This window comes from Vicugna pacos, chromosome 9 (assembly GCF_048564905.1).
Source record: "Vicugna pacos chromosome 9, VicPac4, whole genome shotgun sequence".
Lineage (NCBI taxonomy): Eukaryota > Metazoa > Chordata > Mammalia > Artiodactyla > Camelidae > Vicugna > Vicugna pacos.
Genome location: NC_132995.1, coordinates 3155547 through 3709975, shown reverse-complemented (window position 1 = coordinate 3709975; position 554429 = coordinate 3155547). Strand labels below are relative to the sequence as shown.

General features: G+C 50.2%; 30 protein-coding genes, 4 long non-coding RNA genes, 1 other non-coding gene and 1 pseudogene across 93 annotated transcripts in view; 20 read left to right on the top strand and 16 right to left on the bottom strand.

Moving 5' to 3' along the window:
- LOC102532034 (cationic amino acid transporter 3-like) overlaps nt 1–3003 on the top strand; it is a 4583-nt gene extending 1580 nt beyond the window's left edge. Inside the window, exons 3-11 of the mRNA XM_006208615.3 lie at nt 212–398; nt 593–705; nt 871–1093; nt 1280–1419; nt 1513–1615; nt 1806–2002; nt 2200–2366; nt 2637–2745; nt 2921–3003. Of these exons, the coding sequence (XP_006208677.2) occupies nt 212–398; nt 593–705; nt 871–1093; nt 1280–1419; nt 1513–1615; nt 1806–2002; nt 2200–2366; nt 2637–2745; nt 2921–3003 (1322 nt within the window). The remainder of the gene's footprint in view (nt 1–211; nt 399–592; nt 706–870; nt 1094–1279; nt 1420–1512; nt 1616–1805; nt 2003–2199; nt 2367–2636; nt 2746–2920) is intronic.
- Nucleotides 3004–8649: 5646 nt separating this feature from the next.
- On the top strand, nt 8650–17953 carry LOC102531794 (cationic amino acid transporter 3-like). The gene is made up of 11 exons (XM_006208614.2): nt 8650–9019; nt 9555–9713; nt 10494–10671; nt 10872–10984; nt 11155–11377; nt 11534–11673; nt 16164–16266; nt 16457–16623; nt 16820–16986; nt 17259–17367; nt 17539–17953. Exons 1-11 carry the CDS (start codon nt 8650–8652, stop codon nt 17658–17660), a joined length of 1851 nt encoding a protein of 616 aa, XP_006208676.2. The 3' UTR covers nt 17661–17953.
- Nucleotides 17954–54289: 36336 nt separating this feature from the next.
- On the top strand, nt 54290–60184 carry MYADM (myeloid associated differentiation marker). Its single transcript, XM_006208391.4, has 5 exons — nt 54290–54442; nt 55108–55273; nt 55610–55741; nt 57467–57532; nt 59076–60184. Exon 5 carries the CDS (start codon nt 59078–59080, stop codon nt 60044–60046), a length of 969 nt encoding a protein of 322 aa, XP_006208453.1. The 5' UTR covers nt 54290–54442; nt 55108–55273; nt 55610–55741; nt 57467–57532; nt 59076–59077; the 3' UTR covers nt 60047–60184.
- Nucleotides 60185–64255: 4071 nt separating this feature from the next.
- On the top strand, nt 64256–81440 carry PRKCG (protein kinase C gamma). 3 transcript variants are annotated; one of them, XM_072968465.1, is made up of 19 exons: nt 64288–64437; nt 64633–64740; nt 65120–65151; nt 66152–66234; nt 69878–69989; nt 70138–70269; nt 70821–70977; nt 71653–71787; nt 72064–72151; nt 72441–72470; nt 74433–74585; nt 74896–75084; nt 75945–76036; nt 76132–76194; nt 76326–76464; nt 77660–77740; nt 78831–78938; nt 80181–80321; nt 80543–81440. In XM_072968465.1, the coding sequence occupies exons 5-19, from the start codon at nt 69977–69979 to the stop codon at nt 80729–80731; spliced, it is 1710 nt and encodes a 569-aa protein (XP_072824566.1). In that variant the 5' UTR covers nt 64288–64437; nt 64633–64740; nt 65120–65151; nt 66152–66234; nt 69878–69976; the 3' UTR covers nt 80732–81440. The 3 variants fall into 3 exon arrangements, with proteins under 3 accessions (XP_006208451.1, XP_072824566.1, XP_072824567.1); XM_006208389.4 differs by having other exon boundaries at nt 64256–64740; XM_072968466.1 differs by lacking the exons at nt 64288–64437; nt 64633–64740; nt 65120–65151 and adding an exon at nt 65587–65630.
- A 1788-nt stretch (nt 81441–83228) lies between these two features.
- Nucleotides 83229–101048, top strand: CACNG7 (calcium voltage-gated channel auxiliary subunit gamma 7). The gene is made up of 6 exons (XM_006208387.4): nt 83229–83366; nt 86087–86311; nt 86972–87058; nt 87412–87552; nt 100111–100256; nt 100602–101048. Exons 2-6 carry the CDS (start codon nt 86116–86118, stop codon nt 100857–100859), a joined length of 828 nt encoding a protein of 275 aa, XP_006208449.1. The 5' UTR covers nt 83229–83366; nt 86087–86115; the 3' UTR covers nt 100860–101048.
- Nucleotides 101049–115526: 14478 nt separating this feature from the next.
- Nucleotides 115527–127976, top strand: CACNG8 (calcium voltage-gated channel auxiliary subunit gamma 8). Its single transcript, XM_072968742.1, has 4 exons — nt 115527–115819; nt 124127–124210; nt 125402–125542; nt 127186–127976. The coding sequence occupies exons 1-4, from the start codon at nt 115642–115644 to the stop codon at nt 127935–127937; spliced, it is 1155 nt and encodes a 384-aa protein (XP_072824843.1). The 5' UTR covers nt 115527–115641; the 3' UTR covers nt 127938–127976.
- On the bottom strand, nt 118569–119052 carry LOC140698415 (uncharacterized). The gene is made up of 2 exons (XR_012076200.1): nt 118942–119052; nt 118569–118776 (listed from the first exon to the last, which is right to left on the bottom strand). It is a non-coding gene; the product is annotated as an uncharacterized lncRNA (long non-coding RNA).
- Nucleotides 127977–134966: 6990 nt separating the features above from the next.
- CACNG6 (calcium voltage-gated channel auxiliary subunit gamma 6) lies at nt 134967–146399 on the top strand. Of its 3 annotated transcripts, XM_006219333.4 has the most exons (4): nt 134967–135416; nt 139037–139111; nt 140912–141049; nt 145958–146399. In XM_006219333.4, exons 1-4 carry the CDS (start codon nt 135083–135085, stop codon nt 146194–146196), a joined length of 786 nt encoding a protein of 261 aa, XP_006219395.1. In that variant the 5' UTR covers nt 134967–135082; the 3' UTR covers nt 146197–146399. The 3 variants fall into 3 exon arrangements, with proteins under 3 accessions (XP_006219395.1, XP_072824844.1, XP_072824846.1); XM_072968743.1 differs by lacking the exon at nt 140912–141049 and having other exon boundaries at nt 135086–135416; XM_072968745.1 differs by lacking the exons at nt 139037–139111; nt 140912–141049 and having other exon boundaries at nt 135086–135416.
- Nucleotides 146400–172930: 26531 nt separating this feature from the next.
- LOC102524668 (V-set and transmembrane domain-containing protein 1) lies at nt 172931–186405 on the bottom strand. The gene is made up of 8 exons (XM_015252145.3): nt 186268–186405; nt 184503–184538; nt 181181–181219; nt 175965–176057; nt 175839–175866; nt 175658–175695; nt 175539–175570; nt 172931–173392 (listed from the first exon to the last, which is right to left on the bottom strand). Exons 1-8 carry the CDS (start codon nt 186311–186313, stop codon nt 173273–173275), a joined length of 432 nt encoding a protein of 143 aa, XP_015107631.1. The 5' UTR covers nt 186314–186405; the 3' UTR covers nt 172931–173272.
- An 8105-nt stretch (nt 186406–194510) lies between these two features.
- LOC140685433 (uncharacterized) lies at nt 194511–210766 on the top strand. The gene is made up of 2 exons (XR_012076088.1): nt 194511–194925; nt 210243–210766. It is a non-coding gene; the product is annotated as an uncharacterized lncRNA (long non-coding RNA).
- On the bottom strand, nt 205274–214924 carry LOC107035095 (T-cell-interacting, activating receptor on myeloid cells protein 1-like). The gene is made up of 6 exons (XM_072968457.1): nt 214043–214924; nt 210230–210265; nt 209805–210095; nt 209184–209480; nt 207562–207697; nt 205274–206414 (listed from the first exon to the last, which is right to left on the bottom strand). The coding sequence occupies exons 1-6, from the start codon at nt 214077–214079 to the stop codon at nt 206396–206398; spliced, it is 816 nt and encodes a 271-aa protein (XP_072824558.1). The 5' UTR covers nt 214080–214924; the 3' UTR covers nt 205274–206395.
- A 2005-nt stretch (nt 214925–216929) lies between these two features.
- TRNAG-ACC (transfer RNA glycine (anticodon ACC)) lies at nt 216930–217009 on the top strand. Its single transcript has one exon. It is a non-coding gene; the product is annotated as a tRNA-Gly (tRNA).
- A 1678-nt stretch (nt 217010–218687) lies between these two features.
- On the bottom strand, nt 218688–244978 carry OSCAR (osteoclast associated Ig-like receptor). The gene is made up of 15 exons (XM_072968876.1): nt 244584–244978; nt 243968–244000; nt 241713–242075; nt 240578–240859; nt 239880–240010; nt 238214–238253; nt 231907–232044; nt 227522–227557; nt 227097–227387; nt 226478–226774; nt 221120–221164; nt 220637–220720; nt 220502–220529; nt 219992–220056; nt 218688–219581 (listed from the first exon to the last, which is right to left on the bottom strand). The coding sequence occupies exons 1-15, from the start codon at nt 244618–244620 to the stop codon at nt 218971–218973; spliced, it is 2481 nt and encodes an 826-aa protein (XP_072824977.1). The 5' UTR covers nt 244621–244978; the 3' UTR covers nt 218688–218970.
- A 399-nt stretch (nt 244979–245377) lies between these two features.
- NDUFA3 (NADH:ubiquinone oxidoreductase subunit A3) lies at nt 245378–248314 on the top strand. The gene is made up of 4 exons (XM_031681621.2): nt 245378–245522; nt 245746–245820; nt 247568–247645; nt 248159–248314. The coding sequence occupies exons 1-4, from the start codon at nt 245513–245515 to the stop codon at nt 248248–248250; spliced, it is 255 nt and encodes an 84-aa protein (XP_031537481.1). The 5' UTR covers nt 245378–245512; the 3' UTR covers nt 248251–248314.
- A 54-nt stretch (nt 248315–248368) lies between these two features.
- On the bottom strand, nt 248369–255226 carry TFPT (TCF3 fusion partner). Of its 6 annotated transcripts, none has more exons than XM_072968460.1 (7): nt 255111–255226; nt 254125–254387; nt 252638–252669; nt 251298–251368; nt 249203–249272; nt 248900–249118; nt 248369–248518 (listed from the first exon to the last, which is right to left on the bottom strand). In XM_072968460.1, the coding sequence occupies exons 2-7, from the start codon at nt 254381–254383 to the stop codon at nt 248399–248401; spliced, it is 771 nt and encodes a 256-aa protein (XP_072824561.1). In that variant the 5' UTR covers nt 254384–254387; nt 255111–255226; the 3' UTR covers nt 248369–248398. The 6 variants fall into 6 exon arrangements, with proteins under 6 accessions (XP_072824561.1, XP_072824559.1, XP_072824562.1 ...); XM_072968458.1 differs by having other exon boundaries at nt 254820–255224; XM_072968461.1 differs by lacking the exon at nt 255111–255226 and adding an exon at nt 254538–254787.
- On the top strand, nt 249280–249852 carry LOC140698344 (uncharacterized). Its single transcript, XR_012076089.1, has 2 exons — nt 249280–249565; nt 249691–249852. It is a non-coding gene; the product is annotated as an uncharacterized lncRNA (long non-coding RNA).
- Nucleotides 255227–255262: 36 nt separating the features above from the next.
- Nucleotides 255263–269632, top strand: PRPF31 (pre-mRNA processing factor 31). Of its 3 annotated transcripts, none has more exons than XM_006219337.4 (14): nt 255263–255400; nt 257646–257830; nt 257920–257980; nt 259834–259917; nt 260497–260594; nt 261186–261292; nt 262777–262946; nt 264143–264300; nt 265415–265504; nt 267086–267213; nt 267307–267379; nt 267977–268105; nt 268199–268297; nt 269367–269632. In XM_006219337.4, the coding sequence occupies exons 2-14, from the start codon at nt 257654–257656 to the stop codon at nt 269490–269492; spliced, it is 1500 nt and encodes a 499-aa protein (XP_006219399.1). In that variant the 5' UTR covers nt 255263–255400; nt 257646–257653; the 3' UTR covers nt 269493–269632. The 3 variants fall into 3 exon arrangements, with proteins under 3 accessions (XP_006219399.1, XP_072824557.1, XP_015107622.1); XM_072968456.1 differs by lacking the exon at nt 255263–255400 and adding an exon at nt 255458–255633; XM_015252136.3 differs by lacking the exon at nt 255263–255400 and adding an exon at nt 255799–255817.
- Nucleotides 269633–272890: 3258 nt separating this feature from the next.
- CNOT3 (CCR4-NOT transcription complex subunit 3) lies at nt 272891–289371 on the top strand. 8 transcript variants are annotated; one of them, XR_012075404.1, is made up of 18 exons: nt 272891–273145; nt 277823–277897; nt 278011–278078; nt 278349–278423; nt 278572–278661; nt 278861–278989; nt 279086–279181; nt 280249–280468; nt 280556–280689; nt 281156–281212; nt 282554–282941; nt 283024–283147; nt 284089–284287; nt 286077–286176; nt 286269–286467; nt 286694–286909; nt 287512–287637; nt 288997–289371. XR_012075404.1 is itself a non-coding variant. In XM_072966566.1 (18 exons), the coding sequence occupies exons 2-18, from the start codon at nt 277873–277875 to the stop codon at nt 289093–289095; spliced, it is 2262 nt and encodes a 753-aa protein (XP_072822667.1). In that variant the 5' UTR covers nt 272891–273145; nt 277823–277872; the 3' UTR covers nt 289096–289371. The 8 variants fall into 8 exon arrangements, 5 of the variants coding, with proteins under 5 accessions (XP_072822667.1, XP_072822664.1, XP_072822666.1 ...); XR_012075403.1 differs by having other exon boundaries at nt 277820–277897; XR_012075402.1 differs by having other exon boundaries at nt 277820–277897; nt 280246–280468.
- On the bottom strand, nt 288266–292798 carry LENG1 (leukocyte receptor cluster member 1). Its single transcript, XM_006219339.4, has 4 exons — nt 292401–292798; nt 291243–291422; nt 290326–290591; nt 288266–289626 (listed from the first exon to the last, which is right to left on the bottom strand). Exons 1-4 carry the CDS (start codon nt 292530–292532, stop codon nt 289410–289412), a joined length of 795 nt encoding a protein of 264 aa, XP_006219401.2. The 5' UTR covers nt 292533–292798; the 3' UTR covers nt 288266–289409.
- Nucleotides 292799–292937: 139 nt separating this feature from the next.
- On the bottom strand, nt 292938–303034 carry TMC4 (transmembrane channel like 4). Of its 9 annotated transcripts, none has more exons than XM_072966567.1 (15): nt 302861–303030; nt 302166–302409; nt 299797–299942; nt 299430–299662; nt 299172–299293; nt 296768–296915; nt 296071–296238; nt 295679–295842; nt 295291–295417; nt 294938–295035; nt 294409–294592; nt 293893–294023; nt 293629–293784; nt 293308–293386; nt 292938–293207 (listed from the first exon to the last, which is right to left on the bottom strand). In XM_072966567.1, exons 1-15 carry the CDS (start codon nt 302937–302939, stop codon nt 293139–293141), a joined length of 2148 nt encoding a protein of 715 aa, XP_072822668.1. In that variant the 5' UTR covers nt 302940–303030; the 3' UTR covers nt 292938–293138. The 9 variants fall into 9 exon arrangements, 8 of the variants coding, with proteins under 8 accessions (XP_072822668.1, XP_006219407.2, XP_072822670.1 ...); XM_006219345.4 differs by having other exon boundaries at nt 302166–302376; nt 302861–303029; XM_072966569.1 differs by lacking the exon at nt 293308–293386 and having other exon boundaries at nt 302861–303034.
- A 186-nt stretch (nt 303035–303220) lies between these two features.
- On the bottom strand, nt 303221–315166 carry MBOAT7 (membrane bound acylglycerophosphatidylinositol O-acyltransferase MBOAT7). 4 transcript variants are annotated; one of them, XM_072968395.1, is made up of 8 exons: nt 314831–315166; nt 314150–314228; nt 313908–314037; nt 313243–313369; nt 311019–311178; nt 309311–309671; nt 307388–307564; nt 303221–304261 (listed from the first exon to the last, which is right to left on the bottom strand). In XM_072968395.1, the coding sequence occupies exons 2-8, from the start codon at nt 314223–314225 to the stop codon at nt 303874–303876; spliced, it is 1419 nt and encodes a 472-aa protein (XP_072824496.1). In that variant the 5' UTR covers nt 314226–314228; nt 314831–315166; the 3' UTR covers nt 303221–303873. The 4 variants fall into 4 exon arrangements, with proteins under 4 accessions (XP_072824496.1, XP_072824495.1, XP_072824497.1 ...); XM_072968394.1 differs by having other exon boundaries at nt 314879–315164; XM_072968396.1 differs by lacking the exon at nt 314831–315166 and adding an exon at nt 314796–314814.
- Nucleotides 315167–315348: 182 nt separating this feature from the next.
- TSEN34 (tRNA splicing endonuclease subunit 34) lies at nt 315349–321753 on the top strand. 8 transcript variants are annotated; one of them, XM_072968414.1, is made up of 5 exons: nt 315349–315365; nt 316732–316978; nt 317216–317459; nt 317643–317900; nt 321280–321753. In XM_072968414.1, coding segments are annotated over exons 1-5 (939 nt in total). In that variant the 5' UTR covers nt 315349–315363; the 3' UTR covers nt 321468–321753. The 8 variants fall into 8 exon arrangements, with proteins under 8 accessions (XP_072824515.1, XP_072824514.1, XP_072824517.1 ...); XM_072968413.1 differs by lacking the exon at nt 315349–315365 and adding an exon at nt 315567–315630 and having other exon boundaries at nt 317216–317465; XM_072968416.1 differs by lacking the exon at nt 315349–315365 and adding an exon at nt 315594–315655.
- Nucleotides 321754–325033: 3280 nt separating this feature from the next.
- Nucleotides 325034–330711, top strand: RPS9 (ribosomal protein S9). 2 transcript variants are annotated; one of them, XM_006219341.4, is made up of 5 exons: nt 325034–325071; nt 325325–325446; nt 325667–325789; nt 329308–329494; nt 330473–330711. In XM_006219341.4, the coding sequence occupies exons 2-5, from the start codon at nt 325350–325352 to the stop codon at nt 330648–330650; spliced, it is 585 nt and encodes a 194-aa protein (XP_006219403.1). In that variant the 5' UTR covers nt 325034–325071; nt 325325–325349; the 3' UTR covers nt 330651–330711. The 2 variants fall into 2 exon arrangements, with proteins under 2 accessions (XP_006219403.1, XP_015107629.1); XM_015252143.3 differs by having other exon boundaries at nt 325053–325076.
- Nucleotides 330712–330719: 8 nt separating this feature from the next.
- Nucleotides 330720–337390, bottom strand: LOC107035093 (leukocyte immunoglobulin-like receptor subfamily B member 3). The gene is made up of 11 exons (XM_072968875.1): nt 336760–337390; nt 336507–336542; nt 335988–336336; nt 335230–335534; nt 334617–334916; nt 334166–334220; nt 333204–333400; nt 332787–332829; nt 332674–332711; nt 332397–332614; nt 330720–331702 (listed from the first exon to the last, which is right to left on the bottom strand). The coding sequence occupies exons 1-11, from the start codon at nt 336830–336832 to the stop codon at nt 331556–331558; spliced, it is 1761 nt and encodes a 586-aa protein (XP_072824976.1). The 5' UTR covers nt 336833–337390; the 3' UTR covers nt 330720–331555.
- A 13001-nt stretch (nt 337391–350391) lies between these two features.
- LOC102538583 (leukocyte immunoglobulin-like receptor subfamily B member 3) lies at nt 350392–424061 on the bottom strand. Of its 6 annotated transcripts, XM_072968364.1 has the most exons (13): nt 357113–357431; nt 356922–356957; nt 356446–356730; nt 355997–356299; nt 355488–355784; nt 354936–355238; nt 354248–354298; nt 353518–353631; nt 353125–353167; nt 353005–353042; nt 352728–352780; nt 351836–351919; nt 350392–351672 (listed from the first exon to the last, which is right to left on the bottom strand). In XM_072968364.1, exons 1-13 carry the CDS (start codon nt 357144–357146, stop codon nt 351526–351528), a joined length of 1788 nt encoding a protein of 595 aa, XP_072824465.1. In that variant the 5' UTR covers nt 357147–357431; the 3' UTR covers nt 350392–351525. The 6 variants fall into 6 exon arrangements, with proteins under 6 accessions (XP_072824465.1, XP_072824466.1, XP_072824471.1 ...); XM_072968365.1 differs by lacking the exon at nt 351836–351919; XM_072968370.1 differs by lacking the exons at nt 353005–353042; nt 353125–353167; nt 353518–353631; ... (5 more) ...; nt 356922–356957; nt 357113–357431 and adding exons at nt 418772–418897; nt 420573–420875; nt 421092–421376; ... (3 more) ...; nt 423523–423610; nt 423976–424061 and having other exon boundaries at nt 350406–351672.
- On the bottom strand, nt 379845–384111 carry LOC102545386 (leukocyte immunoglobulin-like receptor subfamily A member 6). The gene is made up of 7 exons (XM_072968397.1): nt 383998–384111; nt 383807–383842; nt 383335–383619; nt 382886–383188; nt 382377–382673; nt 381857–382159; nt 379845–379981 (listed from the first exon to the last, which is right to left on the bottom strand). Exons 1-7 carry the CDS (start codon nt 384029–384031, stop codon nt 379845–379847), a joined length of 1395 nt encoding a protein of 464 aa, XP_072824498.1. The 5' UTR covers nt 384032–384111.
- LILRA5 (leukocyte immunoglobulin like receptor A5) lies at nt 409486–411735 on the bottom strand. The gene is made up of 5 exons (XM_072968432.1): nt 411626–411735; nt 411435–411470; nt 410960–411244; nt 410511–410813; nt 409486–409609 (listed from the first exon to the last, which is right to left on the bottom strand). The coding sequence occupies exons 1-5, from the start codon at nt 411657–411659 to the stop codon at nt 409581–409583; spliced, it is 687 nt and encodes a 228-aa protein (XP_072824533.1). The 5' UTR covers nt 411660–411735; the 3' UTR covers nt 409486–409580.
- A 13998-nt stretch (nt 424062–438059) lies between the features above and the next one.
- LOC140698328 (leukocyte-associated immunoglobulin-like receptor 2) lies at nt 438060–444294 on the bottom strand. 3 transcript variants are annotated; one of them, XM_072968449.1, is made up of 5 exons: nt 444170–444294; nt 443695–443730; nt 441689–441985; nt 439492–439641; nt 438060–438627 (listed from the first exon to the last, which is right to left on the bottom strand). In XM_072968449.1, exons 1-4 carry the CDS (start codon nt 444201–444203, stop codon nt 439517–439519), a joined length of 492 nt encoding a protein of 163 aa, XP_072824550.1. In that variant the 5' UTR covers nt 444204–444294; the 3' UTR covers nt 438060–438627; nt 439492–439516. The 3 variants fall into 3 exon arrangements, with proteins under 3 accessions (XP_072824550.1, XP_072824552.1, XP_072824551.1); XM_072968451.1 differs by lacking the exons at nt 438060–438627; nt 439492–439641 and adding exons at nt 439989–440046; nt 440976–441079; XM_072968450.1 differs by lacking the exons at nt 438060–438627; nt 439492–439641 and adding an exon at nt 440913–441079.
- A 10050-nt stretch (nt 444295–454344) lies between these two features.
- CDC42EP5 (CDC42 effector protein 5) lies at nt 454345–458954 on the top strand. Of its 3 annotated transcripts, none has more exons than XM_072966561.1 (3): nt 454345–454565; nt 455060–455206; nt 458420–458954. In XM_072966561.1, exon 3 carries the CDS (start codon nt 458420–458422, stop codon nt 458879–458881), a length of 462 nt encoding a protein of 153 aa, XP_072822662.1. In that variant the 5' UTR covers nt 454345–454565; nt 455060–455206; the 3' UTR covers nt 458882–458954. The 3 variants fall into 3 exon arrangements, with proteins under 3 accessions (XP_072822662.1, XP_031537487.1, XP_031537489.1); XM_031681627.2 differs by having other exon boundaries at nt 454354–454715; XM_031681629.2 differs by lacking the exons at nt 454345–454565; nt 455060–455206 and adding an exon at nt 454809–455059.
- Nucleotides 458955–459837: 883 nt separating this feature from the next.
- Nucleotides 459838–462191, top strand: LENG9 (leukocyte receptor cluster member 9). The gene has a single exon (XM_072966560.1). The coding sequence runs from the start codon at nt 460001–460003 to the stop codon at nt 461792–461794; it is 1794 nt and encodes a 597-aa protein (XP_072822661.1). The 5' UTR covers nt 459838–460000; the 3' UTR covers nt 461795–462191.
- On the bottom strand, nt 461861–462861 carry LOC140698568 (uncharacterized; annotated as a pseudogene).
- Nucleotides 462862–462947: 86 nt separating this feature from the next.
- Nucleotides 462948–472976, bottom strand: LENG8 (leukocyte receptor cluster member 8). 3 transcript variants are annotated; one of them, XM_072966559.1, is made up of 16 exons: nt 472849–472976; nt 471084–471176; nt 470323–470497; nt 469858–469959; nt 469060–469170; nt 468019–468271; nt 467642–467783; nt 467306–467494; nt 466772–467050; nt 466549–466689; nt 466108–466393; nt 465461–465562; nt 465315–465383; nt 465098–465227; nt 464809–465016; nt 462948–463121 (listed from the first exon to the last, which is right to left on the bottom strand). In XM_072966559.1, exons 2-16 carry the CDS (start codon nt 471119–471121, stop codon nt 462959–462961), a joined length of 2388 nt encoding a protein of 795 aa, XP_072822660.1. In that variant the 5' UTR covers nt 471122–471176; nt 472849–472976; the 3' UTR covers nt 462948–462958. The 3 variants fall into 3 exon arrangements, 1 of the variants encoding a protein (XP_072822660.1); XR_012075400.1 differs by having other exon boundaries at nt 462988–463121; nt 463351–465016; XR_012075401.1 differs by lacking the exon at nt 472849–472976 and adding an exon at nt 472386–472725 and having other exon boundaries at nt 462988–463121; nt 463351–465016.
- A 3732-nt stretch (nt 472977–476708) lies between these two features.
- TTYH1 (tweety family member 1) lies at nt 476709–492832 on the bottom strand. Of its 6 annotated transcripts, none has more exons than XR_012075395.1 (14): nt 492617–492832; nt 489396–489574; nt 487368–487479; nt 486313–486533; nt 483417–483512; nt 482042–482114; nt 481631–481706; nt 481057–481080; nt 480792–480884; nt 480512–480604; nt 477558–477700; nt 477384–477429; nt 477184–477264; nt 476709–477063 (listed from the first exon to the last, which is right to left on the bottom strand). XR_012075395.1 is itself a non-coding variant. In XM_006219521.2 (14 exons), the coding sequence occupies exons 1-13, from the start codon at nt 492740–492742 to the stop codon at nt 477226–477228; spliced, it is 1353 nt and encodes a 450-aa protein (XP_006219583.2). In that variant the 5' UTR covers nt 492743–492832; the 3' UTR covers nt 476709–477063; nt 477184–477225. The 6 variants fall into 6 exon arrangements, 5 of the variants coding, with proteins under 5 accessions (XP_006219583.2, XP_072822656.1, XP_072822657.1 ...); XM_006219521.2 differs by having other exon boundaries at nt 481057–481112; XM_072966555.1 differs by lacking the exon at nt 477384–477429 and having other exon boundaries at nt 481057–481112.
- LOC140698031 (uncharacterized) lies at nt 487551–497448 on the top strand. 4 transcript variants are annotated; one of them, XR_012075399.1, is made up of 4 exons: nt 487551–487642; nt 494253–494325; nt 496855–496993; nt 497086–497448. It is a non-coding gene; the product is annotated as an uncharacterized lncRNA (long non-coding RNA). The 4 variants fall into 4 exon arrangements; XR_012075397.1 differs by having other exon boundaries at nt 494194–494325; XR_012075398.1 differs by lacking the exon at nt 487551–487642 and adding an exon at nt 488324–488403.
- A 29484-nt stretch (nt 497449–526932) lies between these two features.
- Nucleotides 526933–541475, top strand: LOC102527014 (leukocyte-associated immunoglobulin-like receptor 1). Of its 3 annotated transcripts, XM_072966552.1 has the most exons (11): nt 526933–527178; nt 532374–532515; nt 533545–533632; nt 534025–534060; nt 535763–536059; nt 539286–539324; nt 539619–539729; nt 539821–539863; nt 539945–539982; nt 540190–540242; nt 540787–541475. In XM_072966552.1, exons 3-11 carry the CDS (start codon nt 533599–533601, stop codon nt 540931–540933), a joined length of 798 nt encoding a protein of 265 aa, XP_072822653.1. In that variant the 5' UTR covers nt 526933–527178; nt 532374–532515; nt 533545–533598; the 3' UTR covers nt 540934–541475. The 3 variants fall into 3 exon arrangements, with proteins under 3 accessions (XP_072822653.1, XP_072822652.1, XP_072822655.1); XM_072966551.1 differs by lacking the exons at nt 526933–527178; nt 532374–532515 and having other exon boundaries at nt 533534–533632; XM_072966554.1 differs by lacking the exons at nt 526933–527178; nt 532374–532515; nt 533545–533632 and adding an exon at nt 533676–533794.
- Nucleotides 541476–551838: 10363 nt separating this feature from the next.
- Nucleotides 551839–554429, top strand: part of LOC102535327 (leukocyte immunoglobulin-like receptor subfamily A member 6) — a 7083-nt gene continuing 4492 nt past the window's right edge. Inside the window, exons 1-6 of the mRNA XM_072968361.1 lie at nt 551839–552161; nt 552318–552353; nt 552542–552826; nt 552973–553275; nt 553502–553798; nt 554018–554338. Of these exons, the coding sequence (XP_072824462.1) occupies nt 552083–552161; nt 552318–552353; nt 552542–552826; nt 552973–553275; nt 553502–553798; nt 554018–554338 (1321 nt within the window). The 5' untranslated portion in view covers nt 551839–552082. The remainder of the gene's footprint in view (nt 552162–552317; nt 552354–552541; nt 552827–552972; nt 553276–553501; nt 553799–554017; nt 554339–554429) is intronic.

The following is a 554429-nucleotide window of genomic DNA, read 5'->3' as shown; positions in this document are numbered from 1 at the left end:
ATTCAGTACATTCACAATGTTGTGTAACCATCACCTCCATCAAGTTCCAAATATTTTCATCACCCCAGAAGGAAACCCCGTTCCCCCTGAGCAGTCACTGTCCGTCTGCCACCTGACCCGGTCCCCTCACCCAGCCCCTGGGTACCACTGCTCTTCTTTCTGTCTCTAAGGAGGTTATTTTGAATGTTTTATATCCCATCTTTCCCCACAGGAGTACTGATTTTAGGAGCTCGTGTGACATCCCTCGTTGCCAAAGTGTCCATAGGTCTGAACCTTTTGGTTCTCAGCTTCATCCTCCTTTCTGGCTTCATTAAGGGAGACCTGCGCAACTGGCAGCTCATGGAACAGGACTATAACTTGGCAGCATCTGGACCTAACGGCACCTATAGCTCAGAAGGGTACTCTTGATCATAGTGTGCGTGGGGGGAGGTTGGGGCAGAGCTGGGAAAATGTTGGGAACTAAGGAGATCCGGGCTGGCGGATCCAGATGCTGCGGGTCCTGGAGCTCAGGACTCATGGTATCAACTGAGGAGTCCAGCAGAGATGGCTGAACACACCTCACCCACGTTCTTCCTCGTTTCTTCTCTCATAGGTTGGGCCCTCTGGGTTCTGGAGGGTTTGTGCCCTTCGGCTTTGATGGGATTCTCCGAGGAGCAGCTTTATGCTACTATTTGTTTTTTGGTTTTGCTGTCATTGTCAATAAAGGTAACATGCTGATTGTGTTTCCCAGCAGAGGTTTGGCCAGTTTGGGCTGCCCTTGGGCAAAGGGGTTGGTAGAAGACTATCCGGCTTTTGGAGGTTTAAGAGGGTAGGGGATTTTGTGCTTTCACCCCAGTGTGTTCTGATCCAGTGCTTCCACTCCTTCTGCAGGGAAGGGAGCCCGAAATCCTCAGCGCTCCATCCCCTTGAGCATGGCCATCTCCATCTTCATCTGCTTTTTGGTATATTCTGGCGTCTCAGCGTCACTCACCCTCATGGTGCCATACTACCAGACTGATCCTTACAACCCCTTGCCGCAGGCTCTTCTCCATGTTGGGTGGGCCCCTGCCAGCTATGTCATGGCTGTTGTCATCCTGTGTGCTCTTTTATACAGGTCTGTGTCAAGGCTTCCTCCCCATCTACCGTCAGATTCTCAGGTATCCTGTCCCTTGACACTGAGAGACACTTAGAGGGAAATACACCGTATGCCAAATAGATTCAGAGCAGTAGATTAAAGATCAGATGCTCCAATCTGTCCTGTATCTCCGTGTCCTCACACACATTTCCATTTTTTCCCCAGCCTCTTAGGTACCATGTTCTTCATGTCTCGCATGACCTATGCAATGGCAGATGACGGGCTCCTTTTCCAGGAACTTGCCAGCATCCGTGCCGGCACAGGCACTCCCATCATGGCCACCATGTCTTCTGGAAGTCTTGCAGGTGAGTAAATAAATCACTCTCCTTCTTTGATTAATTTCCTTGTTTTGGACTTTTCCAGTGGCTTCTCACTCCCTCCCCACACACTCATTCTAGGGCTCCTGGCGTTACTCTTCAAGTTCCATGACATCGTGGAACTGATATCTCTTGGGATCCTGCTTGCGTACACCATCATGCCTTTTTCTGTTCTTGTCCTCAGGTGAGACTCCATGACACCTCGGCTGGGGGTCTTGGGCTCATGGAGACTGATGGGGAGTTAATCCTCTTCTGCCCTCATGCTGCCTTCTAACTGTCCCGCCATGCTTGAGGCAGGACAGAGGTGGGATAAGCTGGCTGATGTTGGCTGAGTAGGGGCTGCTGTTAATATTTCCTTAATACTTCTAATTCAGGTACCAGCCAGATCTGAATTCAAGCAAGAATGAGAACACAAAGAACAAAAGTGAAATTTCTGAACGTGAACCAAGTTCTTCCAAACCTGAGCCTGAAGCAGGAACCTCAAACATTCTAAAGCTTCTGTGGAGCCATGTGAACACCAGCCCCTCTCCGAAATCCGGCCGGATTGTCTACGGATGTGCCTTACTGCTTGGTGAGCCGTGGGATGGCTCTTTGGAGGTGTTCAGAAATTGAGAGGATGGGGTGGGAGTGTGACCTTGGCAGGTGTTGAGAATTCTTGGAGATAATATGAGCTTCCTGATGTGGGCAGTCTGGGGAGGCGTGTGACCCAAGGACATGACACACTGGCTTCTGGACTTGACCCTGTTCTCCTCCAACTGGACCCTACAGTTCCCCTGCTGACGGCCCTGAGCCTGGTGCTGGCCCAGTGGCCCCGCCGTGTGTTCTCTGGAGACCCCGTCTGCACAACGGTGGCTGTGCTGCTGCTGGTGCTCATCACCGGGGTCACTGTCACCATCTGGAGGCAGCCCCGGGGCCCCACTCCTCTTCTCTTCAAGGTGGGTGACCTTATGTGCCCAAACTCCACCCTGAGTGAGTGATGTCTGCACACTGTGAGTCTGAACTATCTTGGCTGGACCAGGGAAGGAGAGGAGTTGCTATAACCAGTGGCCCTTCCCTGATCCATTCTCAGTGCTTTACACACCCAACCTCAGTAGGCACTGGATGCACAGTGTGACTAGGACTGGAGTCTCCCCACCCACGTGGGGGCGGGGCCTGCCTTTGCGAGGTCTGTGGCGTGTTCAGGGATTAACTGACGTTGCCCGCAGGTCCCTGCAATGCCTGTCCTCCCTCTTATGAGCATCTTTGTGAATGTTTACTGGATGATGCAGGTAACCCCTGAGACCTGGGCCCAGTTTGGCATCTGGAATGCCATTGGTAAGTGAGTTTCTGGGATAAAGAGACTTCTTGAGTGACTAAATCCAACCCTCTTCCTACTGCCCCTCCCCCAAACTGTGTCAGACTCCACAATAGGAGGCCTATTGGGCCTTTGTAAGTGGGAAGAGTGCCTACTTTTCCTTCTCATTGTCTCATTGTCTCATTGCCAGACTAGGATTCGCCATATACTTTGGATATGGGATCCGACACAGCTTGGCGGGGAACACTGATCCACAGCCTCCAGCCGCCGACTCCTAAACTCTTGACAAATCATCCCTGGTGATGAATCCTTTTAACCACAGGAGACGGATGCTGTGTGGAATCCCTCTAAACACGGAAGGTACCTGCTGGGTCATGGACACTTTGAGCCTCAATGGAGAGTGAAGGCAGCATGCATTTAGAGCCCTGTACTCATGGCAGAGGACAAAATGAAGTTAATGGTCACTAACTTTTCAGTAAACATTCAAAAGAATAATATACATATTTAAAAGGGCAGACTTCTTAAATATTCAGCAAGATGAATTTTCATAAAGAAAGTATAATAATGTAACCAGAAACCAGAGGAAGAAATAAAATATTAACCTGCACATAAGGAGTGTCTTTTTATACTTATTTCCAGCAAAAACATGGAGATTGCCACATGGGAAGCAAACACAAAAAACTATGTATCTGTCAAGAGTTGCACTTTAAATATTAGGACACAAAGAGGTTGGAAGTAAAAGGAACAGAACAGACCCCCCTCGTGAACAGTAACACGAGAAAGCTGGGGCAGCTATATTAATAACAGACAAAGCAGACTTTATGAAAAAGAGAATAATAACAGACAAAGTGGGTCATTTCACAATGATGTCGACTGAAATAAAGGCACAGCCTAAGAGCTGACAGTTACATTTTATTTGGTGGACATTTCTGAGGACTCGAGCCGGGATGACAGCCTCTCAGATCGCTCTGAGGAACTGCTCCATTGAAGCACGGTTTTCAGAACGGACTTCTACCTTATCTGAACAAACAACACACATCGCACCTGACAGGGTATTTTCCCTCAAGAGTTCAGGAGACATCCTGCGACACAGGGCGTGGCTGGAAAGGGGGCCACCCCCTCACCGTTCACATGCCACACGCTGGGGAGCCTGGTGCTACACCGTTTGTAGACCGCCTGCTTCTGAGTTGGGGTTTCGCAGATAGCAAAGCAGCTCCCTCACTGCGGTCTATTGAATGTCAATCCCTGACACAAGGGTTTGTGAAAGAAAAAGAAAAAAATAATTTAAAAAATGACAGAAGAAAGATTTCAAGACACAGACTTAGTACATAGACAGCAACACCACAGGACCTTGGTGTCTGGGAGGGGAACCTTATCTTCCAGGAAGGTTAAGGTGGACACTGTAAGAGGGGAGTTAGTCATTCTTGTCTTCAAAAAAAAAAAAAATCCTTTACCTTAATGGTTAAAGCAGACATGCTGTGAGTGTTTGACAGTTTGGGTTCATTTACACCAAGCTCAGGCTGAACCATATGTAAGCCAAAGTAACTTCCCCATGTTGCTGAAACTTGGCCTCCAAACCCTGCTTACCAAATTGAGACTCAGGGACAGAGTTTTAGATGAAGTAGAAAAGGCAGCTTTATTTCTTTCCCTGGCAAATGAGGTCACAGTGGGTTAATGCCTCTAAGACTGTGAGCCGGCTGGGGAGAGAAGGGAGGGGGTTTTATAGTAAAAGTTCAAGAGTTCAAGGAGTGGAGCTAATTTCCATGGAGATCTCACACAGGGTGACAAACTGTTGCAAACTTGTTCCTGTCTTTGCAGATGCAGCAGCCCCCTTCCCTCTGCCGGGTATGAAGTTCACCTCTGGCTTTGGGTCTTTTCTTTAATATTCTTGTACCTAGAACAAAAGATGCATAGGAAGAGGCTCTGTGAAAAAGAGCTCTAGAGAAAACTTGTGCAGTTTCAAGTCAGGTTGATAAATGCTTTTAGCCTTTCAAGTAGGCTGAGGCCTGGCACCTCCTCAAGCAACAGGATTTAAGGAAATCACAAGGGGCCAAAAACAACGGCAGACATGTGCAGTTGGGGCGATTTATGAACAAGATGCACAAAACATCCATCTGCTGTTTATGAGGTGTTGTGGTCAAGAGGAGGACACTGGACGTGACAGCTGTGCACTGAGCCTGACCCCTGCGCATAGCACCAAAAGGGGCTGGGCAGGTCACCCCAGTGTCCCTCCTCTCCAGCTTAGCCCTGCTCAGCAAGAGCATGAGAAAAACTTTATTTTAATTTATTTTTTGTTGTTGTTGGTTGGAGGTAATTAGTTTTACTTATTTGTTTATTTTTAGAAGAGGTACTGGGGATTGAACCTGGGACCTCATGCATGCAAAGCATATGCTCTACCGCTTGAGCTACACCCTCCCCTGAGAGAAACTCTGTCAACCATTACACACTTAAACAGTTTCAAACATCGTTACAAATATCAGATGGTCACCAATGGCAATGGGCCTGCTCAGCTACACCCAGTACCTCACTATGTGAAAATTTCTCCTTTACAAGCATACAAAAATCTTAGAGCCCTCGGATTTAGCAATTCTGCTTCTGAGGATACACCCAAAAGAATTGAAAGCACACTCTGGAAGAGATATTTTTACACTTATGTTCATAGCGGCATTATTCACAGTAACCAAAACATGAAAGCAACCCAAGTGCCCACTGACCAGTGAATAGATAAGCCAAACATGGTATGTACGAATAACAGAGTATTAGTCAGCATCAAAAAGGAAGGGAACACTTCTAGATGCTACAGAATGGAGAAATTTGGGGGACATTATAATAATTGAAATAAGCCTAAGTAAGTGATATATAGTTCCACTTAAATGAAGTATCTCAAATGGTCATATTAATTGAGACAGAGAGTAGCATGGTGATTGTCAGGAACTGTGGGGTAGAAAGACAGAATTATTGTTCACAGGATACAAAACTTTAGCTTTGCAAGATGAAAAAGTTCTGGGGTTTGCTTGCACAAAATGTGAACGTATTTAACATTACTTAAAAATGATAAAAGTGGCAAGTTTTATGTTATGTGTATTTTACCACAATACAAAAACATTCAGACCATTCTTGAGGGTAACCACACAAGTGTCGAGGGCTGATAGCACCACTACAGTGCTCCCCCCATCCCTATCCCAGCAACCTAGAGGATAAGTGTTGTCTTTTATGCTCCAGGACTCCCCGCTTGTATTTTTAGAGATGCGTCAGTCCCAGCCCTACATGGCTTAAACTCAGCATCACTGACTTGAATCCAGTGCTCCAGGATCTACTCCAAATATCCAGTAAGTCTTGGGTAACCCCTTTTCTGTAGGAGACTGGCCCTGGGTTCAGATACTCCTGGAAAGACCTCTGCAATCCGAGAGTGGGGTTGGGTCAGCCTACCTCCAGCCTGAGGGTGGAAAGACAATTATTCCCAGATGAAAGCAGGAGGAGCTGGGAGAGGTGCGAGTTTGTGTGAGAAGAGGTGGGTGCCTGGAGATTCTAAGACTTCTTTTTCTGACTGGGGATCAGGTGTGAATAATAGTAAAGATAACATTTATGCAAGGTTTGCGACATGTGGACCACTGATCCAGTCTCCTGTATTCTGCTGGCCCTTTGTATCTGTGGGTTTCCCCTCTGTGGATACCCAGGCAATCGTAAGGGACTTGAGCATCTGGGGATTTTAGTATCACCGGAGGAGGGCTGTATGGTGATTTATATTAAATCACCATTGGGTTTGCTAAGCCAGCAACTCTGAAGCTGGATCTATTATTTATTATTGACAGTAATTTTGAAATATGGTGGTAAGATACATATAGCATAAAATTGGCCATCTCAACCATTTTAAGTGTGCAATTAGTAATGTTACGTATATTTACCTTGCTGTGCAACCAATCTCCAAAACTCTTTTCATCTTGTAAATCTGAAACTCTGTCCCCATTTAACAATAACTCCCCATTTTCCCCTCACCCCAGCCCCTGGCAAACCCCTATTGTCCTTTGTGTCTCTGTGAATTTGACCACTCTCAGTTCCTCATACAACTGGAATCATACAGTATTTGTCTTTCTGTAACTGTCCTAGGTCACGTAGCATAATGTCCTCAAGCTCCTCCGTGTTGTGGCACGGGTCAGAATTTCCTGGCTTTTTAAGGCTGAATGATACTCCGCTGTGTGTATAGACCACATTGCCATTTATCCATTCATTTGTGGGCGGATATTTGGATTGCCTCCATCTTTCATTGTGAATAATCCTGCTATGAACATGGGTATGCAAATACCTCTTTGAGACCCTATTTTCAGTTCTTTTGGGTGTACACCCAGAGGTGAAATTGTGGATCATATGGGAATTCTATTTTTAACTTGTTGAGGAACCACCATACTTTATCCACGCAGCTGCACCATTTTACATTCCTGCTAACTGTGCACAAGGGTTCCTCAGCAGTGTTTGAAAAAGAAGAAAACAGAGGTCCAGAGAAATAAATGGCTTGTTCAAAGGCACAGGGGTGGTGGTGGAACCAAGATGCTCATCATAGTTTCCTGGCTCTTTGAATGCTTGCTCTTAATCAAAATGCAAAACTTGGACTTTGGAATATTATGGGTGGACACTCGTGATGGTAACTTGTGTTGCCTGGGTCCGCCTCGCCCAGCAGAGCCGTGCAGTGAGGAGACACTCCATGCCCCCAAAGGATAGGACGCAGAGTCCTGTCATTTCTGATTCAAGATGAAGGTTAGTCCTCCCTCCCTGCAGGCAACTGGGAGGCTGCTCTGGTTTGATGCTGTCACTGCACTGGGCTGGAGTCTGTCCCTCCCTACAAATTCCATCTCATTCTGCCCCAACTCAGAGTTCCTGTTCCATTTCGCACTGCAGGCAATGAAACAGGACACTGTCAGGTTTCAGGATCCTTGATGAGGAAATGTGTGGAGTCTGAGCTGTCTGAACATTCAGCCCTTTAAAGAGTCACTCCACACATATCAGGGAAGGGAGGAAATGATGGTAATTATTTCCCCTGTTTTAGAGTAAAAGAGGATAAAAAGTCCTATGTAGTTTTTGCAAAATCAAGCAAGCTAATACCTAGCAGGGCTGGATTTGAACCAGTAGACCTGGTTGATTACAATTCAAAGATCTGCTTTCTTACCTGCTTCACTCATACCAGTTAAGCTGCAACTGCGTGCCAGGATCTGTGTTGGAAGGTTTTGCTCTGCAGGGGCAGGAAAGTTTTCTTTCCAGTTTCTTTGGCTGGGTTAATAATTAAATTGATACAATTTAGATTAACAAATTTAATTTGCTCTGTACAGGAGCACCACAAAAACTCACAGGATCAAAGACAGTGAGGCAATTGAAGCTTATATGCTAACCTGAGCTAAGAAGAAGGGGGTAAGGGTCTGGGACTTCAAGGAGAGGAAGGCAGCCCACGGCAAGAGGGAATGAAGAAATGCTTGGTAAACAATGTTTGTCACTCCATGCAGACAAGTCTTTCTGAGATAGAAAGTTACCTCTGGTAACAGCTCTCCTCCTGGCATGGGCCCCCTAATCTAAATTATTTTGATCAGTTAAAGGAGACAAAAATGCATTTCCTGAGTTGGCTGGATCTTAATTGTCTTCCACTCAAAGCAATCCACACGCCAAAGGAGCACATTTTGGGGTCACCTATTCTGCTCCCCCTCACTTCTCTTCAAACAACCTTTCAAATAACTTTGAAACATATTAAATGTCTTCTTTATGTTCCAGGAAACTGAAGTTCAGAGATGGGGACTTGCCCGATGTGTCCTTCTACCACGTGCTCCCGTAACTCCGTTGTTCTGTGGAATCAGAATCCTAGGGCCAAGGGCAGGTGGACATTCTTGATGGTTTGTGTCTTGTTTTCTCAGCAGATCTGAGCCTCCTCAACTCCGTCAAGGATGCGGTGTCAAAATGTTCTCCAATTTTGTCAGAAGCTGGTCCGCAAGCAGCCACTAATGCCCAGGAAAGAGTATGGGATACCTAGAGGTCATCTGAACACCTCAAACCTGGTGGCCTTGGGTGTGGGCAACACCCTGGGGGCTGGCATCTACATCCTGGTTGGTGGAGTGGCCAAGCACATAGCTGGACCAGCAATTGTCGTCTGCTTCCTGGTGGCCGCCCTGTCTTCTGTGTTGTCTGGGCTCTGCTATGCGGAGTTTGGGGCCCGGGTACCACGTTCTGGGTCTGCGTACCTCTACAGCTATGTCACAGTGGGAGAACTGTGTGCCTACATCACTGGCTGGAACCTCATACTGTCCTTAGTCATTGGTGAGATGATGGGGTGAGGGAAGGTGTGGGGCTTAAGATCAGGAAGGTAGTAGTGGGAATTTGAGTCTTCACTCATTCATAAGAAATCTGTTATCCACTTTGTGGGAGAAGAAGGTAATAGTATCAAGAAAACGCCACAACTTTTTTCTACTCAGCTCTCTCCTGCTTTCCCTCAGTGGTGGGACCAAGAACAGAGAGGGAGTGGGAACTGTGGGAAGTGGGTGACAGGGAGACACGTCCCACAGCTCATCCCCTCACCGTTTTGAAGGCTTTGCTCAGCTGTTGCATTTGTGGAGTTTCCTTAACACTCGATTTAAATTTCAGCCCTCATCTCCTAGACTTCTTGCTCCCACTTTCTTATTTTCTTGCATAACATCGCTCTCCTAATATAGCTGACCTATTTCATGAATTATCTGAATCTACTCATGAAATGAATTAGGTATTTTGTATTTCCCATCTCAAAACACATCCCAAGGCCCATAGTAGGGGTTCAATTCATGTTTGCCACTGAATGTTCCTTCTTCTGCCACTGCAGCCGTAGCAAGTGTGGCCAGGGCCTGGAGCTACACCTTTGACAGCCTGATTGGGAACCACATCTCTCAGGGCCTGCAGGAAACGTTCTCTCCTCATATGCCCTCTTTCCTGGCCGCGTACCCAGACTTTGTGGTGCTGGGCCTGGTGCTGCTGATGACTGGTAAGGAGGGGTCAGAGGCGGGAAAGGAAGAGTGGGGTGCAGGGGGAAGCTGGAGTGGGAAAGGGCTTTGGTGGCAGAATGGCAGGGGGGATTCAAACTGGAAAGAAGGGTTGGCAGTTTTAACGCAGGAAGGCAAGACACAGACCACTGTTCCCCACTCTTGGCACTGTTGACCTTTTAGGCTGGACCATTCTCTGTTGTGGGGAGCTGTCCTGCACATTGTAGGGTTTTTTTATTTTAATCATTGTCCAACGTATAGCATCCTTGGATTTTATTCACTAGATACCATTGACCTCCAGCCCCCAAATTGTGACACAGTGTCTCCAGACATTGCCAAATGTCCCTTCGGGGACAAAATCACCCCCAGCTGAGGTTCATCTAGTTTGACCAACAACTGTCTTCCTCTGTACTGAGACCAAAGTTTTTTTAATTGAGAAGAAATCCACATAGCATAAAATTAACCATTTTGTTTCCCCCTAGCTTTATTGAGATATAATTGATTAATTATAATTATAATTGTATAAGTTTAAGATGTACAATATGACGATTTGACAGACAGATATATTGTCTATCAAATGATTGCCACAATAACAAATTAAACATCTTAAAGCGTGCAATTCAGTGGCATTTAGGACATTGACAATGTTGGGCAACCGGAACCTCATTTCCACTGAGAAGTCACTGCCCCCCCACCCCTGTCCCCCGTTCCCAGCCCCTGACCACCACTAGTCTCTATGCAGTTAGTTATTTTGGAAGTTTCATGTCCCATCTTTCCCACAGGAGCGCTGGTTCTGGGAGCTCGAGAGTCGGCCCTGGTTACCAAAGTGTTCACAGGCCTGAACCTTTTGGTTCTCGGCTTCATCATCCTCTCTGGCTTCATTAAGGGAGACCTGCACAACTGGCAGCTCATGGAGCAGGACTATAACTTGACAGCACCTGGACCCAGTGGCACCTACAGGTTAGGAGGGTGCTCCTGGCCTTGGTGATGTGTGTGTTGGGGCAGAGCTAGAAGTATGGTGGGGACTAAACCGATCTGGGCTGGTGGCTCCAGATGATGGGGCTCCTGGAGCTCAGGAGCCATGGTGTCAGCTGAGGAGTCCGGCAGAGATCACCAAACACACCTCACCCACGTTCTTCTCTTTCCTCCCCTGACCGCAGCTTGGGCCCTCTGGGTTCTGGAGGGTTTGTGCCTTTTGGCTTTGATGGGATTCTCCAAGGAGCAGCTACATGTTTCTACGCATTTGTTGGCTTTGAAGATATTGCCACTAAAGGTAACACAGTCGCTGTGTGTCCCATCAGAGGTTTGGGTACAATTTGGGCTGCTCTTGGGCATGGGTGTTGGTAGAAGGTTATTCTGTTTTTAGAGGTTCAAGAGGGAAGGGGATTTTGTGCTTTCACTCCGAGATATTTTCCTGACCTAATATTTCCACCCATCCTGCAGGGGAGGAAGCCCAGAATCCTCAGCGCTCCATCCCCTTGAGCATCATGATCTCTATCTTCATCTGCTTTTTGGCGTATTTTGGCGTCTCAGTGTCACTCACCCTCATGGTGCCGTACTACCAGATTGACCCCGAGAGCCCCTTGCCGCAGGCTCTTCTCCACGTTGGGTGGGCTCCTGCCGGCCATGTGGTGGCTGTCGGCACCCTCTGTGCACTTGCACGCAGGTCAGTGTCAGAGCTTTCCCCTTAGATTCTCAATTGTCCCTGCTCTTGGGATTTGGAGACAAGTAAAGACAACTTACCCCACGTAGACTAGGAAACAGAAGCCTCAGGCTGTCCTTCTGCTATAAATCCCCACACGTGCTTCCATTTTCTCTTTAGCCTCCTGGGTGTCATGTTTTTCATACCTCAGTTGATCTACACAATGGCAAAGGACGGGCTGCTTTTCCAAGGACTTGCCCAGACCCATGCTCACACACGCACGCCCATCGTGGCCACCTTGGTTTCTGGAAATCTTGCAGGTGAATAAACAGAACCCACTCTTTTTTTTTTTTTTTAGTTTTTAAGTTTTGAATTTTGAATTTTTGATTAAATTATAGTTGATTTACAATGTTGTGTTAATTTCTAGTATATAGCATAGTCATTCATTTGTACATATATATTCCTTTTCACGTTCTTTTTCATTACAGACTGTTACAAGGTATTGAATATAGTTCCCTGTGCTACACAGCAGGATCTTGTTGTTTATCTATTTTGTATACAGTAGTTAGCATCTATAAATCCTGAATTCCCAATTTATCCCTCCCCACCCCTTTTCCCCTCTTGGTAACCATAAATTTGTTTTCTATGTCTGTGAGTCTGTCTCTGTTTTGTAAATAGGTTCACTCGTGGGTTTTTTTTTTTTTTAGATTCCACGTATAAGTGATATCATATGGTATTTTTCTTTCTCTTTCTAGCTTACTTAAATTAGAATGACATTCTCCAGGTCCATCCATGTTGCTGCAAATGGTGTTACTTTATTCTTTTTATGGCTGAGTAGTATTCCTTTGTATAAATATACCACTTCTTCTTTATCCAGTCACCTGTTGATGGACATTTAGGCTGTTTCCATGTCTTGGCTATTGTAAACAGTGCTGCTATGAACATTGAGATGTAAGCATCTTTTTGAATTAGAGTTATCTCCCAGGAGTGGGATTGCTGGATCATATGGTAAGTCTATTTTTAGTCTTTTGAGGAATCTCCATAATGACTGCACCAAACCGCATTCCCACCAGCAGTGTAGGAGGGTTCCCTTTTTTCCACACCCTCTCCAGCATCTGTTGACCTTTTAATAATGGCCATTCTGACTGGTATGAGGGGGTATCTCACTGTAGTTTTGATTTGCATTTCTCTGATAATTAGCAATATTGAGCATTTTTTTCATGTGCTTATTGGCCATTTGTATGTCTTCTTTGGAGAACTGCTTGTTTAGGTCTTCTGCCCATTTTTGGACTGAGTTGTTTGTTTTTTATTATTAAGTTGTTTGAGCTGTTTGTTTATTCTGGAAATTAAGCCCTTGTCAATCACATCATTTGCAAATATTTTTTCCTATTCCATAGGTTGTGTTTTTGCTTTGCCTATGGTTTCCTTTGCTATGCAAAAGCTTATAAGTTTTAATTCAGCCCATTTGTTTATTTTTGCTTTTATTTCTATTGCCTGGGTAGACTGCCCTAATAGAATGTTGCTAAGATTTATATCAGAAAAATTTTGCCTGTTTTCTTCTAGGAGGTTACAGTGTCCTGTGTTATGTTTAAGCCTTTAGGCCATTTTTTCCCCTTTTTGAGTTTTATTATGTAGAATTATTGCAGTCTGATTGCACATGTACACTATATTGCATACAAGTACATATATACAATATACTGCACACTTTTTTAGTTTATGTATATATACTGATCATTGTTTCTAAGAACAGATTAGAGCTTTAGCTTTTTAAACTTAGATGGTTATCAAAGGAATAAACATATTCACAAAAGACATTGGCCTGTACTTTTCTGTTTTGGTATGGTCTTTGGCTTTGGTATGAGGGTAATGGTGCCTCATAGACTGCGTTCAGGAGTGTTCCCTTCTCATCAGTCTTTTGAAAGAGTTAGAGACGGATCGCTAAGAGCCCTTCTTTGTGAGTTTGGTAGAATCCGCCAGTGAAGCCATCCAGTCCTGGGCATTTGCTTGTAAGGGTGGGATTTATTACTGATTCTATTTTGCTTCTAGTGACCCATCTGTTCAAATGATCTATTCCTTCTTGATTCCGTTTTGGTGGACTGTATGTTTCTAGAAGCTTGTCCATTTCTTCTAGGTTGCCCAATTTGTTGCCATATAATTGTTCATAGTGTTCTCTTACTTTGTTTTTGTATTTCTGTGGTGTTGGTTGTAATTTCTCCCCTTTCATTTCTTATTTTGTTTATCTATGTCCTCCCTGTTTTCTTCTTGATGAGCTTGGCCAAAGTTCTGTTGATTTGTTTACTTTTTCAAAAACCAGCTCTTGGTTTGATTATTTCTATTGGTTTTTAAATCTCTATTTTATTTATTTCCTCTCTGATCTTGATTATTTCTTTCCTTCTGCTGACTTGAGGTTTTGTTTATTCTTCTCTTTCTAATTATTTTAAAGGGGTAAGTTAGGTTATTTCTTAGAGATTATTCTTTTTTTTTTTTTTTTTTTTTAGGAACTCTTGTATTGTTGTGAACTTCTCTCTTAGGACTGCTTTGCTACATCCCATAGATTTTGTGTGCTTGTGTTTTCATTGTCATTTGTCTCAAAATATTTTTTAATTTCCTTTTTGATTTCATTATTGACTTATTGGTTTTTTTAGTAGCATGTTGTTTAGTCTCCATGCAGTTGTGTTTTTTTCTGGTAGTTGATTTCTAGGTTCGTGTGTGCTTTATACTATCCTATAAGTCTCTCATATTGCTTTCACTTTTTCATGTCTTTTCCTGTCTGCTGTTTTGATTGGGCAATTTCCATTAGTCTACCTTCTAAATCAGTTATTTGTTCTTCTGCATTATTTAGTCTGCTATCGATTGCCTTTAGCTTGGCTTTTATCTCAGCAATTGAGTTTTCTAATCTTAGTTGGCTCCTCTTTGTAGTTCCTAATTCCTTTTTACACTATTCTGCATTTCTGTTGATAACCTCTGTTATTTCCTTCAGTCCTTTTTTTTATTTCCTTTTTGAATTCAGGTTCTGGTAGACTGTAGAGGCCTATTTGACTGTTGGTTCTTTCAGGGAACTTCCTTTGCTCTTTCCATTGGGAGCGGTTCCTCAGCTTCTTCGTCTTACATTTCTCGGACTCTATGAACGCAGGAGTGTCAGGCGTCTACTGTGGTCTTGAAGGGCTGTTTTTGTGTGGGAGAATTTCCGAGTAGACTGTGCACATCTAATATGTGTGTCACAAGGGCCATTTTTAGTGTGGATGGCTACCATGCCTTTCCTCCATGTGTGCTGGCTCTTACCTGCTTGTAGGTGGTGTGATTTTGGTGTTGTGGTGACCAGAGTCTGCAGTGGATGTTGAACAGAGCCTCCTCTTTGCTTGGCGACAATCACAGCACTGCCAGGGACTGAGTCTGCTTGCCTGTGGTGGGAATGGAAGCCCCAGATCCGTTTCTGAGCTGTGATGCGTGGAGGGCAGTGCTGGAGCCCTTCCGCTGCGAGAGGAGCAGCTGAGTATTCCTCTGCAGGGAACGTCCACCGGGAAGTGCCCTCTGGGTGTTGCCTTTCACTCATGCAGGTTTACAAAGAACACGTTTTTGATGCTGACCCTGTTGCCCCTAAGCTGCAGGAATGCCAGCAGCCCACCCTGGTGTCCCCCAGGCTCTGCAGCCACAAAGCCATCGGTGCATATTCACCATCAGGCACCAGGACTCACCATTGTGCATGTGCAGTCACACACCTGGATCCACCATGGGCCACAGGGTCAAGCCAGACTCCAGCCCCCCTCCGCATTCGTACGCCTGTTGTTAGCCCCAGGCCCACCCCTGCTGTGTCCCAGTATTGCACTTGGTTTTTCCAGAGGTCCCATCCACAAAGGCACCAATGAAGCAGATCCACCACAGCCACCAAGGGCTTGACTCAAATTCCAGTCCTGCCTGAGAAGTCTTGCAACCCCTTGGAATGAGTTCAGGCTTCAACCCTGCCAGTGCTTGGGAGCCACGCACCAGTGATTGTGCTCCTCCAGTGCAAGCTGAGAATACTGCTATGTCTGGATCCACCTCTCCCTCCATGACAGTGCATTAACACTGGTGCTGAGCAATGCCCACTGGGCCAGCAGAGAGGGCTGCTAGGGCCAGCTGTGTTGCACTCCTCTTCCTCTGTGTGTGCCAGCAGTGTAGATTTCTATGGTTGGCCCAGGCTCTTTTGCACACACTCCCAGACTCAGCCCACACCACACTCCAGCCACCTGAGGCTGCATCTGCACAGTCATCCCCAGTCCTCTTCCCAGGTCTGTCCTTTGAAGCCGGAGTTCCAGCACCAAGTCCCATCCTGCACCAGCTGGCTCATGTCTCAAGCTAGGGATTGCACAGACCCTCTGTGCCAGCCTCTGTCTGTTCTGTCTGCTGAAAGTGGCTCTGTGCTCTGCCCTGAGCCCCTGAGGCTCCCCTTCTGCCCCACCTAAGCTCCCCACTGGACACGGGGCTTCCCAGGGCGAGAGCACTTTTCCTCTTCTGCTGCTCCCTTCCTGAGGGACAGGTCCAGTCCCAATTTCCTTTTTCTTTTTTTTCCCCCTCCTATCTGGTTTTGTGATGATTTTCCTTGTAATTCCACTGGTACAAGATCTTACGCCTGAGTTCAGTAAGTATTCTGTGAGAATTGTTCCACATGTAGATGTATTTTTGATGTATTTGTGGGAGAGGGTGAGCTCCATGTCCTTCTGTTCCACCTTGAAGCCCTTCCACCCACTCTCTCTTTGACCAATTTCCTTAATTTGGGTATTTCCAGTGGTTTCTCACCACCCCCACCCACCTCATTTGTGCCTCCTTCTAGGGATCATGGCGTTACTCTTTGAGTTCAGTGATCTTGTGGTCCTCGTGTCAGTTGGGACCCTGCTGGCTTACTCCCTGTTAGCTCTTTCTGTTCTCGTTATCAGGTGAGCATCCACCACATCTTGACCGGGGGTCACGGACTTGTGGGGATGGATGGGGAGGTAATCCTCATCTGCCTTCTTGCTGCCTTCTAAATGTCTTACTGTGCTCACGTCAGAAAAGAGCTGGATTTCATTGTCTGATGTTGGGTGAGTAGGAGATGCTGTTAACATTACCTCAACACTTCTAATTCAGGTACCAGCCAGACCGGAATTTAAGCAAGAGTGAGAAAACAAGGGAGAACATTGGGATGAAGCATCAACGTGGAAACTCAAACATTCTAAAGACTCTGTGTGACCCTATGAATACCAGCCCCTCTCAGAAATCTGGCTGGATTGTCTACAGATGTGCCTTACTGCTTGGTGAGCAGTGGGATGGCTCTTTGGCGGTGTTCAGAAATTGAGAGGATGGGGTGGGAGTGTGACCTTGGTGGTTGCTAAGGCTTCTTGGAGATAATATGAGCTTCCTGATGAGGGCAGTTTGGGGAGGCGTGTGACCCAAGGCCTGACACACTGGCTTCTGGACTTGACCCTGTTCTCCTCCAACTGGACCCTGCAGTTCCCCTGCTGACGGCCCTGAGCCTGGTGCTGGCCCAGTGGCCCCGCCGTGTGTTCTCTGGAGACCCCGTCTGCACAACGGTGGCTGTGCTGCTGCTGGTGCTCATCGCCGGGGTCACTGTCACCATCTGGAGGCAGCCCCAGGGCCCCACTCCTCCTCCCTTCAAGGTGGGTGACCTTATGCACCCAAACTATCCACCTTCAGTGAAGGAAGTCTGCATGCTTTGCAATCTAGGGATTGCTGGACTAGGGAAAAGGGAGAGTTGCCATAACCAGTGGCCCTTCCCTGGTCCACTCTCAGCGCTTTACACACCCAATCTGGGGAGGCGCTGGCTGCACAGTGTGAACAGGCCTGGCGTCTCCCCCCGACCCCCGCTTGGGGGCGGGGCCTGCCTTCGCGAGGTCCGCGGTGCCCTCAGGGTAGCTGCCTTCGCCCGCAGGTGCCTGCTCTGCCTGTCCTCCCACTGCTGAGCATCTTCGTGAATGTCCACTTGATGATGCAGATGACCACTCGGACCTGGGCCCAGTTTGGTGTCTGGAATGCCATTGGTAAGTGAGTTCCTGGGAAAAATAAAAAGGTCTCCTGAGTGGCTGAACCCAACACACTTCCAACTACCTTTTCCCAAAAATGTGTAAGATGTCATAATAGGTGGCCTATTGGGCATCTGTAAGTGGGGAGGGTGCCTACTTTTCCTTCTCATCGTCTCATTGCCCGACTAGGTCTCGCCATATACTTTGGATATGGGATCCGACACAGCTCGGCGGGGACCACTGATCCACAGCCTCCAGCCTCCGACTCACAGACTCTTGACAATAACATCCCTGGTGATGAATCCTCTTAACCACAGGACACGGATGCTGTGTGGAATCCCTGCGTACACGGGAGGCACCTGCTGATTCATGGACACTTTGAGCCTCTGTGAATTGTGAGGATGGGGTGCGTTTAGAGCCCTGTAGTCACTGCCAACAGAGGAAATGATTTTAATGTTGTATAATTTTAAGTAAACCTTTAAAGGCATAATATACATACTTAAAAGTGCAGGCTTCATAAATGTCCAGCAAGATGAATTTTCAAAAAGAAAGTACAGCAATGTAACCAGCAACCAGAGGAAGAAATAAAATATGATGTGCAAAATAAGAAGTGCCTTATTGTGCCTCTTTCCAGCAAAAACACAGAGATTGCAAATGAGAAGGAAATGCAGGCGACTGTACATTATGTCAAGAGTTACACGTTCAATAGGAGGACACAAGTAGTTTGGAAGTAAAAGGAAAGGAACAGATACATTGTGTGGACAGCAACATGAGAAAGCTGGGGCGGCTCCATTAGTATCAGGCAAATTAGACCTTACGATAAAGAGACTAAAAACAGGTAAAGCGGGTCATTTCATAATGATAAAGGGAAACGATCCTTTTTATCTGTTCCCCCAGCTTTACTGAGATGTTGTGTAGCATTGTGTGAATGATGATTTCTGCTTACTTTTCTGACTCAGACTCTTAGAGTTTCACACTAGAGTTGGTGAGGAAAAGTTCTTAATTGAGAGGAAAACAAAAACAAAAACAAAAACCTCCTGCTTTGCTAGAGGAGACAGAAGGGAGCAGGAAGTAAGGGTTGGTTGATAAATGGTCACGGTTGGGTGGAACTAAAAGAAAGGAAGTTAAACTGGAAAGATGAGATGAAAGGTTGCTGCTGCAAATTGAGATTATGGACACTGAACTCATTGGTGATAATGAAGCAGAGGACTGTGTATGGGAATGAATAACTGAAGTAGAGAGAAGGAGGGGTGGGACTCAAGAAACTGAGCAGCAAATTTATTAGATGAATTTAAAAATAAATTGAGGAGTATTAACAGAATTAGGAAAATCACTATCTTGCAAGTTGGAATAAAACTGCAGACTTAGGATGCAATTGATGGCGATGGAAACTGTTAGGCGAAACTCTGATGGACGAGATTGACATCGCCTGATTTTCGCCTTTCCTTCCTGATGTGGGACCACCGTACAGCACGCAATCCCATGTGCTGTAACAGACAGCACAGTACACTGCCCGTAACACGGTCTTCATGAAAAGTTGAATCAGGATGTGATCAAACCTCTAGATCAACTACCAGCTCACAGCAGAGAGAAGGGAGAGATTCACATTTCAACTGAACATACAATCAACCAAAACAAGAACATGGGCAGTTCTCTAGGGAAGAAAAATGATACACTTTCTGTGACAATTAAATGATATCACTCAAACTGGGGAGTTAATACAGGCACATCCTGGAGAAATTGTTGGTTTGGTTCCAGGCGTCCGCAGTAAAGAGAATGTGGCAATAAAGAGATAACACAGATTTTTTTGGTTTCCGAGAGCATATCAAACTTTATGTTCACGCTTCAGTATAATCTATTCATTGTGCCATAGCATTCTGTCTCTAAAAAAAATGTACATACCTTAGTTTAAAAAAACTTCACTGCTAAAAAAATGCTAATCATCATGGAGAACCCAGGGTTGCTGCAAACCTTTGATTTGCAAAAAATGCAGTATCTGCAAAGCGCAATAAAATGACGCACCCCTGTACAGGTGTATGTATGTGTACGTGTTAAAATGTGTACATGTATAATTAATATGCACAAACCTGTACACGTATAAGATACATGTTTTAAAAAATATGTTTTCTGCTTCAACGTTTATCTGAAAACCTCTAGATCTAAGTGTCTTGGGTTTTTTGTTTGTTTGTTTGTTTCTTTTGCACAAGGGCTTGAATTTTATTCTTTCCCTGTTTCAGCTCCAGACAGGCAGATATACCGTTGGCTAAAAACAACAGAAATATATTCTCTCACCATCTGGAGGCCAGAAGTTCACAATAAGTTTCACTGGGCTGAAACCAAGGTGTCGGCAGGAACATTCTCCCTCTGAACATTCTAGAGGAAAATCTCTCCCCTCCCTTTTCCAGCTTCTGGTGGCTGTGGCCCGCGGCCCCGTCCCCCATCCTCAAGGCCAGCAGTGTAGAATCTTCCAATTTGTCTCTCTTCCACTTTCTTAGATGTCTCATATTTTTATTTGCTTAATCTTTCACCCTTTGGGCTCTGTGTGTGCCCTCTGCATTCTAACCTTTTTTTTATAAGGACCTATGTGTAGTGGGTTAGGGCTGCTATGAAAATCATGAAATGACGGAGGAGGAGGCCTCATGGAAAGTTGTGAAGGATTTTATGTAAATTCTTATCATTGGTTTGCATCGCTGAGGGGGATAAAACAGTTGTCATGAAGCAGGAGACAGAGCAAAGCATGAACATGTTATTTCACCAGAATTCGTATAAATGGTGGCTCCTGTAGGTAGCAGGGAGCCCGTGGATGTTTCTGAGCACGGAAACAACGTGAAGAAAGCGTTTTGGGAGATGACTGAGGTCCTGCTGTCTTTCCAGGGACAGTGGTGCAACGCGGACATCTGCCAGCCTTGACACATCCCTCTCCCCGCCCACCCCAGTGCCTCAGCACTTTGCTGGCTTGTGAGTCTAGAAGAGTCACCTAACCTTCCTTCTGAACCTCTAAGGGCTTGGCAAAGAAGCGAAGAAGCAGGACACAGCGTAAGTCCTTACACAATCTATGTAAACTGGGAATTTCAGAGATGAGGTGTTTGGCTCCGACCCTTAAATGTGACATACTTTATTCATTTTTAGTTAAAGTATATAGTCAGTTACAATGCGTCAGTTTCTGGTGAACAGCGTAACGTCCCAGTCATGCAGATACATACATATATTCATTTTCATAAATGTGATAAACTTTAATTTTCTTTTTAAAACTTTTTTAATTTTAAAAAAATTTTAATTTTTTAATTAATTTTAAATTAAAAAATTATTTAAAAAAATTTTAGCATACTTTTATTTTCTACTCTCACTTCCCTCTTTCCTCAGCCACCATCACCTTTGGAAATCCACCTGTTCATTTGCTATTGCTGCTGGAAGAAGGAGGGAAAGGGGAGGGATCTGTGAGGAGCAGAAATGTTTTCTGGACTCAGAATACAGCTGGATTCATATATAAAGAACCTAGCTGTAGAAGTTAAGGAGCCGGCGGGGAGGGTTTGGCTCAGTGGCAGAGCATGTGCTTAGCATGCACGAGGTCCTGAGTCCCACAAAAATAAAATTAAATAAAAGTAGTATCTGCTCTGCTTTTCCGTCCATGTTTCACGAGACCCAAACGAATCCATGAATATGAAATTAGTTTGTGATTTATAAGTTGCGATACAGACATGAGTGTTAGTAGCATAATCAAATTTCCTCAGTCTGTTGACGTGTTTCACTTCTGTGGTTCTATCCAGCTAGAGATTGACCATCTAAACATGAAGCTGGGGCTTTGATGTGCTCCTGTACCTGCAGGAAAGCAGGCTCCCCTCTCTCAGCTCTTCAGGGCAGGTGACTAAGGGAATCTCGTGGCCTCAAAATCATACATTAAGGAATCACTGTCTGTTCCCACCCTGTTCCATTCTAGTCCCATTAGAATCAGGGAGGTCTCTCCAAACTCAGTTCCTTCCTCTGCGTCTTCAGCAATTTCCTCCTGCTCCGTCTCCAGCCCCCTGGGGGATGGTGCGAAAGGAGTCCAGACAACAGGTAATGACAGTTTTACCTGGCATTCAGAGGCCTCTTTATCACAGCAGGTCCAAGTCCTGATTCTGGAATTTTTCAGAGAGGCATATGGCATGAGACCGAGACAAAGGGAGGAGGTAATCAGCAAAACCCACAAAAGCCACAGAGACGTGATGTAGATCAGAAATGGACACATTGTAATTGACTTTACTTCAATTAAAAAAAATCTCTTAAGTGACAGAGATAAAGAGAGGCACTAGGGAGAAAAGAGCCAGACACACCAAGATAGACAAATAGACAGAGAAACGCAGAGACAGCAAAGGTACAGACTAGGGAAGAGGCGGGTGAAGACAGACAGAGTAACAGTCAGAGAATTAGAGACAAAGGAAAGAAACAGATGGGGAGAGAAAGATAAATCAAGCGAGAAAAACAAAGTGAAGAGAGACACAAAGAAAGACTGAAATCGAGTAAGTTCGGAGTCAGAGAGAGAGACCATGGGCAAACAAGGAGAAAGAAAAAATTGAGTTCTTTGCTTTTTTTAATCACTAATTTTTTTTATTGAATTATAGTCAGTTTACAATGTTGTGTCAATTTCTAGCGTACAGCATAGTGCTTCAGTCATACATATACACACATATATTCCTTTCCATATTCTTTTTCATTATAAATTACTATGAGGTATTGAACAGAGTTCCCTGTGCTATCATGAAGAAACTTGTTGTTTATCTATTTTATATATAGTAGTTAGTGTCTGCAAATCCAAAACTTCTAATTTATCCCTCCCTCTTTGGTAACTATAAGTCTGTTTTCTGTGTCTGTGAGTCTGTTTCTGTTGTGTACATAAGTTCATTTGTGTCATTTTTTTTTTAGATTCCACGTATAAGTGATATCATATAATATTTAGCTTTCTCTGTGTGACTTACTTCACTTAGTATGATATTCTCTGAATCTATCCATGTTACTGCAAGTGGACATTCTCATTCTTTTTTAATGGCTGAGGAATAATTGTGTATATACCCCACATCTTCTCTATCCAGTCATCCGTCCATGGACACGTGGGTTGCTTCCATGTCTTTGGCCAATCCTTCTTGAACATCAGTAGTAATATGCCTTCAGTGACAAGTTGGATCTCAATTTGGGAAATCCTGAAGTATAAAAAATGCTGCATTTTAGAACAGTTGATGTTGGTCCTAAAAATGTTAACACATATAAAATTCCTGAAAGCGAATAGTCCATGCTGGAATCTGAATGCTTGTGTTCCCCCAAATCCTCCTGTTGAAAATCTAATCTCCAGCATGATGGTATGTGGGGGTGGAGCTTTGGGGAGGCGTTCAGGTCACGAGGGTGGAGCCTTCAGTAATGGAATTAGTGCCCTTTTAAAGAGAAACCAGAAAGCTGGGCTGCCGCAGCCACTGTGTGAGGACACGGGGAGAAGCCAGCAGTCTGCGGCGTGGAAGAGGGCCCTCGCCAGAACCTGACCTTGCTGGCACGGCGGCCTTGGACCTCCCAGCCTCCAAACTGTAAGAAATAAACCTCTGCTGTTTGCAAGCTCCCCGGTCTTTGGTATTACGTTATTGCAGCCCAAGCAGCCTCTTAATGCTGCTGTTACCATTTTTACACTCCTGGGATCCACACTTTGATTCCCTCCTTATGTGAATCAGAATTTTGTGCTCACAAAAGATAGAAACCCTAAGTCAAAGCGGCTTCACAGCAGAACAGTGAAGGCTCCTATCACTGGACTCCCCCCCAAATTTAGCTGATTCTATAAACATATATTCTAGAGCTTTTAAAAAGCAGCAAGTCGTCTTATCCAAGGTGGAATATGTCCTTGACTCAAGCTGCAAATAGAAAGTACCATTGTGTTATTGTCAAGCAGAGATACGATTTCTACAGAGTAAATCTCCCATCCAGGTAGTTTCAGGAAAAATACTACTGGTCAGAGTTAATATTTAAGGTTATTGTGGGGGAGCAGGGGTGCTCCTAGCCACTTCCAGTTTGGTGCTGCTCAACTGGAATACATTTTTGCTCAAATAAACTTAAAACTTTAAATTAAAAAAAAAAAAAAAGACTATCGGGACCAGTGGAAATTAGGTCCCTTCGGTCTCACATGTGAATGCACTCAAGAAAGTTAATGAACACACGCATCTAAGACTCAGCTTTTACATGTTAGTAAATTGAGCCTTAAGTTACATAGTTAACAGGACCTGAAAATCAGAGATAACGGTATCTTAAGATAATTGCCCAGCCGTCAATTAGGGCAAGAGACTGTTTTTGGTAAAACTTGGAGCTTCGATGGATGGCGGTAATCAAATTTTGAATTATTTTCCTAAGGGGCAAGGAAGAGAGCCCCGTCTTGAGTTTTACTGGGTGACCGCTGACCTGGGTCTCGGAGCCAAGCCTGGGCTGACCGTGACTGCAGAGCACTGGTAGGACCACCAGAGGGCGCTCCGACACCACAGGAGCAGGCAAAGCCAGGCCTGCAGCAGGAGGGAGTGAAACGCCATCAGTTTCATTTCATATTTTCTTCTGTGCCGAAGTATAGTTACAACATTTCGTTAATTTTGTGTGTACAAGAAAGTGACCCGTTATACATATATGTATATATCTGTATTCTTTTTTTAATTCCTTTCATTTATAGGTTATCACAAGACACTGAATATGGTTTTCAGTGCTATGCAGTATATCCTTGTGTTTATCTGTTTTATATATAGTAGTGTGTATCTGTTAATTTCATACTCCTTATTATCCCTCTTCCCACCATCCTCTTTATTTTTAAAAAATTTTTTTGGTGAGGGAGGTAATTAGGTTTATTTCTTTCTTTGTTTTTAGAGAAGGTACTGGGGATTGAACCTAGGATCTTATGCATGCTGAGCACGCAGCCTGCCACTTGAGCTACACCCTCCCGCCATCACCATCCTCTTTAATACCATGCATCCCTTTTCCATGTCTGTGAGTCTATTTCGGTTTTGTATATAGATTCATTTGTACTATTTTTTTACGTTCCAAGTATAAGTGATACTGCATTTGTCTTTTTCTGTCTGACTTACTTCACTTAGTGTGATACTCTCTAGGTCCATCCATGCTGCTGCAAATGGCAATAGTTTACTTTTATGGCTGAGTGATATTCCATTGTGTATATATATCACATCTGCTTTTTATTTTGTTTCATTTCATTTTTTTATTGAAGTATAGTTTGTTTACAATGTTGTATTAATTTCTGGTGTACAGCATAGTGATTCAGTTATACACATATACATATTCCTTTTCACATTATTTTCTGTTATAGGCTATTACAAGTTATTGAATATACTTCCATGTGCTGTACAGTAGGACCCTGTTGTTTATCTATTTAATGTGTAGTAGTTAGTTCCTGAATATCTTAGACTCCCAATTTATCCCTTTCCACTCCCTTTCCCCGCTGATAACCACAAGCTTGTTTTCTATGTCTGAGTCTGTTTCTGTTTAAAAAATAAGTTCGCATGTTTCATTTTTATTAGATTCTACATGTAAGTGATATCATGTGGTATTTTTCTTCCTCTGTCTGACTTACTTCACTTAGAATGACAATCTCCATGTCCATCCATGTTGTTGCAAGTGGCATTATTTTATTCTTCTTTATGGCTGAGGGGTATTCCATTGTTTATATATACACAACGTCTTTATCCGTTTTTCTGTTGATGGACATTTAGGCTGGTGCCATGTCCTGACTCATGTCAATAGTAAGGGTGCTCCTTTTTGAGTTTTCTAGGCTGACCAGTGACCTCTGTAAGGACTGACCCGTGGCTGCAGTGTATTGGTTGCGCCACCAGAGGGCGCTCCGACACCACAGGAGCAGATGAAGCCCGCCTTGCAAGCAGGAAGGAGTGAAATAATCAGTGTTGCCCTGTAATATCTTTTTAAAATTAAACTGTAGTGTATTACAATATTTTGCTAGTTTCAGGTATACAATAAAGTAATTCATTATACATATATCTATATGTCTGTATTCTTTTTTCCGATTTTTTTCGTTTACAGGTTATTACAAGACATTGAGTATAGTTTTCAGTGCTGTGCAGTATATCCTTGTGTTTATCTGTTTTATACATAGTAGTGTGTATCTATTAATTTCATGCTCCTTACGTATCCCTCTTCCTACCATCCTTTTTAATATCATGCAATCCTTGTCTATGTCTGTGAGTCTATTTGCTTCACATATAGATTTATTTGTACTATTTTTTAAGTTCTGTGTATAAGTGATATCATATAATATTTGTCTTTCTATGTCTGACTTACTTCACTTAGTATGATCATCTCTAGGCCCATCCACATTGCTGCATATGGAAATATTTCATCATTTTATGGCTGAGTAATATTCTATTGTGTATATATACCACATCTTCAATTTATTTTGTTATAATTATTGTTTTAATTGAAGTGTAGTCAGTTTACAATGTGTGTTTATTTCTGGGGGGCACTATACTGATTCAGTTATACATATATACATATTTCTTTTCACATTCTTTTTCATTATAGGTTATTACAAGGTGTTGATATAGTTCCCTGTGCTATACAGTAGGACCTTGTTGTTTATCTATTTTATATGTAGTAGTTAGTATCTGCAAATCCCAAACTCCCAATTTATCCCTCCCCACCTCTTTCGCTCTCACCTCTTCCCCCAGCCCTGATAACCACAAGCTTGTTTTCTATGTCTGTGAGTCTGTTTCTGTTTTGTAAATAAGTTCATTTGTCTCATTTTTTAGATTCCACATGTAAGTGATATCATATAGTGTTTTTCTTTCTCTGTCTGACTTACTTCACTTAGTGTGATAATCTCCAGGTCCATCCATGGTGCTGCAAATGGCATGATTTCATTTTTTCTTGTGGCTGGGAGGTATTCCATTGTATGTAAACCACATCTTTATCCATTCGTCTGTCGATGGACATTTAGGTTGCTTCCATGTCTTGGCTAATGTAAATAGTAAGGGTGACTTTTTTTGAGTTTTATTGGGTGACCAGTGACCTCTGTCTCAAAGCCAGACTGACCTGTGACTGCAGAGCATTTGTAAGACCGCCAGAGGGCGCTCTGACACCACGAGAGCGAACGAAGCCAGCCTTGCAGCAGGAGGGAGTGAAGCTAATCAGTGTAGCCCCATAATCTTTTTTTTTTTTAAATCAAAGAATAATTGATTTACAATATTGTTAGTTTCAGGGGTACAGCAAAGTGATTTGAATATACATATATATGTATTCTTTTAAAAATTCTTTTCCGTTATAGGTTATTACAAGATACTGAATATAGTTCCCTGTGTTTTACAGTAGAACCTCTGTCTCAGAGCCAAGCTAGGACTGGCCATGAGTGCAGAGGAGTCATACGATCACCAGAGGGCGCGCCAACACCACAGAAGCAAAGGAAGCCAGCCTTGCAGCAGGAGGGAGTGAAAGTCATCAGTATTGTCCCACAATTTTTTTTAATTGAAGTATAGTTGATTTACAATATTGTGTTAGTTTTAAGTGTACAGCAATGTGATTTTATTATACATGTATATGTATGTATATATCTGTATGATTTATTTTTAGACTCTTTCCATTATAGGTTATTACAAGATACTGAAAATAGTTCCCTGTGCTGTGCTGTAGGTCCTTGTTTATCTATTTTATATATAGTAGTGTGTATCTGCTAATCCCATACTCCTAATTTAGCCCCCCTCCCACCATCAGCTTTGGTAACCGTAAGTTTTGTGGCTCTGATTCTATTCTTTTTTTTTTTTACATTTTTTATTGATTCATAATCATTTTACAGTGTTGTGTCAAATTCCAGTGTTCAGCACAATTTTTCAGTCATTCATGGACATATACACACTCATTGTCACATTTTTTTCTCTGTGATTTATCATAACATTTTGTGTATATTTCCCTGTGCTATACAGTGTAATCTTGTTTATCTATTCTACAATTTTGAAATCCCAGTCTATCCCTTCCCACCCTCTACCCCCCCGATTCTATTCTTTTTATATGTAGATTCATTTGTACTTTTTTTAGATTCTACGTATAAGTGATATCATATGTTTCTTCCTCTGTCTGACTTACTCACTATGATCATCTCTAGGTCCATCCATGTTGCTACAAATGGCTATATTTCATCATTTTTATGGCTGAGTAATATTTCATTGTGTATATATGCCCCATTTCCTTTTAAAATTTTGTTTATCTTTTATCTTATTTTTTACTGGAGTATACTCAGTTTACAATGTTGTGTTAATTTCTGGTGTACAGGAACATGATCAGTTATATATATGTGTGTGTGTGTATATATATATTCCTTTTCATTATCTTTTTCATTATAGACTATTATAAGATACTGAATATAGTTTCCTGTGCTTTACAGTATGAAGTTGCTGTTTATCTATTTTAATATAGTTGTTAGTACCTGCAAATCCTGAACTCCCAGTTTATGCCTCCCATCCCCCCTTTCACTTGCTGGTAACCACAAGTTTGTTTTCTATGTCTGTGTGTCTGGTTCTGTTTTGCAAATAAGTTCTTTTATATCATTTTTTAAGATTCCACATATAAGTGATATCATATAGTATTTTTCTTTCTCTTTCTGGCTTACTTCACTTAGTATGATAATCTCCATGTCCATCCATGGTGCTGCAAATGGCATTGTTTTATTATTTTTTTTATGGCGGAATAGTATGGTGGAGATGTAGTGTGTTCTTGATTCGGTCTTCAAATACAAAGTACCATCTTTTTTTTTTTTTCTTTCAAGGGGAGATATGCTTTCTATAGAATAGCTCTCCCATCCAGCTAGGTTTAGGAACAATTCTGCCGTCACACTTAGTATTTAAGATTATTGGAACCAGTGACACCTGTCCTTCACGGACACACTGGGGGAATCTAGGAGTCAGCTTTTACATATTAACAACTTGAGCCTTAAGTTACATGTTAACAGTACTTAAAAATCATAAATCATTTTACCTTAATTGCCCAGCAGTCAATGAGGGCAGAGAAAATTTTTTTTAAATCTTGTAGTTTCCAAGAGTGGAGGTAATCAAGTTTTGAATAATTTTCCCAAGGGACAATCAAGCGTGCCCCTGTTTAAGTTTTCTAGGCTGATACCTGACCTCTGTCTCAGAGAGCAAGTCAGGACCGGCCCGTGGCTGCAGTGTATTCATCTCACCACCAGAGAGCGCTCCGACACCACAGGCGCAGACGAAGCCCGCCTTGCAGCAGGAGGGAGTGAAATAATCAGTGTTGCCCTGTAATTTTTTTTTCCTTAAACAAATATAGTTGACTTACAATATTTTGTTAGCTTCAGGTGTACAATAAAGTGATCTGTTATACATATATGTATATATCAGTGTTCTATTTAAAAAATCTCTTCCATTGTAGGTTATTACAAGATGTTGAATATAGTTCCCTGTGCTATGCAGTAAGTCCTTGTTTATCTATTTTATATACCCTAGTGTGTATCTGTTAGCCCTATACTCCTAATTTACCCCTCCTCCTACCATCCCCTTTAATAATCATACATTCCTTTTCAATGCCTGTAAGTCTATTTGTTTTGTATATAGATTCATTTGTACAATTTTTTTAGGTTCCATGTGTAAGTCATATCATATAATATTTGTCTTTCTCTACCTGACTTACTTCACTTACTATGACAATCTTTAGGTCCATCCATGTTGCTGCATAAGGGAATATTTCAACATTTTTATGGCTGAGTAATACTCCATTGTGTATATATACCACCATTTCTTTTTCCTTTATTTAATTTTATTTAATTTTATTTTTATTAAAGTATAGTAGGTTTACCGTGTTGTGTTAATTTCCTGTGTACAGCATAGTGACTCAGTTATACATATATACATATTCCTTTTCACATTGTTTTTCGTTACAGGTTACTACAAGTTCCCTGTGCTGTACAGTAGGACTTTGTTTATCTATTTTATATATAGTAGTTAGTATCTGCAAATCTCTAACACCCAATTTATCCCTCCCCACCTCTTTCCTCCCTGACAACCACAGGTTTGTTTTCTTTATCTGTGAGTCTGTTTCTGTTTTGTAAATACGTTCGTCTCATTTTTTTAGTTTCCACACATAAGTGTTATCACATGGAGTTTCTCTTTCTGACTTACACTTCACTTAGTGTGATAATCCCCAGGCCCATCCATTTTGTTGCAAATGGCATTATTTTATACTTCCTTGTGGCTGAGAGGTAGTCCATGGTTTTTATATACCACAATGTCTTTATCCACTTATATCTCAATGGACTTTTAGGTTGTTTCCATGTTCTGACTAACGTAAATAGTAAGGGTGCCTTTTGTTGAGTTTTATTGGGTGACCACTGACCCCTGTCTCAAAGAGCCAAGCCAGACTGGCCTGTGACTGCAGAGCATTGGTACGACCACCAGAGGGCGCGCCGACACCACAGAAGCGAACGAAGCCAGCCTTGTACCAGAAGGGAATGAAGTTCATCTGTGTTACCCCATAATCTTTTTTTTTTAATTGAAGGATAGTTGCTTTACAATATTGTTAGTTTTGAATGTACAGCAAAGTGACTTGATTATACATATATATGTATATATCTGTATTCTTTAAAAATATTTTTTTCCATGATAAGTTATTACAAGTTACTGAACATCGTTCCGTGTGTTTTACAGTAGAACCTCTGTCTCAAAGGGGGACTAGGAATGACCCGTGACTGCAGAGGATTCGTATGACCACCAGAGGGCGCGCCGACACCACAGGCGCAAAGGAAGCCAGCCTTGCAGCAGGAGGGAAACTCATCAGTGTTGCCCCGTAATTGTTTTTTGATTGAAGTATAATTGATTTACAATATTGTGTTAGTTTCAAGTGTATAGCAATGTGATTTTATTATACATGTATATGTATGTATATATCTGTATGCTTTAGTTTTAGACTCTGTCCATATGTTATTACAAGTTATTGAATATATTTCCATGTGCTATGCAGTATGTCTTTGTTGTTTATCTATTTAATATATAGTAGTTAGTTCCTGCAAATCTCAGACTCCCAATTTATCCCTTCCCACTCTCTTTCCCCCTGGTAACCACAAGCTTGTTTTCTATGTCTGAGTCTGTTTCTGTTTTATAAATAAGTTCACGTTTTTATTTTTATTAGATTCCACATGTAAGTGATATCATATGGTATTTTTCTTTCTCTGTCTGACTTACTTAATTTAGTATGATGATCTCCAAGTCCATTCATGTTGCTGCAAATGGCATTATTTCATTCTTTTTTATGGCTAAGTAGTATGGCTGATATGTAGTGTGTTCTTGATTCGGTCTTCAAATACAAAGTACTGTCTTTTTTTGTTTGTTTGTTTGTTTTCTCGAAGGGGAGTTAGGCTTCCTATAGAATCGCTCTCCCATCCAGCTAGGTTTAGGAACAATTCTGCCGTCACACTTAGTATTTAAGATTATTGGAACCAGTGACACCTGTCCTTCACGGACACACTGGGGGAATCTAGGAGTCAGCTTTTACATATTAACAACTTGAGCCTTAAGTTACATGTTAACAGTACCTGAAAATCATAAATCATTTTATCTTAATTGCCCAGCAGTCATTAGGGCAGAGAAATTTTTTTTTAATCTTGTAGTTTCCAAGGATGGTCGTAATCAAGTTGTGAATAATTTTCCCAGGGGACAATCAAGCGTGCCCCCTCTTTGAGTTTTCTAGGCTGATCCCTGACCTCTGCCTCAGAGAGCCAAGCCAGGACCGGCCCGTGGCTGCATTGTATTCATTTTACCACCAGAGGGCGCTCCGACACCGCAGGCGCAGACGAAGCCCGCCTTGCAGCCGGAGGGAGTGAAATAATCAGTGTTGCTGGTGATCTTTTAAATGACTCACCCCTGAGTAAAGTCGAGGACTTGAGTACAAATAGAAACAGTCTCAATGCACTATGGTATTAGTTACCAGTTAGCAAAGTAGTAACGTTTGCCAATCTTAGCCAAACAATAAGAAATGCAAGTTAAAGAATCCTTTTGTTTTCTTGGGTTGGGTGGGGGGCACACCCTCCTGATTGTGAAAACCCAGTGATTACCAGCAGAGGGTAAAGCCATTTCACAAGTTCAAGTGGCAGCTTTGGAAATTAAGGAAACAATCGCCCACTTGCTGAATAGGTGCTGAATCCTTGCTCAGGGTCTTAAAACGCGTGACTGCACGTTTGTGCAGGTGATTCTGGTAAATGATTCAAGTCTAACTACGGGAACAGATGTTTTCAATGTTACCGGATAAAATGTGTATTTAAAGACACAGCTAGCAATTAACTTCCTTAGTTTACAAGGAAGGAAGGGAGGGAGAGGAAGAAAACACCCCCTGAGAAAGTGTCCCCTCTTCTGTCTACTAGTTCGTGGCTGCATTGTGCCACCGGGAGTCTGACTACCCAGGAGTGAGTCAGGGGTGGAGAAAGGGCTAGGTTTACTGTCCCCGCATAGTTTTCCTCAGACAATCCCGTTTGGAGTCAGTTATAAAGAAAGTCGCAGCTGTCGATCATGGTGGAAGAACCCTTTAGGGAAACAACATGGACTGTCATTCTGACCGCAGGATCCTCTTCTAGTCCAGCTCACTGTAATACCATCATACCTAAGAGAGTGTCTGAGAACCGTAGACATGCAAAGGATGCTTGGCAAATAAACGTGCTGAGTCAGTTAAAGCAGAATTCCTTTCACCTGTCGGTGCTATGATCCTTGGAAACGATCTCATGAGAGGTGAGTTGGAGCTCAGTAGATTTTCTCAGACAGTGATTGTCGAATATAGACAGCCTCCCTCCATCACACAGTGGAAAACACGTTCTCCGTGCTAAGTAGCAGTGAAAACAGTGGGCATTCTTGTCCTTGACTTAAATTTAGATGCTGGTGTTATTTTTATTAGAGCCTCTACTGTTGAGAGATCCTGAATTTCAGGCTATCTATCAATATTTGAAAGAACTATCATTTCCTATTTAATTGTGTGTTAACATAGATACAAATCTTGTCATATCCCTTTAGTGTCTGGGGATGATCTGTGATGTTTTTTTCTTCTTCGCTCTGTTAAGATGATAAATTTCATTAATGATTTTCTAATTTATCCATTCTTGCATCCCTAGAGTAAACCCCACTTGGCCAATGTGTTTGTTTGTTTGTTTGTTTTTTAATGAGCTGCTGAGTGTTGTTCACTTGTTGAACCACCCTCTCCTGGAATGCAGTGCTGTGGGCAAATCATTTGATGCTAATCTGACTTTTTTTCCTTCTAAGCTAACTCGACTTATTGCTCAAATGTGTAAATAGTAATTTTCCTAGAATGTGTCTTACTGACAACTTCTCAGCTGATTTTCTAGACGTATGCTCGGCCCTTCCCTTTGAAGACCCAAACCTTTTCTTTCAGGAATGTGTATTAGATCACGATTTTTATTACTCATTTTATTCCATCGCTTTGGTTTTCCTCTTCAGCTGTTTCTGCTCCGGTATTTTGGATCTTTGTCTCTCCTTGATTTCTATCAGTTTCCCTTGAACAGTTTTTCTTTTAAATAGTTTTAATCCCCTCATTCAACTCCGATTTTTTCCTTCTTTCCATCATCAATATCACTTACAGTATTTTCTGTGGGTCTGTCTATTCCTTACAGCTTAGTAAATGTCTTGTAAATGATGTTTTGTAACTGTCTTTTTTTTTTTTAAGTTTCTAGTCCTTTTCTGACCCTTGTCAGTGCCTTTTGACGCCATCTTTCCCCCCACCCATCTCTTTTCTGAGGTCCCCTAATTTTTGCACAGTTGCTCTTTCATAGCTGCCTTTGTTTCCTTATTGTGATGTAGAATAAGAAATACGTATTTCTCGGCTGAGCCCACGTGCTCATGCTCCAGAGTTCACTGAGTTTTACTGAGAATGTCGTCTGTAGGTAATTTTCTTTGCTGAGTTTGCTGTTCTTTGGGAGAGTTTTTTTATGAAGGAATTGGGGAGATTCAAACACAAGTCATTCCTACCTCTCCTAGATGCATCCATTATTCCTTGAAAACGTGTTTGTGATTTCCATTCACTCATTCAGTGATTTACGCACTGAGTACCTACCTGAGCACACATGGTTCGGCCGTGCAGGTGTGGGACGCTTGCGGGCCGAGGCAGCAGCCAGGTGCATACAGCAGGTGCTGGCTGCCCGTTGCAGAGCAAAACCACCACTCATGTTTTCTCATCAAATCAAAGGCTCAGGAAGAGGAATGTAAACAGTCGGCTTGCAGCACCCCCACCCCACTCCACCCTTTCTAGAGCTTTCTCCCTGTGCATTTCGAACATCCGGGTGTTGAGTCAGCCAGTCCTGTCAGGCCGTGGCTCTCTCCCAGTCCGTCCAACGTGTGTCGCCCCCGTGGCCCACTGCAAGTTCTGGATCACAGGAGGCGTGGAGAAAAGTCTACTGAATTAGGAGGCAATTTAATTCAGTGACTGTGGGAAAATAAGGCTTTGCCTTTTGCTTGGAACCAGGGTTTCTCAGTCTCGGGGCGCAGTTGACATTTGGGAGTGGCCCATTCTCGGTGGTGGAGCAGGGGAGGGGTGGGGGGAGCTGTTCTGGGCGTTGCCAGACCCCCGGGTCCACGCACAGACACCAGCAGCACCCCACCCCCGATGGCACCAACCACGAATGTCTCCAGACACTGAGACTCTCCTGGGCAGGAGGCTGTACTAACCCTCTCCTTTTATTCTGTGGACTTTTAAAAATGTTTTATTTTATTTATTTTGGGTTTTTTTGTTTGTTTGTTTGTTTTGGGAGGAGGTTATTAGGTTTATTTATTCACCTTTTAATAAATGGAGGTACTGGGCATTGAACCCAGGCCCTCATGCGTGCTAAGTACACAAGTACATGTCTACCCTGAGCTATGCCCTCCCTTCCCCTACAGCAAACAACTTGCTTTTGAGCGTGTCTTTTATTTGCAAACCATCTGATCCAGAGCCTGCACCCTCAACAGCCTCCCTCGTTGGGCTGTGACACGCTGAGCCGCGCTCTCTCTGCCCTGCTCACCCAGGGGCCGGGTACCAGACGCCCAGGAGCTGTCCCCATGCCCTAGAATCTGAAACTATTCAAAGTAAACAAGCCTAAATCTCCTTACACGGCCCCCACCTGTCCTTCTCCAGAAGGAAACCGCAGTACGGCTCTTGCCCTGGTCCCCCCCTCCCCACCTCCTGGCGCTGCCCCGTGGCCTGCTGTGCCCTCTCCTCCTGGGACCTGTGAATATAATTGTGCTGTTTTACCGCTGCCATTTCTGACACCAAGTGTGGGGTCTCCTCCTGCCCATGCTAACAACCAGTTCTCCAACTCTTCAGATCCCAAATGCGCGTTCAGTTCAGCTCTGACACTGTGCACCCACCCAGAGTCAGCGGCAGAGCCCATGGTCTCCGGGTTCAGCCCCACAGACCACTTCCACCTCAGATGCCAGTTGCAAGTCCCAGGTCGCCCCCTGGACTTCTGACCAGCTGGCTGTAAACAAGGGCTTCTGGCGACACTTCCTCAGGCTCAGCAGTTTGACAGAACGGCTCACAGAACTCAGGACAGGCCTTTACTGATTACTGGTTTATTATAAAGAGTACAATTCAGGTGCAGTCGCTATGGAGAGCAGTACAGAGGGTCCTTACAAAGCCAAAATTAGAATTACCCTATGATCCAGCAATCCCACTCCTGGGCATGTATCTGGAGAAAATTCTGATTTGAAAAGACACATGCACCCCAGTGTTCATAGCAGCACTGTTTACGATAGCCAAGACATGGAAACAGCCTAAATGTCAGTCAGCAGATGTATGGATAAAGAAGAGGTGGTGTATATACATATAAAATGGAACATTATGCAGCCATAAAAAGAATGAAATAATGCCATTTGCAGCAACATGGGTGGACCTAGAGATGATCATACTAAATAAAGTAAGTCAGACAGAGAAAGAAAAATATCATGTGATATCACTCATATGTGGAATCTAAAAAAAGTGATACAAAAGAACTTATTTACAAAACAGAAGTAGACTCACAGACATAGGAAACTAACTTAGAGGTCACCACAGCAGCAAAGGGGGTGCAGGGCTGAATTAGGAGTTTGGGATTAACAGATACACACTACCATATATAAAACAGAGGAACAACAAGGTCCTACCGTACAGCACAGGGAACTATATTCAATATCTTATAATAACCTATAATGGAAAAGAATTTGAAAAACACATGTATGTCACTATGCTGTACATCAGAAACTAACACAACATTATAAATCAACTATACTTCAATTTTTAAAAATCAATTACATCGTCAAGGTTATGTATCTCTGCCAGCCAGTGGTTCATTGTCACAAGTTTGTTTAGCAAACTCACCTTCGTTTCACAAACGTGCGTCACAGCTTTCAACCACCAGAATTTTTCTCAACAGACGTTCTAACGCAGCTGTGTGTTACTAACAGTTTCAAGTTTTCAAGCTTATAATCTTTGGGACTACTTTGAAAAAAATCTATAAATGTTGTAAAGTGTTTTATCGTTTACAATGGCCAGTTATGGAATAAATGTGTTTGGGGCACTAATCGAAATGCACTGGGTGTGTAATTATTTGCTAGCTTTTTTTCTTCTCTATCTACACAGAAATGAATGACTAACCCAGAGCTTATGTGTTAAAGATTGTCCAGTGGGGGAGGGTGTAGCTCAGTGGTAGAGCACATGCTTAGCATGCACAAGGTTCAGTCCCCAGTACCTCCTCCAAAAATACAGAGACCTGACTACTGCCCCCTTGCTGCCACAATAAAATAATTAAATAATACAATAATAAATTGAACATTAAAAAAAAAAAAGATTGCCTGAAGGTTTTTTCAGTAACTGCACGCTGAAACCTTCCACCTCTGCTTTCAGACCACTGATTTTGATCAAGGCTAGGGTTCCTTATCCTCCTTTCTTACTTCCGCAGAATGAATACGCCCGGAGGTGATGGCAGGAGACATGCATCTGATAGAGACCAGCCCTGTCCGGTGTGTTTCATATTCTTTGAGCTTGAATAACCACAGCAGGTCACATTACTGAGCAACTGATCATATGACCTAAGTCCTTTAGGTGCGTTAAGTCCTTCATTGTCAGTAGGTCTGTGAGTTCGTGGTATCCCCGAGAGCTGACATGATCGGCCCCAGGTTGCTCCCCGTCCCCTGTCGCTCTGTAACAGACGTCTCAGAATCTGAAAAGCTTAAAACAATAATGAATTCTTACGTCCTGCGGGCTAGCTGGGTGGCTTTCTGGCTCTGTGCCCTGGCACAGCACTATGTCCCAGTCATGCATGTATATATGTGTATTTGTTTTCATGTTCTTTTTCATTAAAGGTTACTACAAGATATTGAATATAGTTTCCTGTGCTGTACCGAAGAAATCTGCTTTTTAAATCTATTTTTATATATAGTGGTTAACATTTGCAAATCTCAATGTAAATCTTCTTAAAAGGCGAGGAAGTCAGTGTCACTTCCACCATATTCTATTGGCCCCAACAAGTCATTCAAGGGGAGGCAAGTAAACACTTTTTCTTTTTTTAATTGAAGTATAGTTGATATACAGTATTGTGTTTTGTTTTGTTTTGTTACAATATTGTGTTAGTTTCAGGTGTGCAGCAAAGTGATTCAGTTATATGTTTTTTAAGGTCATTTTCCATTATAGGTTATTACAAGAAAATATTGAATATAGTTCCCTGTACTACACAGTAAATCCTTATTGCTCTCCTATTTTGTGTATGGCACAAACTCCACTTCTTGTTGGAAGAAGCAGCAAGATGACAGATCTGGGAGGAACTGTCTGCAGCTGTCTTTGCAGAAAATATGCAACAGGCATTTCACCTTTAAATGGTGGAGACAGCGTTTGAACCGAGGCCGTCTCTGTAAGAGCCGTTGCTCCTAACCATGATACTGTTCAGCCTCTCCCTGAACACTTCCAAAGATAGGTCTCAAGGGGCGTCCAAGAGAAGAGGTCCCTCCTCTGAAGCTCAGATTCAAGGCTGAGTGTGATGGGTAATCCAATATGTCCACTTGGCTGGACCCCAAGGTGCCCAGACATTTGGTCAGACATTATTCTGGCTGCACCTGTGTGGGTGTTTCTGGAGGAGAGTAGTATTTGAATCTCTAGACTGAATAAAGCAAATTGCCCTCCATAGCAGGGGTGGGCCTCATCTAATCAGTTGATGGCCTGGCTAGAACAACACTGAATAAGAAAAAATTCCTTCTACCTGTCTGTTCTTGAGCTGGGACATTGGTTTTGTTTTTATTACCCACTGCCTTTGGACTCAGAGTAAAATATTGGCTCTTCCTAGGTCTTGTGCCTGCAGTACTTTGAACTAGAACAACACCATCTGCTCCCCTGGGCCTCCAGCTTAGAGAAGGCAGAACTTGGGGCTCATCAGTCTCCAAGTTGCACAAGCCAATTCCTTATAATAAAATCAAGCTCTCTCTCTAGATATAGATATAAACACATATAATCATGCTCACCATCATCCTGTTAGCTGTCTCCTGGGTGAGCAACTCTTCAAGTGTGGGAGGACAAGCTCCCAAATGCATTCATCTGCTTCCCAGAATACGTTAGCCCACGTCCCCTAGAAGTGTCCATTTGCCTCCCAGGATAACCCCAGATGAGCCCTTCATCCTTTCAAACTGTGTAGCTACATACCTCACATAACAGCAATGTAATAATTCTAAGAAGAACTGTGCCTTTCTGTTGACCTTTTTATCGTGTCCCAGGCATTCTTCCAAATCTTTCAGAGACCAGGCTCTGAACTCTGAATGGGAACCATGACGCTATAACTCCCAGTCTGGAATTTAGAGTGTCTGAGCCCACATCCCCTGCTGAACCTCTCAGCGATCTTCGACTGATGAGCAATTCATTTTCAAGGGCATATCAAGGGTACGCAGTGTAAAATCCTGGAACCCTTGAGACCCCCCATGCAGACACGGACTTTGTTTTCTTCATGGCTTTATCTGCAGTGCCTGTAACAGGGCGCGATGAACTCTATAAATATTTTCTGAAATCAAAACTACAGTGAGGTACCACCTCTCAAAGTCAGAATGGCTATCACTGAAAAGTCCACAAATGATAAATGCTGGAGAGGCTGTGGAGAAAAGGGAACCCTACACTGTTCCTACACTGTTGGTAGGAATGTAGTTTGTATGGAAAACAGTATGAAAGTTCCTTTAAAAACTGAAAATAGAGTTATCATATGATCCAGCGGTCCCACTCCAGGGCATGTATCAAAAGGAAACTCTAATTCAAAAAGATACATGCACCCCAGTGCTCACAGCAGCACTATTTACAATAGCCAAGACATGGAGGCAACCTCAATGTCCATCAACAGGTGACTGGGTAAAGAAGATGTGTATATATTCAATGGAATACTACTCAACAGTAAAAACAAATGAAATAATGCCATTTGCAGCAACATGGATGGACCTGGAGATCGTCATACTAAGTGAAGTAAGTCAGACTGAGAAAGGCAAATGCCATATGATATCATTTATATGTGGAATCTAAAATATGACACAAAGGAAGTTATTTTACAAAGCAGAAATAGACTCACAGACATAGAAAACAAACTTATGGTTATCAAAGGGGAAAGGGGATGGGGGGTCGGGACAAATTGAGAGTTTGGGATTAGCAGATAAAACCTACTATATATAAAGTAGGTAAACAACAAGGTCCTACTGTGTAGCACGGGGAACTATATTCCATATCCTATAATAAACCATAATGGAAGAGAATATGAAAAAGTATGCATATATGTATGTATGTATGTATGTACAACTGAATCACTTTGCTGTACACCAGAAACACAATATTGTAAATCAACTATACTTCAATTTAAGAAATAGATAAATAAATGTTTGCTGAGTGTAAGGCCCTCCCCAGTTACCTCTCTGTCCCCTGAAACTACCCGCCGACGACCACGGACCTCTTTCCCAAAGACCCCTGTCTGCTCTGCCCTCCTCGCCTGGCCTCCTCACCACTTTGCAGTCTTTTCTCCACCCAGCAAGACTCCTTGAAGCGCAGAAACCAAATGATATCATTTCCAGTTTGAAAAGCATCTCATTGCTTCCCTTCCTACTCTGAACAAAAGCCAGAGAATTTATCGTGTCCTTAAAACTCCTTCCGCGACCTGGCTCCGGCCAGCCGGGGCCGCATCAGTTCCTGCCTCCGGGCCATTGTCTCCCGCCGGTCCACTCCACCAGCCTTGGGGCTGCTTTCCATACACTTGTGTTGCATCCCCCTTACGTAGGGTCCTTTTGCTAATTCCTGCCTGTGTTTGGATGTCCAGACTCCCTTAGGATCTTTAGGGATTGCTCCTCCTCATCCTTCAGTTCTCAGCTCAGATTTACCATCTCTGACATGGCCAGTGCCTGCCAAGGTCAGTCTAAAGCGGGACCCCCCTTCCTCCCAGGACCCTCATGCATCCTGACTTTATTGCACTTTTCACATTTGATAGCCTTTTACTCTGTCTGTCTCGTTAGAATGTGGCCCTTGATGGATTATGTCTGTCTTTTTTTTTTTCCCCACTTTTTTGGGGGGAGGGGTATTTAAGTTTGTTTGTTTGTTTGTTTGTTTGTTTAAATGGAGGTCCTGGGGACTGAACCCAGGACCTCATGCCTGCTAAGCACATGATCTACCACTGAGCTATACCCTCCCTACTATGTCTGTCTTTAAAATTTCTTTTCTTCCATTTTTATTGAGATGTAATTGACACACAGCCATGTATAAGTTCAAGATGTGCAGTCTAATGATTTGATTTACATGCATTGTGAATTGATTATCACAATGAGTTTGGTAAACATCCATCATCTCCTACAGATACAAACTTAAGGAAGTAGAAAAAAATGTTTTCCTTGTGATGAGAACTCTTAGGATTTATTCTCTTCGCAACTTTCATGTGAATGGAGGCAGCGTTAATTGTATCTGTCGTGCTGACATGACATCCCTAGTGCTCACTTGTCTTATAATGGAAGTTTGTACCTTTCCACCACCTTCATCCAATTCCCGCTCCCCTCAGCTCCTGCCTCTGGAAACAACAAATCTGATCTCTTTTTCTATGAGTTTGTTTATTTGCTTGTTTGGGGTATATAACTGACCTATTATATGATGTTCATTCCTGTTACACCACATAGGGATTTGATATTTCTCTACATTTCAAACTGATCACCAGGATAGGGCTAGCTACTATATACGGCACCGTACAAAGATCTTACGTAGTTATTGACTATATTCCCCGAGCTGTACATTTCATACCTATGACTCATTTATTTTGCAACTGGAAATGTGCATCTCTTAATCTCTCCCATCCATTGCTTTCCTACCCTAGCCCCTCTCCTTGGGCAACCAACCACCTGTTGATTCTCTGTGTCTATAGCTCTGTTTCTGTTTTATGTTTGTTCATTTGGTTTTGGGTTTTTTTTTATTCCACATATAAGTGAAATCATACAGTATTTGTCTTTGTCTGACTTATTTCATTTAGCGTGAAACCTTCTAGGTCCATCCATGTTGTCACAAATGACAAGATTGCATTCTTTTTTATGGCTGAGTAGTATCCCATTGCATACAGGACCATGTCTGTGTTGTCCCCTGCCTTATCCTCTGTGGTTGTGACCATGATACACAGTTAACACATAACTACTGACGGAAAGAATTATTATCATCTTTATCCATGTCTGGGACAAATGCATTTTTCCATCACAGCCCTCTGGAGGGAGATCTGAGCATGCAAGAGAGAGCCCTTATGGGGCCCAGGTTTGCATATAAAAGTTTGCCTGGTTTCTTTCCTGACACAGCCTGCCCTAGACTCCTGCCCAGAAGTACACGGAGAGCTGTTGCAAAAAGGGTGGGGGCCCCCGGGCCAATCCCATCTCTCCCTCTCTAGACCTAAGTTCATCTGAGCAATGACACAGAGTTCTGGAAACCTAGGATCCTCATTCCAGAGAGGAACTGGGTGTGGTGCCAGCCCTGGAGCAGCTCCCAGTCTGCTGGGGTAGACACAGTCTGACTCACAGAAACCAAAGCCCAGGGATAGGTGCTGGGATGGAGCCCATGGCTGGAGATCAAATGTGGGTCCAAATTCTAGCCTTCCTGCCAGCTGCCTGTTTGGGGACATGTCGACCATCTCTCTTTGTGTATCGCTATCTCAGTCTTTGCCATGAGGATTGTTTTCTCCCCAGGGGCAAGTGCCTTTAAGTGTCCTTCTAGACTCTGGGTGATAGAGAAGCATCTTCCCTCGTCCAAGATCATAAGGCTACCTGCTGGCCAGATGAAATTATGTTGCCAGCTTCTGACTCAGTAATAATTTACATTATACATTACAAAGGACACAACGGTGGTCCTATAAGACAAAAGGTTACAAACTGGTACAAACTTGCAGTTATAAAATAAGTAAGTCCTAGGGGTATGAAACAGATGGTGATGGTGCTTAACAAGTCCACATCCTGTGTTTGAAAGTTGCTAAGAGAGTACATCTTAAAAGTTCTCATGGCAAGAAAGAAAAAAAGAAAATTGTAACCGTATGGGGGATGGATGGTAACTAGACTTATTGTAGTGATCATTTTGCAATATGAACAAATATTGAGTCATTACACTGTACACCTGAAACTAACATAATGCAATTGGTCAATTCTACTTCAGTTTTTTAAAAAGAAAAGAAAATGAAAAGGATTGTGACAAGGATAGGCCTTGGGGGCGTTATGCGAAGTGAGTGAAGTCAGAGAAAAAAATACTGTATGACATCACTCTTATGTGGAATCTTAGCACCGCCGAGTGGTGGTTACCAGGGCAGAGGGGTGGGGGGATTGGGGGAGATGGTGTTGAAGGGTACAAACTGGGAGCTAGTAGATAAGTAAGTCCTGGGGATCTAACGCACAGCATAGTGACGATAGCCAATACTATATTATAAACTTCAGAGTTGCTAAGAGACTGAGTCTTAATTGTTCCAACCGCAAAAAAGAAATGGCAATTATGTGATGTGATAGAGGTGCTCGCTAACACTGAGGTGCAATCGTTTTGTGATACAGAAATGTATCAAATCTATACTATACCCTATGGTAGCAATTATATTGCCATGTATCCACGTGTCAAATCAACACTGTTGTACACTTTAAACTTAAACAATGTTACACGTCAATTATATATAAAAAAATTCTTTTTTGGTCAAATAGGTCCCCCCCACATCCCAGTTTTCCAGTTTTCTCCCCATGTCCCTCTGTCTTTTTTCCAGAAATTCACTGCATATACAAGAAAGAATTTAGTGGTTAACAGGCAACAGGATGTCACAACTTTGAGGCACTGTTCTATTTATACATATAGATAAAGATAGATACAGATTCCTTTTCCTATTCTTTTTCATTCTAGGCTATTGCAAGATATTGAATATAGTTCCCTGTGCTGTACAGTAGAACCTTGTTGTTCATCTATTTTATATATAGTAGTTAGTATTTGCAAATCCTGAACTCCCAGTTTATCCCTTCCCACCACCCCACCCCACCCCCAGTAAACATAAGTTTGTTTTCTATGTCTGTGAGTCAGTCTCCATTTTATAAATAAGTTCATTTGTGTGTGTGTGTGTGTGTGTGTGTGTGTGTGTGTTTAGATTCCAGATATGAATGACATGGTATTTTTCTTTTCTCTTTCTGACTTACTTCATTTAGAATGACATTCTCCAGGTCCATCCATGTTGCTGCAAATGGCATTACTTTATTCTTTTTTATGGCTGAGTTATATTCTGTTGTATAAATATACCACAATTCTTTATCCAGTCATCTATCAATGGACATTTGGGTTGTTTCCATGTCTTGACTATTGTGAATAGTGCTGCTATGAACATTGGGGTGCATGTATATTTTCGAATTAGAGTTCCCTCCAGATATATGCCCAGGAGTGGGATTGCTGGATTGTATGGTAAGTCTATTTTCAGTCTTTTAAGGAATCCCCATACTGTTTTCCACAGTGGCTGCACCAAACTGCATTCCCACCAGCAGTGTAGGAGGGGTCACTTTTCTCCACAGCCTCTCCAGCATTTGTCATTTGTGGACTTTTGAATAACGGCCATTCTGACTGGTGTGAGGTGATACCTCATTGTAGTTTTGATTTGTGTTTCTCTGATCATTAGCAATAGTGAGCATTTTTTCATGTGTCTATAGGCCATGTGTATGTCTTCTTTGGAGAACTGCTTGTTTAGATCTTCTGCGCATTTTTTGACTGAGTTGTTTGTTTTTTGTTATTAAGTTGTATGAGCTGTTTGAATGTTCTGAAAATTAAGTCCTTGTCAGTCACATCATTTGCAAATATTTTCTCCCACTCTGTAGGTTGTTTTTTTGTTTTGCTTATGGTTTCCTTTGCTGTGCAAAAGCTTATAAGTTAAATTAGGTCCCATTTGTTTATTTTTGCTTTTATTTCTATTGCCTGGGTAGACTTGGGGTCTCTCTTATAAGAGTATTCATCTCATTCATGGGACTCCCACTTCATGAGCTAATCACCTCCAAAGGCCCAGACCCATATACCAGCACATTGGGGCTTAGGATTTCAACATATGAATTTAGGGGTGGGAGGGAAGACACAAACATTCAGTCTATAGCAACAGAAGTTCTCCATTTTAAGATTGCCCAGTTTATTGTGGAGTTTGTATTTTCCATACTCAAGGTGAGAATTTAGTTTTCAATAAACCTTTAATATTAAAAAATTGTCCAATTTACCACTTTTAATTTGGATGCGATGCTTCTGCATCCTGTTTAAGAAACCGATGCCAATCCCAACATCACAATGATGTCTTATTTTTGAATATGTATTGTTTTCTCTTTCACAGACCCAAGAACCATCTGGAAGTCTATTCGGGGATATGGTCTGGGGTAGGGGGTCACTGGGAAAGAGAGGAGGGGAGGGAGGGAGGGATGAAGGAAGGAAGGGTTCTTCCTTGCTCCACTGCAATGCTGTGCGTTTGTTCATAAACGAGTGGCTATCTGCTTGTGGATTCGTCTCTGAAATCTGTGTTTCGTTTCATCCATCTGTGCATCTGTCTTTGTGGCAATACTGCATTATCTGCCTCATTTCACACCGCAGTCTCTCTGTCACTCTGGATTCATCCGAATTGGCCTTTCCGCTCTTCCCTGGGCACACGGGAGGAGTCCCACTCCTTCAAGGCATGTGTCTGGAATGTTCTGCCTTCCTTGGACTCTGCATCCTTAAGCTCTCAGGCCAAATGTCATGCCTTCAAAAGTCCCTTCCACTCAGCCTAAAGCAGGCCCCCCCATCTCCTCCAAATCCTTTTAGTTCTTTAACCAGAGTGTAGGGCTAGTGTAGGTGGTTGCTTACTCACTGTCCCTCCTTGGATATGTGCTCGCAGAGCAGCGAGCGTCTTGGATTGTTCACTTGCCCTAAGACACTGCGTGGACCGGAAGACGATCTCCTGTTCCATTTCCAGGCTGAGTGTGCACTACCCGCACTGTCCGCTAGAGGGAGACATAACACGGACGCGACCCGACCCCGCAGAGCCAGCCAGCTCCGCTTTGAGTTGTTTTTGTGCGTTTTCGACTGGCTAACGCCTTTTAACTGCAGATTTACTTTTTTTTTTTAATACTTTTGGGGGGTGGGGGGTGCAGGGGAGGTAATTCGGTTTACTTGTTTATTTTCAATGGAGGTACTGGGGATTGAACCCAGGACCTCGTGCATGCTAAGCACACGCTCTTACCACTGAGCTATATCCTCCTCTCCCCGCGTCAACTGCGGATTTAGAAAGTGAGACCGCGGTGAGCGCCTAGGTTCGGGCCTGGCTGGCCTGAAACGAGGTGTTTGTATGGAAGCCTCCTGTGCTCCCGGCCTGACGCGAGGCCCCATAGGGCGTGCAGAGGTTACCTGGGCCGGATGGGCGACCCAGAGGGGACGCGCTCTCCTGGCCGCAGCCTGGCTCAGGAACTCTAACAGCAGGTACGCAAGACCTACCCTGGGCACACAGACGCTGGGTTAAATCAATCTGGGCCTTCATTTAAGGCGGGGGTGCGGGGCGTGGTGATAATTAGGTTTGTTTATTTCAGTGGAGGTCCTGGGAATTGAACCTAGGCCCTCGCGCGTGCTAAGCAGGCACTCTACCACTGAGCTACGCCCTGTCTCTGCACCCCCTGCGTGTCTGTGTATCTTTGACCCCCACCACACACACTCTTTTTATCTGTGACTGGGAGCCACCGCACTTGGGATGCCTGCCTCTGGTCTCCTAGAAGCTCAGCAGAGAAAGGCATCTGTATTCATTTGACATTATCAGGCTCCTTGCCTGGCAGATTATAAATAGCTGGTTAAAACACACTCGTCCTTATGTGGTTTGACTTGGCAATATACTTACCATGGTAGAGGATTCAGAAAATACACGAAAATGGGTGGATGGTGAAAGATAACTCTCTCACCCATACCAGGGTTCCAGCAGTCCAGTCCTCCTTTCCCTCCCGTCTGAACTAATTTCTTACATCTTTCTAGAATTTTCCATTGTATGTTTCATATAATATTGATATAGATTATATACTGTGTAATAATTAGCATGTCCTGACATGGAGCCATTGTTCTAAGGATTTTCCACGCCTTGAGTCACAGAAGCCCTACACAGTTACAATTTTAAATAAGTAATATGTTGATGTGTTTACAGCTTTAGATTTATACACATCCCTGAAGCAGTTTCCTTTCTACACTGTACCTTACATCTCTTTATTTTTGCCCTCCTTTAGAAGTCACCAGTTTTCTGAGTCTCTTGTGGGCCCTTCCAAGTGTTTAAGCAAACAAAGGAATACCTATTCTTATTTTTATGTTTCCTCACACAGAAGGTTAATTTCTCATACGTGTTTCTGCATCTTGTCTTTCTCATTTGACTATATCCTGGAAGATTTTCTAATTAGGTAGCTAGAGCTTCCAGATTCTATTTTTTTCATTTTTTGGGGGTAATTAGATTAATTAATTAATTTTTAATAGAGGTCCTGGGGATTGAACCCTGGACCTCATGCATGCTAGGCACGTGCTCTACTGCTAAGCTACACCATCCCCCTCCCCAATTCTATTTTTTCAGGCATGCAGAATGTTGCATTATCTGAAGGTACCGTAGTTTATTTATCCGGTGCCTTAAGACGGAGACTAATTTCCATCTGATAAGCACATTTCGCAGGGGAGTTTTCCAAATCAGATCGATTTCCTTCCTTCCTCATCACCACCCCTGCCATGCAGCCTACGTCTTCAGAACAGAAGACTTCAGTCTATTTTGCTTAAGCACGACTAAAGTCACCATCTGTTAATCCAATCTGCGTCCTGAGGAGAAGCAAAATCGTCTCAGGGGCGTGAAACCTCCTTCGGGCTGCCAGGATTGGGGGATTCCTGAGGGTCTGCTGCAGTGTGGAGGGGAAAGCCTCGACTTATGTGGGCCTGGTTTGCAAATGACAGGCATTGCTTCTCGGTCTAAGAAGCAGAGGAGGAATTTAACGGAAGGACCCTGCATTGAGTAACGCACAGAGTGCATGGGAAAGGCTGGAGAATAGGAATTTGGCAGGAAGCCAAGATTAGACAGCAGAGAGAATGTTCAGTCACATGCAGCCACCCCGGGCTGGGGAGAGGTACCGCCACCAGCTCCACCGGTCACTCCCTCTTCTCAACACTAAGCCAATGACATCTTGGCCCTTGCAGCTGTGCTTTTAATTTCCCTGTGTCCTTGCCTCTTTCCTGCCTCATTCAAAGTCCCAGGAGGAAGCATTCAATTGCCTGCTCCCCACTTTCTGGGATGGTGGAGTAGGAGGCAGGTCTAGCTCCCTTAGTCTTCCCAATAAATCAGACACCAGCTCCCACTAGTGTGTCTGCAATGAGGAGTTACCCACCCTCCCACCCCCCAAAAATAAGTTGAGGGTTTAAATGCTGGAAAGTCTCCCAAATACCAGACCTGCTCTGTAGTGTTAACGGTGACACCAAAGACCAGAGAAACCCGTTCACGGAGCGGGAACCCTGGAGAACCGCAGATGTCTGACAGCTTTAGGAACGGTAGCTTCCTATTTATTCAGTGTGGGTTTTTTAAAATTAAATTTTGTCAAATATTCTTTTAGCACATATGGGATGATCACACAATTTTTCTTCCTACTTGGCCCTGTTCATGTGATAAATCTCATTAATGGTTTCTGAATATTTAGCCATTCTTCCATTCCTAGAATAAACCCCACTTAGTGAGGAAGGGTAGAGCTCAGTGGTAGAGCGCGTGCTTCCATACACGAGGTCCTGGGTTCGGTCCCCAGTACCTCAGTTAAAATAAATAAATAAATAGGCCTAATTACCTACCCCTCCCCCCAAAAAAGTTAAAAAAAAGTCCTGGACTTGCATCACTGCTGTAACTTTCCTGCCTTTAAGAAAAATGTTACACTTTGTCACAAAGTATTATTTTTAAAAATACTGCTGGAATCTGTATGCTAGGGCAGGCTGGCACAGGCTAATAAACAGAGTGTTGCTGAACTCAGGTCCGGCTGCTCACTGCGCTCGAAAGCCAACGGTTGGAGAGGCAAGTGTCAGTAGAGAGGAAAGGTGCTTTGACCAGAATGCCCGCAGTCTGGGGAGATGGTGGACTCAGTGTCCAAGAAAACCAACTCAGAAGATTCTGCTCAGCCATGGAAGTTTTAAAGGGAAAAGTGAAAGTGATCTTAATCCTTGAGGCAGGGAGTCAGAGCCCTCGCCGTCCCTCCACTGGGTGCAGGCTTGTCCACTTCCGCTCTTTAGATGCTCTCTCGTCCACACAGCCTGTTCACGAGATGAGTGAAGGGGAAGCTGGGGAGAGAGCTGGTCATCTATTCATTACTTACTCTTCATTCTCATACTTTTGATCTATGGAGAAAACCAACTGGTGAGGCAAGGTACTGTGTGATCAGAAGATTTGAAAAGTGCTTGGGTGGGGGGCAATGAGTAGAGTGGGGAGGCGCCGGATTTAAAAGCGAGTTACAATGTAGCTCTGCTAAACTGACAAGGCAAGAGGAGTGTCAGCTGAAGGCAGTTTCCTGCGAAGAGCTGCTTATGAGTGGTCCTTTCCGAGCATAAGGCACTAACACACTTTAAGGCTGTGCTATCCCATGTGACGTCTCCGCTGAGTGCTTGAAATGTGCGTGGTGGGGCTGCAAAACGGAATTTTAAATTTTATTTATGCATAATTTAAATCTAAAGGTGGATACTTGGTTCAGCTAGCAGATATCTTTCAAGAATGTTTGGATAACTTGAGCGTGTGACTTTGCCTTTTCAACTGTCCATTTTATGAATTCTACCTGCAGGTGCCAAATTTCCCTTGAAACCTTAGCCTCCAAACTGAGATGGGCTCTAAGTGCAAATAGCCACTGGATTTTAAGGAGAATACAGGCCACCACCATCACCATGGCCAACAAGAAAGTCTTACTGAGTTTTTTTTTCCAGAAAAAAATATAAAACATATTGACCAATTAGGTTAATTATAATATACTACTAAAGTTCACTTCATCTGTTTCTCTTTTTGCTTTTTAAAAATGTGACTATTAGAATAAAAAAGAATAAAATAATGCCATTTGCAGCAACATGGATGGACCTGGAGATCATCATTCTAAGTGAAGTAAGACAGAAAGAGAAAGGAAAATGCCATATGATGTCACTTACATGTGGAATCTAAAAAAAAAGGACTCAAATGAACTTACCTACAAAACAGACAGATTCACAGACATAGAGAACAAACTTGTGTTTACCAGGGCTTAAGGGGGATGGGACGGGATAAACTGGGAATTTGAAAATTGCACCTCTTGGGGAGTGAGGGAAATGTTAGCACTCTTGATCGTGGTGGTGATTTCACGGGTGTAGACATCTATCAAAAACCATCAAATTGAAAATAGAAGAAAAAAATCTGGCTACTAGAAATGTTTAAACTACATTGGCAGCTCATGTTACATTTATATTGGACAGCGCTGCTCAAAGGGAGGCGGAAATGCATTTATCCGTGCGGTGCTGGGTGGTGTAAGAACCAGAGGAGCCCAGTCGGAGGGGGAGGGTTGCTGAGACACTGAAGATCCTAGGGGCGTGCTTCTGAGGGTGGGCTTGTGAGGCAAAGAGATCACAAGGAACTGAGCCACTCTGAGGGCTCCTCTAGTTCCACCAGCAAGCGTGGATCTGGCCAAAGTCCATGCCAGTGACACTTGGATAATTCCACTCTCCATACGCAAACATTCTTTAAAAAAAAAAAGAAAGAGGTTCAGGGTATCAACGAGCTTCCGTTTCCCTCTCCCTTTCCATTCTGAACTCTCCAGTACTTTCCAGTACTTTCCATGGTTCTAGTTGCTTGGTTTTGCACCAATACCACCTCACTCAGTTACTCGGTTTCCTAAATAAGTCTTGACACCTGGTGACATACATCCTTCAGCTTTGTTTTTCCTTTTCGAGACTGGCCAGGCTATTCTTTCTTTTTATTTTTTTTTTAACTACTGTAGTAAAATATATATAACCTAAAATGTACCCCTTTAGCCATGTCTGAGCGTACAATTTAGTGGGATTAAGTACATTCACATGGGTGTGCAATCGTCCCAACTACCCACCTCCAGAACTTTTTTTTTAACATTTTTTATTGATTTATAATCATTTTACAATGTTGTGTCAAATTCCAGTGTTCAGCACAATTTTTCAGTCATTCATGGACATATACACACTCATTGTCACATTTTTTTCTCTGTGATTTATCATAACATTTTGTGTATATTTCCCTGTGCTATACAGTGTAATCTTGTTTATCTATTCTACAATTTTGAAATCCCAGTCTGCCCCTTCCCACCCTCTACCCCCCTGGTAACCACAAGTCTGTATTCTCTGTCCATGAATCTTTAGATTCCACATATGAGCGATCTCATATGGTATTTTTCTTTCTCTTTCTGGCTTACTTCACTTAGAATGACATTCTCTAGGAGCATCCATGTTGCTGCAAATGGCGTTATGTTGTCGGTTTTTATGGCTGAGTAGTATTCCATTGTATAAATATACCACTTCTTCTTTATCCAGTCACCTGTTGATGGACATTTATGTTGTTTCCATGTTTTGGCTATTGTAAATAGTGCTGCTATGAACATTGGAGTGCAGGTGTCATCCTGAAGTAGATTTCCTTCTGGATACAAGCCCAGGAGTGGGATTCCTGGGTCATATGGTAAGTCTATTCCTAGTCTTTTGAGGAATCTCCACACTGTTTTCCATAGTGGCTGCACCAAACTGCACTCCCACCAGCAGTGTAGGAGGGTTCCCCTTTCTCCACAGCCTCTCCAGCATTTGTCATTTTTGGATTTTTGAATGACGGCCATTCTGACTGGTGTGAGGTGATACCTCATTGTAGTTTTAATTTTCATTTCTCTGATAATTAGTGATATTGAGCATTTTTTCATGTGCTTTTTGATCATTTGTATGTCTTCCTTGGAGAATTGCTTGTTTAGGTCTTCTGCCCATTTTTGGATTGGGTTGTTTATTTTTTTCTTATTGAGTCATATGAGCTGCTTATATATTTTGGAGATCAAGCCTTTGTTGGTTTCACTTGCAAAAATTTTCTCCCATTCCATAGGTTTTCTTCTTGTTTTATTTCTGGTTTCCTTTGCTCTGCAGAAGCTTGTAAGTTTCATTAGGTCCCATTTGTTTATTCTTGCTTTTATTTCTTCTAGGAGAAAATTTTTGAAATGTATGTCAGATAATGTTTTGCCTATGTTTTCCTCTAGGAGGTTTATTGTATCTTGTCTTATGTTTAAGTCTTTAATCCATTTTGAGTTGATTTTTGTATATGGTGTAAGGGTGTGTTCTAGCTTCATTGTTTTACATGCTGCTTTCCAGTTTTCCCAACCTCCAGAACTTTTTCATCATGGCAAACTAAAATTCTGGATCCCTTAAATACTGACTCCCACCACCACTGCCCCTAGACCTGGGTAAATGCTAGCCTACTTTCTGTCTCTATGAATTTGACTGCGCTAAGTAGCTCACGTAAGTGGAATCATACAGTATTTATCCTTTCGTGTCTGGATTATTTCAGAGCATCAAGTCTTCAAGGTTCCTCCATGCTGTAGCATGTGTCAGAATTTTATTCCTTTGGGGAAATGTACTACCCAGCGACATGGGACTAATACAGAGATGTATTTCTGTAAGCTGATGAATTTGAGACAGAGTATAGGAGGTGACAGGACTTGGTGTTTGATTGGATGTGGGAGGATATGGGAAATGAATATCAGTGACAAGTCTTAGGATTCTGGCTTGAGGGGGAGGGGAGAGCTCAGTGGTAGAGCGCATGCCTAGCTTGCATGAGGTCCTGGGTTCAATCCCCAGTACCTCCTTCAGAAAAATTAATTAAATGAGTAAATCTAATTATGCCCCCCCAAAAAACCCCGAACAAATAATAATAAAATAAAAAAGAATGCTAGCTTATGCAGCAAGGTGACAGGTTGTGACATTTATGATGATATGGTGATCTGTGCACTGGAGGGAAGCTCTGTTAATTTTGGTTGAATCTTTTTTTTTTTTTAATGGAGGTATTGAATCCAGACCTCATGCATGCTAAGTGTGCACTCTACCACTGAGTAGACCCACCCCCTCGGCTGTTAATTTTGGATGCATTGAGTTTGGACCTTTGTGACACCCAGTGGAGGCTCAGTGAGCACCCACTACACGTGTCTGGAGCTCAGACGGTCTGGGCTGTGTATATTCCTGTGGGTCACAGCAGAGGTCACCAGTAGTTCCGCCCAGTTTCTTTCCTCTATAATAGAAGATTTATCTGGGTGTATGTTTGCCCAGCTGAAGACTGTCCTCTCCAGCCTTATACGTAGCCATGTAACTGTGTTCTGGGGTATCCCAGAATGAAGTGGGACGTCCAAGGACTGTGTGTAACTTGAGGATCACAGACTTAAAACGAAAGAAGCATGCTGCCCCTCCCCCTCTCCACTTCCTGCTGGCTGCAGCAACAACACCTGGTGTGATCTGGCTCACATGCGAGGTCCCAAATGGAAGCCCTTTGTTGAAGATGACAGCCCAACAAAGGAGAGTGACTCCTTGAGGCTGAAACAGGAAAATGGAGCACGAGGGGATGACCACGTCCCAGGTCTCAGCTGAGTCCCTGGGATGCGCCCCTCCAAATGAAGTTCCTTGGCTTCATGCAGGAAAGAATTCAAGAGCGAGCCATAGTTGAGTAAAAGTAGATTTATTCAGAGATGCACACTGCATAGACAGAGTGTAGGCTGTCTCAGAAGGCCAGAGAGGCCACGAGGCGTGGGGGATTGTTTAGTTTAAAGTAAAAATAGATACACACTCCATAGACAGAGTGCAGGCTGTCTCCAAAGGCAAGAGAGAGCAAGAGGCCGCGGGGTGCAGGGTTGTTAGCTTTTATAGGCTCAGTAACTTCATATGCTAACAAGGAGGGAGTCATGGGAACCCCGATTAATACCTAAGTCGGTAGGAAATGTGGGAGGCCTGGGACGTGGGACTGGTGTTTGAAGTGAGGGTGGTCTTGTGGAATGAAGCCCTTAATCTGCAAGGCCTGAGGACAGGTCCAAGTGGTTAGTGTACCCTGATTCAGAACTGAAGTGAATCACTGGACATGCAGGTGGTGTCCGGAGTTATGGACTGGTTGTTAACAAGGAAGGAAGGAAGGAAGGAAAAGGAAAGGAAAGGAAGGGAGGGGAGGGAGGGAGAAAAAACCCCACACATTTGGTGTCAGAAGTGAAAAACGGTTCATAATCTGTACCCGGGTGAGCTCCCCGCAAAAAGCCTCCCTTACACTCTGGCGCTCAGTCAGCTTCTTTCCCCCGTCTCCCCAGCACAGGCTTAATGGGCTTATGAGCAAAGTGACCATGGCGGGCTATACATGGTCTTGCCTCATCAAAGCTTAGAGAGCTTTGTCACTGATGGGCTGATGGGGAGGCCACCTTACTGGGCAGCAGCAGGGCTGGGCCTTCAGTGTGGTATGGTTTCCTAGGGAGACCAGCCAGATACGTGGTCACCTGAGGACCACCTTGGACCCCTTCCATCGTGGATTGGGCAACGACTTTCCTGCCTGAAATAATCAACTCTGGGTTATATTTGTTTTCCTTGCCCTCCACATTCCTGCCAACGGCGGCATCTGCACACACGCTGAATGGCCCTATTCACCGTCGTGTTAACCCACACAGTATTGCTTCTGATCAAGGAACTCGGTTTGTTAGTAAGTCAGTGGGCGGGTCCACGTACCCCAATCACCCAGAGGCAGCTAGACTCACAGAAGACAGGCACGGCCTGTTTGAGACGGGATTTCAGTGCCGGGATGGAGACCGCATCTCTGGGGTCCACGTGCTGCTCCGCAGGCGGGGTAAACACTGCACGCAGCCAGATTACACAGACCCGGGAACCCTGCGGGTCACCTCTCGGGATCACACCTGATGACTCAGTCTGTAAATGTTTGTTTCCTGTTCCTGCCACCCTAAACTCTGCTGTTTTGAGGGTTTTAGTGCCTGGAGGGGAAGCGCTTCCACCAGCGAGCACAACTGTAGTCAACTGCGTGCGTAGAGACGGCCTCTGAACGACCTGGGGTATCTCAGGAGCTGGGCAGGCAGTAAGAGCGGCTTCGACGCTGGAGGCCGCGGAGGGGCGTGAGTAGAATCCGGGGTCGTCTCTGGAGAACCTCCGGCGAAGACCAGTCCTGACTCCTTGTACGTCCTGACGCGGGGCTCGTGGAGACCCCTTCTCCTGGGCAGGGCACAGGATGACAGGCGGTCTGCGTCTACCGCCTTTGCGGGGTGCAAAAGTGGGCACGCAGGCTGCACACCCTTCTCCCCCGCCCCCCGCTTCTGCCGCGCACACAGCGTCCAGGTGCCCCCCGGCCCCTCCCACTCCGTAGGGCACGCAGCCGGGCACACAGCTCCCGCGTCCCTTCCTACCCCTCCCTCCGCGCCGCGCCGGCCTCCACCCAGGGGCTCGGCCTCAAAGCCTCCTCAGTAGGCGGCCTGGAAGGCACCCAGCAGCAGCCTCGCGGACAGCGCCCCGTTAGCTCAGCGTCGCCCAGCATCCGCCGCCGCCACCAGGCCCCGCCCAGCGACAGCCGCGAGCGAGGCCGTGCCTAGGAAGACTGCGGATCGTGGTGAGTGAGCCCGGCCAGCAGGGAGGGACCCGGGCGCCCCGGTCCCCTCCCGCCCCAGCCCCGGGCCATGCATCGCGCGACCTTCAGCTCCCGCTGTCTTCTTGGCTCTGTCAATCCGTTTCAGGGCCCCGGAGTCGCCCCTTAGAAAAGACCCCGGGGCCCCCCTCCTGCACTGGGGCCTTCCCTCTTGCAGGAACCAGGAATCTGGAGCCCTCAGCACCCCCAGCCTCGTCCTCGTTAAGCTTCTGAGCCCCTCCCTCTTTGTAGGAGCCAAGAATGCAGGCCAAAAATATCTCTCCCTTCCAGACCCAAGAGGCTCGGCTTACAACCACATCTGGGCCCGCAGCCTTGGCGTCATGTGGAACCTGGGAGTCCATGCCCCCAACTCATATCTCCCCGATTCCAGAAATTTTGCTACCAATAAACCCCCTCCCCTGCCCTTACCGACAGTCACATAGGGGACCCAGGGGTGGGGCCCATAAGTCCCTCACACCGCGAATCCCAGTGTAAATGAGGATTAGAGGACCCAGTTTATTCCTCCCTCAAGATCCTTAAACACAGAAATCCAGCCACAGTTCTTTTGGGGACCCAGGAGACGGGACCTCAGCCCAGAAACCCCCTAAAAGCCTAGGGATCAGCACACCCCTCACTCTTTCCTACTTCAGGGACCCAAGAGGCAGAAACCCTAGCCCATAGACCCCATTAAACTGAGAGACCCGGCCCTCCAACCCGCGGCCCCCCAGATGTCCAAGATTTCATCCATCCTGGACGAGCGGGGCTGGAGCAGACGAGGAAGGAGTGGGCAGAAAGGGAGAGGGAGAACTGAGTGAGGTGAGCCTGGGGTGGGGACCTGGGCTGGGGGCTTTGTCCTAAACAAAGTCTAAACAGAGGGGTTGCCATGGCAACGGCCTTCCAAGGCCTGCCCTGGAGACTTCTCTAGAGCTGTGTCGAGGAGGGCAGCCCCCTAGAGCCTCCACTCCGCCAGCTGTTGTGTCTTCCTGTTTTGTCACCACGGAAACAGTGACCTCAGCCCTCAACCCCCACCGCTGGCGGGGCGGAGGATCCGCCGTGTATTTATCCCTGGAGGGGTGTGGTCTTTGCCTTGGCCCCGCCCTCGGGGCGGGGCTGGGATAGCCCTGGCTGGGGGAGTCCCTTACTCGCCTACAGCCCGGATCTCTGGCCCTGCCTCCGGCCCCGCCCACGCACTCTGTCCTGCCAGCCAACCCCACCCAGCCCGCAGACCCTTCTGGTCCGCAGCTGTCGCCTCTGCTTCAGCCGCAGCCGCCACAGGCCTGTAAGGTGAGGCTGCGGGAATCCTTGAGGGTGGGAGCAGCGTCCAGGATTCTTGGGTGCAGAGGGATTCCAAATGTCTGAGTCCCTAGAAAGACGGGCTGGTTCACGACTCGGGTTCCTGGGAGAGCGCTGGAGACCTGAACTCACACAGGTCATGCATCTGAAAAAGGAGGAGGCCTGGAGCCTAGACTGTGGGGTCTGATGGAGGAGAGGCTAGGGGCCTGTACTCCTGGGTCTGATGGAGGAGGGCCTGGGGGCCTGGCTTGGGTCTGAGGGTACAGAAGGATGGGGACTTCTTGGTGCCCAGGTTGAAGGGGACTGGAATCGGTACAAGGAGGTCCTGGGGGGCTGGGGAGGAGCTTGGAGTTGGAAGTCCTGGATTTGAGAGAGTGGCTGACCTCCCCATCCAGGGGACCGAATCTGAACTTAAGACTAGAATGGCCAGTGGGAGGGGGCTGGGGGGCGTGCTGAGATTCAACACCCGTCTCCCATAGTGAGGACAGAGCTGGGCCCCGGGGTGTTGAAAGCAGAAGCTGGGGTTCAGGGCGCGATTATGAGTTAGTGGAGTGATGGGGTGTGGCGCTTGGCGTGGAGGTGGGGAGAGGACTGGGGCGTGGCCGTGAGAGGTCCTGAGCTACGTCGGGAAGCCGCAAGGGTGTTACTTCTCCCTCCTCCGGTCTCTGGCAGTGCATTCCTGAGCTCTGACCTCAAGCGGCGGCTGGGGGCGCTGAGAGTGGAGATGGACCCCTTCCGTCCGGGTGGTCCGTGCACTAACCAACTTTCCAGAGGACACTTACTGATTGTGACCTGCCCTCTTATCTCTGGGAGCGTCCCAACTTCCTCCTAACGGACCGGGTGGGGGCGGAGCAGGAGGCGGCGGGCTCCCGCTCAGCACCTCCCAGGTGGCCCGGGAGGCCCAGCTCTAGCCGAGAAACCTGCCTTCCGGAAGGTGGCGGGAGGTGTGGTTACTATCTAGGGACTGGATTCCAACACTGTGCAGTTTCCTGCCCCAAGGCGGGAGGGGTCCTCAAGGCGAACCCAGGGGTCCGGGTTCCCAACCGCTCCTCTCTTTGAGACCTTCTTGGGGGTCCAGGCTCCCAGCCCACCATATCAGGACCCGGTACTCACATTTTGAAGGACCTAGAAATTCGAACTTGCAGGATTCTCCTCCTGGAACCTGGAGTCGGGGCTTCCCGCCCCACTCCCCACCCCCCCGGAATCCACGAGCAGGGCGGGGGTCCCAGCACCGCCTCCGGGTCCCCGCCACATTCCGAATGGCTGGGCTGACTTGAAGCCCTTATAAGGCACGGAGACGCGGCGCCGGCTGGGCCGCCCGCCCCCGCAGCCACCGCCCAGGGCCCTCCCGCCGCCGGCCCCGCGGTTTTCCCGGCCGGAACAGGGTTAGGATGACACACGCCCACGCCGGCCCGCAGGACTTGCACTTTCTTCGGGCTCCCTGCTTTCCCGCCGGCGCAGTACGGGACGAGGGGAGGAAGGAAGGGGCGGGGCTTCCCTGGGGTCACCCACCCGGACCTCCTTGGGGATCGGGGCCAAGTCCCTGCCCTGGCCGGGAGGCGCGCCCAGGGTCTGCAGAGCCTCACCGCGTGTTCCGGGCGAACCCCGGGCGGGCGGCGGGCCAGCTGGTCGCCTGGGTCCCGGGAGGGCGGAGCCGGGTCCCAGCTGGAGGCTGACGTTCTCTTTCCCTCCTGTCCTCCGACTGGCCTTTTCCAGGTGTCTGACTTAGTCGGCCTCCAGAGCCGAATCTTCCTTTGGTGGGGTCCTCAGCGAAGGCCGCTGGTGAGTGCGCAGGGGTCTCTGGGGTCTGGACTCCTGGGTCTGAGGGAGGAGGGGCTGGGGGGTTGTATTCCTGGGTCTGAGGGAGGAGGACTTGGAGGCCTGGACTCACGTGCCAGAGGCAGGAGCCAGCTGAGCGTCCTGAATATTGGAGTCTGAGGCCAGAGTTTTGGGTGGTGGGTGCTGCTGGGTCTGAAGGAGGGGCTGGGGACATGGACTCCCAGATCCTGAGATCTTTGGGTTCCAAAGAGAGGGGCCCAGATGCCCGTGTATCTGAGGAAGCAGCATGTTTAGGGGCTGGCCTCTTGTGTCTTCAGGGAACTGTTGTGCAGGAGCCAGCTGGGACACTGCCCGACCCCAGAAGGAGGAAGGTTTATTTCCCTATGGCTGAGAGAGGTCTTCTGAGCTTTTTAGGGGTGGGAGCCGAGTGATTAGATATTTTAGGGCCTGAGGGAGGATCTGGACCCCTGGTCAGAAATTGAGGCTAGGCCTTTAGGACAAGGATGTTAAAACCATAGATTCTGAAGGGACAGAAGAAAGCTGATTTCCCAGAGTCTGGTGTGCTTGGTGCTGAGGGCCCAGAGCCTCAGGGTGGGAAGCTGTATTACTGAATGAGAGAGGCCTTGAGTTTTCAGTGGCACTGGACTGGCTGAGAATCTGGGTAGCTGCATTTTCCAGAAGTTGGGGAACTAGCTGGTTGGTTCCTGAGCGGGGCTGGACCCCATGGAGGTAGGCAGGGGGAAGCCCAGCTTCCTCTGCATAGAAGTACTCCAGACTATAGCAGACTCCTGAGATGGAACATTAGTTCCAAGAGGGAGGGAGAGCCCTTAGTCTTCTGGGAGCTGGGACCAGACGCCTGCTCACGGAGAGGCGACAGGCAGGGAGGTTGGGCCCTCTGATCAGACATGGGTTCTCTGAGAATGTTCCCACGTGGAGGCTGGACTCGTGACCATTTGGAGGCTGGAAATATTTAAGTCCGTTAGGTGAAAGAAGGAAGTTGGGCACAGGCGCTGGGGTGCAGAGCTCTGGGTCCCCCAAAGGGAGGAAGTGTGGAGATGGGGTTTTTAAGAGGTCACAGAAGGCAGGGCCTCTTCTTCTGACAGGGGTTATGAGAAGGGCAGGAGAGGAGTGTGCTTTAGAACAGACTCTTGGGTGGCTGGGTGGCTGAGTCCCTGGAAGAAGTAGGGCAGGTTTACGGGTCTGGAATGGGAAGGGAGACATGTGGTTTTACAGGAGGGGGCTTTTGGGGCAAGGAAAGGAGGATCTTGGGAAGAAGAGAGAGAGGGGCCTACGGTCCTGAGCTGACATGGGAGGCGGGAAACCTGAGTGCGGAGTGAAGAGGGGGCTAGCACCTGGGTGACACCTCATCCCAGTAGGCCTGGGACTAGCCTACTTTGAAAACTGGAAGGCCCGCATCCCGGGTACTCCGCCGCTGGAGACCAGATTACTCTGTCCACACTCCCCGCCCCACCAGGGAGGCAAGGGCTGGGAGCCTGGGTTCTCCAGTTTGCAACCTTCTTGGGACACTTTCTTTCCCCTCCCGCAGCCATGCCGGTGACAGTGACCCGCACCACCATCACGACCACCACATCGTCGTCCTCAGGCCTGAGCTACCCGACTATCGTGGGGTCCCCTCGGGCGCTGACCCAGCCCCTGGGCCTCCTCCGCCTGCTGCAGCTGCTCTCCACCTGTGTGGCCTTCTCTCTGGTGGCCAGTGTGGGTGCCTGGACGGGGGCCATGGGTAACTGGTCCATGTTCACCTGGTGCTTCTGCTTCGCCGTGACCCTCATCATCCTCATCGTCGAGTTAGGAGGGCTCCAGGCCCGCTTCCCCCTGTCCTGGCGCAACTTCCCCATCACCTACGCCTGCTATGCTGCCCTCTTCTGCCTCTCGGCTTCCATCATCTACCCCACCACCTACGTCCAGTTCATGTCTCACGGCCGCTCCCGGGACCACGCCATCGCCGCCACCACCTTCTCCTGCATCGCCTGTGTGGCTTACGCCACCGAAGTGGCCTGGACCCGGGCCCGGCCTGGTGAGATCACCGGCTACATGGCCACCGTGCCGGGCCTGCTCAAGGTGCTGGAGACCTTCGTGGCCTGTGTCATCTTCGCCTTCATCAGCAGCCCCTACCTGTACCAACACCAGCCGGCCCTGGAGTGGTGCGTGGCCGTCTATTCCATCTGCTTCATCCTGGCAGCCGTGGCCATCCTGCTGAACCTGGGTGACTGCACCAACATGCTGCCCTTCCCCTTCCCCAGCTTCCTCTCTGGGCTGGCCCTGCTCTCTGTCCTCCTCTACGCCACCGCTCTGGTCCTCTGGCCCCTCTACCAGTTCGACGAGAAGTATGGCGGCCAGCCCCGGCGGTACAGGGATGTGAGCTGCGGCAGTCAGCACACCTACTACGTGTGTTCCTGGGACCGCCGCCTGGCTGTGGCCATCTTGACAGCCATCAACCTGCTGGCTTACGTGGCCGATCTGGTGTACTCGGCCCGCTTGGTTTTTGTCAGGGTCTGAGGCTCTGCCCAGGGGCTCCTGACTCCCTCTTCTCACTGGAGGTTCTCTGCCAAGTTCTGACGTCCTCTGATGTCCTCTTCCTGGTCCCCTCTTTCCTAGGCTTCCCACATCCTTCCCAACTCATCCGGCTTTCTTTCCTCTTTCCTTCACTTCTCCTGCTCTTTTTCCCCTCCTATTTTGCTGGGTTGCCCAGGTCCTGTTTTGCCCCTTTCTCTTCCCTCTCTCTTCTCCATTTTCTCCTGTTTCTGGCTCTTTTCTGGTCATCCTGCCACTTTCTTCATCTTCCTATTTCCTGACCACCTCTTCCTTTTTCCCTTCTGATCCCTCGGGAGCCCTGAGATTTCTTCCTCCTCTGCCCCACCGCCCCCTCCCACCTCCAAAGGTGCTGAGCTCCACATCACACACCCCATTTGCAGCTGTTCATACCCTGGGCCTCCGGAGGGGCCTCATTGCCAAAGCATGCCTGCCCGCCCTGCTTGTGCCTTAGTCGGTGTGTGTGTGTATGTGTGTGTGTTTGGGGGTGCGGTGGGGTGGGTAACTAGGGATTGGGCCTCCTTTCTCCCAGCAGAGCGGGGTGTCCAGTGCATCTCCGCTTCAAGTTAAAAAACAAAACTCTAGAGGTCAATAATTTCCAATGGGCAGAAGCCTTAAAGCATAGACCCTGGGTCCCTAGGCCCCACCTGGTGCTCAGCCTCACCTGAGATTGGCTCCAGAATTTTTGCCAGGCTTACTAGAACCCCACTGCCTCGATGCCATCTTAAAGGAGGCGAGGGGTGGATACCTTCCATCCCAACTACTCTGGGGTATCAGAAAGGAGCCGGCAAAGAACTGCATGGTCTTGAAGAAAACAAGTATTTGTGAGGGGCAGCGATGTGGCCCTCCAGTCTCAGTGTTAAAAACAGCATCTCCATCCTCTGCAGGGAGGAAGGAATATGGCCACTGCCAGCCTTAAAGGTGATGCTAGCCTGGGTTTTTTCCTTTATTTTTTTCTGGTCACGAGGGCCAACAATTACTGGACGGCTCTGTTCTTAAAAGGGAAGTTTCTTTTCAAAAAAAACTTGGGGGGGGTGGGCTGGGGGGCTGGGAACTGCTACTGTGCCACAGTCAAAGGAACTGCATTGCCTGAGTGTGTGGTGCACACACACATGTCTTTCTGTGTGCTAGTTGCTTTCTGCTGCTGCTTCCTGCTTCTCTGGGACTCACATGCATAACATGATCTATATAAATGTATAAATATATATTTTATTTTTTTTTAATTCCTCGGAGCTTCTGGTTCCCATCAGCCCCCGCTGTCAATCATAGAGAGAAGCTTTGTCCCTTCTCCCACATCTGTAATGTTCGTTTTTTAAAAAACCTCAACATAAAGATAAAAGAAAGACTTGTGCTTGCTTTATTGTTATCCAGGAGAAAGGGCAGGGCCTCAATTCCTGGGTTTGGTAGGAGAAAGAGGCTGGGGTCAAGATGACATTGGCTTCGTAAGAAAAAAACTAGCTAAGTCTGGATCTTCCAAACTACTCCCTCACATCAGGAGAGTTAGAATAGAAATGAACAAGATTTCGCCCTCCTTGGAGTCCCACGAGCACATCAGAAATACAATGTCCCTTTCTGAGTGTGGCATCTTTCCTCCAAAATCAACTCTTCAGGTGTCCCACATCACGAACAGCCTCTCAGGGCTGAGAATGCAGGTACTTCTTACCATTCTCTCCTCTCAGTCAGTTGGTGGCTCATCAAACACTATTCTTCCTCCTAAATCCTGTTGATATCTGTCCCCTTGTCCCGGACCCAGCTCAGGTTTCAATTGGCTTCACCTGAGCTACTGTCCCAGCCTCATCCTTAAGCCTACCTGCAGCCTACCCTGGCCCCAGAGGGATGCTCTGCCTTCAACATCCAGATCTGATCCTGCCCTCCCCTGCTTAAATCCTTCTATCCCACTCAACATGGTCTATAGGTAATACCAAAGTCCCTCAGTCAAAGCCTTCAGGGTCTGACCCTGCCTATATTCCCACCCTCAGCTCCATTTTACTGTCAGTTCTAAGCTGCCTGACACACCTGGTCCATAGAACACCTTGCTGAAAATCAAATTAATTACTCCTGCAGTGACTCTCTGACCCACGGTCCGTTTCTCCAGCTTGAGGACGATCACAAATACATCAATATGTGAATCTGGAAAAAAACTCCAGGATCATGCAACCTATCTTCTTCATCTATACCCGCAAAAGCGATTGGGCAGAGATCCTGCAAGGGAGGGAAGGATCCCGCTGGAGGAGGGGGAGGGGCTAACTAGAACAGGCGTACGTCTTTTTGGTGAGGAAAAGGCTCCTTTTGATCTCTGCAGTGACCACCCCAGAATTCTGACTCACACCAGTCCCCACCTTCCCAAAGGGCGTCTTGCACCCCCCCCGCCCCCGCTTCCCCATCCCGTGCTTGAACCCTTTCTGGAAGGCACCAGGCACAACCGCTGAAGAACCTGGGGGTGAATGCTGGTAAGTAGAGAAAGAACCCAAGCAGAACTAGAATAGGGCGCGGTGGGATTCCTAGGTCAGTTTTAGGGATCACCCCGCCCCCTATTCTCTGTCCTGGGGCACGGCAGAGGCCTGGAGGTGCTGGAAAGTCAGTGGATCCTACGTTTGGGGGGCTAGGAGAAACCTCGGATACTCTTATCTCCCCTTGGGCTTCCGGGACCTGGACCTGGACTCCCAAAATTCCCAGAGAAGCTGTGATGGGCGTCCGGCGTACCCAGGCGCTGCCGCAGCGCCCCGCCCCGCTTCGCGAAGCATGCCGGAAGAGGAAGTTCTTGGCCGCGTTTGGGGAACGGCCAGTCCGCTGTCCTAGACTACAAGTCCCAGAATGCAAGGCACCCTGCAGCCCCGGGCGGGCCGTGGTTGCCCTTGGCAACAAAGCGGTTTTCCTCGGAGCCCGGACTAGGAAGCTCTCGGGAGCTGGGGGAGGGACGAAGCGCGACCAGAGAGGGAAGGGACGCTGGTGGAGGCACAGAGGGGGGAGACGGGAGGAGACCGACGGGGTCAACAATCAGACAGACCCTCCCAACCCCCTGACGGAGATGCAGAGTAGTACAGAGCCAGCAGGAGACTGGGACTGAATCACAGAGGGACGTGGAGGGAGGGAGAGGCCCCCAGAGATGAGAGAGATTCATAGAGCCAGGGAGACAAATAAAGTGGGTGAGAAAGGGACAAAGATAGAGTTGAGGCGGGGGAGGGGCTGGAGGAGAGGGAGAGAGACCCCCAGGGACAGAGAGAGAGAGACTGACAGAACCAGAGAGTGGGCTAGAGAGAGGGACAGGCACAGAGACATACCGAAGGAGGAAGAGGCAAGCACGAACAGAGATTCGTAGAGACAGAGACAAATGCATCTACAAAGACATGGACACGGAGGGAGAGGGATGGGGAGAGAGAAATAGAGGGAAATAGAAGAGGACAGACAGAGAAAGAGAGATTGACTCTCAAAGAGAAAGACATGGGGTGTTGGTGGCGGAGAGACAGATCCACAGAGCCAGAGAGACAGGGAGAGGAAGAGATTCAGGGGGACAGAAGTGCAAGAATTTATGGACAGGAAGAGACAGAGGGAGACTGATTCACAGTGAGACAGATACCAAGACCCAGAGAGGGTCACAGGATGAGTGACAGACATAAATGGAGACACACAGTGAAGAAAACAGAGAAATAAAAACAGAAATTCTCAGAGACAAGGAAAGGAACCCTGATCCACCCAGAGAAACAGGGAATGAATGCGCCAGGAATACAAGGAGAGGAACAGAGACCAAGGGAAAGAGACACTTCCGGAGGGAGGCATAGACGTACAAATTCACGGAAGTCCAGAGAGAGAAACTAAGACTCGGGTGGCATCAGAAAAAGTGAGACACCAGACCTCCCTGTTCACCACTGGATCTCAGCTCTAATACAAAGTTTGTGTAACGAAACACAGTGACAGACACAGAGCTCCGAGTGGAGCTGCAGTGGGCTAACAGACCCACCGAGGCACCCTAGTAAAGAGGAAGATGGGCCACGCGACAGATTGGGGAGGGGGCAGGGCACGGCTCAGAGGATGCCCCCTCCCTTCAGCCAGCCCCCAGAGTGGGTGTGCGCACGTGTGTGTGTTGGAGAGGGGAGGGCATTTGTCCCGAGTCTCAAGGAGGGGGGGACGCCTTTAAGCCGAAACCCCGCCCCTCGGTCGTCATAGCAACGCCTCCCCCCACCCGGGGCTCCAACATTTCAGCAGGTGCCTGAGCTGGAGCTCCCACCGCCGCCGCCGCCCGTGCCTCCGGCTCCTCCGCGCCCTTGCCCTCGGCTCCCAGCCTCACTCGCCCGCTCCCCCTGGCGGAGCCGGCGCGACCCGGGGTGCCGCTGCCTGCCCCGCGCGCTCCGCTCCTGGAGGTGCCTCGCCCCTCTCCTTGCCACCTCGGAATCTCCCGCTGGCTCTTTTGCTCTTCCAAGTCTCCGGCTCTTTGCCCTTCCACCTGTTTCCCCAGAAAGACAGGATCCTGGTCCCTGCTACGTTCCTGGGGCCATGGCAGGCCTGGGCCCCGGCGGAGGCGATTCAGAGGGGGGACCCCGGCCCCTGTTTTGCAGAAAGGGGGCTTTGAGGCAGAAGGTGGTCCACGAAGTCAAGAGTCACAAGTTCACCGCTCGCTTCTTCAAGCAGCCAACCTTCTGCAGCCACTGCACTGACTTCATATGGTGAGGGAAGGGGGCTGGGGACGAGGGGACTAGGGCTAAAGACCTCTGGCACCATATCCCTGAATGATGAGGAAAGAGGGGGCTTTGGCCCTAGGGTCAGAGGGGGCTGGGGGCCTGAACTCTTGGGTCAGAGGGAGGAGGGGCTGCTGTCCTGGACTTCTGGGTTTGAAAGAAGGGGCTGGGGGCCTGGAGTCCTGGGTCTGAGAGAGGAGGCTCTGGGAGCTAGAATTTCTGGGTTCTGTGAAAAAGAGGCACCTGGGGCTCAGACTCCTGGGTCTTGCAGGAGGAGGATGGGAGGATGCAGGCCTCCTATGATGGGCAAAGGTGAGGGGGCCAGGTACCCTTTTCTGCACTGACCTCAGATCCTTGACTCTTACAGGGGGATTGGAAAACAGGGCCTACAATGTCAAGGTAAGAGCTGGGGACCTGGACTCCTGGGACCCTCAGGAGGGTGGAGGCTGGGGCCGCACAGCCTAGGCTGCTGAACACACGTGTTCTCTGGTCCCCAGAGAGGCGCGGGGGAGCCCGGGGCGGGGGGTGTGGCAGAGACACAGCCCGCAGTGGGGAGGGAGCTCTGACGGCGGGGCCACAGCGGAGGTGGTGCTGGGGGCCCCTCCCTCGGCCAGCTCCAGGTGGGGACAGATATTTGGAGAATCTGTTACCATGGAAACAGGGAGATTTGGAAAAGGGGAGCTGAAGGGAGGGGGGCCGGAGATGCAAAGTCAGAGCCCCCCCCAGACTGCCGTTTCCATGACAACACCAATCGTCCTAGGCAGGGGCAGGGCGGGTGGGGTCACCAATGGGCGAGTGGGGACCGGGTGGGGCCGGCAGTTATGGGGGCCGGGAGAGGGGGACGAGTCCTAAAACACCAGCTGCTACTGCTGACAACAGTGAGTCAGGAAGCGGGGCGGGCTGACAGCAGCGCCCCCAGACTCACTTCTGCCCAAGTTGATGCTCTCTGTTCTGCCGAAGGACATCTCTCTCTGTTTTCTCTCTTCTAGTCTACCTGCCTATCTCCTTGCTTTCTTATCTCTGTCTGTGGGTCTGGGTCTGTCTCTGCCTGTCTCTGTCTCTCTCCCTGTCTCCCTTTGGCTGGGTGTATGCACTGGGCTCTCTATGCTCTGTTTCTGTGATTCTCTGCATCTCTTCTTCTTTCTTTGGGTCTACCTTTTGAATTTCTGTCTCCAGTGCCTCTGCCTCTGTCTCTTTCTCTGTCTGTCTCTCTCTCTTTCTGCATGTCCAGGTCTCTCCTTTGATTTTTCCCTGTATTGAACCCTCTCTGTCTATCAGGATTTCTCTCTCTCTCTCTCTGGTTTTCTTTCTGTTGGGGTTCTCTCCTTCTGTCTCTTTTTGATTTTCTGTCCATTGGATCCTCTCTCTGCCTCTGTGTCTCTATGACTCTCACCTTCAGTCTGCAGCTTTGTGGTTCATCGACGATGCCACGAATTTGTGACCTTCGAGTGTCCAGGCGCTGGGAAAGGCCCCCAGACAGACGTGAGTGCCCGGACACCTGGTTCTTCCTCCTCAGGCCGCGCCCCCGCCCTCACCCCCTCGGCGTCCGTCCCAATTTCTCCTGCTATTTTTAAGGCTGGGAGGGGAGGGGGGCTGGAGAGATATGGAGAGCTAGTCTGGCCCAGATTCCCTGCCCTTGGCCTGGAAAGGGGGAATGAGAGGGGACTGAGACAGGCTGGGGACCCAAGTAGGGGACCAAGGAGGCAGGGGTAAGGGGACTTTGGCACTGGAGGAAGTGGGCTCTGATCCAGAAGTCAAAAGATTTTAAAAAATAGAGCTGAGGGAGAGAGAGAGAAATTGATGCAGGTACCAAGATCCTGACAGAGAGAGAATCTCAGGGATGCAGAAAAAGATAGATGTCCAGACGGAGAGACTGAGGCAGAGTGACAGGAATGGAACAGAGACAGTGACACAGGAGAAAGGAAAAGAGGACCCAGAGAGACTGAGAGAGTCAGAGGTGCAGATACCTGGAAAGAGAAACTGGAATAGAAAATGGAAGATACGCAGAACTGCTTAGGACGTGCTGAGGCATTAGCGTGAGAGATCCTATAGTACGTATGCACACACATGTGCCTATACAGACCCCTCCTGTGCACACACACATATACGCATGTATGGACAACCCTGTGCACACACACACACACACATGATGTACAGATTCCCCTTGTGCACACACATGTGTATACACAATTCCCCCATGTGCATATGCATATGCAGACCACCCCGTGTGCACACACGTTCATGTGCAGATCACCTGCATGCACACATATATGTGCATATACAAATCCCCTATGTGCACACACGTGTGTACAGATTCCTGTGTGCACACACATGTGCATATACAATTCCATGTGCACACGCATATGTGCATGTACAGTTCCCCCATGTGCACACATACAGATACACACAACCTCTCTCTCCTTCCTCCCCCCACAACATCAGGGCCTACAAGAACTGTCAACTCTCCTTGCCCATTCCTGATCCCTCCTTCACTTTCTGTCTGGCCATGGGGCTCCTCTCCCTAAACTTCAGTTTCCCCGTCTATAAAATGGGGCTGACCATCTAGTGTTGACCAGTAGAACTTTCCACAATGATGGAAGCATTCTGTATCTTCACTGTCCAGCTACCAGCCTCCATAGCTAGCTGCTGAGGGATGGAAATCCAAATTCGATTTAATGTGAATTGATTTCAGTTTAAATTGCCACCTATGGTCAGGGCTACCGTATGGGGTGACATCACTCTAGATGCCCCCAGGCTTGTTTTGACAGTTCAGTGAAGTCAGGCAGGTTAAGAGTCTAGCCCAGGGTGTGACACAGGGTTGAAGATGGTTTTAATGATTAGCAGATGGAGAAGGAGGCAGAATGACAAAGAGGGAGGGAGGGAGATGGCCACAGAAGTCCATGGGGCCTTTTGCCAGCTTGTCAGATCAAGAAAACTGAAGTTTACATAGAGGATGTGACTTCAGAGAACGTATATTGAGCACCATTGTCTGCCAGCACCTGTATCTGTTATGACTGGCTCTCTTGCTGCCCGCCTCCAGCACCAGCACTACATCTGACTTTTCCAATGCTCCTTGCGTGCACTCATCAGGTATCTTGTATCCAGTATGGGACTGAGTCCGCGCAACAGCTTATAAGGTTAGGTTTCGTCGCCGTCTTCACCGGACAGAGGTCCTGAGCCAGGGCACCTGGGCTTGACTCCCACCTCCATCATGTGCGGGCTCTGTGACCTTTTGGAAGGTCATAGTTTACCTCTCCGCACCTCTGGAGTTCCTCATCTGTAAAATGACAATGATGGCCATCCCCTCACCTTTAGGGACTAAATGAGTCAAATACGTGGGACAGCACTCGGTACACAGCAAAAGACGAAAGATTGATGATTTCTATTGCAAAATTGTTCCTATTCCTGACGAGGAAACAGAGGGAAGTAGTGAGGATGAGGACTTTCCTGATACCACTCTGGGTTTCTCTTTCTTCGTGAAGCCTTGAGCTTTCCATCTTGTTGTGGGCAGCGCAGATGGAGGGCTGAAGAAGTGCTCGGGCCTGACGAGCATGACGTCGCTTAGTCTCCACCAGCGCCCTTTCCGGGAGGGCTCGGGCTCCGTTTAACAGGGAGGAAGCCTGAGCCTCTAAAGAGGATGGTGTGGGGGGGGGCGGGGCTAGCTCAGTGGTAGAGCGGGTGCCTAGCATGCACAAGTCCTGGGTTTAATCCCCAGTACCCTCATTAAAAAACAAATAAACCTAATTACCTCCCCCACCCCCCAAAAAACTTAATATAGAATGAAAATAAAAAGGGCAGTTTGGAGGGAGGCCACACAGCTAGGTAGTGAGCAGAGTCAAAATCTGGCCTCTGGTCTTTCCCAGTACCATGTCCTTTTTAGTAGCTCCTTTCACCTCCTATGTCAGGTGTCCTGCTCGGAATTTTCACCCACAGTATCTCATTTTGTGCGGTAGGAACCCTTTGGACTAGGGTGAGCTGAAGATCTTTAGAGATCCAGTGCATTAAAAGTGATCACGGCCACTGCCAGCACCCTCTTTCCACCAAGTAGAATCCAAAATATCATCCCCACTAAACCGTAAAATAAATGGAAGTCCCAGAATGCCCTGAGTTCCCACCCTAGGATAATTCTTGCAATGCATTCCTAGAAAAAGGCAAATATCAAATTATTTAACACTCCGACATTGCTGAGTGTGGAAGGAGGGATGTTTTACTGGTATCCTAAGTGCATGCTTAATTAGACTCGACATTTAGCATTGCTTCAAGATATAGATTGTTTACTTCCACCTGGCAGAGGAGGATGCTGGGGCTGAAAAGTGGGCATGTACTTGCCTGAAATCACACAGCTGGGAAATGGCCTGCCTCTTAGTTAAACCCAGGGCTACACGAGGACTGCAATAAAATCACTAATAATAACCAAGCAGTGGGAACAGCAGTAAGAGTAACAGTACCGAGCACATTTAACAGGCCAGGCCCTGCTAAGGGGTTGACACCTAATCTTTCATTTAGGATGCCTGAGTCCATAAAACTGAGAGGTCATAGTCTCCACTCCACAAGGGGCTCAGAGAAGGCAGATTATCAGGGGGCAGACATTGAGGGAGGCTGACAGTGAATAAACTGGGGTTCATGGCGGCCCACAAGTCCTCAAAGAACAGTTTGCGGAAGGCTGAGGTGGGCAGGGACTATGGGACGTTGGAAGCCTCCCCTTGCTTCAGGTTCATCCCAAGTGCCACCGTATTTTGAAACCTTCTCTGATCAGTCTGTTTCAAAATTCAGTTCCCCCCACCCCAGCAACCCACTTGCCTGCTCCATTTTTGTCCAGAGCACCTGTTAGCATCCATCGTACTGTATATTTTATTTATCACGTTCATTTTCTGTCTCCCAGCACTAGAAAGTAAACTCCACATAGACAGGAGTTTTTACTTGTTTCGTTTGGTTTTGTTTTGCTTTTTCATGGCTAGGTCCCAGCTCCAAGAACAGTAGGAGCTTAATAAATATTGTAGAGTGAGTGAGTGAGGTGAAGCAGCAGGAAGACTGGGAGAGCAAGGAGGAAGGAGGAAGGGTGTAAAGGGATGCTCTTTTAGGACACCCTCCCGACCCCTTCTGACCGACTCCTCCCTGCCCCCAGGATCCCCGGAACAAGCACAAGTTCCGTCTGCACAGCTACAGCAGCCCCACCTTCTGCGACCACTGCGGCTCCCTCCTTTACGGGCTGGTGCACCAGGGCATGAAATGCTCCTGTGAGTCTGCGCTTTCCGCGCCTGCCAGAACTTGGCGCTTCCCGGGCCCCTGCCAAAGGGCAGGGTCGGGGTTTCGGGGAATGCTGGGGAATGGAGTCTGGCGTTGGGGCTGGGGCCTGAAGTGCCCGTCCGGGTTTCGTCCCCACAGGCTGCGAGATGAACGTGCACCGGCGCTGTGTGCGCAGCGTCCCGTCTCTGTGCGGTGTGGATCACACCGAGCGCCGCGGGCGCCTGCAGCTGGAGATCCGGGCTCCGACCTCGGATGAGATTCACGTCACGGGTGAGCCCCGCCCCCTCGCCCGGCCCCGCCCCTTTAGCCAAGCGTGAGGGACCCATGGAATTCACCTGAGCGGCCTGCCTCCCAACCGGGGAAGCCCACTCCCCTCTCGCAGGTCGCGCCCACACTCCTGACCCCACCTGCAAAGGCTGAGCCCCACCCTGCCACGCCCCTTCTAGCTGGACACCAGGCCTCCAGCCTCGCCTCTGGCGACTTTCTGTCCCTGTTAATGACTAGGCACCCAGGTCCTCGAGAGGCAGGGATGAGAAAGGACCCAATTCAGAGGAGACTCAGGCTACTACTGGTGATACGGCCAGGGTCCTGGCTCCTGGGTCCTAGTGGAAAAGGGGCTTTGGGTCTGATCTCTGGGTCACTACCTGGGAAAGGGCTTCGTGCCCTGCCTCCCGAGTGCTGGAGAAGCAAGAGATCAAAGCCAGCTAGCCATGAGAAACGAGGCTGGAAGACCGGAATTCTTGATTGCTGACTAGGGGAGGGCTAGGGAGCCTCTTCCTCCATCTCTAAACCCGTCTACCCTCCTCCGCCTTCTCCCCCAGTTGGCGAGGCCCGTAACCTCATCCCAATGGACCCCAATGGTCTGTCTGATCCCTATGTGAAACTGAAGCTCATCCCAGACCCTCGGAATTTGACAAAACAAAAGACCCGGACGGTGAAAGCCACGCTAAACCCTGTGTGGAACGAGACCTTTGTCTTGTGAGCCTCGGGCGCAAGGGAGGCTGTGATGGCTGATCTGAGGGTCCTGGCGGCCTACAAGACCCCAGAGAACAGCTGGTGGGAGGTGTTTGGATAGAGGGAACCTCAAAAAGGGCAGAAAAAGATGGTGGGAGAAGAAAGTGGAGTGAATGAGGGAGAGGGATGGAGATAAAGAAGGTGAGAGACAGACAGACGTCTATGTGTTTAATCTCCATCAAATCCACTGCTTCGGAGTGACACAGATCAGAGAAAGACAGACAGACACAGACTCAGAAGAAGAGCGACAAACCCAAAGAGAATCACAGATGGAATGGGAGGGGGGAGTGATGTGTGGGTGGCAGGGGGAGAAAGAGAAGCCAACTGACAGAAAGACAGAAGGACAGATCTGGAGGGAGGAGAGGGGCCCTGAGCGTAGGAGAGATCTGGAGAGAGAGGCCAGGAGACAGGGATGGGGACAGGCCAGGGAGGGAGGGAGGGAGACTGAGAGCCAGCGGTCTAGGTTTACTTAGGGGCCAGGGAGGGAGAGAGACCCTCTTCCAGAGGACCAGGTGTAGGAAGACACTTTACGGAGCAGGAGAGGCCCCAGCTCACTGAGTTCGCCTCCTCCAGCACCAAGGATGGGGAGGTGGGGGAGCCAAGAGCTGGGCCCCTCACTGCACCCCTCCCTTCTCGCAGCAACCTGAAGCCGGGGGACGTGGAGCGCCGGCTCAGCGTGGAGGTGTGGGACTGGGACCGGACTTCGCGCAACGACTTTATGGGTGCCATGTCCTTTGGCGTCTCGGAGCTGCTCAAAGCGCCAGTGGACGGCTGGTGAGAGCCTGGGCGGAGCCTCCGCCCCCGCATCTCCGTCTGTTTGTGGTCTCTCCCCTTCTAGGCCACTATCTTTTCTCTACCTCTCTGCCCTTCTTTTTCCCCTTTTCCCCTGTCCCTCTCTCCTTATCTCACTCTTTCTCTCTCCATCTCTGTCTCTCTGTCTCTTTCCCCCCTTCTGATGTCTCTGCCTTTCCTGTGGATGCCCTCCCCCACCCCTCCCCAACCGCCTCCCCTGTTCCTCCTGCCCTGCTCTGGTCTCTGTCTGGATGTCAGGTACAAGTTACTGAACCAGGAGGAGGGCGAATATTACAATGTGCCGGTGGCTGATGCTGACAACTGCAGCCTCCTCCAGAAGTTTGAGGTACCCAGACCCTGGCTTCCCCACGGGAAGCCTAGCCCAGCCTCCCACGGTTCAATTGGCCTTTCCCAAACTACCTCTGTTTGCCCGCTGATCCTCGGCCTAAAACTCCCAGAAGAGCCCGGAGTTCCTTCTTCTGCTTTTCCAGGGGCCCCCTGCCCTAGGGTCTGATGAGAACTCAAACTCCTATCCATCCCCATGGCTTGGAGGTCTGGGGGCCCCCACCCCCTGCTCTAGGGCAATCTCCTACCTCTCTGGGGGCTCTGACTCGGGGCTCTTTCTTCTCCCCCAGGCCTGTAACTACCCCCTGGAACTGTATGAGGTGAGTAGAGCTGAGGCCTGGAGTGGAAACTGCTTAATTCCTGTGGTCTGGATCCCAGGCCCACCTCCCACCCCTCTGATGCCTGTCCTCATGTCCATGCACACGGGCGGGGCACATAGCTGGCAGCGGGTCTTGGCTTGCTGAGCAATCCTGGCTCTCCAGAGGTGAATCTGACCCTCAGGCAGCTCCCCAAGGTAGGGACACAGTGACAGATACTTAGATTCCAGGATGATGTGCTAAATTAGAGGTAGCCCAGGGAACTAAAGAAGCTAAATTAGAGGTAGCCCAGGGAACTGAAGAATCATAGAGGAGGCACTAACCCAGCCTGGGTTGGGGGTTGTGGGGGGAGGTGGTCAGGGAGGGCCTCCCTAAGGAGGTGACAGCTGAATTGTTCCTTGAGTTTTTCTGTTTACTTATCACTGTGGCTTCTCTCTCCTCCATTGGTTTTTTCACTTACTGAACACCTCTTTCCTGAGGTTTCACATAAACCATGCCCTATTCTGGGAGAAGAATCAGGCCATTCCCTGGGGAGTTCCTCTTTCAAAGCAGGAGAAAGCTACAGATAGAGAAGGAATGTATATGATAATGAAAATGGCCTTGGGCACTGGGGAGTCCTAAGAAGCACCTGGCAGGACCAGAGAGAGTCCCAGATAGCTTCCTAGAGAGGATGTGCTGGGTTCCCCAGGCAAAGAAGAGGGAGACCAGATTTTCAGGTCAAAGGAAGGATTGCTTTCTCCCTCATTTATTCTTTCAAAACACATTTTCTTGAGCACTCTGTGTCCAAGGAATGGTTTGAGTCACTGGGAACATAGCCGGAAACAAGAAGAGAGAGAGAAAATAAATGCCTGCCCTCATGGGGGTTTACACTCAGAGGAAGACATTAAACAAAATAAAGGAGCGAATGAGAATGTGTGAGAAGGTGATGAGTGATAAGGAGAAAAATAAACATTAAGGAGGCTAGGGAGTGCTGCTGGGGAAAGTTTCTGTAATTTTAATGGCAGTGAGCAGAGAAGGCTTCACTGAGACAGTGAATGTTGGGCAAACTGAGAGAGTGAGCTATGAGGACAGTGGAGAGCCTTCCAGGCAGAGGGAAGATCACGTGCAATGGCCCTGAGGTGGGAACAACGTCTTCACAGCAAGGAGGTGAGATGCTAGAGCCGAGGGAGGGGTGAGGGTGGGAAGAAGTAGGAGATGGAGTCAGAGAGGGAAGAGGTGGGGGACAGCTTGGTCATTTATTGGAAGGATTTGGGTTTTAAACCCAGTGAGATTGGAAGGGCATTGGAGGTGACCTGAGAGGATTTAAATTCGGACAAGATTTAAATTTGGACAGCCCCAGTGTAGAGAATAGGTGTAGAAAAGTGAAAGAAGACTATTGTGAAGGCCCAGAGGGGAGTTGCTGGTAGCTTGGCTCAGGAGGACAATGGTAGGAAAGGTGTTCAGATTCTGCGTATGCTCTGGAGGTTGAACAATAGGACATGCATCCAGTACCCATCTCCTGAGACCTTCATCCACTCAACACCTTCTTGCTAAAACCCCAGCCACATGCTGGGTGATGGTGAAGAAACAGAAAAGAGGGAGACAGGCTCTGGCTTTAATGGATTTTGATTTCTGGCTCTGCTCTTTACCTGCTGTGTGACTTTGGGCAAGTTACTTAATGTCTCTGTGCCAGTCTCCTCTTCTCTAAAATGGGGAGCAGTAGGGTGATAAGGATTTTCCAGAGGATTAATGGCATATAGTAAGCTATCTAAGTGCTACTTGAATAATAAATAAACCCTCCAGGCCATGGGAAATTAGAGAAAGTTCTTAAGTCAAGGAGGAGGGTGGAGACAACATTTTTTCTCCATCTTCCCATCTGTCCATTTCTCCCCATCCCTTTTGTCCTTGGATGCTGTCTCTCTTCGGGACACCTCCTTATCCCCTTCTGAGGTCTGACTACCTCCGGATCTCTCCCCTTTCTCACAGAGGGTGCGGATGGGTCCCTCTTCCTCTCCCATCCCCTCCCCATCCCCCAGCCCCACCGACTCCAAGCGCTGTTTCTTCGGGGCGAGCCCTGGACGTCTGCACATCTCCGACTTCAGCTTCCTCATGGTTCTGGGAAAAGGCAGCTTTGGGAAGGTTGGATTTCTGGGGCTCTGGGGGAAGGGGAGGATGTCTGAGGAGGGGTCAGGGTTCTGATTCTTAGAGATGAAGTGGTGGTGGAGGGACTGTAGGCTGTTGAGTCTCCAAAGAGGGTTTGATGGGGCCTCTTGTGTTGCTGGAGAGGAGATGTGTAAACATGTGGATACTTTTCCCTGAGAGAGTGGTTAGCAAAGTTGGGGCACCGGGTCTCCTGATTCCTTTGCATTGTGTCCCTGAAATGGAGGGGCAGAGACCTGCCTCATTGGGTTTCCAAAACTGACTGGGCCTTTCTGGCCTCTGTCCCTAGGTGATGCTGGCAGAGCGCAGGGGCTCTGATGAGCTCTATGCCATCAAGATCCTGAAGAAAGACGTGATTGTCCAGGATGATGACGTGGACTGCACCCTGGTGGAGAAACGCGTGCTGGCCCTGGGGGGCCGAGGCCCCGGAGGCCGGCCTCACTTTCTCACCCAGCTTCACTCCACCTTCCAGACCCCGGTAAGAAAGGAGAGGGGAGAGGCTGGCTCAGGACCACCCCGCACTGGATGGATCAGGCATTTGCTTTGAGATTCTGAGTTTATGGCAGGGCCAAAGACCTCTGTGAACTCTGATTGGGCGTGGCCGGCTCTTCAGTGGGTGTGGCCAGAATTCAGGTGCCCTGGAGGGGCGTGGCCAGGAGACTAGGATTCCCCAAGTGGGCGTGCCCTGACCCAGCTAAGTCCTGAGTGGGTGTTTTTTGAGTAACAGCTTCTGGAGTAAAGAAGTTCGTGGAGAACACCTTCCGAGTGAGCTTGCCTACAGCTGGGCTCTGGGTAATGAGGTTGTCACTCTTGGAGTCTGAGTTTAGGACTGATCAAACACAGTATTTCCCCAAGACTGTGTCATGGGACAAGAAGTCCAGAACCATCAGAGGTTTGAGAGGGTGTGACTCTACTTCCAAGAGCTCTGAAGGGATGAGCCAGCTTCCTGGATTTTTTTTAATTAATATTAATTGCAAGTGAGGCCTGAACAACTTTGATTCCTAACAGGTGGCCAGGATTGCATATGCATGTAGGTGAATACAGAAAAAGGTTTCAGTATCCCTGGGGTTTCAAGCGAATGGTGGGCCTCAGTCTTCAATTCTGAGAAGCAGGAACCAGAACGCCTGTTCGGGGTAACAGGGGACGGGGTGGGTGAAGATTCTGAGGTGGCCGGTTCAGAATCTTCGGGGCCACCAGGTAGGCATAGACAGTTGCTCTCTGGATATCTGACTGGGTGGATGCGGAGCCTTCCACGTTTGTCTTGAAGGGGCAGGAATGGATGTTTCCTAACCCTGGTGGGCGTGTCCTCGCCTCTGAGTCCCTTTCGCTCCTCCCCAGGACCGCCTGTATTTTGTGATGGAGTATGTCACCGGGGGTGACTTGATGTACCACATTCAGCAGTTGGGCAAGTTTAAGGAGCCCCATGCAGCGTAAGTCTTGGCCAACGCGGGGGGTAGGGGGTCGGGTAGATGGAAGGCAGTGGGGTCCAGCCTCTGACCTTCTGACTCCCCACCCCCTCCTCCAGGTTCTACGCAGCAGAAATCGCCATCGGCCTCTTCTTCCTTCACAATCAGGGCATCATCTACCGGTGAGCAGTCCCTGGCCTTTCAGTGGAGAGAATCCGATCCTTACAGGGGAAGGGAATTAAACTAAAGGTTCTAGCCTGTTGAACTCTGCCCTTCCTGCAATTCCTACCCACTCCACCCTACTCACCCCCAGGGATCTGAAACTGGACAACGTGATGCTGGATGCTGAAGGACACATCAAAATCACTGACTTTGGCATGTGTAAGGAGAACGTCTTCCCCGGGACCACAACTCGCACATTCTGTGGGACCCCAGACTACATAGCCCCTGAGGTAACCCTACCTCCCCTGCTCTTGGCTTTCTCCAAGTTCACTGAGTGGGTGTGGCAGGCTGTCTAGTGTTCATAACAGGGAGGCCTGACCCTGGGGTCTTTACAAGAGTCATGGGTGTTGCAACAGTGAGCAGCACAGAGGCTTACGCGTGGAGCATTGTAAGTGGGCGGAGCTGGGTCTCTAAATAGGCAAAGTGGGCGGGACCTGTGGGTGAATGTTCTAAAGAGCAGGACCAGCTCTTAAAGATTCTAAAAGAACAGGAAGACTCTCAGTTACTGGACTGTTCTAAGAGGGTGGAGATGATTTCCAGTGTACTCTGAGTGGGTGGGGCCCAGCCTCCACGAGCACTAGGCATGTGGAGGCTGTCTCCTGAATATTTCAAGTGGGCAGAGAATGCTCTGACTTTCGGGGGGGGGGGTGGTTAATGATCTGACTGTATATGAGTAGATTGAGCACATGTCCTGACTTTTCTCACTTGAAGGAGGAGGTGAGGTTGGTGGTGTGGTCCTTGATCCTTCTTGGCAATGTCTTCTTGACCTTTCTTCTATGCCAGTGCCCTAGTAATCAGTGCCAATGGTTTCAAACCATAGCTGATGATCAGAATCACCTGGGAAGATTTAGAGACACACACACATCTTCCTGTTTCTAACTCTGGTTTATTGTGGTTAAAATTCTGCCAGGTTGGGAACATCTATTTTAAAGAGCCCCCTAGATGAATCTGGTATGTATCCAGATTTAAGACACCCTGGTATCTGAAATTCTGCCCTAAGTATTGTATTCTGCCCTAAGTATTCTGCCCTGATATTATTAGGAGACAGTCCAGTTATCTAAACATCTAGATGGGTAGGACTTATGACTGGCCCTTAGGTAGCTGGTTTTTTGTTTGTTTGTTTTTTGGAGGTACTGGGGACTGAACCTAGGACCTCATGCATGCTAAGCACACACTCTACCACTGAGCTGTTACCTTCCCCCCAGATAGTCTTTATATTTTGGACCAAAGGAATGTCCTAAGTAGGTAGAGTTTGTTTCCCAAATTCTCCAAAGGATGGAGATCTGGCCAAAGTGTTCTGAGTGGGAAGGGTTTGTACTGAAAACACTTAAAGTGGGTAGGGTTCTCAGGTGGTGAAGCCAGAGGGACTTTATGTTTTTTTAAAGCACAAATCATAATTCCTTGCCTTCCTTGCTTCCCTGCCAGATCATTGCCTACCAGCCCTATGGGAAGTCTGTCGACTGGTGGTCCTTTGGGGTTCTGCTGTATGAGATGTTGGCAGGACAGGTAAAGGAAGCTGGGGAGAGGCTGGCTTGGCTAAAGGCAGCACAAAGTGGGTGCCACCTGTTACATGGCCACTATTTCAGGAAAAGCAGGTCAGGAAGAGATGTCTATAGGCTAACGTGGTGTGCTAAGCCGTGGGGAGGCCATGCCACATAGGAGAGCGCTCTCCATGGTCCTGAAGCATTATGTCCCACAGGCTAGGGGTTCTTCAACTTTTTATGTGCCACAGACCCCCAACCAAGAATAATGTTTTTAAATGCATGAAGTAAAACAATAGCATTATAAAGTAAGCCAATCATGTTGAAATCTGGTTATCAAGATGTTAAAAGTTTAATTGAGTCTCATTTAACCAACTAAGTAAATTTGACTTAAATGTGTGTGGTTGTCTAAATATATTAGAATATGGACACATACGTGGCTGCCTACTAATAAATTAAATGGTAATACTTCACAGAAATAAGAGATAAATAGGAAGGTCTACCAGTAAGTCTGAGTAGAGATGACTGATATTTTGAGATATCTGCAACTCTTGTATGATGAGAAAATACCTGATTTCCATTGGTGATGAGGTCACAACGACTACTGCTGTGGTTTGTTGCCTACATTCATACTTGAAGGGGCTGCTGAATTTCAGTTAGAGATTTCAAAAAATAAAGATGCATTTTTCTCCTGTCCAAGTTTACGAACCCCCTCATTTGTATAAACAGACTCCCTAGAACCCACATAACAAAGCCTCGCCTGGGCACTGCTTTTCCTAACCCCAGAAGACTGGAGGACACTCATCTAACTAGGAGATGGATTTTTACAGCTTTTTCTGCAGTTTTTCTCTCTTTTATTTAACTGACATATTGCCTAATTAGCACCCTGCTGATTTACATAGCAGATAAAGAGAGAGGGAGCAGCAAAGAGGTGCAGAGAGCTGAAGCATCTGAGATAGGAAATAACAGAGTCTGAGAGTGAGAGAGATACAATTTCGGTGGTTTGGTCAAATTTCCCCCTAGGAATTTAGCAGGGGTGGTCTGTGTTCATGGTGGGTGATGGCGGGAAGGTAGTTTGTCAAGTCTCTCACTCTTTGTCCTCTCTACTTCCTTAGCCCCCTTTTGATGGGGAGGACGAGGAGGAGTTGTTCCAGGCCATCATGGAACAAACTGTCACCTACCCCAAGTCGCTTTCCCGGGAAGCTGTGGCCATCTGCAAGGGGGTGAGAGCCCCCTGACTCCCAGATTCTCGGGACCCACAGCTTATACACCCCACTGCTGCCAACTGGGGCTGCCACACAGGGCCTCTATGCGCATTAGAAATCTCCCACTCCTCAAGTCCCTTTACTTCCATCTGCTGAAAAAGTTTATACAGAGATTTTGTTAGAACGATAGACAATGTCCTGCCCTGCTGCCACCTCCCATCCAAGGATGGCCTCTACCCCATCCTCCTCTGCTGTCCCCACTTCCCAGCTCACTCCAGAAAGTGCTAGATGGCCAGAGCCTTCCTCTCCAGCCCTGGGTGGGTCGGATGAACCTGACTTCTGCCATTTTTCTTCCTGCAAGCAAGTCAGCCAAACTCTGGGAGCCCCAGTCTCCTCCTCTGGGGTTGGGGAGTTAAGGGAGGAGGAAAAGGCTAGCCAATGGCAGCCTTTTGACAGGTGTCAGTTGGCACACTTCTGCTTCTAGCTCCTGTCTCCATGTCCCTCTGACTGTCTCTCTCTGGGTTTCTGTCCCATCCCTCTGCCTCCATCGGCACATGATGGGGCTTTCTGTGTGTCTATCTTTTCTGTGTCCTTTGGGATCTCTGTTCACCTTTTGCACCTTTGTCCTCCTCTCTCTGGGTCTCTCTCCTACCCTTTCTCTGAGTCCCTACCCTCAAATCGGGTCTTTATCCCTCTCCCTGGATATTTGTCTCCTGGGTCTCCGTCCCCCTCTCTTTCTCCCCCACCTCTGCCCCTGCGCCATCTCTACCTTCTCTGGGTCTCTGTCCTCCCCACTGAGTAACCCCTCTCTCTGGATCTCTATTCCCCATTTTCTCTGGGTCTTCAATCTCCCTCTCTCTCTCTCTCCCCTTCTCTCTCTCTTCCTCCCTCCCTCCCTTTCCTTCCCTCTTTCCCTCCATTCCCCAACCTTGGATTCTTCCACCCTTCTTTCCCCTCTTCTCTTTCTGGGTTTCTCTGCCCCACACACCCTCACACCTTGATTCTGCTTCTTTCTTTGTCTGTCCCTGGGTCTCCGGGTTTGGATTTCACCTACCCCATCTCATTCATTCCCCCTCCCTCTTTCTCCCTCTCTTCTTTCCCTTCCCTCCCCCTCCCTCCGTTCCCCTTCTGTTCTTTCTGGATCTCTGTGCTTGTGTCTCTCTGTTCCTCCTTCCTTGTCTTCCTCTCTCTCTGTCGGTCTCTGGGCCTCCCTGTCTGGGGCTCTGTCTGTCCGTCCGTCTCTTTCTGTGTTTCCCACAGTTCCTAACCAAGCACCCAGCAAAGCGCCTGGGCTCAGGGCCAGATGGAGAACCCACCATCCGAGCTCATGGCTTTTTCCGCTGGATCGACTGGGACCGGCTGGAACGACTGGAGATCGCGCCTCCGTTCAGACCCCGCCCGGTCAGTCACCTTCTGGGAACAAAACCTTGGCCCCTGGGGATGGGATACCCCTGAGCTCCAATACCTGTATGTGGAGATAGGGTGGGGTTCCCTGTGAGACACCCTAAAGAGAGATGCAGAGGCCATGAAGGATGTGCAGAGGAGACAGGAGATGGATATGGGGACATAGACACTCCAGGAGCAGGCAGAACTTCATGTTTCCCTCCCCTTGTTTCCCACAGTGTGGCCGCAGCGGCGAGAACTTCGACAAGTTCTTCACGCGAGCAGCGCCAGCGTTGACACCGCCAGACCGTCTAGTTCTGGCCAGCATCGACCAAGCCGATTTCCAAGGCTTCACCTATGTCAACCCAGATTTCGTGCACCCAGATGCCCGCAGCCCCATCAGCCCAGCGCCTGTGCCAGTCATGTAATCTCACCTGCTGCCACTAGGTGTCCCCATGGCTCCCTCTGCCACGCCTGCCTTACTTCCCCACCCCTTTCCAATTCTAGATCTTGTTCCCCAGCATTCTGGCCTCTGCCTCCTGGGTTCTAGATGCCCCTCCCCAGCGTTCCTGGCATTCTAAACTCCATACAGTCTCTAGAGCCGGACCGTGTTCTAGATTCTGCCGCGTTGAGCCCTAGATTCTGACCTGCCTCAGTGTTCTGGACTCCGCTCCATCAAGTTCCAGAACCACCAACACCATCCCAACTCTACGGAGTTCTAGACTCCATCTTGCTAGAATCTATGCCTCGCCTTTCTCCTCCTCCCCTGGGAAATAGTCTCATGTGGTGGAACTATTCCAGACTCTGATTCCAGAATAATCCCCTCCTCCAAGGCCCCGCCTACCTGCACTGCATTCTGGAGTAAGTGGGAGGCTGTGCCCCCATGCTCCAGCACCCCACTTCTATGCTCTGGAGACTCCTGGGATGTATGGAGGATTCTTTCCCCAACTGTTCCCAGTCAGCTTTTGTCCTAAACTCCCCCATTCTAAACCCATCACTGCATGGCACCAGTCTTGCTCGGAACCCTACCCTCACCCCAATGCCTGCCACTCCTGGGGACTCTCCCCCTCTCTTCTTCTCTGCCTCTCCCACCTGGCCACAGCTGCTGGAGAATAAATTTGGGATGCTGATGCTGAAGTGTTTGGATGTTTTCTTCTAAGCTTGGAGAATGAAGGGGGTGTGGAGGTGGGACAATGACTGTGTATAGAAATAAACAGAGAGAGAGAAAGAGACAGAGAGATAGAGACTGGGGAGGGGACAGCAGAGAGAGAGGGGGAAAGCAGAGACCCATAAAGTGAGAGAAAATACCCATGGCATAAGAACAAAGAACAGAGACTTGGAGAAAGCAGGGACTCAGAGAGAGAGAGAGAGAGGGAGAGAGAGAGCGTGCATCGCAGAAAGGACCAAAGTGGACGAGTGCAGAAAGAGGCAGAGATGAACACACAGACCACTGAACGTGTTAGGTAGAGACCCCGGGCACAGAGACACAAGCACGCACATACTCACCCAGAACAATACACAAGCACACACACACACAAACACACACACACACCCAGAGGCTGGGAGGTCCTGAAAGGGAGGATGAGAGACCCCGAGATTGATCAGAGGGAGCAGCTCCGCGACAAGAACCCAAAACAACCAGAACTTATGAGCCTAAGGGCCAGCAACCGAGGCACACGGCAGGCCAGCGCGCCCTCTGCGCCTCTTTCCCTTGACCCACTTGCCAGTGGGGGAGTGGCTAGGACAGCCCGAATAGACTACACTTTCCAGCAGACACCGCGGAGGACCCTTCCCCCAGGTGCAGCCTCCGCCGCCAGGGCTGATGGGAAGTGTAGTCCCTGGACCCGGACAGGCCAGAGGAATGGTGTGCCTCTGTCTGTGTGTTTGGAGGGGACTGAGCCCCAGAGCTTTGCAGGCTCCCTCGGGGAGCCGTTGCGTCTCTTTGCTCCTGCAGGCTCTTGGGTTTCTGGGACCCAGACCAGTTGGATGCTGGCGCTCCCCCTGTCTCCCGCAGCACCGCCACAGTAGCCCCCATCCGGTGCCCGCAGCCCCCAACCCGTACTCCGACCCTCGGCGGGCGGCCTGCCCCTTTAAGAGTGGCCCCGCTGACATCACGGCGGGGTGGGGGGTGGGGGGTGCTGGCCCGGCTCCCGGCTCCGCGGCGGCTGCAGGACCCGGCTCCGCTCTGCGCCCGCCTGCTGCTCAGGGGACCCCGGCCCGGGACGCCCCCTCCCGCCTCCTCCAGCCTCCTAGACCCCAGACTCCGCCCCCCTAAAAGCCCCAGTCTTTTTCAGGGGACCCCCAGGATTGCCCCTGCTGTCTCTCCTTCTCAGGGTCTCTCTCTCTCTTTCTCTTTCTCTCTCGCTCTCGTTCTCGCTCTCTCTCTACCTCAAGGTCTCTGGATCTCAGAGTCTCTTCGCCCAAGGCCTCTGACCGTCTACCTGTCTCTCTCTGTCTCTGTGACCTCGCCACTTCGAGGACCCCAGAGTCTCTGAGCCTGGGCGAAGAGAGGGGGTCTTAGATTCGATCTCTGCCTCTCTTTTTCTCTGTCTCTTTTAGGCCATCTCTGTATCTCCTCCAGTCTCCAGCCGTGCAAGTCTTAGAATTTCTCAGCCTCGAGGTCTCGGTGTGACTCGGGACTCTCGGCTGTCTCTCTGTCTCTCTGTCTGTCTGTGTTCCCCTGCCCATCTCGGGCTTTCTGCCTCCGTTTCTATTCTCTCTCGCTCCCTGCCTCCCCCATTCTCAAGACCCATCTCCCTCCCTCCCTGCATCCTTTTCCCCCCTCCTTCCCTGCCCCTCCCCTCCTCCGCAGTAGCCAATGAGCGGCCGCGGGTCCCAGCTCCCGGCGTCGTCCGCCGAGTGAGGCCGCGGGCGCGGGGGGTGGGGGGTGGGAGGCGGGAGGCCGGGAGGGGGCCGGGACGCCGGGCTCCGGGGCGGGGGCGGGGGGCGCGGGCACCAGCGACCCCGGCGGCGGCGGCGGCGGCGGCGGCCGGGGTAAGCCGCGGGGCCGGTCATGCGGCTGCGGAGCCCGCGGCCCGGAGCGTCCGCCCAGCCCTGAGCGAGGTGAGCGCGAGGGAAGGGTCCTGGAAGGAGGTAAGGGGGCTCCCCTTGAGGTGGCTGGGAGCCGGGGTTTGGGGCTGAAAGAGACCCGAGTGGCTCTGGAGGGGGTGGGATTCTGGCAATCGGATACCCGAGTACGAGAGGCAATGGAGGATGGAGGGATATTTGGGCCTAAGAAATCCTGGAGGACGAGGTCCGAGGGTCCTAGAGTGGGACAACTATACTCTCCGTGTCCGAGTCTTAGAGACCGTGGGTACGAGGGAGGGCGCAGGCCAGGTCCTCAAGGGAGGCGGTCCTGGATGAGGGGGTGGGCCTGAGCCTGGTAAAGGAGGATGTGAGTCTAAGAAAGGGTCCCCAGAAAGGGGGAGTACGTCTCCCGAGATTGAAGGGAGGTGGAGTTTGGACTTGGGGCTTACAGCATGGGACCCCGGGGGTCCAGAAGCCCATATCCAGGAGAGCCTGGGACAAAGAAGGATAAGGAGGCTCCGGGCTGGGGTGGGGGTGGGGGGGTCCCAAAGGAGGAAGGGCTGGAGGCTGGAGGGGAATGAGGAGATCTGGGCGGGCCATTTAGAGTGAGGAGGAATCGGAGCGAGGAAAGAGGGGAGTTCCAGGGGGAAAGTGAGAAGGTGACAGTGGGCAAGGTCCCAGCTGTGAGTCCACGCAGCCAATGAGGGGAGCTGAGGTCAGCTACCTGGGACTAAGGCCGTCAGGGTGACAGGGTTTTTGATGCTTGTTTCTGAGCTGAGCGGACTGGAAGAAGAGCAGGCAGCCGGCAGTGAAGCCCTGGAGCCATGGGGCGGGGGATGGGAGGAAAAGCCGGTCGGAGCCAGCCAGTCTCTGATCCCTGAATCCACCAGGAGGCTGGGGGCAGGGCGGGGTGAAGTGAGGGTACTGGATGCTGGGATGGAGTGCGGGGGGCATCAGAATGAAGACTGTCTTAAACTCCAGGGTTCTTATTGGGGTTGTGTCGAGTTTCAGGGCTACAAGAATTTCGGTTAAGGAGGGTGAGGTCTCAAGTCATGGCTGCATTGCTGGTGGGGAGGGCATTAGGGGTCTTAACAGTCATAGTTAAAAAGGTGATGGAGATGGTGGCATTCAGTATGTTGAAGGCTCTGGCTGAGATAGAACGGGGATCCCAAACTGAATCCCCCAAATCATGGGTTTAGGGAAAAGCTCTTGGTGAGGGGTGACTAAGTGGGTAAGAGATTAGGAGCTCTCTAGTTGGGATCTCCAGATTCCTGATTGGAATTTGGGAGTCCACAGCTATGAATTGGGGATCTCTTCTTTTGAGAGTCCAGTGTTATGGGGATCTGGGTGCCAGGTTGGATGTTGAAGAGGGTCTGTAATTGGAGGTCCTAGAATGAGAAGTTGGAGTCAAAAAATCTCTGCTAGGGAATTTGGGGATCTTGTCATGGGGATGGAGGGAATGGGGATCCTGGGCTTCTTGATTTGGGTTTTAGAGTTCAGAGGACTGATTCCTAGTCTGAAGAAGGGTCACTTGTTTGACTGGAATGCTCTGGTTAGGGTACTGAGTTGGGGGATTCCCAGATTATGGCTTTGACATCCTGGAATCTCTAGCCAAAATCCTGAATCTAGGTCTCTGGGCCCCCATATTCTGGGATCCAGTAGCCTGGGATGGAGTTCCAGCGTCCCAGGTTCAGGGGCCCACAGGGATTTGGGATGGGGGAGAATTAAGTTTCTGGAATCTTGGATCTGGGACATGGTCCATGATCTCAGCTTGGGATACCAAATTGAGGTCAAGGCACCAGATCAGAGTTAAAAGATCATGAGTCAAGGTCTTGGAGTTAGAATTGAATGTTAAAGATCAAGATAAGGGTCCAAGTGTTTAAACTTATATGGGAGGCCTGAGACCAAGGTATGGGTCCTTGGTTAGTGACCCACTTTGGGGATTTCTGGCTGCTATTCAGAGATAGAGTCCAAAGGAAAGAGGTCAGGGTGCTAGGTCTGGGCATGGAGTCAGGATTTGTGGCCTGGGTTAGGGTTTCTAGACAAGTTACAATGCTCAGCATCCAGTGTTCTAGGTCCAATATTCAGGGTCCAGAGACCTAGATCCTGGCTCAGAGTTGAGGTGATATGTTCTTGTTGGAGTCTGGTATTCAAGATCAGGGGCTTGAATCAGGGCACAGTCAGGACTAGGGGTGTGCACTGGTCCTAGTGTTCAAGTGCCTGATCAGTGTGATAGTTTCCAAGTCACGGGCCCAGGCTCAAGTTTAGGGGTTCTGATGGGGTCTGGTGTCTAGATTTAAGGTCTCAGATCAGGGTATGTAGTTAGGGTTGGAAGGACTGGTTCTGAGGTTAAGCTGAGAATCTGGAAATTAAGTTTCTAGTCAGAGTCATGATATTTGGGACCCAGGTCCAGACACATGGTTGGAATCAAGGGTCAGTCTCTGGATCTGGGGTGAAGGTTATGGTTGGAAATATTGTCCAGAGGTTGGGGGGGTCTAATACGACATCTCTGTTCAGGATCCGGAGCCAGAGCACGAGTATCCAGTTTGGGAAGGCCAGTCCTGGGGTTGAGGTTCAAGAGTTGGTATCACCGGTTCAAATCCAGGGATGGGGTCATGGTCAGGACCCAGAGGTCAGATCTGAGAGGTTTCAGTTTGGAGACTGGTGATCCTGGCCCGGGGCCAGTGTCCCGCATGGCTGCCTGGGGTCTGGGGACTCTAGTGGTCGCATCAGGGCTTCAGCTTCCTGTCCCTCAGGCCCCGCAGGGCGCCCCCCGCCGCTGAGGATGAGTCACTGCAGCAGCCGCGCCCTGACCCTGCTGAGCAGCGTGTTTGGCGCGTGTGGCCTGCTGCTCGTGGGCATCGCGGTCAGCACGGACTACTGGCTGTACATGGAGGAGGGAACGGTGCTGCCGCAAAACCAAACCACGGAGGTCAAGATGGCGCTGCATGCCGGCCTATGGCGAGTCTGCTTCTTCGCAGGTACAGACCTCACCTGCCCTCCGGTCAACTCTCCCTGCCTTGCTTGAGACCCGAGGCTCCTCATCTGTAGCCTCATCCCTTGGGTGCCAGAAAGCCCGAAATTGATCCAGTTTCTCTCCTGGGGAGTCAAATTTCTACCTGGAGATTCAATTTCTAGCCCTTTATTCCCTGGATCTAAGAGCCCCAGTGCTCGCACAATCTCCAGTTCCCTAATCCCCAGGAACCCCACCAGAGTCTCCTGACTCCTTAGAAGCAATAGTCTAGGTTTAGAACGTGTCTCCTGGACAGTTTCCGTGTAGAATGGGCAGGATTAAAAAAAAAAATCCATGCTCCTTCTAGGAATCCAGTTGCACCTCACCCGCTAGACCTTGTCCTCTTCAGCGATTCAGGAGTCCTGGCCCACATCTCCTTCTCACTTGGGACTCGGGCTTCCAGCCTTGTCCTATTCCATCCAAGGGTCTCTAGGGCACCTTGGAGAAGGAGCACCGAGATTCCTGCCGATCCCCTTCGGCGACCCCCTAAACGTAGTACAGACCATGAGCCTTAGATTGAGCCTCACATCTCCATCCCAGAGTCTGTGCTGTGCGTCCTGCTCCTGACTGCCTCTCCGGAACTTTAGGAGCCGCCCCTTCAGCCCTGCTTTCTTATCTTCCCCTCCAGGCAGGGAAAAGGGTCGCTGCGTGGCCTCAGAATATTTCCTTGAACCGGAGATCAACTTGGTGACGGAAAACACGGAGAATATTCTGAGTGAGGGGAAGCGAGGGTGGGCGGGGTTAAGCAACAAGGGGGCAGGGTCTCAGGGCGGGTCCTGGAAGAAAGGGCAGGACCAGGGAAGAGGTGGGTTGGAAGGGAAGGAGCGGAAGCTGGAAAGCAGACAAAGTGGTTGGGAAAGAAGGAGGGACCGGGCTGAAGGGGGCGGAGCCTGGGAAGTGGGTGGGGTCAATAGTAAAGGGGTGTGGTCTGGGTGCAGCGGTGGAGCAAGCAGGGAGGAGCCACGTAAAGAGGCAAAAGTAGTGGAAGCCAGGAAGATAGGAGGATGGGGAGGTGTCCCCTCGGAGAGTCCCCCCTCACCCTTGTCTCTCTCCTTATCCTTCCCCCAGAGACAGTGCGCACAGCCACCCCTTTCCCCATGGTCAGTCTCTTCCTCGTGTTCACCGCGTTCGTCATCAGCAATATCGGCCACATCCGCCCACAGAGGACCATTCTGGCCTTCGTTTCCGGAATCTTCTTCATCCTGTCGGGTAAGTCCAAGGAAATGATTTACAGGCTGGGAGAATATTTTGGGTTCCAGAAACCTGTGGTTCCTCTTCCAATGAGAAAGCCACTTCCTTGCTGTGTAATCCTGGAGGAGTTGCAGAACCTCTCTGAGCCCCACTTTCCCTCTCTGTGAAATGGAGAAAGCAGCTAAATCACAGCGAATGCTTTTTGGGTGCTAATTATGTGCCAAGCTCGGTTCTGATACTCACAACAACCCTGTGAGGTCAATGCTATTAATAGCCCCATTTTACAGATATGGAAATGAACACTCAGGGAGATGAAGTCATTTGCCTAGGGACATACAACCAGTAAGAGGCAGAGATGGGACACAAACGCAGGCATTTCGCCTCCAGAGACTGTATTTTTAACCACTCCTGATATTTTAGCAATTAGCAGATTACAAGGCTCTTTATGTTCTGTGCAACATTTTACTTGAAAATTTTTCAAGTTGGAAGAACCCTGTATCCACACCTTAGAGTCAACATTTACCACATTGCAAGATTTGCTTTATCCTGTATCTGTCCATCTGCCTATATTTCTACCCATACTTCAGTCTATCTTATTATCATTTTTAAATGCATTCAAAGTGATTGCAGGCATCAGTGCACTTCACCATTAATTCTTCACCATGCATGTCATTAGCTAGAGTTCAAGGTTTGTTTATAGTTCTTTTTCCTTTTGAGATACAAGGCTTTTTGCATGAGTGATCTCATAACTTTCTTTTAACATCTCTGTCTGGAAGTTATTATTAGCACTCGTAATAAAATGGGGATACCGAGGCCCAGAAATTGCTCAAGATACCAGGATAAGCTAGTGCCTGGGGACTTGAGTGTCCTGAGCTCCAGAGTACTTTCTGAAGTGTTATCCTCCTTCAGATTTCAGTTCAGTTCAGTCCAATTCGGTCCAATTTAGCTCAGGTCAGCTCAGACCGCTTCAGCTCTCACGTACTTAATTCTATCCATCTGGCCCGACCAGCCCCAATCTCTTCTGACTCAGTTCTTCAGTTCAGTTCGAATTAATTCAACGTAATTTAACTAAATTCCATTTAGGTCCTTTTAATTCAGTTGGTATTTTATGAGCAAACCCCACCGTAAGTCTCATTTCCATTCTGTCCCCTGGGGCCCGCACTAGGCAACCTCTTTGGAGTCTCTGCAAATAGTTGAAGGTGGATCTTCGAATGTCCCTTCCCCCCAGGCTCCTCCCCGCTCCCCACCCAACTTTCTCTAGGCTAAACCTCCCCCGGGACTCTAGCCTAACCTGATGAGACCTTTTCCCAGGGAAACCGGGGTGCAACCTCCATGCAGACTTGAATCACAGCCTGTGGAGCCAGACACTGAGCTAAAATAAGACAGGCACAATATCACCATTCCAGAGTGTCAGGGCAGAAAAACAGTGGCCTAGAGAGACAGGAAGTGGGGCAAAGGCAGGGAGCATGGGGGCTTTTATTCAACCCACCTGAAACATGAGAAGGAAAATCCCATTGCCCGTGAGTCACAGAAGTGGAAACAGAGGAGGCAGCATAGCTGGTACATGGATGAGCTGGGATTAGAATCAAGGTTACTCTCATCCCCAAAGCCATGCTCATACCAGTGCATCAGGGCCAGGCTTCCAAGGTCAAACTGAGGAACAATGGTGCCTTCAGGGCTGGGAGTCAGGCCTCTGATGTAATAGTAGAGTAATCTGGGGAAGATTGAACCCCGCTTTCAGAACTTAATTTCATAGACTATGACCTACAGACCCCACCCCAAGCTATCCAGCTGTGCGCTTTGAAGTTTGTAGGGTGTAGTGCCTGAAGGCACACATTGCTGTGAACCTATAAAGAACTGGGTTAAAATTCTACCAATTACTCTGTGTGAGCTTCAGCCTTCCTTTGCAGAGTTGTTGAGAGGACAAATCTTGATCAGGGGTCAGCAGACTTTATTTGCTTATGGCCAGAGAATAAATATTTCAGGCTTTGTGAGCCATGTGGGCTGGAGTGCCAAAGCAACCAGAGGTTAAACAGTAGCCCTTGCTGTGTTCCAATAATACTATTCATGGACCCTGAAGTTTGAATTCAATGTAATTTTTATGGGTCATGAACTATTATTATTTTGGTTTTATCCCCCCGTCATTAAAAAATGTAAAAACCTCACAAAGCTTGCAAACCATACAAAAACAGGCAATGGGACAAATAGTAGTTTTCTGACCTTTGGTTAGATCATGGATGCGAAAGGCCAGCCCAGGATATAAGTGCTCAACATGTGATGGTTTTAAATACACACACACACACAGATTTATAGTAGTAATAACTACAACAACCATAATAATGAACACTTTACTGAGTGTCATGGTTGGGGGAAGTTCTATGTACTTTATACAAATTAAGTTATTTCTTTTTCATCACCTCATAAGGCAGATACCATTATTATTCTTGCCATTTTCCAGTTGAGGAAATAGGTGTACTCAGAAGTTAAGTTGCTCCAAAGTGGAAGTAGGATTCCAACCCAGGCTTTCAGCCTGGCACTCTACTGTGCCACCACCATTAAAAATCATAAAACAAAGGAGACTTACAAGGGGAGGAAAGGAAATAGTACTAGTATCTTAGATATTGAAATGGAATGATCTCATCCAATCACCTCATGTTCTCAATGAAGAAATCAAGACTTGGTGGGGACAGTATAGCTCAGTGGTAGAGTACATGTTTCACATGCACGAGGTCCTGGGTTCAATCTCCAGTACCTCCATTAAAAAAAAAAAACTAATATTAAATAAGTAAATAGACCTAATGACTTCCTCTGCCCCCAAATAATAAATAAATACGTTTACAAAAAAAGACAGAGAGAGACAGGAGTTGCCTGAGGTCTGGTAAATTGTGGAGTTGCCATTCAGTTTTGAAGAATGTGGTGGCAGGGTTGGGGCAGAGGAGGGACAGGGCCACAGTTGGATATTTTACATCCCTCAGGGACCTGTGTTGGGGTGGACTCAAGGGAGAGATTGGAAATGGGGAAAGTAAGGAGGAGGCTTATGCAGTGGTCCAATCAACAGAGGATAAGGTTTGAGCTGGGGTGGGGGATGGGAGGATAAAGGTGACTGGATGGCTTTGAGAGAAAGGGATATTGACAGGAGAATCAATAGAACCAGATGACTGACTTTATTTGGTTGCTGAGAGAAGGGGGAGGAGGCTGGAGTGCCATTGATTTTCTTTTTCCAGGTCATAAGAGTCAGGCTTCCCATGCATGGCTCATATTAACCCCTGATTCTCAAACATGTTCGATGCATCTGCTCATTCATTCATTCACTCATCAGACATTTACAGAGACATCTTACATGCCCCACCCTGTGCTGGATGCTGAGGATGTGCTGAATCAAAAATGGCAGTCTACATGCAGTTAGCCACAGAACAGCTCCCAGCTACGTGTCTAGCAAAGGTTATCACACAGCACTTAAATCTTTTCAATGCTTCAGTGGATTTCCTTTGCACTTAGTATACATTCCAACTCCTCATGTTGGCTGACCAGGTCTTCCATGATTTGGTTACTGCTCAGATCTTTGACCTCATTTCCTGACTCACTAACACTCTCTCCATTGCTTATAACTTCAGATGCACTGACCTCAGTCTATTCCTTGAAAATGATCACCTCAGCCTCACTTTGATACTCATTAACTCTCCATGCTTAGAAGTCTCTTCCCCCTAATTCTCAAAGGGCTCCAAATTTCCCTCTTCAGTTTCTTCCTCTGACAGTGGTACCCAGTGTTGTTTTGCCCCCACTATACTATCCATCACATTCCCTATTTTATATTTGTTTCATAGCACTTATTGCTACTGTCATCTTGTTCATTTTCTGTCTCCTACCAGAATGTAAATTCCAAAAGGCAGGGACATGCTCTCGCTTGTATCTTCAGAATCTAGATGAATTGCTGATGCAAAGTACACGATGAAGTATTTGTAGAAGGGATACAAGTAAGAGTAAGAGCAGCTCAGGACATTCTGAGAAAAGGAAAGATGCATTCAGCGGACGCAGTGGAGTGGTGGAGAGGGTGGGAATGACCAGGATTCCAAAAGCAGGTGACATCTGAATTGATGATGCTGAAAAGGTGAGGGGGGAGTTTTCAAGTGAAAAAAGTAAGTGCCCTTGTACAGAGATGGAATTCACAGCATGTATTAAGACCCTAGAAAACGTCTAAGACGGAGGTGGACGCCTGTGTCGCTCTCCATGGTTCTGAAACCCATTGTTCTTAAGGCAGGTTTCTCCTATTCATTTTGGAATGTAGGTGATTCTTGCCTACTGTGCTCTAAGAATTCTGAAGCAGATGTAGTGGGAGGAGTGAGAGAGAGATAGAGTTGGATTACAGAGAAAGGAAGGGGGAAGGGAGAGAGAAAAAGAGGGAAGGGGGAAAAAAAAAGGAAAAGAAGGTTATTTTTAGAGAACCAGAGCCACTGTAAAATGAACAAGAAGGAGAAAGAATGTCAAAAATAACTTATCTTTTGACTTTTTTTTGAGACTTACTTTATTTTTATTTTTATCTTTTTAATAGAGTTATAGTTGATTTACAATGCTGTGTTAGTTTCTGGTATACAGCATAGTGATCCAGTTAAACATATATAAATATATTCTTTTTCATTACAGGTTATTACAAGCTATTGGATATAGTTCCCTGTGCTATACAGTGGGATCTTGTTGTTCATCTATTTTGTGTATAGTGGATTCTATCTGCTAATCCCAAACTCCTAATTTATCCCTCTCCACCTTCCCCTCTTGACATTGTTTTTAAATAACTCTCAGTTACAAAAAAAACAACAAAAAACTCCTTCTCTTTGGAAATATCTGTTTCCTTCTCATCAACCCTGCTTCTGCCTCTCTGTATGGAGAATATTTGTTATTTAGGACTACAATGTGAAATATGGGACTTGAGATGAGGAACAAGTGGTTAGCAGGAATCAGATCATCAAGAGCCTGAAATGTCAGGCTGAGGAGTGAAAACTTTCTCCTGTGGATACTAGGAAGCCAAGGAAAGATTTTGACAAGAGAAGGTTAGAGTCGCATGGAGAAAGGAGGGGAGGGTATAGCTCAGTGGTAGAGTGCATGCTTAGCATGAACAAGGTCCTAGGTTCAATCCCCAGAACCTCTGTTAAAAATAAATAAATAAAAATAAACAAATCTAATTATGTCTCCCCTTAAAATTTTTTTATTAAAAAAATTAATAAAACAGATACAGATTTGAAGGCAATGTTCCAGGCATAGAGAATGATCTTTAGCTGAGTCAGAGGGCTTGGGGATGCAAAAGAGAGTTTAGATTTATGAGCGATTCAGGAAGTAAAATGGACATCACCTGATAATAGACCATCTTTGTTGGGTAATAGAGAGAAAGCAGAATCAAGAGGACTTCCCTGCATTTGACTAGGGTACTCTAGTGAGCAAGGTTTCTGGGCTTCCTTGGGTAAACCTTTTCTATAAACCTGCTCATCTTTCAAGACTTCTCTCTGATGCCTTTCCACCATGTAACACTTTAGGGGCTTTCTCTTCTTGAATGTCAAAATTAGGGAATACTAGAAGTTGAAAGTGCTATGAAGTCCAGAGCTAGGAAAGGTTAATTCTTGAAGGAGCTGAAGGAATGGGGATTTATAGTGGATTCAAAAGGGAGAAGCAACTAATGAGCTGGTCTAGAAGTTCCATTTGCATGGCAAGTATATTTATCCATTCAACTAGCATTTATTGTCTGCTGAATCTTGTGCTGGACGCTAGGAATGGAACAAGGTAGACGAGTTTCAAGCATCATAGAGGAAGTGGAGGAGACTTGTGACTAAAAGTTTACAAATAGAAAATATAATGTTAGGTGGTGATAAGGGCTATGAAGATAAATAAAGCAGGTTAAGGGGAAGGAGAGTGATTGGGGTCATTATTTTATCTTACCTCAATCACTCCAAATTTTTAATGAAAACTTCGAAATCTATAGAATAGTACAATGAACACTGGAATACCTTCTTCCACCTAGATCCACATAGATATTTGCATTTTTGCTAATGTTTTTGCCATATTCTCTCTTTCTCTATTCACACACACAAATACAACACACTTTTTTGGCTTTACCATTTGGAAGTAAGTTTTGGGCATCATCATAGTTCACGTCTAAACATTTTAGAATGCATCTCTTAAGAGTAAGGACATTTTCTGCATAACTACAACCCCATTATCAAACCTAGAAATTTTACAGTGATTCCATAATACAATTCATTCCATTTTCAAATTGCTCCAGTTGTTTCAAGTATGCCTTTTATAGCTTTTCTCCCAGAACCAGGATTCAATCTAGGTTCATGCATAGCATTTAGTTAATGCCTCTTTTAGTCTAAACTAGTTCCTGCACAATTTTTTTTTCACAACACTGACTTTAAAAATATATTTCATTATAAAAATATAAAAAGGCTAGTATAATTTACCATGTACCCTTCACTCAGTTTCAACAATTATCAACATATGGTGACTCCTTTTTTAGTCTTACTGCTATATCTCCCTTCTGCACTTCACTACATGATTTTAAAGCCAGTCTCAAACATTAAATTGTTTTATCCACAAATATTTCAGTATATCTCTCAGAAATTAATACTTTGTTACTTAACATAGACACAGTGCTACTCTCATGCCCAAATCAATTAAGGATAACTGCTTAATATATATTAATATCTAGTCAGTGTTCACCTTCCCCACTTGTCTCATAAATGCCTTTTTTTTTTAACAATTAGTTTGTTGCAAATCAGGATCCAAATTCCACTTGTGCATTTAGTGGATAGATCTCTGAAGACTCTTTTACTCTGTAACAGTCCCCCTCCTTCTCTTTTCTCTTTGCCATTTATTTGTTGATAAAATCTAGTCATTTGTCTTATAGAATTCCCACACTCTGGATCTTTCCAATTGCGTTCCTGTGTTGTGCTTTAATATGTTCATCCATCATGTGTTTTCCTGTAAAACTGTAGATCAGATCCAGATTTGACTTTTTTTTTTTTTTTGGCAAAAATGCTGCATAGATAAGTGGTGCTGGTACACTCTACTGCATTACATCATGAGACATAATAATGTCTGGTTGTCTCTTTTTTGAGGTGTTAAGATTGATCACTTGTTCAAGTGTTACACCTTGGCCCATGTCTTAGTCCTTTTGAAAACTGCAGAATGGGGTGACTTGTAGAATACTCCACCTCCCGCATTTGTTTGCTTGTTTCCTCATTGCATTATTTGATCTGATCCTCTTTCTTTGTAGTTTCTGTGACCTGGAAGTTTATATCCAGGGTAGAGACTTGATTAGATTCTTGTTTAAATATGTTTGGCGAGATTTAGAGGTGGTGCCAAGTTCTTTATACTCCATTATGTCAGATAGCAAATAATGTCAAGTTGTCCCACCAGGAGTGGAACAAACCTCAAACCCTTGGTAAAGGGGTGGCATTAGAGTTCTCCATTGAAAAGGTATATTTTCTCTTTACAATGAATAAGTAATTTGCAGGGTAACACTTTGGCACCTTGCGGGGGGTGGAATTCTGTATGGGGATGCCTATTTCATTTAAAATTTGTTGTTTTGGAAAAATATTTAAACGTGCAGAAAAGTTGCAAAAATAGTACAGGGAACTCTCATATATTCTTCGCCTGGACTGATTTTTAACATTTTGCCACAGTTGTCTTTCTCTCCTTCTATCTTATGTATACACATCGATACATGTATGTACATATTATATTATATCACTTGAACATAAATTACAAACACTTCACCCCTAAACATTAGATATTCAGCAAATATCTCCTAAGAACAAGTGCATTTTCTTCCCTAACCACCATACAGTAATCAAATTCAGGATGTTTAACACTGATACAGTATTATAGTTAATACACAGCCCATGTTCAGACCTCACCAGTTGTCTTCAAACTGCCTTCTATAGTCAGTTTTTCTCCTGATCTGGGATCCAGGCTAGGATCCCACTGTATTTCTTTGCTGTGTCTCTTTCGTCTCCTGCCATCTTTTATTTAGTTTCTGTGCCTTTTTTTTTTTTTAATCTTTCATGTTGAAGTTGTTTGAAGAGTGTAGCTAGTGTTTTGTGGAACGCCCCGCGGTTTCTGCACTAGTGGAGTGGATCCAGGTTACGCTTTTCCAGCAGGGGCACCACGTAAGTGGAGAAGTGGCATGATCTCATTAGGAGGAGGTCAGGATGTCCGTCTGCGCAGTTATTGTGATGTTAGTTACCATCAATGTTTCAGACGGTATCTGTCATGTTCCCTTACGACAAAGGAAGGGTTTTTAAATCTCTTTGTAATTAATAGATGTTGCATGGGGAGATTCTGTCATCCAGTGATTTAGTGTCTGCTGATGATGCTTGCCTGAATCCTAATATCACTACAAGGGTTGCAGAATGGTGTCTTCTGACTCTGTTATTCTGTCTATATGGATGTCACTCTTTTCTTTTATTATTTATTTTTTTAAAGAATATGTCTGTATGGATTCATACTTTTAAAAAATTCAGTGTGTTACTTGCCACTAATTTTATTATTCATTTTGATGTTCAAATTGTCCCCAGTTGGACTGTCAGGAACCCCCTTCAAACAAATTCCTGTGTCCTTTTTTTTTTTTTTTAACGGTTTTTAAAAATTGAAGTATAGTCAGTTTATAATGTTGTATCAATTTCTGGTGTACAGCATACTGTTTTAGTCATACATATACGTACATATATTCCTTTTCGTATTTTTTCATTATAGGTTACAACGAGATATTGCATATAGTTCCCTGTGCTATACAGTAGAAAATTGTTTACCTATTTTATATATAGTAGTCAGTATCTGCAAATTTCGAATTCCCAATTTACCCTTTCCCACCCCCTTTCCCCCTTGGTAACCATACGCTTGTTTTCTATGTCTATGAGTCTGTTTCAGTTTTGTAAATAAGTTCATTTGTGTCTTTTTTTTTTTAATTCCACATATAAGTGATATCATATGGTATTTTTCTTTCTGTTTCCTTTTTTAACTTGTCTCCAACATTTTTTTCAGTACTTCCTTATTTTGTGGCATGAGTACACTTTTACTGTCCCTGCCTCAGGCTTCAAATGGGCTACTTCTTCCTTACTCCTGATTTAGGGGGAATGATATTAGACACCAAAATCTGGGTGTGAGGTCTGCTCATTGCTGCGAGGGTGTCACTGCTTCTAGGATATTTCAGTACACAATCTAGGAAATTATATATATATTTGTGAAGCAGGAGTTTACACTGATGCCCCAGGAGTTTTTCTTGAATCACCCCATTCTGATTTGTATCTTTCTTCTTTCAGGCTGAGACCTCTAGCTCCCCAAATTTGCACATTTGCTCAACCTCACTATGCACACAGAATACCTTAAGTACTGCTGTCCCTACAGTGCTCCCAACAAAAATCTACTAAATAAGGTTCAAGATTTCTTTGCAGGCCATTTTGTCTTCAAACTGAGATATATATTCAAAGTACTTTGTCCAAAAGTTACTGGGATTACTGCTTTTCCCCCATCCTTTGGTTGTGTTATTCATCTAATACAAAGTTAGCTTCGTTTATTTTTGTGTATATTCAATTTTAGTTTTCCCCTCATCCTTGTTGTTCTTATCTTTTGAATATATAAAATATTAGCATAGTTCCAAAGGTGAAAGTTATGCAAAAATGTATACTCAGAGGAGTGCCACTTCCTTCCCATCTCTTCCTTCCTGTCCTTCCCTACCTCCTTAGGTAATCAACTTCATGTTTGTCTTCCCTCCTATGTCTCTTTTTGCAAAAATAAGCAGATGCAAGTACTCCGCTGTGTGATGTTTTATAGTTTATTCCACTAATCCTCTGTGTAAGGACAGTTAGGTCATTTCCAATATTTTGCAATTATGAAAAATGCTGCAGTGACTTAACTTGTATGCGTGTGCTTCCATGTTGCTGGCTGGATACCTTCAGGGTAAATTCCTAGAAGTAGGATTGCTGGGTTAAAGGATAAATATATGTGTGGTTTTGTTACATAAGGCCAAATTCCTCTCCATAGGGGTTGGACTATTTCACGCCCCCGCCAGCTACATATAAGAGCTTCCTTTTACCCAGATTTTTTTTAACTTTTGACGATTTGATGGATGAGAAATGGTATCTCGTCATCTTTTTCACCTGCGTTTCTCTAAGTTTGAGTGAAAGAGAAATTTTTTAAAACAAGGAGATCATAGAAATCCTTTCTGAAGAGGTGACAAGGGAGGAGCAATCTAAATGAAGTGGCAGAGTGACCATGGAGAAATCTGGGGGAAAGAGCATTCCAGTTCGAGGGAACAGTGAGAGCAAAGACCCTGAGGTAGAAACGAACTTGACATGTTCAAGGAAGGGTGGGAAAAGTCATGTGATCAAAGTGGAAGGTGCAAGGAGAAAATGACTAGAGATGAGTTTAACAGGTACCAGACTATGTTGGCATTGCAGTTGAGGGGTCAGGAAAGGTTTCTGTAAAAGATCAGATAATAGATATTTTTAGCTTTCCTGGCCCCACAGCCTGTCACAACTACTCAACTTTGCCAGTGCAACCATAGGGTAAATGTAAATTAATGGGTGTGGCTGTGTTCCAACAAAATTTTGTTAATGGACCCTGAAATTGTAAGTTCATATACTCTTTGAATTGAGATACTATAATTCACATAACATAAAGTTCACATATTTAACAGTTTTAGTATATTCACAAGGTTGTGTAAGTAACTCCACTACCTAATTTTGCAACATTTTCATCGCCAGAAAGAAACCTCACTCCTTTTAACAGCCAGTCATAATCCCCTCCTCCACCTCACTCCCTGGCAGCCACAAATCTACTTTCTATCCCCAAGGATTTGCCTATTTTGGACATTTCGTATAAATGGAACCATACAGTGTGTGGTCTTTTCCATCTAGCTTCTTTTGCTTAGCATATTTTCTAGGTTCATCCATGTGGTAGTTTAAATCAGTACTTCATTCCTTTTTTTGGCTGAATAATATTCTTTTATATGGCTATACCACATTTTGTTTATCCATTCAGTTGATAGACATTTGGGTTGTTTCCACTTTCTGGCTATTATGAATAATGCTGCTGCAAACATTCATGCACAAGTTTTTGTGTGAGCATATGTTCCCTATTCTCTTGGGTAAATACCTAGGAGTGGAATTACTGGGTTACATGGTAATTCTATCTTTAAACACTTTGAGGAACTGCCAAATGAGATTCGTATACTTTTTACGTGCCACAAAATACTCTTCTTTTGATTTTTCTCAACCATTTAATTTTAGAAAAGCCATTCTTAGCTAGTAGACCATACAAACACAGGAGGTGGGCTGGATTTAGCCCTGGGGTCGTAGTTTGCTAACCCCTTTTGGAGGCAATGGAAGGAATTTAGATTTATTCTGGGTGTGACAGGCACACAGGTGTTTATTTGTAGGATTCTAGGGGAAGATGCTAATGAAGCTTACTTGGATTAATTTGGGGCAGGGGACTTTACAGCCTCCTTTAAGCCACCCTTGCATGGCTACTGTTTAAAAGAAAGTTCATCTCGAGGAAGTGATATTTGCTTCTTAAAAATTCTCAAACCAGACCTCTCCTTTCTACCTTCTCCATGAGACTCTATTTCCTCAACTGGAAGCGGGGATACAAAGGGTACCTACTTGAAAGTACCGTTGTGAAGTTTGAATAGGAGTTAATACATACATAACAATGAGAATGGTGCCTGGCACAGCAGACCTATATAAGCAGTTGCTATTGTTATTGCATTGTTATTATTACTGATGTTGTTGTTGTTGCTTATTATCTATACAGCCTCAGCTCAGCTTCATCCTCCTCCCCCTGGAATATCACAACTCCAGTTTCTCCCCTCCAACCTCTTCCCAGAACCAACCAGCCCCAAAGGATCTTCTAACACCCTAATCTGGCCCTGCCCTTCCTCTGCTCCAGACCTTCCATGGCTCCCTAGTGCCCTTGGCATCTATGCCAAGCTCTTCAGCCTGGCATTCAAGGCTCATCATGGCAATGTCCCAACTTTCTTTTCTGGCCTTATTTCTTGTGGCTCTGGCCCAGGTTTCAGCTACATAGATGGATCCGTTCAACGATCCCCCTCCAACCCTTTGCCCGCGCTGTTCCTTCTGCCCTGCCCAGTGTGGTATAATGGCATACCCTAATTCTTCCCTGAGCCTCATCCTTTAGGACTTGGACAAAGCTATGCCTCCAGGAATCTTTCCTTGACTCCCTCCACCCCTGCCCTAGGTGGGTTTGGTGCCTCTTCTGGACCCACAGAGCTCTGTCCTGCCACTACCCTTATAGCACCTACCACTGTGGATGTGACTGTTGATCAGTGTCCATATTTGCCTTCCCCAATGGCACTGTGAGCTCCTGGGCGGCAGATTTGGGGTCGGGGGAGGAGGAGGAGGTTGCTGATTTACCTCTGGGCTCCCTGCTCCCAGCCAAGCCCCCACTCACAAGGGGATTCCAAAGGTGGAAGTTAGTCTAGGATAGAGCAGGGAGGACAAGGGAGGGGATCTGGGGCTGGGGAAAGGGCCCACTGCTGACGGCCCAAGGGCGTCCCTCTGCCCCCAGGCCTCTCCTTGGTGGTGGGCCTGGTTCTTTACATTTCCAGCATCAACGACGAGGTCATGAACAGGCCCAGCAGCTCCGAACAGTATTTCCACTATCGCTACGGGTGGTCTTTTGCCTTCGCTGCTTCCTCCTTCCTACTCAAAGAGGTGCGGTCTGTGGGGCCCGGACTCTCCTTTTTAATGGGGATGGGGTCTGGGGTGGGCGGCATGATTCTGGGTCCAGGAGGAAAAGGAGGCTGGGGGTGTGGACTCTGAATTAAAAGAAGGGGGTGGCTGAGGTCCTAAACCCTGGTTCCTGGAGGAAGAAGGTCTGGAAGCCTGGGGTACTGGGGGAGGAGGCGGCTGGGACCCTAATTCCTGGGTTCTGGGAAAGGGGGAAGCTGGAGGCCTGGAATCTTGGGTCCCTGGACAGGAAGGGCTGGGGGTCTTGAGTCTTGAGGTCAGAGGGAGCCCGGGCCCAGCCTCGGGGACTCTGATCCTTCCTTGCCGCAGGGAGCTGGCGTGATGTCCGTGTACTTGTTCACCAAGCGCTACGCGGAGGAGGAGATGTACCGTCCGCATCCGGCCTTCTACCGCCCGCGTCTCAGCGACTGCTCCGACTACTCGGGCCAGTTTCTGCAGCCCGAGGCGTGGCGCCGCGGCCGCAGTCCCTCCGATATCTCTAGCGATGTGTCCATCCAGATGACGCAGAACTATCCTCCGGCCATCAAGTACCCCGACCACCTGCACATCTCCACCTCGCCGTGCTGAGGCCCCGCCCCTCGGAGAGTTCCTCTTCCTCCTCTTCCTCCTCCTTTTCTTCTCTTCCTCCCCCTCCTCTAGAGCCTCCCGGGAACGCGGCTCCAGTTAACCCCGGGACTCCTGGCTCCCACGGGGAGGATGCTGCGCACGCATCAGCCCCGCCCTCTTCCTGGCGGCCCCGCCTCTTCACCCTAATCCCGCCCTCTTTCCAATGGCTCCTCCCACTTTCTTGACCCCTCCACTTCATTGGTCCCTTCCACTTCCAGGTGACTCCCACCCCTAGATGGCCCGCCCCCGCCCCAGCCAATTTCCTCCTCCCAGGTTCCTCTGCTCCGCGCGGCGTCCACGAACCCTGGGCCCCCGGCCTCCCGCCTCGCCGCAGGGGCTCTGGGCTGGAGAGTGGGTTCCGGCGGCCGCCAGGAATGCCAGCCGGCCTCTTCTCCCTACTGCCCCAGCTTTTCTCTCTCCTGGCCCAGTCTCACCTCCGGACCTTCGGCGTCCTCAGGTGCCTGGAGGGAGGGCCCGCAGGTGCGGGGGTCTCCGCCTGCAGCTCCTGGGTTGGGCAGGGGGCTGGAGGCCATGGGTGTGGTTAACCTGGCCTCCTCCGCCACAGACACACACACACACACTGAGAGGCCCCATTCTTTCGCGCCTGCTGGACTCTTCTCCGCCTTATGACGGCTACCTGCCTTTTCAAGGGCGCTCTCTAACGGATCTTCTTGCTTTCTCAGCCGTCCGTGGCTTCTTTCCTCTTCTTTCTCTTCCTCTGTCTCCTTGCCTCCTCTCCGCCGCCCACTCAAGCCCCTAGGTGCGTCCAGCCCCACACACCACACGACAAAGATGGAGACCCTAGGGTGGAGGGATTCCTCCATGCCATTTCCACGCCTGTGCCCGCCTCTTCCCCCTCGAGGCCCCGTCGGGGGAGGGAGAGGCAGTAGCGGGGGCCGACACCCCCTAAACCTCGAAGTCTTCCATTTTCTGGCACTCCCCCTCATTGAAGTCCCCCTTCCCAGCTCAGACCCCCAACTCTGGCCTCTTTCAAGGGTCCGTCCGCCCCCTTGGACAGATTGGGGGGGGTCACAAGAAACTCACTCACCCCCCTTATTAGGGGAGGAGGGGCGAGGTAGCACAGTGTTGTACACGGAACCAGAAAGGCCCCCTGGGTGGGGGGAGGGGGGCAGGGGAGGGACGGGGGCTTTTAGTTTGCATCTTAGGGGGGAGGGGGGAGGGGGGAACCGCAGCAGTTAACCCGTCTTTACGCAGCGATTTTTAACGAGGCTGGGGGGAGGGGGGCTCGGGGTGGGGAAAGGGTTGGGTGGGGGGCCTGGCTCTGTTATTTACCGTGTATCATATGTAAATACCGACAGAAACTTCAATAAACTTTATTTCAAACACGTCTCCGCCTGACCAGGGGAGGGCACTGGGTACAGGTGTCGGGTCCAGGTCTCCAAGGCCTCTACCCCTAGGGTGGAGGTGGGGGATAGGGTGCCACAGAATAAGGTTAGACGGGTGTTTGTTAGATTGCTTAATCATCATAGTTCTTAACAGCAGCACTTTATAATTCAGTTCATGTAAAGCTTGTAGGACAGCAAATGACACAGGTCAGAATCAATAAAAATGAACTCTTGGTATCACTCTGACTACCAAGACTACTGTTACTATTACTCGCCTTCCTTCTATATTCGTTGTTTCATTAAATTTTCTCCCCAAGCCTGCACGTTGAGTTTATTAGGCTCCTTTCTCAGCTAGGTCCACACAGGTGAAATGACTCACCCGGGGTCACACAGGTAGAAATTGGCAGAGCCTTGAGTTGGAACTAGAGCCATCTGATTCCAAAACTTAAGCTTCCTTCGTTTTTGCACCAAGGAGCAGTGGCTCCTCCTAACGCTTGGTCACTCTGTTGAGAAATACCTGCTGCCATTTATTGCACCTACTATAAGCCACATGCTTTCCTCCCACCCATGATCTCAAGAGACATTCCCAGCAGCCCTGTTTGTAGAAATTATCACACACGCGCTTCCACACGTGCATGCATGCGTACAGGTTTTGCAGGTGAGGGATAGTGGCTTGAAGTGTGCTCTAAGATCTGTGATTTCCTGTACTACACTGAGGGATTGAAGACAGCCCAAATGTTTGATAAGCTTATTCTTGAAGTATACTGAAAAGCAAACAGTGCAGCCCTTCTGTTCTTCACCTCGTCTAGATTTAGTTTCTTGGGGGCAATCAGAACAACTTCTGCAATCACGACCACACCCCCAAATGACCACGAGCACAATTATCAAGCTGTCTTTAGATGTCAGACACTCTGCACCCTTCTCTTCTACTAATTAGTTCATTGGATTCTCCCAAACATCCTATGAACTAAGCATTCCAAAGAGCCCCATTTTGGAGGTGAGGAAACTGAGACTCTGGGAGGTAAGGTCACCCAGCTGGTAAGATGCAGAGGGGAATTCAGACCCAGTCCTGTCTAATCCCAGAGTCTACTCTCTCAGCTGCTGTATTTTACTTCTACGAATTTGATGCAAACTCATACTGTGACCTTGAGCAAGTCTTTTAATCTCTGGGGCTTCATTTTATTTTTCTGTTAAAAAAAAAAAAAAAAAGGAAGGGAATGGGCCAGAAGGACTCTAAATCCCTCTGGAACAGGGAGAGGGGTGGGGGTAGGTTAGCAGGAGAGAATTAAGAGTCAGCAGGATCAGACACCCTGAGGGAAATACTCTGAGTCATTTTCAATGATTTCAGGAATTTCTGGAGGTCATGCTTGAGAACTGGGAAGGCAAGTATATTTCAGCTCCTTTGTCAAGACTAATTGACTCCCAGTGGCTGCTTGAAGCACACTGTTGAGAAGGACTTGAACATCTGCTCAGTGGGAAAGGATGTCCCCATCGATTGATGCTGCCTGCCATCCTGATCATTTGGTGTTGTCTGTCTTGCCTGCAGGATGGGCGGTGGTGGTGCGAGTGCTGGGATATTTGCTGATGTTGGTCCAGAATTTAACAACCTAAAATCCTCAAGTTTATATTCTTTAAACAAAACAAACAAACAAACTAAGCTAGTGTTTTTGGTTGTTGTTTTGTGCTTTTTTACATTTTGAGGATAGAATGGGATTCCATAGTTAAAGGTTTGTTTGCCTTTTTTTTTTTAAGGAATGCTATGAAAAGTCAGCCCTACTTCTGACCTCCTGACATCCAGAAATATCCTCTGTGCAAAGATATTATCATCTTTTAAGGTATAATTTCAAGAATATTGTGTGCATACTTAAGCATATATGTGTGTGTTTAAATCCACACACAGGTTTGTCTGTAGCCTATGCATGTTCATTGGACACAACATTTATCATAGTTTGAACATAGTTCTTTCTGTACTTTCCAATTTCACATGGCAATGTATTATGGAGATAATTTAGTATCAGTTATATAACTACCTTATTGTTATTAAAGATGCTTAATAACAATAGTTTGCATAAATTAATTGCATAATTTATTGGTTTCTCTGTGCTGGCTATTTTGCATTCAAGTCCTCAGCATTTTGCTTTGAATAACCCAAGGAGGATGGTGCTTTTCTTATCATCCTCATTTTACAAATGAGATCCTGAGGTACAGAGAGGTTAATTAACTTTCTCTTGGTCACACAGCTAATAGGTGGTCAAGCTAAGATCTGAATCTTGGGAATCCTGAGACTACCCATGCTGAACCACTGAGCTGTATGCCTCCATGTATATTGAAACTACACAGTTGTCTATGGCCAGACCACCCTGAACGCACCCGATCTCCTCTGATCTCAGAAACTACACAGTCACATCTGCTTATCTATTATGATTTTTACACAGCATTTTGAACTTATTTCATTTACAGATCAGTACTATGCATCAGTGATTCTCAAAGTGTGGCCATCGTGAGGTCAAAGCCACTTTAATAAGAATACTAGGATGTTAATTGCCTTTTTCACTTAGTCTTTCATGAGAATATAGAGTCCAGAGTCTTTTGGAGGCTTCACCATGGGTGATAACACGATAGATTGAATGCAAAAGCAGATAGGAGAATCAAACTTTCTTCTAAGGCCAAACATTGAATAAGTTTTCAAAAATATAGAACAATACCACTATTTTGTTTAACTATAGTCATTTTGTACTGAAATAAGTTTGTTTATGCAGACTGCAATGAATTTATTATTTTATTTAAATGAATACATATCTTAAAATATTCTCAGTTTGAGTTTTATAATTTGTTAAATATTGATAAACACAACACAGGTAAACAAACGCTCCTTGGGGTCTGCTACAATTTTTAAGCATATCAAGGGGTCTTGAGGCCAAAAATCTTAAGCATTGCTGCTGTATGCCATTAAGGCAATAGATCAGATGCAGAGATATGCCTCATTTTTCAACAGCTGCGTACTGGTCCCATGAATGGAAGTAATATAACAACAAACTTGTTTTTATTATAAATGTAATACCTTGTCATGATTTTCACATTTAGACAGCAGAGAAGGGTAGAAAGGAAAAAATAACTTTCTTCTCCTCCCTTTTCCCAATCCCAGCTTTGTTTCCTGGAGAGGGAAGGGTTGTTGCCAGTTTCTTCTTCTAGACCAGTGATTCCCAGCTTAGGGTGATTCTGCCCCTAAGGGCCATTGGGCAATGTCTGGGAATATTTTTTGACATAATTTTTACCTTTATTTTTATTAATACAAATGAGATTTTGCTAAATCGAGTGACTTTTAGGGGATTAGGGATCCCTTTGAGAATCAGTTAAAAGCTATGAACCCCCAGAAAATGACACCCATATTCACAAAATTTTGAACGTAATATTAGGGGTTTCATTGGCACCAAAAGAGCCCTGTGAGAATTCCTTGGATGTATGTGATTTTGAAAAGCAGTCCCAGAGCATCCCACCCAGAGGGAGATTGCTAACTGCACCTTCAATCCCTTTTTTAGACAAGAAGTTGAAGGTGCAGAGAGAATAATGATTTGGTTCTGCGTCCTTTAGGGAGACAAGGAAAAGCAAAGATTGGAACTCAAGCCATCTGACTCCCCAGTGCTGGAATATTTCCACTTCACCCTGAATGAGGACATTTTAGAAACGCTGATCTTCTCTTCCTGATACAGCGGGAAAACACGCCACCACCACTCTGTTCCTCTTGAGGAAACACAAAGGCCCCAGCTGTTGTTGATGAAAAACACTCAAGCACCTGGGAAAAAGCACATTCAGGATGTGAGGCAGGGAGGGGGTTGGGCAGGGACTGCTGGAGGGTAGGGACCCTAGAATATGTAATCCACTACTCATTCCCTGAGTCATTCATTCATTCCTTCATCCATCCATTCATTCAGCACCTGTGGACTGAAACTTCCTGTTTACCAGGGCTGGTCTCTAGGGGACACCAAAGTGAACCAAACCTGTGCCTGTCCTGAGCAGCCCCTGCTCTGTTGGGGGAGACCAGCTGATGGACGGATCACAATGCAGGGTGACTGTGCTCTAGTAGGGGCACTGTATGGCATGATGGAAGCACAGCTACAACCCCCGATACACCAGGGAAGGCTTCCTGGAGGAAGGAGCATGTAAATTGCTCCTTCTATACCAGCCTCTTCAGAAGCTGGTAGAGGGTTTGTCTTATAGCTGAGAGATGGAAGGGGAGTCCAGGAAAGGGAGCCACACTCAGAAATCTCAAAAGCACAAAGGAGCTGGGCATAGTAGGGAAAACAACTCCAGCTGGCAGGAGGCACCCGTGGGTATGGCGTAAGATGACACTGGTGCCCCAGGCAGAAGGACATAGGTGAGGAGCTTAGATTTTTTTTCTGACGGCAACAGGGAACCATAGGAGAATTTTGAACAGAAGAATGACAAGGTCAATTCTGAAGGTTAGAAAGAGCCTTTAGGGACCAAGTGAAAATCGGACTAGAGGGAGATCAGTGGTGTAGGCTGGGCACAGTCCAGACAAGAGCAGGACACAGAGAAAAAAATGGCTATGAAAGGGATCCAGGAGGGACAGGGGTCTGCACACAGGGACTAACTGGTTGTCAGCAGAGACAGAGGGAGGAATTGAGGAGGCATTAATGTGACTACCTGAGTGGCCCCTGTACGAACTTCACAGCACAGTGCGATCTACAGGGTGTATTAGCCATCTACTGCTGCATAACAAATTACCACAAACACAGGGGCTTAAAACAACACATATTCATTATCCCACAGTTTACATTGATCAAAAGTCCAAAATAGTGCAAAGGGTCTTACAAAGCAAAACCAAGATGTTGTCTGGCTAGGTCTTCATCTGGAGGTTCAGTTAGGGAGAGATCCATTTCCCAGCTCCCTCAGGTTGAGCAGAATTCATTTCCTGTTGTTGTATGACTGAAGTCCCTGTGTTTTGCTAGCATTTCCCACCCTCAGGTCTTTGCCATGTGACTCTCTGTACAATGGGGCAGTTTGTTCCCTTAGGACAGCAGGAGACTCTCTTGCTTTGAATTTCTCTGGCTTCTTGTCTCTTATTTATTTTTTTATTGAAGTATAGTTGACTTACAATGTTGTGTTTATTTCTGGTGTACAGAAAAGTGATTCACTTATCTTTTTATGGCTGAGTAGTATTCCATTTTATATATGTACCACATCTTTATCCATTCATCTGTTGATGAAAATTTAGGTTGCTTCCACATCTTGGCTATTTATAGTACTGCTGTGAATATTGGGGTGCATGTACCTTTATTTTTTTGGCAGGGGGAGGTAATTAAGTTTACTTACTTATTTTTGGAGGAGATGCCAGGGATTGAACCCGGAACATCATGCGTGCTAAGCATGTTCTCTACCACTTGAGCTACACCCTCCCCCCACCCCATGTATGTACCTTTTTTAATTAGAGTTTTCTCTGGATATCTGCCCAGGAATGGGATTGGTGAGTCATATGGTAAGTCTATCCTTAGATTTTTAAGGAAACTCCATAGTGTTCTCCCTAGTGGCTGCACCAATTTACATTCCCACCAACAGTGTAGGAGGGTTCTCTTTTCTCCACACCCTCTCCAGCACTTATTATTTGTAGACTTTTGGATGATGGCCATTCTGACTGGTGTGATGTGATTCTTGACCCTTCAAAAAGAATCACCTGATTAGGTCAGGCCCACCCAGGATAATCTTCCTTTTGACTAAATTCAAGTCAACTGATCAGGAACATTACACATGCAAAATCACTTTATCTTGTATATAATGTAATCGTGGGAGTGACACTCCATCCTATTCACAAATTTTGCCTACATTTAAGGGGAGGGAGTTGTACAGGGTGTGTGCACCAGGGTGTGGTAATTTGGGGGGTCATTTTGGAGTTCTGCCTACTACATGGGGTCAAGGGAAGTGAGGGTGGATGACCTTCTCAAGGTGAGGGGCTTAGCAGACTTATCTCTGAGCCTATAGCCTCTTGGTCTCCAGGTTAATCTAATGGGTGACCTCAGCTAATGCAAGATGAGGTCATGAGCAAATTTAGGAATGAGATCTGAAAAGGCGCATAACCTGTATATTCTGTGGCACCCCTTCTGAAGAGTCCTTTCAAGAGTGGAAGGGTTTTTCAGTAGTTCTCTTATTTCTAACTTGCAGAATGAAGTCCAGAGATGCTAGCTCATTTCTCAAAAGGATAAACATATGACCCAGCAATTCTCTTCCAAAAGAGTGAAAACAGATGTAACCACAAAAAGGTGTATGCAAATGTTCATGGCAGCATTACTCATAATAAACAAAATGTGGGAAGTAACCCAAATATCCAATAGATAAGTAAAATGTGGTATATCCATACAATGGAATATTATTCTGCAATAAAAAGGAAATGAAGTAATAACACAGAAGTGGAAACACCATGCTAAGGGAAAGAAGCCTATCACAAAGGAACGTGTACGATTCCATTTATATGAATTGTCTAGAATCAGCAAATCTATACAGACAGAAAGTAGATTAGTGATTGCCTAGGGCTGGGTGGGGGTGTGTGGGGAGATTGAGGGTGATGCTTGGCTGAGGGGTGTATAATATCTCCTTGAGCTAATGAGAATGTTCTAAAATGGATCTAATGTTGATGCTTGCATGATTCTATGACTATAGTTAAAAGCCATTGAATTGTACACTTTAAGTGGGTGAATTTCTTGGTATGTGGATTCTGTCTCAAAACTCTGTTAAAAAAAAAAGAAAAGAAAAGAAGAGATATGCCCTCTAAAAGAAGGAAACATGATTTAAGTCTATTACTTAATATCACAAGATTAACCAGTAGAAGAACTAAATATACCTATATGGGGAAGAAGGCAGGGAAAATGAGATCTACATGAGTTAAATACTTATCAGAGAAAAAAATCTACAGTGTATAATGTTGACACATCTAGAAGATAATTATTATTTAGGGATGTAAAAACAAGTAAGAGGGGAAACAGCTGAAAATATTAAAAGACTTCCAATAAGGAACAGTATTTGAGGTGGAACAGATTGAATTATTTTTACTGCAATCCCTTGCTACTGGCATCTAGTGAGTAAAGTCCAGGGGTGTCACCGGACATCCTACAATGCACAGGACAGCCCTCCCACCACCAGAGACTTACACAGCCCAAATGCCAATAGTCCTGAGGTTTAGAAACCCTGGTTAATTTTGTCATCTTCATGTTGTTTTCACCCTTTGGAAGTATCTGTTTTTGTTATTATTTATTTATAGTTCCCCCATTTCGGATATAAACACTCCCTTCACCCCACCAAAGAACAGAGAAGCAGTGAAAATAGCACTGGTTCTGGAATTTCAAAGCTTTGACTCTAATTCCCACTGTTTTTACTTCCTACCTATGTGCTTACCTCTCTCAGCCTCAGTTTTCACATCTTTAAAATGGGGGCTGGTAAGACGGGAGGGTATAGCTCAAGTGGTAGAGTACATGCTTAGCACGCATGAGGGCTTGGGCTCAATCCCCAGTACTTCCTCTAAACATGAATAAATAAAGCTAATTACCTCCCCCCCCAAAAAAATAGGGGCTGATAATAACAGAACCCAGAAGACCTAGTCCATGTCTGCAAATCACTTACAGTCTCTAACATTCGGCACTCAGTTTACATCAATTAGCATTATTGTCCGCCGCTATATCCTTCTGCCCGGCAAAAGAACAGTGGCTCTCAAAAAATATGTTTCTTAAATGAATGAATTCTAGGCCCCTTCCCTTGAGGCTAGTGTTTCTTTGCTTCTAAATCAAAGGTGTCAGAATGCTTCTCTAAACTCCTTTCCCCCGTGGGGCATGGTGAGAATGAAGTCAACTGACCTAAGGAAATTCCAGTGGAAATCTGAGATGCTCCTCTGGGGGAGGTAATTGGATGTGTGGGGAACACAGGTCTTCTCTGTCTTCTGCCAGCCCCCAAGAGGGAGAGGCTGACACAGGATTGGTGTGTCGAGTGGCTTTGAAGTTCATCTATTGCTGATCATTCCTGGCAACTCCCCACAAAAGGTCTGTTTCATTGCCAATGCTGGAGACCATGTGCAAATCACTGTACATCTCCAAGCCTCAGTGTGTTCATCTATAATATGGGAACATCAATGTCCACATTGCAAGGATTCTGTAAAAACTGCACGAGAAAGTGAAAGCATGCAAAATCCCTACCCTAAGTCTGTGTTGATGGCTAGCTTTTTAGTTTTCTATAGCATTACCCTGAAGACAGTCTTGAAATAACTTTGTCGAGAGCAGTGTGCAAAGACCTTTCCTCAGCAATGTTCTCATTTAGTCAGAGACAGTTTTGTCCCCCTTGTAACTGAGTCCAGAAGAGAGAGAATGCTTTGGCCAGGGCCACACAGGGGCTTCAGGCATCTCTCAGGTCTGAACCCAAGACCAAACTTTCTCTCATCTCAGATTTTCCACCTCGAGTTTGCCCGTCTTTTACCCACTGGCTAGCTCTAAACCTCGCAAATCTATTTTTCTCTAACCCTCTAGATATAGTCCTCCGACCCAACCCCCAACAGACTTCTTTAAAACTTATTCCACTCAAGTTTTTCACATTCTACTATTCTCCTCACTCTCATCCCCGTCTTCTGGGAATCTAACTCTTTGAGCTAAGGGGTGGATAGAGGGTAAGAAGGAAAAAAAAATTACTCGTGAAATTCAAAAGGCTTGCTATCCTTCTAAGTTTAATGTAATATAATTTTATTTTCAGGGGATCTTTGTCCTTGCCACTTCAGTAGGGGTGAGGGGGATGGTGGGATGGCCCGGGGAGGTGGAGCTTCCCTTTGGATTTGGGGAAAGGGGAAAGCTCCTAGGGTCCTTTTAAAAAGGCCCTCCCCTCATTTCCGGCCGCTGTTGCCAGCCTTGGCTGGGCGCCTGGATCCTGTTGCTATGACGACAGGAAGAGGCGGTGGCGGCGGCAAGCGATGCTGTGGAGAGATGGAGGCTAGTGGGGGTGGGGGTGGTGGCTTTGAAATGGGGATGGGGGTAGGGATCAGGGGCTGGGGATGTGGGTCAGGGAGGAGGCAGGGGTATCCTTTATCTCTGACCTCCTTCATTCAGCTGAGCCTGGCCCCCCTCTTATTTTTCTCCAATTTCTTTTTAATGCCTCCTCGGTCTCTACCTCCGTCTCTCTTTCCCTGGGTCTCTCTCCCCTCCAGTCTCAGTCTCTCCCCATCTGTCTCTCTCTTTGGACCTCTCTCTTTCCTTTTGCACCTGCCTTTCTGTCTCCAGGAACCCAATGCCACTCAGACTCCTCTCCCCTAAATTTCTTTCATTCTCCCCCCTCTCTCTTTCTCTCTCTCTCGAATTCTTCTCTAAGACCTTTGCCCCATCCCCAATTTCTCTCCCCCTTTTATTTCTTTCCTTCTCTCCCCCATCCTCTCAGTCTCTGTCTGTCTCTCCCCATCTGTCTTTCCTCCCCCTCTCTGGATGACTCTCTGTCTCTTCTTTCCTTCTGTTACCCAGATCCCGATCCCCCCATCCTCTTCCTCGCCCCAATCTTTCCCCATCCCCCATCTCTCCCCCAGCCTCTGGGTTTCTGTCTCTGTCTCTGTCCCCTTTTCTCTCTGGATATTTCTCTCTGTGTGTGTCTCTCTCTCCAACTTCCTTCTGCTACCAGCCGCTGCCTCCCCCAAATTTCTCCCTCCCCCATTTCTGTTTCTCCGACTCTGGATCTCGGTCTTTCCGCCTCTCCTGGCTCTGTCTCTCTCCCTCCCTCTCTGGGTCTCTCTCTTTTTCCCCAGCTTCCTTCTGCCACCCAGACCCTTCCCCCCCATCACTACCCTTCCCCCCATCCATCTCCTCTCCGTGGCTCCCCCATTCTCAGCGGCTCCCCTCCCCCTCCCTCCCTCCTCCCTCCCTCTCTCGTCCTCCAGCTCCGCACTTTACCCAGCGACACGAGAACCAAATTGTCTCCTCACCTTTTTTTTTCCCCATCCCGACCCCCTCTACCTTGGGGCCCAAGCTCAGAGCTGCCCCTCAGCCTCCTCTCCCACCTCGACAGCCCCATTCCCCGTAAGCCTCCTCATCTCCACCCCCCAACCAGGTCGGACGCCTGGGTCCCTCGCTGCTGGGGGAGGGGGAGCAGTGAGAATTGGGAGCCACGAGGGTTCTTCTTGGGGGGTGCCGACAGGGGGCTCAGCGTCCCCTCCCCTGTGCATCGGAGAGTTGACCTATCGTTAAGAGGTGAGACAGATCTTTTTTATTAATCGGAGGTGGGTGGATGAGGAATGAAGGTTCCGTGACCCCCCTAATTCTAGAGGAAGGAGCTGGTCCCTTTCAGAGGGAGAAGGGATGGTGACCCCTCTCATATCCCTAAGCGTTAGGATTTGGGGTCCCCTGCTCCCTCCTTTTTTGCTGTCACTGACAGACGGACGGACTAAAGGAAGAATCCCTAAAACCAGGGTTGCCCCCAAACCGACAACGTGAAGAGATCTTCGAATCTTTATTTGATGGAGAATTTCCCTCATTTCCTTCTCTCCCCATCCCCTCCTTATCCCGGGTTGTAGGGGGCCCAGGAGGGGAAGGGGTACAGCCAGGGGTCACAGGATCACCCCGGGTGGAGGCAGAAATTTGCTAGAACAGTGGAGGCGGTGGTGCTGGTGGTGAGGGGGCACAGATGCGAGGAGGAGAGGCCGAGAGATGGAGGGGAGAGGAAACTCAGCATCTTTCTGGAGGGGAACGAGAGGAAGGGGTCAGAACTGAGGAGAGGGAGGCTGGGGATGTCAGGGTCCGGTGCACTGGTGAATGGGGCCGGGGCAGGGGCTGTGCGTGGGCAGGCGGGAGTGGAGGTGAGGAGGGAACACACGTGTAGGGCACTAGGCTCAGTTGCCATGGAGACACCCCCCTAGACAACCTTTCCAGCACCCCTCCTTGGACAGACCTAGTAGGGGCCAGCTGATGGGAGAGGAAGTGGCCAAGGTCACCCCGGTGCTGGGACCCAGTACTGTTTTTTCACCCCGACCTCTAAGGCTTCCAGGCTCTAAACTATAACAGGTTTGGGGAAGAAGTCTAGGAAAGAGTGAGTGGTGAAAGCGGGTAAGGGACACGTGCCTGGAAAGAGGGTTGGGGTAAGGTGGAGAAGTCAGAGCAGGGGGTGCGGTGGTGGGATGCTGTGGGAGAGGGAAACGAGTGGACACTTGGTGGGGTGCAGAATGGGCCATTATTCCTAGTTGAGAGTTGTAGTCTTGTGGATCAAGTTTTTCTAAGGGGCACTCTCTATAGAGGGGATTTTTTTTTTTTAATTTGGAAGGAAAATGAGTGTCCAGCGTATGTTCCAGCACAGGTGAAATAAAAGGGCAGTTCTGGGGGTGTTACCAAGAAGGGAAGTTTGGGGGAGCTATGAAGGGGGGTTCTTCTGAGCAGAGGAGTTGCTGGGAGCTAGAGCGGGTAGGGGGAGAGGGTGAGCATGCAGGGGACTCTTCATGACGCAAGAGAAGTCGGGGTGGGGGTAAGGGGAGGATCTTGTAAGTTGAAGAGAGAGTGGGAGGCCAAAGTGAGCTGGGGAGGTCTGGAATTGGGGGGCTCATCCCCATGACAAGGGCTACCATGAGGGGATTTGGAGGTAGTGGGAGGTGGTGGAAGGGCAGAGGGGTGGGGTGGGGGATCCTGGGCAGACTGGGAGGATTTCTTTGGACAGCAGTGGGTGTACAGGTCACAGCTTGGGAGACTTCTGAATGGAGAGAAACTTGGGGTCTGGAGGAAGGGATTCCTGTGAGTAGAAAATGCCGTGCAACTCACGGAGGGAATTTTTCTTAATGGAGGAGAAAGTGATGGCTATGATGAGTTTGTCTAAGTTGTAGAGATAGTAGGGGCCAGATTAGGAAGACTCCTAGAAGCAAACGAACCAGAGGGGCATTTTCCTTGAGTCAAAGACATAGTTGGGGGGGTGTCATCCAAGGAAGATAAGAGGGGCTGTTAGAGGAAGTGGGGGGGGTTCTTCTACACCAGGGGGTCCAACAGTGTTGGTCATTCATTAGAATCCCCCAGGGAGCTTTTAAAAACCTAAATGCTCAGGGCCAAAACTCAGACCAATGAAATCAGAATTTCTCGAGTATCAGTGTCTGTAAAGGTCCTCCGGTTGTTCCAAGGTGCCTTGGAGGTTGGGAACCTGGGTCTGGAGACACAGGGGTCTGAGTGGGGAAGAGGGTTCTCATGCAGAGGAGACTGGGGTGGGGTGGTTGTGGTGGTTACTGTGTGGATTTCTGTGCTGTGCAGTCAAGATTACTTTGGAAGATTTGGGAGAGTTTATTTGTTTGTTTTCTTCCTTCCTTTCTTCCTTCCTTCTTTCTTCCTTCCTTCTTTCTTCCTTTCTTCCTTCCTTTCTTTCTTTCTTTTCTTTCTTTCTTTCTTTCTTTCTTTCTTTCTTTCTTTCTTTCTTTCTTTCTTTCTTTCTTTCTTTCTTTCTTTTTTCCTTTCTTTCTTTCTTTCTTTCTTTCTTTCTTTCTTTCTTTCTTTCTTTCTTTCTTTCTTTCTTTCTTTCTTTTTTCCTTTCTTTCTTTCTTTCTTTCTTTCTTTCTTTCTTTCTTTCTTTCTTTCTTTCTTTCTTTCTTTCTTTCTTTCTTTCTTTCTTTCTTTCTTTCTTTCTTTCTTTCTTTCTCTTTCTTTTTTAGCTAAAGAGAGATTGAGAGATTTATTTTTCCCAAGTAGAGGACAAAACAGGTGAAGAGGTGAGACTTGCAGGGGAAGATAGGGAGTGTGAGAACTTTATGAGAGAAGGGTGATGGATGGGAGGGGGGTGTCTTGTAAGAGCTGAGGAACTGGACTGGGCTTTGTTGGGAAGGAAGCCCTGGGGGCTAGACTGAGGGATGGCTTTCCCTGTGGTGGGGGCGGGGGGGCGCTTGGAGGCGTGCCCTACCACTGTCAGGATTGGTGGGGCTATTTCTCAGAGTGGGGTTAGTGGGAAGACTTTCTTGGCACAAGATTTTTTCAGAGAAAAGGAGGCAGTGGGAACCGGAGTGGAAGGAGTCCCTTCGACCAAGGGAAAAGTGGGGGGTAGGGGGGCAGGGGGGCAGGGAAGGGGGTATCCAGGGAGGTAAGCCTGCTCATCTCATCCTTTATCTCGCTCCCTGCCCTCACCAGCTGGCGCCCATGGCCGCCCTCTGACCCCCTCCCCGGCCGCAGCCTCCTCCTCGCCGCCCCCTCCCCAGCCCCGGCCCCGGGCCCCCCACTTCTGCCTGCGCGGTGACCTCCCCAGCCGCCGGCACGGCCCCGCCGCCGCTGCCCCGGTGGTGGCCCACGGCCCCCCGGCTGCCCGTGGTCAAGCTGGAGTCGCTGAAGCGCTGGAACGAAGAGCGGGGCCTTTGGTGCGAGAAGGGGGTGCAGGTGCTGCTGACGACGGTGGGCGCCTTCGCCGCCTTCGGCCTCATGACCATCGCCATCAGCACCGACTACTGGCTCTACACGCGCGCCTTCATCTGCAACACCACCAACCTCACGGCGGGCGACGACGGGCCCCCCCACCGCGGGGGCAGCGGCCCCTCCGAGAAGAAGGACCCCGGCGGCCTCACCCACTCGGGCCTCTGGAGGATCTGCTGCCTGGAAGGTAGGGTGGGGCGGGCCCTGCCTCCCCCCCCCCCCCCGCGTCGGAGCGTCCCCCCCCCCCCCCCCCCCGAACCGCCCGGCTTCCCGGGGTCTCCACCCGGCGGCCTCCTTCTCCAGCTCCTTCCCGCTCCTGCCCACACCCCGCCACCCCCCTCTCGAACTTTCCACTCTTCTCTGCACCCCGGCCCTCTTCTGAACACCCCCCTCCCCTCGACGCTCCCTTCCAGTCTCTGCACACTCGCCGCGCCTCCTCCACGGGGAACCCCCTCATGTCCCTTCCCTTCGTCCGCGGGAAAGGCCCCTCTCCTCCCCTCCTCCACCCCTCCGGGTGCCTGGCCTCCCTACACGCGGGGCGCCCTCTACCCCTCCTCCCCTCTCCCCATTTATCTTGACACTGCTCATGCAGGCACATGGCGTCTTCTCTCCCCACATCCCACCTCGGGCCCCTGAGTGCCCCGACCTCAGATCTCATTTTTGGCTATTCCTACCCTAAAACGGCATGCCCCATCTGGCCATAACCCATGGCCCTCTCCTCTTTTCTCTTTGTGGCTTGTCATCCCGCAGATCTCCTTGTCTTGCTTGCCTCTACCCATCTGGCCCCCCGTCAGGATCTCTCCCAACCTCCCGTCCTGGTCCTTGTCCTCCTTCGTCCTTTAGATGGCTCTGTTTCTTCTTCCCTCCTCCCATGCCTGCCTTGGACGTCTTCCTTCTTCCACACCTCGTTCCCTGACACTGAGGCCACCTCCTCTTCTAATTTCCATCTTCGTTCTTTCCCTTGGTCCTGCTCTGCCTCTCGCTGCCTCCCTCCCAGCTAGCTCCCTCTGCCTCCCATCTCCCCCACTTCTCCCCACTCCAGCCCTCTTCCTCTCAGCAGCTCCTTGGTCCCACTCTCAGCTTTGCCATTTCTTGACGCATGTCATGGGGCTGTTGGGCTGGGAAGCAGGACACCTGGGTTCCAGTCCTCCTGTGCATCTCTCCCTCGTGTGACCTTCCTGAGCCTTACAGTCCCGGTCTGCAACATGAAGAAGGGGGACCAGCCAATCCCAAAGCTCCCCTTCCAGGGTCAATAAGATGGAAATCCCTTCACTTCTCTTTTTCAGACCTCTTTTTTCCCTATTTCCCCCAACCCCGCTCTGTTTTGCTGAGTGCTCTCAATGAGCAAAGAATGTTATTATCTCATTTAACCCTATGGGTGGGGTGCCACCCTCCGGTTGAGGTTCAAGAAACCGAGGCTCAGAGAGGTTAAGCCACTTGCCCAAGGTCGCCCAGCTGTGACTGGGGCAGGGACAAGAGAACTCAGGTCTGATGGAGGCGATTTGTGGATACGCTTTGTCTGGAGTGTGGAGTGTTTAAAACTGAAACCAAAATTGAATCAGATGCCAACATTTAAAAATAGAGAGATTGCACATTGAAAAATCTGATTTCCAGCTTCTTTTGAACTAATGGAAGATCTGACAACCTGGAACTTGTAGTCTGCTGTGGCCAGAATTGGCTGGATTCAAGCAGCAATTTTGTCTTCAGATGAGGCATGGGGGTCTCCACTTCCCCACAGTCACCTCTGGTCCCTATCGCCTCACCCCCATCCACTTTTCTCATTATGTTACTCTCTTCCTTCTGTGCCTGTTTGACTTCATCTTTATTCCCTGGTCTGACGGAGCACCAGGCACAGAGCCAAGTGTGAGGCCTTGTGCATCCTGGAGCCCCTAGGACAGTGCGCAGCACAGAGTGATCATTCCATTTGTTCATCCCTTCCTTCCACGACCACTAGTTATTGAATTTATGTCAGTGCCAGGCACGTTCTTGATTCTGGAGTTACAGTAATGGAATGAACAACTACAACAAAGATCCCAGTTTTTCTATGTCTATATTCTAGAAGGAGAGGCAGATAACAAGGGAGATAAGTAAATGGAATATTTAGGGTGTTAGAGCTGAGTGCTAAGGAGGAAAAAGAGCAAGGCTGGAGACGGGAAGTGTTAGGGGTGAGCATGTGAAACTGGAGGTAAAAGAGGTTGAGCAGGTGATACCCAAGGGGAGGTCTGAAGGAACGGAGAGGTGCAGCCGTGCGGCTTCTGGAGGGAAGAGCTTCAGGTCGCAGGAACATAGCCAAGGTCCAGCAGCAGGAATGCGCTCACGTGTCTGACCACCAGAGGAGGCCGGTGGGGAGGAACGTGGTGGGAGGCGGAGTCACAGCGATAACACATGCTTCCAGGTCTTGGGACGTCATTTGCTCTCCACGTCGGAGGAATGACAGGAACTGGCTTACACGTTAAGGGGCTCGCTCTTGCTGCTGTGTTGAGAGGAAGGCAAGCAGGAAAAGGGAAAACGGGAGGTGGCTTCTTTGTGGTGGGAGCAGTAGAGTCTGGGTTCGCATTCAGAATGTATCCTGCAGGTGCAGCAGGCAGGAACTGCCGATGGGGCGACTGTGAGATATGGGACATGAGAGCGAAAAGAATCAGGGTGTCTCAAAAGCAGGGTTTCCCAACTCCACGCTCTGGACATTGGGGGTTGGATAATTCTGTGTTGCGATGGGGGATGGCAGAGGGAGAGGGGTCCTGTGCACGGTAGGGTTTTTATCAGTATCCTTGGCCTCTAGGTGCCAGCAGCATCCACCAGTGTGACCACCCAAACTGCCAACTGTCTCTAGACCACGAGTAAAGTCGCCCCTCAGTGACAGTCACTGCTCTAAGGCTGCGCACTGAGCACTGGAGAATATGGGGGATGGGGTGGGGTCCGTCAGATGAAACAGCTGATATTTTCTTGTATTTCTTTTATTTTCTCTTATCTGATCTATTATGAGGAGGGCTAGCTAGCACCAGCTCAGTTTTGGACATGTTAGGTTTAAGGTGCCTGTTCGGGGTATCCTCTAGGACAAGGCTCAGTCCAGCGAAAGCCCTGCAAAGTGCTGCACAGGCAAGACTTTGGGCTTCGGGGGGTGTGTGGTCTATGTCACAGCTACTCCTGAAAACAACCAGAGACAATGCGTGAGTGGGTGAGCGTGGCTGGGTTCCAATTCAACTTCATTTCCAGGCACTGATACTTGAATTTTATGTCATTTTCACATACCACAAAATACTCTTCCCTGACAGTTTTTCAATCATTAAAAAAAAAAAAAAAGAAACTCACTCTTCACTGGATTTGGCAGGCTGGGTCTGGCCCGTGGGTCGTAGCTGGCTGACCCCTGAACTAGGATGTTAGCGACATGCTCTTGGAGGCCAGAGTTCTGGGGACAGTCTGGGCTGGAGATATAAATTGGGGGGATCATCACATGTGGATGGATGAGGTCAACTAGAGAATGGGCAGAGACAGAAGTAAACTGAAAAATTAGTTGAAAGGCTAAAGCCTGAGTTAGTCCAGTATTAAAAGACAGAGAGATGGGGCTGGGGTGGTTATAGTTCAGAGGTAGAGCGCATGCTCAGTATGCACGAGGTCCTGGGTTCAATCCCCAGTACCTCCATTTAAAAAAACAAAAAACAAAAGACAAAACAGAAAAACCAAAAAAGGGAGCTGGGAAATGAGTGACCACAGAGGTTTTGGGAAAATAATGAGGTAAGTGGGTGTTCTGGGGGTCAAAGGAAGTGTGCTAAGGAGGGGCCAGCTTTATTGTTACTGTAATTGTCATCCGTGTGTCACTGAATGCTCACAATATCCCTGTGCACTCTGTAGAATTATTACCCCCATCTCCTAACAGTGGAAGACAAGGCTCAGAGAAGTGAAGCGACTTTCCTAAGTTCACACAGCTAATGCGCAGTGGAGTCTGAATTTGAATCTGAGTCTATTTTGTTTCCTAGGAGTCAGAGCAACACATCCACCAGCCTCCATTCCATCAGGGATCCAGGAGGGTAGAAACTGGTCCCCCTGAGCCATTGTCTCCTGAAGGTGCTGTGTCCCCAGGACACATCCTTCCTCATGTCCCTCCAAGTGTCTCTGAGAGACACAGTAGAGAGCAGTGTTTGGGATACAGACTCTGAAATAAAACTGACTGGGTACCTCCCGTCTACTGTGCCTGGAAAGGTGACCTTGGGCCATACATTAAGCTTCCCTGCGCTTTGTTTCCATCATTGGTAAAATGGGGATTCTAACAGCCCATAACCCACAGGGTGACGGAGGCGGTCAATGAGTTCGTATGTTTAAAGCATTCAAAAGGCCAGCAGGCACCGAGACAGGGCGAGCTTGTGTCGTTTACGTTCTGTTGCTGTTCTTCTTTTTATTAGGAAGTCACGTGACCAAGCCCTGTGCCTCCCTTCCTTGATAGCCTAGAAGTCCCCGCACTGCCCAGGAGAAATATCACACAAGCTGCGTGTATGATTTATTTGGTTTTAAGTTTTTTTGGTGGGGGGAGGTTATTAGGTTCATTTATTTATTTAATGGAGGTACTGGAGATTGAATCCAGGACCTCGTGCATGCTAGGTGTGCGTTCTGTGACTCAGCTATACCTCCCCCCCTGCATATATGATTTAAATGTTTCTAGTAATGACATTAAAACAAGTAAAAAGGGAAAGGTTCAATGAATCTAATTCAATGAATATAAATTATACAGTATAATGCATTCCTATGAAGGCTAGTAATATAGTTTATTTAACTGAGCAGAGCCAAAATATTATCATTTTAATATGTTATCAGTATAACAACTATTCATGAAATATTACACATTTTCCTTCATACTGAGCTTGAAATCTGTGTGCATATTTTACGCCCGCACCTCATCTCAATTGCCGCATTTCAAGTACCTGAGACCCAGGGCTAGGGGCATCCGTTTGGGTCTAGCCCCATCCTCAGGAAGTCTGTTCTAGGCTTCTAGAACCTGGGCGCACGGCCTGTTGATTCCTGCCAACTATATAAACTCTCTGTGCACAGCACTTTGCATGTCTTATTATCTCATTGAATCCCTCCCATTGCTCCAGGGGAAGGTATTATTATCACTCGAGTCTGCCAGAGCAGGAAGTTAAGGGCCTGAAAGGGAAATGAGTCAGCCACATGGCCACCCATGTGCGGGGTACAGTCCGCACCCCTTCTCCCCCCCTGCCGGGTCTGGGCTAGGCAGGCCCTGGGGGAGACTCGGGGACACATCTCCGCCATCCCTGCCCAGAAAGAGATTGTGGCCGGACCCTGAACCAGTCAGAAAACACACAGAGGCGTGCCTCATAACCCCCACGTTTTCTTCACTTGATGCTGTGTTTCACAGAACTCTTATCAAACCATATAGGGTCATATCACCATCCTCATTTTCCAAATGAGGATGTCGAGGCTCAAGGGTGTTCAAGTTCCCAAAGCCACGCAGCTGGGAAGTGGCAGCCCTGCATGTGAGTCCAGACATGGGATTCCAGAGCTGGCACTCATGGCCACCATTGCCTTAAAATATGCTCAGCTGCCTAAAATATGCTCACCTCTGGAGCCGGCCGCACTTGAGTCTCCTCCCCATGCCTTCATCTATGTGGGACTGAGCAATTTCTCCAGCTGCATGCCTCAGTCTCCTCATCTGTAAAGTGGGGATATTGTTACTGCCTAGCACCCCTCGAGTTTGTCTTGCATACTGAGTGTGTTAGTATCTGTCAAGTGCCTGGTGTGTGGTTAGCCCTCAGTAAGTCCTAGTTAACATTACTGCTGTCACGTCTAGTCTGTTGAGTCTGCATGCTGTGTACTTTCTATGCTCAATCTCAGTGAATTATCATTGATGATTGGAGGGAAGCACTATGACCCCATTCAAGAAAGGAGAGAAACTGAACGTACCCTCCACACCATAATCGATGTGCTGATGGATAAGCATTGGCTCTCAAAAGTGTATCTTCATTCATTCATTCATTCAATTGCTCTTTTTTTGAAGTGTAGTAAAATGTATCATCTCGACCATTTTTAAGAGGACAGACAGTTCAGTAGTGTGAAATTTATTCATATACTGTCTAATCTCCAGAACTACTTTCATCTTGCAAAATTGAAACTCTGTACCCATTTTCCCCCTATCCTAGCCCCTGGAAACCATCATTCTACTTTCTGTCTCCACGAATTTGACTGCTCTAGATAGCTCACAAAAGTGGAAACATACAGCATTTGTATTTTGTGACTGATTTACTTCACTTTGCATAATGTCCTCAAGGTTCATCAAGGTTGTAGCATTGTGTCAGAATTTCCTTACTTTTAAAGGCAGAATAATATTCCATTGTATGTATGTACCACATTTCATTTATCCATTCATGCATTGATGGACCCTTGGGTTGCTTTTGGCTGTTGTGAATAATGCTGCTATGAAAATGGATGTAGAAATATTTCTTAGAGACCCTGCTTTCAATTCTTTTGAGTATTTAACAGAAGTGGGATAGCTGGATCATATAGTAATTCTGTTTTTAATTTTTTGAGGAACATCTGTACTATTTTCCATAGCATCCCACCACTTTACATTCTCACCAACAGTGCACTCAAGTTCCACTTTATCCATATTCTCATCAACACTTGTTATTTTCTGTTTTGTTTGATTGGTTTTTTATAGTAACCATCCTAATGGGATGGCATCTCATAGATGTGAGATGGTATTTCATTGTTGTTTTGATTTGCCTTTCCCTAGTGATTAGTGATATTGAGCATCTTTCCATGTGCTTGTTGACTATTCAATCTTTCTTTCATAAAAATATTTATTAAGCACTTACTACATGCTATGCATTGTTGTAGATGTTGGGAAGACAGTGGTGAACACCCGTAAGCTTACATCCCAGTGGGACAAACTGCTGTGTGTTTGAATCCTGTTTCCCCTACCCATCAGCTGTGAATTGATGAACTCTTTTTATGTCTCTCTTTCCTCATCTGGACAATGGGTATACGGAGTGGTATCAACTGAACACTTAATTGTGTTCCAGGCAAAGTGCTAGGTCTTTATGTCTGGATTCAATGCTCACAACAAACCCCATGAAGTAGGTCCTATTATCCTTTTGTTGTAGGAAAGGGGACTGAAGAAGATTGGCCCAAGTAAGGCCAATGAGGTCACAGAATAAGGACATGATAGATTCGGGCTCCATTATCAAGCAGTGTGACTCCAGTTCCCCACGTCTGACCACTACATGACACTAATAACATTATCCGTTTCATGGGGCTCCTGGGAAGCCCTTAACAAATGTTAGCTCTTAGTGGGATTATTCACTGCCTTTTATTCCTTCTTTCTAGTTCTTTCTTTACCCTCATTTCTTTCCCTGTCATCTTGTCTCACATCTTCCCTTCTGCTATCCTTATATTCATTTGTAACTTCATTCATTTAACACGCATTTCTTGAGGCCTCCTTGCTGCCAGGCAGTGCTAGGGGCACACAGGAGTCAGACCCTGTGCCTTTCCCCTGCAGGAACTCCCAGCTTGCAGAGGAAGAAGATCATAAATCAACCCGATGCATGCTAAAAAGGGGAAGGGGCAGCACAGGTCGCTGCTGCACCCCACGGAGGGAACTAACCCACCCTGGGCAGGAAGTGTGTGTGTTTGTGTTGGGGGTGGGCGTGGAAGCTTCTTCAAGCAGGGGCCTGTGAGCTGCCCGCTTGCAAGGGTAAGTTTTTCATCTGTGAAGAATGTGAGTGGAATGTTCCACAGCTGTTGGGTTGAGGCCTGGAGGTTGGAAGGAGCCTGGAGAAATGTATTTATATTTATACTTTTTATATATCCGTCTCCAGCTATGTAAGGATGAGGGTTCTGGGCGGGAGGGAGAGGGTGAGACTACAGGACTCCCCGAAGGCACACTGCACCCTCTCGCGTGTCTCTGCTTCCTCCCACCACTCCATCTCCTCCCGGAAGATTCCAGGTGCAGCGCACAGAGAGACGGGGAATCCCTCTCCACACACGCCGCACTGAAGAAACTACAACCCCAGTGATCCACTGGGGCTACTCTCTCCTCACAATTGGACTCAAGACGCCATAGCGCCTGATGGGAAATGTAGTCCTCGCCCCCCGTGGCCTCTTCGTTTTCCCACTCACTCAGACTCAACTGGTTTCGCGGTGAAGGGTGCCTTGGCATTGCCAAAACAAACGCTTGCTTTCTTATAGAGGGAGAAACAGGCCAGAGAGACTGTGTCCCAGCTCAGGTTACAGGGCAAAGGTCCTTGTGTCCTTTTAGTGAGTATTGGATGGTTTTCTTTCTTTCTTTTCCTTTTCTCTTTTTTAGGGAAACTGAGTCCAGGGAGGTTGAAAGTTTGCCCCAGCTGCCCAGTCTCAGGAGCCAGGACTTCCCGCCTCCCAGTCAGCCCAGCGAGAGAAGGGGTTGAGGAGGGGGAAGGGTCTTTTCTCGCCGGGGCTTCCCCCACTCTTAAGCGCCCTCCCCTACCATCACCCCATCCTCCTCCAGGGTTGAAAAGAGGCGTCTGCGTGAAGATCAACCATTTCCCGGAGGACACGGACTACGACCATGACAGCGCGGAGTATCTGCTCCGTACGTGGGGGTCCCGGACAGAGTGGGGGAGGACTGGCCAAGCGGGAGGGGGAGAGGGGGCTGTGTCTCAGCACTTGGATCGACACACAGAGATGAGCTTGGCAGCCAGTCCAAGCCCAGATACTGAGATCCTCTGTTCTCCGATTGGCTCAGTGGTCTCTCTCCCGCCCCCTCCTCTCACCTTGGGGCGGGCCAAGGGGGGATCCCGGGAGCTGATTGGCCACAGTGCTGGCCTGGGTACGCACGGCAACTCAGTGCGGTGATTGGTTGTCGCGCTCTGGGCTGGGATTGGCCACTGCGCCCGGGGCAGTGAGGCAATCTGCGGCGCGGACTGGCCACTCGCGGGAGCGGGCGGGGAAGCCTGTGTTACGATTGGTAGCTACCCCGAGAACGCGGCAAATCCCGAATTATGATTGGCTGCGGCCTCAGCCAGGCTCAGAAATCGCAAAATCTGGTTTCCTGGGGTTTGGGGTGGGGGCGGTAGGTGGAAAGGACTGCAGAGAGGGGGAGAAACAGGGAGAGAGAAAGCGAGAGCGAGAGAGAAGAGAGGGAGAAAGAAAAAGGAGAAACTCAGGGCTACAGATGAAGCCAGGCAGAAAAGGCGGGGGACAGAGAGGGAGAAGGGAGAGAGGAGGAAAGGACGAAGAGACGAAGGCAGAGAGCAGGGGCGGGGTGAAGAGCAGAGAATCTGGAGAGAAGGATGAAGCCTGGCAGGAAGAGGGGCAGCGGGGAGAGAGATGTTTAGAGTTGACAGAAAGAGGATCTGGAGAAAGGAAAGAAATGCGCAGAAGAGACGAAGGAAAAGAGCGTGAGAGAAGGAAAAAGAGAGAGGGGAGGAGGGTCCACAGAGAAATAGAAAAGTTCAGAGAAAAAGAAGAGAAGGAGAGTGACTAGAGAAATAAAAAGGAAGGCAAATATGCCAGGAGAGAGAAAAAATAAAGGAAGAAAGAAAAGGACAAAGAAAGAGAGAGGCAATCAGACCAAGAAATAGATTTTAAAGAAAAGAGAGAATGAAAAGAAAGGAAAGGACCAGAACATAGGCACAGGCAAAGAGGGAGAATTGGAGAACTAGCGAGAGAGAAGCGGAGACCAAGGCAGGCAGGAGGCGCCGGGCGCCGAGGTGCAGGCGGCCGCGTCTGACGCCCTGGATCCCACCCCTCTCTCTCTCCCCCTCCTCCTTTCTCCCCCTAGGGGTCGTCCGGGCCTCCAGCATCTTCCCCATCCTCAGCGCCATCCTGCTGCTGCTTGGGGGCGTGTGCGTGGCGGCCTCCCGGGTCTACAAGTCCAAGAGGAACATCATTCTGGGCGCAGGGATCCTGTTCGTGGCAGCAGGTGAGAGGCAGAGGGAGGGGGCGGCCCACCTGCGTGCGCACACGTGTGCGAGTGTGCGCGCGCGCGCGCCTGCAAAGCCACCCAGCCCGGGGCGCTCCCTGGGGCCTGAAGCCTTCCTAGGCTCTTCCCAAGCTCTGTTGCCACCCGCTGGGCGAGGTAGGTGTCGCCTTCGCGCGATCTTCTGGGGGAGTGAACCCAGCACAGACTGGCGTCTGGCGCGTAATCGGGGATGCCTGGAGTTAAGACTCCAAAGCCCGCGGTCCAGGAGACGGAAGGGGAGGAGCTTTGGACAGAGGGTGGGGCCTTGTGGCAGAATTGCGATCTTATAGATAGAGAGGCGGAGCCGGCACTGGAGGGAGAAAGTGATTTGGATGCAGATGGGGAGTGGTCTGCACTAGGGGGCGGGGCCTCGTGGACCAGGGTGTACGCGAGAAGGGGCTGGTTCTGCGAAACCACCCAGACCAACTCCAAGTGAGGCATGGCATTAAGGGGCAAGACCCCCTTTCTACTCGAAGTGAGTAGTACTGGGAAATTCCAGGGGTCAGAGCCTTTTTGAAGGGGTGGAATCCAGAGGAGAAGGAGGATTTAGCATAAAGAGCAGGGGATTCTTTGGAGGTGGATCAAGATCTGCAGGGGGTGGGGCTTGGAGAACTCCAAAGGAGGGACTAGCTACACCTGGGACAGGGGAGGAGCCTGGACTCGGCGCTCAGAGGGTGGGGTTTGGCAAACTGGAGAGGGGGCTTAGAGTAGAAAGGAGATCAGCATAGGGAAGGCCTAGAATAGACGATAATCATGAAAGAGCTCAGATCAAGAGTTAGGGCCTAGAGAGTCAGAGCAGGATTACCGCATTAACAGTTCAAAAGAGCAAAGGGCGAGCCCTAGGGGAAACCAAGATGTATAACCTTAAGAGTGGAGTTAGACCAATCAGGATAGGGCCTGGAAACCCTGATAAGATCATCTTATCAAGAGCAGAGTTTAGGCTAGCCAGGGCAGGGCCTGGACCATCTGGGGAGGAAATTAGACCATCCAGGGTGGGATCCAGACCATCTGGAACGTGGCCTAGGTTACCTGGGGGTGGAGCCTAGGTCATCTTGGGGCAGAATCTGGATCGTCTAGGGAGGAGTTTAGAACATCTAGGGCAGGGCTTTGGAGATCCTGGAGGGGTCTGGACCATTAAGGGAGAGCCTGAATCATCTGGGGTGGACCCCGGGCCAGCTGGGGCAGAGTTTAGACCAGTCAGGGTGGGCTTTAGACCAACAGAGTAGGACATGAATTAGCTTGGAGATGGGGCTTGGACCATCCAAAGCAAGCGCTGGTGCCCTTTGGGGAGGGGCCTGGGCCAGCTGGGGAGGAATTTAGACCATCTAGGGCGGGGCCTACCACCGGGTGGTGGAGCTTAGACCAATATGGGGCAGGGCCTAGGCTGGCCAGGTTGGGGTCTGGACCATCTGGGGCGGGGCCTAGACCTTAACGGGGAGAGCTTAGACCACCATGGAGCAGGGCCTGGGCCAGACGGGGCGGGTTATGGACCACCGAGAGGTGGTCCTTGGATTATCCGGGGTTGGGCCTAGCCCATCGGGCCGGCGGGGACAGGGACCGGGCCAGGGTGGCCTCGAGGCTCCCGTTTGACCGTCCCTGCCCAGGCCTGAGCAACATCATCGGCGTGATCGTGTACATCTCGGCCAACGCGGGCGAGCCGGGCCCGAAGCGGGACGAGGAGAAGAAGAACCACTACTCGTACGGCTGGTCCTTCTACTTTGGCGGGCTGTCGTTCATCCTGGCAGAGGTGATCGGCGTGCTGGCCGTCAACATCTACATCGAGCGCAGCCGCGAGGCGCACTGCCAGTCTCGCTCGGACCTGCTCAAGGCCGGCGGGGGCGCGGGCGGCAGTGGCGGGAGCGGCCCCTCGGCCATCCTCCGTCTGCCCAGTTACCGCTTCCGCTACCGCCGCCGCTCCCGCTCTAGCTCCCGCTCCAGCGAGCCGTCGCCGTCGCGGGACGCGTCTCCCGGCGGCGCCGGGGGCCCGGGCTTCGCCTCCACGGACATCTCCATGTACACGCTCAGCCGCGACCCGTCCAAGGGCAGCGTGGCCGCGGGGCTGGCGAGCGCCGGTGCCGGCGGCGGGGCGTACGGCGGCGCGGCGGGGGGCGCGGGGAGCGGCGGCGGCGGCGGGGCGGGCGCCGAGCGGGACCGCGGGGGGGCGTCCGGCTTCCTCACGCTGCACAACGCCTTCCCCAAGGAGGCGGGCGGCGGCGTCACGGTCACGGTCACCGGGCCGCCCGCCGCGCCCGCGCCCGCACCGCCCGCGCCCGCCGCGCCGGCCCCCGGGACCCTGGCCAAGGAGGCCGCGGCCTCCAACACCAACACGCTCAACAGGAAAACCACGCCCGTGTAGGGGCGCGACAGGGGGCGCCGAGGGGGGCGTGTCCGGGGCGCGTGCGCGGGCGCGCGTGCAACGAGGCTGCCAGGGGTCGGGGGCGCCCCCCTCCTTCCCCGTGAGCGCGCTGGAGACTGCTTGGCCTTCCCCCGCGCCCCCTCCCCGCCTCTCGGGCGTGGGGGAGCCCCCCCACCCTCCGAATCAGGGACCCCAAGGGAGGGGAAGGGAAGGGAAGGGAGGGGGCCGTTGGGAGGGAGCGTCGTGTTTTATTTTTTTGTGGGTTGGGGGAGGGGGGAGGGCTGTGGTGTTTTTTGCAGTTTGAGATGTTTTCTTTTTAATGTTTTGCTGTGTGCATGTGGGGGCGGGGCAGGAGGAAGGGACTCCCAGCCTAGCCCAACTCCTGGAGAGGGGCCCAGAACACATGAATATAGAGTTATACCTACAAACTATATATATGCTGTATATAAATAAGTAGAAAGGTAAAGAGATGGGATACAGAAAGGCAAAGTGACTACGGGTGGACGTGGGCGTTCATCACTTCTTCATTCATCATTCCACAAGGGTTTTATTAAGCACCTGCTATGTACCAGGATGGCACTAGGGAGGGAGCATAAAAAAGCACACAGAGGGACTCGTTCATTCACTACCAGCAATTTAATTGTGTACTTACGAACAATTTATTTGGGTACTTATGTGCAATTTGTTTGTGTGCTAGGCATTGTGGAGAATGCTGAGCCCACGGAAGGGAGGAAGACAAACAGGGTCCCCAAAGTCCTCAGAGAATTTACATCTTGTGCACAAGGCAGACGTTCATCAAAGAACTGTGTTCATAAACAAGTTACAGTTAAGACAAAAGAGGAATTAAAAAGGTTCCAAAATGCTCCATCAGGGAGGCTTCACCCAGTTTAAAAGGAAGGGATATTTTAGCTAACACTGAAAGGATGGCAGGAAGCCAGCCAAGTGAAGCTGGAGGCAAGGGTCTCAGCCAGAGAACAGGATATGCAAAGCCCTGGGGCAGGAAGAGTTTCCGGAGAAGACGCCTGTATGTTGTGTGAGCTAGGTTCAGATGGAAGATGAGGCTGGAGATGTAGACAGGGCCAGACTGCCCAGGGACTTGTAGGTCAGAACAAGAGTTTAGGTTTTATTCTGAGGGCCATGGGGAGCCATGGAATGGCTTTAAACAGGATCATAACATGAATGATATACAAAGGGAGGCAAGAACTCAGAGACAAAGGTGAGAGGCAGAGGTGCACTGAAATACAGCATCAAACACAAGTACTGGCCCTTAAAACTCACACTCTGTGAAGGGAAGCAGATAATTACACAAATACTGAAGTGTAGGCATGGTGTCTGGTGTGCAGGAGAAGCACTGGGAGTTTGAAATTCATGTTTCACTCATTCATTAATTCAGCCATTCACTCCTTGACATTTTTGAGCATCTCCTAACATGCCACGCAGTGTGTTAGAATCAGGATCCCCAGTGATGCTTCCAAGGAGGAGTCAAAAACTGAAATCAGGCAGAGCAATTGGTGCTGGGCACCCTGGACAGAGAACAAGAGAACAGAGTGACCCAATGCAGGACTGGGCAGTACTCAGGGAAACTCCTGGAGACCATCAGGGCCAGCCTAGGTTTCAAAAGAATGATTAGGATCCTACCAGGTAATGAAGGGGGTGAGGAAGGCTTTCGTAGCAAAAGAACAAGTTGGGGCCCCAGGTGGGGGTGAAAGAGCATGATGGATTGGGGACAGGATGCAGAAGGTCAGAGTTGGGATGGGAGGTAAGACCAGAGAAGCAGCTAGAAGCCAGAGTCTAAAGGTGCTGGGGTTTCAGCCTGAGGGGTTTGGACTTTGTTCTAAGGGTGGCAGGAGATACAGAGGAGTTTTCAGTAGATGAAGAGCAGGATCAGACGTGGGTGTTAGAGGGAGCCACCTGGGATGTGGGAAAGGGGTGGACGGGAGGCTAATGCTGTGGGATAGATGAGAGAGGATGGCAGTTGAGCTGGGAAGGGGCTGTTGGGGTAGATGGATGGCGGGGTGGATGTGAAGGTCACAGAAGGGACAGCGCTTAGTGGGTTTCCCTTCATTTGCTCAGCAAATATTTCCCAAGTTCCCTTGTGTACTAGGCCCTGTGCTCAGTGATGCTGGGGGTGCAGAGAGGGTTCAGAGCCTGTCGTGCCCTCCAGGGGCTCCCAGTCTGGTGCAAAGTCAGACATGGACACAAGACGGGGGACCGGAGGAGCAGTTAGCCATGATGCCCTTCTTCCAGGGGCTCCACCAGCCTCTACTTTGATAACATAGGGCAGCAGAAAGGGGTGGAAGAGAGGAGGGACATGGGCCCAGACCTGGGTATTGGGAACTTCCTGCTGGGGCCCCTGTGGGTGGACCTGAAGGCCTGGAGGGCAGGGGTCCAGGGAGGAATTCCACAGGGACAGTGTTGGAAAGAGATGCTGGGAAGTGTAGGGAGTGGAATATGACTAGTGGAACAGGGGAACTTTGTGCAGGAATGACAGATGGAGAGAAGAGGGACCGGGGAAGTGGAGTTAAAAGAGACAAATGGGGGGGGGTGCCTAACTGGTTCTAGAGAAGAAAGGCCAAACATAAAGCAAGAAAGAGGTGGAGGGTGAGCAGAAGGGAGAGAGTTGGGGAGGAGGGAATTTGGGGGAGGATGAGGGCAACAGAGACCAAAACGAGGTGAGTCACAGGGATATAGGAAAAAAGTCAAAGACACAGTAAGGTGATCCGGAGAGGGAGAAAAAAGGACATGAGAGATTGACCCAAAGATGCACAAACCAGAACAGAGAAGTCTTGGGAGATGCAAAAAAAAGGGAGAAAAAAAACACACAGATGTGGAGTGGTGGCACTGCAGAGGAAGATGTAGGGATATGCCAAGAAAGAAATATAGAGACTTAGAAGCAAGCACTGTGTATAGGAACGGTCCATTTCTTTTCTTTTGTTTCAATCTTTGAGAAATATTCATTGAGCACCAATCTGTTCCAGGCCAGTCTAGGTGCAAGGAATGGTGAACACATAGCTGAGGTCTTGCTCTCCTGGAACTCACAGGAGAGAAAAGCAATCAACAGTAAGAATTTCCGCTACGGAGAAGTGCTTTAAAAAGGGAGCAAGATGTGGTGACTGTAGATGAGGTGCCTCAGGAAGGACTCTGCAGAGGGAACAAGGGTTTTGAGAAGGGAAGGGCTTGACAAGCACTCTGGCCACCAGAGGCAACACGACAGCCCTGAGGAGCCATAGATTTTCCAGGGTGCCCCCTGGTGGGCAGATGAACAAGGATGAGGTCAGAAGCATGGGCTGGGGGCTAGTCGCGTAGGAACTTGTCACCCTGGGAAGAAATCTGAATTTTATTCTAGACTTGATGGGATGAGCAGAAGCATGACGTGCTTCTATTTTTATTTAAAAACAAAGTAACAGAATCACTCTGCTGTGTTGAGAACAGAATTAGGAATAAACCTGGAGGCAAGGAGTTAAGCAGCTGTCATCCTTGTCCAGTTGAGGCTGATAGTGGCCTGGACCAGTGTGAAATCGGTGAGGATGGAGAGAAATGGGAGAACAGGGCATGGGATTTTGGAGGGAGAGCTTATGGTGGTGGTGAACTGGATGTAGCAAAGGAGGGAAAGAAAAGCCACAGAGAAAGAGGAAATCTTTTAACTGGGCACGTGAAGCTATGTGGTGCTGCTGTGTGTGGCCTGGAAGGGGGTCACCAAGGGAAAGGATGAAGATTTTTGTAGGAGGAATCAAGCAAACTCCTTGGGACATGACAGGTTGGAGATGCCTGTGAGAAATCCAAGCTGGGGTATCAGGTAGCCAGCTGGATATCTGAGACCAGAGTTTGGGAGAGAGGTCATGATTGCGAATATAAATTTTGGAAGTGTCAGCATTTAGGAGATAGCATATTTAGAGCCTCAGGACTGGATGAGGTGATGTAGGAGGTAAGTGCAGAGAAGTGACTCTGGCCAGAACCTAGGGGGTGTCTGCATGGGGCAGAGGGAGAGGAGGATGTAGTTAAAAGAGCCAGGAGTGACCATGAAGGAGGCGGAGACCAGGAGGAAACGGCCAGCGGTGCTGATGAGGCTGAGAATCCGAGGGATCCATGGAGCAAAGTGGACGTCAGTTAGATAACATGACCCTGATAAGAGGTCACTGCCGTGCAGTGGTGGGGACTGGAGTCCTGCCTGAGTGACTGGAAGCAAGAGACTGTGGGAGGGGAAGGGAGGTCAGGCCATCCTTTGGTTATGAAAGTGACAAGAGCTTTCCCACCAAAGAAAGTTCATACCCTTTCTGTGAAAGGAGAGAAAAGAAGACAGGCAGACAGGGAAGACAGAGGAAAGAAACATACCCCTTGAAAGGAGAGAGCTGTTATAGCAGGCAAGGAGAAAGATGGGGGAGACCCCAGGGCCAGGAGGGGAAGATGGATTCAGGAGGCAGGGTAGGGAGCTGCAGGAAGGTGTCTGATTTCTCAGAATGAAGGTGCCCGTGGACCTCACCCAGCACTGCTCAGCCTACCTCCCGGCTCAGGTTGCTGTCAGCCCCAGGCACATTCTCGGATTCCCCTCTGGGTCCTGCCAAGGCCTGGGAAGACCCTGGGAGGTGAGGCAAAGAACAGGTTTCACTCATTCATTTAAGAAGCAGTCCCTGGGGCCTTCCAGGTGCCAGGCCCTGCAATCTCAGAGCTGGGAGCTCAGATCTGAGAGCTCAGATCTGAAGACAATCAGCCAATCAAAACATGAAGGGAGGTGTGGGGCCCTTGGGCACTGAGGAAATGCGGCAGACACCTTCCCTAGCTTGGGAGGGGATGTCTGTGCATCACCACCTCACTTCGTCCCTTCATCCATAAGCTCATTCATTCATTCATTCATTCAAATCAGGTACGCACATTTCCAAAGGCCTCCTGGGTATATGGAGTGTGGGCCGGGCGGTGCTGAGGACAATGAGATGAGTTTCTCTTGTACCTGGGCTCTGCCCCAGGCTGGGGAGAGAGCAGAACTCAGGGCAATGCGTGCTCCAGTGTAAGCATCACTGGGCCCTTGGGCGTCCAGAGCAGGTGGACAGAGAAGGCCAGGGTCCACCAGGTCTGGCTGGAGCAGCCAACCATGGGCCAAGGAGTTGATGAAAGGTGGGTCCTACTTGGGCCGTCGCAGAGGGGCTGAGGGAGGGGGTGAGGGGTGAAGATCAGGCCCTGCTGCCATTCCACACGGCTGTCCCCGTCCCTGCCCCTGGGGGAGCTGAAACTGCATGGAAGGTCCCCCAGGGGTGCCCCGTCTAATAAACTCGATAAAGAGGACTATGGCTCTGGTTCCCACACCCCGACACCAGCTTCTCTCTCCCTGAGGCCAGCCTGAATCTGCCCTTCCATCCTTCAAGATGCAAGGGATCTGGGCCCTAGTCTCCTTCCTCAGGCCTGGGGTTCTAAGCCCCAAGTCCTCCTTCCTCACGCCCATGGGTCCAGGCCCCCAGCCCTCTTCCCTCACACCCAGGGGTCCAGGCCCCCAGCCTCCTCCTCCCTCACACCCAGGGGTCCAGGCCCAACCCCCCCCCCTCCCTCAGACCCAGGGGTCCTGCATCTCTCCCCCTCTTCCCTCGGACCCCGCAGTTCAGGCGCCCAGCCCAGCCGGGCCTGCTCCGGACCAAAACTGATTTCCCTGCCCTGTCCCCTCTCCTGCCACCTAGGAGATAGGACCCTTGGCTCCCGCCTTTGCCCCTTAAGGAAGTAGAAGTCAGGACCCGGCCCCCAGCCCCTCCTCCCCGGGCAGCCTTCCTCCTCCCCCCCTCGTCCCCTTAAAATACCCGGGATCCCTATGGCGACAGGCGCCGGCGACAGGTGCGGGTGTTATTTAAGGGTCAAGCCCGAAATAGCCGGCGAGGGTGAAGGGGTGGGCGGATGGGGCCGAGGCGGGGCGCGGGCCGAGCGGCGGGCCGAGCGGGCGGCGGCGTGCAGACCCGACGGTCCGGAGGCATCGCGGAGCTGGGGTCGCCGCGGCGCCGAGGCAGGAGAGGGAGAGGGGCCCCGGCCCAGGAGGCGGGAGCGGGAGGCCTGAGGGAGGCGCCTGGCCTGGAGCTGAGCCTGGAGCCATCCCGGCCCAGCAGGCCCTGGGAGCCGGGGGGAGGGGAGCCGAGCGGTCCCAAAGGGACACAGAGTCCTTCCGGGTCCCACTTGTCCTTTGAACCGCGGGGGGACTCTGGCCCCATTTCCTGAGCCGCAGTCTGGACCGCAGCCCCTTCATCTGAGCCCCAGTGGGGACCCCAGGTCCCCCTCCTGAGCCCTGGGGGTGTCCCTCAGCCGCCTTCTCTGGACGCCACTGTGTCTCTCGGCCACTGGTCCCCTCTCTCAGCCGCAGGGCAGCGCTTCTCTGAGCTCTCCTCTTTGAATGGCTGGGGAGAAATCCCATCCCCTCTTCCTGAATTCCACAGGCCTCCAGCCCCCTTCTCTGAACCCCAGCTAGAGCTCTGCTGATCTCCCCCTGTGAGAGTTGGGGGGAGACCCACGGCCTCTCTGAGACCCAAAAGTAATTCTGATCTCCCCTTCAGAACCCCCACCCCAGTCTTTTGTCTTCTGAACCCCAGAGGGGACCCAGCTCCTCCTTCCCTAGACTCTGAGCCCAGAGAAGCCAGGAAACACCTTCTCTCAAGCACACAGAGACCTCAGATCCCTTCCCTGGTACCCCAAACTCTGAGCCCTAGAGGGGAGCCCAGATCCTTGCCCAGGAAACGGTTTCCCTCGGGTGATCCCTCCCAGTGGGCACCCCAGAGCAGCCCCCAGAGCTCCAGCTGACATTCAGTTCTCCTTCCTCTGGAGCTCTCGGGGACCCCTCCTGGGCACCCAGTTTCCTGCTCTGAGTCTGGGAGGACTTTGCTTTTTCTCTGGTTCCATCTTCTTTGCTGAGCTGCTGTGGGTACCCCCAGGCCCTCCTCTGACCCTCTGAGAGTTCCCAGCTTGAGGGTCTAGTTTTCCCTCTGCTGAGCCCTAGAGGTGACTTCCTCGTCCCCATCTGAGGTTCCAGAGAGGGCTCAGATCTTTCCTTTCACAAATCAGCGAAAACTGAGCCCCTCACACCCTTCAAGACCCCAGGCGCTTCCCTCTCCCTCCCCACCCCCGAGAGCCGGCCTCAGCTCTGCCTCCTTTGCACCTGAGCCCCGCTGCCGGAAACCAGGATGATGATGTGGTCCAACTTCTTCATGCAAGAGGAGGACCGGCGGCGGGCGGCGGCGGGCCGGCGGCGGGCTCGTGGCCTGCAGAAGTCCCAGATGACCCCGGAGCGCGAGGGGAAGATCAAGCTGGCGCTGCTGCTGACCTCCGTGGGCGCCACACTGGCCGTGCTGGCCGTGGGCACCGAGTTCTGGGTGGAGCTCAACACCTACAGGGACAACGGCAGCGCCGTCTGTGACGCCGCCCACCTGGGGCTGTGGAAGCTGTGCACCAAGCGACTGTGGCAGGCGGACGTGCCCGCGGGCAGAGACACCTGCGGCCCCGCGGGGCTGCCCGGAGGTGAGAGGCTGCACCCCCGCCCAGGGCTGGTACCCCACAGACAGCAGGGGGGCCCGTGTCTGGCAAAACCGTGCCCCAGAAACAGCCCGTGCCCCGGAGAGAGCCTGAACCCCAAGGACAGAGAGACTGCACCCTCAGAGTGAGCCATACCCGCATCACCCTGTGCTCCCGGGACGACCTTTGCCCCAGACACAAATGGGGCAGGGAGAGAGTCTGTACCCCCAGACTAGCCTGTGCCCCGAGACCAGGCTGCACCCTTAGACCAGCAGGTACCCCCAGACCATCCTATGACATCCAAAGCTCCTATACTTCCAGCACAGGCTGTGATCCCAGACACTTCTGTGTCCCCAGACCAGCCTGTGTGTCCCTGGAGAAACCTTGTGCCCAGAGACCCAGCCTGCGACATCAGACGCAGCTGGTGCCCTCAGACAGCCCGCACCCCCTGTGCCCTTAGAGGAAGAGTCTGGGTTCCTGGTGTCAGCTTGCTCCTCTCACACTGGAGACAGCCTGCACTTCCAGCCCGGGGGCCCTGGGGAGACAGCCCGCCTTGACCCCCACCCCAAAGTAGAATCTCTGTCACTTTCCTCCTCCTGATCCCACCAAGCTGAGCTCTCACCGAACACCTCCCAACATCCCCAGGCAGACCTTGTGCTTACAGGAAATGGCCATTTCCTATTCGCTTCACCTCAAATTCCCAGACTAGACATGCCAGCCCTTCTCATCTCATACAGACACCTCCACACCCCTCACTTCCCCACAGGGTGGCTCTCACCCCTACGCATGCCAGAGGGCTATCCCGTGTCTCTCGCTCTCCCTGGCAGGGCATGCCATGCCCCAGACTGACACCAGTGGGACATCCTATACCCCTTGGGAGTGGGCACAGGATCTCACTCCACCTCTACTGACCCAAGGAAACTCTGTAACACCCCCGCAGGGCTCGTTCAGGATGCCATGTGCTCAGACTCCCCTACAGCATCTCCAAACTTCACTCTCCAAGTGATGTCCTATAATCTCAGTACCCCTCAGGGAAGGTCTCTCATCCCTCTGGTGTCCAGATGGGATTTCCCGCCTCCTTCCCTTGTCCAGATGTGGTCCCAAAATAGGATGGTCTAAGCCCTCGATAGCAAGGTGGGGTGCCAGGCACTCTTGTTATCTGAGGCACCCACCCACTCAGTCTGCAGATGGGCTAGTTCACAAACCTCAGAGCCTCAAGCAGGAAGTTCCCGAAGTTTAGAGAAATGGGGTGCTCTGGTAATAAAAAATATTATATGCTTACATAGTGGCCGACTCTGTTCTAAGTACTTCACCTGCATCAACTCATCAATCCTCATAGCAACCCTGTGAGTAGTTACTATCATCCCCAAAATGAGGAGCAAGAAATGTTGAGTGGCTCAGTCTCTGCACCCCGGCTAGTCATACAGGATCTGAACCCTGGTCATCTCTCTTCTTAACAACTACATTATATTGCATCTCACTCCATAATATGTTCCAGAGGTCCTCACTGCACTGGAATGGCCCCACCCCTCCTAACTGCACAAGGTGGGGTCCCTCACATCCCTTGACGTCTCTCTATTGGTCAGAAAAAGATTCAATCTCCTTATAGGACCATCGCCATCATCCCACAATCCCGACCCTTCACAGGACATCTCACAAATTTCAGTATCTCAGAAATAACCCGCACATCCCACTGCACATCAAAAAACATCCCAAAGGACTACAAGAGGGGTGACCCATATCCTACTCTTTTCAACCTCTGGGATCAGAGACAAGGTGTCCTAAATCATTAGTAGCCAAAATGGGATGCCAGACACCCCCAACTCCCTCAGAAAGATGTACCACACCTTCTTACTCTCTCGATGGGACTTCCCATTTCCCTCGAGGATGAAGACCGTGTCTCCTTCAGCTGGCTGCTACAGAGAGCATCCTCACCCTTTGCTCTGCTGCATGAAGCATCCTTTACTTCTTGCTGCTGCAGGATCAGGACTCAGACTTCCCACTGCTCCTGCCTGGGCATCTCACCCCCTTCTCCTTCCCTCAGAGTACCAGGTGGAGTGTCCCACACCACCGCACCTGACTCGAGTTTATCTCTTGTCCCTCTGCGTCCCCTTTCAATTTGGAAAGTTCCTTTGCACTTCCCCAGACCACCTGACCTTTCTCCCATTTCTTTTACCCCTCTTAATCTCAACCTGTCTCCTCTCTTTTCATGCCTGTTTTCCCACCTGAAAAGTGAGAAAGTTGGACTAGATGAATTCTGTGGGAACTTCTGGCTTCAAAATGCAATTTAGAAAGTGCCTTTTTATTTTAGCTTAGAGTTTCTTGAGCCTCAAGTACACAAAGTTGGATGACTCATACTCTTCAGTTTGTGTCACAAAATCCTTACCAGCCTTTGCAAGATCCTTCTTGTGCTTTATTTTACAATCTTATTCTTTTTTTTCATTCCTCCCTAACTCATCTCTATAATGTGTTTGATATGCATCCATGGATATATTTTTTAACTTGGAAAATTTGTAGTGTTATTTTATATATATGTATTTTAATTTACATAAATGACATCATGCTATAGTTTTTTCCTGTTTTTTTTTTATTTTTAAATTTTTGCTCCACGCTGTATGCTTCTCAGCTTTCCCCATGCTTCTTTCCAGTATCCTAGTTTGTGACTGCTCTATGCTACAGAGACTTGCATGGGACGCGCCTAACTCATTCACTTGCCTGTTCCCAGAGAAACGGACACCCAGGTTGATTCCAACTCCTTGTTATTATAGTCAGTACTGCAATGAACAGGCACATATGTATGCCCGCATATGGATGGGGAGATGAATACCCAGAAGTGAAATGGTTGGGTTATCACCTGTATACATACTTCATTTCATTAAGCATGTCAGAGTGCTTTCCAAAAACACTAGTACCAGTTCACACTCCTAGCTGTTTCCTCTTATCCTTCCTATGTTTGGTCGTATCCTTTTAATATTTGCCAATCGAATTGCCTTAAAGTGGCATCTCCCTGCTGATTTAAGTTGCATTTCTGTGATCCCTGGTGAGACTGAGCATCTCTTCATGTTCTTGTGAGTAATCCAGGCTTCCTCTTCTATGAATTGACTATTCACATCCTTTGCCCATTTTTTTTCAATTGGGTTATCTCTCTTTTCTTGCTGATCTGCAGGAGATTTTTTGTGTATCCTAGACAGAAATCCTTTCTGAGATAAGTAAGACTCTCTTCTCAGTCTGCTAGCCTTCTGCTGCCTGGATCTTGGCATACTTTGGTGAAGAAACAGATTATCCATTTCTAACTCCACCTGACCCTCCATATACCCTTATGACAGAGCCAGAAACAAGACTATTATCTGATTTTATAGAGGAAGGATCAGAAGCTCAGAGAGGTCAGTAGCCCACTCAAGGCCACAGATCTGGACCTCCCAGCTCTGGACTGGAATCCCAGCTCCTGGACAGCTGTGTGATACAGGTGGTTTTACTTCTCTGAGCATCACTTCTCTTCTCTGTGTATCAGGGCTGCTAATGTTATATTTCTAGGTTATCGTGAGCTATGTTAGATGTCCAGCCCTGGGCTTACAGTAGGGACCCCCACGTCATTACCTCTCTTTTTCTCTCTCCTGCTCCTACAGAAGCAAACTGCACTTATTTTAAATTCTTCACCACGGGAGAGAATGCACACATCTTCCAGAGAACCACAAAGAAAGGTAAGAACTTTTCTCTCAGGGGAGGGGATATGCTGACTACACCAGAGAGGTTCTTTTTTCTTTCTTCCTTCCTTCCTTCCTTCTTTCCTTCCTTCCTTCCTTCCTTCCTTCCTTCCTTCCTTCCTTTCTTTCTTTTCTCTCTTTCTTTCTTTCTTTCTTTCCAATTGAAGTATAGTTGATTTACAATATTGTGTTACTTTTGGGTGTACAGCAAAGTTCTCCAGGTGTTTTTTCAGATTATTTCCATTATAGGTTATTATAAGTTACTGAATATAATTCCCTGTGCTGTACAGTAGGTCCTCGTTGCTTATCTGCTTTATGTACAGCAGTTTGCATCTGTTGGTCCCAGAGGAGTTCTTACTAGCCTTGTCTCCTTTCTCGCTTTGCCCCAAGCTGGGCTTGGCTCCTAAATCCTGAGGGATCTCATCTCTGGGGAGAGGTAGTTCTCCAGAGCCCTGAGTCCAACGTTCTTGCCTCAGCTGTGGCTTTGCCACGTGGTGTGTTAGTCTGGGCAAGTCACAGCCCTGCTCTGTGGAGAGTATGTTAACATCTCACAAATGTGCATGCCCATGAGCTGCGCACGGTGCTGGGTGTTTCGTTTATGAAAGCTCCAGTCCTTGCCATGACCCTGCAGGGCAGGGGCTTTACCTTAAGCTTTCAGTTGAAAAAACAGAAGTCCGTAAGTGGTTTAATTTATTTTCCCAGGAAGTGGCAGAGGCAGGGGCAGGATTCAAACCTGAATAATTCTGACTCTTAAAGAAGTGAAATCCTATAGAATCTTCCATAAAGGTGGAAATGTTCTATATCTGCACTGACCAGGATGGTAGCCATTGGCTGGATGTGGCAGTTTCTCACTGAGAACCTGAGTTTTTAATTTTGTGCAATTTGAGTCCATTTAAAATTAAAAGACCATCTGTGGCTAGTGGCTACCATACCAGGCAACGAAACTTTTAAGACTGCACACTTTCTACTCTAACCACAGTCTCACCATCACCCCAGTACCTCAGTGTCCCCACCAGTAAAGAAACGATGGTCAGTATGTCAGTATCCCCAGGAACTGTGGTCTTTGTAAGGATTTAATGAGATGATGCAGCTAAAGCATTTAATGAGATGTGGAGCCTGGCGCACAGCAGGTCCTCAATAAACAGTGGCTCCTTGCCCTCTCCACCCCCTTCATCTCTTGTCTTGGTGCCGAGTGAGCATGGGCAAGTCCCTGTGCTCCTCTGGGACAGTGAAGTAATCACAGGGCACACCTGTGGGGCAATTGCCTGTTGCCACGTGCCGTGCTGGGCACCTGACATGTGTGACTTCTAATCCTCACAATGGCCCAGTCAAATAGGGGTTTCTATCCTGACTTTCTAGAGGAAGAAACTGAGGCTCAGAGAGGTTCAGTGCCTTTACCAGAACATTTCAGTTAGGAAGTATCTGAGGAAAATTCCAACTTGCATCATTCCACTGTAACATATCACCTTCTTTGCTGTCTCCCCCACACCCACTGCCTCAGTTTCCTCACGTGTAAACAAGTGGTGACCAGATCATAAGTAACAACTGGTAGTTCCCATCTCTAAGTCTGCTTCTGTCCACTTGCCCTGTGACCTTAGGAAAATAACTGACCCTCTCTGAGTCTTAGTGTTTTTCCATCAGTTTAAGTAAAATATTGGGCTAGATGATCTTCCACTTGAAAATTCTTCTCCAGTCCTGAATCTTCCATCTTCCTGGCTCTGGGTCCCCGTACAGGAGTCCTCCCCACTCCCTACATCGTGTGCTCACTACTTCCTCTTCTGCCCCTCCTCTTCACAGAGGTGAACGTGGCAGCTGCGGTGATAGCAGTGCTAGGCCTGGCAGTCATGGCCCTGGGGTGCCTCTGTGTCATCATGGTGCTCAGCAAAGGTGCAGAGTTCCTGCTCCGGGTTGGAGCTGTCTGCTTTGGCCTCTCAGGTGAGGGCTGATATCCTGGAAACTGAGGGCAGTGCATGCTGGGAGGTCGGGGCTCCAAGCACTGTTGCATGCTGGGAGGCTGAGTCTCCAAGCACTGTTGGGTTCTGGGAACTGGAGGACATTCGAGGGTTATTGAAGTCTCAAAGATGAGAGTGTTCTAATTCATGCTGTTGACTGGGAATTGGGGGAGGGAAATCTCCAAACACTTTTTTAGATTTGAGCCTGAGATTCCCCAAGCACTGTTGCATGCTGGGAGGTTGGAGATCTCCAAATACCACTGCATGCCGGAAGGTCGGGGCTCCAAGCACTGTTGCATACTAGGAAGTTGAGGAAGATCTCCAAGCACTGTTGCGTGCTGGGAAGACAAGGACTATTGAAAGCGGAAATATGATACAGTTCCAAGCCCCGTTGTTGGCTGGGAATTAAAGAGTCTCCAAACACTCATTTAGATTTGGACCTGGGGTCTGCAAGAACTGTTGCATTTTTGGAGTTGAGGGTCGAAAAAAATTCTGCATCTTGTGACATGTAGCCCTCATTGGATCAAATGTTTTCTAAGATGGATAGAAAGGTCATTCTTTACATAATCCTCATTTATTTATTCTTTGTGTACCTACTGGGCACCTATTGTGTTCCAGACACTGAGCTAAGGATTGGAGATATAAGGTTAATAAGATAGACAATGTGTCTGCCTTCATAGAGCCTAGGTTCTAGCAGAGATAGACAGTAACCAACAATTATACATATAATAATTCAGCTATAATTGTGAGGAGAGTTACGATAAAGCATATAAAGGTGGTGGGCATGTTAGAGAAACTTCCTGAGAAAGTGGTATTTAAGCTGATAATTGAAGGAGGAACAGGAATTACCCAAATTATGATGTTAAGAGTAGCAGTGGCAATGTTTGTGACATTTGTTGTGGCAGCAGTGATGGGGGTGGTGATGGTGGTGGTTGTGATGGTGGTGGTGATGCTGGTGATATGGTAATAGTGGTGGTAGAATAAAGTGTATGAAGCCTATAAAAGACTTGGCAAGTTCAAGGAACAAAATGAAGATCAGAGCGTAAAGCAGGGCAAAGCTTGCACCAATGTACACAGTAGCCTTAATTAACAAATGAAGCAGAGGTTTGGTGCAAGATGAGGCCAGGGAGACATGATGAGTGTTTAAGAGCACACACGGCTAGATATCAGAAATAATCACCTTCTTATTATTGTTCTGTTGCCTTAGAGATGTCCCTAAATAAAAGGGGAAATGCAGTCATTCTTTTTCCTTTTCTTCATTTATTCATTAGTTCATTTAACTCATTGGTACACAGACACATTACACTATACATATGTGTGTGTATAATATTGTAAGCATGTACAAGACAGAAAGACTCCTGCCCTTAAGGAGACTATCAGCTAGTTAAGGACAAAGAAATGACACAAATCATCGCACAATTACAAACTGCAGCAAGTGCTGTGAAGGAAAAGTAGAGTTCTGCGGGAGTGCATAAAGAAGGCACTTGATTTCAAGCAGTTAAGAGGGCCTCTCTGTGGAGGTGACACTTAAAATGTCAAAGTATGGGCAACCAAACTAGAGTTTGGTGAATATGAGGTCCTGAAAGAAAGCGAGTGTGACTGGAGAATGGAGAGTGAGGAGGATAAACAGACCAGGACATCAACAGGAACCCAAGGATCTGGGGTGGAGTCCCAAATTCTCAAGTGATGTGTAATCTTGGGGAAATCATTTTCCATCTCTGAGCTTCAATCTCCTCATACCTATGAACTCACTCATCCAAGTATTTATCAAGTATCCATCCTGTCCATCCATCTATCTTTCCATTGATCTGTCAGTTCCCTCCCTCCCCACTGCCTTCTCTTCCTTCCTTCTGCTTCCGTTCTCCTCTTCCTCCCTTCCCCCCTCCACCCATCTATTTATCCATCTGCTCATCCATCCATTCATTCAACAAGTATTTGTTTAATACCTAGTACGTGCTGGATGCTGTGCTAGGTACCACTGAGGATAGAATGATGAGCGAGATTAAGATGGTCCCTGTTCTCATGGGATTTATAGCTTGATAGGAATTCGGTGCTGGTGTTATTATTGACCTCAGGCCTGCAATATTCCTGGGGGTGCCATGAAGGTGTGGCTATAAAAGTGTTTTACGAAAGTCTCAGGCACAACAGTGTTCCTCAAACTGTACCAATAAAGCGAAGGATAGATTTGATGCTGTAATTACTGTCCTAATTATTGGCTATCAGGGACTGGGACAGATTTGGTTTTTGATGTCTCCATGCATAAAGGGACGTGTTGAGGTTATATTGTTTCTCTCCATAAAATGTCTGTTTTTATCCATCTCTCCTTTTGAGATGGAGCCCCAGGAGGACATGGCCTTCATAAGTCTCATTTTTTGTGTATTACATATATATATTTATAATGAGAGCTCCATTAAGATCTAGTGAATGAATGAGATGATGCATGCATTAGCAATGGAATGAAGGGGGACTGGGTGATGCGTCTTCCTCATCCATTTTTTATTTATTAATTTTTGGGGGGGAGGGAGGTAATTAGGTTTATTTACTTATTTTTTTTAGTGGAGGTACTGGGGATTGAACCCAGGATGTTGTGCATGCTAAGCATGTTCTGTACCACTGACCTATACCCTCCCTCCTCCAAGCCTGTGATTTAAAATCATGGGGGTGTCTTTTGAATTAAGATTCCCCCTGGATAAAATAAAACAAAATAAAATAAAACCATGGGGGAACTGAGAGTGCAGGGAGGAAGTAAGGCCAGGGGTTGAGCCTGGGGCCAGGCCCCAGGGTCTGAGAGGGGAGGCAGGCAGGATCCACAACACCTGCGTGACCACCAGATTGTCCTACATGATCTGACCCCTGCGCTCTGCACTTTCCCTGCCCACTACTCTCCCCTCCCCCACCTTCTTTGCTGATCTCTTTCCCCTCAGACACACTGTCCTCCATCCTACCACAAAGCCTTCGCACCAGCTGTCCCTTCTGCCCGGAACAGCCCTTGCTGAGTTTTGTGCACAGCTGTCTTCTCATCCTTTGGGTCTCAGCTCAGATGGCTTTTTCTGATGACACATTGGAAGTCCCAGCTCTGCCCCTGGATGCCACACCCCTTCCCATCACCCTGTGTTTATCTCCTTCCTAGCACGCATCACAGTCCGAAGTTATCCTGTCTGCTCATGTGTTTACTTTGGAAGTTACACCCTGGCCACCCCCAGGCCCTAGATGACCTGTACATGTACTTGGTTTGGCAGACAGTGTGTAAAGACATGTCTGAGCCAACATTTACAGGCTGGGGCAAATTCCCATAAAAATCATCATCATTTTTAAACATTCTAGCTATTCTTGACGAATCAGAAGATCTGGTCAGTTGAGTTTCTGATGGGCTGTAGCTGGCTGAAGCTGGATTTGGGCAACTCTTTGGCACTGTCCCCACCACACCTGCTGCTCATTTTATTTGTACTTTCTCCTTGTCTCCTGGAAGCATTTGAGTTTTGCAAGCCTTGGTTTATTTGTTTACCATCTGTCTCCTCCAAGTAGGACATAGGCTCCAGGAGGTTAGGGTCTTGGTCTGTCTTGTTCCTTCCTTTTTTTTTTTTTTTCTCTTTAATCAAATTGCATTACAACTACTTGAGTGCTTTTCTATTTGTTGCGTGATCCACCATCTCTCTTTTCTTCTTTTCAACTCTATCAGGGCATGAATGACAAGTAGAAATTGTGTGTGTGTGTGTGTGTGTGTATGCACACACACACAATTTATATAAGGTTTACAACTTGATGCTTTGCTATACATCGTGAAATGATCACCACAATCAAAATTAGCACATTCATCACCTCACAGATTTATCTTTCTCTTTTGTAGTGAGAACATTTAAGATCTACTCTTTAAGCTAAAAAAAAAAAGCAAAAATATATATATTGTATACACACACACACACACACACAGTATTATTAACTATAGTCACCATGTTCTATGTTCTATCTCCAGAATTTATTATCTTATAACTGGAAGTTTGTGCCCTTTGACCAGTATCCCCCCGTTTTCCCCTCCCCTCAGTCCCTGGCAACCACCATTGTATTCTCTGTTTCTATGGTTTCAACTATTATAGATTCCATCATTGCTCTGTACAAAAGTCTTGATGGAGTCTTAATTTGACTTTGTGGTTCTTGATTCCTAGGTTTGCTTTTTTTCTGTTTTCTTTTCTTTTCTAAATTGAAGTACAGTCAGTTTGCAATATTATGTCAATTTCTGGTGTACAGCATCATGTTTCAGTCACACATGCACATGCATATGTTCCTTCTCATATACTTTTCCATTGTAGGTTACTGCAAGATGTTGAATAGAGTTGCCTGTACTATACAGTAGAAACTTGTTGTTTATCTATGTTATATATAGTCATTCGTAGCTACAAATCTCGAACTCCTGTTTTATCCCTTCCTGCCCGATTTTTCCTTTTTCAAAGCAGCAAAATACACATAACATGAAACTTACCATTTAAACCAGTCTAAAGTGTCCAATTCTGTGGCATTAAGGACATTCACACTTGTGCAGCCATCCCCACCATCTGTCTCCAGAACATCTGCATCTTCCCCAATTGAAATTCCATCCCCTTTAAACACCAATGCTCCCATTTCCCCTCCCCCTCCCCTACCCCCTCCCCCGGGTCCCCACCCTTCTACTTGCTGTCTCTGTGAATTTGTGTCTTGTTCCTTCTTTCTCCCCAGCTTCCAAAACTGTGCGTGTTCTATGGTAGGTGCTTGATAAGGAATCATTGAGAGGGTGCTGGGGCCATCCCAGGTTTCTTGTTTGAGTAAGCAGGTGATGGGGTCTATTAGGGGAGAGGCTTGGACCTAAGTGGGGGACCCCAGGGGCCTGAGTGCCACATCTGTCCTTCTCTTCCGACAGGTCTGCTGCTTCTGGTCAGCCTGGAGGTGTTTCGGCATTCCGTACAAGCCTTGTTGCAGAGAGTGAGCCCTGAGCCTCCCCCGGCCCCGGCCCTGAGCTATGAATACTCCTGGTCTCTGGGCTGTGGGGTGGGGGCCGGCCTGGTCCTGATCCTGGATGGTGTCTGCTTTCTCCTGCTCACTTTGCCTCCCTGGCCCTGGGGCTCCCTCTGTCCCAAGTCAGGACACAGGGCCACCTAGAGCCATGGTTGCACTTTCTCTAGACTCCTTCCAAACCCTTCTCCTTTCTCCATTGCACCCCTCGAAATCTTTTGCCCCACATCCTAGAGAAACTGTTCTCCTGGCTCTGGGACCCATGCTGTTTGCACACACCTGCCCCTAATGCCCGCATCTTTTCCCTTTGTAAATATGTTTTGCTTGGTGCCTGAATCTGGGTTGCTTGGGGGTGGGTTGGGGAGAGGACTTTTGCAAACGAGGGTCCCCAGGGAAGGCTGGCAGGGACCTGATCGGATAACTAGGGAGGGGGAGGGTGAAGTCAGGGGAGGGAGGGAGTTGGACCTATTCATTTCCCAGATTTGGATATATTCCCTTGTGGGAGAGACTTCTTCTGGGGAAATAGGGGAGGAGGGGGTTGGAGAATCTCTGAGTCTGACCTCGCTCTGGTCTGATTTGGGATTAAAGATCTGGAATTTAACAACTTTGACTTGGGGTCTGTTGTGATGTGATTTGTACATTCCGGGGTAGAGAAAAGTGACTCCTGGTGCTCTCCAGAAACCTGCTACATGCTGCTTGTCAGTCCCAGGGTCACATGTCCATGAACCAATAGAGAGTGATGAAAACTCAACAGTGGGGAGCACAAACACTGTTCTGGGTTGAATGGGGTCCCTCCTGAAAGTGTATGATGGAATCCTAACTCCCAGTTCCTCAGAATGTGACCTTGTTTGGAGATCAGGTCTTTGCAGAGCTAATCAAGTGAAAAGGAGGTCATTTCATTGCATTAGGGTGTGCCCTAATCCAAAATGACTGGTGTCCTTATAAGGAGAGATTAGGACGCTGACGTGGACAGAGGGAGACGAGGTGAAGAGACACAGGAAGAAGGCGACCATCTATGAGCCAAGGAGAGAGGCCTGGAGCAGACTCTTCCTCACAGCCCTCAAAAGGAACCAGCCCTGCAGACACCTCAATCTCAGACTTCCACCCTCCAGAGCCTTGAGACTGTCCATGGCCATTGCTTAAGCCTGGGGTCCACAGTACTTTGTTACGCAGCCCTAGCAGACTGATACACATGTCCATACCTGGAAGTGGGATGCTGCTGTGACAAACACCTAAAAATGTGGAGCGGCTTTGGATTTGGGGACTAGGAGGAGGCTGGAGGCGTTCTGAGGATGGTCTTGATGAGTCTGTTGGTAGAAATACAGGTGTGAAAGGAAATTCCGAGAAGAAAGGACTCCAGAAATAACAAACAGCATTGGAGAGAGAGCTTCCATCATCTTAGAAAATACATGTATCACTATGAACAGAAGCTGGTCAACAACAATTAACAGTTGACCAGGGCATGAAGTCCTGGTGTCAAGTGTTCAAGTCCTTTAGCCAAGGGTCCAGCCTCCTCTCTTATGAAGACCCAGGTACGTACTTCAAGTCCAAAATCACAACTCAAGTGAATTCTTCACTTACATAGGAATTGCTGAAGCTGTTGCCTTCCCTCTCAAAAAGCCAAAGTCTCTTATTAGGCAGTTAAAAGTATTTAAAATATGAAATGTGTACTGGCTTATGAATACAAATGTATTAATATTGTGAGCATGAGTCTCTTAAATGCTTCTATATTTAATTATGAATTATACATGTAATTATTTAGAATATTATATATAATGTAAAATATATAAACATGTTTTACATTATATATAATGTTTTAATATTGGTATAAATTTAAATGTATTATAGTATAAGTATAATATAAAATAATATATATTTAATATAAAAGAACATTATATTATAGAAATTCTAACATAATACATTATAATACAAAAATTCTATATAATATTCAATCAGTATTATATATAATATATGATTATATTATAAATGTTCTATATAATATATCAGCATTATCTATAATATATGATTATATTATATATTGTATGATTATATTAATAGATGATTATATTATAATATATTACATTATTATATGATTATATTATAGTATTATATAATATATTATTATATTATATTATATTAATATTGTGGATATTGCATTACAATATAGTTGCATAAATATTTCTACATTTAATTATAAATTATAAATACAACTATATGTAGTTATATGTATTCTAGTAACCTATATGTAAAAGATATTAATATTCTGTTATATAAATATTATAGCATTCATTGGATTACAAATATATAACATAATATATATACAGTATAACATTATGTAAATAGAATACTTATAGATGTAACATGATATTTATACAACATATTACGCTACCAATCAATCTTGTAACACTTGTAATTGTGACTGCCCCAGGGTTGGAAGCGGCTTCCTCGCGGAGGAGGTCATTTGTCATCTTGGAGGTGTGGGGTAACCCTTTCTGGAGCAGCTGAGGCCGCACGCGGTCTCAGATTCAGTGGGGCCCTCGGGCAGGATATTCTCTTTACTCCTTTAGACGCTGAACTCAGCATCGTGCTGAGGGTCGTACTGAGCAGAGATCCGGAGATGTGCATTCACTTCTTACTCAGGGCGCAGAGGACGAGTCGCACCGTGGTTGAGGGTGTGGGCTCTGGACCCGGACTGTCCAGTGTGAGACCCTGGCTCCCCTTCGCGTAGCTTGAACGCTCTGCCTACCCTCCCTCTGTGTCTGTTTTCCTCACGCTCATCAGTGCTTACCTCTGAGAGTCCGTGTGAGGAGCGAATGCCACAGTAATCCCTGCAAAGCCCGGGAAGACTGCCTGGCACACAGTCGTGATTCCATCAATCTTGCTGTTACTCTTATTCATGGAGTGGCTCTTTGGGCCCGGCATTCAGTGGAGAGTGAAAAGGGACCCCCGCTGATCCGACGCTCTGGTGATGGAAACAGATATTAATCACATAATCACACTAATGAATGTATAATTATAAACTGAGGTTAAGTGCTAGGAAGAAGGATCGTGAGCAATTTTTTTCCCTCCTTGACTTTGTGCCCAGCCGGCTCTAGGAAGCCCTGGAATTTGCCTTGGAGAAGCGTCTTCTGGTCTTGAGAAAATGACTCTTCGTCTGGTGGGGTCTTCATGCTGCACCCTCTTTCCTACCTGGGATTTTTGTGACCTTTTCAAAAGTGGGAGAAGGAAATAGAGACCCCTCTGATACAAAGCACTAGAATCATATTATACAATGAGGTAATTTTTCAAAGCATTAACTTGCATCTCATCATCTCATATATATATATTTTATTGAAGTACAGTCATTTACACTGTGTCAGTTTCTGGCGTACAGCACAATGTCCCAGTCGTGTGTATATATACATACATTCATTTTTGTATTCCTTTGCATTTAAAGGTTATTACGAGATATTGAATATAGTATCCTGGGACGTCACCTCATATTTTTTGAAGTGAAGGAAATTAGAAGCTTCTTGAAATCTACACCCTTTCTGGCCTTTTTGGTTTACATTTTAAACCTTTTTTTGAACATAATTTCAAACTTCCAGGGAAATTGCAAGGACCAAAATAGTGCAGAGAAGACCCACATACTCTTCATTCGGATTCCCCTACTGCTAATGTTTTACCCTACATCCCAGGCGTGTGTTTTCTTAGATTCAGCAAACATTTATTTTTAAATGTGAAGTGCACCGTATAGGTGCTGACCTAGGAATACAGATGTATGAATAGGCTGAGTTTGATTCTCTTAAAATGTAGACTCAACATCCGTGGAAAGAATTAAAATTAAGAACACTCCCTGATCTCAGAACTCAGCTAAGAAAAAAAATCTTGGAAGCGGCTGTCTCCTCAGGGATATCTCCACCTCAATGAGCAGCTCGTACAGATAAATAACTACAGCCTGAATTCTGAGTAAATCATTCTCTAGCTTTTCTTTATAGTTTTACAAACTACAATTCTATTCTTTTGGAAAAAAAGTGTTGTTTCATTTTGCTCATGTTTGAGCTTCATGTAAATGGTATCATATTGTATGTATTTTTCTGTGTAATTGTCTTTTTTCCCCCGAAGGCCGAAGAAGAGGATTCAAAGTCATGGCCAGAGGGCTGCATAAGACCCACCACACATTTTGTTTAGCCTTCAGAATGTTTACTAAGTTATTTATTTACAACCAACTGTGAATCAAAAATATTCAGGGGGGAAAAATCTCAGAAAGTTTCGAAAGCAAAACTTGAATTTGTCAAGGCAGGCAACTATTTACATAGCATTTACATTATATTAGGTATTATAAGTAATCTAGGTACTGCTTCGAGTATAGGAAAGGATGTGTGCAGGTTATGTGCAAATACTACGCCATTTAAATAAGGGACTTGTGCATCTGTGGATTTTGGTATCCGTGGTGGGTCCTGGAATCAATCTCCCTGAGATACTGACGGACAACTGTATTCAACTGAGGTAAAATTCACATAACGTAAAATTAACCACGAACCACTTTTAAGTGAACAATCCAGTGACATCTGGTACATTCCCAAATTTGTGCAACTATCACCTCTGTCTAGTTCCAAGATATTTTCATTACCCCCCAAAGAAATCCCACACCCATCCAACAGTTATGCCCCATTCCCCCCTCATTCTAGCCCCTGACAACCACTCATCTACCTTCTCTTCTTTTATTGGAGGTACTGGGGATTGAACCCAGGACCTTGTGCATGCTAAGCATGAGCTCTACCGCTGATCTATACCCTCCCCCCATCTGCTTTCTGTCTCTATGGATTTATCTATTCTGGATGTTTCATATAATTGAAAACGGGTGTTCAGACAAACACTTGTGTGTGAGTATTCCTAGCCGCTCCTATTCATAATTGCCCGAAGATGAACCAACCTTCATGTCCATCAACAGATGAACGGTAAACCAACTGTGTATGTCCCTACAATGGAATATTATTCGCCCATAGAAAGGAATGAGGTACATGCTACAATGTGGATGAACCTCAATAACAAATGTTTCAGTTTCCCATTTTCCACTTGAGCTATACCCTCCCCACAAGACTCTCGGTATGTCTTTGTGTACTTGTTTCTCTGTGTGTTTCTGTTTGTGTCTGTGCAATTGTGTTCACCGGTGCTTTGGTGTATCTCTGAGTATCTGCCTGTCTACAGGTTTGTGTCTAAATGATTTCTGTGATGTCTTTCTGCTTCTTTTCTTTATTGTCAATTTATGCATGGGTTTGTTTCTCCACAGAGGGGGGTTAGGAGAGAGGAGTTACCCTCTTTCTTACGGAGACTTGGTGAGGTTTGTGGTGAGGAAAGAAGAGGAACTGGTCCCAGCCTTATAAAGGAGTCCTGGCTGCTTCCACATGTTCCTGGGCAAGTTCCTTCGCCTCACGGTGCCTCAGTTTTCTCACCTGTGAAGTGGGTATAAATAATGATCTCTACCTTATCGGGTTGTTGGGAGGATTATAGAGTCAATCCACATAAAGTTTTTAGCATAAGACCTCTCCTATGGCAGTGTTCAAAAATGTTAACTATTGGGGAAGGCAATGCACAGGGCTATATATAAGAAGTGTTTGAGCAGTCGCTATTTTATTTTTATATTTTAAAAAATATTTTATTTATTTATTATTGTGTTACTTATTTTTTTAATTTTTGGGGGGGAGGTAACTAGGTTTATTGATTTTTAGAGGAGGTACTGGGGATTGAACCGAGGAACTCATGCACGCTAAGCACGCAAAGCACGCAGTCTACCTACCACTTGAGCTATACCCTCCCCCCGAGCAGTAACTATTTTAATGTTATAGCCTCTCATGTCATCTCTCTTTCCTCGCCTTGTCCTCTGAGGGTTCTGGCAGGCACCAAACGCTGACTTTAGCCACGATTGGACAGAGGCTCAATGCACCGTGAGCACTGAGAGCTGGAGATGTCATGGAAGGTTGCCTAGCAACAGAGGTGGTAGGGTGCCAGGACCAATATCCTGAGTGGTTCCCTAAGATGGGGAATGAAGGCAAGATTGAACCTATTTGAGGCAAAATAGGAGGAGATGGACAAGGGCCACCCTGAGACTCAGATTCTTAGAACTTTCTATCCTGCTCCCCAAAGCCTCTGGACGTAGCCCATCTTCCTCTTTTTTTTTTTAATGTTAAATTTTTTTTTCTATTTTGTGGGGGAGGTCATTAGGTTTATTTGCTTTTTTTCTTTTAATCGAGGCACTGGGGATTGAACTCAGGACCTCGTGCGTGCTAAGCATACGTTCTACCACTGAGCTATATCCTCTCCCCTAGTCCACCTTCCTCTTTCCTTTTCTGCATCTCATCTCCTCTTCCTTCTTCTCTTTGTACTCCTTTCCCTTCTCCTCCTTCCCTCTCCCTCCTCCTCCTCCCTCTTCTGCTACTACTACTACTGATAATAATAGCAGCTACCATTTGTTAAGTGCCTCACCTGTGCCAGGCACTGCCTGAGTGTCCTGCAGGAAGGCACACATTTAAGTCTCAAAACCCCAGGAGAGGCTCCTACTATTCCACTTAACAAATGAGGAAAACCGAGGTACAGAAAGTTCAAGTGAGTTGGTTGAGGCCATCCAGCTTAGAATGGCCAGAACTGATACAGGAGAATGAATGTGGGGCGAGAGGAGAGCCATGTCCCAGGTCTCGGTTGAGTCCCTGGGACGCGCCCTGCCAAGTGAGGGTCCTTGGCATTGCACAGGAAAGAATTCAAGAGTGAGCCGCAGTTGAGTGAAAGTAGATTTATTCAGAGAGATCATACTCCACAGACAGAGCGCAAGCTGTTACGGAAGGCAAGGGAAAGGCCACAAGGTGTGAGGTTGCTAGTTTCTGTGGGCTCAGTAACTTCATGTGCTAACAAGCCAGAGAATTATTCCAACTACTTTGGGGAAGGGGCGGGGAGTCCCAGGAATTGGGCCACCGCCCACCTTTTGACCTTTTAGGGCCAGCCTCTGAACTGTCATGGCGCCTGTGGGCGTGCCACTTACCATGCTGGTATTTTACAATGAATGTATAATGAAGTTCAAGGTCTACTGGAAGTCAGATCTCCTGCCATCTTGGACCTCAAGGCCTGTTGGGAGTTGAATTGTCCTCCACCTTGGTGTTAATTGCTGTGTAATTTCTTGAATGGTTGTGCCCTGCCCACTTCCTTCCTGTCTCAGGACCACACATCTGGCTTACCCAGAGCATCCAGAGTCATCTCAAGCATGCGCATTACTCTGTGCTCCTGGCAAGAATGCAAACCCCAGCTGGAGATCCTGAGCTTCTGAAACCTCCAGGCCTTCCTCCAGCACCGCACCCTGCCTTGCCAGCTGCTCTTGGTGTCACATGTCCCTGAGTTGCCACTACATCTGCACAATGTAATGCTTGGTCTCAGGGGGGAAGAGAACCTCAGGGGACCTTGTAAGAGTGAGGTTGTTCAAGAACCAGGTCAACACCCTGCTCCTGCAAACCAATGATTCTACACAATTATGAGAGCCAATACCCCCAACCCTTAGTATCCACTACACAGTAGACATTCTCTCTTCTTGCTGATAGGCCCTGATAGGTCCAGGCAGAAAAGAGTCCAGCCTCAGTGAATGAATGATTCATCTAGGCCAGTCTTAACAACTCCATTTCCCTTTCAAAGTCTAGGGGTGGTCCAAAAAACACATGTGCAGGCATCTTGATACCACCACTACTCACAAGAACCAAAAGGTGGAAGCAACCCAAACGCCCATCAGCTAATGAACAGATAAACAAAGTGTGGTGTATCCACACAAAGGAATTCTATTCAGCCATAAAGAAGAACGTATGCATACACGCTACAACATGATCTTCAAAAACATCATACTCGTTGACAGAAGCAGTGACAAAGGGAAAGATGGCTCTGTTTATATGAAATACCCAGAATAGGTAAATCCAGGGGCAAAAAGCAGAGGAGTGGTTACTGGAGGCCGGGGGAAGAGGGGCAGGGGGGAGTGGTTGCTTAGTGGGTGCGGGCTTTCCCTTTGGGGCGATGAAAAATGTCTGGGACTAGATGGTGGTGAAGGTTGCACAACATTCTGAATGTCCTTAGTGCCTCTTGGGGGTTTTTAAGTGGCTAAAATGGTGAGTTTTATGTTAGGAGTGTTTTATCACGACAAAAATAAAGTCTAGGGCCAGGCAAAGGACAGTACAGCCAGTATGAAATAAAAAGCAGTCAGCTGGGATTCTGGAGTGGCTATTGCTCCCTGAAAAGAAGATGGAAGGCAAGGAGGCATGCTCTCTTACATCTGGGGGTGTTTGTGCCAAGGCATGAAGCTCAGAGCTGCCCCAGCCACAAAGCAATCTGGAGGCAACAAGCCAAACATTGAAGATGCCAGGGCAGTAACATCGAAAGGGCCAGGTCTCTAACGGCATGCTCAAGCATTTGAACAAAGCCTTCCTGTCAGGCAAGAGGATTAAATATCTTTACTGTTTAAGCCAGCATGAGGTAATCATTTCCTTGCAACTGAGCTCATCATCTGAGCTGATAGAATTACCCTGCCACGGGAAGGAGCATGGTCAGGAGCCAAAGCCCACGGCTGCAGGTAAAGAGGAGACATCTGTGAATACTTCTTATTCTGCCACACTCACCTTTTTGTAGTTTAGAGAGTTATTAGAGGAGTAGAGAGAATCAGGGGAAAGAAAACAGTGTAAGCAATGTCTCATTTCAGCCAAGGGCACTGGAAAGGGCAGGAGGGGACGGGGACTGCGGTCTCCTCTGGGGTTCTGGAGCTGCAGACGTCCTGCAGCTCACTGATTATCTCTTGCAGGTGGAAGAAGGTAGGTACTTTGATATCCACTTTATCCCCCCAGGTGCCAAATCCCCTCCAGCATTCCTCACCAGACTCGCTTTATCTCCCTGGATGAGCCCCAAGACGGCCCAGAAGTGAAGGCGAGTATCCTCTCTATTTCCCGTTTGGCTGTATTTCTTCAAGGCGCCACTCCCTTAACTCAGCACCTACAGGAAAGAGAGGTGGTCCCAAGGATCCCTCCACCCCCCACTCACAACTCTTGTCTCCTTTCTGTTTCACCGTTAAAGAAGCCGGAAGATTAGGGAGATTGGAAGATGCAAGGTAAGAAAAGATACCAGGAAGGGAGGGTCAGAATTGCTGGAGGGTGTTGCAGATTTCAGTCAGATGGTGTCTGTTTCCTATTGCTGCTAACAAACAGCCACACACTCAGGGACTTAAAGCAGCACAGAATTACTGTCTTACAGTTCTGGAGGGCAGAGGTCCGAAGTGGGCCTCACTGGGCCACAGCCACAGTGTTGCAGGGCTGTGTTCCTTTCCAGAGGCTCTGAAGGGAAATCTATTCCTTGCCCTTTTCGGTTTTTCTAGAGGCTGCTGGCATTCCTTGGCTGGTGGCCACGTCACTCCAGTTTTGTTGTCACGTCTCCTTCTGTGACTCTGACACTCCTGCTTCTCCCTCGTAAGGACCCTTCTGATTGCTTTGGTCGCATCTGGATTGTCCGGGATCACAGTCTCATTGCAAGATTCTTAATCACACACTGCAAAGTCCCATTTACCGTGGTGACCTTATGTACTGTCAGGTTCGGGTGACTGGGACGGGGACACCTTTGAGGGACGATTCTTCTGCCTACCACGGGTAGGAAGAGTGAGTCTCCCTGAGAAGGAATATCTGAGCAAAGACTTTAAGGAAGTGAGAAAGTTAGTTATGCCTTTGTCTGGGGGCGGGCCATTTGAGAAAGAGGAAACAGCCAGTAAGTACGAAGGCTTAAGGCAGAAATGCATCTTGTGCGTTTGAGGAGAAACCTAGGCGGCCTGTTAATTTTGAATTTCACATAAACAATGAATAATAATAATAATAATAATAATAATTTAGTATAAGTATCTCCCTAAAACTGCAAGGGATATACTTATACTAAAATGTTGTTGTTGTTGCTGATCTGAAATTTAAATTTAACTGGGCCTGCTGTATGTTAATTTGCTAAATCTGGTCATCTTATTTGTAAAGGCTCCCTCTGCCTCCTGTGTTGAGACCACATGGCTGAGGTAGGAGCCCCTTAGGAGGCTGTTGTGATCGTCTGGGTGAGAAATGGTGGCTCAGGCCGAGGGATACCTGTGGAGGTGAGGACCCACCTGGTCCTCAGCCCTGTCCCTCCCTTTGCTTTGTCAACGTTGTGCAATCTTTGTGAAGGGGAGGAGAACACGGCCAAATCTGACATCTGCTGCCAAAAAAATGCTCACTTTTCACGTGCAGGGAAAACACTGAAGGGTGAGATGTGAAAACCCACAAGACCAGAAGGGCTCAGGAATCTGCCTGGCTCTTAGCAGTGTTACAAAAGTTGCTTTTCCACACTGCTCTCCTTTTCCCACTTAGATAAAAATTCAAATTTCTTCTCACGGCTTGCAAAGTTCTGCATGACTTAGCCTCTATTCTACTGCTGAGCTCTTTTTTTTTCCCATTATATTTTTTATTTTATTATAATTATTCATAACAGAATTTTATAAAATTTTACACATTTATCTAGCTTTTATTTATTTTTATTTGTTCAAAACAACTGTATTGTGACATAATTTTGGTACAACAAACTATACATATTTCAGATGTACAATTTGGTGAATTTTGATAGATGTATACACCCATGAAACCACCGCCACCACTATCAAGATACCCAACATTTCCCTCACTCCCCAGGAGGTGCAAATTTTGAACTCCCAATTTATCCCTTCCCACCCCCTTTACCCCTGGGAACCATAAGTTTGTTTTCCATGTCTGTGAGTCTGTTCATGTTTTGTAAATAAGTTCATTTGTGTCTTTTTTTAAAAAAAATTCCACATATAAGCAATATCATATGGTATTTTTTTTTTCTCTGACTTACTTCACTTAGAATGATGATCTTCAGGTTCATCCATGTTGCTGCAAATGGCATTACTTTATTCTTTTTTATGGCTGAGTAATATTCCATTGTAAACATATTTGTATACACCACATCTCCTTTATCCAGTCATCTGTTGATGGACATTTAGGTGTTTTTTTTTTAATTGAAGTATAGTCAATTTCCAATGGGTCAGTTTCTGCTGTACAGCACACTGTTTCAGTCATACATTTATATGCATATATTCCTTTTCATATTCTTTTTCATTATCAGTTACTACAAGATATTGAATACAATTGCCTGTGCTTACAGTAGAACCTTGTTGTTATCTATTTTATATTTAGTAGTATCTGTAGTGCTAAGTTATGATCAGCCTTGTTTTACTCTAGCCATGATGGCTTGATGTCAGTTTTTAGAATTAAAACGTGCAGAGCTCACTCCTGCCTTGAGGACGTTGCACTGGCTGTAACTTCTGCGTGAAATTGCGTTTCTCATGGCTCGATAGTTCACAGCCTTTAATTCTCAGTTTAAACGTATTCCCCCCAAAGCCCTCCTTGACTCCCTAAAGTAAAGACCTACCCTCCACACAATGATGTTACATTACACCACCCTGTTCATACCTAGCATAAGGGCTCATCACAATGTACAGGTATTTATTTACATGTTTTTGCCCATCTTTCCAAGTAGAATACAATCTCCACAAGGTAGGCGAGCTTGGCTACTTTTTTTTAAACAGTAGCCAGGCGTTGTTCCCCCCAAATGCCCGGCACACCATAGATACTCAATAAATGCGTTTGGATAAATGAAATAGTTCCAGAGATGGGCAGGACTTGCTCAAGGCACAGAGTCTGCACCTGGATTCCACCACCTGATTCCCAGACTGGGGTCTAATCCCTACAGATTGAATTCTCATAAAGTGCGAGAAAAGCTCCAAAGCTGAGGGTCACCCCAGGACGGTCATTCAAGTTGCCTTGACTGGCCATCTCACTTGGTTCAAAGTTTTGCTCTCCTGCAGATTCGCTTTGCAATTTTCAATATTCATATCACCGGGGTACCCATAGCATCTCCATCTCATTCTGTCCGGTGCATTGCCTCAGAGCTTTCTGGTTAATCCATGAGTTAGAAAGGTTTTTTTTAACCATTTAAATCATTTCAGGGTATATTTTCAGCACCTTCAAGTCCATTCACATTGTTTGTCCATCTCCAGAAGTTTTTCACCTTCCCAAACAGAAACTCTTGGAGGGGGAGGGCATAGCTCAGTGGTGGAGCGTATGCCTAGCATGCACGAGTGCCCCAGGACCCCTGTTAAATAAACAGATAAGAAAATAATCCTTATTACCCCCTTTGTTTAAAAAAATAATAATAAATTAAAAAAAATAGGAAACCAAACAGAAACTCTGTGTCTACTAAATAATAACCTCGCATTCCTCTCTCCCTCCAGCCCCTGGCAACTATTTTCTGTGTAAATTTGACAGCTCTAGCTACCTCATTCACATAAGCAGAATCATACTGTACTTGTCTTTCTGTGACTGGCTTCTCTCACTGAGCATAATGTCCTCAAGGCTCACCCATGCTGTAGCCTGTGTCAGGATTTCCTTCCGTTTTAAGGCTGAATAATACAGCTCATTGTATGGTGTTGTGAACTGAACGGTGTCTCCCTAAAATTCATATGTTGAAGCCAAAACTTACAATAGGTAGAGACTTTAAGGGGATAATTAAGATTTAAAAAAAAAAAACAAACCTCTTTTTGGGGGGAGAGAATGGGTTTTTATTTATTTATTTTTAATGGAGGCACTGGGGATTGAACCCAGGGCCTTGTGCATGCTAGGCGTGCTCTCTGCCACTGAGCCATACCCTCTCCCCCTTAGAAGGTAATAAGGACAGACCCTAATCCTATAGGACTGGTGTCCTTATAAGAAAATTAATCAGATCTCTCTTTCTCTTTCTCTCTCTCTCTCTCTCCCCCTCCCTCCTCACACAGAGAAAAAGCCACGTGGGGGGCACAGTGAGAAAGCAGTTGTCTGCAAGCCTGGAAGAGAGCTCTCACCAAAAATCAACCCTAATAGCACCTTGATCTTGAGTTTTTAGCCTCCAGAACTATGAGAAAATAAGATTCTGTTCTTTAAGCCACCCAGTCCACGATATTCTGTGATGGCAGTCTCAGCTAACACATGTGTATGCACCACATTTTGTTTATCCGCTTATCTGTTGATGGAGACTTGGGTTGCCTCTGCCTTTTGGTTATTGTGGATAATGGTGTTACCAACACAGGGAGACAGATACCGGATGCAAATATACACATCTGAGTCCCTGATTCCAATTCCTTTGGGTATATACCCAGCAGTGGAGTTGCTGAATCATATGGTGATTCTATTTTGTGAGTTAGAACTTGATGATCTGAATTTTTGTTGTGTCAGTGGAGGACTCATAGCCAGAGAAGCTCAGTAGGGGACAGCTTTCAAGAGTATGATGTGGAAATAAAGGACACCTCATTCTCTGTAGGGTCGGTGAAAGACAAACAGTGGGGCAGCAGAAGACAAGCAGGGGAGAGGGTGTGACCTCCCCAGTTCTGCTCCCTTTTTTAACTGCCACAGTGTGCGGTGGGGGTTCAGCTGAAGCTTTTTAATCCTCACCTGTTCTCAGTTAGAGGCAGGCCCTCCGGCATTTCCTCGTGGTGGGGAGGAAATAGTTATGCAGCATGCTAACAGCTCCCTCCCAAATTCCACAGCCCTAACCTCCAACTTTCTATCCCCTTTCCAAAAAGAACCTTTTCTAACTGGTTCCGGCAATAAAATTGATACAGAAAAGACTCAGCTGTTTCTGTGCCTTGCCCCAAGGCAATGAATCAACCGCCACAAAAGAACCAAAATAAAGTGACCTTTTGTGGAATGAATAGTATGCAGGCCATTTACCCACATCACCTATCAGCTCAGACTGCCGCGTGTTTGATAATATGGTTCCTATTTTCATATAAGAGACATAGCACATCCAGATGATTCAAAGAAATCACCCACGTTTCTGACCCTTGTTGACGTTTTGTTGAATGTCATTTTACATTTTTACGTACATCTTTTCATGAACCCTTGTTGGGGTTTCTTGTGTTTGTGTTTGTTTTTTGGTGAAAACGCACTCCTAGCAACCATTTGTCTTCAAACCTGGCTCTTGTGCGTCATTTGCAAGGTGTTTGCACACATAAACAACAGAACATTCAGGTAGAATCATTGCAGTCTCAGTTTCTGCTCAGACCCAAGGGCTGTAGGTGCCAATGGGGCAAGAACCCAAAGTGGGACCCGCCATGCATGACTTAAAGAAACCAGAAATCCAGTTTCCCCACCCCTGGGCCTTTGTTGTAGACCTGTGGTTAAAATTAGAAGAGTTGTTTTGCTTTCATGAGTTTGTTTACAAGAGATCTGGGCGTGCTTGGGTCCCACCCTCTCTCATCGACATAGGACTGTGGTGAAAATGATGGTGTCTTACTTCAAGGGGGGGACACTTCAACTGGACCACTCAGAGCAGTTAACATGTGGAGAGGAGATCTCGCTCCTGTTTGAAATAGCTCAAGGGCTAAATATTGTGCGAACAGGTTTGAGGATGTTCTGGGACAGGCTGGACAAGAGGGAGAGGGGAAGGAGGAGAGAGAGAAAATATGAATCAAGTGTTTTATATTCTCTCCACGAGCGCCACCTGGAGGTGGGAGGTGAGCCCTGCGGAGAGAAGCTGGAAATGGAACGATGCTCACTACCCTCCACCCGCCCCATAAAGACTGAGGGTTTCCTTACACGACCTCCTGGAGGAGATGCATTTACAGACATCAGAGGGGAAAACCGCATCCCTGGGAGAGAAGGGTAGGAGGAGCAGAAGCTCCCGCAGGGACATCAATAAAAAGCTGGCCATTCCCACAGCAGCCATGGGCAACTTGCCAAAAGCATTGCAATTACTGAACTACTTTTTTCCTTGCATGTGACTTAAAAAAAAAATTGGGACGTGAAGCCTTTGTTCTCTAAGATAACTATAAAAGTCATGAGATTTGCCTTAGATGTCCCTCAAGGATACAGGGCAAAAAATTAGACGCATGAGGTGGGTATGACTGGGGACTGAGGGAAGAGAAGAACGTTTGTTCTACGAATCAATGTAATTATCACACCTACATCTTTACAATACGTATGCTTACCACGCGGGTGACCAGCTCGTGCTGATTCGCCCGGGGCTTTCTCAGTTTTAGCCCTGAAATGTTCGTGTCCTGAGAAACCCCCATTCCAGGATAACTGGAATAGTTGGTCACGCTGCTTACAGCAGCCCTGCTAGATATCTCTCTATGACGAGGACACGGAGCCCTGGATTTTTCTTTTTTAGTTCTTAGCTTTTTTTTTTAATTGAAGTATAATTGATTTACAATATGGTGTTAGTTTCAGGTGTACGGCAAAGTGATTCAGTTTTTTTCAGATTATATTCCATTATAGTTTATTATAAGATATTGAATATAATTCCTTGGGCTGTACAGTAAATCCCTGTTGCTTTTCTATTTTATGTACAGTAGTTTGTACTTATTAATCCCATATTCCCAATTTTTCCCTTCCTCCCTCCCTCTCCCCTTTGGAAACCATAAGTTTGTTTTCTATGTCTGTGAGTTTGTTTCTGTTTTATACAGAGATTCATTTGTATTATTTTTTATTTTTTCAACACTAAAATTTAAGGACCTTTAATCAAAAGCAATATTTAAATTATCACCAGAGTTCCCATTAATCGGGATCATAACTTTGTTTTTAAATTCTATACTTAATAAAAACATTGTTTAATCAAGCATTCAACCCCGTCCCTCCTTCCCTGCCCTAATAACCTTACCTTGTACTTTTAATTGAAATATAGTTGATTTACAATATTGTGTTAGTTTTAGGTGTACAGCAAAGTGATTCAGTTACATACACATATAAAATCATATATAATTTTTCAGATTATTTTCCATTATAGGTTATAATAAGATATTGAATATGGTTTCCTGTGCTACACAGAAGGAACTTGTTTATTTTATATATGGTAATGTGTATCTGCTAATCCCAAATTCCTAGTTTATCCCTCCCCTCCTCCACTTTGATAACCGTAAGTTTGTTTTCTATGTCGGTGAGTCTGTTTCTGTTTTGTAAATAGGTTCATTTGTATCACTTTTTTTAGTTTCCATATATAAATGATACCATATGATATTTGTCTTTCTCTGTCTGATCTACTTTACTTTGTATGATAATCTCTAGGTCCATCCATGTTGCTGCAAAGGGCATTAATTTTATTCTTTTTTATGGCTGAGTGATATTCCGTGTGTATATATATCACATCTTCATTATCCAGTCACCTGTTGATGGGCACTTGGGTTGTTTCCATGTCTTGGCTACTGTAAACAGTGCCAGTATGAACACTTGAGTGCATGTATCTTTTCAAATTAGAGTTTTGATCTTTTCTGGATATATGCCCAGGAATGGGATTGCTGGATCATTTGGTAGCTCTATTTTTAGTTTACGAAACCGCCATACCGTTTGCCATAGTAGCTGCACCAATTTACATTCCCACCAGCAGCGTAAGAGGGTTCTCTTTTCTGCACACCATCTCCAGCTTTGATTATCTGTAGAATTTTAAAAAATTGAAATATAGTTGACTTAGAATATTGTATGTTTCTGGTGTACAGCAAAGTGATTCAGTTGTACATATATATATATACGCACATATTCTTTTTCATATTGTTTTCCATTATGGTATATTACAGGATATTGAGTATAGTTCTCTGTGCTGTATGGTAGAAACTTGTTTTTTATCTATTTTATATATTGTAATTTATATCTGCTAATCCCGAACTCCTAATTTATCTTTCCCCCATCCCCTTTCCCCTTTGGTAACCATAAGTTTGTTTTTTACGCTGTGAGTTTGTTTCTGTTTTGAATTACCACTTTTTTGAATTCAAGGTCTAGTAGACTGATGAGCTCTGTTTCATTATTTGTTCTTTCAGGAGATTTCTCTTGTTCTTTTCACTGGCAGTGATTCCTCTGACTTTTCATCTTACTTAACTTCCTTTTTCTCTGGGTTTAGGAGAAACCGTTATCTTCTGTGGTCTTGAAAGGATGTTTCTATGTGGGAGTGTCCCTGTGTAGACGGCATATCCAGTGTTTGTTGCGGGGGGCCACTCATGACCTGAGGACTGCCGAGCACAGAGGTTGGGCCTAAACTCCCACAGTGCAGGGCGTCAGGCTCTGAGGTTGATCTCTCAAGGACAATCTCTGTCCCGCCACCCCTTTGAGGAATGTGCCAGATGCATTAAGGCCTGAAGGAACATCCTGAGTTGCCCCGTAACATTGTTTCGGGGCCTGGGGCTGGCCCCTCACCCAGTTTCCCTGGTTCAGAAGTTGTCCATTTATATCAGTTTTAGATCGACAGTCCTTAGCCCAATGTTTTCCTTTTTTACATTTGGGCATAAACCTGGACCCATAATTAATGTATTTTGGCCTGTTGGTTGTTGTCCTCGTTTAGGACATTGATTTGCTCGGTGTCCCAACTGTCCACAGGCATAGCAACTGCCAGGAGGTCCAGCAACTCTAGAAGTTCCCTGAAAATTTCATTTAGGACGGTTTTGTTGATATAAAACCTCTTTTACTGTTTTTCCTTGTAAAGCAGCGGCTAAAGCTACTCCTTGAACATAGGAGGGTCCTATGTCAGCACAAATTCGTATAAAATCAGCCAAATTACTCTTTTTTCTATAAGGTCTAAGAGCTGCCTGGCAAGCAGAATTAGCATTTTCATAGGCCAATTGTTTAGCTAAAACCAATCCTGCTTGCTCGTCCCCTATAACCTTACCAATGGTCTCCATAAGGCGAGCAACAAAATCTTGGTATGGCTCGTCGGGACCTTGTCGGATCTTAGACAGATCCTCAGTTTTATTTTCAGAATTTGGCAGTTTTCTCCATGCTCTCAACGCTGCTGCATTTATTTGAGGATAAGCACCAGGCAAATATCCTAATTGTGAATAGGTATCCTGGTATTGTCCCTCTCCGGTCAGTTGTTCTAAGGTAACCTGAATACCTTGTCTTTGATTAATACTTGCTGTTGCTGCACAATTTTCATAAAATTCTGATTTCCAAAGCAAGTAATTTCCGCCAGATAAACAGGCGCGTGCTACTTGCTTCCAATCATTTGGAGGCAAATATTGATTTCCTAAACTTTCAACAATGGCCTGTGTAAAAGGTGCAGTGGGTCCATATTGAGCACAAGCCATTTTTAATTCTTTCAGTTGCTTAAAAGGAATGGTTTCATAATATCTTTGTTGTTGGGCATCCTCAAGGACTGGATAAACCAAGGAAAAACCAGGAATATGTTCTCCTTCTTTGCAAGCTTGTTGTAACGCCTTTTGTAAAGGACTTAAAACAACAAATTTTGATGTCCTCTCTTCTCGAGATGTGTAACTAGGAGGAGGAGAGGAAGTCATAGGTGGGTTTTTTTGATCTTTTTTAGGAATGTTTTGTTGAACACATTCCGTAACAATATCTCTAAATTTAGACATGTCAAAGGTTTTATTTTCTTCAAAAAAGACGCCCCAAGGGTCTTCATCCTTATGATAGCGAGCAGCTTGCTCCTCTAATTCCTCCTGATCGGGGCTGGATCTAATTCTGAATCAAAAGGATTGTCACTTGCATTTACTGCAGGAGGAGCAGAGGGCGCTTCTTTCAATTCTGGATTAGTAGGAGTGGAAGGCTCAATATTTTCTATCTTGACTGTATCTAATTTCTCTCCCTCAGTAGCTGGATCGAGGCAATCTCGAATTAACTGCCATAAGGGCAAAACAGTGGCCGGTAATTTATTTGGGCCATTAGTTGTATAATAATCTCTCAAGCGGACTCCAACAACCTTCCAAGTTTCTAAATTAACAGTACCTTGTTCTGGAAACCAAGGACAAATTTCTTCTACAAAAACAAGAAATTGTTCTAAACGTTGCTTTGTAACCTGAATTCCTCTTTCTTTTAACATAACTCTAAGCATCTGTACAAATAAGCCTCTACTATTATTTTGCCCCATACTCTCAGATACACTCCCCGCGGAAACTTACTTTCACCTTAAAATCGAGCGCTCCCTGTTTTTCTCCGCGGCGGTCACTGCAGCAAACTCCTCCAGATTTCAGGTCCCTGTTCAGGCGCCACTTGTCGGAGCCTGCCGACAATCGATCAGGTCCAGAAAACCTGTGCTGCAGGACTGAGAAAGAAAGACAAGACTAAAAGGTGGGGTTGAGAGGGTCTCACTCTAGCCCGCAAGACGCTAGGTCAAGAGTGGACCACGAGTTTATTTCTTGCAGTTAATTTATATGATTTTAACCCATTAGCTCATACATTCCTGCACGCAGGCAAAGGTATTGTTTTAAGGCACATTAACAACGTGTACTAAAATCATTAACTTGTATATTGTTACAGACATCATTATTGTTTACAGTTTTCGTAAAACTAAGATTTAGAGTTCCTGGAACCAAGATGATAAACTAAGGCATTGTTCCTCTAAGCTAACATCGTGACTCGTGTACTATTATCTCAGGTGATTGTTCTTCAGGCTAAGATCACTAACTTGCATGCCGATTGTATCTCTCCTTCCAAAGGTCCTTAGTGACTTGATAGCTCAGGATGTTCCTTCAGGCCTTAATGCATCTGGCACATTCCTCAAAGGGGTGGCGGGACAGAGATTGTCCTTGAGAGATCAACCTCAGAGCCTGACTCCCTGCACTGTGGGAGTTTAGGCCCAACCTCTGTGCTCGGCAGTCCTCAGGTCATGAGTGGCCCCCCGCAGTTTGTGGTACAAGCGCTGGTTTTGGTTTGGACGCCAGCCACATCTCTCCCTGGGGTGTGCTGGCCGTTATCCCTTTGACAGAGTGTGTGGTTGGTGTGGTGTCTGGATCCTGTGCTGGGTGCGAGGCGGGGCTTCCTCTGCTCCACGGCTGTCAAGGTCCTGTCAGGGGCCGTGAGGGTTGGTCTCAGTCAGGCTCTTTGAGTATGTGCCCTGACCCAAAGGGGGTGATTGCTGAGGCATGTGGGGCCTGTGTGGACTCAGAGGACTATGTGTAGACGGCCAGGGCTCAGCCCAAGGTCACAACCCCTTCTCTGTTGTGCTCATCCCAGATCGGGTGCAAGGCTGCCGTGTAGACTAGGCTGGGGCGTTGGGAATTGAGGTGGCTGCTGTTGCCTGGGATCTGGGCGGCCTCTGTGGCAGACTTCTCCCGGGACCTGTGTGCCCCGGGTCCAGCGCTAAGCTGTGGTGTGGGGCGGGTGAGGTCGGATCACTCCTGCTGGCAGGCAAACTGCTGAGCACTCCTGAGCGCACTGACAACGGCTGCTTGCGACCCCACCCGGATCACATCATAGGCCCTCTGGGCTCTCTGTGGAGCTAGATGCGTCCTCTCCCAGGGCTGTTCTGCACAAGATTCAGGGCTTAGCTGCTGGGCCCTCCTGTGGTACCACCTGCCCCCCGACACACACACATGCAACGTCTGCCCCGCTACACCCACTGCCCTATGCATGCGCCGGCAGTGGCCTCCAAGGCTCTGTCCAGCTCGCACCCCAGGCGCCCCGGCCTGTCTGCACAGTTAGGCCAAGTCTCTGCCCAGATCCCTTGGAGTGAGCAGGGCTGGAATGTGGGCACCTTAGGACCGGGAGGCTCAGCGAGGCAGCGGCCACCAGTGCAAGGCTCTCTCCGCCTGGACTGCCTACAAGCCAGGACGTGCACACTCCTCGTAAGCAGAGTCTAGCTTTCTCCAGCCCCTCTATCTGTGTCTGCGGATCTCCCAGTAGGCAGATGGGCTTGTCTCCTCCACACAGGGCCTCAGGACTGGACTGCCCAGGCTGTGGCTCCACCTGCCCACTCCCCAGGGTGAAGGCCCACCCACGCAGACCTTCTCTCCTCACAGACCACTCCCAGCCTCACAGGTCCCGACCCGACGCCTTTTTTCCCATCCTACCCCCATCTTTCTTGCAGTGTTGGTTGTCAGTTTCCAGTTGGTTTTCCATGAGAATTGTTCCACACACAGATGTGTTTTTGATACGTTTGTTGGGGGTGGGGGTGAGCGCCACATCCTCCTACTCTTTGTCCCGCTCCCGAGACCTGGAGATTTTGAAGAAATCTTCCCAAGTTCACATAACCCCAAACTTGTATCCAACCCTGTCTGAAAACAAAGGACTATTCTCTTCCCACCGTCCTTGGCCTCTTACCCACCCAGTCCCACGTGGAAGGCACAAGTTAAGAAAACAAAACTGCATTACACTTGCTACCGACCGCACTTGTGATTTCAGAAAATAAAAGGATCACTCCATTAAAATTAAAGACTTACTGCAGTAACTTAAGGAGGATAAATGCCGGAGTGGATGCCCATAAAAGATACCTAGGAGGGTCATTGATCTTAATAATACTTGTCAAGATTCTTTGATCAAAATAAAGATCCCTTCTCAGACTAGCTTAGGTACACAAAGGACTTTTTCTGGGTTTGGTGTTTTTGCTTTTTTTTTTCTTTTTGACTCAGAAGTTTTCCAGAATGATTGAATAAGAAAGCCGCAAGGAGGGAAGGGAGGCTGAGTTTTGGAAGCAACTAGCAAGCCAAAAACAAAAGCTGGTGGTACAATCACTCCGTCTCCTTTTCCTCATGCTCTCTGAGTCATCTTTGTGTTTCTTGTTAAAGATGGGTTTCCTCCACATGGTGAGACAGATGGTCCCCAAGAGCACCCAGGCTTTAAAGAGAGTGACTTCTGTGGCAAGAGAAACAGACAGGCTGTGCCCCCTCGCCATCTTGCTGCTCCCTGCTGTGACCTCAGCATCTTGTCCCCCAGGAGCTGGGCGGCACAGGGAGGGGACAGACTGAGCTCTCCTTCAGAGGCACCACCCCTGGGGGCTTCCGGTTGAAGCTGGGGTGCAAGCAGGGTGTGCAACCAGGGCACAGGGGGCCTCACATCACAAGGGGGCCTGTGACCACATCTTGAAGTTCTTAGTCCTGTGTCTTCGTGTTCCGTTGGTAGATTCCAGTGGGGCCATGGACACAGGCCAAGAGCTTGGAGGCGAGGCTCATGCGTCTCCTGGGTTCCTCCTGCCTCCCTCCTTCCCTGTGTTCATCTGTTCGGGCTGCTTGAGCGAAACACCACAGACGGGGTGGCTGAAACAACAGAAATCTGTTCTCTCACAGTTCTGGAGGACAGAAGTCCGAAGTCGAGGTGTGGGCGGGGTTCTCTGTGTTCCACCCTCTCTGGCTGCTGCTGGTTCACTGGAAAGCTTTGGAGGTCCTTGGCTCGTGCACACATCGCCCCGACCTCTGCCTCCATCTTCACAGGGTGCTCTCCCCGTGTGAGTGTGTCTGTGTCCAAATGTGCCCCGTCTACAAGGATGTGGTCACAATGGATGCAGGCTTACCCTATTCCAGGATGAGCTCACCCTCTTAGTTAACCTGCAGGGACCCCCTTCTGCACATGAGGTTACTTTCTGAGGTACTAGGGCTTTAGGACTTGAAGACATGAACTGGGGGGGGAGGGGTGGACAAAATTCAACCCATAATAGTGTGTGCTGGTGTGGGACTGTGTATGTATAGAGGCTCTGGATGTCTGTATGGAACATTGTGAGTGTGTGTCTTATGGACCAAGTGTTTATGTCCCCTCCAAATTCGTTACGTTGGAGCTCCAAACTCCAGTATGGTTGTATTTGGAGACGGAGCCTCTGAGGAAATAACTAAGGTTAAATGAGGTCATAAGGGTGGGGCCTTGATCAATAGGATTAGTGTCATGTGGAGGAAAGGTTACTGGAGGACACAGGGAGAAGGTGACCATCCACAGCCAGGAGGAGAGATCTCACCGGAAACTGAATTGGCCAACACCTTGATCTTGGAATTTCAGCCTCCAGAACCGAGGAAACAAATGTCTCTTGTTTAAATAGCCCAATTAGGGTATTTTATTGTGGCAGCTGGAGGAGGCCAGTACAGTCTTGGGTGTGCATGAGTGTGTGTGTGTGAGAGAGAGAATGAGAGAGAGAGACTGCATGGCAGAGGCTCCACCCCATATTTATTACGTTTGCCTTCCATGTAAAGTATCTTCTTTCCCTTTCTTCAAGCATCCTGACCACTTACTCTCCTCTATTTTCTGTCTTCTCCTGCAGTAGCCACTGAATACACACATGCATGCACACACAAACACACATACATATATGCACACATAAATACACACAGAGCAGAGAGACAGACACACTGGAGGGAGAAACAAAGGCAGTGAGAGAGTCAGGGACAGGCCAGGGTCCCAAGAGTCAGGAGGCTTCTCTGCTCTTGGCCCCGTGACCCCCCTGCTCAGTCTACTTTCATTCTCTCTATTTTACAACGATCTGCAAATCTGCAAAAGCAAAACCACAAGCTGCAAAGCTTCCTAGGAAACAGGCCCCATGCAGGTTGCAGAACCTGCTGGGACTCTTTCCAAAGAGATGCTGGTTGGGCCCCCTTCCTTGGGCAAAACCAACCCCCCCCCCCAGAGGATGGATGGCCCTGGGTCTTAGCACATCAAAGATGGAAAGGGCCCCAGAAACTATCCTATCCTGCCGGTTTCTCACGTTTATAGATCTGAAAACTGACAAAGGAGTTAAAAAAAAAAAAAGAAGTCTTTCCTTGCATCCTAGAACGTATTTCCTGGCTTAATTCAACTCTTATGCTGGTGGTTCATTCAGATCTCAAAAAAGCTTTGGTCTAGGACAGGGGCTGGCAAACTATGGCCCACGACTTGCATTTGTAAATAAAGCTTTATTGGAACACAGTTGCCCCTGTTCATTCGAGTATCAGCAATGGCTGACTTACTGATTCAAGAGCAGAGACACATCATCTCAACAGAGATCCTCCGATCCTCAGAGGCTGAAAGTAATTGTCCTCTGGTCGTTTTCAGAAAAAGTTTGCTGACCTCTGGTCTAGGATTTTGGATCCAATCTGCCTCTGTCATCAGCACAACTTTCAAAAATATACATCCCTTTGATTTGATCATTTGATGTCCCCTCTGCTGTGTCTCTGAATGTCCCTTTTATCAGGTAGGTACAGTTTCTGGATAGAAAGACACTTATACCACATGCTCTTTTATTACTCCTGAAGACGTGGGCGTGCATTAGCCACAGCTAAGACTTAGAGATTTTCTTCTTTATGTATGCGTTGTAGCATTTGCATGAGTAGAAATTTTACTTCTTCAACTGTTTGGTTGTCCTGAGGTACAGGCTATGAAATGAAAGGCAGGAGAAATGCTTGATTTCTTTCCTCTGTGCTTCACAGTTTTGCGAGTTGTGTTTCTAGCATCTTCCAAAGATAGCCAATAATATCTTTTTTAAATTGATCCAGTAAGTAGAAACCGCCCCCTTCACCTCTTTGGCTGAAAGTCTGCGAGGCTGTGAGCCCAGACTTGTTGCGATCAGCCCCAGACCCACAGGGACAGCTGGTCTGAATGATGATGATAACGCAGAAATAGAAATAGAGACGAGAGACATAAAGTGAAAGAAGGTGGCACTGAGTGTGTGGATGTAGTTGTCTGAAGGTTTCTCTAACGTCTTTTCCTTAGTTTGGTTACATGATGCAATTTCTTCCTCCCTTCCTCCTTCCCTCCCTCCTCCCTTCTTTCTTTGCTGTTAAGACTTTTCACATTAGGTTTTCCCTTTTGTCATTCCCATGCACATGTCTGAACCACGCTAGCAGGGGAAGCTGGTGTAGAAATGAAGTAGAAATGATCATATGTCATCAAATGTCACAACTTGAAAAGAAAAAAAGAACAAGCCTTTCAATTAAGGGTACTGGGACGATGGGCTATCCAAGTGGGAAACTTCGGTCTTTACCTCACACCTTAGACAAAACTTAATTTCAGATAGCATTAAATATGAAAAACAAAATTTAAATTTTTTTAATTTAGAAGAACATATGGGAGAGTGTATTCCTCACATAAAGCCTCAGGACACAAGTCTCTCAAAATATCAATAAAAAAGATGAATTAGAGTAGCTAATATTAAAAGATACAAAAAAGAACGAAAGTATGTCACCTACGTACAGAAAACATTTGTAATGTATAGCTTACAGAGGAAAGGTGTGGCTACCAGATAATTATGCCCTTTCAATCAGTAAGAATACCAGCAATTCAACAGGAAAGTGACCGATCAATGGCTAGAAGCCATCAGTCCACAGGAAAGAAATCCCAAATGGTGAACAGTCTTCACTAACAATCAAGAAAATGCAGATTAAAGCAACAATGAGATATTTCCATACAGGCAGCTTAGAATGGGTTATGAGTTCGACTATTTTAATCAGCCAAAATGACAAAGTTTAATACATTTGTGAATTGGCAAGGATGCAGGGAATAGGAAACTTATGCGTCCCTGGTGGAAGTATAAACAGGTAAAACCACCTTAGTTACCAGTTTGCTTCTCCTAGTGGGATTAAAGTTGCAGACATCACAGGAGACAGATTCTACTTCTAAATATAAACCCTAGCGAGATCACGCATGTAAGCCAGAAGGCAGGTCCAAGGATGTTTATCGCAGCATTTTGCTGACAGAGCAGCACTGGAAACAACCCAGACATCCAGCAGTCCAGGAAAGGATGAAGAGAAACCGTGTGCACAGAACCAAGTTCTTTTCCAAGATTCGTTTTATCGAGACATAACTCACATACCATAAAATCTACACCTCTAAAGTGTACAGTTCATGGTCTTCAGTCTGTTCACAAGGCTGCACCACCACCGCCACTATGTAATCCCAGCACAACATTGTCATCACCCCAAAAAGATGCCTCAGACCCACTTGCAGTCACCCCCATCCCTCCCCTCCCCCAGCCCCCGGCAATCACTACCTGCTTTCTGTCTCTAAGGACTGTCCATTCTGGATATGTCACATAAATGGAACTCTACAACAGGTGGTCTTTTCTCTCTGGCTTCTTTCACTGAGTGTAACGTTTCCAAGGTACATCCAAGTTGTGACATGTAACAGTGCTTCATTCCTTTTGGGGGGCTGAATAATATTCCATGGTAGGGTTAACAACTGAACTCTACACAGTAAACAAGGAGCTAGACTCACAAAATTCACCTGGATGAATTTCAAAAGCCTGATGTTGAGGGCAATAAAATGACAGAATTGTAATCTAGAATATGACTCCATATATATGTAATAACACATAAAATATTACCATACATTGACTATTGACAGATGCCTGTGGAGGAAAAGCATGAATAATACGCAGCACTTTGGGTAACGTTGACCTCTTAGGAAGAGAAGAAGGAAAATAGAAGTGATAGATAGGAGTGATAGAAGTAAAAACAGAGGGGGAAGTTCTAGCTCAGTGGTAGAGTGTGTGCTTAGCATGCATGAGGTCCTGGGTTCAATCCCCAGTACCTCCGTTAAAAAAAAATTAACAGATAAACCTAATTACCTCCTCTCATCAAAAAAAAAGTTAAAAACAGAGCAAAATGTTGTTTTGAAAAAGTGTGCCTATTTCCACTTATATTATTTGGTGTTTTTCTTTATGACCACATTATTTCACAATTTAAAACTTAGAAAGAGAAAAGCTATCCAGCATATACTTCTGAGTTAAGAATATTTACATATACATTGCAAATCTTTACACACTCATTCACTCAATCAAATATTTTAAAATGACTTTCAAACCTGATTGCGTGACATAACTTTGGAAGAAAAGCTCACATATGTGTGTTTATACATAAATGATCATTCGTTCTGTCACACACACACAAAAGTCCCCACTCAGAAAAATCTTTGCAGTGCTGTATTAACAGGTATTAAGTTATGGGCACCAAGTGACAAAAATCCACAGAGATTCTGTGAGTCTAACTTCATTGCATCCTCAGAGTCTAATAAGAAGAAAGAATATAAACAGAAGCATGACGGCAGTAAGAAAACTCATTCACGTCAGAGAGGAAAGTGCTCTTGACTTGAGACCAGGAGGCTGCCCAGCACGGCTTGAAAGGATCGTGAAGCACATGCATGTAGCCGCTTACCCCGGTGCATGCTACTTAGGGGTGCTTTTCGTTAGTTCACAACTGAGTTGTCCTGAACTCCCTGAGTGAGTATTTCGAGTACCGCCAGCCCATATATACAGTATGTATTCTTAGCCTATGATTAAGTCAAACCACTCTAAAGTCACACTCCAAATTTGGGGGAGCATCCCCCCAAGTAATTTTTGAGAGGAGGGGAAGCAAAAAGAGAAGACCTTAATTTTATTATTTTGAATTATGACCCCAGGACACAGAGTCACCTAGATTTCCATGTGTCCAGTCACCTCAGCCATCTTAATCCATAATCTCCTTCGCGGGGAAGCAGCCCTTCCTTCAGTTCCTGATGTCCTTCTACTCCTTCAGTGTTGCATAGTCGCAAGATTCTGGGGACGTCTCGGCAGGGCTGGACGCTGTCTCAGACAGCGCGTTGGTGTTCAGCTGGGCATAGGTCACCTCTGGGCGGTCTCCAGCCTTTGGGGAAAAGAGATAGACATGTAGACCTGAGCTGCCCAATATGGCAGCCGTGGGCCACATATATGGCTAGTTAACTTCAAAGGAAATTAAATTAAAAGTTGAGGTCCTCAGAGTCTCGGCAGAGGTGCAGCAGCCACACGTGGCTGGTGGCTGCTGCACTGGCAGCGCCGCCGCAGAACATTTCCCTCACTGCAGGGAGCCCTGCTGGACAGCGCCCTTCCAGACCGGCTGCGCCTCAGGGCAAGCTCACAGCAGTGGCGGGGTGCCATCTGTCAGCGATAACTGGTGCTTAGACAAATCGGGGCAAACACATGGCTTTGAGAATATGAATACCTTCTGGTTATATAATACTATATATATTGTTTCATTTTATTAATTTGTTTTCCGTTAAAACTAGTAGTCACATATCATTCATTTTTATTTAAAAAATTTTAATCTTTATTGTGGTATGAGTCCTATGCAGTAAACTACACATATTTTAGATGTGCAATTTGATGAATTTTGATGGATGTCTCTACCCCTGAAACCACCACCACAATCAAGATAGCTAACACTTCCATCACCCCCCCAAGAGGTGCAAATTTTGAACGCCTGATTTATCCCTTCCCACTCTCAATACTGTATTATTTTTAAATAATTTTATCGAGATATAACCTGTAGACCATAAAATTCCCCTGAATATAAAGTGTACACTTCTATGACTTCTAGTGAATTTGCGGGATGATGCAACCATCACCACAGTATAGTTCTTGAACACCTGTCACCCCCACCAAAGTTGCCTGGGGCTTGTCTGAAGTTAAGTCTTTTAACTTAACTGCCCCACCCACCTCCCACCCCCCACCCCAACTCCAGCCACAGGCAACTACTAATTCACCTCTTTTGGAGATTTTTATATAAATATGTAAATGGAACCATACTATATACGGTCTTTTGTATCTGACTTTTTTCATTTAGCAAACTGTTTTCGAAGTGCGTTCATTGATCGCATGTATCAGTAGCTTCTTCCTTCTTGTTGCTGAATAGTACTCCATTGCATGGAGGTACTGCATCATAATATCACATTATTATAACATTACTATTGTCAACAGCTTGCTCATCAAGGCCACTATTCCAACATTTAAAATAGACCAGGTTTGTTCATTGGTGCTTAAGTTGTGAACGACGCTCTTCCATAACTTAAATATGCACATACATCTAAATGAACATAATGTGCATAAAATTTTTTAAACACAGTCGTGAACTACTTAAATCTTTTGCTAATGCTTCTATTTACTTGGTGTAAAGAATGCGTCCTCTGGGAAAATGTACGAGTCTTACCTGATACTGCTCTCAGATGTAGTGCTCATTCATGTTACATCACAAACAGGCAGTATTTTAAACAGAAAAAAAACCTGATGGATGTAAACTGATTAACGTTTGTTAATTGATGCTTTTATGCCATCCGTCTGACATCCACATTTCGCTGGAAACTGAAATAAATTCTCTATGTTTATGACATCGCTGGACTCGCCCAAGCCTTTTAAATGAAGATTTCAATTCCCATTAGATATAGGAGGAAAGAAAGTGTCCCAATCATGGGGGTTTCATGATTTATCTCAGACCACACTGGTGACAAACTCAAGACATTGGGAGCTGGAATCCAGCTACTCTGGAATTTAAAGCACATTGGTTTTGTTTGTTTGAGATATAATCGACATATAACATTGTACAAGTTTAAGGTATACACCTGATTTGATACATTGATATATTGCAATACGGGTACCACCTGGCTAACACCTCCATCCTATCACCTAATTATCATTTTTGTGTGTGTGGTGAGAACAATTATCATCTGGTCTCCTAGCAACTTTGAATGTCTGATAAAGTATTGCTGACTATAATCTCCACACTGTGCATTAGATCTCCAGGATTTATTCATCTACAAGTTGCAAGTTTGTTCCTTCCATATTCCCCAATTCCCCCAACCCCCAGACCCTGGTAACCACCATTCTACTGTCTGTTTTCACAAAATCTGTCAAAGCATGTTTTTAAATGTGATGTTATTTGGCTTCATTCACATAACCAGCTGGGCTAAGCCAGGAGGCAGACAGACCAGCCCGCAGGGTAAGTGAGCTCTGGGGGAATTCCAAAGGGGAGAACTCACCGATTCAGATATTCTTTCTAGGTTGAATAAATCTGCATGTGAGTGAAACAAACAAAAAATCAGTTCTCAGATTGCAAAAGTCAGAGAGTCTTTCTCTCCCCAAATTCCTTATCACTTACCTGTTTTCTCCTGCTTGGGAAATTCGGAATGGCTGGTTCTGAGGGAGAGAAACATAATGAAGTCTAGGGTCTGAAGATTTGAGGCGAGAGTAGGGCTGGGCATAGCAGTCACTGATGTGCCCAAGGGCGGAAGAATGGAGCAGGAGTTAAGCAGGGCAAGGAATTGGCCAAGTATATCTACCTCTTGGTGGATTCTCCATGTGATGAACCTATTAAGAAAATACAGGGAGGAATTTGTCTACTGTGATAATCCTTCACTTTACTCCCCCATTTTTGGAGTTTTAAACCCATGCTTCTCTGAACTCACTGTGCTGACTGCATCTGTAGATGAAGAAGACAGCAAGGAAGAGGAGTAAGAGGGAGAGGCAGCTGAAGGTGGCGACGAAGATGACTGTGGTGTCTGGTGGGAGAGGAACAGGGCAGAGAGTCACTTTGGCTGCTGAAACACACTGGTAGTGGAGTTTAGAACAGTGCCAAGGAGCTTCAACTGGCTTCGAGGCGTGGAGCTGCCGCTTCAGAGCTGGAACGTCCAGTGGCTTAATTAATCTGCCTCATCTCCCGGAGCTTTTGTTTTCCCATTGGAAGTGAGGCTGGCATTAGTAGCTGCCTGACCAGCTGGCGGGAAGCATGACTGGGTCAGTCCACACAGAGAGGGCTAGCACATTGCCTCACAGACGGGAAACTCCCAGTAAATGTCTCCTCCCCAGCAGTCAAACTGGTCACTCAGTGTGAGCCACTCTGTGCTCACATGGGTTCTCCCCCATCTTGACAATAAATATACAAGATACGTTCACTGTACCATTTCATTCATACGTAAACCAAGCCCCAGGAAGTAAATTGAGTTCCCCAGAGTCACACAGACAGGATAGGCTTCAGACCCCGGTATGTCTAGCCTGTTAAACTAGTCTACCACACTAGTTTGTAGCTCTGTGCTGACCACTGGGTGTGGACATTCAAGAGAAGTGATATTCTGAACCTGTTCTTGAAAACTCATCATCTGTTGAGATACACATTTACCCAACTAATTGTGATGCTACAGAGGTGATGGCAAGTCCAACAATAGATGAATCAAAATCCAAGAATCGTTTTCTCAAGGTATGGAATTTAAGTGTCCATCAACAGATGAATGGATAAAGAAGGTGCAGTGAATATATGCGAGGGAATACAACTCAGCCATAAAAAAGAATGAAATAATGGCATTTGCAACAATGTGGATGGACCCAGAGGGTATTAAACTTAGTGAGATGAGTCAGATAGAGAAAGACAAATACAGTGTGATTTCACTTATATGTGGAATCTGAAAAAAAAAAAGACGAACAAACAAAACAAAACGAAGACACACTCATAGATACAGAGAGCAAACTGGTGGTTACCAGAGATGCAGGATTGGGAGAACGGATGAAGTAGTTAAAGGGATTAAGAGATACAAACTTCCAGTCTTAAAACAGGTTAAGTCATGGGGGAAGGGAAGGGCAGAGCTCAAGTGGTGGAGCACATGCTTGGCATGCGCAGTCTTGGGTTCAATCTCCAGTATTTCCATTAAAAAATTTTTTTAATTAAAAATAAATAAATAAGTCATGGGGGATGTAATTTCTGCATAGGGAATAAAATCAACAATATTGTGGTAAATATGTATGATGACAGGTGCCACCAGGCTTATGGTGGTGATCGTTTTGTAATGTATCCGGATACTGAATCACTATGTTGTATACCTGAAGCTAGTGTAATACTGTGTGTCAATTATACTTCAATTAAAAAATGAAAAAAAATGATGACTAAATCTTAGGGCATTCTAGACAAAGAAAAAGAAGAATTTTTCCATGTGTGTATATATCTACAATGGAATGTTATTCAGCCGAGACAAAGAAGGATAAGATACTGAATGTAGTTCCCTGTGCTATACATTAGGACCTTGTTTATTTTATATATTAAAAATTCTATTTTATTATATTGTATATAAATATCAAACTGAATCATATATATGTATATTATATATACAAATAATACATATTTCATTTTATATATATATAAAACCGAATCACTGTGCTATATACCAGAAACCAGCACATTATAAATCAATTATACTTAAATTAAAAAATTTTTTTTAAATTGTTTACAGAAAGAAGGACATCCTGCCATTTACAACAGCTTGGATGAAGCTTGAGGGCATTATGCTAAGTGAGATAAGCCAGACAGAGAAAGACAGTTACTGCATGGGATCACTTCCGTGTGGAATCTAAAAAGTAAAATAAACTTGCAGGAACAGAGAGTAGAATGGTGGTTGCTAAGGGCTGGGGGGTGAGGGACATGGGGAGAGGCTGGTCGGAGTACAGACTTCCAGTTCCAGATGGCCTGAGGACCTAGCACACAGTGTGGGCTGTAGTTGGTGACACTACTGTGTAACTGAAATTTGCAAAGAGAGTAGATCTTAAGCATTCTCACCAAAAAGTTTTAGAAAGATAAATAAGTGAGATGGGGTGACAGACATGCTAATTAACTCCGTGGGGAGAATCGTTTACAATGGATACGTGTATCGCATCGTCATGTGGCACACTTTAAACATTTTACCACTTTGTCAATCATACCTCCATGAGGCTGAGGGGGATAAAGAGGAGGTGGGGGGAAGGGAGGTAAGAATACTTAACTTCAAGAGAGGGGTGACGATGAGAGCTACCAGCTCTAAAGCACTCTGTCTACAAGCTGACTCACCGTGCGGGATGAGGTTGCGGTGACAGTGATTGTTTTCTCACCCAGTATTCCACCCACACCCATCTCCCTCTGTAACAGATGCTGTCAACATTCCTCCACCCATGTTCCCATTTTTATGCCATTTTTATGCGCGCTAGATCATGGTTTCCTCCCTCTCCAACGTGAGCACTTGGATGTCTTTGTGGGATGCGCTGCACCCCATGGACATGTGAAAACAGGGCAGGAAGAGCTTTTCCTGGATAGGATCAGAGGAACATCAGCCTTACCTCCCGTCTTCAGTCCTCACCTGGGCTACCCTACGGTTTCCCTCACAGAGCAACTCGCTAGAAATGAGAAGTAAATTATTGCAAAACTGTCCACCACCCACTGAAGTTGGTTGGCCCTGAGATGTCCACATATCTTGGTCAAATTTCACATCACTGTTTACAAACTGCCAAAATAAATTTACCAAAGGTCTATGATATTGGTCTAAAGGTCTGACTGAGCAGGGCATAAATGAAGCTACAGGCACCAGAAAGAAAGCCTGTCCTTGTAGAAAAGTTCGGTGATAAAATTAATTCATCATCGACCTGTGCACAGAACTGAGGCAGACGGTCCCTTCCTAGTAGCTTGGAGGCATCAGTATACAGGCGGGGGGGGGGGGGGGACAGCGTATCTGTGTGCTTAGAGATATTTTATTCCCGTTTAGAATTGTGGTGGTGTAGGGTGGTGGGTATAGCTCAGTGGCAGAGTGTGTGCTTAGCATGCACAAGGTCCTGGGTTCAATCCCCAGCACCTCTGCCAAAAAATAAAAATAAATGATAAATAAACAAAAATCTAATTACCTGCCCCCCAAACCAAAATAAAACAACGAAGAATTGTGGTGTAAATGGGAACTTGGAAAGTACATTTTAAGAAATTATATTACAAAACAAACAGACTCATAGACAGAGAGAAAAATTTAGGGGGGGAAATGGGGTGGAAAGGGATACATTGGGAGTTCAAGATTTGCAGATACTAACTATTATATGTAAAACAGGTAAACAAGTTTCTACTGTATAGCACAGGGAACTGTATTCAAGATCTTGTAGTAACCTATAATGAAAAAGAATATGAAAATGAATATATGTGTGTATATATATGACTAAAACATTATGCTGTGTGCCAGAAATTGACACACTACTGTAAGCTGACTATATGTCAATAAAAGAGAATGCCAAAAAAAAAAAAAAGAGAAATTATACATACACCCACTAGTTTGGCTATTCAGAAAACAAAAAGGCGAATAACAAATTTTGGCAAGGATGTGGAGCTATTGGACCCCACATAAATGACTAGTGGGCATGTAAAATGATACAGTCACACTGGAAAGCAATGTGGCAGTTACTCAAAAAGGTAGACATAGAGTTACCATGTGTCCCAGCCGTTCTCCTCCTAGGTAGATACCTGTCTGAAAGCTGGGACTCAGATACCTGTACACTCACATTCACAGCAGCATCAAGTAAGTAAGTACAATAGCCGAGAGGTACCAGCAACCCAGTGTCCATCCTCTGATGGGTGGCTCAACAAAATGTGGTTTATCCAGGCAATGGAATATTACTCTGCTGTGAAAAGAAATGAAGTACTGATACACACTAAAACATAGATGAACTTTGAAAGCCTCATGCTAAATGAGAGAAGCCAGCCTTAAAAGACCACATATTATGTGAATCTATTTATATGAATTGTCCAGAACAGGCAAAAGCATGGAGCCAGAAAGCAGATAAATGATTGATAGAGCCCGTCGGGAGAGAGGGGAATGGAAAATGACTGCTTAACAGCTATGGGGCTTCATTTGGAGAATTATATAGTGGTGATAACTGTTCAACCTTGTGAATAGACTAAATGCCACTATCTTGGACACTTTATGGAATGTAAATTATACATCAATAAAAAAAAAGAAATTATACCAGAGCTAAAAATACAAAAGCTTCTCTTCCCTCTCTCCCATCATGAGACTTCCCACCTCATTTCTGATACTTTCAAGCTCCTTGACTCTGTCAGATTTCAGATCTCTCCAAGAGAACGTTCCTGATGTGAACTGTGTTCATAGAGCTGGAGGAGCAGTCATTTTCCCAAGCCTGCTAATGCTGAATAAAAACATTTTCCAACAGTCAGACGTATTTTGCAAGGAGAGGATAGGGGATATCCTTTTTCTTTTTGCAAGTTCAATTATATTGGCAATAGACCCTCATGACAACCTTGAACAATTTTGGCTCTTTGGAGTGGATTACAGAGAGGTTATGAGTTGCTGAAAGGAAAAAATATTGAAGCAACAAGATGCCAATTTACATTGTACATTTATCCATTAAATCCTGAATGAGCCCCTGTTTCAGCCTAAATTTGCCAAAGCCCTAATTTTTTTTTTTTTACAAGAATCTCTGAGGGCAGAATCTTGGTCAATTCTTCACGGAAAAGCAACACCAGAGAAAAATAATTTAGTATTTATCTATTTTCGGGAACTGAAAAGTTTTAGCAAGTCCTTGATTGTACGTATTCCCAAAGTCCCTGGGCTCCACCAGTCCAGGTCCCATTCCCCAAACCAGTCACACAAACTCACCCCCGTTCTTCACAAAACTCCACCATAGGTTTTCATTGTGTAAAACAGCAAATGATGAACCTTGTGCTGTTTTATTCACTGACGTTTTCAGAACCCGGGAGCGCCTTGGAGGCCATGTCCCCAAATAAAGCCATCATTCCCTCAATAACCGGAGGAGAAAGTGGGCATTAAAAGTCTCCTTGTGCCTCACGAGGTAGATGTAACTGGGGAAAAGATGTCCTCTCTGATTATATTACCTGTTTTTACTGGGGGAGGTCCACTTGCATCAGGGTTTTCTAGAAAACAGGAAGCAAAAAAAGGAATCACCATGTTTATATGGAACCCTGGGGACATAAACGCTCATGTTCTGCTTAGGGAATGCCTTGTATGCCATCTTTGGAAAGCAGAGGAGAGGATGTCTTTTCCATTCTCCAGGTGCTCAGTGGATCCCCAGACCCTGCAGCACTAGACTACTCTTCTTAATACCGCTGGAGTTTGATATTGTGTTAAAAACAAAAATATTTATGAAGGATATCACTAGTCCCCTCCACCTCCTGCTTCCAACCCTGATTTTTGGCAATCTTTCCTACCCCAGGAAAGAGCACTACCATTTTGCAAACATTTTCTCCCACATAGGTTGCCTTTTCATTTTGTTGATTGACTTCTTTTCCTGTGCAGAAGCTTTATAGCTTGATGTAGTCCTGGTTGTTTCTTTTTGCTTTGGTTTCTTGTACTTTTTGTGCCATATCCAAAAAAAATTGTTGCCAAGACCAATGTCAAGGAGATTTTTCCCTGTGTTTTCTTCTAGGAGTTTTATTGTTTTGAGTTCTTATGTTTCAGTCTTTTATCCATTTCAAGTTAAATTTTTGTAAGAGTTTCAGGATAGGGGTCCCATTTCATTCTTCTGCATGTGGTTACCTAGTTTCACTGCAGAGACTATCCTTTCCCTGCTGAGTATTCTTGGCTTCCCTGTCAAATGTAGTTGATTGTATATGCAAGGATTTATTTCTGGGCTCCCATTTCTGTTCCATTGGTCTGTATGTCTAGTTTTATGCTGATGTCATACTGTTTTGATTACTATAGCTTTGTAGTATGGTTTGAAATCAAGAAGTGTGCTGCCTTTAGCTTTGTTTTTGGCTATTTGGGTTCTTTTGTGGTTCCACATAAATTTTAGGATGGTTTGTTATATTTCTGTGAAAAATGCCATTGGGATTTTGATAGAGATTACATGAAATCTGTGGAAGTCTTTGGGTAATATGGGCATTTTAACAATATTAATTCTTCTGATCCATGAACATGAGGTAGCTTTCCATTTTCATTGTCTTCTTCACTTTCTTTTATCAGAATCCTGTAGTTTTCAGCATATAAATCTTTCACCTCCTTGATTAAATATGTTCCTAACTATTTTATTGTTTTTTTGTTATTGTGAATAAGATTGTTTCCTTTCATTCTTTTTCAGGTATTTTGTTGTTAGTATATAGAAACAGAACTAACTCATGTGTGTTGATTTTATATCTTGCCACTTTATGGAATTTTTTGACTAGGCCTAATGGATTTAGGGTTGAGTCTTAAGGATTTTCTGTATATTTGATCACATCATTTGCAAACGAAGACAATTTTCCTCTTTTTTTTTTCCAATTTGGATGCCTTTTACTTATTTATCTTTTGTCTTGCCTGATTGCTCTAGCTAGGACTTCCAATATTATGTTGAATTGAAGTAGTGAGAGTGGGCATCCTTGTATTGTTCCTGATATGAGAGGAAAAGCTTTCAATTTTTCACCGTTGAGTATGACCTTAGCTGTAGGCTTGTTGTGTTGACCTTTATTGTGTTGACGTGTGTTCCTTCTACACCCAATTTATTGAGAGTTTTTATCTAGAAAGAATGTTGTATTTTGTCAAATGTTTTCCTGCATCTGTTGAGAAGATCATATGAGATTATACTAATGTGGGTATCACATTTATTGATTTGTATATGTTGAGCCATCCTTGCATCTGAGGGATAAATCCCACTTGATCCTGGCATATGATCCTTTTAATGTACTGTTAAAATTGGTTTGCTAACTTTTTGTTGAGAATTTTTGCATCTATATTCATCAGGGATACTGGTCTGCAGCTTTCTTTTCTTTTAGTGTCCTTACCTGGTTTTGAGTTCAGGGTAGTGCTAGCCTTGTAAAATGACTGTGGGAATGTTCATTCCTCTTCAAATTTTTGGAAGAGTTTAAGAAAAATTGGTGTTATTTTTTCTCTAAATATTTGGCAGAATTCACCAGTGAAACCATCTAGTCCTGGGCTTTTCTTTGTTGGGAGTTTTTGATTACCAATTCAATCTATTATTTCATTATTGATCTGTTCCAGTTTTCTATTGGAAAGAAAACTACAGGCCCTAAATGGAATCATTTATGCTAGTCCATGCTGGGGCTTAATATCCAATCTAACTGAAGCTTCAACCCCTCCCAGAAATGTTCATGTCATTTTTTCAATTTGGGGGGAGTAATTAGGCTTATTTACTTATTTATTTATTTATTTATAATGGAGGTACTGGGGATTGAACCCAGGACCTCATCCACGCTAAGCACATGCTCTACCACTGAGATATACCCTCCCTGCCTCCCAGAAATGTTGTCTTAAGTGGTCTATCAGGAATTTTCTCATTGGCACCAATGAGGTCATCTGTCACAGAGGCCTCCTCCATCCCCCAAAGGACCACAAGGTCATCTGCCACATAGACTCCTTCTGTCTGCCATAGGTAGGTGACCTAAGACTGAAATGATCTTTTTTGTTTTTGACTTCCTTATCTTGCCTGTAAAGAGCTCTCCCCTTCTACGGCCTTTTGGGCTCCCCTCTACTTGCTAGAAGGGATGCTTCCTGATTCATGAATCAGTTGATAAAGCCAATTAGATCTTTTAAATTTACTTGGTTGAATTTTGTTTTTAACAACCTCTATTCTAAAACACTCACCCACATCCACATCTTTGAGACCCAACTCAGAATCTCGGATAAGAGCCTTGTTCCCACACTCAGTTCCTATTTCTCTAGTTCCCCATACTTGAGGTATCACACCTATCTTATCATTTCTTGGAGTTCTGCTTCTCCAGCTGGGTATCGTCATAGGAAAAAGAATATGTGCATCAAAGAGCAAGCCTGAGGCTGCCCTTCTTACCTATGACCATCAGGTGCAGGTGATCACTCCTTTCTGACCACTCGTGGGAAGCCCTTGTCTCATAGGTAAAAAGTACTGTCCAGCATCCTTAGGCTTAAGGTCAACAAGGAGGTCAACAACATCCTGTCCTTCTGAACTCTTCTCTTGCTTGCACCCAGAGTCCTACAACCTCCCCAGCATGAATGTCACATCTTGGATGTCAGAGTGGCACTTGAGGGTTATGTTGCTGCTGCGTTCAACCTCCAAGGTGGGCAAGGTGTGGAGCTGGGGTTTGGGAAGTTTCTCTGGAAAGAATTCAAAGTTACTTTGACCCTTCATCTTGATAACCACCAAAACCCTCCTAGAATTCACAGGATTTCAGGAAAAAAGATCATGAAACTTGGGACGCTGGAACAGAGTCCACATAGGAGACAACTCACCGTCCTTTTCCTCATCTTCATAGCCCAGACAAAGCCCTGGAAGAGAAACCCTTGTGAGAGATGAATTATATGCCTGTCTTTTGGTAAAAATCAGGCAGAGAACATGCGACTCATTTGTTAAAGACCTGTCCTATTCCTTGCAAGTACTTCCCCGGGCTTATTTTTTTATCTTTTACTTTCATCCCATTTTTTGTCATTTGGAAGTTATGTTTACGGAGGTGGTCATTTTGTAATGCATAAAAATATCGAGTCACTATGTTGTACATGTGAAACTAATGTAACATTGTAAGTCAGTTATGGTGATAGAACACATGGAAGGAAGACAGTGTGAGGGACTGGAGTCATGCAACTAAAAGCCAAGGGATGCTGGGAATTGCCTGTCATCTCCCAGCTAGAATCGAGGCGCGGAACAGCCTCTCCCTCAGAGCCTTCAGAAGGAACCAACCCTACCCATACCTTGGTTTCAGACTTCTGGCCTCCAGAACACATTGAGAGAATAGATCTGTTTTTTTAAGCCCCCTAGTTTGCAGTAGTTTGTGGGGAGGATGAGGTCAGTCTCCTGACTGCACAGTTTGTTCTGCCCTGCTGCTGGAGGTTTGCAGTATGGTGACAGGCAGCTGCCTCTAAAGCACAAATGTGTGGGTGGGATGAGCATGACCCCAAAGGGAAGGGCTGCACCCAGGAGAAGGAGGAAGGAACTGGGGCAGATAAGGTGGCCTGATGTCCTCCTGCCCATCCACCCCCCTGTCCCAGCAGCCCACCCACAAAGGAGGAACTGGGTGCTCAGTTGGTGGAAGTTGCTCTTTCAAAATCTGGAGGTCCCAGGAGACCAAGCCAAGATTATAATCCAGGCTGAGGTCTGTCGGATTACCTGATGTTCAAGTTGAGGGTGGTTAACATCTGTTTCTTTTACTTTAACCTTTGTGTTCTATTGCTTTTGCTACAAGCTAATCACTAAAGGGATGTTGCCTATAAGCTTTAAGTATACACAGTGGCCCATCTCCGAAAGCCCTGCCACCCATGCCTGAGCATTAAGCTAAAATGCCATTGTTTAGTTCACAGGAAACATCCTGACCAGGCCCACCTATGCATGGCTGCAGGAAAGAAGAAATTAACACATCCCCTCTGGAGTCTGGCCAGAACCACGAAATATTTGCAACAATTTATCACCTTTTTTACTTTACCTCCTCATCTCCCCCACTTCGTTCCATAAAAGAAACTAGCATCCAAACCTGGGCAAGATGGTTCTTTGGGACACTAGTCCACCATCTTCTCTGTCTGCTGGCTTTGTGAATAAAGTCATTATTCCTTGCTCCAACAGCTCATCTCTTCATTTATTGGCCTGCCATGCATCGAGCAGTACAAGCAAGCTTGGACTTGGTAAGAATAGGTCTTTCTTGTATTCCTTATTTGTAACCAGAATCACAGTTTTTCATACCCTGTAGACCCCACCCTTCTATATGCCAATGGAACATTCATGGTAAGACTTGGAGGTCCCACCCAAGCTGTGCGTTTCTCAGCCGAGTAAACCCAGGGTATTACCACATGTTTCTGCACCTCTGCTTCTCCATCCCTTCTGTGCAAGCACCAGAAACAAGGCACATGGGTAGCACAGTCCACTGTGCAGAACTCTGACAGTTAGCACGTACCCAATACACGGGAACCATCATTTCTGTGCTTGCCACATTTCCCATGTGAACCTCCACTCCACCATAAATTTTCTCACCGATCCAAACCCATAGATGTCCCAGTCCTGGAGACTCACCAAGGCAAAGCAGGAACAGGAACTCTGTGATCATGGCGTCCCTCATGCCCACTTGTCCTCAGGGTGTGTGGAGGGAGGTTTTGCCCCGACACTTTGCTTCTCCAGCACCTGGTGTGCAGTTTCCTCCTCACGACAGACTCAGGAAACCAGAAGCCGTCAATGATGACATCTTCCTCACAAATATGGTGTGTGTGGCTCTGCCCACCCTGAGATCTCTCCTGTCTCATCTGAAGTCCTGCCCAAGACATTTTCTTTTTTTTTTTAACACCTTTATTGTGGTATGGCTCCTGTACAGTAAACTACACATATTTCAGATGTACAAGTTGATGAATTTTGATAGATGTCTACACCCATGAAACCACCACCACAATCAAGATAGCTAACATTTCCATCACTCCCCAAGAGGTGTAATTTTTGAATTCCCAATTTATCTCTTCCCACCCCCTTTACCCGCTGGTAACCATAAGTTTGTTTTCTACATCTGTGTGTCTGTTTCTATTTTGTAAATAAGTTTATTTATGTCCTTTTTTCTTAGATTCCACATATAAGCAATACCATATGGCATTTTTCTTTCTCTTTCTCTGCCCAAGACATTTTCTTCAAAAATAGTTTGTCTTTTACATAGTTTTATTTTTATTTTTCAATTGAAGTATAGTTGATTTATAATATTAGTTTCAGGTGTACAGCATAGTGATTCAGTATTCTTATGGATTATACTCCTTTAAAAGTTATTATAAGATAATGGCTATGATCTCTTGTGCTGTACAAAAGAACCTTGTTGCTTATCTATTTTACACATAGTAGTTTGTACCTCTTAATCTCACACCCCTACCTTGCCCCTCCTTCCTTCCCTCTCCCCACTGGTAACCATTAGTTTGTTTTCTGAATCTGGGAGTCTGTTTTGCAATATACATTCGTTTGTATTATTTTTAAGATTCCACATATAAGTGACATTATACAGTATGTGTCTCTATCTGTCTTTGTTTTACAGTCACAAAAAATGGTACTGAGTTCCCAGTATTCCGTCAGCCAGCTTCCCTGATGGTAATATAACTTCAGAACATTGTCAAAACCAGAAAATGGCATCGGCACAATACACTGTCTGGGCAAGTACATGCTGATACCTAAATTGCAGGGATTTTTGGTAAAAGCTGGATACTCACTGCCTCTGAGAGCAGGTAGGTCAACAGGAAAACAGAAATGGATGCTTCTGCCAGAGTAAGTTTGTCCCCTAGTAAACCTTGACAAATGGATCACACCGCAGCCAGGTCTTCAACGTGCTTTTTTTTACAGAAGAGAAGGGAAATCGGAAAGCTTTCCTTCCCAGCCCTTCATTGCTTCTGTTGGATGAAATAAAATGCACAACCTAAAAACTGAATTATGTTTTATTCGGCGGGAGGACTCAGCCCGGGATGACAGCCTCTCAGATCGCTCTGAGGGACTGCTCCAAAGAGACTGGGGTGGAGCCAGGACACATAGGAGTTTTACGACAAAGACCAGATAGTCAGAACACTAAAAGATTACTGTTAACGAGAGAAAACCAGATATCTCCAGTTAAAGACCTCAGCACTTTTCTGGGTATGGGAAGGAGCAAATGTCTGGGCTCAATGGAGCCATTCCTTTGATGTGCACCTAGCTGTCTAGAGCCAGTGTCCTGTGCTTCCATGTCCCTAGGGGGCACCACAGGGGGTGGCTGCAGAGGCCCTGCTCCCTGCTTTTCTTCATCCTGAGTTGGCTGAAGACTCGATGGCCACAGCATTCTTTGTTTACTGAAATGGGTTGCAGTATTTTTCATTCACAATACAAATCACTTAAAGGCACAGAAACTCACACAGTCTGTTATCAAAAGTAGCATTCTAAGAGACTTTGTTCTCTTAACACAGAGAATCAAAACCTAGTCTTGTACCAGCTTACGTTTAATGACAAAATCCATTTACTCATTTAAATCAGTTTTAAGTTTAGTGAATCCTGATCATACACAAAACTTTTTTTTTCAGGATTTCTTCTTCACAAACCTCTATCACTTTTTGCATCTGTATTATTTTATGCCTTAATTCTCCCATTTAGAAATAATCAACTCTAGGTAGCAGAATTCAGTTTCTTTTTTTATGCCTTAAAAAAAATACACTCTATTTTCCTACTGTATACCAAAATGCTTCCTTCACATTTGTAGTAGCTTTAGCTACGTATTTAAATTAGAACCCTTAACTCTTTTGGAGGAGTACGTAATTAGGTTTATTCATTTATTTTTAGAGGAGGTACTGGGGATTGAACCCAGGACCTTGTGCATGCTAAGCATGTGTTCTACCACTTGCGATATACCCTCCCCACCTGGGATGCTTAACTCTTAAAACCCTTAATTTCCAGTGAAAATTAAGAAATAAGCAATTATGAGCTATCTTCTCCATTAATGTTCTGTAGATTGACAAACATAAATACCAATAATAATTTCTAAAAGCATGTGTTCTTTTATAGAAAAATCTCTTAGGGCAGCACCAAACATACTTATCAATAGTCCCAAATACATTTAGCTTTTCTGCAAAAGAAGCCAACGCTTAGTATTTAATGTTTTAATATTGTCACCAAAAAATTGGCCTCTGCACCCCAAAAAGCAAATTCAAGTTCAGAGGGAGAGACCTGGGAGCAAAGAAAAGAGCTGCTTTGTTGCTTTGCACGACAGAGGGGGTCACAGCAGGCTAGTGCCTTACAGACTGTGAGCCTATCTTGAGGCTGGGGTCCAGGGGGTTTATAGAAAAACTGGATCGAGCAGAAGAGTAGTAACAACCAGGACACTTTTCAGGCTGCTCCATTCCTCTTCATGTCAGTGAATCTTTAAGAGGAGCTCCAGAGAGTCTGTCCTTCTGAGATGACAGCCTGTTCTCTCCCTCCTGGAGTTTAGCCTCTGGGTTAAAGTTTTTCTCAGTAAAGAATGAATCAGCAAGCAGTTTCACATCAGGGAAGTCAGGTTTTTAGTTTGCTTTATGCTTCTTCCCTCTCTCTCCCCCTCTGGTGTGTGTGTGTGTGTGTGTGTGTGTGTGTGTGTGTGTGTGTGTGTGTGTGTGTGTGTGTATATATCCCTGTACTGTTGTCTTATTTTGTCACAAACCTATAAACTTTAAAGAGTGTTTCATGCCAATGAGTACTTTCCCACACCATAGTTATAAATTGCTTCTGTGACATAATTTATTTTTTATTTTGGCTCTTTTATTAGCTTATACATTATCATATCTTCTTGGAACACTGGAATTTTATTTTTATGTCCCACACCATGATTTAAATTGCTGCACAGCCCTGCGCTCTATGGAAGTAAGGACTTGTTAACTAGCCAGCCTCCTACTCATACATTTGTATCACGTCCAACTCCTTTGCTACTATCAACATAATTGCAACGAAGAACTTGTAAATCTTTTGGACAGCCTTAATTATTCCTTAGGGTAAACTACTGGGACTAAAATTCTCAAGTGGAAGGCTATAAATTTTGAGGGAGGGGAGTGAACTTCATAACCCAGTTGCCATTAGCAACTAGTATTGACTTATTCTGAAAACTGACGATGCATGTGTCAGTTTGCCAATTTCTATCCAACATCAGATTTTATGTATTTGTTTATTTGTTTGTTTATTATTGAGGTACCATCAGTTACAATGTGTCAATTTCTGGTGTACAGTGCAATGTCCCAGTCATGCATATACGTACATACATTTGTTTTCATATTTTTTTCATTAAAGGTAATTACAAGATATTGAACATAGTTCCCTGTGCTATACAGCAGAAACATTTTTTAAAATCTATTTTTATATATAGTGGCTAACATTTGTAAATCTCTAATCTCCCAAATTTATCCCTTCCCACCCCCTTTCCCCAGTTACCATAAGATTATTTACTACAAGATCTGATTTTAGCATTAAAAACTTGTTGTCAGATTGATAGTGTAAAATGACATGTTATTTACTTTTTCTGGGTTTGGTTTCTTGGAATAGTAAAATATCCTTCTCTCTCTCTGTTTTTTGTTTGTTTGTTTGTTTTTGGACTTATTTTTTCATGTGGAATGTAGTTACTGAGAGAGGCATGTTAAAATACAAAATATGATTAGAGGTTCAGCTCCTTAAATATTGTCAATGATTATTTTCTAAGTTTTGTATCTATATTATTGGATTCTGTATTATTAGGCATCTACAAAGTCAGGGTTATTATATATTTCTCTTGAACTGACTATTCTGTCATTAGGAAATAGTCTTCCTCATATCTAATAATAGTTCTTGCTTTAAAAACCTACTTTATGTGATGTTAATAAAACCACACCACCTTTCTTTTGCTGGTGTTTGCATGGTATATCTTTTTGTATTTTTTTGCTTTCAATTCATTTGTGCATATACTTAAAGAATTCCTCTTGGGGGAAAAACAGCATTTATTTAGGTCTTTTTAAAACAGTCATTAAAATATAAAATTAAATTTAAAGTTAAATAAATAAATAAAAATAAAACATCCATTAGATCTTTTAAGTGAATTTTGGGTCCCATTGGCATTCCATGTAATTCCTTCTATATCAGATGTAAGTTTCTCATCTTGCTAAACTTTCTATTTGCCCATTTATTCTACGTGTCCTCATTTCCAATTTCTTTGTTTTAAAAATATTATTTTTAATATGCCATTTAAATGCCTCAATTTTCTTTACATCTACATTACTTTCTGTACATTTTTTTTGGAGAAGGGAGGTAATTATTTGATGGAGGTACTGGGGATTGAACCCAGGACATTGTGCATACTAAACGCACGCTCTACCACTAAGCTATAAACTCCCCCCTCTTTTTGTACAATTCTTTTGGAGATTATTAATAAAAATCACTTATGTTTGCCTTACTAATGGCTATGTCATATTTTCCCACCTAAAACAAAAACTTGACCCAAGTGGAGTGCCAGACTGAATTTGTTTTTTAAATGTTTTTTAGATGCCATGGTTTTGCTCCTTCTCTGCACATGGACCTTAGAGAAGCACACCTCACATCACAGTCATTCAAAAGTGTTTACTAACTTCACTCAGTTCTAAGGTCCAGCATCTTTCCCATAGGCCAGGATATTCTCAGTTCTGTATCAATTTTGTCCATCTCCCCAGCAGAATCCTTCAGACCCGGGCTCTTGGCATTTCTGGCTCATCTACCTGTGTTAGAATTCAAAGCCTGGATTTGCCTGTGCTCAGATAAAGATGTTGCATGAATAATGAAATGCTCACACACATTGAGCTCGCCTCCCTCCTGTGGTTGAAAATTGCAAAAAGATGATCCCTGAATTCCTTTCCCTCCATGGTTTGGGTAAGTTTGTTGGGTCTGCATATTGGGATGAGAGACGAACGTGGGTTGAGAGGGCTGTGACTTATATAATTGGAAAGAGAAAATAATAATATTGGCTTGTATTTCTTGTTTCATGCGTTTTGGGGACTTTGAGGGGAGCTTTAGGTCATCTTACCAATCAAGTATTTTTCAGCATGCAGATATTTACATTCCACTTCCATGATCTGTCCTACACACCTAGACCCTCTTTATCTATTTACATTTTTATTCTCTCAATATCTCTGTTTGAAATGAGTATATTCATTCGAAGATGGAAACTTGACATCAATAGCTTAAATTTAAAAATGAATTTTAAAAGAAAACCCAGTGTTACCAAAAATAGAAAGTTAATGTAAATATATATGCAATGAAAAGGGTGGAAACATTAGGATAGTCTCATCATGTGCTGTTGCTGGTCAAGTTCCTGAGCCCAAGGCCAGCTACTTTTTTTTTTTTTTAATAACAATTCTCTTTTGTAACTTTATGTATTTATTTATTTATTGAAGGATAGTTGATTCAATGTTGTGGTAGTTTCAGGTGTACAGCAAAGTGATTCAGTTTTACATATATATTTTTCCAGATTCTTTTCCATCATAGGTTATTACAACATATTAAATATAGTTCCTTGTGCTATCCAGTAGGACCTTACTGTTTATTTTATATATAGCAGTGTGTATCTGCTAATCCCAAACTCCTAATTTATCCCTCCCACCTGACTTATCCCCTTTGGTAATAGTAACTTTTGTTTTCCATGTCTTTGGGTCTGTTTCTTTTTGTAAATAAGTTCACTTGTATCTTTTTTTAGATTCCACATATAAGTGATATCATATGATATTTGTCATTCTCTCTCTGACTTACTTCACTTAGTATGATAATCTCTAGATCCATCCATCTTGCTGCAAATGGCATTATTTCATTCCTTCTTATGGCTGAGTAGCATTCCATACACCACAGCTGCTTTATCTGGTCATCTGTCCATGGACATTTAGGTTGCTTCTATGTCTTGGCTGTTGCATATGGTGCTGCTATGAACATGGGGGTGCATGTATCTTTTCCAATTAGAGTTTTATCATCCATTTGCCAAGGAGTGGGATTGCTGGATCACATGGTAACTCTATTTTTAGTTTTTTGAAGAAACCTCCCTCCTGTTTTCCACAGTGGCTGTACCAAATGACACTCCCACCAAAAGGGTAGGAGTTCCTTTACAAAGAAGTAAGCCGGAGACACATGTGTACTAAGGATGATCTCTAGCTTGACCAAGTCTCCTTGTTGTGATCAAAGGGATTAAAGTGATTTGAAAGAGTAATAAATTTCTGAAGCCGAGATCAGTGCTGTAGAATACAGTGTCATCACATCACCTAAAATCAGCCCATATAGAACACTGGTTCATATTTCACCCTGTGGGAAATACTACTAGCCTCATTTTCCCCGCTTCCTTCTTTAAACGGGCTTCCTGAGAGCAGGTGAGTCGGCCACATCCAGTCCTGAGACCTGCTTCCTTCCAGAGTCACCTCCCAAGCCCTCCCTGAGCGCCTGGCCCAGCTCGGTGGCACCTGCCCGCAGTAATGTGACCCTGCGATGCTCGACTCCTACCAAGGATGTAAACTTTGCTCTCAGAAAGGGAGGAAAGGTCTTGGAGCTCTTGCAATCACCTGATTCCACAGAGGGCCAGGCGAAATTTCACCTGACGGATCTAAAAAGCACTAATGCTGGAGAGTACACCTGTGAATACTACAGAAAAGGCCATCCCCACATAAGTTCACAGCCCAGTGATGTCCTGCAACTACTGGTGACAGGTGAGGAGGGGGTGCCTCAGAATGACGTGTGATCTCCCTAGGGACAGGGACGAGGGAGGAGCCAGAGGAAGTGGGGCGGGGAGTCCCCATCTCCAGCGTAGTTGCGGAGGGGGAGACGGAGAAAGTCAGGCAGAGAACTGTTGCCTTGGTTTTACGCAGGGCTTGTAGGAGGGAGCAGCTCCTTCCTGGGGTCAGAGTAGAAAGAGGCTGAGCTCAGGTACCTGTCATTCCCACACTCCCCGAGAACCTCCTTCCAGGAGAACAGGGGAGTGGGGGACCCAAGGCTTCTCCCCGTGATCTCAGGGCCCTCCTTCTCTTATGGGAGATTTACCTAAATATGAGCCAAGAGGTCCAGAAACTAGACACGAGTAAGTCCTGCAATGCTGCCACTTGTTCACATCTGAAGATGAATCTCCATGCTGTACATCTAAGTCTCCACTGGAAAGAAATTCAAAACGGAGGCCCTTTCTGAAAGTGAGGCCAGAACACCCAGTGTCCACTTCCCCACCTAATAGCTGCTCACCACTCTCCCTCATAAACCTCCGAGATAGCCAGCCCAGACTCCTGTTTCTCTCTCTGACACCTCCATCCTTTGATTTTTGCAGTTTCCGTCTAATCTAGATCATTGCACGTTTCAAAGCCTGTGTGAAACCCCACATCTTCCAGAAAGTTCTTTCTGACTCTAGCCCGTCTGTGATCCACCCCCCCACTCCCCACCCCCCAATAGCAGGGTAATTCGTAATTTTTGTTCATTACATTCTAACTCGCAAATTCATCTTTCTGCTTAACCTGAAGTGAGGATGAGGGCTGCGGCAGGAACTTACCTAGCCTCCACCAATCCCAACAAGGTGTTCAGCACACAGTAGGCCCTCAATAAATAATACGGATCTGTATTTGATGCAAATCAAGCACTGCTCTAGAACGCTGTAAACTGGAGCGGGTCGCAAGCCTATTAATTCCCAAAGGGGATGCGTAACAGGTCGGCCGGGCCCTGGGGACTACAAGTCCCAGCGGCCCGTGCGGGCCTGGGCCCGGTTACCGGGCGTCGTGGGGGCGGGACGGAGCCGCGTTTTCTCCCATCTGACAAAATAAGTACTGGAGGATTTGACACAGGGTCGGGGGTCTTTAACAGGCAGTAAGACGTTCATCTGGACGGACAGTGCGCTTTTGCTACGTCTGGACAGCGAAGGCAGGACGCACCCTCCACCACCGACTGGGAAATGCCCCCGCGGCGTCCCCGACGCGCGCCCCAGGACCTCAGCCTCGCGCTCGCCCCCCGGGACCCGCGGGCGGAGGGCCCAGGCGCGTGCGCAGTGCGTCCCCGCGCCGCCGGCCGCGCGTGCGCAGTGCGTCCCCGCGCCGCCGGCGTGCGCCTCGGGAACCGTGCGCGCCGCCGGCTCGCCTGCCACCGGGCTGGGCGCGCCGGGGTCCGCGGCCGGTTGGCGGTTTGTGCTAGGAGAGGCCTGGGAGTGATTCCTGGGTGGTAGGAGCCCCACACCCGTCGCGTCACGATGAGGAGGAACAGTGTCCCCAACGGGTGAGTATCAGCGCGAGCGCCCTGGCGACCACCGGAGTCGCCAGAGGAGTGGCGTCCCGGGGAAGGATGCTCCCGAGCCCCGCGGTGGGAGGCGGCCGCCTGCGCCGCCGAGGGGCCCCGGCCGGCCCCGGCGGGCCTGGGCGCGGAGGGGTGCGCGGCCGGGGGAGGGAGGGAGGGAGGGCGCCCCCCGGGCCGGCTGCGCGGGTCCGGGCGCTGGGGGTGGGGACCCGGCAGGCCGGGCCGCCCGGCTCAGCTCCTTCGCTGCCCCTGCCTTGCTGGGAGGAAGGGGTTCTTTGATTTCAGGTGCTGTGGGTGTGGCATCTCAAAGAGCGCCCTAAACGGGCGTAAGGTTCTTTTTCTCTCCAGAGCTTGCTGTTCGTGTAACCAATTTAATACTTCTAAAAGTCTTAAAATAGGACATGCTAGGCATGCTCACTCTGTGATGTCATTTTTTAATTGAGTAAATTTGATGTATAACCTTGTGTAAATTCAAGGTGTACAGCTGTTGCTTTGACACGTTTCTGTGCTGTAGTATGCGGTTGCAGCGGTGTTTAGCACAGGACATAACTAGACTGCGGTGTTAACTACGTTCAGTATACTTTGCGTTAGCTCTCTGTGGCATATTAATTGTACTCCTTACAGATGTGTACCCTTGAGCACCATCAGTCTTCCCCCCCGCCTCCCGGCCCCTGTTAACCACGCTCTTACTCTGTTTTCTGCAGGTTTGACCTTTTAAGTTATATCGTGGAGTCCTTGCTTTCTCTGTCTGATTTGTCTCACTTAGCATAATGCGCTGAGTCCAAACACGTCGCAAATGGCAGAATGTCCTTTTCATGGCTGAATAGTATTTCACTGTGTACGTATAGGACGTCTTATTATCCATTCATCTGTTGTTGATCAATTTGAGTAGTTTCCATATCTCGGCTTTCGTGAATAATGCTGTGAGGAACATGGGCATGCAGGTATCTCCTCGAAATCCTGACTTTGGGTGTATACCCAGGGGTGGAATTGCTGTATTAAATGATAGACCTATTTTTAATTTGCGGGGAAACCTCCGTGTTGTTTTGCATAGTGGTTGGACCAATTTAGATTCCCATCAGCCGTGTATAGGGTTTCCTTTCCACCACATCCGTGCCAGCACCTGTGGTCTCTTGTGTTCTTGATGATAGTTCTTCTAACAAGTGTGAGGTGGTAGCTCATTGTGGTTTGAGCTTGCATTTCCCTCATAGTGATGCTGAGCATCTTTTCATGTGCCATTGGCCATTTGGAAGTCCTCTTTGGAAAAATGTCTACTTAGCTCTGCCTGTTTTGTGTGTGTGTGTGTTGCGGGGAGGAGGTAATTAGGTTTATTTGTTTATGTTTAATGGAGGTACTGGGGATTGAACCCAGGACCTTGTGCATGAGAGGCATGCACTCTGCTACTTGAGCTATACCCTCCCCCTAGTTCTGCCCGTTTTTTAATCACAGTGTTTACTTGTCATTAAGTTGTTGACAAAATATGTCTATGGATATTAACCCCTTATCCAATGATATATGGTTTTCAAAAATGTTCTCCCATTCTGTAGGCTGTCTTTTCATTTTGTTAATTGTTTCTTTAGCTGTGCAGCTTTTTAGTTTGATGTGGTCCCATTTGTTGATTTTCATTTTTGTTGTTTATACTATTGGTGTCATGTCCAAAACAATCATCACCAAACCCAATATCGATGACTTCTTCCCTATCTTTAATCTTCTAGGAGTTTTATGGTATCAGGTCTTACATTTAAGTCTTTGATTCATTTCCCATTAATTTTTGAGTGGCGTGACTTGGGGTCCAATTTCATTGTTCTGTGTGTGCTTCTCCAGTTTTCCCAGCACCATTTCTTGAAGACATTTTCCTTTCCTCCCGGAGTGTTCTCGGCTCCCTGTTGTTTATAGTTGACCATAACATGCTGGAATTTAATTCTAGGCTCTCTATGCTGTTCCGTTGGTCTATGTCTATTTTTGTGTCAGAACTGTACTGTTTTTATTACTGTGGCTTTGTAGTACAGTGTGAAATAAGGAAGTGTGGTAGCTCTGGCTTTGTTCTGTTTTCTCAGGATTGCTTTGGCTATTTGGATTCTTTCACGGTTTCACACAAGTTTTAGGATTGTTTCTTCTATTTCTGTGATGAACGCCTTCGGTAGTTTTATGGGGATTGCGTTGAGTCTGTAGATGGCTTTCGGTAGTTTGGCCATTTTAACAATATTAATTCTTGGAATGTCATCTGCTTTCCCTTACTTTGAGCCTGTGTTTGACTTTAGAAACCCAGAGATGAGTCTTCTGGAGACAGCACATCATTGGGTCTTGTATTTTAACCCATCCAGCCCCTCTGTCTTTTGATTGGTGAATTCGGTTCATCTACATGGAGGGTAGTTACTGACAGATGAGGACTTGCCCCTGTCATTGTGTCTTTAGTCTTCTGGTTGCTGTGTATCTCCACTGTTTCCTTGTGTGTGTTTCTGTCTGCCATTTTAGTTTGGTGCTTTTCTATGAAATTTTTCTTAGTTTCCTCTTTTATTATGGTTCATGTCTCTGCTCTAGGTTTATGTGTTGTGGTGACTGTGAGGTTTATATAAAACATCTCATAGATGAAATAGTCCTTTTTCTGCTAACAGCCTCTTACTTATTTGCCTGTATTGGTCCCATCTTCTTCCTCCTCCCTATGTTTTTGTTGTCCGATTATCCCTTTTTACGTTGTGAGCTTGTGGCCAAATTGAAGTCGCTGTGGGTATCTTTACTGCTGCTTCCTTTTTAACCTCTACGCTGTGATTAAGTGTTTAACAACCTACTGTGACACAGAGGTTGCAGTTTCCTGATGTGTCTGTTTAACAGCTTACTCGGGGCTTTGTGTGCTTCTGCCTTTTTGTTTCAGGTACAAGAGGTCTTCCCAGCACTTCTTGTCAGGCAGGTGGGGTGCTAGACTCTGTCAGCTTTTGCCCGCCTGAGAAAGCCTTCATTTCCGATGCAGATCTGAAAGGTGGCTCTGCTGGATGGAGTGTTCTCAGGTGAAAGCTGCTACCTTTCAGTGTGTGGTTCTCCTCCACCCTGGCCTGTCGTCTCCCCTGAAGAATCTGCTGACAGCCTAGTCTCTTTGTGGGTTACCGTCCTTTATTCCCCGGCTGTCTTTAAAATTCATTCTTTGTCTTTGACTTTTGATAGTTTTAATATAATGTGTCTTGGAGAAAGTCTTTTTGCCTCGAGATAATGAAGTGCGGTCTTAGCTTCATGGACTTATATATGCAGTTCCTTCCCCAGACCTAGAAAGTTCTCAGCTATTTTTTTAAATAAAATTCTCAGCTATTATTTCTTTAAATAATTCTACCCCTTTTCCTGGGATACCCATTACCCTAATGTTGCCCTTCACAGTGGAGCCAGGTAGCTCTTACAGGATTTCCTCTTTTTTTTTTTAAGGCCTTAGTTCTTTCTCCTCTTCTACCTTAATCATTTTTTAATTTCTATCTTCAGACTCATTAATTCTCTCTTCCGTATGGTCTGCTCCATTTCCAGTGCTTTCTAATGCATTCCGCATCTCATTTGTTGAGTTTTTCAGCTCCAGAATGTCTGCTGCTTTTTTTGAGTTTCAGTCTCTTTGATCGAGTGTTCTTTCTGTTCATTAGTTGTATTCCCTGAGCTCACTGAACTGCGTTTCTGAGTTTTGTTTTTGAATTTAATTTAATTTTTTGTGGAGGGCGGGGTAATTAGGTTATTTGTGTATTTATATATTTTAATGGAGGTACTGGGCATTGAACCCAGGACCTCATGCATGTTAAGCATGCACTCTGCCACTGAGCTACAGCCCCCACACGCTGAGTTTTCTTGTAGCTTGTTGAGTTTCTTCATGACCGCTATTTTAAATTCCCTAGCAGTTAGACCACAACATTCTGTAACTTTTAAGTTTCTGGACATCTGTCATTTTACTTTTGTGATACAGTGTTACTGTGGTTTTTTCGCGGTGGGTGATGAGTTGGTCCTCTGCTGGTACGTTTGAAGTAGTGAACACCTTTCTTCTTTAGGTAAAGGTTTTTTGTTTTTTTTTAAACTTGATTCTAACAGTTCAGCAGATTAGTAAGCAGAGGCCTTTTTTGTTTTTCGGTAGGTGGCGCTATAGCACCGGTTTTTGGTTCATCTTCCCTGAGCTGTCTCTTCCCACCCCCACCCCCCACAGCCTCTGCCAGAGGTGTCACCCAGTGCCCTTGTAGTCACTGCTTGTGCCTGTGGGGTCTGTGGTGTCTTGCTGCTGCTAATGCTGCTGAAGACGTGGCACCTGTGCCATTGGGCTGGCAGGTGCCTCCACTGCGTCCAGGGTCACCTGGATCTTGGGTACCTCCTCCACTGTTCGGGTTTTACCTCCTCTACGTGATTCAGCCCACCCACCTCTAGATGTACAGACGTGCAGAACTCTTGCTGAGTTATGGATCTTTTACTGATGTAGATTGAAGGGGACAGACGGGAGCATCTCACCTTCCACGATGCTGACATCACTTCCAAGGATTTGTTTACTTTGATTCTGACAGGTCGAGAGATGTGTGTTTGGGAGCCTTCTTTTTGTTTTGTGGAAGGTGGTGCTGTAGCACAAGTTTTGAGTTTCTCTTAGCTGAGCTGACTTGCTGCTAAGGTTGGGAGCAGGTGCATTTAAACAGTTGGCAGAGGAAAAAAAGGGATGGCGGCAGAGTCCCAGGAGTCGGGGAGGTGTGTGCTTCGCTGGAGCTTTGGGTGTGCCCACAGCCCAGGAAGGGGAGATCCTCCCCTTGGGGGCTGCCGGAGGTCCGTGGGCAGATCTCTTGCCAGGTGCTGGGACAGACAGCATGAAATGCTTTCCTTCGGTTTTTCATGTCTGCCTTCGTCCCTTTTTGTTCCCTCGCCCCAGTCACAGAGAGCTCTTCTCAGAAATCCGGGTGTGTCTGAAGAGCCGTGGGACTCTCCAGCTGCAGCCACGTGGCAGGAGGACTTCCACTTTCCACCCCCTCGACTAGAGAGGACACCGGTGCCACCCCTGCTCCCACAACTCCCTTGGCTGCATAGCCTCCTCCACGGTCCTGTCCACCCACCTTCAGACACACAGACGGACGGGTCCATCTAGGACCATATGTAGGTCGCGTGCTGTGTGGAGGTGCTCTCCATCAGTTATGGACGTCCAGGTAGTTGTGAACCAAAGGGGAGAAAAAAGAGAATGACTTCACACCACTGTGATACTGACGTCGCTCTGATTGTAAAAATCTTAAGAGAGTTTGCAGAAGTGTGTGTACGTCCAACCTGTTGAATTTACATGTGTGGAGTTGCCTGTAGGATTCCCTCGTTATCCATTGAATGGCTGCAGGATCTGCAGTGATATCCTCTGTTTTATGACAGATATTGGTGATTCGTGTCTTCTCTGTGTTTACCTTTGTCTTTTCAGAGATTCAGGTTTTGGGGGGGTTGTTTTGTTTTAAGTCTTGAATCAACTTTAATCAGATATAAATTATGTATAACAAAGTACCCATTTTAGGAATATGACTCAGGGAGTTTTGACAGATGTGTACAACCAGGTAAAAACTCAGAGAATCATGTTCTGTTTTGTTGATTTCCTCTGTCATTTTTTTTGCTCCAGGTTTATTGATTTATTCTCTTCTGTTTATTATTTTCATCCTTCTGTTTATTTTTATTTTAGCTTTTTTTCTTAAGGTATGGGCTTAGAATTTCCCTCCTTTCCATGGTAAACCATAAACATTCAGCACTGACTTATCTGTATCCTACAAATTTTTATGCTGTATTTTCAATTTCACTCTCCTCAGTGCATTTTAAAGATTTTTAATGAGACTTCCTCTTTTGACCCCTGGATTATATAGATGTATATTGTTTAATTTGCAAGGGTTTGGCCATTTCATCCTTTTATCTTTCTGTTACTGAGTTCTAGTTTGATTCTGTTATGGTCAGGGAACATACTCAGTGTTGGTCCAGTTCTTTTAAATTTGTTGAGATTTGCTTTCTGACTTAGGATGTGGTCTACCTTGAAGATTTCATGGACACTTGAGAAGAATGTGCGTTCTACTGTTGTTGACTGAAGTGTTTGGCAAATGTCAGTTAGAGCCTGTTGGTTGACAGTGTTGTTCAGTTCTTTTACATATTTGCTGATTGTCTGCCGAGTAGTTTTAGCAGTTACTGAGAGAAGCGTGTTGAAGTTCCCAAATACAATTGTGAATTTGTCTTTTTCACCCTTTCAGTTCCTTTTTTTCCTTCATATATTTTGAAACTTTGTTGTTTGGTATGTTTACATCAAGGAGTGCTATGCCTTCTTAGTGAATTGACCTTTTTATTCTTATATAATGTCCCTGATTATTTTATTTTATTTTATTTTGTTCTGAAATCTACTTTGCATGTTACCAGTATAGATAACTCCTACTTTTTCTATTAATGTTATTGTGATATACCTTTCAAAAATGAAGGCAAAAATTTTTTTCCAGAAAAAAAAAAAAGCTGAGAATTTGTTGGTAGAAAACCTGCACTAGAAGAACTGTTAAAGGAGATTCTGCAGCTGGAAAGAGTACAGTACTATGTGAAAACATGGATTGTGGAGGAATGAGGAGTGACTTCTAAAGTTGAAATACTAACAGTGTATTGTGGAGTGTGTGACATATGCAGAAGTATAGTGCTTGACCACAATGCCACAAAATGCAGGAGGGGGAAGTGAAAATACACTGTTGTAAGTTTCTTCCACTATTCCTGAGGGGACATTATGCTCTAGAAAGTAGACTGTGGTAAGTTAAACACATACATCGTCAGCTCAGAGGAATCACTAAGGTTGCAACAAAGATGTGTAGCTACTAAGCCAATGGTAGAAATAAGGTAGAATAAAAATATGAATGTAATCCAACAAAGGAGAGAGAAAGGAATAAAAGGAACAGATAGGACCAAAAAAAATTTCAGGACAGTAGATGTAAACAAACCATATCAATAGTTAAACTGTAAATAGTTAATTAAATGAATGATTAAATGTAAATGGTCTAAACATCCCAATGAAAAGGCAGAGATTGAGATACTGGATAGCAAAGCAAGTCCTAACGATGCGGCTCTCTACGAGAAATCCACTTTTTTTTTTTTTTGCGTTCCTTTCCTCTCCTCCCCCGTAGTGATAACATTCCCCCCCACAGTAGTCTTCCCAACACCTGAATTACTACGATGAAGAGAGTAGCACTGATCTAGGAAGTGATGCTCGGTAGTCATAACGATGACAATAATAATAACTCACATTTATTGGCCGCTTACAATATGCCCAGCGTTTTAATAAGCACTTTAACATGGGCTCTCAGAAACTCACTTTAGATACACATAGAAAGCTAGTTTAAAAGGTAAAGGCTGAACTATTTACAGTAACCAACACATAGAAGCAACCTAAATGTCCATCGACAGATGATTGGATAAAGAATTTGTGGTACATTTATATGATGGAATACTACTCAGCCATAAAAAGAGAAAAATATGTGACAATGAGTGTGTATATGTCCATGTATGACTGAAAAATTGTACTGAACACTGGAATTTGACACAACACTGTAAAATGATTATGAATCAATAAAAATGTAAAATAAAATAAAATAAAATAAAATAAAAAAAAAAAAAGAGAAAAATAATGTCATTTGCAGCAACATGGATGGACCTGGAGATTGTCGTACTAAGTGAAGTAAGTCAATGACAAATATCGTATGATATCACTTATATGTAGAATCTGAAAAAGATACAAGTGAACTTATTTACAAAACAAATTTTTTAAAGAACAAAGCTGATAAAACAGCACCTTCAGTTTTCAAAACATTTAAAAACTATAGTAATCAAGACAGTGTACTGTAGACAAAAAGATCAGTGAACAGCACAGAGTCTAGAAATTAATCCATTGATCTGTGGTAAACTGATCAATTTTTAAGAAAAATTCTAAGGTATTTTGATAGGAGAAACAATAATATTTTCAAGATATGGTACTGGAACAGTTGGATATCTGTATATTTTATTTTAAATGAACCTCGACCTTAATTAACTTGAAATAGAGTACGGATATAAACGTAAGAGCTAAAACTATGAAAATCATAAAAGAAAACATAGGAAAATAATCTTTGTGACCTTAAGTTGGACAAAGATTTCTTAGATGGGGCACAAAAGCTCAAACCATAAAATTAAAAAAATTCATAATTATCTTAATCAAAATTTAAAATTTTTCCTCCTTAAAATAAATGTTTTTAATTAAAATACAAATCTGAGACTGGGAGAAAATATTTGTAAAACATATGTTTCTTATTAGACTTGTGTCAGAATATGTACATTCTTACAACTCAATACCATCAATATTGCTACTATGAACATTGGGATGCACTTATCTGTTCAACATAGTGTTTTCATATTTTCCAGATATACACCCAGGAATGGAATTGCTGGATCATATGGTAGTTCTGTTTTTATTTTTTGAAGAACCTCCATGCTGTTCTCCATAGTGGCTGCACCAATTTGTCTTCCCACCGACAGTGCACAAGGGTTCCCATTTCTCCACATCCTTGCCAGCCTCTGTTATTTGCGGACTTTTTGATGCTAGCCTTTCTGACAAGTGTGAGGTGACATCTCACTGTCGTTCTGATTTGATTTCTCTAATGATTGTTGATATTGAGCGTCTTTTCATGTGCCTGTTGGCCATCTGTTTGTCTTCTATGGAAAAATGTCTATTCAGGTCTTCTGCCCGTTTTTCAATCGGGTTGTTTCTTTTTTTTTATGTTGAGTTGTATGAGCTGTTTATATATTTTGGACATTAACCCCTTGTCAGCCTCATCTTTTGCAAATATTTTCTCCAATTCTGTAGGTTGTGTTTTTATGTGGTCAGTGGTTTCCTTTGCTGTGCAAAAGCTTTTCACTTTAATTCAGTCCATTTGTTTATATTTGCCTTCATTTCTTCTGTCTTAGGAGACAGATCCAAAGCCATGTTGCTGCAATGTAAGTCCAGGAATGTTCTCCCTACCTTCTCTTCTAGGAGTTCTGTGGTTTCAGGTCTTACATTTAGGTTTTTAATCCATTTTGAGTTTATTTCTGTATTTAGTGTGAGGAAATGTTCTAATCTCATTATTTTTCATGTAGATGTCCAGTTTTCCCAGCACCACTTATAGAAGTGGCTGTCTTTTCTCCGCTGTGTATTCTTGCCTCCTTTGTCATACATTAATTGACCATAGATTAAATGCGTGGATTTATTTCTGGGCCCTCTATTCTGTTCCATTGATCTGTGTCTGTTTTTTGTGCAAGTACCATGCTGTTTTGATTGCTATAGCTTCGTGGTATATACAGTCTGAAGTCTGGGAGGGTGATACCTCTAGCTTTGTTCTTTTTTCTCAAGATTGCTTTTCAAATTCGGGGTCTTTTGTGGTTCCACATGAACTTTAGGATTATTTGTTCTAGATCTTGAGACGTCATGCATGGGTATTTTCACAGAGATTGCGTGAGATCTGTAGACTGCGTTGGGTAGTGTGGCCATGTTAACAATGTTAGTACTTCTAATCCAAGAGCATGTGGCATCTTTCCGTTCCTTTAAATCATCCTCAGGTTTCCTCATCGGTGCTCCATAGTTTTCAGAGTGTAGGGTTTCACCTCTTTGGCGAAGTTTTTTCCTAGGTATTTTATTCTTTTTGATGTGATTTTAAATGGGATTTTTTTTTACTTTATTTTTCTGATATTTTATCATTAATGTATAGAAAAACAGTAGATTTCTGCATATTAGTCTTATATCTTGCAAGTTTGGTGAATTCATTTATTAGTTCTAACAGTTTTTGTGTGGTGTTTTTAGGTTTTCTGTATAGAGTATCATGTCACCTGCCTAACGTCATCAGCTTCTTGGATTTGACATTGTTATGGATGAATAATGGACCACTGGGGAGAAACCAGGTGAAGGGCTGTACTGTACTATTGTTGCAGTCTCCTGTGAATCTATAATGATTTCAAATAAATGTTAAAGTGAGGATGTGATTGAAGAGTGAAAACATAGTCTAAAATACACATGAGCAGGGAGGGTGTAGCTCAGTGGTAGAGTGTGTGCTTGGCATGCACAAGGTGCTGGGTTCAGTCCCCTGTACCTCCATTAAAATAAATAAATAAACCTGATTACTTCTTCCTCTCCCCTAAAAAACTAAAAACAATTTAAAATAAATTTTAAAAAATAATTAAAAATGAAGTGTACAATTATATATGTTCTGAAATGTGTGTACTCCATGAAGATGATGAATATAGTGTCAACAGAAGAATTAATCAATGGTCAATCTAAGAAAGAAATGGAAATATTAAAAATAGAATGAAATAGACGTGGACAGTCATGCATTAGAGAGTGGGAGCATGGCCCAAAGCTGTTTCATGTGGAAAATGCAACAGGAAGGCTGTGGGGTGAGCAACTGCTGTCTATTTGACACACAGCCATACTGACTATAAACCCAGTGTCCTGTCCATTTTGACTGCGTTTGACCAGGCAGCGGCCAGAGGGGTCCATTCTCGGGAGGGTCCATAGCTTTTCCTAATTGGACGGAAAGAAAGAAAAATTCTCCTGATCCTGAGGCTACTAGAAGCCTTCACACTGAGCAAGCACTAGCCGCGTGAGGTACAGCCCAGGAAAACCCACAGTTCCCCCACCACCACTGGCGCACTGAAGGATGTGGTGGACAAAACCAGGCTCTTTAACCTCATCGGACACACAGCGACATCAGCCGTGAAAGGAGGACCTCAGCGGTAATGATGAGAGGAGCAAGACTCGCCCGGGACCTGATGAGAGCCAGCAGAACAGAAGCGAGCAGACGAAATGAGGAGTGAAGCCCAGAGGATTGTTTCCCCTACAATCGGAACTCAGTTTTCCTACCAGAATCTGCAGAGTCCTAAGAGAGGCGATGAAAGTTCTGAAATACGAGTGCGTTATGAAAAAGAACCAGATTATTTAGCAGGAAGCAACAACAGATCTTGAGAACAAAATATAATGGATCACATTTTACACCTGCACCAGAAATATTGGGCACAACTCAAGAGCAAAGTGATGCTGTTTAAAAGAGTGCGATGCTCTCAAAATTAGGTCAAGCATCGGGAATGTGTGGAATAACATTTAAACGATGTGTGTGATAAGCACAGAAATTTTAATATTTGACAAGTGCTGGCCCAGAAATACAAAATACAGGCGGGAAACAATAATGTATATTATCCCAGAAGCATGGTTTCCCCACTTGTCAGTGGAAGAGCAGTTTCCTGCTGGTGGAAACCCGCATGCTACCTAGTGTGACGCCGACGTTTTAAGCAATTTTTAGTCATTCTGAGTTTATCAGGTGAGTGTTTATGCTCATTCCTGTCCTCTGCCCCGGGGAAGATTACAGAAAGAAGAAAGCCATCATCTTGTCCTTCAAGAGCTCTCAATAGAGCTGAGAAAGCTGGTTCCCCAGAGCAGTCAAGATGCAGCAGGTCTAGCTTGATCAAGCACTCATTGTCCTTCTGGGGACCTGTGGACAAGAAAGAAAGAGGGAGGAAGAGAAAATGTTATTGTTCACAGATCTAAACAGAGGTTCTCAACCAGGAAAAACACCCCCATGTTCCCATTCTTAAAAGATACGATTTTTTTTTCCTTCCACAATGATTGAGGCTTCAACTGCCGTTTAACGGGAAAATAAAAGAGATATATTCTTACAATGAACAGAACAGTCACACATGCTGAGGAAATGTATCACCTAAAATGCCATTCATGCCCGTGTTGCAAAACATACATCTAGTAGTAGAGTTTGGTGTTTAAAGAACCCTGTATCAGTGGCCAGTAGGCACGTGAAAAGATGCTCAACATCGCTAATTATCGGAGAAATGCAAACTGAAACCAATGAAGTGTCACCTCACACCAGTCAGACTGGCCATCAGTAAACAGACTACGAGTAGTAAATGCTGGAGAGGCTGTGGAGAAAAGGGAACCCTCCTACACTGCTGGTGGGATGTAAATTAGTGCAGCCACTGTGGAAAATGGTATGGAGTTTCCTTAAAAAAACTGAAAATAGAGCTACTGTATGAGCCAGCAGTCCCACTTGGGGGCACACATCCAGAGAAAACTCTAATTTGGAAAGATGCACGCACCCCAGTGTTCATAGCAGCACTATTTGCAATAGCCAAGACATGGAAGCAACCTAAATGTCCACTGACAAATGAATAGGTCAAGAAGTTGTGGCGTATGTATGCAGTGGAATACCACTCAGCCGTAAAAAGAATAAAATAATGCCATTTGCAGCCATGTGGATGGACCTAGAGATTAGCACACTAAGTAAAGTAAGTCAGAGGACAGATACCATATGATATCACTTATATGTGGAATCTAAAAAAAAAATGACACAAGTGAACTTATTTACAGAACAGAAACAGAATCACAGGCATAGAAAACAGACTTGTGGTTACCAAAGCGGGGAGGGATAAATTAGGAGTTTGGGATTTGCAGATACTAATTATATATATAATAATTAAATAACAAGGACCTACTATATAGCACAGGGAGCTATATTCAATGTTTTGTAATAAACCATAAGGGAACATTTAAAAAAAAAGAAGGACGCTGTATCACTACACCAGCCCGTGAAAATGAGAAGTGCTCAGTTTGGGGTGTTTTTTTTTTACCTGACACCCCGTGGAGACTCCTGTCTACAGCAGGCTTCGAGCAGGAAGGCACCCGCAATGACCAGGGCTGCGGCAGCCAGGCCCAGTCGGATGAGGTTCCCCGTGGTGTAGTCCAAGGCTGTGGTACGTGGGGAACCTAGAAGCAAGATGAGCAGCATTGACCATGCAAGGGCCTCCCTGCTTCCCAAATGGATCTGCCAGGCGTGACTCCCAGATGCCTACTTGGTTTCCCGGCTAGTGGCCCCCTGTACCTACCTTAAGGCTCTAATCCCTGGGGGAAAAATATGGGATTTTATGGGAGTTGTAGTAATTCTCCCCGCATCCTCTGCCCTTCCTGTTCTCTCTGCCTTGTCCCTCGGATTTCATTTACTTGCTGTTTGTCTCATTTCCACCTTCCCACGTTTCCTTTTCCCCTTCTCCCTCCATATATGAGGAATTCATTGTAGGAGCAACACTAAAAATCAAAATTGCTCCACAGAGCGCTGAAATAATTCAGTAGCTTCATGTACATCACCCCCACCCCCAGCACAAAACTTTATGCAGGCAATGAGCTTGAGAAAAATTGAGTTTAGGGGGTGGGAAGGGATAAATTGGGAGTTCGCGATTGGGAAATACTAACTGCTATATATAATATAGATAAACAGCAAGGTTCTTCTCTGCAGCACAGGGAACTGTATTCAATACCTGGTAGTAACCTGTAATGAAAAGGAATTCAAAAAGGAATGTATATGTGCCTGAAACAGTACACTGTACACCAGAAATTGATACATTGTAAACTGACTATACTTCCATCTAAAAACTTAAAAATAAATAATTTTTTTAAAAGAAAGATTGAGTTTAGTGGCTAAGCATCTGGACCACGGTGGATCTCAGCTTCAGCCAAGAAGGGCTTAAGCTTGGCACTGGTCTTGGTCCTGAAACAGAAGCCTGCATTTGCATCTTCCTCCTGACACATGCCAGTTACAGTGACATTCATCTCTAAACCCATCGGCGACAATGTTCCCCGAAGACAAATCCACAAGGAGAAATTTGTAATGATGCTACCTTGCTCGGTAAGCCTGCTCTGCCTCTCAGCGCAGACCCCACCCAGACCCTAATTCCTCGTTACAAAACATTTACTGACTACCTGGGAAGACTCGAGAGCATTGAAGAGAATTTACAAAGCTGAGAAAAGGAGAGTCCAGCAAAATTCCGCCAGGAAACAGTGTCATCTCAGAAGCACCCTTACAGCAAGGTCCGTGAGACGGGAAAGGATGTCACAGCCACTTCCCCCCACGCGGAGACTGTGGGAACAGCACTCTGAGAGCAGCAACAAAAAATTATTGGGGATAAAATCACGATTGCCAGAATAAACCAAGCTTCAAGAGAGACAGAATTTCTGGTAGAAGGGATTCCGATAATGGTGGGCTGGATCATTTTGAAGAAAAGCATGAGAAATTGACCAAGAAAGCACAATAGGGGAAAAAAAAGGCAAAGGACTGGAAATAAGGAAAGGAAAGATGTTAAAAGGAAATGACAGAACAAGTGATGGAGAAATGTGAATCAGAGGATGATGGTCGAACACTCACTTACTTAAATTGAAAACAAACAAAAACTTCCTCAAACATCATGCAAAATCTTACCTGTGACCCGGATCGCAAGGTGATTACTGGGGTGGGAGGCCAAGAAAGGGGCCCTTGCCTGGTAGTACACACAGCTGTAGTTCCCTGTGTCACCGACCCTCACATTCTGAAGGGAGAAGTCTGTCTCCTTCCCTGCTGGACTCCGGCGCTGCACGGGCATTGGCATTCCTGCCTTCAGTAGGGCAAACATTACAGCCACAATTTCAGTGTCTGGCCTCTGGCACTGCAGGGTCACCTCTGCTCCTTCAGTCACAACACCCCTTTGGTGGGCTTGGAGGGAAGGTTTAGAAAAATACCCTGTAAGAGAAGGAGGGCTCTGAGATCACGGGGAGAAGCCTTGGGTCCCCCACTCACCCCTGTTCTCCTGGAAGGAGGCTCCCAGGGAGTGTGGGAATGACAGGTACCTGAGCTCAGCCTCTTTCTACTCTGACCCCAGGAAGGAGCTGCTCCCTCCTACAAGCCCTGCGTAAAACCAAGGCAACAGTTCTCTGCCTGACTTTCTCCGTCTCCCCCTCCCCAACTACGCTGGAGATGGGGACTCCCCGCCCCCCTTCCTCTGGCTCCTCCCTCGTCCCTGTCCCGAGGGAGATCACACGTCATTCTGAGGCACCCCCTCCTCACCTGTCACCAGTAGTTGCAGGACATCACTGCGCTGTGAACTTATGTGGGGACGGCCTTTTCTGTGGTATTCACAGGTGTACTCTCCAGCATTAGTGCTTTTTAGATCCGTCAGGTGAAATTCCGCCTGGCCCTCTGTGGAATCAGGTGATTGCAAGAGCTCCAAGACCTTTCCTCCCTTTCTGAGAGCAAAGTTTACATCCTTGGTAGGGGTCGAGCATCGCAGGGTCACGTTACTGCGGGCAGGTGCCACCGAGCTGGGCCAGGCGCTCAGGGAGGGCTTGGGAGGTGACTCTGGAAGGAAGCAGGTCTCAGGACTGGATGTGGTCGACTCACCTGGTCTCAGGAAGCCCGTTTAAAGAAGGAAGAAGGGAAAGTGGAGCCTCTGGGGTGGAGGATCAGGGAAGGTTCAAGGAAGAAACACTCACCATCTCTTCTTAGGTCTCCTTGGCCAACACACAGCCCTGCAAAGAATCGTCCGTGAGATGCCAGCACCTGCACGGAGCCCACGTCATCTCCCTCCTGGTCCCTGAGGGGCCGTCCCAGCGCTCATGAGTTTGGGAGTTCTCACTGTCCTTTCGCTGGACTCTGGTTTCTGCTCTCACCTCCTCCACCATTTCTTACAGAGTTTCTCCTGTGCTGCTGTCGCCTCCCAAGGCCCCAGGCCCTTTCTCGGTTCCAGACAGTCCCACAGACCCTCCCAGAGTCACCTTCCACCTGGACCGCTCTTAGTGTAGCGTTTCCATTGAAACCTGGGTCAGAGTCTCCAGACTCCTCCACCCCCTGCTTGGGGTTGGAGGCAGGAGCCGTGAGAGACTGGGGCAGGGTGGGATATGAGGGTGGCCCCAACCTACCTGTGATGTATCTCAGACCCTAAGTAGACCTGACTGTCTATGCACAGTCTCATATATGATCAGAAATCCACCATATAAAGGGTATTTGGTGCCTTGAGTGACAAAAATTAAGACAGAACCACTTGGTTGTAATTTCTTAAGAGCGTTCATAGAAGGTTACCTGTCTTACACCATGGGAGACACAAGGTATCACCACCTGTGAGCACCTGGGAGGTGGGGGCTCTGTGCTGCTGGCCCCAGCATCTTCCCTGTCTACACAGGTCTTGGCACGTAGTTGGACCTCATCAAGTGCACACTGACCGACTCACAGGCGCCCCAGCATGAGCACGACTCAGAGAGATCTGACAGGGATGAGAAAACGTGCAACCTTGCTGTAACCGCATCTTCCCCCCACCAGGTTAAGCCCACGTCCAAACCTCACCGTAAGTCACCAGCATCCATTTGGTCAGCACAGGTTGGCTCAAAGATGGAGCAGACCCCATCATTAGAAAGCACTAGTTAAGTCAGCCTCAGCCTTTCCTCTGAAAAGTTTCTGATCCAATCTTTGCCATGATCTCTTTTCATCGTTTAGTACTCCAAGCAGGACAGAGGGCACTGCCTGGTGCCCTGTAACAGGCCTCACAAAATCCAAGTGGATATTCCAGGGGAGAGAAAATGCAGAGTCCTCCCTGTCCCATGTGCAGCTGCAGCTACACAAGACCCCAGCTCAGCCACTCTTACCCGTGCCTACACGTCCCGCTGCCCTGGGGGCTGGGGAGAAGTCCAGTGCGTAGCCCAAACCACAAAAGCATTGATTCAGAATCTCCTGGACCAGGGCTCAGGCGCCAAGCTTTCAAAATCCCCCAGGTGATACAAGCATGCAGCCAGGGTGAAGAACCACTGCTTTCACTGAACCTGGAAAAGCAGTGCTCGGGACTGCAGCATAGACAATCGGAGGTGATTCATTTACCAAGACATGGAAGTAACCTGAATGTCCATCGACAGATGATTAGATTCAAAGTTGTGGTATATATACAACGGAATACTACTCAGCCATAAAAAAGAATTAAAAATGCCATGTGCAGCAACATGGTTAGACCTAGAGATTGTCATTCTAAGGGAAATAAGTCAGGCAGAGAAAGACAAATATTGCATGATATCACTTATATGTGGAATTAAAAAAATGATAGAAATGAACTTATTTACAAAACAGAAGCAGACTCATAGACATGGACAATAAATGTATGGTTACCAAAGGGGAAGAGGGGAGGGATAAATTAGGGGTGTAGGATTAGCACATACAAACTGTATATAAAACAGATAAACAACAAGGACCTACTATATAGCACAGGGAACTGTATTCAATACCTTGTAATAACCTGTAATGGAAAAGAATCTGAAACGTGTATATATATACACACACACACACACATACACATATATATGTATGTATACACACACACGTACATACATATATATATATTTATATACACACATATGTATAACTGATTCCCTTTGCTGTATGCCTGAAACTAACTTGACATTGTAAATTAACTGTAATTCAGTTTAAAAATCTCAGTTGTCTTAGAAGCCTCCAAGCGAGAGTGATTACACATATCTGGACCGTTCACGGCCATCCTGCCATTAATGCCTGAATGTAATAGGGACAGGTTTGCCTGAGTGCTGACATCTCTTTAAAATCAATACCAAGCATGTTTGCTAACATTTTTGTAAGGAAAAGATTGCTGTAACTCAACGGACGTTGGTTAGGCCTGTGTTTCTAAGAGATTTCCTCTTTTCCCCTGGTGTGGACTAAGTGGTTTTGTGTCTTAGTAATGAAAGAGAGAAGTTGCCAGGTCTTTGTTGAAATGGCATGGGCCGATCAAAAATATCACGTCCATCAAAAGCATAAATGGATGAACAAAATGTGGTGTACGCACGTAATGCAATACTATTCGGCCATTAAAAAGGGATGAAATTCTCACACATGCTACAACATGAAGACATTAGGCTAAGTGAAATTAGCCAGACACACACACACACACACACACACACACACACACACAAATATTGTAAGAGTCCACTTATATCAAGCACCTGGAAGAAATTCTTGAAGACAGAATAGAATAGAGGTCGCCGGGGGCTGGGGAGAAAGAGGAAACAGGCTATTGGGTAACAAGTACAGAGTTTCTGTGGGGGATGATGGAAACGGTTCAGGTGGTGGTTGCACAGTGTTGTGAATGCACCGCACACTGCTGAAATATATACTTACAAGTGGTTGAAAGAAGATGTTTTGAAAAGTTAAAAAGTTTAGGGTTCTTTGGAAGGAATTGTTAGTAGAGTCAGTGCCTAACCAAGTCAAAGGGGAATGAATGATAAAAGTAATAAGAGGAACAAGGGCGGGAGGGTAGACCTCAGTGGTAGAATGTGTGCTTAGCATGCACAAGGTCCTGGGTTCAGTCCCCACTACCTCCATCAATTAATTAATTAATTAGTTAGCAAAGCTAATTACCTCCCCACCAAAACAAAGCAAAATTGTAATGAATTAAAAAAATAAATAAATAAAAGTCAAAAAGTTTAAAGGATTCTTTAAAAAAAATTTTTTTTTGGATCTGAACTGTTCTGGACTGAATTTGGCTTCCCTGCATACCACCTCTGCAACGTGAGGCAAGCGACTTCATTTTGCAAAGTCAGATTCGATTCCTAACCTGTAAAATTGGACCTCGTCCTCCCTTGTAGCGTTGTTGGTTGGTTTGTTTCTGGAGGGATCAGAGTGGTATTTCCCCAATGTGGACTATATCGCACTGTTGCCTGTGATGATTTTAGGTGCAAGGAAGGGTGGTTAAAGCACAGAACGACAGCATGCAGTAAGCGCGCTCAGGGTGCTTTGATATATCAACAAGAAAGCCTGTTTGAAGCTAGCCTCTAGTGTATCTTGATCACAGCTAATTGCCTTTATAGCAAAGAAATAGTGGTTTTCAGGTTCAGAAGCTTGACCAGGAACAGTATCTAGTTAGAATCTCTTAACATTGTTTCCCTCTCGCTGCATTTCCTTTGCGGTTACCTTCTGTTTGACACTGGACTTTTATTTAGGGTATTGATGCAGAGCATCTGACCTAAATATTTTTATTTTGGCAAAAGAACTTTGAGTCAGTATTAAGAAAAACATGACGCCAAGAAAGTACAGGTGGTTCAGCAAAAGTCATGAAGCTGAAACAAGAGTAACTGAAATTTGTTGAGCGCTGGTTTAGAGGTAATGTGCACGTCGCACTCAGCAAGATTTCCGATACATAATATGCACTTAGTCGCCGAAGCTGATGTCATTATTTCTCTTTCCAATCCCAATCCAAACCCCTCACCAGTTATCTTATTTTTTACCATCTCAGTGTGCCGCCCTGGGAGACTTACTGAAGCAGAGGAGGGAAAGTAGTAGTTCAGGAATCATTGTGGCATGTCCGTCTGTCCAGGGATCCGTCTTCAGCTTTGCAGCCACAGAAGGGGGAACAGCTAGAACGGTCACAGCCTCACCCGTCGCCCCAGAGTGTGGGCAGTGACATTTTCCTCTGGCATTTCAGTTCCCTCTCCCCATAGTCATCTTCCGGAAACACGTTGATGCTGCTGATTGCAACGCATTTCTAGCACAGGACGAGCTCAGCTCACAGAAAATCCTCATCCTTCTCATTCAGATGTCAGGTGTCTAAGTCCGTAACCCCCCAGATGCCTAAGGCTTGAGCCTGAAGGGTTCCTGCTGAGGAGGTGAAGGCACTTCACTGTTGAGAATATTGGAAATAAATACCCAGTTTGCTAGACACTGCCCACAGGCTAAGAACTGAGGGCTGTGGCCAAGTAGCCCTTTTCCTCCCTGTGGCAGTGAGAGTGCAGGTGGTTAGGTAGACTCAGAGAACCCAAATGGCAATGCTGATGAGCCCACCGTGTGTAGCAGCTAGAAGATACAGTATAGCAGTGATGGAGTCCTCCCTTGGTATCCGAGGGGCAGTGGTCCCCTTGCTCAAAGACACGAAAGTCGGAGAGGCAGGTGCGGGTGTTGGAACCCAGATCTGTCTCAAAAGCCTGTTCCCCTTCCAGAAAATCATCTGAAGCCCCCCCATGTCACGCCATGTGAAGATGTCTCCTTGCTCAGGCACTCTGTGGAGGAGTGCTCAGAGGGGTCTGTGTGCCCCTTTTGCTGTGTAACAGTATCTCTTGCTGTGTAACAGTATTGCCCCAAACTTGATGGCTTGAGCAGCAGACATTTATTATCTCAGTTTCTTTGGGCCAGGAGTACAGGCACAACCCAGCAGGATTCTCTAGGGGCTGCACTCAGTCGGTCAGCAGAGCTGGGGTCTAATCTGAAAGCTCAACCAAGGAGGGATCCGGTTCTGAGCGGCAGTGTAACTCTGACCCCCAGGACCCAGGGTTAGCACAGTTTAAGGGCATAGTGCCCACAAGAGACCACCTTCGCTTTAGACACCAGCTGCAAGTTCAGGTGTTCCTGGGGCCATCTGCCCTTCTGACCAGCTGCCTGCAAACTTGGAGGTTCCCACTACCCTCCTCAGATTCAAGAATTTACTAGAACCACTCAAAGAACTCAAAAAAGCCCAATACTTAGGATTACCGTTTTATTATAAAGGATACAAATCAGGACCAACTAAATGAAGAGATGCCAAGGGGGAGGTCTGTTCTCAGACATCAGTGTGTATCGTCAACCAGGAAACTCCCCTGAGCTTTGGTATGCAGAGTGCTCACTGGGACTTCATCACATAGGCGTGATTGACTGAATCCATCTCCATCCCCCGTTTTCCCCAGAAGACTCACATCCTCTGGCTCAGAGCTCCAACCTTCCAATCACATGGTTGGTATTTCTGGACCCACCAGCCCCCTCCCCCATCCTGAGTCATCTTATTACCATAAACTCAGGAGTGGGCCAAGGGGCCCACTGGGAATAACAAAGGGACTCCTATTAGAAGAAACACCGAGCATTGACAGTTACCTCCCAGGTACCAGAGGCAGAGACTAGCCAGATTCCTTGTCATACAGCTCAAACTCACATGGTTGTTCACAGATTCTGCTGCCTCAGCCTGCTGGATCAAGGGCCTCTGTTCCTTGCTGACTGGAGATTACCTGCAGTTCCTTGCCATGTGGGCTTTCCTGGCGTGGCAGCCCATCATCAAAGTGCACAATCCAAGAAGGCAGTGTTACCAAACCAAACTTGGGTCTGCTTGCCTATCTTGCAGCAAAGCCAGTCTACGGACACCAGGTTGTGGTGAAGGGAAGTGCAGCATTTATTTGCAGGGCATTAAGCAAGGAGAATGGGCAGCTCATGCTCAAAAGACCTGAAGTCCCTGATGGCTTTCAGGGAAGGGTTTTAAAGGCAGCATTTGGGGTGAGGGTTGCAGGTGGCATGATCAGCTCATGGACTTTCTTCTGATTGGTTGGTGGTGAGGTAACAGGGAAGTGTTTGGGGAACCTTAATCATCAACCTTCTGGTTCCAGCCAGTCTGGGGTCTGTGTGCTTATGGTCAGTGTGTAGCTACCAGCCTCTACCTGGTGGGGGGGCAGGGTCTTAGTTTCTGCAGAACAACTCAAAGATATGGGTTAGATTGTTATGCACACCCCTTGAGGAGGAGCTCAGACTCTGCTTTATTGCTGAACTATTGTTTCTTGGCTGCTTTTCGTTTGCTTCTGCATTCCCTCTCTTTCCTAACTAGTAACTGCTTGAATTTGCTCTTTGGAACTCAGGGAATGCCTAGGAGACTAAAGCTTTTTTTTCCCTACAAACCAGAAACGGGGGACACGGAGCAGCTCTTGTACCCGGGAGGGCCCTGCAGGGTCCTGCTGGGTTTCAGTCTCCTGTTTTCTTTGATAATCCTCAGTCCTGAGGGGAAGGCGGGAGGGACAAGAAAGGGAATAAAGTTTTGGATAGAGCGGCTACTCTTAAACTCATCAGGGGAGCTCAGTTTCAGGGGGACACCATTTCTGTGGTCAAGAGTCTGCCATCCAGATAGAAGTTACAGCCTCAGATAATGTACCCGCCAAAGTGACAGCCCACCTTCTTCACCATATTGTAGGTTAGAAGCAAGTCACCAGTCCCCCTGGAGGGGACTACACAGGAGCGAAGAGGACTGGAGTTCATTTTAGAGTCTGACTGACACCATGAATGCTCACTCATTCAGGACCTCCCTCCCCCAGCCCACAAATTCATTTGAGGTCATGGGGCAGTTTTATGGTGGGAAGGGAGTGGGAGCAGGAGCTTGGCAGCCGAGAAAGGCACTGAGCACACAGCAAGAAGAAAGCAGGAGGTGGGATGGCATAGCTCAGTGGCAGAGCATGTGCTTACCATGCACGAGGTCCTGGGTTCAATCCCCAGAACCTCCATTAAATAAATAAATAAACAAACTTAATTGCTTCCACCACCCCCACCCCCCCTGCAAAGAAAGAAGCAGGAAATGACGCAGCCCTTTGGAAAACCCTTTGAAAGTCTCTGATAAAATTAAGCATATACCTGTCCTTTGACCCACCCCTTCCACCTCCAGGTGAAGGGCTGCATGTATGCCTATCCACACAAAGACATAGCTAAGCGTGTTCACGGAAATTTTACTTGTAAACGCCCCAAACCAGAAACAAACCCAGATGTCCATGAACAGGAGAATGGATAAACACACTGTGGTACAAACATACGATGGAGTAATATTCAGCAGAGAAAAAGGAAGAAGACACTAATACAGGTGACATCAAGCATAAATCTCAGAAATAGCACATTTAAGTGACAGAAGACAGACACGGAAGAGTACGAATGGCGTGATTGCATTTATATGAGTGCGTATGAAAGAACAAAGGCAAAACTCACCCAAGGTGACAGGTCAGAAGAAAGAATGATCTCAGGGGAAATGGCAGTCGACTGGGAAGCGTCACAAGGAAACCTTCTGGAAGGATGGATGTGGATGTTGGTTACACCAAGGGATGGATGGATGGAGATGGACAGATGTATAAATGGGTGGATGGGTGGATGGATGGAGTCACTGAGCTGTGCACTTAAGATTTGTGCATTTTACTCTGTGAATACCTCTCACTTTAAAAACTTCCTTAGAAGAAAGAAACACATCTTCATTGGAGATTTGAGGAATGGGACCCCCGCTTGCCTAGTCCTCTAAGGAGCCTCTGCCTCGTTGTCCATTCCCTTGTCGGAAGTTCTTTCCAGGCTCCAGGTCTTCTCCAGGCTGTTTCTTAACGGCCGAGTACACACAGGTTTCCAGAGGCTGCTTCATCTGGCTGGAGGGGCCCTGACTTAGGGCTCTGGTGTCCAGGTCAGCATAAGTTGTTCCATGGGGTTCTTCAGTGCTTGAGACCTGGGACCCTTCATCCTGGAGGTAAGCAAGGCAAAGCGGGTCATGTATTCCAGGAGGAGCAGCTGGCTAGGAGGAGGGAGCAGCCACAGTGACAGTGTGGAAGGCAGCTTTCCAAGAGCACCCCCAGGAGCCTTCTACCCCCAAGCCCTCGTGAGGCCCCCTCCCCTCCTGAGTGTTGGCTGGCCCCCGTGACTCTCGGCTCTTGAACAGGATATGGTGAGAAAGATGGAATGCCACGTCCACGACCAGGTTACAAAAGACAGCGAGCCCCTCTCTGTTTGCCTCCCTCTCGCTCACGCCAGTGAAGCCAGCTGCCATGTTATGAGTCACTGTGTGGCCGTGTGGCCATGATGGTCTCCGGCTAACAGCCTGCCGGGCACCAAATCCTACCAACAACCACCTGCGTGACTGTGGAAGCAAGTTCTCTCCTGTCAAGCCCTAATCAGCCCCTGGCCGACACCTCAACCACAGCGCTGTGGGATCCGAGTGAGAGGACCTGGCCACGCCGCACCCAGACTCCTGACCTGCGGACCCTGCGGGATGACAGTATTGCTTTAAGCCACTGTGCTTTGGAGATGGTTTGTTAGGTGGTGATAGTGAATTCCTACAAACAGAGGTGTTTCTGTGAAACGTCTGGAAGAGGCAAAGCCATCAGGTCAGAAGGCAGATTAGTAGTTTCCGGGGGCTGGGGGTGGGGAGGAGGACATGGGGAGAGACTGCTAAAAAGGTGTGGGATTGCCTTTGGGGTAATGAAAACATTCCTGGAACTAGATAATGGTGGTGATCGCACAACGTTGTGAATGCACCGGCAAGTTACCAAACTGTACGGGCTAAGATGGTGAGTTTTGGTGGGGGGGAGGGTATAGCTCAGTGGTAGAGTGCATGCTTAGCATACACGAGGTCCTCGGTTCAGTTCCCTGTAGCTCTGTTAAAATAAATAACTAAATAGGTAAATAGATAGATTCCTCCCCCCCAAAATGGTAAATTTTGTTATGTGCGTTTTGCCACAATAAAAAAAACATTGCGTTGTAAAGGGAAAAAACAAGGGTTGCTACTCATAACTGCAGGGTATACTATGCAAGGCACTGTGGTCCGCGCCTCCCAGAGGGATCTTGCCCGATTTCCATCATGGCACCCGAGGTGGGGTGTATTAGCCCCATTGTCCAGATGAAGAAACTGAGGCTCAGAGTGGGAAAGCCACTTGCCTGAGGTTACACAGATTGCTGTGAGAATCGGAGCTTCAAGGCACCGAATGCTTACACTGTGCCTGGAATCCGACTGATCGTTATGTGACTGTGAGCTCATGAAGCCCCCCCCCGTTAAGCCTGCCGAGAAGGTGGTGTTCATCCCAGTTGACAGACGGGGGAATGCCCTCAGAAAGAACAAGTTGTGGGACTCAGGTCCCATGGCCGGGGAAGACATAGAAGAGTTCAGACCAGGTTCTCCTGACATGGACGGGAAGGGCGGGAGCGGGTGAAAGCAGGGGCCCTGACGTTGACAGAACTGGGGAGGGTGGTGATGGAGAGCCTGGGGTGACAGGGAGTCACCAGCATGGAAACTCACCAAGGCGAGGGAACAACTCTTCACAGCTGCTGATGCACCTGGGAGCGAAAAGATTCTGCTGTTGCTTCGTCCCCAGGCTCCAGGGGTCAGATTTATGCACACACACACCCGCTCACATGCACATGTGTGCACACACACGCATGCACGCAACACAAGCACACATGCATATACATGCTCATGTGCATGAACACAAACATGCTGGCTACTTGTGTGTGCACACACAACACATACACGCCTAGCACACACACCCCTACACACATTTGTGCAGTGCTGCATGCATACTTCCACAGACGTGTTCACATACATACATATGTACCTGCACCCCTACACATGCAGACTCACATATGCACACTCAGACACGCATGCACAAAAATAGCACACACCACACACATGCATGCATGCATATACATACACACACAAATACTTGAACACACACACGTGTACCCACCACCACTTTCTTTCCCAGGCTGATTACTTGTCACCCTGTCTTCAGGAGCCTTAGAAGAGCAGGAGCTGAGAGAGAGAAACAGTGAAGTATTGGAGATAAAGGAAACTAGAGAGAGGAATCACCATCCTTTTGAGGAGGTTGAGGGTTTATGCAAAGCAGGGCCACAGCACGGTCTCTAAACCAAACGCCCTGCTGCCCCCCCCACTCCTGCACCCCACCTTAGGGTCTCCAAGCCATTTGGATGCTCAGGAAAGTCTTGTGAGGCGAAGGGGAGGAAAGGGTTGGGGGCAGTGTGGTCCATGAGGAAAGGAACCCAGGAAGGACATGGAGTGAGAAGTGGAGGATGTTTGCAAGAAGAGAGAAGGAGAAGAGAAACTTGGCATGGTCACTGGAGCTGGTCTGGGGCACATAAAAGGTTGAGATAAGAAAGAAAGAAGGTCTTAACTAGTCCGGGATGCATTACAGGAAGAGTTGAGTATTGGCTGGTGGGATTCTCTTGAGTAGCTCTACCTTTTGGTCCTCTTGTCAGGATGTACTCCTGGGATGAAAAGAGAGAGAGGAAGGGTTAATCCTGTGCTGTTAACGTCCTCGTCCCATTTCTTCCATTTCCCCCCAAATATGTAGCCCTTGTTTTCCTGAACTCACCACCCTGGGTGTATTTGTAAATGAGGAAGCAGGCGAGGAGGCAGAGGAAGATGAAGATGACGATGAGAATGATTCCAGTGGTCCCTGGTGGAAAGGGGGAGGTAAGTTGGTTTCCTGAGACATCTTCTGATGCCTAAGTATGTCTACCATTGATTGAGTTTCTCTCACGAGCTGGAGATCTCGCTTCATTTGTCTCCTACTTGCAAATATCCTGGGAGACAGAGAATGGTACCCATCTTACAGATGCGGCAGCTGAGGGTTGGAGAGTTGAAGTAGGATTTCCAGGCACCTCCTCAGTGATGAGTAGGCAGAGCTTCGACGCTAACCCGACTCACCTCGAAAGGCTTTCGCCTTGAACCACAATCTTCAGGCATCATTCAAATATAGACAGACATCCTCGAGAACTTTCCCAGCGGTGGACACCCCGGTGCCTCACAGGGAAGCCTCACCCCTTGACTGCATGACTCTGCCTCTTTCTCTTACCTAGCCTGCTCGCTGCTCTCTCGGAAGACTTTCCTTCGTCTTTACCTAGAAGACAGAATCCTTGAGTTTAAAAGAAGTGGACTTGCAGAACAATAATGACGATACTAGACCACTGATGGATCACTCTTGAAACAGTATCTTGTTTACCAAGGCATATCTACGTAGTAACGGTGTAAAAGCACGCACAGGAGCGATGACACCGACTTCAGGGCAGAAGTTTCTAGCGAAGAGAGCAAAATGATGGGAACTGCGTTGAGAGGAAAAGAAAGAAAACATATTGGATCAAGTATGGCTAGATGTGAACAGTTAAATTCTGGGTGGTGGGTGCATGACTGCCTCTCATTTCTGTTGAGTAGTGCTTTTCAAATTTCTCAAAAGAAAATTCTTATATATAGGGTATGGTCTTATATTTTGTGTGTGTGTGTATATACATATAGTAATATAGAGAGGATATAGATAAGATAGGTACACACATACGCTATAGCACGTATAGGTGTGTGTATACACTTAGACATAGGATAATATGTGTATCATGTATGTATTTGTCATATACAGTTGACCCTTGAATAACATGGGTTCTTTCAATAGTAAATAATACAGTACTACACAGTTCAAGTTGTGGATTAATCCGTGGTTGAATCCAGGGTTACAGAACCTTCGCTGTGGAGTAACCGTGGATACAGAGGGCCAGCTACCCCGTAACACCCTGCATTGTGCAAGGGTCCACTGTGTGTGTGTGTCCATATGTGTGTGTGTGTGTAATTGATTATGCTTCCCTAGGGAACCCTGGCCAGTGCAGCTGGACAGGCAGATTCTCTTACAGCAGATACAGCTGTGGTTCCCCTCTGTTTGGGAACCACAAACAGAACACCTTAGCCAGTTTCTGCAGTGCTTCTGGGGGCAAAATAGTAGTAACTGAAACTGACATGTGTTGAGTGCCTACTCACATATCTAACGTTTAACCTTTCCCAAAGCCCCCTGGCTGTTCTGTAATCCGCATTGCACAGAGAGGTCAGGATAGAGTGGGGGGTTTTTGTTTTGTTTTTTGGTCCTTTTTTTTTTTAAACCAGATAAGTAAACTAAAACTCAAAAGAAATGTCGCAGGGCCCCACAGCTGGTGAGCAGCAGGGCGGGGGCTGGGACCGCAGTCCGCTCTGCGGCTGTGGTACCCACCACACCTCTCTTCACTGGCTTTCCCATCCACGCTCGTTGGTCCGGCCTCGTGGCGTTGATGAAAAAGAAGGGTCCGACCCTTGAGCCTGTCTGAAGGCCCCCCTCTGAGCCCTGCACGTCAGGAAGGCAGCAGGCCCCAGGAGCTCACGGGTGACCCCTGAGCACTTACTTCCTCTGCTCCCAGGGTACCACCTTCAGCTCTTCACTCCTCTGTTCTACCCAACTTGGCTTTCAGCCCACAGCCGCCGTCAGGGAGTGGGAGGCTGTTTGTCACCACCGCCTCCTCTCAGCCCAGCCCTTCCCACCAGCTGCCTTCTGCTTTCTGCTCAGCCAGAGACCACATCAGTCTTGTTCAAAGTTCAGAAATGATGACTAAACGCCACGAGCCACTCGATTCCTAGGGCCTGGCTTGAAAGAAATTGGACTGGGAAATTGGACACAAATCGAACTTTGGAATAAAGGCAGGGGGACCCAGTGACCTTAAGGGAAGATGGATGATGCCAAGTTAGGCAGCCAGTTTTATTATTAAATATTTCTTGACTAGCTGCTGGTCTGGGACTTGTAATGTTAAGTAGTGAGAGGCACCAGGGATCGGAGGAGAGTGTGATCTCCACCTTTAAAATCCCCACCGAGAACTTTGGTGTCTCACTGGAAACTAGACAGTGGATCTGCCCCCAGGGTTTCTCCACTTTGGCGCTGTTGACATTTGGAGCTGGATGACGCTTTGTGGAAGGCGGAGTCCTGTGCATCGCAGTGTGCCTGGTCTCCAGTCCTACATGCCAGGAGCATCCTCCCCGCCCCCAGTTGTGACCACCAAAAATGTCTCCAGACATTGCCATGTGTCACCAAGTGTCAAAGAGCCGATGGTCTAAGAAAAATAAAGGGTGAGGCTGGGGTCAGTTACTTCTCCTTCCCTTTCGTCTGTCAGGATTACTGCCACCCACCTTGTCCCTGCCTCCTGCCTTGGCTGATCAGAGGACTCTCACATCTCCATGAGTGAAACCTGGGTGGGCAGCAACCAGATTCAGAGTTCTGGTCCTACAACTGCTGCGTAAAAGTAAGCGGTTTATAAAAGGCTCTGGCGAACCCCAAGGAGGGAACTCTTGGTCTCAATTTTCAATAATCTATCAGTGCAGGGGGAGGGTGTATATAACTCAGTGGTAGAGTGCGTGCTTAGCATGCATGAGGTCCTGGGTTCAATCCCCGGTACTGCCATTAAAGTAAATAAATAAATAAACCTGACTACCTACCCCCACCAAAAAAAACAAAAAACAAAAAACAGCCTAACTGTTTACAATAGCCAAGACATGGAAACAGCCTAAATGTCCATCAACAGATGACTAGATAAAGAAGTTGTGAGATATACAATATACAATGGAATACTACTCAGCCATAAAAAGAATAAAATAATGCCATTTGCAGCATCATGGATGGACCTGGAGATGATCATATTGAGTGAAGTCAGACAAAGACAAGTATCATACAATGTCACCTATATGTGGAAACGAAAATAAAAAATTTGATACAAATTCTATTTACAAACCAAAAACAGACTCACTGACATAGAAAACAAACTATGATTACCAAAGGGGAAAGGGCAGGGAGGGATAAACTAGGAGTTGGGGATTAACAAACACACATTATAAAATAGATAAATAAGGACCTACTGTATAGCACAGGGAATTATACTCAGTTTCTTGTAATAACCTATAATGGATAAGAATCTGAAAGAAAATATATATACATATGTATATGTGTAACAATCACTTTGCTGTACACTTGAAACTAACACTGTAAGTCAATTACACTTCAATAAAAATTTTAAAAAATTATCTATCAGTGCGCCTGCACCCAATCATCCACCCTCCGAAAGGCATCCTCTTCTCTTCCTCTACCTGTTGCCCTTGGCGACAGTTGCCAGGATTTGAGGAGCAGCTGAAGGAAGACAGGCAAGGTCTAGACTGGGTCTGAGGACAGTTTCTTGGTTCATTCCAGGTCAGCTGTTATGTCAGCATAGTCATGTCAGAGGCAGCGATACATGTAACCATCAAGCAAGAAACTCAGAAGGTTCCTCGTATGCCAAGAAACAGAGGAGCTTTTTAAAGTATTCACCAGTTGTTGAATAACCCACAATTTAATAGCTCCTTCTTCTGTGGAGAGCAAATCCAGCTTACCCATTTTGCTCTGTTTTATCAGCATTTTGAGACAGACAGATACACACCCTGTGGCCTTTTTAGAAGCTGGAAGACCTTAAGAGTTCATGTAATTTCCACCAATATTCATAAGTAATAATAAGGATAATATTTACTATTATTGTTAGAGGGATACACATGTTTTTAGTCTACTATTTCCTGGCATGTTCCATTAGGACTTTGGTGGGTTTTTTTTTTCCTGTCTGAAACTTTGCATTTATTCATCACATTAAAAACAATTTGTTGAAGCAGAGTTGATGTACAATGTTGTGCTAGCTTTAAATTTTTTCCCGTTACAGATTATTACAAGATACTGAATATAGTTCCCTGTGTTATACGGTAGGTCCTTGTTGTTTATCTATTTTATATGCAATAGTGTGTAAAAGAGACCCCAGAGAGCTCCCTTGTCCCCTTCCACCATGTGAAGACACAGGAGAAGTTTGTAACCCAGAAGAGGCCCTCACCCCACCACGCTGGCACCCTGAACACAGACGTCCAGCCTCCAGAGCAGTGAGAGAAAAAATTCTGTTTTTTATAAGCCACCAGCCTGTGGTATTTTGTTTTAATAGCCCAAATGATGATGTTTTTATTTTATTTGGCAGGAGGGGGTGGGTAATTAGATTGATTGATTTATTTTTAACGGGGCTGCTGGGCATTGAACCCAGGCCCTCGTGCCTGCTAAGCACACAGTCTCCCACTGAGCTGCACCCTCCCCTCCTGGGATGCATTTTTCTCTCCCCTCCCAAAGATAAAATTATCCAGCTCAAAAATGACAGTAGTGCCAGGTTAGGAACCTCCGAGTGATCCCTTTAACTCCATGGGCCAATATATATGTACATGTATTTCCCCTACTCTTTCTAGGCTGCTTGAATGAAGATTTTTGTCACTTGGACTCAAGTATTTTGAGTAATTCAAATACTGTTATCAGAACTGTGGGTTGTAATTGATTACTTCCGTTATCTTTAGTTCTCACAAAAGTTGTGTGGGTTAGGTGTGCACGCTGACCCCGCCCCCCGCCACAGCCCCGTTTCACAGATGCTCCCTGGGTGAGCCTTGAGGACGTGATCACAGTCACAGAAGGACAAATAAGCCACACAGAAGTGTGATTCCACTTCCGTAAAGTATCTGTGGTCAGAGTTCTAGAGACGGAAGACAGCATGGTGGTTGCCAGGGCTGGGGGAGGGCGAGGGCGATGTGTGGTTTAATGGAGTTTTGCAAGATGAAGAAGTCTCTGGAGTTGGAGGGTGACAATGATTGTACAACCATGTGAATGTACTTAACACTACTGAAACGTACACTTAAAATGGTTACGATGGTAGATTTTATATTATGTGTGGTTACTGCAGTTTTTAAAAATGACCTCTTTCAAAAATGAAGGAAAGGAGAGAGGGAGGGAGGAAGGAAGGGGAAAGCTTGACTGGGCCAAGCTGAAAGGCAGGAGTGGTAGAGCATGAATGAAAATGAAGCACAGAACTTCCTGCAAGTCTCTGAGTGCTGTAGGAAGGTATTCGCTTCCCGGGCCCTTTGATGGGACCCAGTTTTGATGACACGTCTCCCTCCTCCTTTGTCTTCTTACTGGACCCTCTTTCTGCATAACTTCCAGAGGTGTCGTTCACACTTCAGTCTAAACGAGTTGGTGCCCCACCCAGGACATGTGCAATGACTTTGTGGTTGTATCTTATTTTCCTAATGGGGGTCAGGTATTACAAGTGCACCCCACACACACCAAGCCTGGACCCCTCAGAGCGCATCCGATCATCCATGGTGGGAAGCCCCTGCCCAGCCTCCTTTTATGTGGTTCTCCACCACCTGCATTGGCTCTTGAAACAAGATCTGCTCCACTGTTCTGCAGGATCCTGGCCCTAAAGCCATCCTGCCCAAGTGATTTTTCCAAGCTCCAGAGTCTTGGAGGGACAGAACCTCCCTCCAGTCCACTCCCTCAGGCGGTAGGAAGATTATCCAGCCCTGGTTCTCCCGCTGGTAAAAATCTTACCTGTGACCCGGATCGCAAGGTGATTACTGGGGTGGGAGGCCAAGAAAGGGGCCCTTGCCTGGTAGTACACACAGCTGTAGTTCCCTGTGTCACCGACGCTCACATTCTGAAGGGAGAAGTCTGTCTCCTTCCCTGCTGGACTCCGGCGCTGCACGGGCATTGGCGTTCCTGCCTTCAGTAGGGCAAACATTACAGCCACAATTTCAGTGTCTGGCCTCTGGCACTGCAGGGTCACCTCTGCTCCTTCAGTCACAACACCCCTTTGGTGGGTTTGGAGGGAAGGTTTAGAAAAATACCCTGTAAGAGAAGGAGGGCTCTGAGATCACGGGGAGAAGCCTTGGGTCCCCCACTCCCCTGTTCTCCTGGAAGGAGGTTCTCGGGGAGTGTGGGAATGACAGGTACCTGAGCTCAGCCTCTTTCTACTCTGACCCCAGGAAGGAGCTGCTCCCTCCTACAAGCCCTGCGTAAAACCAAGGCAACAGTTCTCTGCCTGACTTTCTCCGTCTCCCCCTCCCCAACTACGCTGGAGATGGGGACTCCCCGCCCCCCTTCCTCTGGCTCCTCCCTCGTCCCTGTCCCGAGGGAGATCACACGTCATTCTGAGGCACCCCCTCCTCACCTGTCACCAGTAGTTGCAGGGCATCACTGGGCTGTGAACTTATGTGGGGACGGCCTTTTCTGTAGTATTCACAGGTGTACTCTCCAGCATTAGTGCTTTTTAGATCCGTCAGGTGAAATTCCGCCTGGCCCTCTGTGGAATCAGGTGATTGCAAGAGCTCCAAGACCTTTCCTCCCTTTCTGAGAGCAAAGTTTACATCCTTGGTAGGAGTCGAGCATCGCAGGGTCACGTTACTGCGGGCAGGTGCCACCGAGCTGGGCCAGGCGCTCAGGGAGGGCTTGGGAGGTGACTCTGGAAGGAAGCAGGTCTCAGGACTGGATGTGGCCGACTCACCTGGTCTCAGGAAGCCCGTTTAAAGAAGGAAGAAGGGAAAGTGGAGCCTCTGGGGTGGAGGATCAGGGAAGGTTCAAGGAAGAAACACTCACCATCTCTTCTTAGGTCTCCTTGGCCAACACACAGCCCTGCAAAGAATCATCCTTGAGACTCAAGCACCTGTGCGGAGCCCACGTCATCTCCCTCCTGGTCCCTGAGGGGCTGTCCCAGCGCTCACACTGAGCTCAGACCCCTCATCATCTTATTCGCCCACAGTCCCAGCCTCCTCCCCAAGAACACATGTGGCATCACCGTGTGTCTGCAGCGTGTGTCAGTTTGCTGTGGCTGCTGTGACAAATTACCACCAACTTAGTGGCGTCTAACATCACACGTTTATTATCTTGCAACGCCCCAGGTGAGAGAAACCCAACAGGACAGGTCTCACGGGCTAAAATCAAGGTGTCTGCAGGGCTGCGTTCCTCCTGGAAGCTCTAGCAGGAAGAATCAGATATCCTGGACTTTTCCAACTGCTAGAGGCTGCCCGCATTCCTTGGCTTGTGGCCTCTTCCTCCGTCTTCAGAACCAGCACTAGGTTGATCAAGTCTGACTTCCTCCTAACAACTTAGTTCTCCTTGGCTGTGGAAACGTAGCCAGAGCTTCTGGGAACGAGGCCGTGGAGATCTCCGGGGCCTACCCCAACAGATTCCCTGGCATTTCTCACACTGTCCCCCTTCACCATCCCGGGTTCGTCTCCCTGCAGAGAGCCCCCTGGGTGTTGCATGGTTCTGCCATTTTGCCCCAGAACCTACCCGTTTCTCCCCACCATTCATCCTTTATCCATTCGTCTATCCTGTGATGTCACCTCTAGATTTCATGGTGGAGGAGAAGACAAGAGACCACTAGACTTGACTGCTGGTCAGCTTTGTCACCCTGAGTGTGTCAGCATTGTAGAGGACATAGGACCCATCCCTTCCCCTGGTGCCATGGCTTCTAGAGACAGAGACACCAATGATGACAAAAACCATTTGGTTGGGGAAAAGAACACTTAGGTTTTAATGACACCTATTCTTTAAAAAAATTTTTTGTATTGAAAGTATAGTTGATTTACAATGTTGTGTTAGTCCCTGGTGTACAGGATAGTGATTCAGTTACACAGGTATACATTCTCTTTCATTATAGGCTATAACAAGATATTATAGTTCCCAGTACTATGCAGTAGGACCTTGTTGCTTATCTATTTTATATGTAGTAGTTATTCTTTTTTTAATACATTTTTTAATGGAGGTATTGGGGATTGAACCCAGGACCTCATGCATGCTGAGCACGCACTCTACCACTGAGCTACACCTTCCCCCGCCAAGTAGGTATTATTCTTGATGCTCTTGGGTTTCATCAGATATCTGGAGTCACTAGAATTTAAGCCTCTCAGGGCAGAGAATGCATCCTCAGTGCTTGTCTAGATTTTGGCAAATTTTCAGGAAACACGTGTGGACTGACTGAGCTTAAGCCTTAGATGAAGAGAGTCATTTGCAAAGATTATTGATACTTCAGAAATAACAGTGGCTTCCCAAACTCCCTGTCATGTGGCACCACCTCCTTCCAGCACAACCCCATAACCTACACGTCAGCTGCTGGAAACGTCCTCCACTCTCACACAGTGGTCTGAGTGCACCTCTGACATTGCACCTGGCCACGAGTCCTGTCCTCGGGGCCCCAGAGTAAATCTCAAAAGCCTAAAATTGATGTCACTCATATTCCCCATCTTCCTCTTATGGCTCTGGATCAAACTCCGAGAAACGTGTTCCTAAGGGAGAGGGTAGAGCTCAGTGATAAGAGTGTGTGCTTAGCGTGCACGAGGTCCTGGGTTCAATCCCCAGTACCTCTAAAAATTGATAAACCTAATGACCTCCCCACCAAATTAAAAAAAAAAAAAAAGAAATGTGTTCCTTGACACCAACAGAGGTATTCTAGTTCAGTTAGCTTGTAACAATGATTCTCTATTGGGGAAAACTTTGCCCCCTAGGGGACACCAGGCAATACTGGAAACTTTTCTTTTTTCAGCCCCCTTTCAAATACATAATCCTGTGTTGTTAGCTGTAGTCACCCTGCTGCACGTTAGATTCCCGAGAACTTACTCCACTTAGAAGCCTTTGACCCGCCTCTCAGCCCCTGTGACCACCATTCCACTCTGTTTCTATGAGTTCAACATTTTTAGGTTCCACATGTAAGTGATACAATTATCCCAAGTGTTAGTCCTTCTCAGATGTATTTCACTTCGCATAATGCCCTCAGGGTCCATCCACATTGTTGCAAGTGGCAGGACTTCCTTCTTTGTCGTGGCTGAGTAGTAGTCACACACACGCGCACACATACACGTGTCTTCTTGACCCACTCATTGATGGACACTTACAGTGTTTCCCTGTCTGGGCTACTTTGAATAACCCTGCAGTGAACATGGGAGTGCTGGCATCTCTTCAAAATGGTGACTTCATTTCCTTCAGATTCCTGCCTGGAAGTAGGGTTGTTGGATCCTAAGGTAGTTCTAGTTCTGATTTTTTGAGGAAACTTCATACTGTTTCTGATAATGAGTGCACCAGTATACATCCCGCCAGCAGTACGCCAGGCGTCCCTCCTCCCCACCTCCTCACCGACACTCGTTATCGCTTGTCTGTCTGGTGCCCCTCACTCTAACAGGCACTGAGAAGTTGCAGGAGACCGTGTGGCCCCCCGAGGCCCTCAACTCTCTGGCCCTTTACATACAACGATTGCCAACCACCTACTGAGATCATTGGATTCAGTGTTCACTTATCTTCTCCAGGTTCTCCAAACCACGACTCCCTTCATTCACACTCTACACATTTCCACCCCAGAGCTCCCCGAGACTGAGACCTTTTTCATTTCCTAGTATGGCTCAGTGGAAAGTGAGGGTCTTTGGAGCTGCGCAGGCCAGAGTTTGAACTCCACTTCTCCAGGTAGTTGTTGAGTGGCCCCAGCAGGTCACTTCAGCTGTCGACCTCAGGCTCCTCTCCTGCAAAGCGAGGGTGGAAACTGTTCTGCAGAATTTTTCTACGAGATGGAAGATGACTTTAGGTCGTACAGTGACATGAGATTCAATAACATTGATTCTGTGTGAGAAGGTCATTCTCTTCCTGTTTTTCTCTGTCTTAATCACGAAGAGGAAGAGCCCAGTTGGGTGCTCTGGCAGGCAGCAGCAGCTAATTCGAACTGAATGGAATTACTTTATTTCCCCTACTGACTGTGTGCTGATGGTTATCCTCTGTTTTTGATGAGAGATACCAATTTCTCAGTAACAGAAGTGTTTTACAGGTCTTCTTTTAAAATAGAGTTGTTTTTTTTTTAGAAAAGAAATATTTAATATTTAAAATAGAGTAGCAAAAGGAAAACAAATAACCCAATCAAAAAATGGGCAGAAGACCTAAATAGACAAATCTCCAAAGAAGACACACAGATGGCCAACAGGCACATGAAAACATGCTCAACACTGCTAATTATCAGAGAAATGCAAATCAAAACTACAATGAGGTATCACCTCACACCAGTCAGAACAGCCATCATTCAAAAATCCACAAACTACAAATGCTGGAGAGGCTGTGGAGAAAAGAGAACCCTCCTACACTGCTGGTGGGAATGCAGTTTGGTGCAGCTACTGTGGAAAACAGTGTGGAGATTCCTCAAAAAACCAAAAATAGACTTACCGTGTGATCCAGCAATCCCACTCCCAGGCATGTATCCGGGAAAGATGAAAACACTGATCAGAAGAGATACAAGCACCCCAGCATTCCCAGCAGCACCATATACAACAGCCAAGACGTGGAAGCAACCTGAGTGTCCACAGACAGATGACTGGGTAAAGAAGATGTGAGATATATACAATGGAATGCTACTCAGCCATAAAAAAAAAGAATGAAAAATGCCGTTTGCAGCAACATGGATGGACCTAGAGATGATCATACTAAGTCAAACAGAGAAAGACAAATAGTATGTGTTGTCACTTACATGTGGAATCTAAAAACTAGTACAAATGAACTTATTTACGAAACAAAGAGCCTCAGACATAGAAAACAATCTTACGGTTACCCAAGGAGAAGGCAGGTCGGGATCATTTTTATTTTAAGGAAATGTTTTAAAATAATAATACAATAAAATAGAGTTGTTTAAAAAACAATAATATAAAACCCCAAGGCAACTTGAAGAAGAATATCACGCAGGAAAGAAAACAGATGTCACATACAGAGGGCAGAATGTCCCTGGGGACTTCAGGAATGACTGGATTTTGGAAAACAGGCAGAGGAAAATGTGTGTGAAGTACCCAACATACTCCTCGTACATGACATGTATTCAGGAAATGGACGTTTCTATCCCTTGCTTATCCACCTGACCCTAATACCTAACCCGCAGGTCACACCAACTCCAGCTGCGCAACAGCCTGGCCCACCACCACCTGCAACACCTTGTCCTCCTGTCCCCCGAGACGCACCAACGCAGAGCAGGGTCAGGAGTCGGGAGATCATGCTGGTCCGTCTGCGCCTCTTCCAAGATCTTCCGCCAACGCTGCTGCTGGTGGTAAGCCCGAGTGTTCTCCGGACGCCCGTTGCTGTGCGGCAGGCAGACAGCCCTGATTTGGTAACAGAGTTGCTGTAACAGCCTTGCTCCAGCTTTTTAAACCTCTAGTGTCACATACCCACAGTTTCTATCACATAGTCACAATCAGGAAATGACAACTACTTATTGCAACAGGCTCTCAAGCCACCTCAGGGACCTCCGACAGCTCAGACCTCAGATCGTCCAATTCTAAGGCATATTCACAAATCAAAGCAAAGTGGTGAGAAACTGCTGGTTGGTTGTTTATTTTCTTGTAATGGAGGGACTGGGGATTGAACCAAGGCCCTCATGCATGTAAGCACACACTCTACCACTGAGCTGTTCGCCACGTCCTCTATAGCCCAGTGTTTGTAAAGTAGTATTCTGAGTAGTAGAATGGTCAGTCTTCTTTTCCCTCTTGTTTATATGAATTTTCTAAATTTGCTGAAATTGATGTTAGTTTTAAATGGTTTTTTGTTCCTTTTTTTATATTTATTGAGGTATAGTTGATTTACAATATTATATAAGTTTTAGGTGTACAATAGAGTGATTCACAATTTTTGAAGGTTATACTCCACTTGTAGTTACTACAAAATATGGGTTGTATTCCCTGTGCTGTACAATATATCCTAGTTGCTTATTTATTTTACACACAGCAGTTTGTACCTCCTAATCCCCCATCCCCATCTTGCCCCTCCCTCCTTCCTTCTCCCCACTGGTAACCACTAGCTTGTTCTCTTGTTATCTGTGAGTCTGTTTCTTTTCTGTTATATTCACTAGTTTTGTTTTTTTATATTTCACATTTAAGTGATGACATACGGGATTTGTCTTTCTGTGTCTGACTTATTTCACTTAGCGTAATACCCTCCAAGTCCATCCATGTTGTTGCAAATGGCAAAAATTAATTCTTTGTTATGGCCAAGTAATATTCCACTATATATATATATATATACACACACACACACACCATATATATATATTGTATATACACATACCATATATATACACCACATCTTCTTTATCTATCATCTGTTGATGGACACTTAGGTTGCTTCCATGTCTTGTCTACTGTAAATAGTGCTGCTCTGAACATTAGGAGTGCATGTATCTTTTTGAATTAATATTTTCATTTACTTCAGACATATACCCAGGAGTGGAATTGCTGGCTCCCACTTTAAATGTTTTTAAGTTTTAAGTGAGGTGCTTTGGGATGAGAAAAACTGAGTTTACAAAAAAGAGTGAATGCTTCTAGAGCTTAGAGTTTGGAGCCACTGAGTTTATGGACCGATACAAGGACTGTCACGTAAACATGCAGGTGGAACACACACATTTCTTCCTGAAACCTCATGAAAAGACATTAAGGAGATGTAAGAAAAGCACATAAACTTAGGAGGAAAAAGGCAATGAGAGAGGAAATAATATGACAATAAATGTCAACACAATTTTAATAAAATTAATAAAGGGAAACCTCAGTAAAATGGGAGAACAAAAATGGAGAAGGGGGAGCTGTCAGGTCCTGCTGCTAGAGTCAGTTGCATTCCCCACAGGAAGAAGGGTACCTGCACCCCCAGACAGAAGGCAAGACCGCTTTACTGTCCCAAAGGAAAAATTTTCTCCTTCCCTGGCAACAGCTCAGCCAGTGAGACACTGTCATAACTCAGCCGATGAAAAGCCACTGTACTCCACCCTCTCAGTTTCTCCAGTGGGCATTTTGTTTACAGCAGTCCCGTCCAACTTCCCCTTCTCTGTGAAAGAGTTTCCTCCCCTTTGCTTTACTCAACTGTCTACAGCACAGCGAACTGTATTCAGTGTCTCATAGTAACATACGATGACAAAGAATATGAAAAGGAATATATGTATGTATACATATGACTGAAACATGATGCTGTGCACCAGAAATTGACACATGGTAAACTGACTATACTTCAATTAAATAATAATAATAACACAGAATTCTCAGTCTTTTGTTAAAGTAAGAAACCCAGCAAGTCGTTGGTTTTTTGTGTTTTTTTTGACCCCTGGTTCCTTTGGAAGAAGACCAGAATACTCCTGAGGCTCTGTCGTCTTAGTAGGTCTTAGTCACCTTACCATTTCAGGAATCCAGAAAATCAGTTAGGCCACAAAGTATCAAGGAGGGAAACCAATTATAATCACAGATGTTTCTTGGAAAGTTATTTTCGAAAGACGTGACCATGATTTCCGTGACTTTTTTGAGGTTATTATAAGACCCTTTTGGTCAGATACCAGAACAGATGCATGTCCGTTCATTTCAACAGCACAATTTACTAAGAGTCGTGAAGATTCGTGTCCTTCTCCATGTTGCGCCAGAAAACAAGCTTGATATTCTCAGTAATGCTTTCAAACCAGCGCCTCATCTACCCAGCTTCCGTAAACCAGTTTTATGACTCAGAAAGTTCTTCCTCCTAGGGTTTTGTTTTTTTTTTTTAATGGCTTTTCCATTCCATAGACATGAATGGTTAAATTACTGGCTACTGATGATTAACTCAATCTCCAGCCCATCTCCCCTCTCTGGGGGTTGGTGGCAGGTTGAGGGGTGATGAAATTTCCATGCATCTAATCAAGTCTTGGTCTTTCTAATAACCAGCCCCCTAGACACCCACCAAGAGTGGCCTCATTAGAACAGATGACACGCCTGTCAACCCTCCTCAATCAGGAAATGCCAAAGGTTTTAGGAGCTCCGTGCCAGCAACCAGGGGCAAAAGCCAAATAAATACCTTTTTGCCTAGCCCAAGAGTTGCACCTGGACTACTGCTAAGCGTTTTTATATTCTGCAGCCCCCGTCTGAGGGACACAGAGCAAAAAGACTCACCCTTCATCAGAACCCAGGAAGCAGTGAGAAGCTTTCTCATGAAAGCCTCCCAGGGCAGAGAAGAAGGCGAGTGGGAGGTAGCAGTTCCTCACAAGCCTCTCATCTTCCCATGTTCCAGGAGGATCTTAAGGCTTCCTGCCAAGACTCAGATTAGCTGCAGCTCAAGCCTCTGACTGGTACGGGATGGGAGAGGTTTCCAGGACCCCACAGCAGGTCTGCCCCCTTACGGTGGCATGAGCTTTCCGGACTTCTTTAGAAATAAGCAATGGATACAAGGTCTCCCCAAGGATGCTGTTGTGATGCCTACGTGTCTCCCCAAAATTCTTACATTGAAGCCCTAACTCTCAACGTGCTGGTATTAGGAAGTGGGGCCCCTGGGAGGTAATTAGGCCTAGGTCATGAGGGCGGAGCCCCCGTGATGGGCTGAGTGCCCCTATGAAGAGGTGAGAGACATCCCTCTCTCCCTCTCTCTGTCTCCCTTTTCTGCTCGCTCTGAACCACATATGAAAGGTGCATGTTGATAAAAAGCAAAGCTATTGATAAACAGCCCTAAACTGTTCAACTATGTTCTGTTAAGTGAGAGAGAAATAAATTTATATATTTTTTTTCCTTGGGGAGGGGATCTGTTTCTCACAGCAGCTTTAATTGCTGCTCATCAAGACAGTGAGCAGCAGTTTGGTTAATGCTTTACTCCGTGAGCTTCAAGAGAGTAGAGTTCATGTCTGCTGTTACTCCCAAGATCACCCCCAGCACCTCACACAGTAGGTCACCCCTGGCAGCCCTTAAATATGTGTGCAGCAAGTGGATGGATGAGGACTTGGGGGAAGCAGGTGCATGGACAGAAGCGCACGTCCTAAGGGTGAAGACGCCTGGGGGTGTGGAATCCGAAAGAAGATGCCATTGAAGCTAATGGTAGTCATTTTTCTTGTTATAACTATTGCTGTTATAACAAACTGTCACAAACTAAATGGCTTTCAGTTCTGGAGGAGAGAAGTCCAAAATAGGTTGGCAGGCTGCATTCCTTCTAGAAGGCTCTAGGGGAGAATCCAATTCCCTTCCTTTTCCAGCTTCTAGAGGCACCTGCATCCCTTGGCTTGTGGCCTCGCATCTCACTGACCTCTGCCTCCATCTTTTAAAAAAATTGTAACACCTTTATTGTGGTATGGTTCCTGTACAGTAAACTACATGTATTTCAGATGTACAATTTGATGAATTTTAATAGATGTATACATACACCCATGTAACTACCACCACAATCAAGATAGCTAACATTTCCATCACTCCCCGAGAGGTGCAAATTTCAAATTCCCAACTTATCCCTTCTCACTCACTTTCCCCCTTGGTAACCATAAGTTTGTTCTTCATGTCTGTGAGTCTGTTTCTGTTTTATAGATAAGTTCATTTATGTCCTTTTTTTTTAAGATTCCACATATAAGAGATATCATATGGTATTTTTCTTTCTTTTTCTGTCTTATTTCACTTAGAATGACAATCTCCAGGTCCACCCATGTTGCTGCAAATGGCATGATTTTATTCTTTTTCATGGCTGAGTAGTATTCCATTGTGTGTGTCTATATACCACGTCTTCTTTCTCCAGTCATCTGTCAATGGACATTTGGGTTGTTTCCATGTCTTGTCTGTCTCCATCTTCACATTGCCTTCTATAACCCTGAGCCCTTTGCCTCCTTCATAAGTATTATATTGAACCCATCCAGACTATCCAGGATAATCTCCCCATAGCATGATTCCTCATTAAGTCACATCTGTGAAATCCCTTTTGCCACATATAATGTATTCACAGGTTCTGGGAATAGGGACACTACAGGTCTGGGGGACCAGGACTCTGTCCACCATAAACGGGTGAAAGGATGGAGCCTACTTTCAGAGGGAAGAGCTCATCCAGTAAGAATGTGTGTGTTTCCTAAAACCTCCTTTGTGCCAGGCCCTGGAGATGTGGAGATAAACCGACCTGGTCCCTCTTGGGAGGAGCTTGTGGTCTAGTCTGGGAGAGAGAGTTAATATATAGCAAATAGGGTGATGATAGGGCTCTATGCGAGCACAGATGGGTGCAGGCAAAAGTTTGCAGAGGAAGCAGCATCAAATCTGAGAGCTGAAAGATGAGTAGCATGAACCAGACAGGAGAGAACAGAGAGACTGGACCAGATGTATCACAGTCTCATTACAAACATCTTGGACACTCTGAGCTTTTACAGGTGACAAGTGAAAGGAACCACTGCCTCGAAAACCATACATTGCTTTGCAGTTATTTGATGTGATAACATTCCCCTTTCTCTTCCTCATTTGAAAGTGAAAGTGGGGGAGGAGACACACCAATGAAACCGAGAAGTCTTGACTCAACAGCCTGGAAGACATTGTTGTTGCTTCTAAGAGACAGCCACGGGGTGGGGGGCGGGACCCACAGTCTAACCACACAGACTCCCTGAAGTCCCAGGTGAGATATCTGTCTGTGTCTCAGAGGGCTGTTGGTGATATCTAGGGATAGCATATGTGGATCGCCTGGTAGAAAGAGGTGTTCAATGGTAGAAAGTGAAATCAGTGTTAGGACTACTGTTCACTCAATAAGCATGTATTGACCACCTGGTCTCTAGGAAGCCTTGTGCTAGTCACTGGGTGAACTGCTTTTGGATGTAGTGGATGGATAAATGCATGGGTAAACTGATGGATACTGAACAAGTAAATAGGTGAGCAGATGAATGAATTGATGGATTAATGAAGGCGGGAATGGGTGAACGGATGTAAGAATGAATGATAGACAAGGGCAAATGAAAGAATAGGTGGGGGGAGGGTATAGCTGAACTGGCAGAGTGCATGCTTAGCATACACAAGGTCCTGGGTTCAATCCCCCGTACCTCCTCTAAAAATAAATAAGTAAACCTAATTACTGCACCCCCAAAAAATTAAAATAAAAAGAAAGAATAGGGAGATGTGCAAATAAGGACATGTGAACAGGGGACAGACAGAAAATAGTAAGGATAAGAAGGAAGCAGTGGGTGGATGATGGAATGAATGCATGAGGAAGCTTCATATTGCCTCTAATTTCCCGTTTGTAAAGTGGGCAGATGGGATGTGATGACTTGGCAGCCCCAAGTCTGGTTCCCTCCTACAGACCTCCTCCCTCCATCTCCCGAATCCACACGTGCCAGGAGGATTGCTCTGGATGTGCGCTACCAGGGTCCCACGTTGGCACCAAGAACAAACCAGGAGAGTTCCAGCTCTTCAGCAAGTCAGTGCACGTGGGCAGCGGATTTGACTGCAAAATACAGTTCTGTTTCATCTCACAGGTGAGTTCCCTAATCGCACCCGCTCAGAGAATTGGGTGTTGAAATAACACGATTTTATGCTGTTTACTCACCTCTTAAATTTACCAATCTTGATACAGGATCTGGTTTAGGTCAGTTTCTGAAACAAAAATAACACATCAACAAATATGGCTCATCTTTCCTCAAATCATGCATGTGTGTGTGTGTGTGTGTGAGAGAGAGGTGTAGGGGTCTTTATGTCAATGAAGGGACTGGTAGCCAGCATTTTTAATAAAATAGAATATGTCAGTGCATCCATATAATAGAACTAAATATCATTTCACAGAACTTGAATTTTAGTTTATAGATACAACAGTGGTCAAGATGTAAACTTTGCTTCTTAATCTATGTCCTGTCCCCAAAGGAGGGGGTGAGGGAGTTAAAGCAGCTGATTAAGGTGGTTTTTTGGCGGGGGCGGTAATTAGGTTTATTTATTTATGTATTTAATGGCGGTACTGGGAATTGAACCCAGGACCTCGTGCGTGCAGCACGCGGTTTACCACCGCCCTATACCCTCCCCCACAATCTAACGTTTTGCGATCTTTCTCCATGTGTTGTGGACAAGTTAATTCTCTCTAGAGCCGAGGAGGTAGAAATTTTCAGTGTCTCCTTTCACAGATGAAAATTCAGAAGTCTCTGTAGGTTGTTAAAGTCTACCTACCTAGAGCGGTGGGGCTGGGGCTGTCTCCAGAAATGGAAGTCATTCTCTTACCCATAAAGTGTGAAGAGGGGAAGGGAAAGTTGGGAATTTTAATAAAACAGAAGAGGAAGTATGTTCCACCAAAATTAGGCATAAATTAAGAACACACGAGTGAGTGGTAAGGCTTGGAGACGGAAAATGTGAGTAAGAGGATGAGAAAGACATTAAGATGGGCCAGATTAAAATAGAAGTTAAGTGAATACATTCAGGAGAAACTGTGCAAGCAGCCCAGCCTTCTGGAAGGATGATTTTGAGTCCAGATCAAAACTCCACTGCGCACGCGCCACTTGCTGTTGCTTTAGCAACGGACGCCCACCTAGTGTCAGTGACGGTTCAAGGGAAACAGCTGGGCGCAAATCAAGCTGTAGTTAGAGACGAAATTCTACTTGGTCTGATGTTGGTCCACCTTTGGGAGGGTCTGAGGAGGAGTTTGGAAGAGGTTTGCCTGGGGCCAAGAGCGATGTGGGGAAGGGAGTGAGGGTGAGTTGCTTAAAAGGTGGGCTGGAGCATGCGCGATGGAAACAAAAACAACTGGCACTCATCAGGGTTCTGAGTTTGGTCGAAATCGCTGTTACATCGCAGGCAACGTTTATTGAGCATTTACTGTGAGTCAGTCACGGTTTTGAACGCTTCACGTTCATTGTCTACTTAAGCCTACAGCAACCCTTTGAGATGGGTGTTACCAGTGCTCCCATTTTGTAGACAGAGCAACCGAGGCTTGGGAAGGGTCCCTTTCCTGATATCCCACAGGGAGTGAGCAGAAGCACTGGGATTCGAACTCAGGTCTTCTGGCTAGGAAGCCTTAACCACGGATAGTGCCTTTCACTGACCTGGGAGGTCCTGGAGAAAGACCTGAAAGGAAGGTCGAGGGCGTGATGTTAAGGTTACTATTATTAGTCGGGAAGCTGGGCTCAGCGGAGAGGGCTGTGGGGCTCCTGGAAGGGCCGGTCCAACTCAAGAGGTCCCAGCTTCTTCTCCACCCTCTCTGGGAAGTGTTCTCTGTCCTCTGGGACTCAGGCCCAGACTCTACCAGGGGCGCGAATCTGGCTGCGCCAGTCATAAACGACCAGCGTGCCCAGCGCGATGAGGACCAGGCCGGCCAGCCCCAGGCGGACGAGGTTGCCCTGGGTGTAGTCCGAGGAGCCTGAGCCTGCGGGGCCAGCAAGGGGGAGAGGCGGTCAGCGTCCGAACCCGCAGTCTCGGCCCACCCTCTGGGTCTCTAGCCTCCAGGGTTGGGTTGAGAGGCAACACCCAACTCAAACTGGAGGGGTTCCACGGGAGCAGGGGTCTGGGACCCCTGGGTCTGAGGGAGGAGGACTTGGGGGCTGGACTCCTGGGTCTGAGGGAGGAGGGGGCTGGAAGGCTGGACCACTGGGTGTGAGGGAGGAGGAGGCTGGGGGCCTGGTCCCCTGGGTCTGAGGGAGGAGGGGCTGGGGGTCTTGACCCCTGGTCTGGGGGAGGAGAGGCTGGGGGCCTGAACCCCTGGGTCTGAGGGAGGAGGGGCTGCGGGCTGGACTCCTGGGTCTGAGGGAGGAGGGGCTGGGGCCAGGTCCCCTGGGTCTGACGGAGGAGGGGCTGCGGGCTGGACTCCTGGGTCTGAGGGAGGAGGGGATGGGGGCTGGAACCCTGGGTCTGGGGGCGGAGGGGCTGGAGGACTTCACCCCCGAGTCTAGGGGCGGAGAGCCTGGGCTGGGGCTCGGGCGGAGGGTGCCCTCACCGTCCCAGCTGATGACCAGCGGCTCGCTGCGCTGGGACAGCACGTAGGGGGCGGAGGGCGTGTGGTAGTAGCAGCTGTAGGTGCCCGGCGCGCGGGCGCCGAGCAGCGGGAAGTCGGCCCAGGGCTGCGCCGAGTCGCAGTACTGCAGCGGGGCCGCCACGCCCACGCGGTACAGCGCGAAGCTCATGCCCCGCACGCGGCCGGCGCAGCGCAGGCTCACGTTGGCCCAGGGCGCCACCACCGGCCCGGGCAGCGCCACCAGCGACGGGCGCGGCAGCTCGTCTGCGGGGGAAGAGGACGGGGACCCGGCGGCTGGGCGCTGCCCCGCGCCTCCCGGGCCTCCCCTTCACCTTCTCTCCCCCCTCTCTCCCTCCCCACTCTTTCCCCCTCCTCTTCTCTCCCTCCCACCTCACTCTTCCTTCCCGCATCTCTCTTCTCCCCTCCCTCTCCCCCCTCCTTTCTCTTTTCCTCTCTCCCTTCCAACCTCCCTCTCCCTGCCTCCCCAGTCTCTCAGCCTCCGTCAATTTCGACATTTCCGCCTCTGTCCTACTCTATGAGTCTCCCTCACCTTCTCTAAGTCCGTGTTCCTCTCTGTGCCCTTGTGCCTCTATGTCCCTGCCCCTCCCAGCGCCTGGGTACCCAAGCGTGCCTTTCTCTGCATCTCTGTCTCCGCCTCCTGTATGTCTGTATGTCGGTTTTCTCCACTGTTTACTGAACAGTGCCTGGCTAAAATGTTCTATTTTTAACCTTCCAGTCATGCGTGTTTCACTCCGCCTGGGTCTCGGAGGTTGTATCTCTCCCAGGGTTTCTTAACTGCAGCACTAGTGACATTTTGGATAAATCTGGATAATTTGGTGGCTGTGTGTGTGGGTGGGGGAGTGTACTGTCCTGTGCATTGTAAGGTGTCTTGTAGCCTCTCTGGCCTCTAACCATGGGATGTCAGGAGCACACTCTTCCCCAGTCGTGAAATGTCTCCAGACCTTGCCAAATGGGTGGGGGAGAAGGGTACAATTGCCCCTCGTTGAGAATCACCCCTGCTTCTCTGATGTTCCCTCTCTCTGTCTCTCCTCTCTCTATCTGTCCCTCCTCATCCCACCTGTGTCCCTTCTCATAGCCCCCTCCTCCAGGATCTCACCTGTCACCAGCAGTTCCAGGGCATCACTGGGGTGGGACCAGATACCTGGCCCCCAGCTTAACCTCCGGTAGCAGCAGCAGTAACTGCCTCCCTGGGCTGGTGTCACTTCCTCCAGGAAGAACTCCGCCAGCTCTGCAGATACATCCCGGTAAAGCACAGGAGCCATCTCTCCAGACTTGAAGAGTGCAAATCTCCAGGCGGGCTGGGGTGCCTGGCACCTCAAGGTGACATTGACTCCAGGGGTCACAATTGCAGCTGGCTGGGCCCCCAGCCACGGCTTGGGGTATGAGGCCGGGGGAACTGAAGAAATAGGACTGCCTGGGTCCTCAGGCTTCCAGGGAGCCCAAGGAGATGAGGGGGTAGCTAGGGTAGGAGAGGGATCACCTTGAGAATCAGCCTCAGTTCCCTGCTTGTAAAAGAGGGAGACACTAGACCCCAACCAAGACTTGCAAAACTAGCTGCAAATCAGAGGAGCAGGGCATCAACTCCTGACCTTTATAGTTTTTAAATATCATTTCAAGGGACTGGGTCCCAGAAACGTGCGATTTCAAATTGCCCTCCAGAATATTTGTAACATATTCAACATATTTCAATAGTTGCCAAAACTTGCTATCTACTTGGGGAAGGAAATTTGTTGGATCCCTACCTCACACCATTCCCCCAAACAAATTCCAGATTAAAGACCTACTTGTGTGTGTGTGTCTTTTTAACTATAAAAGTATTAGGAGAAAATATAGGAAAATATATTTGTCTTGGGGGTAGAGAAGGCTGTCTTAAAATATAAAATGAAAAACTCAGCAGGGACAAGGTTAAAACATATGACCATTTCAACATTTTAAAGCTGTGTATGAAAAAAGACATATAAGCGAAGCAAGAAGTGGCAGCATTGGTAGAAATGGCTAATCTGTAAATCACATAGATTAAGAGTGTAGAATGAAATCGTAGAGCCAGTCCAAATGAAAGCTGGGCAGAGCATATGAGTTCACAGAAGAGGAAATCCAATCGACCAAAACACACTTGGCATTTACTACGTGAAGGTTGCTCAACCTCAGTAATATTATTTTTAAAAATTAAAACAACAGTAAGACTTATTTTGCCTATCAGGTTGTCAAAAATTTAAATAACGGTTAATCCATTTGGGTGAGTATGTAGTGAAACAGGCACTGAGGTGCACTTAGTTGCATCGTTTGAGAAGGCAATTTGTTAGTTTCTTCTATTAAGATACACAAAGGGTAGGACCAGCCACCCAATAATTCCACCCTAGATGGACACAAAAACAGGAGCGCTCACTGCTGTATTGATTGTGAGGAGAAAAGTTGGAAACAACTTAAATATACGTAATGAGGGCTGGACAAACTAGAATCCAGCCATACAATGCAAATGCTAGACAGAAGTTTTAGAAAAGAGGGAAAAAGAACTAGCTATAATGACATGGAAAGGTCTCCAAGAGGGATTGTAAAGTGAAAAATGTAAGATGCAACACAGTGAGAGTCAGAAAATATAAATTTTGCTTTGAAAAAAAAAAACAAAGTACATAAATACATATATGTGTTTGGATGCATGGAAATGTTTTTGTAAGGATTCAGATTATTTAAGGAAGATGAGGAAAGGGAAGAGGAAGGTTGTTATATGCCCTTTAATAATTTTTCAAACTATCAATGTTACCTTTAGCATTTAAAAATAATAATTTAAAATAAATTGGTAGCTAAGGTTTTAATGGTTTTCTAGGTGATTCTTATTTGAAGTTGAAGTGTAGTGGGGGAAAATTGAGGGGAAGAAGAAGTCTCACCCATCAGAGAGCCTGGAAAGAAACCCAGAGCTATTTCAGGGTGAAGGACCCTACTTTCCAAATGGGGGAATCATTGGCATTGCCAGAGATCCTGTTTCTTGAGCCCTGCACTTTGCCGAGCTCTGAGCCAAGGGTTTTTCCATGTGATTTTATTAAATCCTCACAACAGCCCCATTTTGCAGAGAAGGAAACTAAGTCTTAGTGTGCAGTGGTTTGCTCAAAGTCACAAATGAATACTGTGGTGAAAGTGGGGTTCCAGTTTCGGTCTCTTTAACTCCAAAGTTCGTGGTCTTTGCTACTCATCTGTCCTGGTTACCAAAGTGAATGAGGATGGAAGGAAAGAAATCAAGGGGCGGGGAGGGAAGTTAAGGAAGTCTAGAGTGAGGATGGGCACCAGAATAAAACATGAGTAGTTGGAAATGGGATGTCAGCAACAAATAGAAGAATAGGTGGGGATATTACTCACCAGTTGGAGTGATGTCTGCGTAACACACAGGCCCTGTAGGAGGTTGAGGTGGGTTGGTCTGGTTAAAGCCTTTGGCTGCTCCCGAGAAGTTTGGACCCAAGCTCCTCTGGCCTCTACACTCAAGAGTTCAGACCCTTGGACTCCACCTTTTCCAGGAGACAGTAATCTGAGACCACAGTTTCTCCTCTCTGGAGCACAGGAGTCTGGGCCCCCAGTTTCCTCCTTTCCCAGGACCCAGCTGTTCTGGCTTCTCTCCCAGATCAAGATCTAGGACTCTATACTCCCTGTCCCCAGGAGCTCAGGTCCCAAGCCCTCTCCTGCTTCAAAATCTACAGAATCCTGCCCTCAACTTCCTCCTCTTCCAGGAACCCAGAAATTCAGGGTCCCTGTGTCCTCTTGCCTTAGGACCCAGGATTCTGAACCTCAGTCCTGTTATTCTGGCCTAGAATTCTGAATCCTCAGCTTGTGCTGCCCTGGTCACCCTGCACCTGCCCTCAGGAGGACCCGGTAGTCCTGTTCGTTGCCCCCTCCGCCCTCCACATCCAGGTCCCCAGCGCTTGTCTATCTGCACCCCAGCCCAGCCTGGGGCCCCAAGAGAAGAGGGTGGGGGTCTTACAGAGAGTCAGCAGCTGGAGAATCAGCACCAGGTCCATGGTAGGCACTTTTTGGCTGAAGTAGGAGCCAGGGTTCAGCCTGCACTCTCCCCTGCTGGGAAATGAGGCAACCACAGAAAGCCAGAGTCCTGTTTAGGGAAGGGAGGAGCGAAGTAGAGTGAGGAGGAGCCTCTGGGTGGCTGTGTCACAGCCCCATGGTGCTGTGGAAAAACTTGAGAGGGTGCAGTCATAACGGGTTGTGTTCATTAAACTTTACATATATGTAATATATTATATATAATATACGACATATAATATTTAATATATATATGTATGTATGTAGTACGTATTTTGTGCCAGGCCCTGTGTTGCACGATCGAGGGGCACAGAGTGGAGTCAGACTTCATTACCGCCCTCAGGCAGCTCCCACTCAAGTGGAAACACAGATCCCGATCAGGGCAGTTAAAACAGTTATGTGCACTATAATGGAAATCACAGAGGGCACTGTGAGAGTCCACAGAAGGCCTTAACTCCTCTGGAATGAGAACTTGCAGGAAGAACTGAGTTTTAGGTGCGACCTCAAGTGGTAGATCGATCACTCGTCCTTTCCCAGCCTCCGTTCCTCCACCTGTAAAATGGACTCTCATAAGTCAACTATAAAATAAGGACTGATGCATTCCGTCTTAGCTGGGCCGCCGCAAGAGGGTTGGAAGTTACTCTTCCGGAACGACTTTCTAGGCTGAGAGAAAAAAGAGCGGGACAGGTGTGTCAAGGCGGGTCTGCACTTAAATCTGCAGCACCGCCCCCTTTCCTGCAGCGGCTGCTGCGGAATGCTGTTCTGAGCCAGTGCGCACGCGCAGGCTCAGACCGAAGAGGCTCGCGTACAGGGACCACAACTCCCAGAGTGCTCCGCGCCCTCGCCGCCGCCGCCGCCGCCGCCGCCGAGACCAAGATGGCCGCTAGTAAGTACGGGCGTCTCTGGCACGCGGGGCTGATTCAGGGGACCCCCCCCCGGGTGGTGCCGAGGGTACGGCACGGCAGAGCCCCCGTGGAGGCCGTGGGGTCCGGGCCAGAGGGGGCGCAAAGGTCTCTAGAGGGCTCCTCCAGGGTAAGGGTTTCGCGAGAGGGGTAGAGGTCACCGGGGGCATCCCCTGCAGAGGTGACACTCCTCGCCCACCCTTCCAGGAATCGCCGCCTTCCTCAAGAGTACTTGGGCCAAGGAGCCGGTGCTGGTGGCATCCTTCACCATCGGGGCCCTCGGTGCGTGAGTGCCCCGGGCGGGAACGTGCGTCACCCCCGCGTCCTCCACGCTCTAGAGGTCCCATATTCCCCACCAGCGCCACATTGCCCGGCACCTGCGTTGCATCCTGTACCCCCAAGGCCCCATCGCCGCCTTCAGCGTTCCGTGTCCCCACCTGTGTGTCAGCCTCCCCATGACGTCCTCTTCCCTACCTCCATCCCTTCGCCATCCCGTCGCTCCCCACCCCATACACATATACACATCCACCCAAGAGGTCCATAATCCCTCCAAAAGAGAGGTTCTCAACTCTGGTTGTGCATTATAAACACCTGAGTGCTAAAAAGTAATAATAACAAATGAAAAGTGGGGGAGAAGAGTATAACTCAGTGGTAGAGTACGTGTCTAGCGTGCACGAGGTCCTGGGTTCAATCCCCAGTACCTCCGTTAAAAATAAATAATTTCTTGTAATGAGCCATAGTGGAAAAGAAACGGAAAAAATATACATATATATGTCTATGTATAAGTGAATCGCTTTGCTGTACACTTGAAACTAACACTGTAAATCGACTACACTTCAATAAAAAATAAGTTAAAAAATAGTTAAACAAACCTAATTACCTTCCCCGCACCCCCCAAAAAAAGTAAAAAATAAAAAAAAGTAATGTCCTTTTCTCTCACTGTCAGCACCCCCACCCCCACCCCAGATTTGAAATTGAACTGGGCCGGATGGAGGTGGGGCTAGGGAAGCTTATACCTTGTGGAAATCCCCCAGTGATTCTAAGGTGCCGCCCTTACAGAACCTCAGCTCTAGAGCAGGGCTACTCATACTTCAGTGGGATGCGGGAGGTGGGGGTCTTGTTAACTTAGATTTCACGAGACCTGATTCAGTAGGTCTGGGGCGGGGCCTGCTATGCGGAATTTCTAACAGGTTCCCAGGTCTTGTCCACACTGCTGGTTAGCTGGTCACTCACTGCGTGGGGTTCTAGAGCACAGCTGTCCCAGGCAGCCATGAGCCATACTGGCCACTGAGCACTTGGGATGGGCTAGTATGAGTGGAGATGGTGTTTGTTACCATGCTCGTGTAAAGTACACACCGGATTTCAAAGACTTAGTATAACAAAATGTATAAAATATTTTTTTCATGTTGATGACACATTGAAATGATAAATGATGTTTTGGATATACCAGGTTAAATATGTATTTTTGTTTTTATTTTTTTATTTAGGTTAAATACATTTTAAAAATTAATTTGTATGTTTTAATGTTAATGTGGCTGTTAGAAAATGTAAAATTACATATGGCTCTTAGATTTGTCAACAGCACTGACTTAGAACATTTCTTTATTCGCCTGCCCCACCCCCATAACTCCCAGCTCCCACCCTAGATGAACTGTAATTTCCCAGTGACTGTTCTTTTACAGTCCCCCCCCTCAGTTTGTAACAGTTCATGATTCCTCTGGAACGTTCCCAAGACACCCCCTCCCAATTTGCTCCATGACTCAAATGTACTCATTCCATGACTACCCTCTTCCCTCCTGTGCCCGCTAGATCCCGGGTATCTGTGAATGCTTGACTCCCACCCCCACTGAGAAAAAAAAGTGTTGTAAACCCTTCTGCTGATGTTTGGAGATCCCAGGGTGCCAAGGGGCCTCCTGGAGGTGCTGGACCTCCCTATTCCCCTCCCCCCATGCACTGGACCCCCATCTTGCTAAGGTTCAGCTTCTGTCCCCACCTCCTCCTCAGGCCTCACCCCTGTGTCTCTCCACAGCTATAATAGTGCCCACACTCAGTCCCTCCACCAAGTATGCCGTCATGATCAACCGGTCCACACCCTACAACTACCCAGGTGAGTGGGAGCCAGGGCACGGCGGCTGGGACCTCCCTGGGCAGTGGCGGGGAGTAAGGGGCAGGACTTTCCTCTGCAGGGACCCCAGACTCTGCAGAGGAGTCTGGGCTCTTCTTTTTTTTTTTTTTATTAGATGTAATTCATGTGCCATGAAACTCACTTCCTGTCTGTTTCTGCACTTTGAGTTTCTGTCATGGTTCCAATTTCTGCCCTTGTCTGGGTCCCATCTCTTGCTTTCTGGAGTGTTGTCTTCCTGGGTCTCCGCTTGTCCAGGCCTCTGTCCTGTTTCCTCATCTCTGTTGGCTCTTTCTCTGAGTCTCCCTTCTGTATCCATCTCTTATTTCCCCTATCTCTAGGTCCCTATCCCCTGCTTTCCTGCATCTCTGATACTCTGACCCTTACTCTCTCTCCTGGGGTCCCATTTCCCTCTCTGAATATAAGCTGACAGGCCAGTCCTTCTTTCTGGGCCCCAGTGATCTGCCAGTCTCAGTGGCCCACCCTCCTGTCCCACAGTGCCCGTCCGAGACGATGGGAACATGCCCGACGTGCCCAGCCATCCCCAGGACCCCCAAGGCCCAAGCTTGGACTGGCTGAAGAAACTGTGAGCACCTCCTTGGACAGGGAGAGGCCCCCTCCCTGGTGGCCCCCAATAAAAATGCAAAAACCAAACCCAGTCTGAGAGTGTGTGATGAGAGGTGGAGGCAGCAGACAGTAGCCAAGGCGGATGCGGGGGTCTGTTTATTGGGGGGAGGGTCAGTCAAAGGGGGGGCTGGCCAGAGTGGGGTAGGGCAGCAGTTTGTCTGGCCCCCGAGAAACCCAACTGGAGTCTAGGGCCTCATCTGCTTCGAAGCCAAAGTCTTCCTCCACCTTAATCTGGGGAGATAAAGGCAAGGCTGAGTGGCCTGGAATCTGGAGGAGGCCCCTGGCGTCACAGTTCTTGCTTTCCCAGGCCAGACACCTTCCTCTGTGCCCCTTGGGGAAAGTCCCAGGATCCGGATGCTTCTCCAGTGTCTCCTCCCCTCACCTGCCTTCTCTCCCTCCTCTGCTGCCAGCCCTCCCCGGTTCTCTTTTCTTCTCCCCGGAACCTCCTCCAGACCTTCCTTCTCCACGCACGCCCTTGCCTGCATCTTCCAACTCCTTCCCTGCCCAGCCCCCACCCTCTCCAACCCTTCCCGCGACACCTCCCTCCTCTGGCTCTTCCCAGCCCTGCAGGGCCCGCACCACCCCCGCAGAGCCCAGGTCCACCTCTCCCACCTGCACTGGGGCCAGTTCTGGGGTCAGCGCAGCTCCCACTCTGCGTCCATCCCGGGGCGCTCGCCGCCTCTTCCGCCCGCTGGGTCCCTCGCCGGGGGCCGGGCTGCTGGGTTCCGGGGGTGCAGGCGTCCTTCTAGGCGGGGACAGCCCCTCTTTCTCTGGAGGCTCGTTCTCAGCGTTGCCTGGGGTGGGGGCATCTGTGCCCTGGCTGCCCTCGTCCTGCAGTGGGGGTAGGTGGGCAGGTGAAGGCTATGTCCTGGGTCTGGGCTCTCCCAGCCCCCTGGCCCCCTTCCCCGAGCTCACCTCCAGCACAATGGTGAACTGGCTGGCGCGGTAGTCGTCCCCGTAGGAGTCCAGCACTCTCATCAGGAACCTGCGCCCAGAGAGAAGCCACCAGGCAGACAGCTTTGTCTTTTGGCAGCTGGGGAGAGGGGCCCAGCTCTGACTCTGAAGCCACGGCTCTCCTGGACCCGCAAGGTTCTGAGAGACCCGGGTGCCGAGCACACGAAGAGCCAGCAGGACTCTGGGCCAGACAGGGTGACCTGTGCCTCGTTCCTGCTCTGTAACTGGGAGGTGACAATGCAACGGGGCAGTCTGCTGAGAGCATCACTGCCACCTGAATGATCTAAGTGCTCGTGGGACGGCAGCTTTAGTAAACAGTCAAGCGTAAGTGATTATCACTCCTAACCCGAGGGCGGGGGCGGACAGCTCCCGCAGGTGGTGCTGCCTTCCCCTCCCCGTCCCTGTTTCTGAAAGCTCTTTGGTTTTTGTTTTGTTTTTGTTTTTTCCAGCTCCAGCTGAGTCGTGCCTGTGAGTGAGCCAGCGCCTGGGCAGAGCATTTCACAGGCACAAACTCTTTCATTCTTCAAGGGTGTACCCAGCACCTGCTCTGCCCCAGGCGGTGTCTGAGGAGCTTGGGGTGTATCAGAACAAAACAAAGATCCTTGTGCTTACTGAACTGAGTCTTGCAAGGGAGGCAGACAGTTAGCAAACGACAAATCACGACAGGTCAGAAAATAGGAAAGGGGATGGGTGATAGCAGGATGAGGGATTGGAACTTCAAAGGGATGGTGGGCGAGGCCTCTCTGGGGTGAGGGGGTGGCGGGAGAAACAGCAAGTGCAAAGGCCCTGAGGTGGGAGCGTGTCGGACATGTAGGCAGAGCGAGGAGGCAGGTGTGACAGGCCGGCAGGGTTGTGAGCAGAGAAATGACTTGGCCTGTCTTACATTTTATCTTTTTTTTCCTTTCACACTTTCAAAAAAATTCTTTTCAAAAGCTGTGGTAAGATATACATAACATAAAATTTACCAATGTACCCACTTTAAAACATGCAGTGCAATGGCATTAAGTACATTCACATTGTTATGCAACCACCACCAGGCAGGTCCAGAATCTTCATCTGGTCCTTGAGCACCTGGCAAGTGACTCAGATATTGAAATTTTAAGTTTTGTTTAATTTTAATTTAGATTAAAATTGGAACCAAGTGGCTACTGAGCACGTGAAATGAGGCTAGTGTGACTGAGAAAGTGAATTTCTAATGTCACTTCATTTTAGTTAATTTAATTGCTCGTGCCAATTAAGCACATCACAGAGGAACTGAATTTTCCATTTCATTTAATGAATTCAAATTCCCTTCAATGACTATTAAATTCCACTTTCAACGTAAAATAGTCGCCGCCTGCAGCTAGCGGACTGGGCAGTACAGGTCTAACCCAGGAGCCAAGCCACACATCCTGCAGGTTAAGGGTTTGGGGAAATGAGAGTGACCCAGCAAAGCAGCCAAGCAGTGGCCAGGAGGAGGGGGATCCCGGGTGGGTGAGTGACCTGGACGCCAAGAAAGTGCTTCAGAGAAAAGGGTGTCTCCGCTGGGTCAGGTGAGCAGAGGGGAGGACTGGCGCGGGGCGTGGGGCACAGCATCTTGGAGCCGTCACCTTCAGGCCCGTGCTCCACGCTTCCTGGAGGTGGGAACAGCAGGCCGTGGGCCGGCCCCAGAGCTCACACCTCTCCTGGTCGTGGTGGCCTGAGGCAGGAGGCTCTGAGCTGAGCTCACCCTGGGACCTCCCACATTGTCCTCAGCAGCCTCGTGATTTGGGGGTTACCCTTAGGTGACAGGGAACCGGGCTCAGAGAGGGAATGTGGCTGGCCCAAGTCACACAGCAAAATGGTGCTTGAAACTGACTCCAGGACCCCAAGTCTGGTCCCCTGCATTCTGCTATACTCCATTCAAAGGGAGCACACCCACTCCCCTCAAGCCCATGGCTCAGCTGTCTTCCAAGGCCCAGTTCCACTCCTGGACCCTGGTCGCCTCAGCCCGGAGCCCTCCTCTCCAGCCCCGCCTCCTCCTGGCCTGACAGGAAGGTGATGGAAACAGTGCCAGGGCCGGTGTGCAGTGGGTTACCTCCGCTCCTGTTGGAGTCTCCGGGTTATCCTCTGTACCTGGTGGAGCCTGTTCAGAACCCGCTCATTGACCTGCGGGGAAAGCACAGGTCGGCTGCACTCCAGGTATTCAGCACATGGTGAACAGAGCCCCCGGTGGGGACCAGGGAGACTAGCCAAGGACCATCCTGGGGCCTCTAGGGCCCGCTGCACCTGCCGCCTACCTCCTCACCACCTCTCTTGCTCCCCTCCCTCCCCTCCACTCCCACCGGCCTCCAAGCTCATGCTTGAGTCCCCTAACTCAACCCTCCTGTCCCAGGGGCTTTGCACATGCTCTGCCCCAGGTGCCTGCGTAACTCAACTTCTCCAAGTCTGAACTTAAAGGTCCGAGTCCACTCAGACCCTCCCTTTACACTGCAGCAGCCCCTCCCCACTTCCCATGCCAGAACCCCGCCCTCCCGCCACTCTTCTCAGCTCCACTTTTCCTTGCCTTGGTCACCATCGCCTTGTGTCCTGTCTCATTACTCAGTGTCCTCACTGGCTTCTCCCCGACCAGAATGGAAACTCCAAAGGCCTGGGTCTGTGCCCTGTGCCCAGGGCCTCGAGCAGAACCCGGCTCAATGGGTGCTTCTTAAATACTGCTACACCAGTGACCTCACAGGGATAAAGGGCTCGAAAGGCACCAAACAGGCAGATATGCCGGCGGCTGGGGCTGGAGCTGGCTACTTTAGTTAGGGCCGTTGGAGGTGTGTGGCTAAGACGTGAACAAGTGTGTTCTGTTCCTGGGTCAGAAAGACCTGGGTTCAAACCCCAGCCTGCCACTTATCAGCTGTGTGACCTTGGGGATGTTACTTAACTTCTCTGAGCCTTGGGTTTCTGCATTGGTGAAAGGAGAATAATAACAGAACCTATTCTTGGCCGGGGGTGGGCTAAGAGCAGGGGCTCAAACGCAGCTCCATTTGAGCAAATGGTTGAGTCTCTTTGGACCCCAGCATCCACCAGTTCAACAGGGCTCAGGATACCTGCTGCTTACAGGGCTAACAGAGTTCCCAGATGTCCTTGTGTGAAGCCCCCAGAGCAGGCCTGGCACAGAGTGGGAGCTCCCAGGTGACAGTGGTCACTCTGACAGCACTGCTCTTGCACCAAAAGACCCTGTGAACACCAAGCAGCAGGGATGAAATATTACTGCTAACCGTGGAAGGGAGGGGTTCACGTGCGGAGTCTTGGAAACACTGGGGGAGGAGAGGAGAGAGGAGTGGCCGTGGAGGGAAGATGAGAGGTTGGGGTGAGCGGAAGGATGGAGCAGAGGGAAAGCTACCTGGTAAAAGATAAAATGTGGTGTCTAGTTATCTGGTAACTCACCTGGTGCATGGGTGTGTCTGCTGGGTCCGTACCTACAAGGAGGGACCGGGGCTGCTGGCCACAGGCTGTGCACAGGCTCACCCTTCATGCAGCTTCACGGGAATATATTTTAACACCTGGAGCTGACCCTGCTCCAAGCACTTCCTCTGCTCGCACTGCCCACAGCCGGGCATTCAAGGCCGTTTCCCCTCCCCAGCATCCCCGTCAAACTGAACACCCCTCCAGTCCTGAGCAAGCCCTGTGCTACCCAGAGTCCTGAATGCACTTTTCCACCCAGTCCACCTGACACGCTCCACCTAGCCTAAGACTCGGCTCAAACCTCACCTTCCTATTAGTTCTCCTAGTCACTCCTGCCTCTGCATCCCCTTGACTCCCACCCCAGCTCCCACCTCCATCCTCCTCTCCTGCCTGGACCACTACACTGACTGCCCCCTTTCCAAAGCTCCCCGATATCATTGTTATGTGTTAGACGGTGTCCCCCTAAAAAGGGGTGTTGGAGTTCTGACCCCCAGGACCACAGAATGTGACCTTATTTGGACATAGGTCTTCATGGAGGTAATCAAGTTAAGTGAGGTGATTAGAGTGGGCTGTAATCCAGTATGACTGGTGGCATCCTTATTAAAAGGAATCGGGACACACACACACACACACACACACGAAGAATGCCACGTGAAGATGAAAGCAGAGATCTAACAAGCCAAAGAACACGAAAGATCTCCAGCAAACCACCAAAAGCTATGCAAGATGCCTAGCACAGATTCTCCCTCACAGCCCTCAGAATCGCCCAGCCCTGCTGACGCCTCAATCCCAGACTTCTGGTCTCCAGAACCTAAGACAGCCCATTCCTGTTACTGAGCCATCCAATTTGTGGTTCTTGGTTACAGCAGCTCCAGCAAACAAATAACAAAATTCAGACAGTCTTTCAAACATCCAGACCTGACCCTGTCTCTCCCCTTTGAGATCTTCCAATAGCTCCCAGTCACTCACAAACAAATAAATCAAACTTCTCTTCCTGGTGTTCATGGCCTTTCAGGATCTGGGCCCTGCCTACCGCTCCATCCTCATCCCCATTAAGGAGGCTAATGCAGTGATTCAGTCAAAAGAACTTGCATCTGGGCAGGGGCCATGGGGATGGAGGGGAGGAGAAGGATCTGAGAGATCTGAGAGAAGAAGGAACAGGGCATGAGGAGTAACTGATGTCAGGGGTATGAGATCTGAAGTGTGATCAGTGGGGAGCATGAGAGGCACCTGTGAAACATCGGTGAGCTGATCTGGGTTGTCAGATGAAGCTCCTAGAGAAGACATGTCTAAAGTGTCTTGCACAGTGCCTGGCAATTATTAAGTGCTAAATAAAAGAATAATGAATAAATAAATGAATGAAGATTCATTCAGCCAGGCAAGGTAGCCTGGGCATCTAGACAGGCAGAGACTGGGAGGGGTTGGCAATTTAGGCCAGGAGACCCCAAAACAGGGGAATCCACACTCACCTACCTGCTCGATCTCCCGGCAGCGCCGACCTAGCGCCTGGTACTTCCTGCGATTTAGTTCCCGCTGGCGCCGCCGCCGGCCCCGGGCTGCCTCTTCCTCTTCATCTCGCTCCCGGAGCCCCGAGCCACCCAGACCCCCGGACACAAACTCCACTTCTGTCTCAAGCTCGCTCTCCAGGATGTGACCACCGAACAGCGGAGGCAGCGCCAACTCGGAGCCTGGCGGGGCTGAGAACTCTTCAAAGCCGACGGCTGCCATGGTCCTGTAAGGTCAGGGGGCTCAGGGACCCTGAACCCCCAGCACCTAGTCCCTCCTCCCTCAGAACAGGAGCCAAGCCTCTAGCCCTCTCCTTCCTCGGACTCAGGAGCCCAGGGCCCTCAGCCCTCCCTTCCCAGGATCCTGGAGTTCAGACCTCCAGATTCTTCCTCCCGGAGTACCATGTCCCCAACTCCTCACTCAGACCCAGGAGTCCCGGCATCCCACCTCCCCGTCTCTCAGATCCAGGAGTCTGGACCAGTAGCCTTCTTCTGGACCAGGACGCCGGAATACGGACCCCAGTCCCTAAAAGAGTTCTAAGTCAAAGCAGTTGGAGCAACGGCAGTCCCCATCAGCCCGCAGGGTAAAAGCGCGGAAGGCTGACACCATGCAACCGCAGTGTCTCTTGGGATTCGTAGTTTTCCTCAAAGCCACTCACCCCTCTCTCTGCTCCAGTTCCATCTCTCTACCGCTCTGGGAGCCCCAGGCCTCAGAACTTCCAACCTCGGCCGCCTCTAGGTCAAGTCGTTTGCAAAACTACCTGTCCCATCAGGCTTCACGGTCACAGCATCCGGGACGCAGCCGCTACGCCTTCTGGGAGCTGTAGTTTCCTATTTCAGGCCTCGCTCACCAACCCTTCCACCTCCACCCCGACTCCTGGCTTAAAGGCCTTGCTTTCTCGTCGAACGCCTCCACCAGTTATCTCAGTTGCCCTCGCCTTTATTCTTGCCTTGACGCCCTGTCGTCAGACCACGGCGATTCTCCGCTTATCGGGCTCAGTCCACAGTAGGCGATAAGCCGGATAACCCTCCTCTCCTCTCTCCAGCTCACCCCTTCTCTGCCTAGCGGGAGGTACTAATAAAGTTGTTGTTCCAAACGCCACCGGGACAGACGCAGGACGGGGGCCAATCAGAGCGCAACATTGCCTCGACGACGGCGCGAGCGTGAGACGTCATCAGTGAGCGTCGACCGCTGTTGGGAAGCGAATTTCCTAGAAACGGTCGTTCGGAGAGAGAGGACGTGAGTGTGAGGGAGCCGAGGGGAGGGCGGGAGGCCGGATTCCTGGGTCTAGGGGAGGAAGTGTGTAAGGAGGACGGCGGGCCTTCATAGACCGACTCCTTGAAGGTCTCATATGCTCCTACAGTGTTACGGCTCTGGGCATATAGCAGGAGCGAAAAATTGTTCCCGGTCCTCTTAGCGGTTTGCTTGGTGCCTGGGGTGACAGGCTCAGTCAAGTAATTACTTAATCACAGGTGTGTGAAGCGCCTTAGGGTACTCACAGGGCGTGCGGGGTGTGTTTCACCAGGCAACCTGTCTAACCTGGAGTGGGGTGCGTGAGTCAGGGAGCTGGAATATAGGGTAAGAATTGAAGGAAGAGGAGGTGTTGAGACAATAAAAAGTGAGGGGAAGAAGACCTCAAGTGAGAGGAAGAAGTTGGTAGGCGAAAGAAATGTGAGAAGGACTTGTGGGCTTGGCTTGGGGTGGGGGCTGGAGAGGTTGGCTGGAAGCAAGCGATGTCGTATCTACTCCGCGCCAGGTGCTACGCCGGACGATGGGGGATAGTGCAGAGTGAACAAAGTGGACACGGTCCCTGTTCTAATAGAAATTTTAGCTTAATGGAGGAGATGGGCATACAACAAAATATTAGAAATTTATAGAATCTCTAGTGTTGAAATTAACTAACGGGGTCATAAGATGGGTACAGCGGGATAGGATCTAGTCTCAGGGTCAGAGAAGATTCATACCGCAAGAAATAACGTTTGTGTCCCTACTTCAGGGGTGAAAAAATAATATATTCAGAGATCTGGAGAAAGGAGACCATAATGTGATGGGTATAGGGATTAAATAAAATTGTTCATTCATTTGCTGATTATTTCTTGGATACCTTCTATGTGCTAGACATTCTGCTACAGCAGCTACAGCAGCAAACAAACAGATACAGTCCCTGCTTACAGTTTAGTGGGGAAACAGAAAAGAGAGAATAAGAAGAGATATTTGAGTCATCTATGGCAAGTGGGTTGTGTTCTATAAAGAAAGAGTTTCTGTTATTGAGAGAAAGTGAGAGGAGAGCTTTAGAGAAAGGTGTGTGTGAGATAATGTAGATGCATTTACAAGGAAAAACTGGGTCTTATAAAGAGAAGTGAGTATAACGGGGACAGTGCATCTTAGGGAGAAAGAAGAATATCAGAGGAGACTGACCTGAGACAATTGAGTATCAACTGGCAGCTCAAGGGCCAAATCTTCCCTGTAATCGTTTTGGTTTGGTAGTTCGTTTATTTTTATATAAATTATCCATTTAAACAATAAAAAAAAGAAACTTTTCAAGCTGGGAGGTTCCACGTAAAAATTCTGAATTCTTACTTTTTGAAAAAAACTAGAATACCTGGCAACATGGAGCCCATGCTCCCACCAGCAGGACGTGTCTGAAGCTTAGCATTGGCTGTGCTTTTACATCAGGTGTGATTCCCTAGTTCTCCAGGCTCCCCATCTCCCTGTTGCCCAGCCCCCAGCCCGACTCACTCCCTATGTCACCCACTTAGCCTCTGTGGATGTAGTTCGCAGCCTTGGTTTGTCTTACGGAAAGAGAAGGAAAAATAAAGGAAGAGGGAGAAGTTTTCTGATTAAAAAAAAAAAAAGCAGTGGTGGGGACACAATGGTGGGGATTGTGCCTTGCTGAGTAGTGCTTCCCAACCTTTTCCACTGCGTGGGCCTCACAGAAGGTACTGACATCCGTCCAGCACCTGGGGTAGGTGAGGAGGCTGCTCATGGCCAGAGGTGATTGGCTTGGCGGTTCTAGACATTTTAGGCCCCACTCGGTTTTCCTGAGATGAGTATTTTAGAATATCTGTCACCCATTTGAGGCCCAACAGTTAGTGGTGAGGGGCCTCTGCTATAGGGAGAAAAGGGACACTAGGAGAGGTTGGGTCTCATCAAGGAGAGGGTGCACTTGTAGGTCTCAGCGAAGTGGTGGTGTGAGGGGTGTGCTGTGTCTCCTCCAGTGGAGTGAGTGTGAGAAGGGTAGGTAGCCTTAATTATGATTGAACACCATCTGGTTCTGGGGGATTTGTTCATGGGTTAAGTCAGCGGGTATTTATTTAGCACCTGTTCTGTGCCAGGCAGATTAGGAACTGGAGAACGAAGCAAACGAATATCCCTGTTCTTGTGGAGCCTGCATGCTAGGGAGTTGATCAAGAAGGACCAGGGCCTTCTGGCAGGGGAGGCCCATCCCAGCAACGAGGGGGGACCCTGCTCTCCCTCCCCACAGGCCTCAGTATGTCTCTGGCTGACGAGCTCCTGGCTGACCTGGAGGAGGCAGCAGAAGAGGAGGAAGGAGGGAGCTATGGGGAGGAGGAGGAGGAGCCGGCGATCGAGGATGTGCAGGAGGAGACGCAGCTGGATCTTTCCGGGGACTCAGTCAAGAGCATCGCCAAGCTGTGGGACAGCAAGATGGTGAGAGGGGCTCCTGGGAAGGCGGCGCGGGCAGGAGCTCGTCTTCCTGGAGGGACCTGGGGTCTGACTCTCCTTTCCGCCCCGAACAGTTCGCGGAGATCATGATGAAGATTGAGGAGTATATCAGCAAGCAGGCCAGCGCCGCGGAAGGTACCCCGCCTGCCTGCCCCACCTCCTCCCGCTGGGCCCCTCTGCCTTTCGTCAGCTTGTGGCCTTGCGAATTGGCTCTTCCTCTCACCCTTTGCCAGAGCCCCCTTCTCTTCCAACCAACCCAGTTCTCTTCTATCCTGAGAATATCCTGCATTCCAGAGCAGACATGTCTAAAGTTCCTGCCCTGAATGCTTCATAATTATGCCAGGACCCATCTCAAGGCTTCCCAGATTTCATCGACTCACATGATCAGTTATAGAGTTCTGCCACATATGCAAAATGCTTCTCTTATTATTTACTTAGGGCTTTTAAGTCAAATGTACTTTTTCCTTAAATTTACCTAGGAAGGAAAATTACCGCTGCTGTGAGTGGAAAGGTGGTATCACTTGGTAAATGGGAAGTAACCACGAAAATACAAAAAAGCAGCCACAAAAATTAGGAAAGCATCAGCTGAAATCTCTTCTCACTTCCAGCTGTGAGGAAAGCTGAGTTCTCTCTTGAGAGTTCAGACAGCTCTGTAGAGGATGAACCTGTTGCCACCCCTTTTCCTGGTGAAGCTGGGGCTCCCAAATGGAATTCCTCTGCAGCAGGAAGCCAAGGAAAGTGTTTCGGCTGAGGAGTGGTATAGTCAGAGTGGGGTTTCAGGGAGACTCACTCTTTCCTTCCTTCCTTTATCATTTTCCTGAGACACCGTGGGGGCCAGGCCTCTGTGTGCCTCTGCTCTCACGTTGCTCAGGGTCTAGAGGAGCAGCAGACCAGGTTCCAGACAGCCATTGGTGGGCGGTGCTTGCTGGGGTGGAGGGGGCTGCAGGAGGGGCCGGCTGATCCCGCCTCGGGTCAGGGAAGAACTGATATCTGAAGTGGACCCTGAAGCATGAGTCCATGTGCTAGGCCGAGAACAGGGGCATGTGTGCCCAGGGACAGAGCTGCACAGGCATGGCCTTGGCATCCCTGGCCAGGGGGAGGCCAAAGGAGGCCCCAGGTCCCGCAGGGTTTCCAATGCTGGACCAGAGAGCTTCTCGATCCAGAGAGCCGTAGTGGGTCAGAGAAGTGACATTTCCTGGTGTGGGCCCGGCTCAAGGACCAGCACGCGCCCAGTGCCTGGTAGGGGAGGTGGACACAAAACATCTCAAAACTGAGTGGTGATCATTTCCGACGGATGTGGCGGGCGTGTGGTGGGAGCACAGGGAAGGCGCCTGACCCTCCTGGAAGGTGAGGGAGGCATTCTTAGGCGCCTTCTGAGCCTTAAGGATGTAGCGGCACTTGAGCACCACAGTTAAGAACACAGACTTGGGGTGGATTTCAGCTCTGTCATCTGCTGGCTCTGTGACATCAGGCCATGTCCTTCTGTTTCTTTGCAGCATTGGTCTGATTTAACACCAGCCTCCCTGGGTGGTTGTGGGTAAAATAAGTTAAAGTCTGAAGAGTTTTCTAGAAATAAATGTAAGGAAGGGAAGAGGGAACAACACAGGCAAAGGCCAGGAGTAGAGTGAAGCAGCCCCGAGTGTTCAGGGCATTGCACCGGGGCTGCAGCCATGGGAAACAGACACGGTTCTTGTCCTTATATGGCTTCTAGTCATGTAAGAGGCCTCAAGCATCACTCTGGGGTGCCTGGCTGTCAGCCTTGGGTGTGGGGAGCCCCAGGAGGGTTGAGTTTCCGGGCGAGGTCAAGTCTAGAATGGCCTGGAAAGGGAGATGGGGGGTCTGCAGACACGGAAACCTGTCCCCTCATCTCTTCAGCCCGCCCTCCTGCTCCCCTCCTGCCTCATCCCTCTTCTCTCTGAGCTGTGGGGTCTGGGAGTGGGTGGGTGCCTAGTCACACACCCACACCAGGCTGTTTCTCATCCTCACAGTGATGGGCCCCGTGGAGGCGGCCCCCGAGTACCGGGTCATCGTGGACGCTAACAACCTGACTGTGGAGATTGAGAACGAGCTGAGTGAGTGGCGGGAAGGGCAGGCAGAGACAGCCCTGCCTGATGTCCCTCCTCCGGAGGGCTGGGCAGGATCCCAGGCCACCCTCCCCGCTGGCCCTCACCCCAGGGTCTGCCCCCCATCCGCTGTATTGGCTCCAGCCCGGGTTCAGCTGCTGTAACAGTGTGATTAAGTGAGAAGGAGGTGTATTTTCTTCTGTGAAAGTCTGGATGAGGAGTCCAGGCTCTTTTTGTCTTGTTGATCTGCCAGCTGTTTCATGGCACAAGGTAACTGCCCACCTCCAGCCATCACCTGCACATCCCCATCAGAAAACAGTGGAGAGTAGAGGAGGGTATGTCTTTTTCCCTTAAGGAGTGATCTGGAAGTTGCACATATGACTTCAGCTCACATCTTGTGGAGCAGAACTAATTCCCGTGGCCCATCCAGCAGTAAGGGTGGCTGGGAAGTGCAGCCTCTGTGCTGGGTGTCCATGAGCCCAGCTACAATTAGGGGTTCCCCTACTGAAGGCAGAGGGGGAAGCATGCTGGGGGAGCCAGCAGAGTCGCCTGCCCCTCATTGGACTCCCACCCTCCCCAACCCCTCAGACATCATCCACAAGTTCATCCGTGACAAGTACTCAAAGCGGTTTCCTGAGCTGGAGTCGCTAGTCCCCAGCGCACTGGATTACATCCGCACTGTCAAGGTGAGCGAGGGACGGGGACTCCTCCGCCCCCCTGAGTATGAAGGGATGGAGGGCCTCTCTCTTGGACACCCCGCTCCCAGGTCTAAGGGAAAGGTAGCTGGCCTGGTGATCTCAGGGAACAAGAGAGGAAGTGAGGAGGTGAGGTGGAAGAGGTCAGATCACGTCTCACCTCTGAGGCTCTGGGTCTTAGGGGAATACCACCATGGGAGTGTTGGGCTCATGAAGGTGGGGACACCAGCAGAGGCTCCTGTGTGAGTCCAGGAGAAGACAAGGCAGTGGCAGGGGACATCCATGCAAGGAAGTGACGCGGTCAGGCCTGCACAAGGTCGATGTGGGCAGCAGACCTGTCGGGGCAGTAGGTCCTCCCTAGGTGGCTCGTCTGCTCGGGTCTGTTTCCAGAGCGGCCAACACTGACCTTGCTGCTTTGAGCAGTGAAGCTGTCGGAAGTGGTGGGAGGCAGGGGAGTGTCCTGTGTCCAGACCTCGCTTCCCCATTGTCCCTGGAAGAGACCCGAGTGGGTGTGGGAGCAGGAGAGGTTCCAAGGCTTCCTGAGGGTCCGTGCCTCCCCACTTCTTGCCTCCTCGCCCCCAGGAGCTGGGCAACAGCCTGGACAAGTGCAAGAATAACGAGAACCTGCAGCAGATCCTGACCAACGCCACCATCATGGTGGTGAGCGTCACCGCCTCCACCACCCAGGGGTGCGTACGCAGCGGGGAGAAGGCACTGGGCCCGCCTCAGCTCCACCTCAGCAGACGATGATCTTGGGGTCCCAGTGGCACAGGTGTCAGCCTGAGGAGGACAGTTCATTTCAGTTCCGTGCGTGTTTAATGAGCACCTCCTGTAAGTCAGGGGCTGTGCTGGGCTCAGGGGGTCCCCAGAGAGTGGGGACCCAGGCTTCCCCCCCCCAGAACCTGTAGTCTTGAGGGGTGAGGCAGAGGGCAGACCTGTAATTAGAAGTATGTTTCTGGTCTATTGTCCACGCACTAGAATAAAAGCCGGGTCTCCACCTGCCCCTCTGGCATCTGTGCAGTGTTTAGAAAAGGAAACATCTTTAACTCCATAGCAGAGCCCTGTGGGTGGAGACCCCCCCCCCCCCAGGCTGTCATCCTGTTGGTTGAGCAGATGCTGACAGAACACTGGGCACTGTTCTGAGGATGGAGTTCAGAGAACTTAGCAAAGCGGAGCTGCTGTCCAGGAGGAGGCAGGTGTGCACATAGGCCAGAGGCCAAACAGCAAGGGTCAGGGTACTGAGGCAGCACTGAGTAGGGACACCTACCCAGGCTGGATCAGGGTGGCTTCCTGGAGGAGGTGACGACCCAGCCTCAGGCAGGGACCAAGCTCTCCAGTGGGAGGGAGGACAAGCCGGCCTGTAACTTGCTGCTGCCAAGGGGTGACCTTGGGCGCGTCAGCCCTTCTGAGGCTCGGTTGCATAGAGACCGTGGGCTCCACGGTCTCTCCCCTGCACGCCCTGTAGTTTGGCTGGGGCAGCTGAGTGAGGAAGGGGCATGGCATGGCCCAGGAGTCCTGGGGGCTGGGTTCTGTCACTGCCCCTGCAGCCTCAGGCAGGTCCCCTTCTCCCTCGGGCCCTCTGTCCCTCTGTAAGACGGGGCAACAGCTGACCTTCTCTGTGCTTTCATTCAGCACACACCCGTCCAGCACCTTCTGTCTGCTGGGGACGTGCTGGGCCCGCCACCCGGACCAGTGTGAGCCCCACTCCAAGGGCTGGCCGTCTAGTGCAGGAAGCAGGCGGGAGGTGGAGAGGCTGGGAGTAGGTGTGGTTGATGGCAGCTGGTGATGGTGTTTGAGGGAGACAGCAGGGTGGGCCGGGTGGTCACAAGGCTGTGACCTGGAGGGTGTGTGGCAGCTCAGGGGAGAGCGTTTCAGGAGGAGGGAAACCTGCAAACATTCCAACTCAGGCATGGCCTTGGCAGGGCTGCCTTCCTCAGGCAGGGACTGGAATGGGCAGGACAAGAGCCCTCTGCCGCCAGGGTGGGTGAGGGTGGTTCTGACCAAGAACTGGCTCCCAGCAGCCCTTGTTTCCAAGCCTCGGGACCTACGGGACTTGTCATTGTCCTACATACAAGTGCACACACACAGCTGGGGGGAAGCAGGGCTCCCGCACCTGCCAGACAGGATACCCAGGAGGTGGGGGTCCGTCCCAGCCACACCCCCACCCCTGCAGGCAGCAGCTGTCGGAGGAGGAGCTGGAGCGGCTGGAGGAGGCCTGCGACATGGCACTGGAGCTGAACGCCTCCAAGCACCGCATCTACGAGTACGTGGAGTCGCGGATGTCCTTCATCGCGCCCAACCTGTCCATCATCATCGGGGCGTCCACGGCCGCCAAGATCATGGGTGAGGTCTGGGCTGGGGTGGGGCAGAGGGGCATCCCTGAGCAGTGGTGGTCCCAGGGGCCGTGTGACCTTGGGGAAGTCATGTCCCTTTTCTGTAAAACAGGGATTTGGCCCCAGGGCCCCAGCACCCTGTCCCCCCTCGCCCTCACCTACCCCCTCCTGGAGATCACAGGGGCCCATCAGCCTGATTTTCATACAGACCAAGAGAAAGGATGGCGGCCCTGGGCCTGGTCAGCCCCTGAGTCTCCGGCAGAGCCTGCAGAGGAAAGAGGAAATGTGGCCGGTGCAAAGGCCAGTGTGTCTGGGCAGCTCCTAGCTATCTGAGCCTCAGTGTTCACTGCTGGGGATGCTGGTCCTGGCAGTGTGCCAGGACTAGAAGTGGCCCCTTCCTCCTCAGCGGGCTCTCTGCAGCTTCATAGTGCCCCTCAGGCCCCTGGCCCCCTCAACCCAGAACACTTCTGGGAGCAGGGGAGCATGGTAAAGCAGTTATGTTAGTCAGCTCAGGCTGCCATAATGGGGTACCACAGACCGGGGGTCTTCAACAACCAAGATCTGGTCCCTCACTGCCCTGGGAGTCTGAGATCAGGGTGTCAGCAGGGCTGGTTCCTTATGCGAGCCTCTCTCCTTGGCTCACTGGGACAGCGGTCATTGCTTTTGGGCCCGTCCTATGACGTCATTTCACCTCGATCACCTCCTTAAATGCCCTGTCTCCAAATACAGTCACATTCTGAGGTGTGGGGAAGGGGCAGTGGTGGGGTTAGGACCTCAACCTGTGAGTTTGAGGGGACACAGTTCAGCCCATGACAGAGCTTTGGGGGCAGGTGTGTGCAGAGTTGCAGGGTGGAAAGGTGGTCTGCGGGCAGGTTAAACTTGGGTGTGGCTCCTGCTCCTCCCCCACTGACCTCACATATTTGGGCAGATAACGTCACGTGCCTCAGTTTCCCCAGTCGCACCCGGGGTGGGGGGTGTGCTAGTGTCCTCTTGCTGCCATAGCAAATGACAGCAAACCAAGAGGCCTGAGCCACGCAGCGTATCATCCGACAGTGCGGAGCTCAGAACCCACTGTGGGCCTCTCTGAGCTAAAACGAGGGTGTCGGCAGGGCTGCGTCCAACCAGAAATTCGTGTGACGGCACGTGGCAAGCCCCCAGGTAAACGCCCATGTTCCTTCTGAACTCTTTCCCTCCCTCCCTTGGCAGGGGTGGCGGGCGGCCTGACCAACCTCTCCAAGATGCCCGCCTGCAACATCATGCTGCTCGGGGCCCAGCGCAAGACGCTGTCAGGCTTCTCATCCACCTCGGTGCTGCCCCACACCGGCTACATCTACCACAGCGACATCGTGCAGTCCCTGCCCCCGGTGAGCCCTCCACAGAGCCTTCTGCAGGGCCCCGAAGGGCAGCCCCCTTGCTCCTCAGTGCCCGGTGGTCACTGCTGACCACAGTGGTCAGGACCCCGGAGGATGGGCCACACAGGGTGAGAGAACAAGGGCATGGAGCTGATGGGCCAGGTTGGGGTTCTGGCTGCACCTCTTATCAACCAGGCAAGAGGCCTGGGCTCTGTGCCTCAGTCTTCCCAACTAAATGGGGACACTGAACCAACTTCATGACAGGGACTCACTCATGCTCTGAGACCAGGCCTCCCACATAAAAAGCGGCAGAAGCATTAGCCTGCGAGTTCAGGGCTCCCATGACCACCGTCAGGTTCAGTGACCACTAGGGGACCCGCAGAGCTGATCCACCCCGGGTGGTGGTTTATCACAGTGAGGGGACCAGAGAGACTTCAGCCGAGGGCAGGCGCGAGAGGTCGGGGTCCGGTCACCCTCCCCCAGTGCCGTCTGAGACAGCACACGGAGTCGCTACCCAGGACGTCCAGCGGGGCCTCGGGGCTCAGCCTGTGCCGGGCTGGCTGACTCAAACACCGGCCCGTGTCACGGGGCTTCTCTCAGGCTCACCCAAGGCCAGCACAGGTCCCTGCCCGGGAGCCAGGGCCCAGGCTGGACCCCGCAGGGCAGAGTGAGGTCCTCCACTGCCCCAGCTGCTGCCGACTTCAGTATTTCATCTACTGCTGTCATCACTGAGACTGGTGGCTGTAGGTTCTACCTGTACCATCTTGCTGTCTCAAAACACTGGCCCCTACCTTTCCCAGCACATGGCAGGATTTTCGGTGACACACAGATGGGTATTTTAAATTTTATGCGTAACATACGTATTTTCTCAGTATTTGATGATCTTCCATCCATAGTAATACAGTTAAGTTGTCTGTGCAAACGGGAAAGTAGGTCAAAAAGAAGACACTGACAATGATCACTGGTTACAGTAACACGTTATTATAGTAAAGCGCAGCAGTGAGCGTGAAGCCAGGCGGAACTTGAGCTGGTGCTGGCTGGAGTTTTGGAAGTGCTCCCTGATCTGGTTGAATCCTCGCGCTGACTCTGCCTCGCTCTGACTCTGCCTCCCTTCCCACTGCTCCAGGACCTCCGGCGGAAAGCGGCCCGGCTGGTGGCTGCCAAGTGCACACTGGCCGCCCGCGTGGACAGCTTCCACGAGAGCACGGAGGGCAAGGTGAGGGGCAGGTGGCGTCTGTCCGGGCGACCGGTGGTCTGTCTGGGGGAGAGCCGTCCTCAGAGGACCCACCACGTGTAAGTGCTGTCCTAACAGGGTGGAGGCGGAGCATCTGTCATGTCCCCCGCCGTGTCCCCCAGCGAGGTCAGCTTCTCCCCTTCCTGCCGTGCAAGTTTCCTGTCGCTGCTGTAACAAATCACCGCAAGTTCAGTGGCCGAAGGCACTGTAGGCCAGAAGTCCATGGTGCGTTTTACTGGCTAGACTCAGTGTCAGCAGAGCTCATTTCTTCTGGAGGCTCGAGGGAAAGGCCTTTCCCCTGCTTGTCCCGGCTTCCAGAGGCCACCTGCATCCGGTGGCTTGTGGCCCCTTCCTCCATCTTCAGAGCCCCCGGGTAGCATCTTCCCATCCCTTTCTGACCCTGCTTCTGTCTTGACATCCCCTCTGACTCTCTGAAGGACCCCGTGATTGCACTGGGTCTACACTGATGATCGGAGGTATTCTCCCCCTTTCAAGATCCTTAACCTAACCTCACCTGCAGAGTCCTTCTGTCAGGACAGACTTGCAGGGACCAGAGAATCAGTTGTGGACACCTCTGGGGGTGGGGGAGGTATTTTTTTGTCAACTATACCAGGATCTGCTCCTCTCCTGCACTGTCATCAATTGGGTCATCATTCTATCAGCCTGTCTTCCTGGGCAGACTTGTTCTGTGAGAACAGGTCTGTTTTCTGTCTTGCGCGCTATTGCTTTCCAAGCACCCGGCCTGGCACAGTGTTCAGGGGTTCAGTCTCTCTCGCTGTCCCTGACCACTGGCCTGGGTGCTGGAGGGGGTGGCAGTGAGCCATACAGACAGAAGCCCTGCCTCTGGCACTTCTGCCCTCGCTGGGGGCGGGTGAGGAGACGGCAGCAGGTCACTCTGCAGTGTGTCCACAGTGCGGAGTGGAGTCGAGGGAGAGATGAAGCGGCTTCGGGTGGCAAGGGAGGTTAGACTGATTAACCAGGAAGTCGGCGGGGCCTGCTCTGAGGGGGTGGGGGTTGAACAAAGACCTGCATGCAGTCAGCAGGCGAGTCCCCAGGGCACTCTGGGGAAGGGTGTCCCACGCAGAGGGAATGATCAGTGCACGGGTCCTGAGGCTGGAGCAGTGAGCCCGGGAGAGGGGGCTGGTGGAGCCAGGCGGATTGTGTCAAGCCTCCTGCGCCCCTGGGAGAACCTGGTTTTAGCGGGGGTGCTGGAACGGGGCCAGTTTGAGGTCCTTCCTGAAGGAAGAGCCTGGAAGAGAGGCAGACCCACTCCAGGGCGTCCCCACATACTGACTTTTGGAGAGTTGGGGCAGGAGGCTGGGGAGAGGGCACAGGAGTTCTGCTCAGCTCCTCTGCTGTGTGGGAGGGCAGTTGCTTGTGGGGCGCAGTGTTCAGAGGAGAGGTCTGAGCCCAAGACACAGTCCGGGCACATCAGACGGTAGGTGGACCTTACACCTGCAGAGCCCTGAGGGACGAGGTCCCCTGGGGCTGTGGGGGGGGGGCAGCCCAGGACAGGGCAGGCCCCTGGGAGCAGCTGCAGGATCCCCGCCCCATCCTCCCCAGGTGGGCTATGAGCTGAAGGACGAGATCGAGCGCAAATTCGACAAGTGGCAGGAGCCACCACCCGTGAAGCAGGTGAAGCCACTGCCTGCGCCCCTTGATGGGCAGCGCAAGAAGCGAGGTGGCCGCAGGTGGGGCCCTGGGTGGGCGTGGCGGGGCGGTGCAGCGTGGTGCAGCCCGGGAAGAGGCCCGCACCCTCCCAGCTGACCCGTGCCCCTCCCCAGGTACCGCAAGATGAAGGAGCGGCTGGGGCTGACGGAGATCCGCAAGCAGGCCAACCGCATGAGCTTTGGGGAGGTCAGACCCCACCCTGCTGTGGTGCCTTGGGGTCCTCTTCCTCCCCCAGCCCTGACCCCCCCACCCCCACTGCATTCCTTCCTGTCTGTGGCTCTGGTCCCCCTACCTTCCCACAACGCACGCTCAGATCTGGGGCACCACCCCGGCCTCCTCCCGTCTCCTCCCCAGTCCTGCTGCCTCCAGGCTCTCCCCACCTCATCCACCCAGCTCCAGACAGTGCCGGCCCCGCTCTCCCTGAGGCTCCTTGTCCAGGCACCGGAGGCCAGTCAGGATTCGGCCCCTGCAGGCCTCCAGGCTCATCCCTGCCCTGCTGGACATGCCCCACCCCAGGCTTCACCCCTGCCAGGCCCTTGTCATCCGAGCATCACTGTACAGATACTGCAAGACAGACAGACAGACACTCTCTCCCTCTCTCCCTCTCTCTCCCCCAGCTTCTCTCAGCTGTCAACTCAGGGAGCAGTAACAGGACCTGGCTTCCTCGCCAGGGCCCTGTAGTCACCTGAATGGGTGCCCTGAGGACCGGCTGATGTGGTGAATGCCTGGGCTTCGAGCTGATTGAGGAGGTGGCTAACACCAGGATGCCTTCTTTCCCACCAGATCGAGGAGGACGCCTACCAGGAGGACTTGGGCTTCAGCCTCGGCCACCTCGGCAAGTCAGGCAGTGGGCGTGTGCGGCAGACACAGGTGAACGAGGCCACCAAAGCTAGGATCTCCAAGACACTGCAGGTACAGGCCGGGTCCCGTGGGGCCAGGGGTGAGGTGGACGCGGGTGCATGGGCCCAGGCCACAGCCCAGACCTCCCTCGCCCCGCCCCCACAGCGGACCCTGCAGAAGCAGAGCGTGGTGTACGGCGGGAAGTCCACCATCCGCGACCGCTCCTCAGGGACCGCCTCCAGCGTGGCCTTCACCCCGCTCCAGGTACCTGGGGAAAGTCCCTTCCCTTCCCTGAGGAGGGACACATGATCAGGCCCCTCTCAGGGCCGTCCTTGGGGGGGCACCAGTGAAGGCCCTGAAGGGTGAAGCTCGGTTCCCAGCACGTGGTGAGGTTAGCAGGGATGGGCCGGAAGCAGTCGTGGCTAAACACATGGGGCGGCTTTAGAATCAGGCTGGGACCAGTCAGTCTCTGTGACCTTGAGAAGGTGCAGCCCCTCCTTGAGGCTTTGGTCGAGACCCCACCCCAGCCACCAGTGCCCAGGAAGGAGCCGGGGCAGGTCACTCGCCTGTCTGAGCCTCGGTTTACTAACCCGCCAAAGAGGGCTCGTGCTTCCCGTGGGATCGTGAGGAGGAACAGCTCATTCACTCCGTCAGCAACATCTGCTGAGCACCTGCTACGTTCCCAGCATTGGTGCCGGCGCTGGGATAAAGCCACAGACGGGGCAGGAAATCTTGCCCTGGTGGAGCTTACAGGGGGAAGGAGACAGAGGAATAATAGCAAACATACATAGCATGTTGCAAGGTGGGAGGTGCTAGGGAGAAAAGCAGAAAGGGAGTTGGCGAGTCCCCAGGGAAGGCCTCAGCAAGAAGGTGAGAATCACTGTGTGAAACATTTAGAACAGTGCCTGCCACGTGTCGGGCCCCCAGAGCTGGTGGTCATGTCATCAGTAGGGTTAGTGGGATTCGTGCTGGGACTGCGGGCCAGCTCCTTACTTCTAGGACTCAATTTCCTGATTCAGGAACCGAGAAGGATCAGCTGCTCCCAAATGTTGGTGTTTTTAAAATCACCTGGGGATCTTGTTAAAAATTCAGATGCCCGGGTCCTCCCCTCTCCCTCCACCCTCTAGCCTACGGAGTCAGAATCCCACAAGGTGGGGAGATTTGGAGACCGGCAAACTGTTCTCATGTTCGCCCAGAGCCCAAGGGACCACTGAGAAGGGCTGTGGGGCTGTGACATTGCACGATTCTCTCACTGGGAGCTGGGAGGGTCGGGGGTTGTTGTTAGGGGCCGGGCTGTCTACCCACCTCATCCCCGTCTCCCTCACCTGTCCAGGGCCTGGAGATTGTGAACCCACAAGCAGCAGAGAAGAAGGTGGCTGAGGCCAACCAGAAGTATTTCTCCAGCATGGCCGAGTTCCTCAAGGTCAAGGGTGAGAAGAGTGGCATCATGTCCACCTGAGGGGCCACCGCTCAGGTTGGAGGGACACAGAGACCCCGCCTTTCTGAAGGGATCCAGGTCAGGATGTGGCTGGGAGAGCCGCCCCGCTGTCGCCGGTGCTGGGACTGTCCAGAGAGGCATGGGAGGAGGCCCGGCCCCTGGAGCCGAGATCGCCACCCACCTCGGGGGCAAAGCCAATCCTTGTCATGTGTCTTTTTTATTATAAATGGGAAATGAGACACCTTTGGAAAAAGTGCAATTAAAAGCACATTATCAGGACCTGTCCTTGGCGAGTGGTTGTTTGTCAAACACCAGGGCAACTAAAGAGTCAGCTATGGGTTTTGGGGGATGGAGCTTGGGCTCCTTGGAATCCTGGTCCAGCCTTGGGCCTGTCACTTCCTCGTGTGATCCCAGGAAGAGAAGAGCCCTCTCCATCTCCCGACCCCTCAGAGAGCCTCGGGTGCTTTGACACCCAGGTGGCATGGCTGCTGAAAGCCCCAGCTTCGTGGGGGGCATCGCAGGACAGTGGCCTCCCCCTTCCACCACTGGATGTAAAAGACGCCCAGGAGGCACTGTGACCATCAGGGCACCATTGTTACTTCTGTCCAGTGTTTGAGGACGCCCCCTCCCGCCCTGGTGTGCCACGCCCCGACTTGGGTAGAGCAGGCTGGCTCCCCACCCTGGCAGGGACTGTGTGCTATGAAAGTTCCTACCAGGTAAGGAGAGTGCCACCAGGGGCCCGTCTGTGCTGGGAGCCGGGCTTCACGGTGGCACAGAGGAGGAAGCCCTGGTCACTCACCTGCGAGGGCAGCACTTCTCTTAGTTACCCAGGAAGTGGTTGCACAGGCAAGACTCAGCCCTGTGGGGAGGTGATGCCTCTAGCTCCCGCTGTCCCCTGGGTCCTATCTGAGATCTCTCTCTGTTCCTCTCTCTAGGCTTCCCCCGACACCATATGGGGCTCTGTGTGTGTCTCGACCCCAGTCCCTCCCCCAGCCTGGGGCTCTGTCTCTGGACCTCAGTGGCCCTCTCTGAATCTCTCCCCTCCCTCACATGAAACAGCCTGCATGCCTGGGATATTCTTTTTAATGGTCAGGTTACCCCAGGTCACACAAGCGTTTCCTCCAAATTTATCCCAGAACTTTAGATCAGCCTTGCTTGAAAGTGATGACCTTTGTTGATCTCCGGCTGTGGGTATGTGAGTGAGGAGCCATCTGTCCACAACTCTTCAGAGTCCCCACCTCCCCTGGCCAGAGTGAGTAAAAAGGGGCAGGGGGCCAGGGCTGTGAACCTCAGGAAGGAATCTGAGTCACCTGGCCCTGCAGTCCTGCATTCTTTTAGAACAGTTTCTCAGTGTAAAGCACTTTCAGAATTGCCTGGGAGGACTGTTAAAGCAGGTTTCAGTTTCTGATTCAGTTGGTCTACGATGGGGCTCAAAACGTGACTCTAAGAGCTTCCCAGGTGATATTTATGCTGCTGATGCAGGGATCCCACTTTGAAAACCACTGGAAAGTTCTGTCCGATTACCTGGATGCTGGAGTCATCTCAGGAGTTTTAATTGCTGATATCTGGTGGCTCCCATCCCGAGAAAGTGTTTTAATTGGTTGAGGGCAAGGACTGGGTATCTGGAATTTTTTTTTTAACCCCCAGGTGATTCTCATGTGCAGCCAAGTTTGAGATCCACTGTTCTGGATACTTGCTACTAAGCGTTGGCTAGGAATCTGTTAGAAAAACAGAATCTAGGGCCTCCTAAGTTAGCATCTGCATTTAACAAACCCCTCAAATGATTCCTGAGAAATCTGAAAGGCTCTGCCCCATCCAAGGACCACACTTTAAATAGCAAGGCTCTGCATCAGTAACTCTTATTAAACTCTAATGATCATGCAGGAAGTTTGTAAAAATACAGATTCCCTAGGTCTTTGTGGGCCTAAGAACATTGCATTGTTGCAAGCAGTCTCCCCTGCCTTGCCCCGGGCGATTCTGGTGCAGTTCTCACTTGCATCTCCCTTAAAAGAGTTACCCTGCTTTTCTCTGCCTTGAGGGGGTGGGCAGATCTGATTTCCCTTCCTGTGTGCCTCGTGGTTCATGAAAGCACCAGCGCCTAGCAAGTTCTTAACCACAAATCATTCCTCACTTTCATCCATTTATTCATTCAACAAACGGTTACTGGGTGCTTTCTACTGTGTAGTGCTGGGGATGCAAAAATCTGGAGCGGGAGATTCAGATAATTACGAAAATGATGGTATACGTGCAAAAGCAAATCCGAATGAACAGGGCTAGCGTGAGCATTCAGCACGAGAGGTCAGGGAAGTTCCCCCACCCCTCCCCAAGGGTAGACCACTGAGCTGAGATCTGAAGGACCAGTAGACGTTAGGAGGCAACCGTGGGAGGGAGACGGGAAATCTCATCTGTACCTTCTGCGGCGTCCTCACAACACCGAGGAAACGGAGGGGCAGTGGAGAGTTACTGTCCCACAGTCACGTAACCACTCAGAGGCAGGACAAAAACTCCATGCCTCCATGGCGCTTTCCCAACCAATTCAGCTGTGCTTGGGGCACTGTCTCCTGCCTCCTTCCTTGCCTTCCTTCCTCTGAGTGTCAGAGATGTGCCAAACACAGGAACTTGGAGAAAGACCATGCAGCTGAGAGGCAGGGACCGGCCTGCCCTGCCAGGGCACAGAGGCGGAAGGATGCGCCCAGCTCCCAAGCCTGCCTGCTACGCTGCGTTTCACACGCTTCAAGAGCGGGCACCGCCCACTGGCCACAGTATTGGACACACTGGAGTGAATGATAACAGGACCAACGAAGGGGAAGGGGTGGACCCTCTAGCCTGGCTCCTCCCTCTCAGCTCAGGGACTGTCTCGATTGGCAGATAACTTCAGCTCGGCCCCCGCTTTGAAGGCACCTGTCTGTCTCCCATTAGGTACGCTGCCTTTAACGCCCACTCTCCATGCTTCCTCCGCTTTCCCCGCCCACTTCCTGGACCAGCCAATGGCTTCAGGGCAGAATATTCCCCCCACGACCAATTGAAAACGGCTCTAAACTTGACGGACGCCTTCCCGCCCCTGATCAGCCTAGCTCCTCCCCCCGACCAATTGGCTCGTGAGAGGGGGGCGGGTGTATCCAATCAGTACGACACAGGCCTCTGGATTGACGCACGAGTCCTCGCGCTGGCGTGTTGTGCCCGGAGGCGGGAGGAGGAGGAGGAGCGGGGTAGAAAACCTGAGCCAATCCTCGCAGCCTGCGCGGGAGGCCAATCGAATGCCGCGCCTTGGAGCGATTGCCCAATCGGCGAGAGGGGCCGGCCACATCCCTGCCAAGAACCAATAGGACGCACCCGAGGAGCAAGAGCGACGTGCGGCCGGAGCAATGATAGGCCTATATTCGGGGCTCGGAGGCGGGTCGGCGCCAGAGACGAGAAGAGCGAAGGGGAGGTCTCCTCCGCCGCCGCCATCTTGGACCGGGCCCGGTCAGCTTCCGCGGAGCCATCGGCAGACGCCGCGGCCTCCCTTGAGCCCCGACCCCGTCGTCAGAACAACCCCGGGCCCTCTTTCCCCCACCCCACTTCCGCTTCGCGCCGCTATCGCGATAGCGCCTGGGCCGCGAGAAAAAGGCGGCGGGCGCTCGCCTCCCCCGCCTGTCGCGATACGCTCCTCAGCGGCGGCGCCAGCTCCTGTGGTGAGAGCGTCAGGCTCGACTGGGCCAGACCCCTTCCCCTCCTCCCCCGGCGCCGTCGACCGCCTTCCCTGCCGCCTCCTGCCCCTGTGACCCCGCTGCCTGTCGCGACATGGCCGGCGCGGCGCCCCCGCCCCCGTGCGGCCCCGGCGCTCGCCGTCCGCCCGGCGGTGCGCGCCCCCTCCCCCGCGCCCTCCTCCACGCCCCTCGGCGGCGCCCGGGGGTCCTCCCGCAACCCCAGCCCCGCGCGGCGTCCGCGTCGGGCCCCGGGGGGTGTGAGGGTGTGCTTGGTGCCCGCCCCTCTCCGCGTCGGTATTGGCTCCTCGCTGCAAGGATGGAGGCGCCCCTGGCCGCAGGTGCCCGCCTTCTCGGGGCCCAGGTGCCTGCCCCCCTCGGCAACAGCCCCCTGTGCTGGGGGGCGGTCTCTGGGCGAGGCTGCCCCCTTCACGTGGGTGTGGGGCTGCGAGCCCCCCTGACGAGCACCCCGCTGTGGGGAAGCGGGTCACCCTTCCCGGGACCAGGGCTCCCCTCTCCGCTCCCTTCCCACCATGGGTGCCACTCTCCTCTGGAGATGGGGTGGGAGATAAACTCCCCTGGAGTGAAGGTGCCAGCTCCACGAGTTGAAGCCTCAGCCAAAGTTTCCACCTCTAGTGAAAAGTGCCCCCGGTTTAAGGCTCCCCATCGCACAGCCCAGGCCTTCCCCGCTGGGGAGTCTGGGCTGTCCTGAGAGAGACCGCTTCGGGCCTCAGCGGTTAACTGCCCGGGGCCGGGCGTCCTCCTCTGGCTTTGTGGATGTGCTCTCACCTGGATCCAGGCTCCCTACCCGCCTGAGCCTGCGCTTCCTCTTGATGTCACTCCCTCCTTTGGGTCTGTTTGGTGAGGCTTTTGAGCTCTGCTGGGTCTCCGGTACCTGGTCGTCTCTTGGTGGCACTTCCCAGGTTCCTGCTTTCTCCACGTCATTAGTGATCTCCCGGTGTGGGCACCACAAGCACTCTTTTTTTCTAAGTAGGGACAGCCTCTCAGCCCAGGGGCTGTCACCTCCCCCAAGATTTATGCTCCTGCCCTTTTGGTACTGGTTTGATGTTTTGATGCCCTCCACGACTGCCCTCACCACATAGGCTATCACTGCCCTCAGTCTGAGGCTTCTGTCTCCATTCACATCAGTCCCTCCGCTGGGGTGTAATCTTTCCAGGAGGCAAGGATCCCACCCCGTTGGTGGCAGCAGTTGTAGGAGCAAGGCTCGTACCTACCCATACCCACCCTGCTGATAACCCCCTGAGAGTAATTGGCTTCTTCCGTCTGAGCTTCCTTTATTGTGAGGTGTGTGCTGTGAGGGCTGGAGTTGTGCTTTTTTTTTTTTTTTCCCAGGATAAGGAAATTTTCTCAGTGTTGCCTTCTCCAGGGGTAAGGTTTCTGCCTTCCTTGGTATTGGTGACTCTTGGATTTGAGATATCCACACCCCTCTGTGTGCCCCCCACTGTGGGACCAAGGCCCCTCTCAGGTGTTAGTGCTCATGACTTACGCTTCGGCCCGCTGCTTGTGATGTCCCACAGTGTGGCACTGGGCTTCTGCCCTCTCCCCTAAGGCACAAGTTCCTTGCTGTGGAGGGTATAAGATGCTTGAGTTGAGGTGGAGACCCCACTGTTGTCACCTACCCCAGGACGAAAGATGCCTTTGTGTAACCTTTCGAAGTGGGATTCCCAATCCCCCGTTCTTGGTGCTGGGCCTCGCAGTGGGGAGATAACTCCCTCCACCCCAGGACCTGACACTTCCACCTCCTGGAGTCTCAGATCCTCCATGTGATGGCCTCAGCAGCCTCCCAGGTTAAGGATGGCTTTCCAGCATCACTTCCCAGCAGGCCAGAGCTCATCACCCCATGGTACTAGGCCTCTCTACGGGCACGTGACCACCCCCAGGATTAGGGACCGCTGGGTATTAGTACCCAGGACTAAGCCTTCTGCTCCTGCTGCCCTGCTGCTCCTCAGGCCTTTGTGTGGCAGTGTCATCTCCCCTGACGTGAGGTTTGGAGGGCTCTTCATTAGTTTTAGCCCCTCACTTTATGGTTGTTGGCTCCTGTGGATCTGGTACGCTGTTCACCCTACCCACCCCCTCGGCATAGGCTCCTTACTTGTGGGGATATGCCTTTCTCCTGGACGAAGTCTTTTGGTTCAATCTCCCTGACCAAGGTTCCCAGATTCCTTAGTGCTGTTTGAGAACAGCAGCTCCTCTCTTTCTAAGGTGCCTGCCTGTCTCGGAATGGGCCTGACATGATTACTTCCTCTGGAGCATCTCAGTGGGCCCCTCAGAGCAGGGGGCTACCAGCCCTTTAAGTCTGAGAGTCTCCTGTGAGGGTGTGAGGGCATCTCTACTTCAAGACTCAGGCTCCAGCTTCCTTTCTCCTTGGTCCTTTCCTGGGGATCTAAGGTATAGGCACCCTCTTGATATGAGAGTTTTCTTTGGCAGAGGGGACAGGGGTTGCCTCTGCGGCTAAGGCTCCTGCCCACTGTAGTAGCCAGCCCATCTAGGGGTGCGAACACCCAGGCCCTGGGAGCTGCCTGCCTGGGTCAGATGGTGTCTGCTTCCAGTCTCAGCTGTTGCTTACTTTGAGGTTCTGTCTGATACATCACCTCCCAGGCTAGGGCTCTTTTTCCCCTGGCACCTTGCTTCCAGCTCCTTCAGTACCTCCTGCTGCTGCAATCTGTTGTCCCCTCTGGGGCTGGGTGTCCCACCCACTTGGTGTGGGAACTTGAAGAAAGCATCCCTTCCCTAAGGTGTGCAGTACCTTGCCTCTGCCCCAGGAACCAGGCAGAGGCAGGGAGGACGAGCATTTGGGGAACATTCCTGCACTCACCCCACACCCCTGGGCAGTAAGAGGCTTTTCTGTGTTGGGACGTGGGAGCTAAGACTCATGCCTGCACACCTCAGTGTTGGGGTCCAAGCCCTCGTGTGAGCACATGGATCAGAGGCACTTGCCCCATCTCAGTTTGAGTCCCCTCTGTGTGATTGCCTCCTGGGTCCTTTTTTGGCTGCTTCTCCTTCCTGGAGCTGGAATTTTCCGTGTTGTGATTGGGCCCCACCTTGGCATGTCCACCAACCCTGAGCTAAGGGTACTGCTGTTCTTCTTGCTTGGCCCTTCATGAAAGAGAGTCACGTTCCCCCAAGTCAAAAGGTCTGCCCCCATGCAAAGCGGGTCCCTTAGAGGGGACTGGCCCCGTTACGTGGGCTTCTGGTTCTGGGGTGTGCTCACAGATACCCTGTCGACTGGTAGCTACGAGCTACGTGTGATTTAAATTTTAGCTAGTTAACATAAAAATTTTAAATTCCGTTCTTCGTTGCACTAGCCACGTTTTGAGCTTTTGAGCATTCAGTGGCGCAGATAGCCCAGGTGTAAAACAAGTTCTGTTGGACGGGATTGTTCTTGAGATGTTCCCTTCTTGGTGGGTGAGGGCCCCCTTGGTATGACTTCCCTCTGGATTAAAAGTCTTAGTCCTCCATGTATACAGGACTCTTTCTGCCTGGACATTGGGACTGCCCTGGGGCACCCTGCCCTAGGCCTGCAGAGTGGGTGCTCCCTGGACCTCAGTAGAGGCCCCCTCTCTGAGGGGGCGACCTCCTGCCGCGCAGGCACACGACCTTCCCTCTCCAAGGCTCCTGACTGCTCCTGGTGGTCTCGGTGTCGGGCCCCAAGGTGCAGCTTTGCCTGGGTGAAAGCTGCTGGTGACTCCCCTTTGACCTCAGTCTCCTCTGGGTTGCGTGCCACTTCCTTTAGGATGGAGACACCCATCTGTCTAAGTGTTGAGTGCTTGTCTGAGGGTTTGCGTTTCCCTGAGTCCGCGTCACCGGTGCATTTGATCTGTAATTCCTTGGTGTGCGCAGAGAGCTCCTTCACAGCTAAGTTCCCCTTTCACCCTCTCATCTTTGAAAGAGTTCTCGCTTCTCCTGGCCCCCTCTTGGGTGCTACCTTCTTCTCACAGATCTTTTTGGTATTGACCTCTGGGTTAGGAATATTATCTCCTTTGGTTTAAGGATCCTCCTCTAAAATAAACTTTTTAGAGGTCAGGGTACTTGGGATCCAGCCCTGCCTGTATGGGTGGGTTTAGCTCTTCACAGCTATAGGCATCTTTCGTCCCCCTCAGCCACTGTACTTCCCCTTTGTCCCTTACGGCTCATACCTGTGTACACAACATCAGGCCCTTCTCTGTGGGATGCAAATTCTGTTTGTTTCCTGACTTGTCTGAAGAATAACCTCTTCCCGGGTTAGGATTCTGGTCACCTGTGTGCTTGGCTCCTCTACAGGAAGTGTGGCCTCCAGGTCTAATGCCTTCCTCCCTGGCAGTCAGCTGTGTGCTGCATGACTTTCCCTGTTCTAGAAAATCCTTTTGGGTGTCATCTGGGGAGAAGGTACTCTAGGAATTTTCCACTTCCTGGGTCAGAGGCACACAAAATGTGTATCTCTTTGATTCTTTCAACAAACTTCCCGAGTCCTCTTGTGGGCCAGACCCTATGCTGGGCAGTCAAGGCAGCATAAGGAGAACTGGGCTAAGTCTCTGTCATCAGTTAGGAAATGCATCTTCCCCTTTACCATCCCACGCGCCCTGCTATTCCCGACCTCGTCCGAGTCTCTGGGTTCAGACCAGCCAGGGAATAAATGTGTGTCCCCCTTTCCGATCTCTCCAGCAGCATCCGTCTCCAAGAGAGTATGAAGAGAGCGCGTCCATAGGGCAGGGAAGATGGCGGACAAGCGCAAACTCCAAGGTACTAGGTTGACTGCCTGCTGCCCGTGGGGTCATGTGCTCGCTCTCTGGACCTCCTCCTCGGATACTGCTGCCTTCGCAGGGCTCTAACAGCCTTCCTTCCTCCCTGGCTAGGTGAGATTGATCGCTGCCTCAAGAAGGTGTCCGAGGGCGTGGAGCAATTTGAAGACATTTGGCAGAAGGTACAGGGGCCGGGGCCCTAAAAATCTGGGCGGGTCTCCAGGGAGGAGAGACTAGGACGAGGTTTGGGATCTCCTGAGTGTCAGCTGGGGAGAAGACCTGCATATCCAGTGCTGAGGCCCTCAGAGAAGCAGCTCTGAGATGGACGGGGGCGCTGGGGAGGACTGTGCTTAGTGTCCCCGGTCCGTAGATAGAGACTGGAGGTTTCCCACTGGAGGGGTCACTAGGGCAGCCAGAACCACACCGACACCGGGATTCTCTCCCTCCCTCAGCTCCACAATGCAGCCAACGCGAACCAGAAAGAAAAGTATGAGGCTGACCTAAAGAAGGAGATTAAGAAGCTTCAAGTGAGGGGGCTGGGGGCCTGGACTCCTGTGTCCTGAGGGCGGAGGGAACCGGGAGAGTGGACTGCTGGGTCCCAGGGAGAGGAGGGGACTGGGGGACTCGGTGCTGCGTCCTGAGGCACTCTGACTGTCTTGCTTTTCCCGCCTCCAGCGGCTGAGGGACCAGATCAAGACATGGGTAGCATCCAACGAGATCAAGGACAAGAGGCAGCTCATAGACAACCGCAAGCTCATTGAAACGGTAGGAGCCCAGAACTCGGTACCTGAGGTGGGGGAGCGGGTTCCTGGGTCCCCAGAGGTCTCTAGAAGAGTAGGTCTCTGCCTTTTGGGACAGGAAGAGGCGAAGGGCTGGGAGCCTGAAGGCTCCCGGGGCTCAGGGCCAAGTGTCTGCTGGCCCCGAGTCAGCTGTGATAGCCCCCTGCCAGCTGTGCTCTCCACAGCAAATGGAACGGTTCAAAGTTGTGGAGCGAGAGACCAAGACCAAAGCCTATAGCAAAGAGGGCCTGGGCCTGGCACAGAAGGTGGACCCTGCCCAGAAGGAGAAGGAGGAGGTCGGCCAGTGGCTCACGGTGAGTCGGGGTAGAAGAGGAGGTGACCTGGGGGCCCTGGCCCCTGGTTGTACAAGAGGACTCCGGCTGACCGCCTGCTTTTCCCTCCCTCCCCAGAACACCATTGACACCCTGAACATGCAGGTGGACCAGTTTGAGAGTGAAGTGGAGTCACTGTCGGTGCAGACACGCAAGAAGAAGGGTGACAAGGATGTGAGTGGGGGGGACCCTGTGCCCAGAAGACAGAGGTGGGCCGGCTCTTCTGGCCTGTGGGAGTCAGGGTCAGGGCTTCTGAGGCAACCAGGGCTGGCAGCTGGAATTAGGGGGTCAGGGTGGTGCAAGGAGGAAGTGAGGCTGTCTCAGGGGCCCGGCCTGGGTTGGGGAACAGTGGATCCTTCAAGAATAGGATCAGTTTGTGGGGAGGTGCTAAGCTCTGCTTGGGTCACAGAGCAAGTGACCTGAAGGACACCTAAGGCAGGAAGGTTGAGGAGTTGCAGCTGTGGCCTCATGGCACCTAGAAGGACCCAGGGCCTAAGGAGAGGACAGAAGGTGTGGACAAGGCAGGACATGGAGAAATGGTTGATTTGGCCTAGGGAGTAGAGTGGCCTGAGACAAGCCAGGAGCCCAGACTCCAGAAACCCAGGACTGTAGGGATGCAAATTGTATCTGCATGTCGGCACAGGAAGTACAGGGGACAGAGAGCTGGGGCTGAGAGAGGTGCTAGAGCTGGGTGTCTGAGCCTGAGGTGCTGGGGACCCGGGGGTTGGAGGGGAGGGCCTTGCAGAAAGGGATTTGGAAGGGGGGCTAAGATGTTAAGTCTCAAGGGAACTGGAGCCTTGGGAGGGAGCCTTGGAGCCCGGCCTCTGAATCTGGGCTTCCCCTTAGGGATACAGGGAGGGGGTGGGGGATCATGGTGGTAACAAAGTTGATTGTGATTCTAAGAAGTTCCCTGCAAACAGGGTTTGCTGTTGTTACTGTTAGAGCGAGACAGGGCGGGGCTGCTTCTGTATTCCAGAAGGTGGTCGGAGCTGGCGACTGGGCTCAGCAGAGGGGTGGGGGCTGCACAGGGATCTCTGGCTCTTCAGAGGTTTCCAGGGACTTTGGTGGTGGGAGGAGCTGTGGGATCCCTGAGAGATCAAGGGTGGGCAGACCCTGGGAGGGGCTGGTGTGGAACCTCTGGATCTCCACAGGGGTCAGGGACTGAGGATGGGTTCTGTGGGGCAGGGGGGGCCAGGCAGGCGCCGTGCAGCCCCTGAGCCTGGCCCTGGGCTCGCCAGCAGAAGCAGGACCGGATCGAGGGCCTGAAGCGGCACATCGAGAAGCACCGCTACCACGTGCGCATGCTGGAGACCATCCTGCGCATGCTGGACAACGACTCCATCCTCGTGGACGCCATCCGCAAGATCAAGGATGACGTCGAGTACTATGTCGACTCGTCCCAGGACCCTGACTTCGAGGAGAACGAGTTCCTCTACGACGATCTGGACCTCGAGGACATTCGTGAGGCCCGGGGTCGGCCTGGGGCCGCTGGCGGTGGGGCTGGGGGAGGGCGGCCCAGCCCGCTCACACACCCTCCCCACCCCACAGCACAGGCGCTGGTCGCCACCTCCCCTCCCAGCCACAGTCACATGGAGGATGAGATCTTCAACCAGTCAAGCAGCACGCCCACCTCTACCACCTCCAGCTCTCCCATCCCACCCAGCCCGGCCAATTGCACCACGGTGAGGTCTGGGGGTCTGAGTCCCTGGGAGGGCATGGGGGCAGGGGCCGAGGGAGCAGGAGGCTGGGGGTCTCAGAAACATCCTGCGGGAGGGTGTGCAGGTACCCAGGGTCTGGGCCCTAAGAGCTGTGGAATGCTGACAGGGTGGTTAGGGCCACACGTGGGTCCTGGTGCCTGGGATGCCGAGGAGGCCGGGCAGCGGGACACCTGGGAAGGGACCGAGGGTTGGATTGCTTGAGGAGAGCAGGTTCCTGGATCCTTAAGAGGCTGGCATGTGGTGCTGGGCCACAGAAGACAAGCACCTTGGGGAGCAGGGTGGGCATCCCAGTGAGATGAAGGGCATAGGCACTCGAACAGCTCTGGGGCCAGAATGTTGATCTGGGTTCGGGTCTGGGAAGTTCAGAGATTGGTGTCTCTGTCAGGCCCTAAAGACACATGGGCTTCTGGCTGTGTCTCTCAAACCTTAGGAAAATTCTGAAGATGACAAGAAGAGGGGACGTTCGACAGATAGTGAAGTCAGCCAGGTGGGTCCTATGGGCATCAGACACTGATGGGCGCAGCACTCGCTCATGCGCTCATTCCCAAAGGCTCGCTGAGGCCTGAGTAGGGCCACGGTGCTGGGCCTCGGGGTCAGAAGGTGGTGCTCCCCTGATGGGGGCCTGGAGTGCCAACAGGGTGGGTCCAGGTGGGCAGGCAGACAGGTGAGTGGCTGGTGCTGTGGTCAGGAGAGGCTGCTGGGGAGGGGTGGCTGCCCTGGGAGCTAGAGGGAAGATACATTCCTGGCTGAGGCAGTGACAGGTAACACAGGCAAATCGTGACTGAAGCTTGGAAGTGTGGAGAGGTGAGCCTGGCCAGGTCCGCCAGGCTGGCCAGGAGCCCAGGGCCTTAAGTTGTCGGGTGAGGGGCCCACTCCTGGTGGACCAGCTCTGAAAGGGCCTGAGAAGTGATAGGTCAGAAGTGTGACAGGTTTCTTCTGGGGACGCTCTGGGCCTTGGCTGTGTGATGGTTTGCACCCCCAACACCAGAGCGGGGTGCCTCAGTTTCTTTTTTCCCTTGGTGAATCCTGGGAGTTCTGCTGCTGTCTCCCCAGCGGGAGCATATTTCAGGACATGCTGCTGCACAGGAGTGCTGTCTTCAGGCAGGAGGGGAGTAGGCCTGAAACCCTCAGTGGGCTCATGGAGGCCTGGTCCTTGGGGGCCCCGAGGCCGGCATCGATGAGGTGCTCGTGGGACCCGGGGGCCGTGTGTGATGCCAGGAACGAGTCGGCACCTAGTGAGTGCCTGGTGCCCGTGGGCATCAGGGGGCAGTGAGGACGGCAGTGTGGGTTGTCTGAGAGCGAGTTCTGTCGGCTCGGCCTTGGGGGTTTGTGGGCACGTTACTGGACTCTGCTTTGTGGGGTGTTGGTCATTAATTAATGGTCCCTGAGTTGCTTAGGACCTTTTCAGTGACATTCAGAATTACCATCCTATTTTCAGCTGTTTTCCCCTCTTCTCTTGGACTTTTTACTGAGTCCATTTAATCTCAGACTGAGGACATTTATGTGTTTCCCACCACTCCCCTATCACCAGAGAGAGGGGTTTCTTTTATACCCAAGTTGTGTCTCAGATCCCTGTGGGACATCGTGGGGAGATGTTCAGGCAGGTCGTGGACACTGGGGGCAGGCTAGGACTGCGTGAGCATTGTAAGGGTGAAGGTGGGGACTGAAGCCAGGAAGGCGAGCGAGGTCACCTGGGTCCCTGGGAAGGGAGGGGCAGCTGTGGGCAGCAAGGCCAGTGAGGAGGATGGAGCCTTGTTCCAGGGGAGGGAGGGTGTGTGAGAGGCTTGCTAGACCTGGGTCCTGACTCTCTGCTCTCTACTACTTGCAGTCTCCGGCCAAAAATGGCTCCAAGCCTGTCCACAGCAACCAGCACCCTCAGTCCCCAGCTGTGCCGCCAAGCTACCCCTCTGGTCCCCCGCCTACCGCCTCTGCCCTGAGCACCACCCCTGGCAACAATGGGGCCCCTGCCCCGGCAGCACCCCCAAGTGCCCTGGGCGCCAAGGCCAGCCCGGCGCCCAGCCACAACTCGGGCACCCCCGCCCCCTACGCCCAGGCTGTGGCCCCACCAGCCCCCAGTGGGCCCAGCACCGCCCAGCCCCGGCCCCCCAGTGTACAGCCTGGTGGGGGAGGGGGAGGCAGCAGTGGAGGTGGTGGAGGCGGCAGCGGTGGTAACAGCGGTGGAGGTGGAGGTGCCGGCAAGCAGAACGGTGCCACCAGTAAGTGGGGAGATGGCGGTGGGGGAGGGGGTCCTGGGGTGGATGCTGGAGGCCCCTTTGCATACCCTCTTCCCATCCCCAGGTTACAGCTCAGTCGTGGCAGACAGCCCTGCAGAGGTGGCTCTCAGCAGCAGTGGGGGCAGCAGTGCCAGCAGCCAGGCTCTGGGCGCCCCATCTGGCCCCCACAACCCACCTCCCAGCACCTCGTGAGTGTCCAGCCTCAGGCAGGGTTGGGGCCAGGCAGCCTTGTGGCAGGAGGCGGCCCAGGGCCTCCCCTACCGTCGCCACATCTTGCGGATGTGGGCCCTGTCCTTGCCAGCTGGGGCTTCCTCCCGAACGGTCTCCCAGTTGGCTGGGTGCTGTGTCCCCCCTTGTTTCCAGTTGTGGCATCGTACACATTGGCGCCCCAGCTTTGCCCTAAAGCCTTCCTCATCTAAGTGCAGTTGTTCTCAGAGCCCCAGCACACCCCTGTGGTGACCTGCTGGAACGCGCTCTGACTTCCCTTTTCCCGGAGGAGCTCTTGTTTTCCTCTCCCACCTTGTCCCTTTTCTGTGTCCTGCCTCAGCCTTCCTGACTCCATCGGAGACACAGTGAAGGATCCCGGTCACCCTTCCCCTCCCCAGCTACCCCTTCAGGTCTTAAGTCAGGGCATCCCACTGAGTCCCTGTTTCCCAGAAGAATGCCCTGAGAGAGGGCTTAGCCTCCTATGCAGGGGGGGTGGGAAGACCCCCTCCCCGGTTCCCTCTCCCCCAGGTGCCTCACCCCCCTGGCTCTCGGTGGGCTCCCCTGAATGGGGGCCGTCTGCCCAGGGAGTCCTGTTTTGTGGCTGGAACAGTCACTGCCCACACTCTCCTGCACAGGCCATTCCAGAAGGCCTGCCTGTTTCCTAGTGTATGTTTAGCCGTACGGTCTCTGGAAGCATCCTGAGGGTGATTCATCCCACTTCCAGCTCTTTACTGGGAAGTGATCCCAAGGGATAGGTACTACCTTCACCCAAAGAGTTTCTCTCCACCTGTGTCCCTCAGCCTGCCCCGTCTTCTGTGCATTCTCCCTTTTTGACTCCTTCCCCTGATCACTCTAGCCTTCCTTTCCATCCTGCCCTTGGGGGCCCTCCTCTGAGCCTCCAATCCTTTGTACCCCTTCCCAGGAAGGAACCCAGTGCGACAGCCCCGACAGGGGCTGGGGGTGTAGCCCCAGGCTCAGGGAACAACTCCGGGGGACCCAGCCTCCTGGTGCCACTACCTGTGAACCCTCCCAGCTCCCCAACGCCCAGCTTCAGCGAGGCCAAGGCAGCTGGTGCCCTGCTCAATGGACCTCCACAGTTCAGCGCTGCCCCGGAGATCAAGGTGGGCCCCACATGTCCCTGGCGGGCCCTGAGCCTCCATGTGTCCTGGCCCCGCATCTTCAATCCAGTCGTTCGCTGTCCCCTTCCTCCAGGTCTCTACCTACCATCTCCACCTCCAGCCCTCACTCTGTCACCCTTCCTTTCTCTCCCCTTGCCACCCCTGCACCCTCGCCTCCTCTCTGGGCTCTGCACCCCTACCCCACCCTGGGCCTCGGTCTCCATCCCTCCGGGTACTTTCTTGCTCCTGGTCTCCCAGCTGTACTTGCTCGCTCACTCTCTGGTGTCCACCGCCCTCTCCCTCCTTCCACCCCGCAGTCTCAAACCCCATTTCTCCTTATGAGACATTACTTCACACTGCCTACTATCCAGCTCCCCGCCCTCTTCCCTTCTAAGAAAACATTTAAATCAAGAAAACACTTGGCATCTGCTTTCAGCCACTTTGTGCTGTGACTGTACCGGGTTCCTTCCTTTTGCACAGGGGGCAGAGCTGGACTGTCTGGGGGCGTGTCTGATTCGCGTGGCGGGCAGAGGGTGCCATGGACCCACATAGGTGCATCTGGCTTCACGTGGGGAGACAGCCCAGTAGGGTTTCTTGAGGGTGGTGACGTCTAGGCTGGGACCTGGACCAGGTCAGGTGGGTCACAGTGGCAGGAAAGGCCAACAGGAAGGAGTAGCTCTCCTGTGCAGGAGTTCTAGCAGGAGCTGATCCCGGAGCTGCAGCTAAAGGCGAGGCGGGGTTCATCAGGGAGAAGAGGAGAGGGGCGTCCGCTCGGCAGGAGGTAGTGTCTGAGAGGCAGCAACAGGACCAGTGTGTAGACCCTCGGTTGCACAGGAGGCAGGGCAGGAGCGCCCCCACTGTCAGGGCCCAGGCCTTGCATTGCTTCCTGCACCTTCCTTCGTCTGGAAATGGAAGAAATCAGTTAACTCCTCAAATATGATACGATTCTTTGGAATAATCTTCATTAAGTTCTCAGAATACTTTCCAGCCCAGAGTAATCACCAAAATTTTAGAGGTACAGTGGACCAGAAATTCAGTTGTATAGTTTTCCGGAGAAAGGGATCAGTCGCTTTGAGATTGTCAAAATGGGTTCATAATGTTTAAAACAAAAATACTGGGGTGAGTGATGGGGAACTGTAGAAAGGTTATGAATGATGACAGAAAAAGATGTGGTTGGAAAGGTCCCTCTGGGGCCTGTGCGAACAGAGTGGTGTGGGGTGTGAAGGTCGGGGCGGGAGGGGACAGGCCCCGCAGTGCAGCTCAGTCCCTCTGAGGGAGATTTAGAAGCAGGACAGAGAGGCCTCGGTGACGGAGGGGCGTGGGGAATGGGATGGCCAGCAGAGTTAAAGGTGACTGCTGGTGGCCAGAGATGGAATCCCAGAGGGGGCAGGAGCCCGCCCTGTGGCCCCACACCAGCCACGGCAGAAGGGCAGGGGGTCTCTGATGCCCATGGTGCAGCTGGCAGTGAGTGGTGTCCTTCCAGGTGGGGGTGGGGTGGGGTGGGGGTTGTCCTGTGACAGTGGTGGGCTCCGTACGCACCCTGCAGGCTTCCTCCGGGGTGTGTGGCTGTATTCAGCATGTATCTTCAGAGTCTGGTGGTGTGTGTGCCAGGTGCCCCTCTGCCAGGGGCCACTCAGTCGTGTCCAGGTTTTCTCCCCTCTGTTAGGGGCTGCGGTGGATATTCTTTTACACTAACCACCTCTGCTTAGCTGAGCCTCGCCTCCCACCAGAGCGGGTGGGAGTGTCAGCCCTCGGCCCTGGACCTCAGGCCGGGCACCTCTTCCCTCCCCAGGCCCCTGAGCCTCTGAGCTCTTTGAAGTCCATGGCAGAGCGGGCAGCCATCAGCTCTGGCATCGAGGACCCTGTGCCCACGTTGCACCTGACAGAGCGAGGTGAGGGACCAGGTGGTGGGGGCGGGCCAGCGAGGAGGGGCTGAACGCACCAGCCTCACGGGCTCTCCGGCCCCACCTCCGCCTCCCCACAGACATCATCCTGAGCAGCACGTCGGCGCCCCCCGCCTCGGCCCAGCCGCCACTCCAGCTGTCGGAGGTGAACATCCCACTGTCGCTGGGTGTGTGCCCTCTGGGCCCTGTGCCCCTCACCAAGGAGCAGCTCTACCAGCAGGCCATGGAGGAGGCTGCCTGGCACCACATGCCCCACCCCTCAGACTCTGAGCGTATCCGGTGAGGGGCCACAGAGGGGGCTGGGACCCCTGAGTCTGAGGGAGGAGGCTGCAACTGGGGGTCTGGTCCCCGTCCTGAGAGACGAGGTGAAGTTTCTGGGCCCTGACCTGGGGTTCTGCACTGGAGGCAGGGTGATTTGATGCCCAAGATGCTCCCTTTGATCCCACCGGCCCATCAGACAGCAGGGGCTGGTGGGCATGGCACTGACCCACCTGTTCCCCCACAGGCAGTACCTCCCCCGGAACCCCTGCCCGACGCCCCCCTACCACCACCAGATGCCACCCCCACACTCGGACACCGTGGAGTTCTACCAGCGCCTGTCGACCGAGACGCTCTTCTTCATCTTCTACTATCTGGAGGTACAGCAGGGCCCCCGGGGCAGCCTCGGGCCCCCCGGCTTCGCCGCCACCGCCGCCGTCCCCCCTCGGGCTGGAGGGGTGAGGTGGGTGCCCCACTGCGGCCACCGGAACCGCACCCCCTCCCCATCCCCCAGTCCTGGGCCCCCAAAACCAGACCCGTCCCTGTCCCCACTTGAGTGCATAAGCGTCAGGACTGTCGAGGTGGAGGGCTGGGTGGGTCTGCTGCACAGCCAGGGAGCCCAGCCCCCAGCCCCCCTTCTGCTCACCCCCGGCCCGGCCCGCAGTGCGCGTCCTGGTTAGTCTCAGCTGCGCACTGGCCCAGCCCTGGGCCTCCCTGGAGACCACTAGGGAACCGCCCCGCCTCTGCCTGCCCCCAGTGAGTCACGAGTCACCTCCGCCCTCGTCCCGCCTTGGGAAAGGCTCTCAGCCGCCTCTCCTCAGCTCTCACCGCGATTAGTTTCTCTTCTCAAAGCTTCTCTGAAAGCAGTTTCCACCTCCTGTCTCACTTTCCTCCTCCTGACCAGCGTTGGTATGTTCTGTGCCCCAGCCCATCTCTACTTGGACTGTCCAGCCCAACCTCGGTCTGTGGCGGGGCCTGGGGTCAGCCCTGTTGCCCTGCCCTGTCCCCCTGGCCCCCACCCAGTTTAGAGGTTCCCTGACCCCCGTTCCACCCTTCCTTCCCCAGGGCACTAAGGCACAGTACCTGGCAGCCAAGGCCCTAAAGAAGCAGTCGTGGCGATTCCACACCAAGTACATGATGTGGTTTCAGAGGCACGAGGAGCCCAAGACCATCACCGACGAGTTCGAGCAGGTGAGGCCCCTCCCTGTGCCCCGCCCTCGGCTCCCGCGGGCTGAGGCCCCACAGAGGCCCCACAGCACATGCAGGCCGGTGGCCCCGCTGCCCCTCCTTTTTCCACCACCTCAGGCCATTCGCCATGCCTGGGCCATCCTTTTCTTCATTCCTCACTTGGCCCACTCCTGGTCATCACAGAGGTCCTAGCCTCAACGTCCCTTCCTCAGAGGGGCCTTCCCTAGCCACACACACAGCCCATGCCTCTGCCCCTCCCCTGGCGTGGTGGGGCTGTGGTGTCTCCCACCCAGGCCCAGGGGCTGCACTGCCCAGGAACCCTGACGGTCCCCAGCCCCCTGCACAGCAGGGGCTCAGCAAACACAAATGGGGAAGCTTTTTTTTTTTTTAACATCCTTCTCACGCTCTGACAATTGATCAGTTGGAATCTCCCACTTGCAAAACACTCTGGAGCCAGACTCCCTGGTTTGGACCCAGCTCTAGCTGGTGACTGTGGACAGTTCACTTGAACATCTGTCTCCATTTCCTTATCTGTAAAAATGGGGTAACAGGACCTACCTTATACAGTTGTCATGAGGATTAAATGCGTTAAGAACATGTAAGTACTTAACGATGCCTGCTATGCAGTAAGTGTCATGGGCGTACTGTACTTTATTTCAGCTCTTAGTCGGTGTGTTCCACAGCGGTTTTCCCACCAAGTCTTTACCTGATGCCAAGCATTGAACAAGGTCCTTGTCCTCAGAGAACTTGGTTCCCTCCCCTTCGTCCTTTCAGGTTCTTTGAGGCATTTCAGCCATTCCATCAGAGGCCAGCCCCAATCCTACTGTCTTCTCTGACACTCACTGCAGGCTTCCTGTCTCCTCCTGGTTTGGTCCAAAGCAACCCTCTTAAGTTAGTATAGTTCCAGGCCTCAGTCCTTCAGAAGTTCCCACTGACCACGGTTGCTAATAAAACGTCTGTCCTGGCTGCGTGCCTGCTCCGTTCTCTAGGACAGGGCTGTGGCCTCAGGGCTCTGTGAGGACTGGACACTAGGACGTACATCACATACGCGGCACCTGAGCAGTGCTCAGAAGCCACAGCCGTCACAAGCAGCAGCAGGATGCTCGGCACACGGGCCCGGGCCTCGGCCCAGCTCTGGCACACGGCCTCTCTGCGCCTCCCTCCACTTCCTCTAAGGCGGACGTGATCATGTCTCCCACCTGAGACGAGCGCTGTGAGGGTGGAGTGAGACGGCGCGTGCGTGCAGGGCTGTTGGCCTGAGGCCTGGCACATCCACGGCCCTAAGAACTGTCCCCTGTCGGCCCAACCCAGATCCCCAACCACCTCCTCGTCCCCTCACTGACCACCTTCTCCCCCGGCCAGGGCACCTACATCTACTTTGACTACGAGAAGTGGGGCCAGCGGAAGAAGGAAGGCTTCACCTTTGAGTACCGCTACCTGGAGGACCGGGACCTCCAGTGACACCGGCCCCTCCCTCCACCCTCCCCTCCCCCCGCATGCTGATCCCCTGCCCAGGTGAGGGCCCTGCCCTGGAAGACTGGGGGGAGGCCCCAGGCCATGGGGCAGCCCCCTCCCCCAGGAAGCAGGGAGGGACTGGGAGATGTTCTCTTCCTCTCAGCCCCACCCTGGGGGCCCGGGGGCGAGGGCTGCCCCCTCCTCCCCTCCCCAGTGAGGGACATTTTTTGGTAAACCTATTTTCATTTTGGAAAATATTTATGAATAAATAGTTTTATATGACGGCTGGCAGCAGCAGCCTCTCCTGTACCCCCTCAGAGTCAGTGAGCGAGGTGGGGCTCCTGCCGGCGGGGGCGCCGGGCCAGCTGGGGGTTGAACTGAGAGTTGTACCGCCTCCGCCGATCATCCACCTCTTCTTCTGCCTGGTGCTCCGGGGCCCCCGTGCCTCTGACCTGGGCCAACAGGGCCTCTGCCCGAGCCCTCTCAGCTGCTTCCCGCCGGAGACGTTCAGCTCGAAGCTGGTCCAGGGACGGGGGTCTGGAGGGAGAGGAGAGCTGGTTCAGGAAACTGGTCGCCCCAGGAGGCCCCAGCCTCCTCTGTGAGGGAGCTGCCACCTGGAACCTCCTGCCTGTGTCTGTCGTGAGGCCAAGGGAGAGGAGGAGACTGGTGCTGGGGCTAGGAAGCTGGCCTCACCACCTCTACAAGTGGGTGCCCCTCCACCGTTAATCAACTGTCTGACACTGAGCACACCCTGGCCCTGTTTCCTCTTCTGTAGAAGATACTGGCCAGTACAACCAGTCTACACTCAGGTGCCTGGCATCTTAGGGACACAAACCTGCTTTTACTCCAACCCCATGGTTCCTAACCTCTGGTCTCAAACTGAACCTCAGAGAGCTTTTGTTTTAGTGGGTTTTATCTGTTAGTATCTAATATGAGATGGAAACTGAGAAACCCTAACACGAGTGTACGTTCCACTAACCATGAGAGCCGCGGCATTCTATCAGCCTCTGGAAGCCCCGAGAACAAGAGTGAAGAAGGTATATGGTGTTATGAAAATTAGCTAGACTTTGCAGACCCCACCCCAAAGGGGTGTCAGGACCCCTAGGGTCCCTAGACCACATGTTGAGAACACGTCTCTAGTCCCTGATGCAGACCCTAGACCCCGTGCCCTGCTGTCCCAACGAGCTTCCCTGGTGGCCTCGTGGCTGCAGCCAAGCCCCAGGCCAGCCTCCTTACTCCTTGGGTCGTCGTTTCTCAGGCTCTTCCTTCTTTTCCTTTCTGCCGTCACTGCCATCGTCACCACTGCGCTTCCTCTTCTTCCCCAAATGTTTCTGCATCTCCCGCAGAGGGTCCAGGCGGTTCTTGACCTTCTCATCTGGTCCTGGACCAGGGGGAGGGCCCCCTCGCCCTGGGGGGAGCTGGTACCAAGGGGGCTGAGTCTGGGCTTCTGCTGCACTCTGGCCCAGGTATGTCAGGATGCCCAAGGCTTTCTCCTGCCTCTCCTGAGGGGAACGGGAGATGTGAAAATGAGAACGTCAAATGTGTCTCCTCCTGGGGGGAAGCAGGGACAGCCAAGGCTCCCAAGGAGGCAGAACCAGTCACTCAGCCAATAGGCTTGTCATGAGCCAACTCTGCCAGGTGCTGGGGCCGCAACAGACCAGTAATACACCAGAGTCGGGCTTCTGCCCTGGGGGCGCATGGGCAGCTCCAGCAGCAGAAAGCACAGGAAGAGGGGACACGGTGGAGCTGCTTTAGGTTAGGGTTCAAAGGCAGGCATCTTTGGGGAGATAATTGAAAAGAAACCTGAAAGAAGCAGCAAGGCAGAGGAGTAACTGAGGCGGGGAAGCAAGGTCAGAGTCTGAAGGGAAATTCCTGAGAGGTGAGTGACTGGATCTGATTTATATTTAAAAAGCTCCTCAGCACTTCCAGGATCCCTATTGTAGGGTCAGGTTAGAGACCTGGCGGGTCTGCCTAGCAGCCAGCAATAACCCACACTTTTGAGTGCTATGTTTCAGTACTGTTCTGAGTGCTGTTAACTCACTTAATCCTCGCCATTATCCCTGAACACTCCTCTGAGTCACACCTGAGGGCAAGGTGCTCCCCTACCCCCAGCTGCACCCACAACTCGAGTGAAGAGGGCAAGACCTACTTACCTTCTCTTGTCGCTTTTCTTCCTCATACTCTCTGTTGCCTCTGGTCACCCCTTTCCCTTCCTCCAGCAGCTCCCGAAACAGATCCACAGGGCCAGAGGCTGGGACTCCTGCTTCTGCTGCTTCGAGCTCAGGTAGTGAGCTGTGCTGCCTGGCTTTCTTCCTTAGGAATTCTGTGCGGGCCTCGGGGGAAAGGAAGTTACAGGTAGAACATTCAGAACCTAGATGTGATTGAAGGAACCAGGACTCTGGTGCTGACCACAGGAAATCACAGATCATGGTGCTGGACGCTGTAAGGAAGGGAGCAGGAGCCCTGGGCGCCTAAAAGAGGCATCTGTCCCAGCCCGGGGAGGGGTGGAGGAATGAGGCAACACCTGGGTTTGTAAGCTACCTTTCAAACAGTAAACTAGAGGGGTTCCCAACCTCGGGAGACTAAGCAATAAAAGCAGGTAATGAAGGCAGCCACAACATGTATTAGAACAGGTGATCCGAATTCCAAGTCGGGCTCCAAGTCACTATCCCCAGTTGATTTGTAATTTCTACTGATAAATGTGAATTTAAAAAGACCTAACTATGTCCCAGTCAGTGTTGACGATCAGATTAGCTAAGGGACTAGAAACTAGGTGTAAACCAAATAGGTTACGAGTTATAAAGAGAGCCTCTGGTGTCTGTGTGTGGGCAGTGGTGCAGGCAAAAGGCTAGCCCGATGGAGCGGATTTTGCTTTCCACTGTCATTTCGCTGTGGTTTCCTCTCTGAAACCATCTCACGTCTCGGCACAATGGAAATGACAGCGTCCCTCCAAGAACGAACGGTGCTTGAGAGATTTTGCAAGTCAAGCGCTCTGCATGGGGACATAACAGCAGGCGCTCAATAATTAGGGGGTTTGTGCAGGCAAAAAGTCGTCTGAGTTTTCTTGAACTGCCCAGGGCTTCATTTATTCACGAGCTCCTACTCTGGACTCAGGAAGTACAGGAGTGGGGAAATACCAAGACCAGGGAGAGGTGGAGGTGGGGGGATCTGCCAGTATGCCCTTCCGAGGCGCGCGGTCCGTAATTCCGCACGGTGTGCACTGCGCCTGCGCGCCGCCCAGACTCTAGGCCCCTCCTGAGGCGCCTGCGCACTCGGCCCCGGAGCCCCGCCCGGCCGGACGTGGAGCTTACCTCTTGCTGAGCGAGTAGCGCCCTCCGCTCACGCTCTTTCTCCTCCTCCCGAGCTTGGGCCTCGTCACGCCGCACGCGGGCGACATTGTCCTTGTTCCGGACGTGCCAGCTCTTCTTGGGTAAGATATTCATGGCGCCGTATCTGTCCACGGACTGGCAGGCCCGCCTCCTAGCACTTCGGATTGGCAAGAGGACGGCCCCGCCCTGTTGTTTCTGCCTCAGCCACGGATTGGTCTAGGGCCATTTGACACACCCCCCTGAATCTGTGGCGAAAGGTGATTGGCTGAGACGCCCACCCCCTCGCCATTAATCACGTGTCGTGTCGCCTAGCGACCGCCTCTTATCAAGAGTCTGAGTCAATCACAAGTGTCCCCGCCCTGACGCTACAAGACGCGACCGCTGACTGGCTAGCACGCCCGACGGGCTCTCTCGCGGAATAACCCTTCACACCAATCCATAGGCCAACACAGTTGATTGGCTTATGTCCCGCCGAAGCCTTGCTCCCGGCTTCAGAATTCAAGTTTCAAAAAATCGCTCAGCAGTCTCCGCAGTGTTTATTGATACGAGAAAGAGGTTCGCTGTAGAGTCAGGGACTTGGTAGTGAATCCCAGGGCCAGAAAGGCATGGGGCCTTCTCCAGTTCCCTCATTTTCCAAATGACGTGACTGAGGCTTACAAAGGGTCTGTGGGCAGGTCTGGGTCTGAAAGTGGGCCTTCACCCTGAGCCAGGCTAGGGAGGTCAAAGAGTTCCGTTGGCGGAGCTCAGCGCCACAGCGCGTTGTGCCAAGAAGACTTTATTCTGCGCCTCCTGGGGTAAAGGGTAGAGAGGTGGAGGTGAGACAGATCTCTCCCCTGTGTCCCTTTCCATATTCCCCGGGACCCCTTCCCAAGGACATGGCCTGGCTCACCGTCTCTATCTGATGTTTCAGCTCAGAGATGAGGCGTCCATATGAGTTAGCCAGGGCCACCGTATATGCCATAAGGATGCTAGAGGAGACAGGAATGGAAGCCACTCCCCAAACGCTCTTAGAGTATCTTCAACGTATGACGTTTTAGAAACCAGGGGTCTGGACCTCCTCCTTCAGACTCAATTAGTCCAGTATCCCAGCCCCCTATTTCCCTCAGACCCAGGAGTTTGGGCCCTCAGACCCCTCCTTCCTTGGAAGCAGGCAGCAGTGTCCCCAGAGCATATACATTCAAACTTAGACCCAGGAGTCTGGGACTCTCACCTGGAGATAAGCAGAAGGGGCACAGCAAAAGCCTGGGTCCCCAGGAAGAAGAGAAAGTTCTGGACAGTCTGAGGGAGGGTGCAAATGGAATTGGGGATCTCGGCCCAGATGGACGACTGCCCCCGGAACGGACCACACAGCTTAGAAGGTGGGATCCTGAAGTGAGAGACAGGCAGAGCTCAAGGATGGCCAAAAGTCAGAACCCGGGAGGGAAGAGGAAGGAGGGAGGGGGGAGGGGGGTGGGCAGGTGCCTCTCACACTTACAGGAAGATGCTATATAGCACAGGAACGGCGGAGATGGCCAGACCCAGGAGAAGGACCAGGGGGAAAAAGAAATTTACTGTGGAGGCCCGGAACGTTCGGGAGGCCGGGGAGCAGGTGGAGAAGAGGGTGAGCTGAGGGTGGAAAAGGAGGGAATCTGAGGCACAGGAATCTGAGCCCCAGACTCTCCTTTTCCTCCATGCAGGAGCCCTGGCCCCTAGCCCCCTCTCCTCAGTCAGGATCCAGGAGTCCCAGTTCTTTTCCACCATCAGACACAGGAGTTCGAGTCCCCTCTTTCCTCAGACCTAAAAGTTGGGATGCCCTAGACACCCCCATCTCCCACATCCAGGAGTCTGTCCTCCAGAATCCTCCTCTCTTAGGATCTAGTAGTCCAGGACCCTCGCATCCTCCCTTGCCGGGACCCAGTAGCCACACCCCTCAGTCCCCTCCTCCCCCAGGACCGAGAGCCCAAGCCCCAATACCTTCTGCTTCAGACATCAGGGTCTCCCCACCCCTCACCTTCTTCAAATAGAAAAGCAGCAGGAACTTGGCCGTGTTGAGCAAAGGCAGTAAAGGGCAAAAAAAACTGCCCACCCAGACTACCGTCTGTGCGTAGATGAGCCCCAGCACTTCGTCCGGCACCTGGAACTCCTGGGTCCTAGCGAAACGACCCAGCGCCCCGGGACAGAGGCCACAGAGCAGCCTGAGGGGCGGGGTGCGATCGGGCCGAGTCAGAGGCAGACCAGCCACGAGCTTCCCCGCCTCCACTGTCCCCCACATCAATCGGAAGTGGGCATTAGCTAAGGAGGGGCGGGGCTTTCAAGTTCTAGAGGGGGTGTGTCTAGAGGGCGGGGCTTGAGGACTGGAAGGGTAGAGGTAATCACATCAGTAGGGACAGGGCCAGAAATGAAGTGACTACCACCAAACTCACGAAAGGAGCCAGGTCTGCAGGCTTTGGGCAGTTCGAGGCGGGGCTAGGAAAGGTGCGGGGCGAGAGGGAAGAGAACAGGGTGGTGGGCGGGGCCACGGCAAGGGGCGGGACTCTCACTTCCGTGGAAACTGGATGAGCAGAATGACTGCCAGGCCAGTCAGCAGATCAAAGAGCAAGAGTTTGTACATCTCCTGCCCCAGCCGAGTCTCCCAGCACTGAGGAAGGAAGAACGGGTCAGAAAGACCTCAGGACCCAGACATCTGTGGACCCAAGCATCTTGGTCTCCAAATCACAAGCGTATGAGATCAATACTTACTCCAGGGGTCTTCAGGTTTTTCAAACATCTATCACCCCCAGTGAGGGGGTGGTATTCTAGCACCCCAAGCTCCCCTTTCTTCATAAGCCAGGAGTCTGGACCCACCAGGCTCCTCTCCTTCAAGGACCCAGTAGTCCTTGCCCCTTGTCCTCACCGGAAGTTCTTTGTAATTGTAGCCACAGGTTTTGCACGCCACAGCCTCCGCATCACCGGCACAAGTAATCTGATTCCAGAGAGAGAGGAGCAGGACCACCAGGGAGGCCAGGCGGAGAAAGACAGTCCTGGCAAAGGGGAAGGAGAGAAAAGGAATCAGCAGTGGCCGAGTGCCCATCACGTGCCTGGTCCCTCCTGAGTGGAGCGTGCTCACAATTTTCCCCATTTCACAGATGAGGAGACTGAGGCTTACTGATAAGAAGAGTCAGGATCTGAACCCAGATCTCACTGGATCCTATATCCTGGAGATTTCCGTGTCTTATCTGCTAGAAGCAATGTGCCTCGACCAGTCCCACCATCATCCCCAGCCCACCCCAGGATACTGGAACCTGAGCAAGATAAAAACGATCTGGCGGCTCCTGGTGTAGCCCTCTAGCGGGGCAATGAGACTGAACACCGGCGGCAGCACGAAGTTGACCACGGAGATGAAGATGGACGGAAGATAATCCACCACGAGCTTCAGCAGTGGCATCTCCTGGACAAGGGGCCTCTCCTGGGAGGCAGGGTGGACCAGGAGAAGCTCTGGAGTTCTGGGGGAGCCATGCTTAACACTCTCCCCGCCTCTTCTTTCTTCAGCACCCTGAAGCCCAAGGTCCAAACCTAATCCCCACTCATCCCTCCTCTCTGAGATTCCAGGCATCATAGGCCTCAGTCCCCTGCACCCTTGCAAATGTAGATTCCAGGACATTTAAACGTTCCTCTTCCCCCTGACCCTGCACACCTGCAGCTCCACAGTGGCCCCTGTCGCCCAGTAGACGCCGTAGAAGGCTGCTCCCAGGAGTGCTAACACCACCAGGTTGAGCAGCAGCCGCACCAACCACACCGTGGCTTCCTGGCCCAGGGTCCGCACAGCAGCCCGGCGCCGCACCACTGCTTCCTCCAGCTCCACCTGAGGCCACAGGAGATGTCCACGTGGCCTCCATTGCTCCAGGCCCGGCCGGTGGTCCAGAGCCCAGGCTCAACGTTAACTGTTGCAACGCCAGTCCTCTGAGAACGTCTGTAATCCTTATCCCAGCCCACCCAGTGCCCTCCGGGCGACAGCGTAGACCTGGCCCCGCCCAGAACCATGCCACGCCCTTCCCCCCCAAGCCCCGCCCAACATGTCGTCCTCATTCTAGGGCCCGCCCGGCACTCACGCCGGGTGCGGCGTTTCAGTTCTACTTTATCAAGCCCTTTCTGGCCACACCCTTCTCTTACTTTTGATCCCAGGAGTCTTAGGCCCCGCCCCTTTCCTCCAGCTCGCTTCTCCCTGTACCCTTTGACCTCAGTCATCCCTATAGTGGCCTCCCAGTCCTTTTCCCCTCTAGGTCCGCCTCCTTAGAAGAAAGCTCCGCCCCTCCCCGGTCTAGGTCCGGCCCATTCTCTCAGCCCCACGCCCTATGGTCCCAACTGGTCGTAGGCCCAACCCCTGGGCGCACCTGCAGTTCGTAGTGGATGATGCGCTGGCGCAGCCGCACGTGCACCTCCCCGCTAAGGCCAAAGTCCCAGGCGGAGAACACTCGGTGGCTGTAGCTGGTCAGGGCCCCCGACTCAGCCAACAAGGTCTGCTTCAGCCCAGACACCGAGCTAAGAGAGGGGAGACCCGGGAGACGGTGTGGCAGGACAGCCACGAGCAGGGGGGCGTCCCTCTTTACGGGGCAAAGGCGGAAAATGAACCCTGGGACCTTGGGCATTTGGAGAGCTGCTACCTGGTGAAGACACATACAGTCATTGGAGCAAAAGACCAAGAGATTCAGAGGAGGACAGACACCTGAGAGACAGGGACAGCACTTCACACACAGTGAGAAAGGAAAACGCAGTGTGAAAGCGGAAAAGTGACCTAGAAAGCCGGGAAAACGGGCTCAGACTCAGAGCAAAGGAGGGACAGACACCCAGAGGAGGACAGACACCCAGAGAAGGAGGAGGCAGGTAAAGAGACTCGAGAGAGGGGGACAAAGACCCAGAGAAGGGACAGAAAACTGGGAAGAGAGACTGCACCTTCCCAACCTCTGCGGGCGCCAGCCCCCATCATTTCCCTAGTGGACTCAAGAGGACCCCCACCTGCTCTCCTTGCTTCCACCTGTGCCCTCTTGGCCATCCTCCGCTCCTGAGCCAGTGAAACCTTCCTTTTATGTGGATCAGGTGGCACGCCCATTTAAAACAAGCTTCTCGTTCTTAAAGCCTAGGCATTTTCATAGCATCCTCCTCCTCATTGCCCCTGATCTGGTTCCCACCTGCTTCCTGAAGCTCAGATCCTGGCCCCTCTCCTCGTACTGGCCTTTCATTTCCCAGAATACTCTGAACCTCTTTCCACTACGGGGCCTTTGCACTGGCAGTCCCCTCTGTCTGCAGTGCCCGTGTCTTGGCTGTTCACCTGGCTGGCTTCCTCCCATGTTTCCTGTCTTTCTCTACAGGTCACCTCCTCAGAGAGTCCCTTACTCACCACTCCATCTAATGAAGGTCCCCACCCATTAATCTCTATCGCAGTGGGCAGCACACTACAGTCCAGAGACCAAATCCTGTTTTTGTAAATAAAGTTTTATTGGAACACGACCACTCATTTTCCTACCATCCACAGCTGCTACTTTGGCCCTACAACAGCAGACTCCAGTTGGGACCATATGGCCCGCAAAGATAATTTCCTTCCCGGCCTTTACTTTTTTATCAGAAAAAAACTTGCTGATCCCCGCTTTGTGGTATCATCCCATTTGTTTTCTACATAGTACAGATCCCAAACTGAAATTGATTTGATTGTTTATTTCATAGTCTATCTTGCAATTTATCTCCCCTCTTCGTAGGCTGTACAAAGGTAGAGGGAACCCCCATCTGGTGTCCCTGGGCCCTGGCACAGTGCCTGGCATTTACAAAACACTCCATTTATTCTGCTTTTTGTTTAAAGTCCTTGGTTTCCATCTTGACCTCGGTCCCTTCCCTTGGGGATCTCCCCTAGTCTTGCCTGAATGCCAGTGAATCCCAAATTTCAGTCCAGACTCCGCAGAACTCACGTATGCAACTGCCTACTCAATATACCCTCGTACATCCAAAAGGCATCTCAGAATCAACCGGTCTGAGATTGACAGGTATTTCTTGTCAAAGCCTGCTCTTTCTACGACATCAGCGTCTCCTTACCTACCCCCTCCTTCTCTGAGTCCCGGTCCTCTTTTCTCTGGGTGTCTGTCCTCCTCTGGGTCTATGTCTCAGTCTCTTTCTTGGTCTTTCACACCAATGACTGTGTCTCCTCCAGGTAGCAGTTCTCCAAATGCCCAAGGTCCCAGGGTATTTTTCCTGTTTGCCCTGCTCTTTCTACAGCCCTCCCTATCTCAGCTGATGGCCAACACCTGCAGTCATTCTCAACGTCCATCCTTCACCACAGCCCACAGCCAATTATTAGGGAATCCTGTGTCTTATTGCGTATCACGCATCTCCCCTGTTAAAATGTCAGCTCCAGGAGGACCAGATTCTATTGGGGTTTTTGTTTGTTACTGTTTTGCCAACTGCTTGGCTCGTGGTATCTGCTCAATCAAATATTTGTTGCTTGAATGAATGAGTCACCCCTGCTTCTGTCCTATATAGCACTCTCCTCTCCAGCAAAGATGTAATTAATCTGCTTACTTGCTTAATATCTTACCTTCCCCACTAGACTCCAAGTTTCTCCAAGGGAGAAACTTCCCATCTTTGGCCCTAACCCTATCCCATTAACCCTAAACATGAAGTATTTTAAAATTTGATCTCAACTCAGAGAGAGAGGGACCACAGAACGAGGCTCAGAACTCTTGGGGAGGGGGCTTTTGCCACTTCTCCCCACTACGGTCCAAGGGGTCTGGGTATGGGGGCGCCACTGACCGGTGCAGGATGAGCAGCAGGTAGAGGAGGCCGATGGCAAAGACGGAGCACAGGTAGGTGATGGCCAGGTGTGGGCGGGGCGGGAAGAACCCATAGAAGAGAGGAGACCATTCTAGAAAACCCTGGAGAGGGAAGGGCAGGGCAGGGGTCACCGTGGGGCTGGGTGGGGGCGGGGTTCAGGGAGCTGGGCCATCAGGGTTGAGGGGTCACTGTGGCACTAGGCTCGGAGTGGGGTCTCCCAAGGACCCAGGCACTCACCTCTCCCGAGAGCAAGTTGAAGAGCTGGGTGGAGAAGGCGACCAGGCCCTGGGGGTGGGGGTTGTAGAAGCCGCAGAGCGCGGAGGCGTTAGGGGCAGGGGGACCAGGGGGAGCCCCTTCCAACCAGGTGGGCAACAGAATCATGCAGATCGTAAGCACGGAGGCCAGCACGTTGAGAAGCAGCAGGAAGCGCAGCAGGGAGAAGTAGGACTCGGTGCCGGCGCCAAACTGGCCTGCAGGGGAGCAGCAGAGAGGACTCGGGCTCCTTTCCGAGTCCGGTCCAGCCCCTCCTCCTTCAGACCCAGGGGTCCAGGCCCCCAGCCCCTCCTCCCTCAGACCCAGGGGTCCAGCCCGAAGCCCACCGTACCCCCGATCCTCTTTAGCGTCCACGCCCAGGGCTGCATGGTGCGCAAGCCTTCCCGCACCTTCTCCTTGGACCTCCGAAGCAGCAGAGCCCAGTGGGCCGTTCTGGACCCTGAGCCCTGAGCCACCTGGTCCCTGGCATGCCTCTGCCTGGGAGGAAAACAGAGTCAGAGACAGAAAAGGAGGGGCCTAGTGGCCCCTAAATGGAAACCACCCAGATGTAGAAACCACCCAATCGTTGGACCAGGAAGTAAATTGCAGTAGATTCCTAACACGGAATACTCCATAGCAATAAAACACACACACACCCCTAATGTTCAGCATAGGAAGACAGGCAGAAAATACAGACTGCAGGGTTCTATCTACACAGAGGCCCAGAGCAAGCAGGGTTCAACTCCACTCTTTAGGGGTGCGCACACAGGTGGCAAAGCTATAAAGAAAATCAAGAACGTGATCCTCTGTGAAAGCCTGGGAAGGAGTTACTGTGGGGAGAAAGGGCGGTGCCAGGCGAGGGGCTGGTGGGGTGACCTAGGTGGAGTTTACCTGGACCCTCACTCTGGAAATACTCTTTTAAGTCTGTACATGATGTTTCATGCAGTTTTCTGACAGCAAATATCATAAAGTTAAAAAACAAAACAAAACAAGGGAGAGGGTATAGCTCAAGTGGTAGAACACATGCTTAGCATGCACGAGGTTCTGGGTTCAATCCCCAGTAACTCCACTGAAAAACTAAATAAAGGAAGAAACCTAATTTCCTCCCCCATGCAAAAAAAAAAAAAAAGGGTAGGTGCGATATTGTGATATATACTAAGAAATATATATTTAGTACTGTATGATATCACTTATCTGCAGAATCTAAAAAAAAACTCAAAAAGAATGAAATAATGCCATTTGCAGCAACATGGACAGACCTAGAGACTACCATCTAAGTAGAGAAAGATAAAGGTCATATGATATCACTTATATCTAGAATTAAAAAATACAAATGAACTTATTTACAAACCAGAAATAGACTCACAGACATAAAAACCATCTATTGTTACCAAAAGGGGGGGGATGGATAAATTAGGAGTCTGGGATTAACATATACACACTACTATATATAAAATAGATAGACAACAAGGTCCCACTGGATAGCCCAGGGAACTATGTTCCGTAGCTTGTAATAATCTATAATGGAAAAGAGTCTGGAAAAGTATACATATATCTGAATCACTATGTTGTACACCTGAAACTAATATAACATTGTAAATTAACTATACTTCAATCTAAAAAAATGGTTACCAGGGGCTGCGGTGGGTTAGGGACATGGAGAAGAAAGCATAGAAACTTCCAATTACTAGATGAATACATTCTGGAGATCTAGTGTACAGCATGGTGATGAGAGCTCATAATACTTGAAGGCGGAAGGTTGAAGGTTGCTAAGAGAGTAGATCTTAGATGTTTTCACCACAAAAAGAAGTGGCAACTATGTGACATGGTGGTGTTAGCTGGCACTACTGTGGTAATCATTTTGCAATTTGTAAGTGTAGCAAATCAGCACATTGTACACCTTAAGCTTCATGATGCTATGTGTCAACCATATCCAAATAAAGCCAGAAAAAATAAAAATTAAATACATATGTAGTGTTCCAGTATCCGGCACACAGCTCCTAAACCCTTGAATTTCCTAAGTGGTGAGTGTGATAAAGGTGTCTTTTTTATGTTAATGAGGTTATTTTGAGAAAGCACCTAAGGATGGGGGCGGGTAGGGGGGGTGGAGGCTGATAGCCAGAGGAGCCAACTGTGTGATTAGAGGGTTGGCGCTTTCAGTGCCACATGCTGATCTCCAGGGAGGGGCGAGGGGCTGGAGGTTGAATTAACTGTTAAAGGCTCAAGGTCCTGGGTTCAATCCCCAGTACCTCCATTTATAAATAAATAAAGCTAATTACCTCCCCCCCAAAAAGAAAAATGCATAATAATTGTTGAATAAGGACCCAGCATTTTCACCTTCCACTGGGTCCTGCAAATTATGTAGAGGGGCAGAGGAAAGAAAGAGCGATAGGCTTTGAAGAGGAGGCAGGGACGGAGACAGACATAACAGAGAAGAAAAAACTAAAAGATTGCAGACTCCCAGAGAGAAACAGCGAGAGGCCGACACAGGAGGGAAAGAAGACACAAGCGACTAGAACCTGGGAGACAGAAAAGAATGAATCCTGGAAACAGGACTCCTTGGAGTCAGAGAAACACAAATACATATGGGGGTAAAGAAACCCGGAGAGGCAGCTCTGAGTGAGGCAGAAATAGACAGGACAGAGTCTGAGACGTAGACAGAGCCGCCAGCAAGTGGGACGACGGCCCACACCTGGCTGGGACGTGGGAGGCGGGACTCACCGGTGCGCCCGTCTGGCCTGCATGGGCCAGGGCAGCTCCCGGGAAGGGCAAGGCTCCTGCATTTCCTTTGGTGCGGATTCTGCGAAGGCCTGAATGCTCCTCTGTCTGTCCTCCTTCTCCTCCAGGGCCCCCCAGGGCAGCACCCCAGGGCCTCGGAACCGGAGGGTGGCAGCACTGGGGAGCTCATTCAGCACAGAGGACAGCGATGGGCCTGGGGTAGGCAGAGGGCTGGGAGGGCCCGGGCCTCCCCAGCCCCTCCTCCCTCAGACCCAGGGGTCCAAGCCCATAGGTCCTCCTCCCCCAGATCTGGGAGTTTAAAACCCCCAGTCCCAGACCCCACCCCACCCCACCAGCCCTGCCAAGCACCCAAATGCGGACCCTCCAAGCCCTTCCGATCCCAGGGCTGAGGAATCCACTCAACTTCCTTTTCTCTCGAATTCAGGAGTTTGTGACCCTGGCCCCTCCCTTTCCTCAGATATCCCAGCCCCTAGCCCTCTCCTCCTCCAAGAAAGACTCTGGGTCTCCAGACTCCTCCCAGGACTCAGGGGTCCCAGCCTCTTGTTCCCTCTCCCCCAGAGCCGAGGCCCCTCCCCTTTCTGCCCTCCAGACCCAGGAGTCAGACCTCCATTCTCCGCATCCCCCAGGGCTTCTGCTAACTAGAGGGGTTGGACCTGACCTTCCTCTGGCTCCCCTACCTGTTCTGGCCTCCCGGGGCGCTGGCCAACCCCCAGAGGAGCCCCAGGGCTCCGGTTCCCACGCTGGACTGTCTTCCATGGCCCCGGGTGCGTTTATGTTTCCGTCTCAGGCTGAGCAGGGACTGCCACAGGTGAGGGAGGGGCCGGGGGCAGGTCTGTACCTGGCCGACAGGTGGCCCGGAGGACAAACCCAGCACTTCCCAGAAACAGATAAGGCTGCTGCTCCGAAAGGTCTCCTGGGAACTGAAGTCCACAGATGCCCGCGTGGCTCTGGGGAGCTGGGCGGGAGCCCATCACACCAGGATTCGGTGGTCCAAGTCCCAACACTGGCTGGTCACCCAGACACCCCCACAGACGGAGTCTTTGTGCAACAATTTATTGGGAGAGATTTACACATTCCAAGCCTGTGTTAGGCCAAAGGATGACAAGAGGGTGACAGGAGCACTGGGACCTTGAGATGGCTCAGATGGAAGCTACAAGAGCCGCGGCCCAAAGGCCTGCACATTTGTACCTCGGTTTCCCCTTTCCAGGAGGGTTACATTCCACACTGGTCTCATGAGACAAAGGAGAGAGAAAGCTACCAGAAAGAGGGCGTTCCCCACAACCCTCAGCGTCTGCTCTGAAGCTCAGATCCCCACACCGTGGATCCCAAGAAAGGTAATTTTTGCCCAAGAAACCATGTCACCCACAGGCTCCTGCTGTGGGCGGTGAAGTGCAAGTCTCTGAACACCTGGAGCTGGGCAGGGACAAAGGGAGATTCTGTCTGGATATCTTGATTTTACAGAAGGGGAAATGACCTTCTGTAACCCTCAGGGCAGAGGGCGGGGAAGCAAGAGAGCCCCAGCCTTGCTCTGTCACAGGCAGGGTACTGAGCTGGGGAAGTGGGAGTCCTCTCCAGGCCCCTTGCCAAATCAAGGGCTCTCTCTGGGACGGGAGACAGCAGCCCGGTTCACAGAACCCCCAGGCAAAAGCCTGGTGGGTGGACCAACCGGCAGAGAAGGTGTGGTGCCGGCTTACTCCTCCCGAAGCTTTCCTGGGGGAAGGCTGGCAGCTGGGGACGAGGTCTTCCGCCGGCTGGGGCTCCCCCCACCTAAAGCCAGCCCCAGCCCCAGGGCCAGCAGGGCCAGGACGTGGATGCAGAAGTAGACGGAGGCCCAGTACCGGAGGGTGTCGCCCAGGGAAAGCAGCACGAAGCCCATGCACATGTAGTCGTAGGCCCGCATCTTCAGGAACCAATGCGCCCAGTCCCAGAGCTCCCGGCCCCTGGGGCTGAGCCGCCCCCGGAGGGCCGACTCCAACCGGCCCTCCGCTGCCAGGCACAGCGGGATGGTCAGGAAGCTCAGGTAGTAGCCAGGGTGCAGGCCGTGCCAGTAGGCGCTCAGTAGCATGGTCCAGGCGCTCCTGGGGGAGGGGCGGGGAATCAGGACCCAGAGTCCAGGCCCCCAGCCCCTCCTCCCTCTAACCTGGGGGTCCGGACCCCCAGATCCTCTTCCCCCAGACCCAGGAGTCCAGGCCCCCAGCCCCTCCTCCCTCAGACCCAGGCATCTCTCCTCGCTTCTCAGAAATCCCTTCCCAACACTCTTTTCCCTCAGGACCCAGTAATTGAGTCCCCAGCCAGTTCCCCTGTGAGGATCCAGGATTATAATTCCTGATCCATGAAGACTCAGAAATCTCCAGCCATGGCCCCTTCTCCTTAGGGACTCCAAAATGCTGTCCCCTGCAGACTCATAGGTTCAGGCTCTGACCCGCACTTCCGCGGAGGACACAGAATCCACAGCAATCCCAGCGACCCGGGGCCTGGGTCCACGCCCGTCGGGATCAAGTCCTCCCTCTGGCACCTCAGGGTGCTTAAAATGCAAAGACAACCTAATGGCAGAATAAGGCTGCCCACCCTGTCCTGCAGGGCTGTGAAAGGCTGGCAATAAGAGGCTGACACTTCCCTGCTGCCAGCAGGGGAGATCTTTTCCTCCTCTTTCCTTAGGCCATTTCCTTGAAAAGCCTAGTGTCTGAGCACCTTTCCTGTGTCCTTTGGATACAGATGTAAATCTTTGAAAAGGTGGAGGAGGCCTCTAGAAAGCCATACAACCCAGGGATGTTTTCTCCAGGGCCTGGGAGCCACCTCTTTGAAGCACAGATGTGGAAGGAGATGGAGCCCATCTCCCGGCCGTGGGGGTTCTGCCAGGTGCCAGCTCCCAGCTGTAAACACCTGCACGCCACAGAGGTCGTTTCATTCTTTCTTCAGATAAAGACACTTAACTAACACAGATGGCTACCCCAATTACCCATGAGCTCGGGATGAACACGAAAGGACGCAGAGCGCCGGGGAGTCCTCCGACGTGAGGACACATCATGGTGTCTCTGAGCACACACTACATAAAAGGACTGTAAGTGACGGTGGGTGCTACAAAAAGGGGGAGATTTCTTTCCATCTTGGTAATCTCCTCCACGGATGACTTGCGCTGTGCATCGAAATCTAGTTTAATGCTTATGCAAGAACAAAACCGCTTTCTTTCTTTTCTGCCTACGGCAGAGAGAGAATTCTCTGGGTTGGCCGAATGTAAATAAATTGACAGTAGGACACGCATCTGTGCAACCCCGGCGTTTAACTCAGCCTGTGCGCAGCTGAGCTCTTGGCCGCTCCCCCATCCGACCTGCCTCTCTCCGGCCTCCTCTTCTCCCATTTCGCCCTCCCCACCCACCATGCAGTGAACACTCTCCAAAGAATCGGCTATGCTCCCCTGTTCCATTCTCTTGAGCCCCGTTCAAACCCTCCAAACTGCTTCCGTCAAGCTGCCGGGGACTTCCTCCCATCACACCCAACCCAGTGGTCACACCTGCCCTCACTGCATCGAAGCTCCAGGCACCGGCTGACACAAATGACCCTTCCCTCGCTCCTCCCTGAAACGCTTGGTTCTCTGAGCTTCCTTCTGGGAATGAACACTGCTGATTGTCCTGCAATCTCACTGGCTGCGTCTTTGCTGGCTCCCTCTCCTTGTTCCTCGTCTACACCAGGGTTTCTCAATCTGGATACTACTGACACCTAGGGCTGGATCATTCTTTGGTGGTAATGGTTCGGGGGGACTGTCCTGCACATCATAGGATGTTCAGGAGCCTCCTCCGCCCTCTGGACACCAGTAGCACCTCCCCATTATGACAAAAGTGTCACCAGACATTGCCAAATGCCCTCAGGGGTACAGCATAGTTGAGAATCCCTGATCTAAACACTGGAGCGCTCTGTGCTTTGACCTGAGGCTCAGCTTTAAGTATCATCAACACCTGCTGATGCTCAAGGGTCCACCTCTTCCACCAACGCTTCCAGAACGCACCGTTAACTACCTGCCTATCCAATCACCCCAGCTGGAAATCTAAGTCACCTCAGAGTCGGTGAGACTCAACCCAAGTCTAGCTTCCTCATCCTACCCACTCCTGAAACTTCCCCCTGCCCCATCCTCCCTTTCTCAGGAAATGGCCCTACTATGTGCCCTCACCTGGGCATCACGCTCCACTTCCTTTCTCATGCCCCACATCCAGGTGGGGCCAAACCCTGACTCCACCTCCCAAATGCATCCTCTTCGAGACCACTGGCCCCTACTCCAGGACTCCATCATGGCCCACTGGCCGGCCCTGCTTTCTCTCTGCTCCCTCTCCCTGCCTCTATTCCATTCCCCACGCAAGGCTGGAACGGACCTTTAAATCATAAGTCAGATCCCACGCCCAGGGAAGCCAAGCCCCAGAGGTGAAATTATTAATTGCGTCATTATGAGAACTGTTCATGGTGTATCCTGACCTCATCTGGCTCCCTCTCCTTGTTCTTGGGGAAGGCTGAGTGACACTTGGCAGGCTGCCTAACCTCTCTGAACCTGGTTCTCTTCATCTTTAAAACGGGGATAAGAGCTCCTGCTTACTAAGGTTGTAAAGATAAGTTTGGCAGAAAGTCTCTACTCAAGAAATATTGGATGCGGAGGAGGGTGTAGCTCAGTGGCAGAGCGCATGCTCAGCACGCATGAGGTCCTGGGTTCCGTCTCAGTACCTCCATTAAAATAAATAATAATAACGCCGAATTACCGTCCCCCCAAATACTGGAGGAGTGAAGGATAATAAAAGCTAATGTACAGCGAGCACTCACCTCTCAGGCCTACTTTATCTCAATTACTCCTCGTATCGACCTATGAAACAGGTTAACAGTATCACCCCCACTTAAGAGCTGAGGGAACAGAGGTCAACTGACTCCTCAACGATTCCTGGTAAATGGCAGGGTCAAGGAAGTCTAACTACTGAGTCCACAGGGCTCAGTACACTGCTCCTGCGGAACAAGGCTGGCTTTACAGAAGTTGAAACCGAGGCCCAAGAGGAACAATTTACCCCAGAGTGAGGCAAATCGGAGCCAGCGCAACAGGCCCTAGAAACTACAACTCCCATGATCCTCAGAGGGGGCGGGTGTGGCAGTCCAGCTGGGGAAGCCGCCGGCAGCTCCAGGGGCAGCTGGGGGGAGTACTTCGTGCTGTCCTCTGAGACAGGCGGGCTCACCTGAAGACGTAGGAGCGGGCAGGCGCGTTCTTGTAGATGTACTGCGCCAGCCACCACTGCACCGTCATGTTCCAGTACCGCATGCCATCGCGCACACGCACGCAGAAGTCTGTGTTGTAGCAATCGATGTTGCGGATGGTCTCATAGTCGTACTCCAGGGAAGCCGCCTTCTCCGGACTGAGGGGTGGAGGATGAAGGTGGGGACAGACACGCAGCTCAGCCAGGCCCCCTCCTGACGCTGGCTACTGTCCCAGCCCCCGATGCTAAAGAGGGGATCCTGTCCAGGCAACAGCTTTCTAGCCATCACCTTTGCTAGGGCAACAGGGGAGGATAGCCCAGAGGGAGCATTTTTGGGGAGGAAGTGCACAATTCATCAACAACATGGTTCTCCTTCTCCTGGCAAGGGGGCCTGCAACAGCCAGGAAGTCTGGAAGCACTACGGTTGCTAAGCTACGGGTCCTGAGCAACCTGACCCACCATGATCATGGTCTCAGGTGCTAGGGAAAGGCCGTTCCTTAGCAACCAAGCTCAGTATATTCAAAAAAGCCTCCAAGTAGTCCTTTCCAAGTTGCGGGATGCCTTGGTTGTTAGGCAAGTAGCATCCGTAACAAGGTGGTCTGCGGTTGCTAGGAAGGTATTCTAGGTCCTCCTGACACCACGACGTCTCTGCTGCTAGGGAAAGGGCATTCCTTAGAAACAAGGCCTAGGATGTTTAGAAAAGCTTCCCGGACCTTTCCTGGCTTTTAGTCCCTATGATTGTTCTAGAACTGTCATCTCCAGCAATACAGTGGTTCCTGGGCCAATGGTGCCAACACTCCCAGCACAGGGGGACATCCTTGGCCCACCTGAACCATTGGCAGCTTCTGATAATGGAAGAGGGCGTATCCATTAGGAGGTTTAGACAAGCCTTCAATTTCTGCTTGATGTCTTTTGGGGGAACGCCCTCTGGCAACTGGAGGTCTGCCTACGGTTACTATGGCAATGGCAAAAACTCTGCATGGGAGTGCCACTTCCCCGACGACAGAATGGCAGTTCATGACTGCTAGGGAATGGCCCAACCCTAGCAAAGAGTAGTTCATTACTTACAACAAAGGGTTACTTTCCCAGCCCCTGCCTGAAGGCTGACCATGGTTACTAGGAACAGAGGGACAGTCCATCCCTGGTTGCTACGGGCACATTTCCCTAGCAGCACAGGAGCAACATATCCTCAACGACAAGGAGCCCATAGTTACTAGCAGTGTGATTTACCTAGTGATGAAGGAGCTGGGGGGTGGCTTTACCAGCAATGTCAATCCATAGCTACCGGGGGGTTTCCTGGGCAACAGGAGGAATGCAACCTACAGTTGCTAGGAACGGTGTCCCCTCTGCTAGAGGACAGCATGGTCAAAGATGCCATTTCCTTAGAAACAGAGGGCAACAGCAAGCTGTTATGTGATGACATCGCATGGGGAGGGCCTGCAGGTCCCCAGCAACAAAGGGGCAGTTTAGGGGGTGCTGTTTCTACAGCAATAAAGAGCAGCCTCTTGGCAGGAAAGGGCAGCCCTGCTGCTAGGGAATGGTTTCCCTAGCAACAAAGGGCTCCTCATCACTGCCCAAGGACCCTATCCAGAGCAACCAGGAACAACTGGGTTATTGGGGGTGAAACTTCGTTGGCAACGCCTTCCTTTTCCTGGCAACAGAGAGCAATTCACCATTCCAGGGGGTGACAAGCGGTGGCAACAAGGGGTAAACTGTAGGTATCAGGACTATAGTTCCCCTGGGACAGGGGATGGCGGGCTGTGGTGGCCCAAGGGCGACGCTCTGCTGACCACAGGTGGTAGACCTGCCCCCCCTGCTCCCCGTTATCCTCCCTGCTAGGGGCAGGGCCAGCCCGTGGTGATGGGGCCTGCCAGGTCTTGCGACACCTCCCTCCCGCCGCCTGACCTGCTGGGGGGTGGGCATTGGAGGGTGGGGCCGCCCCCGGCCCGGGCTTTGGCGGCCACGGGGTAGGCCCCGAAGCCGGCGGCAATACAGCCGCACTCGGCGGCAATCCAGGCCACGTAGAAGCGCATGCGGAAGGCGAAGAAGACGGGGATCATGTAGAAGAGGCGGGCGGGCAGCGGGCGGGCGTAGAAGGCGTCCTCGCGCACGGCCTCCAGCGGGAAGAGGTGGGAGGACAGCAGGAAGAGCAGGCCGAAGAGCGGGGCCGGCCAGGCTCGGCGCAGCATGGGCCGCAGGCTGGGCACGGCCCCCGGGAAGGGCTGCTCCAGCCAGTCCAGGTAGGTGCGGTAGCGGAAGAACGGGCCTGTGGGGAGGCGCGGGAGGCTGGTCAGGGATGCGTACACGTGGTGGGGGCTGGTGGGGGTGGGGGGCAGAGCTGAGTCTGGGGGGGATGGGGTGGGGGAGACCAGCCAGAGCTTCGGGAGCTGAGGTGGGCCGAGGGAGAGAGAGAAGCGGGTGGGGGGGGGGCGGGGGCGCGGCGGGGGGCTATGAAACCCAGACAGAGAGGGACAAGGAACCAGAGAAAGGGGAGGACAAGGGACTCAGCAGGAAAGAAAGAGGGGCACTGGCGCAGGAATGAGAGGGGACTGAGACACAGACAGATGGAGGCAGACAGACAGGCCAGACCTCGAGGGACCGGGGGTGACCTGGGTATAAAGTAGTAACGGAAGTGGAGCAATGCCTCTGGAGGAGAAGGGAGCGGTGTGAGAAGAAATCACGGTGGCAGGGGCTGGACCCCCGGGATCGGAGGAGCGCTTTGGATTTTGTTCTGAGCGCTAGGAAACCACTCTAAACTCTTCCACCAGGGATGTGCGGGAATAGCTGCCTTTTCACAAGACCCCTCTGGCGGCTGAGCAGGGGGAGCTGCAGAGGGACAGTGATGGCAAACAGGAAACTGTTGCAGTGTTTTAGAGAAAATGATGGCCTGGCCTGGGGAGGGAGCAGAGGGGATTAACAGAAGAGACAGGTGTTAGAAGTCTTACATGTCACCAAAGACCAGATACTGTATGAATCCATTTGTATGAATCCATTTATAAGTGTTCAGGATAGGCAAATACATAGAGATAGAAAGTTAACTAGTGGTTTCCAGGGAACGGGGACAGACGGAGGGTTGCAAGATGATGGCTAAAGGGCACAGGGTTTCTTCTCAGGGTGATGGAATTACTTGAGAACTACTTGGTGCTGGTGGTTGCACAAGTCTGTGACTATATGAAAACCCAGCAAACTGGTTGTGGTTACAAGTAGGTGAAGACGGCAATCGTAGCTCAATCCAATTGTTATAAAGAAGAGACCCTTCTGTGAGGCCAACAGCAACAAAACATATTTTCTGAAACTAAAATGGGACCCCAAGCTGTGAACATGTGTTGCCTGGGTGGCAGAAACGTTAAGGTTCTGTAGACCTTTCTCCCTTATCTCCTGTTGACTACAAGGAATCATTTTGGCTGAGAACTACAGTCTGTCTGTAGTCTGGAGGAGCCCTGGGACCTGTGTGAGAGTCAGATGGGGACTTGGGCATAGAGCTTCACCCTCAGAGCAGCAGATGCTGGAATGGAGGGCGGGACCACGGAACGGGTACCAAACTCCGGGCAGAGAATGGAGACAGAGGGTGAGAAGACGTGGAGAGGCAGGCCCGGGGGGCAGGCACACCCACCTGTCATGATGCCCACGTAGCAGTAGCTGTAGCTGAGTGTCTCCATCAGAGAGGGCACATCGGGCAGCAGCCCCAGGCTGGGCCCCTTGCTGAAGCCCGCGGCCATTTCCTTCCTTTGAGCCACGTGCAGGTCCTGAACTTCACTGGCCAGACTCACCAGCTGGGAGGAAGGGGTGCGGTTGGGGGACAGGTCAGAGCCGGGCCTCCTCACACCCACCTCCCTTTCACTACCCTTCTCGGCAGTCAAGGGCTGCTGCATTGTGCAGCTGGGGGCTGAAGCCCTATCCACAGGCAGCTCTGAGCACACTGAGTTGTGAGGAGCTGCGCGTCTGGGTGACTCTCACTGGCGAGTGTCCTGCAGGGCTCTCTCCTGGGTGCCTGTCTCCTTTCTCTATGCTCCGTCTTGCTGCGTTCTCCAGCAGTTGGTGGCTTTAGATACCACCCACACTGTCTCCTGGTCTGGACTTCCCTTCCAAGCCCCAAGGCCCATCATCAAGCTGCCGCTTGTCGTTAATACCTGGATGTCCGCCAGGCACCTCGAATGGAACATATCCGGAGTGGAACACGTACTATCCACTTCCCCAAGTGGGTCCCCTTCTAGTCTCTACTCCCGGCCCCCCTCACAGCAAATGCCACCACCATCCAATTAACTGCTTAGGCTGCAAACCTTCCTTCCTCCCCAGATTGAATCCCTTAAGTCTCCTGAGTCTGTCTCTTTGACCTTGCCTCCACCACTGGGCTGAATATGTTCGGCCTGCCCCTGTGGCTCTGCTCTCTCCCCTTATTGGCCTGCCATCAGCAGGTCTGCGTTCTCCAGCTTCTTCCTGGGTCCAGTCGACAGAGAGCCCCAGGCAGAGAGGGAGGAAGGCAGGAGCTAGGAGCTGGCTGTGACCCTTGATGGATCTTCTCAAACTGGGTGGCTCCACACAACTCTTTTTCCTTCCTGGTTCCACTGCCTGCCCCTCCTCTTGTCCCTGTGGGCCCAGGACTCCTGCACTGTCCTTTCTGACTCCTCCCCATCCCGCCCTCCCTGTTGTGCATGAAAACTCCTCAGATTCTCCCCAAACGCCGCATTTCCCGCTGGGGTTTTGACTGACCTGCCCCCGGGCCGGCACTGGGCCACCACTGGCCTGGCCAGCTGGACTCTGATAAAGAAGCCCAATGTCATCCCATCTTGTCCTTCCTGCTTCAATTCACTCAGCATCTGAAGCAAGTATTTTTTTGGTGGGGGGAATTAGGTTTATTTATTTATTTTTAATGGCAGTCTGGAGGGTTGGACCCAGGACCTCGTGCATGCTAAGCACACGCTCTGCCACTGAGCTCTGCACTCTTATCGCTGAGCTAGACCCTCCCCCTCTGTGAAGCAAGTATTTTTAAACATGTAAACCTGGTCACAGTAACTCTTAGGGCAACAGACCAAGAAACCTCCTGTAGTGGCTGTGGGGCCCCCCGTGAAAGAAGTCCGAACGCCTCACCTTGGCCTACAGGGCCCTGCCTGGTTTGGCCCCGCTGCCTGCGCTCTGTGTCGCTCCTGATAAACAGGCCACATGGCCGACCCACGGCGGGTGGGCCTCAGCCTGCTCCCCTCCGCACACGCCGGTCCCTTTGTCCTGACAGGCTCTTCCTGCGCCTCTTCTCTGAGCTAACCCATCCTGGCCTACCCTCGGCTCCCGCCGGGGACACGGGATGCTGGAGAGACCTGCATCATCACCTTGCTGGACCGTTCTGTTCATTGATATCTGTAGCACACAGTAGGAGTGAGAGACTCTGTTCTGAGGGTGACGCCAGGGAATCAGTTTTCACTCATCTTCCCAGGTCACATAGAGCCAGATGTGGTATTGTCCTGGTTTTGCGCCCTCAGAAAGTCCTACCTCCCCAAAGCTGGTTTTTCTCCATTGTAAAATGGCTTGCTACAAAGATGCACTTAGCCCAGATAGTCCTACCTCCCCAAAGCTGGTTTTTCTCCATTGCAAAATGGCTTGCTACAAAGATGCACTTAGCCCAGCCTCTGGCGTACCACAACACCAAGTGGCACCCACAGTTACATAACTTTGGATACTTCTTTACCCCAGGAAAGAGCAGAAAGGTGAAGTCCCACCCACGTCCCCTGGGGTGTGTGGGAGAGACCCTCAGGCTTCCTCTGCCTCCCATGGGAGTGACTGGGAGGATGAGGTAAAGTTGGGGAGGTTAACTGGCACACAGGGAGGGTTGGCAGGACTCTGACCTTCAGTGTCAGCAGCAGCTGGACGGCATTCGTGAAGGGCGTGGGAGTGGGCAGGCCCAGCAGGCTGAGTGCTCGGAAGAAGAGCAGATAGGAGAAGGTCCAGGCTAGGGCCAGGGCGTGGCAGGAGCTGGGCAAAGGCAAGAGGCATGCTCATGCTGTGCTGGGTGCAGGAGATCTTGCCTCTGCCTCTCCTAGATTCCAGCTACAAATCCTCCCCCACCTCCCCACCTTCAGAGACAGACCATGAGAGGAGGGGGAATGGAATGAGCACGACTGAAACAGCCACAGAGAGAAGAGAATGAGGAGGGGGTTAAGAGAGGCTTCCGGGTGAAGACCCTTCAATCCTCCATTTTTTCTGGGGGGGGGAAGAGAAACAGGGAGACAGAACACCAATATGAACGGTGGCAGGGCCAGCAGACCAGGACAGTCCTCCTCTCTCCCAAATCCGTGACATGGATGTAAAGGGACTGAAACAAACACACAGGGACAAGACCCAGACAAGGGCAGGAAAGGAAGAAAAACAGACCAGACAAACGACACAGAGAATCTAGAAATAAATAGGAGTCATCCAGAGACTGAGGCAGAAACAGAAAGACCCAAAGAGGAAACAGGTTGCTTCCTCCACCTCCTCCATTCTCCCCCACCGCCCACCACCAAATCCTCACCAGGGCTGGGCCTGAATGAGTGCCCAGGTCCCAAGGATGGTGACGAGAGAATGCAAAGTGTGGGGGCCACAGGTGAACAAGGTGAGCCCCAGGCCCACAGCTGCTGCCCCCCATTTCTTCAGCCCAGGTCCTGCAGGGAGAAGGCATAACATAAGCATGGAACCTTCCAGGGGTCCGCCCGACGCGAGTCCCCCTCCCCACCCCCCGCCTTTATTTTCCACTGGGTAGGGAACCTGACTCACCAGCTTTCTTAAAGAGGAAGCCGATGGGGATGGAGATAAGAAGAACCACTAGATACGTCCATTCTTCGGGCGACATGTTCTGGGGGAGGGGCAGAGGTTCGCGGTGAGAACCCAGGAGTCCGGGCCCCCGGCCCCTCCCCCTTGGGGATTCAGGAATCAGCCCTAGTCTCCAGTTGTCCAGGATCAAGGAGTCCTACCCTCAGCTCCTCTCCTCTGAGAACACAGGAATCCCGACCGCCAGGCCCTTCCTCCTTCAAGGATAGAGGAATCCACCCCCAGACCCCCTGTTTGGAGAACCTACGCCCTCAGACCTCCTCCCCTTTGAGAAACCAGGAACCCAAACTTCCAGCCCCCTCCTCTTTCGAGGATCCAGGAACCCAGGCTCCCTCTACCTATCCCCCAGCCCCTCCCTGTTTGAGAACCCAGCTCTCCAGACCCCCAACCCCCTTTCGAGGAGAACTCAGAGGAGTCAGGCCTCCAGCTGCCACCTCCTTTAGAGCTCCGCTACATCTCCTGTCTAAAACCTGGAGAGAGGGCCCCCTCCTCAGCCCCGACACCAAGCACGGGTAAGACCCACCCTGGGCAAAGCCACAGGCGGTTTACGCCACCCAAGAGCTCGGTCGCGCACCCGTAGCCGCCCCCGCACCCCATTAGCCCGCCGATCTGCAGCGAACCACACACTGTCCAGACTCCTCCCGGTCTCCAGGGCGTCCCGACACCCAGGCCCACCTGGGCCCGCGGTTCCGCGCCGCCGGCAGGGCTGAAGGTGGCCGAGCAGTCCCGGCCCGCGGGCCACCGCGAGTCCAGCCACGCCTACCCCGCCCAGCACGCCCCCGCGTCTTTTAGGGGCCGGCCGGGCTGCGCAGTTCGGAGCCGGGTGCGCAGCCCTCGGCAGGCTCCGGGCTGGGCGGGAAAGGAGCCGGGTCCGGGAGCAGCGAGTACGAGCCCGCGGCTGGACTCGGACACCGGATCACCCAGCCGCGAGCACGCAAAGGGGCGGGGCTCCGGCTCGGGGAGGGGAGGGGCCAGAAGCTTCGCGCTCTGAGGGACGCGACTGGACCTGGGGCGGAGGCGGGGCCTAGAGCGCAGAGTTCAGAATGGGGCGGGGCCTCCGCTTCAGGTTCCTTCGGGCAGAGTCGCGAGAAGGTTTGGAGGCGGGCCCATAAGCTTCGGTTCTCTTCGGAGGTAGTCGAGGACGGAGCGTCTCTATTCGGATGTAGGCAAGGCCAAGAGCATCGGCCGGATGTGGGTGGGGCCACAACGTTGGTACCCTTCTGAGGTAGTTGGGTACAAGTGATCCCGGGTTTCTGATAGGCGGAGTTTCGTCTTTAGGAAGGAGGCGGAGCCACGGGCTTAGGCGACACGTAAGAGGCGGGGCTCAAGAGCACCCCCAAGGGGGCGGGGCACGGCGGGGCCAAGGGGCGGGGCCACAATAGCAAGCCTCCAGTTTCCAAGCCAAGGATCCAAATCGTCGGAGGGAGGTGCGCTTCGAGGGGCGGGCCCAAGGTGGGGTTCCACTTTAGGGCGAAGGCGGGGCTACGGCTCTGCGGGGCAGATCCCAGACTTCCCGCTCCGCTGAGGTGGCGGCGTGACGAAATCGACGCAGGGGGTCAGCATGGGGTGCGGGGTGTGGAGGAAGCAGCGCGTGGCGCGCAACGTAGGGGGTGGCTCCACCGGGACTGCGAGTTGGTGTTTACGAGGTGACTAGCTGGTTGTTATCAGAGGACGGTGCAACATTCTGAAGGGAGCGCTCACGAGTGGGGTGAGCCCGCCTGAGCGGAGAACGGACGGCGGGTGCTCAAGGGACCGGGACTCCGTCTCTGGGGCTCGACCGTGGGGCGGGAACGCCCCAGCTGGGGGAGCGCTGGCGGCCTGAGGGGGCGGGGCCTCAAGCAGTGGGACTGACGGGAGCCGAGGACGCCCAAACGCCGAACCCCTTCTATTCGGGAGGGGGCGGGGCTGCGGGTTCGGCTGAGCCGAGGACTCCCGAACGTCCGAACCTGCCGCGCTCGGGCGGGGGCGGGGCTTCGTACTCTGAGCCTGACTCAGAACTGAGACCGAACCTGGGGAGTCTGGAAAGGGGAGGGGCCAAGTCCCGAGTTACCCGAAGAGGGCGTGGCCTTGGCGGTGCTTTGGCCTCGGGAGGTCGCGACACCTGACGGGAATACCCGGAGGGCGACACCAAGAAGAACCTTTCGAGGGGGGCGTGGCCCGCATTAGGGGTGTTTTCTCGGAGGCGCAGGGGCCAGTACGGTACTATTGGCTCAGACCAGAATGCTGACCGCGGGGCCCGGGGCGCAGAGCAAGGCCCGGGGGTTCGGCTCCCGGCGGGGCCTCGTCTTGGGCAGCCCCAGGGCCTGGCGGGATCGCCCGGGGGCGGAGCCTGGCGCCCAGGGGGCGGGGCCTGGCCCTCCCGCTCGGCAGGTGGCGAATTAGGCCGGGAGCAAGGCTCCGCCCCCTGAGATTCAGGGGCGGGGCTTCGCTGAGACCCTGGAGGCTGAGGGAACGCTCCACGCGGCGCGAGTCCAGCGGCGCTAGGCTCGCAGCTCTTTGGGTGACTGCTGCGCCCCGGCTTCCCGCAGGAGGATGCTGGTGGTGGAGGTGGCGAACGGCCGCTCGCTGGTGTGGGGGGCCGAGGCGGTGCAGGCGCTGCGTGAGCGCCTGGGAGTAGGGGGCCGCACTGTGGGCGCCCTGCCCCGCGGGCCCCGCCAGAACTCGCGCCTGGGCCTCCCGCTGCTGCTGATGCCTGAAGAGGCGCGGCTCCTGGCCGAGATAGGCGCAGTGACCCTGGTCAGCGCCCCGCGCCCGGATCCCCGCCAACACAGCCTGGTAAGGGGGCAGGCTGGGGGCACGAACTCCCGGGGACCTGCGGGAGAAGAGGCTGGACATTTGGACGAGTCCCTGCAGTGGGTGGGGTCTGAGAGTCCTGGATTCTGGAATACTGTAAGATACTGGGATCCCCAGGTTAATGCCCTGAGGTTGGGAGAGGCCCCAGAGTCAGGATTCCTAGCTTCCTGAAGGAGGGCATGCCTGGATCCTGAGATTAAGGCTAAATTTATTTCTTAGGCATTAGCATCCTTCAAGCGCCAGCAGGAGCAGGGCTTCCAGGAGCAAAGTGCTCTGGCAGCTGAAGCCCGTGAGACCCGTCGTCAGGAGCTCCTAGAGAAGATTGCCGAGGGCCAGGCTGCGAAGAAGCAGAAGCTGGAACAGGAATCAGGGACCAGTGGGAGCCAGGAGCCCAGTGGAAACCAAGCTGCAGAAGAGAATGAGGCCAGTGCTAGCCAGGCTGCTGGGGAGCATGAAGAAGCAGGTGAAGGTGGGCGTTGGAGTCGGGGACCAGGGGAAGGAGGGAAGAGCTCTTTGGGAAATTCTGGCTGGGACTCTAGGGCTGGGTCTCCCTGGGGGCTGGGAAGACCTTGACCCTTGGATTCACTAAACTCTTGGATTCACTAAACTCTTCGATTCACCAAACTCTTGGATTCACCCCTGCCAGGCTCCTCCTCTCCCCAACCGGGGCCTTCAAACGGAGTGGCCCCTTTGCCCAGGTCTGCTCTGCTCGTCCAGCTGGCCACTGCCAGGCCTCGGCCCATCAAGGCTAGGCCCCTGGACTGGCGTGTCCAGTCCAAAGACTGGCCCCATGCTGGCCGCCCTGCCCACGAGCTTCGCTACAGCATCTACAGGGATCTGTGGGAGCGAGGCTTCTTCCTCAGCGCTGCCGGCAAGTTCGGGGGCGACTTCCTGGTCTATCCTGGTGAGTTTGTGTTGGGCCCCGTGGTTGCTACTCCTTTCTTCACAATCCCACTACGTTCTGCATTTTTCCTTTTTCTGGCCTCATTTTCTCAGCCTCTGAAACCATGGAAGGACAGGAAATACCCTTGGGAACCCACGCTCATTTGGAGGACAACTTGCAGAAAACACGTATAGTAAAAAGTAAATCAAATGTTATACTGTTAGGCGGTTTTATACACATTATTTAACTAACCTTAAAAATTGTAGCTCTAGTGAAAGACTTTGAAAAGAACTGAAAATAAAGTGGAGTACTAAGTAGACTGAGAATCCTACCAAGCAAATAGAAAAAAGCATGGAAGGACTTACTCCCGCCCAACTACAATAGTTAATAGTTCTGGGAAGGGTTTTGCATCAGGAAAAGGTAAAGGAGGCTTTCAGTGAATCAGCTAATTTTTGAATTTGTGGTAAGAGTGCCTTTACTGTACAACTAAAAGGCTTAAAAAAGAAGTGCAGAAAATCACCCTTTTTGTTCCCGCTAAGAACAAAGAGAGATGGAACCACCTGATAGTCAGATCTTAGCTGTTCACTGGAAAATGTCCACTAAGTTTTATGCAGATGAGCTGAGAGCCTTAGTCTCCTCTCAGACTAAAATTTAACTGATTTAGGAGCTGAGGACAGTTTATCTGCCCCATTCTCTCTATATAATCATGGTTCAGTTACTTTGCTTCTGTTTTGTGTGTGTGTGACTTTTGTATGCAAAAAAGATTATTTTGGCTTTGGAGATGAATATTCAACTTAATAAACATACAAATGCTAATATCTACTTCTTTTTTAAGTTTTCAGTTCAATTTACAAAACTTCATTTTTTCCAATCTAGCAGCTTTTAAGGGTACAGTTAATTCACATCTGATCCCATATACAAAAGGAGTTAAATAGTTTCAAACCTTATAAGATGCATTTTAAAATTGAATATGTCCAGAACTTTGTAAGTTCTGGAGTTTTCTGATTATGGATCTTGCCAATAATTTAAATCTGATAAATTATAAATAGGGTGATTTTTAAGTTTATATGTTTGTATTTTCATACACTGTTAATAGACTTCCTAAAACTTCAGATTAAAATAAGTTTAAATCAGTCAGTTACTCAATTACACATTTGAAACTGAACCATCAGGCTGATCTGTTCTTTTTTTTTTTTTTTTTTTGGACCTGTTAGTTCTAATAGGTCAATATTCTAAAACAATAAATACTCAGATACTCAATGTATCAGATATACACAGAATCTTTGTCTCCTGAAGATTAGTATTCAACATCTGAATCTTGTTAAATACATACTTCTAAGTCTAGTTCTAAATCTTCCTGAGGTTAAAAGATGTTAAGTTTCTTGCAGAGCAGTTTGGGGGTAACTTCTCAAGCATTTTGATGCTCCTTTCTCAGCTGGCCGAGGTATCTTAATAACCAGAGAGGTGCCTGGCTCCTGGCGAGGTTCTGGCTGGAAACCTAGCTGCCAGGCAGGGGCCTGACTTATAGTTGCTATGACAGTCTCCTCAGATGGGATGTCTCATAGCCTTGCTTATTTCTTCCTTCTTCCGTCCTTCCTTTCTTTCTTCCTTTCTCCCCCGGCCCTCCCTCTGGCCTTCCCTCCCTTTCTCCCTCCCTTCCTTCTCTCCTTTTCTCCTAGTTTTACTGAGTTATAATTTACATACAGCGCTGTATACATTTAAGGTGTACAATATAAGGATCTGACTCACATACATCATGAAGTGATTATCACAATAAGTTTAGTGAACATCCATCATTTCATATAGAGACAAAATTAAGGAAATAGAAATTTTTTTTTCCTTGTGACGAGAACTCTTAGGATTTACTCTCTTAACAACGTTTGTATATAATGTACAGCAGTGTTAATTTTATTTACCATGTTGTACATTACATCCCTAGTACTTACTCATCTCATAACTGGAAGTTTGTACCTTTTGACTACCTTCGTCTAATTCCCCCTTCCCCCCATCCTCTGCCTCTTGTCACAAGAGATCACACATCTGATCTCTTTTTCTATGACTTTGTTTATTTTTGAAGTATAATTGACCTTAATACTAAGTTAGTTCCTGGTATGTAACATAGTGACTTGATATTTGCATACATTTCAAAATGATCACCTTACGTCTAGTTACCATTTGTCACCATACAAAGATATCACATGATTATTGACTATATTCCCCACACTGTACGTTTCATACCTGTGCCTCATTCATTCTGTAACTGAAAGTCTGAACTTCCTAATCTCCTTCATCTATTTCTTTCCTACCCCTGCCCTCCTCCCCTGTGACAACCACCTATTTGTCCTCTGTATCTGTTTCTGTTATGTTTGTTCATTTGTTTAGTTTTTAGGTTCACATATAAATGAAATCTTACAGTATTTGTCTTCTCTAATTCATTTCACTTAGCATAATAGATTATTATGCTAATAGAGGTCCATCGATGATAACAAGTGGCAAGATTTCATTCTTTTTAAGGTTGAGTAGCATTCCATTGTGTGTGAGTGTGTGTGTGTGTGTGTGTGCGTGTGTATACCACATCTTCTTTATTCATTCATCTACTGATGGGCACTTAGGTTGCTTCCATATCTTGGCTATTGTAAATACTGCTGGAATGAACATAGGGGTGCATATGTCTTTTCAAATTTGTGTTTTCATTTTTGTCAGACAAATACCCAAGAGTAGAATTGCTGGAAGCCTTGTTCTTTCAGATTTACATTACATGTTACTTAATTTTCTGTATGGTGCCCTACTCATGGTCCTAGTCTACTTGATCAGGTTCATCTACTTTGGAGGCAAACTACAGCTCCAGGTCAAATCCAGCCCACCAACTGTCTTCTTTAAATAAAGTTTTATTGGAACAAAGCCGTGTCCATTTGTTTACACATAGTCTGTGGCGGCCGTTGTGCTACAGTGGCAGAGTTGAGTATTTGCAACATGGCCCACAAAACAGAAAATATTTATTATCTGGCCCTTTCCAGAAAAATTTTGTTGACTCCCTTATTCCATCTATTTATTATGCCATCCTACTGTAAATTGTCTTTTCACTTCTAGTCTGTTAAAGTCACTTCTCATTGGATATTTACATGGTACCCTTTTGAGTTACTCATGGCTTTGACTGACCTTGTGGTCTTGGTTCTTAGGTCATGGCAACAATATATTCAGTTATTTTTGTTCTTTTTTTGAACTAAGATTATGGCATACAATTGTGACAACTTGCCTCTCCCACCCCTCCAAGGTCCAAGGGTATCTTTTAAAATATTGGTAGTGACCACTGGAACCATTCCCATCTATGTGTGGACATTCTGGGGTCTGCCAGCACTCTGCCACTGGAAACTGCTACCTGCCTCTCTCCTTCACCCAGGCGACCCACTCCGTTTCCACGCTCACTACATCGCTCAGTGCTGGGCTCCTGGGGACCCCATCCCACTCCAGGACCTGGTTTCTGCTGGCCGCCTGGGAACCAGTGTCAGGAAGACGTTGCTCCTGTGCTCTCCACAGCCTGATGGTAAGGTGGTCTACACGTCCCTGCAGTGGGCCAGCCTGCAGTGAACTCCAGAGACCTACGGGCCCGGGGCTGAGTCTCTGAAGAGCCTTTCTAGCTGGTCCCAGGCTCATCTCCGAGTGGGAGGCTGGAATGCCCTCCTACCTCTCTCCGTGGTTAGTTTTTGATTCCAGAGTTATAAACACTACATCCTTCTTATGTCCCTCCCCATTTCAAAGCACTTCATGGCTGTGTTGTTTTTCTAGTTACCTAAGCTTGAGTGTGATAGCTGGTTCATCTCTGTTTTCTACAGGGCTTAGGTCCCAAGAAGTCTCAATAAACTTGTTGAGTAGATGTGGAGTGTGTGATCTGAATCCTCAGGACAGTCCTGGGAAGTGAGGGCATTTGTGTCTGCTTCTCCAGATGAGGATGAGGCCTGGAGGAAGGGAAGTGACTTGCTGAGGTTACACATCTAGTAGTTAGCAGGGCTGGGATTTAAAACCTGGTGTATCTGACTCCCAAGTCCAAGGAACTCTTCGACTGCAGGAAACTTCCTTTTTAAAGGATTTTTACAGGACATTCAGATGCATAGAAAGGCAGAAATAAAAATAACGTGTTAAGAAGGAAGTGAGTGTTACAAGTTTTAGGATAGGAGTTTGCAGTGGGGAGGGCTCTGATCCACAGCCTGCAGCAGCCTGCCCAGAAAGCCAGCCCCCTTGTCTGCAATAAACAGAACGGCCATCATCAGAAAGTCCACAAGTAAATGCTGGAGAGGGTGTAGAGAGAAGGGAATCCTCCTACGCTGTTGGTGGGAATGTAAATTGGTGCAGCCACTATGGAAAACAGTATGGAGGTTCCTCAAAAAAAATAAAAATAGACTTACCATATGATCCAGCAATCCCATTCCTGGGCACATATCTAGAGAAAACTCTAATTGGAAAAGACACATGCACCCCAGTGTCCAAAGCAGCACTATTTACAATAGCCAAGACATGGAAGCAACTTAAATGTCCATCTACAGATGACTGGGTAAAGAAGAGGTGGTATATATATACAATGGAATATTACTCAGCGATGAAAAAGAATGAAACAATGCCATTTGCAGCAACATGGATGGACCTAGAGATTATCATACCAAGTGAAGTAACCCAGAGAAAGACAAATATTATATGGTATCACTTATATGTGGAATCTAAAAAATGGTACAAACGAATTTTTATATATAACAGAAACAGACTCACAGACATAGAAAACAAACCTATGGTTACCAAGGGATAAAGATTGGGGAGGGATAAATTAGGGATTAACAGATACATACTACTATATATAAAATAGATAAACAAGGATTTACTGTATAGCACAGGAAACTGTATTCAGTATCTTGTAACAACCTATAATGGAAAATAATCTGAAAAAGCATTATATATAACTGAATCACTTTGCTATACACCTAAAACTAACAATATTGTAAATCAACTATACTTCAATAAAAAAACAAACAAAAACAGCTCAGGAAGCCAGCCTGCTATACGGCAGGCTTGTAGGAAGTCAGACTGCTATCTCTAGTAACAATCTCAAGAAGCCAAGCAATAATCCCTATAAATAACTGGTCCAAAATGGCCAGGACTGGATTAGTAATTCACAACTTCACTAATTTTCACTCCCACTTCAATTTTAGGACCAAGAAGAGAAAATAAAATATATACCCAAACCAATCACATAGGATGCCCAACTTCTAGTCTGCCCACGTGTAGCTTCTCCATGCCAACAGCCTCCCATTTTTCTGCTATAAAGCTTTCCCACACCGCTGCCTGCCTTGGAGTCTCTGCCAAAGTGCAAGTGATGGTGACTGACTCCCTAACTCTGAATAAATAGCCTTTGCTTGTTCTCATTCGGTTGATGTTAATTTATTTCCACTTTGTGCAATCTTGGGAAAGTTCTGTAACCACTTTTTGTCTCAGTATCTGCCTCTATAAAATAGGATTGATACTATTATCAGTACTCCTTAAACAAGTATCAGTAATAGTACTATCATGAGGGAGGGCAATTTCTGTGAGAGTCCTCCTTAAATTTGCATTGAAGATTAAGTAATTAACATATGCAAAAAAATTTTTTAAATGGAGGTATTGGGGATTGAACCCAGGACCTCACATATGCTAAGCACACACTCTACTACTGACCTCTAACCCCACCCCAACACAGGTAGAGCAGTGCCTGATACATAGTAAGTATTCCAGAATGCCACCAGTTACTATTTTAGTGCTAGAAACCTCAGGTCACATGAATGAATTAAACACACACACTCATATAAAGTGTTTAGCCCAAAGCCTAGCACATTTAAAGTGCTCATTAAACATTATCTAACAATGATAAATAAAGCCATTTGTGGTAATGGGATTATTCCAGAGAGATAAGGACTAGAGGAAATAATCCTAAGGGCTGTCTGAGAGGAAGATGCTGACAAAGGAGATCAGGGAAAAAATGAGTAAATTCCTCCAAGTGATAAATGGCGCCAAATATTTAGGAAGAGGTTTCAGAACATTTTTCCTCTGCCATGGAAGCCCAAAGGGATATATAAACTGCTGTTTTGGCTTTTTTTAAACTGCTGTTTTTGATTAAGAGGCACAAAACCTTTTCATCAAGGGGTCTCAAGTTAAAAAAAATCACTTTTTTTTAAGTCATTTTCTTAAAGAGGCTTCCCTAACCATCCTATCTGAAGTACCATTTTCCCTCAGTCATTATCAGTAAATTTCTTTTCTTCACAGCACCACTCTGAAATGACCTACTGAATTACCCATCCCCACCCCCACCCCGTTCGGCTGACTCAAAGCTTCACGAATAGAGGGGTTGTTTTATTCATGGCTATACGTCATCGAAGAAAAGTTCCTTATACTACTCAATAAATATCTGTTGCATAAATGAATTAATGAGGCCCACGTTTAGGGAGGGTACCTTACCCCAGATGTAGCCGGAGACACTAAGTGATAAATATTTCAGGTATGGCCGAATTTCTACCAAGATCTTTTTTTCCCCTTGTCTACAGAAAACAAGGAGGGCAAAAGCGGAATCATATCAGGATGCAAAGGTGAGCTGTGTATCCTTAGGCAAGTCACATGACTGCGATTTCAACCTCAGTTTCTGCATTCAATCTTCAGTTTGTAGACAAGGCTTCTGACTATGCTTCGGGTTGACGTTTTGATATGAAATATGATTTTTTTCCCCATTATTCCTGGATGTAACGGAGCCTCTCCTGGAGGGAGCTTTGATTTTACCCAGCTCCAACCCTCTGGGGATCTTTTTTTCAGAGTCGTAACCGGCTGAGAAGTCAAGTGATGCTGGCAGTGACTACTCCAATTTTAACCTGCGACTCAGAGGCTAGGTGACGGGACAAGTCACCACTCGAAGGCAGAAAGACTCCCTCATTTCTCACCAGATGATGGTCGGACCCGCTGTCTGGTACAGACCGGGCCAGGTACAGACCGGGTCTTACCCGCTCAGTACGGCGCTCTAGCCCAACCTCTCGTCTCGACTGCTTTTTCCGCCCGCCAACGCCTCTTCTGATTGGTGCAGTGTGCGTTGTGCGTGCCGACGTCACGAGACGGCGGCGAGTCTATAAGAGCGCGGCTGGCGACGCCGTACGCCTCTTTTTCAGTTACCGGAGTCTGGTTGTAGGTGAGGTGTGGTGCAGTATTCTTTAGTCCTTGTGTGGGTTGTTGGGTCTTGTGGGCCATCCGGGCTTTAATGAGTATGGTAAAGAGGTTGGAGGTGAGATGAGAGTGGTTGGAGAGTGGTGAGGATGGTAAATGTTACAAAAGCTTCTCGCGGTTCTCGCGAGACCTTCTCTGGGAGCCGCGAGGTTCTAACGGGGTTATGGGACTGCGCAGGCGTAGCTCAGAGTCCTAATAGGCCACTCCTTCACGCACAGGCACAGGTGGGTAAACGGAGCCATCATGCCGGTGGCCCGGAGCTGGGTTTGTCGCAAAACCTATGTGACCCCGCGGAGACCTTTCGAGAAGTCCCGCCTCGACCAAGAACTGAAACTGATCGGTGAGTGGCTAAGGCAAGGTTTCTGCTTCCCGGGTCGGGGAGAGCTAGCACGTGGGTGAGGCCGCCCACGTGCTCACTCTATTCCAGTCCCCTGGTGTGCCTCCCTTCGTCGTCCCCAAATTCGAGACCTTTCGTTGTTTAGATTTTCTGTACCCTGAAGTCACCAATCCTATTTTTGCATCAGTCCGTGAGACTGAGCATGTTTGCCCACCCTTTGCAGGCGAGTATGGGCTCCGGAACAAACGTGAGGTTTGGAGGGTCAAATTTACCCTGGCCAAAATCCGCAAGGCTGCCCGGGAGTTGCTGACCCTGGATGAGAAAGACCCGCGGCGTCTGTTTGAAGGTGCGTGTGTGAGCCCATAGGAAAGGACTGAGGGTCAGAGCTGCTGCTGCTGCTGTTACTTCTGGGCTGGTCCAGCGATCAGAGGTGTTACATGGGGCAGGTGGAGCTAGCTTGTGGGGTGGGAAAACGGGCCTGGATCCAGATTCCTGTCCATTTCCTTACCTGTGGCTTTGGTTTACCCAAACCTCGGACTTCAATTTCTCTTCATTAGAACTAACATTGCCAAGCAAGCTTGGGTACCTGGCTGTATCTGTACATAGTATAGCAAAACGGTACTGCTCCTTGTGTACATATCTTCTTGTTCTCTAGTGGTGGGAATAGTCGGTGAAGTTTCTGAAATGTGGGATGGTTCTAGCAGGGAGGGAGCTTGAATGTGTACATTTGCCTGCTTTAGCAAGGTAGTCAAGGGTATTTAGTCAAAGCCTGAACAGGAGAGGAGCTGTGCATTTCACAGGGAAGAACATTTCAGGTGATGATTTTGGAGGGTATGCAGATAATATGATAACTTATGAAAGAAAGATTATGGTAAGATACACATAACAAAATTTTCATCTTTTAGACTCTTAGGTCTTAAATTCCTACTTTGAGGTGGAGAATTAATGGAGGACTTTTGAAAGCAACAGTTGACATCACTTAGATTGTAGTAGGACCTCTCAGGCTGTCAGATAGCAATACTATTAAAATAGCCGCAATTTTATAAATGCTTTTTTCTAAGTTCTTGGTGTATGTTAGTCTGCACAGGAAGGCTTGTAGGGACTACCTGATATGACTTGTTTCAGATGAGCAGATGGTTAGACCTCCCGTCATAGGGGGACTGGAAGGCAGGTTCCAGAGTCCAGGTGAACCGGGTTGGAATGAGAACTTCAGAGGAAACTTAGGGAACATAACCAAAAGTTGAACCAGTGTATCAGAAGTAATCAGTGGTCGCGCGCTCTCTTTCTCACTCTGTTGCTGTCTGTTATGCTCATCTTCTGAGATGGCCATTTGTCTGTGGAGTCTGTATCCACTTTTACTTTAAACTGAACAGCCCTGCTCCTCTGGGCTTCTCTCACCTTTCTGAGGTGGCCCACATTCTGCCTGTAGAGTGTGTGTCTCCTAAGTCTTTTTCCTTATGAGATACAGACTGCACTCTGTCTATGGAGTGTGTATATCTTAAAAAACTTACTTTCACTTTACCAAAAAAAATTTTTAAACTTGGTTAGTACGTCGTACATTGTATCTTTGGTGTGGAAGAGATACATGTATAGTTTGTGTTTCTAACAGATGTGAGTCTGGCTGTAAATGGTTCTGTATCTTGTAACAGCTTATTAAATTTTTATTTATTTTTGTGGGGAGAGGTAATTAGGTTTATCTATTTTAATGGAGGTACTAGGGATTGAATCCACGTCTTCCTCCTGCATGCTAAACACTCTGCCTTTGAACCATACCCTCCCTGCTCTGTGGTTTTGATTTACATTACTGATGCGTTAGTTACCTTGAGCACTTTTTTAGTGTGCCTGTTGGCCATCTGTATGTCTTTGGGAAAATGTCTATTCAGATCATCTTCCCATTTTTCAATTGAAGGTTTTTTTTTCCTGCTTTTGTGTTGTATGAGTTACTATATATTTTGGGTATACCCCTTATTAGATACATGATTTGCAAGTATTTTCTCCCATTCTGTAGGTTGCCTTTTCATTTTGTTGGTAATTTTTTCTTGGCTGTGCAGAAGCTTTAGTTTGGTGTGGTCCCACTTGTTGATTTTTATTTCTCTTGCCTTTGCTTTAGTGTCATTCATAAAATCATTTTCAAGACTTAAGTTTACTGTCTGTGTTTTTTCTTCTGGGGGTTTTATGGTTTCAGGTCTTCCATTCAAGTCTTTAATCCATTTTGAGTTATTTTTTGTGTGTACCATGAAAGGTGTTGGGGTCCAGTTTCGTTCTTTTGCGTGTGACTCCAGTTTTCCCGGCACCATTTATTGGTTGAGCTGTTCTTTTTCATCTTTGTATATTCCTGGTTCCTTTATGTAAGTAAATAGACTGACTATTAATGTATGTGGGTTTGTTTCTGGGCTCTTTATTTTGTTCCCTTGATCTTTGATCAGTTTTTATGTTGCCAACAAACTGTTGTGATTACTATAGCTTTGTAATATTTAGTTTGAAATTAGGACACATGAAGCCTCCAGCTTTGTTCTTTCTCAAGATTGCTTTGGCTCTTTGGAGTCTTGTGGTTCTGTACAAATTTAAGGGTTATTTTTTCGTGAAAAATGCCATTGGAATTTTGATAGGGATTCATTGAATCTGTATATTGCTTTAGGTAGTTTGGACATCTTAATTGTTCCAATCTGTGAGCACAGTAGCTTTCCATTTACTCATGTCTTTAACTTCTTTCATCAATGTCTTACTGGTGTACAGGCTGTTCACCTCTTAGGTTAAATTTATTCTTAGTTTTTTTTGTGTGTATGTGAAGTTGTAAGTGGCAGAATTTCCTTATATCTTACATTCAGCATTTATTCAGTGCATATTTTGAAGTGGGGTGTTGGGAAGACATGTAGGTTTCTCCATTTAGACTATCTCCTGTCAAGTCTGCTTGGAAGACTTTGTCATCACAGTCGGCCAGCTTTCCTTTAAGCTTTGCCTGGGGGTGAAGGGGAGGTAGTAGTGCTTTTATCCCCCTGTCAAGGTGTTAGCGATAATCTTGTGCTGATGAGGAGCCCAGTGATGACAGTCAGTGGGAACCTAGCGGCCTCTAGGGGGCACGTTTGTCTCCAGCATCCCCAAGCAGGCCAGAGTATTGGTCAGGAGTCATGGGCTTTGGACACTGACGGGCAAGTGGCAAGGCCCTCTGTGCCTGTAGTTGTTTGGTAAAGGCAGGTGCTGGCATCTGGATTCCTTTCTGCTGTACATGGCCAGTTATTTCCAGATTGTCGTCTTTTTAGTAGAAAATCTGGGTGATGAGTGATGTGTACTTGGCTTGTGCCCAATCTTCTCTCATGCCTAGAAGTTAGGTACTGATTCTGTTCTAATTATAAGTAAGAAAGTGGTTTAGCCTCATGTTTGATTCTTAGGACTTTCTTGACTCCAAAATATTCCCCCTCAGCCGCTGTGCTGTGTTGTGAGAGTAACGTTTAGGAACAGCAGCACTGAGACTTTTGCAGATGAATGCTAAGTCCTTTGAAGGGGATTGTCGTAACAACTCTGGAAGGTTGTTTTTTTAGGTGAGTAGAGGCGTATGTGGTCACTGCCCTGCGTGGTGAGATGAGTAGTCAGAGTGAGCTGCCTCGGGGGAGTGTTAGGGCGACATGAATGCATAGTGGCTGGGTTTGAACTGGAAGCCCGCGCTCAGCCCACACACTGAATCAGCTCTTCCATCCTAGTGACCTGCCTTGGGTGGCGTGAGTTACAGCAGCGCACGTCCTAACGCGCTGTGTCCTGTATCAGAGTCAGCTGTGCACCAGCGTGGTGTGGAGGTAGAGGGTTTGACCCCCAGGAGTCTGAGATCAGCCAGAACGCTGAGTCAGTGCTGCTTTCCCCTCTCGTCAGGTAACGCCCTGCTGCGGCGACTCGTCCGCATCGGGGTGCTGGACGAAGGCAAGATGAAGCTGGATTACATCTTGGGCCTGAAGATTGAGGATTTCTTGGAGAGACGCCTGCAGACCCAGGTCTTCAAGCTAGGCTTGGCCAAGTCCATCCACCACGCCCGCGTGCTGATCCGCCAGCGCCATATCAGGTACCAGCTCTGGGCTCCCTGAGCCTTCTCGCCCCCTCCCCTTGGATGCTTGCCCTCTCTGAGCCTGCTGTCCCTGTCTCTGTGCAGCCCTCGGAGGTGATGAAGGTGTGAGCTCACCTCAAGGGTACAGACTGACCCCTACAAACAGCTCATGGGGGCGCTGGGGGCAGCCTCGCCCCCCCATAGCCCAGCGCAAGGGTCACTGCGGCTGGAGCCGTACACCTTGTGAAGGTTTCTGCCAGGCCATGCATGTAGCTGGACAGGTAACAGCACTTGGTGTCGCCAGTTGAGGGAAAAGTCTTGGGCCTCAGCTGGCTTGGGAGGGTCCAGCTGTCTAGTGGGTCCCTCATGAGGTCGTTCGTGCCCCTGGCAATCACAGGGTGCTTTTGCACTGTCACTCTTACTTGGTGAGCTCAGTGCGGTCCAAGGCCCAGTACTCAAGGTGGCAGCTGGACCTTTATCTGGGTGCTCAGTTTGCTGTTTCTGTAAGATGGGCACCATTCACGGGATGCTGCGTGCACCCAGCTTCTGCCTCAGCCTTTCATTAACCCTGGGACCTGTGGGTAATATCCTCACATTTCTCGTCAGAAATGTTTCCATAAAACCTTTCTGTACGTTGCTACTTCAAAGACGTTGAAAGTATACCTGATGATGAAGCGCAGGGTCTGGCATGGTTCAGAACATTTGAGAAGCAGATCTTGGGTTTACATAGGCGCTGCCGCCTCGCCTCCTGCGCTCTGGGCTTGGCAGGTGCTTGTAAATCTCCCCACTTGTGTACGGTGGGGATGTAGAGCTCATCTCGGCCGTGTCTGTGTGAGTTAGATGGTGCCCGAAAGCTCTCCTTGGAGTCAGGAATGCCCTTCTCATGGTTGCTTCGGGGTCAGTGCGGCTGTAGCATCAGCCCTGCAGAGCACTGGTGGAGAGGGGCCTGTCTGGCCCTGTTTCCCCATCCTCTTCCCCTGCCGCCCCTCCCTCCAGGGTCCGCAAGCAGGTGGTGAACATCCCGTCCTTCATTGTCCGCCTGGACTCCCAGAAGCACATCGACTTCTCCCTGCGTTCTCCGTACGGGGGCGGCCGGCCAGGCCGCGTGAAGAGGAAGAACGCCAAGAAGGGCCAGGGTGGGGCTGGAGCCGGCGACGACGAGGAGGAGGATTGAGCCCACCCATCCCCTGGCTAGGTTCCCAGGCAGATAATAAAAGGAGATGAACACTTGAGAACTGGTGTTTTTTGGTGTGCCTCTCCCTCCTCCAAATGTACACCCTCCTGCAGGGGGACACGTGGGCTGGTTCCTTGAGCTGTTTTCTGTGGTGCTGCTGCCGGTGTGCAGAGAGGGCCCAGTACCCTTGTTCAGTTACTTGGGACCACCTGCAGGACGGATGGTGGGCCTCCCCCAACCCCATGTCATAACAAACACCTCTACACACCACTTCATTATCACCGTGGGGGACGGAACAGTGCTGGGAAAGTTCTTTCAGACAAAACCACAGGAAATTGCTTGTGGGGGTGAGGAGGAGTCATTTCCAGGTAGAGCAAGTAGGGGAACCCTGCTCCCCTCCCCCTGCGAGGGGAGTTTCTGGAGACATTCATGGTCACAAGGGAGGCAGGCTTCCCTCTTCTCAGCCTTGAGAAGCTGCTTCCGGAAGGAAGGGGCTTGTCTCAGGAAGTGAGAAACACTTGAGCATTAAGCAACCTCTCAGTGACTGGGCACTAGTCCCCTTCCTGGGGCTCTGATGTTAGCTGAGTGGCGAGCTGCACAGTGAGGGCTCGGGGTCCTTTGCTAAGTGGCTGTGAAGCCTGCAGAATCCATGTCCTCACAGCCTCCTGGTGCTGGATAGTAGGCCCTCGCTTCGCTCCAGGGTCTTGATAGCAGCTCCACTGGGTCTGCAGTCAGCTGGGTGTTTTTGGTAGGGACCAGGGACCGCAGATCAGTGCTGCGTGATACCTGGGATGTTCCTGGAAGCAGCTGACCTGCAGAAGCTCCTAGCGGTTCACGACAGGCCGGCACCTGCAGATCCAGTCCCTGGAGCGCAGGGTGGCAGTGGGGCGTCTGGGTCCCCTGGGCTAGTGGATGGCGAGTGTGGCGTACACGCTGGGCTCTGCGGGGGGCTCCCCCGACTGGGAGGGAGGGGCTGCAGTCGTCTCCTGTCTGAGGGTTGAGTGGTTCAGCTGGGCGTAGGTCACATCCTGGGGGGCTTCAGGTGCGGCAGCCTGCAGTGATGGGAGAGGCATGAGACGGGGAGTCGGGCCTAGGAAGGACGGATGCTCTCCTTGAGGTCTTAGCCATCAGAGTCCTCTCTGCTAGAGACACAGGGATGGTCTCTGAATCTTGGCTCTGCGTCAGTCTGTAGCTTTCAGCCTGTGACAGGTGACTTAACGTGTGAGTTTGGTGCTGGGGAGGGGTCAGGACTGGACAGAGGAGTAGGGCATGGTGCCGCCAGCATGGAGGGACAGTCAGACTCCACTGCACTCTGCAGGGGAGTTGGATCCAATCCCTGGGGTGTGCACAGGAGCTGATCTTCACCCAAGTGAAGTAACAGTCGAGGTGTATCGTTGGGGCTCACAACCTGGGGACAGCCGAGGGCTGAGCAAGACTAGGACCCTCTGGATTTTAGAAGGCGCCCCTCTGGGCCTCTCTGCAGGCCTAGGACTTAGTCCCTTCGTGTGGGACACAAGACTGTTGAGCCCTAACCTTTAGCCCTGCCAGCTCGACCTGAGCATTCAACAACTCAGTGGTCAGAGGCCAGCCTAGGAGGCCAGGTGTGGGGTTGCAGCAACTGGGTAGGCAGCCTGCTTCCCGAAGGGACAGCCTGCCAGGAGTGAGTGGCGTGAGGGTGCGTCACCCACTGGATCTAACAGGAACAAGGAGGCGTGGGTGCCCTGGTTGGGACCAGAGGGAGCTGACCTGACTGTCCAGCTGTCTGCTGTCCTCCGGCTCTGTGTCTTTCACGACAGCATCTGGTGGGGACAGAACAAGGGGGTCCCATCTCTTGCCAAGATTCCCAGAGATCTCATACAGCAGAGGCCCCAAGAGGGTCAGTGGTGAGGCCAAAGCCACACAGTACCAGGTTTGAACTCTCACCTCCAAGCCCAGAACCATTTCCAACCAATCTCCGGTCTCCACTGCCCAACCCATAGTCTGGCCCTGCCTCTTCCCCCTGGGATAGACCGCCTCCACTCACACAAGTTCTCCTCCTGGACATCGGGAGCTGGGCTGGAGCTGGGGGAGGGGGAGGAGTGTTAGGGGCAGTGAGGGGCCTTGGCTGGGCTGGGGGCTCTTTGGGCGGGGTCTCACCTCTTCTGCCGGCCTCTGTCCTTGGGCACTGATGTTGCAGCCACTGCAGGAAGTTGGAAATCAGCCTCCAACCCACCCCAGAACTCTTCCCCAGGGTTACATTAAGATCTGCGAAGGTCCAAGAACTGAAGAGGTTACAATCCCCTCCCACCGCCATGTTGAATTTAGGAGAAAGATCTAAACCATAAAATACAAAACTTGCGTGTGTTTTCAAACATTTTGTAAGTTTGGAAAAGCCGAAAGAATACTCTAAAATACTTCCGTGTACACTCATATTTCATCTCTTCATTTTAGATTTTCTCATTGGGAGATGTTGGAGTTTTTCTAAGCTGACCTCACCCACCTCTGGTTCCCCTTTGGCTGGTGCCCTAAGCAACACCTCCTCCAGTGGCCTGGGTCCACCGGTTCCCTACTCACCCGACTTCATGCATCTGTCCTGACGCTGATGTCGGATGAGGAGGAAGATGAGGAGGAGGAGCAGCAGGATGAAGGCCACCGAGACCCCGATCAGAACATTCAGGTACAATTTGAGACCTGTGGCACCGGGGACGTCATGAATGAGCCAACAGTGCCATTTAATTGAGCGCCTGCTGTGTACCGATGTGTGCTGGGGTCTGTGCATTCATCTCTAATCCTCAGGACAGTCGTGCAGCCCCCCGCCCCCAGTCATCATCGCCCCCACCCGTTTTACAGACAAGGAGACAGGCACAGAGAGGAAAATCATGTGCGCCTGGTCACCCAGCCTGGACATGGCGGAGCGGGCATTGGAACCCAAGACTGTGGGCTCCCTTGCTTTTATTTAGATTATTTTTTATGCTGTCCCCCACAGGCAGAACACCAGTGCAGAGGCTTGTCCGTCAAACCCAGTCCTTCCTCCTCTCCAGCCCCACCCAGATCCGTCTCCCACCCTGCAGAGACCTGGCACCACCCCAGCTCCCTGGGGCCTGTGTGGACATGTGTGTATCTGAGAAGGGCAGGAGGGAGGGCTCCGGCGTTCTTGAGCTCTAAACAGGGCCGAGCCCTGTGCTGAAGGCTTTCATGTCGAGGCAGGTGGCGGGAGTCCTCTTCTACGAAGGGCGAACGTGGACTCTGCGAGGAGCACTTGTCCCAGGTCCCGCAGTTGGGAGCAGCGGGCAGGGTGACTTGCTTGTCCTGTCCTCTCCCCAGCCCCACAGCTGCTCCTTGGAGGGCTGAGTGCCCCTGAGTTTATGGAGGAGAGTCAGACACCGCCGGTGTCCCCACACACACAATGTCGAAGCAGCTTTGGTGCCGTTTGCAATCGGAAAAGTTGGTCCCAGTGAGAAGGAACCTTTCTCGGGCCATTATCTCAGGCGGTGCCAAGACCAGAACTGAGCTCCTCCCTACAAAGAGACCCTCACTTACCCGTCTGTGGGCCTGACTCTGCAGTTGGGGGGAGCCGGTCCTCAGAGCCTCCTGGGGGTCAGGACAGGGATGAGGGGTTGGGGCTGCCTCTCCCCATGTCAGCCCACTGCTCCTCCCCCAGGCTGGACCCAACACTCCCTTTCCATGACTCCCCACCCTCCATCCATCTGGCCTCAGAGCCCTGTGGTTTCCCCCCACCCCCACCCCTGCTTTCTCCTTCTGGTCAGCCCTGAGCCCTCTCTAGCCTTCCTCCACCACCCGGAACATATCGGGATGAGGGATGAGGATGGTGCAGGGAAGGGAGCTGCTCTGGCTTTTTCCTTCTCTCTGAGAATGGATTCTCTCCTTCAGTGGCCCCCTCACTCCCATCCCAGCCCAGAGCTCCTGTGGGGACAGGACCCTAGACTGACCAGGAGGACACATAGGGCCAAGACTGGGGCTCCTCACCTGAGATCAAGAGTTCCAGGGGGTCGCTGGGCTGTGACAGCAGGTAGGGGGAGGTGCTGTGTGAGCTGTAGCACCTGTAGGTCCCATTGTTGGCTGAGGTCACAGGACTCAAGGTGAAGTTGACCTGAAAGGGTGCAGCTGTGTCCTGCAGACGAAGGTGCTGGGGAGGAGACAGTGACCCCTCCCGGGACAGAAGGAAGGCATCCGACCAGGTCTCAGAGCCGCACTGCAGGGTCACGTTCCCTCCCCAGGGCACCGAGGCCCCTGGATGGGCTGAGAGGGAGGGTTTCTTGTACATTCCTGGGGAGAGGAAGGGGTGATGTGTGGAGAGCCGCCCACTCCCCATGCATGCTTGACCCGGAGCTGAGGGACCACTGTCCTCTCCCCAGGGACCCTGTCTGTGACCCTCTCTCAGCTCCTCTCAGCCCCTCTGTGTGGTCTCTTTTACCTTCAGGCCCCCACTCCCCCTTTCTCTCTCCGCCCCCTAAACCACTGCCCTACCTCAGCCTTTCCTTCAGGCCTTTCTCCCTGGACCCCTTCACCACCAGGGTGACCCCGGGCCCAGCACCCTGAGCAGATAATGAAGACATGAGGCAGGACAGGGGCTCCTCACCTGTGATCAGGATGTCCAGGGGGGTGCTGGGGGCCGACCATGTGTAGGAATGGTAACGTCCACTGTAGCATCTGTACGAACCTCCATGGCTGTGATTCACACGACCCAGGGGGAAGTCAGGGCTGCGCTGCCCCTCAAGACGGAGGGGAGTTATGAGCCCCTTGTCCTTGGTCAGAGCGAATCTGTCAAAGCTGGCCTCTGAGTGACACTGGAGGGCCAGGTTCTCTCCCCAGAGCACCAGTGAGCCCGGCCGGGCCAAGAGGGAGGGCTCCCTGTACATGCCTGGAGAGACGGGGACGGCGGCACTGAAGGGACACACACCCCACATTGCTCACTGGGGCTGCATGAGAGTCCTATCTGGTCATCCCCAAGCCTCCTGCCAGTGGTTCTGCCCCAGGAGGCCAGTGTCATGGGCCCTCCATCACCCCCACGGCTCACATAGGAAAGGGAGTTGGGAGAATCATAGCATTGTGGGTCCCCCCAGGGAAGGTGTGCAGGGGGCCCCCAGGAGAGAGGCCTGTCCCTTCCATAGTTCCCACAGTGCCTGGGTGTCCTGTGTGGGGCGGGGCGGGGCCTCCCTCCATCAGCAGGTGCCGAGTGCCCCGGGCAAACTTGAGCCACAGCAGAGGGGCACGCTCCCTCCTGACGCCACCGCAGGGCTTGGGTGGGCTGAGAGGGAGGTGCTCCGTGCCCCTGAGGGGGGAGGAGGGGGCTGTGTTAAAGGGGGACTGTGCGGGGAGAGGTCCCCCTGAGCCCGCACTCTGCCCCCTCTGCCTGTGAGGAGGAGCCCACAGTGGGAGGGCCCCGGCCCCTCCCTGTTACCTGTCACCGCCAGGGGCAGGGGGTCGCTCCACTCTGACCAGCGGGTCCCCCTGCGATATGCACACTGATACAGCCCTGCCGTGTCTGAGCTCGAGCGTTTAAAGAAGAAACTGGCCGTGTTGCTGGAGTCCTGTGGGGTCTTAGTCTCCCGGGGTCTAGAGGCACCCCTTTTATACAGACGGTAGACATCAGCCCACTGAGACCCCTTACACCAGATGGTCACAGGGCTCCCCTTGGTGACCGTGGGGCCTGGGTCAGCCCAGATGGAGGGTTTGGGGAGGACACCTGGAAAGGAATCAGACCTGAAGTGTCAGGAGTGGCCTTCTGCCCTCAGTGTCCCCAGATGTTCCTTCAACACCCCTCCCAGACTGGCTACATCAGCCCAGACCCACTGTGCTCCCGCAGATGACCAGGGGGGCTGTTGGGTCGAAGCAGAAGGACTAGGGGGGACTCACCTGCCTGTACGTGACCCCACAGTTCCCAATACAGCCCTGGAAGAGAGATCCCTGTGAGCGTCCATGCCCCACCACATGCAGACGCCCCAGGCCTGGTCTGGACCCTGAGTGCTGGGGTCAGATCTGGGGCTGAGCCCACCTCCCCCCGCCCCTGCGTATGCAGTCCCCACTGAGCCCCCTGAGTCCTGCGGTCTCTCAGAGCCCAGACCTGGGAAGGAGAGGCCCCTTCCCTCTTCTCTTCCCCAAAGCTCACCGAGGCTGAGAAGGGCAGTGATTGTTGGTAAAGTGGCGCCACCGCCCATGGTCCCCAGCCGTGCAGATGACATACACAGTCCACAGAGCCAGCAGGACAGACAGATGCACGGGGCATGGCCGGGTCACACGTCACAGGTTCCTCCTCAGCCCCACAGCGCTCTCCCTGAAGGGGGTGCTGAGAACAGCATTCTCCGGGAACCTTCCGGGTCAGATCTGAGGCTCACTAGATCCCTGCACACTCTGCCTGCCTGCCCTGCCTCCACCTCATGCCAAACGCAAACGCAGAGAGTGATTTAACGGCCCAGGGCAGGGCAGGAAGAGACGCGGGGCCCAGGAGCCGGCCCAGTACCTGTCCAGTTCTTCCTCTGCCACCTATGTAGGCGGTGTGACCTGGGCAAGTCACTTCCCTTTCCTGCACTTCTGTAAGTGCAGACCTGATTCCTTTCTTTCATCAGTAGTCCAGTCAGTCAATGTTTGTTGAGCAATGACCGTGTTCGATCATGGGGCCAGCCGCTGGAGGCGCATTGTTGGGGCTGACGTTCCTTCCCTGAACTCATGGGGCCCGGATTCATGAACAGAAGTTACAAACATTTGCATGGCAAACAGTTCAAGACTGTTACAAGTTGGAAGGAAAAAAGAAAACAAAGGACAGTGAGATTCATTAACAGGTAGATGCCGTGAAACCTTGGTCCTGGTTGTGAGGGCCCCTTCTGGCGGTAGGGTGAACAGCGGTTGGCCTGGGGGCTTGTGCTGGCGGAGGCATCCTTGCTCAGAAAGATCCTGAGCTGGGCTCAGGACTGACAGCCATCAGGAGAAGGCCGGAGCCTCATTGCACAGGACCTCGAGCACGTGTAAGAATGTTGGCTTTTATCTTTAAAGCACTGGGAAGATTTTAAGCAGCAGAGAATATGAACATTTTTCTATTTTGAGAAGACTACCCCACGTAGCAAATGTAATGCGGGAGGGCTCTCCTGGTAACTAACTCTATCAATGGTGAAGCTCCAGTGTTAATTTCCATCCCGGCTGGTGTGTGGGTCAGTATTTTAGGGCGTTCACGTGGTTGCCTCGTGTAACCCTTACACAAACCTGGAACGCAAAATGTATTTGTAGTAGAATGGAGAAGGAAGGCTTCTTGGGCTGGCAGGTCGGGGGGAGCTGGCGCCACTCAGACTGGCCGAGAGAAGGCACAGACTTGTTAAGCAGCTCTGTGTACGCGTGTGTCTGGGGCAGATGTGGTTGACTGTGGCGAGTTTGATTGTGGAGGGAGAGCTGTGTTTGCTGGGGCTGGCGAGTGTAGCTCAGGCCTGGTCCTTCACAGCCTTGAGCATCAGCTGGGGCACCTCGACTTGGTTTTGAAGGTGGAAACTGTTGGAAGGGTTTCGAGCAGGGCAGGTTCAGACCAGATGGGGTTATAGGTTGTCCTTTGGCGGTGGTGAGAGGAATGAGCTGGAGTCAGGAGTGGGGCCTGGACTGGAGCACCAGGACAGAGGCTGGTGGGATGACATGGACAGGACACCTGGAGTCGTGTGATGGATCAGGGACACTGTTAAGAAGGGCTCACAGCCTCCCTTTTCACCCCTGCCCCTTCGGAGACACGCCCTGTCTATGGAGCGTGTACCTACTTTTACTTTAACCTGAGTACCCAACCCCCACACCTCTTTCCTTGCCTTTCTCTTTCCTTACACTCTCTGCAGTGTGTATCTCTCTAAATAAACATCTACCTTTACTCAAAAAAAAACCCAGGGGGTTCACCGGGCACAGTGTGTGGGTTTGGTGTTTGGATGTGAAGTGCAGGAGAGGGAGGAACTGAAGGCGCTGCCCCTCTCTGCCGTGCTTGCCTGGAGCAGCCAACGGGCCGTCACAGGAGGACGGCCCCAGGAGAGGGGGCGGGGGGCCTGGCAGACTGACGCCCATCCGGGAGGAGCGGGCAGCCCTGCCCCTGGCCCCGGGCTGCAGCGTTTCTTCCCCCGAGCACTTCCTTTCACTGACTTCCTTGCTTCTATAATTCATCTTTTTTCGTCGCCCTTCTTCAAAACCTCTGAGCTATTTCTGCTTTCTCAGTGCCCCTTCCTACCCCTGGGCAGGACTCTCGTCTCATACTGAGTTCTTTGTCCAGGTATTGTGTGAGAGCACAGGCTGGAGGGGAAAAAGATTTTAAAAAATGAACACAGGCTCTGTGAGACAACTTATGTTATTTATCTCCCAGCAAAAGGAGAGTATCAATGAAGAAAAAAATTTTGGGGGGAAATAAATAGCTGACCATTTTACAGATTTGTTGAAAGTCATAAAATTACACGTCCAACATGCTCAGCAAATGAAAAATAGGATAAGCTTTAAAACATGCTCACACACATCACCATCATAATCAAACCACAGGGAAAAAACTGAAAACATCCAGAGAAAAGTGCCACGTTACATACAGAGGAAAAACAATTTGAGTAAGCACAGATTTCACGTCAGAGACCGCTGTGCTTGGGAGATTTGTAGTTCTGAGAGACAAGAAGAGCCAACCTGGAACTCTTCTGGACGTATTATTCAGAAACGAAAGCAAAATAATCATTCTTAGAGGAAGGAATACAGAGAATTTGTTGCCTGCAGACCTGCTCTAAAAGAAATGGTGAGGTACGTTCTTCAGGCAGAAAGGAAATAATTCTAGAGGGAAACTTGGAAACTCAACAATAAAGGCAGTAAAAAGTGGCCGATACCTAGGTCAACAAAGTAGCACATTTTTGACCTCTTAACCTCTTTAAAGGATGCATGGCTGTTGAAAGCAAAACTAACAATGTCTGGTGGGGTTTTTAAGTGTGTAAGTGGAATGCATACAACAGCCACAACGTGAAGCGCGGGGAGAGGAGGGTGAAAGGACCTGCATGGTGATGAGGTTTCCACGTTTGTCTGGAAGAGGCAAAATATTAACTCTGTGAAATTAGGTGTGTATATTGTAATGCCTGCAGCAGCCACTTAAAAAATAACACACAAAAAGTTACAGCACCAGTAGATGAAATGGAATACTAAAAAATACTCCAAAAAGCCAAAATAAGGCATGGAAGCAAAACTGGAAGAGCAAGCAACAGGGGGCATGAAAGAGAAATAGTAAAAGGGCAAACCTAAATACAGCCTTGCCAGTAATTACATTAAGTATGAATGGTGAAAGCTCAATTAAATGGCAGAGATTGTAAGACTGGATTGACAGGACCCAACTCCGCAGTCCACACGAGGATCGCTGTAATACAGTGATGTCAATTTGACACAGCATTATAAAAAGACTATAACTCAGTAAAAAAAAAGTTTAAAAAAAAGGATAAAAGTAAAAGGATGAAAGAATGTATTATGCAAACATTAATCAAAAGAAAGCTTTTGTGGTTGCGTCGGTTTCCTGTTGCTGCTGTAACTAATTGCCATGAACTTAGGGCCTTTAAACAACACAGATTTGCTGTCTTCCTGTTCTGGAGGTCACAAGTACAAAGTCAGCCTCCCTGGGCTAACGTCAAGGTGTCAGCAGGGCTGGCTGCTCTTAGTTTCTCTGCCAGGATCATCTGTCTCCCTGCCTTTTCCAGCTTCCAGAGTCCCTGCAGGACTTGTCTCGCAGCCCCTTCCTTCCATCTCTCCAGCCTCCGTCAGCACATTACCTACCTCTGACTCGGACCCTTTTGCCTTCCTTACAAGAAGCCTTGTGAATACACTGGGCTCGCCCAGATTAGCTGGCATAATGTTCCCATCTCAAGATACTTCATTTAGTCACCTCTGGCAATCACCTTTCGCCATGTAAGGGGTCATATCCACAGGTACCAGGGACTGGAGGTTGGACGTCTTTGGGAACGGGGGGAAGCAGCACTGTCTTCCGCGGTGGCTATACGGTGCAAGACAGAGCAGAAAACTATACCAGAGACTTCTGAACGAGGAGGTTACCAGGGATAAAGAAACACTACATAAAGATACCAAGGTCGATTCATCAAGAGGACGTTATCCTAAATGTGTGCGCGCAAGACCGCCGGGCTTCAAACACATAAAGCAAAAACTGACAGGAATGAAAGGACAGACGGATAAACCGACAGTTGCAGTCAGGGGCTTTAAGACCCCTCTTGGTGGTTCATAGAGCAAAGAGATGGCCGATCAGCAAGGGTGTCGAGAGCCGTGACGGTGCCATCAACCAGCCCGACCTGCTGGCACACAGAGAACACTTACCAACAGTAAAATACGCTTTCTCTAAGCGTACATGGAATATTGGCCAAGACGGTCTTTATCCTTGGGTATAAAACAAAGCTTAACAAGTTTAATCAGTATCACATATCATTTCTTTTCTGGCCCTAATGGAATTGAAGTTAAAAGCTATTACTGGGAAGACATCTAGAAAATCTTCAACTATTTGAGAACTAAAACCACGCTTCTAAATAATCCACGGGGCAAAGAGGAACTCAAAAAAAATGGGAAAATATTTAGAACCGAATGAAAATGAAAATGCAGCACACTAACCTTGTGGGATGCAGCTCAAACAGTGTTTAGAAGGAAAGTAAGGCCAGCAACTGCTCGTATTAAAAAAAAAAAGTGGTTTCTAACCACTAACCAAAGTTTCCATTTTAATACCCAAGAAAAAGAAGCACAAACTCATCTCAAAGCAAGCATAATAAAGTGCAGACACCTGTGACCCTGAAGGCAGAAGACAGAAACACAATGGAAACCCAGAGCTGACTGTTTTAAAAAGGCCAATAAAATTGACAAACCTCTAGGCATAGTAATCCTGGAAAAAAGAGAAGACACAATTTGCCAATTTTTGGAATGAATGAAAGGACATCACTACAAACCCCGCAGACATTAATAGGATAATAAGGGAATATTACAAACAATTCTGCACCATAATTTTGACGACTCGAATGGAGCAACTCTTGAGAGACCACCAAAACTCACTTAGGAAGTGATCTGAATATTCTTTAAAAATATTAAAGGCGTTGAATTTGTAGTTAAAACAGCTTTCCAACAGAGAAAACGCCTGGCCACAGTGGCCTCACTGGTGTATACTACTAAACATTTATGGGAAGAAATAATACAATTTCACACAATCGCTTCCAGAAAATAGAAGAGGAGGAAACACTTTGCAGCAGTTGTATGAGGTGAGCATTACTCCAAACTCAAATCAGACGAAGGCAGTACAAGGTAACAGAGCTACGGACCAATATCCCTCAGGAACATTGATGCAAAAAACCTCACCACGATATTGGTCAACAAAAGCCAACCATATCTGAAGAGGATAACACGTCACAAGCAAGTACGGTTTATCCTCGGATGCCAGCCTGGCTCAACATGTGAAAACCAGTAAGATTAATCCACCATCTTAACAGACTTAACAAAGAAAACCCACATCATTCTGTAAGTATATGCGCACAAAGATCTGATGAGCTAAAATGCCCAGCTGTGTCGGAGCAGAAAGGAGTGTCCTTAATTAGAGAGCCCCTAGGGTCTGCGTTTCACTAGCGTCATACTGAACACTTTCCCTCTGTGACTGGGAACAAGACCGTGGTGCTCTCGCAACTTCTGTTCAGAAGTGGCCACCACGGTGAGACGAGTGGAAGGAAGCCGAGGCACACAGACTGAAATGGAAGGAGAGGAGCTGTCTCTATTCCCAGTCCACGTGCTCCTGTGTGGAGGAAATCTACAAAGGAGCTTCTACAACTGGTAGGTGAAGGAGCAGGGTCTCAAGATAAAAGATCAGTATTCAAAAACCAATTGATTTTATTCTACAGATTAACAAGGAACAACTGGCAATTAAAAATTAAAACAATACTATTTATGATAGTACCGAAACCCATAAACATGTAGGGATAAATGTAAGTATGTACGTGTAAGATCTGAAGGCTGGAAACTGTAACACTTAGCTAAGAGAAGTTACAGAACAAAACAAAAGAGATACACCACATTCATTGATTGAAAGACTCAATATTGTTATCAGCTCTCTCTAAATCGACCCGCATTCAAGGAAACGCCAATCAAAATCTGAACTAGCTTTTGTAGCAATTGACAAGCTGATGCTAAAATGTATATGGAAATACAAAAGAGCAAAAACAGCGCAACAATTCAGAGGAGGACTAAACTTGGATGTCTTACTCCATACTTTTCTATGGAAGGAACCAAGGTAATGGACACTGTGGCATTTGCATACGGATAAGTAGGCAGAAAATAAATAATAGGGATCTCAGAGGTAAACACACACATACATGATCAACCGACTTGTAACAAAGGGACAGTACTTCCTTGAGAAAAAGATAATCTTCTCAACAAGTGTTTCTGGAAGAACTGGATATCTATTTGGAGAAAAATTCACCTTCACTACCTCACACCAGACGGAATGAGTCACGTGAAACGGACCATAGATCCAACTGCAACAGTCAAAACCATGAAGCACCTCAAAGAAAACATGAAAGAAAGTCTTAACAACCTTGGATTAGACACACGTTTCTCAAGAAAGTTACAAAAAGGCCAAACAATAACCAAAAAAGACTCGTTGGATTTACGAAATTAAAAACTTGCTCTTCAAAAGGCGGTGTTATGTAACGGAAGAAACAAGCCTCCACAAGAGGAGAAATGGGTTTTGTATACATATAGTATGTGTGCGGGATAAAGCGTTTGTGTGTGGGATAAGTAAGGACTCCTACAAATAAATAATAATAAAACCTTCCCACACAAACAAAACAATTTGAACAGACATTTATCAAGAGGAGATACATAAATGAGCAGTAAGCACGAGAGGCTGACTACAGGGTCACCCTGGAGCTTCAGGAGTGATGGCAGTTTTTTACATGCTGACTGTGTGACAGTTGCTACATGCATCTCTACACTGGCCAAAGCTGATCAAACTGCACACTTAATGGGGGTGCATCCTGTGCCTCGGTATGCACACAGGCACGTGCTGGTCGGGCCCAGTCAGTGCCCGCGGCACCCACCAGGGACGAAATCCACCCACAACCACATGTCTGATCTGCTTCCAGGAGGAATGACACAACATTAAGGACTCAGTGTGCATTTCCACGGCTGACACGGTGGGCCTCCTGCGGAGTCTGGTGGGGTCACTCAGTGAAAGGTGGTCAGGCCGTGATTCCAGGTGTGTGACCGGCCTGCGTCTCAGCCACCACAGCCATCCTTCAGAGGCCCATGTGAAAACGGAGGGCAGAGGCTGGCTGATGTGCACTGGAGGAGCCGTCCTGTCCCCTTGGTTACTAAGGACCTTTTCTGCAGTGGGGCTCTGCAGGGGACGTTACCATCTCATTCACAGACCCAGGTGCGTTGCCCCCAGTCATACACACTTCTCCTCCCTGATGGCCTGTTTCCTCCCAGTCAGTTCTGCTCCTTCTAGTCCCCTGACCGTCTCGGCAGGGCATCTGTGCCGTCTCCGGGGCCGTGTACATCTTCACATCTAACCTGTTTTCTTTCCACACACAAAACAGCATTAGCTTGTCATCACCCAGACGTCTGCCCCCCGAACGCGTTTTCTCTCCTCAGTATCTTTCAGAGGCCCCCGTGTAGGGCTGTGGAGCAGCACTGCTCCCAGACCTGGCACTGCCCAGGCACGATCCAGGCCAGCAAGCTGTAGAGGGAGAGGTGTCCCTGTGACAGGGCCAGGTCCGGAGGGGCTGTCTTTGTGCGACTCACCTTGTCTTCTGCATCTGTCCCTGGCCCCCGGCTTGCCACACTCATCCAGCAGTGGGAATGACAACACCCAGCTAGCTCATCCCGGAAAGTTCCAGTTGCTCGGACACGATGTCTCTGTGAGTCATTCAGTGTCTCATTGGGGACCAGGGGCCTGTCAGGAGCAATTTTTAAGTGGCATCCAGCTCTCTGTTGCAGGTGGTGGGTGTGAGGACATGAACCCACAGACTCTGCCCCTGGGGCTCGGCAGAGGATTGGCACAGCCTCCAGGCACACGCAGACACTCGTGGCACCACGGGATCTGGCGGATTGCGCCGCTGTGGCCGCGGGGTCCTCGGGCTGCAGCCCCAAGCTGCTGCAGAGCCCCGTCCTCCCGCGGGCTGCCCTCAGACCCGCAAGCTTCTCGGTCCCCGGAGCGGCCACCCGCATTCTCAGGCAGGGTACGTGCCGCTTCCATGACCCAAGGGTGCGTACCTGGACGTGGGCCTCTTTCTTCGTGGTGGGTGTTGTAGGGGTGGTGGCAGCTGCCTTACTACACAGGGTGCGCCTGGGCGGGCCTCAGGGAACAAGACCTCTGTAAAGTTCACTGCTCTGGCAGGCTCTGCATCTCTGAATTTCTCTTTTCTTTAAAAAAAAAGTCTGGAGGGGAGGGCATAGCTCAGTGGTAGAGTGTGTACTTAGCATGCACAAGGTCCTGGGTTCAATCCCCACGACCGCCATTTAATAAATAGATAAATAAATAATAAATAAATAAACTTAATTACCATTCCCAAAACACATGCACACACAAAACACCACCACCATCGACGACAAACTATTTTTTAAAATCTCACCTTATGGACTATACACCAGAGCAACAGAGCGCTGGGCACCCTCCACCCCTCAGGTCCAGTGAATGAGATGCCATCAGTGTCGTGGACAAACGTGGTGTCCCGCCCGTGGTCAAGATGCGGAGGGTCCCACCTGGCCGATGCTGTGAAGGAGGGAGAGTTAACTTGTCTCTGGGCGGAGTGTGAACAGGCCTCACAGTCCGTCCCAGGTGGAGAAAAACTGCTTCTCAGTCACCAGATCCACGGCCATGTAAGAGTGATCGGAAGCTGCGTGATTCTGTTCCCGCAGAACTGCCCACGCAGCGCAGCAGCCACGACAGGGCTGGCACTTGGTGAAGTCATGGTGGTCACCCGTCAGCCACCCCTGACGCCTGGTTGTGGCCGGAGCCAGGCTGCGGTGTTAGGCGGGTGCACTGGGCCCCCCGCCACTGCCTCCCTCAGGTCTGGAGGGCAACACCCAGCTCTGCTCTTGCCCCCGAATGCAGAGTTGTTTCTGATTTCCTAGGCAGGCCACGTGAAAGTTGTACTGTTGAGTATACAGATTCTGCTTCCTTTCTTTAAAGACCGTGTGACTATGTTTTGGAAGTTGACTATGTGACTTTATGGTTCAGCATATCTTTTCAAGTCTTAAAAAAAAATTCCGTGTTTGGGCACATTGTGGAGTTAGTCTGGCCTTACTGCGAAGGCATGGCTCTTCCGGGTGTGTCTCGACTGCCCCGAGTGTCCCGCAGCTTCTTTATCCTGCATGGAATTCAAACATCTCCCATCACTGAGCAAGCCAGCTCCGGGAGTTAAAGCGAAACTTTGATGTATCCCTGTTTCTTAAAATGTTAGTAAGTTAACAAAAGATGCAAACATCACTGGATGACAACGCGGCTGAGTTGGTTTTGGCTGCCTCAACATTTGAAAGTGGTTGTGAGGCAAGTGCTCCTGGAGGAAACATAAGTGGGCCGTGTGGACGTTCTGTCCTCTGCGCTGTCCTCGGGTCCCCGCTTTGGTTTTCCCGTTCTCCTTTCTTGCTTCCTGATGTTGCAAGAGCCGTCCCTTCATCATTTCCTCTCTGGCCGTTCATCTGGGGGAGGTCTGCTTGAGGTCAGTCCTCTCAGTTTTCCTTCCCCCGAGAGTGGGTCTACTTCCCCTTCGTTCCTGAGGGACGCTCTCACCACCTGTAGAACCGGGGGCGACTGCACCTCTCTCAGCACTTGAAAGGTTACTTCCTGCCTCCACGTTCCGGTTCCGGATGAATCCATTGTCACTGGAGTGGGGGTTCTCTCCACAGCGAGGTGGCATTTCTGTCTCGCTGCATTCAAGGAACCTCTTCCTCTTTTCTTGGACTGTGATGCGTCTTGGTGTGCATTTCACTGGGCTCATCCTGTTTGGTTGGGCTTCCCTGGGTTTCATGGATGCACAGAATGCATAGATTTATGAGTTTTGCCAAGTTTTGGGAAATTTCAGCCATTATTTCTTGAGTAGTCCCCCAGTCTTGTCCTCTTTTCCCTCTGCTTCTAAGACTCGGGTCCCAGGTATGTGAAATCTTTGAGTCTCCGTTCATATTCTTTTCCAGAATATGTGCTCCCTGTGGTTCAGACTGAGTAATTTCTTTTTTTTTAATAGACTTAAGTTTTAGAGCAATTTGAGGTTCACAGCCGAATTGAGCAGAAAAATACAGAGTTCCCACATAGCCCTCCCCACCCACACATATATACTCCCCTCCCCTTAACACCCCTCATCAGTGTGGCATATTTGGTACAATTGATGTACAAACATGGGTACGTTATTATCAACCAAAGTCCTTAGTTTACACTAGGGCTCACTCTTGATGTTGTACATTCTATGGGTTTTGCCAAATGCTTAATGACATGTAGCCACCACTATAGTATCATACAGAATAATTTCATTGCCCTAAAACTCCCTTGTGCTCCATCTATTCATTCCTCCCTCCCTCCCTCTCCCCAAACCCCTGGAAACCATGGTCTTTTTATTGTTTCTGTAGCTGTGCCTTTCCCAGAATGTCATTTGGTTGGAATCGTACAGTTTGTAGCCTTTTCAGACTGGCTTCTTTCACTTAGTAATATGTCTTTTTTAAGTTTCTTCCATGTCTTTCATGGCTTCATAGATCATATTTTTTTTACTACACACATTTTTTAATTTACATATATGTACTGTTCATTGTTTCTAAGAACGTTCAGAGCTTTAGCTTTTTAAACTTACATAGTTATCAAAGGAATAAAGCCAGCCACAAAATAAGAATTAATTCAAAAAGATATATACACCCTGCTATTAATGCCAACATTATTTATAGTTGCCAAGATATGGAAGCACCCTAAGTGCACATCAATAGTTGAATAGATAATAAAGATGCAGCATACATATATGTAATGGAACACAACTCACCCATAGGAAAGAAGGCTATTTTGCCATTTGCAGCCCTTCATTCACTTTTTTTTTCACTTCAAAAACCAGAATTTTATAACTGGCAGAGACATTTCCATTACATCAAAAACAACAAAACACAAAGAAATGGAAAGATTTTATGTGCTGTTGGAGGAATCAACGCTATGAAAATGGCCACGCTTCCCAAAGCAATCCACAGATCCAACGCAACCCCTGCCAAAATACTCACAACATTCCTCACAGAACTAGAACAATTCCAGAATTTATAAGGAACCACAAAAGACCCCGAACAGCCAGAGCAATCCTTTGTAGGTCTCTTTTTTTTTTTAGTCTTTCTTCTTTTTGTTCCTTTTTCTTACAGTTTGATGACTAGAGGTCCTTTAACATTTGCTGTGAAGCTGGTTTGGTGGTGCTGAAATCTTTTAGCTTTTGTTTATCTGTGAAGCTTTTGATTTCTCCATCAAGTCTGAACGAGAGCCTTGCTGGATACAGTGTTCTTGGTTGTAAGTTCCCCTGTGCATCACTTTAAAGATATTGTGCCGCTCCCTCCTGGCCTGTGGAGTTTCTGCTCAAAAATCAGCTGGTAACCTTATGGGGTTTGCCTTGTATGTTATTCGTTGCTTTTCTCTTGCTAATCTTAGTATCTTCTCCTCATCCTTAACTGTTGTCAGTTTGATGCCTGTGTGCCTTGGTGTGCTCCTCTTTGGGCTGATCCTGTGTGGAGCTCTCTGCGCTTCCTGGACTTGGGTGACTGTTCCCTTTCCCAAGCTGGGGACTTTTTCAGTGATTATCTCTCCAAACGATTTCTCAGGTCCTTTCTCCCTCTCTTCTCTTTCTGGGACCCCCATAATGTGAATGTTAGAGTGCTCCATGTTGCCCCAGAGTGCTCTTAAACTGTCCTCATTCCTGCTTATCCTTTTTTCTGTTCTGAAGCAGTGATTTCCAGTAATCTGTCTTCTAGCTCACCGATCTGTTCTCTTGCCTCATTTATTCTATTCTTGGTTCCTTCGGGTGTGTTATTCATTTCAGTGATTTTATTCTTCAACTCTGTTTACATATTCTTTATTTTTTCAAACTCTTTGCTAAAGACTTCACTCTGTGCATCTATACTCCTCTTGAGTTCTGTAACATCTTGGCCATCATTATTTTAAACTCTTTCTTGGATAAATTGCCTATCTCCTCATCACTTACTTCTTCTTGGTTTTATCTTGTGCCTTGGCCTGGGAGATATCCCTTTGCCTCCTCATATTGTCTGTCTTTCTATGCGTCTGTGGATTCCTTCCACAGGCTTCGGGATTGTTGTTTTCTTATTTCTGGCATCTGTCCCTGGTGGGTGAGGCTGGACTAGAAGCTCATGCAGGGTTCCTGGCAGGAGGAGCCGGGGCCTGCCCGCTGCTGGGCGGAGCTCGGTCCTGGACCTCTGGTGGGTAGCGCTGTGTCTAGAGGCCTTTGTGGCTCAGGAAGCCTGCTGATGGGTGGGGCTGTGTTCCCACCCTGTGTGTTGTTTGGCCTGAGGCTTCCCTAGGGCTGGGTCTTGGTGCCAATGATCCAGTCAAGATGTCAGCCTCCAGGAAAGCTCCTGTAGATGAACACTCCCAGAATGCCCACCACCAGCTTTTATGTCCCCTGGCTGAGCTGCAGCTGTCCCCCACGTCCCCAGGAGACCCTCCAAATCCAGCAGGCAGGCCTGGCCCAGGTTCCTGTGAAATGACTGCCTCTGCCCTTGGACCTGGTGCACGTGAGTTTCTGTGTAAGCTTCTCAAGCAAATGGAGTCTCTGTTTCCCCCAGGCCTGTGGGGCTCCCGGAACCAAGCCCTGCTGGCCTTCAAAAGCAGATGTCCTGGGTCTCCTCCTCCCAGTGCCGGGACCTGGGCTGGGGAGCCTGACGTGGGGCTCAGAGCTCCCTCTCCTGTGGGGGGGCCTCTGCGGCTTCACTGTCCTTCAGCTTGTGGGCCACCCACCTGGGTGACCAATTATATCGTGAGCACGCCCCTCCTACCGTCTTGCTGTGGTTCCCTCTTTATGTTTCCAGTTGCAGAAGATCTTTTTTGCTAGGTTCCAGTCTTTTTTCGATGGCTGTTTAGCATTCAGCTGTGGTTTCATTGTAGTCATGAGGCGAGGCGAGCTCGTGGTCCTACCACTCCGCCATCTTGGCCGGAAATACTCTGCCTGCATTCTTGTTTGTTGTGCACGTGCCACCCAGGAGACTTCCTGTGCAGTGGAGGGTCAGGGATACATACTTCTGTTTCCTCCTGGTCTAAATCTGGAAGTCTGAAATGCAACTGATTTTTATATATTGATGAGGTACCCAGTGACATTAGATAAAATCACCTTCTAATTAGAATAATAGATCCTTACATTGTTTTATATGCACACAATTTTGTAGTCTGTGAGCAATACAGTTTTATTTCCATCCCTGGGTGTTGGTCGTTTCTTCCAGGGCCCTGCTGAATGGAAGAGTAATGGTGAACAGTCTCTTCTGTTTCAATCACAGACAGAAAGAGTGCACATTTTCACTTTTAAAATTGATTTCTGTTGTAGATTTCTAAAGATGCTTTCACTGGGAATTTGGGATTGGCTGATACAAACTACTATATACAAAATAGATAAACAATGAGTTCCTACTTATAGCAGAAGGAACTATATTCAGTGGCTTGTAGTAACCTGTAATGAAAAAGAATGTGAAAAAGAACATATATATATAGCACTATGCTGTACGCCAGAAACTAATACATGGTAAATTAAAAAATTTAAACAAAGATGCTTTCATAAATGATAGGAAATTCTGTTTTATTTCTGAGTTTTTTAATTAAAAATTGGTGAAGTATTTAATCAAAAACTTTACATTTTTTGATGTGATTATTTATTTCTAGACTCTTCTTCTAACATTTGAATTATGTTCATTGCCTTTTGAGGATGGAACCAACCATGCATTCCTGAAAAAAAAAATACCTGCATGGTATATTATCCATTTTATATATCGATGGAGCTTGTTTGCGAATACCTTGTTTGGGAAAACAGGAAACAGACAAACAGCTTCTTGTGGTTTTCCCTGTCTTGGTGTTTCCTGCCAGGTTTCAGCATCTGTTTTTCTCTGGCCCGATGAAATGTGTGGGGGCGAGTGGTCCTTTCCTTCCCTGTTCTCTGGAGAAGTGTGTGTAAATTTGCTGTGTGTGTGGAATGTCCGTGTGCGTGTGTGTTTCATAAGCACATACGTGTTCAGAAGAGTGACCAGTGGAGCTTTCCAGATTCAGTGTTCACTTTGCAGGGAAAATTATCAATCACAGATTCAACACATTTAATATGTGCAACAGTTCATTTTCTATTGATCTTTATGTCCATCATTTTGGTAAAGTGTATGTTTGAGGACGTTAGTCCATTTCATTGACGTTTTCTACTACAATGGTGTAAAATTGCTCCTAAAGTTCTTTATCTACTTAAAGTCTGTAGGGCCCGCCGTAGTGTCCCGATTACGGTGAAGTGTGCCTTCTCTCTTTCTGCCTTGGTCACTGTGCCTAGGATTTATAAGTGTGGTCAGTGTTTTCAAGAATGAATTTTTTTGGCTTTGTTAATGTCTCCTTACTTTTTGTTTTGTCCTCATCAGTAGGTACTCTTGTCATTATTATTTCTCCCCTTCTACCTCCATTTGGAATAATTTACTATTCTTTCTGTAAATCATTGATAATTGAGAAGCCTGTTGCTTAATTTCCAATATGTAGGGATGTTAGTTATCTTTGAAGGTAGAATCAGGTGACTCCCAAAGGGCCCAGGGGCTCCTGCGGTCTGTGTTAGGAGTCCAGGTCGGCTGGTGGCCATCAGGTGGTGTCCACCGAGGGCAGCTCCTGCGCCTTCCGGCGTCCCTGCAGTCTCCCGCCAAGAGCACGGGCTCTGGGTCCCCTGGGCTAGTGGATGGCGAGTGTGGCGTACACGCTGGGCTCTGCGGGGGGCTCCCCCGACTGGGAGGGAGGGGCTGCAGTCGTCTCCCGTCTGAGGGTTGAGTGGGTCAGCTGGGCGTAGGTCACATCCTGGGGGGCTTCAGATGCTGCAGCCTGTAGTTGGTGGGGGGTCAGAAGCATGAGGTTGGGGGAAGCCAGGAGACTGGAGAGGATGGGACCCGCTTGACTATCCCTCTGCGTGTCCTCTTCCACTTGTCTATCCTTCGTGTCCAGCAGTCCCCCCGACAGGGGAGAAAGACAGGTGGCAATTCCTCACCCTAGGCTTGATCTTGATCACCTGGGCGTACGTCCCTCCCTGAGGGTGCGTCCCACCCCGGGGGCCTCCATCCGGCCTGTTCTGCTGGAGGGAGACAGTGAGACAGGGGCAGCACCTCCTGGACCCACTGGGATCTCCTCCAGTGAGTTTTCCACTCTGTTGCCAGAGTGATGCTTTAAAACCTTAGATGAGATCAGGTCGCTTTCCTGACGGAATCTCCAGGGGCTTCCTGACAACTTGGCGTCTCTGGCTGCTCTCTACGGTTCTGATTTCTGTGTTAACACGTTATCTCTTGCTCATTTGGCTCCAGCCACATGGCCCATCTTCCTGCAAAAGCGTGTCCCTGCCTCACGACCTTTGCACTTGCTGCCCCCCCCCATGCTCTCTGTCTCCTTCTCTTGCTTTACTTTCCCTATCAGGACCTTGCATTCTAGGGCACTGCCTGCTTATTTGCATATAGTCTCCCTCACCCACCAGGTGAGCTCGAGGAGTGTGGACACAGTGTGCTCACGGCTGCACCTGCAGCACCGCCAGGGAGCCGGGGGGCTAGTGTTCGCCCTATGCACCTTTGCTGGGTGAATGAATGAAGGGGAGCCTAGGGGGTCTGGGAAGGTTCACTTATTCATGCATCCTCTTGAGACCTGGGGCTACGCTCCAACAGCAGAAGGTCAGACAGAGGACGAGGAGCCAGGACCGGGGACCCCGAAGGAGGGGCCATGAGGTCACAAGAAAATGGGAGGGGTGGAGTCAGAGCAGGACATGACCAGGCAGCCCAGGAGAGGTCAGTGTGGGAGCTGCTGGGAGCTGGGATATGAAGACAGAGGAGTGTCCGTGGGACTAAGTCTGGCAACAAGAAGGTCTCTGGTGGCCTGGACGGGAGCAGGGGTCTCACCTGATGGTCCAGCTGCACCCTCTCCGCAGGCTGTGTGTCGTTCACGGCGGCATCTGCTGGGGCAGAACAGGGGGTGTGACGCTTGCCCGGATTCCCTGAGATCTCTGAGGGCTGGACCCCCGCCCTGCCCCCAGAAGGGCCACTGGGACCCAGGGCTGAGGTGATGTGGGATTTCAGGCCTCAACCCTCATCCCCGCACCTTCCCAACCTACCCTCCCCCATTGCCTACAGAAATCTGTATGCCCACCCCCCAGGGCCACCCTCCTCTTCTCCTCACAGAGGTTCTGGTCCTGGGCGTCGGCAGCTGGGCTGGAGCTGGGGAGGAGACGGGAGTGTTAGGGGGCCATGGGGGCTGCGGGTGGGGCGGGAGTCTGGGGGTCGTCGGGGCAGGAGTTACCTGCTCTGCAGGCCTCTGTCCTTGGGCTCGGGGTCTGCAGCCCCTGCAGGGAGTTAGAAATCAGCCTGTGCCTGGGCTGGGTCAGGCGGGGCGGCCTCAGCCCCGGGGATGCCACGGTCCCCGCCCTCCGCACGAGGGGCAAGAGGGAAGAAGGAAGCCTTAACTCACACTTGCACGTGTGTTTCAGTGCTTCATGGGATTGAAAAGGATGGAAACCCTTACATTTGTGCAGGCGAGCTGCCGTTAGGTGCTTTCATTTTACGTGTTCACATTTCAGATTTTGGACACTCTTTTCTAAGCTGCCCTCGCCCACCTCTGGTTCCACTTTGGCTGCTGCCCTAAGCCCGCCTCCTCCTCCTGTGACCTGGGCCACTTCCCCCCTTCCCTACTCACCCGACTTCCTGCGTCTGCTCTGACGCCAAAGGATGAGGAGGAAGAGGAGGAGGAGGAGCAGCAGGATGAAGGCCGCCGAGACCCCGATCAGAACGTTCAGATACGATTTGACACCTGGGGCACCAGGGACGTCATGAATGAGCCAGTGGTGCCATTTAACTGAGTGCCTGCTGTGTGCCGGATGCGTGCTGGGGTCCATGCATTCATCTCCTCTAACCCTCAGAACAATCACGCAACAGTGATTTTTGCCCCCCCCCACCCACCCATTTTACAGTCAAGGAAACTAACGCTCAGAGAGTAAAGTCATGAACCCAGGTCATCCAGTCCAGACATGGCAGGCCTGGGACTGGACCCGGGGTCTGACTCCAGCCCGTGCTCCTTCCCCTCGGGCTGAGCTCCCTGAGCTGAAGGGAAAGGGCTGGACGCCCCAGACCACTGTCCTGCCCCTTTCCTTCCCCCCAGTACAGTGTCAGCGTCACTGCTGCAGAGGGGACAGACCCGTCAGGTCACGTCCTGGGGCCTCCCTGTGAGGCCGCCTCTCCCGGGGGATCACAGCCAGAAGTGAGAACTGAAGGGAATCTAAGCTCTGGGCCCGTTCTCGCCTTTGACACTTGGGGAAACTGAGGCCTAGGCAGGGGAAGGGGGTCTCTGAGTCCGTGTCTCCAGAGGGCATCACTCAGCCCTGCCCCCCAAGTACCCACCATCACATCCCACAGAGACCCTCACTTACCCGTCTTCGGGCCTGACTCCATGGGAGGGAAGAGCTGGTTCTCAGGGCCTCCTGGGGGTCAGGACAGGGGTGAGGGGCAGGGGGTGCTCCTCCCCATGTCAGCCCTGCTGCTCCTCCCCCAGGGTGGACCCAACATCTCCCTCTCCGTGACCCCCACCCTTCACCCACCCGGCTTCAGAGCCCTGGAGCCCTGTGGTCCCCTGCATCTCTGTCTGACTCGCAGACCCCTGGGACACAAGGCTGTCCCTGAGTATCTGAGGGGACGTTAGATCCTCTGAGAGACTCTCAAACTGCCCTGGGATGACCTGTGCCATCTCTGAGCAAAGAGGCCCTGTGACTGCCCAGTTGTTGAATTGGAGTCCCTGGGTGGGGGGCTGGGGCCCCAGAGGGTCCTGGGAATGAGCACAGGAAGAGGGTGGGGGGTAGGGCTGAGCCGGCCTCCCCTCTCACTAAATCCTTCCCCTCCATCTGCCCTGTAGTCTCCACAAGAGCTTCTCACCGCCACCTGTCACCTTCTGACCGCAGGTGAGGGGAGGGGGTGGGCTGGGGTGGGAAGGTTTCTGAGCGACAGATCCCCTCTGGGTGACCCTCCCTCAGAGCCCCCTCACTCCCACCCCGGACTGGAGCTCTCACGGGACAGAGCCCTGAGCTGACCGAACTCAGACAGGACAGGGTTGGGGCCCCTCACCTGAGACCTGGAGCTCCAGGGGGTCACTGGGGAGTGACAGCAGGTAGGGGTCACTGCTGAGTGAGCTGTAGCACCTGTAGGTCCCCCCGTGGGCTGCGGTCACAGGACTCAGGGGGAATTCGGCCTGGTACTGCTGACCTCTGTACTTTGATCTAAGACGCAGTGGGGGACGGACTGCCCCCTCCTTGGACAGAAGGAAAGTGTCCCTCCAGGTACTTGATTGACACAGCAGGGTCACATTCTCTCCTGAGGCCACCGTGGGGCCCGGCTGCACCGAGAGGGAGGGGGTGTCACGCAGCCATCCTAGAGAGAGAAGGGGGTGTGAGGGAGCTGTCCTAGAGAGAGGAAGGGGTGAGGGGCTGCCGGCCCACCTGATTCTGAGCTGCGAGTGAGCAGGGCCTCTCTGAGGACCCTCATCTCCTTCCCATCCCCTGCCTCTCCCTGTCTCTCCCTCCCCGGTGGCCCCACCCCTTAATCCAGCATCACCCCTGGGGCTCACCCCGCAGGGCCTGTGCAGTGTCTGGGTCCCTCACTGACCTGCTGGCTCCTCACCTGACACCAGGATGTCCAGGGGGTCGCTGGGGGCCGACCACTCGGAGGAGAGGTTGTGTCTCCCGTAGCATCTGTACCGGCCCCCATGGAGGCCGCTCACCCGGCCCAGGGGGAAGTCGGCCTGAGAGAGCCCAGCCTGTGGCTGCTGGCCAGTGCGCGGGGAGAGATCCTGTCTCCCCTCTTTGGACAGAGTGAATCTGTCATAGCTGACATCAGAGCGACACTGGAGGGTCAGGTTCTGTCCCAAGGTCACAACAGGGCCCTGCGGGGTCAGGAGAGAGGGCTTCCCAGACACACCTGGGGGAAAGACCAGCCCTGGATTGTAGGGGCTGGTCCCTCCCATAAACCCTCTCCTCCCATCCCGGTCCCCAGGTCTCACTGTCTCTCACACTCGGTGTCTCTGGTCCAGTAGCCCCCACCCTCTCACGTGGGGCTTCATCTGAGCAGGGACCCCAATAACCAGTCTGGAGCCTCCAAAGGAATATGGGCCTGGGATGGGACTTCCTCACCTGAGACCAGGAGCTCCAGGGGGTCGCTGGGGGCCGACCACACCTGGGGTTTGCTCCTGTAGCAGCCGTAGCATCTGAACGTCCACCTGGGGCTGGGGGGCACGGGGCCCACAGGGAACAGGGCCTGGGTCTGCCCGCTGGGCTGTGGCTGTGCGTCCAGGGCCCTGGAGGGCTTGTCTTCCCCTTCCTTAGTCAGGATGAACCTGTCAAATCCCTGCCATGAGCCACACCGGAGGGTCACGTTCCCTCCTGAGGTCACCACGGGGCTCGGCAGGGCTGAGAGGCTGGGCTTGCTGTAGGCTCCTAGAGAGAAGGGGGCCGCTTGTTCAGTGGGGCTCACGGCTCCCTCACCTCCCCCAGGGCTGGGCGGTGAGAGGGACACGGCCCTGGGAGCAGCCCCCCTTCCTGAGGGCAGAGCCCGAGGCGGGGACCCCTGAGTGTCCTCTCACCTGTCACCACCAGCTCCAGGGGGTCACTGGGCTCTGACCAGCCAGTATGGCTGTGATAGAAACACTGGTATCTCCCTGCGTACTCCTCCGTCATGTCTGGGATGGAGAACTTGGCCTTGTCCCCGGGCTCCAGTGGGGGCTGTCTGTCCCAGGGGCTTTGGCTTCCCTCTTTATCCAGACAGAACTCCTGGGCCCCCAGGGTCCCCTGACACCAGATGGTCACGGGCCTCCACAAGGGGATCACAGAGCCTGGCTCAGCCCAGATGGTGGGTTTGGGGAGGGTCCCTGGAAGGAAATCAGAGGCCTGGGTCACAAGACATTCCCCTTCCCCCATCCCCCCGCTCTCAGCCCCACAGCCCCCAGCCTCCCCATCCTTCAGCCCAGAGCTGCTGTTCCCCACCCCCGTTGCCAGGGGAGGGGCTGGCCTGTCCCCACAATGAGGAGGGGGGAGCGGGGACACCTGGGCACAGACTCACCTGCCTGCACCTGGGTCCTCGTGCCCACACTCAGCCCTGGAAGAGAGGTCCCTGTGAGAGAGTCGCCCTGAACCCTGAGCAGAACCGCCCCTCCCCCGACCGTCCTGAGCCCCAGGGTCTCCTGACAGAGCAGGCCTGGCTGTGGGAGGGTCCCTCCCCGACCAGGACCGCCCTCCCCTCCTCAATCTCACCGAGACCGAGCAGGGCCATGAGCATGGGGGTCATGGCGCCTCCTCCGTGTGGTGCAGGCTGTGCAGATGGAGGAGACACGGTGCCCTCAGCACAGAGACCCACAGGGTGTGTCAGCTCAGAGGCTGGTCCTCCCCGTCACGGGGCTGTCACGTCAGCAGCCCCATGGGAAGGGGAACTGCCCCTTCTTGAGAGCCTGGCTCTCGTTTCCATGACAGATCAGCAAAGAGACTCGGTGTCTTCCTGAGGCGGCCCTTGCAGGTGAGGGTGCCCAGGCCACGTCCTTCCCTCTCAGTGTCCGTGTGGGGCCTCCTTGGTCCTCAGCCGTCCATCAGCACAGCCCTGCGGGGTCCTCACCATGGACCCGGCTCACCTTCACATCTTCAGGGCAGATGCAGGTTCCTGCTGGTCTGCAGAGCTCAGATCAGCAGAGGCGCACGTCGAACGTCTGACTACAGCTCGGTGGAGGTCAAGGGGGCAGTGAGCACAGAGGAGAAGCACCGGGAAATAAGGGCAGGAACCACGACTCCTCTCCTGGCCCCGGAGTGTGGGTGTATTTCCGTCGCTGCCCCCATCTCTACTTCTCTTTTTCTTGCAACAGCGTCCACCCCACCTCCTGGGAACTAGTCACTGAGTCCTCCCTGCCTCCTCGGTGCCCCTTGTTGCTCGGGCAGAATGTCCTCCTCATCCTCTGGTGCTACCTATACGCTTTCGAGGGCATTGATTTGGGTTAGAGGTCTTACCTTGAAGGAAAACAGATCTTTATTTAAACCTATACCCACTGCTCGTGTAACCTTGAGCAGTAATGCCCTTTCTGTGAGCCTGAGTTTCTTTGTTTGCATACTGTCAAAAAGCCCACTCCTCAGAGTGAGTGTGGGCTCAGTAGTGCCAGGCTCTCCGGAGAGTCAGTCACCGTTAATTTCCAGACTAGCTGTTGACCGGAGCGGGCTGCGACATGAGAGGTCGTGGGCCCAGACTCCACGTAAACTGAACGATGGTTGCGCCCATCCAAGAGCTGTGGTGTGCTCCTAACACTGACAAATACTACGTATAATATTTCTGAAATACGTTGCCACAGATAAATGCAGAAAAAGAGGAAGTTCCCCAAATGGAGAGGGAACCAGAGTATACAACAGACAACCAGGCTGAGTGGCCTCTCAGGGGCCGGGGTCATCAAGGGGTCAGCGGCAAGAGGTTTTCATGTCTAGGGACAAGAGGTCCCCCAGGTCCTCCCAGGTGGGAGGGGTCAGGGCACCAGGTGAAGGCTGAAGCTGTTTCTGGGTGGACACTGGGCTATCTCTGTGCACTGACCCAAGCTCCTGGTCAGAATTGAGCAACATCCCCCGTGTGGCAAGAAAAAGACTCAATCAAGTGTCGTCACCAGTGGGCGTCTGCCCCACGTGTGGGAGTGAGGCTCCCACTGGACCATCCCTGATGGCGCAACGCTGAGCAGATGCTAAGTCTGAGACAGTGCACCCTGCTGGGCAGGAGGGGCCGCACCAGCCCGACTCCCAGGACAGCCCTGGGAGAGACCTCTATGAGAGGTCAGGTGTGTGAGAGGGGACCTCCAGCAGGAGTGGGCGGCCCAGAGTGACCCTGTTATTGGTGGACCTTGCTATAGACAGCCATCTGCTGACCAATGGGGGTTGTCCTCTGCAAGGAATGGGATCAACCAGAAAATAAGTGAGGTATTTTAAATTAAGTGTGTTTAAATAGCTGAAAACTAAAGGGAGGCAAACATCGATTGTTTTACAGAAGAACGGGCAGTTTCTGAAAAGAGTTAGAAATTTTAGAGATGAAACTTTCAGTAGAACCAACACATTATAAAATTCACCCCATCAAGGACAAAGGAGCTGAAACCGGAATACAGCATGGAGGAACGGTCCAGAATGCTGTAGAGTCCAGAAATGGACCTCCGGGGTGCCTGGGGAATAGGCCGCGGTGGGGCACCTGCAAGTTATCTCCTGCAAGTGTCAGAGGAAGGAAGCTGGGGACGTCCAGCAACAGCTCAAGAAATAGATAACTGAATGCTTTTCAGAGATGAGGACACACCCGCTAAGTGCTAGGACGCATGCATTTACAAGTGACGTCTCTGCTCTGTCTTGACCCTTCATGGTGAAGCAAGGAAATGAAGGGTGAGTTAGAAAACAGACACATCCTGCACCGAATTGTGCGCTTTAAAACGGTAGTTCTATTTTATGTAAGTTTCAACTGAAAATTCAAGGGGAACTTGCCTGGGGCCCAAAAAATGTCCTGAAATTACTTCCTAAGGAAAATGCAAATTACCATCAAGAAAATAATGAGCTCCTGGGACCAGACAACCCCGAGCCAGATGATACGGGAGAAACACCTTCAAGGGATTACTGGCGGAGAACTGAATACTGAGCTGAATACTTTTTATGGGACAAAACTGAAGGGTCGTGGGGGCAAATCCCTACGTATGAGGACCCTCAGGGCACCGCACCTGAGCTGTCGGAGCCGTGTGTCTCAGCGGTCACCCCGGCACGCCGGGCTGCGTCCTCATGAGAGATGCAGAGGGCTTGGGGGGCCGGACCTCTTAACCACCGGCTGTATCTTCCTGTCCTCGTAGTTGAGTCACACGTTTTATGTGAAATAAGAAAATGATTCCATGTGACTTGGTGGGGAGAACGGGAGTGGAAGAAGGCATTCCCCGAGGTGCACGTTCTTGGACATTTTGTGGTTTTCGCACTCGGTGAGAGGAGCACTCAGGGATGCAATGGAGAAAGGGAGACGCGCCAGTGAGCAAAAAATGGCAGAAAAGCTGTGGAAAATCATGCAAACACACGCTTGCACATACACACGCACGTGCACACACGTATGCATGTGAGCACTCGGCTCAGGTAAAGTGTGGTTGGAACATGGTCTTCTCTGAAGGAGGAGGGTAACGCGTCGTTGCTCAGAATACAGACACTGAACATGCGGGCAGCTGCCTGCAATTAGACGGGGAGTAGCTTCCGGAGAGCTTGGCGCTGGGCGGCCCTGTGCCCTGGGGGAGCGCGGGAGGGCTGGCGCCGGGCGCCGGCCCCTGCTGCCTCCCTCAGAAGGACAGGTGCCAGGGCCGGGCGCCGCCTCTCAGCCCCGCAGACCCTGCCGGCTGCCGAGAGCCGCCGGCCTGGTCCTCGCTCTGTGCCGCCGCCCGCACGCGTGCGCGCCGCAGGCGGGCCTCCCGGGCGGCGTCCCGGGGGCCTGGGGTGTCGGGCGCCCTCGCTCACTGCGCTCCGGGGGAGGAGGGGGTCCTGGGCGAGCCGAGTGCACCTCTGGGCTCCGCGCTGGGCCGGCCTGGAGGGGGCTCGCGGGGCAGAGCGAAGCTGCTCTCCGTCGGCTTCGCGGTGGTTGTTCTGGGGTTTACGCGCATCCGAGGTGTTGCAGCTTGTTGGCTGCATTCTGGAGCTCTCGTGAAAGTTGTCTGGCCCGGCTGGCGTTTTGTCCGAGTTCCTGCGGGGGGACGAGGGCTGGCCTTTCCGATTCAGCCACCTTGCTGACCTCGCTGGAAGAAAACGTTGATTGAAATTTCTAGGATGCGTCCTAGCGAGACCGGAAATGGGAAAATGAGAAAGACAGTTAATAGACCCAGGAAGCAAAATGAGAAGGGCCAACGAACAGCTGCTGCCGTTTCAGAACGAGCAAGGAGAGTGATGCTGCGCGGTTCTTGAGGAGACCGCCGACCTGCAACACCCCGCCTCCGCCGCTGCAGGCCTTCGGGGCCCTCCCCTCAGGGCGGGCACGGTGATTTCTAACTCACCTTCCAGGGACGCTGTAGCCCTTTGAGGGTCCACACTGCGCGATACATTTGCACTGAAGCTCCTGGCTCTTGGTGCGCTTTGCTGCAATACTGCTCCAAGGGACGCAGATAATAGTAATTGTATTTGCTATTTTGTAACCACTGCATCATGTCACGTAAGCCTCGCAACTACTTTGTGGAGTAATATTCGCTTTTTTTTTTTAAGTAGAGGCAGAAACAGCCTGGGAATGGAAATGTGATTTATCCACATTCAACGCGCCAACAGGTAATTCTTTCAACAGAGCCAGATGGTTCAGACTCCCGGTCCTGTGCTTGTTGCTGAATTTATCGCCATGCTGTCTCTCGTGCTATGGTGCGGCGGAGCTGTGTGAGCTGGTGGTTTATGTGCGGAGTTCACTGAGCCCGCAGAGTCTCAGGGGAGAACAGGGTGTGAGGACTCCTAACTGGAGGGTCTTTAAGATCCTCTGCTGAGTCAGCTGGGTGCACGGTCTCTCCTGGACTCACGTGGCTTTTCTTGAGGGCGGACCCTCATTTGGGTGAAATTATGTCCCTGTTGAACAAGAAGTTCTAGGGTGAGTCTCATTCTGAACGTGACCTTAGTCTAAGGACAGACCCTGCCACGTCTCTTATGTGCCCTCTGATGGCCACAGGGAGGATGGCTTTAGGCTGGAAGAAAAGTGCCTTTGGAGGCCTGAGGCATTTCCCAGACAAGACTTGTTTCTTGAGCTAGGGATCCTTGTCTCCAGCTACTTCCTCCACAATCTCCACCTACATTCAGCCTCTCGCCATTGAGCATGATGCCGGCTGTAGGCTTCTGTCGATGTCTTTTGTCTGGTGGAGGAAGTTCCCTTCAATACTAGAGTGCCAAGAGTTTCCTTTTGTTGTGTCTTTAATCACGAATGGATGTTGGATTTTGCCAGATCTTTTTTCTTTATCTATTGATATGATCGTGTGGTTTTTCTTTTTTATACTATCAATGTGATTCTTCGATTTTTGAATATCATAGTAACCTTGCAGTCCTGGGATAAGCCCCGCTTGGCTGTGGAATAGTATTTTAAGAATACATTGTTACATTTGATTTGCTAGTATGTTGTCGAAGAGGGAGATTTGCCTGCAGTTTTTCATTTTATTTTGCTTTAAGATTAGAGTTTGTCTGGCCTCATAGAAAAGAACATTTCGTCTTCATCTACTTCTCGAAGAAATTGTGTAGAATGATTGTTTTTACATGTTTTCTATAATTTGCAAGGAAAACCATTTAGGCATGGAGATTTCTTTGGGGAAAGACTTTTAAAATTTAATTTTTATTGAAGTGTAGTTGATGTACAATATTAGTTTCAGGTGTGCAGCAAAGTGTTTCAGGTATACATATACATACATTTATATATATATGTTTTCAGATTCTTTCCCATTATAGCTTATTACAAGAAATTGAATATAGTTCCCTGTGCTATACAATAGGTCTTTGTTGTGTATCTATTTTATATGTAGTATCTGTTGGTTCCAAACTTTTAATTTATCCCTCCCCTTACCTTTCCCTTTGGTAACCATAGTTTGTTTTCTGTGTCTGTGAGTCTATTTCTGGTTTGTAAATAGAATTTGTGTATTTTTCTAGATTCCACATGTAAGTGATATCATATATTTGTCTTTCTCTCTCTGACTTACTTCACTTAGTGTGATAATCTCTAGGTCCATCCATGTTGCTGGAAATGGTATTATTTTGTTTTTTGTGGCTGAGTAATATTCCAGTGTGTGTGTGTGTGTGTGTGTGTGTATACACACACACACATACATACATACATCTTTTTTAAAAATTTTTTTTATTGAGTTATGTTCATTTTACAATGTTGTATCAAATTCCAGTGTACAGCACAATTTTTCAGTTATACATGAACATATATTCATTGCCACATTTTTTTCGCTGTGAGCTAACACAAGATCTTGTATATATTTCCCTGTGTTATACAGTATAATCTTGTGTATGTGTTCTACATTTTGAAATCCCAGTCTGTCCCTTCCCACCCCCTGCCCCTTGGCAACCACAAGTTTGTATTCTATGTCTATGAGTCTGTTTCTGTTCTGTATTTATGTTTTTTTTTTCAGATTCTACATATGAGCGATCTCATATGGTATTTTTCTTTCTCTTTCTGGCTTACTTCACTTAGAATGACATTCCCCAGGAACATCCATGTTGCTGCAAATGGCATTATGTTGTCGTTTTTTATGGTTGAATAGTATTCCATTATATAAATATACCCCATCTTCTACTTCCAGTCATCTGTTGATGGACATTTACGCTGTTTCCATGTCTTGGCTATTGTAAACAGTGCTGCTGTGAACATTGAGGTGCAGGTGTCTTTTTGAAGTAGGGTTCCTTCTGGATATATGCCCAGGAGCAGGATTCCTGGGTCACATGGTAAGTCTATTCCTAGTCTTTTGAGGAATCTCCATACTGTTTTACACAGTGCCTGCAGCAAAGTGTATTCCCACCAGCAGTGTAGGAGGATTCCCCTTTCTCCACAGCCTCTCCAGCATTTGTCATTTGTGGACTTTTGAATAACGGCCATTGTGACTGGTGTGAGGTGATACCTCATTGTAGTTTTGATTTGCGTTTCTCTGATAATTAGTGATATTGAGCATTTTTTCATGTGCCTATTGATCATTTGTATTTCTTCCTTGGAAAATTGCTTGCTTAGGTCTTTGGCCCATTTTTGGACTGGGTTGTTCAGTTATTTCTTATTAAGTAATATGAGTTGCTTATATATTCTGGAGATCAAGCCTTTGTCAGTTTCATCGTTTGCAAAAATTTTCTCCCATTCCATAGGTTGTCGTTTTGTTTTACTTATGGTTTCCTTTGCTGTGCAGAAGCTTGTAAGTTTCATTAGGTCCCATTTGTTTATTCTTGCTTTTATTTCTATTGCTTGAGTAGACTGCCCTGGGAGAACATTTTTGAGACGTATGTGAGATAATGTTTTGCTTGTATTTTCTTCTAGGAAGTTTATTGTATCTTGTCTTATGTTTAAGTCTTTGATCCATTTTGAGTTGATTTTTGTGTATGGTGGAAGGGAGTGTTCTAGCTTCACTGATTCACATGCTGCTGTCCAGCTTTCCCAACACCATTTGCTGAAGAGACTGTCTTTATTCCATTGTATATTCTTGCCTCCTTTGTCGAAGATGAGTTGACCAAAAGTTTGTGGGTTCCTTTCTGGGCTCTCTCTTCTGTTCCATGGGTCCATATGTCTGTTTTTGTACCAATAGCATGCTGTCTTGATGACTGTAGCTCTGTAGTATTGTCTGAAGTCTGGGAGAGTTATTCCTCCAGCCTTCCTTTTTCTTCACTAATGTGTTCACAATTGTAGGTCTTCTGTGGTTCCATATAAATTTCATTATGATTTGTTTTAGTTCTGTGCAATATGTCCTGGGTAAATTGATAGAGATTGCATTAAATGTGTAGATTGCCTTGGGCAGTGTGACCATTTTAACAATATTGATTCTTCCAATCCTGGAGCATGGGATACCTTTCCATTTTTTCAAGTCTTCTTTAATTTCCTTAATCCATGTTTTATAGTTCTCTGTGTATAAGTCTTTCACCTCCTTGGTTACATTTATTGCTGGGTATCATACCACATCTTTTTTATCCAGTCATGTGTCAGTGGACATTTAGGTTGTTTCCACGTCTTGGCTATTATAGTTAACGCTGCCATGGCATTGGGGTGCATGTGTCTTTTTGAGTTAGTTTTCTCCGGATGCATGCCCGGGAGTGGGATTGCTGGATCATAGGGTAAGTGTATTTTTAGTTTTTTAAGGAACCTCTATAGTATCCTCCATAGTGACTGCACAAATTTCCATTCCCACCAACAGTGTAGGAGGGATCCCTTTTCTCCACACCTTCTGTAGCATTTATTATTTATAGACTTTTTGATGACAGCCATTCTGATTGTAGTTTTGTAGTTTTGGTTTGCATTTCTCCAATAATAAGTGATATTGAGTGTCTTTTCATGTGCCTGTTGGCCGTCTGGATGTCTTGTTTGGAGACATGCCTGTTTAGGTCTGCTGCCTATTTTTTGATTGGGTTGTTTGTTGTTTTGATATTAAGCTGTATGAGCTGTTTGTATATTTTGGAAATTAGTCCCTTGTTGGCCACATCATTTGTAAATATTTTCTCCCAATCTGTAGGTTGTCGTTTCATGTTGTTTATGGTTTCCTTTGCTGTGCGAAAGCTTTTAAGTTTAATTAGATTCGATTTGTTTATTTTTGCTTTTATTCCGTTATTCTAGGGGAAGGCTCAAAAATTATTGCTGCAATATATGTCAAAGTGTGTTCTGCTTATGTTTTCCTGCAGAAGTTTTATAGTATCTGATCTTACATTTAGGTCTTTAATCCAGTTTGAGTTTATTTTTGTATATGGTGTTGGAAAATGTTCTAATTTCATTCTTTTACAGTTATCTGTCCTGTTTTCCCAGTACCACTTGTTGAAGAGACTGTCTTTTCTCCATTATATATTCTTGCCTCCTTTGTCATAGGTTAATTGACCATAAGTGTGTGGGTTTAGTTCTGGACTTTGTATTCCATTCCCCTGATTTATGTGTGTTTTTGTGCCAGTAGCATACTGTTCTGAGTACTAGAGCTTTGTAGTATAGTCTGGAGTCAGGGAGCCTGATTCCTCCAGCTCCTTTCTTCTTTCCAAAGAGTGTTTCGGCTCTTTGGGTCTTTGGTGTTTCCATACAAATTAAAAAAAGTGTTTGTTCCAGATCTGTGAAAAATGCCATTGGTAATTTGATAGGGACTGCATTGAATCTGTAGATTGCCTTGGGTTGTATGGCCATTTGAACAATACTGATTCTTCTAAAGCAAGAACATGGTATATCTTTCCATCTGTGTCATCTTCATTTTCTTTCCTGAGTGTGTCTTATAGTTTTCAGAGTACAGGTCTTTTGCCTCCTTAGGTAGGTGTATTCCTAGGTATTTTATTCTTTTTGATGTGATGGTAAGTAGGATTGCGCCCTTAATTTCTTTTTCTGCTGTTTTGTTGTTAGTGTATAGAAAAGCATCAGATTTCTGTATATTAATTTTGTATCCTGCAACTTTACTGAATTCATTGATGAGCTCTACTAGTTTTCTAGTAGCATCTTTAGGATTTTCTATGTCCAGTATCATGTCATCTGCCAACAGTGACAGTTTTACTACTTCTTTTTCAATTTGGATTCCCTTTATTTCTTTTTGTTCCCTGATTACTGTGGCTAGGATTTCCAAAACGATGTTGAATTGAGGTGGCAAGAGAGGGCATTATAGTCTTGTTCCTGATCTCAGAGGAAATGCTTTCAGTTTTTTACCACTGAATATGATGTTGGCTGTGTGTTTGTCATGTATGGCCTTTATTATGTTGAGGTATGCCCCTTCTATGCCCGCTTTCTGGAGAGGTGTTTTTTTTTTTACATAAATAGGTCTTGACTTTTATCAAAATCTCTCTCTCTGCATCTGTTCAGATTATCATACGGTTTTTGTTCTTCCGTTGGTTAACGTGGTGTGTCACACTGTCTACTTTACGAGTATTGTAAATCCTTGCGTCGCTGGAATAAATCCCACTTGACCATGGCTTATGATCCTCTAAATGTATTGTTGGAATTGGTTTGCTAGTATTTTGTTGAGAATTTGTGCATCAATGTTCATCAGTGATATTGGTCTGTAGTTTTCTTTTTTGTGTGACTTCTTTGTCTGATTTTAGTGTCAGGGTGATGGTGGCCTCATAGAATGAGTTTGGAAGTACTCCTTCCCCTGCAATTGTTTGGGAGAGTTTCAGAAGCACAGCTGTGAACTCTTCTCCAAATGTTTGGTAGAATTTGCCTGTAAGCCATCTGGTCGTGGACTTCAGTCTGTTGAGAGTTTTTAAATTACTGACTTGACTTCAGTACTGGTAATCGGTCCATTCATATTTTCTGTTTCTTTCTGGGTCAGTCTTGGGAGATTGTACCTTTCTCAGAAATTGTCCATTTCTTCTAGTTTGTACATTTTGTTGGTATATAGCTGCTCATAATAGTCTCTTATGATGCTTTGTATTTCTGTGGTGTCAGTTGTAACTTCTCCTCTTTTGTTTCCGATTTTACTGATTTGTGTCCTCTCCCCCACCCCCACCTTTTTGTTGTTGTTGATGAGTCTGGCTAAAGGTTTATTAATGTTGTTTATCTTTTCAAAGAGCCAGCTTTTAGTTTCATTGGTCTTTCATTTTTTCTTTTTTCTTTTTGGTTTCTATTTCATTTGTTTCTGCTCTGATCTTTATGATTTCTTTCCTTCTACTAACTTCCTGCTTTGTTTGTTCTTCTTACTCTAGTTACTTTTGGTATAAGGTTAGGTTGCTTATTTGAGAGTTTTCTTTCCTGAGGGAAGCTTGTATCACTGTAAACTTCCCTCGTAGAACTGTTTTACTGCATCCCATAGATTCTGGATCATTTTGTTTTTGTTTTCCTTTGTTTCTAGGTATTTTTTGATTTCCTCTTTGATTTCTTCAGTGATCAATGGTTATGAGCAGCATATTGTTAGCTTGCACGTGTTTATGTTTTTTGAAGTTTTTTTTTGTTGTAGTAGATACCTAATCTCATAGCATTGTGGTCAGAAAAGGTGCTTGATAGAATTTCAATTTTCTTAGTTTACTGAGGCTTTCTTGTGGCCCAGCATGTGATGTTTCCTAGAGAAAGTTCCACGTGCACTTGAGAAAAATGGTGTTCTGCTGCTTCTGGGTGAAATGCTCTATAAATATCAATAAAGTCCATGGGATCTAATGTGTCATTTAGGGCTGTGTTTCCTTATTGATCTTCCGTCTGGATGGTCTGTCCATTGATATAAGTGGGCTGTTAAGCTCCCCCGCTATTATTGTGTTGTTGTCAATTTCTCTCTTTACGTCTGTTAACAGTTGCCTTATATATTGAGGTGCTCCTATATTGGGTGCATATATATTTACACTTGTTATTGTAAATAACAATTATAGTTGTTATTGTAAATTCTTCTTCTTGGATTAATCCCTTGATCATGATGTAGTGTCCTTCTTTGTCTCTTGTAATAGTTTGTAAAGTCTATTTTGTGTGATGTAAGTATTGCTACTCTGGCTTTCTTATGGTTTCTGTTTCCATGGAATTCCTTTTTCCATCCCCTTACTTTCGGCCTGCATGTGTCTGTGGCTCTGAAGTGGGTCTCTCGTAGACAACATATATACAGGTTTTGCTTTTGTATCCATTCAGCCAGTCTGTGTCTTTTGCTTCGAGTCTTTAATCTGTTTACGTTGAAGGTAGTTATCAATATGTGTATTATTATTGCCATTTTGTTAATTGTTTTGCATTCATTTTTGTAGGTTTTTTCCCCCTTACTTTGTTCTCATCTCTTGTGATGACTGTCTTTAGTGTTATGTTTGCATTTCTCTTTCTTTTGTGTGTGTGTATCTATTATAGATTTTTGATTTGCCATTACCATGAGGCTTTGGTATAAAAGTCTCTCTCTATATACATGATTGTTTTCAGTTGCTGATCTCATAAACTCCAATGCATTTTGAATACCCTGCATTCGTACTCTCCTTCCCTCATGATTATTGGTTTTGATGTCATATTTTACAATTAATTGTTCTGTGTAACCTTTAGCTGCTTACTGTGGATACACATGATTTTACTACTTTTGTCTGTTAACTTCCCTGTTAGTTTGTGTGTGGATGATTTCCTACCTTTACTGTACAGTGGCCTTTACCAATGAGCTTTTCCATTTCACATTTTTTCTTTGTGTGTGTGTATATATATATATACATATTTGAAGCATAGTCAGTGTACAATGTTGTGTCAATTTCTGGTGTACAGCACAATGCTTCAGTCATACATGAACATACATATGTTCATTTTCATATTCTTTTTCACCATAAGTTACTACAAGTTATTGAATATAGTTCCCTGTGCTATACAGTAGAAACTTGTTGTTTACCTATTTTAGATATAGTTAGTATCTGCAAATCTCAAACTCCCAATTTATCCCTTCCCACCCTCTTCCACCATTGGTAATCATAAGTTTGTTTTCTACGTCTTTGAGTCTGTTTCTGTTTTGTAAATAAGATTGTTTGTATTATTTTTTTAAGATTCCACATATAAGTGATATCATATGGTTTATTTGTCTTTCTCTTTCTGGCTTCACTTAAAATGATATTCTTCAGGTCCATCCATGTTGCTGCAAATGGCATTATTTTATCCTTCTTTATAGCTGAGGGACATTTAAGTTGCTTCCGTGTCTTAGCTACTGTAAATAGTGCTGCTATGAACACTGGAGTGCGTGTATTTTTTTGGATTAAGTTTCCCTCTGGATATATGCCAAGGAGTGGGATTGCTGGATCATATGGTAAGTCTGTTTTCATTTTAAGGATCCTTCATACTTATTTTCCATAATGGCTGCACCAAACAACATTTCTACAAACACTGTAGGAGGCTTCCCTTTTCTCCACACCCTCTCCAGCATTTATTGTTTGTAGACTTTTGTGTGTTGTGTGGGAAGGTAATTTCATTTACTTATTTATTTTTTTTTTAGATCATATACTGGGGATTGAACCCAGGACGTTGTGGATGCTAAGAAAGCACTCTATGACTTGAGCTCTACCCTCCCCCTGTTGTCTGTAGACTTTTTGATGATGGTCATTCTCACTAGTGTGAGGTGATACATGATTGTCATTTTGACTTGCATTTCTCAAATAATTATCCATGTTGAGCATCTTTTTCATGTGTCTTTTAGTCATCTGTATCTTTTCTTTGGGGAAATGTCTATTTAGGTCTTCTGCCCATTTTTTTGTTTGGGTTGTTGGGGTATTTTTATATAGAATTGTATGAGCTGTTTGTATATTTTGGATATTAACTCCTTTGTGGTCACATCTGTGGCAAATATTTTCTCCCATTCGATAGGTTGTCTTTGCATTTTGTTGATGGTTTCGTTTGCTGTACAAAAGCTTTTAAGTTTGATTGGGTCCCATTTGTTTATTTTTGCTTTCACTTCCTTTGCCTTTGGAAACGGACCTAAGAAAACATTGCTGTGATGTGTATCAGAGAGTGTCTGGCCTGTGTTCTCTTCTAGGAGATTTATGCTGCCGTGCCTTACATTTAGGCCTTTAAACCATTTGTGGTTTATTTTTCTATGTGGGATGAAGGAGTGTTCTTATTTCATCGATTTACATGCAGCTGTCCAGTGAACCCTGAATCCGCTAACCTGAGAATGAGAGCCCACCTCACTGCGCGTCTGATTCCACAGGTGCCGGGGCGACTCGGAGGGGCGCCTGGAGTTCAGCACCACGGACAGAGGCGAGGCGGGGCTCCCGCTCCTCAGCGGGGCTCCCCTGCAGGCATTTCTCCCCGCACTGACCAGCCAGTGGTCCCAGTGACCGCAGTTCTACTGAGACAGGAGGCCCCTCCCCTCATTCCTCCCCCGACCCTCAGGGCCTGGGGGAACAGGCCCTTCTGTAAATGCTTAGTGGGGACGGGTAAACAGAAGTTCAGGCCCGGACCAGGGAGACGGTCTCCTCTAGGCTAAGAGGACTGTTACTCAGGAGATGGGCGGTTTGTGCCTGTGGGTGAGGGTCTCACCACCTCAGGGCTGCCTTAAACAAGAACAGATGGGGGATGTCGGGTGTGGCTGGCTCTTCATGCTGTTTTTAGCTCCATGTATTTCCTCAAAGTTCAGAGCTTGACACTTTCACTCTCTTTTCTGCACCCAGCTAGCACTGCCTGGACCCTGGGGAGGGGGGTAAGTGGCGGAAAGGGAGGGGACCCCCCCGTATTATCCATCCCTCAATGGGGGCGGGGTCATCTGTGGCTGACGTCCCTGTTGCTCCCTCCTTCCCATCCAGCCCAGAGCTCTCCTGGGACAGGGCTGAGAGCTGAGAGTCTGGATTTTCAGTGAATAGGGAGAGGGAGCTCCTCATCTGAGAGAAGGAGCTCCAGGGAGTCAGTGGGTGTGACAGCAGGTAGGGGGAGGTGCTGTGTGAGCTGTAGCACCTGTAGTCCCATTGTGGGCTGAGGTCACAGATTTCAAGGTGAAGTTGGCCTGAAAGGGTGCAGCTGTGTCCCATAGAAGAAGGTGCTGGGGAGGAGACAGTGACCCCTCCCGGGACAGAAGGAAGGCATCCGACCAGATCTCAGAGCCGCACTGCAGGGTCACGTTCCCTCCCCAGGGCACCGAGGCCCCTGGATGGGCTGAGAGGGAGGGTTTCTTGTACATTCCTGGGGAGAGGGAGGGGTGATGTGTGGAGAGCCGCCCACTCCCCATGCATGCTTGACCCTGAGCTGAGGGACCACTGTCCTCCCCCAGTGAGTTACCTGAGTGCCCATCTCCCCACCACATATAGCCACTCCAGGCCTGGGTAGATGACATGAGGTTGAGAATTCAGGGACGGGCCTAGGAACAGCCCAATTTGGGTTCCAATTCTTTTTTTCCTGCAAAAAGCTTTGTTGTTTCCATTTGGTCGAAGGCTCAGGAGGGGGCTCCAGGGTAGTTAAAAAGCTGCCCAGTGTCTACAGAGAGGGGCTCCAGGCAGGAACCCTGACAACGGGGCCCTTCCCAGTCCGCTGGGCTCCGGAGGCTCGTGGTGGTTCTTGCAGCTGAGCCTTTAGAGGAGAAACTCTGCAGTGCAGCTGGGGCCGTCCGCCCGCAGAGGTGGGTCAGGCGGTCGTCAGCTCCTTGATGCGCGTGACCTGCTCACCTAGGACGCGGTTCTCCAGGAAGTCATGGGGGGAGGGCGGGGTCTGTGCGGGCAGAACGCAGGGCGTGCGAATCCCAAAGGGCCTGGTTTGGTTTCTCCTCCGTGCCCTCGGGACTCCTGTAGCGCCCTGGGTGTCCCCCCGGCGCATCTCCTCTGCCAATTCACGGGAAAAGTGGCCCCTGTCCTCCAGAGCCACGTCGTCGCGGTGGAAATAGAAGCCCCGAGAGAGTCAGGTGTCAGTGGCCGGCAGATGCGTGTCGACCTGGCGGTGGACGGCGGCCTCCACCTGGATAGAATAACTCTGATAAACCTGCGAGCTCACGGTTGGTCGGCAACAAGGAGCTAAGCTCAGAAGTGGTGTTGGCTGGTCCGGGAAGCCATGGATAGATGAGTGGTTGGAGCCAAGGCTGGGAGTGGAAAAAAGGTGGAGGGTGGTCGCAGGCTGGAGGAAGGGGCATCCTTGGGTCTCTTCTGAGCAAACTCTGTGGAGGCAAAAGGCAGATCCGCAGGACCCCAGCACACTGCTTTGGTTTCAGTTCTAACCCTGTTTTTTATATTTATTGTAGACCTTGGCAACGTCACTTCCCTTTCCTAAGACACTGTAAATGCAAATCTTCTTCCCTCTTCCCTTCCTTCCATCATCCGGACAATCCACCAGTGTTTACTGAGCAGTTACCATGTCGGAGCTGAGATTGCTTCCCTGGACTCATGGGGCTCTGTGTTGACGACAGTCAATACACACGTTTAGACAACAAATACTTTGGCTCTGGTTTTGGTAGGTTGTAGAGGAGGAGAAGATCAGAGGACAGTGAGACACAGGAGCAGGTGTACATCCAGCACCACTGTGATGGGTGTTGGGGGGGACCTTCTGGAGAAGGTGAGGCCAGGACTGGTGGAGGTGAGCACCAGCGTGGTGTGGGGACGGCCTCCCGGCCAGGAAGAGGGCAAGCTGGTCTGAGAACTGGAGTAATCAGGGGCTGCTGCACCCTGGCCACACAGGGTCTAGTGCACCCTGCACGTATCCCTGGATTGTGTCTTTAAGGGAAGAGGATAAGTTTCAGGAAAGGGAAGTACGAACACACAGCTGTGTTGAGGTGGTCCCCACTCCGCAGGGCTTGGACTGCAGGAGGGCTGCATGGTGATGATCAGGGATAAAGCTCCAGCATCAGTTCCCCCCTAGGTGGCGAGTGGGCCAGCATTCTCAGTGGCTAATGAGCATTTCTCAGGTAACCCTTACACAAATCCTACAGCAAAATACATTCACAGCTGAATGGGGTGAGTCAGGAAGACTTCTTTGTCATTATCATGGTCTAGGATGTTTCGAACGGAGTCTACGATGTAAAAAATTGGCTCAAGGATTTCCCCTCGAGAAGACACAAATGTGGCAATAACCCAGGTTGTGTGTTTTTCTTCAGGCGGAGGTGGTTAACGTGGATGAGTTTGGTTTGAGGTCGGAGGCAGCTTCGCTGGCCCCGTGATGTTGGGTCCTCAGCTCATTCTCATCATCAGCCTCCTGGAATGTCAGGTGGAGATACCTGGAATTTACCTGAGGGCAGGTGGAGACCTTGGATGGATTTTTTTTGCAGAGGGGGGGCCCGCCGTAGATCCAGCTGGGGCCATGAGTGAAATACCTCAGCGGGGCGGGAGGTCCTGGTATTGAAGGGCCCGGAAGGAGGCGGGCGGGGTCGCCCCACGGCCTCCTGAGTCTTCACCTGAGCTCGGCCAGGTGCTGGACCAGGGTCGTGGATCAGAAGGGCTCAGGGGCACGCCTGTTGAGTGGGCTCATTGTCTGAGGTGGGAGAGACTGAAGAACTGAGGGCTCCTCCACTGTGCGCCTTGCCTGTCTAGAGGGGCCAGTGGGGCTGTCACAGGATGCGTGGCCTCAGGGGAGGACACGGCTTGGGGAGGTGTTTATAATACTGTCAGCCAACACACAGGGAAACCGCCAGCTCCCACTGGCCTGGATGTGGCTTTGTCTCCTCCTCTCTGACGGCCTTGTTTCCAGCAGCAGCAGCAGCATCACCTTCTCATCATCCCGCTCCATCAACACCTCTGGGTCATTCCTGCCTCCTCAGCACCTCTTGTCCCCAAGACAGGAGCTCTTCACCTGCTGCTGCGGACCGTGTCTGCATGCTTTGGGCAAAGCACGATTTGCAGACATGAACTGTGCTCTTCGTCTGTTTATCTGTTCATCAGTGGCGGGCATTTGGGTTGTTGTCATTTTCTGTCCACTGAGTATAGCTCAGTGCACACACTTCTGTAAATATTTCTTTGAATGTCTGTTTGCCACTTTTTCTTTCTTTCGTTGTGGTGGGAGCACTTAATATGAGATCTACCTTGGGTACACATTTTTGTGCACAGTGCGGGGTTGTCAATGATGGGCCTCTAGTGGCACAGCAGGCTTCTAGATCTGTTAATCTTGCATAACTGAACATTCACCTAGAAGTGGAACTTCCAGGTCACGTGGTAATTCTGGGCGGACCTTTTTAAGGAACTGGCAAACTGCTTCCCACAGTGGCTGAACCATTTCGAATCCCCACCAGCAATCTGTGTATGTAAGCTCTGATGTCTCCATATTCTAATCAGCAATTGTTATTTTTTTTTCAAGTTATGGTCTATCTAGTTGGTTTCAAATAGTACCTCACTGTGGTTTTATTTGCATTTTGCTAATGACTAAGGCACTGAGCATCCTTGCATGTGCTAGCTGTCCGCTTGTATATCTTCAGTGTAGAAATATGTAGTCATGCCTTTTTAAAAACTATTGGGTCATTTCTTGTTGCTGAGTTAAAGGTATTTTTTATAGTTTAGGATAACTGTACTCTGGTTAGATGCGCAAGCATTTGTTTCAAATTTTATAGGTTGTCATTCATACTATTGATAGTGTTTTTTGATGCACATAAACTAAGTTTTGGTGAAATTTAATTCATGTACTTTTTTCTTTTCTGCTTGTCTTGTTAGTGTCCATCTAGGAGACGACTGTCAAAGTGAGAGTGGTGACTACTTACTATATGTTTTCTCTAAGAGAATGTTAGCTCTTATACCGATCCATTTTGAGCTAATTTTTGGACGTGGTGTGTGTGAGGTCCAGCTGGGTTCTTTTGCAGGTGGGTGTCCAGCTTTCCCAACCCCATTTGTTGAAGAGGCTGTTGTTTCCCCATTGAATAGTCCTGACCCCTGTTGGAAATCGCTTGTGTGGGTTTATATGTCAGCATTCAATTTTATTCCAGACATGAGTCTGTCTATTCCTTGCCGACAGCACACCGTTCTGATATCTGGGGCTCTGTAGGGAGTTTTGAAATGAGGAAGTGAGCGGCGTCCAACTTTGTTCCTCTTTTTCAAAAAAAACTTTTTTTTTTTTGCTTTTGTGGGTCTTTTTACAATTACCTTGACTCAGAGAAATGGCTTTTCAAAAAAAATCAGCAGAAATGGCCTTTTGGGTCTGATAGGGATCGAACTGATTCTGTCGGTTGCCTCGAGAGTGTTGTCACGTCCACGGCATTAAGTCTCCAAGCCAGGATGCTGGGATGTCTTGTCTTTAACTTAGGTCTGTTCCAGTTTCCCTCGACAAGTTGACAACGCAAACTGCTCAGTGTGAGTATTGTGATTCTTTGATAAACTCGTTCCTGGGTATACTTTTCTTTCGGCTGCTGTTATGAGTTGACTTTGTCTCCCTAAGTAACGTGCTGAAATCATCAGCCCCAGTCCCTGCGAAAGGGCCTTTTCGGAAGTACCAGTCTCTGCAGAGTCATCAAGTTAAGACAGGCCGGTGCCTGATTAGTGCGAGTCCTCGTCCAGTGTTTCTGGCGTCCTTAGAAGACGCAGAGAAGGGACACACGGGGAGAACGCCAGGGGAGGGCAGAGACACACGAGGAGGTGTCGGCCACGCGGAACTGGAGGAGAGCGTGGCGAGTGCTGCCACCAGCCAGGAGGGACCTGGGCCAACAGGCACTAGGAGGAGGCGGGAAGGCTTTCCCCCCAGAACCTTCAAGGGCTCGTGGCCCTCTGACACCTTCACTGTGGACTTCTCATCCAGAATTGTAAGAGGAGAAATGTCTGTCGTTTCAGTCTCCCCAGACTGCGGTAATGTTCCAGCTGCCCCAGGAAACGAATTCAAGGTGGAAAAGCACAGTGTTTGCAAGGCGGGGCTTTACATCCGGCAGGCCGGGCTCATCTCTGGATCTTTACAGTCTGTAACTCTGAGCCCCCCGATCTCGGAAGCTCAGCTTCCTCGGGTGAACACGGGGATGGTATGAGCGATGCCCTCCCGAGGTTGTGACAGGACCGGTTAGTGCATTTCAAACCCCACACAGCTGCCCGCCCCCTGGTGTCTGAGGGGGACAGACATTGCTTTGGAGATATTTCCGTGGGGATGCTGTGAGACTCAGCACCACCGTGACCCAGTCCTGGTCCCTGCGATAACCTCTAGGGGACCTGGTATGGATGGGGTCCGTGGGGGGAACACAGGCTCATGTCCAGCATGAGGACAGAAGCAGGGAAGCCCCTGCCCTGTCCCCACCACCTGCAGTGACACTTTCTGTTGGGGCATTTGCAATGCCCATGGCCATTGTGCACATGCAGTGATTGGGGACAGTTGTCTGGTCGTGGCAGGCCAGTGTGCCTGGTCATGCCGGAGCTCAGAGCGTCCCCCTTTCTCCAGGCATGATGGTCACACGCCCCGTGCTGTGGAAATGAGGCCAGCACATCTGGGACCCCAGTGCTGGGAGAGCCTTGGAGCAGATGGGAGCCTGTCTTCAAGGAGCTCCAATTTCTGCTCTTCTCCAGAAGGAAGATGTGTAAGGGAAGGAACTACTGACTGTGTTGTGTCAGTTATTTCAGAGTTGGTCATTGGAGGCTTTCTTCTGTAGGAACCTCTCCACCCCCAAGTTGTCATCTCCACTTCGGTTGACAACACCTGGCTTCGGGATACTGGGTCTGTACTTTGAGCTCAAATCTCCAGGAAGTTTCTATCTGGGAGTGGAATCCAGAGAAAGCTGACCTCAGTTGGCAGCTCCCCTGCACAGAGCTTCCTGCTTAAAATTACAGAGACTGGGGTACGATGGGGACCCGGACCATGAAGCTGGGAGTGAGGGTCCTGTCAGCTGCTCGGGGCGGTGGTTGGTTGGATTGGGTTGGGAGGCAGTGGGGCTGAACAGGCAGATTCTTAGGGTCAGACCCATGCGTGGTTTAGATGGTGGCCTTCCTTCAAGAGACTTAGATCGTCTTTACAAAGGGGGAGATGACCCCCACCTAATAGTTGCGTGGTGGGGACTCGGCAGTGGTGGGTGCGCAGCCCCGCCTTGGGCACGGCGGCCAGGAGGCACTCAGAAAGTGGCGGTCTGCGCCGCGGGGTGCGCAACCAGGTAGCGAGCTGGCTTCGTGGGTGGTGAGCTGTGGGATGGGATAGGGCTTCAACTGGGCTAAGTGCTCTGAAGGTACCATCTTGAAATTTGAACACGGGGACCTGCTTGTACATTTTGCCCACAAAGTATTATCCATGCCTGCCTCCACAGTTGTGCTTTTGTACTTGATTTGCTCATTTTAGTTTGTCAGTTCCTCCTCAGTTGTGTGGAGTGGAAGACAGGAATCCTTGTACCAGGGAACTGAGAGACGGGCAAGACTTAAATAAGTAAAAGGAGAAGGGGGCAGGGGAGGATGTTGGCTTGAGTTACAGCAGATTGCAGTGTGCGCGCGTGTGTCCATAATAAACTTTTTTCTGTCTGTCTTTTCATTAGCAACCAGCTGTTCATCCATACGTTCTGTCAAATTATATCTGCAGAATCAACTGTATTTCATACCATGTCACATGTGAAAACGAAAGTAGGTGTGAAGCACGTGGATTCTGTTCTCTGGCCCCTCTTACTCTGGGAGTTGTGTTGGGCAGCAAACAGATAATTGTAAAACATACGTTTTGCACGATGACATCTATTATGTTGAATCAATCCTTGGAGGTTGTAGATGAGACAATAGAGAATCATAAAAAGTCGGCGCCTCATGGAAGGCTGACCTTGAGGCAGTGATGTGTGAGGATGGAACGGAGAGCCGTGGAGGGTCTTGGCTGAAGTAGGCGGGTGGTGAGAATTCCACAGAGAAGGAAGCGAATAGATAAATGTCCAGGGTGGGGAGGTTGCTGGCTGCTGAGTGCCGCGCGGACTCTGGCCGGCCCGGGATGTGGGCTGGGCTGGCGTCCCTGCGGCCCGCACCGCCTCATTCAGGCAGTGCAGGGCGGGGCGCACGCGGGCAGTCGGTGTTAGATGGGGGACAACAGAGTCAGAGAGAACAGAGTCACAGAACGTGACACACGGAGTCCCGCAGGAGAGGGAACCACTTCTCTCTGCAAGCACTCCTGCCTATCGAGGGCCAAGCAGAGGCCAGGCGTCCTGGCCGTGGTTCCAGCCAGAAGCGGGTCTGTCTGTGATCCGCAGCCATTGCAGAGAGGGTTACAGCTCGTGTTTGCACGAACCCCCATGTTCATATTGGTGATGCCCATCTGAGTTCAGATTCTTGGTTTCTGGTATGTTCAGGAGCCCTCAGGGAACCAGTTTAATTCTGCAATGCGTGTCGTCTGGTGTTGGACAAAGAGTGTGTTCAGAGGCCCAGTTTCTCACCTGGGCGGCGGCTCAGGCCGTGCTGAGCAGGCGGTGAGGTCCCGTTGTGTGGCAGACACGATGGCAGCGTGGGAAGTACTTGCTGGGACAGATCAACAGCCCCTCTGTTGTAAACGCGGTCACGAGCACGGGGTGGCAGCTGCCACCAGCCGCCTTCAACCCCACCTCACTGAATCGTCCGAAAAGTGGGAGAGGCTGCAGAGCCACGAGCAGCCGGTAGCAGCAACGAGGGGCAGACTGAGTCTCCGAGGGAAGGTCAGGAGGGGCGCCGCCAGCGCTGCGGCAGCCCCTGCGCCCTCCGCCCGCCCGGCGCCCACGTGGGACTGCGCCGTCCTCTTGCTACGACTGGAAGGTTGAGCACGTGTTGTCTCCCGCCGAGCTTCCCGTACTAGAGCGACCCTGCACGCACGCTCGCAGGGCTCTTGCTTGTTCACTCCCCGCCCCGCCGGAACACTGATCTGTACGAGGCAGGAGTCTCGCTTTGTGGCCGTCCTGCCGCGTGAATCTCCGCTGCATCGAGCGCCCGGCCGTCGTGCTTGGCGAGACCGTGCGCTGCGACTCTGTCCGCTGCTCGCGCGCGCGTCTCGGTCACGCACACGGTTGCTTCCCGGCTGCGAGCCTGCAGGTCGTCGTTCCCCGCTCTGCAGATCGACGGGCCGCTGTGTGCCTCTGCCGGCAAGCTGGTGATGCTCAGCGCGCGCAGGGCTTTCTCCCACGACTGGTATTTCCGCAGGTCCCTCTCTTGCCGCTCTTGTGGATGCGCTAGAGTTTTGGCATGATGATTGCACTGAGGCTGTGGTACAATGACGTGGAAATGATCTTGTCTTCAAGTAGCAGGAAACATCCACGCACAATGCGGTACCCAGGGAGGTGGGCATCTGGGTCAGACACACTACTCAGGAAGAGCAACTCCATCTTTACTTCCCAGCCGCCCCTTCAGGGGATTCACATGAGCACCTTGAGGCTGGCCATGGAGACAGTATTTACACTAAGAAAGAGACAACTGCTACAAACCTGCACTTTTTAAAAAGCTGTATATTCTTAAAGCCTGTTTATCAGCACAGCGCCTGGCTGTCATTTCAAACACCAGGGTCTTCCTTCAGTCTGATGCTGCTTCTGGAGACCCTATCCCAGGTGTCATCTGATGAGGATGGAAGGACTGAAGGGTCCGCAGAGGGTTTCAGGGAACAGTTCTGGACTTATGTGCTCCAAACTGGACCCTACTATCATCCATTTATTCAGCTGCTTAAACCGTATTCTGTTTCTGAGTGATGGGATGGAGGTCAGTAGCACACACCAGTGAATGTGGGCATTAAAAATTAAGCAAAATATATTACAGGAAAGTGGACCAGGACCCGCAGGTGTGTAAGCTGCGGACACAGCCCTGCCGTGTGGGATGTGCCTCACGGCACAGGGGGCGAGGAGCCGGGGCAGCGAGGGAGAGTCACAGCGGCAGGGAGGGAAAGCACCGCGGTTTAGGAGAGGAAGGGCCTCCCCAGGACTGCCCGCCCCTCTCCTGCACCCACACCGCGTCTCTCCCGCCACGGTCTCGGCAGGCAGTTCACGCATCATCCCCTGCAGACTCTCTTCCAGGACCTCCTGGGCACATGAGACCATTTCGAGGCTCTACCGCGCTGGACAGTGCGTCATTCCCTCTGTGTTTACCTCCTGGCCGCATCTTGGGCTCCTCCAAGGTCGTGTCGAGCCTGAAACAGCAGGATCCCGAGGCCCACCAGGATCAAGGCAGCCACGCCCATGCGGATGAGATTCCCGAGTGTGTAGTCCTGGGGGCGTGAGCCTAGGGATTGTGCACAGAGAGGCCACTGAGGTCAGAGCAGATCAGGATCCCCCCACAGTCCTGGATGTCCACCCAGGGCACCCGCCTCCCTTTCCAGGACGTGACCCTCGGAGCCCAGCCCCGTAGCTGAGAATTTCTCTGCTCACCACTTGTGGGGTCTGACGTGTTTTGTGATGGGTGGGTGGTGTCAGCTGCTCCTGAGAATCACACAGTGGGGGTGAGTGAGGGGTCGGGGAGACACAGCCCTTGTCCTGGGGTCTGTGTTGTCGGTGCCCCCAGTTCTCACAGCACAGCTGTCACACGGCCCTGTGACGCGCCCTGTCTCTGCCCGGCCAGGCTCCCTCTGTGCTCCTGGACTTTTCATCCATTTATCCTTTTATTAAATTATTCTTCATGCAGTTAGATATAGTAAAGTGAGACATACACACGCTCATGCAAATATCTATTTTCTACAAGTGGTGTAACAGCAACAGGTACTGAAAGGCTTATTCCTGCCTTCTCGGGGGGTGAAATACATGGGAGACCACAACCAACGTGGCAACATACGAGACGGAAGATACAGAGTTTTGGACAAATATCTGTAAATGTTGAAGTGGAGGAATAAGTGTGGTGTTTCTATATGAGGTATATATTTACCTGTAGATAAAAGATACATATTTACATACATTTTATTAAAATATGTTACATTGTATATACTACATGCAACACATAAGTACACATGTATCCATGAAATGGTGAAGTTACACGTCAACCTGTGCATCTGTATTACGCTCTGGACCCACGTGTAGACTGCATACGTGTGTGCGTGTCTCTATATGGGCAGACACGCAGGTGAGACAGGGAGGAAAGCAGTGCGTACAGAGCTGGGCGGGTCAATTCCTTGAAATAAGCAGGTGGTAAGGAGGCAGGTCTCCAGAAAGGTCTCAGTCTGCACTTCAATAAGGAACCTGGCCACGCCTGTGGGCTTAGAGAGGGGGCAGAGGAGAAGGGGGCTGACATTCGGCACTGAGCGCATTTGAGACACAACAGGGTCTACAGGACACAGGAGGGAGGCCCCCGTCATCGCCTTTCTCTGTCTTTTTGCACAGATTTGTGTATTTATATCCGCAAGCATTTCCGAAAAGTTCTCAAAACAGGAGAGAGCAGTAAAAGTGCACGCACGGAGCAGAGCAGACAGGAGTGCACACAGACGTGCTGTGCCATCCCCCCCGCGCCCCCCCAGCGGCCCTGCCCGGGCCCTGCTGAGTCTCCGTGCACTCGGAGCGGCAGGAAGGCCCCCGGGCGAGCGCAGGAGGGCCGTGCAGAGCAGAGCCCGCACACGGGACGCTTCTCTATAGGCCGATGTCCGGGGAGCTGGGACCCCAGAGGCTCGGGCTCTGAGATGGAGTCGTGGGCAGGGGGGCTGTGTCCCCCGTAGCCTCTGTGCTGGCCCCGTGGAGGCTGCTCACCTGGCCCGGGGTGGGGGTCGGCCTGAGAGAGCCCAGCCTGGGGCTGCCGGGCAGGAAGCTGGGGGAGGGCCTGACCCCCGGCCTTGAACAAAGCGTATCTTTTGTAGCCAACATCAGAGCGACACTGGAAGGTCAGGCTCTGTCCAGAGATCACTAGAGATCCCTGTGGGGTGAGGAGGGAGGGCTTCCCAGACACACCGGGGGAAAGACCAGCCCTGGATTGTAGGGGCTGGTCCCTCCCATAAAGCCTCTCCTCCCATCCTGGCCCCCAGGTCTCACTGTGTCTCACACTCTGTGTATCTTACCAGTGAGCCCCACAATGTGGCCTGACTCCACCCCTGCCTGTGGGGCTCCCCTGGGAGCAAAGAGCCCAATAAATAGTCTAGAGCCTCAAAAAGTATAAGAGACCAGGATGGGACTTCCTCACCTGAGACCTGGAGCTCCAAGGGGTCACTGGGCTGTGACAGCAGGTAGGGGTCACTGCTGAGTGAGCTGTAGCACCTGTAGGCCCCCCCGTGGGCTGCGGTCACAGGACTCAGTGAGAATTCGGCCTGGTACTGCCCACCCTGGGACTTTGATTTGAGACGCAGCGGGGGATGGGCTGCCCCCTCCTTGGACAGAAGGAAGGTGTCTCTGGAGAGCTTTGACTGACACAGCAGGGTCACGTTCTCTCCTAAGGCCACCGTGGGGCCCGGCTGCACCGAGAGGGCGGGGGTGTCAGGGAGCTGTCCTAGAGAGAGGAAGGGATGAGGGGCTGCCGGCCCACCTGGTTCTGAGCTGAGACTCAGGAGGGCCTCTCTGAGGACCCGCATCTCCTGCCCATCCCCTGTCTATCCCTGTCTCTCCCTCCCCGGGGGTCCCACCCCCTGATCCAGCATCACCCCTGGGGCTCCCCCAGCAGGTCCTGTGCAGAGTCTGGGTCCCTGACTGACCCGCTGGCTCCTCACCTGCCACCAGAATGTCCAGGGGGTCGCTGGGGGCCGACCACTCGGAGGAGAGGTTGTGTAACCCGTAGCATGTGTACCGGCCCCCATCAGAGCGAATCACCAGGCTCAGGGGGAAGTCGGCTTGAGAGAGCCCAGCCTGGGGCTGCCGGCCAGGGCGCTGGGTGAGGTCCTGTCTCCCCTCTTTGGACAGAGTGAATCTGTCATAGCTGACATCAGAGCGACACTGGAGGGTCAGGTTCTGTCCCAAGGCCACAACAGGGCCCTGCGGGGTCAGGAGGGAGGGCTTCCGAGACACACCTGGGGGAAAGACCAGCCCTAGGTTGTAGGGGCTGGTCCCTCCCATAAAGCCTCTCCTCCCATCCCGGCCCCCAGGTCTCACTGTCTCTCACACTCTGTATCTCTGGTCCAGGAGCCCCCACCCTCTCACGTGGGGCTTCATCTGAGCAGGGACCCCAATAACCAGTCTGGAGCCTCCAAAGGAATATGGGCCCGGGATGGGACTTCCTCACCTGAGACCAGGAGCTCCAGGGGGTCGCTGGGGGCCGACCACACCTGGGGTTTGCTCTTGTAGCAGCCGTAGCATCTGAACGTCCACCTGGGGCTGGGGGGCACGGGGCCCACAGGGAACAGGGCCTGGCTCTGCCCGCTGGGCTGTGGCTGTGCGTCCAGGGCCCCGGAGGGCTTGTCTTCCCCTTCCTTAGTCAGGATGAACCTGTCAAATCCCTGCCATGAGCCACACCGGAGGGTCACGTTCCCTCCTGAGGTCACCACGGGGCTCGGCAGGGCTGAGAGGCTGGGCTTGCTGTTGGCTCCTAGAGAGAAGGGGGCCGCTTGTTCAGTGGGGCTCACGGCTCCCTGACCTCCCCCAGGGCTGGGCGGTGAGAGGGACACGGTCCTGGGAGCAGCCCCCCTTCCTGAGGGCAGAGCCCGAGGTGGGGACCCCTGAGTGTCCTCTCACCTGTCACCACCAGCTTCAGGGGGTCACTGTGCTCTGACACTCCTGTGATGCTGAGATAGTAACAGCGGTATTTCCCTGCGTGCTCCTCCGTCATGTCTGGGATGGAGAACTTGGCCTTGTCCCCGGGCTCCAGTGGGGGCTGTGTGTCCCAGGGGCTATGGCTTCCCTCTTTATCCAGTCGGAACTCCTGGGCCCCCAGGGTCCCCTGACACCAGATGGTCACGGGTCTCCACCAGGTGATCACAGAGCCTGGCTCAGCCCAGATGGTGGGTTTGGGGAGGGTCCCTGGAAGGAAATCAGAGGCCTGGGTCACAAGACATCCCACCGCCATCCCCCAGCTCTCAGCCCCACAGCCCCCAGCCTCCCCATCCTTCAGCCCAGAGCTGCTGTTCCCTACCCCCATTGCCCGGGGAGGGGCTGGCCTGTCCCCACAATGAGGAGGGGGGAGCGGGGCACCTGGGCACAGACTCACCTGCCTGCACCTGGGTCCTCATGCCCACACTCAGCCCTGGAAGAGAGGTCCCTGTGAGAGAGTCGCCCTGAACCCTGAGCAGAACCTCCCCTGCCCCGAGTGTCCTGAGCCCCAGGGTCTCCTGACAGAGCAGGCCTGGCTGTGGGAGGGTCCCTCCCCGACCAGGACCACCCTCCCCTCCTCAATCTCACCGAGACAGAGCAGGGCCATGAGCGTGGGGGTCATGGCGACTCCTCCGTGTGGTGCAGGCTGTGCAGATGGAGGAGACACGGTGCCCTCAGCACGGAGACCCACAGGGTGTGTCCACTCGGAGGCTGGTCCTCCCCGTCACGGGGCTGTCACGTCAGCAGCCCCACGGGAAGGGGAACTGCCCCTTCTTGAGAGCCTGGCTCTCGTTTCCGTGACAGATCAGCAAAGAGACTCGGTGTCTTCCTGGGGCGCCCCTTAAAGGTGAGGGTGCCCAGGCCACGTCCTTCCCTCTCAGAGCCTCCGTGTGGGGCCTCCTTCGTCCTCAGCCGTCCATCAGCACAGCCCTGCAGGGTCCTCACCATGGACCCGGGTCACCTTCACATGTTCAGGGCAGATGCAAGTTCCTGCTGGTCTGCAGAGCTCAGATCAGCAGAGACGCACGTCGAACGTCTGACTACAGCTCGGTGGAGGTGAAGGGGGCAATGAGCACAGAGGAGAAGCACCGGGAAATAAGGGCAGGAACCCCGACTCCTCTCCTGGCCCCGGAGTGTGGGTGTATTTCCGTCGCTGCCCCCATCTCTACTTCTCTTTTTCTTGCAACAGCGTCCACCCCACCTCCTGGGAACAAGTCACGGAGTCCTCCCTGCCTCCTCAGTGCCCCTTGTTCCTCGGGCAGAATGTCCTCCTCATCCTCTGGTGCTACCTATACGCTTTCGAGGGCATTGATTTGGGTTAGAGGTCTTACCCTGAAGGAAAACAGATCTTTATTTAAACCTATACCCACTGCTCGTGTAACCTTGAGCAGTAATGCCCTTTCTGTGAGCCTGAGTTTCTTTATTTGCATACTGTCAAAAAGCCCACCCCTCAGAGTGAGTGTGGGCTCAGTGGTGCCGGGTTCACCGGAGAGTCAGTCACCGTTAATTTCCAGACTAGCTGTTGACCGGAGCGGGCTGCGACATGAGAGGTCGTGGGCCCAGACCCCACGTAAACTGAACGATGGTTGCGCCCATCCAAGAGCTGTGGTGTGCTCCTAACACTGACAAATACTACTTATAATATTTCTGAAATACGTTGCCACAGATAAATGCAGAAAAAGAGGAAGTTCCCCAAATGGAGAGGGAACCAGAGTATACAACAGACAACCAGGCTGAGTGGCCTCTCAGGGGCCGGGGTCATCAAGGGGTCAGCGGCAAGAGGTTTCCATGTCTAGGGACAAGAGGGCCCCCAGGTCCTCCCAGGTGGGAGGGGTCAGGGCACCAGGTGAAGGCTGAAGCTGTTTCTGGGTGGACACTGGGCTATCTCTGTGCACTGACCCAAGCTCCTGGTCAGAATTGAGCAACATACCCCGTGTGGCAAGAAACAGACTCAATCAAGTGTCGTCACCAGTGGGCGTCTGCCCCACGTGTGGGAGTGAGGCTCCCACTGGACCATCCCTGATGGCGCAACGCTGAGCAGATGCTAAGTCTGAGACAGTGCACCCTGCCGGGCAGGAGGGGCCGCACCAGCCCGACTCCCAGGACAGCCCTGGGAGAGACCTCTATGAGAGGTCAGGTGTGTGAGAGGGGACCTCCAGCAGGAGTGGGCGGCCCAGAGTGACCCTGTTATTGGTGGACCTTGCTACAGACAGCCATCTGCTGACCAATGGGGGTTGTCCTCTGCAAGGAATGGGATCAACCAGAAAATAAGCGAGGTATTTTAAATTAAGTGTGTTTAAATAGCTGAAAACTAAAGGGAGGCAAACATCGATTGTTTTACAGAACAACGGGCAGTTTCTGAAAAGAGTTAGAAATTTTAGAGATGAAACTTTCAGTAGAACCAACACATTATAAAATTCACCCCATCAAGGACAAAGGAGCTGAAACCGGAATACAGCATGGAGGAACGGTCCAGAATGCTGCAGAGTCCAGAAATGGACCTCCGGGGTGCCTGGGGAATAGGCCTCGGGGGGCCACCTGCAAGTTATCTCCTGCAAGTGTCAGAGGAAGGAAGCTGGGGACGTCCAGCAACAGCTCAAGAAATAGATAACTGAATGCTTTTCAGAGTTGAGGACACACCCGCTAAGTGCTAGGACGCATGCATTTACAAGTGACGTCTCTGCTCTGTCTTGACCCTTCATGGTGAAGCAAGGAAATGAAGGGTGAGTTAGAAAACAGACACATCCTGCACCAAATTGTGTGCTTTAAAACGGTAGTTCAATTTTTTGTAAGTTTCAACTAAGAAAATTCAAGGGGAACTTGCTTGGGGCCCCAAAAATGTCCTGAAATTACTTCCTAAGGAAAATGCAAATTACCATCAAGAAAACAATGAGCTCCTGGGACCAGACAACCCCGAACCAGACGATACTGGAGAAACACCTTCAAGGGATTACTGGTGGAGAACTGAATACTGAGCTGAATACTTTTTATGGGACAAAACTGAAGGGTCGTGGGGGCAAATCCCTACGTATGAGGACCCTCAGGGCACCGCACCTGAGCTGTCGGAGCCGTGTCTCAGCGGTCACCCCGGCACGCCGGGCTGCGTCCTCATGGGAGATGCGGAGGGCTTGGGGGGCCGGACCTCTTAACCACCGGCTGTATCTTCCTGTCCTCGTAGTTGAGTCACACGTTTTATCTGAAATAAGGAAATGATTCCATGTGACTTGGTGGGCAGAACGGGAGTGGAAGAAGGCATTCCCCGAGGTGCACGTTCTTGGACATTTTATGGTTTTCGCACTCGGTGAGAGGAGCACTCAGGGATGCAATGGAGAAAGGGAGACGCGCCAGTGAGCAAAAAATGGCAGAAAAGCTGTGGAAAATCATGCAAACACACGCTTGCACATACACACGCACGTGCACACACGTATGCATGTGAGCACTCGGCTCAGGTAAAGTGTGGTTGGAACATGGTCTTCTCTGAAGGAGGAGGGTAACGCGTCGTTGCTCAGAATACAGACACTGAACATGCGGGCAGCTGCCTGCAATTAGACGGGGAGTAGCTTCCGGAGAGCTTGGCGCTGGGCGGCCCTGTGCCCTGGGGGAGCGCGGGAGGGCTGGCGCCGGGCGCCGGCCCCTGCTGCCTCCCTCAGAAGGACAGGTGCCAGGGCCGGGCGCCGCCTCTCAGCCCCGCAGACCCTGCCGGCTGCCGAGAGCCGCCGGCCTGGTCCTCGCTCTGTGCCGCCGCCCGCACGCGTGCGCGCCGCAGGCGGGCCTCCCGGGCGGCGTCCCGGGGGCCTGGGGTGTCGGGCGCCCTCGCTCACTGCGCTCCGGGGGAGGAGGGGGTCCTGGGCGAGCCGAGTGCACCTCTGGGCTCCGCGCTGGGCCGGCCTGGAGGGGGCTCGCGGGGCAGAGCGAAGCTGCTCTCCGTCGGCTTCGCGGTGGTTGTTCTGGGGTTTACGCGCATCCGAGGTGTTGCAGCTTGTTGGCTGCATTCTGGAGCTCTCGTGAAAGTTGTCTGGCCCGGCTGGCGTTTTGTCCGAGTTCCTGCGGGGGGACGAGGGCTGGCCTTTCCGATTCAGCCACCTTGCTGACCTCGCTGGAAGAAAACGTTGATTGAAATTTCTAGGATGCGTCCTAGCGAGACCGGAAATGGGAAAATGAGAAAGACAGTTAATAGACCCAGGAAGCAAAATGAGAAGGGCCAACGAACAGCTGCTGCCGTTTCAGAACGAGCAAGGAGAGTGATGCTGCGCGGTTCTTGAGGAGACCGCCGACCTGCAACACCCCGCCTCCGCCGCTGCAGGCCTTCGGGGCCCTCCCCTCAGGGCGGGCACGGTGATTTCTAACTCACCTTCCAGGGACGCTGTAGCCCTTTGAGGGTCCACACTGCGCGATACATTTGCACTGAAGCTCCTGGCTCTTGGTGCGCTTTGCTGCAATACTGCTTCAAGGGACGCAGATAATAGTAATTGTATTTGCTATTTTGTAACCAATGCATCATGTCACGTAAGCCTCGCAACTACTTTGTGGAGTAATATTCGCTTTTTTTTTTTAAAGTAGAGGCAGAAACAGCCTGGGAATGGAAATGTGATTTATCCACATTCAACACGCCAACAGGTAATTCTTTCAACAGAGCCAGATGGTTCAGACTCCCGGTCCTGTGCTTGTTGCTGAATTTATCGCCATGCTGTCTCTCGTGCTATGGTGCGGCGGAGCTGTGTGAGCTGGTGGTTTATGTGCGGAGTTCACTGAGCCCGCAGAGTCTCAGGGGAGAACAGGGTGTGAGGACTCCTAATTGGAGGGTCTTTAAGATCCTCTGCTGAGTCAGCTGGGTGCACGGTCTCTCCTGGACTCACGTGGCTTTTCTTGAGGGCGGACCCTCATTTGGGTGAAATTATGTCCCTGTTGAACAAGAAGTTCTAGGGTGAGTCTCATTCTGAACGTGACCTTAGTCCAAGGACAGACCCTGCCACGTCTCTTATGTGCCCTCTGATGGCCACAGGGAGGATGGCTTTAGGCTGGAAGAAAAGTGCCTTTGGAGGCCTGAGGCATTTCCCAGACAAGACTTGTTTCTTGAGCTAGGGATCCTTGTCTCCAGCTACTTCCTCCACAATCTCCACCTACATTCAGCCTCTCGCCATTGAGCATGATGCCGGCTGTAGGCTTCTGTCGATGTCTTTTGTCTGGTGGAGGAAGTTCCCTTCAATACTAGAGTGCCAAGAGTTTCCTTTTGTTGTGTCTTTAATCACGAATGGATGTTGGATTTTGCCAGATCTTTTTTCTTTATCTATTGATATGATCGTGTGGTTTTTCTTTTTTATACTATCAATGTGATTCTTCGATTTTTGAATATCATAGTAACCTTGCAGTCCTGGGATAAGCCCCGCTTGGCTGTGGAATAGTATTTTAAGAATACATTGTTACATTTGATTTGCTAGTATTTTGTCGAAGAGGGAGATTTGCCTGCAGTTTTTCATTTTATTTTGCTTTAAGATTAGAGTTTGTCTGGCCTCATAGAAAAGAACATTTCGTCTTCATCTACTTCTCGAAGAAATTGTGTAGAATGATTGTTTTTACATGTTTTCTATAATTTGCAAGGAAAACCATTTAGGCATGGAGATTTCTTTGGGGAAAGACTTTTAAAATTTAATTTTTATTGAAGTGTAGTTGATGTACAATATTAGTTTCAGGTGTGCAGCAAAGTGTTTCAGGTATACATATACATACATTTATATATATATGTTTTCAGATTCTTTCCCATTATAGCTTATTACAAGAAATTGAATATAGTTCCCTGTGCTATACAATAGGTCTTTGTTGTGTATCTATTTTATATGTGGTATCTGTTGGTTCCAAACTTTTAATTTATCCCTCCCCTTACCTTTCCCTTTGGTAACCATAGTTTGTTTTCTGTGTCTGTGAGTCTATTTCTGGTTTGTAAATAGAATTTGTGTATTTTCCTAGATTCCACATGTAAGTGATATCATATATTTGTCTTTCTCTCTCTGACTTACTTCACTTAATGTGATAATCTCTAGGTCCATCCATATTGCTGGAAATGGTATTATTTTGTTTTTTGTGGCTGAGTAATATTCCATTGTGTGTGTGTGTGTGTGTATACACACACACACACATACATACATACATCTTTTTTTAAAATTTTTTTTATTGAGTTATGTTCATTTTACAATGTTGTATCAAATTCCAGTGTACAGCACAATTTTTCAGTTATACATGAACATATATTCATTGCCACATTTTTTTCGCTGTGAGCTAACGCAAGATCTTGTATATATTTCCCTGTGTTATACAGTATAATCTTTTGTATGTGTTCTACATTTTGAAATCCCAGTCTGTCCCTTCCCACCCCCTGCCCCCTTGGCAACCACAAGTTTGTATTCTATGTCTATGAGCCTGTTTCTGTTCTGTATTTATGTTTTTTTTTTCAGATTCTACATATGAGCGATCTCATATGGTATTTTTCTTTCTCTTTCTGGCTTACTTCACTTAGAATGACATTCCCCAGGAACATCCATGTTGCTGCAAATGGCATTATGTTGTCGTTTTTTATGGTTGAATAGTATTCCATTATATAAATATACCCCATCTTCTACTTCCAGTCATCTGTTGCTGGACATTTACGCTGTTTCCATGTCTTGGCTATTGTAAACAGTGCTGCTGTGAACATTGAGGTGCAGGTGTCTTTTTGAAGTAGGGTTCCTTCTGGATATATGCCCAGGAGCAGGATTCCTGGGTCACATGGTAAGTCTATTCCTAGTCTTTTGAGGAATCTCCACACTGTTTTCCACAGTGGCTGCAGCAAAGTGTATTCCCACCAGCAGTGTAGGAGGGTTCCCTTTTCTCCACAGCCTCTCCAGCATTTGTCATTTGTGGACTTTTGAATAACGGCCATTCTGACTGGTGTGAAGTGATACCTCATTGTACTTTTGATTTGCGTTTCTCTGATAATTAGTGATATTCAGCATTTTTCATGTGCCTATTGATCATTTGTATTTCTTCCTTGGAGAATTGCTTGCTTAGGTCTTTGGCCCATTTTTGGACTGGGTTGTTCAGTTATTTCTTATTAAGTAATATGAGTTGCTTATATATTCTGGAGATCAAGCCTTTGTCAGTTTCATCGTTTGCAAAAATTTTCTCCCATTCCATAGGTTGTCGTTTTGTTTTACTTATGGTTTCCTTTGCTGTGCAGAAGCTTGTAAGTTTCATTAGGTCCCATTTGTTTATTCTTGCTTTTATTTCTATTGCTTGAGTAGACTGCCCTGGGAGAACATTTTTGAGATGTATGTGAGATAATGTTTTGCTTGTATTTTCTTCTAGGAAGTTTATTGTATCTTGTCTTATGTTTAAGTCTTTGATCCATTTTGAGTTGATTTTTGTGTATGGTGGAAGGGAGTGTTCTAGCTTCACTGATTCACATGCTGCTGTCCAGCTTTCCCAACACCATTTGCTGAAGAGACTGTCTTTATTCCATTGTATATTCTTGCCTCCTTTGTCGAAGATGAGTTGACCAAAAGTTTGTGGGTTCCTTTCTGGGCTCTCTCTTCTGTTCCATGGGTCCATATGTCTGTTTTTGTACCAATAGCATGCTGTCTTGATGACTGTAGCTCTGTAGTATTGTCTGAAGTCTGGGAGAGTTATTCCTCCAGCCTTCCTTTTTCTTCACTAATGTGTTCACAATTGTAGGTCTTCTGTGGTTCCATATAAATTTCATTATGATTTGTTTTAGTTCTGTGCAATATGTCCTGGGTAAATTGATAGAGATTGCATTAAATGTGTAGATTGCCTTGGGCAGTGTGACCATTTTAACAATATTGATTCTTCCAATCCTGGAGCATGGGATACCTTTCCATTTTTTCAAGTCTTCTTTAATTTCCTTAATCCGTGTTTTATAGTTCTCTGTGTATAAGTCTTTCACCTCCTTGGTTACATTTATTGCTGGGTATCATACCACATCTTTTTTATCCAGTCATGTGTCAGTGGACATTTAGGTTGTTTCCACGTCTTGGCTATTATAGTTAACGCTGCCATGGCATTGGGGTGCATGTGTCTTTTTGAGTTAGTTTTCTCCGGATGCATGCCCGGGAGTGGGATTGCTGGATCATAGGGTAAGTGTATTTTTAGTTTTTTAAGGAACCTCTATAGTATCCTCCATAGTGACTGCACAAATTTCCATTCCCACCAACAGTGTAGGAGGGATCCCTTTTCTCCACACCTTCTGTAGCATTTATTATTTATAGACTTTTTGATGACAGCCATTCTGATTGTAGTTCTGTAGTTTTGGTTTGCATTTCTCCAATAATAAGTGATATTGAGTGTCTTTTCATGTGCCTGTTGGCCATCTGGATGTCTTGTTTGGAGACATGCCTGTTTAGGTCTGCTGCCTATTTTTTGATTGGGTTGTTTGTTGTTTTGATATTAAGCTGTATGAGCTGTTTGTATATTTTGGAAATTAGTCCCTTGTTGGCCACATCATTTGTAAATATTTTCTCCCAATCTGTAGGTTGTCGTTTCATGTTGTTTATGGTTTCCTTTGCTGTGCGAAAGCTTTTAAGTTTAATTAGATTTGATTTGTTTATTTTTGCTTTTATTCTGTTATTCTAGGGGAAGGCTCAAAAATTATTGCTGCAATGTATGTCAAAGTGTGTTCTGCTTATGTTTTCCTGTAGAAGTTTTATAGTATCTGATCTTACATTTAGGTCTTTAATCCAGTTTGAGTTTATTTTTGTATATGGTGTTGGAAAATGTTCTAATTTCATTCTTTTACAGTTATCTGTCCTGTTTTCCCAGTACCACTTGTTGAAGAGACTGTCTTTTCTCCATTATATATTCTTGCCTCCTTTGTCATAGGTTAATTGACCATAAGTGTGTGGGTTTAGTTCTGGACTTTGTATTCCATTCCCCTGATTTATGTGTGTTTTTGTGCCAGTAGCATACTGTTCTGAGTACTAGAGCTTTGTAGTATAGTCTGGAGTCAGGGAGCCTGATTCCTCCAGCTCCTTTCTTCTTTCTAAAGAGTGTTTCGGCTCTTTGGGTCTTTGGTGTTTCCATACAAATTAAAAAAAGTGTTTGTTCCAGATCTGTGAAAAATGCCATTGGTAATTTGATAGGGACTGCATTGAATCTGTAGATTGCCTTGGGTTGTATGGCCATTTGAACAATACTGATTCTTCTAAAGCAAGAACATGGTATATCTTTCCATCTGTGTCATCTTCATTTTCTTTGCTAAGTGTGTCTTATCGTTTTCAGAGTACAGGTCTTTTGCCTCCTTAGGTAGGTGTATTCCTAGGTATTTTATTCTTTTTGATGTGATGGTAAGTAGGATTGCGCCCTTAATTTCTTTTTCTGCTGTTTTGTTGTTAGTGTATAGAAAAGCATCAGATTTCTGTATATTAATTTTGTATCCTGCAACTTTACTGAATTCATTGATGAGCTCTACTAGTTTTCTAGTAGCATCTTTAGGATTTTCTATGTCCAGTATCATGTCATCTGCCAACAGTGACAGTTTTACTACTTCTTTTTCAATTTGGATTCCCTTTATTTCTTTTTGTTCCCTGATTACTGTGGCTAGGATTTCCAAAACGATGTTGAATTGAGGTGGCAAGAGAGGGCATTATAGTCTTGTTCCTGATCTCAGAGGAAATGCTTTCAGTTTTTTACCACTGAATATGATGTTGGCTGTGTGTTTGTCATGTATGGCCTTTATTATGTTGAGGTATGCCCCTTCTATGCCCGCTTTCTGGAGAGGTGGTTTTTTTTTTATCATAAATAGGTCTTGACTTTTATCAAAAGCTTTCTCTGCATCTGTTCAGATTATCATACGGTTTTTGTTCTTCCGTTTGTTAACGTGGTGTGTCACACTGCCTACTTTGCGAGTATTGTAAATCCTTGCGTCACTGGAATAAATCCCACTTGACCATGGCTTATGATCCTCTAAATGTGTTGTTGGAATTGGTTTGCTAGTATTTTGTTGAGAATTTGTGCATCAATGTTCATCCGTGATATTGGTCTGTAGTTTTCTTTTTTGTGTGACTTCTTTGTCTGATTTTAGTATCAGGGTGATGGTGGCCTCATAGAATGAGTTTGGAAGTACTCCTTCCCCTGCAATTGTTTGGGAGAGTTTCAGAAGCACAGCTGTGAACTCTTCTCCAAATGTTTGGTAGAATTTGCCTGTAAGCCATCTGGTCGTGGACTTCAGTCTGTTGAGAGTTTTTAAATTACTGACTTGACTTCAGTACTGGTAATTGGTCCATTCATATTTTCTGTTTCTTCCTGGGTCAGTCTTGGGAGATTGTACCTTTCTCAGAAATTGTCCATTTCTTCTAGTTTGTACATTTTGTTGGTGTATAGCTGCTCATAATAGTCTCTTATGATGCTTTGTATTTCTGTGGTGTCAGTTGTAACTTCTCCTCTTTTGTTTCCGATTTTACTGATTTGTGTCCTCTCCCCCACCCCCACCTTTTTGTTGTTGTTGATGAGTCTGGCTAAAGGTTTATTAATGTTGTTTATCTTTTCAAAGAGCCAGCTTTTAGTTTCATTGGTCTTTCGTTTTCTCTTTTTTCTTTTTGGTTTCTATTTCATTTGTTTCTGCTCTGATCTTTATGATTTCTTTCCTTCTACTAACTTCCTGCTTTGTTTGTTCTTCTTACTCTAGTTACTTTTGGTATAAGGTTAGGTTGCTTATTTGAGAGTTTTCTTTCCTGAGGGAAGCTTGTATCACTGTAAACTTCCCTCGTAGAACTGTTTTACTGCATCCCATAGATTCTGGATCATTTTGTTTTTGTTTTCCTTTGTTTCTAGGTATTTTTTGATTTCCTCTTTGATTTCTTCAGTGATCAATGGTTATGAGCAGCATATTGTTAGCTTGCACGTGTTTATGTTTTTTGAAGTTTTTTTTTGTTGTAGTAGATACCTAATCTCATAGCATTGTGGTCAGAAAAGGTGCTTGATAGAATTTCAATTTTCTTAGTTTACTGAGGCTTTCTTGTGGCCCAGCATGTGATGTTTCCTAGAGAAAGTTCCACGTGCACTTGAGAAAAATGGTGTTCTGCTGCTTCTGGGTGAAATGCTCTATAAATATCAATAAAGTCCATGGGATCTAATGTGTCATTTAAGGCTGTGTTTCCTTATTGATTTTCTGTCTGGATGGTCTGTCCATTGATGTAAGTGGGCTGTTAAGGTCCCCCGCTATTATTGTGTTGTTGTCAATTTCTCTCTTTACGTCTGTTAACAGTTGCCTTATATATTGAGGTGCTCCTATATTGGGTGCATATATATTTACACTTGTTATTGTAAATAACAATTATAGTTGTTATTGTAAATTCTTCTTCTTGGATTAATCCCTTGATCTTGATGTAGTGTCCTTCTTTGTCTCTTGTAATAGTTTGTAAAGTCTATTTTGTGTGATGTAAGTATTGCTACTCTGGCTTTCTTATGGTTTCTGTTTCCATGGAATTCCTTTTTCCATCCCCTTACTTTCGGCCTGCATGTGTCTGTGGCTCTGAAGTGGGTCTCTCGTAGACAACATATATACAGGTTTTGCTTTTGTATCCATTCAGCCAGTCTGTGTCTTTTGCTTCGAGTCTTTAATCTGTTTACGTTGAAGGTAGTTATCAATATGTGTATTATTATTGCCATTTTGTTAATTGTTTTGCATTCATTTTTGTAGGTTTTTTCCCCCTTACTTTGTTCTCATCTCTTGTGATGACTGTCTTTAGTGTTATGTTTGCATTTCTCTTTCTTTTGTGTGTGTATATCTATTATAGATTTTTGATTTGCCATTACCATGAGGCTTTGGTATAAAAGTCTCTCTATATATACATGATTGTTTTAAGTTGCTGATCTCTTAAACTCCAATGCATTTTGAATACCCTGCATTCGTACTCTCCTTCCCTCATGATTATTGGTTTTGATGTCATATTTTACAATTAATTGTTCTGTGTAACCTTTAGCTGCTTACTGTGGATACACATGATTTTACTACTTTTGTCTGTTAACTTCCCTGTTAGTTTGTGTGTGGATGATTTCCTACCTTTACTGTACAGTGGCCTTTACCAATGAGCTTTTCCATTTCACATTTTTTCTTTGTGTGTGTGTATATATATATATACATATTTGAAGCATAGTCAGTGTACAATGTTGTGTCAATTTCTGGTGTACAGCACAATGCTTCAGTCATAGATGAACATACATATATTCATTTTCATATTCTTTTTCACCATAAGTTACTACAAGTTATTGAATATAGTTCCCTGTGCTATACAGTAGAAACTTGTTGTTTACCTATTTTAGATATAGTTAGTATCTGCAAATCTCAAACTCCCAATTTATCCCTTCCCACCCTCTTCCACCATTGGTAATCATAAGTTTGTTTTCTACGTCTTTGAGTCTGTTTCTGTTTTGTAAATAAGATTGTTTGTATTATTTTTTTAAGATTCCACCTATAAGTGATATCATATGGTTTATTTGTCTTTCTCTTTCTGGCTTCACTTAAAATGATAATCTCCAGGTCCATCCATGTTGCTGCAAATGGCATTATTTTATTCTTCTTTATAGCTGAGGGACATTTAAGTTTCTTCCGTGTCTTAGCTATTGTAAATAGTGCTGCTATGAACACTGGAGTGCGTGTATTTTTTTGGATTAAGTTTCCCTCTGGATATATGCCAAGGAGTGGGATTGCTGGATCATATGGTAAGTCTGTTTTTATTTTAAGGATCCTTCATACTTATTTTCCATAATGGCTGCACCAAACAACATTTCTACAAACACTGTAGGAGGCTTCCCTTTTCTCCACACCCTCTCCAGCATTTATTGTTTGTAGACTTTTGTGTGTTGTGTGGGAAGGTAATTACATTTACTTATTTATTTATTTTTTTAGATCAGATACTGGGGATTGAACCCAGGACGTTGTGGATGCTAAGAAAGCACTGTATGACTTGAGCTCTACCCTCCCCCTGTTGTCTGTAGACTTTTTGATGATGGTCATTCTCACTAGTGTGAGGTGATACATGATTGTCATTTTGACTTGCATTTCTCAAATAATTATCCATGTTGAGCATCTTTTTCATGTGTCTTTTAGTCATCTGTATCTTTTCTTTGGGGAAATGTCTATTTAGGTCTTCTGCCCATTTTTTTGTTTGGGTTGTTGGGGTATTTTTATATAGAATTGTATGAGCTGTTTGTATATGTTGGATATTAACCCCTTTTTGGTCGTATCTTTGGCAAATATTTTCTCCCATTCGATAGGTTGTCTTTGCATTTTGTTGATGGTTTCGTTTGCTGTACAAAAGCTTTTAAGTTTGATTGGGTCCCATTTGTTTATTTTTGCTTTCACTTCCTTTGCCTTTGGAAACGGACCTAAGAAAACATTGCTGTGATGTGTATCAGAGAGTGTCTGGCCTGTGTTCTCTTCTAGGAGATTTATGCTGCCGTGCCTTACATTTAGGCCTTTAAACCATTTGTGGTTTATTTTTCTATGTGGGATGAAGGAGTGTTCTTATTTCATCGATTTACATGCAGCTGTCCAGTGAACCCTGAATCCGCTAACCTGAGAATGAGAGCCCACCTCACTGCGCGTCTGATTCCACAGGTGCCGGGGCGACTCGGAGGGGCGCCTGGAGTTCAGCACCACGGACAGAGGCGAGGCGGGGCTCCCGCTCCTCAGCGGGGCTCCCCTGCAGGCATTTCTCCCCGCACTGACCAGCCAGTGGTCCCAGTGACCGCAGTTCTACTGAGACAGGAGGCCCCTCCCCTCATTCCTCCCCCGACCCTCAGGGCCTGGGGGAACAGGCCCTTCTGTAAATGCTTAGTGGGGATGGGTAAACAGAAGTTCAGGCCCGGACCAGGGAGACGGTCTCCTCTAGGCTAAGAGGACTGTTACTCAGCAGATGGGCAGTTTGTGCCTGTGGGTGAGGGTCTCACCACCTCAGGGCTGCCTTAAACAAGAACAGATGGGGGATGTCGGGTGTGGCTGGCTCTTCATGCTATTTTTAGCTCCATGTATTTCCTCAAAGTTCAGAGCTTGACACTTTCACTCTCTTTTCTGCACCCAGCTAGCACTGCCTGGACCCCGGGGAGGGGGGTAAGTGGTGGAAAGGGAGGGGACCCCCCTGTATTATCCATCCCTCAATGGGGGAGGGGTCATCTGTGGCTGACGTCCCTGTTGCTCCCTCCTTCCCATCCAGCCCAGAGCTCTCCTGGGACAGGGCTAAGAGCTGAGAGTCTGGATTTTCAGTGAATAGGGGGAGGGAGCTCCTCACCTGAGAGAAGGAGCTCCAGGGAGTCAGTGGGTGTGACAGCAGGTAGAGGGAGGTGCTGTGTGAGCTGTAGCACCTGTAGGTCCCATTGTGGGCTGAGGTCACAGGCCTCAAGGTGAAGTTGGCCTGAAAGGGTGCAGCTGTGTCCCATAGAAGAAGGTGCTGGGAGGGGACAGTGACCCCTCCCGGGACAGAAGGAAGGCATCCGACCAGATCTCAGAGCCGCACTGCAGGGTCACGTTCCCTCCCCAGGGCACCGAGGCCCCTGCACGGGCTAAAAGGGAGGGTTTCTTGTGCATTTCTGGGGAGAGGAATGTCATGATCTGTAGAGAGCCACCCTCCTCCCGTACACACAGCCTGGACCCTGAGCTGAAGGACCACCATCCTCTCTCTAGGGACTGTGTCTGTAACTCCCACTTAGCTCCTCCCAGCTCCTCTGTGTGGTCTCTTTAATCTCCATGCCCCCACCCCGTTTTTCCTGGTCAACCATGGACCTATCTCAGCCTCTCCTCCAGGCTGCTCTCCCTGGACCCCTTCACCACCAGGGGTCACCCTGGGCCCAGCAGTCTGAGCTGACAATGAAGACATGGGGCAGGACAGGGGCTCCTCAACTGTGATGAGGATGTCCAGGGGTCGCTGGGGGCCGACCATGCGTAGGAATGGGAACGCCCACCGTAGCATCTGTACGGACCCCCATGGGTGTGATTCACACAGCCCAGGGGGATGTCGGGGCTGCGCTGCCTGACAACTTTGAGTGGGGTGAGCCCTTCATCCTTGGTGAGAGGGAATCTGTGAGATCAGGCCTCTGAGTGACACTGGTGGGGCAGGCTGTCTCCAGAGAGTACCACTGGACCAGCTGGGCTGAGGGAGGGCTCCTGCACACTCCTGGAGAGATGGGGACAGTGGTACCAAGGGGACATACACATGACATTGCTCACTGGGGGCAGGGGGCAGAGTTCTCTCTGGTTTCTCCTAGATCCTACCTTCTATGGAGCTGCCCCAGGAGGGCACTGTCACTGACCCCCACCCCCGCTTTCCCAGGGCTCCACTGAGCACAGTGTGGCATCCATCTCTGGTCCACAGGAAGGAGATGGGGTGAGAAAGTTTTTTTCTTACATGGCATTGAGATACAGAAGTCACTGTGGTGTGACCACACGTGGAGGTGGCAGAGCCTGAAGAACTGTAGCATCTGTAAATCTCCCTGTGAGAGGTGTGCAGGGGGCCCCCAGGAGAGAGGCCTGGCCCTTCCGTAGTTCCCACAGTTCCTGGGTGTCCTGTGTGGGGCGGGGCGGGGCGGGGCGGGGCCTTCCTCCTTCAGCAGGTGCCGAGTGCCCCGGGCAGACCGTGAGCCACAGCAGAGGGGCACGCTCCCTCCTGACGCCACCTCAGGGCTTGGGTGGGCTGAGAGGGAGGTGCTCCGTGCCCCTGAGGGGGGAGGAGGGGCTGTGTTAAAGGGGGACTGTGCGGGGAGAGGTCCCCCTGAGCCCGCACTCTGCCCCCTCTGCCTGTGAGGAGGAGCCCACAGTGGGAGGGCCCCGGCCCCTCCCTGTTACCTGTCACCGCCAGGGGCAGGGGGTGGCTCCACTCTGACCCGCGCGGGTCCCCCTGTGATATGCACACTGATACTGCCTGGCGGTGCTAGATCCCCAGGGTTCAGAGAGGGCCTCGTCTGAGCCTCTGAGTGATTGGGTCAGATTTGGGGCTGAGCACATTTCCCCATGTTCCCGCCACCCCCAGAAGTTCTGTCACCACTGAGCCTCCTAAGCCTTGAGTCCCTCAGAGTTCAGATCTTGGAGGGGGAAGGGCCCCATCCGTTCTCTCTTCCCAAAAGCTCACTGAAGCTGAGAAAGTCAGCGACCCTTGGTGTAGTGGCATTACCTCCCATGGTCCCCAGTCGTGCAGAGGGTTTACAAAAAACACAGAGCCAGCAGGACAGACAGACTGCACGGGGTGTGACCAGGTCCAGGCGCTGTTACACGTCATCAGTTCCTGAATAGCAGCCTCCCAGAACAAAGGAGAGCCCTGCCCAGGGCCTGTATCTGCTCTCCTTGAGGGACAGGGTCCAGGAGACAGCAGGCTCTGGAACCTTCCAGCCCACACCTGAGTCATCCGGACGCACAGACTCCTCCTCCACCTCATGCCAAATTTAAATCCAGAGAGTGACACTGGTCTCAGGACATGAATTTGAGGATGCAGGGCAGGGCCTTGGAGCGGCCCGATTTTGGTTCCAATTCTTGGTTTGCTTTGTTTTGTTTTGTTTTGTTTCCCTGCAAAACGCTTTGTTGTTTCCATTTGGTTGAAGGCTCAGGAGGGGCTCCAGGGTGGTCACAGAGCTGCCCGGGGGCTGCAGAGAGGAGCCCTGACACCGGAGCCCGCTGGGCTCCAGAGGATCATGGTGGTTCATGCAGCTGAGCCTTTAGAGAAGCTCCGCAGCGCAGCCTGGGGCCGCCCACCAGCAGAGGTGGGTCAGGGGGTCTCATCTCCTTGATGCGGGTCACCTGCTCACCTAGGACGCGGGTCTCCAGGAAGTCACGGGGGGAGAGCGGGGTCTGTGCGGGTAGAACGCAGGGCTTGCGGATCCTGAAGGGCCTGGTTCGGGTTCTCCCCGCGCCCCGGGGCTCCCGTAGCGCCCCGGGTGTTCCCCCTGCCCGTCCTGGGAGGGGCCGCCACGCACTTGTTCTGTATCTTCAAGAGAGCTTGGTCCCCTCCGGCTCCTCCTCTGCCAATTTGTGGGAGAAATGGCCCGAGGCTCGCCGCCAAGGTCGAAATAGAAGCCCGGAGAGAGGCAGGGGTCGGTGGCCGCAAGTGTGTGCTGACCTGGCGGTGGACGGCGGCCTCCACCTGGATAGAATAACTCTGATAAACCTGCGAGCTCACGGTTGGTCGGCAACAAGGAGCTAAGCTCAGAAGTGGTGTTGGCTGGTCCGGGAAGCCAGGGATAGATGAGTGGTTGGAGCCAAGGCTGGGAGTGGAAAAAAGGTGGAGGGTGGTCGCAGGCTGGAGGAAGGGGCATCCTTGGGTCTCTTCTGAGCAAACTCTGTGGAGGCAAAAGGCAGATCCGCGGGACCCCAGCACACTGCTTTGGTTTCGGTTCTAACCCTGTTTTTTATATTTTTTGTAGACCTTGGCGCCGTCACTTCCCTTTCCTAAGACACTGTAAATGCAAATCTTCTTCCCTCTTCCCTTCCTTCCATCATCCGGACAATCCACCAGTGTTTACTGAGCAGTTACCATGTCGGAGCTGAGATTGCTTCCCTGGACTCCTGGGGCTCTGTGTTGACGACAGTCAATACACACGTTTAGACAACAAATACTTTGGCTCTGGTTTTGGTAGGTTGTAGAGGAGGAGAAAATCAGAGGACAGTGAGACACAGGAGCAGGTGTACATCCAGCACCACTGTGATGGGTGTTGGGGGGGACCTTCTGGAGAAGGTGAGGCCAGGACTGGTGGAGGTGAGCACCAGCGTGGTGTGGGGACGGCCTCCCGGCCAGGAAGAGGGCGAGCTGGTCTGAGAACTGGAGTAATCAGGGGCTGCTGCACCCTGGCCACACAGGGTCTAGTGCACCCTGCACGTATCCCTGGATTGTGTCCTTAAAGGAAGAGGATAAGTTTCAGGAAAGGGAAGTACGAACACACAGCTGTGTTGAGGTGGTCCCCTCTCTGCAGGGCTTGGACTGCAGGAGGGCTGCATGGTGATGATCAGGGATAAAGCTCCAGCATCAGTTCCCCCCTAGGTGGCGAGTGGGCCAGCATTCTCAGTGGCTAATGAGCATTTCTCAGGTAACCCTTACACAAATCCTACAGCAAAATACATTCACAGCTGAATGGGGTGAGTCAGGAAGACTTCTTTGTCATTATCATGGTCTAGGATGTTTCGAACGGAGTCTACGATGTGAAAAATTGGCTCAAGGATTTCCCCTCGAGAAGACACAAATGTGGCAATAACCCAGGTTGTGTGTTTTTCTTCAGGCGGAGGTGGTTAACGTGGATGAGTTTGGTTTGAGGTCGGAGGCAGCTTCGCTGGCCCCGTGATGTTGGGTCCTCAGCTCATTCTCATCATCAGCCTCCTGGAATGTCAGGTGGAGATACCTGGAATTTACCTGAGGGCAGGTGGAGACCTTGGATGGATTTTTTTTTTGCAGAGGTGGTGCTCGCCTAGATCCAGCTGGGGCCATGAGTGAAATACCTCAGCGGGGCGGGAGGTCCTGGTATTGAAGGGCCCGGAAGGAGGCGGGCGGGGTCGCCCCACGGCCTCCTGAGTCTTCACCTGAGCTCGGCCAGGTGCTGGACCAGGGTCGTGGATCAGAAGGGCTCAGGGGCAGGCCTGTTGGGTGGGCTCATTGTCTGTGAGGTGGGAGAGACTGAAGAACTGAGGGCTCCTCCACTGGGCGCCTTGCTTGTCTAGAGGGGCCAGTGGGGCTGTCACAGGACGCATGGCCTCGGGGGAGGAGACGGCTTTTGGAGGTGTTTATAATACTGTCAGCCAGCGCACAGGGAAACCGCCAGCTCCCACTGGCCTGGATGTGGCTTTGTCTCCTCCTCTCTGACGGCCTTGTTTCCAGCAGCAGCAGCAGCAGCACCTTCTCATCATCCCGCTCCATCAACACCTCTGGGTCATTCCTGCCTCCTCAGCACCTCTTGTCCCCAAGACAGGAGCTCTTCACCTGCTGCTGCGGACCGTGTCTGCATGCTTTGGGCAAAGCATGATTTGCAGACATGAACTGTGCTCTTCGTCTGTTTATCTGTTCATCAGTGGCGGGCATTTGGGTTGTTGTCATTTTCTGTCCACTGAGTATAGCTCAGTGCACACACTTCTGTAAATATTTCTTTGAATGTCTGTTTGCCACTTTTTCTTTCTTTCGTTGTGGTGGGAGCACTTAATATGAGATCTACCTTGGGTACACATTTTTGTGCACAGTGCGGGGTTGTCAACGATGGGCCTCTAGTGGCACAGCAGGCTTCTAGATCTGTTAATCTTGCATAACTGAACATTCACCTAGAAGTGGAACTTCCAGGTCACGTGGTAATTCTGGGCGGACCTTTTTAAGGAACTGGCAAACTGCTTCCCACAGTGGCTGAACCATTTCGAATCCCCACCAGCAATCTGTGTATGTAAGCTCTGATGTCTCCATATTCTCATCAGCAATTGTTATTTTTTTTTCAAGTTGTAGTCGATCTAGTTGGTTTCAAATAGTACCTCACTGTGGTTTTATTTGCATTTCGCTAATGACTAAGGCACTGAGCATCCTTGCATGTGCTAGCTGTCCGCTTGTATATCTTCAGTGTAGAAATATGTAGTCATGCCTTTTTAAAAACGATTGGGTCATTTCTTGTTGCTGAGTTAAAGGTATTTTTTATAGTTTAGGATAACTGTGCTCTGGTTAGATGCGCAAGCATTTGTTTCAAATTTTATAGCTTGTCATTCATACTATTGATAGTGTTTTTTTGATGCACATAAACTAAGTTTTGGTGAAATTTAATTCATGTACTTTTTTCTTTTCTGCTTGTCTTGTTAGTGTCCATCTAGGAGACGACTGTCAAAGTGAGAGTGGTGACTACTTACTATATGTTTTCTCTAAGAGAATGTTAGCTCTTATACCGATCCATTTTGAGCTAATTTTTGGACGTGGTGTGTGTGAGGTCCAGCTGGGTTCTTTTGCAGGTGGGTGTCCAGCTTTCCCAACCCCATTTGTTGAAGAGGCTGTTCTTTCCCCATTGAATCATCCTGACCCCTGTTGGAAATCGCATGTGTGGGTTTATATGTCAGCATTCAATTTTATTCCAGACATGAGTCTGTCTATTCCTTGCCGACAGCTCACCGTTCTCATATCTGGGGCTCTGTAGGGAGTTTTGAAATGAGGAAGTGAGTGGCGTCCAACTTTGTTCCTCTTTTTCAAAAAAAAACTTTTTTTTTTTTTGCTTTTGTGGGTCTTTTTACAATTACCTTGACTCAGAGAAATGGCTTTTCAAAAAAAATCGGCAGAAATGGCCTTTTGGGTCTGATAGGGATCGAACTGATTCTGTCGGTTGCCTCGAGAGTGTTGTCACGTCCACGGCATTAAGTCTCCAAGCCAGGATGCTGGGATGTCTTGTCTTTAACTTAGGTCTGTTCCAGTTTCCCTCGACAAGTTGACAACGCAAACTGCTCAGTGTGAGTATTGTGATTCTTCGATAAACTCGTTCCTGGGTATACTTTTCTTTCGGCTGCTGTTATGAGTTGACTTTGTCTCCCTAAGTAACGTGCTGAAATCATCAGCCCCAGTCCCTGCGAAAGGGCCTTTTCGGAAGTACAGTCTGTGCAGAGTCATCAAGTTAAGACAGGCCGGTGCCTGATTAGTGCGAGTCCTCATCCAGTGTTTCTGGCGTCCTTAGAAGACGCAGAGAAGGGACACACGGGGAGAACGCCAGGGGAGGGCAGAGACACACGAGGAGGTGTCGGCCACGCGGAACTGGAGGAGAGCGTGGCGAGTGCTGCCACCAGCCAGGAGGGACCTGGGCCAACAGGCACTAGGAGGAGGCGGGAAGGCTTTCCCCCCAGAACCTTCAAGGGCTCGTGGCCCTCTGACACCTTCACTGTGGACTTCTCATCCAGAATTGTAAGAGGAGAAATGTCTGTCGTTTCCGTCTCCCCAGACTGCGGTAATGTTCCAGCTGCCCCAGGAAACGAATTCAAGGTGGAAAAGCACAGTGTTTGCAAGGCGGGGCTCTGGCATCCGGCAGGCCGGGCTCATCTCTGGATCTTTACAGTCTGTAACTCTGAGCCCCCCGATCTCGGAAGCTCAGCTTCCTCGGGTGAACACGGGGATGGTATGAGCGATGCCCTCCCGAGGTTGTGACAGGACCGGTTACTGCATTTCAAACCCCACACAGCTGCCCGCCCCCTGGTGTCTGAGGGGGACAGACATTGCTTTGGAGATATTTCCGTGGGGATGCTGTGAGACTCAGCACCACCGTGACCCAGTCCTGGTCCCTGCGATAACCTCTAGGGGACCTGGTATGGATGGGGTCCGTGGGGGGAACACAGGCTCATGTCCAGCATGAGGACAGAAGCAGGGAAGCCCCTGCCCTGTCCCCACCACCTGCAGTGACACTTTCTGTTGGGGCATTTGCAATGCCCATGGCCATTGTGCACATGCAGTGATTGGGGACAGTTGTCTGGTCGTGGCAGGCCAGTGTGCCTGATCATGCCGGAGCTCAGAGCGTCCCCCTTTCTCCAGGCATGATGGTCACACGCCCCGTGCTGTGGAAATGAGGCCAGCACATCTGGGACCCCAGTGCTGGGAGAGCCTTGGAGCAGATGGGAGCCTGTCTTCAAGGAGCTCCAATTTCTGCTCTTCTCCAGAAGGAAGATGTGTAAGGGAAGGAACTACTGACTGTGTTGTGTCAGTTATTTCAGAGTTGGTCATTGGAAGCTTTCTTCTGTAGGAACCTCTCCACCCCCCAGATGTCATCTCCATTTCGGATGAGAACACCTGGCTTCGGGGTTACTGGGTCTGTTCTTTGAGCTCAAATCTCCAGGAAGTTTCTATCTGGGAGTGGAATCCAGAGAAAGCTGACCTCAGTTGGCAGCTCCCCTGCACAGAGCTTCCTGCTTAAAATTACAGAGACTGGGGTACGATGGGGACCCGGACCATGAAGCTGGGAGTGAGGGTCCTGTCAGCTGCTCGGGGCGGTGGTTGGTTGGATTGGGTTGGGAGGCAGTGGGGCTGAACAGGCAGATTCTTAGGATCAGACCCATGCGTGGTTTAGATGGTGGCCTTACTTCATGAGACTTAGATCATGTTTACTAAGGGGGAGATGACCCCCACCTAATAGTTGCGTGGTGGGGACTCGGCAGTGGTGGGTGCGCAGCCCCGCCTTGGGCACGGCGGCCAGGAGGCACTCAGAAAGTGGCGGTCTGCGCCGCGGGGCGCGCAACCAGGTAGCGAGCTGGCTTCGTGGGTGGTGAGCTGTGGGATGGGATAGGGCTTCAACTGGGCTAAGTGCTCTGAAGGTACCATCTTGAAATTTGAACACGGGGACCTGCTTGTACATTTTGCCCACAAAGTATTATCCATGCCTGCCTCCACAGTTGTGCTTTTGTACTTGATTTGCTCATTTTAGTTTGTCACTTCCTCCTCAGTTGTGTGGAGTGGAAGACAGGAATCCTTGTACCAGGGAACTGAAAGACGGGCAAGACTTAAATAAGTAAAAGGAGAAGGGGGCAGGGGAGGATGTTGGCTTGAGTTACAGCAGATTGCAGTGTGCGCACCTGTGTCCATAATAAACTTTTTTTCTGTCTGTCTTTTCATTTGCAATCAGCTGTTCATCCATACGTTCTGTCAAATTATATCTGCAGAATCAACTGTATTTCATACCGTGTCACATGTGAAAACGAAAGTAGGTGTGAAGCACGTGGATTCTGTTCTCTGGCCCCTCTTACTCTGGGAGTTGTGTTGGGCAGCAAACAGATAATTGTAAAACATACGTGTTGCACGATGACATCTATTATGTTGAATCAATCCTTGGAGGTTGTAGATGAGACAATAGAGAATCATAAAAAGTCGGCGCCTCATGGAAGGCTGACCTTGAGACAGTGATGTGTGAGGATGGAACGGAGAGCCGTGGAGGGTCTCGGCTGAAGTAGGCGGGTGGTGAGAATTCCACAGAGAAGGAAGCGAATAGATAAATGTCCGGGGTGGGGAGGTTGCTGGCTGCTGAGTGCCACGTGGACTCTGGCCGTCCCGGGATGTGGGCTGGGCTGGCGTCCCTGCAGCCCGCACCGCCTCAGTCAGGCAGTACAGGGCTCGGCGCACGCGGGCAGTTGGTGTTAGATGGGGGACAACAGAGTCAGAGAGAACAGAGTCACAGAACGTGACACACGGAGTCCCGCAGGAGAGGGAACCACTTCTCTCTGCAAGCACACCTGCCTATCGAGGGCCAAGCAGAGGCCAGGCGTCCTGGCCGTGGTTCCAGCCAGAAGCGGGTCTGTCTGTGATCCGCAGCCATTGCAGAGAGGGTTACAGCTCGTGTTTGCACGAACCCCCGTGTTCATGTTGGTGATGCCCATCTGAGTTCAGATTCTTGGTTTCTGGTATGTTCAGGAGCCCTCAGGGAACCAGTTTAATTCTGCAATGCGTGTCGTCTGGTGTTGGACAAAGAGTGTGTTCAGAGGCCCAGTTTCTCACCTGGGCGGCGGCTCAGGCCGTGCTGAGCAGGCGGTGAGGTCCCGTTGTGTGGCAGACACGATGGCAGCGTGGGAAGTACTTGCTGGGACAGATCAACAGCCCCTCTGTTGTAAACGCGGTCACGAGCACGGGGTGGCAGCTGCCACCAGCCGCCTTCAACCCCACCTCACTGAATCGTCCGAAAAGTGGGAGAGGCTGCAGAGCCACGAGCAGCCGGTAGCAGCAACGAGGGGCAGACTGAGTCTCCGAGGGAAGGTCAGGAGGGGCGCCGCCAGCGCTGCGGCAGCCCCTGCGCCCTCCGCCCGCCCGGCGCCCACGTGGGACTGCGCCGTCCTCTTGCTACGACTGGAAGGTTGAGCACGTGTTGTCTCCCGCCGAGCTTCCCGTACTAGAGCGACCCTGCACGCATGCTCGCAGGGCTCTTGCTTGTTCACTCCCCGCCCCGCCGGAACACTGATCTGTACGAGGCAGGAGTCTCACTTTGTGGCCGTCCTGCCGCGTGAATCTCCGCTGCATCGAGCGCCCGGCCGTCGTGCTTGGCGAGACCGTGCGCTGCGACTCTGTCCGCTGTTCGCGCGCGCGTCTCGGTCACGCACACGGTTGCTTCCCGGCTGCGAGCCTGCAGGTCGTCGTTCCCCGCTCTGCAGATCGACGGGCCGCTGTGTGCCTCTGCCGGCAAGCTGGTGATGCTCAGCGCGCGCAGGGCTTTGTCCCACGACTCGTATTTCCGCAGGTCCCTCTCTTGCCGCTCTTGTGGATGCGCTAGAGTTTTGGCATGATGATTGCACTGAGGCTGTGGTACAATGACGTGGAAATGATCTTGTCTTCAAGTAGCAGGAAACATCCACGCACAATGCGGTACCCAGGGAGGTGGGCATCTGGGTCAGACACACTACTCAGGAAGAGCAACTCCATCTTTACTTCCCAGCCGCCCCTTCAGGGGATTCACATGAGCACCTTGAGGCTGGCCATGGAGACAGTATTTACACTAAGAAAGAGACAACTGCTACAACCTGCACTTTTTAAAAAGCTGTATATTCTTAAAGCCTGTTTATCAGCACACCACCTGGCTGTCATTTCAAACACGCGGGTCTTCCTTCAGTCTGATGCTGCTTCTGGAGACCCTATCCCAGGTGTCATCTGATGAGGATGGAAGGACTGAAGGGTCCGCAGAGGGTTTCAGGGAACAGTTCTGGACTTATGTGCTCCAAACTGGACCCTCCTATCATCCATTTATTCAGCTGCTTAAACCGTATTCTGTTTCTGAGCGATGGGATGGAGGTCAGTAGCACACACCAGTGAATGTGGGCATTAAGAATTAAACAAAATATATTACAGGAAAGTGGACCAGGACCCGCAGGTGCGTAAGGTGCGGACACAGCCCTGCCGTGTGGGATGTGCCTCACAGCACAGGCGGCGAGGCGCCGGGGCAGCGAGGGAGAGTCACAGCGGCAGGGAGGGAAAGCACCGCGGTTTAGGAGAGGAAGGGCCTCCCCAGGACTGCCCGCCCCTCTCCTGCACCCACACCGCGTCTCTCCCGCCACGGTCTCGGCAGGCAGTTCACGCATCATCCCCTGCAGACTCTCTTCCAGGACCTCCTGGGCACATGAGACCATTTCGAGGCTCTACCGCGCTGGACAGTGCGTCATTCCCTCTGTGTTTACCTCCTGGCCGCATCTTGGGCTCCTCCAAGGTCGTGTCGAGCCTGAAACAGCAGGATCCCGAGGCCCACCAGGATCAAGGCAGCCACGCCCATGCGGATGAGATTCCCCAGTGTGTAGTCCTGGGGGCGTGAGCCTAGGGATTGTGCACAGAGAGGCCACTGAGGTCAGAGCAGATCAGAATCCCCCCACAGTCCTGGATGTCCACCCAGGGCACCCGCCTCCCTTTCCAGGACGTGACCCTCGGAGCCCAGCCCCGTAGCTGAGAATGTCTCTGCTCACCACTTGTGGGGTCTGACGTGTTTTGTGATGGGTGGGTGGTGTCAGCTGCTCCTGAGAATCACACAGTGGGGGTGAGTGAGGGGTCGGGGAGACACAGCCCTTGTCCTGGGGTCTGTGTTGTCGGTGCCCCCAGTTCTCACAGCACAGCTGTCACACGGCCCTGTGACGCGCCCTGTCTCTGCCCGGCCAGGCTCCCTCTGTGCTCCTGGACTTTTCATCCATTTATCCTTTTATTAAATTATTCTTCATGCAGTTAGATATAGTAGAGTGAGACATACACACACTCATGCAAATATCTATTTTCTACAAGTGGTGTAACAGCAACAGGTACTGAAAGGCTTATTCCTGCCTTCTCGGGGGGTGAAATACATGGGAGACCACAACCAACGTGGCAACATACGAGACGGAAGATACAGAGTTTTGGACAAATATCTGTAAATGTTGAAGTGGAGGAATAAGTGTGGTGTTTCTATATGAGGTATATATTTACCTGTAGATAAAAGATACATATTTACATACATTTTATTAAAATATGTTACATTGTATATATTACATGCAACACATAAGTACACATGTATCCATGAAACACTGAAGTTACATGTCAACGTGTGCATCCGTATTACGCTCTGGACCCACGTATAGGGTACATACGTGTGCGTGTCTCTATATGGGCAGACACGCAGGTGAGACAGGGAGGAAAGCAGTGCGTACAGAGCTGGGCGGGTCAATTCCTTGAAATAAGCAGGTGGTAAGGAGGCAGGTCTCCAGAAAGGTCTCAGTCTGCTCTTCAATAAGGAACCTGGCCACGCCTGTGGGCTTAGAGAGGGGGCAGAGGAGAAGGGGGCTGACATTCGGCACTGAGCGCATTTGAGACACAACAGGGTCTACAGGACAGAGGAGGGAGGCCCCCGTCATCGCCTTTCTCTCTCTTTTTGCACAGATTTGTGTATTTATATCCGCAAGCATTGCCGAAAAGTTCTCAAAACAGGAGAGAGCAGTAAAAGTGCACGCACGGAGCAGAGCAGACAGGAGTGCACACACACGTGCTGTGCCGTCCCCCCCGCGCCCCCCCAGCGGCCCTGCCCGGGCCCTGCTGAGTCTCCGTGCACTCGGAGCGGCAGGAAGGCCCCCGGGCGAGCGCAGGAGGGCCGTGCAGAGCAGAGCCCGCACACGGGACGCTTCTCTATAGGCCGGTGTCCGGGGAGCTGGGACCCCAGAGGCTCGGGCTCTGACATGGAGTCGTGGGCAGGGGGGCTGTGTCCCCCGTAGCCTCTGTGCTGGCCCCGTGGAGGCCACTCACCTGGCCCGGGGTGGGGGTCGGCCTGAGAGAGCCCAGCCTGGGGCTGCCGGGCGGGAAGCTGGGGGAGGGCCTGACCCCCGGCCTTGAACAAAGCGTATCTTTTGTAGCCAACATCAGAGCGACACTGGAAGGTCAGGCTCTGTCCAGAGATCACTAGAGATCCCTGTGGGGTGAGGAGGGAGGGCTTCCCAGACACACCTGGGGGAAAGACCAGCCCTGGATTGTAGGGGCTGGTCCCTCCCATAAAGCCTCTCCTCCCATCCCGGCCCCCAGGTCTCACTGTCTCTCACACTCTGTATCTCTGGTCCAGGAGCCCCCATCCCCCACCCTCTCACATGGTCTCTCCTCTGAGCAGGGACCCCAATAACCAGTCTGGAGCCTCCAAAGGAATATGGGGCCAGGATGGGACTTCCTCACCTGAGACCAGGAGCTCCAGGGGGTCGCTGGAGGCCGAGCACACCTGGGGTTTCCTCCTGTAGCAGCCGTAGCATCTGAACGTCCACCTGGGGCTGGGGGGCACGGGGCCCACAGGGAACAGGGCCTGGGTCGGCCCGCTGGGCTGTGGCTGTGCGTCCAGGGCCCCGGAGGGCTTGTCTTCCCCTTCCTTAGTCAGGATGAACCTGTCGTATCCCTGCCATGAGCCACACCGGAGGGTCACGTTCCCTCCTGAGGTCACCACGGGGCTCGGCAGGGCTGAGAGGCTGGGCTTGCTGTTGGCTCCTAGAGAGAAGGGGGCCGCTTGTTCAGTGGGGCTCACGGCTCCCTGACCTCCCCCAGGGCTGGGCGGTGAGAGGGACACGGCCCTGGGAGCAGCCCCCCTTCCTGAGGGCAGAGCCCGAGGCGGGGACCCCTGAGTGTCCTCTCACCTGTCACCACCAGCTCCAGGGGGTCACTGCGCTCTGACCAGCCAGTGAGGCTGTGATAGTAACAGTGATACCTCCCTGCGTGCTCCTCCGTCATGTGTGGGATGGAGAACTTGGCCTTGTCCCCGGGCTCCAGTGGGGGCTGTCTGTCCCAGGGGCTTTGGCTTCCCTCTTTACCCAGACGGAACTCCTGGGCCCCCAGGGTCCCCTGACACCAGATGGTCACAGGGCTATTCCAGGGGATCACAGAGCCTGGCTCAGCCCAGATGGTGGGTTTGGGGAGGGTCCCTGGAAGGAAATCAGAGGCTGGGGTCACAAGACATTCCCACCCCCATCCCCCAGCTCTCAGCCCCACAGCCCCCAGCCTCCCCCATCCTTCAGCCCAGAGCTGCTGTTCCCCACCCCCATTGCCCGGGGAGGGGCTGGCCCGTCCCCACAATGAGGAGGGGGGAGCGGGGACACCTGGGCACAGACTCACCTGCCTGCAGCTGGGTCCTCACGCCGACACTCAGCCCTGGAAGAGAGGTCCCTGTGAGAGAGTCGCCCTAAACCCTGAGCAGAACCTCCCTTCCCCTGAGCGTCCTGAGCCCCGGGGTCTCCTGACAGAGCAGGCCTGGCTGTGGGAGGGTCCCTCCCCGACCAGGACCGCCCTCCCCTCCTCAATCTCACCGAGACAGAGCAGGGCCGTGAGCGTGGGGGTCATGGCGCCTCCTCCCTGTGGTCCAGGCTGTGCAGATGGAGGAGACACGGTGCCCTCAGCACGGAGACCCACAGGGTGTGTCCGCGGGGAGGCTGGTTTTCCCGTCACGGGGCTGTCACGTCAGCTTCCCCACAGGAAGTGGAACTACCCTTCTTGAGAGCCTGGCTCTCGTTTCCGTGACAGATCAGCAAAGAGACCCGGTGTCTTCCTGAGGCGCCCCTTGCAGGTGAGGGTGCCCAGGCCACGTCCTTCCCTCTCAGAGCCTCCGTGTGGGGCCTCCTTCGTCCTCAGCCGTCCATCAGCCCAGCCCTGCGGGGTCCTCACCATGGACCCAGGTCACCTTCACATGTTCAGGGCAGATGCAGGTTCCTGCTGGTCTGCAGAGCTCAGATCAGCAGAGACGCACGTCGAACGTCTGACTACAGCTCGGTGGAGGTCAAGGGGGCAGTGAGCACAGAGGAGAAGCACCGGGAAGTAAGGGCAGGAACCACGACTCCTCTCCTGGCCCCGGAGTGTGGGTGTATTTCCACCACAGCCCCCATCACAGACTTCTGTTTTTTCTGTGGCAACGTCCACCCAACCTCCTGGGATACAGCCCCAGAGCGGTTCTCACCTCCTCGGTGCCCCTTTTCCGTGGACAGAGTCTCCTCCTCATCCTGTGGTTCTGTCCTCAGGTTGAGGGCACAGGGTGTCGGTTAGTGCTCTGATCTGAGAGAACAGCTGATTCTTACTTGAATATTCCTCCGTCGTCCACTGCCCGTGTACCTGGAGCCCCCAGGTCCAGTCTTGGAGCCCCTTCCCCACCTGCAGCAGGTTGTCTGAGCCTCACTCCTCCGATAGGTGTGCCGGGAGGTGGGCAAGACCTGGTGTTCGTTAGTTTCCCAACCTGATTCAGTCGTGTAGGGTGAGACGCTGAGGTCAAGGTGTCAGACGCCACAGTCAAGGTGGACGATCGACGTGCCCACTCAAGACCCCCATGAGCTCCTGACACTGAGCAGTGCTGGCCGTGTTTTATGAAGTGTGTAGGCACGGGCTATTGTAGGAAAACAGAAATGGACGTTTCTAGAGTAGAGAGGGAACCACAGCCAAACACTTCAGGAACGTGAAGCAGCGGAGGCTGGCTGTGCTGCCAGGCCCCCTCAGCCGGCTGTCTCAGTTTCTCTGGCTCAGGGTTCTTGTTTCCACGTCACTTCCCTTCCATCTATCAGCAACTCTGTTGTTTTCAGAAATACACGATGGCATATCTGCAGCACACCAGGCAGTGTTTCTAGGAGCAAGGGTTACCACATTGCTTGGTGTCTAGATGATGGTATTGGTTAGAAACAAGCAAAACGAGGTGCTTGGTACCCCTGAGGGAGGGGTAGGGGCTGTGTTAAAGGGAGACTGTGTGGGGAGAGGTCCCCCTGAGCCCACACTCTGCCCCCTCTGCCTGTGAGGAGGAGCCCTGTTACCTGTCACGTCCACTCTGACCAGTGGATCCCCCTGCGATGTGCGCACTGATACAGCCCTGCCGTGTCTGAGCTCGAGCGTTTAAAGAAGAGACCGGCCGTGTTTCTGGAGTCCTGTGGGGTCTTAGTCTCCCAGAGTCTAGAGGCACCCCTTTTATACAGACGGTAGACATCAGCCCACTGAGACCCCGACCCAGATGGTCACAGTGCTCCCCTTGGTGACCGTGGGGCCTGGGTCAGCCCAGATGGAGGGTTTGGGGAGGACACCTGGAAAGGAATCAGACCTGAAGTGTCAGGGGTGCCCGTCTCCCCTCAGTGTCCCCCGCTGTCACCCCACAGCCCCTCCCAGACTGGCCACATCAGCCCAGACCCGCTGTGCTCCCCCCAGATGAGGGGGCAGTGTTAGATTGAAGCAGGAGGTGTGGGGAGAACTCCCCCAGCTGGACCCGTTCCCATGGGCCCCGCCACACCCTGCAGGTGTCTGTAGGTATAATCCACATAATAACCATGCGGTACAGCGGTGAGGGTAAAGGGACATGCGTGCTGGTAGGACTTCTGCATCTCCCTTGAGGAGCTAAAACGCTCTCACTTGACAGGTCAGGAATGCTTGTGATAATCTGTAGAAGAGCCACTTAAGTAGCATTCAAAGAGGTTCAGTCTAGCAGCAACTGAATAATTAAAATGGAATATTAAAAATAGTTTTTAAATCCAAGAAAAGTCAGGAAAGGGTAAGCAGGAGAACAAGCAAAGGGGACAGACATAAAAAAGAAAACAAAGTGGCCAGTCTAAGTAACACAGCCGCCGTTACATTGTGTGTAAATGGACTCAACACAGCCCGGAAGACCAAGGTTCAAGGATTGCTTCAGGAAAACAGCCGCAGACAAAACCCTACACCATGCAGTCCAGGAGGAGCGCCCTTCTGACACAGTGCTGAGAACGGTAACAGCAAAAGAACGAGCAATGTGTCTGAGCCCCGGCAACACTAACGTGAGATCAACCAGACGCGAAGTGCCGCGTGGCTTCACGTCCACGCACTGCCTAGAGCGGCCGGATCCCCAGCGGCGGGGGCCGGAGCGGGGGCGGCAGGGGCGGGGGCGGGGGGCCCGGGGGCTGCGGTTTAATGGGGGCAGAGATTCTGTTTGTGATAATGAAAGTGTTCTGGAAAATGGACAGTGGTCATGATGGCCTAACTTGACAAATGTACTTACGGCCTCTGAATCCTACACTTTAATAATGTTTACATGGTGGTAAATGTTATGGGATGTGTATGTTCCCACATTATAAAAGTGGAAGGATGAAAAACATACTATACAAACGTGACCAAAGGAAAATTTAAGGAGTTGCATCACTTTTCATTTTCCACAAATTACCACAAGCTCAGCGGATTAAAACCACAAAAATTTAGTATCTTATAGTTGGTTCTAGGAGGTCAGTACATGCATTCAAGCTCACAGCCATAATGTCCAGAAAGAAGGAGACATTTATTTGCTTCATCTCAGTCCAGAACTGGAAGTCTGAGATGTGGTTGAATTTTATATATCGAGCATGTATCCAGTGATGCTGGAAAACACCTTTCTAATTGGACTAATACATCTTGATATTATTTTGGATTTTCTCTGCACACACACAACCGTGTAATCACTGACTGATGCAGCATTATTCTTACCCACTTCAGAGCTTACCGCTTTGCTTTACTGAATTGGTTGGGACCTCCAGGGCCGTGGTCACAGAAGGGGTCACAGGGAACATACTTGCACCATTGCCAATTACAGAGGAAGGGTTTCAGGTTCTCACCTTTACTAACAATGTCCAGTGTTGATGGTCAAACATGCCCTCATCTGGTACAGGAAACGCCCTTCTGTTGCTGATAAGTTCTTATTTTCATTAGGAATTGCTGGTATATTTTTTCAAAAGACTCGTCTGCATCTGTTGAGATGATTATTTTTTGCTTGTTTGAATAATGTGTTAAATTACATTGATGGATTTAAAAAAAAATCTTAAGCTACTGTATCCTTCAAAAAAAAGCCTCACAGTATAGTCATGCACTATGTCCTTTTTATAGATGACTAAATCTTCTCTGTGAATACTCTGTTTAGAGATTTGCAGCAGAGCTCACATGAGAAATCTCCCCGTGACTTTCCCGTTTTCTCAATCCCTTGCCAGGTTTTGGTGTGAATATGTTCCTGGCCTGATAAAATGTGTTGCCATGTATTTCTTCTTTCTCTATTCTCAGGAGAGATTTGTGCAGTTTTGGAGTGTGTGTGTGTGTGTGTGTGTGCGCGCACGCGCGCACGTGTGCGCACGCGCAGGCGGTGGGGTGTTTCGTAGGTGCACAGGTGTTTGGAAGCAACCACAGATGAAGCGTCCTGAACGCTTACACGCTGCAGAATGATCAACAGCGTAGCATCACTTAACACCTCCATCCCGTCACATAGTTGCCATTTCTTTTTTGTGGTGAGAACATTTAACGTCCACTCTCTTCACGACGCTCAAGAATAGGATACAGTGCTGTCAGCTCTAATCACCAGGCTGTACATTAAGTCCCTGAACTTACTTGTTTCGTAACTGGAACTTTGCACGCCCTGACCAACACCTCCCCTCCCCCCTTGCTGCAACCCCAGTAACCACCTTTCTAACCTCTCTCTCAGTTTGACTTCTTAAGATTCTATGTAGCTCAGTTGTGGGGCAATTATTGGCTAGAGTCAATGTATTTACTGGACGTATAATGATGACAGATTTTCCATTTATTCTTACGTCCATTTAGTACATTGTACATTTAAAGATGCCCATTTCATCTACATGTTCTGCACACTGGGCATCACATTGTTTCTATGTTCTGTTACTGTCTTCACAAGTCTCCGGGTGGTGGTGCTGCATCTTCCCTGACACGGTGAACGAGCGCCATCTGGCCTTTCCCTTGGCCATTGTGCTTAGGGTTTATAAACGTCATTAAAGTTTCCAAGAATGAATTATTTTGCTTTAACTGATTTCTCTCTACTTTCTGTCTGTCTTCGTTATTAGCTACTCTTGTCGTTATGAATCCGCTCCTTCTACCTTCATTTGGAATAATTTGCTGTTCTTTCCCTAAATTTGTGTCATGATACGTTAGGTCACTGATCTTACAAAGGCTTTCCTAACGTGTTCATTCCTGGTTCTTAGCTTCCTTGACTGACAGGTGGGATGTGTGATGTTATGTCATCATTCATTGGACACGTCATCTCACTTTAGTTTTGCTTTTAATTCGCACATTGATAACCGAGAAGTCTTTTGAATTATTTCCACCATGTAAAGGTATTAACTATGTTTGATGGTAGAATCAGGTGACTCCCAAAGGGCCCCAGGAGCTCCTGCGGTCTGTATTAGGAGTCCAGGTCGGCTGGTGGCCATCAGGTGGTGTCCACTGCAGGCAGGTCCTGTGCCTTCCGGCGTCCCTGCAGTCCCCTGCCTGGAGCGCGGGCTCTGGGTCCCCTGGGCTAGTGGATGGTGAGCGTGGTGTACAAGGTGGGCTCTGCCGGGGGCTTCCCCGACCAGGAGGGAGGGGCTGCAGTAGTCTCCCATCTGAGAGTCGAGTGGGTCACATCCTGGGGGCATGTAGATGGGGCAGCCTGCAGTAGGGGGAGAGAGGTAAGGTGTGTGGTTGGGTTGGGGGGGGAGCCAGAGGGCTGGAGAGGATGGGACCCGCTTGACTGTCCCTCTGCGTGTCCTCTTCTGCTTGTCTGTCCTTTGTGTCAAGCAGTCCCCCTGACAGGGGAGAAAGACAGGTGGCAATTCCTCACCCTAGGCTTGATCTTGAGTGGTTCACCTGGGCGTACGTCCCTCCCTGAGGGTGCGTCCCACCCCGGGGGCCTCCATCCGGCCTGTTCTGCTGGAGGGAGACAGTGAGACAGGAGCAGCACCTCCTGGACCCACTGGGATCTCCTCCAGTGAGTTTTCCACTCTGTTGCCAGAGTGATGCTTTAAAACCTTAGATGAGATCAGGTCGCTTTCCTGACGGAATCTCCAGGGGCTTCCTGACAACTTGGCGTCTCTGGGTGCTCTCTACGGTTCTGATTTCTGTGTTAACACGTTATCTCTTGCTCATTTGGCTCCAGCCACATGGCCCATCTTCCTGCAAAAGCATGTCCCTGCCTTTGCACTTGCTGCCCCTCCTCCCATGCTCTCTGTCTCCTTCTCTTGCTTTACTTTCCCTATCAGGACCTTGCATTCTAGGACACTGCCTGCTAATTTGCATATAGTCTCCCTCACCCACCAGGTGAGCTCGAGGAGTGTGGACACAGTGTGCTCACGGCTGCACCTGCAGCACCGCCAGGGAGCCGGGGGGCTAGTGTTCGCCCTGTGCACCTTTGCTGGGTGAATGAATGAAGGGGAGCCTAGGGGGTCTGGGGAGGTTCACTTATTCATGCATCCTCTTGAGACCTGGGGCTACGCTCCAACAGCAGAAGGTCAGACAGAGGACAAGGAGCCAATAAAGGGGACCCTGAAGGAGGGGCCATGAGGTCACGAGGAAAGTGGAGGCGTGGAGTCAGAGCAGAACATGACCAGGCAGTTCAGGAGAGGTCAGTGTGGGAGCTGCTGGGAGCTGAGATGTGAAGACAGAGGAGTGTCCGTTGGACTAAGTTTGGCAACAAGCAAGTCTTTGGTGGCCTGGACGGGAGCAGGGGCCTCACCCAATGGTCTAGCTGCACCTCCTCCGCAGGCTGTGTGTTGTTCACGGCGGCATCTGCTGGGGCAGAACAGGGGGTGTGACGCTTGCTCGCATTCCCTGAGATCTCTCAGGGGTGGAGCCCCCGCCTGCACCCAGAAGGGGCATATGTGTTTCAGTGTTTCATGAGATTGAAAAAGATGAAAACACCGTACATTTGTGCATGTGAGCTGACATTAGGTGTTTTCTTTCTAGATTTTCAGATCTGAGACTCTAATTTTTTTAAATGGAGTATATAGCTCATTTACAGGATTATATTAGTTTCACGTGTATAAGCATAGTGATCCGGTATTTTTATAGATTTATACTCCATCTAAACCAAATAATGGCTGTAATTCCCTATTTGATACAGTGTATCTTTGTTGCTTATCTGTTTTATACATAGCAGCTTGCATCTGCTAATCCCACATCCCTAATTTGGCCCCCTTCCCTCTCCCCACTGGCAGCCACTAGTTTTCTATACGTGTGAGTCAATTACTGTTCTGCATAAACATTCATTTGTATTATTTTATAGATTCCACAATAAGTGATAAGATAGAGCGCTTGTTTTTCTCTGACTTATTTCACTAAGCATAACATTGTCTAGGTCCATGCGCGTTGTTGCAAGTGGCAGAAGTTCATTCTTTTTTACGGCTGAGTAATATTCCATGGAATACATGGACACCACATCTTCTTTATCCATTGATCTGCTGATGGCCACTTGGGTTGCTCACATACATTGGCTATGGGTTATATGAATATTGGAGTGTAAGCTTCTTTTTAAATTAGTGTTTTCCTTTTCTTCAGATATATCCAGCAGTGGAATTGCTGTATCATATGGTAGTTCTATTTTTAGTTTTTGAGAAAACTCCATACTGTGGAAAAACCAATTTTCTAAGCTGACCTTGCCCACCTCTGGTTCTCCTTTGGCTGGTGCCCTAAGCCCACCTCCTCCAGTGGCCAGGGTCCCCCCGTTCCCTACTCACCTGACTTCCTGCGTCTTTCCTGACACAGATAGCGGATGAGGAGGAAGAGGAGGAGGACGATGACAACGAAGGCCACTGAGCCTGTTATCGGAACGTTCACATGCCACCCGAGACCTGGGGCACCTCCTGGGGGACATCATGAATGAGCCAACAGTGCCATTTAATTCAGCACGTACTGTGTCCCAGACGTGTGCTATAGTCCACACAATCATCTCTAACCCTCAGAACAATCATGCAACCCCTCCCCATCCCCCGTCACCATCACCCCCACCCCACCCCTGTGCAGATGAGGAAACTGAGGCACAGAGAGGAGAGTCACAAGACATGGGCCACCCAGCCTTGGTGTGGCAGCACTGGTTTGATCCCAAGACTGGGGCTCCATGAACCCCCCTTGTGCTGTCCCCCAGGTGGACACCAGCTTCATTTCTGGGGGCTCCTCATCAGTGGGGGGGCCTGGAGAGTCTCTTCGGGAGCTGAGGGTCCTTCCTTGTTACCCGCCCCTCCCCCGCTGCAGCAGGGACTGGGGGAGGGCAGGCTGGGGGGGTGGACTCTGCATCCCTCCCCAGGGTCCGAACCACCCTATGGGGCCCTGACGCCCCTGGGAAGGTTCAGGCTGAGCTGGGGGTCTGCCCTCCTGAGTTCTGGGAAGCCCAGGCCGTCTTTCACCTCATGTCACAGCAGCCTGTGAGCACGGTGGGACCAGGGAGCCCACAGACCATGAACCCGAGACGCAGAAGCCACCTGCCCGGGTCGCACGGCAGGAGCAGCAGAGCTGGGACTCGACCCGGGGTCTGACTCCAGCCCGTGCCCCTTCCCCTCGGGCTGAGCTCCCTGAGCTGAAGGGAAAGGGCTGGACGCCCCAGACCACTGTCCTGCCCCTTCCCTCTCCCCAGTACAGTGTCAGCGTCACCGCTGCAGAGGGGACAGACCCGTTAGGTCACATCCTGGGGCCTCCCTGTGAGGCCGCCCCTCCCGGGGGGTCACAGCCAGAAGTGAGAACTGAAGGAAATCTAAGCTCTGAGCCAGTTCTCATCTTTTACACTTGGGGAAACTGAGGCCCGGGCAGGGGAAGGGGGTCTCCAAGTCCGCGTCTCCAGAGGTGCCTGAACTGAGGGCATCACTCAGCCCTGCCCCCCAAGTACCCACCACCACCTCCCACGGAGACCCTCACTTACGTGTCTGTGGGCCTGACTTCATGGGAGGGAGGAGCCGGTTCTCAGGGCCTCGTGGGGGTCAGGACAGGGGTGAGGGCCGGGGGCTACTTCTCTCCCAGGCTGGACCCAACATCTCCCTCTCCATGACCCCCACCCTTCATCCACACGGCCTGAGAGCCCCCGGAGCCCTGTGGTCCCCCCGCATCTCTGCCCGGCTCCCAGCCCCATACCCCCGGGGACACAAGCTGTGCTGAGACTGAGAGCAGGAGTCAGATCAGTGAGGACCTCGAGAGACAGGCCTGGAGCGAGGTGTCCACTCACTGGGAGAGGCCCCAGGGACTCTCCCGTGTGCAGTTGGGCCCTTGGGTGGGGCTGGAGCTTCCCCAGGGACCCCATCTCTGCTCACACTCTTCTGCTGTACCTGCCCTAGGGCCACCCCGGCTTCCTCCCTCCTCCCACCTGAGGCCTGGTGACAGGGACGTGGGAAGGGCAGGGTGGGAAGGCCCTGTTTCCCTCCGTCCCTCTGAAGGGCGAATCCCTCCTGGGTTGACCCTCCTTTGGAGCCCCCCTCACTCCCATCCTCGAAAGGGGGTCTCCTTCAGAGCTGACCATCGGCACACAGAGAGGACAAGGCTGGGGCCCCTCACCTGAGACCGGGAGCTTCAGGGGGTTACTGGGCTGTGACAGCAGGTAGGGGTCACTGCTGAGTGAGCTGTAGCACCTGTAGGTCCCCCAGTGGGCTGCGGTCACAGGACTCAGGGAGAATTCGGCCCGGTACTGCCCACCTTGGGACTTTGATTTAAGAAGCAGTGGGGGATGGGCTGCCCCCTCCTTGGACAGAAGGAAGGTGTCTCTGGAGAGCCTTGACTGACACAGCAGGGTCACACTCGGTCCTGAGGCCACCGTGGGGCCCGGCTGCACCGAGAGGGAGGGGGTGTCACGCAGCCATCCTAGAGAGAGAAGGGGGTGTGAGGGGCTGCCGGCCCACCTGGTTCTGAGCTGAGACTCAGCGCCTGTCGGAGGACCCTCATCTCCTGCCCATACCGTGTCTCTCCCTGCCTCTCCCTCCCTGGGGACCCCACCCCCTGATCCAGCATCACCCCTGGGGCTCCCCCAGCAGGGCCTGTGCAGTGTCTGGGTCCCTGACTGACCCGCTGGCTCCTCACCTGACATCCGCAGCACTAGGGGGTCACTGCGCTCTGACCAGCCAGTGCGGCTGTGATAGTAACAGCGGTATCTCCCTGTGGTGTTCTCTTTCATGTGTGGGATGGAGAACTTGGCCTTGTGCCCGGGCTCCAGTGGGGGCTGTGTGTCCCAGGGGCGTTGGCTTCCCTCTTTATGCAGACGGAACTCCCGGGCCCCCAGGGTCCCCTGACACCAGATTGTCACGGGCCTCCACCAGGGGATCACAGAGCCTGGCTCAGCCCAGATGGTGGGTTTGGGGAGGGTCCCTGGAAGGAAATCAGAGCTGAGGTCACAAGACATTCCCCTTCCCCCATCCCCCAGCTCTCAGCCCCACAGCCCCCAGCCTCCCCGTCCTTCAGCCCAGAGCTGCTGTTCCCCACCCCCGTTGCCAGGGGAGGGGCTGGCCCGTCCCCACAATGAGGAGGGGGGAGCGGGGACACCTGGGCACAGACTCACCTGCCTGCACCTGGGTCCTCACGCCCACACTCAGCCCTGGAAGAGAGGTCCCTGTGAGAGAGTCGCCCTGAACCCTGAGCAGAACCGCCCCTCCCCCGACCATCCTGAGCCGTGGGGTCTCCTGACAGAGCAGGCCTGGCTGTGGGAGGGTCCCTCCCCGACCAGGACCGCCCTCCCCTCCTCAATCTCACCGAGACAGAGCAGGGCCGTGAGCGTGGGGGTCATGGCGCCTCCTCCCTGTGGTGCAGGCTGTGCAGATGGAGGAGACACGGTGCCCTCAGCACAGAGACCCACAGGGTGTGTCCGCGGGGAGGCTGGTTTTCCCGTCAAGGGGCTGTCACGTCAGCAGCCCCACGGGAAGGGAACCAGCCCCTCCCCGGGAGACAAGCCCTCCTCTCCTCAGGGCTGGGGCGGGCAGCAGGCCTCTGCACATGTTCTGACCACATCTGAGGCCTGGCTTGACCCATCAGCTGCTGACTTCCTGGCCTGAAGCCCTTTTACATCCAGGCATCAACACATACATACTGGATGTTTGCCGTGTGCCTGGAGGGACATCCCTGGACGTAAGAGATTCAAACCCTGCGCTTGAGAGATCAGATTAGGGGAAAAAAAAATCTGTCTTTATTGTTTCCTGTTTCTGTTGCACCGGTACCGCCGGCCGGTGGGGTAAAGCCACGCAGAGTTACTACCTTGCAGTGCTGGAGGGCAGAAGTCCAAGCTGGAAACCCCTGGATTAAAACCGACTTGCCTTCAGGCTGTGTTCCTCCTGAGGGCTTCGGGGAGGAATCCGTTCCCTTGCCTTTCAAACTTCCACAGGCTGCCGTGTCCCATGGCTTCTCCCCCCAACCTCCGTCTTCAGAGCACATCTCTCTAACCACTGCTTTCAACGTACATGCTCTTTGGCTCTGACTCCTCTGACTCCCTCTTTGTCTTATAAGGTGGTAACACAAGATACCTCCTGGATAAACTAGGGCGTCTCCCCATCTCCAGAGCCTCAGCTTACTCACATCTGCAAAGTCCCTTTGCCATGCGAGGTGACACGTTCTCAGAGTCCGAGGACTGGATGTGCACGTCTTTACGGGGTCATTATTCTGCTTACTGCTTGCCTTCAGGAACTTGGTGATCACATCCCATGTAAACCACTTCCATCTGAAGACGGGGTGCTGCTGGGGAGACCTGTGTCAGGCTCGGTGGGCAGCCGGCTCCTGGGCCATGACGGGCATCTCATGCCATGTACAGACTTGGCTGCTGTGGCCAAGCATTCAGTCTGCACTGGAGCCCGTGTCAACGAAAATTCAGTTATCAAGCTAAGAAGAAACAAATAGAATTTTATTCGAGACAAACTTGGGATTGTAACCGGGGAGACAGACTCTCAGAAGTTCTGAGAACTGTGCCATGGGATGCAGTTTGACACATTTTTGATACAAAGAATCATGTATCTTATTGACAGGTTAACGTTCTACCTAAAATGTATGAGAGACATTGATGCATTTACAGGGTGAGCCTTTAGGTCCCTGTGATGCCCTGTGCAGGAGGAGAAAGAAATAGTAATCTTAAAACTTACAATGCTGGTGTCAGAAGAAAGGGACCATTTTCCCCAGAGGTTGATTACCTCTCGCTGCCCTGAGGAGGTCTGTACGGGGACGTGTTTGGGGCATGTTATACGTGTTTTGATTTTGACTTAGTTTGACTGTCCTGCTATAGAGAAATTCATTATTTTTCCTCATCGCCAGTAACAACTCAGAAGCTGTTTCACAAAAGCAGTATCGTTCTCTGCAGAAATGTACACAGTTTATGGCTCTCTCTCCTCCCTGGATAAATGGCTGTGTTGAGGGGAACGCCTCATCCCCAATTCTCTCATAAGGAATTTCTCCTCTGTTTCAGGTGTGGTGGTGAGTCGCCACTCCTGTCTCAGCCTTGACCCTCTCCTGAGCACCCACCTCCCCAAAGCCTCACCTGCAGACCCCAGCAGAGTCTTCCCACCTTGTATGCAGGACCTTCAAGGAAGTGGCTTGTTCTGCATTTCAGACCAGGTTTATGCTACCTGCGTATTCAATGTCCAAACAAATAATTGTCCCTGATAGGGAAGGGAGTATTTTTCACAATTTGTCATCATGATTCGGTAGAATAAACAAATAGTGAAGCAAATAAAAGGGCCCATGAAATTATAAGCCACATCTTCTCGCTGTCAAGTCATCAGCACTTCTTAGACTGCATTCCAGCTCATAGAACACAATAAATGCACACTGCATAATGAAAATTACATTTTAATAAGCTGTAACTGCTTAGTTGATTATTGCTTATTTTAACTATATATTAATAAATTGATAACATGCCGCTGAGAAGACTAATATCCATTATTGGTTAGCTTGTCATCAGGCAGTGCGTGTCACAGATCCTGTGACTCACCTGCGAACGGGCGCTCCCGGCAGCGGGGAGGCGGCGGCGGCCACCGTGCAGGCTCAGCAGCTGCTGGAATTGCTCAGCGGAAGTGTCACGAGGAACATGCTACGCGCACGCGCTCCGAGTTCTGCCCACAAACCGATGCCGAGTTACGAAGGGCAAGTAACAGCTTCACCGTGCAGAACCCCGGGCCCGCCGAGTCAGCCCAGTCCGGAGCCCAGGTCCCCAGCGAGGAGGAACAGGGACGGTGTGGCTGGAGGGGCGTCCGCCCCAGATAGCTGGGAAGTGGTTTGGGCAAACCTTCCCTCCTGGTGCGTCCTGCTCTCTGTCTCCCCGGAGTCCCCCCCTCATCCCCCCGGGCCCCGCTCTCATCACCAGCGTGACCAAGGCTGTAAGGAAGGCGCCCAGGGGCTCCGTTCCTGCGCTCGTAACTGTCATTAATCCAAACAGGCTTCCGTGACCCAGGAGGGTCAGCAAACCGCTGACGTGTGGGAGAGGCGCTGAGCTTGCAGTAGGTAACCTCTTTTTCGTGTTGTTAGCTTACTTTACCTGCAGCTCTTCTAATATAAACTGACTATAAATGCTGATGCTGACAAACAGTAGGCAGACTCGTTGGCAGGTGTCAGAACACCGTGCCTTCCCGTCCATCCCCACGGACTTCTCACCAAGTGCCAGAAGCTGGACCACAAAGTAAACTGTGAATCTTCTGGCCGTCCAGCTCTAAACCCGGCATCGGGCTCTCTTCACTTGTTGGCACATTTGGACAACGTGTGGAGCACAGAAGCGGGGTTCATGACAGGCAGAAACTGTTTTCTGGAAAAGCAGAAGTCACACATCTTCTGTGGGACGGCAGCGGAGACTGACATGTGGGGAAGGTGCTGCTCTGCTTCCTGTGAGAAGGTTTGCCCAAACCGCTTCCCAGCTATCTGGGGCGGACGCCCCTCCAGCCACACCGTCCCTGTTCCTCCTCGCTGGGGACCTGGGCTCCGGACTGGGCTGACTCGGCGGGCCCGGGGTTCTGCACGGTGAAGCTGTTACTTGCCCTTCGTAACTCGGCATCGGTTTGTGGGCAGAACTCGGAGCGCGTGCGCGTAGCATGTTCCTCGTGACACTTCCGCTGAGCAATTCCAGCAGCTGCTGAGCCTGCGCGGTGGCCGCCGCCGCCTCCCCGCTGCCGGGAGCGCGCGGTCGCAGGTGAGTCACAGGGTCCGTGACGCGCACCGCCTGGAGCCGCCTGCGAAGCGCGGCCGGTCCTCGCGCTTCTCCCGCCGCGCGCGGGCTCCGTCTCCCCGGGCCTCCGAGGGCCCGGGGCGCGCTGGTCCCCGCCGCCCGCACGGCTCTGCTCTTGCGCCGTCTCCCTAGCTAGGCTCACGTCTTACTTCTCCGCGGGGAGCTCGTGCCAACTCGTCCAGTCCCAGGCGAAGAGCTGTGGGTGGACTCGGGAGGGCTGCCGCGCTCACGATGCTGAGCCCCAGCGCCGCCCGCGGACGGCAGGCCTCGAGTCGCTCCCGTCTGCGTTTCGCAGCCTTCGGAAACGTCTGAGAGACGTGCGCTCGCGGGGGCTGGGTGTTGCACGTTGCTCGCTGCGTTCATTCCGCAGGGTTGCTCTCTGTTGTCGCTGTCGCTGTTCGAGCGCAGGTGGGGACTCGCTCGTGCCTATGGAAGCGGTGGGTTCCCGTAAGCGGCTTTCATAGCAGCTTCTTAACCGCTCTCTTTCCTGCTGAGCGACCCTCGCCCTGGAGTCTCTCGGGCTCCCCGTCCGCCTCCCCCCGCACCCGTGTCTGCGCGGCTCCCCGAGGTCCGCGCACGCCCGTTCTCCCGGGGTCACGGCCTCCGGAGAGCTGGCGCGGCCCGCCTTCCCGCGCTGCCCTCCTCTCAGCGTCCCTGGCGGAGCAGGACAACCGCCATGCGTGTGAGGGCAGGCCCCTGCACTGCCAAAGCTCAGTGACAGCAAAACCAGGCAGGCTGGCTCCGGTCCATTCTGAGTCATAACATCCCACCCCTCCTGGGGGGGGGCGGCAACTCCCTTGATTTGCTAACCCGTAGAGTTAATTTTGTGTAAACGCAAGAATTGTAAAGATACGTGCAATTTGGAGAGCCCATGACACTACGAAATGAGAATCTGAAAGCACGTAACAGGCAGAAAACACAGTAGGAATAAATTCTTTCTCCGAGGCCAGGATTTCTGGAAGTTTCCTTAAGAGCTGATGGAACCAGTTGACATCTAGGGCCGGAGGCCCTTTGGTTGTTGCCCGTCTTTCTTTGGCCTTCCAGAGCATTCTTGCGTGTCTCCTCGTGTACCACAGCCACCTCCACTCCAGGCCCCTCTCCTCTGAGCTCTGCGGTCCCCGAGCAGGTGCAGAAAGGTACAGGAGCAGCGAGGGCCGTTTCTTACGCCTCCTCCCTCGGGCAGCAGACGTCACACGCCGGCCGTGGGTTCCTCTGTTAGACAGCTGACGTGAGAAGTACGTCCAGGCTCCACGTGCAGCCAGAGTCCCAGCACTTCTAATAGGTGTGGCCTGAAGTGATCGGGACTCGTGGCCTGATGTAGGAGGTGACTAACCACTGTTCAGAGCTGACCTCCTTAAAAGGGTGAGAGGACCTTCTAACCTCAGAGCTGAAGCTCAGGATGGGCAGGGAGCGAGGAAGCGGGGACTGATGCAGATGTGAAGTAAGCTGTCTTCAGACCCTGGAGGCTTTCAGGTGGGCCGGAGTCAAGGTAGCAGAAGCTGCATTGAACCCCCTGAATCTAGGCTTTCCTGCCCATGAAGTTGGCCGCTGTTCACATGTCTCTGGGTGACCTGCTGATTTCCTGGCAGCTCTGGCTGGCAGCGCTGTGGGTCTGAAAATCACCTGGACAGTGCCCCCCTCAAGGATGCCCCTGTGGTTCCCACATGTGGGGCTCAGGACCTTGAGTGGAACAGCGTCAGCCCCAGTTTACTGTGCCACGGGGAACCCCAGAATGCCAGCTTGTGGAAGCCTCTCTGTGTGGACATCTTTCCCTGCAGCTGGGGCGCTCCGAGCCGTCCCGGTCTCTGGCTTTCTCCCCTGTCTGCGTGGCGTCCTCGCTCCTGTCTTCAGACTGTCAGTCAAGTGGCACAGAAAGGAAAGTTGTCTCAGAGTAGAATACATTCTAGGCTTGATTCAAAACCATTCCTTAACTGCACTGGACCCCACAGGAGACGGGACCTTCTAGTCTAGGCTGACCGTCCCACGCCCAGCGTGTGAGCGTCAGAGCGCATGAGGCTCGCTGCTGCACACGCCATTTTATTTATTTGTTTTTGTTGAAATATATTTGGCTCACAATGTTGTCTTAGTTTCAAGTGTACAACAAAGTGATTCAGATATCTATACACGCACATGTGTGTGTGTTCTTTTTCAGGTTCCTTTCCATTGGAGGTTATTATAAGGTACTGAATACAGCGCCCTGTGCTCCGGAGTAGGGCCTTGCTGTTTATCTGTTTCGTATGTAACAGTGCGTCCCTGGTGATAAATAAACAAACGCCCGTTTACCCCTCCCTTATGTTTCCCCTTTGGGAGCTGTAAGTTTGTTTTCTGTTTTGCAAGTAAGTTCCTTTGTAGTATTTTTTAAAGATTCCACATGTGAGTGACAGCCCACGAGATTTATCTTTCTCTGTCCGACGTGCTTCGTATGATCATCTCTGCATCCATCCCTGTAGCTGCACATGGCATTGTTCATTCCTTTTATGGCTGAGAAGTATTTCAGTGTGTGTGTGTGTGTCTCTGTGTCTATATATGTGTGTGTGTCCATACGTGTGTATGTATATATGTGTGTACATGTGTGTGTCTGTGTGTATGTGTACGTGTTTGTATATGTGTGTGTATGTGTGTGTACGTATGTGTGTGTATGTGTGTACGTGTGTGCATGTGTGTGTCTGTCTGTGTGCACGTATATACCACATTGTTTTTATCCATCCGTGTGTCGGTGGGCTTTAAGCTGCTCCCATGTCCTGACTACTGTAAATAGTGCTGCTGTGGACACCGGGGTGCAGGTAACTTTTTGAAGTAAGGTTCCCTCTGGACAGTTGCCTGGCAGTGGGACTGCTGGGTCATATGGTAACTATTTTTAGTTTTCTAAGGACTCTCCATGCTGTTCTTCATAGTGGCTGCACCAAATTATATTCCCATCAGCAGTGCAGGAGGGGTCCCTTCTCGCCACACCCTCCCCAGCCTCTTTTATTTGTACAATGTTTGATGATGGAGCACAGACTATTTTAAATTCCTTTAGTTGAAAGGCTGTTGGCCCTTGAACAGGGAAATTCTGTGTTTTAACATTGTTTTCCTTCATTTACAAGGTGCTCATTGTGTGCCCAGTGACAGGTTGGGTTGACAAGATGCTCAAGAAGATGTTCAGCTAGGATTGCCTGAAAGACAATGTGTGAATTTGCTCTAGAACTTCCGCATGTTTTTAAAAAAGTACTCCGCGTTCTAAGGTTGCCTTCTGGGGGTTAGGAAAGCAAAGGATTCAGTTTCCCATCAAAATGCTGTTTGATCATCAGCTGGTCTGTTTTTTCCCACACACACCACGTTTCCAAAGCACCGAGGATCTCCAGGTTTCTGGGGGACAGGCTGGCTTCCTTGGTTTCCATTTTATTCTGTGCGTATTTCATGAGCTCTCTGACCACCCCACCCGCTCTGCGCTCGGTCACCCAAGGCAGTATGGAGACCAAAGCACCAGATGTCTGCAGTAGGACTTGGCCGGCCAGACACCAGACGCATGTGTCCAGCGAGTGCAAATCCCTCCACCACTGAGCAGGGGCGTGACAACCGGTGTCAGGGTCGGCGTTGTGGACACATTGCCTGTGTACACGGAGCAGCAGGTTTGTAAGGGTAGCGACCCTGCCATCCCAGTTTAATGAGTGTCGAATGTGAAATACTCAGTTGAAGGATCTTTCTCAGAGTTCCCAGAGAGTAGCCCGTGGGTCTCGGTACCAGCACACAGTGGCGGACCACCGAGGTGAAGTGCTTGACCTCTGACCCTTCCTGTGAGAGTGTAAAGGTCAGAAGTGCACCCTAGCAAGCCCAGGCCATTGGTACTAAAGGTCCAGCCAGGTCGCTGGATTGTCTCCAGACCTGAGCCTGGGTCGAGGTCTCGGACCCCCTGCCGTCCCGGGCAGTTTCCAGCTGTAACGTCCATGGTGATGACCCCCCGCTGCTGCGTGCTGAAGTTGCACGCGTGCATCTCTGTGGTTTTTGAATGATTTATTGAGAAGGCTAAAACATGCAGAAAGAGTATTAAACAACATCAACTATAAATAGTAACTACACTCAAACGCAGGTGTGACCAAAGGCAAGTTCACGAGGCGGCCAGCGCTGCAGCGGCCTCGCGGGTCTCCTGTGATCTGTACTGGGACCATCGCGAGACATCAGGTCAATCCTTTCATCCCTTTTTCATCACTTTCATGCCTTTGCATGCTTCAAAACTTACATTTTTTTTCCTGGCAAGACAATAACATGCGCATTCTTTTTGGCTTCTTTCACTCACCGTTATGTTGGTAAGATTGATCTGCATTGTTTTTGCGTTTTGGTTTGTAGTCCTAGTTCATGAATTCTTAACTGCTGTGTGATACTCCATTGTAGAAAGGTAACACAAACACACTTACTCCTTCTTCAGCGGGTAGGATTTTGTCGTTTGTAGTTTCGGCCCATGGAAACAGTGCCCCTCTCCCACTTCCCAAGCCTGTGTCCTCAGGCATAAGCGCGCCGGGCCCCCTGGGCCAAATCTCCCGGAGGAAGACGGCCCGACCACAGCTGCACATCCCTTCCCCTTAACCAGAAAAGTCCAGGCTGCTCCTCAAATTGGCCGAGGCCGTTGTACACCTACTAGTGTGTGAGAGGCCGCTTGCTCCATCCTCTGTCCAACAGTGGATATTTAAATTAAAACAAAGAATCAGTGACAACAGATATGTGTTCATCACCTTGAAGTTAATCCCATTTAATCCACACCACAGCCCTGAACGAGGCGTTGTCACCACCTCACATGGGAAAGCAACAGAGCCTCACAGACCAGCTGTCACTTGCCCGAGGTCGCGCAGGAGAGTGCTGATTCCAGGCGCTGTGGGAGGAGACACGCAGGAAGCCGCTGGTGAAGAGAGGAGCCTGCAGAACGCAGGCGAGGTGTTGAGACACCATCCTGGGCTGTGCCTTCCAGGCTGGACCTACATTTGGTCCATTGACTGAGTTGCTGAACCACAGTACCCGAGTGTGCGCGCTCAGGGCTGGGGGCACGGAGACCTGGCGGCTCACAGCGGGATGTGGGTGTTACAGAGAAGACCTCTGTGACACGCAGCGTTGGGACAGAGCGGGAGACAGAGTGGGCCGAGGGATAGACTCTTCATGGGGACAGTGTGGGGTGGGGAAGTAAGAGGATCCAGCCTCGGAGGAGGCACCAGGCTGCGGGACAAGGTTTGGGTGGAGGAGCCTCTTCCAGGGGCCGCTCCCCGCCGCCTCGTTGCCTCCTGCACCAACGGTAGTTTCCCCGCCCTTAGGCCCTCAGCAGGGCTCGCACAGCTCCTGCCTGCAGCTCTTCAGCACCTCCTTTGTCATCACAACCTTGTCTGTGTGACTCTGTCCTAAGGTTCTGCAAACCCCGAGAAGCGTGCGTCTCCCTTCTGTTTACCTCTTGGTTCAGCCTTGGGACCTGCCCTGACTGCGCCACGCCTGAGCCCCCAGCGCCGCTGGGACCAACCCAGATGGACCCACGTGGATGAGAGTCTCCACTGTGTAACCTGGAGTTGGGGCCCTGGGGACGATGGGACGGAGAGGTCATGCAGCAGGTGGGGGGCAGGTCGTAGTCAACACAGCGGCCAGACCAGGGGGCCAGACCCCCTCCCCCCGAACGGATCATAGGCCCCGTGTGCTCCCCAAGAGGAGCAGGACAGCTTACTGATCCCTCGTGGAGTCTGGAGTCTGTGCTGATGGGTGCTGGTACCAGGGCCCCTGGGCATCAGGCAGCAGAGAAGGCGAGCAGCCGAAAGCCTGTCAGCCCGGCATGTCCCAGAGGGTCTGCGCTGTTCAGTCGCTCCCCCCACGCCAGTGCTTTTATCTGCATTCATAACAACTGCTTCTGCAAATGCAGGTGAGGCAGCAGCCCTCGTGGCTCTGATTTCCTTGTATTTAGACTTAGCTTTGCGGTCTTAATAACAGGAAAGGGTTTGGCCACACCCCGTGTCACAAGCTGAGGGGGAACGTCTTTGGAAACCCTTGAAGTTTAGCTCTTTCTTGCTCTCTTACCAGCCTGGAGCAATGGCCCAAGCCGAGCCTAATCTCCTGGAAAGCAGAGCCCTGACTGAGTCCCACCTCAGCTGGGCATCCTGGGCCACAGATGAGAGGTTGGTACCCAGGGGTTCCCGAGGGTCAGAAACACAAAGGAGTGGAAACCTGGGGCTCCCGTCGTTGCCCGCCCTTGGCCAGTTCCCTCCCTCACCGGAGTCTGCTTCAAGAACCTTCAGCTGCCTTTCCTTTGCTATTTCATTCATTCCCTCACCTTCCCAGCAGGTACAGGCTGTCTGCCTACTTATGCACATTAGTGTACACGGGTCACACGCATCACGTATGCACGTGCCATGTTACATGTTTATCTAATATGCAGAGAATACATTGTGTGACACATCTATAATGTGCATATTATACACATAGTTTATTTTACAGGTTATATTTGTGTATAAGTATATTCTGACCTGTGTGGAGACACACATGTGTGCAGGAATGTGGGGGAGTGTGTGTGTGTGCACGTGCGTGCCTGTGCGTGTCGGTAAGGATGGTAAAAGATAAGTGTTCAACATCTGCTTTCAGAGAATGTGTTGTCTGGTGGGGAGACCAATGATTAAGGAGTAAAAAGTATGACAGATAAGTTAGAGGTAGGAATAGAAAAATCTGTAGCGCACTAAGGATTGGTTAAACACTTTGAACAATTATAATAGATGTTAACAGGACAGGACCTGTTTGAGTAGGGTCACCGGTCAAGGCTTTATCTGGAGAAGGACTTAAAATCAAACCCCAAAGGGTGAAGAGGAGCGACCCATGTGAAGAGGGATCGCCAACATTTACTGCCAACTCCACGCCCGCGAGCTCTGCCTGAGCTGTTCTGTTCTCAAACTCTTACCAGAAGAAAAGGAGTAATTGTTCCCCCGTAGCCCTGTGCATTAGGTGTGTGTGTGTAAGGGTATTTGTCACAGAGAGGTTTGAAATGTCGCAGGTCTGGAAATTAACACAACACCAGGTTACAGAGCCCTGAAGAGGTCCACGAGGACACTCTGAAGCAGGGGAGCACTATGCTGAAAAGTCTAAGACGGATTTACACACACCACTCCCAGAGCACTCTCTACAATGGATTAATTCGTTTCTAAAAAGAATGGTTCAGAGCGGCATCTACAAGATGTTGATAACTGTCTACCCAGAGGAGATAAGTGTACAGGACCACCCTGAATATTCGGGGAACAGATAGAAGAGTGTGGTCAGTGGTTGGCTTTGGGTGTGGGGACCGGGGGATGGAGCCAGTGGTGACAGATTGAAACGTGATGCAGTCTTCCTGTGCACGCCTGCAAAGTGTTTCATGTTCGTGCCACATGAGAGCATTGCCATTCAAAAGGGGGGAGGGAGGAGGAAAGACGTGGGCATTTTTGGTGATGATGAATTCCACTTATGGGAACAGGCGCCCCATGGGAGGAGGCAGTGCCTGGAATCCAAGCAGGGCGGGGGCGGGAAAGACAGGATGGAACAGGGCGGTCGCTGGCAGGGCCTTCAGACTGGGACAGATCTTCCCCAGATGTGGAGTCGTGTCCACGACTGAGCTCTTTTCACGTAGCTGGGAAAGATAATTGAGTCAAGTGACGGTGGGTGTTACACTAAAGCACGTATCTCATCTTGCTCAGTGAGAGAAGGATGTTTTGTCTCATTACAGATAAAATTCACATAAAATGGATAATTTTTATTACATTCACAGCATTGAGTATATTCAGAATCCTGTGCCACCCACACCTTTATCTTGTTCCAAGACTTTAAAAAGTTTATTATTTGGGGTTTTTTTGGGGGGGAAGTAGTTAGATTTATTTACTTATTACTATTACTTTTTATTTAACCAAGTTATTGGGGACTGAACCCAGGACCTCGTGCATGCTTAACACCTGCTCTACCCCTGAGCTATACCCTCCCCACCACCCTCTGAGTCTTTTTAACCACCCCAAAAGGAAATCCCAAACCCGTTAAGCGGTCATCTCCATTGGTCCTTCCCCCCCCCTGCCCTTGGCAACCACCAATATGATAGTAGAACAGAAAATAAATGGGCAAAACCTATTACCTCTGAAAATAGTGGATAAAATCACGAATGGATGAATACAATGCGGTCTGTGCAGAGTGTGGAATGTCCACCAGCAACAGAAATGAACAGCACTGACACGTGCTTACAACATAGCCGTGAAAGCACTTTGCTGAGTGACAGGGACCAGTCACACGAGACCACGTGTGGTTATGGTTCCACCGATACGGCTTATGAAGCACAGGCAAGTCTGCAGACACAGAGAGGCGAGCGGCTGCCCAGGGACGGGGGCAAACAGGAGCGAGTGCCGATGGACGGGGACTTCCTTCGGGGCTGATGGAAATGGTCTAAGATGGATCGTGGAGGTGGTGGCTGTGCAAGTCTGTGAGTGCTTAAAACATTGACTCGTACGCTTTGAAGGGGGTGAGCTGTATGTCTGCCTCGATACAGCTGTTACCATAAAGTGAAACTCTGAAGCGAATGAAAAGACCTCAAGGAAAAGTTCAGATCAGTGATACACAGACGGCGTTTAGTCATAAGAACAGATGCTCAGGCCGTTGATACGAGAAGTTCAGTTGAAAGATGCACAGAGATAGCGTTTCTCTTCTGTGAGCTGGGGCTGCTCTGAAAGTTGACCACAAGTCCTGCCGGGAAGGGGGTGGGGACAGCCTTCTCCCACGTGGCTGGCAGGATTGGAAAAAGGGAACAGCACGAGTTTCGTAAAACCACTGAACTATATGCTCACCCACTTTCTCTCGAGGAATCTGTGTGAAGATGTGCTGACCAAGACCGAGGGACATTGGTGTCATTTGTGTCATCAAAACTCTGTTTGTCAAAACCAAAGAAAGGAAACCATTTTGGGCAGGCCCCTGAGAGGCAAAGCATCCACAAACATAGTGATGAGGATTGACACGAGCCGCTGTGCCCTGACTTCCAGAACACAGAGGGGGACGGGCGCGGGGGTGCCCGAGCCTCCAGGGGCTGTGACCGCTTTCCCCACCTGGCAGAAGAGACGTGCTGATTAAATCAAGCATCTTGAGAGGAGAGTGTCTTGGATTCTCCAAGTGGACCCCAAGTGTGAGCACCAGGGCCCTTGAACGTGGGAGAGGAGACGGGAGGCTGAGGGTCAGAGAAAGAGATGTGATGTTGAAAATGGGGTCAGCGAGACGTAACATGAAAAATTGACCTGCCACTGTCACCTTTGGAGACGGAGGAGGAGCCGTGATCGGAGGAATGTCCGCAGCCTGTGGACGCTGGGAAAGGCGAGGCCCCCAGCAGGAGCACAGCCCTGTGGACACTTCACTTCAGCACAAAGGGACCCGTGTCACAATTCCAAGCTACGGCACAGCCGGACCATAAACATGAGCTGTTTCAATGCACGAAGTTTGTGACACTTTGTTGCAGCAGGAACAGGAAACTAGACATGCAGAAAGCAAGGTACAGAGCAATGGGTACAATGTGCTGTTTTTAAGAAAGTAGGTAAAATAAGATTATGTGGGTTTACGTATTTTTCACATATCAATTTTCTTTTTAAATTTTTTTCTTTTCAGCTTTATTTTTTGTTAGTTTGCATGCTTACTTTTTAAACCATTTTTAATAGATTTATTTATTTTTATTTTATTTATTTTTTGAAGGGGGAAGGTAATTAGGTTTATTTAGTTTTTTACTTATTCTTTTGAATGGAGATGCTGGAGATTGAGCCCAGGACCTCGTGCATGCTAAGCACACACTCTAGCACTGAGCTGTACCTTCCCCCCACCACGTATTAATTTTCATTCTGAAAACCATAAACTAACAAAACTAGTTACCTCCCATACGTGGGGAGATAGGATGAAGGGGACAGGATGAAGTGGGCCATGTCTGAATTTCTGGTTTTATACAGTTTTGCTGCATCCGGCGCAGCTCGGGATCAGGTGACACAGGACTTAAGAAACAAAGAGACAAAGTAAAGAGCAAAGATGGGACCAGAGGACTCACAATCTCGTAGATCTTGAGCCCCGGAAGCCTGGTCGATGTCATATTTATTAGGAGTACACAGCTCAGAAAAAAATGCGATCAAGGAGCTGGGGCTTCAGATATTCCAGGCGAGAAGCGCAAGGTTCTGCTGGCTGCTTAGCTGATTAATTTCAGGCCCGTCCGTTCCAGGAACAGTCACCCTCCTCGGCGTTTGCATCACTTCTGAGTCTATCGTGTCACTGCCTCCGGGACGTCTCAACATAGCAGATTCTTGCCCTGGCTTCAGCAGCATGCTTTCCTGCCAGAGAAAGGTCTGTTCATGGACGATCGGGCTTTCCAGGCCCGCCCGCTGTTTCACCCTAAGGACACATCTGCCTCCTTCGTGCCCTTATGCTCAATGTCAGGATTGCTCACCACACAGCTTCTTTAGCATAATACGCGCTACAGACCATCTCCTGCGCAAAACATGAAAACAAAGCCAGCACGTGCACTTTAAGCAAGCAAGCGTGGACGTAATACTTCATTAAGCTCGTGGAAAGTTCGTAGTGGCTTCTTTTCTAGCTGCTTGTTGCCCAGCAGCTCGTTTCCCAGCAGAGTTTTCAATTCTAAAACATGTAAATATGATACACATTCCAAAACACACAGCTAAATCCAACAAGGTGGGGAGAGCACCCCCGACATGAAAATAAACAGAGAACAAAAACCCACCAATACCCAGTGAACAACAGTGACCCACGGAAAAGCAAGAAAAAGAAAAAAGAAAAAAAGCATGTTAACTTACTAGGAGTTGGGGTTTTAAATATGAGACACAAGAATGACATTGAAAGGTAATAATGTTACATGAGGGTTGGACATATCTGTATGAATTTGCACTTTGCCTCCTCCCTGAATACTAAGTGGTCCATAAGGAACAAAATCTTCTAGGCTTTGTAAAAAATAATCAACAGGAACCTCAATTAGAGTCAGAGGACCAGCAAGAGGAGCTCTCACGTCCTGGAATCGGTAACATTGCCCAACAGGAGGGTGAAGGGTTCCCCTGCTTCCCTGGCAAGGACTCAGCCAGTGGAAAGCACGGACTCTTTGTTTACTGCACCCCCCCCCCAGTCCCCTTGCCCCTCTGTCAAAGCATCTCCCTCCCTCCCTCGCCCACTTGGAACGTCACGTGACTCGCCACGGATACAGACACCAAAGTGTAATTCTCTGTCTCTCCTGAATAAACCCATCTCTGCTGGAGAGAGTTCTGGCAGACTCTGTTTCAAATCAACCCCTTGAAGTCACTTAACCCTCAGATCTTGTTTTCTGAAGATTTCCCAAGGACGCTTTCAGAAAAGGGGGAATTCCTGGTTAGGGCGGGAGGAATACACCATATGCCTGGGACAGCGTTGCTAGCAAGCAAGACAGTGGCCAAGTAGGGAAAAAGTGCCCCTCTGAAAGCACAGCAGGCAGCTTGAAAGGGCCTCTGATGGCCAAGTCTGGGAAGCTGGGCGCCAAGAATTACAGGAGGACACTCCCCACTTCGCCGAGGAGGCAGGGGGCCATTGCAGGCAGCACACATGCTGGGAGCCCCCTTTGCTCCCTGAGACTGACACACAGTCAGAGGAGCAGAAAGGCAGGCTCGGGGCTCAGTGCCTGAAGAGGAGCAGCTTCGCATCTAAGCAAAGCGAGCCTTCGCCTCACCATCCACTTGTCTGCCGAGGAAGGGGAGGGCGGGGAGAACCGTCCGGCTCGGCCCTGCCTGACACGGAGGATTTAGTGGGACTCCTGCATCCCGGCCACACTGGGATGTCGTGCTGAACCGCCCCCCCCACCCCGCCACCACCACCGCAGGGCCTCCCAGAGGAAGCCGGTCGTCCAGGCTGACCCTGCCGGTCAGAGGTTTCTGAAGAAAGATCGCTGGTGAGTCAGCTTATAGGGAAGCTCTGCACTGACGTCAGATTCCAGAAGCTGGAGGGCCTCCTGACACCGCAGAGCGTGGGACAGCAGGTGGTGAGATTCTGCTGCAACAAGTTAGCACAAACATGCTGCCTTACAGCTCAGATCTCTCCCCTCCCGCTTCTGGAGGTCGGAAGTTGGAAATGGGTCTCGTGGGCTGACACCAAGGCACCTGCAGGGCTGCGTTCACTCCTGGAGGCGCAGGAGGGTGAAGGCATCCACGTAGGTGCCTTTTCCAGCATCCCTTGCCCTGGGCCTCTTCCCCCACCTTCGAAGCCAGCACCGCCGGGTGCCTCTCCCCGACACTGATGCTTCTACTGCCAGTCCCAGCGTGAGGAGGCTTGTGGTCACGTTCGCTACCGTGAGCGACGTGCCTGTGAGCCGAGGATACGAGGCTGTGCTGGCACCCCGCCCTCTTTCCTCTTCTTTTTGGCACGCGTATGAGTGGGGTTGCTGGACCGTGTAGTGATGCTGCGGCTCAGTTATGAGAAACCGCCGTTATCACTTTCCACAGAGGCCGCACCACTTTGCATTCCCACCAACACCACACGAGGGTTTTGACTGCTCCACGTCCTTTCCAACACTTGTTACTTCCCCTTTGTCCTAATGACGGTTTGGGGATGATTTACTGCGGTTTTGATGTGCATTTCTTTCCTGGACTTTTGACCCCAAACAGTGGAGACATCAGGAGGCTACAGACCAGGGAAGGCAGAGGCCACTCCAGGACGCGGGGAGGCCCAGGGCAGGTGTGGTTCGCGCCTCCCCGGGTAAGGCAGGTGACAGGGGTCGCTGGCAGCCAGGGTCTGGAGCCACACGTTCCAGGTTCCCAGAGGCAGTTGGGCATGTGGGGGCTCCAGAAGGAGGGAGGGAGGTGGGAAACTCCAGCGTGGGAGTCGTGTGCTCGGATGTAGAAGGAAACCCCAGATGCTGACGTCACCAGTGGGAGAGAAGGGGACTCTGGGGAAGTGGCTTGAGCTTCTGAGGCCAAGTGGAGCTTCTGAAATGCGGTAGGAGGAGGAGGAGGCAGAGGCTGGAGGGGCAGGGGGTCCTGTCACGTAACCTGGAGGAAAGGGGGACCAGGAAGGAGTGGGGCGAGGGGCCGTGATTGTAAACGTCAGTTGTGGAGGTGAATCCTGGAGACTGGGAACTAACAAACCCAGGAGGGCCCCGGATGCATCACCCCCGCAGCCCAGGTGCTTCTGAGGATGGCGCTGTGGTCTCGCAGGGCAGCTCCTGACGGGGTTCCCCGTGGAGGGCGCAGCCTGTGTTGGGCACTGGGTCTCCACAGCCTCCAGCCTCCGAGGGAGTGTCCCTCCGACACTGGGGTCTGGTCCCTCTGCTGGGTGCTCTCCTGTCTCCATCCCTGCGGTCCGTGCCGGGACCTGCACTTGCTGTGCCCAGCTTCTGCCAGAATCGCCTCCAGGATCAGCAAGACCACACTGGCCACACCTGTGCAGACACAGTTCTCCACTGTGTGATCCTAGAGGTGGGGGCTGGAAGCAGAGGATGGGGGCGTCACTGACAGGTGGACAAGACCCAGCCCTGCCCAGGGCCAACTGAGAGGAGCATGTCCCCACGTGGCTGGAGGGCCTGTCCCCAGCCAGCACTTCCCTAGGCACGGCCCCAAGGGACATATCTGTCTGGGAGACAGAGTCGGGGCTGGGGGCTGCTTTCACTGGGGGCACCTAGGAGTCGGAGAGAGCTGATGACAGTCCGGGGCAGCCTCCCCCCTTCTCAGGCTGACCTCAGCATCTTGAGCCCTCCCAAGACCCTCCCTGCACTGGGGAAATGCAGGCCCTGTCTCCCCTGGATCCCTTCTACCTGGCCCCTCAGGTCTCACAGCCAGAGGCCCCGAGGGCGGGGCAAAGCTGGAAAATTCAGACCTGCCTTTGATCGAACTTGGATCAGGGATCTAGTGAGAGTCTCCCCCTTCCTGGATCTCAAGCCCCTGGGAGTGAAAGATCTGCTGGAGGAGGATGCAAGGAGATTTCACTGCCGGTGAGTGTCCGCTCCGCCAACTGGGAGAAGCGGCAGGGGCTGAACGCTGGGACCTCTGTGTTGCCCACTGTCCCTCCCGGGCCGCCAGCCCTGAGCTTGCAGACCTGGCTCTGAGGCGAGGGGCTGCGACTTCCCGGGATCCTGAGCTTGCAGGGGGGCGGAGATGCCTCTGCTGTGCCCACCTCAGCCCAGAGCCTTCACCGCCTTTACTGCCTGGTCCACTTTTGTGCTTCCCCCCCTTGCCTCCACTTGTAGCTTCAGGAGCATCTGGGCCTCTCGGGAAAGGGCCAGGGAGTGGAACAAAGGGAGGCCGACCCCTGGGTTTGCACTCCTAAGAGGGGAAGTTCAATTCAGCTCACCTTGCCCTGCAAAGTCTCCTCCTTCTCAACATCCAGGGTCCCCTGGGCCATGGCTGGGAGAATTCAGTGAAGACCTCAGGAGCTCAAAGGGCTGGGACGGGGTCCTGTGCAAGAGTCCCCAGTTCCAGCGGGACCCTGGGAGCCTGCCTCCTGTGAGGGTGGTGATGGTCAGAACTCCAGGATCTGGAAGTCCTGCTAAGACCCTCGGGGGACAGGCACATGGGGAAGTTGCCTCCCTCTCAGGTCAGAGCCTTGATCCTCACAGACATTGACAAACTGAGGCAGGACCACGGCCCCCAGGAGCTTGGGGACAGGGCGGGGAGGATGGGAGGTCCAGGAGGCCTCACGCTGGGCTCTTCTTCTCCTGGAAGGTCCCATTCAAGTACCAGACACAGAAGATGACATAGGAATCTAGTCAGACAGCTGGACAAACTGAGGTGCAGACAGTGGGGGCCGCTGGACTGCTGTCACTGTCACACTGACAGGGAGGCAGACAGGTGGCAGGTCAGTCCGACAGGCTGGGGACTCGGCTCTGCTGGTTCTCATCCACAGCACCTGTACCCGCATGAGGCAGCATCCGCTCAGGGGATGCAGGGTGCATGACCCACAGCCCATCAAGGGTGCGCAGCCACGGCCTGTGTCTCCTTAGAGGATGCCCTCAACATATAATCATATCATGGTGGTCCTCATGGAGTTCAACATATTTTGAAACCATACCCACATATTATACATATGTATCTATCCATCCATCTGTCTGTCTGTCTATCTATCTACAGATACAGACACACAGAAACACACACACACACACACACTCCGCCTGGATGCAGCTTCTCTCTGATGCTGTCACTGTCTCTGGGTCTCCCCCCAGGAAACCCCTTCCTTGAGGGTCCACACATCCTGTCTGGTGTGCTGAGCTGGGACAATGAGTCTGGGCCTAATACTCAGAGACTGTCAGTCCCTGACCCCCAAACCCAGGCCTGCCTGCAAACAGATCAGGCTGAGGGGCCACCCCACTGCCCACTCCCCAGCCAAGCCCGTAGGAAGGGACGTCCCAGGCTGAGGTTGGCTGTTCTCCAGCCGACAAGGGGGCCCCCTGTGGGGGTGCTGAGGTCCAGGGACTCCTGTGAACGGGCGGTAGGAGCACTGAGCCCAAGCCCCTCGCTCTGTCCCACGAGACTGGTCCCTCCCCTCCCACAGCGTCAGCCCAGCTGCTTCTGTCTCTCCATCTCTAAAGTGTAGATGGCACCCTGTAGACTCCGGGAAGGGGGACAGGGAGACACTGGGGGGCTCAGGGCTGGCACTGTCTCTGCTTCCTCTCCTATGGGCGGCTGCACACTCCCTCAGAACCTCCTGCCCCACTCGCTGCCTTAGCACCAAGCAGCTGATCTCAGGGGCATGGAAAACGGTGTGGGCAGAGCCACCTCACGTGGCCACGGGCTCAAGGGTTCCGAGGGCTGACTTCACCTACAGGGGCCACTGTGTACCTGTAGCTTCCCCCAGGTCGGTGGGGGGTCTCACAGAGTCACATTACCTAGGTGGATACGCCCAAGCCTGGAGCAGGGGCCACTGGGCATCTTATTTATGGCATCTGTATGTCACAGCAGAATAAAGAAAAATGGGAGAGGAAACACAGGCTTTAAGGGGAGAAGGCCTGCCTCCTTCTCTCCCTCCGTCCCGCCCTAAGGGGATCCCCGTGGATCCTGACTGTGGGACATCTTGGAGGCTGATCACACACAGGGACAGGGATGACCTCATCCCCAAAGACCCCCAAAGAACCATGCAGCCCTGGTCAGAGCTGCCCTCGACCATGTGGCTTGCCCAGCAGAGGATGGACCACATCACAGAGACACACCTCCTGGGACCACACAGATCCTGCCCAGTGGAACACCATCCTGGGGACCAAGACACGGGTTCCTTGAGGGGGCTCTGTCCCACCCCATCTCTGGAGGCCCACTCCCCACCAGCCCCGCAGGGCCAGCTCTGTGCCCACCCTGCTGCTGGGGCTGTGTCCAGCTGAGACCAGGGTCCAGGGACCTGAGCCAGGTGTGAAGGCAGAGGGACGTGTGTGCAGAGGGGAGAGGGAAGCAGAGGGTTTGATGGGCCAACAGGAGGGCGGGGGAGTCTACAGACAGAGGACACAGCTGGGGACAGGGACCAGGGACCTGGGCAAGTCTGAGGGCAGCAGAGAGGACCTCACCTGTCACCACCAGCTCCAGGGACTCACTGGGCTCAGACCAGACATGCTCTTTTATGTAGCGGCAGCGGTAGTGCGTGCCAGTGCCTTCACTCACAGCCAGGATGCGGAATCTGGCCTCTGTCTGGTGGGGACCAAGTGGAGAGCTGGCACGCATATCCTTGAAGTCATTTGTATCCTCCTCATTCTCCAAGCGAAATGTCGCAACCCCAGCAGGGCCCTGGCACACGATGGTCACAGGCCGGCCCCTGGGGATCACAGAGTCTGGCTCAGCTGAGATGGAGGGTCTGGGCAGCATCCCTAGGAGGGCCGAGACATGGAAATGATCACATCACACAATTCACCTGTTTTACTGGGTCAGGTCACCTTTTTTTTTTTTAAGGAACCTTGCAAAGCTGTGCAACCACCATCACCACAACCCAATTCTATAACATTTCCATCATCCTCCACAAAAGACCCCCCCCTGCCCATTCTATGAGCACATGAATTCCCATCACTGCAGAGTTACTTCCCGCACTTGACTTAACGACCGAGTCTTGGTCACATCTTGCTCAGGGTGACATGGGAGGGGTGAGAGCAGGCTGGGTCCCAGGCATGTCTGCCCAGGGGGCGGCTCCCTCCCAGCCCACAGCCACTCTAGGGGGACAGCGAGGGCAGGGAGGGCCGCACAGGACAGGAATGACAGGGTTGTTCCTGGGACGAGGAAGCGGGAGGCCGGGCGGCAGGAATGACCCGGGCTGGGTCTGGAGGGCAGCTGCCAGTCCCGGGGTGGGGGGCACCGTGAGGGCTGTGGGGCTCAGGCTGCAAAGCCGCAGCTGAAGTGCGGGCAGTGGGTGAGGAGGAGCGGAGCGCAGGCCCCAGCAGGCGAGGAGCCCCGTCTCCAGAGCGAGTCCTCAGGGCAGCCAGCAGCCATCCCTGGGCTCTCTCTGTATTTTCTACCCTCGTCTCAGCTTGTTTCCGTTTCCTGTGGCTGAGGCTCTGGAAACGCCATCTGTCTCAACCAGGCTGGAGGCGGGGGTGGGGGGAGAGAGGGTCTGAAGCCCTGAAACAGGAACTTGGCCTCGCAGTCAGCAAAACCCCCAGTAGGGGCAGGGAGCTGGAGGGCCGCTCACTCGCCCACTCCCTCCTTCATTCACTCGTCGTCTCCTCCAGCCACGTCTCAGTTCCCGTCCATCCACGTGCAGGTGCCTCCCTGCGCCGCTGGCTTCAGATACGAGAAACACCCCCGGGTCCCCGCCGTCCTGGGGCTGAAAGTGTGTGAGTCCACGGGTACAAGCGTGCAACGTGCCCTCAGGCGAGCGCGGGCATCGCGGGGCCGGCGGGAGGCAGGGCTGCCCGCCTCTGGGAGGTCAGAGGTCGGGTGCGAATCAGCCGAGCTGAGGGCTGGGGGACAAGCGGGCACTCAAGGTGGAGAAGTCGGCCTGTGAGGAGGCCCGGAGCTGAGTGGGCAGACGGCATTTACAAAGTGAAAGAAAACCAAGATGTGAGAGAGAAGTGGGCCTGAGCTCGTGGGGACAGACAGACGCAGAGCAAAGAGAGAGGCCTGGGTCTCAGTCTGCCTGCAGATCAGCTGTGAGGGGACTCTCAGGAAAATGAAAGTAAAAAGTATACATAGGGTAAAATGTAAGCAAAACTTTAAAACGATCATTTCACACCGCATCCCCGGGGCTGTGTTGTGTCCGGGAGGATGGAGAAGACGGGGTTAAGGACGAGTCTCAGGTTCTGCCCTGGCGAGGTCGTGTCCTCGGCCCAGGGGCTGCCGAGGGGGGTCCGGGCTTGTGTGGGGACAGCTCGTGGGCTCAGCCTGGTCCTGAGGGACCGGAACTGTCTCCGTGGGACCATCGGGGGCGGAGGTGGAGAATGGGGGAGGGGCCTGGGGGAGGGTTATGTGCAATTCAGGGTCTAGGTCAGGGTCCCCAACCCCCTCCCCAGGATCAGCACACACTCCCGTCTACCATCTGGATCTGTCCTGGGTGCGGGGTAGGGGGGTGGTCGGGGAGAAGACTCACCCTCCTGTGCGCAGATCATCTGGCCCAGACAGAGCACTGGAAGGGAAGGTCCAATGAGAAAAACACCCTCCGCCCGGGTTCCTCCTGGGGCTGCAGTCACAGAGGGCTCGGGGAGGAAACGGGGGCCACCTTCCCATAACTTCCAGCCCCCCTCCCTCACATTACACCTGAGTACAAGCCTTCTCCTCGCTCTGAGACAGCTTCAACGTAACCCCCCAAACCCCGCTTTCAAGCAGGCGTCTTCCCCCCTCCCCCAGCCCCTCGCAGTCTGAAAACTCAACCCCACACCCAGGTACCCATTTCTAGGACTGAACCTTCCGTGGTCAGACTTCCGTCTTGGCCAGAGCTAAGGGACAGACCTGGGGGCTCCACCTGCTCCCCGAGGGTCCCAGCGTCTCCTGGGCTGGAGTCAGCACTGAGCTGGGAGGCAGATCCCTTTCTCCCTGGAATCCTGCCCCTCCGCTCCAGGACTCACCGAGGCCCAGGAGGCCGGTGGGATGGAGGGACATGGCCCAGCCCCTGCAGCCGGCGCCGTCCTGGCATTTGTGGAGGAAGGACAGAGCCTGCAGATGACACAAGAGAAGAGGGTGTGCTGGCCGGGGGCCCTTCGTGGAGTTTCCAGATCAGGTGCCTCACACAAAGGGGAAGAGCTCCCTCTCCCCTCCTTTCCACACTTCCCGCTGATGAGACAGAGGGGAGACCTGGCTTCCAAATCAGGAGCTTGAACTCATCTCCTGACGCACCGCCTGACGGGGAGCCTCATTCTCAACCTACGGGACAAGCAGAACGTGGTGCGGCAAGCTGACTTGACTGTCAGTCTCAGCTCCACACAACAACCGTCCGTTCTTGGGCAAAGCATTGCACCACTTAATGCCAACATTTCCTCATATTTATAATGGGAAGTCCCTGATCCCCCTCCAAGTATTTAATACTATGGTATCTTTTACATTTGCAGCAAGCTGTTGAGTGCATTTAAAATAACCTGCTACATGGGTTGTCTTCCCATCTCCCCCTAGTGGCATTGGAACCAGGGAAGGGCAGGCTGGTGCAGCAGCATATGCAAAATCCTAAAGGGATTGAGTGGCCTGGAAGCCAGCCCCGGGCTTGGGGCCAGATGGGTGAGAGACAGCAACCGATATTCCTCAAATGGCAATGCTGGTAGTAAACCAGGGATTCAGCCTGATGGTAATATGAAGGGGGATTTTTTTTTTTGAACATGGATTCTGAGCAAACACAACTAGTTCTGAGTTGGGTAAACTATGAAGAATTACATTGCATTTGCTTTATTTATTTATTGAAGTACAGTCAGTTACAGCATGTCCATTTCTGGTGTCCAGCACAATGTCCCAGGTATGCATATATGTGCATACATTCATTCTCATTTTTTTTCATTAGAAGTTATTATACACTGTTGAATAGAGTTCCCTGTGCTATACAAAGAAACTTGCTTTTTATCTATTTTTATATATAGTGGGTAACATTTATAAATCTCAATTTTCCAAATTTATCCCTCCCGCGCCATCTCCCCCAGTAACCGTAAGACTGTTTACTATGTCTGTGAGTCTGTTTCTGTTTTTAGGTGAGTTCGTTAGTGTCCTCTTTTTTCTTTTTTTCTTTTTTTATAAGATTCCACATATGACTGACATCATACGGTATTTTTCCTTCTCTTTCTGGCTTACTTCACTTAGAATGACAATCTCCAGATCCATTCATGTTGCTGCAAATGGCATTATTTTATTGTTTTTTTGTAGCTGAGTAGTATTCTGTTGTATAAATATACCATGACTTCGTTATCCAGTCATCAGTCCATGGACATTAAGGCTGATTCCATGTCTTGGCTGCTGTAAGTAGTGCCGCTATGAACACTGGGGAGCTTGTCTCTTTTCAAATTAGAGTTCCTCCATACATTTGCTTTAAATTCTGTGTGTCTAGAGCAAAACTTTAGTGTGAGAGTATGACAAGAAAAGAGGCCAGAATCATTACCTGGTTAGAGGCGTTGGGGCCGGGATATAAGCGAGGGTCTCTCAACCTGGGCACTATTGATGTTTTGAGCTGCATTATTCTCTGTGGTGGGGGCTGTCTTGTGCACTGTAGGATTCTGACCAACTATTTTTTTATGCTTTGTTTATTTTTATTTTTGTTGGTTTTTGTTTTTTGGGGATGGAAGGTAATTGGGTTTATTTATTTATTTTTTAATGGAAGCACTGGGGATTGAGCCCAGGACCTCATGCATGCTAAGCACAAACTCTACCACTTGAAACCTAATTACCTCTCCCTAGAAAAAATCTAAAAATTGAAAAATAAAAATAAAAGAGTTGGACAGGAAAAAAAAAAAAAGAAAAGAAGAAGAAAATTGCAGTCCGTCATGGAACAATTAAGTTTTCTCCTTTCTCTTATCTAGGTGATTTCTGTGAAGGCAAAATTCAAGACTAAACGAGGCGCTTCTTACTTCCCAGGACAGTGGCAGGATGCTCCCCACTCCATAGCCATCCTGGCTGGGAACAAACCCTGTTTTCACTCCTTGAGGACTGAGTGGGGTGACAGCTTTAGCAACCCCAGTGGATCTGGAGCAGGTGCAGGCTGACCTGGCTACAGCCACTGCTGAGAGTCTGAACTGTCAACAGCAGAACCCAACACCATCCCTGATGTGGCACTGTTTCCCAGGGTGAGCAGCTGGCTACCTGGTGGCAGGTTTGATAGGCTGGACCACTCCCTCCTGGAAGGAGCGTCTTGTTTCTACTGCAGTTGACACTTACTGTGCCTCCAAACTTGCCTTATCTTCTGCTAAAACTACTGTCTGTGGACTTACAGAATGCTATATCCACTATCATGGTATCCCACACAGTATTCTGACCAAGGAACTCACTTCACAGTGAAAGAAGTGTGGCAACGGGCTCATGCTCATGGAATTCACTGGCCTTTCCATGTTCCTCACCATCTTGGGGCAACCGGAGTGATAGAATGAAGGAGTGGCCTTTTGACAGCTCAGTTACAGTATCAGCTAAGTAGCAACACCTCGCAGGCCTGGGCAAGGTCCTTCAGAAGGCTACATAGACTCTGAATCAGCAGCCAGTATATGTTGCTGTTTTCTCTCACATGGCCGGGATTCATGGGTCCAAGAATCAAGGGCTGGAAATGGGAGTGGCACCACTCACTATCACTCTTAGTGCCCCACTAGCAAAAATTTTCTGCAATAGGAAAAAAAATAATGATGTAATGCTTGTAAAGCAGATAACACAGCTGACGTTTCATGCATGCATTCTCACTGCACTCACCATATACATTCACAAAAGACAACATTATGGCCAAGCCAAGTCCTAGGGTGCTTCCAGGTTTGCTGCCTCTCTGCCTCCCCCAGTGTCGAGGAGAAAACACATTATCTTCTCCAGATGACAGCATTCTGTGGTCAGTTGGATTCTCGTCTTCATATTGAGTTCCCGGCCTCCTAAACGATGCCGGATCCTTCTCTGGGTGGCCCTAACACCCCCGCAGCTCCATCTAGACGCTCTTCCCCTTTCACCCATCAGGACCCAACCCCAGGAAGGTGGGGGTCTGCCGTTGCTGTCCACGGTGCTGATTGGGATGTGACGGTTGAGTCTAGTTTCAGCACCATGGTCAGAGTCTATGAGGGCAACACAGCCTCCACCTTTTTCTGATAACCCAGCTGGCAAGTTAGCATCAGCTGAGTCCCCATCTTTGGTCCACCTATATAATCATCATGCAGGAGTCAAATAAAAGACATTCAGTCAGAGCCTGAAGGCAAGTTGGAAAAATACATGGGATGGCAGAAAGTGACAATGATTCAAACTCCCTTCACAATCTGCATCCCGAATAGCGATAAACTTCAGAAGTTCGGGACGTTGGTCCCACATGCAGCATCACGAGCACGGGAACAGCCCAGGGTGTTATACAATGTTAGTTCTCCCCTACCTGCTTCAGAACCAGACCAGGCTCCGGATACCAGCTATCGGGCATAACCAAAAGGTAACAGACTGGGGTCACACCAAGCTCGTTTCAAATCCTAGATCTGATTCTTCCGAGCTCTGTGTGCTGGGCAATGTCATTTCGCCTCTCGGAGGCTCACTTCGCTTTTCTGTAAAATGGCAATACTAATGGTGTCTGCGTCACAAGAACGTTTGGAGGCTTGCTGGTAAGAGATTACTATGTTCTGTTTCTTACAGGAGGCAAGCAGTGTAGCTAGGAGGGCAGGATGTGGAGCCAGGCATCGTGGGGTGTGATCATATTTCTACCTTTTAATTAACTACGTGAGCTGGGGAGAGTCACTCACAAGCCTCTACTTTGTCGTCTATTAAATCAGGATAATGCTAGCACCTGCTTCATAGGGCTTTGGTGAGAAACTAAAAAGTGTGTAGACGGATGTGTGGAGAAGAGTGCCTGATGTTTCCTGAGCCCTTGTTCAGGAGCGTGAGGTGCTCCTGCTGTTACTACTGTCATATTATCATCCTCGTCACGTGCCTAGACACAGCCTGAGAAACTGCTTGTATTTGATAATGATAGCTGCTTTTATGAATTTTGACTAGGATTTCTGTTAGGTTCTTTAGACGTGTGACACAGATGAAGAAAATTAAGCTAAGAGTTGAAAAGTGACTTGCCTGGGACTGCACAGGCGAGAGTTGGAACTGGGACTCCAAGCCGGGGCTGCCTGACACCAAGGCATGGGCTTTTGCCATGATCCCACCTGCCCACATTTAGGGGCAAGGCAGGAGTAACCTTAGGAATCCCCCACTCCCACTACCAGATGGAAGATCCAGGCTCAGAATACGTTGGCCAGGAGTTTGCAGCAGTTTTCTCTTGGTCCTTCCCTATTTCCTCAGCTTGGAGAATTGTACCAAAATAATCCTTTCCTTCTCAGAACCTGCAGTAAATCCCGAGAATTTTACCTGGTGGGGTTGAGGGCAGAGGAGGAGGGAACCGCACCTGGTCATTTGGAAACCTTGATTGTTCAAACCATGGGCAAAGGGAGCTACCAGCATCCAGCAGGTGGAGCCCTGGCACTGCTGAGCCTCCTACAGCGCACAGGACGGTCCTCGCCACAAAGGGTGACCCAGCCCCAAATGGGAACAGCTCCAAGGTGCAGAAACCCTGGTCCATGTGTTTGTAAGAGCCCAGCCCAGCTGGAAGGTGTACACTGCCAACTAACTTCACGGGGACTGGATTGGACGAGGTCACCAAAACCTTACCGATTAGTGTTATTTTTTTCTCTCTCTTTCCGAGGTTGTGTTCAGGTATCACTTCTGTAACTAAGAATTACTTTTCCAAGAAGAAACAAAATAGCAGCAAATGTATCCAACCCAAGCAAAGAAACAAAGTTCCTTCTGAGCTGCGGGGCAGGGGGAGGGGGCACTGGGAGATGGCTCAGCCGCAAGGAGGGAGCTGAGATTCACACAACCCGGAGCTCCAGAGGCAGAGCTCAGGCAGGGACTAGCTACAGTCCCAGGGCTCCTTCTGTTGGCACAGATCCTTTCTCCCTCTTCTTCCTCTGCATCTCTCTGTTGTCTCTGTCTCTCTGTCTCTGTCTCCCTCCCACTCCCTCCATTGCTTTCACTCTAACCCTGTCCCTACCCTCTCTGGCTCTCTCCTCGCTTCCTCTGAATCTAGATGTGGCTCCTGCAAAATCCTCTTGGTTGCTGGAAATTCTTCCTAATAGTAAAACTCAAACTCTGGGTGGCTCCCCTGTCAGCATCCTCTGCTCCGGCCCCGCCCCCGATCTGCTGGGGAAATTCCCACAAGCCCATGCGTAGGTCACCATGCTTCCAGCCAGCGACTCTCCATGGCCTCCGGTATAGGCCCTGCCATGCTGACTCAGTTTCTCCATCTGCTCAATGGACATCATAGCAGTACCTGCCTCGGATGTAGGTTGACACAAGGCCTAAGGGAGATAATATGTGAGAAGTGCTTGGAACCGGGCCTGCACACACGAGTGCTCAGTAGAAGTGGTCCTGCAGTTCTTCTGGGGCTCAGGCCTGAACCAGCTTCCCCTTCCTCGCCAGCACAGCAAAGCCAGCACCTCACCTCCTCCACCCCCGCCCCCGACTCCTCCTCACCCAGACCCAGGCCAATGGGGTTGATCCTCACAAGCATCGCCCCACCTGTACACCTGCCCAGGCTGCAGTCTCCCTGCCACCCTTCCTCCTACTCCTTCGGGAGGCAGCTCCCACTGCCCTGGGCTAAACCCACCTCAAGTGCTCTGGACCTGGGCTACCCAATACCTGGACCACTGGCCCCCAGTGGCTATTTCCATTAAAAAAAATTAAATACAAGCACCCCAGTGTTCACAGCAGCACTGTTTACAATAGCCGAGACATGGGAGCAACACAGATGTCCATCAATAGATGACTCAATAAAGGAGTCGTGGTATATTTATACAATGGAATACTACTTAGCCATTAAAAACAATAAAATAATGCCACTTGCAGCAACATGGATGGATCTGGAGATAATCAGACTCAGTAAAGTAAGTCAGGCAGGGAAAGACAAATACCACATGATGTCATTTATATGTAGATAAATAAACTTACAAAATAGAAACAGACTCACAGACATAGAAAAGAAACTACGGTCATCAAAGGGGAAGGGTGGAGGAAGGGATAAATTAGAAGTTTGGGATTAACAAATACACACTATTATATACAAAATAAACAACAAGGTCCTACTGATAGCACAGGGAATTATGTTCAATAGCTTGTAATAACCTATAGTAAAAAGAATATGTGTGTGTGTGCATATATATATATATATAACTGAATCACTTTGCTGTACACCTGAAACTAACACAACATTACAAACCAACTCTACTTCAGTTTAAAAAATCGCAGTTTCTCAGTCCCACTACAGTCACATCTCAAGTGCCCAACAGCCTAACTACTGTACTGGACATTCGCATCATTCCAGAAAGTTCTCTTGGGCTGATATTTTTCCTTCCTGCTCTTGGGGGTCCTGTCTATCATGGGACATATCTCTCCTGTGTCTTCCATCTCTCCTCTGAAGGGGTCAGCCTGCCTGAGTTCAAAGGTTCAAAGTCACCTGCATGACTTTATAGCTGCATTAGCTAAGTTCCCTAAAAACTAAAACAAACAAACAAACCACAAAACCCTCCCTGTGCCTCAGTTTCTCTGTCAGCAAAATGGGAATAATAATACCAACCTCCCCCCGACCATAGAGTCAGTGCTCCTAGGAAACGCTCAGCACTGGGTAAATGTTAGCTGCTGCTCTTGTTACGCACTTTCTGCAAAACGCGGAAAGAAACTCAAGCCTCCTTTTTAAATCTGTATGCGGAAATAATGGATGATTCCCCAAAGGAACTGCTACGTGGGAAAAAAAACTGGTAGCCCCAGATCACGCACTAAAAATTCGTTTGTGTGTTTAAAATATGTATTTACCATAAAATGTGTTTTCTTAGAGCACTCTCTAGATCAGCGGTTCTCAACCAGGGGCAATAGCACCCCCTACAGGGGCCATTTGGAAACTGTGGGTTTCTAAACTGCAGGGAGAGGGGTGTCCCTGGCTTCTAGTGGGTGGAGCCCTGGCACTGCTGAGCCTCCTACAGAGCACAGGACGGTCCCCGCCACAGAGTGACGCAGCCCCAAATGGCAACAGCTCCGAGGTGCAGAAACCCTGGTCCCTGTGCTTGTAAGAGCCCAGCCCGGCAGGAAGGCGTATATTGCCAACTAACTTCATGGGGATTGGATTGGACGAGGTCACCAAAACCTTACCAGTTAGTGTTATTTTAAACTCTCTCTTTCCCAGGAGGTTGTGTTCAGGTATCACTTCTGTAACCAAGAACTACTTTTTCAAAAAAGAAACAAAATAGCAGTACACGTATCCAAACCAAGCAAAGAAACAAAGCTCCTTCTCTGACTCGCACCTCTCCCTCCGGATAGCCTATCTCTTTCTCCTCCCCTTCACAACCAGCTCCGGACTTCTCTGCACTTTCTCACCTCCTCACACTTTCCCTCACCTCCTCCGCCACAATCTGGCTTCTGCCTGCCCAGCCTTCTCAGGCAGCTCTCACTCGGGCCACCGGTGGCTGTTGCTGGAGACCTGGTCCAAGTTCCTCCCCGTCTTCTTAGCTCTCAGTACCACCCTTCTCAGCTGCTTTATCCCACGCCTCTGCTCCTTCTGCACTTCAATCCAGAACCAGCTAGTAATTTGTGGGGTACATTGAAATGAAAACGTGGGGGTCCCTTATTCAAAAGTATTACTAGTTTCAAGATAATCACAGGAAATCATTGAACCAACTGCAGCGCCCTTCTGAGCATGGGGCCCCCAAGTGACTGCACAGGCCACTTACACTCCAAGCTGCCCCTGCTTCCCTCTCTTCCTGGTGTGGTTTCCCATGTCTCTTGTCTGCCTGCTCCTCCTCTCAGGCTCTCCAGCTTGGTCGTGCTCCCAGCATCCCCCACAGCTTGCCTTCCGGGGTTGACAGAATGCATCTCTAAAGATGCCCAGGCATGAACCCCTGAAACCTGTGAGTGTACTGTATCAGTAGCAAAGGGATCCGCAGATGTGCTTCAAGTTAGGAAACTTAACAGGGAACTATAGCCAACATCTTGTAATAACCTTTCATGAAAAAGAATATGAGAACAAATATATGTATGTGTGTGTATGACTGGGACATGATGCCCTGCACCAGAAATTTACACAACATTGTAAACGGATTATACTTCAAAACAAGAAAAAGTTAGGAACCTTAATTCAGTATCCTGTAATAAACTATAATGGAAAAGAATCTGAATAAAGAATGAATATATGTATCTAGCTATGCTGTACACCTGAAACTAACACAGCATGTTAAATCAACTATATTTCAATAAAAAAATAAATAAAAAATAAAATGAATTTAGGGCCCTTAAAATAGGGAGATTATCCTGGCACAATGGTTAGTTTGAAGTGTCCACTTGGCCAGGCTGTAGTAGCTGGCTCGTCAACCAAACGCTAGTCTCGCTATGGCTGGGGAGACACGCAAGTGGGGCTAACATCTACCACCAGCTGACTCTAAGTGAAGATGACCTTTGAGGATGTGGGTGGGCCTTATCCAATCAGTTGAGAGGCTTTAACAGCAAAAAATGAAGGTTTCCCTGGGGAAGAAATTCTGCCTGAGGACTGCAGCATCACGTCCTGCCTGAGCGTTTCCACTGTGCCCTACGGAATTCAGGCTTGCCAGCCCTTAGCACTGCAAAATCCCATTCCTTGAAATATATACATTTCTATATTTAGCTTGTACTGATTACTGAGTGATACATTAATGCATATCCATTACCAATGGTGATATATAAAAAACGTCTTTTCTGGGTGGATCAAGTCTAATCACAGGAGCCCCCAAAGCAGAGGACCTTCCCTGGCTGGAGGCAGGAAGGGGATGGAGCAGGCCTGCAGATCAGGGAGGTTTGAAGCAGAAGACAGACTCAACACACTGTTGCCTGGAGAGGAGCCACAGAGGAAGCACCAGAGGGCCTCAGGCAGCCTCTCCGAGCCCACCAGCCTGCCTCTGACAGCTCAGTGGGTACAGTGGGTTTGGGGGGGGGGGTGATGGAAGTGTTTGTTTGATTTGGGGGAGGTAATTGTGTTTGTTTACTTACTTATGTTTTACATGGAGGTCCTGGGAATTAAACCCAGGACCTGGGGCATGCTTTGCCCACAGTGTACCTCTGAGTTATACCCCCACCCCGCGATGGAAGTCTTCTGGAACTAGCGAGAGATGTGATAGTTGCACAATACTGTGAATGTTCTAGATGCCACAGTAAATGGTTAATTCCATGGTTTGCGACTCAAACACTAATAGAAATATGTTTAAATATTTCTCTTAGTTCCTGAGTTTGGGGTAACCACTCCTGCCCCCCACTCCAGCCCCCCACCGTAAATTTTGCTCTGGCTGTGAGACCCAGCCTCACTTCAGTCTGTGGCCCACCTGGCTCTGAACCTGTCATTCCTGCTCAGCACCCTGCCCTGGACAAAGGACAGGGGCTAAACTCCCAGTGGCTTTCAAGTTGCCCTCCAGGCAAACCAAACTGCACCGAGCCTTGGTGCCCTGGACTCCACCTGGTATCCCAGCCGGCTCTCAGTATCCTTCCTCCTCTCCTCAGATGGCCATAAACTCCCACTCCTTCAAGATTCAGTTCAAGTCACACTTCCTCCCTATCTGTTATACTAACTCTCCTCTCCAGCCCCAGCTACTGCCCCTTCCCAGGGCCGCTGCCTCCTGCTCCCCAGCCAGCCTTCTCCCTGGGGACCCTGCTCTCCATGTCAGCCCCTCCCTCACATTGGCCCCTGAGGGAGCTCCCTAACACCCACATATGACACTGACCCCCGCTAGGCACAGGCACTCAGTGATGTAATGACCTTCCTATGGATAAATGGCTCCTGGCAGGGCCATTCAGCCAGGGAACTCCCCACAGCAGGGTGGGAGCGCCCTCCTAGGTCACCTCCGGCCTCCTGCTGGTTTCACTGCCCGACCTGGTCGGTTTCTCCCCCCCCCCCGCCCCGCCCCTTCTCTCTCTCTCCCTCTCTCTCTCTCTCTCTCTCTCTCTCTCTCTCTCTCTCTCTCTCTCTCTCTCTATCTCTCTCTCTCTCTCTCACTCCCTCAGTCCTCACACACACTCCCCCAACAGCTGCAATCTGGAAGAAATTACTCTCCTAAACAGCCAGACTTCCCCAGTTTCAGGAAATTCCAAGCTGGCAGGGGGAGGGGCGGGGCTAGGGGCCGCCCTGCCCTCCATCCCCCAGCCCCGTGCGTGCGGCCTGCCTGCATCCCGGTCCGGCCCCGCCGCCCCCGCACTCAGCCCAGAGGAGCCTCAGCTCCTCCACCGCTGCTTTCTAGTCCCTTAAATCCTGGAGGCAAACTTTTTTTGGAGGTAGGGGTGAGATAAGGAAGGCTGGGAGGGGCTTACGCCTTAACCCTCTCTGCCCCAGACGGACTGAGCTGGGCTGGGTGGCGACTCTGCGCCTGTTTGGGCTCCTACCATGGCCCCCAAGAGGGGCTGACACTTCAGTTCCCAGAGCAGGTAAAGAAGGGACCTGATGCCAAGGTCTGCTGGGGGTGGGACTCAGACTCCAGGGCCTGGGGGGAGGGGTGGAGGCCTGGATTTCTGGGTCCGAGGGAGGTGGGGGTTGGGAGCCCTGACTTCAGAGGCTGAGGGAGGAGGACTAGGGGTCTGGACTCCTCGGTCCACGGGAGGAGAGGACAGAGACCCCGGCCTTCCGGGGCTAAGAAGTAAGAGAGGTAGGAGCCAGGACTCCTGGAGCCTAAGAGAGGAGGAAGGCTGAGAAGGTGGCACTGTGGACGCAGACGCCTGGGTCCTGGGTCCTGGGTCCCCCTCGAGGTTCCACATGACACTTCCTTTGCCAGGTAAGATCCCGCCCGGAGGAAGAAGGAAGAAGGTGAGGGCCTGGGAGTCGGAGGCGGAGGCAGGCTCCCAACCCTGAAGACGGGGTTGTCCCAGCTTGAGCTGGAGCCCCAGAGAGCGCGCCTGCCGGGGCTAGCGAGGACCACGAGGTAAGGGACAGTGGTGGCCCAGGGTCCCAGGACAAGTCCGGAGGGAAGCAGGACAGAGGACCAAAGAGACAGCAGACCCTGAAACCCGGGCCGCAGCCACGTGGCCTCAGGAAGCGCGCAGCAGAGTCTCAAAGGGGTCCAGGGGTCTCCGACTCCCGGGCCCCCGGGTCCCCCTGCCCCGCCTGGGCCCCACCCACCGCGAAGCCTCTCCCAAAGGGCTGAGAACCAGTCGAGCTGGATCTGAAGCGGGTTGTTTTTTCCGTCTTGGCAGGGCTGGGGCCCCCGGAGGACAGAGGTGAGCCAGCTGTGCCCCCCACCCCTGCAGCTGGAGCCTCGGCAGGAAAGAGAGGGGGCAGATGGAGGCAGGAGGAGGGCCGCTTAGCCGAGCGCGAGGTCACCGCGTCCCGGGGTCTCATGCTCACTCCTGCCCTCTGCCTGCTTTGTGTTTGTCACAAACAACAGTCCCTCTGTGTGGACTTGGCCCTGTGATGGACTTTTTCCGAGCATGACCTCACTGCATCAAGGGCCCAACAAGGGAGACTGGAGCCTTGTGTATAAGAGGACACCGAGGCTGGGGGAAATGGAGTGACTTGCCCCGAGGTGTCAGAGTTAGTGAGGAGAAGCAGTGGCTTTCAAAAACAATTTTGAACTCATCGTTCTCATCTGGAATAGATAAAAGCAGAGCAAAACAAGCAAACAAACACGGTCAGGGGTGTTGGAAATCCCTGGGCTTTATAGCAAAACATTATTTTTTCCATGGGTCCGCACGCCCTGTCCTATGGGGGCTGTGAGCAATATAATAGCATCCTTTGACTCCGGAGTTCATCTGCCTGGGTTCCAAATCTGGCCACCAACATTTGCTACTGTGTGACCCAGGGCAAGTTACTTGACCTCTCTGTGCCTCAGGCACCACATGTGTAAAATGGGTGTAATAATAATGGCCTCCCCTCACTGGGTTGTTCTCAAGATTGAATGAGTTTGTTCATTTGTGTGAAGCCCCTGCCTGGCCCAGAATAAGTGCTTGGGATATAAAATGTCACATCGTGTGTATACTCTATATCAACCCCTTGGAAACAGGCTTTCTGATTCCTGTTTTTCAGAGGAGTAAACTGAAGTTTATGGTTGAGGTCCTCAGGGGCCCACCGAAAGGAAATAGCAGCCCAGGTGTGTCTGAGGTCAGAAACCCAAGATCTTAAGATGCTGCTAAGTGCTGGGAAGTGGGGGTGATGTCACCTTGTAGGGCAATAGGCCCGGATGGGGGCAAGCTGGGGGCAGGGAGGGGGGAAGAGAGTAGCTGAGAGCTGTCCGGGGAGGGGCAGGTTCAAGGGCAGCAGGCAGTGGCAGCAATCACTCTGAGCTCTGGAGTCTTGCAGAGCTGGCTTTGTGGCCTTGGGCAACTCACAGATCCTCTCTGGGTGTCTCTTTCTCTGGGACAGGGGAGAATAATCCAGGATGGGACTCCACTGAGCATCTGTTGAGCATGTGCTGGGTACTGTGCGAAGACCTTTCACGGGCAATGTCTCACCAATTCTTGCAAAGAGACTACAAAGTATTATATGAGTACCATTCCATTTTTGAGATGAGGAAATGAGCTCAGGAAGGTTAAGTAATTTGCCCAAAGCCACACAGCAATGGGCACAGCCAGATCCAAATCTGGGCTGTTGGCTTTCTGAGTTCTAACCTTTTCACCTATAATCCAGTGCTGAGTAAAAATGGGCACTGCTAGCCCTGAGACAGGATTTTTTTTTGTAAAGCATGGATTGAGATTCATTAATGAGGAGAGGTTGGCATTAAAAAGTAAAATAATAACATAGATTAGAATTGAATATACCTGAGTGCCTAGCATGTGATAAAAGTCTCATTTCATAAATTTTTTGTTTCTTTTATGTAGGGGGCAGGGTGCAAGTGGGGAAGGAATGGTGGTTGTACGCCAGACTGTAAGAAAAATATATTTATTCAGCTAAGTTGAGGTCAGAGAATTTTGAGAAACTCTACAGAGGTGGTAAATCAAGACTGGTTTTCCTAGAAAACGAGCTTGTGCGTATGCGTGTGTGTGTGTGTGTGTGTGTGTGTGTGTGTGAGAGAGAGAGAGAGAGTAGAGGGCACCGTTACAAATATACTTTCCTTTGATGGGGTTTTCCTATGTGCCCTGCAAGGAAGGTAGTATTATTTTATCCATTTTACAGATAGAAAACAAACAGAGAGATCACATAATTTATCCCAATTCATACAGCTGGCAGAAGGTGGGGCTGCAATTCAAATAGAAGTTTTTTTCATTATTATTGTAGTAACAGTGACTGTTAAAACAAAAGTACAAGGTCACTGAAGTCCCTCCCAGAAGTTCCATAGAAACAGCCAGGTTCCAGGATATGAGCAAAGGTTGGCAGGTACATCTATTTACCATCGTGTGGTGCAGTCACGTGGCTATAGGGTACCTAGTTCACGTTCGTGTGTCACCAGCTTGGGATTTACGTCATTTTCGTCATGTTTTAACAAAGGGGAATTTGCATGGTTATTACTGTTGCTGTCATTTTCCAAAAAGTAAACCATTATGTTGTTTCTTTCAAAACCAGATAATTCAAATTATAAAATGCTGTGCAAATCTAGATTTCTCAGGTCCACCCTAAACCTCCCAAATGAGAATCTTCAGGCCAGCTTACACTATGACTTTTTGTGTCCTAGGCAAAAATTTCATAGAAATAACATGTTTAATATAATTGTATTTTATGACTGCGTTGGTATAAAGACAAGCATAAGGCTGACTTTGTAAAAGAAAACACTTAAGCATTTGTGCCGGCCTCTAGCAGTGTGGCGGCCCCTGGGCACTGCCTGCTGCACCCAAAGGACAGGGTCACCCCTGTCTTCAGGGTGGACGGGATGGACAAGCTGGAGTTTCTGTCAGGTTTGGGTAGCCGTCCGAAGGCTTGGTAGAGCATGTTGTTTGCTCGCTTGCTGGCCTACGGGGAGCTCAAACGTTAGTTCTTAATGGAATGAGGATAGCGTGGTGGTTATGGGCAGACCTCAGGTTGAGTCTGAGGTTTGAATCAAACAGCTATGACCTCAGGCCTCAGGGAATCTCAGTCTCCCCACCTGTAAAATGGGAGTAATCCCACCACCATCATTTTATGGAGAGCATCCTTTGGATGGCGGTCTAGGCCCAGAGCTGGGAGGAGGGAACACGGAAGGCCGAGCTGACTCGTCCCTATCCCGCAGATGCCGGTGCTGAAGCAGCTGGGCCCCGCGCAGCCCAAGAAACGGCCGGAGCGCGGCGCCCTGTCCATCTCCGCGCCGCTCGGAGACTTCCGGCACACGCTGCACGTGGGGCGCGGCGGCGACGCCTTTGGGGACACGTCGTTCCTGAGCCGCCACGGCGGCGGGCCGCCCCCCGAGCCCCGAGCGCTGCCCGCGGGGGCCCCGCGCTCCGCGCCGCCGCCCGCGGTGCCGCAGCCCCCGCCGCCCGCCCTGCGCGCGCCCGCTCCCGCCGACCCGCTGCTGTCCTTCCACCTGGATTTGGGCCCCTCCATGCTGGACGCGGTGTTGGGCGTCATGGACGCGGAACGCCCGGGCGCCGCTGCCGCCAAACCTGACGTGGACCCCGGCTCCGGGGCGCAGCACCCCAGGGCCCGCTGCTGCCCCAACGCGGACCTCGAGCTGGACGACGTCATCGGCTTGTAGGCACCCGCGTTCCCTGCGCCCTTACCGTCCAGCGCCCCACTTCTTTATACATAAACCGACAAAGTCTGTGCCCCTGGTTTTGTCTGCTCGCTTTGCACGTGGGAAGAGGGGACAGGGAGGGGGTGATGGGGTCCCGGCGCCTTTAAGAGCTAGGTGTGTCACCTAGAGTTGTGGCCCCAACCAGGTGGAGGTCGAAGGACTGGTCTAGCGTAAGGGGATGAGGCCCCACTAAGAGCCAGGGACCTGGCTAGGTGGTGCCCCTCCCAGGGGCGGGGTCCGGACCTGGCCGCTCCCACAGCCTGCTTCACCGTCAGTGTTAGCTGCGCGCAGCCGCCTGCCGAACGCGGTCCGGGCCTCGGGCGAGGGTCGTGGCCCAGGGAACTCCGCGTCTCCAGTGGAACCCACTCAGGCGAGCTGCCTTTAACCCCAGGAGTGGCTGCACAGGAAAATGGCCAGGAAGAGGGGTGGACCCCGTGGAGAAGGGACGTCCCAGAGATGTCAGACCGAGAGCGACAGTGGCGTCCGAGATACGAAGTTCAGCCTGAAACTGCAGGCATCGGGTTGTCCGGCAGAGGGCGCGGCCCAACGAGGACCCAGAGGTATATGGCAGCACGTGAACATCATTAGGCAGGGAGCAGAGCCAGGCTCATCGCGGGGCCCAGAGAGAGCGGGGCTGCAGCGTTAAAGCATTGGACTGGGGGCGGGGCCAGGCGCTGAAGGGAGAAAGAGCGTGAGGGCCGCACCTGTAAATCGTTAGGGAGCGGGGCTCGGCTCGCTAAGGGTCCTAAAGAGGCGGGACTGCATATGCAAATCATTGGAAGGAGGGCGGAGCCAGGCTAGCGTAGGTCCTAGAGAAGGCGGGGGCCGAGCCTGCAAAGCATTTAGTCTGGGGTAGGGCCGCATATGTAAATTACTTGGGGTGGGGGCGGGGCCACGATATAAGTCACGTGGCCGCCGGGACCTGCCTTCCCCAAACAGCGCGGCGGGCCGCTCCACCTGGTGATACTTTCCAGGTCGGAATGTGGCCTGAGCCTCGCCGATGACGTCACGGCGGGGCCGGGCTGACCCTGGTGCCGAGCGGCCCGAGCGGTGCGAGCGCGCCAGCCGCACCCCACTCCAATGGCGGCGGCCGGAGGGCCGGAGCCGCTGGTGGAGGTCCCCGCCGCGGAGTCCGCGCCGCCGCCGGCCTGCCGTTTCTTCCTGGAGGGCCGCTGCCGCTTCGGTGCCCGCTGCCGCCAGCCCCACCCCGGGGCGCCGGCGCCGCCGCCGCCGCAGCCAAAAGGCGAGGCCGAAGCCGAAGCCGGGGCCAAGAAGCCGCCGCTGCGCACGGCTGCGGCCGTTATCCAGCGCATCCGCTGGGACCCGCGCCTCGACCCGGCCGACTTCTCCGTGGGCTACGTCGATCGCTTCCTGGGAGTGCGCGAGGAGCCCTTCCTTGCCTTCTGCTGGGACGCGCCTCTGGCGGCGCTCGGGCCAGGCGTCCTGGCCGTGCCGCAGCACCGGGTGCGCTACTTCCGCTTCCGCGGCCGCCTGGTGTGGGACCGCGCCTCGCGTACTGACCTCGTCTTCGGCTCGGGCGTTGCGGCGGGTCGCGGGCCCACGATCCTGGACGCACTCGACAGTGGGGACGCGCTCGAGATCGGAGAGGCCGCCGCCGGCGAGGACGCACACGACACCGCGTACTCGAACGACGGCGTTGACACGCACGGGACTGGAGGAGAGCGCTGCGGCGTGGACGCGCAAGACGGCCGGGCCAGGGCTAGGGACGTGCACGGGACGGCGGACACAAATAACGGCCAGGGCGCGCACTGGGTCGGAGGTGCGCGCGACGCCGTGAACGCTCACGACGGTGGCGACGGAGCGGAGGATGAGCAGGACGGCGAGGGCGTGGCCGTGGATGCTCACAGGACTGGGGACGTGAATGACGGCGAGGACGTGCACCGGGCCAGAGATGCGCTTGGCGGTGGGGACACTGATGGGGCCGAAGACGCACTGGACGGAGCGGCTGCGACTCGCCTTGGCATCCATGCCTTAGCTCCAGATAACGGAGGCCCGGAAGTTGGGTGCCTGGCGCTGGTGGGGGAATCGGCTAGGGCTCAGGAGCGGGAGTTGGGCGGCCTTGGAGACCTAACTTCCTTGTGGATGGAACCAGGAAGGGCGCTGAAGCCAGCTGCCCCTGCTACCAGGACCATGGACCCCCTGGGTGGGGAGCTGCCAGCTAGGTTAACCCCAGAATGGCCCTCGGAAGGCCTTTCTGAAACAGAAGTGGATTTGGGTCCTGGGATCTGGCCCGTGGACAACGGAGCATCCACCTTGGCCAGAGCTGTGGGTCTTCGCCAGCCCCGCCCCACGCACTTTGTGGCTCTCATGGTGACCGAGCCAGAGCTGCAAGCTGCGGTGACGAAGGCCCAGGAAGAACTGGTACGAGCTGCACCGGCTTGTGCGACGTCCACAGTGCCAACTCAGGCCCTGCACCTGACACTGGCCCTGCTGAGGCTAGCGGGCCCTGGGGAGGTGGCGGCTGCAGCCACCATACTGAGACGCGTGCTTTCAGACCCCAGGCTTCCGGTTCCTCCAAGGCTGAGGTTTGAGCGCCTGGTGCTCTTAGGTTCCCATGTGCTCTGTGCCCCTCCCTCCCCCTCCCTGGACAGCATGGCTCAAGGGCTGAGTCACAGACTAGAGGTCGAGGGGCTGAGAGTGTTGCAGCCCCCTGGAGGGCTACACCCACATCTTACCCTAGCCAAGGTGCCCCAGGGCTCCCAAGTCTGCCTCCCCAAGCTGGGGTTCAGCCCAGGGCAGGAGCTGGGGAGCCAGCCCCTGGGGAAACTCTGGCTGTGCCGCATGGGGAGGGCAGGGGGCACCTATCAGGCCCTGGCTGAGATCCCGCTGGGATCTCAACTCCAAAAGAAATAAGGGCCAGTACCCAACTCGGGGACAGCTGGTCCAAGCAGAGTACAGATCGTGCACGCGCTCTCTCTCTCTCTCTCTCTCTCTCTTTAATTTTGGTTTCTCTCAAGCTTCCAAATGGTGCTCAGTGCTCCAAGGAAAGAATGAAGGAAGGAAAGGGTAAGGGGAGAGGGAGGGGAGGGGAGGCAGAGGAGGAACATCTGGAAAAAAAGCAGCCTGACAGTCCAGCTGTTTGCAAACTGATTGCACATCCTCCAGTTACATGGCAGAAGAGGGGGGAGGACGGAAAAGAAAAGGGGAGGAAGAAAAAATAACTTAAACACACACAAAAAGAAAAGAGAAGGAAACATGACGTGAGCTGGTGATCCATGAGGCAGGCGGGAGGGAGGGGTAACCGGTTTACCTGTGCTGAACCAAGGGAGGGGGAGCAGGGGGAGGAAGGACGGAAAGGAGAAAAAAAAACCAGAAGAAACATTGGGGGTGGAGGGAGGAGGGGACACGGAGACAACTTAATACAACTGCAGACGAGGCCGGCCGTCGAGGTCCCGCGATGGCCTCCGGAGTCCTCAGGGCAGGATGGCGGCGTGGATCGGAGGCGGCGAGGCGCTGGCATTTCTGGGGTCGGGGGCCGAGGGCAGGCTCAGTCTCTACACGGCTCCCCTCGCCCCGAACACTGAGGCCCCGGAGGGCTGGGCAACAAGAGTCTGTGATGAGGCAGGGCGGGCGGCGGGCGGGCGTGCTGGTGCCCCCGCCGCAGGCGGGCGCGGGCGGAGCGGCCTGTCTTCTTCCACTGGCACCCCCGGCATGGGATGGGCCAGGGTGCTGGGTCGGTACCGCAGTACAAGCTCGAGAGAGAGAGAGAAAAAACACTGAGACAGCATTAGTGGAGGTGCAGGGTGGACACTGACGATCCTACAGACCACGCCCCCAACCCTCCGCTGTCCCACCCGTCCTCCCCCGAGCCCATCCCTCTGAGACAAAAAATAAAAACGTAGAAAAAATCTCTGTACAGACTCCCCGGTGGGAAAACGGGGGCTGGGGTGGTGGCTCTTCCTGGAGCCCACTCCCCGACAAATTTACAACCCAAGTCCATGGCTCAAAAACAAAATCTGCCAAGGCGGTGCTGGGGCCGCAGCGCCACCCCCGCCCCTGCCCCGTCGGCGCTGGTGCTCAGAAGGCGGACAGCTGCGCCAGGCTGAGGCGGCAGTCGATGCTGGAGTTGTCCGGGCCCGTGTAGGCCAGGCCTAGGGGCTCTAGGAAGGCCCGGCAGGCGGCCTCGCCCTCGAAGGCCAGCTCGGCCTGCAGGTAGGAGACTGGCAGCGCAGGGCGGAAGCTACGGAGACAAGAGGAGAAGGCGATGAGGCGGGCGGCGGACAGTGGAGGGCCCCACGAGCAGGAAGTGGGTGCCCCCCATTCCGGCACCCAAAAGGTTAAGATCCTCAGCATGTGGCCTGCTGAAGCCCTCCCCACCCCCCCCAGCCTCCCCACCTCAGGGCTTGGGGGGGCCCGGGGTGGGGTTGGGGGCCCCAACCCCAGCTGTGCCCCGCCTAGCCCTCACTTACCTGTGCAAGGGACCGGGAGGAGAGGGGATAGGAGGGAAGGGCCCAGCTGGCTCCTCTGCTGGCTCGGGGCCTGAGCAGACCCTCAGAAGAGGGCCCACTGTGGCCGAGGGGCAGGCGCCAGGCAGAGGGAGCGACACATGGGGGCGGGTGTGGGATGGCAGGAGTGCCGGCTACTCCGGAGAACCTGCTCTGACCTGGGTGAGACTTCTGGCTGCTAATAGACCTGGCCTGTGCCAGGAAATAGCTCTTCCAACTCACTGAATTCCCTCCTGTAAGCAATGTCGCCCTACCCTCTAACACGCACTGAGGACAGCACAGCCCAAGAGGCAGAGCCACTGGGCCAGTGTCCCCCTAGGGAAGAAGTGGTAGAAAGTACTGGAACCAGTGTTGCCTCAAGCCCAAGCTTCATCGTGGCCCTGAATGACTGGGGAGGGGGCGGGGCTGGTCTGGACCCAATTGGCTCTGGGAGGGATGTGTCTGTCAAAGAAAGGCGGTGCCACCTTTACAACTGGGAGGGTACCTGGAGAGCAAGAGGCCAGGGTCTGTCCCCCAGGCCAAGCACATGTAAGGCTAAGCAAGAGGGGAGACAGTAACCTACCCTACAGCCCTGGGACAGCATGGGAGCTGAGGAACTGCCCAAGAGCAAACTCGGGCAGCCCTGCAGGGCCCTCCAGGCCCACGGCCTGTCCTGTGCACCCACCTCCTGTTTCTGCCCCACCTCTCCCCTCTATGTCCTCGGCCCCTGCTCTGGCTCCACCTCTCCCTTAAATATTCTTTATCCCCCCCTTTAAATACTCTTGACCCAACTGGATCCTAGGAAGTCTTAACCTTCAGGGTGAGTGTCCCTCCCCAGCTCCACACCATCCCCATGGCTCCCAAGCTAACTGACCTCTGACCAGGGGCTCCCAACCTCAGCAAGACTGACCCGGGGCGTCTCCCTCCCAACTGAGCAGGCACACTCCTCATCTGCCGAACGGTGGGCATGCTCTTTTGAGTACTGTCACGGACTCGCCTGCCCACTAAACAAGTCTGTGCTCTCCCAGGAGCTCAAGTGGGAGTGAGGCCTTGTCCCTCAGACCACAGCTGTGAAGGGCAGGGCCGGCTTTACTGCTTCTCCCCAGAGAAGGAGCTCAGCGACAGGAGAGCCGAGGAAAGGTGAGCAGAGGCCCCGGAGGGAGGGGAGCCCAGAGCAAGAAGGCAGACTGGGGTCCAGGGTGATGTGAGCAGGAGGAAGAAAAGCAAGGGGACCTCAGAGCAGTGAGAGGGAGAGACGGAGGGCAGGCTGGGCGAAAGAAAGGGGGAGGGCTGAGATGGGAAAAGAAAACCAGGACACGAGGGAGGAGCCCACAGGAGGGGGGCTGGAGGCCTGAAGGCCTGGGAATGTGCAGAGTGGGGGGCAGAGGGGGGCGGCGGCAAGGCCGCAGAGCTGGGGGCAGTGGAGAGCCCGGCTTCACATACGTTTTGATCATCGCCTTGAGGGCGGCCTTGCGCTCGCGGTCTGCAAACTTGTCCACGAGGTAGCCGGACATGCAGGGTGCGCAGGAGTAGAGCCGGAAGAAGCGGTGGTAGTTGCCCAGAGCCCAGGCCGCCCGCAGCGCCAGGGCGTGGGCCACGCAGGGGTCTGCCTTCAGCTCCCGTGTCAGGTAGGCCAGCTCTGTGGTGATGTCTGGGGCCAGAGACAAAAGGTCAGCAGGGCCCAACCCGGTGGGCCCGGAGCCGCTCCGGCCTGTGGGACGGCGCTTCTCACCTCCTGAGTTCTTGGTGAAGATGTAGTAGAGGACCCGGTAGGCAGTGAACTCGCCCACGTTGCCCGGCAAGTTCTCGGCGTACAGCGACTTGAGCTGCGTCTGGCACTGGTTGAACTCCTCGTGGTCGCCCTGGAGGGCAGAGGCGTGTGGGGAGCGGAGTGAGGTCAGGAGAGCCAGCCTGGGGGCCGGGGCTGGGGGCCGGGCCCCCCCCCTCACCTTCTCCAAGGCGATGCGGGCGTGGGTCTCATACACCTCCACTGTGAACTCCGTGCGCACACCTTGCACCTGGGCAGCAGGAGAGCAGATGTCACCCCGGAGCAGGGCAGCACCCACCAGCGCAGCCCCCCAGGCGCCCGCCTCACCGTCAGGTCCTGCCGGATGGACTTCATCTGCTCGCAGGCAAAGGCATAATCCTGCTTCTCCTTCCAGTGGGACTTGACCATGCACAGCGACTTCTTCAAGACCTGGGACAGGAGTTGAATCAAGGCTCAGGAGAACTTACACAGGGACAGAAAGGACATACTGAAACCCGCGACAGTTCCCCGAATTGTTCTAAAACAAGAACTGCAACATCAAAACCACGGTAAAAAGAACCCAGAACAGCAAGAGGGGACACGTCCGAGCCTCGGGGTCTCCACATCCACACAGCCCCGTGTGCGGCCCAGGAGCCATGTGAGCCCCGCTCCTGGTCTCGGGGGACACTGGAGCGTGGTGGTTCCACCGTCTTGCAGGCACCGGCCTGGGAAGGCGGCTTCCTCCTCCCTGTCCTGGATGTAGGAGATGGAGGCTCAAGGGCTGCCAAGCCTCCCCACGAAGCCACACACCCTGGACTTGACTTGGAAGCACGAGTCCTGGGCTCAGTTCAGCTCAGGGTGGCCCGGGCCTCACGTCCCTGGTCACCGCAGGTGCACCACCTCCTCCTACGCTGCCCCTGCTGTCGTGGCCCCGCGGGCCTGGTGCAGCCCTGGCCTTGCGGGGAGGACCTGTCCTGACTGCCGGGGGTACTTACTGCCACGGGGCGAACAGTGGATGGGTCGGGGGCGCAGGTGAGCCGCAGGTAGTGCTTGGTGATGTCGGGGCAGGTGCCCACGATCTGCAGCTCCTGCCAGTCGGGGTCGGCCCCGCCACTCTCCAGGCTGCCCATGTGCAGCACCAGGGGCTCGAGGCGCAGGCGGCGGGAGTGGCCATGCTGGAAGCGCGCAGCCCGCTTCTGCTTCTTCAGCTCTCGCTCAGGGTCCTCACACTCCAGGGCCGCCATCTTCTTGCGGCTGCGCTTGGTGGGCGCCAGATCATGCCTGGGGGGAGGAGGGGGCTGTAAAGGGGGCAGGTGTCCAGCTGCCCCTCTTCCCCTGGTCTGAGCCACAACAGCGGTCGGCCACCTCCCTCTCTAGTGCTCCTCTCCCTGGGAGCCCCGATACTGGCCCCCCTCCCTGGCCACTCAAAGTCTCACCTCTTCCCACGCTGTGCCCTGCCTCGGCCCCGGTCCATGTGGGCTCCCCGGCCTCCCCGGCCCTTGGGGGGTGGGTTTCTGCGACCCACAGGGTGACACTCATTCCCTGAGTAGGAACTGTCAGAATCCGAGTGGGAGTCACTGCAAGGAGTAGCAGAAAGGTTAGGCCTGAAATGGCTCCTCCCCTCTGTCCCCCCCCACACCCCCCTTGGAGCCTTTGCACCTGCGGCGGAAGTGGCGGGTCGGGGACCGGGAGGAGGAGCGGGAGCGCGAGTCGGTGCTGGAGGAGGAGCTGTGGTCCTTCATGAAGACATTGCGGTTGCCGAACTTGGCGAAGCTGCTGCCCCGGGCTCGGCCAGCACCCCCAGCCCCGGGCGTCCCTCGCTGGGACTGGGCACCCCCGCCCCTTGTCGCTGAGCCTGCCCCCCTGGGAGGGTGAAGGCTGCTAGGGGCCTCCCACCGCTTCTTCTTGGGGCTCTCAGCCACAGGCTCCCGAGTCAGCCTGAGGATACAGCAGGGCAGGGCATCACCAACCCAGTACCCCCCAATGTCCCCAATGTCTGCCAACCTGTCCCGGGGGTACACGAGCTGGGAGGAAGGGCACTCACCAGGCGCCTCAGCTAGGACGATGACCCAGCAGGAGGCGAGCCCAAGGCTTTCTGTGTCTAGAGGCCCCTGAGCAGCACGCACCTCCCAGCCGCGGGTCTCCAAGTTCAGCGCCCAGGCTCCCTCCCCAGTGTCTCCCGCCCCGACTCACCCTGGAAGGGGCTCCCGGCTCCAGTCGATGGTGTAGGCCGAGCCGTCCTGGAGCCGGGCCTGCAGCACCTCCTTCAGCAGCTTCTCCGTCCGGTCCTTGTCCTCCTCTGACTCGCAGGCGGTGAAGCAGCGCTCCACATACTCCTTCATGTCCTGCGGCCAGTCGTCTGGCTTCCCGGACAGGCTCCCCCTGGCAAAGGGCAGGTGTGGATACCCGGTTGGGGGGCACCCCACGACCGGGAGAAGACCCTCAGCGCCACCCTCCCTGAGCGGACGCCTGTTCCCTCTCTTCACTTCCACACAGAGGGGCTGTGGCAGGGCCGGGGGTGGCCAGCACCTGTGGTTCTGGGCTTTCTCGGGGCTGGGCTGGGGGCCGAAGCTGCTGTGCTGGCTCTCTGAAGTAGAGCTGAAGCTCTGGCTGGAGACGGTAAAAGGCCGTTTCTGAATGTTGAACTTGAGACCACCAGTCCCAGGGGCTGCTGTAAGGACAGCAGAAGCCAGGGTTAGGCCCTTCCCCAGGCCCACCCAGGGCTGCCTCTCCCCAGGACCAGGAGAGGTGAAGGGCTCCGGCCCCAGGCAGCTGCACCCACACAGCCTTGGGAGGTCCCAACACCCAGAACTAAGGGCCTCGCACCCCACATGACTCACACCCAGGAGTCGTGTGAGGTCCCCACCCCCGAGCCCCTCTCCTCTCCACAGCCCCAGGCCGCTTACGTTTCATGCGGTTCCACAGCTGCTGGCCCTTCTTGGGCTTGGCAGGCTCAGGGTAGGTATGCTGCCCATAGGCCTGGCCCGAGGCGGGCCCCACCTGGCTGTGCTGGGTGGCTGGGGCTGTCCCAGGCTGGGGGCCGCTGCTCAGAGGATGAGCCCCGTGCGGGGGGTTGGAGGGCTGAGGGGGCTGGGCCGTCGGCAGTTGCTGGGGGGGGGCCTGGTAGGACATGCTCTCATCCATGCCAGGGACCGGGGGCTGTCGGAGGAAGTGGGCGCTGAGGGCAGGAGCACAGCGCCCCAGGCTGGCCCTCACTCTCCCCTCCGTCACGTCACTCAGCCCTCCACCCTCAAGACCGTCAGACACCCCACCACCTCGAGCCCTCAGAGTAACTCTCGGAGGTGTGGCTTCCTATTAATCCCTCTTTCCACAGCTAAGACTCAGGCTCAGACTTCAAGATACTTTCCCACAGCTCCCAGCAGCTGAGTGGCAGCTGCCGGTGTTTAAAACACCGAAGTGTGCCTCCCGGTGAGAGCTGCCCAACAGCACGTGCACCTGAGATCGTACCAGGAGCTCGTCAAGACACGCACTCCAAGCACCCTGTGATAAAGTGACATCCCTTCCCACCTCACAGGACCAGCTGTGATGCCGCGATCACGTGACTTATAATTTCACCGTGGGGGTGGGGGTGGGGGTGGCGGCGGCTGGGATTCAAACCAACATCTACCCACCTCCCTGGCACTAGCTCCACGACTCCTCCAGGCTGCACACTAAGTGCAAGGCTAGACTGTGTGAGTGAGTGAGTGAAAGACTGTGTACACGTGCTTGAGGGAAAACACAGAAGAAAGGCTGCCACACTACAAAGTGCTCCCACCATCACCCTAGCACTCCAGCCCCCTGGCCTTACCCAAGCCCTAAACCCGGCCTAGTTTCAGAAACTGCTTGGCAGGAGGGAAAAACGGGTGGAGAGGAGCAGCCTAGCTCACTCAAGCGTCCCTGCTGCATCCCCTGCTCGGACACAACACGGAGCAGGACTAGGGCATTACCTGGTTGAGAGTCCCTTGGTGCTGGGGTGCGGACGGCTGCTGGGGTGTGGCTGAGCCGTAGGAACTGGCCATCCCATACTGGGAGGGGGAGCTGTAGCTCTGGTACATGCTCTGCCAGAGGCACAGGAAGGCATGGGTTAGCGGCAGGCCCCATCTCTCCCCTCACAGTCTAGACCTGCCTCTCCTGCTGCTTATGATCTGGGACCCGCTACCTCTCCCTCATTCCTCTGTCCCCTGTGCAAAGGCACCAAATTAGCTTACGCTAAAAAAAATTATAAAGTAAAACCTCAGTCTACCCCACATTCCATTCTATTCAATAACGACTTCCTTAGTCCAGCCCACCTAAACACAAAAGAACACAACGTAAGACAAAAAACCCAAGCGCTAACGAACTGCACTCAAAACACACACAGCCGTAGACATGCAACACAGCCAGCAGTGGGAAAGGAGGCCAAGCAGAGCTGCGGAGTGGCGGGGTGGGAACGTCACCCATCAGAGGACAGGGCTCTCTAAAGGCGCCGTCCAGGCGGCCCACGAGGGGCGAGGACGGGGCAAGCGTGGGAGCACGGGAAGAGGGGGCTGTGACGGAGGGGACCCGATGCGTGCTGAGCTGGAGGTGTCTCTGTGGCCACATGAGCACCAGGAGGGGAAAGGGTGGCCACAGAGGGACCTGGGAATTGACCTCGCGGGCCATCAGCTATTGAAGGGTTTTCAGCAGCCCCCTCGGCTGCGTTCAGCCCACCAGCCAGCGCCGGCCCCACGCCGCCGGCCCCGCCCCGTGGCGCGCTGGGCACTCACCACCGGGTAGTAGTAGCTGTACGGGTAGGCGTAGTTGTACTGCTGGTACCACTGGTAGTACTGCTGCTGCTGCAGGGCAGACGCCTCCGCCTGGGACACATACTGCGGGGAGGGGGCCACGCGCCGTCAGTGCTGGCAGCAGGAACCCCCGGGCCCCACGGGGCAGGGCTGCTTACTGGTGGTTAACTGCCAAGGGACGGAACTGGGTCCCCATCTCCCCAGAGAGCCACCACCTCTACCAGGGGACTCGGGCCCCTCAGGGACCTTGAGCACGTCTTTCTCTTTGGGCTGGATTCCCAAGGACCACACAGTGCCCTAGACTCAAGGAAACAGACCATGCCTCCCCAACCCAAGGGCTCCTAGAACATCTTCAGAGCACTCTGTCCTGAGATGAGTGGACACCCAGTGGGTACCCACTTGCCCCGGGCCCCCCATTTCCGCCCAGGCCCCGTGCAGCCTTCTCACTTGTGCGCTGGCCACAGGCCCACTGCTGCCGGCCTTGGCGGAGCTGCCAGCGGCTCCCGCCTTGCTGATGCTGGCCAGGGCCTGGCGGGCCTTCTCCCACTCCGGGTTCTCATGTGTGGGAGTCTCCATGCCGTTCTCTCTGCCCGCCCCGGCCACCACGCTGTACTGAGAGGACCTGCAGAGCGGGGATGCCAAGTCAGTCCGTCCTCCCCACAGCACACGGCGGGCAACATGGGGGCAGGCAGACACCAAGGGTCAAACCCCAGCGCTCCCTCTCACCACCTCTTGGAGCCTAAGTTTTCTGACCTACAGGTAACATGCGGCCAGCCAGGTTTTGCTCCACAGTTTTCTGAGTGATCAATGTGACTGTCTACTCAAGGTACTTTCCCAGGTGCCTGATACACAACACTTGTTAAAACTCAAACAAAAAGATTACCAATATTCACAGAACATAACGCAGAACCTGGTGCCCAGTAGGTCAAAATGTTTTATGAATCCATGAATTCTGTGAGATACCACTACAATCAGGTTATCATAGGCTGTCCCGTAATCACAGTTCACTGAATGAATCATCACAATTGTGTAAAGCAAGCACTGTACTATGAGAAACAAAAGCTAAGAGGAGCTCCTCATCCCCACCCCTACACCAGGGGCCGCTGCATCACTCCCCACACGTGCTGTGTAGGGGCCATCCAGGACAACACTGGATCTTGCTTCCTCTTGCCCTCTTCTCTTGCCCCTGTCCCTTTAGCTCCACTAACCAATCCGTGCTACGTTGATCACCCACGTTGGCCGCCATCTGGACCCTGGGGTGTAAGGGGTGGACCTCGGGAGCCAGGCTGCTTTTTCACTGTCTGCCAAAAAAAAAAAAAAATGAGCTAGGGGGATTTAAAAAGGAGAAAGAAACATGTCATGAAGTAGGGAAAGGAAGTAGGTGGACTCAGGAGTAGCCAGACAGAAAAGGGGAGTCTGAGAAAGGAGGAGCCACTGGGGTAAACAATCTGAAGACAACTCCGCGTGCGGAATGAAAGGGCTACAGCCTGAGGGAAGGCCGCGGCCTCTGTGCAGTGTTCCAGGTGGAAAATGAAGGACTCGAACACAGGGAAGTCTGAAGGAATTTCCCAAAGGGAAAGAAAAGGATCTGAAACCCATATGAAGAAAGGGAAGAGTTCAAAAGAAACCCTGAGACAGACAGGAGAAGGATCAGAGGACAGGGTCGGGGGACCTCAGTCAAGAGGTAAGAAGGAAGCCAGCTTCTGAGAGGAAGCAGAAGAGATGACGCCCTAATGAGCAAGGGCTAAGTGAACCCGGAGACTGGGGAGACCTTGAGAGACTTCTGAGGGGAAGTCTGTAAAGAGGAAGCATCTGAGGATGTCTTGAGAGAAAACACTGGAGAATGGAGGAACAAAATCTGGGAGGAAAGGGGATTTCTGGAAGTTATCCCTGAAAGCAGGAAGAAGTTGAGGGTGTCAGAGAGGAACCAGAAACAAAGAAATGAATTCTTAGAAAACTCTTAAGAGACCGACTTCAGGAAAATCCCCAAAGAACAGAGACTAACCCTAAGCGAGGTTCCTAGAAGCAGGGGTAGGCCTGGGAGAAAGAAGAGGCAACTGCCTCGGTTGGGGGTCTGGAGAGAAAGCTTTGGGGATGCCTGAAGAAGCCCAAATTATCTTTAGGAAGTTAAGCGATTGGGGGGAGAGAAACGCAAGAAAGCGAAGGGGTGTTTGGGGGCAAGGATTGTGCGGGGGACGGCGAGGGGGACTAGACTTCAGGGGATAATTGAGAAGTGTAGGTGGATTCAAAGGCGAGTCCCGCTGGAGAACCCGAAAGTCCCACAAGAAGTGGGAGAACAGAAACAAAGGTCCGGAGCTGGGAAGAGCCCTAGACAAGAAAGGTCTTAAAGAGAAGACAGAATGGAGCCGGGGATGGGGCGTGGGGGTAGAGGGTCACGAGTAGGGGTAGTGGGAGGGGGGCGGGACAGGAAAGAGATTGGTGGCAAGGTGTAGGGGACCCTGGAGGTTTCTAGGCGGGTCTGAAGGGCGGAGAGGGGCACCGAGCCGTACCGCAGGCCCGGGGAAGGCATAGGAGGGCGCCCGGTGGAGGAAGAGACCGCCCAGATCCTGGTCTCTGGCCCCGGAGCCACCGCCCCGGCCGCGCCGCGTGCGCACCACGTCCTCAGGGATAGAAAGCTGCACAAGGACCGCCCGTCGCCTGGGGCAACGTCGTCCTCCCGCTGGAACGGCGGATCAATGGGGGTCGAAGAACGGAGTACGCGGGGCCCAGGAATTCCGAGGGCGGGGGCGGAGAGCGGAGGCCGACGGCGCAGGCGCGAAGGTGCGCAGCTGCGCTCCCCACCCCTCATGCGCAAGCGCAGTGGCCTGTGCCCGCCACACCCTGCCGTCGCTCTCGCGCGGCGTCCGTTGGTGCGACTGCCGCAAAGGCCTCGGGGTCCGCGGGGCCTAAGGCCGAAAAGAAACGCCGTCTCCGCCCGTCCGCCGCCTACCCGCCGCCGCTGTCCACACTCACCTCGGCCGCACGACCCCGAATGCACCAACCACGGCTTAAGGCGATAGCAACACGGCAGCAGGACTGCTCGCGAGCCGGCTGACTCTCGTCTTCCTTGCGCTTCTACGTCCTGACCGCGGCGTCTTTACGTCACGCGGAGGCCTCGCCCCGCCTCCCTCGACCCTGGACAGCCAGTAGACGCCGCGAGTTCAACTTGAGCCCGCCCTCCAGCCTACGCAATGACGCAGTGGGAATTTTAGTGGAAGCCGGAAGACTGGGTGGGGATGGTAGCCCCGAGGGGCCACGCGCGGCAGGGTTCGCAAGTACAGAGCCTGAAAGGGCACTGATGTCTGGCTGAGGAATTGGGGCCATCTCCGTAAATAAACCTTCCTTCAAACTCCTTGCAAGTGACCCTTTGAGTGTGCCAACAGTTTCCAAACAGGGCTCTTATAAAATTAAGCAGTCCAGTTCAGGGACCGGTCACCGTAATCATCACAGTAGGTGGTATTTGAGAAGCAGCAATTTCCTTCCAATCTTATATTACTGTAAATTTTTTTGCTGATAACTGCGGATCATTTTGTTACTGTTAGCACTGCTCACCTTTTCCCATCTTTTTACTCTTTTTGCCCATTAAACTTTTTGTTTCTTAGAATAATGTTAGGCTTACAAAAATGTTGCAAAGATGTGTAGTGTCCTGCCTACCCTACACTCAGTTTCCCCTAATGCTATCGTCTGACATTCATGTAGTATGTGTGTCAAAACTGAGACACCAACATTGGCACGTTACTGTTAACTGCAGACTTTATTTGAATTTCGCCACTTTCCCCACTAATGTCTCCTTTATGTACCGGAGTCCGATCCAGGGTACCCCATTGCGTTTAGTAACCCTTTGCTTTTAAAGGGATGGATTTCTGGTCAACAGCATATAGTTGGATCTTTCTTTTTACCCAAGTGTACAACCTCTGTCTTTTAAAATAGGTGTTTGTAACTATATATATTTTTAGTCTTTCTTATTTTTAAATCTTTTCAGGGGGTAACTAGGTTTACTTATTTATTTTTAATGGAGGTACTGGGGATTGAACCCAGGACCTTGAGCATGCTAAGCAAGTGCTCTTCCCCGGAGCTATACCCTTCCCCTATAATTGTATTTTAATGTGACTATTGGTATGGTTATCTTTAAATCTGTTGTCTTGAGGGGAGGATATAGCTCAAGTGGCACATGCTTAGCATGCATGAGGTCCTAGGTTCAACCCCCAGTACCTCCATTAAAAAATAATAATAACTAAATAAACAAACCTAATTACCTCCCCCTCCAAAAAATAGAGCAGGGTTCAGTAAATGTTAAAAAAATAATTAAAAAAATTTAAAAATCTATTGTCATGTTGTTTGGTTTCTATTTGTTCCATCTTTGTTCCCCTTTTCCTCTTTTTCTGCCTTCTTTTGCTGCCTACTTTTCATTTTGAGCCTTCTTTAAAAAAATAGACTTTGTTTTTTGGAGCAGTTTTAGGGGGAGCCTTTGGGAGGTGCTTTGCCTCAATTCCCCTCCCCTGTCCCACGGTCAGAAACTCATGACCATAGGCTATGGCGATTTCAGGGGTCACTTTGATGTCCATCTATCAGGGGTCACTCTCCCTCCTCCTTCCTTGCCTGATGTCGTCTTGGGAACCACAGTTTCACGTATTTGATCTGGCTTTTTGGCTGTTTCAGGAAGGAGAGCGAATCCAGTCCCTGTTACTCCATCTTGTTCAGAAGGCGAAGTCCTCGTATGTATCATTTTAAAATAAAAGTAGATTTACCTTTTGTAAAGGTCAGGGAAAATGTTTTGTCTTGGTTAGGGCTTCCTAATTAAAGCTCACTCCCAGGTCCCTTGGCAGGAGATCACATCTCAGGGAACTTTGTGAATATCTGGACGTGGACCCAGAGTCGCTAGAGGGCAGCATTGGAGAGCAGAGTGGCCAGAGCAGCAGGGCTCGCCCAGGGTCAGACAGCTCTGGGGTCCTGAGAAGAACGTGAGTCCATGCAGGTGGCCCCAGTGCCGCTCACTGAGAACCGCGGTCCATTTCTCTTTCCCAGCTTCAGACCCACACAAAGAAGGCTTCGGTGAACTTTCCTTGCAGTGTGCGAGATGGACATGATGAGCGAGCATGCAGCGGTTCCCCCCTTGCAGGCCCCACACTGGACTCCGGACACCTGGCTCCCCGGGCTCACAAGCCCCGAGCTGGAAACCCTCGGGGCTGTTTCTGTATTTTGGGATTCAGGGTTTCTCAGGCTTTCTAGGGAGAACGTGGTTTCCATTCCACAGAGCACACCTTCCCTCAGGAGCCTGCACAGCCCTGGGGAGCAGTTTCTACAGAGGACTGGCTGAACGTTCCCACAGGCAGGGAGACGGTTTGTAAGTAACCACACGCCAGGTCAGGCCAGGCTTGGCCGTCCAGTGAGTTAGGGGAAGAGTTCAGGTCTAACAGGGTTCTTTGGATTTTGGAATCGCTGTCTTTGACTCCCCTCTGATGGATGTCAAAGATGGCAGGCGTGGTCCAACAAGTCCAGCGACCACCTGCGTCCGTCTGGTGGTCAGGAACACGCCTGGGCCCTTAGCCCTGGCCCCTCTGCATTCGTCCACTTGGCTACCATTGTCTGTCACCCCCGCCTCAAATCTCTCCTCTCTCAGGTTTTCTCCTGAAAGTCCAAACCCAGCCGGGAGCTGCCGGGCTCCAGGGAGCCCCGCTGCTCGGAGATTTATTGGGCTTTTCCTTCTGCGAACTTGTTTCCAGAGGTCGGCCCATCCGAGTATTGCTGCAGCCACAGATGGATTCCCCAGAGTAGGACTGTCGGTCAGAGGGTCTACACAGCTTGGATTTAACACGCATGAGCACATTATTTTTTTTCACAGGATTGCAGTTCATCCTTGGGGGCAGTGTGTGAATTGTCCCTCCACATCCTTGCCAGCAGAGAATATTAGCATGCCTTTAATTTTTTTGATAACTGGGAATATTAGCAACTCCTTTAATTTTTTTTTTTTTGATGGAAGAAAAGAAGAGTTTCTGGCTGTTTCAAAGTACACTTCCTAATTATTTGGGTTTGAGTGCCTTTTGGTCTGTCTGCTGGCACTGGGGTTTTCATTCATTGAATGTTCATCTTAGTGTCTTGTTTTTGAATAGGGCTGTCTCTTTCTTATTTGTGGAAGCTTTGTAGATTATGCATACATATTAATTACCTGTTTCTTTACACTATGTATTTTTAAAAAAAAAATTTCCCCCAGACTATCAATTTGCCTCTTGACTTTGTGGTATTTTTTTCATTCCACAATTTGCCAAATAAGGTATCTTTCCTTTGTCTTTAGGCTATCTTGCTTAAAATCCTTTCCTTCAAACATGTATGGTATACAACATACAAAAGTCTCTTTTCTCTTGAAATACCTGTCCCCTTACTTGTCTACGTTTAGATTTTTTACCCATATCAGACGTAGACTGTCTTCTTCCAGATGGAAAGCTAATCATGTCAGCATTGCTTTGGAACTGGTCCTTTTCACCCTGACTTTAAGTCTGTCTTCTGTCACACACACACACACACACACACACACACACACACACACACACACTCACACACACACACAGATCTATTTCTAGGCTCTCTCTTCTGCTCCAGGGATAGCTGTCTCTTCCTGCGTCAGGACACGTGTGCTGCTTTTAGACTGGGGAGAGGGGGTGGTGAAGGGGATTTTTTCTTTTTTTAAGAGCAATCCTTCTTAACTGCTGCAGAGCCCAGACAAGAGCAGAAATACCTGGCAGCCAGGAGGCCAGGGCGGGAGCAGAGGTGAAGGGGTCTCCGCCTCCCAACCACGAGGCCAGACGTGGGAAGGGAAAAAAGAAGGACCCAGCTGCTTGTAAAATAAAGTCTTCCCTTTTATTTCAAATCAACCCATTCCCAAGTAGGTGCCGCACATAGAGATCAGGGCCCTAACCCACTGGGGTGCAGCGGACGGGGCAGTCACATCCCTTCAGGGGACGTGGCTGGTGGCCAGGGGTGAGGGGGTGCAGGGGCTGGCTGTGTGCCCCCTCCCCGGCCAGCCTCGGGCCCTGGCCTGCCCCCTCAGCATACTTCCAGGGCCAAGGAGATGCAGAGGGGGCAGGGCGGGGAGACAGTCCTGTTTAAGGTGTCCATGGCCAGGGTGCTGTTAGTGGTGGGAGCCCAGTCAGGCTGGGTCAGTGGGGTCTTCTCCAGCAGCGGAGGAAGGAACTGCGGAGAGAGGCAGAGGCAGGACCAGATGGAGGCAGGAGGGCCGCCAGGGAGCCCAGTGGAAGGGAGAGGAGAGCAGAGGCGAGCTCTGGGAGCTGGGATGCCACTCCGAATGCTCACCTGAGACGGGGAACAGGCTCCAGCCTGGCCTGGAAGAGGGGCTCAGATAGATGACTGCCACTGCACGAAGCGCTTGGATTCCTGCAGGGAGATTTGGGGCGGGAGGAGGGCATGAGGCGGAAATCTTGCTTTGCAGTGCAGACCCCCAGCCCCAGAGGTCCAGCCCCAGCCCTTCCTCCCGCAGACCCAGAGTCCAGTACCTGAGGGTTGAAAGGGTCGTCATCATCTGTGTCATCGTAGTCGTCACTGGGGTGTGACAGGGGGAGTGGCAGAGAGGCAGGATGGGGTAGCCATCAGGAGGCTGCCCCCCAACAGTGGCTGGAGGGTTGTCCCCTCCCACCCCTGCCCCAGGACCCCGCCCCGCCCCTCCTGACCTGGGTGGGAAGAGGGCCCAGGCTCGGGGCAGGCTGCAGAGGGCGGCGGCCAGGGCCCCCGCGGACAAGAGGGAGAAGAGCAGCAGGAAGAGCAGGCCCTCCAGGGCGTCCTCGCACAGGCCCCGCAGGGCCGCGCCGTAATCCTGGGGGGGCGGGGGGGGCGGGGAGGGCGTCAGCGGGCGATACACATCTGGCTGTGCAACGCTGAACAAGACACTCCGCCTCTCTGTGCCTCAGTTTCCTCCCCTGTCATCTGTGCTCAGCACAGGGCCTGGCCCACAGGAAGCTCAGCGCACAGCAGGGGCTGTGGTCGCTGTCCTCAGCACACCCTACAGCAGGAACCCACACCCAGCCATCACAGCAGCTCAGCCTGGATCCAGTGCCGGGCTTCCCAGTCTGAACATGACTGATGCTGGGACGAGATCACGTGTGGGTGGGGGCACCCTGTGCACTGCAGGGAATTGAACAGCATCCCTGGTCTCCACCCAGTAGATGCTAGTAGCACCCCCTCCCCCACCTGTGACACCCAAACGTGTCTCCACACATTGCCAAAGACCCCCTGGGGCAAAATCACTGGCTTAGAGCAACACAGAGAACAGGGCTTAGAAGCACAATGAGCTTGGAACTGCACCCTGCATGGAAAGCACACTCAGTAGACGCCAGCTGGCATTACTGTCATCCCTGCAAATCAGCAGAACCACCGTTTCCTGGACGCTCAGCTCTGATTCATTCAGCATGGACTGGCCAGGGGCCTGCTCTCAGCCAGGCACTGTTCCAAAGACCAGGGAAACTTCAGTAACTGAGCCCCGGAAGGTCATTTCAGACAAGAATGAGCTGCTGAGAGAGGAGGTTCAGAAAGCAGTCCTGGGGCCCCCACAGCAGCGATGGCGCCAACAGGATGGAGCGGGGAACACCAAGACGTTAATCCGCCCAGGGCTCACTGCAGGGTTTTAAGCAGAGGAGGAAGTTGATCAGATTGTGTGGAAAAGGCTCAGCGGGCTACTGGCTGCTGTGGGGAGGATGGAAGGCAGGGGACAGGGGAAAAGCTCTGTCCCCGCAGGGCCGCAGGCAAGAACCAGGGCCGCGGCGGTAACAGTATGAGCTGTGCTGGGGGTCCAGATGGGCCTCGGGAGAAGGGCCGTCAGAATTTGTTGGAGGAGTGGTTGTGGAGGACAAGGACAGGAGGCAAAAAGGATATTCCTAGGTTTCTGGGGAGAGGGGAGGAGTGCCACTGACCCCCCTGGGGAGGGGTCTGTCAGAGCAACAGGGAGGTCTGCTTTGACCAGATCAGGCACATATACAATGTCTATCCTCCGAACAGCCCAGCAAGGTGGGTATCAATTCTCACACTGCTGCCTTTTCCAGTGGCTGAAAGTTAAAGCCCAGAGAGGGCAAGGCTCTTGCCCAGAGTCACACAGCCTGGAAGGGGCAGAGCTGGGATTGGAGCGAGGTCTGTCAGGCTACAAAGCCCACCTTCCTTCCACTTCATCCCTGACATCCTTCATCCTGATTTTAATCTACAGGGACCCGGAGGAGGAGGCCCAGACAGGGGAAACTGAGGCCCGAGGTTAAATGGTGCATCAGGGAGAGTAGAGACCTGACCGACACTCTGCCTTCCTTCCTTTCTTTCACAATGACTCTTGGGAACTGTAATCCAGCCCCATGTCTGCCTGGACCATAGAGAAATCGTGGGCCTCAGTCTGCCCTTGAATAAAAGAAGAGGATCCCCTTCAAGGGTGCCCTAGCTCTTCTCAGGCGGTCTCTGATTCTGAGTGTTGGTTCAGTGTCTGCGCCCCCCACCCCAGCCCCCTTGTCAGAGTGCCAGTTTCAGAAGCTCTGGGGGCAGTGGGAGCCAAGGAAGGGTTGTGGACCAGCTCAGATCCTTGCTATGGGACAGATCGGTCCCTCTGGGTAGGACTGCCAGATCACACACACAATGCCCAATTAGATTTGAATATCAGATGCCCAACTGAAAAAATTGTTAGGACAAGTTTCGCCCCCTTAGGGCATGGGACATACTTATAGTAAAGAGGTATTTGTTGTTTGCAGAACCTGGCAGCCCTAGTCTAGAGGCTGTGGGGGGACAGACCAGAGAGGAAGGAGGCATATCTCCTCCCCCAGGGGAGAGAGGGAGCCTGAGCCTTGAGGGAGGAGATGCAGGGTGAGAAAGACATTCAGGAAGCAGAAGGGACAGGGCTGGGTGACTGCCTGGCTGTGGGGGCTTGGGGTTCAAGGATGCTGTGTGAGGTGCAGCCTCCACGCTGTGCACAATCTTGGGTGACCTCACCTTCCAAGTCTGATCTCTGGGGCAATACGAGGGGTTCCTCTTCGATAGCGCTACTAATGAGGGCTCAGGGAGCCGCCACCGGCGAAAGCCCGCAGAGAGCCCACAGAGAGCCCGCAGAGGCCTTGTGTACACGAGGGGTTACAAGGGGGGACTAGTTTTCTTTTCGACCCTCATGACCGCCCAGGAAAGCAGGTATCATCTTCCTCATTTCATAGGCGAGGAAGACCAAGATGCAGGGCATTCACCAAGCCAAGACTGGACCTAACCTGTGGGACACCAGACACCCTCTTGGGTGCCCCGCCTACCCCTGCCTTGGCGCGATCACAGCAGACACGACACATGAGCTTTACAGGTATTCACCCCTGGAATCCTGGTTCTGTGAGTGAGGAAACTGAGGCACAGAGGAGTTAGTGACTTGCCTGAGGTCTGGCCCCCAGGCAGTCTTGCTCCAGAATTCAGTAAGCTGCGACCAAAGGAGGAGGGAGGGAGGGAGGGAGGAGAGGGAAAGAAGGAATATGGATGCTAGATGGGTAGACAGTGACAGAGAACAGATGATAAATGACAGAGATTTCTCGGGGGCAATGGGAGCAAGACTAGAGGGGTCTGAGAAGAAGTTCTAGGCAGAAGCTCTCCTGGGAGAAGAATTTGGGGAAGAGGATGCGGTCACCTTGTGCAGGCCGCGACAGTGCAGCAGTGCCACCAACTGGTGGAAGTTTCCTTCTGTCACATTCATTGTCTCCTCCAAGGACAGCAGAGGCTTCTGCGGTGGGAGGGGCTTGTTATCCCAGTACCCTTCAAGCCCCGCCCCTCCCACAGCTTGCTCACCATGGCCCCGCCCACAACCAGGCCCTCCTAAAGCCCCGCCCACAAGGGCCCGCCCACATCCACCGACCCGCCCCTTTCCGCGGGCCCCGCCCACAGGTCCTGTCCGCGTCCCGCCCACCGACCTGCGCGGAGGGGAACTGGGGGACAGCTTCTCGCTCCAAGCCCTGCAGCTGGGAATGGATGTTGGCCAGAGCTCGCTGGGACAGAGTCAGTCTCTGCAGGAAGACAGAGGAGGGAGGTGGACCTAGTGGTTGATGTCCCCACCCCACTCTCCTCCCTGGGGACACAGGACTGGGGCCCCTGGCACTTTCATCCTCCCCCAGGACGCCTAGATCTAGGCCCCAGCCCCGCCCTCCTCCAACCGGTTCCCTTGCCCGCAGCCCTAACCTGTTGAAAGGGGTTGGAGACGGCCTGGTTGCAGAGGAAATAATAGTTCAGGATGTCTGAAGCGGCAGGGGAAGAGGGGAAGAGGGGGAGGCTATGAGCCTGAGCCCTGGGGCCTCCCTGGGGAAAGATCGGAGTGTGCAGGACCCTGTCTTTCCACACTCAGGGCCAGGGGCCCCCTCAGCTCAGGACCCTCTTGTGGTCCCAGTAGCCACACATTCTGAGTCTGGCAACCCTCCCAGCCCTAATCCCTTCTGCTCCAGCGACAGCCAAAACATGCTGATCCACACACTCTCAGGAAAGCTCTGCCTCTGCCATCCCCCCCCCCGGCCATGACTAAACTGTGCTCCCCCCAACTTTTCCCAAGTGGCCTCCTGTCCCTCAGGTCCATCTCCCACCCCCCAACCCTCTTCTGACTCCAGCATCTTTATCCCTCCCTCTTTTCCAGCCCACTAGGGGATGTGTTGAGAGCTTCTGCAGAACTGGACAGGGCATGCCACCCCACCCCACCCCACCCCAGGCAGGACTGGGCAGACAGGCCTGAGGCTCCAGGGCCTGCACTGGGCGATGCGATCACCTGAGCCCAGCCCGGTCTCCTCCTGGGTCAGGTTCAGGATGTAGGTGTCAGGACTGGAGCAGAAGTCGCTGAGGCCCTGAAAGGGGCAACAGGAAAGGGGGCTCAGGACAGAAACTGCCCCAATTCCACACTCCTACAGGATTCAGTGCCCCCCCAGCCCCTCCTCCCTCAGACCCAGGGGTCCAGGCCCCCAGCCCCTCCTCCCTCAGGCCCAGGGGTCCAAGTCTCCAGTTTCCAGCCTCTCAGAACCTAGGAAACTGACCCCAAACCTCAGAACCTGTGATCCTGGCCCCCAGGTCTTTCCTCTCAGGACCCAAGGCGTTTAATCCCATCCTACCTTAGGACCCAGGAGCTAGGGGCCTTCAGCCCCCTTGAGTCTTGGAGCTCTGGGGCCCGGCCCCCAATACTCACCACGGCTGTGGCTGCCTCCAGGCCTAGGGAGCCCCAGCTCAGGACAAGAACCAGGAGACTCATCACTGTCATCCTACAGACAGGGAGGAGGGATTGGAACGGGGGTCTGGGGTTCTTAATAGCCTATCTCGCCTCTTCCCTTCCTCCATCCCAAATCCTATCACTGCCCCACCCTCCCCCCAACCAACCTGTGGAGCCAAGAGGATAACAATTAGGGGCAGGGAGGTCGTGGGGGCCGAGTTGTGGACCTGTGGTTGTTGACGTCAAACTGAACATCTGGCCCCGCTGGTGGGTAGGGGGTGGGGGGAGGCCGTGAGGGTGAGAAGGGCCCTGGGCTGGCAGGATCTAGCCCAGGTCGGCGCCCTACCCCTGCTCCAGGCTCTGGGTCGGGGGGCAGCTGCCCACCTCTGAGCTCCGTTTCCCTCTGCTTTGAATTCTTCAGGGCTTGCTTGCTCCCAGGTTCACCCATGGCTTGGTCAGCCTCCTGCTCAGCCCAGACTCCTCCTCTCAGGAGCAGAGACAGCTCCAGGGCTGAAATCACCCCCAGTTTTTCTCTGGGGATGGGATTTGCGAGGGGAGTGGGCTCAGCATTGGAGGGCCCATGGAAGGCTGGACCTGACCTGCCAGCACACGTCACCTTCTCTAAGCCTCAGGGGGACCTGGATGGGAAGGCACGAGGCCCTCCCACCCCAGGAAAGGCGTGGGGGTGGCGGTGGGCACCAGCGTGGCCCCAGGGCCAGGGAGAAGGCAAGGACTCTTCCAAGTGGGATAGGCTGGCCTGAGTGGAATCCCAGCTCCAGCACTTCCTGGCTGTGCAGCCCTGGGCAAGTGGCCCAACCTCTCTGAGCACCAGTCTCCCTTTCTGTTAAACCAGGAGAAGGGAATGGCCTCCTCCTAGCATTGGTGTGAGGGTTCCAGAAAAGCATCGGGCATATCAAGTGAGCCTGTAAAGTAAACGTGTGGTCCTTGATTCTGCCATGCCACTTAAGGGCTGCGGGAACTCCGCCCCGGGCGCCTTCTGCCCCAGGGCTCTTATCTGCCAGAGAGGTGTCTGACAGGCATCTCCAGAGGGTGGTCTGGCCACTGAACGGGTAAGTGAGCACCGCCATCCTCAGCACCAGCATTACTGCTATTGCTTTTCTAGGATTTTGGTGTGCTTCCTGCTGTGAGGATGGCCTGTTTCCTGCCCCCACACGTCCTGGGCTGCTCTGGGTCTGATTTCTTTCTACGTGCTCGGGGGCCCTGCCCAGGCGGTTTGCAGGGCAAGGGATAAAACCAGCGTGAGCCTGGGAAGAGCACGGTGAGACTTCGTACCGCGACGTGTGCCTACGAGGATCGTGGGTGTGCCACCTCCAGGAAGTCCACCCAGACTTACACGATCACCAGCCACTTGCTCTGTTTTGCCAGGCCCAGGAGTGTAAAGAGGCAGACCAGGAGCTCCAGGAGCAGCAGGAGGACATAGGCTAGCCACCTGGGGAGGGGGTGACAGAGATGAGGTCGAAACAGCAAATCCAGCCTTTGGGAGCCCAGAATCCCCGATCAGGACTCGGCAGAGGGCGAGGCACCGCCGCACTCTCTGTCTGGCCATGTGACCTCCTTGATGCCCAGTCTCCAAAGCACGGCCAAGCTCATCTGTGAGATCGGTGCACTGGGAGGTGGGCCACTATGCCCATTTGGAGCACAGGTCCAGGTGCAGAGCATCTGTGACCACACCCTACTGGACCACGCGGGAGCCCTGTGACTGGCAAATGATTTGGCCTCTCAGAGCCCCAGTCCCCCAGCCCCACCCTGGAGAGTGGAGGGACTTACTCCCGGGCAGGCACCCAGCATCACAGTGCACAACGGAAGGGCTCTGTGTGCGCAGGCAGACCGCCTGGGTGGCAATGCCAGCCCCTCCGCTTCCTGCCTGCGGTAACTTTGCCTCCTGTGCCTCGGCTTCCACACCAGTAACTCGGGGAGAACAACAGTTCCTCCTTCCAATGGCTGTCGTGAGGTCGATGGGCAAGCACCGAGGGGAGGGCCAAGCCTGTGGATGCACTTAAGTATCAGCTTGAGCACGAATCAGGGACCTTTATATCTTACTTAAGAATTCAGCCTTAGTTATCGGTCTGTTCACTCTGACTGGAGAGGAGGACGCACATGAGGCCACCGCACAGCGCCTGGCACATAGTAACTCCTCAGTAAACAGCACCATTCTCAGTGGCCCCCACTTGTCAGAGTGTTAAAGGAACTGCCACCCTCCTCTGCAGCAGCCTCTGCTTGGACCTCCATGGGCTTCACTGTCCCTCCTTTCCCGGACTCCTGGAGGGTCCGGCTCTCCTGGGAAGGGGAAGCTGGGCGCAGTGGCTCCAGCTGACCTCCAGACCTTCACTCGCACTTCCATCAGGAGCAGGTGGCACTTCTGTCCTAAGCCTCCATGACCTCCTCCATCAAAGCTCTCCCCCTGAGGACCCCAATCTCCTTCCAGGAAACTGGTCACATTCCTTGAAGGACTCCCGAGTGCCAGGCACTGTCTTATGGGTGCATCCAGAAGATAATTCCTGGTGATTGTGGGCCTTCCTCCAGCCCACCTGGAAGGGAGCTGAGGCCCAGTGCTTGAATCCCTGGGTTTGGCACAACCCAGAACTTGGATTCACTGGGACCCAAACTTGTCTGATGGCCCATGGGAGTGTCCTTGCTGTGGACTGCTTCAGCCCTGGTCTGTCTCACCCTGGAGCACAGAATCCGGGACCCAGTCTTCCGCATCTCTGCCCCCAGGCCTGGTCAGCACCCTCAGGTGTCAGATGAACAAAGGAAATGCTTCCTAGTGGATGATGCAATGAGGACTCCATCATGTTGGCTGCTGGGATGGATGGCTGTCCCTGACGTCTGCATAACTTATCCCCTCCCCTCCTTCAAATGTCACCTTCTCTATGTAGCCTTCCAGGATTACCTCCCACACCAAAAACTACCAGCCTCTGTCCCCAGATTATATCGCCGCGCCCCCACCCTGTTCCCCTCTCCTGCCTAATTTTCTCCAGAACTCTTGCCACTCACCTCCTTACAATGTTTAACACATGCCTTTGTTTCTTAATGCCCCCCTCCCGCTGCAAGACAGGCAGGAATCACTGTCTGTTTTGTTCATTGCTCCATCTTATGAAACCTAATATTTTTTTTTTTTTTAGCAGAGGCTCTTTAATGGGCTCTGGTGGCCCAGCCCTATACCCACAACTTCACTCCAGGGTCGGGGGGAGGGGTGTGGGGAAACACAGGAAAACAAAACCAGACTTGCGGGGTCAGGAGTGGCTTTTCAATTGGTGGGCGGGGGTGGGAGGAATGGTCCTAGGGTCTTCGGAGGGCAGTGGGGACCTCAGCACTGGGGGCACAGCAGTTGGGGGATGCACCCTGGGGTCTGAGGGGTGAACCTCGGATGGACCCCAGGAACTGGTGGACGGGCCCCGGGGGTCGGGGTGAACCACAACAGGTGGTGGTGAGTGGACCCTGGGGGCCTGGGGGTGATCCCCAGCAGATGGTGGAGGACAGACTCCCAGGGCTGGAGGGTGGACTCCGGACCTGGGGGATGCACCCCAGATCTAAAACCTACATTTTATAGACACCTGTAGAATGTGTGCCAGTCGCCGCTGTAAGTACTTAACAGATACTGACTTATCAGGGCCTCCGAGATTCAGTGAGGGCACCATTACTCATTATTCCCATGGGGCACGGATGGGGACACGGAGGCCCAGAGCTGGCATGTAACCGGTGTCAGGTCACGTGGTGAGGGAGCAGCGACTGGCTCGGGCGCTTGCGCTCCTGACAACGTGGGCGTGCCTCTCTCTGGCTGGAAGGCGCACTGAATGAATACCTGTCAGATGGACCGCTGAGCGCGTGAACCAGTCAGGCTGGGAGCGAGCAGATGAAGGGCAAGAGTGAGCCGATGAATGGCTGAGTCAAGGGATGAATGAACGAGTAAATGAGTGAAGAAACCAAGGGAGGGAGGAAGTGGGTGCACGCGCGGGGGGCACGGCCCCCGAGGCCTGCCCTCCTGCAGCAGGGCTGCTCCTCCTCTCATCGTCAACCCTTAGAACAGAGAATCCTTTGCTGTGGGCTGTCCTGTGCCCTGCAGGATGCTCAGCTGGCATCTCTCGTCTCCACCCACCAGGTGCCAGTGGCACCACCCTCCCCCTCCGTTGTGACACCCAATGTCCCAGACATCACCCGATGTCCCCTGGGGGAACTATCACCCAGGCAGGGGATCCCTGCTGCCCCGGGCAGGAAGAGTGGTCACCCACCTGTACTCCTCCACAAAGGACACCTCTTCGGCCACTTGCAAGGGGCTCAGGGGCACTCCCCGCCAGAAGGCCAGCCCCTGGAGCTGCTGGGCCACGGCTTCTGCCTGTCGCCGAGCCCCGCGGGTGGCAGCCACCAGCTCTGTGCGCTGTGTGAGCACCTCCTCCAGGGTGGTCAGCTCTGTCCTCACAGCCTCGCCCAGCCTCTCCACTGTCTCCAGCACCTGGGCACAGGGGTGGGTCTGGAGTCAGGGGAGGGTGTTCTCTGGGGGACCAGGGGTTGGGGGACAGGGTTGTGAAGCAGGAGTGAGCAGAGGCAGGTATCTGAGGTCCGGGTGCTAGGGCATCTGAGGACTGAGGAAGAGGAGTGGGCTCTGCGGTCCAGCTCATGCAGTCCTCTGGCTTCTAACAGGAGCGTGGGGAGGTCAGTGGCTTGAGCCCTGCGGATAGATTTTAGCCCCAGGACTGAGATTAAGTCTGGGATTCTAGGTCTGACGTTGACATCTGCCTTTCGGAGACTGGGGTCTCACGTCTGGATTCCATGGTCCAGGGGCTGCAACTGGATGTGAGGTCTGAGGTCAGGCTGGGTCTCAGCCCAGGGTCTGGAATCCCGGGGCTAGGGGTCAGAGTGAGGCCTCTCATCTGAGTTCTGACTCTCAGTCCTGAGGTCTCTGGCCTTGTACTTGGGCCAAGGATCAGATCTCTGGGTCTGACCCGAGGGCAGGGGCTGAGGTCCCCGGTGTTTGGTCACCGAGTGGTTTGGGCTGTGAGCTGTGGTCCAGGGCTGGGGCTGCAAGTGTGTTTGGGGTCTAGGTTTGAGTCCCGAGGTCTAGATCTGGGTAGAGGTTTTGAGGGTGTCGTGTGTGAGGCCCTGATTTGCAGTTAGTGTTGCGGGTTGAGTGTACAGTCTGAGGTCTGCAAGTTTAAACCTGACATTCTGAGTCTAGAGTCTTGGCTCTGAGTTTAGATCACATTTCCCTGAGAGGAGGCCATTTGCCCAGGTGTGGGGAACCTGTCTGGGTGTGGATCTGGGGTCTGGCCAGTGCCTGGCCCCTCACCAGGTGGTCAATGGCGGTGAGTGTGTGGTTGGCATGCTGCAGTGCAGAGCTGAGCTGGGACACCCCATCACTGGTCTCGCTGTTGCCATAGAAACCGATGCCAATGCCAGCGCTGAGAGGAGGAGGGAAGGGAAATCACAAGCGGTCCTGGGACCCGAGGGGCCGCCACCCCCCCCCCCCACCTCCTCACATACCCAGTGCAAGTCTCCCATCCCATTGGCCCAGCCCATCGTGGGAAAGGAACGTCTACAGCCTGGCCCCCACCGGTTGCCAAGGTAACTGGGAAGGTCTCACTCCCCCGGCCCTGGACGTCATTGTGATGCTAATAGTGGGTGGAGTGGCGGAGGGGAGGGGGCCCCCAGATTTAACTCGCACCTCCCCAAAGCCGAATCCGGCCCCAGGAGAAGTCCTCTCCCCTAGTGACTGCTGGCCCCAGGCCCATCCCCTGCATCCTCTCCCCAAGCATCCAGGGTCCTCAGTACCTGTGCTCTCAGGAGCCAGCCATCCCCTCCCCCGCCCCCTGCAGGTTCCTAGGAGCGCAGGCTCCCAGCCACCGTCTCCTGGGGGGCCCCGAACCTGGAGCTCCCAGCCTTCCCCCACCCCCGGGACGCAAGCGTCTGGACAGCTGGGAGGGAAACAAGGGAGTGCGGGCCGACTGGCCAGAAGCCGGGCACCCCCGCCCCTCCCCCTCGGTTGCCAGCACAGAGCTCCATTGTGGGTTCTGAATACAGTCCCCCCACCACCCCACGACTTCGCTTCGCAACACGCTGTGTCCCTCCGCGGAGGGGGCCAAGGCTGGCCGGGGCGGAGGGCTCCCGGACGCCCTCACGGTTCCCAGCCCCGGGGCTGCGCAGGCCCCCACCCCCAGCCCTGGGATCCGACGCCGGCCGCAGCGTCCCGGCCCATTGTTCACTGTGCTACAAAGCCGCCCTTGTCCCCTGGCCGCGGGGGCCGGCCGTGGCTCTCCCCCGCGGGGCCTTTGTCCGCCTCCCCCGTCCGCCCCGACTCAGGAGAGCCTGAAGAGGAGGCGTCTCGGGTACAGGACTTCCCCCCACCACGCCCCGCTCCTTCCCACCCCTACCCCCAAACACACACGCTGCTGCCCCCTACGAAGTGGCCGGGGTGGGGGCATCAGCTTCCCAGACAACCCCCAGGTCAGGTCGGTCCGGGGCGGGTCCTCAGCACCGCGACCTGCCCCACGAGGTGGGTGCTACCCCAGCCAGGCTGGGGGCTGCGCTCAGAGCTGGCTCTCGGTAAATGGCGAGTCCTCACGTGCCCTGTTGCTCTCTCCCCTGAGGGTGTCCCAGAAGAAGGCCCTGGGCTCCCAGGGGTTTGTGGGTCTGACTCTCCACTCTGCCGCTGGGGCCACGTGGCCTGGAAAAGTTGCCCCTCCCTCTCCCTGAGCCTTCCTCTTTCAAGACTGGGTGTGACAGCTCTGAATCCAGCACGGTGACTGCGGGAAGGACTTAGACCGGCTCAGGTCTGCTCCTGGCTGGTCCCCTGTCTCCCTGACTGGGACACCAGCTCCAGGAGGGCAGGGACCAGGTCTGGCTTGGTTGGTAGCTCCTGGCACATAGTAGGTACTCAGAAAATAGTTGTTCAATGAATGAATGGATGAGTAACTGAATGACATCCCTAGTTGACATTTATGGAATACAGCTGTGAACCAGGCACTGTACATTTCATTTAATCTCACCACGACTAGGAGGTGAGTGTGACTATGTTGCCCATTTTAGAGCCCTGGAAACTGAGGCCTGGAGGAACGCTATCACTCCCCTACGTTGCACTGTGATTCCACGGCAGAGCCACCAAACCCAGCTCTTAACCTCCTACCCCACCCTGCCAGGCCGGCTGCCCTTGGGAAATTGCTTCTCTTGGAATGCAGTTTCTCCATCCATCAAATGGGAGCAATTCTCCCTGCCACAGGGCTGAAGTGGGGTTCTGGGACATCTGGGACACCACCAGGGAGACAGACAGAGAGCTTGGGGGGCCCTGCCTCACTTCCCGCCCATCCTGGGGCCCCGTTACCAGCTGACGAGAAGGGCAGCAATGCAGCTCCAGGTGACACAGCCGCCCCCAGGGGGCAGGCTCTTGGCCCCGGGGGGCTCTGGGTGCCGGCAGCAGCAGAAGCGGATGAGGTAGACAGCAATGAAGATGAGGCTGAGGCCCAAGCCCAGGCCTGCCAAGGCCACCACCAGCAACAGGGCCTGGAGACAGGGTGATGTCAGGCCTCAGAGGGGCTCCCTGCATCCTCCCTACATGGCTGGAGGTTCTGGGTCCAGGATCTCAGTGGAGGCGGAAGGCATCCCTGGCAGTGGGGGTGGGGGGTGGGGAGCCCAATCCGTGGCCTTCAGGTTTGTGTGGAAAGATGGCGTCCCCTCCCAGGCTGCAGCTGGGGCTTTGCAATTTGGGGCTGGAGGGAGCTTCCGACTGGGAGGCCGAAGTCTTGCATTCCACCTCTGCACTGCCTTCCAAAAGCTATGTGACCTTTGACAGGGGTCCTCCCCTCTCTGAGCCCGGTTTCCTCCTCTCCAAAACCAGGTAGTTGGAATGAAGTACCTTCCAGGCCATGCTGAGACCTGGGCCCCAGAACTGCGTGGGGCTGGGGGGCTGCAGCGGGGGGCACCTGTTCCTGGAGGTGTGTGTGAGGTTGGGGGGGGCAGGCTTTGTCCTCCCCCCTCCTTGCTGATCCTCCCTACTCACTGCTTGCTCACCCTCCCCTGATGCTGAGCTCTGCACACCCACCGCAGCATGAGTCTGTCACCCAGGGATTCAGGGGGAGGGGGCATCACAGCCTCCATGACAGTGTGTGTGTGCACATGTAACTCAGCGATGGGGACTGGGAGGCTGAGAGAGTGAAGACAGAGCAGGGGGAGGGAAGGAGGGGAAAGCGGGGAGGGGGAGAGAGGGGGGCAGGAATGCAGGAGGGAGAACTCACAGAGAGATAGGAAAGCAGATTCAGAGAAAGGAGAGAGACACGGACAGAGATGGAGACAGAACCAAAGGCTGGGGGGACACAGGCAGGGAGGGGAAGCCTGTGTGTAGCTGGGAAAGCCTTGCAGAAAACAGGGCTCTCCACGCAGTGGGATTTTACAGTGGGCACCATGTGGTCCTGTTCTCTGCACAGATGCCCAGAGTGGGCCGGGGGTTTACCTTCAGCCACACAGCACGTTAGGGGCAACAGTGAGAACGGAATCAGACCTCTGGCTGGACTCACTAATGCTGTTTCCCCTAACCACAGTGTCTGCTTTGTCCTCACATGGGGGTGTGCGTGACGCGTGTGTAGGTGAGTGTCTGTGGGTATAAGAGCGCCTGTACCTGCAGGTGTGAGAGTGATCTGCGTGCATTTGTGTGGTTCTGGGCATGATTCCTTGAGTCTGTGTGTGGTCTCTAGGGGTGTATGTGTGTGTGTGTGTGTTTATGTGTTTGAAAGAGATAGTGTGTGAATGTGAGTGTGTGAATGTGAACATACACATGTGTCAATGTATGTGTGTGAATGGGAGTGCAAGAACATGTGTATGTGACGGTGAGGGTGCATGTACATGTGCATGTGAGTGTATGTGTGAATGTGAGTGTGTATGTATGAGATAGTGTGTGAATGTGTGGATGTGAACATATGCATGTGTGCATGTGAGTGATATATGTGTGCATGGATGTGTGTCAGTGTAAGAGTGCAAGCACATGTGTATATGTGACAGTGTGGGTGTCTGTGTGTGAGTGTATACATGTGAGTGACTGTGTATGTGTATGGGTGAGTGTGAGTATGTGGGTATATATGTGTGCGCATGTGAGTGTGTATACGTAAGTATGTGTGAAAATGTGTATCGGTTGTGTGTAAGTGTATCACCCCCAGCGTGGTGGCACCCAGTCCAGGATTCTTTTCCCAGCTGTCGCCCTAGAGGTGGGCTCCCTAGGGGACAATGTTCTTTCCTGGGGTGTGTGCCCTGTGCCCGTATGTCCTAGCGCTGTCGCCCAGACTGTCAACAGGACAGAGTGAGCCTCCCTGAGTGCCTCCGGTGGTGGCTGGTGCCGGGACCTCGCATGTGGCTGTGTGGGCATCCGCGTGGGAAGGTCTCATTGGCCGTGAGCAGGTGTCCGTGGACCAGTGCTGGAGGCTGGGATTGTGTAACTGGGAGGCTGTGGGCGAGGGGACGGTAGTCCCCGTTTGGTGGGGAGAGGGCGGCGTGGAGTAGGCAGGGAGGAGCTGCTTATGGCTGGCACAGCCCAGCCGTGACCCAAATAGCTCAGAACACAGCAAACATTCCCCCCTCTGCTTTCCTGGGACCCCCCCTCATTCTAAGCTTGCCAGTCCCCGGCCCCCTGTCCCGGGAGATCCCCAGGACAGATTCGAGGGGGTTTAGAACTTAACAGGCAGGGCCCAGGACCCCTCCTGGGGCTTTGCCATCCTCCCCCCACCCCCCACCCCATCCCCAGCTCAGCCAAGCCTTGCTCATTAATCTCAAAGTCAAGGACTTGAATTAAACTGGGTCAGGGGACAGTCCTTTCGCCCCTTTTGGAGCTGACCCAGGCTGGGCCCCCTTCCCCAGGGACCCTGGTTTCCCTAAGGGTCCCACCCATCCCCACCCTCTGGCCCCAATTCTGTCATCCTCCAGTCCCCAAACTGAACCTTAACCCCATCCCCCACACCCTCCCAGCGCCCATACCACCTCTTCCGTCCTGGGACAGGCTGGAAGTGTCCTCTTCCAACATCTCCACCTGGTTTTCCCAGCCCCAAGACCCCCCAGCCCCTTCCCTGTTCCAGGTCTCGACCCCGTCCCAGAACCGGGCATCCCCCAGCCCTTTCCCTCTCCACCATCTCAGCTCCTCGCTCTCCTGGGTCCCGCCTTAACTGGGACGTATTTAAAGAGGCTGTCCTGATCCTAGGAGGGAAGGGGTCATCTTTTAGGACGCGGAGGATGGACCTATCCCCCTGATGACCCTGGAGGCTAGCTTCCCAGGCAGCTCCTAGGGACCTGGGAATCCGAGGGCCCCCAGCCCCTCCCTCCGCTGGGACTCAGGGGTCCAGGCCCCAGCCCCCCTTATTTAAGGAGCCGGGGGTCTGGCTTTCCAGCGCCTGTCCCGGGGGAACCTCCCGGTAGGGGAGCGCCAGCTCCTGCTCCCTCAGCTACCCCGAAGTCCGGCCCGGCGCCCACCCCCAGAGAACACAGGGATCTGCCACCTAGCCCTCTTCCCCCGCGGGACCCAGAAGCTCTGGTCCCCCGCGCCCCGGACCCCGTGCCCGCTCGCACCTGCTGGTATTCCTGCTCTTGGGGCGCGAAGCCGCTGGGCACCGGGCGGAGCTGGAAGTCGGCGCGGGGCAGCTGGTGGAGCAGATGCACCCAAGCTGAGGGGCGGTAGCCCGGGGGCGCCCCCATGGCCCCCGGGGGAGGCGCAGCAGGGCCGACGCCGGGGCTGCGGGAGCCTCGGTAGCGGAGCGGGGCGCGGGCGGAGCGGGGTCTGGCGGGGCTCAGGGGAGCGAGCAGGGGGGAAGGAGGGGTGGGGGGCGGAGATTGGGGGAGGAGTGGGGAGGCGCGGGCCGGGCGGGGACGGTGCTGCCCCTGGCGGTCGCGGGAGGGACTGCGACACGGGCAGTCGGTCCCCGCGCACCGCCCCTCCGGCGGCGGCGCCCACCTGCCGCCTGCCCGCGCAGGTACCGCGCTGCTCCCTCGGAGGCCGCGACAGAGCCCGGCTGAGCAGCGACCGCCAGTGCAAGGCCGCTCAAACTGTTACATAATTCTACAGCACAGCGATGCCTTTATCTTTAGGAAGAACCTTCAAGCCTGTGCAAAGGTCACTAGCATTTGCACAACATTTAAAAAATAATAGTCAGTTACAAATAATAGTCAGTTGCATCAATGAAAACCCTTCACTTCTGTGTGTAAGCCTCATCTCACCTGTAAAGGATGCCTCCGTTTGAGTAAAAGCCTTCTCCCACTTAAAAGTATCTGTATGAGGACACAGCTTCTGTACACAAGCCTTCCTGTGTGTATAGACCACTGCAGAACATATACCTGCGTATCTGTGCACGGACCCCGCCCGCCTCGCTCATCTATTTAGGGACCTCTCCCATCTTTACAAGGAGGCCTCGCATGTGTTAAAGAAGCTCTCTAAACTTCAATGTGTTACTTCAGTATATACTAGGATCCCCTGCCTCCTTGTCATTCACTTTACAGTTTATGAGGTATTTTTCCAGCCGCTGTCCTCTGCTGAGTCTCACAGGATGCCACACCGATATAGGGGGAAGTAGCGGGGACCTGGCACTTCGACGTCACCACCTAGCCAGTCCCTGCTGAAGTTAAAGCCAAGGTTCCTAGGAATCTGCTCCAAGGGTTCCCCCATCCCTGTGGAGCAGGGCTAGACCTTGCCACTGGGAGTCTCCACACATGGCCTACCCTGGGCGGGGGATGAAATAGGCAGGAGGAAGAGAGGGGAGATAGTGCTCCACCGTCCCATTCCAGTATTTTCCTCCAGATTGGCAAGAAAGGGCTGGGGGCTAGTTGCCCATCTCCTTACTAGGGAGAAAAATAATGACAGTGGTGGCCCTAGGGATCATGACGATGATTATGGTGAGGCTGATGGTGATTATGTTGACGGTGATGATGATGGTGATGGTGAGGATGGTGATTTTGTTGATGATGTTGATGGTGATGATGGCCATGTTGGTCATGATGGTGATGACAACGAAGGTGAGGATGGTGAGGAGGAAGATGGCAATGATGAGGATGCTGATGGTAGTGGTGTTGATGACAAGGCAGGGGAGAGTGAGCTCAGCTGCCCCTGTGACTCACACACATGCGCACACACACAGCCATCATCCCTGCCCTAGGTTTCCTCTAGCCCACATCCCATTCTGGCTGAGTCACGTCCTCCACCATCCCCAAACAGACGGACTACATGGGACCTGGAGATGAGGAACATTTCAAGATGAGCAGCCATGAGCCTTGCTAAGTGACGTCAGGTAAGCAATTTCCCATCTTGGAATCTCTGCTTCCCTATCTGTAAAATGAGGGGAGAGAAGATGGATTAAGCTGTCCTAAAAGCCCTGGGGTGGATAATCCCTTACATCACGTGCACAGCCAGTGTTTGTGAACTAGCAGGACTTGCTAAGGGGGAGAATTCCAAATGCCACGTGGATGGGAGCTGCTCTGAGGTGCTCACCATGACCCTACTACTCAAGAATACTCAGTGGCTCCCTATTGCCTGTGGGATCAAGTCAGACCCTCTCAGTCTTGTCCTTATGCCTGCGGCCACCTGGCCTTGTGTCAGCTGTCCCCATTAGATAATATTTGAGGGCGGTGGGTTTGCAGCTTGTAGGACCACAAACCACAGCGAGACGTACATTGTACATCGTGATCCGGCACAAACACACCCGAAGTAAAAGGTTTCATGAAATGAACCTGACCTTCACTGAGTGCAATGCTCTCATACATTTTTCCATTCTGTGTTTGTTCTATTTAATAAATACAAATCTGGTCACAACCTCCTAAGGTTTTCATGACTGGCTCATGGGTCTGGACCTGCAATCTGAAAAACACTGATCTCAAATTCGAGAAAACAATTGGAGTTAGTAGCAGCTACTCCTGTCCAACACCAAGTAGGAGTGGATTATGTGCACTGCTTCCAGGGGTTGCTCAATGTCCTGCTCCAGCACCGTGCCCACACGCACACATGCACGCACGCACACACACACACGCAGGCATGCACACACCCTTTCATTCTGCTCAGAAAAAGGCTTGAATCCACCAACTGTCCCCCTTTCTCTGCTTCACCCTGGCTCTCTCTCTCACCTACGGTTGGGTCCCAGAGGTCTGCATGCTGGCCTCTTTAGAGAATTGCTTTAGCCAAGCCTACAGTGCACAGGACATCCATCCTAGTGCACGGGAGATCTGAGATACTGTCTGATAGAGACTTGTTCTCTTTGACCTTCTCCTGTCATTGTCCCCTGGGTCTGCTTCTCCTGGGGAAGACAAATGGTTATTCCAGGGTGGTACCCAAGCATTTCTAGGGTTCTCAGCTCAGTATCACCCCAATGCCATCCCAAGCTTTATAGGCATTAATTCAGGGTTTGGGTGCATCAGAACTGCACCCCCACCCTGCCATGGGGGAGCGCTGAGAGCACAGGTTGTTGCTATTTTGTTTCAGCCAATTCTTGCCATATGGGAAGAGGGACACTGCATTGCCAGATGTTCCAAATTTTCAAGAGACGACAGAAATGTGGATATTTTTAAAAGCAAAATCCCTCAGCTTTTAAATGTTAATACGAATTAAAATACAAAAAAAAATCGTGTGGGCCAAATAAAACCTGTCTGTGGGTTGGAGCTGGCTGGTTTTAAGCTCTGGTCTAGCCAGACGCTGAGTAGCACCACCATGGAAGGGGCATGCGGGGGAAAATGGGCTGACAGAGAGGCTGAGAAGGAGCAGCCCAGAGAGGCAGGAAGAAAGCAAGCCAGAGAGGGGCAGAAGTGCCGCCTCCTCCAGGAAGGCCTCCTGACTAGTCCCTCAATAAAAGACAAGGGCAGGTCCTGGCTAAAGAGCTCAGCATGTACGCCCCATGACTTAAACTCTGGGAGACTCACCCGTTGTATAAGGTGATTGTAAGGATATGTGATTAAGAGTCCATTTAGACAATATTCAAGGACAGGCAAAACTAATCTATGGTGAACAGAAATCAGAAGAGTGGTTACATCTGCAGGGGGTGGGGGGTGGGGTAAGGACAGGGCTGACCGGGAAGGTGGCCAAGGGGGCGCTCTGGAGTGATGGCACTGTTCTGTACCTTGATAAGTGTTTGGGTTGCACAGGGGTCTGCATTTGTGGTACATTTAAGATCTGTGCATTTCACTGCGAATTTTGCCTTGAAAAAAAAAAGAACTCTAGTTAATAATATGCATGCTAAATTATGGGGAGGAAGTATAGCGGTGTCTGCAGTTTCCTTTGAAATGGATCAAAAAAGAAATAAGGTGAGATGACAGAGGGGCAGGCATGTAATAAAGCAAAATATTAATGGTAGCATCTAGGTGGTGGGTATCTGGGCATTCACTATAAAATTCTCTGTTTTCCCCATCTTTACTGAGATAGAACTGATATATAACACTGGGTGTACAGTGTAATTATATATACGTGATACGCAATATACATCATATACATCCCTGTTCATGCACCTGTTTGCCACCTGGGCATCTTCTTTGGAAACATGCCTATTCAGGTCCTTTGCCCATTTTATAATTAGATTTTTTTCCCACTGTAACATTCTCTCAACTTCTTTGTTTGAAAATTTTCCTAATAAAATGTTGAAGAAAAAAAGGGCAGGTCTGTAGTTAGAGCAACACAATGAAGTAGTATTGGATTATAATCCAAATAGGAAATAAATGGCCGTGAGTCCAAAATGATATAAATAATTGATTGAATAATGTAATAGATGGGGAGAGAAGAGATAAATTTCCCATGCAGAAGAATTCCAAATAACTTATGTAGACACTTTACCCTCAAGGGTGAAGCATAATTCCCTACTCCTTAAGTGTGGGCTGAGCACTGATGTCCTTCTGAAGGGAATGGCATGAAAATGAGGGAGAAGGAGTAACTTTGTAGTCAAGAAACCAGACAAGCCCTGCCTCAGCCAGGAGTTCAAGGTCAGCATAAAAATCATATTGATAGTATGTACCCTTGATGTGTTGAGAGGAAAATGGTATTTTACTGCTGTGGTTTTCTTCCCTAAACCCAGGACTCCAACCAAATGATGAGAAAAACAGCCGTCAAACCCCAGTGGAGGCACATTCTACAAACCACCTGGCTGGTCCTCTTCAACACTGTCAAGTTCATCCAAAACAAGGAGAGCCTAAGAAAGCTTCAGAGCCATGATAACTTAAATGTCATGTGGTTCCTCGGATGGGATCCTGGGACCACAGAAGGACACAAGGTAACAACCAAGGAGCTCCAAATAAAATGGACGTAACAGCGCATTTACCTCGATTCAGCAGCTGTGACAAGGGCAGCAGATGTCAGCAGCAGGGGAAGTGGATCAAGGGTGTGTACAGGAACTCTGTGCTATCTTGCAACTTTTCTGTAAATGTGAAACTATTCTAAAATAAAAATTTTACTTAAAAAAAGCAATCCAAAAAAATTTTTTAAAATGATAGAGTAAAAAAAAAAAGTCTAGGCTCACTGGAGCCAACAGGAAACAGCTTCATTCTTTCTCGCCCTGCCTGCTCACTCCATCTGTCTGAGTCCCCTTCCCTCCTCCGTGGCTCTATCAGGAGCAGATCTTCTAGATTTTCTTGCCATGTGGGGGTTTTCCCAACTGTCCTATTTCAGGGGGTCAGTACTGCAGCCTAATTTGATATCCAAACGTCCATCGGCCATTCACAGTTCAGTCAGTCCCTGTCTCCTGCAGGGGGTTTGCGCTAAGACCCCACAGACCAAGGGAGGGGAAGGGGGCACACGGTTGGTCTGCCCACTCACCTCCCCACTTTGCCCAGTCTCTGAGACAGACTCCTTTTACCCATGTGGCTTCTTCCTGGCCATCACCTTCCCGTACTCTGCCAGCTGTGCTCAGCTCGTGGGAGTCCTTGGGAAGCCCCCTTCCTCCTTCCCTCAGTTCACCAAGAATGCCTGTTTCCCTTTGCCAGCATCAGATTACTGCTGGTGGCAATGCTGTTCAGCCAAGGACCACCAGGAACACACCTGCAGTTGACTGAGCTGGGTTTACTGCTCAAGACAACGAGAGAGAATGCACTCCAAGGCGGGAGAGGTAACACACACCCGGCAGCAGGGCTCTGGGGGCTGCACGTGTACCCCCAAGTTCACGTGCTGAAGTCCTCACCGCCAGCACCCCAGATGTGACTGCATTTGGACATGGGATCTTTAACAAGGTAGCTAAGTTACCATGAGGTCACTAGGGGAGCCCTAATCAAACGTGGCAGCTGCCCTTATACAAAGCCATCAGGACACAGACCTGACGGGGAGTGGCCACACCAGGACACAGTGAGAACGTGGCCGTCCCACGCGAAAGGGAGAGGCGCAGGAAGAGACCAACCCTGTGGACACCTCGGTCTCGGACTTCCGCCCTCTGGGACTGTAAGAAAACACATTTCTGTTGTTGAGGCCACTCAGTCTGCGGTGCTTTGTCATGGCAGCCCAAGCTGACTGGTACAGAGAGAGTTGGAAATTAGTTACTGTTGGCTTTGGGTTTATTGGATCATTCTGAGCAGGATCGAAGGAAGAGAGAGCTTGCTCTGGACTTGGGTGTCATCAGGAAGCAGGGGCAATTCTATGATTGGGTGTCTCAAGAAATCTAATCTACCAATAGCTCATATATCTCAGTATCAAAAAAAAAACCAATTAAAAATGGGCAGAAGACCTAAAGAGACATTTCTCCAAAGAAGACATCCAGACGGCCAACAGGCACATTAGAAGATGCTCAACACTGATAATTATTAGATTCATGCAAAACAAACCCACCATGAGATATCACCTCATACTGGCCAGAATGGTTACCATCAAAAAGTCTATAGATAATAAATGCTGGAGAGAGTGTGGGGAAAAGGAAACCCTCCTACACTGTAGGTAGGGATGTAAATTGGTGCAGTTGCTGTGGAGAACAGTATGGAGGTTCTTTAAAAACTAAAAATAGAGTCACCATATGATCCAGCAATTCCACTTCTGGGTATATATCTGGAAAAGATGAAAACTCTAATTCAAAAAGATACATGCACCCCAGTATTCATAGCAGCATTATTTACAATAGTCAGGACATGGAAACTACCCAAGTGTCCATCAACAGACAATTGGTTTAAGAAGATGTTCTGTATATATATGATGGAATATTACTTAGCTATGAAAAAGAATGATATAGTGCCATCTGCAGCAAGTGGATGGGCCTAGAGATTATCATACTAAGTGAAGTAAGTCAGATGAGAAAGAGAAATATCACATATCACTTACAAGTAGAATCTAAAAAATAATACAAATGAATCTATATCCAAAACAGAAACAGACTCACAGACATAGAAAACAAACTTATGGTACCAAAGGGGAAAGGGAGGAGGGTAGAGGGATAAATTAGATGTATGAGATTAACAGATGCACACTACCATATATAAATAGATAAACAACAAGGACTTACTGCAGAGCACAGGGAACTACATTCAATATCTTGTAATAACTTATAATGGAAGAGAATCTGAAAAACATACATAACTGGATCACTTTGCTCTGCACCTGAAAGTAACACAATATTGTAAATTGGGGGTGGGGGTGTGTGTATAGCTCAGTGGTAGAGCACGTGCCTAGCATGCATGAGGTCCTGGATTCAATCCCTAGTACTTCCACTAAAAAAATTTAAAAATTAAAAATCTCAATACTGTAAATCAACCATACTTCAATTTAAAAAAATTGACATACAAAAAAAAGGGAGGGAGGAAGGAAGGCAGGAAGGAAGAAACCCTATCTACAGGAGGGCAGATAAAAGTGAGGCTAAAGCAGTACCAGGTAAAGGAAGAACAGCCATCACTTAGCAAGAGAGAGGGGCTGTTTTGCAGGTCGCACAGTGGTACTGACTGAGGTAGATTATGTGAGATGGTCTGCGTCCCACAGGGGGCCATCCTGGCATGGCCGAGAGCATCACATCCGCCCCGCATGTCCTTTCCCACCCGGTGCCTGCATTTATCTCCCACACTCCCTGTGGTGCGGTGGGCATGACTGCCTCTGGCTGCTCCAGCATCTGCAGAGATGACGGGCATCCCTTCCAGGCATGACTCATCTCCCGCCATCCACAGCAGGGTCCTCGTGGTCCTGGGACAGCACAGCCCGACACGAGGCGGAAGTAACCTGGATGGTTAAGTCAGAGTTTACCCACGAGGGCCAGCTGCAGTCATCCCCTCTGCACGGCACCTGTCACTCACACTGGCTATCTCCTTGTCCTGCCGTGACCCTCCTGGCTCCTGTTCTTCTCCACAGTACCCCCCGGGGCTCCCTCCCCCCAGGCAGTCCTCTGGGGCGTTCTCACTGCCAGGCAGCTTCCGTAGCATCAAACCTGCTTCTGCTGGGTGTGTGCTGGCTGTGCCCATGGGAGCCGCTCCTGCCAGCTGCCCAGCTTTACGTCCCCCCACCCCAACTCCATACCCCCAAATTCAGGGGGTCACATCCTCTTCAGTCTCGCTCCAGCTCAGTCCTATGGAGGCACTGAGATGTCTTAAAATATAGACTTTATTATTATTCAGGCATGGTGAGGCCAAAGGATCAGGAGGCAACTGTCACTGGAAAGAAAGTTTTTATACTCACAGGTTCTAAGGAGGAGGGTACGGGGCACCCCTCTCTTCCTGGCTTGCAGTGGACTCTCCTCACTGTGTCCTCACAGAGTGCAAACGAGACAGAGAGGTAGAGACAGACAGAGACACAGGGTGGGGGACACTCTGGTGTCTCCTCCATTTCCTATAAGGGCACTAACCCCTTCCTGGGGACTCCATCCTCATGACCTAATCACCCAAAGGCTCCACCTCCTAATGCCATCATGTTGGAGGCTAGGGCTTCAGTACATGAATTTGGGGGGCGGGGCACAAGCTTTTAGTCCGTAACACCCTACAAGAAAGGAATGCACACTCTATTCTGCCAAGTGCATCTCTGAGACCCCACCTTCTTATGAGTCTTTCCTCTCAAGATGGGTGATGGGGTCAGTGAGCCACTTTGGGCCACTGCAAGTCTGAAGCTTCTCTTTATTACAGGTGGACATCCACCCATGGGCTTCCTTGTTGGGACCTCAACCCAACTGCAGGGATATGGGAAAATCCCCTCCTTTGAAAACACAGCTCTATTGAGGCATAACTGATACAAAGAGCCAAACATATTTAAGGCGTACTATCTGATGACGTTGGACAAACGCAAGCACGCCGATACCACCACCACAATCGAGTTAACAGATGTTTCCAGCACCCCCTAGAGATTTCTTGTTCCCTCTGTTAACATCCTTTCATGCTCTCCTTTGAGTTTTTTTTTCTTTTTCTTTTTCTTTAATGGAGATACTGGAGATTGAACCCCGGACCTCATGCATGTGAAGCACATGCTCTACCACTGAGCTCTATCCACTCCCTGGAGAAGGTCTTTGCACCGTCACAAAAAACAACTCTCCAGCTCGCTAACTTTACAAATAGGTTGCTTTTTTGCTTTTTTTTAAAAAAATCAATTAAAAGATTTTAAAATTGTGGTAAAAGATACAACATATAATTTACCATCGTAGGCATTTTGCTAAGTGTACACTTCAGTAGCGTTAAGTTCATTCACACTGTTGCAAAACTGTCACCACCATCCAGCTCCGGAGCTCGTTCATCTTCCCAAACTGAAACTCTATAGTCATTAAATGATCACTCAGTAACTCCACATTTCCCCCAGCCCAGCTAACCCAGTCCCCGGGAAGCACCACTCTACTTTCTGTCTCAGGGAGCGTGGGTACTCTACACACTGAATACAAGCAATACCTTACACATTTGTCTTTTTGCGTCTGGCTTGTTTCACTAAGCGTAACGACCTCAAGGTCCATCTGTGTTGCAGCATGGGTCAGATTTTCCTTCCTTTTAAAAGGCTGAATAGTATTCCACTGTACATATGCCCCACCTTCGGCTTCTCTAGTCATCTTATGACGGACTTTCATGTGACTATACCTCTTGGCTACTGTGAATAATGCTGCTACAAACATGGGTAGACAAATTCCTTTCGAGACTGCTTCCAATTCTTTTGGGTTGTTAAAAGAAACAAAATTCAACTGAGGAAATTTTAAAGCTCTTATTGGCTTTATTCAACAATTCATGACTCAGGGAGCACCCAATGTAGCAGGGAGAAAGGAGCTTTGAGAAGCGGTACAAAATGAAAGATGTTTTCAGGCAGAGGAGAGCAGGAATGAAGACGTTATACTGGGCACAAAAGCTGGCTGGTTCTCTCCAGGTCACTTTGAGAGGATGGCAGGGTCTGTCAGGCAGATTACCCATCTACTGGTGAAGGCTCCACTTCTGGGAGAGCACAATTACGCCTCAGTTTGGTGACATGGGGCTCCGCCTGCCTTCACATTGACCCTGTTGCGCTGTCTGTAACGGGCTGTGCGCCCAGGAGTGCAGCTGCCGGTGCTTGTATGCTCTTTGCATTTTCTACTTTTTAACTTTGCACTCTTTATTTTGAAGTAACTTTGGATTCACAGAACAGTTGTAAAGATGGTACACAGAGTTCTCACATACCCTTTGCTCAGTGTTCCCTGATGTTAACATCTTACATAACCAGGGTGCATTGGTTACAACTAAGAGACTTACAGCCATTATGGAAAACAGTATGGAGATTCCTGAAAAAACTAAAAATAGACTTACCCTATGACCCAGCAATCCCACTCCTGGGCATATATATCCAGAGGGAACTCTAATTCAAAAAGACACCTGCATCCCAATGTTCACAGCAGCACTATTTACAATAGCCAAGACATGGAAACAACCTAAATGTCCATCGACACATGACTGGATAAAGAGGTTGTGGTATATTTATAAAGTGGAATACTACTCAGCCATAAAAAATAAATAAAATCATGCCATTTGCAGCAACATGGATGGACCTGGAGATCATCATTCTAAGTGAAGTAAGCCAGAAAGAGACAGAAAAATACCATATGATATCACTCATATGTGAAATCTGAAAAAAAAAAGGACACTAATGAACTCATCTACAAAACAGAAACAGACTCGCAGACGTAGTAAGCAGTCTTACAGTTACTGGTGAAAGGGGGTGGGAAGGGACAAGTTTGGGAGTCTGCGATTTGCAAATGTTAGCCACTATGTATAAAAATAGATTTAAAAAAACAAATTTCTTCTGTAGAGCACAGGAAACTATCTTCAATGTCTTGTAATAACCTTTAATGAAAAAGAATATAAAACAAATTTATGTATGTATCTGCATGACTGGGACACTGTGCTGTACACCAGAAATGGACATGTGGTAACTGACTGTACTTCAGTTAAAAAAAAATCTAAGGGATCAACATTCACACATTAGAGTTAAATAAGCGACAGACTGTATTCCCATTTCCCATTTCCCACTTTTCTACTAGTATTGTTTCTCCAACACAGGATTCCACAGGACATTCAGTCTCCTCCTGTCAGTGACAGTTCCTCACTCCTTCTTTTTTTCCCCTCAACTTTGACAGTTTTGAGGAACCTTGGTCAGGGATTTTGTTCAAACTCCCCAGGTATGGTCTTGTCTGGTGCTTTTTCATGATTGGACTGAGACTGTGGATTTGGGGGTAGGAATACCAGAGGGGTGATGTGCCCTTCTGTCACACAGGCTGTTTCCCTTTGATGCATTTTTAGTTTCTGATGGTGGTGATGGGGACCCCGAAGTGCAGCACAACGTATATGCTGACAGACTGAACAGAGACGTGACAGGAGAGGACGAGGAGCTCTGAGAGGGGACTACAGGAGACCTCCTTTATTTGGTACAGTGGGGAGGTGTTTTGGAGAAAGTGATAGAAGATGGGACCTGAAGGATGAGAAGCAGCTGGAGAGAGTGACCTTCAGGCATCAGTAACCACCTGTGCAAAGGCCCCGAGGCAGGGATGAGCTTAGGACTGGAGCAGAGAAAACGCTAAGTGTGTGTGGGGTGCCTGGAGTGAGCAGGGGGAGGGTAGCTAGAGGACGCGCCTAGGGAGGTGGGCGGGGCCGCTCCTGCGTGGTCTGAAGGCTGCCAAGGAGTTCAGAGCCTATGTTCAGGCAGCAAAAGCCACTGGGCGGGGGGAGGGGGTGAAGAGTGTGGATTTGAAGCAGCTCTGGGCACGGCAGTGAGGCTGTGAATGGATTTTGCCGGGAAATGTTATGTGGGCTCAGATGCTGCGGATGCATTTATCTCTAGCTAGGTGTGACAAAAATTAAACGATTTTATTTATAGCACGACAGCCATAGAGCAGTTGGCCACCCACTAAGAAAAAGACAGCATAGGCGGGAGGGTGCAGCTCAGGGGCAGAGCGTGTGCTCAGCACGCACGAGGTCCTGGGTTCAATCCCCAGCACCTCCATTAATACATAAGCCTAATAACTTACTCCCCATATTTTTGGGAAAAAAAAGGCAGCATAACTTGCAGGCTCCTGGAATCCCTTCTAAGTTTTAATAAGTAAACCTAATTACCTACACCCAAAAAATTTTTTATAAAAGAGACAAAGGCAGCACAACCTGCACTCTCCTGAATCTCCTCTAAGCTGCTCTGGACGGGCAGGGAAAGGAACGCTCACGGGTTTTCCATTTTCCCCCTCTTTCCTCTTTTTCCTTTTGCTCTCACTTTTACACTTGCTCAGAGAGGTGGAGGGGCAGTGCAACTCAGCTCACGCTCGACAGGAGACCTTGCTCAGAAATGGAAGCACAGAGAAGTAGCACAGAGCTGATGGATGGAGGAAGGGGTGGGAGCCCTAAGCCCCACAATGTGCCCCTCCTTCCCCCCACCCAAGGATAATTTTTAAAAGGCAGGGCTCTGGTGCCAGATAGGCACCAGATCTCAAATCCGCCATTTGCCAGCTTTGTGACCTTGCGACTTGGAATATCCATCTTCAAAAATGAAGCAAATCATCCTGACCCCAGACAGGGCTGCAAATGATAAATTAATACCTGTCCAAGGGCGTACGTGCTGTGTGGCACACAGCAAATGCTCAATAGCGGTTACTTTTTGTCAAGATGAAATTCACATAACATAAAACTAACAATTTAAAAATGCTGGAGAGGGTGTGGAGAACGTAATTTGGTGCAGCCACTGTGGAGACTAGAATGGAGATCCCTTAAAGGACTGAAAACAGAGTTACCACAGAATCCAGGAATCCCATTCCTGGGCATATATCTGGAAAAAGTGGAAACTCTAATTTAAAAAGATACACATACCACAATGTTCACAGCAGCACTATTTACAACAGCCAAGACATGAGAGCAACCTAAACGTCCATCAATAGATGACTGGATAAAGAAGATGTGGTGTCTTTATACAATAGAAGGCTGCTCAGCCATAAAAAGAATGAGTAATGCCATTTGCAGCAGCATGGATGGACCTGGAGATCGTCATTCTAAGTGAAGTAAACCAGAAAGAGAAAGACAGATCGCTCATATGTGGAATCTAAAAAAAAATGATACAAGTGAACTTATTTACAAAACAGAAGGAGACCCACAGACACAGAAAACAAATTTACAGCTACTAAAGGGGAAGGGGGGGAGGGGTAAATTAGGAGCCTGAGATTAACAGATGCACAGTACTACACACAAAGTGGGCAAACAACGAAGTCCTACTGCAGAGCACAGGGAACTACATTCAGTATCTTGTAATGACCTATAACTGAACAGAATCTGGAAAAAATATATACACACACACACACACACATATGTAAAACTGAATCACTTTGCTGTACACTTGAAACTAATACAACATTGTAAATCAACTCTATTTCAATAAAAAGTTGTTTGTTTTGGAAAAAATTTAAAAATAACCCCTTAAAAGTGTATAGTTCAGCGACATTTAGCACATTCACAGTGCAGTGCGGCCATCACTCCGCCTACTTCCAAAATATTTCCAGCACCCCCAGGGAGCCCTGTATCTGTTAGCAGGCACCACCCCCGCCCCGTTCTCCCCCCCCTCCAAGTGCCTGCCAACCACTGATCTGCTTTTTGCCCCTACGGATTTGTCTCTTCTGGAGGCTGCGTACAAACGGAGTCCCTTACCGTGCGACCTTCCCTGTGCCCGGCTCCTTTCACTCAGGGTCGAGTTCCCAGGCTCCCCATGGCACGGCACGTGTCAGCGCTTCTGTGCCCCGTGGCGGAGCAGTCATCTGCTGCAGGGATAAAGCCCATTTCGGATACCACTTTCACATTTACGACTGCAACAAGCACTATTTCTGCTATCCTTTGAAAAACTTTTTTGGCGGGGAGGGAATTAAGCTTATTTATTTAGTAATTTTAATGGAGGTCCTGGGGATTGAACCCAGGACCTTCTGTGAGTGCTAAGCATGTGCACCAACCACTGAGCCATACGTACCCTCCTCCCTTGCTTCTGCTTTTATTATTGCAACTACTGCGAATGTTTGCAGAAGAGGATGGAGAACTTGCTGCAGAAGGAAAATGAATGAGCCTGGAGGGACACACAGGTGGGTTCAGATCCCAAATCCCTCACTGTCCAGGTCTGCAGTCCTGTGGAACTTATACCCGTGACGGGGCCCCAGTGTTCTTAGCTGCAGAGTGAGGATAACAATCTTCACTTCTTGAAGTTGTTTTTTTTTTATTATTTTTAAATTATGGTAAAATATATATAACATAAACTTGCCATTTTAACTGTTCAGTGGCATTAAATACATCCACATTTTTGTGCAACTGTCACCAGCCATGCATTGTACTTTATCAGCTTCTAAAACTGAAACTCTGTTCCCACGAGACACCAACTGCCTCTTCCCCGTTCCCCCAGCCCCTGGCGACCACCATTCTTCCGGGACAACGGCTGTATTCTGTACCTTGATAGGGGTTTGGGTACCTATCAAAGCACAGCGATCAGTACCTTGAAGGCCTGTCCACTTCCTTTCATTGTACGCATATTTTAACACAAGAGAAAAAACAGGAAGGGACTCTAAATGAAGCTTAAACTGTAGGTAATCATGCGCTTGCTGAAATACTCAGGGTAGAGCATACTGACGTCTGCACCTTACTTCCAAAAAATTATGATTTATTTATTATTATTTTGCTTTATCCTTGTTTTATTTACTACATAACAGAGGTGCTGAGGATGGAACCCAGGGTCTTGTGCATGCTCAGCACATGCTCTACCACTGAGCTATCCCCACCCACCTGCAACTTCCTTTATTTTTTTTAATTGAAGTCTAGTTGATTTACAATGTTGTGTTCATTTCTAGTGTACAGCCTAGTGATTCATATATATATGATATATTTATGCATTATTCCTTTTCATATTCTTTTCCATTATAGGTCATGCAACTTTCAAATGCACCCCAGACACTGCAGATGGGCTGACGGATAGATAGGCGATAAAACACAGTGAAACATCAGTGGTTGAATCCAGGTAGTGCCTATGTGGGTATTCACTGCAAAATGCTGTCAACTTCTCACAATAACATGTGGGAGGGAACACTCAGCCTGTGAGAGCCGTCTCGCCCGCAGGCTTGTGAGCCTCTTCAGTTACCAAGACAAGCTCTGGGCGCCTGGCGAGAGGCGTGTGGGAAGAGAGGTTTTATCTCAGGAGTCACCTGGATGGGCAGGCACAGCGGTGCAGAGAACGTGTGTCCTTGTCGGGTCTCCAAGTTGGGAGCCTTTTCCCCTTTGGGAAGAGGCTCCGGGCCGTCCCCGAGTCTTTGCGGGAAGTCTGCTCTGCCTCCCTCTGGGGAGCTGTCTCCACCCTTCGGGGTCGTGTGTTTCTAACACCCTTTCCCATGTGTGTTTTTCTCCCGCACCACCGAGCAAAGCTCGGACAGCAGCTGGGTGCCCTACCGTTCAGCTCCGTGGAACAGATGCACAGGGCAGAGTCCGTGCGAAGAGCGCGGCGCCTCCACGCTCTGTTCTCTGAGTGGACACTCTCCCCAGATCACCGCCTGTTCACCAGCCCGGAAGCTCTCCGAACCCCGCCCTTTTGGGTTTTATGGAGGCTTCATTACATAGACAAGATTGATTAAGTCATTGGTCATTGGTGATTTTTTTTAAGAATTAAAAAAAAAATTGAAGTATGATCAATTGCAATGTGTCAATTTCAGGTGTACAGCACAATGTCCCCGTCCTGCATACATACATATATATATTAATTTTCATATTTTTTATTAAGGGTTACAAGATATTGAACATAGTTCTCTGTGCTATACACAAGAAACTTTAAAAAAACCTGTTTTTATATATACTGGTTAACATTTGTAAATCTGAAACTTTATCCCTTCCCACCCTCTTTCCCTGGTAACCATAAGATGGCCATTGGTGACTGATTCCACCTTCAGCCCCTCTCCCCTCCCTGGAGGTCAGGAGGGTGAGACTGAAAGTGCCAACCCTCTAATCACATACTTGGTTCCCCTGGCAACAAGCCTCCATCCTTAGGTGCTTCCCCGAAGTCACCTCATTAACACAAACCCGGAGTGACTGAAAGGAATTTGTTAGGAATACCAAGCCACCTGAATTGCTCTGATCACTTAGGAAATTCCAAGGGATTTAGGAGACTTGTGACAGAAATGAGGAAGGAGAACAAATATATGTATTTCTTACTATAAATCACAGAATCACAGAGTGGGCATAGGTCCTGGGCTCAACCCACCATGCAGTCCCACGTGGTGGGGCTTCTCTTCAGGGAGTCAGGGCAAAGATGCTTGCCTGCTCTTTTCCTGCCCATTCTCAGAACTTGATTCGTCTAGTCTTCTCCTTTCCACAAGCTGGTCAACATCTTGGTAATAAGTTCCTTTTTTTTTTTTCCCAGACCAACCGGTCATTTTCTGTTGCTTGCAAACTGAGACTCTGAGTTGATACACGACCACAGATAAGACCACAATCACTGCTACTTTTTACTGACTAGCTTACTTAAGGGCTCATTGTATATAAAATGTTTCCAGGCATTGATCAGCGCCTTTAGTCTGCTCAGGCTGCTGTAACACCATATTGAAGACCAAGTGACTTATGAACAGATATTTATTTCTCACAGTTCTGGAGGCTGAAAATCCAAGATCGAGGTGCTGCCAGTTTCTGTGTCTGGTGAGGTCATTTTCTCTCCCTGCCATGGAAGGAAACCAGGAACAGGACCCTTATCAGAATTCAACCCAGCCGTCACCCTGATCTCAGACTTGCCAGCCTCCAGGACTGTGAGAAATAAATGTTATTGAAGCCATCCAGTGCCTAGTATCCTGTTACAGCAGCCTGAATGGACCAAGACAGGACGGGATGACTCTGCTGAGGAACCTTCCCGCCTGCTGCATCCCTGAACTCCACTCGCTAGATGCCACAGCATTCCTCTCTCTCCTAAGTTGTGACAATCAAAGCTGTCCCCAGACATTTCCTGAGGTCTGTATTTGGGACTCTTCTGTTATTACTGTTGATTCCATGACTCTATGGTAATTATCCAACAGATTCCGGGGACTCTCCTATAATTACCCACCTGTTCCTAGGAGCTCCTGGTGCAATTATCCAGCTGGTTCCTAAGACTATATACCATGATTCCCTAGCTGAGTCCAGCTACTTTACACTCTTCCATCACTCTATATAATTATGGCCCAGTTCCTAGGACTCTGCTATAATTATCTGGCCTTTTACAGAAATCTAATCATAAGTACCCAATTTATTTTATTTATTAAGTAGAGGGCTAATTGAGGCAACCAGTATTTTAGCCCCTCTCTGGGTATCACAGACGTGGATGGAACTCTGATTCTATATTGTCCTCAAAGAACTTATAGGCTTTTGGGAGGAGAGAAGATAAAACATTGTATTACCCAGAGAAATGGCATAGCGGGCACAGAACTTGGTGGGAACAGAGAAGAAGAACATCTGGACCTCCATGTACAGCTGTGTAGGTTGTACACTGCACAACTCTGCGGTCACCATCCCACAACCTCCATTTTGTGTGACGAGCCTTGTGAGACTTTCAGGACAGGCATCCAGGGGTCGGCCAGATACAAGTCCAGAGCAGGAGGGAGGATTCCTGACCCTTAGAAAGAAGGGGGAGGATTGCTGAGGATGTTTGAAGGCTGCTGGGATGGCACAGCCCCTGATGGGAGGAGTGGCTCAGCCTTCTAGTGGAGACTCAGGAGGCACAATGGCTGATTAAGGCGTGTTCAACTTGAGGTCACTCTCATCACTTTCCATCTCACTTTGGGTAACAGCAGTGACTACGTGACCTGCTGCCTGCAACCCTTACCTCCCTCTCCCACTCCTCACTCTGCACCAGCCACACCCTTCTCCCCACTGCTATTCGAATGAGCTGCACACATGCCCAGCCCCTGCCCCTCCACTGCCGCTCCACTTGCAGCTGCGCTCCCTCAGCTGACCACAGACCAGCTTCCTCTCTCCTTCTCATCCTTACTCAAACGTCACATGCTCAGCGCCTTCCCCAACCTCCTTATAAACATCGCAGCCTGTTCCCACCCTCTCAGGGAGGCTGGATCCCTCGGACCTGCCCTCTACTTTCTCATTTTTTTCCAAATCGCTTTTCACCTTCTAGTAGACTATGAATTTACTTGTCGATGGTGTATTGTCTGTCTCCCTCTGCAAGAATATAAGATTCTCGAGGGCAGGGATTTTTGTTTATTGATGACCAAGAGCCTTGAACAGTGTCTGGCACACAGTAGAGTATCAACAAATACTTACTGAATGAAGAAATGAATTTGTCAGATTAAAAAGCATTTTTACTTCAACGTGGAAGGAAACTTCTTCGCTGCGGCCACAAGAGGGAGCCCAAGATACAAGTTAATTCTTCGCAGCCCCAGGCGGGTGGTCTCTGCCTCTGAGCCTCCAGGACCAGGGCCAGGTGACCCCCGACTACATATGTCCTTTTTCCTTGGGGAGCCTGCACCTCCCCCTCTGTATTCGGAGATGCAAATGCCTAGAATGAGCTGCTCTGGAGAGCAAAAGGGACAGAAACTGCATGAACTTGAGAGAGACTTAAGGTTACAGCCTGTGTCCAAACTCATCAAATGGTAGACCTTAAACATGAGTAGACTTAAAAATATACATATAACAGTTATTCCTCAGTGAATCTGTTAATGAAGAAATAAAATTTTAAATTACATTGAACAGTGTCAGGGAGGGGCAATATTTCCCCTCGTCCCCCCGAGTTCTTGTGGCTGGACCACAGATGGATGGTGGCGATGGCCGCACAGCAACGTGAATGGACTGAATTCTACTGAACTGCACACTTATAAATGGGTATGATGGTACCTTTTATGTTGTGTGTATTTTACCACGAGAAAAAAATGAAAAAAAAGTGGGTAAGAAAGAGGCAATGTACAGCGGTTCTCTTTGGAGCATAACGTGGGTAACTCTTATTCTCTTCCGTGCACAGTTCTGTGTTTTCCAACTACTTCACAGCGACGGGAACTGACACTAGTCTTAGGGAAAGAGATCTTGGTACATTAACAGTTCTCATTAAATCTGTACCCTCGGCTCCCCACAGGTAGCATTTATTTACTCACTTACTTATTATCAGAGCATCACACGCCAGCGGGAAAAGAAGCACTTCCATGAATGGACTTGAGACCGTTCATTGTCTCTTTGGGAAAATAACGCAATTATGTTCCTCACGCGATATGCAAAAGTTAATTCCAGCTGAACTGAGAAACTGAATGTGGGAAAGGAACGCTAGGAAACCCCCCTTTGGCCCTGGATGTTAGAAAGTTAATCTTCCGTAGTATGTTCTAACTATTTAAACAATCAAAAATACTCTTAAGCAATAAAAACATAAGTAATTAGATTTTGAAATAAAAATTGAAAATCAAGTACATTTTTAAGATTTAAAATAAGAGTCTGAAATAAACTATAAAAGTCACATATCTTGAATGATATCATAAAAGTTTACCCTCAGAAGAAGTGTAGATTTCCATCATAACTATGCAAAGATGCTCAACTCTGCTAATAACCAGAGAAGCGCACATTAAAACACCAAGGAAACATTTTTACAAAAGAGAGATAGACAAGGAGTAAAAAAAAAAAATATGGCAAAACAATGTGTTAGCCATTTTGAAAGTACAGGGAGATGGGAAGGTCTGACTGAGAAGGGAACGTTAGAGCAGGACTGGAGGACAGGAAGGGGTGAGGGGCTGGCCGCGGGCAGCTCTGGGGGAAGAGCATTCCAGGCAGCGAAAATGGCAAGTGCAAAGGTCCCGAGGTAGACGCGCGCACGGTGCATTCTAGGCCTGGCAAAGATGACTGCGTGGCGGCAGCAGGGCTGGCGAGGGGTGAGCGGGAGGAGATGCAATGACAGCAGATACGACTGAGATGGCAAAGCCCTGCATGCTTCAGAGCAGAGGAGTGATGCAAAGTGGCTAGTCTGGGATGCATTTGACTGCCAAATTGTCTTTTATTATCAGCATGCTTTATTCCATGGCATCGGAATTGTACTTTGGAAAGAGATCCTGGTTTTTTCTTTTTTAATTGAGACACAGTCGACACACCATAGCGTGTAAGGATGAGGTGCACCACATACTGATTTGGTACATTTCTACTGCAATCTGGGTGCCACTGTAGTGTCAGCTAACCCCTCTGTCATGTCACATAGTTACATTCCTTCTTGCAGTGGGAACTGTTAAGATCTAGTCTCTTGGTAGGTTTAATTTTAGAACACAGTTTTTATGTCTATATTCAGTACACTGCGCATTAGATCTCCAGGACTTATTTACCTGCTGCTTGCAAGTTTGTATCCTCAAAAGCACCTCTCTCATTCCCCACCTCCCAGCCCTTGGTCACCATTATTCCTCTGTTTTTATGATTTTGCCTTTTTTGGATTCCACATATAAGGCGTATCATACAGTATTTGTCTTTCTCAGTCTGATTTATCTTACTGAGGTGGGAAGCCCCATAAAAAGACCGGCAGGAACCCCAGGCAGGGCCACTACTCTCCTGCCAGCATCATCCGGTTCCCTGGCCCAGAGGCTCTAGGTCACTTTTTGCCTCTGAAATGGCTTACTTACCCCTAAAATTCTATTGGTTCCCTGAGCTCACTTCTGATTGGTTGTTTCCTTCTCTCCCAATTGGCCCGTTTCCTTCACTCCTGATTGGTTGTTGCTCTCCCTCCTGATTGGTCCATTTCCTCCACTCCTGATTGGTTATTTCTCTCCCTCCTGATTGGTCCATTTCCTTCACTCCTGATTGGTTATTTCTTTCCCTCCTGATTGGTCCATTTCTGCAGAGCTTGTTCCTGGTTGGTCAGCTTCTGTTATACCTTGTTTGCATGTGATGATGTCGGGTGTGGACTGGCAGCCTATAAAAGTCTGTGGGTCCAGAGCTTGGAGTGTTAAGTCATCTGGGCCCAGTGGTGTAACAAACCTGAGTTCTCCAACTCCCGGAGTGCTGTTTGGTTTCTCGCCGGGATCCAGGTTGCTGTCACAACTGAGCTGTAACGCATTTTTTTATGCAACATTACCTAACATGATGTTTTCAAGATCCATCCAGGTTGTTGCAAGTGGTTGGATTTCATTTCTTCTAATGGCTGAGTAGGATTCATAAATATCGCCCATCTTCTTTATCCGTTCATCTGTTGACGGACACTTAGGTTGTTTCTGTATCTTGTGCATATTGTAAACACGCTGCAGTGAGCACAGAGGTGCAGACACCTCTTTGAGATCCTGTTGTCATTGCCCTTGGATAATTACCCAGACGTGGGATTGCTGGATCACACAGTAGTTCTATTTTTAGTTTAGTTTTTTTTTTTTACATTTCTAGGCTAACTTTTATTTTTTATTATATTTTTATTGAAGTACAGTCAATTTACAATGTTGTGTCAATTTCTGGTGTACAGAACAATACTTCAGTCACATAGGAACATGCCTACTATTTTTAGTTTTTTGAGGCATGAGAGATTCTGGTTTTCATGAAAGCCCCAGTGCACGTGGAAATGGAGCCAGCCTCTTCAGGTGAGCTGCCGTCAGCCCTCTCACGGACAGCCCTAAGCGGGTGCCCAGACGTCATCCTGGCACTTCTGTTCTGAGGGCTGGCAATTAGGTGCTATGCACCACAGACCTCCCCTCTCAAAGGAGACAGACCAGGGCCTCCCTTGACAGCCTCCTCCCAGCTCTGGGGACTGGAGGTGGACAGGAAGCATCTCTCTCGATGAAGATGCTCTTCTCAGTGGAGGCCTTTGCCCAAAGCCATAGTCCTATTTTATCCCATAATTTCCCAGGAATAATGAAACATTGCATAGGAATCAGCTCTTGGCTAGCTTTTTTTCCGAATCTTTTCAGTCGATTACTGCTTCATCTTTTGTAGGATCTACCTTTTTCTTTTAACAGAGTTTCGCCATCAAGGCAATGATTTCCTAGAATGACAGCTGTAACACGGGCCTCTCATTTTCTCTCATCTGTATCTGCCCAAGTTCCAGAAACGAGCTTGGCCGGCATCCCCACTGGCAGCCACGGCCGTGTCCGCCCGTCCATCTGCCAAGCTTGGCCCCAATTCTCAGAGGAACTGTTATGTTTAACAGGATGACACTGCTGCTCAGTTGAGATCAGACCAAAGTGGGGAGGTTAAAAACAAGCAGGGTGGTCAGGGGGCCCTTGCAATAAACCAGGTGGCAGCTGATGTGGTTCAGACCAGAGTGGTGGTACAGGCGGTGAGATGAGACTGCAGTCCTGCAACGCAGTCTCTCTCTCTCTCCCCGCCTTGATGGGACTCCAGTCACACAAGTGTTAACCCTTCCCACCACGTCCTATACTTGTCCCATGCCCGTGACTTCATTTTATTTTTATTTTATTTTATTTATTGAGGTGACTCATATGCCCTTTTTGGAACCTTTATTCTCTAGTCTCTCTGTGCCTCTGTCTGGCTATGTCTCCTGAATTGTGTTTCACTTCACTCTTTTTTCAGCTGAGTCCAGTTTGCTATTAACCCCATCCTCTGAGTTCACAATTTCAGAAACTGCATTTTTCAGTTCTACAATTTCCATTTGTTTGCTTTCATATCTCCTAGTTCTTGGTTGAAATTCCCCATCTTGCCGGGCTTTTGTTTGCACACAGTAGTTGCCGTTACTCGCCCAGTGTGGTCTATTTCTGTTACACACTTCTTCTCCTCTGGGCTTTTTGGGCAGCTCTTGACCGCGCGCTGCCTCGCTGTTTCTGACTGTGCGCCCACAGTTCCGTGTGGCGCTGTCTGGGCCGCTCTGCCGCCCTTTGCGGCTGCCCTCCTCCAGAGAGGGTGCGTTTTTGCTTCTGGCAGGCAGGTGGGCTAGAGCCCAGGCCTCTTCATTTAGAACTGGATTTCTGGCCCTTTGAGGTCTTGCTCATACTCAGTTCACCCTGTGCCCAGGAAGTGGCCCTTCAGGGTCCCAACCCAAAGCCCGGGTGTTCATGGGGTCCTTCCTCCATGGTGGACCCTTCTGCGTGGTGCCGCGAATTTGAAGATTTTGCTTAATGAGACGGCCAAAAGTTTCATTTGGCTTTTCAGTCTCTTCCCCGCTGCTTTTACGTTCAGAGCCAGTAAACCATCAGTGTCAAACCACCCCCAGATGATGAATTCCCCTCTCTTTGTTTCCTTCCCCTTTTGCGTCTTCAAACCGTAAATTCCGCCTGCTTTGGAAGCCCTCCAAGGCCCACAGACAGAGGTTCTTTATATTTTGCTTCATTTCGTTTATTTATTTATTTTTGCAGTGGGAAGAAGTTGCATCTAAAACAACCTAGTCAGACATTTCTTGGAACCAAACTTTCATCGGTGTTTCTTTTGAGACCACTTTCCAGTCTTGAATCCATGCATTTATTTAAATTCTTACAGTCATCATCCTGCCCTAAGCAACTCAACTCTCTCCTGGTCTGTCTATCCAGTTTTTGTTTTCTTTAGTAAATATGAAAGGTATGCTTACAGTATGCATTATTGATAAATATAATACAGCAACAATAGGCGGGAACATAGGATCTTCCAAGGTTGAAATCCAGCGCCGCCTCTTACATGACACACAGTACTCATCAGGTTAGTCAACACTCTGAGCCTCAGTGTCCTCATCAGTAAAACAGGTCTCATAAAGGAAACTCCAGAGTCTCGTGGGAATTAAGTAAACTGTCCGCATGGAGGGCTCAGAACAGTGACTGGCATAGAATAGCGCTCAGAACATGTCAGCCTTTACTTTTATTGCCTCCTCCGATTCTGTCTCCACGAAGTGGTCATACGGGTCTATTTTGGACCAAAAGTCTGACTATACTGGGCTTATGTTTAAAACCTTTCCCATCATCCCGAAGATAAAATCCCAAATGTTTACATGGACTTTACAAAGCCCTACACATTCAGTCCCGACCGGAGCATCTCCTCAATGTTTCCCCATCTCTGATACTTTTGGAATTTTGTCAGTTTCTCAGAACCAGCCAATTTATGTCCGGACTCGAGGCTTTCACAAAAGCTGTGTCCTCTGCCCAGATGCCCCCCAGCTCTCGCTCTGCCTTCCCATGTTGACGGTTCATCGGTCCTCACAATCCTCCTTAAATTAGCATCATCGGGAGGGGGGCTTTCCTGAGGTCTGCAGTCAAGGTCATGTCCCCTTTTCACAGTCAGAGCCATTTTTTTTCCCACCTGGATAGAGACATCGATCTTGAGCTTTGGGATGAAGAGTTCACTGCAGTTCAGGAAAACGTCAAAATCACCCATCCTGTTCAGGGCAGCTGACAATTCAAGACTTTGCCACAGTCACTGTGGCAGTCAAAGCCACAGCTGGCGATTTTGGGTTGGACGCGTAGCCGGAGGCTGCCCATTCTCAGGTCCTGCCCCCTCCCTGCACTCAGAGAAAGGGGAAATGAAAGGCCACGTGGAGCCCTTCACAGGGTCAAGAACAGAAGGACGGGAAGAGGAGGAACCACCTACTGCCACACGGCCAAGTCGCTCTCTCCTGGTCGTCCGCGACAACTTCCCTCAGGCTCCCCAGGACTCACGCTGGTTTCTGGAGGGAACGGGTCCCTTGAGTGTCTCTCGGAGCCCCAGTTCGGCTGGCTCCCTCAGAGCTGAGGCGTCGGTCAGCCCAGGCGGTGCGTTGTTGCAGGGGTGTGAGGACCTGCTTCTTTGCTGTCCATGCTCCTGCACATTTCCTCTTTAAATTACTTTCCACGTGGGGCGGAGCGGTCTGGCTGCTCCCGGGAGAGTGTGTTTCTCCTTTCACAGCGAAGCAGTCTCCGTGGGAGGCGGCCACCCACAAGGGCCTTTATTGTCTAGTCTCCCTTATGTCTGCTTGTGACCTCAGTGAGTATGCAGAGCCAAGAAATCTGGGCAGAAATAACACGTGTCACTTCCAGGCCAGCAACTTCTACAGGTGGATGCAGCCTTTGTGCCTCTCTCTTTCCTTTGGTTGGAAGCAGAGGGGCGTCGCCCAAGAGGATGGTGGGGCCACAAATGGGAAGAGGCTGATGTTCCTAAGGAGGAAATTCAAATTCTGCCCAGGAGGACCCACAATGGTCACTTACATGAGTGAGACACAAGCTCCCTTTGTGTTAAGACACTGGTATTTCAGGGTTGGCTGGTTACAGCGGCAAGCGTTACCCTCTCTTGTATCACAACGGTGGTTAAATAATGGACAATGATCTGTCTGATTCTGTCTCCTCCTCAGATGGGAGCTCTGCTGAGCACGGGGACCACATCTGTTTTGTTCACTCCTGTGTCCCAAACACCAAGCACATGACAGGTAATGAGTAAATATCCTTCGAGTGGCTTCTGAAGAAAAGGAATTCACAAGGTCACATTTATGAAGGTCTATAGGGAACTTGTCCAGGGGTCCTGAGACTGCGGAGAGGATCAGAGAGAGACCTCATTCCGTCTGACTTCTAGCCCATGCTCTGCATTTCTTGCAACATTTTAACAACCAAGTTTCTACTACACACCTATCCAGAGCGGCCAAAGTCCAACACACCGACAACATCAAGAGCAGCCAAGGATGTGGAGCTACAGAAACTCTCCTTCACTGCTGGCGGGAAGCACAAAACAGTATGGCCACTTTGGAGGGTCGTTTGGCAGTTTCTTAGGAAACTAAATGTACTTACCATACGGTCCAGCAATTGTGCTCCCTGGTGTTACCCAAATGCGTTAAAAAGTTATGTCCACACAAAAACCTGCACACGATGGAAGCAACCTAAGTGTCCATCAACAGATGACTGGGCAGAGAAGCTGTGGTATATTTATACAGCAGAATACTATTCAGCCATAAAAAAGAATAAAATAATGCCATTTGCAGCAACATGGATGGACCTAGAGATCGTCATTCTAAGTGAACTGAGCCAGAAGGACAAATACTGCATGTTATCACTTATGTGTGGAATCTTAAAAAAAAGAAAGAAAAAAGAGGACACTAATGAACTCATCTACAAAATGAGAAACAGACTCACAGACATAGTAAACAATCTTATGGTTACCAGGGAAAGGGGATAGGAAGGGATAAATTTGGGAGTTTGAGATTTGCAAATGTTAACCAGCATATATAAAAATAGATTAAAAAAGAGAAATTTCTTCTGCATAGCACAAGAAACTATCTTCAATATTTTAAATAACCTTTAATGAAGAAAATTCTAAAAATGAATATATGTATATATATGCATGACTGGGACATTATGCCGCACACCAGAAACTGACACATTGTAACTGACTATGCTTCAATAAAAAAAAAACCCTGCACACAGACGTTTATAGCAGCTTTTTTCATAACTGCCGAAACTTAGAAGCAACCGAGGTGCTGTTCAGTAGGTGAATGGATAAATAAATGGAATGGCCCATCCAGACAGTGGACTATTATTCAGTGCTAAAAAGAAATGAGCTATCAAGCCATGAAAAGACAGGGAGCAACTTTAAATGCTTTTGTCAAGTGAAAGAAGCCAATTTGAAAAGGCTATGTATCACATGGTTCCAACTATAGGACATTCTGGAAAAGGAAAAACTATGGGGACCCAGAAGGATCAGTGGTTGCCAGGGGCTGGCGAGGAGGGAGGATGCCCAGTGGAGCAGAGAGAAGTATCAGGGCAGCGGAACTGCTCTGTATGACCCTATATTGGTGGATACACGTCATGACACATTTGTCCGAACCCGCAGAACGTGCCACCCCGGGAGTGAGCCCCATGTTACTGTGGGCTCTGGGTGGTGACGGGGTGTCAGTGTGAGGTCAGCGGCTGCAACAAGCACACCTTCCAGGCGCAGCGTGTTGGTGGCGGGGGGAGGCGGTGCGCCCGTGGGGGCAGGCGGCGTATGGGAAACCTTGGTATCTTCCGCTCGGTTTTGCTGTGAGCCTGAAAGTACTCTAAGAAATACAATTCATTCATGAAAGGAAACAGGCTACCCATCTGAACTTGGTGCTGAGTTGTGGATGGCGTCCAGGACAAGAGAGCAAGGATTTGCGAAGCAGCTGGGACATCTGTTTTCCTCTAAAACACCCCTCGTCACTGCTGGGGTTAGCGGGCGAGAAGAGCAAAGCTCAAGGAAAGGAGTTACTTCCTTTTGTGTGTGTGTTTGAGAAAATCAACGAGGAAACTCAAACACATTTGGCGTTAAACTTTGGGACTTCACACCGTACACGACCGTCGAGTCGGGCTGTGTCTGCACAGGCCGGCTCCCGATGGGACGTGCGTGCCTGTCCAGGCGCCCCAGCTCCCTGTGACACCCTGGGGCTTATGATCACATGTGACCTGCCCAGCCAACCCCAGTCTCCTCTGCGGGCTCAGACAGGCTGTTTTAAGCTTTTCACCTGAGTGGTGGTATAGGAGAAGCACACGGGGTTCTCGGGGCAATAGTGACACAGAAAGACCCTCCAGACTCAGGGAGACAGAAGGACACCGACAGAGACAGAGAGAGAGGAAAAAAGGAGAAATGAACAGAATTTGCAAGAAGCCCAACAGTCAGGGACCTAGACTAAGTGAGACGGGGGAGAGAGAGAGCCACAGACAGAGACAGACGTACTGACTGAAGGAGACGTCTGCTGACTTCCAGGTACCGAGGCTGTGTTTGGAGCTGCTCCGCCCGGCGTGGCGCCTGCTGCCCGCAGGTGGCTGTCGAACACCTGACCCAAAGCCCGCCTCAGGCAGGGTGTGCTCCAGGTGTAAACCATACGTTGGGTCTGGAAGACACAGGGTGAGAGAAGAGTGTGAGTCATCTCCTGGATCTTTTATTTTATTTTTTTCTCTTCTAAAGATTCTTTAAATTTAACTATAGTCAGTTACAATGTGTCAATTTCTGGTGTACAGCATGTCCCAGTCTCTCTCTCTCTCTCTCTCTCACACACACACACACACACATATATATATATATACTCATTTTCATATATTTTTTATTTTTTCATATTTTTTCATTATAGGTAATTACAAGATATTGAATATAGTTCCCTGTGCTGTACAGAAGAAATCTGGTTTTTATCTATTTTTATATAAGGTAGTTAATATTTGCAAATCTCGAACTCCCAAATTTATCCCTTCCCACGCCACTTCCCCTGGTAACCGTAAGATTGTTTGCTATGTCTGCAAGGCTGTTTCTGCTTTGTAGATGAGTTCATTGGTGTCTTCTTTTTTCTTTTTTTATTCCACAAATGAGTGATATCATATGGTATTTTTCTTTCTCTTTCTGGCTCACTTCACTTAGAATGATGATCCCTGGGTCCATCCATGTTGCTGCAAATGGCACTATTTTATTCTTTTTTATGGCTGAGTAGTGTTCCATTGTATAAATACACCACAGCTTCTCTATCCAGTCATCTGTCGATGGACAGCTTGTTGATCATGTTTTTACATCGAGAAGATAACACTTTTAAACAGATTGGGTTACATGAAATGTGATTATAATTAACGTCCACCAGCTTCTTTCTGCTTCTGCAGTGTGGCTGCTAGACACTTAAAGATGCCTATGTGGCTAGTATTTGTGGTTTATGTTGCATTTTTATTGGATGGCGCTGGTTTAGAGAGCTGACTGGCCACCTTAACACCCCACAATCTTTGTAAAGGAGACCCCAAGGGAAATGCACACTTCCCCTAAAGCAGACTCTGAGACAGTCTCTGGAGAGCGTGTGACCAAGAGGCATCACTCAGAAGCCTGGTGTGACCTTTTCTGTCTGTCCCAAGAGGGATGAACTGACACCCCATGTCTTGCTTAGCAGATCGTGGTTAGACTGAATTCCCTTAAATTTTGTGACTTCAGCACTGAAGAAGGCACCTGTCACAGTGGTTTTTCTGAGAATGACCTCTCATGTCATTGGATCCTAATGAGTTTTGGACCCTGACTTCATGGATATGGGGGCTGGAACAGTGCAGAAGACAAAAACAATAAACTGGAAGTAAGGTAAATATATCCAAATGGAAGTGCCCAGAAGAGAAAAATGGAAACCCAAGGGAGAAAGCATGAGTCTTGTGGAATGCAGGAAAAAATTCCTTCAGATGATTAATTGGGGCCCCAGGAGTGAAGAAGAGAGAATGAAGAAAAAGCAGTATTTGAGGAGGCAATGACCTAGAAATTACCCAATTTTACCTCATTTAAATTTTATTCAATTTTAAAAAATATTTTTATTATTTTTATTTATTATTATTACTATTGTTAAAGGAGGCACTGGGGATTGAACCCAGGACCTCGTGCATGCTAAGCATGCTCTCTACCACTGAGCTATACCTTCTCCCCCTAATTTTATCCAATTTTTAATTATCCAGTGTGATCCATTTTCGTTTCTCAAATGGGATCAGCTATCAAGCCATTGTTTCCAGAAGCTCAGAGAAACCCAAGATGAATACAAATTAGACAGTGCTTAGTGTTTCAGCATAAATTTATCCAAACTATAAAGGAAAAACTAAGGCCAGTCTCATAACAATCATTTCAGTGAGGGAGAAGAGAGAATATACTTTGTACCTCATGTGTTTGTCTATTTATTTCTCTATTTTGAGGCATAATTGATATATAAACATTGCGTAAGTAGGAGGCATACAAAGTGTTGATTTGAAACACTGTAACATTTCACATTGATTACCACTATAGCATGACCACCTCCACCCCATCACACAGTTGCCATTTCTTTTCTCTCATGGCTGAATAATATACCTTTGTATAAATATACCACATCTTTATCCATTCATGTGCTGATTGACACTTGGGTTGTTTCCACATCTTAGCTATTATGAATAATGCTGCAATAAACATGGGGGTGCAGATACCTCTTTGAGATCCTGTTTTCATGTGCTTTACATATATGCTCAGAAGAGGGATTGCTGGATCACATGGTAATTCTATTTTTAATTTTGGGGGGAAGACCTATACTGTTTTCTATATCCCATTTTAGAAGGCTAGTAAACCCTTGATCTCGAAACCCAATTAAGGACATTACATGATAAAATATTACAAACCAGTCTTGTTCAAAAATCCTTAATAAAAATGAGCAAATAGTATAGTTATATGAAAATAATATTTTATAGCCAAGTGGGATTTATACAATGTAGGCTGGATGACTTAATATTTAAAAGTGACATGCAAATTCGTGAAGCATTCTGTATTTTTAAAAAATTTTAAAAACTAAAAATGCATCAATAACGGATGGAAAAACGGATAGGTTGTTTTCAGAGCATACGAGGGATTCTGAACACATCTAACAAAATTAAATGGCCATTCACGGTAAACAAGACAAAACAGAACAAAAAATCAAACCTTGGTGAGATGGACAGTGCACGGCCTTAACCTGGCAAAGGCTATACAAGCAGCTCCACAAAGGGCATCGTTTTAAGGCTGAGATCTCGCTGTCAGCGTTCGCATTCAGCACTGTACTAGCGCTCCAGGCAGCACAGGTGAGCAAGAGAAGGGAACAAAAGCACTGGAAATAAAGTAAAACAAACTGCCGCTGCTCACAGAACACACTGTTGTGTCCACGTAAAACCCAACAGAGTAGGCAAGCTATCAGAATTAATACATGAATTTTGCAAAGCTGCTACACAGAAGGGCAATTAAAAACTGTGTTTCTTCATATCACCAAAAAAAAGGATAGAAAATGAAATTTTTTTAAAAAAACCTATCACATACGCAACAATCTGAAAACATGTAATAAAAGCAATAAATCTAACGAAGGACAGGTAAGACCACCACACTGAGCTACAAAATTGAGAGAACTTCTGAAGCTCTGGATAAATGGAGAGCAGAAAGACTCAGCATTGTAAAGGCACCGATTTACTCCCAAAAGGAGCCTGTGGACTTGATGCAACTTCAGTAAAAAGCCCAGGGAGCCTTTCCTCCCTAGACATACTGAGGCTGAAAGTATTTAACAGCATCTTGAGAAACAAAACAAAGCTGGAAGCCTCACACTGCTCGGTGTCAAGCTTTGTTACGAAGCTAGAGCGTCTGGGTCTGTGTGTTCTCGGTACACAGACACACAAACTGAGCATGAGGACAGAAGGGGAAGGCTGGGTGCAGATGCAGCCAGCAGCCTGCAGGATGACCCAGGACACCAGCAGCCCTGCGGGGAAGGGATGGTCTTTCCAATAAGCTGTGCGGCCATATGCACAGCCAAGACGTGGACGCAACACAAACGCCCACCGACAGATGGCTGGGTGAAGAAGCTGTGGTATGTTTACACAATGGAATACTATTTGGTCATAAAAAATAGAATAAAATAATGCCATTTGCAGCAGCGTGGATGGATCCAGAGATCATCATTCTAAGTGAAGTAAGCCAGGAAGAGAAAGAAAAATATCATTCACTTATATGTGGAATATTAAAAAAAAAAGACACAAGTGAACTTATTTACAAAACAGAAAAAAACTCACAGACATAGAAAACAAACTTATGTTAACCAGGGGGAAAGGGGATGGGTGAGCTTGGAGATTTGCAGATACTAATTACTATATATAAATTAGATAAACAAGTTTCTTCTGTATATACAGGGAACTATATTCAATATCTTGCAGTAACCTATAATGAAAAAGAATATGAAAATGAATATAATGCATGTTCATGTATGACTGAAGCATCGTGCTGGACACCAGAAATTGACACAACATCATAAATTGACTACACTTCAATTTAAAAAAAAATCTAATCCAGTAAATTTTTACTATATGAAGCAGATTTCCACATGAAAAATATAAAATAAGAATTAGATAAACTGGGCTATAATAAGGTTCAGAAATTCTATTCTTCAAAATACATCAATAAGAGAGTGAACTTCAACCAGACTAAAAGCAGATATTCATAGTGAACATACCTGATGAAGGACTCACATGCATAATTAGAAAAAAAGAAAGCTTCCTATTGTTTAGCAAAAAAGAAAAAAAAAGTGAACCCAATTTTTAAAAATGAGGAAATGAGAAAATGACTCAAGAAGACATTTCACAAAAATAAAATGAATATTCAAATGACCAAAAACCATATGAAAATATTCTCAGCTTCATCAGTCACCAGAGAAATGCAAACTAAAACCACAAGAAGACACCACCGCCCATAACAGCATGGCTACAATAAAAAAGTGAGACACTTGAAGAGGTGGTGAGGACACGGAATAACCAGGACGCTCATGTGCACTGAGTACAGAGCGATACACCCTGAAAAAATGTTCGGAAGCACCTCTTTAAGTTGAATAAATGCACGGCACCGAACACAACAGTTACACTCCCAGGTTCACTCTGACAGAAATGCACGTGTGTTAAGCTATTCAAAGCTGCACTAGCCAGCGTCTCCTGATGCCAAGCAAACGCATGCTAACCCGAGGCTGGATATGCCCGCTGTGGTGACTTACACAACAGAACACCCTCGAGCAGCCGGAGTGGAAGCTCTCCAGCTCCCTGCGTTACTATGGACACATCTTACACACATTTGAGCAAAAAAAGCCACACACGCACCCCTCCCAAAACACTGCAGAGAACGTTCACATTGATGTAAGGAACCAAAACAAGCAAGTTTAATCCATGCCATTATTACAAGTCAGCACAGACACTGTGTTTAGAGAGAAGTTACTGGAAAACATACGAATGCTCAATTTGGGACAATTCATCAGGCTGTGCATTTGACACGCACACTTTTTATCTTACTCTTCCGTTAAAGTCAACACACACACACGCACCGTGAGACACATCAGAGAAAAACTGCTGAAACCCAAAGACAAATCTTAGAAGCATTGAAAGAAAAAGGACATATTGTTTTCAAGTGAGCGACAAGAAGATTTACAGTTTTTGCAAGAGGAATGATTAATGCCGTATTTAAGTGCCAAAAAACCAAAACCAAAAAAACCTGCCAACCTAGGACTCTAGAACAGCAGAAAACACTCTTCAAAACTGGAGGTGGAATAAAGACATTCTGGGCAACAAAAAAGTGTATTCATCACCAGCAGAGGGGTGCCAAAAGAATAAAAGTTTCAGGCAAAAGGAAAAAAAATATCCTGATGGAAACAGAGACACGCAGGAAGGCAGGAAGGACAATGGACAGGGGTAAACATTTGAGTAAAATCGCAGGTTTGAAGGATGACTTCATCGTTAAGGAACAGGTCAGAACATGGGCACATGCTCACTCTACTCCTGATTTCAAAAATCATTTTGAAAACTATGTGTTAAAGTTACAAAGTTGAAAATGACAACAGACACATACACCTACCATACATGTATGAGTGTGGCAGCGCTGTGTTTACGAAAATGCGAGGGGAATTTGAAGGCGCGATCCCAGAGGTGGGCTACGTTAGGTGGGGAAGGAAGGGAGCAGGCTGGCGGATACCACAGACATAGGATTCTATCCGTCTTCTAGTTCTCCTGCAGGCTTTTGATTTCACAGTTTTTCTTTCCATGTTCTGTTTAATTCTCTTTAAAGTGGCCTTTGGAAATCGCCCAGCAGTGTGATGACAAAAGTGTAATGGTCAGCTCTCTGAAAGAAAATACCTGATTTGTAGCATCTGTCAGTTTCCAGGGTGTAAGTACCCGGAGTGGCTAATTTCAAGTTCCCAAAGTGACATCACTGAACAGGCGACTGGGAAGGGCTGTTTACAGTCAGGCGTCAGGAACTGGCTTGAGCTGGCTGGCTTCACGCGTCACTGCGTACAGAGTTCAGTAAGGTGAAACTGTATTAATCCGAGGGCCTGGGGCTACAGGGCTGTCTTTAAGAAAATAAAGTTTAGAAAGAGGAAACAAGAGGGAGGGAGGGAGGGACAGAGAGATACAGAGATAGAAAGAGAGAGAGAGAGAGAGACAGAGAGAGACAGACAGACAGAGAGAGCCGAAGAGACACAGAGAGAGAAAGGGAGACAGAGACAGAGGGACAGGGAGAGAGAGAGAGACAGAGGGAGAGGGAGAAATTTTATTTGGCCAACTAATAAGAGGATTTTAGATAAAACCCCAAGAAACAGTTTTTGTATGTATCTTGCATTGCTAATTATATAGAATTCCAAGATGCATCCAGCAACTTATTATTATTATTACCTTCACCGAGGAAAATGAGGAACTTCATTAGTGGTACCAAGTCAAAATCCCAGTTGGAGTAATCATCTGAATTTGTATGTTTCAAATATTCTTTTTTCAAGAACAATGCACTTAAACGTACTTAAGGGAGTATCGTGTATCATCATCATAGTGAGACCTTGCAGTTAAGGAAAGGGGCAAAGGAGACAAGCTTTTAGAAGCGCTGATATGCGTTTAGCACTTGGTAAAACCAAACAATGACCAGGTTGGATAGGAGGCTTGGGGCAGAGATGGACGAGGGACGAGGGCTGCCCGACAAAGCCTTGAGGCTTCTGTAGAATTTTTCAGGAAGCCGAGTTCTTTTCTCAGCCACGTCACGGGGAGGATCAGGGGCCTACGGGGCAGAAAGAAAACCGGTCGTTTTTACACACCATTGCCCACCGCAGGCTGCTAACTGCTGTGGGCACGCCTAGCACACCACATCCTGTGCGCTTTTCACACTGGCGAGGCGCCTGCCTCAGGTGCATCAGAAGCGTTGTGAACCCCTCATGTTCATCACCTGTGCACCTCGGTAAATTCTGGAAGAGAGTGGGGAAAAGCTTGGGGTGAAAAAATCCCAAGCTGAAGACGCGGACTTCCACAGCCCCGGGCTGGAGGCGGGGGCCATGTGAAGCCGGGTTCGTCCACCGCCCAAGTCCGGGCCAAGCTGCCAAGGCTGATGTCCACGGGACACGCTGACTGGGAGTTCAGGATCCTTCCTTGCAGGGTTCCATCAGGGCCAGAGGATCTGGACGCAAGTGGGTGAGTCCATCTCGCACGTAGGCTGTTGCCTTGGCTGAACACCGGGGGTTCTCCCAGCTGTGGGCTCATTCAGAAAACCTGGTGGGGGGGTGCTTTGCAGAGGAGTCTGCTGGAAACAGCCACGGTGCCCCAGGCCCCAGGGCACTGCAGGCTTAGATTCTGTTCTGTAGACCCCAGAGCAGACACTCCTGTCTGGATGAGCCAGGCTGGGGACGCTCAGAAACGGGGTGTCTTTGAGATCTGAGCAGGCCATCCGTGTAATGAGGGAAAGACACAGGGCTGCAACAAACAGATGTCTTTGAGGACCAGAACTGCAGTCCGTTCACGAGAGTCACTACCCATCACAGCCCCAGGAGGGGGACTGGTCAGCAGAGAGTGACCACGACAGGCTATTTTTGGAATATTTGGACTACTCTGATGCAAACTCATCTTTTTCCTGCGGGGAGAGGACGCCATTTTGTTTACTTATTTATGGAGGTCCTGGGGATTGAACCCAGGACCTCATGCCTGCCAAGCACACACTCTACCACTGAGCACCCTCCCCCCTCATCCTTTGTTTTTAACTGGGATATAATTAGCATGTAACGTTGTGTAGGTTTAAGGTGTAGCATATTGATTCCACACATTCACCGCAGTGCAGTCGCCATGTAGTGACAGCTAACACCTCACCTCTGCTGGGTCACTTAATTACCATTTTTTCCGATGGCGGGAACAACGAAGATCTCATCTCTTAGCAGACTCCGTGTTTAGAACCCAGTGTCGTTGTCTACACTCACTGTACTGTGCATTAGAGCTCTGGGACTTGTTTAGCAGTTGCTAGTTTGTATCCTTAAAAGCGTCTCTTTCCTTCCCACCTCAGCTGCTGGTAACCACCGCTCCACTGTTTCTTCAGTAAATGTGTAACATTTCATGTTGCATCTTAGGTCATTTTATTTACGTGGATTTGGCCTTTGCGTCTGACGTTCTGTTCATATTTAATTTGCAAATGTTGTGTATCTACCTGCGTCTATTAAGGGAATCATTCCACACTTGTGCCTCATTTCAAGTGGAAGTTTTGTGTGAGGATTGAGGATGCGCTATGCTTATCCTGCGGTGAGCCTCGGGCACAAATGTTCTCCAGTGGGAGACCACTGTCTCAGAAGAACGCAAAGGTTGGGGGCCTTCCAGAGGGTAGGCCCCACATCACCTTCCTGAAGGAAGAAACCAGAATGATCACCCGAGGGATGCCCGGACCTAGTACGTGGACGAACCTGTAGGCACCGAGTTGTTCTAGTCAGCCCGCCCCCACATCCTCCCTGCATGTGCCCTTCAGGTACAATGGGACCAGTAATTAGAATCCATCCAGGAAAACAGAAACTCTTCTCTGTATTTAGAAGAAAGAGAACTAACTCCAAATGATACTCTGAACTGGATCCTGACACAGGAAAAGAACAAGAGTGAAAAAAAAATGGATTAATTCCAAATAAAGCCTGGACTTCAGTTAGTGATCGGATCAATGTCAATTGCTTGGTTTTGACATGTACCGTGATTATGTGAAATCTTAACATTAGGGGAAACTGGATGAAGGGCACGTGGCATCTTTCTGCGTCTTTCCAAATTTTCTGCACATCTAAAATTATTTCAAGGTAACTTTGTTTTAAAGAAAATAAGTTAGCAAACAAACACTTTCCAAAAAGAGAAAAAAAATTCAGTGCTATCAGACGAAATAAAAGCGCGAGTGGGAGAGCTGTGAGTGTCAGCTTTGCGTGGGCACTTACTGAGAACTGCGGCGCAGGAGACAGCCTCTCAGAGAGCTCCGAGGAGCTGCTCTGAAGAGATGCTGGGGGAAGTCAGCACACACATGATTTTGGAGACGGCGTACCTGTGACCAAGCACACATCTCCATAGACGGTTGCTGCTAGTCACGAGGCATAAGGTAGCTCAGTTAATGATTTTAAGCAGAAGAAGATGCAAGAATTTGGGTTCATGCAATTTTCTCCTGAAAATATCCAACTACCTGAAGGTCTGTGCTGCCAGCTTTCCCAGAGCCCAGAGCACCTCACTCCTGACCTCCGCCCTGAACCCCCTCAGGGGGTGTTCAAGGTCAGCGACTGCAGTGGCCATGACTCAGTCCTTGTAGAGCTGGTGGAGAGTGACATTCTCTGGTTGGCAGTGATCACCTGGGACCCAAGAGTGTTGGCCTTAAAAATAATAATAGCCAGTTACTTTAGCAGCAAAATGAGTTCCTTCGGGAATCGCAGAGAATTGCAGTCTGGGGCAGGCCAGCTACGGCGGACCGCAGTCAAGCCTGGACAGACAAAGGGAAGGTCACGCTTTATCAGGTTTTAGGAGATAATGGGGAGGGGCTGTTGTGAACAGAAGTTCACTAAAGAACAAAGGAGGTTTGGTATTTTCTTATTAGCTGCAGGCTGTGGTTAGGGTGTCATTGCAGAGGCAGGGAGGAAATCTTCCTTCTTTTTCTTAAGGCAGGAAATGAAATTTCTACGCGATAGTGTCCTTCCTTGTCAAAGTAGCTTGCATCTTCCTTCTCCCTGCTGCTAGCGCAGGCTGTAGCGCGTGCTACCTGCCCGAGAACTTCCCCTGCAGGGCTCCTCAACTCCGTCTTTAATGAGGTTACTTATTCTCACAGAGGGAACATGGAGTCTTGGTGGTGGTGGAAATCTTGACTATGATGGTGGTTTCACAACTGTCAGAACTCACTGAATTGCAGACATTTAATGCATACACTTAGTTGTATGCAAATTATCTCTGAATAAAGCCGGTAAAAGCCACCAGTGAAGATGAGAGGGAGGGAGAGAGAGAGAGAGAAGCCGTCACCCAAGTGAAGGGCTGTGAAGCAGAACAGGGCAATGACGCAACGCTGAGATTCCCGAGAGTGGGAAGCTGGAGCCAAGCGTGGGAGGTCACCCGACAGAAGCTGGAATCACATCGGCAAAGACTGGGGTCATGGGGGAGACACAGTTATCCGGAGAGATTCAGTGTGTGGGGAGGTTGGGAACAGCCTGGCCAGGTTACAAGGGCAAATGGGAAAGGCAGCCTTAGGGGTCAGCCCCTTCCATGAACCACAGGTTGGGGGATGGATCTGATCATAAAGGACCAGGGAGCAGTGCTGTGAGGAAGGGGGACACAGAGCCACTAGACACAGAAAAGCAGAGAAAACAGAAGGAGACCCCCAAGGTGGGGGCTGGGGACAGCGAGCGAGCAGAAAGACACAGATACGTAGGCCTGGCTGGTGTTAGTTAACTTGGCTGATTCCTGGACTTTATCCTTCAGCCTCTACAATTTGCAAGGCCATGAAAATAAAACTTCATTCATCACCGTCAAGATGAGAGCCATGTTCAGCATTCAACTTGACTCTGGGGAATCTCATCTTCCTTTAAGTTTTTACTATGAAGTCTTTAATTGGCATTCATTTCTTGGACGCTTTTGAGAAGCAATTAAAATATTGTATTAAGCAGTTTCGTTTTTTAAAAATAAGTATTAAGATTGATGTGCTTTATAGACTTAGTCTGACATTTTCACAGAAAATCTAGCATATTTATTGTTATTATTAAGAACTCCAGGGATAGGCAGTCCCAGGGTGGGTTCAGCAATTTGGGGACCTCCTAAGAGCCCTGGATATTGTATTCTTACACCTCAATTTGTTTAGTATTTCCACTGCTGTGTTCAAGCTTGTTGCCTCATGGTGGCAAGATGGCTGTTGCAGCTCCAGATATCACATCATCATGATACAGCTGCCCATGGACAGAAGTAAAGGAGGCAAAAGTCTTATGAGATCCTTTGTTATTAATAGAGAAATATGATTCCTAGAAATCCTGATATATTCTGCTTTAAGTGTCATTGTCCAGACATGGGCACGTGTTCCACTCTGGACCAATCACTGCAAATGGGATTACTGGATTGCCTTAACCCAAATTCATCCTCCCCACTCCCCCCAGCCCCCAGCCCCAGGGTTGGAACATAGCCACTCAAACAGAACTAGCTTTCTGTTAGTAAGGAAAACACGAGCAATGGCTGCTGTGTAGACCACTGTCAACATCCGCCACGGCTACCCCTGGGAGGAGCAGCTCTCCCCTGTCCTCAGGGGCAGTGGACGTGAGGTTCCACGATGGCGCTCCTGTCCTGCTGGGCTCCGTGTGCACAAATGCCTCCCCCACATCCAGTCCTGCTCTTTATTTTAGCGGCCAGCTGGGTGCCCCCCCGGGGGGCAGCTCCCAGGGTCTATCTCCTGGTCGTTCAATCCCTTTAGGATTTTGCATATGCTGCTAGACCAGCCTGCCATTCCCTGGTTCCAGTGCCACTGGGGGAAGATGGGAAGACAACCCATGTTAGTAGGATAATTTGAATGTACTCAATACCTTGCTGCGAATTTAACACATATCGCGCTATTAAATACTTGGGGGAGGATTTTGGGCTTCCCATTTTATTTTGCTTTATTTATTTGTTTGTGGGGGGAGGCAATGTAATTAGGTTTATTTATTTATTCTTAGAGGAGGTACTGGGGATTGAACCTAGGACCTCATGCATGCTAAGCATGCAGCCTACCACTTGAGCTATACCCTCCCTGCTATTTTTATTTTTTTAATTGAAGTATAATTGGCTTATAATGTTGTATTAACTTCTGGCATACAGCATAGTGATTAAGTTATATTTATATATATATATATATATTCCTTTTCATATTTTTTCATTATAGGTTATTATAAGGTATTGAATATATTCCCTGTGCTCTACAGAAGAAACTTGCTATGTATTTTATATATGATAGTTATATCTGCAAAACCTGAACTCCTGATTTATCCCTCCCCGCCTCCCCCCTGGTAACCACAAGTTTGTTTTCTATGTCTGTGTTTCTGTTTTGTAAATAAGTTCATTTGTCTCATTTTTTTAATATTCCACATATAAGTGATATCATACAGTATTTGTCTTTCTCTTTCTGGCTTACTTCACTTAGTATGATGATCTCCAGGTCCATCTATGTTGCTGCAAATGGCATTATTTTATTCTTTTTTTATGGCTGAGTAGTATTCCATTGTATATATATAATGGACATTATATATATATATCACATTGTAATATATAAAATATATATACTATATCACAATTATATATATATACAATATATAATTATATATCATATATAATATATATATCACCATAATATGTATAATATGTATCACATCTTCTTTACCCAGTCATCTGTCGATGGACATTTAGGTTGCTTCCATGTCTTGGCTATTGTACATAGTGCTGCTCTGAACATTGGGGTGCACGTATCTTTTCAGATTAGAGTTCCCTCTGGATATATGCCCAGGATTGGGATTGCTGGGTCATATGGTAAGTTTATTTTTAGTTTTTTTTTTACATTTATTGATTCATAATCATTTTACAGTGTTGTGTCAAATTCCAGTGTATTTTTAGTTTTTTAAAGTATCTCCACACTGTTTTCCACAATGGCTGCACCAAACTACATTCTCAACAGTATAGGAGGGTTCCCTTTTCTCCATACCCTCTCCAGCATTTACCATTTGTGGAGTTTTTAATTATGGCCATCCTGACTGGTGTCAGGTGATATTTCATTATAGTATTAATTTGCATTTCTCTGATAATTAGCGATATTGAACATTTTTTTCCATGTGCCTGTTAGCCATTAATATGTCTTCACTGGAGAAATGTTTGGTTAGATTTTCTGCCCATTTTTTGATTGGGTTGCTTATTTTTTTTTGTTATTGAGTTGTATAAGCTGTTTGTATATTCGGGAAACTAGACCCTTGTCAGTCACATCCTTTGCAAATATTTTCTCCCATTCCCTTGGTTGTCTTTTTGTATTGTTTATAGTTTCCTTTGCTGTGCAAAAGCCTTTAAGTTTAATTAGGTCCATTTGTTTATTTTTGCTTTTATTTCTTTGCCTTTAGACTGCTCTAGGAGAATATTTCTGCAATGTATATCAGAGAGTGTTATGACTGTGTTTTCTTCTATGAAGTTTATAGTGTCTTGTCTTATGTTTAAGTCTTTGTTGGGCTTCCCATTTTAAATATGAAGAAACGTTGGCATTAAGTGGTGCAATGCTTTGCCCAAGAACGGACGGTTGTTGTGTGGAGCTGAGACTGACAGTCAAGTCAGCTGGCCGCACAAACCCACGTTCTGCTTGTCCCGTAGGTTGAGAATGAGGCTCCCCGTCAGGCGGTGCGACAGTAGATGAGTTCAAGCTCCTGATTTGGAAGCCAGGTCTCCCCTCTGTCTCATCAGCGGGAAGTGTGGAAAGGAGGGGAGAGGGAGCTCTTCCCCTTTGTGTGAGGCAGCTGATCTGGAAACTCCACGAAGGGCCCCCGGCCAGCACACCCTCTTCTCTTGTGTCATCTGGAGGCTCTGTCCTTCCTCCACAAATGCCAGGACGGCGCCGGCTGCAGGGGCTGAGCCATGTCCCTCCATCCCACCGGCCTCCTGGGCCTCGGTGAGTCCTGGAGCGGAGGGGCGGGACTCCGGGGAGAAAGGGATCTGCCTCCCAGCTCAGTGCTGACTCCAGCCCAGGAGACGCTGGGACCCTCGGGGAGCAGGTGGAGCCCCCAGGTCTGTCCCCTCAGCTCTGGCCAAGATGGAAGTCTGACCACGGAAGGTTCAGTCCTAGAAACGGGTACCTGGGAGTGGGGTTGAATTTTCAGACTGTGAGGGGCTGGGGGGGAAGATGCCTGCTTGAAAGCGGGGCTTGGGGGTTATGTAATGTGAGAAAGGGGGGCTGGAAGTTATGGGAAGGTGGCCCCCGTTTCCTCCCCGAGCCCTCTGTGACTGCAGCCCCAGGAGGAACCCGGGCGGAGGGTGTTTTTCTCATTGGACCTTCCCTTCCAGTGCTCTGTCTGGGCCAGATGATCTGTGCACAGGAGGGTGAGTCTTCTCCCCGACCACCCCCCTACCCCGCACCCAGGACAGATCCAGATGGTAGACGGGAGTGTGTGCTGATCCTGGGGAGGGGGCTGGGGACCCTGACCTAGACCCTGAATTGCACATAACCCTCCCCCAGGCCCCTCCCCCATTCTCCACCTCCGCCCCCTATGGTCCCACGGAGACTGTTCCGGTCCCTCAGGACCAGGCTGAGCCCACGAGCTGTCCCCACACAAGCCCGGACCCCCCTCGGCAGCCCCTGGGCCGAGGACACGACCTCGCCAGGGCAGAACCTGAGACTCGTCCTTAACCCCGTCTTCTCCATCCTCCCGGACACAACACAGCCCCGGGGATGCGGTGTGAAATGATCGTTTTAAAGTTTTGCTTACATTTTACCCCATGTATACTTTTTACTTTCATTTTCCTGAGAGTCCCCTCACAGCTGATCTGCAGGCAGACTGAGACCCAGGCCTCTCTCTTTGCTCTGCGTCTGTCTGTCCCCACGAGCTCAGGCCCACTTCTCTCTCACATCTTGGTTTTCTTTCACTTTGTAAATGCCGTCTGCCCACTCAGCTCCGGGCCTCCTCACAGGCCGACTTCTCCACCTTGAGTGCCCGCTTGTCCCCCAGCCCTCAGCTCGGCTGATTCGCACCCGACCTCTGACCTCCCAGAGGCGGGCAGCCCTGCCTCCCACCGGCCCCGCGATGCCCACGAGGGCACGTCGCACGCTTGTACCCGTGGACTCACACACTTTCAGCCCCAGGACGGCGGGGACCCGGGGGTGTTTCTCGTATCTGAAGCCAGCGGCGCAGGGAGGCACCTGCACGTGGATGGATGGGAACTGAGACGTGGCTGGAGGAGACGACGAGTGAATGAAGGAGGGAGTGGGCGAGTGAGCGGCTCTCCAGCTCCCTGCCCCTACCGGGGGTTTTGCTGACTGCGAGGCCAAGTTCCTGTTTCAGGGCTTCAGACCCTCTCTCACCCCACTGCCTCCAGCCTGGTTGAGACAGATGGCGTTTCCAGAGCCTCAGCCACAGGAAACGGAAACAAGCTGAGACGAGGGTAGAAAATACAGAGAGAGCCCAGGGATGGCTGCTGGCTGCCCTGAGGACTCGCTCTGGAGACGGGGCTCCTCGCCTGCTGGGGTCTGCGCTCCGCTCCTCCTCACCCACTGCCCGCACTTCAGCTGCGGCTTTGCAGCCTGAGACCCACACCCCTCATGGTGCCCCCCACCCCGGGACTGGCAGCTGCCCTCCAAACCCAGCCTGGGTCATTCCTGCCGCCCAGCCTCCCGCTTCCTTGTCCCAGGAACAACCCTGTCATTCCTGTCCTGTGCGGCCCTCCCTGCCCTCGCTGTCCCCCTAGAGTGGCTGTGGGCTGGGAGGGAGCCGCCCCCTGGGCAGACATGCCTGGGACCCAGCCTTCTCTCACCCCTCCCATGTCACCCTGAGCAAGATGTGACCAAGACTCGGTCGTTAAGTCAAGTGCGGGAAGTAACTCTGCAGTGATGGGAATTCATGTGCTCATAGAATGGGCAAGGGGGGGGGTCTTTTGTGGAGGATGATGGAAATGTTATAGAATTGGGTTGTGGTGATGGTGGTTGCACAGCTTTGCAAGGTTCCTTAAAAAAAAAAAAAAGGTGACCTGACCCAGTAAAACAGGTGAATTGTGTGATGTGATCATTTCCATGTCTCGGCCCTCCTAGGGATGCTGCCCAGACCCTCCATCTCAGCTGAGCCAGACTCTGTGATCCCCAGGGGCCGGCCTGTGACCATCGTGTGCCAGGGCCCTGCTGGGGTTGCGACATTTCGCTTGGAGAATGAGGAGGATACAAATGACTTCAAGGATATGCGTGCCAGCTCTCCACTTGGTCCCCACCAGACAGAGGCCAGATTCCGCATCCTGGCTGTGAGTGAAGACACTGGCACGCAATACCGCTGCCGCTACATAAAAGAGCATGTCTGGTCTGAGCCCAGTGAGTCCCTGGAGCTGGTGGTGACAGGTAAGGTCCTCTCTGCTGCCCTCAGGTTTGCCCCAGGTCCCTGGACCCTGTCCCCAGCTATGTCCTCTGTCTGCAGGCTGCCCTGCCTCCTGCTGACCCTCTGCTTCCCTCTCCCCTCTGCACACACGTCCCTCTGCCTTCACACCTGGCTCAGGTCCCTGGACCCTGGTCTCAGCTGGACACAGCCCCAGCAGCAGGGTGGGCACAGAGCTGGCCCTGCGGGGCTGGTGGGGAGTGGGCCTCCAGAGATGGGGTGGGACAGAGCCCCCTCAAGGAACCCGTGTCTTGTCCCTCAGGATGTGTTAAACCGTCTTTTCCACTGGGTCAGAATCTGTGGGGCCCCAAGCAATGTGGTGTGGTCCATGCTCATTGGCAGGTCACACGGTCGAGGGGGCCCCAAGCAGGGCTGGACAGGACTTTGTGGGAATATCTGGGATGAGGTCATCCCTTTTCCTGTGTCTGGTCAGCCCCCTGGCTGTTCAGGGTCCAAAGGGGACATGACCCCCTCCACACCCTTACAGGCCCTCAGGGGAGCTGTTCCGTGCTGATTCCGGGTGGTAAAGCAGTGGGAGGCGCAGAGAGTGTGGCCCCAGCAGAACGGAGCAGGCGGCCCTCCCTTGTCTGGTCCCCTAACCCATTTTCTCAGGAGTCTCAGGGTGCTGTCGGGATTGAGTGATGGCCAGATGTGGCCTGAGGATGGACGCTCAGGGTGGAGGGGGCCACGTGGAGTGGGACAGACCCTTGGCAGCCCCCATACAGCGCCAATCCTCGTCCTGCCCCTGACCGCAGGACCCCTTGGAGGTGAGCCCTGCACTCGGGCCGACCCCTCAGTTGAACAGCAGACCTCAGCCTAGAGGGACTTCAGGGTGAGGGGTGTGTGTCTGTGCTGAGGACCAGGGCCCAGCCCTCTGCCTTGTGCTTGGCTCAGGGACTGGTAAATCCACAGCAAAGGGCCGGCACGCGCAGGGCACTGGGGTGTCTCTGATATTCGTAAGGATGCTGATAACAACACTGGTGTGATGGAGAAAACCCTACACCAGGCACCTGATGGCAGTAATGCCACAACAGGCCAACGTGGAGTTACCTCCCAGACCTCCTAAGAGCCAACACTCCTTTTAAGGAGCAGAAACGACGTTAAAGTTTCCTGTCCAAGGGCATAAGGCTCTGAAGGGGAGGAACCAGCTCAGGGCGACCAGACTCCAGACCTCGGGTTTGGCCGCAGCTCTGGGCTTCCCCCTTGTGGACAGAGTACACTGCTGGCTCTGCTTTGCACTGAGAGAGGAACGGGGGACTGGGAGCTCATCTCTTGATGGTTATGCCTGAACAGCCTAGAAGAAGAGTGACCCCCCTCTGGGAGGGTCCTCCACCCGCTGTGGGGAATCAGGCTAGCTCAGGTCCCCCCTCCATCTCCCTCCTGCCCATCCTCCTCTCTCACACGGTGAAGACTTGAGTTCAGAGCAGAAACCCCTCAGCAGACTGCCTGGATCAGGGGTTGGACTCCAGTCTCGCCCTCCCAGCCCTGTGCTTGCAGGGCAATCACCAAACCCTCTATGTTCTAGTTCCCCGTGTGCAAAACGGGCAGGAACGCGCCCACCCCGCTGCGCTAACTTTGGGGACACAGGGCTTCACTCACACAGGCCACGTGCTTAAATCAGCGCGGCCAAATGGGACACCTGGAGAAGTGTTGATTTTATCAATACCGAGGAAGTATTTCTTCTCACACCCTCCTGCTGCAGGCTCGATGCAAACAGTGAATGAGAAGCAGGGTCCCTGGCCTCCCAAACTTTAGCGGGGAGACTTACTTAGAATGAGCAACAGAAATGCATATAATTTACATATATGGGCATATGTAACTATTAGCATATAATTTACATTGTAAAATTTCAGACCTATCATTTAAGTATATTAGAATACATATACACTATGTATTAAATATATAAATAATACAATTAACATAATCATATACACTAATATATTGTTACATATGAATAATGCATAGTGTTATATATTATGTGCTTATAGATTATCATGTATTATGTATGATTTTTATATGTAAATATTAATATAAATACATATTAAATATGCATAATTCATGTTATAACTGATATGCATAGCTTACATATATAAATAATTTTAAATTCTGTTAAAGTTATTTATAGAAATTAAATTATACATATGTAGGTTAAAACACATAATTTAAAATATATTTATATTTGTTATATATTAAATATTTATATAAATGTAGTATTAATGTAAATATATTGCTATATATATTACTTGTATGTCTATAACATAGATACTATTTTAAATTGCAGTAAATACAAGGGGAGCAAGGCAGCAATGGCGTTAAAGCAGCGGGTGGGGTCCTGGACCGTGGGCCGGGGACCAAGGACAGGGTGCTGAGGGAAGGAAGCCCCGAGAGGTGTTTTTTGCCTTTCTTAAAGGGTACTGAGGACTAGCCTGTGGAGCAGCGGGAGGCAGGGGGCACTGTCCAGAAGAGAGGACACGGGGGATCCGACCTGGGGGGCGACGAGCCCGCGGGGCCCCAGGTGGACCACCTGCGGCACGAGCGGCGCCGTGCACCGCGCTTAGGAGGCGTCCGGTAAGGGCGACGCTCGCCCCGGCGCCCGCGCGCAGTGCAGGCCGCGGCCGGCCCTCGCTCGCGTCACCCGCTCGCTCCGGGTGCGGGCGGCTCCAGGGCTCCTCGCTCCCCGAAGGGCGGTTCCACCGCACCGGGCGTCGCCGCGCAAGGCAGGGAAAGGCCAGCCATGCGGGCCCTCGCGCGTGGCGTGGGAACCCGGCCGGCGGTGAGGGGGCCGAGGCTCCTGCTCCCCAGTCCTGCTGGGCGCGCGCCCCGTGCGGGCAGGGCAGGTGGAGGGCGGCGCCGTCCACGCGCCCGCTCGGGCGGGGACGCCGCGGGTCGGCGTCGGCGGGGGTGCCGTTGGCCTGTGCAGCCGCCCGGCGACACCTTGCCGTGCTGCTGAGTGCAGCTGGCGGCCTGAGGTTTACGTTAGGCTTACATTTCAGCGGATAGTCACGTGCGGTTACCTATCGGACGGCGCTGGTGTAGAGCGGTCCGTCCTCGCAGAAGCGCCAGAGGGGCTGTTCTGGAGGGAGGAGGTTGCGGTGCGGAGCAAGCGAGACCCCTGTGGGGGGTGGGGAGCTCTCAGAGCCTCCCTGTCCCGCTCAGGCCTCTGACCGTGTCCTCCTGGCCCCTCATTCCTAGGAGACACACAGACGCGCTCGCAGGACGGTAACGATAGCGGTGAGTGATGGGGTCGGAGAAACGCGAACCTGGTGTGTGCTCTTTGGGGGAAGGAGGAAGGAATGGGCTTTGGTATTGGTCCTGTTCCAGCTCTGCCAGTGCCCTGGGGACAGAGGCCTTCAGCACTCAGACCCCGGTTTTGTAAAGGGGGGATAGTAATTCCCATGTCACAGGACTATTTTGCGTGACAGAGATTTACATGTGTGTACATGACAAGCATGCGGGTGGTGTGCGGCAGGTGCTCAATAAATGCGTGCTGCCGATAATCCGCTTCCATCTCCTCTGCTCCCCCAGGCCTGTTGGCAGAGCATGTTTATATCCTCATTGGGGTCTCTGTGGCCTTTCTCCTCCTCCTCCTCCTCCTGGTCCTCCTCCTTCTCTACCGTCAGCATCAGAGAAAACAGGGTAGGTCTCAGGGACAGGGTGGGGCGGCCTGGGCAGGCCATTTGGGGTGCAGGGAAGAAGCCTTCTCAATTCACATCCCAACTGTCCTCAGGGGCCCCCAGCAGCAAAGGCGAGGAGCTGAGGCCCCAGGAGAGGTGAGGCCCTGGGAACAACCCTCAGGCCCCCAGTCCTCTGCCTCTAGGCAGCCCCCAGGCTCACTTGTTCTCTCTCCTCAGGCTCAGCCCCACTGCTGACATCCTAGATGGGACACTAGGTAAAGACAAGTATGGGGGACAGGGCTGGGAGGAGGAAGCGGGGTTCAGTGTCATCCAGGAAGCAATGTGTGTGTGAGAACATTTGGGAACATTCTAGGATGTTCCATGACAGGGGGCGGGACAAAATATGAAGCGATGAGGTTTCAGGCAAATTTGCCTCCTGAGGTCCACCCCAGAGACCTGACCCCTTGTCCTCTCCCCTCCAGATCTGGCCACTGTTGATGGACTTCCTGAGAAGGACGGAGAGATGGGTGCTTCGGTAAGTCCTTGTATTAGTCACCTGCTGCTGTGTCCCAAAGTACCTGAAATTTAGCAGCTTAACAAAATCATCTCAGTTTCCTGGGCCAGGAGTTTGGAAGTGGATTAGGTGAGTGGCTCCAGCTCATGGTCTGTCATAAATTCACTGTCCAGATGCCAACCAGGGCTGCATTCACCCGAAGGCTTGACTGGGGCTGGAAGGTCCACTTCCAAGATGGCTCAGTCCCCTGGCTATGGGCAGGAGCCCCAGTTCCTCACCACAGGGGCTTCTCCATGGCAGCCAACCTCCCCCAGACGGAGGGACTCCAGAGAGGGAAGGGCAGAAGCCACAATGTCTTCTGTGGCCTCACTGTGGACATGACTTGCCCTCCCTCTGTCACATTCTATTGGTCACACAGAACAACCTTCCTTCTCTGTGGGAGGGGACTATACAGTGGTGATCCTGGAGGTGGGATCTTAGTGGAGGGGCTCCTGGAGGCTGGCTACCACAGTCTTCCCCTCCCTCACCTAGCCACCCAAACTCACCATGCATCTCTCTCCCTCAGACCCCTGCTGCGGGAGGCCCCCAGGAGGTGATGTATGCCCAGCTGGACCACCGGATCCTCACAGAGAGGGCGGCTGGAGCTGTGTCCCTGCAGTCCACAGAGCCCACAGCTGAGTCCAGCACGTATGCAGCCATTGCTAGACACTGACCCCAGGCCCACTTGGCCTCTGCACTAAAGACACAGGAAGTCACTCTTGCAAAAGCCTGAAATGGACATTTGGTGGGTTTCCCTGTGGAATCATCCCTTTCTGGAAGGTCGTCCAATTAGTTCTCTTGGAGGCAAGAGCTGGAGTCCTGAGAACCCCCCAGTCAACATCTAGGAGATTCATTAGCCATGTGGTCCGTCCTACAATCAACTAGATCCTTGGAGAGGATGTGTAGCACTTGTTTCCAGAGACCCAGGTTTGGTGCTTGGCTCTTTCCAGGGACCCAGGTTTGGTGCTACAGTCACCCAGCTGATTCCAGACATGTCTTGCGAATCCTCCGCTGCCCCCAGAGATCCGTTTTGTCCTCTTCGCTGACTCTACAAACCCTCCTAGAGTTCAGCTGTTGACCTTGAACCTGGGCTATCCTTGTGCAGCTGGTAGCTGAGACCTCGTTTTCTGTATCAAGCTTCACACTGTTCATCAATAAATGTCCTCACAGGCCCGGCTGCCTCAGCCCTGCAGCTGGAGCTGGGGTGCACCGGCACTGGGTCCCAGTCTCTGCCTCCACAGTGGCTCCAGACTTAGTGAGGGGATCGAGATGGACTACAATGGCATCAGTGTTTTCTGATCTGACTGTGTATCTCAGCGCCGAGAGAGGGAGACATATCTGCACACACCACTCACGCCACACCGTGCACACACCTGTGAATGCACAACGCACACACCCACACACACGGACACGTGTGGACGGACCAAGGGAGCGATGAAGCCACGACTGCACAGGGAGGGTCCCTAGGGCCCTAGGTCCACTCAGAGGGACGCGCAGTCCCCCACTTCCCACTCCCACTCCAGTCCATGCCCACTGGATGCCAGCATTCTCCCCACACAAGAGGACCCATGAGCTGTAAAACACTGACCTCCATCTCGCCTTCAGCCCCCCACCCCCGGCTAATGCCCTTCAGGTTTGGGGTTGGAAGCTCTTTTTGCAATTGCTGCTGAAACAAATCACCACTCACTTAGTGGCGCCAAACAACACAACTTATCATACAGCTCAGGATGTCAGAGATCTGAAATCCGTTAGAGTGGGCTGAAATCAGGGGCCAGCAGGACTGCGTTCCTCCTGGGGCTCCAGGGGAGAAGCCATCTCACTATCTTGCCGGCGTCTGGGGGCCATGTGCGCTCCTTGTCCGTGGCCCCTTCCTGTCTTCAAGGAGCGCTGTGGCGTCTTCAGATCCTCCCTCCAACTAGGACGCCTGTGGTCACCCCTTCTTCCGTCTCTCTGACCTTCCTACCCCCATCTTATAAGGACCCTTGTGGTGCCACTGGGTCCACTGGGAATAGCCAGGCTCCTCTCCCTCTCGCAAGGCCCTTAACTCAGTCACGCCTGCAAAGACCCCGTCTCCACCTAAGGTGACGCACCAGCTGGTTCCAGGGACTAGGACGTGGACACCTTTGGGGGTGTTATTCTGCCTACCTGAGGGGTGTCGGTGCTCAGCACCACTTCTGTTCATGGATTCCTCTGGCCTTGAATGCTACACACTGAGTTCCAAGTATCTCCTTGCAGGAACGTCTCCTTGTCCCACCAGTTTGTGAGATGATGAATGAGAGTCTGACTAATGTCTGCGTGCCTAGAGCCTCTGCATAAGGGGAGGCTGGGAAGGAAGCAGTGGAGCCTGGGAATGGCACCCCCACCGCTGTGAGCCCCAGGTGCCCAAAGTGGCAGGTGGCCCCCGTGCGACAGGACGGTGACTGCTCACCAGCCCCGTGTCCTCCCTTTCTGGGCTCCCAGCGAGACGAGGTGCTATCTCCAGCCTCCCTCGCAGTTAGGTGTGTCTGGGGACGAAGTTTAGCCGGTGGCGTGTGAGCAGGATGCATGGAGCATCCGGACTTCCCACACAAGACGCTCCCTGCTCTTCCCTTCTGCTGGTGGCTACGGATGCCCCGGGCGACCTTGGAACCGCACGCTGGGTGTGGCGCCTGGTCCCAGGATGACTTCGTGGAGTAGAGCCTGCCGTACCCCTTGTGTTAGCCATGTTTCAGGCTTCTGTTAGGGGGATGCTGCAGCACGTGTCCCACATGCCTATGCTGGTGTGAACAGTAACAAAGGGAAACTTCATTTAAAACAGAGCTAGGAAGCCCGGGAGCTCTCACAGACCGACGGTCTGTCGGTAGGTCTACCAAGCAGCTTGCTTACTTCCCAGGTCGCTGTCTTATTTCCTCGTGTCAGTTCACACAGATTTAGGTCCGTCCACAGTTGCGCACGTGATTACTTAGCGTTGTTGCCGATTTTACAGGGCTTCTAAACCAGGCCACCCCTTAATGTCTCAACAAAGAAACACATGGAATCTTTACGACCACGTCCTCCGAGCGGGACCAGCTGTGCCACCAAGGATGTGGGGTCTCTGGGACCCCCCGCCCAAGGGCTCTAAGCCTGCTGTGGGTCGGACGTGTAGGTGACCCCTCCCCCTTATGGGGTCAACCTGAGGTCCCCAGTCAAATTAAAGCAGAGTATTACCCTGAGAACAGCTAGGGGGCGCCAGCGTCTCGTTCTTACTACTTTGTCTCTTTCCTTCCTTCCTTCCTTCCTTCCTTCCTTCCTTCCTTCCTTCCTTCCTTCCTCCCTCTCTCTTTCTTTCCTTTCGTTTCCTTTCCTTTCCTTTCCTTCGTTCCTTCCTTCGTTCGTTTGTTCGTTCGTTCGTTCGTTCCTTCCTTTCTCTCTTTCTCTCTCTCTTTCCCTCCCTTTCTCCCTCCCTCCCTTCCTCTCTTTATTTTTCTTTCAGAGATAGTGTTTCACCAGTTCTCAGGGTGTCCCTTAGCCCAGGCAGGTCGACACAGAAATCAACCATCACAGTTAGAATGGTGCATTTCCCCTCAAATCTGGCTTTTCTGACTCTGACCCAGGTACACAGGCGAACAGGTGGGCACTTAGCAAGGGAAGTGTGGAGAACTGGCACTCCTACAGAGGATTCCTGACTATTCTACCCGCAGAGCACAGGCGGCCGACCAGGTCCAGCGTCTGCTCCGCTGCTGAGAATTCCTGCGCGTCCAGGCGGTGAGGCCGCAGTGGGGGCAGACCGGGCTTAGGGGAAATTAAAACAAACAGAAAAGAAAAACCTTTCCTTCTCGGGATTGGTGGGAAGGGGAGGAGGGCCAGGGAGAGATCAGAAAACAGGACGCCAGGACTAATTTCTTCTCGACCCTCTGGCCTGCTGGATGTGGAGGCCAAGACTCAGGGCCCTGGGGTGCAGGGGCTTTCCTGCGTGGAAGGACATCCCCTCCTGCTCTGTGGTCGCCAAGGTCACCTGGAGGACCAGCACATTTAGCACCCCTGGTGGCGCTGTGTGGCCAGGCAGGGTCTGCCTTGCGCTTGGAGCCCCCAGTTCCCCTGAGGTGTGTCCAAGCGGGTAAACACCAGGGGGCCAGTCGTGCTGGGAGGAGAGACCCACCTGGACCAGATGGGTCAGGAGCAGACGCTCAGACACGCCCACTGAACTCCCTGGACAAAGTGGACACGGGGATGACCTAAAGGGCCCCTCAGGGAGCAGAGAATGGGCCCTGACCCCTGGGCACAGACTTCAGTGGGGCCTCCGGCAACGGGGCGAGCAAACCCCGCAGACCTAGTCAGCTCAGACCCAGGGCCAGCAGGGCCAACAGTGACATTGGACAGTTGCTCCCGCCCTCCTGGACACCATCCTGGGATGGATCGTGGAGAGAGGAACACAGACTGAGTAAATGCTATAATGAACTCATCTACAAAACAGAAAGACTCACAGACATAGTAAGCAATCTTATGGTTACCAGGGAAAGGGGTGGGGAGGGATAAATAAGGGAGTCTGAGATTTATAATGTTAGCCACTATATATAAAAATAGATTTTAAAAAGTTTCTGCTGTACAGCACAGGGAACTATGTTCAATATCTTATAATAACCTTTAATGAAAAAATATGAAAATGAATATATGTGCATATATATATGCATGACTGAGACATTGTGCTGTGCACCAGAAACTGACACGGTGTGACTGATGGTGCTTGAAAAAAACAAATGCTATAGAGTATGTTTATAATGATTGGGAGGGACTAAGTCTTAAACACTGAGAGAGAGGGAGACGGAGAGGGAAAAAGAGAGAGAGAGTGTGTGGCTTGTCATTAAGCTGGGGCAGCTCCTGAGTGAGATCAGATCAATGCTAGAGAAAGACATTTTATTTCTTCTGCTGAACTGCACTGGCTCACGGCCTGCTACACTCACACAAACACACACACACACACACACACTGATGTATGTGTATACACACGTGCACAAAATGCACATGCACACACATGCACACACACGCACACGTACTTGTGCACATACTCACATTCGCACAAACCTAACACATACCAATGATAGCACACTCACTTACATGCAGGACTTTCTAACTTCTCCACGTTTTAATTTCCTGAGGAATGACATACACCCTGTACGGCTTTTAATGGTGCTGTGATAACACAAAGCAGGGTCTTGTCAATGGGAAATCACTGATTCCAAAAAAGTGATGTGTTGTTTCATAATACGATAGAAGATAAAATGATCAACATGTAGCACAGGGAACTATATTCAATATCTTGTAGTAACTGATGGTAAAAAGGAACATGAAAATGAATGTACGTATGTTCACGAGTGACCGCAGCATTATGCTGTACACCAGAAACTGACCCAGCATTGTAAACTGACTATACGTCAATTAAAAAATACGTATTTTTAAAAATGATCAAAATGAATGATTTCTGTGAATTATAAAAACCTCAACAACAATATAAAGTAGTATAAAATGTCTCTTTCAGATGAGTGTGCATTTCGTCCTGATGGTATCAAGCTGTGCCCAGCACTCACTATCAGAACTTCTTACCCAAACGTGGAGCTTCTTGATAAAGAGTTAGTGACTAGGAGAAAGGAGGGGTAAAGCAGGAGTTTGGGGTTAACAGGTAAACACTCCAGTATATAAAATAGGTAAATGGGGGGAGGGGACAGCTCAGTGGTAGAGCGCGTGCTTAGCATGCATAAGGTCCTGGGTTCAATCCCAGGTACCTCCATTAAAAAAAGTAATAATTAAATAAATAAACCCAGTTACCTCCCCTGCCAGAAAAAAGAAAGAAGATAAAATAGATAAATAGCAACGTCCTACCATATAACACAGGGAACTATATTCCATTTCCTGTAATAACTTCTAATGCAAGAATGTGAAAACGAATATATGTATGTATATGCATGACTGGGACATTGTGCTGGACACCAGAGATCTGTCAATTTCAATAACCAACTGTACTTCAATTAAAACAAAAAACCTCTAATGGAAAAGAATCTGAAAAAGAATATATATATACGTATAACTGGATCACTATGCTGTACACCAGAAATTAATACAACATTGTAAATCAATTATACTTCAGTCAGTCAAAAAATGTTTTTAAAGAATTAGTGATTAATGGCTAGTTTAAAATCAAATTATTCAAAACCTGAATACCGCAAATAGAAGATGCCTGGTTTGAACAACAAATATGATGCCACATTCTGTCAGGGCTTGTTGAGTAAGAAACCGTGTTGTCTGAGCTCATGGACACCACCACCCACACAGACGGTCTGGGGAGGGAAGGTGAGTGGGAATGAGGTCGGGTCACTCTCTGAGTCTGAATCTGGACAACAGAGTGAGTAAAGGAAACAATATTTAGCCAAAAAAGAGGGGAAAAAAGAGCTAGACAAATCCGCGCTGTTACTATTGCTCCCAGTATTTTTTCAAGCATATATATCATTGTTTTCTTTCCCAACAAGAAAAATAATTGAGAGGCCGCTTTTACTGCCTTTTCACTTAAAAACCCATCCAAGGCACGCTTGCATGCATCGTGCTTCCACGACAGCTCTCGTAGGTTTGTGGCACGTCCTGCGGAGCACAGCCCTCTGTCAAGGTTTGGGCTTGTGCGACAACGTCCCCCTGCCCCTCGCCCAGCACCCTTCCTACCTGGGGCGACATATGAAAATGAGTGCGGGTCCGGCAGGTGGTGAGAGGCAGGCTGCAGAGTCGCCATGTAGGAGGGCTTGCGTAGGGCTGAGTTTCAACAGGGCGTCTTGCTGGCTTTCTCTTTCTGTTTTTCAGGGGGAGAAACAAGGGTGGTTATTGTCTCATGTAGAAAGAGAAGTGCTTTCCAGAGGAAAGTGGCTCCCACTGCAGACCCCAGGTTCCCAGCAGCACGTGGGGTATTTGCCCTGCCCCCGGACCTGCAGGGCCCTTCCTGGGTTCTGTCCCAGGGCAGAGCCCACGGGGCTAGACCTTCTGTTTCTCAGAGGCACTGGTCAGCTGGGCTCGGGGAAAGGGAAGTCTAGGCAGACATGGAGGTTCAGGCTGAAAATCACAAAGCACGTGGGCCTTGATACCGAGAAGGGCTGCACACACCAAGGGCCTGATTCCCTTCTCCTCGGATAAAAGCCACCACTGGGGCTGGGTGTCCCCCTGGGCTCGAGGGCAAGGCCTGGAGACAGCCACAGGTCTGCGCCCTCGGAGATACTGAGCCCCACCAAGTACCAGGAGGACAGGACAGCTGCAGACCCTCCTCCGTCTCTATCAGACCTCATCTTGCTGACCCCACGACTCTGAGGAAGTCCGTTCCTGAAGAATCCAGCTCTGCCCGTGAGCCTGCCTGGCGCCGGGGGCTCAGCCAGCCACTCCCTCAGGCTGTGACCTTGAGAAGTCCAGGTCATTCTGTCCAGGTCCCAGTTCCCTCAAAAGTCTCCTCCTCACAGGGCCAGCCCCTTCCCTGGGTGTCATGATGATATGGCTCATGAGATGGCGGTTGCAAGATCTCCCTTCCCCAGTCTCCATGCCATAAATGAACCTGTCCCAGGGGTCCCATCAGGATCCAGACAAGAATCCAGTCACCATCCCGGACCCATCTGGTTCTCTGCACACTCAACAGTGCAAGCAGCCCCACCACCAGTGCCTGCACAGACATCATTGTTTCTTTAGTGCATGCACATCGGTAGACCAGGGAACTTTAGGTTTAGAAGTGACCTGAGCCGGTTGGGAGGCAGGGGTGAGAATGCAGAGCACAGCCCAGACTCACGGGATACAGAGGGGCACGGAGACAAAGCCCCCCAGCTGACAGGGCGCCAAGCTGCCCCGAGAGCCTGAGGGAGACCCGGGCTGAGCTCCTTCCAGTGAGCCTGGTACCTCTCAGTCCAGGAGAATCTGATGCTTCTCCTTCTGCGTATGGGAAACCTAAGTGTCTGGGTGAAGACAGGTGTAGTCCGAGGACTGTCAGCCGTGTGGGACCAGAAGCTGAGCAAGTAGGTTTCCCCACCTATTTTTTTTTAAACACAGTAAAGTTCATTTTTATTCATCAAAAAGTACCAATGAGAATGGGAAAAGACAAGTCACATCCTGCAAGAAGATATCTGCATTTAACCAACAAGAATCGGTACCCAGAAGATGTGAAGAACTCCTATGAACTGATAAAATGGGCAAAAAGACTGGAAACACAAATTATAACTACAATTCATTCTTAAAGCCTGCTAAGATTAGCAAGAATTAATAAGCCTGACAAAATTAAGTATTAGCAAGGATGCAAAGTGAATCTCTTACAGTGCTGGAGGAGGTCCACTTCGGAAAATAAGTCGAATGTGCACACAACCGATGCTTCTTTGCCTCCTGGGTCTGAAGACAACTAACTTCACATCTGCGTCAGTCCCCGCTTCCTCGCTCCCTGCCCATCCTGAGCTTCAGCTCTGAGGTTAGAAGGTCCTCTCACCCTTTTAAGGAGGTCAGCTCTGAACAGTGGTTAGTCACCTCCTACATCAGGCCACGAGTCCCGATCACTTCAGGCCACACCTATTAGAAGTGCTGGGACTCTGGCTGCACGTGGAGCCTGGACGTACCTCTCACGTCAGCTGTCTAACAGAGGAACCCACGGCCGGCGTGTGACGTCCGCTGCCCGAGGGAGGAGGCGTAAGAAACGGCCCTCGCTGCTCCTGTACCTTTCTGCACCTGCTCGGGGACCGCAGAGCTCAGAGGAGAGGGGCCTGGAGTGGAGGTGGCTGTGGTACAGGAGGAGACACGCAAGAATGCTCTGGAAGGCCAAAGAAAGACGGGCAACAACCAAAGGGCCTCCGGCCCTAGATGTCAACTGGTTCCATCAGCTCTTAAGGAAACTTCCAGAAATCGTGGCCTCGGAGAAAGAATTTATTCCTACTGTGTTTTCTGCCTGTTACGTGCTTTCAGATTCTCATTTCGTAGTGTCATGGGCTCTCCAAATTGCACATATCTTTACAATTCTTGCGTTTACACAAAATTAACACTATTCTCTACGGGTTAGCAAATCAAGGGAGTTGCCGCCCCCCCCCCCCTCCCCGCCAGGAGGGGTGGGATGTTATGACTCAGAATGGACCGGAGCCAGCCTGCCTGGTTTTGCTGTCACTGAGCTTTGGCAGTGCAGGGGCCTGCCCTCACACGCATGGCGGTTGTCCTGCTCCGCCAGGGACGCTGAGAGGAGGGCAGCGCGGGAAGGCGGGCCGCGCCAGCTCTCCGGAGGCCGTGACCCCGGGAGAACGGGCGTGCGCGGACCTCGGGGAGCCGCGCAGACACGGGTGCGGGGGGAGGCGGACCGGGAAGCCCGAGAGACTCCAGGGCGAGGGTCGCTCAGCAGGAAAGAGAGCGGCTAAGAAGCTGCTATGAAAGCCACTTACGGGAACCCAGCGCTTCCATAGGCACGAGCGAGTCCCCACCTGCGCTCGAACAGCGACAGCGACAACAGAGAGCAACCCTGCGGAATGAACGCAGCGAGCAACGTGCAACACCCAGCCCCCGCGAGCGCACGTCTCTCAGACGTTTCCGAAGGCTGCGAAACGCAGACGGGAGCGACTCGAGGCCTGCCGTCCGCGGGCGGCGCTGGGGCTCAGCATCGTGAGCGCGGCAGCCCTCCCGAGGCGGCGCTGCGGGCGCACGTCCGTCCCCAGAGTCCACCCACAGCTCTTCGCCTGGAACTGGACGAGTTGGCACGAGCTCCCCGCGGAGAAGTAAGACGTGAGCCTAGCTAGGGAGACGGCGCAAGAGCAGAGCCGTGCGGGCGGCGGGGACCAGCGCGCCCCGGGCCCTCGGAGGCCCGGGGAGACGGAGCCCGCGCGCGGCGGGAGAAGCGCGAGGACCGGCCGCGCTTCGCAGGCGGCTCCAGGCGGTGCGCGTCACGGACCCTGTGACTCACCTGCGACCGCGCGCTCCCGGCAGCGGGGAGGCGGCGGCGGCCACCGCGCAGGCTCAGCAGCTGCTGGAATTGCTCAGCGGAAGTGTCACGAGGAACATGCTACGCGCACGCGCTCCCAGTTCTGCCCACAAACCGATGCCGAGTTACGAAGGGCAAGTAACAGCTTCACGGTGCAGAACCCCGGGCCCGCCGAGTCAGCCCAGTCCGGAGCCCAGGTCCCCAGCGAGGAGGAACAGGGACGGTGTGGCTGGAGGGGCGTCCGCCCCAGATAGCTGGGAAGCGGTTTGGGCAAACCTTCCCTCCTGGTGCGTCCTGCTCTCTGTCTCCCCGGAGTCCCCCCCTCATCCCCCCGGGCCCCGCTCTCATCACCAGCGTGACCAAGGCTGTAAGGAAGGCGCCCAGGGGCTCCGTTCCTGCGCTCGTAACTGCCATTAATCCAAACAGGCTTCCGTGACCCAGGAGGGTCAGCAAACCGCTGACGTGTGGGAGAGGCGCTGAGCTTGCAGTAGGTAACCTCTTTTTCGTGTTGTTAGCTTACTTTACCTGCAGCTCTTCTAATATAAACTGACTATAAATGCTGATGCTGACAAACAGTAGGCAGACTCGTTGGCAGGTGTCAGAACACCGCGCCTTCCCGTCCATCCCCACGGACTTCTCACCAAGTGCCAGAAGCTGGACCACAAAGTAAACTGTGAATCTTCTGGCCGTCCAGCTCTAAACCCGGCATCGGGCTCTCTTCACTTGTTGGCACATTTGGACAACGTGTGGAGCACAGAAGCGGGGTTCATGACAGGCAGAAACTGTTTTCTGGAAAAGCAGAAGTCACACATCTTCTGTGGGACGGCAGCGGAGACTGACATGTGGTAAAAGTGTTGCTCTGCTTCCTGTGAGAACGTCAGTGTTGAAACACGCGCTGAGGGTGATGGGCACCTGCCCACGGCGTCCTCTTGGTCAGCATGGCCTTCCAGGCTACCTCTTGTCCCTTTGCTCAGCCCAGGAGACACAATAAAGTAACCGTGATTTCAAACCTCACCACCCTGCTCTGCCTGACTCCATAGAGAAGGATAGTGACTCACATTTTTATTATCATCATTTTATACTTTTCAAATGAGCCTTGAATGTCTCTCTAAAATTCTCCCAAATTCGTCTTCATACAGGCAGAGGTGGGGAGACAGTCCTGGATTATCTAAGGGGTCCCCATATCACCATAAAGGTCCCTATGAGGGAAAGAGGGAGGCAGAGGAACTGGAGGCAAAAGAAGATGAAACTTGAAAGCAGAAGTTGGAGAGATGTGAGTATCTGGCTGGCTCTGAAGACGGGAGGGGAGAAGCCACGGGACATGGAGCCTGTGGAAGCGAAAAAGGCGACGGAACGGATTCCACCCGAAGCCCTCAGGAGGAACACAGCCTGAAGGCAAGTCGGTTTTCATCCAGGGGTTTCCAGCTTGGACTTCTGCCCTCCAGCACTGCAAGGTAGTAACTCTGGGTGGCTTTAACCCACTGGCTGGCAGTGGCTGCTCTGGTACAACAGGAAGCAAATGCACGGAATATCTGTGTGGTTTGGTGGTCATCGTTCAGCTGTTTGTTGCCAATCTCAGCTCTGCAAGCGCAGGGTTTGAATCTGTCGTGTCCAGGGATGTACCTCCAGCCAGGCAGATGGCAAATCCCCAGTAAGATTGTGTTGATGCTTAGATGAAAAGGGCTTCAGGCCAGGAGGGCAGCAGCTGATGGGTCAAGCGAGGCTTCAGATGTGGTCAGAACATGTCCAGAGGCCTGCTGCCCGCCCCAGCTCTGAGGAGAGGAGGGCTTGGCTCCAGGGGAAGGGTAGTTCCCCTTCCCGTGGGGCTGCTGACGTGACAGCCCCGTGACAGGGAGGACCAGCCTCTGAGCGGACACACCCTGTGGGTCTCCGTGCTGAGGGCACCATGTCTCCTCCATCTGCACAGCCTGCACCACAGGGAGGAGGAGCCATGACCCCCACCCTCACGGCCCTGCTCTGTCTCGGTGAGATTGAGGAGGGGAGGGCGGTCCTGGTCGGGGAGGGACCCTCCCACAGCCAGGCCTGCTCTGTCAGGAGGCCCCCGGGGCTCAGGACACTCGGGGCAGGGGAGGTTCTGCTCAGGGTTCAGGGCGACTCTCTCACAGGGACCTCTCTTCCAGGGCTGAGTGTGGGCATGAGGGCCCAGGTGCAGGCAGGTGAGTCTGTGCCCAGGTGTCCCCGCTCCCCCCTCCTTATTGTGGGGACGGGCCAGCCCCTCCCCGGGCAACGGGGATGGGGAACAGCAGCTCTGGGCTGAAGGATGGGGAGGCTGGGGGCTGTGGGGCTGAGAGCTGGGGGATGGGGGTGGGAATGTCTTGTGACCCCAGCCTCTATTTCCTTCCAGGGACCCGCCCCAAACCCACCATCTGGGCTGAGCCAGGCTCTGTGATCCCCTGGTGGAGGCCCGTGACCATCTGGTGTCAGGGGACCCTGGGGGCCCGGGGGTTCCGTCTGGATAAAGAGGGAAGCCAAAACCCCTGGGACACACAGCCTCCACTGAAGCCCGGGCACAAGGCCAAGTTCTCCATCCCACATGTGACAGAGGGGCATGCAGGGAGATACCACTGTTACTATCACAGCCTCACTGGCTGGTCAGAGCCCAGTGACCCCCTGGAGCTGGTGGTGACAGGTGAGAGAACACTCAGGGGTCCCAGCCTCGGGCTCTGCCCTCAGGAAGGGGGGCTGCTCCCAGGGCCGTGCCCCTCTCACCGCCCAGCCCTGGGGGAGGTGAGGGAGCCGTGAGCCCCACTGAACAAGCGGCCCCCTTCTCTCTAGGAGCCTACAGCAAGCCCAGCCTCTCAGCCCTGCCGAGCCCCGTGGTGACCTCAGGAGGGAACGTGACCCTCCGGTGTGGCTCATGGCAGGGATTTGACAGGTTCATCCTGACTAAGGAAGGGGAAGACAAGCCCTCCGGGGCCCTGGACGCACTGTCACAGCCCAGCGGGCAGACCCAGGCCCTGTTCCCTGTGGGCCCCGTGCCCCCCAGCCCCAGGTGGACGTTCAGATGCTACGGCTGCTACAGGAGCAAACCCCAGGTGTGGTCGGCCCCCAGCGACCCCCTGGAGCTCCTGGTCTCAGGTGAGAAGTTCCATCCTGGCCCCATATGCTTTTTGAGACACAAGTAAGGTTACTGGGGTCTTTGCTCAGAGGAAGCCCCATGTGAGAGGGTGGTGGGAGGGGAGTACAGGGCTCCTGGACCAGAGACACAGAGTATGAGACACAGTGAGACCTGGGGGCCAGGATGGGAGGAGAGGGTTTATGGGAGGAACCAGCCCCTACAATCCAGGGCTGGTCTTTCCCCCAGGAGTGTCTGGGAAGCCCTCCCTCCTCACCCCGCAGGGCCCTGTTGTGACTTCTGGACAGAACCTGACCCTCCAGTGTCGCTCTGATATCGGCTATGACAGATTCACTCTGTCCAAAGAGGGGGGTCAGGACCTCCCCCAGCGCCCTGGCCGGCAGCCCCAGGCTGGGCTCTCTCAAGCCGACTTCCCCCTGGGCTGGGTGAGCGGCCTCCATGGGGGCCGGTACAGATGCTACGGGGGACACAACCTCTCCTCCGAGTGGTCGGCCCCCAGCGACCCCCTGGACATCCTGGTGGCAGGTGAGGAGCCAGCGGGTCAGTCAGGGACCCAGACTCTGCACAGGCCCTGCTGGGGGAGCCCCAAGTGTGATGCTGGATCAAGGGGTGGGGACCCCGGGGAGGGAGAGGCAGGGAAAGACAGGGGGTGGGCAGGAGATGAGGGTCCTCAGAGAGACCCTGCTCACTCTCAGCTCAGAACCAGGTGGGCCGGCAGCCCCTCACCCCGCTCTCTGTCTCTAGGACAGTTCCATGATACCCCCGCCCTCTCGGTGCAGCCGGGCCCCACGGTAGCCTCAGGAGAGAGTGTGACCCTGCTGTGTCAGTCAAGGCTCTCCAGAGACACCTTCCTTCTGTCTAAGGAGGGGGCAGCCCATCCCCCGCTGCGTCTTAGATCAAAGTTCCAAGGTGGGCAGTACCGGGCCGAATTCTCCCTGAGTCCTGTGACCACAGCCCATGGGGGGACCTACAGGTGCTACAGCTCACTCAACAGTGACCCCTACCTGCTGTCATTCCCCAGTTACCCCCTGGAGCTCCTGGTCTCAGGTGAGGGGCCCCAGCCTTGTCCTCTCTGTGTGCCGATGGTCAGCTCTGAAGGAGACCCCCTTTCGAGGATGGGAGTGAGGGGGGCTCAAAAGGAGGGTCAACCCAGGAG

Bases quoted from the DNA above. Each gene is read 5' to 3' on its own strand.
- LOC102524668 (XM_015252145.3), bottom strand. From the start codon at position 186,313: ATGAGGGACGCCATGATCACAGAGTTCCTGTTCCTGCTTTGCCTTG. The intron at 175,571-175,657 runs GTAAGTGATAAG...ACTCACATGCAG, and splicing joins TCCCAAGCAGGAGAAAACAG to ATTTATTCAACCTAGAAAGA. The intron at 173,393-175,538 runs GTGAGTTCTCCC...TTTTCCCCAAAG, and splicing joins TAGAAAGAATATCTGAATCG to GCTGGAGACCGCCCAGAGGT.
- LOC107035093 (XM_072968875.1), bottom strand. From the start codon at position 336,832: ATGTCATCTGCACGGCTGGGGACCATGGGCGGTGGCGCCACTTTACCA. The intron at 334,221-334,616 runs GTGAGGAGCCCC...CCTGACCCCCAG, and splicing joins CCTGGAACTCTTGATCTCAG to GAGGCTCTGAGGACCGGCTC. The intron at 333,401-334,165 runs GTGAGGGTCTCT...ATGAATGCACAG, and splicing joins TCAGGCCCACAGACGGGTAA to ACCCCAGCACACATCGGTAC.
- TFPT (XM_072968458.1), bottom strand. From the start codon at position 254,842: ATGGAACTGGAGCAGAGAGAGGG. The intron at 249,273-251,297 runs GTAACCCACTGC...CTCTGGGCGCAG, and splicing joins AGACTCCAACAGGAGCGGAG to GTTCCTGATGAGAGTGCTGG. The intron at 248,519-248,899 runs GTGGGAGAGGTG...TTATCTCCCCAG, and splicing joins CAGAACTGGCCCCAGTGCAG to ATTAAGGTGGAGGAAGACTT.
- LILRA5 (XM_072968432.1), bottom strand. From the start codon at position 411,659: ATGACCCCCACGCTCACGGCCCTGCTCTGTCTCG. The intron at 411,245-411,434 runs GTGAGTCTGTGC...ATTTCCTTCCAG, and splicing joins GAGGACCCAGCTGCAGGCAG to GGACCCTCCCCAAACCCACC. The intron at 410,814-410,959 runs GTGAGAGGACAC...CCTTCTCTCTAG, and splicing joins CCTGGAGCTGGTGGTGACAG to GAGCCAACAGCAAGCCCAGC.
- LOC102545386 (XM_072968397.1), bottom strand. From the start codon at position 384,031: ATGACCCCCACGCTCATGGCCCTGCTCTGTCTCG. The intron at 383,843-383,997 runs GTGAGATTGAGG...CCTCTCTTCCAG, and splicing joins CATGGCCCTGCTCTGTCTCG to GGCTGAGTGTGGGCATGAGG. The intron at 379,982-381,856 runs GTGAGGAAGTCC...CACAATCCCTAG, and splicing joins CTTGGAGCTCCAGGTCTCAG to GCTCACGCCCCCAGGACTAC.
- TTYH1 (XM_072966555.1), bottom strand. From the start codon at position 492,742: ATGGGGGCGCCCCCGGGCTACCGCCCCTCAGCTTGGGTGCATCTGCTC. The intron at 486,534-487,367 runs GTGAGGGGCCAG...CCCTGTGCCCAG, and splicing joins TCACCGCCATTGACCACCTG to GTGCTGGAGACAGTGGAGAG. The intron at 477,701-480,511 runs GTGACCGCATCC...CCGCCCCCCCAG, and splicing joins ACTGTCGCGGCCTGCACAAG to GATTACGGCGCGGCCCTGCG.
- PRPF31 (XM_006219337.4), top strand. From the start codon at position 257,654: ATGTCTCTGGCTGACGAGCTCCTGGCTGACCTGGAGGAGGCAGCAGAA. The intron at 261,293-262,776 runs GTGCGTACGCAG...CCACCCCTGCAG, and splicing joins ACCGCCTCCACCACCCAGGG to GCAGCAGCTGTCGGAGGAGG. The intron at 267,214-267,306 runs GTGGGGCCCTGG...GCCCCTCCCCAG, and splicing joins AAGAAGCGAGGTGGCCGCAG to GTACCGCAAGATGAAGGAGC.
- CACNG7 (XM_006208387.4), top strand. From the start codon at position 86,116: ATGAGTCACTGCAGCAGCCGCGCCCTGACCCTGCTGAGCAGCGTGTTT. The intron at 86,312-86,971 runs GTACAGACCTCA...CTTCCCCTCCAG, and splicing joins GCGAGTCTGCTTCTTCGCAG to GCAGGGAAAAGGGTCGCTGC. The intron at 87,059-87,411 runs GTGAGGGGAAGC...TCCTTCCCCCAG, and splicing joins AAACACGGAGAATATTCTGA to AGACAGTGCGCACAGCCACC.
- TMC4 (XM_072966567.1), bottom strand. From the start codon at position 302,939: ATGGAAGACAGTCCAGCGTGGGAACCGGAGCCCTGGGGCTCCTCTGGG. The intron at 296,239-296,767 runs GTGCGCCCAGGG...CTGTGGCCTCAG, and splicing joins TCATCCACTACGAACTGCAG to GTGGAGCTGGAGGAAGCAGT. The intron at 293,785-293,892 runs GTAAGTGTGAGA...CTCTCACTTCAG, and splicing joins GTGCTATATAGCATCTTCCT to GATCCCACCTTCTAAGCTGT.
- CACNG6 (XM_006219333.4), top strand. From the start codon at position 135,083: ATGATGATGTGGTCCAACTTCTTCATGCAAGAGGAGGACCGGCGGCGG. The intron at 139,112-140,911 runs GTAAGAACTTTT...TCCTCTTCACAG, and splicing joins CCAGAGAACCACAAAGAAAG to AGGTGAACGTGGCAGCTGCG. The intron at 141,050-145,957 runs GTGAGGGCTGAT...CTCTTCCGACAG, and splicing joins TGTCTGCTTTGGCCTCTCAG to GTCTGCTGCTTCTGGTCAGC.
- CDC42EP5 (XM_072966561.1), top strand. From the start codon at position 458,420: ATGCCGGTGCTGAAGCAGCTGGGCCCCGCGCAGCCCAAGAAACGGCCG.
- LOC107035095 (XM_072968457.1), bottom strand. From the start codon at position 214,079: ATGATTCCTGAACTACTACTTTCCCTCCTCTGCTTCA. The intron at 210,266-214,042 runs GTAAGTCTCCCA...GATTCTTTGCAG, and splicing joins ACTTTCCCTCCTCTGCTTCA to GGCTGTGTGTTGGCCAAGGA. The intron at 210,096-210,229 runs GTGAGTGTTTCT...GCTTCCTTCCAG, and splicing joins AGGAGACCTAAGAAGAGATG to AGTCACCTCCCAAGCCCTCC.
- LOC102538583 (XM_072968364.1), bottom strand. From the start codon at position 357,146: ATGACCCCCATGCTCATGGCCCTGCTCGGTCTCG. The intron at 353,168-353,517 runs GTGAGTAGGGAA...AACTCCCTGCAG, and splicing joins GAGCAGACGCAGGAAGTCGG to GGGCTGCAGACCCCGAGCCC. The intron at 353,043-353,124 runs GTAACTCCTGCC...TCTCCTCCCCAG, and splicing joins GACAGAGGCCTGCAGAGCAG to CTCCAGCCCAGCTGCCGACG.
- PRKCG (XM_006208389.4), top strand. From the start codon at position 64,571: ATGGCAGGCCTGGGCCCCGGCGGAGGCGATTCAGAGGGGGGACCCCGG. The intron at 64,741-65,119 runs GTGAGGGAAGGG...TGACTCTTACAG, and splicing joins CACTGCACTGACTTCATATG to GGGGATTGGAAAACAGGGCC. The intron at 74,586-74,895 runs GTTGGATTTCTG...CTCTGTCCCTAG, and splicing joins GAAAAGGCAGCTTTGGGAAG to GTGATGCTGGCAGAGCGCAG.
- LOC102527014 (XM_072966552.1), top strand. From the start codon at position 533,599: ATGTCCCTCCATCCCACCGGCCTCCTGGGCCTCG. The intron at 539,864-539,944 runs GTGAGGCCCTGG...CTCTCTCCTCAG, and splicing joins GAGCTGAGGCCCCAGGAGAG to GCTCAGCCCCACTGCTGACA. The intron at 539,983-540,189 runs GTAAAGACAAGT...TCTCCCCTCCAG, and splicing joins CATCCTAGATGGGACACTAG to ATCTGGCCACTGTTGATGGA.
- OSCAR (XM_072968876.1), bottom strand. From the start codon at position 244,620: ATGGACCTGGTGCTGATTCTCCAGCTGCTGACTCTCT. The intron at 240,011-240,577 runs GTGAGGGCACCC...CTGGCCCCGCAG, and splicing joins GCTGGTCATCAGCTGGGACG to GCTCAGGCTCCTCGGACTAC. The intron at 227,388-227,521 runs GTGAGTGTTTCT...GCTTCCTTCCAG, and splicing joins AGGAGACCTAAGAAGAGATG to AGTCACCTCCCAAGCCCTCC.
- RPS9 (XM_006219341.4), top strand. From the start codon at position 325,350: ATGCCGGTGGCCCGGAGCTGGGTTTGTCGCAAAACCTATGTGACCCCG. The intron at 325,447-325,666 runs GTGAGTGGCTAA...CACCCTTTGCAG, and splicing joins CCAAGAACTGAAACTGATCG to GCGAGTATGGGCTCCGGAAC. The intron at 325,790-329,307 runs GTGCGTGTGTGA...CCCTCTCGTCAG, and splicing joins CCCGCGGCGTCTGTTTGAAG to GTAACGCCCTGCTGCGGCGA.
- CACNG8 (XM_072968742.1), top strand. From the start codon at position 115,642: ATGACCATCGCCATCAGCACCGACTACTGGCTCTACACGCGCGCCTTC. The intron at 115,820-124,126 runs GTAGGGTGGGGC...ATCCTCCTCCAG, and splicing joins GAGGATCTGCTGCCTGGAAG to GGTTGAAAAGAGGCGTCTGC. The intron at 125,543-127,185 runs GTGAGAGGCAGA...GTCCCTGCCCAG, and splicing joins GATCCTGTTCGTGGCAGCAG to GCCTGAGCAACATCATCGGC.
- LENG8 (XM_072966559.1), bottom strand. From the start codon at position 471,121: ATGGCGGCCAACGTGGGTGATCAACGTAGCACGGATTG. The intron at 465,384-465,460 runs GTGAGGCGGGCG...CCTGCTGCCCAG, and splicing joins CCATCCGGCAGGACCTGACG to GTGCAAGGTGTGCGCACGGA. The intron at 463,122-464,808 runs GTATGTGAAGCC...TTGTCTCCGTAG, and splicing joins CTCAAGGCGATGATCAAAAC to CTTCCGCCCTGCGCTGCCAG.
- TSEN34 (XM_072968414.1), top strand. The intron at 317,460-317,642 runs GTGAAGGTGGGC...CACCCCTGCCAG, and splicing joins TGGGGAGCATGAAGAAGCAG to GCTCCTCCTCTCCCCAACCG. The intron at 317,901-321,279 runs GTGAGTTTGTGT...TCCTTCACCCAG, and splicing joins CGACTTCCTGGTCTATCCTG to GCGACCCACTCCGTTTCCAC.
- LENG9 (XM_072966560.1), top strand. From the start codon at position 460,001: ATGGCGGCGGCCGGAGGGCCGGAGCCGCTGGTGGAGGTCCCCGCCGCG.
- CNOT3 (XM_072966563.1), top strand. From the start codon at position 277,873: ATGGCGGACAAGCGCAAACTCCAAG. The intron at 280,690-281,155 runs GTGAGGTCTGGG...CTCAAACCTTAG, and splicing joins GCCCGGCCAATTGCACCACG to GAAAATTCTGAAGATGACAA. The intron at 286,827-287,511 runs GTACAGCAGGGC...TTCCTTCCCCAG, and splicing joins TCATCTTCTACTATCTGGAG to GGCACTAAGGCACAGTACCT.
- LOC102531794 (XM_006208614.2), top strand. From the start codon at position 8,650: ATGCGGTGTCAAAATGTTCTCCAATTTTGTCAGAAGCTGGTCCGCAAG. The intron at 10,672-10,871 runs GTTAGGAGGGTG...CCCTGACCGCAG, and splicing joins GGACCCAGTGGCACCTACAG to CTTGGGCCCTCTGGGTTCTG. The intron at 16,267-16,456 runs GTGAGCATCCAC...CTTCTAATTCAG, and splicing joins CTTTCTGTTCTCGTTATCAG to GTACCAGCCAGACCGGAATT.
- LOC140698328 (XM_072968449.1), bottom strand. From the start codon at position 444,203: ATGTCCCTCCATCCCACCGGCCTCCTGGGCCTCG. The intron at 443,731-444,169 runs GTGAGTCCTGGA...CTTCCCTTCCAG, and splicing joins CACCGGCCTCCTGGGCCTCG to TGCTCTGTCTGGGCCAGATG. The intron at 439,642-441,688 runs GTGAGGTCCTCT...CCACCCTCACAG, and splicing joins CCTGGAGCTGGTGGTGACAG to GAGGCAGGCTCCCAGGGTCC.
- LENG1 (XM_006219339.4), bottom strand. From the start codon at position 292,532: ATGAATATCTTACCCAAGAAGAGCTGGCACGTCCGGAACAAGGACAAT. The intron at 291,423-292,400 runs GTAAGCTCCACG...CTTTCCCCCGAG, and splicing joins CGCTACTCGCTCAGCAAGAG to GCCCGCACAGAATTCCTAAG. The intron at 289,627-290,325 runs GTAAGGAGGCTG...CTCTCCCTCCAG, and splicing joins GAGAAACGACGACCCAAGGA to ACCCCCGTCCCTGGACCAGC.
- MBOAT7 (XM_072968395.1), bottom strand. From the start codon at position 314,225: ATGTCGCCCGAAGAATGGACGTATCTAGTGGTTCTTCTTATCTCCATC. The intron at 311,179-313,242 runs GTCAGAGTCCTG...CCTTCCTCCCAG, and splicing joins AGCTGCTGCTGACACTGAAG to CTGGTGAGTCTGGCCAGTGA. The intron at 304,262-307,387 runs GTGAGCCCGCCT...CCCCTCCCCCAG, and splicing joins GCCCGCTCCTACGTCTTCAG to GAGCGCCTGGACCATGCTAC.
- NDUFA3 (XM_031681621.2), top strand. The intron at 245,821-247,567 runs GTGCGTGAGTGC...GTCTCTCCACAG, and splicing joins CTTCACCATCGGGGCCCTCG to CTATAATAGTGCCCACACTC. The intron at 247,646-248,158 runs GTGAGTGGGAGC...CCTGTCCCACAG, and splicing joins CACACCCTACAACTACCCAG to TGCCCGTCCGAGACGATGGG.
- MYADM (XM_006208391.4), top strand. From the start codon at position 59,078: ATGCCGGTGACAGTGACCCGCACCACCATCACGACCACCACATCGTCG.